The sequence below is a fragment of the Miniopterus natalensis genome, chromosome 2 (genome assembly GCF_054644295.1).
Source record: "Miniopterus natalensis isolate mMinNat1 chromosome 2, mMinNat1.hap1, whole genome shotgun sequence".
Classification (NCBI taxonomy): Eukaryota; Metazoa; Chordata; class Mammalia; order Chiroptera; family Miniopteridae; genus Miniopterus; species Miniopterus natalensis.
The window spans coordinates 125444604-126021319 of NC_142082.1; the positions used below are offsets into that span (position 1 = coordinate 125444604).

The 576716-nt window shown below is 37.6% G+C and overlaps 1 protein-coding gene and 1 pseudogene across 1 annotated transcript; one reads left to right on the plus strand and one right to left on the minus strand.

Moving 5' to 3' along the window:
* Positions 1–63260: 63260 nt before the first annotated feature.
* On the minus strand, positions 63261–390104 carry TRHDE (thyrotropin releasing hormone degrading enzyme). Its single transcript, XM_087814534.1, has 19 exons — positions 389197–390104; positions 377446–377719; positions 290312–290438; positions 217844–217998; positions 213624–213737; positions 193612–193749; positions 158274–158339; positions 140099–140164; positions 139269–139456; positions 132589–132677; positions 126570–126703; positions 126420–126475; positions 97892–98039; positions 95955–96052; positions 95383–95490; positions 76731–76898; positions 76047–76187; positions 71892–71973; positions 63261–66837 (listed from the first exon to the last, which is right to left on the minus strand). Exons 1-19 carry the CDS (start codon positions 390102–390104, stop codon positions 66694–66696), a joined length of 3204 nt encoding a protein of 1067 aa, XP_087670660.1. The 3' UTR covers positions 63261–66693.
* LOC107526530 (small ribosomal subunit protein eS1 pseudogene) lies at positions 81107–81887 on the plus strand (annotated as a pseudogene).
* Positions 390105–576716: the final 186612 nt, after the last annotated feature.

Consider the following 576716-nt stretch of genomic DNA (forward strand, 5'->3'; position numbering starts at 1 on the left):
TAGACAGAATTTAGGGGTATGGGAATATTTTTCCAGCTGCTGCTATATTACAAGTGTTGTGCTATGTATCTGTGCTGCTCTAGCTCCCTCAATCATTACAATAGTCTAGTGTAATGGTAAGAAGCTCTGCTTCTGGAGTGTTACTTCCCTGATTAAGATTAAGTTTTCTCATCTGCAAAGAATAGAGAACAATTGTACATGACTCATAAAGATTAAGCAAATATGCCTTTAAATTGCTTAGCTCAGTCTTTGCATAGAAAGCTCTGTTTGTTACATAGAGCCTATGAATTGAAAAATCAGTAACAAATGAGTAAACAAATGGCTGTCTATGTAACATGGCCCAGGGAACACAGACCATAAGAAGAAGATCTAGAATTTAAACCCAAGGGCTGTCTGTCTCCAAATATCTATACTCTCATTTATTCAGTGCTAAACTGCACCTTACTCTAATTTACATGCAATATTTAGCTCAGTTAATAAAATACTTGTTACAAAGGTAATATTGTTTCCATTTTACAGATCAAAGCTAGTAAGGAATATTTCTAAACCTGCCAAAGTTTACAGAAGCAGGAATCAAAACCAGGTCCACTACACTGCGAACTCTTTTTGGAGAGGGGAAGCAAAATCTGATTCTGTGACTAGCATATAGACAGCTCCCATCAACTGGTTGAGGAATGACTGGAACTGGCTCAAAATCCAATGCTTTCTTCTGTATCATCACTCCCCCCCACTCCAGGGTATTTGGTAAAAGTCATGCTTCACAGAGTATCGCCATATAGAGAGAGCTTCGAACCAGTAAAGCATAAAAATATTCCCATACCCCTAAATTCTGTCCAGTAATAGATTCTCAAAACAAGCTTTTCAAGATTGCCACCGGTCCTGCCAGGGTGCAAGACGAATCTGACAATTTCACATTGTAAAGATCATTAAATAGCTTGTTTAGATAAAGGGAAAACCCCTGAGTTTCCTCATGATGTCATGGAGAGAGCCAGGGCACCTCCTGGACATGATGTAGGGTTTTGACCCAGTAGCACCAAGTAGACTAGGTTTGAACTGTCACCTATTTGTAGAAATTGTTTAGAAATTCCAGCTGCCAATCCCCTGGAGGCTTTGAGATGTGATCAATATTATGGCCCTTATCAAAGGAGGAGAGGACCCAGAATGTATAAACACTTGGATGGAGCTGAGCATATATAACACCAGCTTTACTAATCATGGAAAATTTAACTCCAATCCTAATAACTATTGAACTTCCACAAAATATAATTGCTTCACTAAATTTAATGTACTGTACTTGGCTCATTTATTTTTAATGATCAACAAATTTAACATGATGTTACCACAGTGTGAATAAAAATGCATAACTAGACATAATTTTACATTATCATCCCATAAATATTGAAAACTTCAAAATATATTTTATTTTGTTTATTTTCTTGGTTTATGTCATTAGATTTTCTCCCCAAAACTTCAGAGAGTGATTGTTTTATCTTTTTTATTTTATTTTATTTTTAATTTATCTTTATTGTTGAAAGTATTACAGATGTCCCCCCGCCCCATCGACCCCCACTCCCACCCCCTACCCTCAGGCCTTCACCTCACTATCGTCTGTGTCCATGGGTGATGCATATATGCATATAAATTCTTTGGTTAATCTCTCCCCCACCTCTCCTCTGAGAATTGTCAGTCTGTTGCATGCTTGCATGTCTCTGGATCTATTTTGTTTATCAGCTCATTTTGTTCATTAGATTCCAGAGAGTTATTTTTAATGTTCTTGAATCCAGGCACACACAAAAATGGTTTGTAGAGCCAGACATACTGCAGTGTAGGACACTTCCCTACACAGTTATGCCAAAATACCTCAGTTCTTTTATTATTCAACTCAGACTTTCACTGATCATTTGCCAAATAATACTGAGTCAGAAGCAAAGTTAAAATAAGACTAAATGACAGTTGTAGAGATAAAATTAGTTCTTTCGCACTTACGGGTAGCCAGGAAAAAATCTGATATACTCAAACTCAAGTGGACTAATTCCAAGAGACAAGATGGTTGAACTAATGTTCCAATGAAATGTACTCGATCAAGATATGGGGTTTTAAGGGTTGATGTTTAATGTAAAAAAGAAAGCTGACAGCAACAAAGCATTGGTGAGCTTGGCCTAAGGAAAATATGAATCCATATCTGCTGAGAAACTATATCATGAAAACCCAGAAGCACTATGGATACTAAAGAGACAAAATGAAAATTTCAGAGCATTCCTGATCATCACAGGAATACTTCCTTCCATTCACACATAGCTTTTATTTTATCTTCAATTCTTGTTTAATTATATTTTCAGAAAACTGCATTCTTGAAAGTGGATAGCATATCATTCTTGTTCCTGCTTTGACATCTGTCTCACTCCCTGCCGTAGGGAATCTTGGGTGTGTGCTATCAGCCTTAGAATGAGAGGGGAACAGGAAAGGTAGGGACAGGATGGTGACATGGTTAAGAACAGGAGCTAGACTCTAAGACAACCTTGGAGCTGAGACTTAGCTTTACCACTTGCTGCCTAGGCATCCTTGAGCAATTTACTGAATTTCCCTAAGCTGTTTCCTCTTCAGTAAAATGGGGATAATAATTTCTATCTCACGGGGATGTTGAGAGTTTTAAATGAGATCTCGTATATACTGAGTTTTAAATAGAGCTTCATGCATAAAGACACTCAGTAATTTTAGCCAAAAATATGATTGTAACTATTATAAACTACAAAGTAGTTCTTAGGAGTTAGCTCTGTGCCAACTACTTTACATGTGCAAAAAGATGCCATAAAACGCTTTTTTTAAATATGTTCTTATTGAGTGTTTTCTGAGAGAGAAGAAGGAAGTGGGAGAGAGAGAAACATCAATGAGGGAGCAGCATCGATGGGCTGCCTCCTGCACGCCCCCTGCTGGTGACGGAGCTCACAGCCTGGGCATGTGCCTGACCAGGAGCCGAGCCAGCGATGTCTTGGTGCATGGGCTGGTGCTCAACCAACTGAGCCACACTGGCCAGGGCTAGAACATTTTCATTTCTCTGTGCAATCCCCCTTTAACCTGGACATAATATTAACCCAAAACTTTCTTCTATTTGGGGATGAGAAATGAGACCACTCTTGCTCCAAGTGGGGTTTATCATCCAAAGATGTAGAGAATTAACGATCAATCATTGCCTTTTAGGTTTTGAAAACTCTTAATCTAGGTAAAAATTAGTAAAATAAAAACAAAAAAAAAAACAATACCCCCCCCCCAAAAAAAACACACCTTTTTAAGTTTCTCTGGCACTGTCCCCACTCCAATTCTATGTGTTTGAGCTGGGAAGAAAAAAGAGAATTGGAAGGAAAGAAAAATAGGGCCTAGCTGCTTGGCTATGGATGTAGAAGTGCTGAAACTGAGGTAGGACGTGCCACCTTTAAATTGGGGAAACAAAAGTAGAGGGAGTTTGAGGCCCCCTTTCCAGCTGAGCCCTGACAGGCCAGCAGAGGTGCCCGGGTCACAGTGATGCAGGGCCCCCCTGAATCAAGATGACTGTCTGGGATATTTCAGTAGCAGAGAATATATAATGAGGGCTCAGTCTCCCTCCGTCTCAGAGAGGTTCAGGAAAACAATTAAATCTTACCTGTGGCCAGGAAAATGACATACAATTAATTAATCTTAACTCAATGGAGGTGTGCATTCACAAATAGTAGCACGTGCTGTGTGGCAAAAGGCCCTTGGAACAAATGCCACTGGAAACAGAAGCCAAACAGTTGTGTGTCTCCCTGGATACCAGCATAGGACAGATCAAGACCAGGAGGCAGAGTTTTCTTCCTAACCTATAATGCAGATTTTTTTCATAAACCCTGAATCTTAGGATCAACTCCAGGGATAGGGAAAGCAGGGAGAAACAATTCTATATTTGATTTTAAGCTCAAAATGATTGCCCAGGGTCTGTTTCCCTAGAATGAATCGATTGCAGGTTCTGATCCTGGATGTAACAGGAGCTCAAGGTAGAAATTAAGTTCAGTTATGAGAAAATAAAGTTACTTTGTTGCACACTTGATTTTTTAGCCTGTGAAAATATTGTTTGTATCTACATATGCAGCACTCATTGACTGTACTAAGTTTTATTTCTATACAGTAGAAGAACAAACTTTGTATTAGAGAGATTATATTATTTGCCTTATACATCATTTGTATTAGAGAGATTATATTACTTACACACACCCAGACACCGTGACTGTAGTTAGGGTGGCCCGTTGCCTGATGTACAGTGGGTCCTAGTTATTTGTACAGCATCCAGTGCTTCTCATATATTAAGGTGAATAAAGGGTATATTAAGACAGCCTTACACCGCAAAGATTCTGATTTCTTAGGTCTTTGGTGGAGTGCAGAAATTTAAAGATTTTCCATGGTATCTTGGTTATTTTGACACTGCTCAAGACATCCAGCAAGGCTCATTCCAGGTAAAAAGAAAAAAAAGGGGGAGAGGGAAGGATAGAAACATATGACCTAGTATTAAAATGATTTCATAATACAAATAGTTATTAGGTAGTAGCATTATAGTCACTCTTTAAGGAAAGATATACACTATTATGATATTTAGGAGAACATAAATAGCTTAATTTAAACTGTTGGATTGGCCTCTATATTTACCTGTCATTGTCCAGGCAACTACAACCACAAACCAATCATCGTGAAAGCAATACAAAACTTATTAGAACAAGTGTAGACTGCAAGTATTACTAAAACATGTCAATTCGTTGTAATAGTAATTATTTTACAAGTAAATCACAATAGGAAATATGTGTTGACTAAATGAGTAAAGGGAAATTTTTCAAAAACAAATTTAAGAACCTAAACTAGCAGTTTAGTGAACAAAATAAATCAGTTTACTGGTTGAATGAAAGGATGGCTGCTGTTTCTAGCAACTCCACTGAAATGAGCCATTGTGGCACTGGCCAGAGGAAGGGCAATTAAAACATTTACTGATATGAAGCAAATTAACTATGGCAAGATTCTGCCACCCCTTATCATATCTTCTCCTCTAATCTCTCACATTTTGTAGGAACAAAAGGTTTTCTAAGCCAAGTAAAGCCAGAAGAGACTTTGTCAGCATATTAACACAATAATATCATCCTCAGAGTTGCTGAACATTTGTAGGTGAGGTGAACAGCTTACCCGGAACGTCTCACATTCTGAGGAAACCCTTAGCCAGGCAGACCAAGATAGTTGGTCACCTTACCGCAGGAGAAAAGATATCTTATCTTATAAATGTTCTACTCAGAAGAATATGAGGGCATTCATAATGAGAATATCATTTTAAAAAAATATATCTTTATTGATTTCAGAGAGAAGAAATGAGAGGGAGAGAGAGATAGAAACATCAGTGATGAAAGAGTCATCGATCAGCTGCCTCCTGCACGCCCCCGACTGGGGATCGAGCCCGCAACCCGGGCATGTGCCCTGACCGGGAATCGAACCTTCATCTCCTGGATCCTAGGTCGATGCTCAACCGCTGAGCCACGCCCAGCTGGGCGAGAATGCTATTTTGAATAGCATTCATGAGCTGTTGCTTTTGCCTTCTCAAGCACAGACTCTCAATGGCCTTCCCAAAGCGTCCATCTATCTGGGGCATGGCAGTTGAGCTGTGCTTTGGGGAAAAGTAAAAAGGTTGGCATTTGACATAGAAGGGAATCTTGGCAAAGGAACAATGTAATGTGTGGCTTCAGATGTGTAACTCAGGACTATAGAGACAATAGTTTTGCCACTCCAGTCTTACACCTTGAAAGTGTTTCCTCCAGCCAGTGTTCTTGAGAGAGGGTTTGCGAGATTGCTTTGTCCCACCTGTACATCACTGAAACAGACACAGAAAGATGGAGAATATAGAGCACCCTCTGGCATAAAGATGATCTTCCACCTACCTAAGAGCTGGGTTACTTTCATGACATAGAAATTATATGATATTGAGGAAACAAAAAAGTTCCTTTTCTTTTTTATTATTTTTATTTTTAATCTTTATTGTTGAAAGTATTACAGATGTCACCCTTTTCCCCCCATTGATCCCCTTTACCCCGCATCCACTCACCCCCAGGCCTTCCCCACACTATTGTCTGTGTCCATGGGTTATGCGTATAAGCATATAAATTCTTTGGTTAATCTCTCCCCACCCACTCCCCCACCCCTGCCTTCCCTCTGAGATTCATCAATTGGATCTATTTTGTTCATCAGTTTATTTTGTTCATTATATTCCACATATGAGTGAGATCATGTGGTACTTGCTCCTTGCCCTTTGGGACAGCATGGATGGAACTGGAGAGTGTTATGCTAAGTGAAATAAGCTGGTCAGAGAAAGACAAGTGTTCCTCTTTTTCCCCTGGGACATTGAAAGAGAACAGTAAAAGTGGGATGTAGAAGGAAGACGGGCGTGAGTATGTCCTCTCTCCAGGTACCGCCAAGAAAGGGGGCAGAGTGTCCCCTCTGTCTGGGTAAGATTCAAGGAGGAAACCATTTCAACAGATGTCTGTAGCAATGTGAAGTGTTGACAGATCAAGGTAACTGGTGTCACAGGGAACTCTAAGTTGAAACCTTCCCAAGTCACCCTCAATTTCCACGTCACATGGATAAGCTGAGAGTCAATGGGCCTGCCAAGATTTGTACTATGGGTAAGCAAAGTGCTCCCTCCCCCTGCCAGAATCTATACGAGCGTCTCCAGGCGAGTATGTCAGATAGAGAATCCGGCAAAATGCTTAAGGTTCTCCAACCAGCAGAAGTCAAGGTGAGGGGGTGAACAGAAGGCATTTTCAGGGTCGTCATAATAGTAACAACAATAGTAATAATGAGTTCACCAGCTACAGACTTAGGCATCAGAGGATACCAGGGTTCTGTTACCCAGTTGCACATGAGTTGACTTCAACAGTTAGTGAATGCCAGGCTTGATTTAAAAAAAAAAAAAAAAGACTAGAGACTCCTCTTCTAATTCACGGTGACTTAGCCCCAGAACCCTCCCCCCACATGCTACACCTCACCGAAAGGACAGGAGCTGGGGAGGAGGGAGTCTCAGTATCTCTGAAAAATGTCCAGGGGAGACTGAACTCTACCACAGGGTCTGTTTAAGTTATTAGATCAGGCTAAGCTTTAAAACAAGTTAGACACTTATTTATTTTTCTATGCTTCTAAGACTGAATGTTCAGAAAGAACTGCAAGTCATTGACTAAAAATAGAAGCTACTTTATTTTTGGTTCTTGAACATCCCCGTTGTGGTATAAGTTAGTGCCATTGTGCTTTGGTCCCGGAACAGGCAGCCCAGTGCCCTTGTTTAGGGTAGACACGCGCTGACCCTTTTCTTTAGTGCGCAATCGGTGCCCCGGTGTAGGAGAGGCTACTATCCGGTCACCCAGCTCCTCTTTCTCTTTTCACTAAGCAAGCGGTCGAACTATATCTGCATGACAACTTTGCAGGTGATGCCAGTAAGTCCTGGCTAAATGCGTGTGAGTGAACTGAGAAATATCACATATTGTCTGGCTAATTAAAACTTTACCTTCACACATCTTTTTCGTTTCCCTTCCACTGGCAGGACACAGAAAACTCTGGAGCAGGTGATACAGTCACGGCCTGGCAGCCACCTGCTGACCCAGGCCGCCCTTACCAGACTGTAGCTTACGTCAGCAAGAAACTTTTACTGGTTAAGACACTGGAAATTTGGGACTTGTCTTTACAGAACCTAACTTTACCTTAATTAATACATATGGAGGGGGGAGGGGAGTAGATAAGGTGATTGGAATAGGACTGCTGGGTTCAGAAAGGAGGGGGGAAACCAGAGAAGGAAATTTTTAAAGTCTCATCAGTGCTGATCTCAAACTTGAAAGGTACTTAATAATCAGAACCATCTTGCTTAAAAATAACAGAAATCCAACTCAAACTAGCTTAAGCTAAAGAGATAATTCATCAGCTTTTTCCAGCGGCTCTTTAAATTATAAATTTCAGAGGTGAACCTCACACAGCTGGAAACGGGACTCAGATGTTACTCTTCTCTCTCTCTCTAGTTCACTCTCTCTTGCCCTTCATTCAGCCTTAACAAAAGATCCCAGGGTACTGATTGATCTTTGCTCTTCCCAGCACCAATTGTTATGTCCAGAGGGATGAGGTGCTCTGAATGCCCAGCCTGGGCCACATGCCCACCCTTTGGACAAATCTATTAGATACAGGAATTTCCAAAGGAAAAGGTGCATAGCAGACCAAAATTACATACATCTACCACAGTGCCACAGATAGATAGGTTAGATAGATGAGGATGATAGATGATAGATAAATAGATCATGGATAGATGATAGATAGATATAGATAGATTGGATAGATGATAGATGATGATAGATGATAGATAGATAGATAGATAGATAGATAGATAGATAGATAGATAGATGATAGATAGATAGATAGATGATAGATAGATAGATGATAGATGATAGATAGATGATAGATGATAGATAGATGATAGATAGATAGATAGATAGATAGATAGATAGATAGATAGATGATAGATAGATAGATAGATAGATGATAGATAGATGATAGATGATAGATAGATAGATAGATAGATAGATAGATAGATAGATAGATAGATGATAGATAGATAGATAGATAGATAGATAGATAGATAGATGATAGATAGATAGATAGATAGATAGATAGATAGATAGATGATAGATGATAGATAGATGATTGATATAGATAGGTATAGATAGATATAGATAGATGATAGATTAAATAGATAATAGATAGATAAAAGATAGAGAGAATTAGCCAAGCTTCTGAAATCCATAGGGTAGGGCAGGCCAGCTTTCCTTCATAGAATAGGTAACTTGTTTTGGCAGCTGTCAGAGACTGCCTGAACAGGCTCTTGCCTGACTACAGGCCCTTGACCTCTTTTTTTTTTTTTTTTAGAACATTTACTTTAGAAACGTTACAATTGCAAATTCTTCCTCTGCCTCTTTGAGGTGTAAATTTTATATAATCCAAGAATGTCTTTCTCTAGAAGCTGAAAACTATCCCTTTGAAAATTAACCACCTCTGTAGGAGGGTAGGAGTCTTACTTCAGAAAGTGTCAATTAACAAACACAGATGAGTCCATCACATTGATCGACCCCCCTACTAAAGTCCACCGCCCACCCCCCACCGCCAAGCCCCACAAGGTGCTTTTCCACTTGTTCACCTCAGTGCTTAGAACTCTCCTGCCTTTTGCTTCAGTGGAATTAATTCAATGTCTGTCCTTCCTGGAACAGCCTTGAATCTTCTTTGTCTGTTTAATCAGTCTGTTTTTAAGCTTTCTTAGGGTTGTTCTTGAGCAGCCTTTATACCATGGCTACTTTATCCCTCCCACTAAGACATGACCCTTTTGCAGTGGTCTTTATTGAATGCCGTGTTTCCAATGAGGTTAAATCACCTTGATTGGTTGGAACTTAAGTTTCTCCTAACCTTTGGTGAACTCAGGAAATTGTTCCACTTACAATACCCTGGTATTCTTTCCCTGACCATGGACGGTCCCCCATATGTGTGCGCAGATCGATCCCTACCCAAGGCCCCAGGGAGCCCCAATGCAGATTTCTAGAGCTCTTTCTGCACGTGGCTCCTTTCTCTCCAGTCCTTTGCCCTGCCTTTGTCTCCTTGATCTTTTTATCTCTGACTACTCAACTGTGGCTCAGTTTAGATCTCACCTTCCTGCATTGTTGTCTGGAAATCACCTCGAGGCAGAAAGCCGGGTATAGCAGGACTCTCTTCATTTGTTTCTCTTCTCTGAAGGATCACCAGTTTCCTCCCTTTGTTTGTTGTCTAGTGACTAAAAATAGTTGCTATGAATAATTGGAAATAGTTATTTGATCATGGACATCAAAGGCTCAGAAGTTTGCTAACCTTTGGTGTTAATGTAAAATACCCTTTTGTTCCTATTTTAAAACTTGAGTTGCCTACATCAGTGCCTAAATACGCAGCTGGTCAATTGCTTGAAGTGACTTAATATCAAATGCAACTGTATACAAATATTTTAATACATTTCAAGCAAAGACATGCTATATATTTGGAGATTATGTTTAGGCCTGTCGTATATAAAAATCCCTTATAAATGTTTAATTGTATGCATTTTTAGCTGTTCTTTAATTCTAAAAATAAATACATAAAAATGCTAATTGGATGGCTATAAAGTTTTCACAGAGAGGCTTTTAATACAGTACATGCATCATTAGAAAGATTTTTCCATACTACAGGGGTGGACAAAAGTAGATTTACAGTTGTGAGTATGCCGTTTTGACATTCTTTTGAGTTAATAAAGTTGTAATAATCATAACCTGCGTGTCTTTTTCCATACGAGCAACTGTAAACCTACTCTTGCCCACCCTTGAATTGAATTTCTTTTTCTTGACCTCCAAGCCAAGCTCATTGTCTCTAGTTGCCAGGCTCCTGAAATCAAAGACAGCAACCACATCATGGCCTGTAAGTTATAGTCAAGAGTCAAAGTAAATTTATTGAATCATGAGGTTCATGGCTTATAATAGGCCAGTGCTTCCTGGTAAGACTATTGAAGGGAGCAGAGTTCTAAGATGACCTCCAAGAGCCACAACCCTGGTGTACATGCCCCATATAAGACTTTCCCCTTGAGCATGCATGGGGTTTGTGAAGACGGCTGATCTCACGCCTGTGATTAATTTACATTCTACACAGTGGTGAAGGGAGTCTGAAAATGTAATTAAGTCACTAATCAGTTTGATTCTGAGTTAGTCAAGAGAGAGACTGTCCCAGATGGACTTGACTTAATCAAATGAGCCCTTTAGAAGAAGCCTTAGGTTTTCTTGGAGATCAGAGATTTTCCTGTTGTCCTAAAAGCAAACTGCCATGTTGTAAGAAGAGGGCTTGTCAAAGTGTTATCAGAAAATTGGATGGATTCCTTTCTCTATTGCTCGTGGGAATGGGGTTCTTGGGGCGCCCCTGGAATGAGCATTTCCAGAGGCCCCAAAGGAAGGATGAGATGTGGTAGAAAATTATATTTGGATGGAATTATATCCCTTGGTTTCAAAAGTCCCATGTCCTTTAAACCAGTCCTGGAAAAGGCACAGCTGGAGATCTAGCAAAGTTAAAAGCAAAGCCAGTGTCCAGAGTTTCTGATCCATGGTGGAGTTGAGTTTGCAGATAATCAAGCTAGTTCCAGCCCATCAGTCCATTTTGTGGACTATGTGGGTGAGTGCAGAGCTTGAGAGCACCACAAGCCAGGAATCAGGCACCAGCAGCAAGAGAAAAACAGTGGGGAGAACGCCTTTGTTTAGGAGCCTATGTATCTCAGATTTTGCACCCTTGCAGTGGCCAGGCCCATTCTGGCCAATGGTCTGCTACCAGGTGTGACTGACAGGCAAGTATTTTCCCTACATCACCCAAGCTTCACTGGGCATCTATTCTTCCCTTTGCTCCTTTCCAGTTAACTAATTATTGGGTTAAACACAAGGATATCAAAAGGACCACATCACAAGGAACTGTGAGTCTTCAAGGGATTAATGGTGATGGATAAAACAAAAAAAGAGGAACATCGGTCCTATACCCAAAAGGAATCGATTTTCTTCAACATGTAAAATAAGCTTGTAATAACACCCTGAGCTACAGAAGGGGAAGAAATCTAACTAATATCTTTAAATGAGGGTTTAGGAGATACTGAGGAGAGAACCCAGTTATGCCATACCTGGACTTCTGACCCACAGACACTGTGATTTTAAATGTATATGATTTTAAACTAGTAAATTTTTGGTATTTTGTTATATAGCATTTGATATCTAAGAGATCTATATTGGTTAATAGAATATTAGATACTTTCATGTTTGGAAATAACCTCTGCTCAAGCTCCTAAGAACCCAACCACAACTATTCAATCATCCAGGCTATTATTGCTTTCAGCCCTATTGACTTTCCCAAGATTAAGCAACTAAGGGGTTATATTTGAACAGCAGGGACCTTCAAAATTGTGCTTTCTCAATATGGTAGTTTCCCTTCTTATTGGCTGGTGATTAGGTCATACTGATTGCTAAATATTTTAATGTAACACTCGATTATATACTATTTAACTATATAGTATAAAAAAGTGGTATATTACTATATTACATGTCTAGAAGCTACTTCTTGGAGCTTTGGAGATTGTCCAAGAATAGTACCTGTCTTCATGGGAATTACCTGTGAGCTAGAGAAGAGATAGAAAAAAAAGAAAACCAAGTTAAGAAATATGATTTTTGACAGTGAAAAATACTAGAAAGGAAATTAACAGGGTCCGCATGACAGAAACATCTGCTTCACGCCCAGAGTTTGCTTAGTTTCCTGTACTGCCCTATTTTGTTACAGCTGCCTTTTGGGCTTATTCTCATTTCATGATAAAGATGGATGATAATATTATTTATAATGATGATGATGATTGCATAATTACATAATTAAAACATATTATAATCCCAACATTATAATAACCACTACAAATATACAAGGTGTCCCAAAAAATATATATACATTTTAACAGCTGATAGCTCAGCTGATGTTTCTTTTCAGATTTAACCCATTGGAATTAATAATTACTCAAAGTGTATATACATTTTTAAGGGGACACCTTGTATATCCAGTTTTTTCTCTGTGCCAGGTGTGGTTATAGTTGCTTAACATATATTGTCTCATGTAACCCACTCACCAACTTTGTTACCCAAGTAGTCCTTGAAGTAATTTTTCAATACATATAATATAGTCAGCATGATATTCAAAATGTAACAATCAGTAGGGCATGGTTACTGGCCAATCAAAGCAAAGAGTGTCAGGGAGAGAAGTCTCAAAAAGGTGGAATTCCAGCTGAGACTCAAAGGTTGCAAAGGAGCCAGCCATGAACCAATCTATAAAAGATGAGGTCAGAAAGCTGAACCAGATCGGTTTATTTAAGACCATTCAAGCCCATTGTAAGAAGTAGAATTTTATTTGTAAATGAAAGGAGAAGGCTTTGAAAGCTTTTGAGCAGAAAATGACATGATTTAATTTACTATTTAAAGAGAGCCACTCTGCTCCCTGTTGTTTTGACCTCTAGCACTTAATAACCAGGGTATTACCAGGAGCTTTTATAGGGAGCTCCTCTACAACACTTTTCTCTACCCTTCCTACTAGAAGTGGCCTCACAGGGCCTCTGAACTAAAGAAAATTTAGTCAACCTGCTGCTACCTATCTCACTGTTGATCCTCTACTTCCTAGGAAACTGTTAAGTCCACACATATGACTTTAGTACTTGTTACATTTCTGGGCATATTAATGGTTGATCTTTATGGCGCTAGTTCTTGGAGAAGCTGGATGAGCTATTTTATATTTTAGCACAGCTGCAGTAGAAGAATGTAGCTAGATTGCTACATAGTTAGAAACTAAAGTAACTGCTGCCATGTCTGCACTATTCTTTCCCATGCCTTCCTTTTAGTGCAGTGTTTTGATGATGTCATATTTTTGGCCAATATCTAAATTGTGCAGCTTTTCTGACATAGAATGTCAGCACATGACTCAGAGGGTTTGCATGTAATGACCAGTTTTATCTGGCTCATGTGGATGACGGTTTGGGGCTAAGTGCGTTCCTCGTGATTCAGTTTCAGCCTGAGCAGTGGCTTTAAGGAGCTGTCCTGCTCCGGCGTCACCTCTGAGGTCTGCATGAAAGACACATCCTCCAGCACAGAGCTCACAAACTTGGTTTCCTGCCCTGTCCTATTTTGTCATTGCTACATCTCATTCCTTAAAAATGTCCTACTTCTTGGCCTCTTTTTTAATTCTATGATGATAAGGATAATGATGATATAAGAATAACAAACACATAACAAGTATACATCCAATATTTCTTCTGTGCCAGGCATGATGATAATTGCTTAAAACATATTATCACGTGTAATCCAGTCAATGACTCTGTGACTCGAGTACAATTTTAAACTCATTTAACAGAGAAAAAAACTGAGGTCTAGAGGCTAGGAGATCATCACACAACTTGTGAGAAGTGAACCCAGAACTTGCACTCGGAAGGCTCTGACATTAAACCTCGTGGCCTGGGCCAGCCGCTCCTTCCTGGACTGCTCCATGTCCTTTCTCCTCCGGTCACAACTGGTGACTTGTAACCTGATGCCCTCACAGATTCTTGTAGGAAATAATGCTCCCGGGGCTACCTTGCCTTGGGAAATCCTCCCAGCATACTGTCTCTGAGTAACAAAGGCAGATCCTGTGTTGTGACTTACCCACAAGGTGTTTTACCATGCTTTCTTCCTCGAAGCCAATTACAGTGGCTCATAGATCAAATGGAAGCAATGCTATGAAAACTTTACAATGCATACAAACTGATTTATGATTAAATTACTTTGTAAGAGCCCAAGGAGTTTCTCTAAGGGGCAAGGAATATATTGTTTAGTTGATTAATAATCCACATTGTTTTCAAAAAAGTGATTTAAATTCATTAGAAATATAATTTTAACTCAACCTGCTGTTCTTTAACACAGACTTAAAATAGTTATAGTATGTTAATTGAAAAGAAATTTATGTTATTAAGTAATACTGTTTGGATTTGCACTTGGTCAGAAGTAAATTGTATTTGTATCGCTTAGCCAAGAAACACTGAAAAGTTTTGTAAAAATCTATTTTTCTTCAATCATAATGTTGAGAATGGTAAAAGAGTTTTCCTCGTGTAGAATCCTCTGGATTTGCCTAGTATTTGTATTTGAATATGAAAAAGTATTCTTCACTTGTAAACTATAGTAAAAAGAATATTCAGAGTCACTTTCCACAGGTGATTTGAATTTCCTTTATGTTATGTACTCATTTAATCTCCTTTTCATAATTGGCCTATTTTATCTTTTTTCCCCCTTATCTATTTGTCATAAAATAGCATGTAAAGGCAACTTATTCTTCTTAAACAGCAGGTAGTATGTATTTTCTGGTTAACTCCTCATGGATGCAGACTTCAATGAAAAAGATAGAAATACTTTTAAAAGTACCAGTATTCAGATATATCGTATCCCCTGGCTGACCACAGTACCCCAACTGAGCAATCACATTGTTCCAAGTGGAGATAATTCTTTAAATGATGTTGCAGCAGCACAGCAAACAGTTCAATGGTATTCGAGACTCACTTTTCTTGTTCTTGCAGCAGGTTGCCTCTGCATCTTTCTATATGCATACACGTAGGTAAAAATCCACCTCACGTGTTCATCCTCAGAAAGTCCTTTGTAAATAAATAGACGGCATTTTTTTCAGTGATGGCTCCAGATTTACAAATGAATAAATTAAAAAACATGTCAACTAGTGAAAATAAGTGTAATTTTTAAAAATAATTTTATCTCAGTCTTAATGGCACTCATATACTTTGCATTCCTGATGAGTCTATTTAAAGTATTTTTCCTCTGTTCTGGAGACCGAGTTTATTTTATGACTGATTTTGTCCATTTGCTTTATAATCTATGGCATAGGAGTTGCCAACGGAAAGAGTATGATAAATGTATTACAAAAGATATGTTCCTTTCTATTTCCTTTTGCCTATCCAAGCAATTTTTCAAACACTTGTTATAGCCGAAAGCATACATTAAAATGATAGTGATGGTTTACTTTTAAAAAATGGTAGGCATTTTGAAAATATTACTTGTTAAAGTGCAGGACAGGAGGGACAGTTGGCAGTGAAAGGTATAAAAATTTTTTATTCATGTTGATTTGCACTGTGCTGATCTTGTTATCAACTCACGGAATTTATATAAAATCCAATGAAATAAACTTTTAGTTTATTCTATTGCCACAGAAAAAGTGACTGAGAATTTTCTAAATGTGCAATTCAAATACAGCTTAGTTTTAGTTGCATAAACAGGGACATAAAATTTAAGTGATATTTCTCTGGAACAATATTGATTCCTGGAAATATAGTGACTTGGATATGCTTACTTCGCTATTTGTGTACATATGTGAAAAGATGGTGTTTACTTTTTTATTGAAGTACATTATATTGACATTTTCTCAACCTTCCAACTCTCCAAGAAAGCTGATGCACATAAAAAATATTAAGTGAAGAAGTATCTGACGAATGTTTGCCTTCCAAGATAAATTTGTTTTTAAAAAAATCTGATTAAGCAAATTTACAGTTAAAATTAAAAAAATAATTGTGTCTGTTTCTGGTCCTTCTAGTGATCCTTTTTGTTCTGAAATCTTCATAAATAGAGTGTGAAGATGGTTTATATCAGTTTTCCTAGTTTTTATTCATTTCATTCTATTTATTTCTCTTGAAGTCTCCAAGGCTACAATGCATCACAGTTGTTTCCAATCATCTAATTACTGTGCATGTTTATGAAACTAGATTGATAAGGGCATTTGCCTGTGGTCTGTTGGAAATTTTCCAACTCTTAATTATTGGTGTTGGTAGCAAAGCCTTTGCTGTAGACAGTGAAATACTGCTCAGGGATGATAGGAGTGGCTTCTTGGACAGGAGATAATTTCTTCTTCTCCTGTTTTTTTTAAATTTATCTTTATAGTTGAAAGTATTAGAGATGTCCCTCTTTTTCCCCCCATTGATCCCCTTCACCCCACATTTGCCCCACCCAGGCCTTCCCCAGACCAGTGTCTGTGTCCATGGGTTATGCACTTATGCATATAAGCTCTTTGATTAACCTCTTTGTGCCTCTTGCCACCATAAATACCTTTGTATAAATAAAGTCAGGCTAAAATCAATGTCATGGAGAGATGAAGGGTAACACAAATAACTAAAAACACAACTGGCAGATTTAAAGAATTAAATAGAAGGTTGGAAGTGTCCAAATAGTCAACATACTTAATGAAAACATGGGCTCTGGACTTCAGTTCTAGCATCACCACTTACAAACTGAGCAAGGCCCTTAAATTTTCTGAGCTAATTTTAAAATATAGGAGGCAGCAAGTGGGATGGTAGCCCACCAGATCTTGACTCCAGGTAAGAATTTCATTGTTGCTTTGAGTGACATGAGACGCCATTGGAGGATTTTCTGTAGGACTTGTGTATGTTTTACAGAATAGCTCTGGCTGATGTGTTGAAAAAGAGAGAGATAATGGAAGCAGGAGGAAGAATAATAAATTAATTGTAGCTTCAACAAATTTAGTAACCTAGTGAACATGCTGAAAGAATATCAGATTCTAAATATAATTTGAAAGTAGACAAGTCAATTTACTAGTGGGGCCTCAGCATCTGGAGGGAAGAAATGGCTGTCGACTGAAATGGTGAAATTAGAGGAAGTGCACTGTTGGTGGTGAAGGGAAGTTAAGAACAGGATGTGTTAAAGATACCTGTTGGTAGGTAGTTGCCTACAGGAATCCACAGAAATGTAAACTTGGAACCCATCACTGTGTAACTATTTTCTGAGGTCATCACACTGAATGACGTCCTCTGGGTTGTTAGCGTTGACAGATAACCCTCTAAAAACTGAGCTCTAAGGCACTAGAGTTCAATAGAAACCAGTAAAGGACACTGAGAACAAAAGGCTAGTAAGGGAGGAGGAGCAATGAGAGAATTAGGGCAGAAAATTTTTTCAAACTCTATCAATAGATAAGTAATGGGAAGTGACCACCAAATTTGGTGACAAGAAGATGACTGTTGCCCTGGCTCAGTGGTTAGAGCATCTGCCCCCAGACAGAGGGACTACGGGTTCAATTCCCACTCAAGGGTGCGTACCCCAGTTTTTGGGTTCCCCGTCCCCAGTTGGAGTGCATGCAGAAAGCAACCAGTGATGTTTCTCTCTGTTCCTTGCGCTCTCCTTTCCCCCTTCCACTCCCTCTAGAAATCCATGGGGGGGGGGGGAAGATGACTGTGGACCTACACAAGAGAATTTTGGCAAAAAGGGAAAGATAAAGCCCTATTGGATTGGGTTCAAGAGAGAATGGAATAGAAGAACAAATGATAGTAACTTTTAGCCAACTCTTTCAAGAAATTTTGCTACAAGGAAAAAGATAGTAGTTAGAGAGGAGGTGTGGTCAAGAATAGCATTTTTATCTCAGAGATAATTGTGGATATTAAATGAGATAATACATATAAGGCACACAGAATACAGTAGAGCCTGGCATAAAAAAGCTCTTAAATATTAACTACTATTATTGTCATTGTACACAAAACGGGTTTTTGGTTTTGTTTTTGTTTTTTCATAATAGCAAGAAAGAGTCAACTCTTTCTATCCTTTTGCTTCTCAGTCTCCAGAAAAACTAAGCCTGTCCAGGCTCATAGAATCTTCAGAAGACAGAGAAATCACCTTAACTTGCAATCGACTAAAGTCAGCTGAGCCGGGGACAAGCAAATATAGATAATCCAAGCCCATGAGTTATCAGATAATCCAAACTTCATTATTTTTACCATATATTTCAAACTTTGTTGCATTTGGCACTGCTAGCTACCTCCTCCCTTATGAAGCTCTCTAATATCTTGATTTGTATGACAACTTGTTACTGGATTTTTGGTGTTTTTTCCCTCACTGAACTCTAAATGTTTTTCTTCTTGAAGTGTAGATCTCCCCTCCCCCAATATCTTGTCCTCATTTCTTCCTCTCTCCTGTAACGATCTCAACATCCCCATTCTGAATATGTTCAAAGAGGGATGAGTTTTCTGAACTTTATCTCTCTCTATTTTTTTCACTGTGAGAACTGAAACCATTTTTACCTTATCTGATGGCTACCAAAAATCCTGTAATAGTCAACATCTCCCTTTTACTTACCTCTCAAATCCAGTTACTTGTCTGGTTCTGTAGTTGTCACCCTCTTGTCTATTGGTTTAAATGTCCTCTACTGCTGTTGATTCTCAAATTTATGTCTTAAGCCTGGTCCTCTCCTCTGTGTGCTGGGCTCGCACACTCTCTCCTTGAATCCCTAATTGTTATCTCAAACTTGACATATCCAAACTTGCAGTTCCTCAAGGCTCCCAACACAGTAAAAGGCACCTCAGCTTATTTGTTAATCAAATCTTGAACTCTGTAGCCATCCTTGACTCTTCTATTTTTCTTTTTCTTTTTTTAAAACATATCTTTATTGATTTCAGAGAGAGGAAAGGAGAGGGAGAGAGAGAGAGATAGAAACATCAATGATGAGAGAGTCATTGATCGAGCCCCCAACCCGGGCATGTGCCCTGACCGGGAATTGAACCCCGATCGCCTGGATCCTAGGTTGACACTCAACCGCTGAGCCACTCCCGGCCGGGCAGCTCTTCTATTTTTCTAACATCCAATCTCCAGTTCATCAGCAGATTGAAGCCTTTTGTTGTTTTGAACCAATATCTGGTTCCCACCTACTTTTGGATACAAGGAAGCAGTGCTCTTTTCTACCTGCTTGACATTAGGTATGCCCATGTGATTTGCCTTGGTAAGTGAAATATATGCAGATATCATTTGTTTCATTTTCAGATGAAGTCACTTACTTGCTATTGCTGACTCTCTCGATCTCTTTTTCTCTTTCTTTAGCAATTGTAGAAGCATTTGTTGATGTGGAGGTGCCTGAAATAGAAGCAACCTGTGATACTACATAGAGTTCCTCAAACACAGCACACTTTGCACATGTTATTATCCAGCCTAACTGACACAACCTGCACAGCAATCTCCTTGATATATTCTTGCTTCCACATCTCTACAGACTATTTTTAGCAAATATGCTAATTGCTGTCTTAATGCAAAACAAAAAGCAAACACCATATCTGTCCTCTGTCCCAAGCAGAAAGCCATCATCAACACCCCTATTGACCTACATATATGATTTGCTTTCTGCTTAACTGCCTGACCTCCTTTTGTACCTCTCCCACCTCACTCATTCTCTACTCCAGTGACACTGGACTTGATTCTTCAAATATGACTAGTATGCTCTGCTGAAGTAAAAAACAAACTGTCATCTCTATTCCTTCTACCGTCTACTCTGGTCGGTGCATTCATTGGCAAAAGTTAACCAAACCTTGGCTCGTGAGGAAGCCTGGGAAATGTTGTCTGCAGCCTTCTAATTTTAGTAGTACAGAGAAGGGAACAGATGAGCAAGTGTGGAGCTAAGAACCAATAAACTACTATCCAGTGCCCTTGGCATAATATAAATTGCACAATAAATATTTATTGAGAAGGCAAAATGAATATGTCCTCCTCAAAGTTTCTCCTATTAATCAGCACCTTGCATATGATTATGAATAATACAGAGGCACTACTAATGGCAATGGCGGTGGTGATCTGAGAATTATACAAAGAGTAGGTGCAATATTTCTAAAAACTCACATATAAAACAGGTCAATACAACGAGACTCCTTTCTTATAGGTGAGAGTTGCATTAAAGCATCCCACTAAGACATCAAAATTACAACTAAACTACAAAACACCCATCATTCAGAACCACCTGAAATCTACCTGAACAGTAGGAGGGACAGAGACACGGAACAGGCCGGTCCCATCCCCACGTGTGGCAGGTAAAAATCAGGAAGGATATCTTGGATACCGATGTCTCCCCTAATGAGCAAGGGGTCCCAGACCCACACCAGGCCCCTCAGCCCAGGGTTCCAGTGCCAGGAAAAGAAGTCCCCACAACTCCTGGCTGTAAAAACAAGTGGGGATTGAGGCTGAGGGAGGCTGAGGCTGCTGGAGTCCCAGCCAGCTCCTCATAAAGGGCCCCATGCACAGACTTACTCAGTCTCACTCCCTCTGAGCTCCAGCGTTGGGGGAGTACTTTGAAAGGCACCAGGGACACATGGGAAGGGATTGAATTATCTGGCGTCAGGGTGAGGGTTGTGGGGGAAGCTTTCTGCAAGACAAAAGTTCTAGGCACTATGATAAGCACTTTGCATGAATGCATTACCTAGTTTTTGATTCACAAAACCCTCCCCAAATTATCCATGGTCTCAATTTTGCAACTGAGAATAATGAGACTCAGAGAGGTTAAGTTACATCCCCCAAGTCACACAATCCGGTATAAGGGTACAGACAAATCAAATAATGACCTAATTTCCCAGCCCATGATCTTTCCCAGTAGCTATATTTCCTGGTAAAAGTTGCTGCCATCAAACATATTAAACATATAGGACACAAACACAGGAAAAAAATATTTTATCCATAATGCATAATATACTTATAATTGCTTTAGAACATATATGCTGAACTGATTGATCTTGCTAATTAAATTTCTTATATTAATATTATAATGATTTTTTTCCCCAGCAGCACATTCCAACAATGAAGGAAGGCAGGAGCACACAGATGTTGGCTGCTGCAAATGAACATTTGTGACAATAATCCTCAAAACAAGCAATCTACACAGGGCTAATTGAGGGAAGATTGCATTTTCCTACTTTTGTTTTATCAAACCAGTAGATGATGTTGTGCTAAATCCATATTGATGATAAACTGACAATGGCATCTTCTTCATACTTCTATTTACTCTTACGAGGTTCAAAGAAAGAAAAAAAACCCACATAAATTTGAACTTTTGAGTTCTGGTGTGAGATATTGCAATTAGGTGCTATTGAACCAATCTGTAATTTTTTTTAAAAGCTGTAGGAAAAGATATCAATTTACATTCCACCTTTTCACTCCCTTTCCAGTGTGCAGTGGATTAAAAACAATGGGATATCTCCCAGAAGAGCTAGGAATGTAGCATTTAAATCAGCAGCATCTATTTCCAAGCACATTTTTTTCTGGCATAGCCCAAGAAGAAATACAATCCAACGGCCAAATTTTACACATAATTTAAAAATGTAAAGTAAAAAGTAAGTTTACGTAAATAAGACATTTTCCTCTTAGATCTTCACAGGAGGTCACATTTTACCTGAAAATTGTTCTGTTTATAAAAAGCTAATATATGTGGGAAAGATTTGCAATAGTTTCTGCTCAATTTTCATCCCCATGGTTGACTCCCACATCGTTCAGTGGAACCATTACCCTTTACCTTTCCTCTAGAGCAGTGTTAGCACATTTAGGACAATTTCTCACCTTCCATTTGACCTACCACAACTTGACTCTACCAACCATGGAAATTATTACCCCCGAATGTCTAGGTGCTACATATTTAAGGAGTACTTGACAGTTCTATTAATTTAGCCTCTCTGAAGCATTTGATATTATTGGCCATTGAACTTCTCTTTGAAATACTCCTCCTTCGAATTCTGTGTCACATTCTTCTCGGGTTTCCTACCCCTTGACTTCTCCTTCACAAAATCTTTGAAGGGTTCCCCCATTTTCTTTGCCAATGCTATAAGTGTTGGTGATCAACAAAATATATTTCTCAACTTTCCTTTGTAATTCTTTATGTGATCTTACCCCTTCTTAATTATTATTTCAAAAAATCCTATTTCCAGCCCTGACCTCTCTGATAAATTCTAGATCTTTTAATCATATTGAAAACTAGATAATTCCAGCTGAACCTCCACATCAACAAAACTAAAAGCAGATCAGTCATATTGCTGAATATTTTGTTCCTTTTTTTTCATTTTATATATTCTGTGCCTTGCCCACTGTCATGACCATTTATGTGGAGTTGTTCTTAACTCTACCCTCATTTCAACACCCACCACACCTGAAGGAAAATGAATTTGTATTAATCCTACAATTTTAATATCTGCAAAAGTTTTAATTCCCTTCCTCTTTACCATCTCTCTTATCTTCTTTAACCCAATTTACTTCAATAGCCTCTTTTCTTTTTTCCTTGATGCTGATCCTGCTTTCTTCCAATACAGTCTGTGCCCTTTAGTTATAGCAGTCATTTTAAAAGTCAGTTCTCATGTCACTGTCCTGCTTATAAACCTTCAAATAGTCTCCCTGGACTTTATAACTCCTGACAAAATCTCAGGCATTGGATACAAGGTCTTTCTTTTTTTTCTTTTTCTTTTTAATATATCTTTATTGATTTCAGAGAGAGGAAAGGAGAGGGAGAGAGAGAGAAAGAAACATCAATGATGAGAGAGTCATTGATCGAGCCCACAACCCGGGCATGTGCCCTGACCGGGAATCGAACCCCAATCTCCTGGATCCCAGGTCGACGCTCAACTGCTGAGCCACACCCGACAGGACACAAGGTCTTTCTTAATCTGACCCCAGCTAATGTCTTGTGAGTGTCAATCTCCATCCCAATATCCCACCCACTCTTATAAAAATCTATTAATCTACATAGTTCCTCAAGTGCAATGTGCTAGTCGTCCTTACCTTGTAACATGTGAATACTCTTTTCCTTATGTTCTCTCACTTGATGCATCTAACTACCCCTACTTATTCCTTTATACTCAACTGGGAAGTTTCCACAATTCACCAGTCCCAACGTACATTTACACACACACACACACACACACACACACACACACACACACACACACCACTTAAACACTTAATACAGTTTAAGCCAAGTGCTCAATCTTTAGAACAGGGTTTGTCAACTTTGGCAAAGATAATTCTTTATTGTGGGAGGTTGGTTTTTTGTTTGTTTGTTTTTTGGTGTGTTTTTTTGTTTTGTTTTCACAATGTAGGGTGTTTAGCAGCATCTCCACCCTACATACTTGATACTAATAGCATTCCTGACCCCAGTTGTGTCAACCAAAATTTTCTCCAGACGTTGGCAAATGTTCTGTGGGGGGGAAATTGCCTCTTGTAGAGAACCACAATTAAATTTATATGAGAAAAGAAGGGCTCGAAACAACACAGCAATTCTACTTCTGGGTATTTATCCAAAGAAATCCTAAACCTAATTCAAAAAGATATATGCATTCCTGTGTTCATTACTTACAGTAGCCAAGATCTGGAAATAGCCTAAATGCCCATCAATAGACCAGTGGATAAAAAAGCTGTGGTAAATAGCTATGATGGAAAATTACTCAGCTATAAAAAAGAAATCTTAGCATTTGCAATAACATGGATGGACCTAGAGGGTATTATGCTAAGCAAAATAAGTCAGACAAAGACAAATACCATACGATTTCACTTGTATGGAGAATCTGAAAAACAAAATAAACTAATAAACAAAACAGAAACTGGCTCATAGATATCGAAAACAAACTGATGGTTGCTAGATGGAAGGGAATTTGGGAGGTCAGGTGAATGATGAAGGGGAGTAAGAAATACAAATTAACAGTGACAAAATAGTCAGGGAGATATAAAGTATAGCATAAGGAATATAGTCAATAATATTGTAATAACTATGCATGGTGCCAGGTGGGTACTGGAAATATGAAGGGAAACGCGTTGCAAGATGCATAAATGTTTAACCACTGTGCTATACACCTGGAATTAATATAATATTGAAAGTCAACTGTAAGTGAAAAAAAAAATTTAAAGGGCCCAAAACAATGATTTTCTTTTCTCAAAAAGTTAGAAAAAGAGCCCGGCCAGGCATGGCTCAGCAGTTGAGCATCGACCTAGGCGATCGGGGTTCGACTCCCGGTCAGGGCACATGCTCAGGTTGCAGGCTGCAGCCGATCAATGACTCTCATCATTGATGTTTCTATCTCTCTCTCTCTCCTTTCCTCTCTCTGAAATCAATAAAGATATATTTAAAAAAAAAAAAAAAAGTTAGAAAAAGAGCAAATTAAATACACAGAATGGAAAATAAGTTACTAGTATGGATAAGAGCAAAAATAATGCAACTAATGAGGTTGGTACATTGAAGACTAAAAATTTGGTAAAAAATTGCAAAATTCAATTTAAAAAGCAAAAAACTAACTGGACTAGGAATTTATAGAGATATCATTATAGGTTATACAATTATTAAAAAGATTTATAAAAATCTCCATACCAGCTATAAACTCTAGACCTTTTAATCATACTGCACACTGGGTAAGTCAGGCTGAGCCTCCACATCAGCAAAACTAGAAGCAGATCAGTCACATTGCTGAACAATTTGTTCTTTTTCTGTATTCTGTGTCTTATCCAATGTTTATAATCTTACTTAAAAGTTTGTATGAAATTAATATATTCTTATAAAAATATAATTAATTGAATCTGAAGCAATAGAACTTGTAATTAAAAATTTTCTCACAAGAAAATCCAGGCCCAGATGGCTGTATCAGAAAATTATTGTAGATATTCAAAAAATAAATAAAGCAAATCTTATATAAAGTTTATCAGGGATGAGAGAATGGGAGTAGAGGAGGAGTTTATACTTTTCAACTTGTTTGATAAGGGCAGAAAAACCTTGTTACTAGAACCTAACAAAGCTATTACAAAAGAGGAATGTTGCAGGCCAATCTCTTTATCAAAAGGGGGAAAAAATTCTAAACATAATATTAGCAAATCAAACGTCATTATATATTAAATAAGATACATAAAAACCAACTTAGGATATTTTTCTCAGAATATAAGATTTGCTTAACATTAAAATGCAAATAATGTAATTCATTACATTCACATAATAAAGAAAAATGTAATATTAATAGTTGTAAAAAATTTGATAGAATTAAATACTCATTAATGATAAAAATGCTTAGCAATCTAAGAATAGAAAGAAACTTCTTTAAATGAAAAAAGGCATCTACAAAAAAACATATTTCAAACATGGCAAAATACTGAAGCTTTTTACCAGAAATCCAGACTGAGACAAGGTTGCCTTCATAGCTATCATCACTTCTATTTAACATTATTCTAGAGGTCCTAGCCAGTACAATAAGATGGGGGGTAAGGATAGGTAAAAGGGATAAAGATTAAAAATAAATAAAATTGACCTTATTCTCAGATGACAGGATTGTGTACTTAGAAAATACATACATACATGCATGCATGCATACATACATACATGCATATATAGTGTATCCATCTGCATGCCTATTTCCCATATCTTCTAGTCTCCAGTCCTGCTCTTGCATTCTCCGGATCCCTGAACAACCTGTCAAGCTATTCACGACTTCCCAGTAGCTTGTGTATGTCAAGCCACTTCTTTCTTCGCATAAAGTTGATGACAAGGTGTACTGAATGAAGTTCTGCCCACTGGGAGGACTTCGCTCACTGCTGTCTTTCTAGTGACAGCAATGTGGCAGCAGTCCTTCCTTACACCAACATATCAAACAGTCCTCCCATGGTCCAGGCCTAGGCAACTGGCACCACCATCAGCTGGTCCAAAGGAATCCTCAAGAAAGATGTGCCTGTGAACTTAGAGTGAGTTATTACAACAATGATAAGTGACAAGGGAGTCTGGTCAAGGAACCAATGTGAAGCGTCCACCATCTAGCAAGTTTATCCAACATGAACATGCATATGCCCTCAGGGACCAGACAAATGACTACAATGCAGGTCAGTGAATTGGACACGGACTAGGACTTTATTGTCACCTGGCCTCTGTGTATCCTCCTGTACAAGGTGGTGAGTCGATGTTTGGGTTTTCTGGTGTAAGTGTCAGCTCAGAATCTGAATCTTAGAGCTTCCCAAAGATCTGGGTATTTCCCCATCCCCTCGTGTATGTTATTCTAATGAGAGGAAAAGGAATGGAGGAATGTCTATCGAATGTGCCTTCTACGTATATTCCTTCTGCAGGGTTCTTCCTCCTCTGCAGTCAATACCCCTGAGTCTGAAAACTGACTAGTTCTGGAAACAAGGACTGGAATTTTCCATTACAGAGTCTGCCATCCATCTTTTTCTCACTTGTTCTTGACCTTCTTTGATTACATAGGTCACTGGTCAGCAAACTTTTTCTGTAAGAGCCATATAGTAAATATTTCATGGATTTTTAGGCCATACAATCTCTGCTGCATTTACTAAGCTTTGCCACTATAACACAAAACTGCCATAAATAATAGGTAAACAAGTGGATATGGCTATGTTCCACAGGCAAATGACTGGCTTTGACCCAGGAGCTGTAGTCTGCTGACCTTGATACAGATCAAGTAATTTTCTTACTGGCTGCCCATCTATCTCATAGATAGGAGATCCATGGTCTATCAACTAAGATGAATCCCCAAAAGTAGCCCTCTGCATGCCATTTTGACCTTGCTGCCCATCATAATAATTATATCTTTGCTGCTGATTGTTAAGTGCTGCCACCTGACATCAAATATGCCATGATTTTATTATCCATATTGACCCCAGGGAGACGAGCTCTATACAGCATCTTCTATCATCAGTGAAAGCCTACAGAGAATATCACCACTATGCTTCTTATTAATGCCGGTGCCCTCATTTATAGCAAATTTCTTATCACTTTTGTAAAAGGAGTATCCTCTCGGCCCTTATAAGAAACCTGTTCAGATGGTATTATTTGCAGACTTATATAATAAATTTATTCTAATGTGCTCAAATCTATGAGTCTTTTTTTTAAAAATATCTTTATTGATTTCAGAGAGAGGAAGGGAGAGAGAGAGAGATAAAAACATCAATGATGAGAGAGCCGTCACTGATCAGCTGCCTCCTGCACACCCCAGACTGCGGACCGAGCCCGCAACCCAGGCATGTGCCCTGACCAGGAATTGAACCGTGACCTCCTGGATCATAAATTGATACTCAGCCGCTGAGCCACGCCCAGCCAGGCAAATCTCCGAGTCTTTTATTCCTTATGCAATACTCTGCTAAGGCAGTTCCAGCAGGTTTATTTACTGTAGGCTATTATTTCAAGTTTCAAAGTGTCATCCTGAAGAAATTATAGGACAAGCTCATGATCCTATTTCCATACTGTTAAATCCTGAGTCACCAGAGACTACCTCCATCTCAACAGTATCCACTATCTAGTCTTAAGATCCATCTTTCCCTTACCCAACCTCTGGTATAGTATTCCAAGATTCATTCTGAGGCATGTCATTCCAGTTTCTGATAGTGTAATTTAACCAGATCATACTGCTCTTTAGGTAAACAATTTCTTTCCTCCTGTTCAGGTACAGAACTTCACTATTTGGCCAACCTGAGATGACCTTATTTATTGGTCTAAAGGCAGAGAGAGGAGGCAGGGAAGATTCTGAGGAAGGGAGCATGCAAACAATGAGAGGCTTCTCTCCTCCTGCAAGGGGGGGGGGGGGGGAGATTACTGGTGACCTAGAACATTCAGGGAAATACGGGAATTCAAGCTTCTCAAGTCCATTTACCCAAATATCTTCATTAGCTCTAAGGGTCCTGCTCCTTCCTTCTCAGGGTCCTGACTTTGATGTAAGAGGGCTATAAATTCAACCTTCTATGCAATGGTGCCACATTTAAAATCAGGTATTGGACCTGGGTTTCAGCAGATCTTATTTTCTAAGCTGCAAGATTTAAGATTCTCTTTTTTATTGCCTTGGAGACCTTCTGGCTTTTGCCTAACCCCTTCATTAATTAGTAGCTGACCTAAGCCTTTCATATTCTTCCTTCAGGATTTCTATGGCAGTTAACAATAATAAATCAATTCCATATAATAATTACTTACCCCATGTCTCTCAAGGGCTAGAGGTGTAGCATAGGCCAGTGCATCTCCTTTCACCTATATGTCATCACAGTTTATCAAAGGTAAGAGACTTAGTCACTGTGATGTGTGCATACCAAGGTACACATCCATCAATTACACAGCTATGCACCACCACTTCCCAGAATTTTGTTTATCTCAAATCACTTCTTCTTTCCATAAATTTTATGACAAGATGTACTGAATAGAGTTCTCTCTACTACTTTAGTTTCTCCCTCCCTGCTCAATTTCAGAGTTGCCTCTGAGTGGCAGTAGTCCTGTTGCTTGTTCCAACATATGATCCAGACCCAGCTGTTTTTCTCCTCCATTAGGCCTAAGGAATAACCCAGTAACTGTGAACTTAGAGAAGACTGGTGATGGCGTTATTATCATCTGATTAGTAAACTCTCCAGTTGCGAAATCTGACATCAAAGGGACAACTTTGGTACTGTCTTGAGTTTCTCAACAAGCATACCTTGAGAAAGGATTTGAGGACAAGCGGCTTAGAGGAGTTAAGACAAATAAAAGGAAGTCATATAAAGAGTTCTCAAGCAAGTTACTGCTGTGGGCAACTAAGATACAGTCTTCCTAGGAAACTGTTGGAGACAATGTAAAACATGCCTCAAAAATATCCTTCCCAAAGGTCAGGAAAGCTGAAGTATTTATCTTCGAACACCAACCCATCACTGTCCAAAGATTGCTCTTGTGGTGTTAATGCCCTGGCACCTCCAGATGCTCTGGATGTACATTGAGAGAAGCACAGAGATTGAAAGTAGCAGGAACTTGCAATAGGGCACTGTGGTATGTACTGGCACAGTGAATGCCAAGGGGATGTGGGCACAACATCAATTATATACGTCACATACGGTATGGCTGATGGAAAGTGAGATAACAATAAGCAGAGGAAAGATAGATTTTATTTCTTGAAATGAAAAAGATACTCTAACATAGACACTCCCCAAATGCTCAAAAGAGATAGAAGCTTATTTTCCTCTCAAGTTACACTCAAAAGTCCTTGATCACTACGTGGCTTTTCTTCTCAAGACCAAGGCTGTTACAGTTCTGCAATATTCGATGCATGGCTTCTAAAGCCACACTGAATAATCGCCTTTTCAGCCAGGAAAAGGGGAATAGAACAGAAGGCAGAGATTTCCTTTGAGACAAGTACATTGACTGAGGTCATCATTTCTATTCATGTAACATTAGCAAGATTTTTATCACATGATCACACTTAGCAACAAAGCTGTCTGGCAATTGTTCTTACTGGGAAGCCATATTACAACAAAACTTTTTTTTACCATGGAAGAAAAAGAAAACAGATTGTTGGGTAGTTTCTGCCTCATAAAGAAAGAGCACTAGAGGGAATTCCGGATATTAATTAAAGTTCATGAAAACAAGAAATATTATAAACATATTGTTTAAAATTGCAAAGATAATCAATATAACTATCAAAAGTTAGAAAAAAAGAGAACTATATAGTAGTTTTATTTTTAATTTTTTGAGGAACCCCCATACTATTTTTTCCACAGCAGCTGCAACAATTTACATCCTCAGCAACAGCGCATGAGGGTTCCCTCTTCTCCACTTCCTTGCCAACACTTGTTAATTCTTGTCTTTTCGATGACAGCCATTCTAATATGTGTGAGGCAACATCTCATTCTGATTTTTTTTTTTTTTTTTTTTTGCATTTCCCTGATTAGTGTTGTTGAAAACCTTTTCGTGTACCTATTGCCATTTGTTTCAAAAAACGTCTATTCGGATCTCTGCTCACTTTTTAAATCAGGTTATTTTTTTGGCTTTTGAGTTTTATGAGTTCTTTGTATATTTTGGATATTAACCACTTGTCAGATATGTGATTTGCAAATATCTCCTCCCATTCCATAAGTTTTATTTTGTTTTTGGTTTGTTTGTTTTTTGTAATCTCACTTCTGGGTATATTTTCAAAGGAAATGAAAATAGAATAGAGAAAAGATCTCTGCATTCTTATGTTCACAGCATTATTCACAAAAACCAAGATATGGAAACAACCGAAGTGTCCGTCACAGAGGAATGGGTAAAGAAGATGTGGTGCATAGATACAGTAGGATATTATTCAGCCTTGAGAAAAAGGAAATCCTGCTTTCAGGAAAACATAAATAGATCTTGAGGCTGTTATGTTAAGTGAGATAAGCCAGGCAGAAAAAAACAAATTCTGTGTGATATCATTTATATATGAAAGTTATAAGAACCAAACCCATACAAATAGAGAGAAGAATGGTGGTTACCAGGGACTGGGGAGTGGCAACTTGGGGAGATGTTGTTCAAAGGGTACAAACTTCCAGTTAGGAGATGAATAAATTCTGGATCTAATGCACAGCACTGTGATAATCGTTAAAAGTACTGCATTGTATAATTGAAAATTGTTAAGCAAGTTGACCTCTAATGTTCTTAGGGGAAAAAATGGTAATTATGTGATGTGAGGGAGGAGCTAGCTAACAGTACCATGGTAGTCATATTGCAATATATAAGTGCATCAAATGGACAAGTTGTACACTTTGAAGTTATATGGACGATGTTAAATGTCAATTATGTCTCAGTTAAGCTGAAAAAAAAAAGTGTATTTCCTGTAGACAGTAAAAAAAAACAACAAAAAAGAGAGAGAGAAGGAGAGAAGGAAGAGAATGTAAATAAGCCAAATACTCATGTTTTGTGAAGGGTAGTCAATAGTGATTGTCTAAGGGTGAGAGAAGTTTACTTATATAATTTAATGGCTTGGAAGTAACCCCCAAAGGACTTTAAAGCAACCAAAAAAGTTTTTGAGGCAATTGCTTCTAAATATGGGGGGAGTAAAATTTATTTTTTACCATTACTTTGAATATGATAAAAATACATTTTTAAAACATAAAGAATGAAGTAGGTCTTGACTGGCTGATATGAAATAATTTCTAAAATATGTTATTAACTGATAAAAGCAAAGTAAATAACATAATATTTAATACAATAGTAGTAAGTAAGGCTAAGGGGGAATATACACACAAAATAAACAGTATGCTTATCTATGTTTACGAACTATTTAGAAAGTTACATACACGATTATTCACAATGGTTCTCATTAGATTGAAACTGTTAGTCAGAAGTTTGGATAAAAAAAAAAGAAGACATCGATTTTTCTGATTTACTTTTAGCACTTCAGTTTATTACTTTTGTTCACATAAATTTTTAATACATATTTACTGAAGGAAAAAGAAATCCATTGGGCTAGAACATCAAATACTCTTAACTACATCTTCTGGTCGTGTAACTTAAGCCAAAAACTATTTTAAAATTCCTCATCGTTCACTGCAGCTCTGTGTGTCCCATCAGTTGGTGGAATCATTGAGTTATAACACTACAGAGCTTTATTAATCTGGACAAAGAAGAGCACTCTCCTTCCTCACATGCCCCGTCTGCTCTCTGCCTGACTTCCATCTGCTCAGAACAAGACAATCTAAGTTACTATGCAGTCATTCACCCATTTATCAATTCACCATCTCCTTAAAATCTCAAGTCAAAGCAGCAACAAAATCATTAGAAGCAACTGATGAAAACATCATGACAGTGATGGATGGTGTAAAAAGAATTTCTGGAGACAGCAATGTTTCAGAAAATGTATTTGCATGATTTAAGGGAGCTCTACCAACGATGGCCAGAGTTTGAAGAGATAAGTCTTAATCTTTGTCCAAAGTCTTTCATTCTTTTTCATCACAATACCTTTAGAAATAATAGGCCCCTGGCGGTAAATATTGAGAGGAGGTTTTTTTTTAAATAATAATTTCTTCTCCAGGGTATCTTAATGAATGTGATTATTTAAGTCTGGCAGACGTCCTGAACGTCTGCTCACCTGCATTTATTTCATACAATCAAAGAGAAATAATGACCACTTTTAGTAAATATGCATTCATGAGTTATGTTTTGAACATAAGGTAAAATTTCCATTTCCACATAATGAACATTTTTATGACCTTTCAGCTGGCTTGATGCACTTTTTTTTCTCCAAAAGTGATCAAATTTGCCATATAGTTTTTGCAATTAGGCCCCTGTGACTGTTTAGAATATCACACTGACTCCCTTTGTCTGATGCTTCTAATCACTTGGACAAATTCCAAGTTACTCTTTGAGATATTTATTTAGGTCGCTGAAAACCGTTGTCGGCTGAATTCCCATTCTTCTCCTAGGACTATGGGATAGGCTTGCTGCTGAGTCAATTCTGTTGGGCCAAGACCAGGGTTGACAGTTTCACTCTTAGGTATCAAGGTCACGGACGCCAAAGAAGTGAACAGAGCCAAAAACTAAAAAACCCTAGCAAACATGCATAAAATCGAAATGGCAGGAGGCGATTCAGAGAGCCATTCAACCTGAGGCTGTCAGAGGCAGACAGAAACGGGGGGCTAGAGCTAGGAAGTGAATACAAGAAAAAGAAAATTGAACAAAAGGGCCAACAATAGTATAAGCACTTGCCTAAAATAAGAGTTAGGCCGCTGCCTGTGACAGCGTCCACCCAGACAAGGCCACCATATGCAACTCTTTAGCTTGCAAGGTGCATAAAGTGGCAGAAGATGCAAGCAGGGGCTGTGCATTCAGGTCTCAGTTGTCTGCCCCGAAACTCCATATAGGCTAGTACAGCCCTGGGCTCAGGTTAAGGAGCCCAGCTTCCACTTGGCTGCATTAGGGCTTTTAATCACCTTCCCTTTTTGCCGAAAGCCGTTCCGTCCTTGCTGCTTGACACAGCCCTTCGAGGAGGAGACATCTGCACAGCCAGTGCTCCATGGGACCTGGCGTGTGGCATGTCCCTCTTCCCATGCTTGTTCCCCTTCCTGACACTCTGTGTCCTTACCTGAGTCACTGCACCAGAAAAGGGCACTGCCCTCGCTGGAAACTTTTCCCTAGCAGGGGAGTTGGATGGGACTGGAAAAGACAATGATTCAGTAAAAGCCCCAAGTATTACAAAGATAACATGTGGCACCTATAAGGAACTAGACTCAGACTGTCAGCAGAAGAGTTAGGACTTGTTAGGCCCACTACCCGGGGGCCTCCCCGCCAGGGCCATCCACAGGGAGCCCACCAGTGAGCTCCCGCTAAGGAATGGATTACTGGGGATGTTCATATTAATGGAAAACTCTGGGAATCCCCACAAGGAAAGAGCAGTCTAGGAAAGAGATTATTTCAATCTGCGCCTGAACCCTTATCATACACAGAATATTACAATGAGGATGGACTGCTGCAGGGAATGCAAGGGAGAGACTGAGGCAGGTGCCAGACAGGCCGTCAGTCACCAGAGCTAACAACAATCACGGGCAAGCTACGGAGCCCTCACTTAGGACTCGCATAACCTTCACATAAGAAAAGCTGGCTCAGTTATTCTCCTTTTAGCTATGTGGTGGAGCAATAAAATAGTAATTTCAGAATATAAATACCAAACTAGAGATTAACCTGTAGAATAGCCTATAGAAATATAAACAATAGATAAGACTAAAATTAGCATACCTAAACAGATGTAAATTCTTTAGCAAAGGTCAGATAAGAAGGTATATTCATTAACTGTGAAAGGCCAAAACAGAAACGTGAACAAAGCATGATGTCATGTTGTTTAACCGGCAATAAAATCAAATAGTATAAATACAGTTGTAACAGGGCAAAAAAAGAGAAGCTGATTGTCCTGATGCTCTGAACACTGTCTCCATGTCCTTCATTCTTCACGGACGCCGTCCACACCTTTGGGGACCCCGGACCACTGGGGCTGGACCCCGGCACCTTCTCTAGTGTATAACAATCTGTCCTCAGTCAAGCAACAAGTGCACAAAAACACACAACAAAAACATAGAAAACAAACAGCACAACAACAAAAGAAACAAGGCAAAAGTTAAAGGATGAATTAAGGGTTGTAGAACAAAGAGTGGGTACCAGCCTGAAAATGACAGGATTTCTTGTAGCTACTTTCCCACACAATAAAAAAATATATATTATCAGATAAGTAATGTTCAGGCAAGACTCCATTTCAATAAACGAATACAATATTTATCCTTAAATGTTTTTAATGGTAAGATTCTATCATTTAATTTCCTCTACAGATATGTATTTAGTTTCTCATGTGTATGTTCCAGGGAGTATTTCAGGAGATGCAATGGCCTTTGCTCTCGTGGAGTTTACAACCTAGCAAGAGAAAAGTCAGTGATCCCCTTGAGTTAGGCTTTTGAGTCTAAAGGAAGGTAAAGGATGCCTTGGATGCACATAACAATGGCAACTGGATTGGGGGGAGGACCTTCAGATGCAGGCTGCTCAGCTTTTTTGCAGAAGAAGATGATATTCTATGAAAATACATGAAAGCATTTCATTTCATGTAAGATTAGCGCATGGCTTTTGAATTACAAACACTTTAATAAAATAACAAGCACCCTGTAGAAATTAGGTAAGTCTTCTGATGCTCCAAATTTTCAATTGACAGTAAGAAACCTAGTTACAGACCCTGGGGAGGGATTACTTTCTTATGAAAATGGAAAAAGCAGTTACAGATATTATACCTGAACTGAGAGCCAATTCTGCTTCATCTCCTTTCCCACGCTTTGTAATGAAAAAGCCTATTCTTTTCCCACAATTGCTAGAATCCAAAAGATTTGAGTTTGAACCCCAACACACTACTTGCTACTGGGTTTTGCTGCATCATCTTTGAAAATGGGAATAAATAACACTTGTCAATGGTGAAGGATTCAATGAGAAAACAGGAAAAATGCATAGCACAAAATAGACTATGTGGTCTTGAAAATATATTAATTGTATCCTTAGTGAAGAGTATCTATTTTGATATAATTCAGGAGAAAAACTGGCCACAGCTTTACCATGTAGACAGAGAATACTTGAGGTTCCACATCTATTTTCTGAGACTTCTTAGCCAGCCACAGGGCCAGAGCTCCCCTTTCCCACTTGCCCTGTGAGGCCGGAAAAAATTAAATAATTCCATTAATGTTTAGCTCAGAGAAGCAGCAACTGTGACATGTATTAGTATTCATTTGCTGCCACAATAAATTACCAAAAAATATAGCAGTTTCAAACAACACCCACACGTTACATAAATTTTATGCTGAGCAGAAGTCCAGTCCCACTATAGCTCAGCTGATTCTCTTCTTAGTGTCTCACAAGGAGGAAATTAAGGTGCCTGCAGGCTTATGTTCCTTTCTGGAGGCTCCTTGGAAGAGCAACCCCAAGCTTATCCAGGTTATTTGCAGAATCTTGTTCCTTATGGTTGTAGGCATGAGGTATCTATTTCAGGGAGCTTCTCTCAGTTCCCAAAGCCTACCTGTATTCCTCCTCAAGTTGTCCATTCTTTCTCCACACCAGTTACAGGGTATTACTGATTTCTTCTTAGCTCTGACTCCCCCCTCCCTGCCCCGCCCCTGCTTCTACCAGCTAGAGACAGTTTTCTGCTCCTATAGCATGTGTGATTGGATGGAGCCCACCAGGTAATACAGGATAATCTTTTCTTTTATTATTATTTTTCAAAATATTACAGACGTCCCCTTCTTCCCCACTGACCCCCTTCCACCCTGAACCTACTCCCTGCCCTGGCCTTCATCACACTATTGTCTATGTCCACAGGTTATGCATATATGCATATAAATTCTTTGGTTAATCTCTCCCCACCCACCGCCCCCAGAATGAGATTGATCAATCTGTTCCATGCTTCTATGTCACTGAATCTATTTTGTTCATCAGTTTATTATGTTCTTTATATTCCACATATAAGTAAGATCATGTGGTATTTGTCTTTCTCAGCCAGGCTTATTTTGCTTAGCTTAATATTCACACTGTCCCAAAGGGTTCAAGATCCTTCTTATTTACAGCTGCATAGTACTCCATGGTGTAAATGTCCCACAGCTTTTTTACCCACTTGTCTACTGATGGGCACTTGGACTGTTTCCAGATCTCAGCTATTGTAAATTGCCCTGTTATTAACATAGGGGTGCACATATTCTTTCTGATTAGTGTTTCAGAATTCTTAGGATATATTCCTAGAAGTGGGATCACTGGGTCAAAAGGCAGCTCCATTTTTAATCTTTTGAGGTAACTGCATACTGCTTTCCATAGTGGTTGCACCAGTCTGCATTCCCACCAGCAGTGTACTAGGGTTCCCCTGTCTCCACACCCTCACCAGCACATGTCGTTTGTTGATTTGTTCATCACAGCCATTCTGACAAGTGTGAAGTGATACCTCTTTGTGGTTTTAATTTTCATCTTTCTGATGATTAGCAACATTGAGCATTTTGTCATATGTCTCTTGGCCATCTGTATGTCCTCTTTGGAGAAGTATCTATTCAGGTCCTTTGCCCATTTTTTAACTGGATTGTTTGTCTTCCTCTTGTTGAGTTGTATGAGTTCTTTGTACGCTTTGAAAATTAGCCCCTTATCCCATATATCCTTGGGAAATATGTTCTCCCATACCATGGGGTTCCTTTGTATTTTGGGGATGATTTCTTTTGCTGTGCAGAAGCTTTTTAGTTTGATGTAGTCCCATTTGTTTTTTTTCCTTTGTTTCTCTTGCCCTAGGAGATGTATTAGTGAAAATTCCACTATGTGAGATGTCTGTGGCTTTACTGATTATGTTTTCTTCCAAGATTTTTATGGCTTCACAACTTACATTTAAGTCTTTTATCCATTTTGAACTTATTCTTGTGTATGGAGTAAGTTGGTGATCTAGTTCATTTTGGGGCATGTACCCTTTCATTTTTCCCAACACCATTTATTGAAGAGCCTGTCTTTGTTCCATTGGATGCTCTTGCCTCCTTTTTCAAATATTAATTGACCATAATGGCATGGGTTGATTTCTGGGGTCTCAGTTCTGTTCCATTGATCTATATGTCTGTTGTTTAACCAACACCAGGCTATTTTGATTACAATGGCTTTGTAGTATAGTTTGATACCCGCTAAAGTGATTCCTCCAATTCTATTCTTCTTCCTCAAGATTGCTGCTGCTAATCGGTGTCTTTTTTGGTTCCATATAAAATTTTGGGATATTTGTTCTAGCTCTGTGAAATATGCTGTTGGTATTTTAATAAGAATTGCATTGACTCCATAGATTGCTTTGGGGAAAAGATTCTGAAAGGAAAGAAGAGGGAGCAAGAAATAAGGATAGAGAGTAGGAATAGGAAAATGGTTGAAAAAGAAAAAATAAAAATAAAATAAAAAGATAAACACAAACAAACAAAAAGACTGGAAGACAGAAAATAAAATAGGAGAACAAGAAGATAGAGAGAGGTAAAGCAAGGGCAGGGAAGGAGGCCAATAAGAGATATGAAGGAAAAAATAAAGAAAAGCAATAAGCTTTTTGGTTATGATGATAATATCCCAGCAATAAAGCACAGAATATCAAGAAAATATTGATAATAGAACAAAAAACAAAACAAAACAAAAATTAAAGCAAGACAAAACAAGTCCCAAAACAATTAAAAATTTAAAAAAATTTTTTTTTCTTTTCCTTCTTTTTTCTAAAAAAAAAAAGTCAACCAAGTGAGTTTCATCTGGGCAGCTTATGTTGTCTGAGGCTTACTGTTTTGTGTGCTGACTTTGGGTCTCCTGAGAGGTACTTGTGTGCCAGCCAATGCCAGGAGCTGTCTCAGTTTGGCTCTTGTGTCCTTAAGTAGTTGGCTAATCTAAGGCTCTCTGTGGACCACCTCTACCTGTAGGCTATTTTGCCTCCTCCTTGTGGTTGCCTGGTCTTACTCCACAGTCTTCTGAAGAGACTCTTTAGGGTGCAGGTTGGCTAGTGTAACTCAGGCTATTGCTCTCCTTACTTAGAGATTTCCCTGTCAGGCACTCACTGTGGGGAAGTTAGTCTCTGCTCCAAAGCCAACTCCTCAGTCTCTACCCTGTCCTCTGATTCGAGTTCCATACAGTGGCTTGCTGCAGGTTCATATTGAATTCAGTCTGTTGCCTTTTCTATATGGGCAATTTCAGTGGCCTGGGCTCAGTGGCTTTGATTAAAAGAGACTCTGCTGAGCATGTTGTCTCCCCAGCGCCCAGCAGGGGTTTTAAGTTTTTTCTCCAGTTTCCAAACAATAGTCACTAAGAGTCTTACTGTTGTATTATTGTCCTGTGAGCTGTTCTCCCTTCCCCCTCAGAACTGTGCCCTGAAGGGGCTATCTGGGTCTTCAGTGAGCTGAACCAGCCCCTTTCTTGTTGGAGGTGGTGCTGTTAGCCTGTGGTAGAAGTAGGCATGCTCCACCCCTCCTTTCCCGGACCTATTTAGCTGATCTTACAGGGCGCTCAGTTCAAACTCTCCACAATGCAGACATAAATCCCAGCTTTCACTGGCCTGTCTCCCCAATGCAAGCCAGGAAGGTGGACACCTGTTCAGCAATCAAAAATGCACAAAGCAACAAAGAGTCAGAGAACCCACCCTGCAAGGTCCTGCCCGACACCCTAGTGCCTTGGAATCAAGCAGGAGGGGATCACAAAGTCAGCCCCCATCAGGTCTCCTGCACAGCTGATGTCAGTAATGCTGGGGCAGCTCCTTGTGTGCTATTGCAGTTCCCCTCAAAGCAGGTCAAAATCTCTTTTTCACCCCACCAGCAGAGGCTGGAGTCCCGATCTACCTTGCTGGTGGCCCCAGTCCTCTCTCTGGTGGCGGGAGGGCTCTCTTCCCCTTCCCTGTGCCACACAGTTCAAATGCTTTCTGGGGTTCTACACAATGCCTTCCAGGAAAGTAAAGGGTACCTTTAGGTTGCTGCTGAGTGCGGCCCTCTGGCCCCTTTCTATTCAGAAGCCACATCCTATGAGGGTCAGCCTTTCCTGTGGTCAGCACCCAGGTGGAAAGTCTCCTGTGCCAGCTGCAGCCATTAGGCATGTTGTCGCACTGGGAAGGCGCAGTCACCTCCTCACAGGCACACTCTTCCCCTGGCTCCCTCTGCCCTCCCTGCACAGGCTCTCCTTCCCTTCTCCTCCACTCTGGGTTTGAGAGCCCAGCTTTCGGAGGCCAGTCCACACTCTCACGGGGAGGGAGTTTTGCAGCCTCTTATCCTTGGGCCTCGGAGCCCAGCACTAGTTTCAGGGAGGACTCCCCCTTTCTATGCGCCCCCTCTCTTACCAGACTCTATGATGTTTCTTCAGTGCTCCTTACTCAAAATATGTCTACTCAGGTATATTTCTCTTGTTTTCCTAAGCTGGCTATGCAGTATTTTAGCTGTACATCCAGTCCATGGCTAGAAGCAAAGGGCTCTACTTCTTGTCAGAGTGCCACCATCTTCCCTCCAGAATAAACTTTTTATCTAGGGCCCCTGACATTAACCTTTAAAAGACGGCATTTAAAAGACAGCATCATACAAACTCCATATATTTTCCAAGATCAACTGTACAAATAATGGTTTCTTTCCTTTTGCCTGTAAAAAAGAACGTATATGCTTAGGTTTCTGAGTATTTAATTCATCAGCAAAGTTAGTAATATATGCACAGTTTCTGAGAGATTAAGACATGGACACCCTTGGGAGACCATTATTCTGTGCCATCAGCTTGCTTGCACTATGGGAGCTGGAGGAAATGGTTTAGCCATGGCAAAAGGGAAGGAGGAGACCCATGATAGAAAGAAGCTGGCAAACTGTGGTTGACTGTGGATAAAGAAGCTGCGACGGCTAGGGGCCTTTGCCTGGCCAGCAGGGTGTTTGCTGTCGGTTTTGTTTCTAAACTGAATTTGAATGCCTTTAGGGACATCATATATACACTTACTAGTTCCACATTTCTCACTATTCCTCACAGTCTTACTCTACCCTGCTTCACACAACTATCTTACCTCCCTGCCCTCTAAAAGCATCTGTGTTTGCAAAGGCTGTTTTAAAGTGAGGTCCACAGGAGACAAAGAGGATTAAAGTGGGGCGTGGGGGAGCCGCTGTGCATTTGGTCAGCAGAAGACAGAAGTGTCATAATTCTAGCCATCCCATCCTATGGGGATCTGAAGGGCACAGGCCGACCATCCTTTGTAGGGTGTTCTCCAGAATAACCAAGAGGAAGATGGCTGCTGTCTTGGGTGATTCTATTACCCATTCCTCTACAGCGGAATCAGGAGCATACCCGGGGAGCAGAAAGGAAAAGGTCTTCCAAGCATAGCTGCACTAGTATATAGTAGAGGCTCAGTAAATGGTTGCTAGCTTCACTAGCCCATCTCTCTCTTCATAAGCCCCTCCCTTAACTGTTCACTGAAATGCCTACAGATAAAGTTCTGTGTGCTTCACTTTTCTCATCTTCAAATAGGGAAGGGTAATAGAACTTAATACGTAGGATTTTTTATGAGGATCATGCAAGTTTATATAAGGAGACTACCTCATATACAGCACTTATTCCATCAATACTTAATATTATTGTTAAAACATCTCAATTGTTTCTAAAATATCTGTGGTCTTTTGTAAAAGGACTGAGTAATGTATTTGTGAAACAGATTAAAATGCTGTTCTAATATTTTGTGTTTAAGGTTAAAAAGGAGCTCAGTGTCCCTGGGGCATATCAGAGTAAACTGATCTCATAGAAAATAGCCACAAAATGTCACAGTGAGGAGGGCGGAGCAAAGGTAAGAGGTGAAAATATAACTGACAGACAAACATAATTTGGTGGAGTTGATGCCTTAGCCAGAGGTGGATTTTCCATGGAGCTAATGAAGCTTAAACTTTGGTAACCTTCACAACACAGGGCACTTCTAAAGCTCACCAGGGGACCTAACACTGTGTGAACATAGTTTTGTGTTGGTAATTGTATAATTATTTTTTCCCAGATTTATTTAAGATATAACTGACAAATAAACTTAAATCATGTTTAAAATCTACAACATGAGCCCTAGCATGGTAGCTGAGTTGGTTAGAGCATCATCCCAAAAAGCCAAGGTTGTGGGTTTGATCCCCAGTCAGGGCACATACAAGAAACAACCAATGAATGCATAAATAAGTGGAACAACAAATCAATCTCTCTTTCTCTCTCTCTCTCTCTCTTTCTCAAATCAATCAATCAATAATTTGTTTAAAAGTGTACTACATGATGATTTGATATTATGTATACATTATGTATACACTGTGAAAGGATTCTTCTAATTGAGTTAATTAACATAATCTTTACCTTACATATTTACCTTTTGTGTATGTAAGAACATTTACATTCTACTCTCTTTGCAAATTTCAATTCAGTACGCTGTTAATAACTATAGTCAGTCATCATGTTTTATATTAGATCCTCAGAACTTACTCATAACTAAAAGTTTATACCTTTTACCAACCTTTCCCTATTCCCCACTCCCCCCAGCTTCTGGCAATCTCTTTTCTACTCTGTTTCTTTCTTTTCTTTTTTTTTTAAATTCCACTTATAAGTGATACTATGCAGTGTCTGTCTCCCCTGTCTGGCTTATCTCATTTGCATGATCAGTCCAGATTCCTCTATGTTTTCACAAATGGTTAAATTTTCTTCTTTTTAAGACTAAGCCATATTCCATTGTGTATATGTCTGTGTAAATGATAGATAGATGATAGATGATAGATAGATGATGATAGACAGATATAGATGATAGATGATAGATAGATGATAGATAGATAGATGATAGATAGATAGATAGATAGATAGATAGATAGATAGATAGATAGATAGATAGATGATAGATAGATGATAGATAGATAGATGATGATAAATAGATAGATAGATGATAGATAGATAGATAGATAGATAGATGATAGATGATAGATAGATGATAGATAGATAGATGATAGATAGACAGACAGACAGACAGACAGACAGACAGACAGACAGATAGATGATAGATAGATAGATAGATAGATAGATAGATAGATAGATAGATAGATAGATAGATGATAGATGATAGATAGATAGATAGATGATATAGAGATATAAATCTCAGATTTTCTTTATCCACTCATCTGTCAATGAACACTTAGGTTGATTCCATACCTTGTCTATTATGAATAGGTTGCAGTTAATGTGGGAGTGCAGGTATCTCTTTGAGATAATGGTTTTATTTCTTTTGTATACCCAGAAGAGGGATAGTTAGATTATGTGTTAGTTCTATGTTTAATTTCTTGAGAAATCTCCATTCTGTTTTCCATAGTGTCTGTACTAGTTTGCAATCCAGCAGCAATGTATAAGTGTTCTCATTTTTTCACATCCTCGCCAGCATTTGTTACCTCTTGCTTTTTTTATTATAGCCATCCTAAAAACTGTGAGGTAATATCTCATTGTGGTTTTAATGTGCATTTCCCTGATGATTAGTGGTACTGAATACCTGTTGGTCATTTGTACGTCTTTTTTGAAAAATGTCTTTTCAGGCCTTTTGTGCTCATTTTAAATTGGGTTATTTATTTATTTTTGCTATTAACTTGCATGAATTCCTTGTATATTTTGGATATTAACCCCTTATTAGATAGATATGGTTTGCAAAATCTCTCCCATTTCACAGGTTACCTTTCCATTTTGTTGATGGGTTCCTTTGCTGTGCAGAAGTTCTTTAGTTTGCTACAGTCCCATTTGTTTATTTTTGTTCTTGTCATCTTTTCTTTTAGTGTCATGTAATCAGTTTCTTAAAGAAGGTCCACCAAAGTGAAAAAAGACCCCACGTCTCTTCAAACCTGAATCTTCACCTGAAATGAATACATTAACTCTATGGGGTACTTGAGATCCACATGTGGTTTATTAGTATCCGTAGCATTTATTTCTGGCAGCCTCTGTGCCATTGCATCTGACTAGATTTGGCTTATTGACAGAGAACATCCAGTTTCTCAGGCCAGCAACCAATTTATGATTGCAACTCTTCTCTGCTCTGTAGCCATCACATTCCATGGTGTCTACATTCTGGAACTTCTACCCCCTAATAATTCTCAAAGGCATTTCCTCAGCTTCACCTCCACTTCTGTGGTCCTATTCAAAAAGTCAGCAACTCTGGCGTGCATGAATGAAATAGGCTATTTATGAACTAATGTCAGAGCCTCTCCCTCACTCTTTCTTATCTATCTTTCATATTACCACTAGTATTATTTTTATGAAACTCAGATATGGCCATAATAATCCATTTTACAAAGTCCTTCAATTACTTACCATTTCCTATAAGATAAATGCTAACTCCTTAGTAGATGTAAGATCCTTCATAATCTGGCCAATGTCTTTCTGTCAGGGTAGTCCTTTCTTCTACCACTTGTTTGGTTCCTTTGTCCCTGCTGCATTGAATGACTTGTCATTTTTCAAATACAGTACCTTGTTTCATACTCTCATGCTTGTCCATCCACCTTACCCCAGGCAATAGTGGCTTTAACTCCACCACCTTACTCCATTGTTGACCATAATCTGTCTGGTGAATTCCAAGATAACTTTCAAGAGTTAGGTTTTTTTTAATGAACTACATTAAAAATTGCTTGACACACCCTGGCTGGTGTGGCTCAGTGCTTAGAGCATCAGCCCACACACCAGAGGGTCTCGGGTTAGATTCCCTGTCAAGGGCAAGTACCTGGGTTTCAGATTTGATCCCTGGCCCGGGTCAGGGCACATGGGGAAGGCAAATAATCGATGTGCTGCTCTCATATCAATGTCTGTCTGTCTGTCTGCCTCTCCCTCCTTCCCTTCCACTCACTCTAAAAACCAATGGAAAAAATAGCCTCAGGTGAGGATTGAGAACAACAACAAGAAAGAATTGCTTGACGACACCTTGAGAATTGGCACTATTTCCTCCGTGTGCCCATTATTCTTTGAACATAACTCCTTCAGAGTCTTTGCCACATTACCTGCAGGGCCAGGAATCACTTGCTTTCTTTACTCTGACTACTAACCCTATCACATTTCTAGCATATAGTGTGTTCCGATAAAATTTTGGTAAATGAATGAATGGAACAAATAAAGACAAATAAGAAATGGTTGCCTAGAAGTTACTTCTTATGAATAAATCTTGCCCTCCAAAAAATATCTCAGTAAGTGTGTCATTGTAAATACTTGTTAATTGATTAAATATTGTCAGCAAGGGCAATCTAAAGCCCACTTCGGCCATGGCCCTTGTGGCTCAGTTGGTTGAAGTGTCATCCTGTGCCCTGGAAGATCATAGATTCAATCCCCAGAAGGGCGCATACAAGAGGTGGCCTATCGATGCGTCTCTCTTGCATTGATATTTCTCTTTCTCTCTCCCTTCCTTCCTCTCAAAAATAAAGTTTTTCAAATGAAAAATAAATAAATAAAGCATACTTCACTTAACTTCTCTGGTAAAAAAGGTAGGGAGTCCCTTAGAATAAAATAGGGGCAAATAAAGCCCAACTTCTGCCTAGAGAATAGAGAGTTTGCCTTTTTCCTTTTCCTTACTATCTCTGAAAAAGTACTGATTATCCAGTTTAGGGAAGAATATATCTGTGATAAAAAATCCTGCATCTGTTTTCATCTTGTAGGAAAAGCCAGTGGAAGTCATTAGATTCTTTCATAGATTAATCCAATTTAGGCTTTTATTTTCCCATGCTTTGGAAATACATATTGCTGGTACCTATATTGACTTCAAAGTGTGTAGCTCTGAGTTCTGCACACCATGTATGTTGATATAATTTATCTATTTGTTCTAATAGCAGAAAAATGATGAGCAAAACCTAAAGAACAAAAACTCTTTCTAACCCCAAGGTAAGCCAAAAAAGTGTGAATTGGTGCTTTTTATTACTCTTCTAAAAAACTCATAATTAATATAGTTTTTAAAAGCAACAATACCATCTCTTAAACATCCATATATTACCATCAAAAAAGCGCATGCAAAAAGACCAGGCTGAGAAAAATATGATCAGGATTTTGATGTACATGCCAAATATAATAATTAGAAGTATTTAGTATGCTTTTATGTAAAGATATTCTAAAAGAAATTTTGTCACATATTTCTCTAAAATTTCACTTAACCCAAACTAAGCTTACAAGCATAAAATTAGCATATTATTATTGTTAATTAGAATGGCAAAGATATGGACAGAAGCACATAATGAGATGCCATTAGAAAAAAAAAAAAAATAGGTTTCCTCCTGCAGGAAATATTGAGAATTTTCTCTCTTCTATATTGAAAAAGGAAACAACAGTATCAGTTTTGTTTTGGTTTTTTAAGGACCACAATTCCATGCTTCGCCAAGCTTTCTTCCCTGTAGATGAAGACTGGGCAAATCTTGGCAACGGAAATCACCTTGAAGTGATGTGAGATTTCAAGCACCCAACCAGTGGTAGTAAGAATAATCACAGCTACCGTTTATTGACTGTTCATTATGTGCCAAGAATTTTACATAAATTATTTCAAAATTTATACTATAGCTCTATGAGTTAATTATTATTATTCCCCTTTGCTATAGTGGATTAATCAGAGGCCGGGAAAGTTCAAGTTGTCCAAGAATACAGACTTAGCAAGGAAGGTGCGGACTCAGGAATCAACCTCAGGTTGCAGCCCGGCTCTCACCCACTGGGTTATATTTACTCTGGGCAGAAATTTTGAATGTCCTAGGTTCCTATCAACCTTGTTGTCAGAAAGGTTTCTTTCCTTATAAGTTTCCATTTCCTATGTAAGTCTATTACTTCCAATACTGCCCCTTGAAGAGAACAGCTGGTCAGTGCTCTCCTTCTAATAACGTTAACTAATGCACCGGTTGAATAATTTTTCTTATGAAAGATTTCAAACCCCTAGAGAACCAAGTAGTTACTCCCAAAAGAAAAAAACCCTACACTGAACAAATGCAAGAACTTTTCTTTAGCATCAAGCTTTCCTTATACTTTCAATGTGGGTCAGATGGAAAAAAGGAGACAACGTAAAAAAGCCATGAGTAAAGATGTTTTCTTAATTTTTTCCCCTTAATTATGATCTAGAACTTGCTGACTACAGACAGAAAGTTGATAGAAACTTTAAAAATATTTAAAATATACCCACGCAAACATTTTCAGTGTTTACATCCCAGACAAAATTGTCAAAAATTGCTTAAAGTATTATGAAAAATTTTCACAATACCTGTTTTAAGATAAGGCCCTTCTTCTCAAATTTATCATTCAATAATCACATGGTAATTATTCTTTTTTTCATGAAATTGTTGCTGGTTCTTTATGTGAACACTCTCATCAGACTCATTGAATGCCTCACTATGATTTTACTCATTAATATCTGCCTCTCCTTTGAAAAATAATCCATGTTTAATGGCCACCTCATGCAATATGCAACAACGCAAGACTCTCCCACACATTCCTAAAAGGGCAGCAGACTTATCTTTGCATCAAAATCTCATTCATTCAATTGCCAATCTGGAGAATTTTAGAGCCTTATTATAACTTTTTTTTTTCCCATAGTGACTCTAGGGATTAGAATTCTAAATTATTCTGCCATTTCTCAAGGGATTACCAATATCACAGGAAAGATAAAGGTCATTATAAATTAAAATAAAATATAAATTTTAAAATATATTTAAGTCACTAAATACTTAGAGCAGAGGAGTTCTTTAGTTCTCTCAGTGTATTTAAACACAATTGTAGCTTCTAACATTTACCAGATCTGATAATTAATTCAAAAGGTAAGGCATTCTTTTTATGTATAAATATTCTGCTGAGCCCCATCAAAACCAGAGGAGCTGGCATACATAATATATATTAAATTATTTTTAAAATAAAAATAATTTTAAAAATTAATACTGTTTGTAAGGAGATAAAGAAAAAAAATCTAATCTCTTTGGTGAATGATTGAATGAATGAATAAGTGAAAAACTATTGAAGTAGTTGGGTTGTTTGGTTATTATTTCAGTCTGTACTTCCCTCCCTCATCCTTTCCCTGAAATTTCCAGAATATGACAAGCCCTAAAGTCTACAAGAAAAACACTTAAAAAAAGCAATGCCCTTTCCTGACTTTTGTTTTATCAGTCCACTGTATTGACCTGTTACGTATCTATTTGACCAAAGTATTGAACTCCTACTATATACCAAATTCTCTGCAAGACACAGAGGATCACAGGTGAATAAGAATAGCCTTGACCTCCATGAGTTGACATCCTAGTAGGCAGAAAAATGGATAAACTGATCATTTCTATGCAGTGTGGAGGGCACACTGATTAAAGTATTTATTCAGTGGGATGAAAGCACAGAAAAGGGGTAACTAACCACTTAGCAGAGCACCCATCACATCACATTTTAAGCTTGTGCACTCCTGTCATTTACCACTTAAACTTCACTCATGCATGCTAAACCTAAACAACTAAATTACCAAATTCCTTCATAAATACTGCCAGCCAGATGTGAAAAGTATAATAATAGCTCACTTTTATTGATTGCTTACTATATGCCAGTCATTGTTGTGAGTTTTATGTGTACTAGTTTAGTTAATTCTCCCAATGCCCTATGTTAGCCACTATTGTTTACTCGTTTCACAGATGAAGAAGCTAAGGCATGCGAGGCAGAGTTACTTCCTCAAGGCCACAGAGCTAGAGTAGAACTAAAACTCAGACAATTTGACTACAGACACCCCTTAAATATAGGCTCTACAACTGACCAACAGGATTCAATAGAGGTAACACTGTGCCAGTTTTCAGGCCTAGTTCCTTAAGAAACTGTCAGCTTCTACTTCTTGTCCCTTTGGATGCTCTCTCTTGGAACCCAGCCTCCATGTGTGGGGAAGTCTAAGGAAAGGCTATATGTGGATGTTCAGGCCAACAGCCCAGGTAGGACTCCAGCCAATGACAACCTCAGACATATAAATGAGAAAGCCTTTTAGTTGACTCTGGGCACAACCACTGTATGACCACAGCTGCATGAAAGACCTTGAACAAGAATCACCTACACTCAGTGTAGTCTCAGAACCATGAAAGATAACTAAAAACAATTAGGTTGTTTTAAACCAGTTTTAGGGTGATTTGGTATGCAGCAATAGATAACAAGAACAATTCTCTACTTTGTCAGTATTATTGGGACCAGTGTGAAAGTTCTTGATATGTTATAAAGTATTATACAGGTGTAAAGAACTGATAAATATGTATATTATGTTCAGTATGTTTAAACAGATGACACCATATAGGATAACATAAAATTATAGAAATGTCAAGGTTCAACAGCAAGGGTTAGTTAATAAATTCATTTAGATCCAGTGGGTAACTCCTTGAGTGTCTATGAATACCTAGCAGCAGCTTAGTTTCCATAAAGAAACAAAAACAACAAGGGTAGAAATATTCCATGCATTCTAAAAGTATATTAAAACCATCTTAAACCTGAGCAACAAATGAAGGAAAATATTTAGCATCCAAATTTCTCAGAAACATTGTTTTATTTCCTAAAGCATTGTTCATTTCTTGATAGAAAGGTAGTGCTGACATCAGGAAAATCTGGATTTCAATCTTTCCTTTAATACTTTCTTGTGCGCATACAAAACATCTCTGGGTGAAAGGTTTCTACTTGTAAAATGATAGTAATAATATCTACTTTGCAGGAGTCTTGAGAGGATTAAATAACACAATGTATCCTAAGATCCTACTGCATAGAGTTAGATCAATAATGGATAGGTCCCATTATAATTCACCCTTCTAGGCTTACTCTCCATTGCAAATTTGCAGTAAAAGAAAAAAACTCTTAGTATCTGTCACTGTAATTCAGAAATATGGCTTCCAAGTTTTTCTGTGTTCAAATCTTAGGAGTAATAAATTGCATTTGTTCTCGAATTACTTCTAACTCTCCTCTATCAGACCACAGACGCATCAGCAAGTCCTGCTTATTTTACCTTTTTAAAGTGCCCAGCACCTCTCATGAACTCCACTAGTATCAGTCTGACCAAGTCACCATCATCTGTTACATGAATCATTTGCAGTGGCCTCCTGTATTAGTTTCCTAGGGCTTGCATTTTTTAAAATGCCACAAACTGGTTGGTTTAAACAATGAAAACTTATTCTCTCATGTTATGGAGGCTAAAAGTCCAAAATCAAGGTGTCATCAGGACCATATTCCATCAGAAGGCTCTAGGAGAAGATCTAGATTATCACCAGCTCCTAACTTTTGGTGGTTACTGACAATCCTTTGGCATTCCTTGAATTGTGGCAACATAACTCCAATCCCTGTCCATAACGTTACGTGGCCTTCTCCCCATGTACTTCCGAGTTGACCTCTTCTTATAAGGATATCAGTCACTGGATTAGAGATTGCCCTAATCCACTATGCCCTCATCCTAACTTGATTACATCTGCAAAGATTCTATTTTCAAATTAGGTCATATTCACAAGTATCAGGGAATTAGGACTTCAACATACTTTTTTGAAGGACACAGTTCAACCCATAACACTTCCAATCTGTTCTCTCTGCTTTACCCTTGACTCCTTTGAACTATGCCCTTCATCACAGCCAGAATGTTTCCCTTGTAAGACCAAACTCCCCATTGATGCTCCATCTCTTTTGAAGTAAAAAAAAATAAATAAATAAAAAAAATTCAAAGTCCTAAAAGAGAACAAAATATTTCATCTAGATCTCCTCCCACCTCCCTTTGATAAATCCACCCAGGGCCATTTCTCAAAACTCCTCTCTCCCTGACTCATTCCAGTCTAGCTGCATCAGGCCCCTCTCTCTTCTGGTGCTCGTTGGCACTTAGTGCTCCCTATTTATGGAATTCTCTCTCTCTTCAACTCCCATAGCCTCATGATTTGCTTCCATTTTTTCCTTCAGGTTTCTTTTAGAATATCACTTTAGTAGAGAAGCCTTTCCTGATAACTCCACAGAAATTAGTATGCCTTTAACCTACATTACTTAGCATCAGTATCCTGGTTTTTATTTCTCCATAGATAGCACGTTCTTAAAGGCCATCTTATATATTCATTTGTTTAATATCTGATTCTGCTCCCCCTACATACCACACTATACTGGAAGCTCCAAGAAGGCAAGGACTTTGTTTTATTTATTCTTTATCTCCACTGATTAGAACTGTGTTCAACAAATTATAGAATATCCAATAGTAATAAAAAGTGAAATTGTCCATAGAAATGCAAGTTGTGTTTGATGGATATTTGGTTAATTGTTGCCCTGATAATACTGACCAGTTTGACAGTTTTTCTTAAGAAAATTTATGTCAGCATTCCTGATGGCCTTATATATGTGTGTTTCTTTGAGTTTCTTTGAGTAGCTTGTAACATCTTACTAGTTTCCTCACTAATTCTCTTTTAGCAACATCTACATTGATAAAGTTTTTGGAATGGGATGGATGTGAACTGAGTTTCAAAGAGAGTGTAGATATATCCTGAAAGGGAAGGGGGAACATGACATATAGGGATTTACAAAGCAAAGAAGCCTATAAGGATTTATGTATATTATTCCCTGTTAAAACAATTTTCAAAAAGGTAAAATCATGACCTTCATAAAAATATAAAATGAACTCAAATCTACAATTTTATTTAGCTCATTAATTGAGGGAACTAGTAAGATGAAAAAATAACAACAACAAAACCACAGTAGAGTTAATCTTCATAAGTCCAATTCTTTTTCAAAATGCCATGAACAGGAATTTTTTTGCATTTCTATGGGTGAGAAACATCATTGATGCATTACCACCAGCCCTGTAGATGTTGTTAATTTTTATTTCTATAAAGATGCAAAATACGCCAGCTAAGAACAATCAAAGGTACACATCCCACAAAATAAGATAATACTTGAAGAATACCCTAGATAACATAAAGCATTCCATTAAAAAGGCATCCAAGGGATGTTCAAAAATATTTTAGAATTTTCCTAAACACGCCAAGTAGGTTGTGTAAGGGGTAGAGGCGCACATATTTCTGAGAGTAATGAATATTTGCTTGGTTAGATGAAGGACAGCCCAGTTGGTGATAGATGTTATTGCAAGACAAGGTAGGATTTCATATAACAAGTTATGGAAAACCACTCTAATTTATAAAGTAGAGGAGTGACTTGATGACAACAATGTTTGAAGAGTCCTTTTATCAGAGATGTGTATGATGGAAACTTAGAGTGGAAGAAAAGACAAGGAGGTGACAAGAGCAGGAAGGTACACTTGGAGAAGTCCCATAGGGATTCAGCCTGGTTTAGGCCTGGCTCATGCGAATAAACCAGGTAAGGTTGGAGAGACGGCATTAGGCTTTGGATGACAGAAATAACCAATTGAGTTGAACGGGAGAGAGTCAGCTTCCTCGGAACTTTTCAGAGGACACCTGATGATGGGAGTCTTTATATTCCCAAATGTGTACTTGTTACCATTTGACAGTTTATTTCTCTGCATTTCTGTTACTTTTTGACAGCATGATAATAAATGACTTTTCTTTTGAATTCAAAATGCTGCATTCACCTTTTATTTGAGCCTTAGACTTTTGTACAGCTTCTCTTCCCTGAAATGTTTCTTCCTAAAATGTTTTCCTCGCCTCTCATTTGAGAAAGGCATACATTTATAAAAGTCACAAGTGTATCTACTCCACTTTTGTAAAAATATTTCTGATATCTTTTTTTATGATGTTATTTAGATATTAATGCTAGTGTAATTTAGTAATATCATTTTACTAATACTTATTTCATGCATTATTTAAAGGCAGTATTGAATGCTAACTAATGCCCCTAAAATATTTACAATAAGCTTAGAGAAATTCATCCTCTTGCCATAAGCTTTTTCTCTCTCAGCTTTATCAAGAGGTAATTGACATATAACAATGTTTAAATTTAAGGTGTGCAATGTGATGATAGATACAAGTATGTGTTGTAAACTAATTACCACAATAAGGTTAGTTAATTTTCAAAAAATCAGCAGTTCAATTATATTTTGTGTGTGAGTTTTAATGGATTTTACCTGGTTTGTGAAAAAATAAGAAAAAGCATCTCGTCTGTTTAATATTATAAAGCAAAACAAAATATTCAGGTTTGAAATGGTTAGGTTATATATGGATTTCAGGGAAACCAAATACCAAGGAAGACTCGTCCTAATTACAGCTAAACAATTGAAGTTCAAGCCATGCTCCCAATCTCTGAATTGAGTGTGCTTTCTTCACTTGCCTGGATTTTGTAGAAATTAAACAGTGGTATTTTAAGAAAATGCCCTTTTGTAGCTTGACATATTCTAAGCAAACATACTCTAAAAAAATGAACATCCAAAGTTAACCTTCTGAAAATTCAAACTGTACCGAGAACATCATAAATGATTCACCGGTGACAGACATACAGGTAATTTTTATGATCTGAGCCATGAATCGTTCTTTACTTCTTGATTCAAGTGACTACTTTTCACTATATCGAGCCATGAGTTTCAAAAATAAACCTTCTGCTGATAAGGAGATTTACAGAGAACAAAAAAGCCTGAGTCAACTATTTATCTGGAACCAAATTTTGTGAACTAAGCTTAGTTCAAGCAAGAGGTTTCCTAAGCAGTTCATTTATTTTAATAAGGTACCAGCATTTTGGAGTTATATTGTAGCTTATGTTCACAGTGCACGGTCAGAAGAGGAGGGGAAAGGCCTGGAGGTAACATTTCACGCATTCTTAGAGATAAGAATTGAGCACCTGCTACAGGCAAAGCTCTGCCAGATGCTCCGGAGATACACAGGCCTAGCCTGCAGGGAGCTTCTACCTGTTCTAGGGGGAACAAAACAAGTGCACAGGTCATTATGTCATGACAAATTATAATATAAGACAGAATACTATAAATACTACAGGAAGGGTATAATAGCAAAGTTTTTTTTAGAAATTCCAGACAGAACAAGTGCATTGGTTTTCTAGGGGAGTGAGAAAGACCTTACGGCATTCAAATAGAACAGTGTTGCTCAAACTTCTGCATGCATAAAAGATGCCCGGGAGCTCATTAAAGTTTACATTTCTGGACCCTCCCTAGAGATTCTGTTTATAGTAGGTCTGCATTCCAACCAGCACTCCAGGCGATCCAGATAGAAATGGCCCAAGTACTGTTTTATAAATACATGGTTAGAGCCTTAAAAGATAAACAGCATTGAGAAAACAGTGATAAAAGGAGAAATGATTCAGATTAAAGGGATGATAGAATAAATAAGGCAATAAAAAGGTTTGATGTAATATCTGATCTCTGTGCGGGCTTTGGAATCCCTTCTCCCACCCCAATAAGCCTATTAAAATAACAGCTGTTTCTGGTGAGCAGGTCTGGAAAATAGAGACTTGGAGTTCAGCAATAAAATAGATTTAATATCACCGCCCAAACGTATCTCTAAATTGCCTCAAAGTAGATGAAGACCATGTAAAGTATCAATAAGAAGTGCTCACATCTCTACGTAAGCTCATTTAAACAGCTACAGCCCTGGCGGGGTGGCTCAGTTGGCTGGCGTGTCCTCCCAAACACCAAAGGCGGCGTTGGGTTTCTGGTCAGGGCACACACCCAGCTTGGGGATTCGATGGCCGGCCCGGGCGTGTGCAGGGGCAGGGGGGCCACCAATGTTCCTCCTCACATTGATGTTTCTCTCTCTCCCCCTTCCTCTGTCTCTAAAATCAGTAAAAGCATACCCTTGGGTGAGAAATAAAAAGGGAAAAAAAGAAAGAAAAAAAATAGCTACAGAACTCCTTGAAGGCAAGACGTCACTGGGAACTCAAAAGGGGCGGGAGAGGGGCAGCAAAGTGAACTGTCTCTGGAACACCGTGCAGATGTTGGCTTTCTGTGGGCCTGCCCTGAGTAGCCGCCCTATTTTGCTGATGCCAGGCTGGCTCAGCTTATCACTTCAACCAATGGGCAGCACTTAGAAACAGGGGCAACAATTGTCATGGTGCTGGGAGGTGGGGAGAAAGCCACCTGCAAGTGACTGGGAATTTCCTATGCCTGTGTCTTTGGACATAAGGTCAGATTTCCATATTTACTTCTTACTCTGTCACATCCCTACTTTATATATCCTTGGGTGAGGCTTGAAAAAAATCGCCATTTATTAGCTCTATAATAAATGGAGCTTATACCTTCGACATTAAGTAAGATCATGAAGCATTGGAGTGGCATGAGAGCCCAAATATTATATAATTCCATGTCATATCCATTTCATATTAAAATATCAAGGGACGAAATATTAACACAATGTCCCTAGTCTAATCCATGGCCTTGGCAGGAATTTTAAAGCTATAAATGGGGTCATTTCCTTGGATTTATGTTTTGTGGTAATAAGGTAATAATGTGAATGTTTTTTATCTGAAGATAATTTGAAAAGGCAGCATGCATGCAAAGTCAAGTGTATATAAAGTTCATAGACTATTAAATGGAAAGTGTGCTTTGTTATCAGAGAATCTCCTTCAGCAGTGGACAAAAATCTCTTTAAAGAAACAATATAGACACTTATTTTTTAAAAAATTATAGTTCTTGGTTAGTTCAGTTCTTCGACTAAAATTTCTTCTTTCTCCCTTGTGCATTTTACAAACTTTTGGCAGCTTTATTGTTGAAAAGCCAAGGCACATTCATAATTGCACACAGTGAGATGCGTTTATCATTGGCAAAGGCTTCATACTGTAAATGAATTACTGTAATGGATATGCCATGAAATAGCATCTTATTACCCTTCTCTTCTACTTTCTCCACCAAGTGGGTCAAAGTCGATAACAAGCGTTACTCTAAAGTGATATTTTTGAACAAATTAGAGGAATAGAGTGAGTTTTAAAGCTTTAGCTTTGCAATGCTTTAAAATGATCAACACTTTTTATTCTAGTTATGCCTCTAAATGCCCCAAACACTCCTCACTCTGTGCTGCTTTTGCTCCTACTGGAAAAGCCATTGGTTTCTATACCGGCACTTAGGTTGTTCTCAATCAAGAAAATGCAATTGAGAATTTATTATATTTGAAGTTGCTGTCAAGAAATGGAAAGATTATAATACTTCCAATTGATTTCATTCAGGTGTGTTTGCAAACATGGAGGGAGAACAAAATCCATCCAACTCCTCTTTACACAGCCTGAGCTAGATACTAGAGTAAACACATTTCTCAGCTATATGGTATCTTGGTAGCTGCCACTGCAATGCTTCTGATGTAGGTAACGTGGAGTTATTAGACATAGAAGCGCAGGGTTTTGTTACCATCTTCTTTTAAGTCTTTCAATGAGCCCCTGAAGGAGGCAGTGCATGGTCTGTAATCAGAGAAGTTCCCCCAAACAGCCCCATAAAGGTTATTCTCAGCGAATAACCTAAGGACTTATGTGCATATATGCATAACTCATGGACACAGCCAATAGTGTGGTGAAGGCCTGGAGGGGGGTGCAGGGAGAGGGGATCAATGTGGGGAAAAGGGGGACATTTGTAATACTTTCAACAATAAAGATTTTTTAAAATAAATCAATTTTTAAAAAAACACACCTAAAACAAACAAAAACCAGTCCCATAAAGACATAGACTAACCACTGTATCTACATCTAACTAAGTGAGATAATATTGGCAGGTATCAGATCTGCTGGCACAGTGATATCTGGGAAAAGAAACAATCCCATCTCATGACTTAAATGGGGACGAAGATGGCATGCTGCTCCTACAAAGACAGAGGTTGTTACAAGGGATGACAAGATCAAAATCCCCAAATTTTCACATGACAAAATTTAACAAGAACAAAGGTATAATTTTTTGGCTTGGGTCCAAAACACAGCCAGTATTTAATTGAGATTTGGTTGACCGGTATGCACATTTTGGAACTTTAACTAAAAGCTATTTGGATCAAGTTGATCTTTAGAAGGAAATTGCAAATTTAGGCCCCTGGGACGTGGCAAATGACCCTTTGTTTGATTCTTGCAATTTGGTCGTTCTGTACAAGGTCTGTATTATAAAATCAAACCTCTCAGGTGATGATAAATATTATGGTAAGTAAGCTAAACATCTATAGTCAAAGAAAATGGAATATTTGTGCACAAAATTCAGGAAAAGCATTTGCCTTCACTCAAGTAGTTCAAGTAGCTGAAAATGACTAGAAACTTAACACGTGAAGACTCTTATTTTAAAATGAATTTATGACAAAACAAGAAGATGTTCATATATCACCTCCAACCTTAGAGTTTCTATGTTATGTCACTAACCAGAAATAGCAACTTGATTTTTTCCAGTTACATTTATCCAAAGTTAGGTTTTGGTATTTCTTTTTGCACTCCAGAGAACACCTAGTTTCTATGCACCCAGGTATCTTCTGAATTTTACTTGACAGCTCTGGAAACTTATGTCACTTTCCATTGAGCCAAAAGTAACAGTATCACATTTCAGTCTAAATCTCTCCTCAAAATCATCAGGTATTTTCTCATACGCAACAAGATGAGAATTTTCTAACTAGCAAATTAAACAAGTTGAATCTAAAAGATTGAAAAATAATCTATAATGCGGGACTGTAATTTCATTTGTTTTCCATGTGGAAATATATTTGGCAAAACATTCCATCATCTGTTCTCAACTCTCCTCACCCTCCTCCTCCACCCAACACACACACACACACACACACACACACACACACACACACACAAAACATTTGAACTGGCCAGTTCTTGCTCTTCATAGGCAGTTTGAACAGGATTGAAATTAATATTTATTTTTGAAATTGTCTTTATTACATAAATATTCCATTTAAAAAATATATATCTTTATTGATTTCAGAGAAAGGAAAAGAGAGGGAGGAAGAGAGAGAGAGAAACATCAACGATGAGAGAGTCATTGATCACCTGCCTCCTGCACACCCCTGACTGGGGATCGAGCCCCCAACCCAGGCATGAGCCCTGATTGGGAATCAAAACCCAATCGCCTGGATCCTAGGTCAATGCTCAACCACTGAGTCATGCACACTGGGCAAATTATTCCATTTTTTTCACTCAATTATTTTCACTAAAATATCACTGGAAAATATCGAGGTGCTCCAAGTACCACAGTAACTTGTTTGTATAATATATTCCTGATGTACTTAAACTGTCTGTAATCCTTATACACCTGTTGCACATGAAGTCCACCAGCATTTTGCATATGGCAAGCCTACTTCCTATTCCTTATTTTATGCTAAATTTTGGTGTATGTCTATCTACCAAAGTTGTATTGCAGCTATTTTTATTAAGATTTAGCTTTAGGCCTTCTACCTACATATCTGCTCATTAAGCTGTCCCCCGTTTTACTTGTACCCAGAAGGCAGATGTTGAAGGTCTGCAGTAGACTTGAATGTATCATCAATGCCTCAGTGAAGGTGGTCAGTGTACAAAGTCTTCCTCTCTGGATGAAAATGGGTTCGATATTAAATCGTATGAGGACGGTAACATATGGGGTGAAAGAAGGAGATTGAAAAAATAACAAATGTAGGATAAAGAAGATTAGGGTGATTTTTTTTTTTTGAGTCAAATATGGCTCAAGAGTTCTCCAATTAAATGATTCACCCTCTACCAGCTTGCTAAAATATTTCAGAGGTGACAATGTCTCTAGTTCCCTTTTTAGTTTAAGGAAAAAAAGAATTCATTTGTATTCTAAAGTCTCTAATTAGCTAGAGATTTTAGGAAAGGGAAGCAAATTTTAACGACCCAAGGGAGGCCAAGAACTAAAGAAATGATAAATGTGAGCAAAGACGCAAGAGCACATCCAGGCAGTTTCAACATACCCAGGCGCCCTTTGGGCCTTGTTTGACAATCCCAAGAACACACGTCACCTTCTGTTATGCACACTGATACAGAAACCGCTCAGGACTTTCGCTAGCCTTTTCGCAACGTCAAATGAAAATACAGTGTCTACTGCCAAAAGAGGCTCCGTATTCAGCTTGCAGGTCACGAGAGAGAAAGAGAAGGGAGCAGAGAAAAAGAAACTGAAAAATAACTAGAAAAAAGAATACCGTTTCAGGTGATAATATTTTATAGTAATAGTTGATGGTGTGTTTCTCTCCCTGCTGAAACCATTTTAACCCATGTCTCTGGCCTGATCTCCAATTTCAGGCATTTGCAAAATGAGTAGCAGAAAAAAACTGTTCTATGCCTCTGAGCAGAAGAGCAGTTATTTGGTGCAAGTGGGCCCCTCTTTCATTTCAAAACGAAAGTTGAAAAAGTGTTACTTTTGATAATAGTAAGCCTGAATATGGTCATACACGTTCGGACTATAGAGGAAAGGTGTAAGGTAAAGTGGGTGAAAGGAGAATGTGTCAGGACACAGGGAAAACGGGACATCTCCGTGGACAGCTCGGTACCACTCAGCTTTCTGCACTGTGGCCGTGACATGTTAGAGCAGTAAGGCCTGTTGTTTAATCTTGCCGTTCACATTTATCATTTAGCTAGTTGAGAACACATTTGCATTTCTGTATTTGCTGAAGAATGAACAAAAACCAGTAAGAACTTCTTAGATTTCTGAAAAATAGGCACTTTCAGTAACATACTATAACCATTACTTAAGTTACTTAATGCTCATATCCGTATTTCCTGTCCAGGGGTTAACCATCACTGCATATTGGAATCATCTGGGGATTTTCAAAAATGCGGATTTCCCATGCCAGAATTTCTTCTTCCATAAGCTTAGAGTGTGTCCTGGGCATCACTATGTTGTAAAAGCTATCCAGGGGAGTCTCATGTAAAGAGCAGAGAACCGCTGCGTCTAGCCAATGTTTCTGAAAGTGCAGTCTAGGCAGATCATCTCCGCCAGAATCACAAAAATCCTTGTTCAAAACGCAGATGACCACATCCCGCCCAACACCTACTAAGACAACCTCTAGGGTCGGGGCCAGGCAGAATGGCTTCTTAATAAGCCCATTCATAATTCCTCAAGAGAGTTTCTGCAATCACGCCCGTATAATTTAATCATCCGTTTGACATGCTCTTCAGGTAAAGATGGTACCCATGCTCTACTTCTCAATTTATATTTTGCAATAGCTATTTTCTGACTTATACAATTATTCTGCAGCACAATTAGCATTTGGACAGTGAAATAAACTATATTGGTATAGACATGAGGTATATACGTATATATGAGGTATATACATATACATCTACAGATAGGCATCCATCATTATATATCTTCAGCATATGTGTATATGTATATATACATATGCATGTAGGCACTGACTCTAATACTAATGGGAGTATTCTGGATTCTGCCTTGGAAGGCCTTCCATCACTTATGCTCACGGCAGAGGATTTCCTACAGCTCTATAAAGTGTTATAGGTAGGGCTCACAAGGATGGCTATGCAGAGTCAAATTCTAATGTCCCCTGAACAATTCCTTAGAAAGAGAGAAAAACCCAGAGACATTAAAAAATGTATTTGAGTACTAGTGATGGGCACTGATTATATATATTTTATAGGCCTGTTGTTATTGAAAACTGTTCTTGAAATGCAGGGCTCCTGACAGTCTGTCGAACGAGGAAAACCTATTAAAAAGCAATCCGAAATGCATTTCAGGTGAAATCACTTTTACCAAAGTGCAGATCATTCCATTTATTCTAAAGGTATACAATTAGAAAAGAAGAGAAAATTGGTATTTTTTTTCCTCTTTCTACAATATAGCAAAAATACATACTTCTTTATTCTAGCTTCAGCATAAGTATAGTTTTATAAAAGCCTATGTCAAAAAAAAAAATCTGTTTTTTTTTTCTTTTCACGGGCCTCTATGGTGTGTATACTCAGAATGTTTAAAAATGGTTTGATTCTCAAGTGAACACAGAAACATAATAAAAAAGCAGAAGGTATTATTTATCTTGGCCTTATCTGCACATGTCAGAAAATTAAGACAGTGATGAATTATACATTACTGTACAAAATTTTATTATCAGAGGCAAAATTCAAATTTGTTCTGTTTAAAATACAGAAGACAAATTTTCTCATTTAGAAAAACCCATTTTGGTAGTGCTTGGTTATAATGGAATAAAACTTTCATGTTATGTACACACTAATTCAATTTTTACTGAATAATTTTAAAGGTATACAATAGAAAACATCTGCTAAACTAACACAAAATTATTTATTTGGTAAATGCTTTAGTAACTTGTATTTACTTTAAAAAGTTACATTTTTATTTCTAAATCATAAAATATTAGAAAGGAAAAAACTGCTTCCATTTATCACATTTTAAATGTCTGTTCATTTGGTGAATGGCTTTAGGAAAATAAACTTTGTTGCTGAATAAATTCAAGTTCATTAGAAATAGTCCACATAATATTTTTTTAAAAATAGCTGATGAACTCAGTGGTGGCCATAAAGCCAATTAGGAAAGCTCAAAGGCAGACTTTCTTTTTGCTTCAGGTAACTGGATGGCGCATAAGCTTCATAGTCCTAATGTGTTTGAGTCTTATAGTTCTCATTTGCTTGCAGTGACTATCAAAACGTAAAGGGTCTAAAAGATAGCGAAGAGAAATGGCAAGTATATTCATAGACGGCTATGTGTAAGAAGCATTTTAAGAGATAATGTGAGATCACTATTATATAATATTTTAAAAGGTAGAATAGAACATTTGAGGAGGAATTCATTTGAAAAATGCTTCATACTTGACCTATTTTAAATAAAACTGAATAACAAAATGTTAATAATAAATGTTCTAACCCAGTAGGTTTAAGTGAAGGTGAGAACACAAAAATGTCCAAGAGCAAGTGTAATATTGTGAACTTAGCAGATGTTAAAAGGATAGTGACTGAATGCTTAACATCAAAAATAAATGCACCGCACATTCAAGGCATATGTTCTTAACTCCATCATGATATTTACTATGAAACAATTCACTCTTATTTACTTACATGACATAATAAAAATGTGTGCGATTAGACGCAAGTCAACCAGGGAAGACCAGGCGAAAGTGTTTGTCTTACACTGTGCGCACAGCAGCCCCGTGGCAATGTGCCTTCAAGAACACTGGGCAGTTCATCCACAGCTCTAAGCAGAGAGGGAGAAATGCTTCCCTGGCCTCATCACTAAGCAAAATTCTCTCTAGACTACTAGGTCTCCTCCGCGTGCAGAACAGGGGCTTAACCCTCCCTTTTGGTCCACTGGTGAGAAGCTTTGCCATCCGGCCAGTTGTTTTATTTATTTCTCATGGCTTGTTGGCTGGAATATCTGTTAATTACCTGGTATAGCCTAAAACCCACTACACACACTAATGTAAAACGTCCTGATACAAACTTTTCTAAGTTATATGAAGTAACCTTGTTAAGAAATGAGTGGTAAACCAGAATGCATAATTAACACCTCTCCAATATGCCAATGACAATGAGAGAGTGAGCTAAGTATCTATTCAAATTTTCTATAGAGACAGGTCTGTATGGATAATCACTGTTTCCATCCACGTTGGAGGCAGATTAATGACTAATTTGAGCCATATGAAGCTGGCGGGTGCAAGGTCTTGAATCCCAGCTAATACCTACCACCAGTTAAATAAACTGATCACAGCACTTGGCCTAGTTTCCTCATGGTAAAATGAAACATAAAATTTTATTAGGTTTATTAAATAAGATGGTATCTATAAAGTGTCTGGCACTTAGTAGACATTCAGATTTTTGTTCTCTCCTATGTTATAACTCATTTAACATCAATACAGCACAAAATTTTTAATTCAGATAAAAATAAAGGATCGGTCGTATTTTTCTTAGTGTATTAGTACATAAAATGGGAATGTCCAAAAGATAAACATCTTCAATGTGCTATCATTAAAGTATGAAATAGTCAAAATAAAATACCTTAAAATGCCATGCTTTCGAAATCTAGATAAAATCATACTGTCTACTACTAGTAGGGGCATTGGTGAACTACTTATTTAAAAAATAAAATGCATGTAATTACTCATATGCAGTATACTTAAAACTAGAAATTATTTTTTCACCAACTTCTTATTTAATACTTAACACATTTTTAAAATTCCTTTTCTAAACTTTGAGATAAAATTTCATAAAATTAAATAGAAAAAAAAAGCTATTATAATATACTTTTGTTAGATTTTTCCTGAACATAAATCATATTAAACAAAATATTTTTTAAAAAAACTTTCCTATTCATTTAAAGCAATTAAACTGAAGGTTACTCATATATTAAAATTTGAAATTGAAAAGTATTTTACAAGAACATTTTTGGACTTGAAAATTCACATATACCAATTTGAACAAATACATTATTTTCTAAGACAAAAATTTTAACCTGCTTTAAAATATATATAATTAAATTAATACACTATGACTATACAAATAGTATGCTAAAACCATTTTAGAAAACTTGAACTACTTTTACACAAATAAGTTAAACATTCGTTCTGCAACTTACTGATATTTTTAAATTGCTCAAACATCTTTTCTTAAAGATAAATTCTATCCCAATTTATATTCTAATTTATAAAATTTAAACAGAGTGTTTCTATTATACTTTCTAAATGTTACACATTTCCGTGAAACACAAGTAACTGCTATGAAACAAAACAATGAGAATCATTCCCACCTAAATATTATTTAGTTCCTCTTCTGTAGCCTGGAATTATTTTTCATGTTACTCTCATTCTCATTGGTTCATTATTTCTTTGTTTGTTTCGTTCACTGTGATGTGAATTCCTTCAGGCCTTACTCATCCCTTCCTTACCTCTCACATAGTGCTTTGTAAAATAAAAGGTGCTCAATGACTCTGTTTAATTCAACTGAGTTCTGTCATTACATAATTAGCAGTGACAAATGATAATAATTCAGCTACAATCTGTCATAAAGAAAAAATACAGGTGTGGGAATCTGCATTTCTCATTGTGTGAGTTTTTACTACTTTCTTTAATAGGCATGTGTGGGTACTTCATGGGTGTACTGAAGAGAATAATTGGCTATTTTAGGTTTCCGACTTCTTAGGAAAACATTCCTTAAATTTTTAATAGCCAGTAGATTTAAATTAAATATATTATTGCAAACTTCTTTAGAAATCCCTTTACTGCATCAAATCTAGTACTACAGTTGCACAAAAGTTTGTTTTTTCAGACTTAGTCTGCGTAGATTTATAAACATTTTACTGAATATTATTTTCATTGATTTAGATGGATACCATCTTATCTGTGGTCTGACCATTTGTTACTACAGATAGAGTTTATTAGAGAAATTTGTGTGGGAAATAAATCAAATTATCAGTATTTTAAGGTCACTTAAACAATGTTAACCAAAAGATTAAAAAAAAAGAAAACTATAGTCACTAAACTATACATTTTGTCCCAATATTTGGTTACTTATGCTGACCAAAGTCAATGGTGATTAACATTTCATCCAGTTGTTCCAAATCAAGCAAATTAGAAACAAAGACTTCAAAAATAACATACTTATTGTAGATCTGTTTAATCACATATTTTGATGCTGCTTCCAGTATTTGGAAAATCTTCAACTAATGCAGTGAATAGAGATATTTCAAACATGTCTTTCTATTTTAGTTGTAAAATGGCTGTATTGAAAGTCTTGGGTTATTTTACCTGTTCCCAAAGGAACAACTATGTAATTTTTAAATACTTCGCATTGCTACTCTGTGCCTCAGTTTTCTCATCAAACAACCAGGACTAATATGATTTATTATGTTTTTGAAAAGAGTCAAACAAAATGGCATGTGTTAAATTTCTTTGAAAATGAAATGCAATATGTAATCATATGGTATAATCTTAATAACCTTGTAAGATATTACAATTATAATATTTGTAAATTGCACCACCACTAAAACTTTAGTCCTACAATTATCCAAGAAATAATATACACCAAAATGACTTTAAGCTCCAGCTAAAATCCATGTTACTGAAACTCAAGAATAAACCTAGCATTGTAGATATTAGCTTTAGACCTTGTGCTTATATATTTTAAATTTTTTTCAAAGATTATAAGAAACTTTTAAGGGAAAATGTGTCAAAATGGGGAAAACTTTTTATTTACAAGTTACCTAGAGATATTTAATATTCAATATGGTAAATAATTTAGTCGTTTTTAATTGAAACCAAGTTTTGCCATTGTACATATACTGGCACAGTAAAGTTTTAAGCCTAGCTATTGGACACTTCCACAATTTGCTATTTCATGCATATATATGAGTTGTAAAACAGACAAAGAAGAAAAAAAAGATAAAAACTCTATGTAGAAAATAGAATTTTATAACTACATTTTACATAATATTCCAAGAGATATCAGTAGTTATTTTATTATTTGGAAAATATTACTTATTTAAACAACTAAAAAATGTTAAAGCCTGATATAATCGTCAACATTTCAAAGAATAATCATTGAAAAATATGTAGAACAAAAATTCCATCTCAATGCCATTGATATCACTTATACTGTTGAACAAGTATTATATGAGGTATTGAACATCGCACATAATCATACACTTAGGATCGGACACTGTAGCTAAACCAGTTGTTCAAGGCCACTAAAACACTGAAAGAGGATTATTAACAGTGGGGAGGAAAAATGAACTATAAAAGCCCTTCTAACTCAAATGTGGAAATGGTGATTTCACTCAAAAATGTCACAACTACTAAGAATTTTCAGTAATTCACAACACAAAACAAGATATCCACCTCAATTTTTTTATCTTCTCTTAATACATGAGTCCAATGGTGATATAGTACATGTTTTGGACTGCACATCAGTGTGATATTTATTATTGTCCTGTTTCAGAACTTACCCCTTAAAAAGTTCCCATATGTGATGAGTACTAATTAAATTTCATCACTTCTGATAGGTGGATGGCTCTTGAATTTTATACTAAGCATTACTATGTCTTAGAAACACCACATAGAGTATTTAAAATTCATGTGTTTTAATTAAAATAAGCACTGAAAAAAATAGATATAAGTAATAGATATTAAGTGCTAAAAAAGATAAAATTCAATTTTAGGTGATACTCATTCTGTGGATTAGGAACTATAAACCTCTAATAAATCTATGGCTCAGGTTTCTAAAATACCTGAGTTTCTTTTGTTTGTTTTTGTTTTTTTGGCTAGTGTTCACCAACTATTAGAGTTAGAATATTTTCTTTCAGTGATCTGCAATAAGATTTGAAGGAGGTTTGGAAGAGTAAAAACCTCAGGAAAATAGAAAGTGGTTCACAAACATTTGGCTTATGTACAGTAGTTGTATTGGTATTTTATAATGAGAAACTTAAAATATGTCAGTTTGGAGCATCTAAGCTATGCTTGGAGAGCTGGCTCACAGTGTGAGAATACCATTTAAAAAATCTGCGTTACATAACAAAAAGAAAAGTGTTGTCCATGCCAAAGAAAAAGTTTTGCTCAAGAAAAGTAACTTTTGGACTTAATTTTAACATATGGATGGCACAACTGGCATTAAGGGTCATTAAGGGCTAATAGACCCACTTGAGGTATGGTTGCTTAATGGAGGATTAGATTCACAGACACAAAACCGACACACAGAGAGTGTTTAACTCTCTGGACCACCCAACGTGAGCTGGAAATACAAACAAGATGAAAAAATAAATATTTTTTGCAGCACTAATAATTATTAAGTATGCACAATTTATGCAATAGGAAGTTTGACCAAAAATGACATAATTTATATTTAGAATGCAAGGCTGCCACTTAGGAGAATTAGAAAAGTGTTTATACATAAATTTTGTTTGAATCCATTTTTTATGTAGTAGAATAGACCACCGTTAAGGAAGTAGATGAAACAAATTTATAACAGTTGAGAAACTTAGGAAATTGTCCAGAAAGATAGTGTTGAGATAAATTCTTTTCAGCCTTTTCAAAGTTTGCAGAAGTTTATAAAAAGAGATAAATTGTCCTTAATCTGAAGAGATTCTTTGCAGAGGTGCAGTGTACAACATACTATATACATATGGGGTTTCCCTATGTACATATACATATGCATACACTATCTATATGCCTTTTTTAAACATATACACAACTTTAACTCAAAAAATGAGTTAACAACACAATAATCATTGCAAGACAATCCATGTGCTGAAATAAGTGACCTTGATCACTTAAAGGGCTATTTTACCTCTTACATTGCCCAAGACTGAGAATATAATTTCCTTTTTTAGTTTTTCTTTCATTGCAACACTGATTGTCATAGATAATCTTTGTGCTTTTGCATAATGCCCATCCTGGATGTAACATGTGTAACATACAACATTGGACATTTTAAATAAGCATGCTGGAACACAGGCAGGACCATACGACCATGCACAAAATATTCTGAGTATGTTTTTTCCAAATTGACTGCAACACCAACATGCACCACTATCATATTTGGTCCTGTAGAGCAAGGAATGTACAGCTGAAGCAGTCATGGCTAGTTTCATTTGCAAGAGTTTCTTTAAAGAAGAACGCCCAACGGAGAAACAAAACAGAATGAATGAAACAGACAAACAAAATCCCCCAAAATCAACAATTAAAAAAAAATTCCTCCCACACGTTAACACTGAAAATCTGGCAATATTCCTCATTCTGCATAAAGTAGGGCTTCTCACAGAAATTCTGAGTTGAGTTGTTTATGAGACACCTCCTAGTGTCTCAGAGCTTTTCCTAACCATTGGAAAAGCTCGTCTTGGTAAAGCATTTTCCAGCGCACATTGGCTTCAACAGTTTCCACGGCTCTTGAGAAAGAGGCAGCAGCTACTCCATCATAGTTCTTCATGAAGTTCTTTAGCTGAAAATAAAGAAATTTTAATGGTAAATATGCATGTCTTATATACATGTCCCACATATGTAAACAAGAATCGGTTTGAAACAATGTGCCACAGTCACTACGGAAGGTATAATGAATATGTGGAGTAAGCTTAGTATTGAAATGTAATATGACTGTGTCCATTAGGCGTGATTTATTTTGGAATTGAAAGGGGAAAAAAGAGTGGATATTACGGTTTAAATAGCCATAAAATCAGCTCTTGTTTCATAGATAAATATTAAAACAGACATATTTAATATATCTTTTCATAACAGGTTGATGGAATTGTGGCAAAGACGAATTCTAATTACGAAGCACATCCAATGGACGAAATAGCCTTAAAATATAGCCCTAGCTGGTTTAGCTCAGTGGCTAAACCTTGCCCCATAGGGGTGCGTGCAAGGATTTAAAAAAAAAAAAAAAGCTGAATATAAGGATTAAAGTTTGCTTTTTGTTTGTAGAGAGAAAATTATTCTTCCTCTTCTCCAGATAAGCAGTCTGAGGGCTTGACACTGTCTTTGATGGAAAGGGAATTACCAGTTATTGGGTAGTGGGGAAAGAATACTGATGATATAAAAACTGGATGATTCAATGGCATCGCAGTCACCTGAGTAACTAGATTTAGAAAGAATGAAGGAGGAATGTGGTCTCATTTAGCCAGAGAATTGGAACACTAAATTAAAATGTTATAATTTTTAAATGTTTTGTCATAATTCTTATGGATATAAGATTTTCTCTAACGAGTCTACATATTCTGGAATGCTCAGGGATTTTATTTCAAGATTTGATGCTAGCAGTGTTTCTTTCTGTTTGGTATGTCTTAGGAAACTGCAACCAACGATTGCGATGCTAATAGACAAATGTGAAAAATCAACTTGCATCAAAGAAACATTATGTGGTGTGAGTCATCCCAGGGTGGGCGGCGCCACGTGGAGGGCAGGCCAGGAGGGAAATGTACCGCGTCAGGGCTGCCCTAAGGACAGGAGAAATGGGAGGGACATTTAAAATTTTTAAATGGAGTTAATACCTTTTGGATTAATCTAAAAACCAGTTTCTGGGAAGCGTGGTTTGTTTATGACAGTGCAACTTTGATTACATGATACTGATGGGTTTTCTCAAAGTTTATCCTGTGCTCTCCTACAAAGCCCCATGCCTCACCACATTAGCAACAGGTAACCATGTCTCAGAGCAGTGTCTTTTACAAGAATTCAAAATTACTATGCTTTTATAACAAACATGTAAAATATCCAATGTTTAACAAAGGTTTATTGGCACTATCGTTAAAATTGAGTTGACATTTGACCAAATTTACTCATACTAAGGAAAAGGGAAGAAAGGAAAGCACTGAAATTTTTTGAATAGCTTCCATATCTCAGGCACTGTGCCACACACATACACCTGTAACATATATACATATGTAAAAAGGAAATCTAACAAAAACACCCAAATGACCTTTTTAATTTTAGCTGATTAATCCAATAATTCATTTGTATTTATATAGCTATGCTCAGACTCGTTCAGTCTATATCTCTAAAGCAACAAATAATACATGGTGATCTATGTTTTGAATTTAGTGTTTCAACTTATTACAAAACGTACATTACATTATATAGTATAGTATAGTAGCATTATTTATGTATCAATCAGGAAAAAATTACATCTCTTCCTTATAAAATATGCTCTGCTTTCTTACATATTTTCCTAAGCAGTCACTGAGCATGCCAAATAGTGATAATGACCCTTTGGCAACTTCGAGCCTGTGGAGCATGCTGTGGGCTTCTTGATGAGATAGCAAAGCACCCTGAACAAAGAAGTAAATCTCTTAAGTCTTCAGCAAAGGCAAACAATAGGTTTGAATACAAATGTGCTATTGACAGGATAGCAGGTCCGATTATGCTGCAAGAGAATGCTCAGTTGGAAAGGTAACTGGTAGGTCTCTTGGGATTCATTTCTCAACTCACTATTCTAGTGCACTAAATACTGCCCTCAAGAGTTCAGAGAGCCTGCAGTGACTCCTGTGAATCTTAGGTGTAGCTATTGGTCAGAGGACATCTGGCTCACGTTCCTCAGCTGGCATAAACTGACCTTACGCCCCTTCTTCCTCCACAGCTCTTCTAGCAAACAGGTGGTCAGAGCAGCCCTCTCTCTAGCTGGTCCGAGGGCGTGATCGCAGAGCCCTCCAGGCTCCTGCCTCACTCTAGAGGCCGTGGGGTAGGTGGAAGGCATTTGGCGTTCTAGTTTGCTTATTTCTGCAGTTCCTTGGTACAGTGTCTGCTGCTATTAGTTTTTATTATTGTGTTTCCTAAATATCTATGCCACCTTAGGTGTTTATTTGAGGAGGCTGTAGGTTTAGACATTTTTATAAAATAACATTTAGTAACACATCAGAGTTGTTTGTTCTCTCTGCTCTTCAGAGCGTAAAATTTCTAGACATGTTTGTCAATTTCTCTATTAAAAACATTTTAACATTTTATAAAACTCTTATTTTAGGGTGCCCTCAATCTTAAACATCACAAAATAAAAATTATCTGTAGAGTAAATTGCAACATATATAAATGAATCGGATTATTGCCTATCATGAGATTTATAGTTTAAATTAAACATTAAAGCTGTGAGTGGGATCTCTGCAATGCACGGGATCTATGTTATCCTACAACGGTGTTGTACATTAGGTTCAAGAAGCACGAAAATGAGTGCTGGAGAGGAATGGATGCTTAAAGGGCATTAGTATGGAAAAATGGCAAGGGCCTCTGAAATTCCATGTGGTAGTACTTCCATGAGTTTAAAATTAAGGAAATAATGCACTGTCTCATGGAGAAATATTGTTCAAACTGCTAGAGCCAGGAGTTAAAGGAAACTGTCAGTCTGAGGCTCTTGGATGCAGTTGTAGGATGGAACCATGTAACAATATAAGTATCTCTACTTGATGCCCCTAAAGCTGATGGGGATCATGAAAATCTTAAATGAGTTTTCAGAATTCATAAAGATGCTGATTCTCTTTTGATCTATAAACTGCTGGAATGAGAATATGCCATGTCTAGAGGGAGCACATTGGGTTTCTGCTTATGAGGCTCATTGGTTACAGGAGAATGAGACTGGAATTTCCTCAGCCCCTTTATATTTATGGAAGGGGTTCTCAGCAATACAAATTAAACCCCCATTCCATCCAACAACAGTGGTGCCCAATCCTACAGACGATTAGATAATGAAAGTATGAAAAAGCCTCAGGCCACAGCTGTTAAACTAGAAAGTCAGAGCAAGCAGCTATGCCGTGAAGGGATTCATCGCTCATACCAGGAACTCCGCTGAGAAGTTAGCTGCTTTGCCGATAATGGACTAAAATTCACAACTTAGTTTCAGTTTTGAAACTGTACCTTTCATTATGGATATCTTAGAACATTTCAAATGCAATGAAGTCTAGTGTAAAAATTAAATGTATAAGTGAAATACATAGAACCAAATGGTCAGTATACGATAAAATCTGTTATATGTCCACTTAAAATATTTTTTTCCTATTGCCTGGTATTACCAAAGCAAAAAAAATAAAATACGAAAGATAGACAGAATTAGAGGATAGAAAAAGGAGGGGGGCAGGAGAGAGGCAGGGAGGACACGCGTCAAATGGGGAGAAGACCCAGAGAGAAGCCTGGAGAAGAAAGGCAGCAATAAGGAGGGGCGAGGAGGGGAAGGCAGAGGAGAGGAGAGGTTGTTCACTTCTGCAATCACTTCAAAAGCTGCACAGGTAGCGCTTAAAGGAGTCTTTCACTTACAGGTAATTGAATATGAAGTCATGGAATTATAAGTACTTCATTTAAATACAGAGAAAATTGGAAGCAATCATTAATGTAATTGCTCTTTCTTTCTGCTTTGTATGGATATGAAAAAGTCCTTCCCATTTAGCTTCCCTTACTAACAAATATAGTGAAACATGAGCTGGGACTTTCAAAACCAAATCCTTCAGAGTTGGGAACACACGTAGCAGGGACAAAAATTGAGTTTGAAATCACTACAATCAGAGACTGAACTTAGCTCATGGTGTGAAAGAAGCCACGCTAAGCATGGTGGAGGATCATACAAAATTGGGCGATATCAAAAGATAAGGGTGGTGCCAGGGTTGATGCTTCTGCAGGATCGCTGTTCGATGTGATTAGCTCCAGGTCACAGCATCAGGCATTCCATCGGTGGTAACTAAGGAAACCATGATTCTCAATGAAGACCCTCAGCTATGTTTTATAGCAGCAGACTAAGAAGGGAGAGATGTTTGACAGCCCACTCATTCTAATCATTTAAGAGTATCTATATTTTGCTCCTTCCTCCTACCTACTTACCCTTTCCCATTTCACACTCCTCTCTATTAGAGATGTTAGTGGTCAAAACAGTAGTTGGTATCCAGAGAAATAAACCAGAGAAAAAAGGATATGTTAGATACTTCACCAACTGGGCACTAGTCCTTAAAAAATTACGTTTGTTTTCATTAATGAAATTCCTTTGTGATTGTACCAAGCAGAATTTTAATCAAACTATTAATCTAAATATATTTCTCCAGATACACTTCCTTCCAACATATGAATTTATTCCACTTAACAGACTGAATAGCATGAAGCAATAGCATCACATCCAGTTATCCATTCTCTGTATGAGCCTGAGCACAAAGCAGTGAGACTCAAGTTCTGTACCTCAACTTCAACTTTGGTCTCTGTATCCAAATACTGAATCACAGGAGAGTTTTGTTGTTTTGAGGATCCTAAATTGGGTTCACAAAATCAGCTGACAAGCAGCTGATTGAATCAGATATGTCTGGAGTGGGTTTGGAATCTCCCAGTTGAAGACTCATCCCATTCAAGCATTTCTTAAAGGCACTTGATGTTTACTATATCAAAAATATCTTTGCAAATAATGAATTGAGTAAAGTAGTTAGCATGAGTGAGTGTGTGTTAAAAGAATGAATATGACTCCATTGGAAACAAATGGTTAAAGTAATAGTATCATTTCATACATTTATTATAGAAAAATATTAGAAATCTTAAAATACTTACCTCTTTGAGTTCACCTTCAGTATTAAGAAATTCTGTAACTCCACTGATAAGTTTGGAATTCATAAATAATGCCTCTCCATACCTCAAAAGATAAAAATAAGTCTTAACGTTAATACAGGCAATAATTTAAGAAATACTACTATATTTCTAGTTCTCTCAAAACCTATTTGAAAAAATAATGACAGAAAACTTCCCTAATCTGATGAAGGAAATAGACATACAAGTTGAAAAAGCACAGAGCGTCCCAAACAAGATGAACTCAAAAAGGCCTAAACCAAGACACATCATAATTAAAATGCAAAAGGTTAAAGACAAAGAGAAAATCTTAAAAGCAGGAAGAGAAAAGCAGTTAGTTACCTACAAGGGAGCTCCCAAAAGACTTCTAGCTGATTTCTCAACCAAAACCTTGCAGGCCAGAAAGGACTGGCAAGAAATATTTAATGTGATGAAAAGCAAGGACATATAACCAAGATTACTCCACCTAGCAAAACTGTCATTTAGAATCAAAGAACATATAAAGAGCTTTCCATAGAAGAAAAAGTTAAAGGAGTTAACCACCACCAAACCAGTATTACATGAAATGTTAAAGGGTCTTCTTTAAGAAGAAGAAAAATAAAGATCAAAAATATGAACAATAAAATGGCAATAAATACACATCTGTCAATAACTGAATGTAAAAAACAAAATTAACAAACAAGTAGAACAGAAACAGACTCATAGATACAGAGAACATTTTGATGGTAGCCAGATAGGGGAAATGGGTGAAAAAGGTGAAGGGAATTAAGAAGTAAAAATTGATAGTTACAAAACAGTCATGGGGATGTAGAGTACAACATTGGGAATATAGTTAATATTCTAGAAACTATGTATGGTGTCAGATGAGTGCAAGATTTAGTAAGTTATGTAATGTCTAATCACTGGGGTGTACACCTGAAGCTAATATAATATTATATGTCAACTGTAATTGAAAAATTAAAAAAAATAAATACTACTATAAAGATTTTTTGGAATCCTTCTTAAGGGTCCCATTTGACCAGTGGTGTCTTGATGCCATTAAGATCTCAGAGCATTCAAGGTCATTTCCCTAAGGAGTTGGGAGATGCAAAGAGCTATGGTTACAGGATACCAGCAGATGCTGCCTGATTTGGCTCACAACTTTTAAGAGAAGTCTGAGTAGTAGTAATTTTTTAAAAAGGAGCCCTCTAAAATTAAATATAAGAACTACTATTACATTTTCAATCTAAGGCCAGAGGAAAAACTATTTTAAAACTTTCAACTTTAACTTAGCTTACTAGGAAAAACAATCCCAACTAAAGAATAGGACTGGAAGATAAATCTGGGCATTATCAGTATGTCACATAGATCCTTTGGTCTGGTCAGTTAAAATTGACATTGGCATTCTCATTTTTCATGCTTAGAAACTGAGCCAAATTTCTCAAAATAAAAAATTAGCATTTTTATGTGGCTATTAAAATAAAATACCAAGTTGTTCATTTGAATTGCATAATTCTTCTACCACAAGCATAATTACTTGCCTCATGACTCAAGGCAAGAGTTTTTATTTTATTGCTTTGTCTGTTCTATGCTAAGGTTACCTACCATAAGCTATCATACTCAGAACTAAGAAAAGTACACCAAAAACTGGACTCTGAGTTTGGGGAAGCCAAGGTCAGGCCACAGGTGCCAGAGGTTTTCTAATGCTGCTCTTACTTGTGGGACATTAAATAATTTAGCTTTCGAAACCTCGGTTTTCTCATCTGTAAAATGAGGGGACTAAACTGGATGACTGTCACAATTTGTTGTAATCCTAAAACTGAACTATTCCATGGGGAAAAGCTAGCTAAATAAAGTAAATAGGCAATCAATAATAATATAAGTAATCATTCATAATCACTATGTAAAGAAATGGCCTACTATGCAGGAGTAAAAATAATTCTTTTTCTAAGAGTGTTCTGTTTATACTTTGATTATAGTCATATTAAGATGAATAAAGCACAATCCTTTCCTTGAAGGTATTACACTATCTAGAATTGTAAACAGAAAATTTCCACTTATTGTGGTGATAATAAAATTATACACTTGGTTTAGAGAAGGTCTCCTGCTGTGGGATGTTGGGATAGGATTTGGGGAGATGATGCCATACAGGTTGAGTATGGAGTAGTTCCGAAGATCAAGGAAGAAAGTAATTTTAGGCAGAGGATCAACATAAAAAAAATGCAAGGAGGTGTGAAACAACATGGTGCGTGAAGACAATTGCAAGCATTTGGTGTTAAGAGTGTATAAATTGTGAGGCTGGGGATAGCAGAACAAGAGGCCAAGGGATTAGGCAGAGGGCTCATTAGGGAGCTTCAATTCTCAGTGCAGCCCAGAGCCATTGAAGGTTTTACATCACGGAAATGTCACTTTTGTTTTCCAGAGTGACTCTTGAGACAAATGGAAAAGGCTATGTGTGTGTGCATGTGTGTGTGTGTGTGTGTGTGTGTGTGTCTGTGTGTGTGTGTGTGTGTGTGTGTGCGCGCAGTGGTGGATATAATTACAGAGGCAAGGAGACAAAAGGCTGTTGGTAAGAGATAAGAGCCTGCGCCAAGGCAGCGGTAGCAGGAAAGAGAGGACTATTTCAAGAAACATTTAGGAATAGCTAAGCTGACCAGACCTCGAGACTAACTGTTACATATGGCGAGCGAAAGGCTGCACATGCAGATTTCCAGGTATCTAGGTTGAGCAACTGGTGGACAGCCACACTGCATGCTGAGAAAAGGAAGAGAGAAATGATGGGTTTAGCTTTGCAAGGACATCCCAGCAGGAGATCCCAACAGGCCACTGGCCATTAGAGCGCCACTTGAGTGGAATGTCTGAGTGAGAGAGAAAGATTTCAGAGTGACTGAAGCCATGAGACTAGCTGGCAACTGAAAGCAGGGGAATCTGCGGGCAGGACGTAAGGGGAGCTTTGGGCAGCACCCCACGAGCTCAAGGATTCAAATACTGACAGCGGGGTAGGAGTAGATGAGGGCAATCCTACCCGTCAAGATAAACACTGCCATATCTGTAGATATGCTAAAGCTTGAACCTTTCTACCTTTTGATTAGAGATCATAGACTCTGAGACAAAATAGGCATATCAGGAACCAAACGCTTTTTGGTAGGAACTAAACTAGATATGCATTGCAATGAACTCTGATCCACAAAGGCACTCTATACAGAGACTCTGTGTGTGGGTAGATATTTAACACTCAAGCAAGTTCTAATCTTCCAATCATTCCATTTTCTGAGCTGAAAATACAAAAAATCAATGTGCTTTCTAGGAATATCACTGCTTTCTGACAATAAAATATTTGTAGATAGAAATGTGTTTTAATATGATACATCCATTCTTTATACTAAGGTAACTGATAAAGTGTACTTTTTAAAAGTAAAGTTTACACAGCAGTTTTTAAGAGAGATAGAGCAGTAGGTCTGCACACTGTCTGGGGACATTTAAGTTTGAGAACATGCAGCATTTACATGCTCTATAATAAATTTAATTTTAAAATACCATAGAGATTATCAGAGTAATAAAGGAACATTTATTATAATATATTTAAATATATAAGAAACATTTTCTAAAATTGAGGCTGAAGAATTCTTACCACTGAACAAGATGTCCCAGGAATGAATTATACTGCAACTAAAATTATACAGTGATTCAAATGTTCCTTTTTTATATTATGATTTTATTTCAGGTGTTTTGTGATATTTATGTTTAAAGGAAATTTAAAACGACTTTACGGAAATAAAGTTTTCTTGATATAATACAATTATATCTGATTTACAAATCATATTTTATAACACATTCAGGATACAGGGGTTTTATAAAAACAATTTCTTCAACTTTGGAAAGTTTGTTAGATTGCCAAGGAAAACTGCACTGCTAAACCTTTTTACTCTCATTTCCATATATAATTACAGTTATCAATATTTAATGAATGATTAATGTTATAGAATTGTTAAAATAATTTTGAGTTTCATAGGCATGGCAGGACCCATCTTGGTTGTGTTTTTTCCAGATCTGATTCTATTATCTGGACCTTGATTCTAACACAAAAAGTTGGGCTTTTATCTCTCGGATGTCACCCTTAATTTACTCACTGAATTATGAATGATTGGACAAGGTATCTACCTGGTATTTAATATCTTCCACTTATCTCTAAAGAACTTCCAGGCAAGGTCCCGGCCATGTGGATTTCGAGCTACATGGATTATCACGTCAATGGCATCTTGATCCAGCACCACCTCAGAATTCAGTGACAGATTCAGAAGTCTTTAAAGATAGAATTGTGGGGAAAGTTTTAGTCCAACAACTTAAACATTTTTATAAAATTACAAAAATTACATGATTTAATTATCATATTCTTCAAGAGAACAATCCTGTGTAAACTTTACTAATACAAATTAATCAATAGAATACTTTTCTGGTTATAAAAAAGGAAGAAGATAAAACTCATAGTATGTTAGTTAGTACATTAAGTTCTAAAAATAACTTGTGGGTGGAGAAATCACAATTCTGTTTGATGATGCAAACTTACCTTTAAGATTCTTTATAGTAAACACTTCCTTTTATATTGAAATATTATCTTACATATATAAGTAAAAACATCTTAAAAATCAGTTACAGAAACAAAGGTATATCTTTTAAGTCAACTAGCTTTAATTATGTTAACGCATTAGTGTTCCTTAGTTCCAGCAATATAGATTTTATAGTAAGCAGCATATATTCAAGGAAATAAAATCAACTTTAGAAGAGTTTGATTAATGGAGAATACTTTCACTACACAAATAAATTTAGAAACATTAATTGACCCACCTATTTAATAAATTCCTGTCATCACTGCAAGTTAAGGCTTCCAATAATATTTTCTTCTCGGAAACTGCCGTGGTGGAGTGGAATTTCATCCATATGAACTCCCAGACGTCCTCATCGAGCAGTGAAACTCCTGTACAGTAGACGATGTCTCTAACATTTAGTGGTATTCTAAAGAAGCAACCCATGGTGGTTTCTGTTAATTAAAAGCTTCACAATGTTGAAAATAAAGACAGATACTGCTTTACTACAGTGGGTTTAAAAAAAAAATGATTTTGTTAATTCAACTGTAGCTGAACGAGAGTAATATTATACAATACAATATTCAAAAATATTGACAACTGAATGAATAAAATAATGTATTTTATTTACAGGTAGTTTTGAATGAAATTTTTCTTTCCATTCTTTAAACTATCTTTAAACAAAAATTGTACCAGAAAAGCATAAGAAACCAATAAAAATAGGGTGCTTTATATTTTCATCTGCATTAATAGGTTTATCAACCAAGATTTTGCTCTCATAATTGGCAGACCCAAGAATGACAAGAAAGCACTAGTTGAGAAGACTGGCTAATCTGGATTAAACAGAAACATTTGCTCCTAAATTCTTAGACAACTTTTTAAAAATTATTTTTCTCAAATACCTCTCCAAATTTTGGAACCTAGAAGATTATTAATATGGACAATAAAAAAAAAATTACATTTCGAGGAAATAAAAGGTTCTTTTTTCCTATGTTTATAAAGGTGACTATGAAAAACACACTAAAATTTGACTTTGACGCCAAAATAAATGTTACAGTGTGCTTTCTCTGGGTAACAAGATGAAACAATCCTGTCTAAAGATTTAGGACCTTTATGGTTAAAATACTGCTATGGTTAAAGGAGTATTTGGCAAAAAGGAGACAGTGTCCGTCTGACTATTAGTAAGATGATCTCATCCTGTTCTGTTAAGCAGCTAAGTCGGGCTACATTCAGGATACTGAGGATGTGTATCGGGATACCAGATGTGTAGAACTGTTAGAAGTATCAGACAAAATTCATGGTTCCCAGAATTGGCTAAAACTGTATTATTTTGTCTCTTCCTGCAAGTAATTAAAATATTTGGAGGAAAGTTACTTTAACTTTGCTGACTGAAGCTTTTTTGTTTGGTTGGTTGATTTGTTTTCTTAAAAACAAACAAACAAAAGGAATACAGACATCAGAAGAAACCAGCGAAGAGCTTCACACTTTCTCCTGTTCACCCTCTTAGCCTTGGATTCCCCTTGAAGAAAGTATCAGTAGTCTTCCCAATGGTCAGGGAGACCTTGCTCTCCCTGCACTGTGTGTGACCTGCTTGCCACACAGCACACCTGAAAGCACTAAGGAAAACACTGCCAGCACATTTTGAAGAATGTGTTAATCCTGGTAAATACAGCATAAGGTTACAAAGATGCCTTCGCATTTATTAACTGCAATAAGAAAGGTAACGCATCTAGCCTTTCTCTAAATCATCCGCTAGCAAAGAGGATGACTCTCTCTTCCAAATATTACAGGCTACAGAACACACCACCATATTATTGTCATGACTTTGGCCAAGAGATCGATACAAATATTTGCAAAAAATAATAAAATGTCTACTGTAATCAACAATCATTGCATATTTTCTTAATGTTAAACCTAATAGTACCAATTTACTTTCTAATAGAAATTCACTAAGTTAGTAATATACCAAATACAGTACAGGAACAAAACCTATTGAATTAGGCTGGTTACTGCCTATGAAGCCAGTCTCCAGTATCAATGGTTTCAACTAAAAAAGGCATACAGAAATATAAAAAAGGCAAAAAGAAAAGAGAAAAAAACTAATGTTAAACTATGTTCCTTAGAAATAACTTGAATGCCATATACTATAGTTACTAACAACAGTCCATATTTTTTTAATTTAGTACTTGCTGTTGGTGCTGCTGAACTGTGTGAGATGTTATGTACAAATGAACAAACGGATCGGCGAGTCCAAGCCCTGGACACTGGCTAAGGGGAATCAGAGGTAGAAAATAACACTTCTGTGCAATATTATGTTTCAGGTTACACAACAAATTTTATTTATGCTATATAATAATATCACGACATCTCTATTATAAACTTCTTTTAGCAGGAGAAGGAATTCTATTTTGAGAGAAGGTATTTTGCACTGTAACAATTATCTAACAAGCTGAGAATCAGGATGATCTGTACATGACAGTCATTCTTATTTACATCAGCTAGAGATGGCTAATAACAATGAAAATAAGATGTATTGATTTCTATTAGTAATAATATTCAGATAATTGTCACTGAATCCAGATTTTTGTTGTTCAATAAACATTATCTGATAAAAAAACAAAAAATTAAATAAAAAACATAGTAAAAATTAAATAAAAAACTCATCCTTTATGAGAGCGCTATCACCAACCCCTGGGCCTACCCAATGGGCTACAGAGTAATACCAATGCATCCAACCTATAATTCTCTTAGTGCTGAACTGGATGTCACCTCTCTGGATGTCTTCTTTAATTATCATTTTTTACACACAGCTTAATTAGTCATCTTTGAGACATATTCAATGTTGGAAAGACTGTTTTTCCAACAACAGGTATCTACTCCATTCACGGAAGTGATCCTGGTTAAAATGTGGCCTCTGGGTGACTGAAAGGATATAGGCTAGCCTTGTATTGAAGGGGCTTCTGTCTGCATGGCAAGCTGGTCATACACAGAGCAAAGAAAAGAGATATTGAAAAGGATCCCAGCAATAAAGTGTTGGATGAAACGACAGACAGAGCCCCCTGAAAGAATCTCCCAAAAGTTGTCCTGGACAAAGGAGGTCTTTGAAAGCAAAGCTGCCCAGAATAGAAGCAGATCCCATATCTGAAACCGCAGCCACAAACCAAGAGAAAGACCACATCTTTGGATGTCATCTGCAAGAAACTGCAGGTCAAATTTCAGGCCTGTCAGTAGCTGTCCTTCTGTGAACAGCAGGTATATCAAATTTGATTACAATGAAAATGGGACACATATGTTTATATATATAATCTAAAGCCTATTGATGGTCCTCAGCTTCAGCTACAAACCCCCAAACTCTCAGGAAAGAAACTCTATTAGCAGATGTTAGAAGGTTCACATTGCTTAGGGCTCATAAAGCTCCTTAGAAGAGCAAGGGCAGAGCTGATTAGTCGGAGAAAACTGCTCTGATTTTCCTAGCATCTCTTCCCACCCCATCAATTCCTCATCTTCCTCACCACTCACCAGATAAAGAATCAGTGTATAGTTCACAGCATTATTTGTACTCATCACTGAAAATAAAACAAAATTTGGGAGCTCTGCATTTGCCAAGGGCCTTTGGTTCCCAATGATTTCCATTGTTAATGAAACCCCCCTTTGCTGCTAAATTTGTAAAGATGTTCTGATAACATTTTAGCAAAATAATTGCTCTGGGGACAGTTTAAGATCTCACTGTATAAACCAAAGTCATTAGGAACAAATAAAAAAGCTCATTTGTTTGTAAAGCATGAGCTGAAAAACCCACAGAAGCCATAGTTGTGAACAGTAAAAATGAGTCCTGTGAGGTTCTTGATGTCAGGATTACAGGGAGAAAGGGCCCCTTCTTGTGAACATGAAAATTGTTTATGAAAATGTGAATATCCCCACAGTCATTTCTATTTAACTGCTGCCTCAGAAGTAAGTCTTTTAATGAAGTTTTCTCTGGGAAGGAAAGATGTGTTTGTTTTTCTCTAGGTATGGTATACATCTTATAGACGAGCAAAGGGAACTAATCTCTTCCAGTTGCCTCCTTATATGAGATGAACCGGTTAATGCTTAGTCAAAAGGTTGTGCCTTAATTTTTTCTAGGATACTAACATTGCAGAAATTATTACCTAATTAGTGTAACTTCTACTATATTTTAAATTCTATTCTCTATTTAAATAGGATAAGAGTGCATTTGTATGAGCAAGTTTTAAAGCATAAAAGTTCAGTATATCATTGTAAAATAATTTATTCTGTATTTTGTTGATATGTTTAACCTGTTTCACCTTTACAAGAGCAAATACCTAAAAACTGAATGGCTGGGGTAGAAGTTAAAAATAAGTAGATACAAAAATAAAGGCATGCATCTTTTAGGAGAAATTTTTACTGAGTTAAATAATGATGGTGAAATGGAACTAATATTTAAATCATAGCAAACTGGTACTTTAATTATTAAATGGAAAATTGTGAAATAGATTGATAAATTAAGATAAATAATAAGAAAAATTTCTAAACAGTTTGCTATGAAAGTTTTTGTTACTGCATTGCTTTTTTAAGGTAAAAATTCAGGATTCATCTAAAATAATAAGGTACTGCCCTTTTGGCTCTCTGAGCAGCACCATGGTGGTGGGCAAGAGCAAGTGCCTTATGGAAGGTGGCAAAAAGGGAGCCAAGAAGAAAGTGGTTGATAAATATTGGTATGAAGTGAAAACACCAGCTAGGTTCAATATAAGAAATATTGGAAAAATACTAGTCACAGGAACTAAAGGAACCAAAATTGCATCTGATGGTCTCAAGGGTCATGTTTTTGAAGTGAGCCCAGCTGATCTGCAGAATGATGAAGTTGCATTTAGAAAGTTCAAGCTAATTACTGAAGATGTTCAGGGCAAACACTGCCTGACTAAATTCCATGGCATGGATCTTACCGGTGACAAAATGTGCTTCATTGTCAGAAAATGGCAGACCATGATTGAAGCTCACGTGGCTGTTAAGACTACAAATGGCTACTTGCTTCATCTAGTCTGTGCTGGTTTTACTAAAAAAACCCCACAACAATCAGATTCGGAAGACCTGTTATGCTCAACATCAACAGGTCTGCCAAATCTGGAAGAAGATGATGGAAATCATGACCCGAGAGGTGCAGACAAATGACTTGAAAGAAGTGGCCAATAAATTGATTCCAGGCAGCATTGGAAAAGGCATAGAAAAGGCTTGCAATCCGTTCATCCACTCCATAATGTCTTTGTTAGAAAAGTCCAAATGCCGAAGAAGCCCAAGTTTGAATTGGAAAAACTCATGGAGCTTCATGGTAAAGGTAGTGGGAAAAGCTACTGGGATGAGACAGGCACTAAAAGTTAAACGAACTGATGGATATGAAGCCCCAGTCCAAGAATCTGTTTAAAATTCAGACATTTAATGGTGATGAATTAAAAAATCTTATCTGTGATAAAAAATAAATAAATAAAATAATAAGGTACAGTTTTGTTAAAATAAAAATAGCAACTAAAATGATATCATAGATTAATACTTAATAATATGGTAAATATATTATTAAATATAATGAAATACATTATTAAGGACAGTACAATACAGTTGTGTTTTAATAAAAACAATGTCTATGTTAGGAAGACAGGATAATCAAGATCAACATTAACAACATTTGCCTCTGGGTTTGGAGATTGTAGATAACTAGCCTTTGTTTTTTTAACATATATTTCAAAGTTAATAATTTAATGAATTTTATAATTACTTTGGAAATAAGATAAGTAAATGTATAATTCCATTTATAAAGGTTAGATTCTGTTACTATTAAAATAAAATGTATTTCAATATAGAAAAATGCTATTGAATAAGATGTGGAAATAATTCCTTGTGATACACTCAAAGCATCTCCCATAGGAAACTATTATTTGTCAAAGAAAAAAAAATCACACAATTTTAAAATATAAATTTTAGCCAGTAACTGCCTGTAGGACTCAGCAAGTCAAGGTCATTGCTTTGGGCTTCATTTTTCATCCTAATTGGACAGGGCTAAAGTACATGAGTTCTAAGGTCCCTCCCTGCTCTGTTAGTACAAGATTCTTTTTATTAGCAATTGTATTAACACTGAAATGTGGTTTTAATTATTTTCAGAGACAATGAGAAAATTTTCACAAATCGCTCACTTCTCTAAGAGCACCTCTCTCTTTCAGGGGCACTATGCATGCCGTTGATATAAGTGTGGCCTACCATTTAATTAGTTTTAATTAATTTGCAGTTAATTAATTCATTTAAAAGATCATTTGCCTAATCTAACTAGAAATTAAAAGACAGATTTGGTTGAGGCTTCCTCCCTGACACTGCAAATCTTGTCCTGCCTTATAAGTATTAATAGTCTTCCTTCTTCCAGGGCAGACAATCCATGACATTAAAATGTCAGACTAGCCCTGGCCCAATGCTCAGTGGTTAGAGCATCAGCCAACGCATGAAGGGTCACAGGTGTGACTCCCAGGCAAGGGCACATGCCTGGGTTACAGGTCCGACCCTGGACCCAGTCGGGGGCAGGGGCAGGTGCAGGTGGCAACCAATCGATGTGTCCTCTCACATCGCTGTTTCTCTCCCTCTCTCTCTATCTCTCTCCCTTCCTCCCTCCCTCCCCCTCCTCCCTTCTGTTCCAGGCTCTCTAAAAAAAAATCAACGGGAAAAATATCCTCGGGTGAGAATTAACAACCACCACCACCACCTGGCCGGGTGGCTCAGATGGTTGAGCATCCTCCTAAACACCAAAAAGGTTGTGGGTTTGATTTCTGCTCAGGGCACTAAAGGGAGGCAACCTATGAATGTTTCTCTCTCACATCAATGTTTCAATGTGTTGTTATTTTCCCTTTCACGCTCTCCCTTCCTCTTTCTTAAAAATCAATGGAAGCATATCCTCAGGTGAGGATTAATTATATATATTAATTATATTAATATATATAAATATATTAATTATATTTTTTAGTATATATATATATATATATATATATATATATACTAAAAAATAACCTGCATTTACAAAGGTTGATTCTGTTTTATTATCCCCTACCCCCATCTCTTATTCTGTCCCCATTCATCAGTCCCTTGGCCGCTGCTAAGAAAGCTATCTTTAATAAAACTTAAAGTTATTGAGAAGGAATGTGCGACTTTTCGCACCTAAGTGTCAGTTTTCTCGTCTGGAAAATGGGGATAATAATTCCTTACAAGTTATTACAATGATGAGATTAGATAATGTTTATCCAGGGCTGGGCACAGTGCCTGGTTCACCTCAAAGGTTCAGTATGGGCTTTATCCAAATGCTGTGCATAGCCAAGTGCAAGGGACATAAAAAATTGTCCCCAAAAGTGGTAATGACATTCCTTCTCCTCCTTATTTTTATTAATATTATTATTAGGATAAAATGGCAACAAATACTCTTATTTTTTTTAAACGAATACTGGACTAAAAGAAAAGCAGAAACAAAGTTTTTAGACAAACTCACTAAACGTGAATGAGTAATTATAAAGATCATGACTGACAATACAGCTCAGGTTTAAGGCATTACAATAAAATACTCTTTTATAATCCCACCTAACTTGTCAATCAAATATGCCACTGAATCAATATAAAAACCCTGGCAACCGGAAGAAATATTGTTCCTTAGTATCTCTACGAGGCCCCTAGCCAGGGGGGACAGAATCCCACGAGAAAGGCGCAGTCAGGGACCGGGGAAAGAACACTGCACGGTGGTGCCGTGAGCCAGGCCCTGACACGCAGCTGCTTCCAGGGAGTCCTCTCACCAGTGCCCATATAGTGGCTGCTCAGTCCCTTCAAAACTTAAACATAACAAAAGGCAATATTAAAACCTCTGATTGCAGGAAAAGGCAGTTCAAAACCAGTCTGCATGGCCCTATGATGCTCATAAAACAGAGTTGGAGAAACCTGGTGGAGAGTAGACCAACTATATTTAAAACTGCTGTTCTGAGTGATGTTCAGTACCTCTTTATATTTTAATTTTGCATCTGTGCAAAGAAGCATATGCTGCTCTTTCTATATGAAAGGAAAAAGGACTGCTTGGAAGAAGGAGTCATTTTAATTCTTAATATCCCAAATGTATCAAAAGGCTATATTTTAAAATAACAGCACTCCTTTAAAATGGCTTTATAATTCAAATAAATGTACTTTAAATGGAATGTTTACTTTACATAAGCTAAAATTATATTAAATTTTATTTTAAACTTGTAAGTCTCATGTATAAAGTAGCTATTATTTCTACTGGGTGGGAAAGGAGAGGAGGGATGGTGAGGGTTAAGTATCTGGGCTATCAAACCACTTTATAAGATATAATTGCTAAAGCACAAAAAGATAGAAAACCAAGTAATCCAGGCAACATCAGAGGACAAAAAGAAGGAGACACCAAAGAAAAGGTAGGGCCCTGGCTGGTGTGGCTCAGGTGGTTGGAGCGCTGCCCTGTGCACCAGAAGGTCACGAGTTCTGTTCCCGACGGCGCACATACCTGGGGTGCAGGTTTGATCCCCAGTTGGCACGCAAACAGGAGGCAATCGTTCTTTCTCACATGGGTGTCTCTCTCTCTCTCTGTCTCTCCCTGCCTTCCTCCCTCTCTAAAAAGGAAAAAAATCAATAAAAAAAGAAAGAAAAGGTAGAAACACAGAAAGAACTCAAGTCACCCGGTATATGGGGTGGGCAAAACTAGGTTTACTGTTGTCAGTATGCAAAACAGCTTGTTCTTGTATTAGTATTTATTCATTATTGTATCATTTTCCATATGAACAACTGTAAACCTACTTTTGTCCCACCCTGTGTCTATCACAAAACACTATTTGATGCTTATGGGATATTTTTCATCAACATTATCACAATGTTAAGTAAATGTTATCATACTATCATTAGAAAGAAGACTAACAATGTCTGGTCAGCATGGCTCAGCGGTTGAGCCTTGACCTTCAATCCAGGAGATCTCAGTTGGATTCCCAGTCAGGGCACATGCCCTGGTTTCGGGTTCAATCCCCAGGTGGGGGCGTGCAGGAGGCAGCCGATCAATGGCTCCCTCATCGTTGATGTTTCTCTCTCTCTGTCTCTCTCTCTCCCTTCTTCCCTCTGAAATCATATAAGACATATTAAAAAAAAGACTAACAAATTAATTTCACTTTTATTTTGAGATAGAAACTATATATAAGGAATCAGTCCTAAGTCTTAATCATGGGAGGAAAAATAAGCAAAAAGGAAATGTTGATGCTGCTGAACAAATCTCAGTGCTCATAGCAATGCTTATGTTATTTTGAGAAAATGTGGAGGGACTTTCTTCTTTATAGTGTGGTTGGTAGTAGTTGCAATAAACCTTATACTCCATCAATCTGAATCCATCAGTATAGTCTACTATCTGTGATTAAATAAAAATGTTTTGAAAGCTGCAAATATTTTTGTTGGTGCTTCCGCTCTGGCTTAGTGAATAATAATGATTACTACTGTAAGCTTAATCAGCATTGCTCCCCGCATTGCCCATGTAAACTTACATTCATTTAGCACTTAGTACTATGATAAACAGTCTGGCAGTTAAAATAGAGCTATTCTACAATTAATGGGCATATCTTTTGATAGATGACACAAACTGAAACTGGTATAATATTAGGCAAACAATAAGAGCTTGGTAGGAAAATTACTACTGTCAGAAATGGGAGAAAAGCCAATTATATTGAAAAGGAAAAATTTTTAAATTAAATCAAGTCACCTTCAAAAGCACACTTCTGTAAAAATTAAAACACCTTGAGAAAATACTATTGACCATTTATCTTTATGCATGGCTAGAAATATAATTTTTATCAAAAAGTGAGATGTCAGGAAAAAGCCAAAAGTGTTGGGAAAAGGAAAATAAGTGTATAATTATTTCTGCATTTTAAATTAGAATGAAAAATCATTAATGCATTTGCATTACAAACTACATATGACTAAAAGAAAATGAATAGGAATATGCACTAACTGGGGTTATATTAGCTTTTGAAGCAATTAAAGCCCCTGCTACACAAAAAGTATATTAAAAATGCATCCAGATTAGTTAGTCTCTCAAGTAGGATATTTAGTCAAGTATTTATCCCATTATGGACTGAACTGAGTTAGCATGTACTGAATTCTCCAAATGGTGAGGAGAAGTGGTACTTTCAGTGTAATTCCTGAGAAGTTTAGAAAGAAGAAAAGTCCTCTTCTATTTGCAGGTGTAGACACTACTTAAGTAATTTTTTACTTATTTATTTTGTATTTTATATTTAACTCAGGTTTACAGTACAGTGGTTAGACAATTATATCACTTACTGATAATTCTAGTACCCGGCTGGAACCATACATAGTTATTACAATATTATTCCCTAGGCTCTACTGTACATCCTCACACGCAATCTTAATATATGACCTCTATTTATAAATATATTGCCAGGTAGTCATTACTGGTTATGAAAAAAGATTTCCAGTTTGACAAAGAAATTCACAATAGGATTAATTCAAACAGCAAGCACACTCACTACATTTCATATCTTATTTTTCCTTTATGTAACTTTTCTAAAACACTTCTGTTTGGTACCATACTCCAAGCTCAGAAGAGAGATCCCCTAAAACTTTGATGAAGGAACATAATCAGTTAACTGGGACTTTTGCTCTACTCAGCAAAGAAAATAAAATGAATTGATTAACTAAATAAAAAAATTTATAAAACTTCCAGAAGATGTTCTTGGCTCAGTATAGATACTGCCCAATCAGCTAAACTTTTTGAAAGTAGCAAGACTTGAATATTGAGAAACGATGTGGAGGAAGGCCATTTTTATACACTGTTCTTTCCATTTAATATCACCTTTCCCTCTTCACCTAGTGAACATGTAACTTCCCTGTAGACCACAGGTCAGTTGTCACTCTGCAAGAATGTCCATCTCACTGCCAGGTCAAATTCCCCATTTCATATAAATCTCCCTTCTGGGTCTCAATACCGTTAACATCTTACAGTAGGACATCTGTTTAGCCTTAGACTGCCACTGGACTGTAAGCTGCAGGGCGGCAGAAACAGTTTCCTTCTGGATGGTCATCTGGTGCCTTTTGGTATGTCATGGGTGTGGCAGAGACTCAAGGTATATTTGGTACCTGAATCAAGTACTCTAAGAATCTGAATGAATACTACTCAACTAAATCAAGTAGACTTATTACTATGGGGGGGGGGAAATGAGCAAGAATACTTTATTTTAGAAACAGAGCTAAAAGTTAAAAAGCAAGTTGGCCATTAACAAGGTATTCCACTACCCAAATGTGGATTGGGGCACCTGGCCCTGCAACACAGCGTCCATCAAAATGAGAAATGCAGCCCCTGCAAAGATTTTATGTTTTAGCTTTAAAGAACTACAGGGATAAAGTGATAATAAAATGTCAATGATGATGACATCTTTGATGGTAACTGTGACTCATTCCAGAAGTTCCCATACCACTTTCTGCCTTAAAGATTCTCATGAGCAATTTCTAAGTTTCTAGGCTGGGGTTGTGCAGGCCTAGAAACAATTCATCAAGAGGTGACCAGCCACAACTACTGGAATATAAAACTCCTAGGACAGAAAGATGACAGAAGAAACATCACTCTCCTTATGATATGATATAAATGTATAATATAAGTGAACGAAAATATGTGCCCTCAAGTAGGTAACTAGCTATGTTTTTTCCTCTCACGTCAACGGGTCTCTTATAAGAACATTCACAGTGGAATTCACACACAGGGTGCATGAAGTTCTCTATTAACAATGTACCAACTGTGCACAGTGTGAGATAAAGAACTAGCCAAACAGACCACAGTGCGGGATGTGTATTACCTCACATGCACGTAAAAAGGTGAACTACTAAAAATACAGGTTAATCAGTTTTAAGCTACTTAACATAATCCACTAAGAATATAAATACCCTTATAACATCCTTCCTAAACTCTTAGAAAATTAGTAATTAAATAATTTCTGATATTCTGACAGGGGAAAAAAGCAGTTTCCATGCCAGGTGCTGGAAGGAGGGAAAGAGATACATGACTTAGAAAGGCAGTATAGATGAATGTAGTAAAATAATGCTTTGAGTAAAATATTTTTACACATGTAAGAAAATTATGAGAACTATTTTGAAACTAAGATATAAACTGCTGTTTTATAATGCAAAATAGAATGCAAGTGGTTGTATTTTTTAATGGGAAATGAGTGAAAGTAAAATAAAAAATTGTATAAGTTTCCTGGGGATCTCTATAAAAATAAATTCCAGACATAAATTCTTAGAATAGCTACCATTTTTACACATCCATAGCTATAGATATATCTATATCTTTAAATAAACAGATAAAATTATTTAGATTTATAGTGGAAAAGATTAATAATAAATGACAAAATATATGATAGAAGAAATAAACAACTTTTGAAATACACTGTAAATGTTAAGCTTCAAGGGCCACAACTCATGTCTGGATTATACCCAGCTACTCAGTGTTGTGATTTCTCAGTTCTTAGCCTTGAATCCTCTCCTTATGTTATATGCTCTCCCTAGACAATCCCATCTACTTGTCATTCTCTCCATTCCTAATGCAGTGGTCTTCAAACCACTTGTTTGTTCCTTAAAGGGAAGACTTTTCAAGGAGTACCTAAAGATATGGGCGGTGTTACGGCAATCAAGTTCCACATTCTAAACTGTCATATAGATAATTCTCTTTTCATAAAAACTCTTCTTCTACTTTCACTTTCCAGGATAAGACATATTTCTCATTCGCTTATCTTGTATCTTCTGAGGGTGTATTGCACTGCAATACCAAATAAAGAGAAAATTATAAATATTGGTGTTAATCTCTAGAAAATGAACTTTCAATTTTAAAAAACTCATTGTTCCCATAAGATTTGAAGAAGAAACTAATTAAGTTGTCAGGCAATGATTTAAAATTTTTGGTGGTAGATTACTGTGTGATTTTTTGCACAAAACTTGGAAAGATTTTGAAGAATTGTGTTACAATTATAGCAAAATACCTTCCATCCCCATCAATTTATTTTTGTGTACAAAGTTTCTCAGCACTTTAATGTAAAAATATGAATAGAATTGACAGTGAAACTTTTCTCATTCTAGCAGTGAGTAATATTTATCTGTGAATATATAAGCTAATTGAAAAAAGGCCAATATCAATTTTTACTTTTGTATATAATAATTTTTATACTTGGAAATTATTTATCAAAGTTTGCAATGTATTTGTGTTGATCACTTATATACAAGTAACAACTATAATGAAAACCCAAGTTAGAAAAGAATTTAACAGGATTTATGCACAGCGAGTGTGAAATTTTGGACTGTTAGAGCTAATGTAAGCACTGAATATTTGGGGGCCATGCCCTTACTTTGGAAACAAGGTCGAGATTCAGAGAAGTTGACTGAGTTGTCTAAAGCCACAGCTGTCTAATGACAAACTTAGAGCAAACCTAATTCCTCGCCCCAGCTCACTGGAGGCTTGGACAGCCCTGTCCTTTCTGTGACTCTGCACAGACCCCGCTGTGTTCACTTGTCTGGAAACCGCCTATCTGGTAACTGAGCACGACAACGCCAGGTCTGGCTGGCCCAGCTTCAGGCTGGCATTTGCAGGACTGATTTGTAGTTGGGCGACACACAGCAAGAGGAACACAAAGGGCAGTGTAGCGAATGGAGGGAACAGGACCACAGTAGCTTGGAAACATGGGCAGGAAGCTAGGATCTGGGTTTTAGGGGAAGAAGACAAGAGGTTTCAGGACCACGACGGAAAGAGCCCTTTGTGCTTCTACCTTTATGTTCCCACCGAAGAAAAGCAACCAGTAATGGACAGAGGGCAGGCGCAGAGGAGGGGGCTGAACTGGAGCTCTGGGCGCTGTGCAATAAAATGACCTACGGCTGGTGGAGCGACAGGCGCCATACATATCAGCTGATTAAGGGGAGGGAAGAAAAAAGTAATATTTACCTCGGAGCCATAAAAAGCAGTATTTCTTAAAGCAGGAGAGGAACAAAGAGCAAATGTCCCCCTACTTCTCATTGAGAATCTCTGTCATAATATTTTCTTTTATATTTTATGGTACAGGGTACATCTTTATAGTCTCAACTCATAGCAAGGGGTCTACTTTTGAAGGGGTTTTATAAAGTTCAATACTGTTCTATTCTATGCTGTTCTTCATTTTCTGGTTTAAAATTTATACCACCCCACTATACAGGAGTGGTCAAAAAAGTTAGACAATAACTCCAAAGATGATTAATGTTTATGATTTCTTATAAGGGCCACATATTACACAGGCATTCATTTATATAACTCTCATGACTTGTGTGGTTGGTAACATTACCGCCATTTTCCAGATGATGAAACCATGTGATTTTCCGAAGGTCATTTAGAGGAACAGCGGCCCTTTGATCGCTGGTTTCTCCGATTCTGAAGGCAGTAATGTTTCCCCACACCAGTGGTTCCCAAACTGTGATCCCCAGACCAGCAGCAGCAGCATCACCTGGGAACTTGTTGTAAATGTAAAGTCTTGGGCTCTAATCCACCTACTTGATCAGAGCTCCAGGGGTGGGGGCCTAGCAAACTGTCCAATAAATCCCCCCAGTGATTCTTAGTGATCAGATTTGAAAACCACAGGCTTATGCCATGTAGCACAACCTGCATAAAATTATTGCTTATACTCACTGTAGAGAGGACTTGAGATCTATGGGGTGTCTTTAAAAAAAATTTTTTTTTGTCAATTTTGAACAAACATGTATTACAGATATATGGTAATTTGACATAATACCACAGAATCACTTGAAGTAGGGGTTAGAAAGCAGGAAGGCTGAGGGTCGAAGCCCACGTTCACCATCAAATGTTATATAATATTGTCAAGTTACATAACCTTTGTGAGTTTGGGATTTGTTTTCTGTAAAAATGAAAATAAAAATGAGATCATGCACAAAAAGCACTTTAGTCCAATGTCTAAAATGTGATAAATACTTAGCAAAGTAAATATAGTTTTCATCATGATTATCATTATTAAAGACAATAATATTAGTAACATTATAATTAATTGCATGAGCAGTGAGGCTTATGTATTATGCACGCTGCAAAACTCCAGAGACGCTCCTCTACTTGTAATTTTTATCATGAAATGGCCTTAAGTTTTCCAATTTCAACATAAATTTCTAATTCATTTCACTTTAATAAACATTTTTGATGTTCTCCAATGTACAGGGTACTCTGTTGTTTCAAGGTATTTTTTAAGCAGGGTGATGATACAGCTATCAATTTACATGTTAGGGAATGGACACCATTATCTATTAAATAATTTTTTTAACTTAAATATTTTAAATCTTCATCTATATTGGCTTAAAGCTTTAAATTGTACTTTTTAACAGTATTTGAAAAATAATGCATTATCACCAATTTAAGGGGCTGTGTTATTGTGGACACATCTAATTTCAGGTTAAATTTATTTATTCAAAGAAAACCTCATATTGTCATATTGTGATCTCTGTATAGTTAACTGTATAATCTCAACAGTATTTTGATACAGAGGTTTTCAAATAACAGTTCACTTGCAGTAATGAAATATTCCCTATATTTTGCTCAGTGAAGCTCAGGCCAATTATTTCTTGTTTATTTGCATTAACTAGTGAAAGAAACCACTGTCTGTCTCTTTTATTATGCTTTTTATACAGACAAAAAAGCTAGCATTTTTCCTATGTCTTTTTTTTTTTAGAGTGAAATTTTCAGGTCTTCAACCTCCTTTTGTATCTCATGTTGTCAGGATCTTTTTATCTTTTCTATTGTTCTCTACCGAATGCTCAGCACTTTGTCTCTTTTCTAAAATGTGGTGTCTGCTGAACTTAGTCCCCAATTCACAGCCTAACAAGACCTGAATGTAGCTCAATCTGTTTTTATGCATGACATCACCATTACAATTCAAAGCACTGCAGCATTTGAATATTTTAACAGGGATCAGAATGTCGACTCATTCAATTTATCATCTACTGTCATTGTTGAATTTTTTTCTCTGCTGCTACCATCTCTAGCTTTTCATCCCACTTTTAGGTTCCATTATCTTGCTCTGCATCAACTTTCACATCCATTTCATTTTTCTGGACCCAATGTCACTGATTTAACCTATCTCTCCAGCATATCAAGATTAGTCTATAGTAGCACAACACCCCAAAGATTTGTAATCCCTGCTACTTCCATGATTCACTGTCATTTAGATTTATGAGCATAAATACAGAGCATCTCCCAAAAATATTTTATAAGTATACTACTATATTACCTTGGAGGTTTTTTGAAAATGATTTTTAGGGTTCCACTTAAATAAAAACAAAAAAAACTGACATGTTTGTTGTTTCAGGCACATTTAAGCAGAAAACTTGCAGTCCTCTTTATTGACTCAATATAAGAAAGTCAAACTCAGAAAATAAAGTTAAACTCAGCACCAACTACAGGACTGCATTGTTTTATTATTAAACTGTCATCCAAAAAATACAGATTAAACCTCTGATCATCAGTGAGGATGCCGTGCCCTCTCCACAGGAGGTCACTTGTATATACTGGGGCATGTCACAGGGTCGGCTGAGCAAATCTTAGTAAACACAGAGTTAGTTTCACTTAGCATGCTTACTTGCCCAGTTACCAAAGAAAGCAAAGCAAGGGAATATAAAAATGACAAAGGAAATATAACAAAAGTCTTAGGCCTAAATTTAATTATTTTATCGTGAATAAATGACACAGTTATCAAAATCAAAATCAGCTGACATCTTACAAATGAACTTTTATTTATGAGGAGTTATGGAAGTGATGGATTCTTCAAACTGGAAAGTCATAAAATTACTACACTCGAACAAAACATCACTCCAAGCACCTTCATTCTGCCTGGAATCCCCAGCCATGTGCTTTCCATATTCATCACACACCCCACCCTGCCCTCCGCCCAGCCTTGTCCATCCCACAGGCCTGCTCACCCTTCAGGAGGCAGAACGCAGTCCCTCCGAGGCAGCAGTCCCTCTCCCTTGGGTTTTCACCCTGCTCGTGCTTCCAAGAACGGCTATTTGTTGACAGAGCTCTACCTTCTATTAATTTTGAGCCCTGCCTCTGCCCTTTGCTTTCCAGCTACCAGCTGCTACTGAGAATCACTCAACAAAATTTTTTTAAGTAAATGAATTATTTTAAAAACAGTATTTTCCCAGTAGCTATATTTTTAAGTGTAGGAAGGGATATTAGGCTTGAATACTCTAAAGAAATTACAGTAATGTAATGGACTGAATCCAGTTTTAATAAATGGTAAGAATATATGTTAACAAGAGTAAATTCATTAAAGGGTAAAAAAACAGCAGCTCTGAGAAAAGGCATGTGTCAGTAGCAAAACAGAAAATAAACAAATTATCAAACAGAAAAAAAGAGGAAGAGGAGAGACCACATTCTTTAAATAATACATTTCACTTTTTTTTTTTTCATATGCATACATGACTATGTATCTTAATAAAATTTTGGATGTATTGATTTTGAATAACTGATTATGTTTTCATAGTTTAAATATATGTGGTAGAATTAAAGGAGTGGGAAGAAAGCAGAAAAAAGTTTTTATAACATTTTTAAGTCTAATATAATAATTTTCACAAGACGTAGCAAAAAAAGATAATCATTAGTAAAAGCTGAAAAATGAAGATGCTTTAGTTCTAGAGAAGACTGAAGAAAGATTTAATCACTGTCTTCAAGTATATGATGGGTCAATTGAGAGATAATAATGATAAAATATTTTCCTTCTTAGCTCAGTATAAGACTGGAAATGATTGACTTAAAGGGGAAACAGAAAAATCCTAGAGAAGGTGAGATATTATGACAAATTACTAAGTAACACGGTGAAAAGTTTCCCTCAGTTTTAAAGCAGGATAGCTACCTTTTGACCTGGATGGAGTCAGTTATGACGCATCAACCTAAATAATTCTCAACAAGACCAATACCAATCTGTTCCATAATTCTCCTGTGGTTCTCTATGGTCACCTAGAACAAATCCCTTTCTCTGTTGCCCACGGGGTCATCCAGACACTCAGATCCGGGACAAGTCCACTGTGGCATGCGGAGTAGAATCATCCGAACCAACTGTCCCCTAGCTCCTCAGACTCACCTTAAGGCAGTGGCCAAAGCCTGGGGAGGACGGATTATAAATTACCCCAAGTGCAAAAGGCAATGAAAAACAATGCTCCTTGGAAATATAAAGCCAGCCAAGAAGTTTAAAAAACTGCAGTAAGAAGATCACTGATCTCTAATTTTTTATGAATATTCTTTTCATTAACATTAATGAGTGACATTTAGTATAATGTTTTTTATTAAGAGTAATTCTATTAAATAACTTTAACCTCCATAATGTATTAAAATACTGACTGTGGAATTCCAAGATAAGATATAAGTTTAAGGTCTTTGTCAAGAGTCACTGAAAGAGTAAAGATCTTTTTCTATAACCTTTTTGTTTTTAGTTTTTAACATTAACATTATGACCCTTTGTATCATATGCTTTCAGTTGTTTAATGAATAAATACCACAACCTTTATAAACAACCTGAGAGTCTGGCCTACATTTAATTATTTTGTTCTCGTGGGACAGCTAAGCTATCAAAATTCAAAATAAACTGACGCCTATATATGATGAATAAAGGCCTAATTTTAGAGTTATTTCAAAACTCAATAAAACTTTGCAAAGGTAAGCGCATCGTGGTTTCACGCTGCTGCTTTGTAAGCTGTGAACCTGAACCAAAGTGTTGCAGTTTGTTTATTTTTTGTCTTGATTTTCTCCAGGTGATATATGGGATGCATCCACTGAGAATCTGAAAGCAGCATTACGTCATATCAAAAATTCAGGATTTGGCTCAATTTACCTGTTCCTGTTGCTGGAAATCCAATCTGAAATAAGTGTTGATGCCTGTTGGTGACAGTGCTTGTTGCCAAAACTGCAGGCCAGCATTATAACTTCTCGGCGTAGTTCTCTTAAGTATCAACAAAAGGAAAAAAAAATGTTTAAAGCAGTGTTAATATCTGGGGAGAAAGGGTAACTCATTACAGTACACTACAGTAGATAAGTAAATAATTAGCAGAAAAACAGTTTTCAGATACGGAAATCCTGTTTTGCTGAGTAAGAGACAGGCAGAGTAGAAGTTAATCATATGAAAAGTCTGCTCTGGAAACAGTGCTACAGTGAGGGGCATGGGTTCAGATCTCAGCTTCACCAATAAAGGCAGACCTTAAATTAAAACATGTCAAGGAAATGCCTTTGTTCTCAGCACCAGAGGGTGGAAACTATATTCCCCATCAGCTGTCCTCCCAGGAAAGGGAAATGAAAGATACCAAATGAAAGAAAGATCGTTTCATGCTGCTAAAGCCACAGTGGTACTAGTAGGATATTATTGTACAGTTCTGGGGGAAAAAAACAAATAATAAAACAAAACAGTACTCATGTTGGTAGGACGCTTGAACAAGAGATCCATTAAAATTGTTTTTTGGCCATCCAAGCTTGATGTACGTTGTTGCAACTTGCTTTAAAATATATTCCTAAATGAAGGTAGAGGGGAAAAAGATAATGTCAGTTTCAAATCTCTCCATGATGACAATTAAAATTATACAATGAAATTAAAATATTTTCTAAATAATTTAAAATATCAGTAAAATTTTGGCATAGAAATGATCTATTATAGTTTCATTCAACTTAGTATTTCAGATATAGATAATAAGAATAAAATACAATTGCAATGATGGAAGTCTACTCTTCTTATTGAACAATGAAGTAATTTGCACTATTATTTTCGATGACAATTTTTGTAGTAAAACAAAGAAACAGGAATATTGATAATGACACTCATGCATACATATATACAAATGCATGTAGGTAGAGTTTATGAACATGAGTGCCTAATATTTATGCATTTTACCTCAAAAGAGCATATTAAATGCAAGCCTATATGTAGATCCAGCCAATAGCCTGGCATTGTTGGATCTGACATGCACAGAACACTCTTCAGTAAAAGGACACAGTATTTCAAAGTCAGTAATTCATTCAGGTAATAATATATTTAAATATCAATGTAAGGTATGCTCTCCTCACCTTAATGTAGTCCTGAATTTTGTCAAAAGAATGAAAGCATTAAAATTATAGTAAAAGCAGTTCTTAAATTTACTGAAATTGAGGTGTCTGATGGGATATACTAAAGTACAAATATATAAAAAGTGTATTTTACTTTTACAAAAGTTTAGTATTGCAGTGCTTCTGTGTTGAGTAAAGAGAAGTGTAATAAGTCTTTCTCTAGCATATAAAAATTATGCCATAACTATAATGGCACATTTCTTTGCATGTCTGTTTTAAGGGTTTAGACAAAACTAACAAAACTCACAGTCAAGCCAGAATTACTCCTATTTGTAAAAAAAATTAAAAAAGAGATGCTTTCATGTAGGTTCAGGATAAGATAAAAAGAAGCCACTCTGATGGCCATCAGACAATTTAGATGGTTCTAATAAGCAGATTTTTAATTAGATCTGGTCACGATAATTCCAAATGTGTAGGTTAATCAGCAGAGCCAGTGTGTCATGAGAAACAGAGTAATTTTATAAAACACAGGGAGGACTTTTCAAATAACTAAATGAAAATAGTGCTCAGGGGTGATAGAAGGCAGAGAGATATAGTCTCATATGCCAAGTCTCACTGGGCATGGGACATTTAGGAATCAAAAGCCCATTAGAAGTACTTAATCCTAACCTGATTCAAAATGATGATTACATGAGATTAGGCGGGGTCAGCAGTGCAATTCTGCTTCACCAGGCTTCTGGTTTAGGAAATCTGGTCAGGCAACATTTTGAAATGTTTGTCATGTCTTCATGTCTGTTTGGATTATCTGTTGTTTGCTTTCTTGGGTCCCCTTGGACCCAATTATGAATGGGTTTTTGCCTCAATGTTGATCTTATCCTTGTTAATTAAGGAAGTGAATTGAATTCACTGTGCCCTTTCAGATAAAAATAATGACTTAGAGCCTTTACTGAAACTGTCTATATTCTGTTAAGATCTTTGCAACCCTTCCACCCAGGTTAAGTCCTTTGCGAACACAGAGCCCTTTAACTCTTGGAAAGTAAGTTTGAACTTTAAGAATTTGCCATGTATATTTGTTCTTAAATTCTGAGGCATTTAAGCTTCATTGACACTTTTAGGCCAGAACAAAAAGTAGCTTGTATTAAATTTTTTTTCTCCAAAGTAATAACTGTCATCACTGTTGCACAGGAAATGAGGGCAAAAATGATAATATAAATTAGAAGGAACTAAAATAACTCAGGGTGAGTTGAATAGAGTAGATGAGAAAATACTTTATCATCTGAACATAGAAAGAAGAAAATATATCTTTTTACATTGAAGACATTGTATTTCTCCATGCGGTCCAGTAATTTATCCAGCGGGTAAAGAGCTCGGCTGGCCGCGTGCCAAGGAAGAAAATCTTTCTCCGCAGACAGGTATCTGATCATCTCCAGGGGAATATTCTGAGGCAAATAGCCAGCTCTGCACAGTCGAAAAAGTTAATGTTAATCATATGCAAAAGAGGGACACGATGATGCAAAAATGAAGATTGTACTTATGCAAATAAGAGGCAGAAAGCAAGATTCATCGCGGTATAAAGAAGCCATACTCGGTGTCATAAGAACAAAATTACTCACTTTTTAAATATAGTTCAACTGAGGATGCCAATGCCCCTTAATATATAGAGTTGGACAGTTAAAGATTTACATGAAGAGAAAAAATATCAAAATTCATGGTTTTAGAAAGAAAGAATTGCAAAATTTGAACAAAATCAATTCTAGGGAAGGTCCCTTCACAGAAACTCCTCAGAGGTCACAAGTTATTGAAAAGAATTGATTACTGAAATAAAATTTCAGCTGCTCCAGCATTCTCTTTACTTTTCATGTAGCTCTGTGTACTCATATTTAACACAGATTGCTTTCAAAATGATGATCGAATTAAAGCGGCAACTTTTAGTTTTGACTATATCTATGTTACCTTATAAGATAAGCATTTTCCAAACCTGCCAGTTATTTTTTTAAAAAAATGCTTTCCATAGCACCTATGAAAATCAGAGTTAGATTTTAATAGAATCCAAATTACGAAAATGTTAAGAAAATAGACTCTTCCCATTTGTTATTTTCCTTTTGAAATAAACACCATGTCACCTTGTGAACCATGTCAGATACTTTGGAAAATATGAAGCTGAAGCTTTTAAAAATTATTTGAACACTTGTTGCCTGTTTTTAAAGAGATTATATCCAAAAAAGGAGCCAAAAAGAATGTATATCTCTACTCTCCAGTAGATTGCATATAAAATCCTTGCAAATCAAAGCAATATAAATGACAATCCACAGTACATTAAAAGATGGCCTTAACCTTGATGTGCCTGATGCATACATATTTTTCTGTGTTTTTTTACATTAATAATACCTGAATGCAGACTTTTAGCACAGGCAACAGGTAAATATGAAAGCAACCAATGCCTGGTTATCGCCTTTACCTGCAGTTTACACAAATACTCTTTTGTAGCATCACAAGATTAGGTGGAGATGGACCTTTTTATTTGTGCTTGGTAGAAGGTGGGCAGGGAGGGAGCAAAGCCTGTTCTCTTCTACATTAAAAATAAATTTGCCAGATTATGTAAACCTTACTCAATATGAAAATCAAAAATTACTCTACAGATGAATATTAACTTGCAGCTGTGTTTAGAATGTTCACAACAAAAACCAATTCTGAGGATTGTGCTTCAGTTTTCTTTGAATTAAAAAAAAAAAAAAGTGTGTCACTCTGATGATTTGGGTTCACTCATGCTATAATATCAACCCAGTTTACGCCTGATAGAAATGAGAATGGTGAGAATAACTCCAAAGTTCCACATAATTTCAAAATTTCCTCAAGTTTGTATGATTTGGAATACATCTAGATTTGTGCCACTTTTCTTGCACAATTTCCATTTTATACATCTTCGCAGAAATAGCATGAAATTAGACTACAGCAACAGTTAAAGAAGAAACTTTATCTTTTTTGCTAGTGTAGCATCTCAGTAATACAGTTATATTTTACTTTTAAGGGGTTCTCATCCACTGCAAAAGCGATATAAATTTTTTTAATTTATCTTATTGATTTTCAGAGAGGAAAGGAGAGGGAGAGAGATAGAAACATCAGTGATGAGAGTCACTGATGGGCTGCCTCCTGCACGCCCCCTACTGGGGATCAAGCCTGCAACCTGGGCATGTGCCCTGACCGGGAATCAAACCTTGATCTCCTGGATCCTAGGTCGATGCTCAACAGCTGAGCCACGCCTGGCCGGGCAAAGCAATATAACTTTTTAAAAAAATATATCTTTATTGATTTTAGAGAGAGGAAAGGAGAGGGAGAGAGAGAGATAGAAGCATCAATGATGAGAGAGTCACTGATCGAGCCCGCAACCCGGGCATGTGCCCTGACCGGGAATCGAACCCCGATCGCCTGGATCCCAGGTCGACGCTCAACTGCTGAGCCACGTCCGGCCGGGCGCAGTATAATTTTTTAATAAAAATGATTTGGTTTTCTCCCTTAAAAGAAACATAGTTTCCAATATTTCAGATTTTGTAGTTTCCCCTGCACTTTTAATTCTAAATATTAATTAGCATAGCAATCATAAATTTGCCTCCTCTAAAATGCTGCGGATTACATAATTTTAGAGTTGAAGAAGGTTTATCTTGAAGCCATTATTCTTTTTTAAAATAAATCAGAAAATTACTGTATTAAAAAACAAAATTTAGTTAAGTAATTAATTATTATGCATCGTCATATGAATTTGAAAATCTGGAATGTTATCTGGGTTTATTTTCTCAGAATTTAAACATACTAGCCTCTTGTCAGTTACAATTGATTGTGTTTTACTTCATCTCTATAAATGGATGGACATGATTCAGTAATGTATGATTTGTGGGCAAAATATGTCTACAAACAAATGACAACAAATGTTACAGAAGGAGACTTTCCTTGAGAGAGAGCCTGAAACCACTAATGCCTGTACAAGTAGATACAGAAATTCACCTCTTCAAGCCTCACATTTCTTATCTGCAAAATAAGAGGGTGGAACTAAGAGATATTTTGTTTTAGCTCCAACAACCTTTTATTTGAATCTACTTATCTACCATTTAACCTGTTGAGAAATAATTACAATAACATGGGCATAATTTATTTAAAAAAAAAAAATACTCTGTAATTTTTACACTTCCCATTCTTTAATTGCTTAATATACACAAGTCTGAGAGTTAGGGCTTGGATCTAGGTTTTATAAGACACTGACATGGTGTAAAGAAAATAAAAGTAAAGCAAGCCTGATAGAAATTCCAAATTATGGCAAAGCACATAAAGTATCCATTAGGTAGAGATGGGGAGCAAGTTCTGTTTTCAGTCCTTATGGCAAAAATTGTTAACTGCTCACCCAATTCCATGCTTTAGTTTAATTCCTAAGATAGGACATAATTCCCATTTCCTTGGTTGTTAAATGTGGTCATGTGACTAAGATCTAGCCAATAGAATACGAATGTTCTTCACGGCCAGGGTTAGCCCATAGACCCTCTCATTAGCTCCTCCGGGTTCTTTTTCTATGAAATGACTCTTCCAGGTGGGCTCAGAACTCTTACATTGAATATGTCAGAAACCTACCTGGGTCTCTGGATGACTGAATGCCCAAGTACCCGTTCTCACACCAAATTCCATTATGTGACCAGTACATACATTTCTATTGTGTCTGATCCTAATACAAGTTTGGGTCTATTTTTTAAAGCAGTTAACCTTCTCTAATACAGCCTTCAGATAAAATAAGAAACAAATTACACTCAAATTGCCCTCATTTTGTGCTGTTACAAACATATATAAGTAATTACCTACTACATAATTCAATATATTTGCATTTAGCTTACTAGATCAAAAGATGTAGCTACACTCAATTGGACAAGAGGATGATCAGCTTCATTACAAAATTAAGACATAATCTTGGTGAATAAGTTACTTGTTTAGTATGCGCTTGTGTAATTGGCTGGTAATGATATCTGTGATTACTACTACTGATAATGCAATCAATATGGGGGAAGTGTGTGGAATCCAGTGAGGGGAACACATTAGCTCAAAGTAATTAGCCCAGTAGGAAATACACTTAGGGTCCTGACACTGCAATGCAGTTTCCCTAAATTTGCTTCATCACAGGGAAATGCCACTAATAAAATGGGGAGAAAAACAGCAAATTTAAAGAATATCTCATGTAAAAAGTAAATATGTTTTATTAATATTTTAGGAAGAGGTTGTAGATAACATCTATCTTCTCTCCTCTTGGGGTGGGAGTTGGCATAAGAAATGATTTAAGAATCAAAGAAAAGAAAATGAGGAAGAGAGTCAAATAAGGGAAGTTAAGGAAAAGATCAAAGATCGCCCTTAGGCAGGAATAGAATTCCTCTTCCCATCCCCTCCAACCCCCAAACACACCCACACCCTCCCTTCCTTCTCCAATTTATAGGAGCTCACAATGAAATATACCTCTAGGCATACAAGAGATTATTTTTCATAAGAAGGAAATTAAAACCAAACTATATTAGCTGATGTTTCAATGCACTGATCTTAACTGATTTGTTTTCACCCAAGATTAAAACCACTTTTTAAAACCTTCTGAATTCCTGTTACTGTTAACTCTTGAATCTACTGAGATTAGTGGCTTGTACAAAAATAACCTATTTTACTGTGAGATTTCTTTAAAAGCAGTTGGTTTCTGAAAGCTTGAAACTTAGGGAAAAAATTAAAAGCACAATCCTCAGACTCTTCAGAGCATCATACCCCAGTCTTCATTAATTGAGTATTCATTTAAAACCAATAAATAGCCTCCTACATATATCACAATTATGCAGAAGACACTATAACTGTCACTTAGGGCATACATTTTTAAAGCAATTGCTGAAATGCTTAATTAAAAAGTGTACTATTGCATTATTATATTTTTGTATTCATTATTAAAAGACTTTCTGTGTGTTCTTTGTGGAAAGATACTATGGTTGGAGATTGGAAACTCTACTAGATCTCAGAGTACCAGAGAATAAAAAGGGAAATACATGGGGGAATGTATCGCTGCAACCAGCAGTGCATTTGGTCAAATCCTCGAGAAAATAAAAATATGATTCAAGCTTTGGTGAAATGACGTTTGCAGAGATGTAAAGGAAGTTACTTATTTGTAGCCGCATAAAACTAATACCGTGGAAAGTTGCACAAAAAAGAGTTCTCATAGCCTCTTCCTCCTTCTGTTTCAGGAAGTCTTCTCCCAAAACTGACTTTGGCGCCTATTTTCTGGGGTCACACAACATTTTGATAACACCTCTACTCATACTAATTATCATGATATTAATTGTAATTTATCTTAACAGAATCTTTCTCACTCCCTGGACTTTAAGGAGATGAAGCATGCTTTACCCATCTTTTTATCCACATAGCCTAATGCAGAATCTAGTACAAAATAGGTACTCAATAAATGTTTTTTAAACTAAATTATATTATGGCAATAATGGAATAGTTCTTAAAAACAAGAGCACTTTACAAGTATATTGAAACTTAAACATAACTACAACTTTCTAAAGTAAAAAGACACCAGCAGACTGGAAAAATCCTATAAGAATGATATTTATAGTATTTTTGCTCATCTTGTTTATTAATGATACATGTTGTCTAGCCAATAGTTTTGAATAAGTTAGTCTATGTGTGCCAAAATAAAATAGCTTTATGGCAAGTGAGAAAACAGAGGCATTATATAAATATCTCTCTTCTTTTGCCTGATTAACAAAGTATTTTTCTACTCTCCTAGAAGCACCAGTGTTATTTTATACCATGCATTTCAGTAAATTGATGGAGGGCTTGGAAATCTCTTTTTCCTAGTCAGTAAGTCGGCAGCGGTGAATTATATGATCGCTAAGGTCCCTTTTTCAGTAAACATTTAATAATTAACAATAAAACATTCAGAAATAGTTTTGCTACTTTTATAGTCCCATTACCACCACCACCACCACCCTTTCCCCTCCATTTGCTTCTTTATTTCCAAGCATAACTTCTCAGGAAATCAGCCACCATTTAAACAGAGTCTTCTGAGCAAGCAATAACGTTAAGGAGCAGAATCAATCTATGGCCATTAACTGGAAGAGTTAATAGATGTTAGCTATTTGCCCAAAAAGGAAATGTTGTTAGCTTTATGGTCAAAGGGAACTAATTATTTTTTTAGAAAACTATCAACTTCATTATTATAAACTATTTTATACTGAGGATTTACTGTATACCAGAACCCACAGTATTATAGAAAGATGGTGCAAGTCTGCTTCAATTTAGTAGCTTCAAGGTCAGTATTATTATGGCTCCTTGCCTTTTTTTTAGATAAAGAAGCTAAAGTTTACAGAAGATGAGCACTTTGTCAAGTTCACTTGGCTAGTAAGTGACAGAACTGAAATCCCAAACCAGAACTAACGAGAAAGCTCGGCCAGGTTCCACCACATGAGGCTGCCTCCTCAAATACTATAGTGAACTAGGGCTAAATGCTTTCTTTCCCCCTTCCTTTAACATGTTTCCATGTCACTATCACAGCACTCATCACTTTAAACCTAATACACAAGTAAATACATAATGTAACCCCCAGGTGCTATGAAGGAAAAGAAAGCAATATTAAGGAAAGGAGAATTGTAGGGAATGACTGAAATAGGGCAATTAGGGAAGGCCTTCGTGAAGACACGTGCATAAACTGAGATGACAGGTTGAGTGTATCTGGTAGGAGGGGAAATCTGACTGACTGAGGAAACAGGGAGTTCAATGGTCCTGAGACAGGAACAAACTTGGGATGCTAAAGGAATAATAAAAGAGGCCTTTGTGGTTGGAGTGAAGTGAGCCAGGGCAGAAGAGGTTGGTGGTGCTAGATCATGAAAGACCTTAAATAAGGGCTTCAGATTGCTTTTCTATGGGTGATGGAAAGCCACTGCAAGTTTTTAAGCTGGGAAATATGATCTGATTTATGCTCTAAAAGGGTGACTCTGGTTTCAGTAGAGAGCAAACTCAAATATGCCACGTGGTCTTCCAAGATGAGAATAAATTGAAATATGACTTCCTAAGTGACCCTTTCCTCCCCCCCCCCCCCCCGGTAATAGGCTTATGAGAAAAATATATACCTAGCAAATGAAACTGATGACATGAAGAAAAAAACCATAATGATGTTTTAAGAGGCTCATAGATTTGCTTTTTAAAAGTTTCATATGCAAATATCAAAAAATATTCCAAAAGCTTATCCATGCATTATTTATTGTTGCTCAATTCCTATAAACTGCATCAGATTATAGGAGGAAGGTCACTGAGAAATCATTTAAGCAATGAACATATTTTTATATGCTTTATATATAGAAAGTTGTATATTTCACTTAAGGTTAATTAGCAAAATTATCCCAGAATTGAAATACAGACACTAGCCTGAAAGCCCACCAGGAGAATTATCCTCATAGCTTATGATTTTCCATGGGAAATACAATGCTTAAAGTTATTACTGGGCCATGAAATTTTCCAGGGCTCTGTAGAGCCACAAGGGAGTAAAAGGAATAAGAAATTCCAGCAGTATTTTGCAGAGTTTGAGTTCACTGACATCAGGAGATCAAATCATTAATCTAAAGATCCATAAATCAGTGAAGCTTCTAACATCCTATCTGGCTGCTTTTTAGAAAAATGTGTGAATAATAGGAAACTAGAAAAGGGAAAAACATCACTCAAAACAAACCACTTAAAAATAACTGTGTATATCTCCTCTTGTCTAATATTTATGCCAAAGTTTTGCACGTTATATAGATTTTATTTTACTATACACAAGTTTGTATATGTAACTTATAATAATTTTCCATGTTATCATGAATTCCTCATAATTACCTTTAGATTAGTTCTAACAACAGTCTTTTGGGACTAGAAATGCAGTTGGCTATCACTAAGTATTTTGATTTAGGGCATGTACATTTCTCACATCATAAGTAGCAGAGCTATGGACATCTCTGTGCACAGTGCTTTACATATTCTGAGTGATTTTCTTTGGATGGAATGCCAAATTAGAATTATCATACTAAAGATTATAACATATGGTGGTTCTTGGCAAATCTGAGGTCATGTTTTCAGGTGTTGAATCAACTAGCCTCAGACAAAGAAAAAGAAGTCCCTGTGGTGGTCAACACTGGTTTAGTACTCCCTGTGAGTCAGTCCCTGTCCAAAGTTCTATACATGCAATTATGTTATTAAATCCTTACAACAGTCCTCTCAATATAGCAATATTACTATCCTCACTTTACAGATCAAAACTGAGGCTCAAGAAGTTTACTTGACCTCTCCAGGGTCATACAGCAAATAAGGGTGCTGTTGATCACTGAAGCCAGCCTTCCTGCACCAAGCCTGTGATATTCTTACCACTTCCAAGGAAGCCTGGCAAGTAATTTTGTATTCCTTCTCCCATATTTCCAGTAAATGAAAAAAATTAGGAGGGGAGTAAGGGGGATATCAAGCAAGAGTAATCTATAGAGGTTTTATGAGGGAAACAGTATATAATAGAATATATGGAGAAGGAAAGAGTGTTTGGGTTCATGGCTGTTACTTTTAAATAGGGGGGTAAGTGGATTTATTATAGATATAGCTTTTAGATTTTGGTCATTTGGGGCCACTTATGCCAAATCACTTTCTCAGCACTGTGCCCCATTCCCTGGTTTCCTTCAGTACCTGGTCTAATCTCTATGAGTCATGGAACAGCCTCAACCTGGACTCTGGCCTGGAGACACTGCTTCCAGTTAGCAGCTATTTACCTACCACGAAGAACATGCATTACGGCAACACTCTGCTTTCAGAAATATTATTAACACAGGAAAGAACAACAGACAGAGGACTATAATATGATCTAAAAAAGAAAGTGAGAGGTAAGCAAATTAAATTATGACCTTTAATGTAAATAAGAGAGCTTGTTTCAAACAGAAGATATTTCCTATCTTAAGGTCTTACAGGAGAAGGAAGAATGAAGGCTACTGAAATTGTTTTGGGGGCCTATACTCAAACTGAGGAGGAAAAGATGAAGCACTCAGATAACTGCATATAGGGCAGGGGGAAATTGCTTCCTGGACATAACTGGGCCTGCCAGACTCCTGGGCCTGGACAGACTACCTCAATTGAAAAGCTCACCAAGAAATCCCATAATCAAGCCCATATGTGGCCATTATCATTCCCTATGTCATTTACACCTAAGGTCTAAATTTTAGACTAACACAAAAGTTAGTAATAACACAGGAAGATTCAAAATGTGGATATATTTTTGCAAAAAAACACAAAAAACACTTGAGAGTGTAATTTAGTCATGCATAAGAGAATGGAGACTGGCGGGAACGGTTTTAGAAGAGCTGCCAAAAGTGATTAAGGGAATCTGACAAAAGCAGGGCGACAGCATTGCATTTACTCTGGGCTCTGCAGCCAACCTGAAGAAGCTCTGGGCCAGTTAGAATATTCTGAGTATCAATAAGAATAGCAACTGCAATGAATTTAAACTTATCAAATATAATTAAATCCATATGTCAAAATGATACTTAAATAAAAGCAGAGTAAAACAAAGTAATTGGTTGCTATGAAACATGCTAGAGAACTGGCTCGTTATCTTTGAAACTGAAAAATACAGGGAAACAATCAAGTATTTATCCTGTCTTTCCTTAACAACTGTATCAGTGGGTCACCAAATAGTAAATGAAAACAAGTCTCTCTTTAAACAGTGAATCCTCTTACAAATGGCAAAGGAATAAATGAATCACCATTCTGCAACCTCTAGTGAACTGAACAGCAATAGCTGCAAATATAGAAAGAGAGACAACGGTTGATTTCATGTGTTCATATAGAGTAAACTTGCTAAAAATTTAAACATGTAATGGCTCAAGCCTCTAGCTAGGATTACCAATTTACACGTGATAAAGAGAGCAGAGAAACATAAAAGTGCAGAGTAGGGATGTGGCCGGCCAAATCCAGACTGTGGAAAATCATGTAGGACAAACAACCTCATTCTTCACCAAATAATTTGGAAAGAAAATTTTTTAAAGGTGAAGGGGGAAATCGATAGTTTAGAAGAGATCGAGAAGACATATCAACCCATCACAGAGCAATAGTATCATTCGGATCCCAAAACAAAAAACTTTTAAACATATGGCATTTAAGAGACAACTGGACATTTGAACACTCCCTGGATATTTGATATTATTGAGGAAATGTGGATTTTAGGTCATCATGTTTAATAAGGTCATCCATTTTAGAGATATACAGTGAAAGTTATTTTGATGAAATGATGTTATGTGTGGAATTCACTTCAAAATAGTACCAAAAGGTTGGATGGGGACACGGATGGAGCAAGCCTGACCATGAGTTAATAGCTGTTCATGACTAGCTATGGGTACAGGGGCTTCATTACACAGTTCTGCCAGGTTTTGTATATATTTGAAATTCTCCATAATAAATTAGTTTCAAACCCAAAGCAGGGACTGTCTTATTTATCCATGTATTCCCATTGTGCATCCTAAACCCTTCATATTGTATGTGCTTAACATTTATTTGCTGAATAACGACATTCCCTGTCTCCATTTCTTTTTTTACGAAATGGAAGAAATGGTATTTCCCTCCCAGGGTCACTGGAGGGTTAAGAGACAAGAAAGGAAGGAGTACTTGAGGCACTGTAAGGAGCCACACGGACGTGGAGTTTCTGAAGGCTGAAGAAGCAGAACTAGAATTCAGCAACACGTGTTCCGCATTTGTATTCTGACCTTGATTTGTTCCTTACACCGAGCTACTAAACTCATGGAGAGATCCCAGCACATTCATTTTTCCCTTAGGGACAAAGTACCAAATGGTAGTGTAATTGCCAAGGGAAAATTATTACTCTGTTCTGAATTATTTCCATCATAAATCCAAAGCCAGTCAAACAGATTCTGTCACAAGAACGACAGGGTTGCTGTGCAGCGATGACAATCCCACATACAAACGCCCCATAAATCCACGAGCATCGCAACCCTCCAAAGTCGTTCTGAGTCATGTGTTTAAATCAGAAGGGAGAAGCCAGGCCGGCAGCGTGTTGGTCAACACTCGGAAACAATGAAAATGAGGTGATTCAGTCAGCCAGCAGGTAGAGGAACACCCCGGCATCTGTCTCATGTAGATGGTACAACACGTGACAAGCATTTTGTTTCCTTGGCTTGACACACTTTCTATTCCATCCGGGGGGGAAAAAGTCTTTTTTTATAATAATGATAACAATCACCCACATTTCTCTTTAATTCAATCACAAAGGCTATTAGCCTGTCAAGGAAGTAATTCCAAGCACACAGTGAAGGGTAGAAAAGGGACAGAGGGCCACACCTGTGTGTGTCATGCGTTCTCTCCCTCTCTAATCTTAATCAGAGATTCATCTTTACTTATGGGGAAATGAAATATCTAATCGACTACTTTATGATTTAATGTGATATTTTCCTGACTCTCAGAGTATTAGACTCTATTCCAAATTAGAGTTAAAAGCCATTCAGCGCCACTGCAGATAAAATGTAGAAGGTAAAAATACTTTTTATTACCAGTGAGATAGAAAAAGAACTTTGACTATATAATTCATTGTATAGAAGAAAATAGTATTTTGAGAAAGGTAGCCATGCCCACTTGGATTCACCTTTGGGGAAAAGGGCACATTAGTTAGACTTTTGATACTTTGTTCTTCCTCCTAAGGGAGCTAAATGATGAAATAAAGGACCAGGCTAAACAAATTTGCTGAGGCACAAAGAATATAAATGGTGACATCTAATTGATGCTATCAACATATTTGAGAGTTTGTACCTACAAGGAGTTTGGGGTTTATTTTAGAAAATTTTTTAAAGTTTTGGCATAAAAATATACTGAAACTCCTTTAAAACCAGTTTAAGATTATGTATTAAAATAGCAGATAAATTTCTGTCCTTTGGGACACTAACTTGTAGACAATGTATAAACCCTCTAGGGACAGGTTAGGGAGGGAAGTAGCTTCCTGTAATAGCTACCTAGCTGTCATCTCTCTCAGTTTTAGCTTCAACTTCCAGTGTCCCAAATTCTGAAGATGTACTATTTGTTCAGAAATATTTAATTAATCCTGGATCCCCAGCGCAGAAATATAAGACCTTACTCTTTCCTTGATTTTCTTTAATGCTGATGTTCAAATAAAACTTAGAAAAGTAATGATAATGATGTTCTAACTACCCAGTGATGATTAACAATTAGAGGGCATTAATGATATAGATTTACTGTGTTCCAACAATGACACCATTAATTTTAATAACAGTTAAGCCATTTTCTATTGTCTGAAAATTTACCCCTCAATTATCACTTATAGGAAGTAATTTTTTAAAGTTAAAGCATCAAGGAAAATACAAAATAATAATAAAAATGTGCCAGTTAATTCAGAACAAAGGTATATATTTATATTATTCCAAAATATAAGTGTAAAATAAAAATATACCTTTGTTTACAGGAGTCACATTGGTTGAAAATGTTTTATTTTTTGCTAAAATGGCCACATATAAACAATATTATTGAAACTGAAAGTGATATGAAGTTGTAAAAATTAGAAATTTCTCTCAAGTAAGAAAATCACTTTTATGAGATGAAATTTCTGGAAACTGAATTTAATAAGTCATTATCATTATTAGTTAATGTACAATACTAGTATAGCACTAATTTTCACAAGAATCACGTTTAAAAGTAAAAAGCAGAGCACAGCTGGTGTGGTTCAGTGGTTGAGTGGTGACCCACACACCAAGAGGTCTCGGGTTCAATTCCTGGTCAGGGCATATGCCTGGCTTTCCTGCTGGATCCCCAGGAGGGTGCATGCAGGAGGCAGCTGATCAATGTTTCTCTCTCTCCCTCTCGCTCTAAAAAATAAAAAAACACACACAGTTTTTATTTTAAAAAAAGCAGAAACATACAAAAAAGGACAAAATAAAATATTTTTAAAATTTATAGTTTTAGAAAGATGATAGATAATTGGAATACTCCATGTAATTAAAATACTCTTTAAAAACTTATACTGACACTCTTCTCTTTCAAAAGGACTTCATCTCAATTACATTAAATTAACCTGAAATTTTTTCCCTATGGATTTATCCGTAGTTAAATCTTTATTCACTGCCCAGCCGGGCGTGGCTCAGCGGTTGAGCGTCGACCTAGGATCCAGGCGATCGGGGTTCGATTCCTGGTCAGGGCACATGCCCAGGTTGCGGGCTGCAGCCGATCAATGACTCTCTCATCATTGATGTTTCTCTCTCTCTCTCTCCCTCTCCTTCCCTCTCTCTGAAGTCAATAAAGATATATATATATTTAAAAAAAAAAAAAAAGTTTGTTAAAAAAAAAAAATCTTTATTCATTGAGTCCCTGATAATAAAGATGAGAAAGTCAGCAAATTTATACTTTCTAACAATTCTTTTGTCCCCTCCGGATTTTCATTTGTTGAATTATTTCTAATTTTTTTTTTTTTTTTTTTTTTGGTTTAAAGCTTTCCCTTCTATTTTATCACCTTAATTTCCTCTTTTCTTTCTTGTTGATGTCACCTGCAAGTGCATTCAAGACTCACCGTTATTCCTTTGTAGTCAAAGCCTAACGATTGCATAAAGATTCTGTAGTCTACTGTAATATTTTCGGGGTTATAGAAATCTGAGCCAGCCTGAATTTTCCATTTTTTAGAGAATTTTCTGTGTTTAGTCTTGAAAGCCTAGAGCATTCACCAAGATCTCTCTCAATGTTAATCCCTCTAAGTTTTTTGTTTTTTTCCCCTAATGCACAGGGGTCTTTTTCAATCTACACATTCTTGTCAATATTGTAAAAAAATTTACTCCTGTGTCTTTAAATTTCTTTTTTTCATTTGTTTTCTTCAAATATTAAGTGTACAGACACAAAAACATGCTGAATCTCTCGTTTACATTATGATTTTCATTGCTGTTTCCATTTCATTCATCTCAACTGTCTCAAGCTTATTCTCCAGGCCCCTGCCTCTGTATCTCCCTGTCTATGACATTTTCACTGCTTCTAATGTGGCTTGCTTTATTTTTGTTGTTGTTGCCTTATCTTTTTTACTCTCTTACATACTTTCTTTAAATTCTTGCCTCAAAAGAAACCACATTTCTTTGTTTTAATTCTTTGAAATCAAATAGATGAGTGTATCTAGTTTTTTTTTTTTTTCTTAATGTTGTAAGTTCTTCTGTTGTTATTATGATTCTTGGTTATCCTTCTTATGGTCTCTTCCCATAGTTCTACAGCTTTGGGGGTGTTTCATGTTTAAATATCACTATATTTAAAGGGAGTAGTCAGTCGTATTCAGCACAAGTAGTTGCTCAAAATTGTGGCAAAAGAGCAATCACGGTGAATAAGTCAGAGAAGTATCAGTTTACATTTAGGGTTTTTATTTCAGACCTGGTTCTAAACAAATCTGTAGTTCCATCTGTTTAGGGGCGTATTTCTGCTCCACAGTCCCATTTCAGAATATGCTGGAGAGCCATGTGGTCCACAGTTCAACCTCGTATACTGCAGGTTATCATTGTGGTGATTTAGCATTTAATCGTTTCTCTCCAGCTGTCTCAATTAATGGTTTCCAAGACAATTGCCATATATATTTCTTCCCCATCCTATCATTTATGTCCCCTGCTTTCTGAAAAGAACTGGGAGTTTGCATGTCTGCTTTTCCAGTCCTGAATTTGTTCCCAGCTCTTCCATGTGGAGAAAGAGGCAGCAATGTAACCCATCATGCCTCCAGGTTCTGTTGCTCTAAGTAAGTCTGTCCCTTCATGGATGTGCTTTCCATTTCTGTAGATTTTGGGGTTCCACAGAGGACCTATAAATACTTCCATTTGTTTTCAGAATCTTTCTGTATGTGGGTCCATGATTCATTGCATTTATTCTTTATTTTTCTTTTCTCTTTTTTTATTGGCAGTTGGTGCTGGGAAAGGAGGACACTATATTTCATTTTCTTCAACTGGACATCATTAAATAACAAAGCAGAATAAACAAAAGAAAATGGTCCCACTGACACAGGGCCTGAGAATATTGTGTGGAAACCAGCATTCTCGTGTACTTCTGGTAGAACAGTCGATTGGTATCTGTTGAGACTCAGCTTGCTTTTTCATTCTTTCTTTTTTTCATTCTGAGGACACAACCAGATTTCATTTACCTGATTTCCTCAGAATTATGTATTGCCATGTAATTGATTTCTACCAAAGGAAAGTGGACAGAAGGGATGCGAGTCTTTTCCAGACTTGCGTGTTAAAGCCTGTTGTGCGTTTCTCCAGGCTCTATCTCCTTCAGTTCTGCTAGAATGGAGACAACCCAAGTTTACACAGAGGATCCTTATTAAAGATAACAACTGTGGGTCTTGGAGGAAGTCTACTTGATAGTAAATCTTTTCAAATAGAAATATAACAGGGAAACAGCTGAAGGGCCTGGCTTTCTTGTTGAAGGCTGATGAACTCAGATAATCCATCATGTCAAAGAAATATAGAGGATCTGAGAACCAAGTCTCTAAAATAATTGTGGGAGTGGATACCCACAAATAAAACTGCCTGGAATAAAATAGGAAGGCTACTAATTTTTAAGAGAGTTCTGCTACCAAAGATGCTATAATCTTGGACTTAAAGAATGTGTAGCTGTTTAAGATGTGAAACAATCCTTCTGTACTTCTACAGGCAGGAAGTGGGATGACAACACTGAATGTTGCCCAAGGAAGGTGAGTGACCAATGCTCATCTCATATATGTCCATGGAGGAGGATGGAAAAAGAAGAGTCTCTCAAAGGGCAGATCCACAGAATATTAAAAAGCAAAACAAAAAACTCACCAACAAAAAAAGTGTGACCTGGAAGCTAGGCTCCTAAAGCAAAATTAGAATTTAATCAAGAAACTTTGCTCATTCCCAGGAGTCCTTCGCAATGGCTTTAGGCCTTCCATTTTCCCCTGTTTTGAATGGCAGGTTTTATTGTACCTTTGCTCCACCATTGAAAATCAGTTACGTGAGAGAGAACCAATTTATTAATTCATAGGTTTCCAGCCTTGATGTAGAGACCTACACTTCACTTGGAGATACTGGGCTTTGAGTTGGGACTTTGGTTTGTATTCAAAGTTAACATTTCAGGAGGTGTAATTTCAATTTCCAGTTTGCTGATCAAGAACATGAAACAAACATGAATAAATCAGCATTTCATTCATTAAAAAGAAAAAAAAATAGATGATAATCCTATTTACTCCTTGTGTTTTATCAGGAAAGATTTTCTAAAATTTAAAAAAAGCTGTGTAGGAATTTAGCCGGAACATTTGAAAATCAAAGAGAGTAAAGGCAATGTTGATACTACCAAATATAGCTATATGATCACTGATGTTAATCTCTGGTAATTACTAAGTATACGCCAGCAGATTGCTTTTTCGACACCTGCTAGGAATGTTACACAATCCATTTGTGGAAAGAGTTGCTTAAGTATACTTGTGTTTCAAAAATTAAATAAGTACTACTTGATAGTTTTCCGAGGTAAATGGCATTTTTAGGAACACTGTATTTCAAAAAGAGAAGAGATGACCACAGCTTTTCTCCCCTTTTGCCTCCTCAGTTATGATATGTAGATTAGGAGAAACAGCACAGCAATAGCTTTGAGTTCCCGTACAGTAGTGTGTAACCAGATACTTCTCTCATTAGTGACTTAATTCAGATAAATATGGTTTAATACTACATCACACAGAAAATGAAACTGTTTGACAAGGGGAAATTTTTTAAATGACCTTTCTAATTTGGCAGGAAAAGACAAAATTTGGACATCCTTTTTATATGCAGAGATTTGAAATCTGAGCATGCTTCTTAATCCAAAACTGAGAGCTAACTTTCATAATGGCGAAAGATTCTTTTTTTTATAATTTAAATTTCACAAGGATACTATCATTTTAGCTATCATTCTGATTTTTTCCATGTCTTTCTTCCTCCCTTATGTGCATTTGTTGCAGTCACTATATAACTTTGGAGATTATCCTGAAATACTATCCACTGTTAAAATACTTGTGGTCTATTACCAGGTAATTCTGGATGCAGGTGTCACTAGATGATTTGTGTGATGTTACTTGTTTCCTTCTTCCAGATGGTTTTCAAGATCACTCTAAATTTTCAATTGCTATCTCTTCAATGCAACATTAGGAGATTGTATGCCATTCAGAAGTGATCACTCCCTCCTTTAAAACATTTATTTATATGTGCCTGCTAACATTTGTATTAGATAAACATTAAATACTTTAAACCAATATATTACATTAGATCAAATCTTACATTAGATAATTGTAAAATTATACTTTCTAAATTCAAAGGCATTTGAAGATATTCTATTAAATTTTGTAGTTCATATGGTTAATAGACTATTACAGTAGATTCCTATAAACATTAACTTAAAAAATGAAATGCATGTATTTCTAAACAATTTTTATTTGATTAAAAATTTTATTTTGTATGAGAATATAGTTTTTAAGAGGTTCCTTGCTCTCAATATCATAAAGCTGTATTTATCTAGAGATATTTGTTACTCCCTTTATCCATTTAATTGTCAAAACTACTAAATTTAATGTTAAAATGCAATCCTGATATTTAAAATTACATGCTGCATGTTGGAAGAATTATTCTAGATTACAATGATATTTCTTATCAAGAGAAGGCTAAAAAAGACCATATTATAGAGGAAGACAAATGAAGATAAAGATAGATATTGGATGATGACAGCACATATAAACCAAGTTAGTATTGACAGATTTTGTGACTAGTTTCTATGCATTTATAATGATGAAATACAGACTAACAAATAAAAACATCTGTTCTTACCGTACTTTTAATTTGGCACATTATGAAGTATGTGAATATTGGACAATGTCTTCATCAAACACTTGTAAGCTTTTATTATAATATGTGATCATTATTTAGCATATAATTCATGTGCAGAAAATATTTAAATGTGTAATATCTTCCTTTTACTAAGAAAACTACTTGAATCTATTTTAACTAAATCTCAGCTATGATTCTCAAATTTTAAAATTCTATACGATTTTTCTCAGATGCAATTAAAAATAATCTTTCTGAGGCCAAATATAGTGATTTCATCATAATATAAAATAAGTATCAGGACTCTGTCTTTGTTATCCACCTACCTTTCAATCCATGTATCTATCATCTACTTGTCAACAAACTCATTAACATTCACACTGTGTATATAATTTATTGAAATACCCTACATATTACTTTGCATCTATTGAAACACAAATTTTCATATGTATTTCTCAACTCCTCACACTCTAAAAAATAACTGATAGTCTATCAATGTCAAAATTCAACAGAATGCAGTAACATTTAAAAAATGGTAATAGAAAACCTGAGAACCTCTAAAAAGATCGATAATAAAAAGTATAGTAAGGTAGGAGGCCAGGGGCCTAACTGCTTTGCATAGTAAGTATAATTCTGTAGTTATTTTAGTCTCACTATCAGTTGAAAAAGGAGAAGTAACATTTCCCTCGATATGGCATGGATAAAATTCATGATCTTGCCCTCTTCGGCGTACACAATTAATTTCCAAAACACTTGCACACTGGGAATGCAAAAACAACTACTTTTCAGTGGTATTCTTTCTGTTTTGGCATTTCTGACAGCATTCCCCAAACCCTCCACTAATTTAGAGTGTGTTTAAGTTCGCAGCCACATAAAATTCGCTGATGCTCAGTCATTATTCTTTTCAGGGCCTATTAGCCTTGCTGGAATTTGTCACATATAGACTGCCAGACTAACATTTTCTTTCTTATTACAAACTCTCTTTTTCCACTTCTGGTTAGCTCTACCACCTGGTGACCTGAAGAGTTGATATTGAACTTCTGTTTAATGCTGATCCTAATTAAGTGAAGCAGCTGAGCAACTGGGAACCTCTGCCTACCTTCCTTCAGAGGCAGCAGCAACTGTGCTCCAGGCCATTCCCCGTTTAGGAAGAATCCAATCTGCGATTCAAATGCAGTCTGATTCTGCAGGGCCCAGCACTGCTTCTTAGCTTCTGAGTGGGCCTGTACTCGTATCTTTAAATCACATTAAATAGGCTTTGGCACAGCTGCAGTGAGTCAAGTTTTCCTAATCTGATGTTTTCTTACATCCAAAATAGTGAAGGCCTCTTCACAGTACTCCATTCCACGTAAGGACATTTGCAGCACTCCACACATAATAGTTCAAATCGCATAGAATCAACAGAGAACATTATGTATTTCATTCCTCTCCAAGGCTTTAAGATTTGCCGCATAAGCAAAAATGTGTGTTAATTTGAACTAACCACTCACTTTCATGGCACAAAATGTGGGACCTAAATTTCCTTTCCCTTCTTCCCAAAATTATTGCCTCTTCAAATATAAAAATAGAACCTTCAATTTTTCATGGTAAGTATAAACTAATATAAAATACCTATTTTTCCTAATCTTTATTCTAGTTTCCTTATTGAGGTAACACTACCACCTTTGGTAAATAACTTTTGAAGCCCAAAATAGATTTTATGAGTTCTGGGAGAAAAACACGAGCAGGTCTTTGTCACTGGCTGGTTAGCATGCTTGTTAGGAAAGAGGACAATCAGAGGCCCCCATGAGTCTCACTCCTAAGGTAGGAAAATATCATTACAAAACAACTTAATTACTCTACCTGTAATTACTCTACCTAAAACCTACATTAATACATATATTTATATATTCCTCTTTTTAACTATTTCTTTATAATTTAGTTTGTAATAATAAAAATGAAGAAGGCTGTGTTTGTGTGTGTGTGTGAAAATTAGACTTTTTTTTTAAGCCAAATGGCAGAAGGATTCATTTAATTTTTTCACAGACTAAGTCTACCACAAATCTCGTTTTCTTTTTTATCAATTATTCCTTGATGAAAGAACCTATTTACTTTTCTTTTTTCTTTTATCTTTCTAAGTTGCCAATTCCCTCAAAGAACATTACTTAATAATCACAAAACCTAAATAATCTTCTCTCAGTTAACACTTGTTGTAGGTAGCTCCACTATTCCTTCCTATTCGCATTGTCAATAAATTTGCAGAATATTCCAGGATTAGATGCCAGATGAACTTGCAAGAAAATTCTGCCATGCCTTTCACCAGGGAAAACCACTGAACACCTTAGCGTTCAATATGCACATGCGTGACTGATGTGTGCCGGTGTGCTCACTTGAAAGTAAAGATGTCTCCTAACGATATCAGAACCCCCTAGTACCTTTGCATGCTTGGGAAAATTTCTAAGACATCCATATTATGAGTTATGTTGACAGGTATCAGATGAAATATCTTAAATGGTAACATATTTAAGAATAAAAATAAAAAGTATTTTGATTCCCTGATATCCTGCTTATTGAATGATCAGCTCACAGCTCTAGGATCCAAAGAAAGCCACACTTACTATTGTTAAGGATGCCTCCTCTCAGGCCTTTCAGTGTCAAAGAAGCACCTGTCTGTGTAAACTGATGCCATAAATACCTTCTTAGCCTCAAAAGCAGTGGTTTCACATTATTGTGTTTGTCAGAATCTCATGAAGTGCTGCTGCACAGAATGCGGACTCCCAGGTAGTCCTGGGAATATGCAATTGCTAACACAACAAACATCTCAGGTGATTCTGAGGCACATGGTCTCTCAGACCAGGTTTAAAGGGCCACTGTGCCTGAATATGCAAAGATTTCCAGCAAGCAGCAGCAGGGATGACTCAAACTCATGAAAGGAGAAACACTAAGGTAATTCAGGGCTTTATGTTAAAAGAACCTATTGCAAATATCTGTTCAAGTAAAGCTGATGGTATAAATGACCCTTTTGGAGGGAGCTCTGCCTAAATAATTTAAATTATTGGTGAACAGGCACGTATTTCAAATTCTCAGGGAGCTCAGAGATCCTAGAGCAAATTTTCATGAAATCACAGGCTTAGGTTTCAAAACAATTAGAGAATCAAAAAAACCCAGTTTTGTGTCAAATATGACAAGACATTACTAACTATGACCTGAATTATAAAATTGTTTTTAAACTGTGAGATGCTAAAGAGTGTGTGTGTGTGTGTGTGTGTGTGTGTGTGTGTGTATATACTTATTCAAACAAATTTGTATTTACATTTGGAAATTTAGACTATTTACTCTTTAAAAGGAATGCCCCATCCAAATCCATGTAACCTACAAATTCACCCACATTTTGGTAACAGGAGTGAAGGTTGTTTGCTATGAAAATGGATCAAACCTACAGAACGATGTCGAAATATACTTTTTACTTAGTACTCCCAGACATTAGACATTGATATTAAAGCATTTTCACCTACAGAGCTGAAACACAAAGTTGGCACCAGAAGGTTACAAATTTGCTTTTGATTTCATGCAGCGCACTTTAAAAGTCTCTGAGAAAGTTTGCCTCAAGAGCCACAGGCCTGCCCTTAGTGCCTCAGGACATTTGTACTTCCCAGAAGAACCTGGTATGGTACCTTCCCCTAACTTCTTTCCCCAGGGAACACCTGCGACCCCAATCGCAAAAGATTCTAAATATAGCTCAAAGGAACATGCTCCCCCACTCTCTAACCGCACAAACCAGCGTATGCCTGCGGGAACAGTATAGCGTGAAAATTCAGACATCTACTCTGGGCTTTTACTGGGTTATCAAAGAAAATAAGCTTATGACTCCCAGCTCATTATAGTGAAATGTCCTGAAAATGCTTGCAGACTATTTTGAACATTTACCTTTGGCAAATTGTTGCATAAACTGAGACTAATTTAGAGGCCTTTTGGGTATGAATTGTTAAGTAATTGCAAGCAAAAAGGTATAAAAAGAGAGGACTTCAAGGTGACGTTTTGTATATCTCAGGAGGAACATTAGCAGATGGTGACAAATAGATCATTAGAATCCCAGCCCCAGAGATGTGAGAAACATCGTGATCTTTGGGGGATGGCCACAAAGCTCCTGAATGAACTCCCTGGGAGTTACTGTTCATAGCACGAAAAGATGTGCACTGGTTAGACAGGCTGAGAGGGTAACTATGAGCTCATTTTAATACTTCCCGGTCAGTGGCAGAAGATTGGAAGCGTACAACCAACAATAAATCTTATTTGCAATAAACAATTTTATCTCTTTCAGGATTTTGTATTCAATTGTAATCCTTTCACATTTACATTAGGGTGGCTTAACAAAAGATAAATAAGAGCATAATTATAAGGGGATACTTCTCTCAAGTGAGTCTAATACAAACTAAAGAATCATTCTTCTCCCCATGCCAGTGAGTACAATATAAAATACATTTTAATCAGTGTTCTCAGTAATCTATTATTATTAACAACTTTCATGATTTCATTATAAAGCACAACTGAGAAAGAAAAATGTTTATGCTGAGCTTATACAGTACTTTTTTAAAAAGGTGGAGAGTAAAGAAAGAATCGACTAAACATTCTTCATAAAATTGGAATTTATAAAGCAGGAGACAGTGTCAGAGGCACCCAGGGTCCTTAACCAGGTTTTGCACTGTAATGCTCAGCTGAAGTGAGGTGGTCTTGTTACCCCCATAACAGAGTGGGGGAATCAGGACAAAACATCCAGTCTGCCAAGGGATTTCTAAGTCATTCCTTCTCCATTTCATGTCTAAAAGGTCTGCGCATTACACATTTAAACAACCAGCTATCAAAGTAAGAAAACCAGCTCCTTATCTAGCCCAGCTGAATGGGTGCAGTTGCTTTTCAGGCCCATCAAACTACTATTCTCTACAATGAGTGAAGAAAATAGTCAACACATCGTTTGCAAGAGAAATTTTAAGCAAGATACAGGGGAGCCATGTAGAAGAAACAGAAGAACTTCTAGTGAAAGCCATGATGGAAGAAGTCCCAGAAAAAGCAGGTGACTATGACTCAGTTTGCAAACACTGTTAAGGTGGTTTTCACAAGGCTAACAGTCCTGAGACCAGGGCTCAGAAACAAAAACAATGCGTAAGCATAGGTTTGGGATGGTCTCATAATTTGCTGCCTCTAGAGCCGTTGTCTTTTCACTGGCTCATGTACTGGATTTCCAGTTTCCCTAACGTAACTCAGATTTACAAGCTCTGAAACAAGTCAATAAAAATGCATTTATTAATTTTTTAACATATATTCATCCAACATGTAGTATGCACTAATGATGATGTCTCACCACCAACAAAGCACTTCTAAGTGTGACATTCATAGGCTCCAGATATAGGGCCTTATGCTTTTTGTTAAGATGATATTAATATTTTAAAAGAAATGGCTTCTATCTTATTCCTTAACAAAGTTTGCAAACTAAGTTGGGTGCTCTTGTTAAGGCTTTGTAAGTGATTGGACTCTTAACGGAATAGCCTATGACAGAAATTTTTAAAATATGCTCCACAGGCTAAACAAATATGTCACGGTATTAATAATGCAGTAAATTGGCATGTGTTCTGCATAACTGAATTTTCCAGGAAAATGATGACCAAATAAATAAGTCCGTGCAGGAACTACCCAGGGCCAGGATGAAGATGATGATGGTGATGATGATGATTTATCTCTGGAACTTTTGGGGATACGAACAAACTTCCCAAATAATTTTCATGTATTTTGAATATTTTAAAGCAACAGAGGTCCACAATCCAGTGATGCATACTTTTATAGCTTTTTAAAATTGTACTCCGAAGATGTTAATAGTGTTAAATATCCAAATCCAGTGGTTACTGCACTTCCTCTTGCAAATCTTCCAAATTTCCAGTTTCCATCACATATTAGGCTACTGATTTCAATGAGAGCTCTCACCTTATCTAGCTGCTGATTCCACTCCTACTCAAATCTCTGCTGTACCCGAGCTGTAGCATGAGCATTACTATTGTAATAGTTCTGCTGTAAGGCCATCTTCTAGTTTACACTTTTTCCTGCTCTCATTCTCCTACCTTTAAGCCTTTAATGGGTTTCCATAGTCACTTTTCATTTTTCTAATGTTATTCCCTATGTTATGTGCTCTGTAATCTTCATAAGCCACATTAATTCTTTACTTCCCAATGCTTTCATAATACTTTATTCATAGCACTAATATACTGAATATAGTTCATTGTCTATAGTGTATTTTCCTTGCTAGAGTGTGAATTCATTGAAAACAAGGAATGCATCTTGTTCATTTTTATATCTCCCAATCTAACAATGCTTTATTGAAACAAACAAACTAAAAGACAACAAACGTGAACACCAACCAATAACAACAACAAAATCTAGGCATTTTAGTCACTAATTTCAAAGTTCAAGTCAAAACACAATGACATTTGCAAGGCAATCAATTAATTGATTCCATATATATCAGGAATAAAAATTAGAATATGTAAGTGCAGAAGCAGTGCCATTTCCTACAGAAACATATCATTTTTAAAATCAAGAAACAATATGGCATCACCACAACCTATATACATAAAATCAAAGATCTGATCGATGGACCTGGATAAATAGGGAGAAATAACATGTTTTGGTACTAAAGCGCTAACATTTTAAAAGTCATTAATTCTTCAAAAATTAGTTTATAAATTCAATGCATATTCAGTCATAACTACAGAAGGATTTTTAATGGGCTTTGTCAAACTGAGTCTAAAAATTATATTTAAGAAAAGATATGTAATGTTTTGAACAGGGACAAGAGAACATTTTGTCAACCACAACATAATATAATGCTAAATTAATTAGAATATGGCACTAGTGTCAAAAAGAACAAAGAGACAAACAAAATCAAAGTTCCCTAAATTACGAGCGTGTGCATTAAGATAAAGCTATTATTTCAAATCTGTGAATAAGGAAGGCCTTTTAAATATGTAGGATTGACATGATTGGCTATAAATGTATTAATGTTATAGAAAATTACAGCCCAATTCCATTCTATATATAAAAATGAATTAGAGAAGGGTTGAAGCAATAGACATAAAAACAAAGTAGTGAGAAATAAGAAGAATATTTCCAAAATCTTCAGGTAGAAAAGGTCTTCTATGTGAGATAGAATAGCGAACCAGAAAGTTATACATGACTCGACATATAAATTAAAATTTTTGAATGATGAAATACACCACAAAGTAAAAAAAAAAAAAAAAAAAAAAAAAAATGGACAGAGTATCTAGAGAAAATACTGTAAAAAAATGCATGCTACAAAAAGGGTTACTATCCAAAAGAATCCAAAATATACAGGAAAATAGAGCAGGAAAAATACCTCACCCATCTTCTATTAGGTTTTTATATTTATTTATTTTTAACCAGGTAATCCACAAAAGAAAAAAATTCAAATTGTAAATGTATATAACCAAAGAACGTATATGCATATATGTACAACCCATGGACGGGGACAATAGTGTGGTGATGGCCTGGAGTGGGGTAGAAGGGGTTAATGGAGGAGGACATCTGTAATACTTTCAACAATAAAGATACATTTTTTAAAAAGTGTATATATACAAAATGTATATATAGAAAAGGTGCACAAGCTCATTTAATTAGTACTGTAACAACTTCAAAAAATTTATTTTTGCTGCCAGACTGTCAAAAATGTAAAAGATATACTCTTCATGATCACGGGGGGTTTGAGGGAATTGAGCCCTCTCAGACATAGTTGATAGAGGGTTAAATTGGGAAAGTCTTTGGAATACAATTTGTAATATTTATTAAAAGTTTTATACTCTTTGAACTAAATATTCTACTTGTAGGAATCAATCCTATAAAAATACATATATGCACAACAAAAGACTTCAAGGATACTCACTGCAGTCTTGGTTATTATAATGAAAAATCAGAAACAATGGAATAAACCTCCCCAGACTTACTTTTATAAATGAGTCAGAGAACAGAATGCACTTCTGTTCATGTAAAAAATAATAATAAACTATGAAAATGTAAAGAAAAAATTGCTGGATTAATACAGATGAAACAATTATTTTTCCTATGAGGAGGGTAAAGTATTGACAGGGTAGGGAAGGGAAAGAAAAAGTTCACATTGCATTTCTCTTTTGTTTTAATGCTGTAAAATTAGAATGCATTCATGTGGTATTTGCATTTTTAAAACAACCATTAAAAGAATATCTATTAGGATATGTTTACTTAATTGCACAAAAATAGTGGCATAAACATTTACAGTTTGGATAACTGATAATTAATCATCAATTCATGCAACAAATATATATTGGCCAAATCCTGTACCAAATATTAAGTTAGGCAGTAGTAATACAAGAGTGAGACAAAGCCCTATCTTTAAGATCATCCAAGAATCATCAGGGACACAGAAAGGTAAGTGGTTGAGCTAAAAGGTGACAACTGCTATAACCGAGGTCTTGAGGATGTCCCCTTTTACTGGGGAGGCAGGTAAAGGCTTCAGTTAAGGGAATACAAGTGAAATAAAAGAAATTTAAAGTGACTAGTAATATTCCTGACAGACAAGTGAGATGAGGGTGGGAAGACATTTTATGTAATGGGCAAAATCACTCTGACTTGAGGTCATAGGTTGTGCCACTGGAGTTCAAGCCCAACCTCCACCCCTCATTTAAAAGCTGTCCAACCTGAGTTAAGTGACAACCCCTCTTAACCTCCATGCATCAGCTGTACAATGGCCGTAGTAATCACACCCACTCCATGGGCTTACGAAAAAAAAATTGAACAAGGCCATTTATAAAAGCCTTAGTACAATACCTGGAATATATGTTTTAATAACTATTTGCTATTTTCTACTTATCTAAGAAGCCAAATAGAGCATGATGTGTTCTAGAAACTGAAAAAAGGCTGATGCAGATTAGTAACAAAACTATGAAACATGTACTAGGATACAGTGAAATATGAATAACTATAAACCAAGTAATAATGGCACTTCCCTGAATATATCTAATTTTGTATTTCTTTACTTGCATCCTAATAGGAAAATTATCTTAGGATCAGTAAAAGAGACTTTAATATATATTCAATGAGATTTGCTATTTTCTTGGTTCATTTGTATAAAAGATAATGAAATTGTTTACTTCAAACATTTAAGGCTTCAACAGTTAACACTGAAGCAATGATCTGTCTTACTCAACAGGAATTTAATTTTTGAAAAAATAATTCATCCACATAGATAAAATAAAATATTCCACTTAAAAATAACTTCTATCATTTAGTGCAGATGAGTCAAAAGATGCCTTCTTTTCTATCTCCATCTGTCCTCTGTCTTTAGGATATTGCCGCTTATTTGCTTTCTTACCCTCATTTCAAACCCATAAGGATTCGAATGAACTACTATTTCAAATCCTCTCATTCTTTCTATATTGCCAGGCTCTTTTATTAAAATAAATAATATTACTGCTCATATAGAGATAGATACATAGATACATATAGATATAGAGGTTATGATAATATAAATATAAATATAGATTATAGATATATATTGTTGATATAGATATAGAGATGATATAGATAGATATAGATGATATAATATGGATGTGGATATGGATCATATGCATATCCATATCCAACAGCATGGGCTCTACAGCCAGACCACATGGAGGAAGCCCTAGCCCCATCAGTTACTAGCGTGACTCTTTAGGCAATTACTTGACCTCTCTGAAGCTCAGTTTTCTTACCCATAAAATGAGAATAAAAATAATACATATGTACTTATCAAGTTGTTGTGAGAACGAAACAATGACTATATGGAAACAGTACACTGTCTGGAACCGTATGAATGCTTAACAATTATTAGCTGGTGATACTGGTTCTCTTTTAAATCCCAAACCCTCTCTCTTTCTCACTCTATCTTTTTCCTGCTTCTGTCTCATGCAATGTTACATTAAATACATTCTCTTTCCAGCTTAATGAAAGAGCTAAACTTCTACATCAAAATAATCCTCACACCATAACTTATACTTTCTTCAAAGTCTTCATATCTTACTATAGAGCAAAGGCTATATCTTAATCATGATCTCCAATATCACTATCTCAGCAGACCTTCCTTCACCTCTATTAACGTCTAAATTTTTGCCCAAACAAATGGTGCTGTGGCATGGAACAGCCCTCATTTACCCCAGTTCTCATTAAACAACTACATTCACTTGGTTCGATTTCATTAGAAATCCCTTTGCTGGTAAAATGCCCTTAGATTTTATGTATGAGTTTATTTTAGTAGTCTTAAAATTGAGTAAATAGCTCAGGTTTACGATCAACATTATTTCCAAGAAATTTTACTGATTTAAAAATTAAAACTCAATGAAAGATACGGCAGTTAATGACGATTTAAAGGAATAATTGATTTTAACACTATAAATCTAATTATGAAAATAACACAAATATTACTACAACTAGTACAATTACTTCTGCTACAAGATTGATGTATATTTTGTGCAGAACAGCTTTATTCTGTGGAATATTTATTTCTATCTTGCAGCAGAAGTTTTTCATAATGAATTAAGTTTTAAAAAAACCTTATAAAAAGATAGACCAGTATATTTCAAAAAAAAAAAAAAATGCTGAAGCTTGAAGGTATTTTCCATCAAAAATCAAATATGGCCCCATGGTTATTTTGTAGAGCTCATTAATAAAATTGGGAAAAGATTATTAATCTCCAGAATGTTAAATTGAACTTGCAGAGAAAATTGATCAAGCTCCTCCTGACTCAGAAATACCCTATGGCTGCTATTGATCAAGAGTTTAGGACAATATTATAATTCATCTCCAAACACCAAGAATGTGAGTAAGAAATTGTTTTTAAAATATTTATTATTCAAAACGTGCATACTATTTAGCTACTAAAGGAAGTCTCAAGGGCATGAATATTATTGTGGGGATCCACAGGAACACATACCTGGCCAGGCTGAAGGCATCGTCGATCAAACCGGCTCGATTACTGACAGAGAGAACCTGTGAGGTCAACCAGAAAAAGGTGGAATCACTTAGGATCAAAATGGCAGGTTCACATATCAAAACAGATCTTTGATGAGAAAATCCAGTTTACCTCATGGTTCCTGATTAATTGATCAATTAATAATCTCCAATTCCTTAAATCATAGTTGACTCGAAAATAGCCAGTTTGATTGATGTTCCCAAGCAACCAGCTTCCTTTGTCAAAATAAGTTATTCTGTGGTGCTCTGAAAACAGCATTTTGGGAAGTAGAATAGATTTTAAATTTTAAGGGTTAAAATGGTATGAAGTGTGCACAGTATAAATAATTAAAAAAGGACACCATCCCGAACACCTAATTAAAATCTACTTTACTCAATTAATGGCTATATCTAGAATTTGCTAGAAAGCCTTTAGTTGTTTACTCATTACCTCAGTTAATTTTTTCTTATAATTAACATTTTTGTTCTTGATAAAATCCCATTACCTATAGGTAATTTTTTTGTCAAAAGAAATTTAACCCCTACCAAAAAAGAAATGTAACCAAGAAATATACTACAGTATTTGTGTGGCTTCTAGTTTGTATATGGATGTGTGGCTAAAATAAAATAAGAGGTTGTAAGAGCATATCCTACTTATTTCATTCAGTGAGAAACTGGTTACCAATGGAGCTCATTTGTTTGAAAGTCACTGTTGTTTCCTGTCATTTTTCCTGTGCTTTCTTGAAAGTACTAATAAATAACAGACGTTCCAGCACCATCAATAATGTTGGAAAAAGAAACCTCATTTGTTTAAGTCTCTAATACTGCTACATATAATTAGAACAAAGTTAGTAAATTCTGTTTATTGAAATCATTTTGGAAAATAATAGATAACTTGATTATGTTCTCCGGTAATTCATTTAAAGCAAACCAGTAAAAGCAATCTTATAACTTACATATTTAACTCCATCAAATACAGAGCGAGAACTTCATTCATACTTAATGTCAGCCTGTACTGACTTCACTGAACTTTAGGTCACAATTCTAATCATTTTGATGTTGATGTCCTCAGGACTCATGCTCCATAGAAGTTATATAATGTACAAAGTTGACTTAAAATGTATATTTTATACACATGTGCACACATGCACACACACACACACACACTCTACTGGTCTAAATTTCACAACTATCAAAACCAGAAAATGCATCATAGAAACTATTTGTGTCCAGTCAAAGTGAGAAGCACAACCTCCCATTCTCACTCTATTATCAAGGTTTTTACACATCTGACTACAAGACAGGTTTTATTTATTTATTTTTAAACACTGAATTTACAGAGTCTTCTCTCTCAAGTAGAACCCTACAAAAGAAGAGGTTATGCCATGAAAAATATTGGAAGAACATCAATGACCATTAATTGCTTAGGTCTGGAATGGGATGGGCTAATTAATCCAATGCAAGTTACACAATACCAATTTTCAAAATTGTACAATAAAACAAAATACTTCTTAAACAGAAATGTATACTGAACATAAAAATCTAGTCTTTAATGCTTCAAATAGCACTTCAGTGTCTTGCCATCTTATAAATAGTATCTGTTGGAACAGATAAAGAAATGAGGCTCAGACAGGTTAATTGAGTTATCCAAGAAAACTGGAAATGGTCCATCTCAGGTCTCTTGACTTCGGTGACCTTTTTACTTCATTATAGTCTATTGATACAAGATGATATAACATTTTTGCTGTAATATGATATACATTTTTCACATTTTTGTACTGATTCAAAAGGGGAGAAATAGCACTGAAAATAAGAATTAGAACAGGAATAGAAAAGTTGAAGTCTAATTCCAGTGTTCCTATATATAGATGTCTGAACTTCAGCCATTGATTCTCTTTGGCTCACAATTTCTTTACCTATAACCTAAGGGCCAAATGATAGCATTTAAGGTCCCTTCCAATTCTCTGATTAGAAGAAGGGGCTATTTTTCTTAGTTTGAGATTTTATCAAGTTTAATCCACGGTACTCAGGAAAATAAATCTATCAGCTATTGCTCTAAAATATTACTAACTTCCCAAGTTTCTGATACTATGCATATTTTTTTTTAAGAAAAGTGTTTACCCACACAATTTTTGTGAAGCTTTAGAAGGTCTGTAAAATGGGTGTAATTATTTTTACAATTTGTTTTATTATAAAAATAAAAAATAATTAACAAAAATATGGCATTTTTAAAAACTAATCTCATAAAGACAGATTTTAATTAATTATGTCTGAATTCACTGAAGAAAATTAAGATAGAAATATTGAGTATGATATTGTTGATACTGAAACCTGAAGGTTATTATGGTTCATGAATATTTTTATGAATGCCTTATTTTCCAAATAAAATCTCTGGAAAAATGATTTCCTAAAAGATTTTGTAATAAATTTTTAAATATCTTTTTTAATTCTAGTTAATTATATATCTAAAATATTCTTCAAATTAACTAATAGAAATCAATAAATTTTAAAGAGATCTATTCCAGTGGCCTAATGAGGTACATTGTGTGATGAATACTACAATAAAAAATATGGAAGTCATATTTCAAGTGTTAGTAATAACAACTAAACATGGTATTTAGAATGTATCCAAAATGGCATAAGACTTAGACTAAGCACAGAGTAGTTAGAAAGTTATATTTCAGGATTCTGCATTTTATACTCTCTTTTAGAAGAACAAGAGAAAGGAGATTAGGCCTTCCTACTTAACATTGTCTGGTTGCAGATCAATCAGAATTTAAAACAACCAAAAAGTCAGCGAGGGTAACAAGGATAACTATGTGCAACAAACTCAGTATAAAAACACATATGGGCTTGCTACTGGAATCTTAGGAGATTCAAATTAGATAATGCTCTGTAGACCCAATAAAGAGCCAAGTGCCTGTACCAACAGCTACGTGCTGATTAACTGACAGACCTGCAAAGCAAGCTACTAAAGTATGAAAATCTCTCTCTCTCTCTCAGTGTGTGTGTGTGTGTGTGTGTAGTAGAGAGAATAAATTTAGAAAAGAAAACCAAGCTCCTAACACACTTTCTGCAAGTTATTTCTCAAGCCTTTATTTCATAATTTGTAAAATGTGCATAAAAATAATCTTCACTTTAAAGGCTTATGAGTGTCATATGAACCAAAGCCTAAGGAAAGAACTATAGCATCATGCTATTTTTTAAATGTTTACTTCTAATTTTCAGCATTAATTTTTCTTTTATTTTGAATCTTTTCTTTCCTAACATTTGGAATTAAAGGTATTCCCTTCCACTGCATATTAATGTATAGCCAGTCAGCATGCAAGCTGCTACATTTTAAAAGTCTATATCCTCTCAGTCTTTTCATAGTGAAAACAAAAAAGACAAATTCTTTTACCTACTTTCAATAACTTAAAAATTAGTTTTAAAACTTGTTTTAGGCTAAACTGATCTATGCCTTAACTTGGAATTAATTAGATATTCATCTAGACAATTTAAAAAATTGAAGTGTCAAGATTTTATGATGATTCAAATTAATTTACACTCCGTATTATTCACCATGACTTTGCCTTAGTAACTCATGAGATTAAAGCTATATTACTGATAATAAAAAAATTATTAAAAACATTAATTTGATTGTCACAATTAAAAGGTGAATTTTTTTACCTATGTTGATAGGAACTGACCAGAATATTTTCTTAATATTTTTATGGATAAAAATGGTTCATTGACATTAGTTGATTATATGTGGGGGGTGGAAAGGAGAAGTAACAACATACAGGACGGGGCAAAAGTAGTTCTACAGTTGTTCATATGGAAAATAATACAATAATTAAATAATAATAATACAATAATAAACTTTGTGTTTCATGTACTCACATCTGTAAACTCACTTTTGTCCTACCCTGTATAAAAGAAGACAAGAACTAACAATCCTTTTTTCTTAATCTTTTCCTGATGTCGGGTGTTTTTTTTTTCATCATCAAAATGAAGAACTTCAAGACAAAAGTAAATATAGTTAGAATGAGACTGAACAGGCAAAACAGGAAGGATGCTTTTCTTTTAGGTCCTTCTTAGAAAAGTCAAGATTTATGTATTTATAAAGTTTCCAAGAAACATTTACTCAGTATGGACATTTCCCCACAAATTCCTCAACATTTTAACTGAGACAATGTTTTATCAACCAGAAGACTCTGGTATGATTTAATGGAAAATAGCACATTCTATTCTGCAGGCTGGACACTGCACAACTTGGGGGCGAGCGAGCTTGCCGTTAATCACAGTCTATGGCAATGTCTCACAGCTATGCGCGGCTCAGGCTGGGTGGCTGCGCCTGACAGCCATGTGTGTTAACATAGAGGATATTTTAGACAAACACATGGTTTCAAATATCACGTCATTATTCCAGATTAATACTGAAAGACTATAAATGAAAGCAACCTCTCAAATACAAAAACCTGTGGCTATTGGTCAAGAAAAGTTGTGACACTCTTCTGGATACGTTGTGTGGACTAAGAAGATTCCATGAATAACGGCGTGGAAATAACTAGGGAGTTAGAAGTAGATCTGGAAAAAGTATCCAAAGAAGAATCTGACGTGCTCTGAATCCCTGCACTGTCTACCAGTGAAGTGTGGGGCTGATTCTAATGTTGGATCAATATCTCTGAGCATTTCTAATTTTCCCACTTCCATTCTACCTTCCAACAAGAAATGTTCTACTTTATTTCTAAAAACTATTCTTTTTCATGTTCCTAGCAATCATATAAACAGGCAACTTTATTCTAACAGTTGGATCATTACAATAACAACCCACTGCTTTCACTCATCATTTCATAACAAATTATATAGATAAATAAAACAACTACATGGAGGTAAAAGAGAAGTATATAGACAAATAATACAGTAAATGTGAATTCAGATTCATCATGTAAATACCAACTCCAAGAAATGAAAAGAATAGATTATAATAAGCAATTCAAAAGGCGAAACACCAATAAGTTTTAAAGTAAGCATTTCAACGCATCATATATGAATGTTTTATACACAATATATATAAATGAAAGCACATATTTTCATAATATGTGATTATGTGTTAAAAATACAATAACATGAAAATTTGAATAGAAATTCACCTAGAAATACAAGTGTTTATATTTCTAGTAAACAGATTAGGTTCTGCTGTAAGAACATTTTCTTGTACGTATGTGTGTATGTCTTTTGAGCACTTACATCTCCCTTATAAGACTGAGGTGAAGAAACAATATTCATGTTGTTATTTATTTCTTTATACCTCACCTTATTTAAAATATACATATACGTGGCTGTTTAAAATGATGCCTATGAAAAAACAAAATAATGTGAATTGGCAGAACATTTGAAAGGAGTAAGAAAAGCAAAATGTTGACATACCTGAGCATCTAAATGGAAATTAAATGTCACATAAAGGAAGATAATGGGGTTTTTCTTCAATTAATGGGAAACAAATAAAATAGAGTTGTTTCTCACTCTAGCATAAAGGATTTAGATGGAATTCAAGAAATAGCTTTCTGATAGTGAATTGAAATAGGTTATTGAAATGCCTTATTTGAAGATATTTAGAAACAACAGAATCTCATCTGTCTCTGCTCCTTGAGAGTTGACCCTACTTAAGTAATAGTTTAATGACTGATCAAGATCCCTCCCTTCTGTCCCTATAATTATTGAATTTTTTGTAGAATATCGCTTCACCCATTCTTTAAAGAGCCAGTCTGGTAAAGAGAAGATAGCAGGAAAATGGAATTTAAAATGTGGCCTGTATTTTTGTGTTAGGTATACTGTTCTATTGGGAGTTCTGATTATAATTTAATTGCATTTAGGATTATAAAGTAATATAATTTGAAATGGCTAAAATTAGTACTACAAATACTTTTAAATTTCCTATGTACCATCAAAGACACAAGTAAATTTAATAATTACATAGGCCGGACTAAAATTAGACCGTGTAGAAATTACACTATATTTTACTGAATTTTGTAGAGTGATTATCATTTCCCTATATTCTACTCTAATCTGTCTTTATTCACATTTTCATAACAGCTAGAGCCAGAGGTTAAGTTGCTAAACAATTATCGAAAACCAAATAGATCCTTGGAAAGCAATATATATTTTACCTGATTTGTTTGACACCCAAATAATTGCTTCTGAAGACACATGGCTTCTGTTTCCTACCACAATAGTTAATGGAATCTGCCACCGGTAACTGCAAAACAAAGGAAAAGCTTTAGGAATAAAAATGGTTACAACAAACAAACAACACGTACTATGCACCTTCTTTGTGATCTTTATTGTTCTCTTTGGGGAAACTTAAAAAATTCCCTAGTTATAAAAGCAAGCAATAAGTCAAGAAGATGAACTCGCTTTCTCAATGCCACTAAGCAGACTTGGCCTCTAAAAGTTTTCATTTCCATTCATAAAGGACATCGCCAACAAGACAATTTGTCTTGAAGAAAGTCAGATTTGCATTTTGCATTAGGAATAAAAAGTAGATAAAATCTATAAATCTGAGCCACACCATATATTGATTAAAGTCTAAAAATAACTCCTTTCTACTTGTTTCTATATTAGATTAATAAACATTTCAGTGGTTTCATGCATTTATATTTCAACATTCTTATTTAGTTTTCAAACTATTCTAAAAGGTACTATTATCATATTTTTACAGAAAGTTTAAAAAGCACACCTAAAGCAGAGTTAACTGAAAAGCAAAACTAATTGGATCCTCCTAAAATCCTGATCAATAAAATGAACACTGTGGGATACACTTAATGCTCGGTTTTCTGAAATGAAATTTCCAAATTGATGTGTAAAATTATCCACTAATAGGTAGACATCAGACATGAGTCTCAGCTACTAAAGAGAAGCATTTTCTAGAATTTGACTTTTTATAGGATAAAAATTGAGGCCTATACTTGTACATGGAGTAATATCAATTTAATCTCAGATGAGTGGCCAGAGACATGCTAGGTGGTTTTACAATAAGCTCAATGACTATAAATTGTTTCTTTCCCTAAAATAGGACCATGTTATTCTGACCTATCATTGCGCCATTAGCAATAGGGGTAGCTAACAATATACAGCATGGAAAAATACTTTTTATTTTATTTATTTTATCTTTTTTTCCTATTAAATGTATTGGGGTAACATTGGTTAATAAAATAACATGTTTCGAGTGTACATTTCTGTGATACATCATCTGTATACTGCATTGTGTGCCTGACACCCAAAGTCAAATCTTCTTCCATCACCGCATATTTGACCCCGACTGCTCCCGCCCCTTCCCTCTGGTAACCACCATACTCTGGTCTGTGTCTATGAGTTTTTGCTTTTGTTTTTCCTGTTTGTTCATTTGTTGCTTTCAGCTTCATATGCCACATATGAGTGAAATCACATGGTTCTTGACTTTTTCTGTCTAACTTATTTCACTATTTTTTATTTTAAAAATCTAAAAAGAGATACTGTGTGAGCTCCACAAGTGTGAGAGTGAACAGAGAACTGAGAATTTTTCAGGGAATATGTCTGGAGTTATATAAGTAAAAATATAATGAACATGTGCTTTGGGAGACGAGAGGACAGGGCATCTCCTCTAAATCTGTCCTGTGGAACTTGATTATTTTATCATTTCATGTTTCCCATTCATAATAAACAGAATTCAGTAATAATAAAAAAATCCAAATGGAAGATTGAAAGAAGGTCATAATTTTATACCAACTGCTCTCTCCAATATGGAAAATCAAAATAACATGTTGAAGATTCTAAATTTTAAAATTATATGCCGTACTTGATCAGAGAAACATTTTTAAGTGCCAACTATCTGGAGACCTAATGCTATACTGCAAAGGACTCCACAAACTTGGTCAGAAAATAAACAATCTACAGTAGCCAACTGTGCCTTAATTTTTTAGGTAGTAGCGAATGAACACAACTCATGTAAGCTTTTTAACAAAAAACTCCAAGCCCCTAACATAATTTTAAGAATATGCCACAAATATTTAATGATGCACTTACTATGAAGAAAACACAGAGAGTTGTTATATGGATTAACAGCCATTCTCTTTTAAGTGACTCTTTTAGATTAATTGGAATAATTAGTTAAGAAACAACAATGTCTGGACTCTGGATTTCATTGTAAATTTAAACTATGCAAATGTTTTCATACCTGAGATCTTGTAAAAGCCTGGAAATAAAAAGCATTCCATAAACTGCTGTTGCATTAGGCTGAGGTAAAACAAAAGGGACCAAATACGTCTATAAATAAGACAGAGATTAACTTTAGGCACTTGACTTTTATTACATATTTCCCGCTTTCAGTTGGATCAACTAAATTGTGAACTCAAGTGTCAGTAAAATGACAAGAAATATATAAGGGAGAAAAAGATAAATATATAAAATTGAAGATCTTAAAAATCCTCAAGGATCAATCTGTTTTATTTATATCATGGCTCACAGCATGTTTGTGAAACATTATTTGCCCCTAATATAAACACACATATAATTTGCATGTATTTAAACTGTATTCTTCTAAATAACAAAACTAAGAATTATGATAAAATTGGTATATTTGAGTTTTAGCAACAATCTCTAAAGTACAGGAAAAAGAAATTTATATCAATACTTTCAGGTTGCAACAGTACATTCCACATACATATAGAAAACTTCCTAATTGGCAGACATTGCATTGCATGGTTATTCACTTGCAAAAAAGCTAACTATAAGATATTGGGACACAAACATTGGACATTTTATAAAACTTTAAAAGTAGACACCTATATTTTTCCTAAGAATGTTGTTATACTCTATTCCATGTATGTGTGTGTGTGTGTATACCTACATATACACATGCACACAACCAAAATCTATACTTTGTCACAAAGACAAAATAAAACTTACAAATTACTAAGCATATCTGAAATTTGTATTCATTTCTGAATTGCTGTACTATCAATACCATATGTTATTTTTCATAACTTTCCTAAGAACAAGCATTTAGTCTTTTCACAAATTTCATGGTAAATTATGTTGTTTTATGATTACAACTTAAAAAGCTGGAAGACACTGAACATTGTTGCGTGAAGAGCTCTGTGTGGTAGGCTGTAAAGAAATCTAACGGCCGGGCGTGGCTCAGCGGTTGAGCGTCGACCTGGGATCCAGGCGATCAGGGTTCGATTCCCGGTCAGGGCACATGCCCGGGTTGGGGGCTCGATCAATGACTCTCTCATCATTGATGTTTCTGTCTCTCTCTCTCCCTCTCCTTTCCTCTCTCTGAAATCAATAAAGATGCATTAAAAAAAAAAAAGAAATCTAAGACTATGTAAAGGACATGATTGCCTAACCACTAAGCTGTACACCTGAAACCAATACAAAATGATATTGAAAGTAAACTATAATTGAAAAATAAAAGATAAAGTAATGGAACTTAATCTCAAAAAAAGAAATCTAAGACTGACTACAGTGGGTTATGTATAAAAAGAGACAATACAAAAACACTTGTAAAGTTAGACTGTGGCCCAGATGTTTAAATTTAACTTAAATTTTAATCTTATTTTATGCAGGAAAAAACAAACAAATATAGAAAAATTTTATTTCATAAGACTTGCGAGATATTTTTTCTTTAATAGTCCCTGGGACTACCTCTCTTCATCAGTAGCCCACACTTTTATAATAAAGCAATGTTTATTCTGATGATTAGGTTAAAGTAGAAAAGAATATGTATGTATTTAACTTGAGGGAGAAATCTTCTTAAAAAATGCTACTGAGATCAGTGAAGCAATAGGTAGATGCCAAAAAGCTATACAAAAGTTATATAGATTCACAACTTCACAAATACCAAGATTCCAGCAAATATGTTACTCACTTTTATATATCAACTAACTTTGTGCAATTATTATTTATGTAAAGACCTTTCCTTTCTGTGCTGTACTGTAACTACTATACATAAAATATAATTGTTGTGTACATTACAACTGTTCTAGTGATATTCTAGTGTCCTTCATAAAATTCAAGACAAAGAATTGATTATACTGGCCCAGAAAATATCCACAATTCACAAGATTTATGACATAGGTAGACACTATGTATTACTGCATCAACTGTTTGCATTGTATAATAAAGATCTAGAAAGGGCAGATAAAATTGATATTAAAGCTTTGACCACAATGTTATAGTGAATCAAATGATCAATAATATAAAATTGAATACTAAATTTTCAATTGCAAGCTCTATTGTTTTAAAATAGAAAATAATTTTTGAGATTAACGGGATGCCATCCATTATCTTACTCTCAATAGTTTATATGCAAAGTTGTCAGGGTTCAAAGTCATCTATATGATTTTATAACTCAAGTGCAAGCAGAGCTCTACAGATGTTCCATATGGTTTTACAGGCTGGGAAAAATGTTTCTTTTAAAGAGTCAGGCTGATACATCTTATGTATGCTATAAGTTGACAGGGTAATTTCGTTCAAAATTTGTTCTGTCATCTGCGTGTCCTTTATGTTTTTCTGCATCAGTGATGCTTGTATCAGACTGATCGTTCTCAAAGGCATAGCTGAATCTCTCTAACTTTGCCACAGTCAAGTAGTTTTTATGTACTTTTGGCAAACCCAGGGTTTATGCCTAAGCAGGTATAGCCAGGAGTCAGACGATGGATGATCAGAACCAGCATGGTCACCATTCCTCATGGTCACCATGAGGAATCCAGGCTGGATAAAGAATTAACAGTCAGACCCTGGCAATGTGGCAGGGTAATACATATTCCACTGGTCCAGTTGGACTGCAAGGCCCATTTGTTGAAGGCCCGTATAGATGACAGAGAGATGATAGATGATAGATAGATAGATGATAGATATAGGTAGATATAGATAGATATAGATGATGGATAGATTCGATAGATAGATAGATAGATGATAGATAGATAGATAGATAGATAGATAGATAGATAGATAGATAGATAGATAGATAGATAGATAGATAGATGATAGATAGATAGATAGATAGAGATAGATAGATAGATGATAGATAGATAGATAGATAGATAGATAGATAGATAGATAGATAGATAGATAGATAGATAGATAGATGATAGATAGATGATAGATAGATGATAGATAGATAGATAGATAGATAGATAGATAGATAGATAGATAGATAGATAGATAGATGATAGATAGATAAATAGATAGATAGATGATAGGTAGGTAGATGATAGATAATAGGTAGATGATAGGTAGATGATTGATAGATAAGGTAGACAGATGATAGATAGATGATAGATGATAGAAATAGATAGATAATAGGTAGATGATAGATAGATGATAGATGATAGATAGATGATAGATGATGATAGATAGGTGATGATAGATAGATAGATAGATAGATAGATAGATAGATAGATAGATAGATGATAGAGATAGATAGATGATAGATGATAGATAGATAGATAGATAGATAGATAGATAGATAGATAGATAGATAGATGATAGAGATAGATAGATGATAGATAGATAGATAGATAGATAGATAGATAGATAGATAGATAGATAGATGATAGATAGATAGATAGATAGATAGATAGATAGATAGATAGATGATAGATAGATAGATAGATAGATAGATAGATAGATAGATAGATGATAGGTAGATGATTGATAGATAAGGTAGACAGATGATAGATAGATGATAGATGATAGAAATAGATAGATAATAGATAGATGATAGATAGATGATAGATAGATGATGATAGATATTAGGCAGGAGATTGAAGTCAATGCTGTTCTAAATGGAATTCCAAATTTAGTCACCAGAAGAATGAATACATTTCTCAATCACTTCTACTGTAGCCTGTCTTGGAGCTAGGCGACTTGGGACAACAAAAAACACTTAATCCTTGTCTCTCATCTCCTAGATGCTGGTGGGTGATCAAGTCAGGCTCTTAATATTCCAAGGTAATAGAAGACAGCATGACTAACCTCACCCAGACACTTCATTGATTTATGAATTTCAACCTCCATCCCTCCCTGTCCCACCTTTATTAGGTGCCTGTTATCAGGGCACCTAATAAAAAATGAAACAGTGATAAAGGTCTACTATCTTTCCTTGACTCACCCTTTAATAAGACACAAAACACTAAGAAAACATAAAGAAAAGAAACACTTGGTGCTGAATTATCAGTAATTAAATGAGAGTTTCAAAAGAAAGTTCAAGTATCAAGAATCAAAATTCTGTGTATGTTGTCTTTTTAGTGGTTTGAAATACTAAAAATGAGGGAAGAGAACATATTTTGATACTAAGTGACATTGATGGTTAGACCATTTAGAGATGAATCTGGTTTAAGTTTCTTTGGCTCAGACACTATTTAGTCTAGTTGTGGGTGTGTTTTTTAATTTTTTATTTACATTTTAATTAGTCTTTCTGGATTGTTTAGTTTCTGTTTTATTAATCACAGTTTGCTTACTTCCAATTTAATTCACTTCAATGCATCTTGAATTTAATTCAACAAACGTTTATAGGGAAAGGTAAATAATCACACATTATTTTGTTAAATCATTGATGATAATTTAAATTTTGCCGTCCTAAATAAAATAACTTTGGTATGTGATCATCTTGATGGTTAAAATACCTGGAAAGGGGAGTAAAAGAGGAATCAAAGTGAAAATACCATATGTAAATACAGAAATCCAAATTACATTTTGCGTATAACATTTCAGAATAGTGTTAGCAATGTTTTTTAAAATATAAAAAATGCACAGTGAAACATAAGAATAAAAAAAATCTTTTCACGTAAAAAAAGTGTAGTACCTGTTATTTTGAAGCGTGAGTGCTTTAGTTTTAGCACTGATGTCATAAATAAAATGTTGTTGGGTGATTATTATCCAATTTTCTGCTGTTGTATTTCCCAAGATGGTGATAACAGGATAACCCATCTGGAGTGTCCACTGGTCCATTACTTCTTGTATATTTACATATTTTCCATTCCTTTTTAAAGCCTTTATAACCAAAGTTGTATAAATTAGTTATATAAACATGAATTATAATTATCATTCAACCATTTTTATTTTTACCTTTATGATTTACCTAATTATGAAATTATTTAAAATCAGTAAAGCTAATATAATGTTAGTAAAATTAATCTTGCCTTAGGTTATCTTCATGCATATATATATATATACATATATATCTTATATATCATATATATATAAGTCTTTACTTAATGGAAGGTAAAACATATTTTATTATTAAATCAAGTACTTGCAGAGTCATTAAGTATCCTTAGTATGTCTAGTATCAAACAAATATTTGTTATTCACATATAGAAAACAATTTCTTCAAATGTCCATATTTCTCTCTTGAACATGAATCTGATACCACAGTTAAAATTATATTTCAGAAGTATCGTCATATTTGAAAATAGGCAAGATATCTTTTATTACCATCTGTACTTTAATTTAAACACCATTATCTTTATAATATGCATGCAATATATCAAAAATAAAACAAGAAAGCAATATGAGGAAAAGAAAAGTATAAAAAACAAAAACAAATTGTAAGTGTCAAAATTTGTGACTGTTTTATAAACTCAATTCAAATATTCAAGAGGAGGTCTTGGCATCCGGGCTTCCTATACGTACCTCGGAAAGCGTATTCCAGAGATCATTTCTGGCTGCATTGCCATACTTATGGATGGTTAAATAATCCTAAAAAGAAAGCAAAATTGTAATTACAATTCAAGGCTAAGCAATTTACAGTAAACACATTTATTTCTCAATTCAATTAAACATTTCCATGTGTTGGAATTGTATTAACAAAAAGAAAGACATGAAGAAAGTTGAAGAGCCTCATTTTTAAATATTCCAAAAATATTTTAACTACAACTTATTTCTTAATTAAGTCATCAAACAATCTCTTAGAAATTATTAATCTCTTAAAGTTATTTTCATAACCCTAATTATTTCTTATGGATTTCCAAGGTTAGAGATCTTCCTCTAATTTAGCAAGTCAACTTTGGGCAATTTTGAAGAAAATATATTAGGCAAAACCTTTCCTACAAGGCTTTCATGTGAAAGTGCTGAAAAACTGTTTTTGTTTTATGGAATAAAATTTAAAAAAAAGAAACCTGACTGATATAAGCAGATATGAAGAAGAATTGCTTTACCAAAAGTGTGATATTATCTCCACAACCTGTCAAGTTCTTTAGTCTTTCTGCAAAGAACAGGCTGCCTAATACAAAATGACACATACTTATTTCCATGAGTTTGAAACACATACTAACATTTAATAAGAAAAAGTCAACCCTATATTTATTTAATATTTTTGGGCCAGGACTTCCCATTTCCCATTTTCAATCACGTGCAGTTAAACCCATACACTTTCTATCTAATTCATGTCTGCTCTCTCCTGTGAAACATGGTTTACGTCACTCTGAATGTGCTGTTTAGATATGGCTACTTGGCATTATGTTTTTCTGAATCCAAAGTAGGAAATGGTGTTTTATTTTATAAAACAGAGAGCCCCTTCCTTCATTTGAAATTCCATCATCTCTACAACGTGTAGGTGGTAGACAAAATCCTAATTTACATCACAGTACTGAAACTAAAAAAAAAAATTGCTGACTCCTTTCAGTACTTTATTTAGAGTGGAATACTTTGGTGATAATTAAAGTTGAGAAAGCAAATTTTCTGAAATACAAATTATAGCACCTGTGACAGACTCAGCTTTGTTGGGAACTCACAGTCCAGCAAACGGCAACTCCCACCTAATCAGACTCTTAGAGAAGCAATGCCCAACCTAGCTTCCAACCACAAATACATCATCATCCTCAGGCATTGTGAAGAACTTTATTGAAAAAGTACAACCCTGAATATCCAGTCTGAATCTCAATATTGACTTTGAAAGTGCCACAGGGGGCATTTTCAATTAGAACCCAGGGACCTGGATTTAAAGAAATCATTTCAGATTTAATTGTCAAAATTATATTTTATGCTTTTGCAGCACTTAAATGAATAAACTTGGGAACATTGGGAATTATGAAACAAATTTGAATTTTATTTTAGTGGTGCTATAATAAAAAGTATTAAAATTAGAACTCTTTATTATTGGTTTCAGCCTATGAATAGTGCTAAGATAAACCAAAATAGGGAACAAAGAAATACTACATAGACCTTGAAAGGTCCAACACATGACTACATGATTCTCTCCATAGGCAGATCATAAAAACCCTACTGTTCATGGTATGAGTTGACCTTGGCTCAATATCGGTTATCAACTCGATCTCTTGGTTCCCTCCTCAATTCAGAATGAGGTACAGATTTACACTGCAAGCGGGCTGAAATGGCAAATACCCAGGCTAAGGAAGCAGCTCCAGCTTTCCCACCTCAGTATCAGGGCAATTGCATGGACTCCCAGCAGTCCCAGTTTCAGGTGTTATTGGAATTCCACATTGGTCAACTCTTTCCTTCCCCCAAAGAAGTCCCAAATGTTTTCATGAGTTATTTTATCTTTCCTCTTCCACACACAAAAAAAGTCATATTTTAAATTAAGGAAATTTTGCTTTGTCTTTGTAGAATTACAAAGAAGTTTAAAGAATAATGAATGTGGTTTTTTGATAATCATTTATTCATTCATTCCACAGAATGTATGGTGCACTTGGCATGTGCCAGGGAGGTTTCTGGAAGCTGGGGAAGGAGTGGTAGAGATAGGGTTACTGAGAACAACTGCCAATACTAGGATGTGATCTGTGGGGGAAGGTTTCTGCTACTGAAACTTCAGAAGTCTTGGTACAGTAACTGTTTGACAAGATGAAGTCGAACATTTGGTCCATGATTAAATGAGATTTCAAGTTCTTTTCAAACCTACAGTGAATATGGAAGTGGCTGGAGTTACGAATCTAAATGGAAATTTGTTTATATTATATGTGTGAAAGTCAATCAGCAGATTTGACATTATGATATGAAGTAGAAGAATGTTTTAATATTAACTGTAACAGGAATTGTGGGTTCTCTACACAAAATATTTAACAAATAGCAGAATCGTTGAAAAGAATAAACAAAGATGACCACTAAGATATTCTTAAGGGACATAATCAATGATATAAACTGGTTAAAAGTGAAAAGCATATTAAGCAAAAGTACATTCTCATACATAAAGAATAGGTTAGGTGGCTGCAGCAATGCCAGACATCACATTCAGACATGGCACAGGGCAGAGGAAAGACAGAATTTCTTCCTGAGAGTCTCTTTGAGAATCATGAAAACTTCCTCTCGAATGCTGCATCAAGGTCCCCATGTTCCCCATGTATCAGAATTGCATCATGTGCTCTAGCCAAAATCTGTTCGTGAAGCATTAACGAGAACTGTGTTGGGGCAACACAAGGCAGGACCAGTCTTGTGAGGTATGTGGTTGTATCATAGAGTATGAGAACTTGAAAAAAATCAGAATTTGGTTAACAAGAAAGAAGAGGAAACTAGCTTATGGGTTCACCACCACACTGTTTTCTCCAAGGAGATAGGAGATGCAAGTGTGGGTCTCAGTGACTCGGGAAAGTAGGGTCCCTTCTACCTGTAAGACTAGTCTTGGAAATGCCAGGTATATTTGGGCACTGATTTTTCTGACTATGTGACAAGAAGATTGAAGCAAGGGTGTGAAATATTGTTTCTTTCTGTTAAGAAGAAAAGTATCTCAAACAATTTGTAGTGGACTTTCCAGCATTTACACATCACTCATATTCAGAGCAATAACACTGTCATAGACTCTGGAGGAAAGTGACAGCTTTGCCTCCCACTTGAAATGGAAGGACCAAAATTCTAAATACTCCCTCTCTATTCTCCCCGGTTAAAGCATGTCCATGTCCCCTGGCCTCAGAGAAGTCACCATTCCCACCGGGACTATGAATCCTACAGGATCCAAAAAACAGAAAGACTTGAAAGATTGTCCCCTATGATGCTGACTATGAGGTTCCAGAGGTAGCAGCCCACGCTAATGGTAGCAACTGAACCAGCAGTCCTGTAGCATGAGCTTGGCTAAGTTTCTTAGTTCCTGAGTCTCCCTTAGTTCCTATTATCTGTTTTCTAAGCCCAATCCTTCATCATTCCCACTGTTTCCAAAGGTTACCCTGCATCCTGCCAATAAATTCCTTTCTGCTTAATTTAGTCAGAGTTTGTTTCTGTTGCTTGCAACCATGAACCCTGGCTCATACAGCGCTAATGGGTAATATACACAACACAAATAAAGACATTTTAAATTTTATTGTTAACCTCAGAAAGAAAAAGATATCATGTCTCACAACTTATACAAAATGAAAAACAAAGAATACCCAGTTCTATTTAGTAAATATACTAGTCTTTCAATGTGTTATGAACAGTAAGTATTGGGAAGAGAAGTAGATTCTTGAATTTTTTAAAAAGAGACAGGCAAGAAGGTTAGAGAAAAATTATGAAAGTTCCACAGACAGGAGTGCACCTGAATAACAACGACGACAAATGAAACTGTGCTAAACTTTTGTCTTAAACAAAGCTCCTAGAGCAGGGGTTTTTAAGATGAGAACCATAAGCTCAAAAATTAAATATCTATGTGTACATCATTACAGTAAGGCCATCTTACAGGGATTCATGGACAACTACAAAAGCAGATTAAAAGCTGCGAGATCACAGCAATGTCACACGAGGATTGGATAAAACCCATTTGAAGCCTGGGTTCAAGAGGCTTTGAAGCCATGCACTTCAGAGGATGTTTCCACATTCCTTGACCTTGAGAAACAGAAGCAAGGAGACTAAGACAATGACAGATAAACAACTAAAGTACAAGAAAGCTAAACTACAGATCGAGGTATTATTTTGTTTAATACCTGAAGGCTATTTGGAGATTATGAGATTAAGAAAAAAATGCAAAAATGGGTAGAAAAACATTGAAAAAGCATTATGCAAAATAAAATCACCTTTACATTTTTATTCTATTAGATAAGAACCAAAGGATACAAAGATATAAGTAATTCTTCAGCATTTATACTTAAATTATAACAAGTTTCCCAGGAGAAAACCCAGTAAAACAGGAACTACTGACAAATTTCTTGAGGTACAGCAGTTTCTGGACACCAGACACAATAAAAAAGAAGTGTAATTTAGGGAAAGAAGTTATTTTGATAGAACAAAAATAATTTAAAAGTGAGTTATATCATTGTTTGCATACCATTTTGATTTTCATTTTTTAAATGTGTATTTAACCTAGATTGACTTTTAGAAGTTGCTTACTTAGATATAGGAGTATTCAGATAGTTCTCTAGGAACAAAAAGGCATTTTACATGTTTTAAAAATCTATCACTACCACCTAGTGAGTGTAAATTTTGTAAAATCAGTAGGTTAATTTTTAAAAATTTAAAAACAACTTGCTAGCATGTGAAAGATGTTTTTGTTTGATTTTGTCTTAAGCTCTAGACAATGACATATTCTCACAATAGGGTTTTTTTTCTCACATATCTTTTATTTGGTAATTACAGATCTTGCCATCAATGCTGCAACACTCGGGAGCGTCACCAGAGGTATAGTATTGCCACTGTTGCATTTGTACTCCATTCCGGAACAACCTGTCAGGGTCCTGCACCTGTCAGTGAAATACTGTGAATGTAAGTGTATAGGAGTGTTCTGGGGCACTAAAACATCCCCACCTCTCACTTCTGCTGCTAGCCTGAAATATTCCTCATACATAAACTGAATCTATTGGTGAAACTGAAGTTTGTGAATTGCTTTTTCCAAACACCCTGGTAAAAAGGTTTTGACCAAGACAAGCTCACAAAATAGATGAATTATATCCTGGCCGGTAAAAATACACTGCCTTTTGTAAATCAAGAGGCCCACTGACTGCAGGCCATGGACATGGAACTCCCCACTTTGACTCCTCTCCACACCCCCGGTGCTGAAAACTAGTTGAGAAGAAAATGCAACTCAGTTGAGAAAGAAGTCGTGAGTATATTCAGAAAAACTAAAGAATTCATGTGATCTTGGGAAAGGTATCTACTTTCCCCAATCTTTCATTTCCTCAACTAGAAAAAGTAAGTAATACCGCCCTTGATAGGCTGTGAACAGACAATGACATAAAACAAGTGAAGCACTTAGAAAAATACCTGCCACACAAAGAACCAAAAAAACTTTAGTTATTTTAATACCAAGCTCAAGGGGGGAAAAAGTCTAGAGTCAACATCTCCATCTTCAACCTTACCTGCAAGAGAAGCCAAAATTTTCTAGAGGCCCAAGGAAGGGAAATTATATGGACTATCTTGGAGGGGAAAAGATTATCAAAATTTTTAAAAGATAAAAATGCAAGAAATTGAGAGCAACCTTTCTTCAGACTTGAGGAAATCTTAGAAGCCTTACCCCATCCAAGTCTGGAAATAGAAGACTTGGAGGGCTCGGCAAGTTGTGGGGTGTAGCACCCTGTTTTGCAAAGAGAACTGATGGGATGGGGGCACTAATTAGGCTCCTCAGCACAAAACAGCCATACCTGACTTGGTGATAGAGCAGCAAAGACACTAACCTTCAAGTGGCCAGAAAGGCAAGGCTTGGACAAGATAAATACAAACACTCAAGCAATATGCACTATCTCACTTCTTTCCCGTTCACTCATCAACCCCCTCTGTGAAATCAATACAACAGCCTAGCAGTGAGGATTGGAATAGAGGCCTCTTTACCATATGTTCTGGACTGAAAAAGTTCCTGGAACATTCTTATATTAATGTCCATGACATAAGGGGAATTCAATAGGGGCAGATTAAATTTCCCATATGCTTGGAAGCATATGGGGTTTATTTTATTCAGTGCTAAAATCATATATACTTGCTAATGTATTATTTACTGTTAACATTAATGGCAGGTATTTGTCTTTCAGATCTTTTCTGTCTTTGTTTCCCTGGTTATCCAGCTTGTAGTTCACAGTTCATCTGGATCAATTCCTAGCAAATAACCTCTTCTCCTTGCAGCTCTTGTCCTTCAATTATCAGAGCTGGCAAACACTCCAATCCTGGGTGAATCCAAGTGTTTGACTTCTCCAAACATGCACTCATGCAGCTGAACCTCACAGGAGAAAATAATGCTATCGAGCAGTTTGGTTTTATTATAAATTTATAATCACCAAAGTCAAACAGGCACTCAATATGGCCATGCTTCCTACTCTCCCTAATCAATCGTCAGCCCTCAAACCTGTCTACCATCCAGCATTAACTTACTCTCAGCTACAGATCTTGCCCCAAGCAACAATGGAAAGACAGAATTCAATCAGAAAGTAACTTTGTCATTTTCCCATTTACAAATCTCCAAATTAACAGGAAGTGTATCCCTATCAAAAACAGTCCCTTTACCTTTCTCAATGACCAAGGTCCCAGTTATGTCTCACTTCTCTACAGTTATCAAACTCTTCCTCTCCTCACTCCTTCTCTGGCCTAAAATTAGTACAACTGTCTCCCATTTAAAAAAATATAAAAGCCAAGATTCCTTAGCCCTGTCTCCTTCAAACTACCAACACTGTTTTTCTGATCCTGTTCCTTGGCCAATTTCTTTAAATTTTATTCTACACACACTGTATCCACTCAGGCATTTTCTATTCACTCTTCCAATGAAATCAATACATTTGCAAGCTGCCAACGGAACACTTTCTGTCTTTATCTTACTCCACCTCTCAGTCGCATTTAACCTCATCGATCATTTTCTTATTCTTTAAATAAGCTTTTTTTCTTGACACGAGTGACACCACACCCTTGATATTCTGCCTGCAGCTCTAGCGGCTCCATCTCAGTCTCTTTCGCTGGCACCTCCCCCCTCCACCTCCAACTGTTACAGACTTTCTGGTCTTGGTCGCGAAACCTCAGAATCTTTCTTGGGTACCTTTTCTTCCTCACCTCACCCACCATACTCTTCACCTAATCTACCCTTAGGTCCACTTAATTCTACCTTCAAGAACATTTTGAATCTGCTCATGTCTCTGTCTATCTACTGACTAAGCCTCCACCATCTCTCATCTGAATAATAAAGCATCCTCTGAATTTTATTACCTGATTCCCCTCTGAGTATGCTGTGTGCCTCTATCCCAATGTATTATTACAAGTAGCCCGATAATGGCTTTAAATATAAATAGAACCATGTCACACCCCAGTTTAAAAGTGTTTAATAGCGTCCCACTGTGCTCAGAATAAAACCCAGCTTTCTTAACACAGCCTACTTTGGCACTCCTAGATTAGCTCCTGCCTCCTCTCTTCCCTCTCCCCCTTGTCTTGACTAAATCTATTTGTCCCCACCAGGTTCTTTATTTTCCTTGGAAATACTCAGTTCTTTTTTCAGCCCTTTGCACAAGCCCTTCCATCTTCCTCGCACGCTCCACTCCTCACCCAGCTCCTTCTCATTCTTCAGACCTCATCACAATGCTTCTTCCAGAGCGAGATCTCCTGAACACCCAACCAAAGCTGCCCTACCCACCCACCGAAATGTTCTCTCAGAGCATCTTGCTTTTTTCTTCCTAGCATTTATCACATTTAATAAATATGTATGTGGCTGCTTTACTCCTCTCCAGTGTTAACTTCATCCTACTATATGATTCATGAGATCAAGGCCCACATTTGCTGTGTGCAGAGTGCCCAGAACACTTGGTACTTACACGGTGTCTACACAGAGTAGGTGTGTAGTAAGTGGGATAAATGAACCACTGAACATGTCTGATGGGTGAGCAACGTGGACTGCGGACATGAAAGTAAGCAGAGCCGGAGTAAGAAGAAACATCACCATTTTGGTTTATTAGCACAAAGCATTAAGAAAAGATTTGAAGGGGATGAAGGGGCTCAATGGGAGAGAAAAGGGGACATCTATAATACTTTCAACAATAAAGATAATTTTTTAAAAAATGAATTAGTATTCTTAAGGGGAAAACTGATCTAAAAATCATCATATGGAGAGACCTTGAGCAACAGAATATAGAAGACTGGTTGTAATTGGAAATGAGATATAGTCTAACAAATGGACATCCGCATTTTTCTGTGTGTCACACTAATGCCGAGCTCTCTCTTCCATAGACAGAAACACAGGGGTCGATCAAAATGGAGTTTTGAATGCATTTGAACCTTTTGACAAGACAAGTTCCAAATAGATAACTTAAGATAGGTTGTTACAGCACTCCTGGTAAACCACTAGTTTATAACATGTGGTTTTTCTTAATAATTTTGACATTTAGCTATCACAGGGTAAAAAGAATTTGTAGTAAATATGTCAAAGTTCATTATTTTTATTTTATAACCATTTATACAAAGTTATGGACATGAGTAAAACTTGAATTTTTAAATGGGTAAAATATATACCTCAGAAAAGTATAAGTGAAATGCAAGGTGATATATGAAAAATTTTTCAGCTTCATTTTAATAAAAATATATTCACTGAAATAACAGGGTAATTTTTTTATTTAATAAACTAGTAAGAAATTTATTTTTAAAATTTGTAAGTCTCAATGCTGTTTGCTTGGTGTATTACAAAAAGAGAACTTTCAACTTTTATTGTTACCATTATATATTGGCTTAACATTTTAGAAGAAAAATTGATAATATGCTTCCTGTGTATGAAGAGACAATAAAAATATAATAGGAAAATCTATAAGTTAAAGATTATTACAATGTTGTTTATTTAACAAAAATTGAAAAGCATTCTAGGTATTCACAAACAAAAAAACCCTAATTATATTACGGTATATCTATGCCATCTTACTCATATTAAACAGTGTAATAAAATTATCAAGCAACTATGAAAATATGAGTAACAAGGGTAAAAATCCTCTCAACTTAGAAAGGTTTACTTATTTTTTTAGTGTCAAAAGTTGTAATATTGCCAAGTAGGTAGCTCTAGGCTATTACATGAACGTTCCTAAAAGAGAACATAAAAAAGGGAGAAAAAATAAATTAAAAAAAAAAAAAAAAGGAAAACTGCTGATGCAAGAGCTAAGTAAGTTGGAGAAAAATGCCTCTAAGGCAAGTTTATTGTACTTCTGAACTAGTAATCTAACCAAATGGTAGAGTCTGTAAGCAGTGAGAGGCAGTGTGCTGACAGGTGCACCCCAGTGTGTGCACACGGAAAGCTCGGTAGGCATTTGCAACATACAAATCTATCCCCCCCCCCCCCCCCCCCCCCGCCAGTCAACGTGTCCTGTCTAACAATTTCACAGATACATTTTAAATAAAGTTATCAAAAGCACTGTTTTATAGTACAAACCCTATTAGATAAAATGTATAATATATCTTAAGCCCTTAACAACAGGTAAAAGAAAACCTCCCATGAGCTGGGTAAATCCCTATAGGATGACCAAGTAGAAATACACGTCTTTAAGAATAAAGACTTTTTAGTTAATGCCATGTAGTCAGAGTGGTCAGTTTACAACATTTAATTCAAAGGCAAAACTATAAGGATTCAATCTGTGGATGTATATAAGCAAATTAATCAAAATGGATGAATAAAAGTAATTTCTCTCTCAGAAATATGAAAAGTTCTGCTCTTCAATATTTAAAAGTACTTTTTCAAAAATTAGAGATAATATTCTTAATTCTCACATCCATAAACTCTTTTCTTAAAATTAACATTTTTTCCCTCTATAATATGCTCATTAATTTTAGCTGTGTAGTTAGGTCTTAAATAAAGTAAATGTTAATGATGTTGAATATCATGACTAAACACCAGCAATGAGAACATTATTTTTCATACAGGGTGGGGCAAAAGTAGGTTTACAGTTGTTTGTATAGAAAATAATACAATAATAAATAATAATACAAGGGTAAACTCTGTGTTCTGCATACTCAGAACTGTAAACCTACTTTTGCCCCCCACTGTACAGTATTGAGTGATCACAGCAAATTATTAAAGTGTTAACCTTTTCTACCTATAGCGTATTTAAAACTGCACAGAGCTTTAAGTGAAACGTGGAGAGATTTGAGCAGAAACTGCCGATGGTCATTTCAGATTAAGCATTATTCAGCTACCATCTGGATGAAAACAATACTCTCTCTTCAGAAAGGAAATTAACTTTGACACAGCGCCTCTGTTCCTCTATTATTTTCTGACTTTTCATTTATCTGGAAGCCTACATGCAAGGGGTGATCACCCTCTCACGAACGTAAGCCAGCAGTTATCAAATAAAAATCCTGCGTATACATGTTAATATATAACTTCTCATTGGAACACAGGTTATTGAGTATGTTGTTGCTACTAATAATCCCTATGGCTTTGTGCCTGTCATTACCTTCAGGCTATCAGAATTTTATGAGCACAAACCAATAATAATGATATTTCCCTTTTGCTTTTTATCCACACCTCATTGCCTTACATTGATTTGCATAAGCAATTTTCACTCTGATAATTGGAGCCAAACATCTTGTTGTAGGTTACCTTATGGAAAGAGCAGTTAAATATTAATCAAGAGAAATCTTTCTTTATTCAACCATATTTTAGATGATATGAACTACCCTAATTGGCTGAGCAGAAAGGTGACTCATTTTCTGACATGGATTTCAGGACTTGAGTTTATATCAAGTTTAACAAAGATCTTTCTTCACAATTTCAATTCCCGGGTGTTGAGTCGTAACAACATGAAGGATGATACTGCTAAGCTCAAGTCATTAAGACCATATTGTTTTGTTTGAAAAGAAAAAGCAATAGCACTATGTACTAATTATTTTTAATAGCTACTGAGCCAATCAATATTAGCTGAGGATTTCATAATTATAGTTTTATTCTTTTATTTCCAGAAAAAAAGTCAGAGGAAAAAAATGCAACTAGGGAGATTATAATAAGCAAAAACGAAATAAGGTCAAAATAAGGTATAAAAGTCTATCTGAAAGAATCATTACATGAATTACTTACCTTAAAAACAGAAGTATAACACTTACATGAGGATTTGAGCTACTGGAACTTAAGGTCTAGAGACATAGCTGCATGGAGCAAGCAGACTAACAGATCTCAGAGGGAAGGGGGGGTTGGAGGGGAGAGGAAGAGATTAATCAAAGAACTTGTATGCATGTATGCATAACCCGCGGACACGGACAACATTGTGGGGAAGGCCTAGGCTGGGGTGGGGCTGGGTGGAGAGGAGAGTAAAAGGGGGGGGACATCTGTGATAGTGTCAACAATATAAAATAAATTCTAAAAACAAAAGTAGATCCTAACTTATGGATCATATGCATAAGGATTGTTACATATGGGTGAAACTTAATGTATATGCACTTACTAAGAACTCTAGGATATGAAAGATGTAAGAATTATTGAAAAATGCTTTGGAATGGACAGTTTTTACTGAAGGGGGAATTTAAAGGAAGCATTTATTTATAGGAGCAAGGGAAATTCCAGGGAGATGTATAAAATAATCAAGAACTTCTAGAGACAAAAAAAAACAAGGAGAGCAAAATTGCAGGATATTTCTATTCCAGGAACCATATAGGAAATGAAAGTCAACAGCAATATTGGGCATGAAAGATTGTCTAAGTGGAAAAGAGGGAGAAATGAGGTTCCACTGCATAGACCCCATCCCAGTGTCCTGCCAGAAAGCAATCTACTTCTGCTTGTGGTATTATAATATGAAAATCACATTCAAACAGAGCATTATTAAACAGACGTGAAGCCCCCCAAGTGATCTTGCCAGATTTTGTGTGTGTTTTTTACAGTATGACCTGGGAAGGAATTTGGGAATATTTATGCCACAGACAAATCTGAGGTGATCAAAGTAAAAATTATAATATGTATAAAAAGGGTAACTTGAGCCTGTATTCAAGAGAGAGTTACTGGTTACTGCTGAACTGCCTATTGCATTTCATGTCCACTCTTAAGTCCTTACAATGAATGTATTATGTATTTGTGGGGTTTTTTTTTTTCATCATTTTTACTCACTGGAATCATTGCTAGGAGAAAATCTTGGACTGGAAAAATCACATAAGCTTACTCTCCAGATGTCCTATGTATAACTGGTCTTAAATTAAAAGCAATTTAGGCAAACTGCTGCTTAGATTTTCCTCCCTGCATTTGCCATATCCCATGAGAATGAGACCACCTGGAGGTGAGGAAGGTAGAATGAACAGCCAACAGTTGTGATTATAAAACCGAATCTTTGAAATTCTTTAGTTTATAAAAAGCAAAATTGTTATTTACAATAGTAAGTTTCCTGTCTTTTTTTCTTTGGTTCCTTATTTTGGAAGAGTAATAACTAAAAAATTAAAAATTTTAGACATATTACTGGTACTGATTCGCCCTGAGAGTACTAAATCAACTCATTCTTTCAAAGATGAAACTGGGGATTATAGACCACAGGAAACTGAGCTGTGGTTAGAAAATAAGTGAATTATGGTCACTGATTGTTTGATTTTAATTTCTCCCATCATAAATTCTTACAAAACTACTGAAATCAGATGAAAACATCTGCTCTAGTTACAAAGTATTGCATGGTCTTAATACAAATATTATGAAAGAGATAAATAAGGTATTAATACATTTTAAATCTCCATGCGTTAATATGACAACCTACAAAAATAATACACTATGATTTAATCAATAGAACAAAGAAATTGATAAAGTGTGTTAAATTGCCTGTTAGCAATTCATCACCATTCCCACTGTGTTGTACACTGCTGTGCATTGCATGGGCTGGAAGCTTCACTTACTGGAATCCTTTGAAAGTTAGGTCCAAGTTTAAGTTCTGCATGAAAAGCACACATAAAAGCCATGGAAAGCATGAAAGAAGAGAGTCATCATTGCTCAAGTAACAATGAGCAGGCATGTGGGCGTTGGCAGAGGTCAAGGTAAGCTGTGCCCTACCAGGTTTCCAGGTGCACTGCAGGCAGCTGGGATATGGACATCAGTTCCCTGTGATCCTTAAATTTCTTGATTTTCTAAGGTTTAGCAGTGGCTTTCCTGACCTTTACTCCTCTAGTCCTCCCAACAGATTTAGAAACGTCATATACTCTGTGTTAAATACCTTTCTGCCTGATGTACCTAGCGTGGTTTTGATTCTTCTACTGTGACACTTACCAGGAGTGGTATATTCCAGGAAACATACCCTCAAAGATGGAAATCTACAATTGTTTGCCTGCCTTCATCAAATTTAAATGAGATAATAGCATTGACAATGGGTAATAAAATTCTGGCAATCTATGGTTTTCAAGGCCAGGACAGATTCTTAAATTATCATTTATAGTTGCCTAAATTGAAGAATAAGCTTTGAAAAAACAAATGACTTTTTCAATAGAACATTACAGGAGAATAGAGAATTACAAAATCTGCAACAAAAATAGTCATTTCTGACAAGACGAGAGATTACAAAAATACTATAATCTCAGTCATTTAAATTCTGAGCTGAAGGTATTGGCAGGGAATCAGAGATTGTCTCTGACTATACTAAAAGAGTCTTGTATCTCCTTTAAACTTAGAATCAATAAAACTGAAAAGCAAAGTAAGGTTTGGAATTCTGAGTGGTAAAATCACAACTCCAGTGAATTCCACGGCTTCATTCGGTCTCTTATGTGAAAATAGGGCATTGATTGAGAAAGTGTGGGACACTGAGAATTGGAACGGGGACTTTTAAAGTCTAGATTCCACTGAGTTTCCCTTCAAAAGCAGCTCTTCTTGCCACTGAAAAAGTCAGTTAGCCCTTGTTTAAGTCCCCTGCAATGACACTCATCAAGGGGGATTGGTCCGATTCTCCTCTGGACCAGCCTCCAACCACCTCAGCGCAGTCAGATCCATAAGCAGAGCCAGTTTCAGCAGATTTCAGGAACACAAGTTCCAGAAATTCTAACTTTAGTAAGGACAACATATATAATGAAAATCAACAAGAAACTTCAGAAAGAAAGTCCTTAGAAATTGCCATGGAAAATAACAGTAGTTTAATAAAAAACATGTAAAGTATCCAGAGAAAAATATCAAAGTGTAACAAAATAGGAAAGGCAACTAAAAAGCAAAGGGAATAGAAGTTGTTTCTTAATAAGGGCAAAAGAAACATATTACCAGCAAAAACTCTCAGTAAAAATAAATGCTGGTTTGGCTGGACTAGTTATAGTGCTATAGCTGATCCTTGAATAATGTGAGGGTTAAGGGCGCTGACTCCCTTGCAGTCAAAATCTATGTATAAATTTTGACTCCCCCAAAACTTAGTCATACCTCAGTAACCATGGGAGTGGTTCCAGGCCCTTGTGGAGGCCAAAATTCTACAGATGCTCAAGTCCCCTATATATGTTATGGATCAACGCATACAGTCGACCCTCCGCATCTGCGGACTACCAGCCATGGATGGAAACAGCACAGGTATTTTTTTTAACCTGCATATAAAATGACACCCCCCCCCCAATTCAAACCTGTCTCATTCGGGGGTCAACTGAATATATATATTGAATACCATATAGCCCTAATGTTCAGATGATTAACTGAAGATTCAAGAACAAGGAATCACTCCCTTTTGCATATCTAAGTTACAAACTTTCCCATCAAATTAAAACAGCTTTCCAAAGTTAAAGTATCAAACCCAAATTATCTAACTAGTAAAATGTATCAAATAAATCTTAGATTCAGAGAAGGTGGGAAAATCTTAGAGCATTTTGTCCAACTCTTGCATTTTAAAGTCAGAGGCCAAGAAAGGTTTAAGTGACTTGTAGAAAAGATGCCATTAATTAGACACAGAAATTAGAGTCACTTCTCCCTACTCATTCCATTGTCTCATGCTTCCCCAAATATGCCTGTTATTGTTTGGGGAAATGGATTACTTAGATAGTAGATATGCACAGTTTTCAAAAATATAAATGTTTTACAAACATAGTATTTACAAGTGGCATCAAACTAAGGTTCAAGCTTGGTGGGCTCTATACTTCACTTTTAATTTAAACATCAAAACAGAAGCTAACTTATTAATTGTAGCCAGGATAAAACTTTCATGTATGTATATACTATTGCAAAGAAACGTTGTGAGGAAATTTACTTAAAAACGATGCAGGGCTGAGTGATTTAAGCAGCACACAAAATTCAAGAAGTAAGAGGAATTAGGCAAAAGTCTATCCAGAAGACCAGACTAAGGGAAGTGTGATTATTCAGCATGAAACTGTTTTCTAGGCTTACTAACAGCTAACCCAATGGATTACATGGCTATTAGGAGCAAAACATTTTTATCAAAAAGTCTCTGAGTCCCTTCGTACTGAGGAATACATGCGTGAGCTGGAACTTAAAGTATACTTTCCAATATAAACTATCAGAAAAGGTGGGAAAATGAAGTTTAATCTATACTGAGATACTTTTTAGGTTAAATATGAACATGTGAACTGACCCAGAAACTTCCCAGAAACCTTCTACTTTTCTATACTATGTTTTATTATATTTAATATATAAAAATATTACATTTGTAATTTACTTTATACCTATTTCTATTATTATGTATTTATTATTTATTATACATTACTTTTCTGTGGTTGTATTGGTAAAATAAAAATAAAAAAGTCTGCCTTGTTCCCAAAAGAGCATGAGTCAAAAGAATACAAAAGTTGTAAGATAACACAAATTTTAAAAAAGAAAGAACAAACAGTATTATTGTCCTCATGTGCAACATGAGGGCCAAGGACAGAGGACAGAGAAGATGAAGGAGGGGGAGGGAGAGGAGGAAGATTAATAATAATAATAAAGGAAATGGAAGGAAGGACAGAGGGAGAGAGGGAGGGAGGAAGAAAGGGAGAAAAAATATATTTTAAAAACTCATATCTGAAATTGCTTACACCTGTAACTCTAACCCTGGGTCTGCCTGCAAACATAAACTTCCATTTGTCAACATAGAAATAACCATGGTTAATGTAAAAACAATTAATAGATTTCCCAGCAGAGGTAAGCACTGACAGTCCAGATTAGCTCTTTCAAAAAGACTATGAACCAAGACTCCCTAGGGCCCTGTGGATGGGAAATATATTCCTATCAACTCTGTGACCACTCAGCACCGTGACATAAAGTGTCTGTTCAGGAGGTCATTTCCAAAATGTATCCCATACATCTTCATGCACAAGAGATGATAATTTATCACCTAGACATGGGGATCTACTGTAAACGAATCCAAACTGCTGATGATACACTAAATCTGCTTGAGTGATGAGTGTAAATAAAGCGGCGAGGGGAGTACTGAAGGATACAGATCTATCTGATCGATGAGATGTCACAAGGCAAATGAAATGCGATGTTGACAAGCATAGAGTCCCTCGGTTGAAAATTAACCAAATCAAGCATCAGGTGCACAAGTAACACAAGCTTCGCATGAAAGTTCAGCATATGGGAGTCAGAGGGCCAAGAGCCTGTTTCAGATGAAACTGAACAGACTGGGGCAGTCGAACCGGGTGACTTAAAAATCGATGTATTTTGCATACCACAAAAAGCATGACAGGGTGAAGAAAAATGTTGCGAGACAATAATCCTCTCCAAATAATATATCTATACGTACTCAGCCTGCCAAACAAATCCATACACATGGGTGAGGAAAGGCAATAAGAATTGTATACAGAAAATGATTTCACATCAACTCGCTACCAGGAAATCCAATTCGATGTGTGTTGCCCTTATTAAAGCTTAGATGTTTGCTGGGACTGTCATGCACCAGCTTCAATGGGGAAAAACAACAGAGTAGGGATAAAGAAGGACATTCCTCCAGAAAGTTGATATTCATAGAGGGCACTCCTTGAGAAAAAAGATTTTCCCACCTATGTGATCAGAATAGAGGCTTTAGCACAGGCCTGTAGGTTCAACGAAACTCGGCTATTCTGAAGGTGTCCTTAATAGAAAGAGCTGATTAAAGTAAATTCCAACCTCTGCTGGAACAAATCTGTAAAGATATTTTCTAAGGAAAATTATTCTTCAAGAAATGTCCATTTGTTCCTTTGTTGTGTTAAGTATATATAGCTTTGTCATAACATATTTAACTCTTGCTTTGTATTTTATCTTTTAGTTTATTTTGGGTAAAGATAGAATTATATTACTAAAATATCACCTGATCCCATACGTAGTTTATTTAAATTTCAAAATGAAAAGCTTACTAAGAACAGATAAGATTGATTGCTCTCTCTGTCTTAGCATAATTGTATTTCAGGTGAACATCAATTTACTTTAAAGGACACTTCTAAGTAGCAGAATGCATCATAAATAATTCATCAATCACAGCTGCTAGGAACAGGATTTACTTCAACAGATTCAATGAAATAAAAGTTCTATTTTTCTGTTTGTGTTTGCTTTCAAGAGTTAAGAATCTCTTTTCTAAGAACCCACTCCTAGATTCCAAGTTTCATACTCTACACACAGTATGATACAAATATTTCCTTTTCTCCTTTATTTAAAATATTGTATTTTCTAATTTCAAGACATTTAACTAGCTCTGAAACAAATAACAATCTACGCATATCAACAATAAAACAACAACAAAGAATGCACATGTATAAAAAATGGAATCAAGATTTTCTCAAATACATCATTTGTTTCGCTGCGTGTAAAATTTTAAGTGAAAGAAAAAAGCTGACTCAAAAAGTCTTTCGTAGATTACTTAGGATCTGATGGATTTGAAAATTACTTCAATTTAAAAATGTGTATTAAAGAGATTCTAAGTGGTACAGCAGTTCGAGTTTGGTCAGCTGATACAGTGAGTATCTTACCTCTTTCATTTGTCATATGGAAAGGTACTGCTTACCTTACTCATCCTAAAGTGTTCCATCAAGTTCAGCAATTTTTCAAGCTGTGAAAAATCTTTAAAATGAATATAAAGACAGGGAAAGGGTAAGAGAAAATAGGAAGCAGTTTACTTACTTGCAAACCCCTCTGAAATACTGAATGGCCCATAAAATTAGCCAGCATTCTAATTAAAGCAGCACCCTGCGGGAAAAGAGTATTTTTTAAAAAGAAAAGAATTTCAACCAAGTAACATGATTCTAAAGTTATTGTATATTAATAAAAAAAAAGTTTGAGTCACTCATTCTATTTTAAAGTAGTTAAGAAATAAGAAAAGCATGATTTCAATATTCCTCTTACATGCAACAATTGCATTTTTTATTTTGTGAATTGAAAACCAATGATTTCAAAATAGAAATCTGCTGGACAGGATATCTCAGGGCAATAAGAAGCTGTAATTCAGGAATAATAAAAGTTTTATTAAGCACTATATATGGCAGAGTTAATAAAACATGGTTCTTGTACTTACAAGTTCATAATCCTGTAAGGGAGAACACCCATGTTAATAAATAATCACATTAAAATATAGCATTGGAGTAACGTAGTTACTTACTCTAACCCTGGCTCAACTAAGAATAGCCTAGCTGTAGAAGTGGAGAGTAGGGATACCAAGCGGTCAGACTGTTTGGTTTCAAATCTTGGCTCTGCCACCTACTCACCACATTCACTCAGGAAAAAAATATTTAAGCTCTGTGTTCCTCACTTTTCTCCTTTGCAAAGTGCAGGCAGTAACAGCCCCTATTTAATATAGTTGTTCTGAAGCTTAAACGAATTAATATATGCAAGGCAGTTAAAGCATGGTCTGAAAAATAGTAACCATGATATGAGTGTTAGCTATCCATATTTTATCAAACTAATTATTTTTATTCCCTCTCCCTTTCTTTTAAGAGGCTGGCTACAGCCATCCATCCATATACAAGTAAAACATGTGATCGATATAAATATTTAAAGTAATAGAGGAAAATACTAATTTAAGAGTCTATCTCACCTTGAGAACAATTATTATATTGCAGAACAATATCGGTGCAAAAAGGTAGACATGTAATCAATATGGAACATTCCAAGTAATGATGGTTATGCCTGGGTGATCACAAATTCGCTTGCAAAATATAAATAAGCTTTCAAGAAAGTATTTCAATCTGCACAAAATTGTTTTTAACTATGGCCTGATGGATTATAAGCAGCAAACGTTTAAATATAAATAATAGCCTGGTTTTAGGGGGAAAATCCTTTCGTGGCTTACACATCGAATTCATATTCATTATAAATTTACACTCTCCAGTAACTCATTTCTTGCCAAGTGTCTCTTTTTTGTAAGAGAATCGTATCAACCACATATAGACTCATCCTGCCTGGGACTGAGCTGTGGCAGCCAGTCAAAGATGCGAGGAGGAATTTCCACTGTTACTAACATTGTTTCCCAGAATTCTGGGATTTTTATACAATACTCAGGCTCCATGAATCATCATTAAAGAAATGTCATAAAAAGATGTCAATCATCACCAAAATTGCTCCCAAAGTTGATATTCACAACTCAACAAATGATAAGCTGGACAAGCCATAGAGTTCTGTGCCTTTTCTGAGATATTCCCCCCCATAGCTTCTACTCTTTGCTGTTTCTTTTGCTTTTGCCTCTTTATCTTCTGCATACTTGTATAGATTCCTAAGATGTAAGTATTTATGAATCAATCTGAAGACCAGATTACAATTCCCTTTAGAATTTACCAGCTCTGCCTCTTGAATTTCCTTCACAGGCCCTGCCCCCCCATAGATGCCCCCATCTACCATAGCCACCCCCAGGGTGGAAACAGTCAATTCTGCAGCAAAGCTACCCCTTGCCACTTGAGGAGTGAGATTTCGACTCTCAAGCAGTCATCTCCAACTTTCCTTCAGAACAGCACAGCCATCTTCAGATGATTTACGTATTTCCCTCCAGGTAATGATGACTTGGTCTCTTGTCGAGCTATAAAAACTATCAATTTAGCACTGACTAATAGCAAAAGAATCCTTTCTAATCATAAAGAATGTACCCGTGTTTCCTGTTAGCAGAGTGCTAACAGGAAATAAAACCTAGGAATATATTCAACATATAAAAGTTATATATCACTGACTTCCCTATTATTACTATATTGTGTAATTTATTTTAAAAATATGATTGTGTTGCCCACTTGAACATTTTAAATTCTCCAGAGTAGCGTGCACGCTTCTATATTTAACTAGTCTTTTTTTTCCAAAGCTACGTTTTTAAAATCCTTATTTCACAAAACTTCATAGACAGATGGGCTTTCCAACTGTGATCTTTCAGCCAACATATACATGGCACCTACTGTGTGTGGCTTATAGCAGGGATCACACCTCTAATGCAGGCATAACTCATTGCAAATATTTTAGAAAAGCATAACATTGAATCCCCATTCATCAGTGTTTAAAACATGTTTTCACCAAGCAAATATTATTTACAATACTGTAACTTATACTCACTTATGATTCAAAATGCCATCCCCAATCAAACAAACTGGGTATTAGACAGCTTTACGGGAAATAGACTATTTCTACAAGATTTTTATAATTTGAGACTTGCTCAAGAAAAGCCATCATTATATTTACTGTATTATGGTTCAGGGAGATATTAGGATGGAAACTACTACCTGAATTTTTTAGGGTTTCATAAAAAATATTCCACAAAAGTACACTTATTAACCCATATCTCACTTAGTAATTTTTATATTTGGAGCATCTTTTTCATATAAGTTCCTAGCTAAAATTTATTTTCTTTTACATTGTAATCGCTTTCATTCACGTCAGCCTCAAAGAGAGTAAACACCTCCAGAGAAAGGACTGTGCCCTATGACTCAGCACCCCAGCTCCCTGAGCAGGGCCCAGAGGTGCTCTGGATGAGAGAAAGAGAAATGAGCTGCATGTGTAGCAGGTACTTTGTATTCTTGAAGACTACGCGGCCGGATATACAGTTTATTACTTTATTGGTATACCTCGGTGATAAGTAATCACTTTAGAAGAGAGGGAGATTATTGCAACTAATTTATTCCTTGAACATGTGCTTATTGAGCAAGACAGAACGCTCCGTATCCTGCAGAATATAAATAGGTGTGCCACAGCCTCTGTCCTCCAGGACCGCAAAACCTCGTGAGTGAGATGAGAGGACACAACACGCTACAAGATGAATTGCAAAGAAAAAAGTATTTGACTGGGCTTCAGAAAAGGGAGAGTTTATTCTGTCTGGAAGGATCTAAATACTGGGCGCTCTGCTGGCCCTGGAAGGATGAGTGGATTCCATAAACAAAGGTAAACGGGGAGCATTTGCATGGAATGGCAGGAATGGTCTCTGCAGACTCAAGCAGGTGTGAAAGTGAAAAGCACAAGCAGACTTGGTCTGTCTGACTCACCACTAAAGACCCAGTGCAAAACACAGCGTTAGTAGGTTCTCAATAAATACTGAGCCACTATAATATAGGAGAGGCAGTCCTGAGGTTTTGTGATCTGGAAAGAGTGGAACTAGGTTTTTTACTCCAGTGAGAAGGTAATAAGGAGTCAAAAAATGTAGAAATGTGCAGAAAAGTCTAAGTCCTAGCAAAAATTATTAACGATGTACCTGTCATTCATTAAGCAACTACTACATGCCTTATTCACGTTATTGTAAGAAGAACACTGCCGCTATTTTTATTGGTTAGATAAGAAAATTGAGCCTTAAATGGTTGTGTACTTACCCAAATTAACACAAGTAGTAAATTATGGAGCCAGGATTAGAATTCCACCAATACTTAACTCCCAAATCAGTAATCTTATTGAATTTGGATTACTTTTTTGTGATCCCAAATCAAAATAGTTACATGATACTCTCCAGAAACCTTGAGCATAGCAAGAAGTTAGAAAAAGAAAGGAAATTCCTAGAGTTACCCAGAGCTTGGAATCAGCAGATGTTCCCAGGAGATGGTGAAGAGAAACCTAATTCAATGAGACACAGTTGACATAGCCGACCAATGTGTCCAGGGTTGGCGATGCAATAGAAGACATAAGTTGGCTGGCACAATACAACCTGTTGATGGACTAGGAGGCATAAAGGTAGTTGAGAGCAGGTTCAGTAAGAACAAAGGACGAGCAAAGTTGAAAACAGTGAGATTTTTATCAGACGCTGTTCGAGGATGTGGCGGCGGTGAAAATGCAGCGCTCAGGTTTCTTCTCGCTGCCCCTCTGCATCCACCACCCTGCAGGCCGCACTTTCCTCAGTCCACTCCCAGCCAGTGACTGAGCACGACAGTGAAATGAAGATCGGCCCCTTCCAGGGAGATGGGGGACTCCTCTAATGGAGAACCTGGGCTTCAGGACCCCCCGTCGGTCTGGAAGGGTGTTTCTTGCAATTGGGCTGCTGTCTGAAACTCTTTCAACCCAACGCTTCTTCTGTGACTCTCTCCTAGCACAGACTGTGAACTGCCCTGTGACCTCAAGACAGCTGGCCCCACCTTCCTCTCTCCTTTCTCAAATAAATCCCTCACACGCCACAGAGAGTTCTTGAAGAAGGCCTGGCCCAGAAGGGCAACTTGAAATGCTGAGATCCAAACAAGCGTAAATTATTGGTCCCTTAGCTAGTATATTCCAATATTCCACTTTATAGATGTGTTTGCTCATATCCAGGGTATGAACAGGTAAAGAAATAATATATCATTATAATCAGTTTACATATGGGAGAAACTGAGGTTAAGGATTAAAGGAATTTGTCCAAAATTACACAGGTATAGTAATTACTAGAACTTTCTCCAGACTTACATCCATGCATTCAATTGCTGAATTATCTGTTAGCATAAAAACCTTTGAGGCAAGACTTTCTTGTTACTAAGTTACTAAAAGAATTAGTCTAATGATTCTAAATCAAAGAACTTTTAAAATGTAAGTTTCTAAATGATGTATCTGCATGAAATCTGGACATGTGTGCAGATTATGAGATGTTCTAACATCATTTGTTACTGAATAATGGCTTTTGGTCTGGAACAAAAGCATATCTTAAATTCTCCATGTTTTTTCCAAAGCAAGATTTTTATTTTTTTTTGGCAAGAGTTTGATAATTATATTTAGGATCTGAGTAAAAGAAAAAAATAAAAGTAAAATATCCAATCCTGAATATTGCTCACTCACAAATTGATTACCAAGAAGAAAGGAAGGAAGAGAGAGAGAGAAAGAGAGAATAAGGGGAGTGGGCAGAAATGGAAAGAACTAGTTTTACAAAGGAGGCTTTCTCCAGACTTACATCTATGCATTCAACTGCTGAATTATCTGTTAGCATGAAAGGAGGCAGAATGAGTGCCCCATTGCCCTAGTTACCCACACTTGGAGCCTTGGAGTCCTCTGATTTATTATTTCCTGAGCCCAAGTCTCTATCCCTGCCTGGGAGAACTACTTCACAGCCTCCCAGTGACAACCCCAGATGTGTTCTCACTTTCACAAGTCCACCCCATGGACTACATGGGACTAATTTAGTATTTACTTCTAAAGAAGGATCGTGTCTGTTGAAAGTCCTAGCTCTGTCATCTACTAGATGTAAGAGCTTAGTCATGTTAGATGAGCTCCCTAAGTATCTACAACTAGAATATAACAAGAGTAACAACAACAACTACTCCTCCTAACAATGATGGTGATGATGATACCTCAAGATTTTTCTGAGGATTCATTTAAATCCCTCATATATAGCATTTGGGAGAGTGTCTGGCACGTAATACACTTCAACAAAAGCACGTAGTTGTCCTCATTTTCATCATTACCACCTTTTTCATGTCAACACACTGGCCCCCCCAAACTGTTATTTTTAAATTTCCTATGATAGTAAATCAAGGCCGTACACAATGAAACTCACGTACTTACCAAGATTTTTTTCCATATACAGGGGTGGACAAAAGTAGGTTTATTGTTGTGAGCACATGAATCAGAGTTAATTCTTGTGTTATTATTTATTTATTTTTGTATGATTTCCATGCAAACAATGGTAAACCTACTTTTGCCCAAGCAGCCTCTAATTAAGCTGAGCTCATTATTCCATGAGCACACCTTATACCCTCATGTTTTAATCATACGATTGACTTCAACTGCAATGACATTCCTTTTCGGTCTTATATTCTAAACCCTATACATTATTCAAAAGCACAGAGTCCATACTATCACATGAAATGCCCCACAACTATATTAGCCCTCAATGCTTTCTGTCCTCTGAGTCATACATCTTTTAAGTCTAAGCTACGCAATTTATTAAATTATTTTACATGACTCGCTAATTGATTCAAATGACTGTTTCTTCTTTCCACAATTAGATGTGGGTCACATCATTTAGACTTATTATTGGCACACCTATTAGCTGTCAGTGCCATAATGTTTCCACTGCCAGTGAAAGACAGTCCCAACTAGGTGAGGTATCCAGAAACTACTTGCTAGTTTCAAATCAGCAATTCAAACCCTGCGCTCATAGCCAACGCACAGGTACTCAGTCTTCCCTGTAATGAAATTCACCACATGTGCTGAACTGGGGCCTTTTGTTTTTTAGTCTTCTCAAGTAATGGTATTCAAACCAGGTAATCTATATTTAAATCAACAGGAAGCCAAAAATGAAGACCACAGATGCAAGGATAAGAAAACAGGGAGTTTTTAAGTGTCAAAAATAGCACTTACTATACGGTGATGGGAGAAGATACAACTTTGGGTGGTGAGCACACAGAGCAATATACAGATCTTGTAACATAGAAACTCACACCTGAAACCTATATGTTCATATTAACTACTGTCACCCCAATAAATTTAATAAGAATAAATAAAAATGGCACGTACATGAAAGCTGTCAATTAAAGAAATTTGAAACAGAATAATACTATAAGTTCAAATGAATGTTCATGGAAGAATAAAACATAACAGCAGAAATGAACAAAATAGAAAATAAAGAAATGGTTAAGATACTGAAAATAAAACAGATCAATTAATGTGAGAAAAACATTTGCTATGACTTAGCATTCATTCAAAATAATGTATTTTAAACTAGGAAAAGAAGGGAATTCATGAACATGTCAAAGGCCATCTTCCAAAACTACACTGATTGGTGAAACACTGTATGTTCTCCTCAAAGATGGAAGTGATAAAAATGAAGCAATAAATGAGTATTACTTAGAAATGTTGTTAAAGTCCTTACAGAAATCAAAGAAAATCTATAGAAGTAATTTATAAAATCAATAAAACAGTGCAGCAAGGTTACCTGACACAGATCAATACACAAAAATCAAGAGAGTTGATATAAATCAGCAAAAACTAATTTAAGAATCAATTTATAGAGTCCTATTCTCAAAAGCAAATATACAAAGAACTATAACAAAACCAAAAATTATAGGGAAAAATTAAAAGTTGTTTGGCATTTTCATGGAGAAAATTGCATAACTTAACCTAAGACAACAGGGCCTAAATATGAAAAGCTATATTTCTTGTAAAGCTAGAAAAATCTCAAATAGCTTAAAATTAACCTATAAAATCTTCAGAAGATTTTCCCCCCCAGAAACTGTCATCATTTTAAAATTAATATGGATCGGCAAATAGTAAACAACTAGCAATTCTGAAAGAGAACAAGACACAGAGAATCATCACGCTCAGTATTAAACTAAAAATGCGATAGTGGTTCGACCTTAGCGAGGGATACACATGTAAAGCAGGGACCAGGATGCTGGATGACAGATGCACAAATGCTGATACTGGTGACAGCTGAGGAGGATAGTATTACAGAAGAGCGGGGCTAGGGCAGGGAATCCAATAATTAGCACTGAGAAGATTAATTAAGAATCAATTTATAGAGTCCTATTCTCACAAGCATCATCTAAACAAAAATAAAATTACATTTCACATCACAACATAAAAAGGCAACAAAAACATCCAAACATAATATAAAATGCAAAACTAAAAATATTAGGAAAAATTGTCAAAGCATATCTTTAAGAATTTGGAGTAAAGAAGGGTATTTTAAAAAAACGCATGAAGCATAAAAGAGAAAATGGGCAAAAAGACTACAATTGAGTTTTTAAAAGTCTGTGATAAAAGACATCATAAATCAAAAGTTAAATTACAGTCTTTTTAGCAACCAAAAATTAGTGCCCATAATACAAAAAACAAACAAACAAATAACAACAAAAACCCACCTCATTTATCAATAATTAAATCAATAGGAAAACCACTTTTTTTAAAGACCCCACAGGAAAATGGACAAAGGATATACACAGAAAATTCACAAAGAAACCCAAATGGCAAAAATATACGAAAGATACTTCATCTCACTAAGAAACAAGGAAATGCAAATAAGACAGCACTTCACAGCCATAACCTGGCAAAAAATGTGGGACTTGAATAGTACCAAGTATAGATAAAGATGTGAGGAGACAAGATCTTTCAAATATTCTAGTGGGATTGTATATAAAGATACAAATATTTGGGGGGGGGGGATGGTACACTAAGGTAAATTTAAAAATTGATATATTTATGAATTTAACAAAACATTATTGAGTGTTTGCTGTGTTGGGCACTTTTATAGGGACTGAAAATGTTGCAAAGAACAAACCAAAAAACTTTCACAGATTTTACATTCTGGCAGAAGAGGCAGTTAATGAAGAAAGAAACAGCTTTATGCCAAGTACTGATTACTGCTATGAAGAAAAACCAAGCAGGGTAAGGAGAGAGAGAGAGCGCTGGGGGAGACGGGCTCTCAAATTTATTAATGTAATCAGAAGAGATTTCTCTAATAAATGGCATTTAAGCAGAGACATGAATTAAAAGAAGCAAGTCTTGCTGATAACTGGGGGAAGAGCATTCCAGACAGAGAGAGCAAACACAGATAAAGTTACATTTTCTTAGTGGTTATCTTTGGGAAGAGAGGGAGAGACATAATAATAAAAAATAATATTTGTTAAATTTGGGTCTTGAGTACATGCATACCTGCTAGTATTCTCTGTATGTTTGAAAAATTTCTTGAGATTTTTATTTAAAAATAGAGATCTTTGGGAAAATTGCTAACCTAAAACACCTTATCATTGACCTCATTTAATTCAGTCTCCCGTGGGTTATATAAACTTTGGATTCCTCTTATCTTAACCTAAGTAGTGAAAAACCCCTTATTCTAAGATCTGTCCATGAGCCTCTGGGAGTATTTTGGTGCTACCATTTTTTTTTTTTAATTTAAAACAAACAACTAATTGAAAAAACAATAAAATATGGAATTGAATTAGCCAGAAATTTGAGTAACTAAATAATTAAGAACTTATGAATAATAATTTTCTTTTAAAAATCAAAGTATTAATAAACACATTATTTCCCATTAAGTTAGCAAAGCAATGGTTTAAGAATAATTGATATATATGTATATGTAATTTTCTCTGAACCAAATGGAATTGTGAAATGTCCCAAAACATTAATAGTGTTGAATGAGTAAAACTAATTTAATTTTGTTTTGAGAATCCAGAAAACACCATTTGCTTGTAAATAAATAAATAATAAAAACAAAAAGTGTTTTTTATCCCAAATTCATTTTAGAACTTGAGAAAATAAGCTAGAAAATAATTGCACAAAGGTGTCAATATCATTTGTGTTTTTTGAATATCAGCAAACAAATGGTACACTTGTCACTTAATTATAAGACAACTGTTCCTCGGGAGAGTTAAACTGCATCGCTGGAAACCCATATGAAATTTAGCATATTCAAAAAAATACAGCATGAATTAATATCAGTGAACAGGTATGTCAAACATATTGATAAATAAGACTTTGAAAAAACATGTACAATATGCTAGCCAATGTCAATCAAAGTAAGTACTTAATAAAATCATTACAAATTAGTTTTAGATACATTTTGAATAAAAAAATACTTCCCCAATTTCTGTCCAATATAAAAGATGACATAATGCTTCTTAAAAAGGCATTGCTGGATTTAGCTGAATGCTAGCAACTTAAGAAATATGGTTTATTATGCAAACAATTACATTAGTGTAATAAAATTTTAGTGTCAATTGGATATTTTGTCTGAAAATCAGAGTACAGCACTAACCTCTAATAAATTGTGTATTTTCTAAATAATATAAACATTCACTTTTTCACTTAATGATCAAACTGTCAAATATTCAAATATTTGAAAGTTATCTATAAAGTAATTTACAAGCACAAAACTTAAGTTCACTCTTCTTTCTAATTTTTCTTTCCTAAATTTTATATTTATATATATATATATGTATATATATATATATATATATAATTTTTAAGGTGTATAAAATACATATTGCATATAGTGAAAGAAAGAAGAAAAAACTGAGTGGGCATGTGACTCTTATGAGAACAGTGGTTTCTTAAATCTGGCTCCTCTTTAGACTCCTGAGCCCAGATTCTGGCCTTACTTTCCATACCACTAGGCGTTAGGAGGAGAGGAACCATGTCCTGCAAAACCCAGCTTTTTGCGGCATGACTAGATACTCAATATGTGTCTGTTAAACTAGAGAACTAAGTGAATGCACTGGTATGTGAAATATTCACAAAAACGATAGCAAAAAAGAACAGTAAATAAGTATAATAGCAGCAATATTTGGGCCAAAGGCTAACTCTTGGTAAATATTTCTCCTGTTTTCTAAGGACAAACCCACGTGAGGATGTCAGAAAGAAAATAATTCTGTAAAACCAGATACAGATTTTATTACTCATCTCCACTGACTCTTCTCTTTGGTGATGCCCAGGGTCACTATTCCCTTTCATAGATTTGCCCTAATGTTTTCAATATTTCTTGATACTTTTTTTTAAATAATGCATCCGTTTAACCATTAAATTACAACCCTTAGTAATAAAAGGTCCTTTTTGTATTTATATTAGTCATAGAGCCATGCCTCCAAAACTCAGATATGCATGTGCAGACACTTTGCTGACTGTCCTCAAGCTGGAGCACTGACAGTGACACTGGCGGAGGAGGAACTAGGGGAGACGACGGGCACTTTCATGTAACCTTCATGTTGCCCAGGAAAATCTGTTTTGCAGGTTATTAAAAACTGATTTTATAGTAATGGGAAAATGTCTCTGCATATTCATGTTTAAAGAATATTTTTGAACTATTATGTGTCATCAACAGAACATTCATAAAGTACAGTCCTCCCAGCAAAATAAAACACCATTTACAAGTTTACTAACCAAGCCAAAGGCAGCTGGAGTCTTGAGGTAATATTTCGAAGTCTTCTACCAATAGCTAACAAAAAGTACACAATTGCTACTGCCTGAGTTGCTAAGAAAGATTTTAGCAATGTTATCTTTAAAAAAGTATAAAGAAATCAATCCAGCAAAAGTACAACAATAGAACGCACGACCCTTTGTTCCTGTTTGAGTGCTTTCATGGTTAAGAAGTACTCAATCTGGAAGCACTGTTCAGAATGGACATGATGTAAAATATACTGCAGGGAAAAAATCATTCTATTGAACATAATTTGAAATAACTATGCATTGAACAAAAATGCTATAGGTAAAAAAGTCAGAGGGGCATTAGAGGAAATCCAGAGAAAAGATAAAAAGCCCTAAAAAATAAGATAAAATATTTTTTTCTGGAAAAAAAGGCCAGCCAAACAATAATACTTTTTAAATACAGGAAAGGTTCATATAAAGTACATGTGGTCTGTTGACTTTCAACTCCACTGGGAGTTAAACAGCAACCACATGAAAAAAAATTACTAGAGACATGAAAGAAATTTTTTAAAATATTTTTATTGATTTTTAGAAAGAGAGGAAGAGAGAGAGCAAGAGAAACATCCATCGAAGTGAGAAACAGGCAACCTTTGGGTGCATGGGATGGTGCCCAACCAACTGAGCTACACCAGCCACCGCAAGAAAGTATTTCTTAACCATACAAGACTTACTATTTGGCATTAATCATCAATGGAATATGTAGATTGTCCTTCAAAGGGTACTTTGAATAAACTATATTTTCTTTTTGTATTAAGGGTTAAAGTATTAATCCACCAGAAAGCAGAATACTCACTAGTAAGATGCACCATAAACAGCTGCATGTGGACTCTTGCTTAGCACTTTCTTTCATTCACTCATTTATTCATCCATCTAACCCAGTCTGCCACTAATATCCTTGCTGCTCCAAAATCCTTCTCTTCCATAGCTCATTGTTTTTCCTTTTGGGAAGAAAACAGTAGCCCAATAATTGCCAACTACACACACACACACACACACACACACAGGAAGCAAAAGAAACCTTGGGTAGCATCTTAAGGTTCTATATTATTATATACAGTAAAGGCAAACAAAACCAAGCCTAAACTTCAATAATCCCAAATTATACTAGGCAGGATCTTTGGATTTTAAACTCAAACAGGCTAACTAATTTTTAAATATTTCATTATACTGTACCATTATTTAGATTTGAAGGAGTTGATATCTTTAGAAAGGAATAACTTTAGGAAATAATAAAAATAACTGGGTCCTGACCTAAAGATACAATATTTTTCTATTTAAAATAATATACATGTTTAAAGGACAAAGTTATTAAAAAGGGATTTCAGATTTTCAAAAGTTTTCTAAAACATATATACAGTGAAATGACTTTTTTCTAAATGACTTTAAAATGAAGTCTATTTGGAGCACAACTGTATTCACAGGGTATTTTATGTAAACATCCCCAGCTTATCGGTCTAATTCAGAAACTCTAGATCTGAGTATACCTTAGTCTAAGTTTTATTGTGGGTGGTATAAATGCATTTTGGGGGACAGGTGTTAAAAGATTCCTCCATGGAATATTAAGGATATTCAAGTCAAGAAGACTGGAGACTTGGAGGTCAGTTCTCTGGACTTTTAGGCATACTTTCCACATGAGCAAAGTCGCTAGACATGACCATAAATAACCATGTCCTTCCTGTGGGCTCAAAATTGTCTTTTTCCTGTGAAACCCAGTAGGCACTAGGTGCTTACTCATCCAGACAAAATGTCGCTGGGCCTTCTCTCAGAGCAGAAGCTTTATTTAGCAGTTGTACCGAATATCTCATACGTTCTGACACCACTGACAAGGACAAAAGCATAGTACATTTTTTCATTAAGCATCCATATGAGAAACTCTTCAAGGATGGGCTCACACAAGAGGTTGATGAGCTTATTTACACAGATGGGCCATCACGGAATTCAAGAACAATATTCAATAAAAGCCACACTTCCAAACTCCACTGGGCTATAAAACTGAATTTACCATCCTACCAGATCCATAATAAATAAAATATGTCTTGTCAGCAAAAACCAGCATAACTAATCTTTCAATCGTTGTAATTAATCCACAACAAAAAATGGATCCATCCAAGTCTCCGCATTATTCTGTCACTCAGATATACATGGAAACACAAAGAAGGAAAACATCTTGTCTAGGGCGTGGGCTTGGTAACTGAATGACACTTTTTAATCTTCATTGTCAGATTCATTCATACATGATATGACCGATTTTCTGGAAGCTAAGAAAATTATTTTACTGTCCCAATATTTGAAGGATAAGGGAAATAATTGCCTGAGTGAGGTTTTCTCTGTCTCCCTTTCTATTATTCTGACTTCAAGGGTGAGTTTACAAAGAGAATGAAATGCCCAGATTAAAGTTTCATCAAACCTCTTTCAGATGTTCTCAAGAAAATAAATTAGCCTCTTCACGTGTTTCATTGAGAAAAGGATTATTTATTCCCTTGCTTCTCCTTTAGAAAGGCAGAAGTTATGACCTCAGTTTGGATGCTTGTGGGTGGCAGAGTGTAATGGGAGCAGGTTAGTATTGAGGGCTTGATAACACCTGGACACCAGTCAATAAGGTACAAGTGTTCATCACCATCCCCTCTTGTAAAACATAAGGACATCTTTCGCCTCCGGCTTTTGATTTTTGTTTTCAGTGTGGCAAAGCACAGATGTATTCTGTACTTAGAGAATTTCAAAGCTAAAAACATAACCACCCAGGCAACCAAAGCAGCAAGCTATTTATCATGAAGCAAGCTCTTCTGATGTGGGGCTCATGAGCACAAAGAATCAGCCTGTTTTGATAGACGGACGAGCAAACAGAATCTTGCCTGAGTTTACTCAGCAAGCCCAAGAGAAGAAATTCATTGTTTAAACTTTTCATTTAAGGCAGAGTTTTGTGTAATGCCATTAAGCCAAATTAAGCAAACTCTGAAGTCTCCATATCTGAGTGAAGAGGAAGAAAATAATTTTAAGAGAACGTATTGTGGTATTCCACAGTTCATACTTTGGAAAACACCACTTTTGTAGGGTAAAACTTTCCCAAGACACATACATAAAAATTTACAATGCCCTTTCTCCCAAGAACTTGAAAAGAAGCATTTAACACTCTCTAAGTAAATAGCTCTACATCACAGGTTCTGTTATTAGCTTTTCAAACTTTAGCTTCTTGTACCTGGCAACAAATTTCTACCTCTAGCTTTCTTCCATTCTTTTTATAATCAATCAAAATAAAAACAAACAAAACAAAGCAAAAGCATTGATTGTTGCCACCACCAGAAGCCTAGGAAAAATAAACCACCCTAATACCAGTGATGTAGCACCCTTTCATTTTAGAAGCAATTAAAGGTCATCTTGAGTTTCTTATGGTTGAACAGAGAGCAAATGTAAAAGGGAAACAGCAAATGACTCTTATTTCTTTATTTCTGGGAGAAAAGAAAAGGGGTTCTACTTTGCTCATAGCATATCCCTCCCAGATCCTACCAGCAACATTATGGCTTCAGCTGGCAACAAGTTCACAGCAATGAGACAATAAATGAGATGATAGAAAACATTTGGCCCAAGCTATAAAAATGTTTTCTTAAACAGAAGTGAAGAATGGTCAAAGATTTAGCTCTTAAAGTATACATGAGTATAATTAGGTACAGAAACGCCAGCAAGGGGCAGATGCACGTGGGTCCGCCCGTGAGCTGTCTGCGGCGCGGCATGAAGGCTCCCGAGAGGCGGTGCCCCTCTTCTTCCTGACCTTCCTCTCAGAGGTGAAGGGCACACTCTGAACATGCCTAATTGCTCCCCAGGCTTGTCTAAGACTCACAGGATGCCAGGATGAGGAAGTGCCGCTTAATGCCGAAGGAAAGCAAAAGCAGTTCCACTCTGTATTATTTTTCAGAAAAAGTACAAATAGTTCAAACTACAGAACTCTTACTGACTTGGGGTGGTGAACACACAATGCAATATACAGAAAATGTATTATACAACTGTATACCTGAAACCTACATCATTTTATTGACCAATGTCGCCCCAATAAATTCAATAAAAAATGTAATATTAGCATTTAATAAAGCATGACTGCGCTTAATAGTATAGACCCATATCCTATTTCTCTTTTTCAAGCTAAATGTTTAAAATAAAAAAACAAAAATGTCTCAAAAGTCATAGCTTACAATTACAAAATGTAACAGCTCTACTAGAAAAAAAAAAAGTCTCTTCATGTTTAATGAAGAATGTACTGTCTAAACATAAAAAGAAATCAGAGGACTGCTAGTCTAGTGTAGCTGACTAAGAGCACATATAGAATTGTTAGTGTATGAATCCTGACTCCAATATTTACTAACCTTGTAATATATAAAGAACTTATATAAGAGACTGGTACATAGTGTTATAGAAGATTTAACTGCGGTTATTATTTCAGACATAAATACCTTTAAATATGCTAACTTTCCCCCAACATTGCAACCACCCTCATTTCAATCTGAAAAAAAAAAAAATTCTTATACATTAGATAGCACTTAGAACTCTTGTAATTTACTCTTAACAAATGTGATGACTGGACTCTTGTTTCTCCTCATAGCAAGCGTGACTACTAAAGCAGTTTAAACTGCGCCAACGTATTCACAGAGTTCCTGCTGGCCCCGATGCCCCTCTAGAAGCAAAATGATGTGGCAGTGAATGTTTGTACATTTCATCTTAAAATTGTGGGGTTAGCAGCACCATTTACAATACCTAAGATCTAGAAACAGCCCAAGTGCCCATCAGTATTTTGCACCAAGAAGACTCAGAAATAGATTTAAAAAAAACAGTAGCTCAGTTAATAAAATCGGAGTCAGTCTGTTCCCAAGGATAAAGAATGAGGAAGAGACAGCCATTCTCTTGTCTAGGCTCATCTATGGGGATCCCTAAGAGCTGTTTGAGAAAGGGGAGCCCTGGTACACTGCCGGTGGGAATGCAGACTGGGGCAGCCACTGTGGAAAACAGTGTGGAGTATCCTCAAAAGATTAAAATTCGACCTGCCATTTGACCCAGTGATCCCACTTCTAGGAATGTATCCTAAGAATCCTGAAACACTAATTAGAAAGAATATATGCACCCCTATGTTCATAGCAGCACAATTTACAATAGCTAAGATCTGGAAACAGCCCAGGTGCCCATCAGTAGATGAGTGGATAAAAAGCTGTGGGACATTTACACCGTGGAATACTATGCAGCTATAAAAAGGAAGGATCTCTTATCCTTTGGAACAGCATGGGTGAACCTGGAGAATATTATGCTAAGTGAAATAAGCCAGTCAGAGAAAGACAAATATCACATGAGCTTACTTATATGTGGAATCTACAGGACAAAATAAACTGATAAACAAAATAGATCTGGTGACATAGAAGCATGGAACAGACTGACAGATCTCAGCGGGATGGTGGGGAGAGATTAATCAAAGAACTTATATGCATATATGCATAACCCATGGACCCAGACAATAGTGTGGTAAAGGCTGGGGCGGGGAGTAGGTGTGGGGTGGAAGGGGTCAATGGGGGGAAAAAGAGGATATCTGTAATGCTTTCAACAATAAAGATAATTTTTTAAAAAATTAATTAATTAAATAAAATTAAAAAATTGTGGGGCTAGAACAGTTTTGGGAATACGTAAACAAAACATGGGCATTCAACTGCTTGATCATTGCTTTGATTTGCTTTATATTAACCAGTGGGCTACATGCCAAAAATTTTCCACTTTAGGCCAGATCTTTTTATTGCACTGAGATAATTGCACCCTTTTGTAAAAGTACAGCTGTGAGATGCTGCACAACTGAATGGCATCAGCAGGTTTGCTTCTGGATGTGCTCAACTCTACAGAAGCCGATCTGTGTTTCTCAGTTACCTAGACCCACACAGCTCCACTCCAGCCCATGTACACCTCTACTTAGGGTCTTTGAGCATCAACACAGTCTTGGTTTAACATTTTTCTGAGGGTTCTTAGGCTGTTGGCTCAAATGTAGAAGAGGGTAAGCCAAGAAGAGCTACGAGGGTAACATAAGGATTGATGAGAAGGGAGGAAAAAGAAAATAAAAATATCTGGTCAAGGAAGACTCTCCAGGAGTCATAAAATAATGGCACTGGTTTCCTAAGATAAGCAATAATCGTACCTAAAAATCATTTCAAAAGAGAGATTAAATAAATGGTCAGACGAAAGACAAAATCATTTGAATAAATGTATAACCTCTCTACTGTGAAAGTCAACACCTATACTTAACTACATGAGCAGGCAATGAGAGAACAAAATTTGGAATCAGGTAGGTTTGGTGGAAATCTTGGTTCTTTTAATTATGAGCTTTATGGGTTTGAGGCAAAAAATGTAACTAGGCTTCAGCTTGATGTAATACGTAAATGGAACGACGTGTGGCAAAATGCTGGTAACATAGTGAGCACTCAATAAATAATAACTATTACTACAAAAAGTAGGCTGTGTTTGATTTTTAGATTAATGTCATTCTTCTATCTTGTTCAAGCTTTTAAGATGGTAATGAAAGAGAATAAATACGATAAAACAGTGCTTTGTTGATGGGTATAATTTATTACTTTTAAAATAAAGAAAATCTGAGATCAAACTCCAAGCTCTGTTTCAAAGAATGATGCCGTTGTTTAAGGCAAAAATTGTAGTTCCTGTAGCTAAGAAGTAATAATTTGATGAAGAAACAAAGGATGGACAAGTGAAGCTAAGCGTTGAATCTATGTATTTGCCCATGTTAGACCTTTTCACTACTTCTCCTCTGTCTTTAATCTCTTATGTTTGCCAACTCTGCCTCTTTACGCTGAACTCTGGATAGTTTATTCAGTTCTTTTTTTTTTTTTTAATATATCTTTATTGATTTCAGAGAGAGGAAAGGAGAGGGAGAGAGACAGAAACATCAATGATGAGAGAGTCATTGATCTGCTGCCTCCTGCACACCCCGACTGGGGATCGAGCCCACAACCCGGGCCTCTGCCCTGACCGGGAATCACACCCCTGGATCCTAGGTCAACGCTCAACCGCTGAGCCACGCCCGGCAGGGCTAGTTTATTCAGTTCTATCTTCCTATTTATAATTCTTCTCTCTTCAGCTCTAACTGTGATAAGTCATCTACTATATATACTATATTTTTAAATGCAGTTATTTCATTTTCATTTCTAGGAATCCTCATTAGTGATTTTTAAAATCTGCTTGCATTTTGCTTATATTTTCAAGCCCCTTTTTATTTTCTCAAATTTATTAATATGTTATTGTATATTCTATCTAACATATCTAATATTTTAGGCACATACATAAATGATTCTGCTTTCCATTGTTCGGCTGTCTCATGGTCATAGAACCTTGTTTCCTGCATGCTTCATTATTTTTGACTATGAGATGCTCTCTTTCCTTGGGATTTATCTGTGGAAACCTTTTGAGATATGATATGAAGGCATGAATTTCTAAAAAGGATTTGTTTTAGTTTTTGTCTCTCATCTGGGAGCATCTCTAGTCCAGGATTTTAATTTAAAATTAATTTAAAATTCAAATTCTGGCTTAATGTTTACAGTGTACCAAGGTTGTTTTGGTTTGAGCTATAATGCCATGCAAGGGTTACTTACAGCTATGAATTTTCAGAGGATATTTTCTTTCCCTCTCCACTTGCTGTCCAATTTGAAACAGACTATTTCTTTGTAGTCTTCTGAGGAAGGAGATAGGTTTATTTCTAGTTTATCTGTGTGTGAAGGTGTAGTTTTTTAAGGTCCTGGCTTTATGGGAGGCCTTCCATTAAACTTCTCACCCTCAGCTTTGTCTTCTTTCTCTGTCTCTGTAAAACCTTCAAAACTGTGCTCAAATTCTCCTGGCTGGGAAAATGTCTTCAAGACAAAAGCCAGCTTCAGTATTTCTTAAATCTCTCTACTTTTTAAAGGTAAGAATCGGTTGTACGAAATCATAGTCAAGCCTTCTAATACTGATAAAAAGGCAACTCAAAAAAATCTGAAAGGCATTCTATTTTTTAAAAGAAAAAAAAGTGATTAAATGCTACCAGGAAATATATAATAGCATGAAAGGATATAGGAAGCATAAAATCTCTAGGTAGTTTCCTCAGTACATCATCAAATGTCTCAGTACATCATCAAATACATGAAAATGTCTGCGAAAGTGTGTCCAAAGAAATATTTTCATTATTTCAAGGGAAATAGCATATTTACCTTCAAAAAAGCTCTGTGAGCCAAACAGGTGTGTTTTTTTTTGTTTGTTTGTTTGACTAGAATTGTATCTACCCTGCATAATAACACAATTTAGCCTATTTGAAATAGAAACTCTGATTGAAACTTATACATGTTATTGATTAATATAGAGGTGATTTTTTATGTATTTGGTACAATTTTTTTAGTAATTAAAAATAGATAATCACATGATGCCACTTATATACGGAGTCTAAAGAACAAAATAAACTAATGAACAAAATAGATCCAATGACACAGAAGCACAGACTGACAAATCTCAAAGGGAAGGAGGGGGTGGGGGACTAAAAGGGGACATCTGTAATACTTTCAACAATAACAATAAATTTAAAAAAAGGAAAAAATAAATAAGATAATAGAAATTACATCAAAAAAATAATCTTTGGGTTGACATGAAAGAGGAATAGTAATTAAATGGGTCCTTAATGGTAAAGCAGCTAGAGGATATAACTTTTGAACTTATGTGTAACATCAGTAACCATATCAGGCTTCTGAAGATTTTTCTATCACATCAATATACTACGTGTGGTTGATTAAAAATCGGTGGTGGGTCATCGTATGCTAAACATAACCCATTCACCATTATTCCTCAGGAAAATTTAATTCAGCTCAACTTCTTCCAGCCTCTTCCATTATTATAAGTATACAAACTGTTTATATCCTGAATATTTTTCCAAACATTCTTCTTGGTTTTCTCCAAACATTCTCTTTGTTGAAAGGTAACTTTATTCCTGTTCTCCTTTTCATGCTAAATTTCTCATTTGTCAAAATGTCAACCCCTAATTCCAGTTGCCTTGATTGTTTACCCTTTTTAATCTTAATTTATTCCTAACTTTACTTGCCCTTTTTCTAACCTCCACAGGATCCCATTATTCCAGAAAAATCTATTCAAAACATTGTGATCCCCTTTTGTGGTAAGGAAGGAATATGCATTGGCTGATTCCCAATTCTTTTTAGTTTTTAATCTTCAATTGCCTTTCTCTTTGATTATCCTGTACAAAACAATTTCAGATTCACAGATCTCCTAACTGAACTGACCTTGTTCTGTTAACAGAAGCCCCATTCCTTTCTGAGACACATTATAGCTGCCTCCTAGTTTAATGGAATTAAAGTTGCATATAGTTGCCGGGTGAGCAAGTTACAGCAATGAAATACTCTTTGTATATTACCATTTACACTAATTGAAATGGTACTTTTTATTTTTAATTATGCCTATTGATGAAATCTGGCATGAGTTAACCCTTGCAAAAGTCATTAGAATGACGTTTTTTTGGCATAAGCAAAATACTAAGAACAACTGTGGCTGAGAAAGTGCTTCAGAAAGCTGCAGAAGCAGAATCGTGCTGCAACCAAGTTCTGCAAGCTAAGACTTAACAAAGCTCCAGCTCTTAAGCTTCTTATACTGTGTAATCACCACTCTGGATTCCACAAAAAGAGCTGAAGAATAAAGTCAAAACCAATGCTGCACCTTCTTAAGCATTTCAGCAAAGTAAAAAGGACAGACAGAAACTGTGTGCAGCAGAGGAATTCAAAACCAGCATCCTAACCATTAGTTACTAACAGAATGAGACACGAGAGGGGCCAGATAACATAATAATCCTATGGGATTAATCCATTCTTTACACTATTGAATAACCTGCTATTTATTTTTATCAAATACACACTTTTTTCTTTCAGTTTCATCAGGTAAATCTAAATCAGGGAGGAACAGCTAGTGGAGAGAAGTACAAGTGATTGGGAAGAAAAGGCAAGCTGTTTCAAGTATTAAGAGATTTGAGGAAGAAAAAAAACTCCATTCTAATGGTGATGAATCAAACACATACACAAAAGAAAACTTGCTTCCATAAGCAAAATGCGCAAATTAATAATTTACCAGTAAGTTGTAAAGGCATTTATCACAGAAATGCCAATAAAATCATCTCCTCCCACCGTGTACATTTTCTTTAAAAAGGCAAAAAAAGCATTTCCTTTACATGATGTCTTAAAGTCACCTGTGGCCTAAAATGATGGTAATTCAGGGCCAAAGGCAAAGGCAAGACTCACTGGCAATAAAGAGAAAGAGTTACTAAAGTATGTTCTACCCTAGACATTCTTTTTTTAAAAAATTTGTCTTTATTGTTGAAAGTATTACAGGTGTACCATTTTTCCTCCCAACTGACCCCCTCCACCTCACTCCCACTCTCTCCCCAGGCCTTCACCCTGTCATTGCCTGTGTCCATAGGTTATGCATATATGCATATAACTTCTTTAGTTAATCTCTTCCCATCCTCCACCCCCCTTCCCTATTCCCTCTGAAATATAATCGTCTGTTACATGAGTCAATGTCTCTGGATCTATTTAGTTCATCAGATTCTTTTGTTCATTAGCTTCTTGTTAAAGAAGACCCTTCACCATTTCCTGTAGTGCTCGTTTGGTGGTGATGAACTTCTTTAACTTTTCCTTGGAGTCTCTGGGACAACTTCAAGAGGCCCAACATTCGTATTACTGGGGTGCCAGAAGGAGAGGAAAGAGAGCAAGAAATTGAAAACCTATTAGAAAATAATTACAGAAAACTTCCCCTACCTGGGGAAAGAAATAGACTTACAAGTCTAGGAAGCACAGAGGGTTCCAAACAAGAGGAACCCAAAGAGGCTCACAGCAAGACACATCATAATTAAAATACCAAACGTTAAAGACAAAGAGAGAATCTTAAAAGCAGCAAGAGAAAAGCAGTTAGTTACCTATAAGGGAACACCCATACGACTGTCAGCTGATTTCTCAAAAAAAACTTTGCAGGTCAGAAGGGAGTGGCAAGAAATATTCAAAGTGATGAAAAATATGGAACTATAACCAAGATTACTCTACCCAGCAAAACTATCATTTAGAATTGAAGGTCAGATAAAGAGCTTCTCAGACATTCTTTTGATGTGTTTTCCCCCCCGCAAATATCAACAGATGATTCAGAGATGGGTGGATATTATCTCTAAATGTTTCCATTTTACCTAACAAGCAAGTAGTTTGCTTCCTTCACCATTCACACTTCTACATGTATAATCAAGGGTGAAAACAAAATGCTACAAAACATAAATATGTGCATTCAAAATTAATTTCTAACAAATTATGAATTTTGTAGTATGTTGACTATGCTATACCCTGAAGTCAAGATCCAGGAGGAATCTTTTCAGTAGTCCTCCAATTTAGTTTGCTAATCTGTGAACAGATTTTATTTTATTTATTTTTTTTTCTTTCTTATTAAATTTATTAGGGTGATACTGGTTAACAAAATTATACGGGTTTCAGGGGCATAATTTCACAGTAATTACATATCATCTGTACTGTGTGTTCACCACCCCAAGTCAAGTCCCCATCCACCAAGATTTTATTTTTAAAGAACATCAAGGAGTAAGGATTTTATAATCCCTGGTAGTTCATATTAAAATGTTTATTTATTTTAAATATATCTTTATTGATTTGAGAGAGAGGAAAGGAGAGGGAGAGAGAGAGATAGAAACTTCAATGATGAGAGAGTCATTGATTGAGCCCGAAGCCCGGGTATGTGCCCTGACCGGGAATCGAACCCTGATCGCCTGGATCCTAGGTCAACACTCAACCGCTAAGCCATGCCCAGCCGGGCATATTAAAATGTTTAATTGCCTGTTTTTGTTAAGAAGTTCTTTCTTAGATGAATTGAAATTTCTACCAGTAATTTAAGGCCATTTATCTTACTCTGACCTTGATGTTGACAGAGAACTAGTGAGTAGTTTTCCTATAATGAGCAGTTACATATGAGAGCCAATTATTAAGTTACCCCTAAGCCCTCTATCCTTCAGGGTGGGCATGTTAAGTTCCTTAGCTTTTCTGACAGGCTTTATCTCCAATTGTTTCTAAAAATCTCGGCTTAATTTATCTCAGTCTCTTAAGCTTGTTCACATTTTCTTTATAAGATGATCATAAGCAGTGATTATTACTTCCCAGATTTTATAACCCTTATTTTTCATTTGCATGTCAGTACATTACTTATTTTAAAACACTGCACTTTTCATTCAGGAAAGTCCCTTCCTTTAGTATATGTCAAAAGACTGTAACTCAAATCATATCCCCTATTGAAACAGTGGTATAATTGGTAATTAATTAAAGAAGGTATCCTCGTAGAGTGGAAAAAGCATGAGTTAGAAACAGTGATGTGTAAATCCCAGCTGACACCTGGGAGCCTGAAAACATTCTTAACTCCCCTGGGACTCTATTTACTCTTATATAGATTAGAAAAAATAATATCTCTCTTACAGGGTGGAAGGTTAAATGAGATTATTAAGTGGATGTCCAGTGAAAAATAGACTCAAAAAATAATTGATACTATTATTCCTGTTACTTATATTATTGCCATTATATACCTCCAAAAAAGCCTGCTGTCCAACTGTTTTACAGAAAAGACCATAAGTGCTATAGTTAACCTAAATAGCTATATATAATGCACAAGGTACTGCATAGTAAAGTATGTATAAATGTGTCATAGAGAACAAAATAGTAATTACATTCATTTGATAATATGTATGTAGTTGACTATAAATAGGGAAAGCAAAGGCTAAGAAAAAGGACCTGTTTAGAAGAATAAAAGCTGGAAAAACTGGCAGAACAGGGGACTGACTGATTATGCCTGAGGCAGGATAGTGCAGAAACAGCAGGAGAATAGCTGAGCCGACAGGATAGAGATCCCGTGAGGTCCAGGGCTGAGGGGTCAGGGCACATGTGACAGAACCCATTAGAAAACAGAATGACTGGGCAACATGATTTTCCTTCCCCCTCTGGAATTCACATGGAATTACATCAAAACCTCCTTAATCTTCTTTCAAGTGCCAACTCTTCCTCTTAATTCTTTTAAACAGATGGGATCTTTCCCTCTGAAACACCATAATGTTTTGCTTCTATTGCTTCTCTGACATTTACTTTAATTCAACTCAACAAATACTTATTGAGTACCTATGACATGCAGGCAGAGGAATGAACACTGGAAAACAGTGGGAAACAGACATAGGTCTCTTTTTTTATGAAGATCACTTTTAACAGGAGCTAGCAGGAATCCAGATAATATAGTCAACATATTTATTGAATAAATTGTATAATATGTTAGAAGATGATCAGTACAATGGGACAAAACAGTAAGTGGACCAGACTAAGGGAAATAGGTGATTAGAACAATGAGGTACATTCAAATGGATGATCTCTTTGAGTAGGTGACATTTAAACAAAAATTTCAAGGAGAACAAGTCAGAGCTGAGATGATATTTGAAGTAATATCACTCCACCTACGGAGGGAACAGCCAGTTCAAGGGCCCTAGTGTGATAGGGAGTTTAGCTGGATTTCCGGGAAAGCAAGAGAGCTGGTAAAGCAGGAGTACCATGAGTGAAGAAACAGAAATTACAGATGAAGTCAAAAGGATAACAAATCAGCCAGCCGGTGTGGCTCAGCAGTTGAGCATCGATTTAGGATCCAGACCACAGTTCGATTCCTGGTCAGGGTACGTGCCCAGCAGGGGGTGTGCAGGGGGCGTGCAGGAGGCAGCCGATCAATGACTCTCAACATTGATGTTTCTGTCTCTCTCCCCCTCTCCCTTCCTCTCTCTGAAATCAATAAAAATATATGTTTAAAAAAGACTAGCAAATAAAACAAGGATCAGGAGTCTATGGGGTCTTGGGGAAAATGGGGTGAATGGGGATCAGATAGGGCCTTGTGAGTCATTATAAAGACTCTGCCCTTTATTCTCACTTTGGGAATTGTGAGGTTTCAAGCAAAGAAAAGTGACTAACAGGTTTTAAAAAAAGATCACTCTAAATGATTGATTAAAAATAGACTGTAGGGAGCAGTATTAGAGTAAGAGAAAGGTTTTAGGAAACTATGTGGCAATATAGTGGTGATTCAGACCATATGGCAACAGTAATGGTGGGGAGAAGAGGTCAGGTTCTCAAAATACTTTGACAGCAAGAAACAACAAGATTTCCACAAATAGAATGAACTAAAAAGATGCTCAAAGGCTGCCTGGGAACTTGGAGTTGCCATCCTGGCTCGTTCACTTACTAGATGTCTAACCCTGTGGAAATAATCTCCGTAATGTTTCCTCATCAGTAAAATGGGTTAAAATTGCCTACATTCCAAGTCTTCTGTTAGGAGGAAATGAGGACAATACATAATACATGAAAAGTATTCCACAAAATGCCTTGTATATGGAAAGTGTCCATTAAATGACAGATGTGCTTTACTGTTACTCTTAGTATGATTATTGTTTTCATTCCACATGTTTTGTCTAGTAGTAGTTATGTTTTTGATGGCAGGCACCACCTAACATTGCTTTTTCCCTAGAGAAACAACTTGTCCTGTAAAAAGAGAATGTGCTCTCTCCCTACACTAATTATGACCTGGCTGACATGATGCTGTGGATGGGGAACCTGGTATCCGAAGGGACAGTAGTGCAAATGTCTGATGGGCCTTTTCATATTCAAAGATGATAGATATTGTATATATTTTCCTCTTTAATCATACAAAGATTTTTAAACTTTAAGCCAGGGGTATATTGGTAGAGTATTGCAAGTTGAATTGCCACACCCCCTTTTTTATTCATGTTCATCATGACCCTTGTGGGTTTTTTTCAGCTTGCCAATTCTTTCCTTTTACTTTGTCATTTTGTCTCTAAAATATATCAACCTTGATAAAAGAATTGCTAAAAAGTTTTGGGTTTTTAAAGTATCCTCTTTAAATTTGCTTAAGTCATTTCAATATCTGTTCCTCTCTCCCAAGCTTGTAGCAATGCTCTCCAGCTTGGCATCACACGTAAATGTAATGAGCCTTCACTTACTTTCATCATCCAGGTCATTGGGTCATTAATTCATATTTCCCTCTGTGATTTTAGAGAAAAGAAACCATGTTAATCTATCTTTTCCAGTCCTATATATGGACAGTATTTTCCTATTTACATTGTACTTTTGGGATAAAAAGTACTCGCTTTCATTCTACTATTAAAATTGAAATTTATTACTAGATAGCAATTTTACTGGATGTAACTCTTTTAACTCTTTTATTTACAGACTAGTCCTTACCTTTTTCCCTTCCGATTCTAAAAATATGTACGTGATTTTAGTTTTTTTATTCATTTAATCCTAGCCTTGATATTATCCATATTGAGCATTACTTGGTATTTCGTCAAAACCACTCAGATCTCAGATTTAAATCCACAAAAACAGTGTCTGGTCTGTTGGTTCCTAACCTTTATTTCCCTATAATCTTTTACAGCCTTATAATACATTTCTATATAAAAAGTTATTTAAAGTATAATAAAGTTACTATACAGGAAAAATAGCAAAAAAACAGAAGTGGGAACAATTAGAATGACTATTAAAAGAATAATTACAAGAGACAATACACCAGCAAAGCACTGACACAATGAGAGGTTGACTTTTGCAAGAGGTTAATGTTGCCTAGTAATAGAGATCTTCAGGGAGGAGAGCACGGAAGGGCAATAGTGGCAAGAAGTGTTATTAAGTGCTACACACTACAGTACAAAACAATAATAGTAAGTTCTGCATGTTACAACTCTAGACACAACAACCTTTTCTGAAATGTCCCAACCTATCTTATTATTTCTATCTCTACCATGCCTGCAGGCCTACCCCAAAGCCTCGCAGTTCTGTAACCATGTTGAAATCCTTGATATTCTACTCAATCACTATTGTGTTCCATTTATGAACCTTCTCTACAAAAGGGCTCTTTTTCTGCCTTTTTGTCACTCTCCTTTCCCTTACTGTACGACTATATCTTTTTCTTATTTTTATCATAAGTCCCAAGATTTTGAGGTTGGCATCCATTACTTTTTTCTAACCATCATTTTCTTTTGAAACCCGACTTCAAGTGATTCCAACGGGCTTCCGATCACATGGCCTCTATATCTCTCCCACCAGAGGGAAGAGCTCATTAGCCATGCTAGCCAGCCAGAATGTCCCAAGGGAATCTCTGGCTCATGACATACGGATTGGCCAGTGGTGATCTATTACCTAATCAGAACAAACCATAGCCCTTTGGAGGGACAAAAATAGGTTCCATTGTGAGGAAGTTTACTTTTTCTCTGAGCTCATTAGGATCATAAGGTTGAAGACTCTTTCAGCCTAAACTTGCTTGGGGCCACCTCTCTAAGAATTATCTAGAAATTATGTCAGGGAGAGGGAAAGAGCCATGAAACTGATGAAAAGTAGATTTCTGATGACACTGTTGAAATACCTGAATTCAACCATTCCTAAAGCTAATACTAAATCTCAGGCATATCAGTTTTTCAATCAACAAATTCTTTTTGCTTAAGATGAATTAAGTTAGTATTTCCATTTAAAATGGAAATACTGTTGTTAACACTTTTATGTTACTGCACTGACATTTATAAGCTGTCTCTCCTTTGTGTCTTATTGACTTTTATACTCTAGCACTCAGCACAGAGTACCTGGAACATAAGCATAGGCTTACAATTGATTTTAGAATAAGTGCTCCAACCAGAGTTGTTGATCAAATATGGTAGCAGTAAGAATGTTGGCTCTGGAAGCTAGTTTTCTGGCCAACATATCTTTGGATTTATTTAAAATGAAAATAATATCCCCCAAAGGGGATTATGATATTAAATGAGTTAATAAGAATTGTAAATGTAAAAAATTTGGTACAGTGCCTATCACAGAATAATCATTCAATAAATGTTAGCAGTTGACATTATTTATGGCTATACAGTTATCCCTGTTGCCTGTCATACATCCCAGATGGTTTACCCATTTCATCTACAAAGTTAAATTGGTTATTGCATGTTACTGACATTCTAACTTACTGATAGAAAGAGTCTAAGAGCTGAGGGAAGCCAAACTGGAGAAGTGAACAAAGACACTAACTATATACATCGGGGACTGGTAAAGAAAGAGTCAAAATGAAGTCCCTGATATTGCAGCCAAATTGTTCTTATTTTTACTTTTGCACATACACATTTGAAAATTATTTTCCATATGTGCCAGCAGGAACAGGGATCACTATTTTTTACTACATTTTTAGATGTTTGATTTGGCACCATGTGGGTGAATCCAAACAATGAGGGCTCATCAAGTAAGCATGGTGAACAAGTAGAGAGAAAATTAGTAAGGATATAGAAGACTTAAACAGCTCTTACCAACCAACTTGACCTAATTGCCATTTATAAAACATTCCGGCCAACAACAGTGAAATACACATTCTTTTGAAGTGTATGCGATACTTTTCCCAACAGACATCAAATTCTGGGCCATAAAACAAACCTTAATAACTCTAAGAAGCTTCAAGTCATACAGAATATATTTCACTGACCACAATAAATTAGTAAGAAATAACAAAGTTTTCTGGAAAATCTTCAAATATTTGTAAGCTAAACAATGCACTTTAAATAACTCATGGGGCATTTAATAATTCAAATAGGAAATTATAAAGTATTTTAAAGTAAATGAAAATGAAACCTCAAAATATCAAAACTTGGAGCACACCATTGGTAATACACTTAGGAGGAAATTTATAGAATAAACTCCTGAATTATAATAGAAGAAAGGTCTCCAACTAAAGACCCCAGCTTGTACCTTAAGAAACCAGAAAAAAAAGGACAAGTTAAACCCAAAGTATATAGAAGGAAATAATGATTAGAGAGAAAAAATCTATAAAATAGCAAGGGCAAAAATCGATGAAGCCAAAAACTAGATTTTTAAAAATAAAATGTATAAACTTCCAGCTGGACTAATCAGAAAAAAAAGGGTGAGACAAAAATTAATACTATCTGGAATAAAAGAAGTGACATTTTTAGATGTGTTGTGGTTATCAAAAGGATAAGAGAATATATCATGTCCAACTGCATGCCAGCAAATTAAACATCTTAAATGAAACAGTTGAATCCTTGAAAATACACAAATTATCGAAGTTTACTCAAGAAGACATAAACTGAATAACCTGCTATATATTAATGAAATCATTAATTAAAAACCTTTCCCTGAAGAAAATTCCAGGCTCAGATTGCTATACTGATAAATTCTACCATATACTTAATAAAGAAAGAATATAAATTCTACACAAATCCTCACAGAAAACTGAAAAGGAAATAATAGTTTACATTTTATGAGGCTAACATTGTAACAGTAACAAAACCAGACAAAGACATCACAAGAAAAAAACTACAGGCCAATATCCCTAATGAATATAGATGCAAAATTTCAAAACTTTTTTTAGCAAATTGAATCCAAAAAATGTATTTTAAAAATGCATTATGACTAAATGAATTTAAGATTCAGAAAAATCAATCAATATAATTTACCAGACTACAAAGCAAAGAAACAAAAACCAAAATATGACCATCTTGATAGATGGGGGGGAAACATTTGTTGGAATCGTCATACATTTCAGACTAAAATTTTCAGCAGTGTAGGGACACAATGAAACATCTTCAACATGATGAAGGGTATTTATAAAATATTTGAGAGAAAATCATACCTAATGGTGAAAGACAATGTATTGCTCCTAAAATCAGAAACAATACAAAGATGACTGGTCTCACCTCTTCTATTTAAAGTTACATAAGATAAATATACAAAAATCAACTACATTTCTACATAGAACAAAAAAGTCATAAATAGGAATTAAAACCAATACCATGTGCAATAGCCTAAAATATAAAATATTTAGGCATAAATATAAGATCTGTTCACTGAAAACTATATTACTGAAAGAAAATTGACTCACACACATATCATTCACTGATTTTCAACAAATACGCAAATGCACATCCGTAAAAAAAGAATGGACTTTTCAGGAAATGGTTCTTGCAAAATTGGATATCCATATTCCAAAAAAAAAGAAAAAACTTTTGATTCAAACTTCACACCAGATGTAAAAATGAACTCAATATAAATCATAGATCTAAATATGAACTTAAAACTATAAAATTTTTAAAAGGAAAACCTTCGTAGCCTTGAGTTAATCAAAGATTTCTTAAATATGACACCAATAGCACTATCACTTTAAAAAAAAGATGATAAAATATACTTAATTAACACCTTTTGCTTTTAGAAAACACTGACATGAAAATGAGGGACAGGTCACTATTTGAGAAAAGTATTATTTGCATATCATATGTCTGATAAATAACCTATATTAAGAGTATTTAAAGAACCCTCAAAACCTTATAAGAAAACAAAAAACCCAAGTTTTTAAAAAAATGAGCAAAAGATTTGAACTGGCCCTTCACCAACGAAGGCATATGGGAGAAAACATGAAAATGAAAAAATGGTCAATAGCATTAGCTATTAGGGGAATGCAATTTACAACTGCAATGAGACACCTTACAATATCTAAAATAAAAGAACTGGTTATACCTAGTTAATGCTGGGGAAGACGCAGACAAAGTAGAGCCCTGGTACACCGTCTGCGGGAATGCACCATGGTACAAAGGCGCAACTGCTTTGGAAAACAGTTCATTCAGCAGCCTTAAAACATTAAACCTACTTATCATATCATCTGAGCATTCCACTTCTAGGTATTTATCCAAGAGAAATAAAAGCAAATACACATACAAAGACATATGTTCACAGTAAGTTTATTTGTAATAGTAAAAACTGGAGACAACCCAAATATTCCGGTGACTAAACAAATTGTATTATACCCATATATACTACAACGTGAATGTATCTGAAAATCATCCTGTTGAGTAACAAAAGGCAGACAAGAAAGAGTGCATACTGTATGATTCCATTTATATAAAACTCTAGAAAATGCAATTTAATCTATAGTGAAAAAGTTGATCAATAGAAGAGTGAAGATGGATGGGAAGAGGGATTACAAAAAGGTGTGATCAAACTTCTAATAAATACATTCATTAGCTTGATTATGGTGATGTTTTCATTGTGTATACATATGTCAAACATATCAAACTGTACCTTTTAAACATATTCAATTTATCATATTCTAATTACATCTCACTATAGCTGTTCAAAAAAAAGAAATTTTTTCTTGAGAAGTCTTCATTGAGACTGAATAGATCCTATCATCACCTGGAAACAGGGAGGAAGGACAGTGGTACTTACAGCGTAAAGATACTTGGCTAGACATGAAAACGAGCCCACGGCTAGTATTACACTCGATGGAGAAAAGTTAACAGACTTTCTTCTAAGGTCAGATACAAGACAAGGATGCCTAGTCTCACCATTTCTATTCAACTTAGTACTGGAGGTTCACAGCATCAAAGAAAAGAAACCAATAAACAAAAAGCATCCAAATCAGAAAGGAGGAAGTAAAATCATCTCTGTTTGTAGATGACATGGACTTATATGTAGAAAACCCTACAGATTCCGCTAAAAAACTGTTACAACTGATAAATTAATTTGAAGGATACAAAATCAACAAACAAATCAGCTGTGTTTCTAAACACTAACAATGAACTATATATGAAAGAGAAATTAAGAAAGCCATCCTATTTATAATATCATCAAAAGCAATAAAATGTTCAGGAATAAATTTAACCAAGGAGGTGAAAGATTTATACACTAAAAACTATAAGACACTGATGAAAAAATAGAAGACACAAATAAATGGAAAGATATCCATGTTCTTGAATTAGAAGAATTAATATTCGTAAAATATCCATGTAACACAAAGAGGTCCATATATTAAATGCAATCCATATCAAAACTCAGTGGTATTTTTCAAAGAGATAGAAAAAAAAAATATCCTAAAATTTGCATGAAATCAGAAAAGACCCCAAATAACGATAGCAATCCTGAGGAAGAACAAAGCTGTAGGCATTACGCTTCCTAATTTTAAGCTATATTACAAAGCTATTGTAATCAAAGCAGAATGGTACTGGCAAAAAAAAACACAAGCAGATACATAGAACCAATGGAACAAAATAGAGAGCCCAGATATAAATCCCCTCATATGTGGTCAACTAATTTTTGACAAGATCACCAAGAATACGCATGGGGAAAGGACAGTCTCTTCAATAAATGGTGTTGGGAAATTGAATATCCACTTGGCAAAAGAATTAAACTGGATTCCTGTCAAACGTTACTCAAAAAAAATTAACTTAAAGTGAATCAAAGACTTAAGTATAAGTCTGAAACCCTAAAACCAGAACAAAAGAAAGGGGAAAGTATTCTTGACATTGGTCTTGGTAACGATTACTTAGATATCAAAAGCACGGGCAATGAGAAGTAAAATAAACAAGTGGGACTACATCAAACTAAAAGAGCTTTGGCACAGCAAAAGAAACAGTCAATAAACTGCAAAGGTGAAGTACAGAATGGGAGAAAACTTTTGCAAACCATATATCTGATATGGGGTTAAAATCCAAAATATACAAAGAACTCATACAACTCAATAGCAAAATTACAAATAATCCAATTAAAAGGAGCTAAGAACCTGAATAGAAGACATACAAACGGCCAACAGGTATATGAAAAGAGGCTTAACATCATTAATCATTAGGGAAACGCAAATCAAAATCACAGTGAGTTATCACTGCATATCCATTAAGATGGCTATTACAAAAAAGACAAGAGATTACAAATGCTAGCAAGGATATGAAGAAAAGAGAACCCTTATACAGTGCTACCGGGAATATAAATTGGTACAGCCATTATGAAAACAATATGGAAGTTCCTCAAGAAATTAAAAATAGTGCTACCATATGATCTAGCAATCCCAGTCTTGTGTATATATCCAAAGGAACTGAAGTCAGTACCTTAAAAACTATCTACAAACCCATGTAACTTTTAGCATTTATTCACGATAGGCAAAATATGAAAACAATTTTTCAATGAATGAATGCATATAGAAAATTATATTATTCAGCCACAAAAAGAGGGAAATCCTGCCATTTGCAACAACATAAATTAACCTAGAGGCCATTATACTAAGTAAAATAAACCAGACTGGGGAAGACAAATATTATACGGTATTACTTCTATGTGGAATTTTTTAAAAAGCCAGCTTCATAGAAATAGAGAACAGAATCATGATTGCCAAGGGCTAGGGAAAGAGGGAAATGGGGTGCTATAGGTCAAAGGGTACAAGTTTTTAGGAGTAAGAAGAAGTTCTGATGATCTAATGTATATCTTGGTGACTATAGTTAATGACATGGTATCAAATACTCGAAAGTTGCTGAGAGTAGATCTTGAGCATTCTCACCACAGAAGAAAAGTTAACTATGTGAGATGATTGATTACCTTGACTTTGGTAATCATTCCACAATGCATATGTATATCAAACCATCACATTGTACATCTTAAATATACATAATTATATTTGTCAATTATTTCCTCAGTAAAGTTTTAAAAAATATATGGCTAGAGACAAGTAAGCAAGTATGCTTTATAATGGTGGTCCTAAGAATGGTGGCAGAGTTTGCTCATTTATCACATTTGTAAAATGGCAAGCCTTTGCACCAAAATGTAGAGAGGGTAAAAATAATAATTACTGTATCTTTATTCTTCCTCACTGTTTTGACCTTAACCTTCTTGAATAAATTTGAAATTATTCAGATATAATGAAGCTAGAATAGATATCATTTATGTGTAAAAGCACATCTATACATATTTACTCAAAATAATATTTTCCTGATATTATTCATCCTAAAGTAAATTATTTACAAATAGTCTTAGAATTGGTGGTAGGTAAGAAATAACTACAGGCATCTCAAGCTATCTTAATAAATTATTTTCTGCATTATATTTCAAGAGTCTATACAGTTTAAGGAACTGAATGTGCATCCATCAAAATCTAGCCAAAAACCTCATATATAAAAAGTAATATATATTTTAAATATTTATTGAATATTTTCAATATATTAATATAGTTTAAATATAGTTCTACATTTCAACTTATTTTTATAAAACATCAAAAACACCCTTTATGAGCCAATGTGATGACCGGTAACTTGAAAAGATATTTTCTAGTACAATTTGTATTTTTACATAGTATAACATACAATATTAACTAATAATCATTGAGATAATCATTTCCTAAAAGCAAAACCATATATCTCAATTACCTCACCAAAGAATTCTGATGAATCATTTGATCTCTAGTTAAAATTAGAAATATTTTGCTTTTAAGAAAAATGAATATTTTGCTTTTAATATTTTTTAAAAACTTACATTATTAAATCAATAAAGTACACAGAAATCCCATAAATGCAATTCAATCTGCACTACACCAACGATAAAGCAGACTTTACCACTATTTTAATTATTATTAAATGGCTACTAAGTGTCTAACACTGAGAGGTACGTGCTCATACCAAAATTAGAACTAAAAGATAGAGCTATAAGGAAAATCCTAATCCAAGTAACAGTGGGGAAAACTTCAGAGTGTATTGCATTTTTATGTCTGGTCACTGGTCCAAAAATCTCTGCCATTCGAAGTCTAATCTTTAAATTTTAATTTATTACGCTTACAATCCAGGAAACATGCTTAATCCCCCAAATCTCCCTTAAACAATGTTTGTAAAATACATGTCATGTCACTGCCTACACCTGTTGGCATCAATCAATCAAAATAAGTATTTAAGGGGCATTCATGAAAAATAATTTGTCACTATATAGGTCAGTTCTCTTATTAATAATATTAAAACTGACACTTGTGTAACTCCATTTGTACAGCAATTTCATATCGAGTCTGCAAACATTTAATCATTAATGCTCCCAATATTTCTATGCATTATTTGGGAAACATTCATCTCCATTTTACTGATTTATAAAGCTAGGCCCTAATTCATAAAAATGACACAAACCTAGTAACTCTATGTTTTCTAACTCACCATCCATTTTTATCAGCCAGGAAGAAGTGAAAAATATAACACATCTAACATGAAATAGCTTGGCTACCCCAGGTTAGTGGACTATCCAGTTGACCCTGGGGTCTCATCTCGCCCCACCTTTTTATAGGCGATCCAGTCAAACACCCTGTCGATGTCTGTCGCCTGGAGCACTTCCTGTGACACTGGATGGGAACTGGCCAAGCCGTCCAGCAGCATCACCTCATGCAGAACATCCGTCAGGAAGCGCTGCTTTTCCTGCAATACAGTAGATGGGGTAATGTCATCGGTGATTCATGGTTATGACAGGACGTGTGACAACACGAACAGAATCTGTGTTACCTAATGGATGATGTTCATCGGCCTACACGGTGGGACTGAACTCTAAAGAGAATCCAGTAAATAAAATGCCTCTGACGTTACTCTCAAATGAAAGTGGTTGATTTAAGCACATGAAACAAATCAGTGAGCTACAAATAGATAAAAACAGTAGACCCTGTGCTTTAACACTGGTTAAAGCAAATTTGGACAGTGGGCACATACTGAAACTAAGCTCATTTGTGCATTCTGCAGGGTTGAGGCTACAATTCTGGTCCCAAATAACCTCTTTAGTGCTATTTATACCATTTATTTCCAACACCATCTGAACAGCTCAGTCTCTCTCCCTGTGGACCTGGTTTCTCCCCCCCCTCCCCAAACATACTTACACACATACATTTATTTTCTGAAAGAATTTCAGGAGACCACAATAAATAATAAAAGGCATTATTAACATAAAACTATAGTATCTGTAGATGTAAAATGTAACATGTGAATTCAGAATAATGGACATAAAGTGGAGATCAGTAGGTATTTATATTCCATTAAGTTGTGAAAACACAAAAATTCTGAGACTTTTATTCTGTGCATTCCTGAGACATTACTATTTGCTGTAATAAAAGTAGATTTGTTATGTTAGGAATAAACTGTAAAGAAAAAGTACCTCTCTGTTGTTTTTGTTTTAGGAAGCCTGCTTTAAAGAAATAGCTTGGGTTCTGTTAACAAAAATGCTGGCAGCTATTAGTCCTCCTGGCCTCCTCCTTTCATTGAGGGAGCAGAGAAAGAAAAAAGTAGCAAGAGATAACAAGGGCTAAATAGCCCCTAGATAATTAGAACCTGAGTATCATTACAGAGATTAAAGAGTGCAACACTTAAATTGCTCTAGCTAATTCTGAATTCATTCCTGGAGCCTCCTAGTTTTGAGCCAGCAGATAAACAGCATGTTATTTCTGAGTGAGTTGTAATTTCAAGCTGAGAGTTCACCAATCCTGGACTTTAAAAAAGAGAAATGGAGAATAAATATGCTAAAAACAATAGTTAATTGGGCATATATGTCTGTGTTACTTTAAATATACTGTAAAGAAACATTTTTGTTCACCATCGACTCAGTGATTTAGCATGTTTAATCAATAACTTAATTAATTAGCCACCCAACTATATACTGTAAGGTTTATTTTTTAATAGTTTATTTTTATAGTCTATGGAATATACAGGTAATTTCTTCAGTCGTTTTTTGGCCTAAGAGTTTCACATCAGTGGCCTCTGCTCCATCAAAGAGGATCATGGAGCAATGACTGAACCCAAAGTCACTCTGAGTTCCAGAGACTGCTCCAGACCATAAGAGGCCACAATGAGAAGTTCAAACTTACGATGAATTAATTGACAAATACGACATAAGCTCATACTTTATTTCTTCTCAAACTGAACTCCTCATCTAAGACAAATTAAAGAGCCTAAAGTTGGACCTTGTGATCTAAAATTTTAAGACAGAAAGATTGGTATTTACATTGCTCATTTTAAGTCCACTAAAAAGCAAAGTTATGAGAGTAAAAGAAAATCATGTATTTCCAAAGTAAAAATGTTAATGCTACTTTTAAGCAGGTATGCAATTTTGTTACTCAATTTTAAAATGCCCATTAAAATTATTTGAAATTGGAATTTAAGGCAGGAATCATGAAATGTGTAATTAATTGTACTTCAACTTGACCAATGAACACTTTTATTTATAAAAAGTACTAATTGAAGAGTTGATTTTTATTCAGAAGATAAAATATTCAACCCTTCAAATAATGATTGCCCATAACATTATGTCACTCAAACATCTGATCAAAAAACACAGTGTAAAATGAACTTAAAGTGATGCTTTATTTGCATCCTAATTGTTAATATTTAGCAACAATAAATAAATATTGATCAGTATTAAAATTTAGTAAACATATAATGGTTTCCTAGATGTGATTTTTAAGTGTTATAAAGTAATTGGTTATACAATTATAAAAATAAAATCTAAGGTAAATTTCAAAGATGAAACTTTCTTATTGAAGCAAATATAAGTTGTAATTGTTTCAGGCATCTGGAGAAAGACAAAAACAAACCCTTGCCTAGTCAGTAGAATTTCAAGAAGTGTTTAAATTTAGTCGTGTTAAGTCAATCAGCAAAAAAAAAAAAAAAAAAAATAGCATCTTCTACATTGTTGGAGAGAATGATATTGTGTTATGAGAAAAAAAAAAGACATTAAAAGAGATTAAGAGAGAAAGAAGAGAAAGAGGAAAAAAAAAAAAAAGCCTGGAAGAAGAGCACTCACAAAGCTCAGAAGATAGAATACCTTAAATCAAGAAGAAAAAAGAAAACTCTAGACAGAGGTAAACCCAATTTAACAAAACTACAAAGGGCTTTCCAGGAGAGGAGGTGCTAATGTTTTATAAGGACCTGTGTCACTATAAAATAAGAAATGATCTTAGCTTGTCAGTCCCTGGCCGGGACCCTCATCTTCCTTCTCATCAATAACAGCAGCAATAACAGCAAAAACTAAGTATCGATTCATTGCTTACTGTCGACCTGAGACTATGAACCTTAAGTAATCTTGGCTGTGGTGTGAGATGAGATAAAACAAAATAGTTCGCCACAGTGAACAAAATCCTCTTACAGACTAGAAATGCTAAAGAATTTGGGGGGGGGGGGACAGAATTATTCTTTTAATAATGATAGATATATAAAAATAATAGAATTATTTATGGGAAGAAGTAGCTTTTGACTTGACCACTGTAGAAACTTTAAAGGGGCGTGTGTGTGTGTGTGTGTGTGTGTGTGTGTGTGTGTGCAGGGAATATGATACTTATGATGCACGTTCAACGGTTAGTTTCTATTCTACTTCATATTTTAAGGACACTGTGATAAGCCATTCTGCCACTTTTAAAAAGCAGCACGACAAGGTAAAATGGAGAACCTATTTACAAGGTTAATAACAGTAACAATCAATCCTCCCACTCTAAAATAGACAGTCCCTGAAGTTGTTGCACACATGCCTGCATTTAAACAGTTCTAATAATATTGAAACATATCACACCGCATTGAACTATTTTAAAAAATACATTACATTTGAATTTTTGGAGACAAATGCAAAGGCTTTTCAGAAAAGTAAACAAAGTTTGAGTAAATGCACAGAGTTGAGAACAACACCTGGGGGGGAAAAGCCATTATTATTTTATTCACTTATTTATTCAATCATCCACTTAACAAATTTGTAATAAATTCTTACTCTATGCCAGATATTGTTGTACTGTGTTTAAGGAATAAATACGTGACTAAAACCTAGTCCCTAACCTTAAAGAACTCAAAAGTGAAAGAGAAAGTACAAGAGAATGACAGATAAAAAGCTAACCGCATTAATAATATGATGGATGCTATAAAACACAGAGGGCGAAATGATTAATTAGTTCAGAAAAGGCTTCACAGAGTAAGTGACATTAAAGCGGGCTGTTGAAGGATGATGGGTTACTCAGATGAATGGGGGACGCGGCTAAATAAAAAGGGCAAAGCCAGACAGAGGAAACGTGGGGGGAAAGCCACCCTGAATCCTCGGTGATCGGGCTGCAGTTTGTTCGTAATAAATAGTAGCAGACACAATGACATAGTAAATGCAGTGTCTTGGGAAAATTAACTTATCTGCGGTATACAGGGTGACTTGATGTATATAGAGGCAGGAGACAGGAAGTGGCTTTTGTACCAAGTGGGAATGTGGCGAAGATGTATTAAAACAAGCTGCTGCTGAAGGCCACTGGATCTGTGTATTCTGAATGGAAAATCAACTGACACTGATGCTGCGACACCTTGGCCGCCTTAGTGGATGCTGGAGAGGAAGGACTAAGAGATAACCACGTGGCTTCTAGACTTGAAATTTTTTTAAAGGGGGGTGGTTATTGACAGAAATAGAGAAGTGAAAAAAAGTTTGGTCGGATGGGCAAGTGAAAAGATCAGCTTTAGACATTGCAAGGAATGTGACAATGAACATCCAAAAACAATATGCTTTAGAAGCAACTGAAAGTAAAAGCCTGGGTCTGAGATAAGGTGCCGAGGGCTAAGCAACTTTCGGCAATAAATTTTAGTTTGCATTAAAATATAAATGAAGTCTCAGAAAGAATTCTTTTTATTATTTCTTATAATATTAGCATTTCATATATTGGCATTTAGTAATACATGTAAAGGGAGTTATTAAGAACTCTAATCATGGCATTAGATGATACACCTGAGAAATGACATTCCTTGATGTCTCAGAATGGCTGCCTACATGTCAAGGTCTGAAGGGTTAAAAGTGAATATGCCTGGTCTAGCCATAGTCACGATGACGAGTGGCAAAATAGGAAATACTATTGAAAGGTAGGGCTGTCAGCAAGTTCCCATAAGAAGGCTGACTAATTTTAGTGGCAATAAATATCAAGCAGACACTCTGTCACCAGAAAAGAAAGAAGAAAAAATCAGAGTAATCTGAATTGAGATAAAAGAAAGTCAGATACATCAAACCAGACAAGGAAGATGAGAGCCAAGCCTGAGCCAATTCAGGCAGCGGTGAGGTGCTCACAGGCATTAAAAGAGCAGAAAGAATTGCTCAGAGCAACCATGGGTGGCACCAGGGCAGCCACCAGGACTCAATATTTTTTTGTTTGTTTATTTTGTTCATTAGATTCCACATATAAGTGAAATCATATGGTATTTGTCTTTCTCTGACTGGCTTATTTCACTGAGCATAATACTCTCAAGCCCACCCATGCTGTCGCAAAATCAGTTTTTTACAAGAATGGATCTGAATGTAAATGGCCCTTTGGTATTCCTCGGCGAAGACAGTCACAATGCTGCAGAGTCCTAGGCTGGAAGAAAAACAATCTGCCATTCGCTAGCTGTGTGATCTTGAGCAAGTTACTCACTCATTTTAGATCTCAGCATCTGCATTTGTAAACATATGTGATTGTGAAGATTAAATAAGAGAATGTGTTCCACAAATATTTATTGAACACCTGCTATATCCAAGACGGTATACCTGGTTCTGGGAATGAAGAGATGCAAAGACATGAATCTGACCCTCAACAAGTTTAGAGCAGTAAAAGAAGAGACAAAGATAAAAACAAGTATTAACACACCACCTGCCTGCTATAAGTAAAAATGGAAGTAGGTTCAAGATAAAGTGTGACTACACAGAAGGCTGTGATTTGTGCCTAGGAGAAAGCAGGAGAAGCTCCTGAACTGATATTTTGAGTTGAATCTTTAAGGACGATCCAAATTTTTCTGGAAGGATACAGCACAAGGGGGCATTTTGGACAGAAGGGAATATCTGGGAAAATTCATGAAACAATCTGTTACGGAGACCAGAATTTTGCATGGCAGAAGGTGAGATAAATGACTAATGATTAGCACAGACAGGTAGAAAAGCACAAAATCATTAAGGATCCTCCATGCCAAGTTAGGAAGCTAGAATTAAGAAGTGATGTCATCAGAATTACATTTAGAGAGATAACTTTGAATAAGTAGTGGAAAGTGAACAAGAGTGAGAAGCAACTGGAAACAAAAGTAGGTCAACACTGCATAATTATACACAAATAGCACACAATATGGGCCTTATTTTTGTGATCACAAAATATTTCACCAGTTATTTCTCTAAAATGTAGTCAATTTGGGGATGACCAATGGTGATCAAAAAGTATTTACTTTAGAATTCCAAAAGGCATGAGTTAAATGTAGATTAGACAAACATATACATAGACATATAGATATGTATACAGATACACATACATATATCCAAATAGATACAAATATTTCCCTTTTCAGGACTTTCACTTGTTTATGTAAAGCAATGTCTTATTCCATTTTTTAATATCACAATATCCTCTTGAATGAAGATAAACGCACTTTCTAATCCTTGGAATCAAATCCATAAGAATGTCTGGTAAAAATTATTTTAACAATGTAACCTAATTCCATACGTCTACATTGACTGCTTCACATATAGGTCTTATGTTAGGGGCTGGGGAACCAAACACACTGGGGCACAATTCCTGCCTCCAGGCAACTCCCATTATGATAGGAAAGATAATGCTATTCGATAGCTAAAGTATTAGCATAAACAAAGTACTATGGGAGTAGACAGTAGAGGTAAATTTATAGGTAAAAATACCTTCAGTGTCTATGACCATATTGAGTCAAGCCCAATTGATCCAAAGAGAAGAAATAAGATATATGTCATTTATCTTTTACTTCTCTGGAAATCTATACTACCACAGGATAAAGACATTTAAGGTGTCATAGGTTAAACAAAATGCCACATGAATCATTCCTAATCGGAAGCTCTTGCTTACCCAGGGCTGGAACGAAGGATATGGGCACACCCACCACTGCGTGATTCGGCTCTTTACTGTTATTCTTCATGTCTTATTCAAATCATGACAAAGGTTAAAACAGAGCAATATAATCAAGAATTCGAGCAAAAACGCAAACATGTTTGGGGAACATTTTCATCAGGTTTTTTAATGAGATATTGTATCTCTGTGACTTTGCAATTATCATCTTTTGTAAACACGTAATTCCATATTTATAAATTAGAGCTTATTTGGATTCCAAGTTTCCTAAAATGTCAAAAGAATTGTATTCTGTAATTTTATATTGTCATCTTACTTTCATGAATTTTTTAAATGTTCAAAGATATTTTAGGCTTTACTCCATTGAAAGTTAGTTAGATATACTTGTGAAATATTATGTCATTATTTAGCTGATTAGTTAACATTTTATAGACAGCAAAATCATACTGCTGGATGAAATAAAACTAAAGAGCTAGTGAAAATAAATGTTGTTTTCATAAAATAATGTACTTTAAAAATTAACATTTCAAAATCTCATGTTTAAAATACACATATGCAAGATGTTAATCATTTTTATGTGCAGCTTGTTAATATAATCCATTTATACTGAAGTCAAAATTGTGTAAGCATACACATGTACAGTAGGCATTGAAGAATATTTTTACAAATAGTCACCATTAAGGACTACAATGGAATAAGCACTGTAATGAAATCGTTTCCTCTGTATTTATTTATATAACCTTTTACAGAAAGTGGTGCATGGACAGAATAATCCAAGCAGACCTCTATGGATATAACATTATTCGGTAATTTCACACCAGCTTTACAATAACTAACCGAACTGTGTTTTGTAAGTTATCTCTTTTAACTATCAACTACATTTTACCCACTACCAAGCCACAAATGTTCTAAGATGACTTCATCAATGTATAAACTAAAAAAGCAATTATATTTCTATAAGAGTATCTGAGATAATTTTTTTAAGCCTCTCATAATCCCAAAAAACTCCCTGGACAAGTTTTTGTGAACTGTCATACTCTCAAACATGACTAACACAAAGAGGGAGGGCTGACCTGCGAGGCTCTTCAATGACTGCATCCTTTAGCTGCCTCATGTTTTCTTTGTGACATCCAAGTTAAATGTGTCATGTCTTGTATTATGCAAGATGTGACACAGCTGAGGGAAAATGTTAAGATAAAACGCAAAATGTACTGCATTACATACAACCAAATTCTGGGCCTTCTGCAGACCTACTCAAGATGCTTCAAGGTATTATTCATTGCCATAGTCACCATCAATTAGTTGTTTTTATTAATTATGATATTCCTGGATCTTAAGAAACAATCATGAGGGTACTTCAAATAATGTCGGTCACAATAATAATTATGAACAGGTTGTCTAATCACACAACTCATTCCGATTCTAGCAGCCCAAAAAATCTGTGAACAATCACCATATGCCATGTGCTTTCATATAACCCTCTAAACATGTTCCGATTATTTGGCTTCCTTTATATTTTAGGATTTCTTTACTCCTTTCCCTCTATTTTTCTTCAAACATTTACTCAATGTAGTTTCATATATTTTTAACCTCAAAGTCCTTTTTAATTCAATAAATGAGTTCCTAATATACAGAAACTGTTATAACCTTTCATAAATGGTCTGATGACCTCCATTTCATTATTTTTTGTTAACTTTTGGCCAGCCTTTTGTTATTGAACACTTTACAGATGCTATACTTTAGGTAAAATGTTGACAAATAATGGTGAAGTAAACAGCCCCTAACTTGAGGAGGCCTAGTGTTTAGCGTGGGTAGCTACTCCTGTCCTTCGCTAGATAAGGGACTCATTCCCATCTGTCACTTCAGGGTCTCCTTCATAAATTTGAAGTTCCTGAGAGATAACAGTTTCTGCATCTTATCAATAATCCTATCTCTCTTTGGCAGTTAGAATCTTTTCCTCTATCTCTATGCTTAATTTTTTGACAAGCTGATGAGATATTTCAATAAAATCAAATTTGCCAATCTTTCTGATACTCACACACTTGCTTCTCTCATCCATCACAAAGAGTCTCTATTTTGCAGGCACATTGATAAGCTAATTAAACACTATAGTATTTAATTAATAAAATGTAATTCAGAGTATTTTTAAATGCATACTGAATAATTATCTTAAACAGATTAAATTTCTGTTCCAATGCTAATGGACGTCCTTACACCATTCAGGTCTAGAAGGATTCCAAGGATAAGCTAATCACCTCTCAGAAGTTATTAACATGGTTACCAAGTGACTAATTCATTTTATGTCATTGTAATTTTTGAAAAAAATTAATAATTCAAATGACCTAATACTTTAACAAAAATATTAACTTGATAAATGAAATTTATGAAATAGCATTTGTACTTTGGCTTAAATATTTATCATATAAATGGTAAGTTCATCAAATAGCCTTAGCCTGATAAAAGTTTATGCTTGTTGCCAGATCACTGAAGTCTACATTTTTCAGTGAAAATAAAAAGCATTTTTTTCCAAATTTGAACTACTTTACGATCTATAACTCCAGAACTCATAGAGTGCTTATAGCCCAGAAAGTTAACCAATTCAGAAAGTTCATGTTTATTCCCAGGCCCTATATTTCTGTGTCTCAAAGTGAGCTTTATAATAAACAGGGGTGGGCAAGAGTAGGTGCACTGTGCCGCTGTGACATTCTTTTGTGTTAATAAAGCCAGTGTAATAATCATAACCTGCATGTATTTTTCCATATGAATAAGTGCCAACCTACTGTTGCCCACCCTGTTTATAAACTGATTATAAGGCTGACAGAGAAAATCTTCACTATTCAGAATGCAAAACCTGGACTAGTAATACATTTAGAAAGTGCAAACATATCAAAATATTAGCATTACAGAATTACCCAGAAATGGAGTAGGTGTCCTCAAAGTATTATGTGAAGGCAATTTCTCTGCTATTACTAATCTTTAATATGTAATACACAATATACTCCATCAGAAAACAATTTTTAAACGCTAGAGTAAATGCCATTATACTTAAATACCTAATAGTAACAATAATTTTGGTAACAGTGGTCGTAAAAATAAAAATGTCTTTGATTCTTAAAACTTCCTGTGACAAAACAGTACAGGTATTTCACACATATTTTGAAGATGGAGGAACAAGAGCACATAGTGTTAGAGAGTCAAAAATTTAATCCACAGGATAGGTAGGAAAAAAGGAATTGAACTTCATTCTAGGAAACGGTAGCATTTTAGTAGCATTACTCCGACAAAAATAATTTAACTAAACTGGTAAAATAGCTCTGTGAGACTTTGAAGGCACTCGTGTTTCATATTCATCTGTGTGTTCCCTGACTAACAGAGAAACTACCCCAAAATGGGCATCCAATCAATGTTTGTTAAATAAAGAAAAATGAACAAATCAATACAGATCAATCCTGAAAACTATTTTGTCAATTAGGGTTCAAAAAATGCTTAGCAACAAAAAGGAAAATATTATTTTATTGTGAGAAGCCAAATTATTTTCAGGCCTGGGAAGTGATATGACCTGTCAGCTTTTAAAAGAAGCCAAAGATTCCAAGAGAAGCTCCTTGTTGTCTTAAAAGTAAGGCGAGGAATGTTGTTTAAAGAGTTTTTATTTTTAAATAGCCATTTTTAAAAGGATATTATGTTTAAGGTCCTTCAAATTGGACCAAATGTGAATAAATAGGAAGAGAATGCAATTGATGCAAACTTTTGTTCTAAAGGAACAATATACCTAAACTCATCTTTAATCAGACAACTTGAGAAATAAATAATATTTAGATGGAAATATCTCACCACTGCAACGCAAAGAACATAAATCATTTTTTAAGTACTTATCCTCCAAGCAAAACCGTGCAGCTTAGGGAAAGACTAAGACTCAAAAGAAAACTTAACTGAGCCAAAAGATATTCAAAATCTAAATAAAAAGAAATGGCTATTGTAACTAGGTAAAACTGAGTAAATATTAGAGAATATGTTTGAGTCATGTTATATAAAAATAATAATAGATAGCTAAATGTTCTTATTGTTCCATCATTTGGCTAATCCACTAGGAGAAACTACACTAAACTTTATTTTCCAAGTATATCCATGAATATGAACAGTCTGATTGAGGCTATGAATCTGTTTTTTAGCTACTCCGTAAACAAAGCAGCTTCTGACAGAGGAATGATTGGTCAATCAGGAGGAAAAAAATTCTAAATTTATCTGCACTTACTAACTAAAACCAACACACGAAAGATAAAATACAGTGTATTACTGTATTGCTGACATGCAGTAGTTCCATGCTAATAATACCATGAGGTTTATTCCATAGAAAGTAGCAAAACAAATGACTCATTTTAGATACTTGATAATTCACTGAATTAATAAACAATGAATGAAATGGCAAAAAGGAAGCAGCAACCCATAAAACTAGTGTATACAAAATTACTGGACTAATATACTGTTAACAGCATTCAAAAAATGCACCACTGGATTACCAATCTGGAGAAATGGACACAAAATGATTAAAAGAATTAAATGGACACACGTATTTGAAGTAGGTTCTTAGAGGGATAAAAAGGCATTCTCACATATCTTAATTTTTAAGACAAACATGACCCAAACAGGACACCTCCAATCATTAGAAAAAAATGTATTTCATAAATCCCAGAGAGAGGAAAAAAAGCTAACGATATAGTTTCAAAAGGGGCTTAAATTTGTGAATGGCAGATCACAGAGGTAGTTCAAATTAGTGTCAAAACATGTCCTACCCAAAATTATGTTTTTGAATTCATGGTTGAGAACAGATGCCTGAGTGGCAGGCTGCATGGAGGCCCAGCCATTACTATACTCTTCCAACTCAAGAAAAATTATAATAAAGTCGTGTGCTCTCAAGACACCACGCAGAATGTCTTACTCTATTTCACAGAGAATAAATAGATATAAAGTGTTTAATGGCACATGGTAAATGCTACTTAAGTCTTTATTATTACAAGTGTTACTGGAGTAATTGAGGCAAAATTGTTATCAACCTCAACCTCATGTTATATTCTCCCTTTCTCTCTCTCTCTCTCTCTCTCTCTCTCTCTCTCCTGCTTTCTCTTCACAGGTACTCTTTTGCATTTTTTGATTTGTATCACTTGAACTTACTACTTTCATTTTTAACAGCCTTGTCTACTAACATCTGAGCAGTGTTAAAGTAACCTTGATGAAAAGAAAAAAAAAGTCCCATAAAGTGCTATGGGCTGAGACAGTCACTCCTTGCTTAGACATGAGCTGTGTTCTAATGTCTCTTAAAACATATAGCTGCCTGATTAAGGATGATTAATAATTATAAAATTAATAAATTATTCTCTGGTTGCCCACTTAGTCCCCAGCTTTCATTTTTTGGTCATGTTCATGTTAGAGGTTTTGTAAAGCAAATTCTTTTTAACATAGTTGGGAAAAGGCTGAATAATATCAGGTGTTGAACAATTCATATATTGTAGGAAGGTAAAGAGTTTTGCCGGCGGTGGTAAAGGAACAGATTGATCAGTGGTACGACCTGCTATTGGCAACGTGAACAATGATGCCTAACAGAATATTCCATCATTTTGTTGCATATTTTTGGCTTTATCAGTTTTTGATTTATCAAATGATGTCTGACAATTTTAACAAGTTGGAATATTTTTGCTTATAAAATGCTCTTACTTGAAAAGGAAATGAATGGGTTAATCTTCCCTGCAATATTTCTCGATTTGAAAAAGGACGGCCTTGCCTTATTGTTAGACTCTAGGTTCAGTAAGAAGTTTTTTTCTTAAAAAGTTTTTAATCCCATTAATTTATTGGTTGCTTTTGAAATTCCTAAAGAGATACAGAAAGACCTTCACATTTTGCAAACTTGAACACAGTTTTTGGAAAAAATATTTTATTCCAAAGGGAATGCTCATTTCTCTTTTAAGTTTAAAATATACAAAACCTGAAACGCTTCTCGTCTTTCTGAACAAAATTACTTTGCATCTTTCAAAAAATCATCCTGTAAGAACACACATGAAATTTAAATTTGAAGCTTTGTTTTAAATTTTTTAAAATCATACAGAAAAAAAAAAAGTGAGGTAATATAACTTAGAAACCTCCCAGACACATACCTGAATATATAGAAACATCTGTGAAATATATGAATACTAATGAGTTATGTTTGGATTTCTTTCCTTTCTGATCTTATTTAATAAAAGCTGGGCTTCCATTTAGAACAGCAAATGAAGCAGATTCACATTTCCTGAGACATAACACCCCTTGGTAACATTTAAGCTCTTCAAAAGCGTCCATTTCCCAGAGAGCTGGGAAGCCAGTCATCATTCTTATAAATGAACTACAAGTGTGAATGTATTATCTATTCTTCAGTTGTATTTTTATCCTCAAAAATGTATTTGTGCCATAGAACTTCTAAATTAATGGACTTCAACCGTTAACAAATGATTGTCCGGCCTTATCTGTTCTTCTTTCTAACAGATGCTCTTAACTGGGCTACCAGCATATCACTGTGATATTTTGTAAAAAGCTCACAATTAGTCCCAAAATGAGAGAAAATATAAGCACAATTTGTTATTATATCAGCCTTAGTGAGAGGCATTTTAACATGTTAGAGTAACAGGTGCGGTTCCTGTTTTAACTGTTACTTTTTGCTAGAAATTCTTAGTAACTGTGGGGTCACCATCGGTTAGAATCCGAGTCTCGGGCCTGTTAGCACTCGCCTCCTGGGGGTTACAGCAACTCCTGGCCCTGCCTGATCGTGAGCCTGACCCTCAGGGCTCTGGGTGTGAGCACATGAGAACTCCTCCTACGGTCACTGAGACTCCGGATACCACGGACCAAAGCCTTTCCTTCACGGGCATCGGCCGCTGTCCTCGATCCAGCTCTTTCTTCCTCTGTGCACTGGCTTTGTCTTCATATAGACCTATTTTCTACCAATGCCTAAAACTACTCTGACTGCTAATATTAAAGAAAAAGCAACCCTTTCTCCCAGGAGACAGGGCTACAGCTCCCCAGTTTCTCTCAAATGAGAAAAAAAATATCTTTCTAATCTTTAAAAATAAAGTCTATGTTTTCAGCAGAAAAAAATAACTTGTGGTGGGTGGGAGGGTTGGGGTCAGAAGGGAAGAGTGAGGGAAAACACAAAGATGCCCATTTTGAACACTACTGCCCCCAGGAGACCCCAGTGGGCACTCCTCCTACTTTCCTTCCAGTCTTTCAAAGTAAATGTCACTTTAAGCTTCTGAACAGGATCAAAAAGACTACAGGCTCTTGGGACTGGCCATAAGAAGCCTTTAAATTCTTTACGTTCAATATGTGTCAGTCATTTGAGAATAAAATATAAGCGGCCAACTGAAAACAGTGGAATCACCTAATTTACTGAAACCTTGGGAGTCAAATACTATATGTGGATTTTGATCGTGATAAACAAATATATGAAAAATCATGTATATATACATAATTTATTTGGTATTCAGTATTTATAAGGTAAGATTCTAAAACGGATATTTAATTCCCAAATGGTCTATCTCTGACCCCATAGTTCAACTGGGCAAATGTATCTTGATTGGTGAATTATAAGCAATAGCACCAATATACCAACTATTATTAAAACATGTATTAACTAATTTTAAAAAGCATGTGAAAGCACTTTCCCTATAGACATTAAATCAAAGATGGACTTGAAAAACGAACAGCTGAACAAGTAAAATATTTACTAAAGCCAAAAACCAAAATTTTTCTCTCTCTACTTTTCTGAACAATGGAGTGTTTATTTTTTTTTAGAATGATTAAGCAGTGTATCCTTACATTTAAACTGTAAAAAACATTGAATTCAATAAACCCTTATCTGTGATTTCATTTTTCCATGGTTTCAGTTACTCTCAGTCAATCATGGCCTGAAAATTTTAAACTACAAGCTACTCTGAGTAGCATGATGAAATCTCGCACCGTCCCAGTCCCTCCACCCAGGACATGAATCATCACTTTGTCCAGTGTATCCACACTGTACATGCTCCCCACCTGTTAGTCACTTAGTAGCCATCTCGGTTATCAGATCAGTCATGAGGGAGGGAGAGGAGGAGGGGGAGGGGGAGGGAGAGGGAGAGGGAGGGGGGGAGGGGGGAGGGGGAGGGAGGGGGAGGGGAGGGAGAGGGGGAAAGGGGAAAGAGGGGGAGAGAGAGGGGAAGGGGGAGGGGGAGGGGGAGGGGTGGGAGAGGGGGAGGGGAGGGAGAGGGGGAGGGGAGGGAGAGGGGGAGGGGGGAGGGGAGGGAGGGGGAGGGGAGAGGATGGGAGGGGGAGGGGGAGGGAGACGGAGAGAGAGGGAAGGAGAGAGAGGCCACATTCACATAACTTTTATTACAGTATATTGTTATAATTGTTCTATTTAATGAATAGTATTGTTGTTAACCTCTTAGTGTGCCTAGTTTATAAGTTAAACTTTATTATAGGTAAGTACATATAGAGAAAAACATAGTTTGTATAGGGTTTGGTATTATCTATAATTTCAGGCATTCGCTGTGGGTCTTGGAACATATCCCCCTCAGATAAAAGAAAACTATGCTGTTTCTATTTAAGTTCATCAACGATTTTTCTCAACTTTTCTTTGAATAAAAATAAAATAATTTAAAAAGTAAAGATAAATTTATTGTAATACCTGTTAAATCTTTCAGGTAATTTTTGTTGGATGTTAAAATGATACCAAGTCTAATGGCAGAATTCATTTTTATTGTTTTAGTCCTGCCCATGATAGAGACAATTGAGAACATTTATCAAGGTTTGGGGCAATACCCTTTGAGATATCTTGACTATTTAGCATAACCAAGTTTGGTTGCAGGATTCTCCATTAATAGTTATCTTTATGACCAGATATGTGTCCTCATAAAAATTTAGGAAAAATTCCCAGTCTGCAGACTTCATTGGCATATCAAGTTATTGCTGTGTAAAGCTCTATAGCATTTCAGTTCATTTAATAAAAGAACGTACATTCATGTTTAGTAATTTTCATGATAGCAGCATGTCCTTACAATACTATATTCAGGAAACCAATGGACACACCTATGAAATAGATACAAATTATAATAAAAACCTCTGCAATATGCACAGGGGGTGTCCTGCAGCAGCACCAGATCTATAAAACAAGGAGTTCTTAATAGTACATTTTACTATATATCCTTGTCTTGTATTAAAGCTTTATCATGGCCCAGGCCGGTGTGCTCAGTGGTTAGAGCGTCAACCTGTGCACCAAAAGATTTGGGGTTCAATTCCCAGTCAACAGCACATATCTGGGTTGTAGGTTCAATCCCTGGCCCCGGCCAGGGCACGTTCTGGAGGCAACCAATCAATGTATCTCTCTCATATCAATGTTTCTCTCTTTTTCTCCTCCCTCCATCCCTTCCACTCTCTCTAAAACGCAATGGAAAAAATATCCTTGGCTGATGATTAACAACAACAAAAACTTTATCATAAACTTTTTCAAATTAAAATGATCAAGAATTCTTGAAGAATAGTAACTATGGCCCTGGCCGGTGTGGCTCAGTTGGTTGGAGTGTCATCCTATACACCAGGAGGGGGCAGGTTCAATTCCAGGTCAGGGCACATGCCTAGGTTGCCAGTTTGATACCATTTGATGTGCCTGCAGGAGGCAACCAATCAGTGCTTCTCTCTCACATCGATGTTTCTCTCTCTCTCCTTTCCTCTCTTTGAAATTAAAAAAATAAAAAAGAATAGTAACTATGTTTCATGAGTCTCCTTTTCTTCCTTTTGAGGAAACACAGTAAGATTTAACATGACTGGCATCAATAGCATACCGTAACTTGACCCACCCAATAACGTGGTCACTAACAGCCAGCTTTGATAAAATAACACAAGCAAAGGACTACTCGCCTCATGAAATGAATCCTTAGCCCTGAGCTGAAGAAGTTGCTTCTGGTGATCTCGGCACTTCTGTTTGATGAATGAAACATTATACAAGGCCTGTGTTCTTATAGAATAGTCTACATTGCCAGTATAGATAAGAATTGATTCAATGAGACTGAGTCTAGATACAAAGATTATAGTAATTATTTTGTAATCTATATATAATTGCTATAAATCTAGAGTGTCAAATAGACTACCGGGGTTGGAAATATTAGGGCATCTATACATAAAATCAATGCACCTTTCTAACGGAGCATTCATTTTCCAGGATCACTACGCCTGCTCACATTTGTGTAGTGGTTCATACATTTCAAAGACCATGAAAGTTATTTCTCTTCACAAAAATTATGTGAGCTCGCTAAGTCAGTACAATTGCCCCATTTTTCAAATGATAAGGATGAATCAGAGAAATGCTTTACCTGGAATCTGAATGTCTTCTTCCAGTCCTTTCCCCTGGCCTTCCATCATCCTACCTGTAAAGGCCCATTTCTATAAAATGGTAAACTTGATGGGTGTGTTGGTTAACAAAACTATCATAATAGCTTTTATTCTATGTAGTGTTCCTAAAGTAAAAACGGATTACATCTGTGTCAGAAACTGGCTCTGAAAACACACACATACACAGAACCTAAGATTTTTACTAACAGGTAAGCAGCCCAAAGAAGTATACTGGCCTAAATCCGTACAAGAGCTTCCTAAACAATACTCTGTAATTCTGGGCTTCTTTACTGCTATCCCACTGAAAGCAGATTTTAATAGTAATCTCCCTAGCAAATTGAAATTGGATTTAAGTGCTTGAGCCTCGGTGTCTGAAAAAGATAAAAGCACTGTTTTTGAGATTAGAGGCAGAAGAGGTCAGCCTCCTGCATCTCTTTACTCCTGACATGAGCCTGACTTCTGGTTTCCCTATTTTAGGCTAAGCTCCAGTGAAGCCAAGTCACGCACTGCGAGGGAAGCCTGTGTGCGTATCGCAATGGTATTAGTCACTGCTGACACAACCATCACTGCTGTGCTTCCTAGTCTTTCTGTCACTCTTTTGCGGATGCCATTATCAAAAATAGTGCTGGCACAGCCCTAAAGTCACTTAATACCCTCTTTTATTTATATGGCTAACTTATTCTTAAAATTTTGTTTGTAAAGAAGACATTAATGATGTATGGAGGAGCAACTTATTTAGAGTTTTGGCTTATAGGCTTTATAAACCTAGTCTACTGAGGTACTCCACAAACTAAAGAAAGCAAGCTACTAAAAACGCAAAAGCAATCAAAGGTCAGAAGCTTTTATAATCTTTACAATCTGAACATAACCAGACGTCATAAGAAGACCTGTTCTTCCTCCTTATTGCCTAATTAATCACGGTGAATTTTAATCTTTCATTTCTTAGTTTGATAGAGTGAGTCTTCTGTGTCCCTGAACTTGTGCCGTCATTAGTTACAATTTCTTAATTACAAAATGTGGATTTACAAAAAATAGAATCTTGTATTTTCCCGCCCCATGGTTTTTATACTTCCAGTACCTGCTCTGTATTTTCTTAAGAACAAAGTCTCAGATGCGCTCATTCTCAGTGTCGCTTACAAAGACGTTCTCCAGAAGGCCTATGTTTATAACTTCACTGATAAAAATGATGAAGGAATATAAAAGATTATTCAAAGAAAAAATGCAGTATAAGGACATTGAAACTTAGGATATATTGCCATGATGAAGCCATCGAAAGCTGCCAGTTTTCACCCCATGTATAATTCTTTTGATGACTTTTTAATCCAAGGGGTATTTCTTATAATGATGAATAGAAAGGATTTTATCATAAGCAGCTGAACGAGCTGGGGGAAAAAAAAAAACTTACCTATACGAGTAACATGTCATTTGTAATAAGGACATGTTTTAATATTAAAACATAATGAAATTATAACTCAGTAGTAATCCATGGAATAATGAAAATTAAATTTTAAAGAAAGTTGGCAGAAAGTCATCTAAAAACCAAAAGATACTTTTGGAAATGATTCAATATCCTTAAACATTTAAGTTTCCATTTTACATCTGTGAAAGCATACTTAAATAATTAATATTGCATAGTATTGGTGATCTTTCTTCAAAGTTCTTTAAAGGCATTTTTAGTTAATTTCAATACCATGATAAAACAATTCAAGTAAGATATTTAAAACTGTATCATATAGACACACATAGCTATATACATAAAGAGAAGTAAAATTATCTCATATTTTGTGCAAATAAACCATGTTGCCTTTATAAAATATAGAAAAAAAATAGCCCTAACGTAAGTCAAACATATCAATATAGTATATACCATTGTAACATTTTTTCCATGAGATGTGTCAGATCACATGTTTTACTCAGCAGGACCTGCTTGAATTTATGATAGAGAAGTTATATCATGACTTATGGACATCTTCATATTTCACCTTGGTTTAAATATTCTTCAAATCATACTTATAATCCTGACAGATAACTAGAAAATTACTTACTGTAAATAATTTACACATCAAAAAGAGTAGTATGAAATAAAATAAAAGTGCAGGCAAAAGTAGGTTTACAGTTGTTTGTATGGAAAAATATGTAATACAAGAATAAAAAATTATACAAGATAAACTCTGTGTTTCATGTACTCACAACTGTAAACCTACTTTTTCCCACCCTGTATATTATCACCAATGTTATTTCACAAGTAAAACTGGACCTTCTGCAACTTATACATAATAACACTTAAAAAACTGAGTTCCAAAACAGCATACATCCTGGGTTCTGTTTAATAATAACACAGTCACAGTGATTAATGGAACTTATACAAAAATGAAGAGTTTACATTGAAAGAGATATAAAAATCATACCCTCCCCCCACTTTTTTTTCTAGGATGCTCTAGAACATCACTGCTGAAGGGACAATGACTCCTACTTCGTGTTCAGATATGCAGGTAAGTCCCTAGAGTGTGGGAGTAATGCGCACAACCTTTCATACACTTAATCGCCTCTTCTTAAGTCACTTATTCCTAAAGTACATCTATAACAATAATGCATCAACAATTTTAGCTTATTTCTGTGTTTTACCACATTGAAGAAATATTAATTTCTCATTTTTCTATACATTAAAATGTTCTAGACACTTAAAATACTACTTATTCATTACCATTACATTCTCTATTTGAGTAGTTTGTCTTTGTCATAAAATACTGCACTAAACCTAAAACATTTCTATTTAGAAAAGTGGTAGCATTTTGAAATCAACATATAACCAATCAAGCTCTGTTTAGTTCTAATAATTAAAACAGAACACTTTGGAAATACTGTTTTAATGTACAAATTAAAATTACAAGTTTAAAATTACAAAATACAAATTTAAAATTCTGGGTACTTTACTGGGCATCTTTCTTGGTCATCTAATTTTTTCCATGCATCAGTAGGCATTTTAAGTTACCTTTAATGATTTAAAAAAAAAAAAAAATCCCAGTGAAACACCACAGCAATCTTCCACTGGGAGCTGTAAACAATGAAAAGCACACTTACCATGTTCCAGCCCGGGTAGAGGTAGTCTGTACCAACAAATTCAAAGTAGTGAGCAAAGCCTTCCTTCAGCCACACGTCTTCCCACCAAACTGGAGTCACGAGGTCACCAAACCACTGCATTGACAAAACGAATGGGTCTCAGATAAAATCAAATCTATCTGAGAATTATTTTATCTAAAATTAAATGCATTAAACTATGATAATCATAAGTGCAATTCATTCTTCAGTTGATTTGGGATGGTCAAATGGGTCATGGTAAGACTACTGATTGATTCAAAACTTGGATAACACAAGTATTTTATAAAACGCATTCAGAGGAGAAAGAAAAGAAAATAATCCAAGAACACGCCCACCCACACACAAAATTTAACCCGCGTAAGAAAGGACTCAGGAGAAAAGAACTGATCGCAATTGCCTTCAAGACCTAGAATGTAGAAGAGGAAAGGCCCTGTGTCTGTCTGTGGTCCTACAAGGTACAAATCAAAACTAATGGATGAAAATTAGGGTTGGTAGATATCTTCTGAAAATGCAGGAGACCCTCCACCAGACTGAGATGGCCAAAGCTGGAAAACACTGCCTGGAGAGGTAGTGACAGATGTCACAGGAGGTACTGAAGCATCGCCTTCCAGGGGCAGAGGCACCTCAGAGAAAACATGGGCTGACTGAAGGGCTGACTGAAGGAACCAAGGCCCTTTAAGATGCTCCACACCGGACTCTCCATGATTCTGATAATGAGAGTTTAGGCCAAAGAAATAGCTAAGATCCTTTCAATAAAAAATAAGGTGGTAATTTTTCATTGGTGTCTTGATTAGATCATGATGCCTTACTCTGAAACCATTATTTTAGTTCAGCAAAAGTTTAAAAGAATTCTTCACTTAAAAAAAATTCCAGGAGCCATCCTAAAGACTTGAGATCCAATGATGAAAAGTCAGAGAATGTCTCTTCTCATCAGCTGACACTTTATTGTGGAGGCGAGGGGATGAGGTGAGATGGAAAATAAAAAATAAGTAAGCAAATGAACCACTCAGATTCAAATCCTAATTAAGTTCGATAGGAACAGGGGAGGGATTATCTTAGGTGGCAAAAGCAAAACCCGTCTCTCTAAGCAGGTGACATTTCAGTTCAGACTTTAATGATAAGGGGGAGCCAGCTACGAGAAGGCCTCGGGCAACAGGCTGCCATGCAGATCAATCGACCCTGAATGTGAGCGCTCTAAGCAGGGACGAGATATTTAAGGAGAAGGGAATAGTGGACAAGTGTCAAATCATGGACAGCTTCAGGGGCCACAGTAAAGAGCTGGGTGACTGTTTCAGTATTAAAACTACGTGGAATCTAATGAACAAAATGAACTGAAGAAGAAAATGGAAACAGAGGCATGGCTGCATGGAACAGACTGGCAGCTGTCAGAGGGGCGCACTGGATGAGAGAACGTAAAGAGATGAGCCAAAGAACATACACAACACAGCCCGTGGACACACAACGGGGTGGCGAAAGCCAGAGGGAGGGGAAGGCGGGATGGGGGATGGGGACATCTGTAAGTGTCAACAATAAAAATAAAGTTCAAAGATAAATAAATAACCTGACATTAATTGACACACAAAAAAATAAAGTATCACTCAAGAGGATCTCTAACTGAAACACAAACAAGAGATAACTCTGCATATGTTGATGACCACACAATAAATGATATCTATTCACGATCAAAGTGCATGTTTCTGCTTTAAATTGAAAGCCTGCCTTAAGAGTTGTGACAAAACGCCACAGAAAGAGTTCTAATCAGAAGAGGCATGTGGTCTGCATTCATGGGAGGAGCAGCGGGTGCAAGAGCAGGACAGAAAGTAGGGGAAGTGGTTAGAACATGCACTTCAGGGGCACTGGAGGTTTTTCAATAAAAAGGATAGTGCATTAGAGACAGCAAAGGGAGATTGGGGGGGGGGGGGGAAGCAAGAACATTTACTATTCCTCCATCCAGGCCCTTAGATACTCAAGAATTGAGGACAAAGCCTTGGGGGCCAGCGGGGACCACCTAATAGGCTGAAGGGGAGGGAACCCTCAGATGAGAAGATGAAGCTGCAGGAAATTTGCTTCAGCAGCAGTGGAGGCAAGTCATAGTCACTGCAGTTTTACTGAGCATGTGCTATGTGACTACCAGTATTCTAAGTGCTTTTCTGGGGAAAACTTCTTTTGTCCTCTCAACAATCCTAAATGTGGATACAATTATTAACCCCATGTTACACAGGAAACCAAGACACAGAAGAGTTAAGAAATGTGTGGCTACTGAGTGCTGTGGCTGAGATGGCAGGTTCTTACATTCAGAAGTCAGAGTGCCAAGGTTTGGGGTCTGTCAGAGAGGGTTGGAGAGCGACCTCACTGAGAGAGGGGTAGACTAGTCTGAAGATGAGACCCCGAGGACAAAGGGGACCTTCGAGGTTGTGATGAAGGTGAGTAAGTGTGCTCAAGGATGCCATTTGCCCTGACAGACCAGAAGAAGGTTCCTGATGAGTGCAAACCAAGCAGCTGCTCTTTCCCGCAGCTTCCTGCGGGCGGGGAGGAGGCACAGCGAGTCCCCCCCTCGCTGCACTGGGATCCCTTTCCTGGGCCGCGTGGAGGGGAAGAGCACGTTCATCTCAACGAGACAGAGCGTGGATAGCTTTTGTCCCACTGCTCCTGGGTGGGGGAAACGCTCACATTTATGCATTTCTGGGATGCTTTGCTGTGCCTTATTTGGAGATAATAATCACTTACCATGATTAATTAAGCACTTACTACCTATCAAGTTCTGTGCTGAGCACTTGACATATATCATTCCTTCAATAAACACAACAATCTTACGATATAAAAGAAAAAGAACTGTGACGATAAATAGGTGGGAAGAGAGGGTAACACAGAAAATAATTTGGTAATGACAGTGAAAATTGTTCTATGTTTCTCCCAGCAGCTGGTTCTTTCCCTTCTAGTAAATAGCCTACCAAGCTATAACAAGAAAGCAACTTAAAATAGAGAACAAATGAAATCAGTTCTAGGAACAATGATAACATGACCAATGTACTCTTATTTCAACAGAACTGTCCATGGAACCTGTTTCTAGGTATGTCCAAAGAGAAAACTGCTTTTGCCTCAAAAAATAGTATTTTTAGCTAGAAACCCCTCTCATTTAGTGCAGTGGAGGAGTCCTGGTTATCTCTGCAATGGATCCTTACAGTCTCTGAGGCAAGGAACACATGTCCAAGCTGGCCAGCCTGACAGGTACAAACATCTTACAGGTTCACTGCAAAAGGCTGACATTTAGGTAAATGGTCGTAGGGCTTGGACCAATTTATCATTAAGTCAGCATTCATGTATTAGCATTTAGCAGTTCACCTTCTTTAACTGACAGCATTTTCCACATAAGTTTAGCTAGCTTTTAAAAAAGGGTTTTGGGCTTATAACAAACTGAAGTCATAAGTATGAGATTTCTGGTGTTGTCACTCAAGAATTATCCATAGTTACCATTAAGCAGAAGAGGTATAGTATGAACGTTTATTTTCAGGGTTTTTTCTCTCACTAGAATCAAGAGTCAAATAAGCATTGCAAAACCTCTGTAATGCCTTCCACTCATTGTAAGAAAGCGCATAAAATCAAAATGAAATTAATTTTATCTTAGCTTCACTACAAAGTTGGCTAATTTACATATGAATTTCTACACATGCCAAGACAAAAAATATCAATCATTTGAGAACAAAGAGTCTATGGCTGAGTTAGTGAAAGACTTCCTAAGTGTCTGTGTGATGGGAAAACGGGAATAACAAATTGATTTCAGCAAGAACAAATTTTGACACGTACACAAAACTCAGCTGCATCTTGCAGCAATGCAATAAATCATCGCCATCGCTGAACTTACCATGTATGCACACCAATAATCACAAGAAAATAAAGTGAGGTTGACAAGGAAGAGTGAATGGAGAGGGTCTCCAAAGAGGCTGCCGGGTGGCAGTGCCATCCCACTCCTCCACTAAACTAAATGACAGTTGCTTACTCACTATGATCAGTGTGTTTGCTTTTGTTTACGCTGTCACTTGAGAAAAACAACGTATCTTCCAGAAAGAATGACACAGTGCTCCATCTATAATTAAAACTTAATTGGGAGGATAATAACTTAGCTCCTAATTTAAGTATCTGAAATCATTCTACATTCTCAACAGTTTGCAGTTATACTTACACCTGATCCTTTTTTCTCCTACCTGGTGACATATCTCATGAACAATGACCATGGTGACATCCAGCAAATAAGAAATAGATGACACACTGGGATCCAGCAGTATTCTCTGTTCCACAAAAACACTTAGTCCCCAGTTCTCCATAGCAGCATACGGATGCTTAGGCACAGCTAAAAGATCTAGAAATAGAATAAAACAATTCCAAAGGCTTTAACAAACATACCAGATTCTAAAGTCATATCCTAAAAAAGTCAAGAAATCCTAATTAAAAGGAATACTTGCTTTTCCTCAGTAATTTTTTTCCCCTAAATTAAACTCCCTGACACTTCTGCATGACAGCAGACATATAGGCTATCACCGTACACTCTGGCCATGTCCATTCATCACAGTTCATTTTCAGACCCAATGCAGTCGGAGGCTGGACGTATCAGCACCATTATTGATGGGCCCATCCTGATAAGTTTCAAAAAGTCAAGGAAACCGAATGCAGCAGGAATCTACAGTCAGAAGACATAGTGCCTTCTACTGAGAATATATTCCGTTCAATGCAGTGAATACCATACTTACTTTTATCTCAATATTTTTCAAAAGAAAGCATGTTCTATCTGATTAAAAATGGACGTCATTTTTCTAAATTCTTAAATTCTAATTTATTTTGTGAGTCCGGTTAAAAATAAAAATGTTACATGCAAATATAGAGAAAACTATGATGATGAATGTAGTGGCAAAAGGACTGTGGAGGGAACAGGGGGGCTTTGGTTCTGGTCTCGCCTTTACCATTAACTAGAGATATGACATGGGTAAATCACTTAATTTCTCGAGACCACAATTCCCTCATCTATAAAACAAGGTTATTGGCCTTCATTATCTCGAAAATCCCTTCCAGCTCCAAAATCTATGATTAGATGATTCTAAGATTTGTGTTTATTTTGAAAGTTCACAGAAGTATTTTCAACTTCCAGTTAGGGTATCAATAAGTTCATGCTTTGATGTACTCCCTCCGCTCCAAACATGTAGTGATGATACATAAAATATTAAAAGGGAAAACTAAAAAATATCTGCAGGCTTGAAAATGAACCTCTCCATGGGCCAGAAATGGTACAAAAATGCAAAGTAACGATTGGTTGTGAAGGCCCAGGCCCGCTGGGCTCTGGCTCCAGGCGCAGGCAGTGGCAGCTGGGAATTGGTTCCGGCGGGATGTGCCACAGCCAAGGAGACTTAAAGCCAAGCTGAGTGCTGGGTGCCAGGGGCTGAGGTAGGACATAGCCGCTCAGGAGAAGAGCTGCAAGTAGCTGGTGCTCCTTGCTTCCTGAGAACGGCAGCAAGTGGAGAAGCAGGGACTCAAACCCAGGCAGCCTGGCTCAGTGCCTTGTTCTTAATCACAATGGGATCATGTTTATAGTCTCTGCTCCAGAAGTTACACTTCCCAATAAAAACAAACCCTGGAGTCACTCCCCAGGATGCCAAGGGAAAAAAGGGTATAAGAATGTTTACTGCAGTATTTCTGTAACAGCGGAAATGGAAAACTAAATGCCATTCGTGAAGATAACAAGCAAGGAAACTGTGAAATAGATAAAGGAATGTATCCAGCAAGTGACATGAATCATCTCACCACCAGATGCTAGCACTACATGTGTGAACATGGGTAATCTGAAAAACAAAATGTTGAGGGAACAATTAAGATGTAAAATGACCCTTACCATATACTACTTAACAACAAGCAGAATAATACCGTGTGTTACAAGTGAATATTCACGCATGCACACACATCCCAAGACAGTCGGTAGTGGTATAGTGCACATGCAATCGCACACATGTTCTAATGATAAATACCAAATCCAGAGTCATGATGCTTCAGGAATGAAAGAAGGAGAAAAGGAAGAGGTTCCTGGACCCAGTTTCAACTTGGAAGCGGGAAAGGGGTTGGCCACATCACCAACAAGCAATTCCTGGACGCCAGCTGGGTGTGGGAGAATTCAACTCGATGTTGACACTGTCTACCCGTCTGCCCGAGGATAGACGCAGACTCCACAGGTCAAGGGCTTAGTCCTACAAGACTTCCCCCCAACACACACTCTACAACTTCAGATGCCAGTCACAAACCCAGGTTGTTAACTGTACTTCTGACAGACGCTATAAATCAGAGGTTCCCATGACCGTCCCTCGGGTGGGTTTGATTAATTTGCTAGAGTGGCTCACAGAACTCAGAGAAACATTTAACTTACTAGATCACCAGTTTGTTACAAAAGAATATAACTCAGGAACCGCCAAGTAGAGGAGAAGAGTAGGGCAAGGTAAGGGAAAGGCACAGAGCTTCCATGCATTCTCCAGGCCCACCACACTCCCAAAGCTCCAGGTATTTACCTGCCCAGAAGCTCCCCGAACCTTGTCTTTTGGGGCTTCTGGAGGCTTCATTACATAGGCATGATTGATTAAATCACTGGCCATTGACAATTTCCAACTTCTCTCCTCCCAGGAGGTCGGGGAACCCGGCAGAAAGTTCTAACCCCCAACGAAAAGGCTGGTTTCCCTGGCAACCAGCCCCATCCATAAGTGAATTCAAAAGTCACTTCATTAACTTAACAAAAGACAACTTTATTGCTGTAATGGCTTAGAAATTTACAAGGGTTCTGAAAGCTGTGAGCCAGGAACCATGAAGGAATTATATATGAGAAACACTTATTTGGTCTTCCATAAGTTATAAATCACAGTATCACACACAAGGGATTTCCAATGTGTCTTCAATATTAACTTTTTGAAACAGGTAATGGGTACATGCATATTATTTATAATATTATTAATTCTTTTCTGTAGGCCTTAAATATTTCATGATAGTAAAAAGAATAAAATCATCAACAGTCTTAGAATATGGTTGATTTTATTTATGACTTCAACAACATCTTCTCAGTATTTGCTGTGTTCTTAAGCCTGAAATGTATTTTAAAATAAATCAGGGGTGGTCCCTGTATCCATAACATTTTAAACAAAGAATGAGGACATGACAGTTTAACACAAGAAATAAAGAAGGAGCCCGGCCGGGTGTGGCTCAGCGGTTGAGCATTGACCTAGGATCCAGGCGGTCGGGGTTCAATTCCTGATCAGGGCACATGCCCGGGTTGCGGGCTCCATCCCCTGTAGGGGGAGTGCAGGAGGCAGGCAGTTAATGACTCTCTGATCAATGATGTTTCTATCTCTCTCCTTCTCCTTTCCTCTCTCTGAAATCAATAAAGATATATTTAAAGAAAAAAAAAAAGGAATAAAAAGTGCTGGAAGAGAGAAAACAAATCTGGTTGGAGAAGTTCTTGAAAGAGATAGTATTGAGTTGGACCTGAAAATAAGATTTCAACAGGTAGAGAGAGGTACTATATGTATTTACTTACACAAGTTTTTATTGAGCATCTCCTTTGCTCAATATAAGCCTAGTTCTGTACTTCAAGCTCCTTGCCCCATTCTCTCGTGGCACTTCTATGCATATGTGGGTGTGTGTAGGAGGAGGTCAATTAACAAGTAATAAATGAAAGAAATTTAGTAAATGAAAAACGCTACAAAGAAAATATAACACAGTAAGATAGTGATCAATGGGTGGGGTAAGATGGGTATAGCGTGGCCAAGAAAGGCCTCTCTAAGATAGTCACGTTGCACCTAAGATGGAATAAGTTTAGAAGCCAGCTGTCTGAAGATACGTGGAAGTGTTTTCTAAGAGGGGACAGCAAATGCAAAAGCCCTAAGGTGGAAATGACACATGCGGAAAGGTCAGTGAGGCTGATGTATATGATGGAGAAGAATATAGGTCCAACAATTAGTACAAATTGCAGGTACACAAACAGACATTCTTCCATTTAAGACTATAAGTGGAAACCTTCCTTAAATATGAACTAGATGACAGAACAATATTGTGTCAACTCTGCCTGCGACCAGCAGATGGCAACAGCAGTAACATCTGGTGTTATTCCCTTGCAGGAACTTGTTGGCATAGGAACGATCCTTTGGAACCAAGCCTGTTGCAAGACAGACACTTCTGTGCCGGAGTTCTCTGAGAGCCCAAAGTGGTCAGGTCCCCAAGACTAAGTGAGCCAATCTGACCACACACGGGGACTTGGATTGGCTCAAATGGCACAAAAAGAAGACTCCAGACGTGGGCCAGATGAGTCTGGAAGTTTGGAATAAAGAGGAAAGTACATTCAGGGAGCAGTCATCAAACAGCAAAAGCTTGACCAGCAGCATAAGCAGGTATGGTGAAGGGCAGTTAAAGGTCAGTGCCAAAAAGCCAGCCAGTGGGGACCTACGCAGACCGCTGGTTTTGTACTGGTTTCCAGAGGTCTGAGGGCATGGAAGTCAGGCCTGGGTAACAAGACAAGGACTCTTCAGCAAATGCAGTCACATTCAGATAAAGCGACCGAGGGCGAGTTGAAGGACTGGGTGGAAAAGGTAAAGGGATTAAAAAGTACAAATTAGTAGCTACAAAATAGTCACAGGGATGTAAAGAACACCATAGGGAATATAGTCAATAATATTGTAATAACTAAGTATAGTGCCGTATAGGTACTGGAAATATCAGGGGGATCACTCTGGAAAGTATATGATTATCTAACCACTATGCTGTACTCCTGAAATTAATACAAAACAATACTGAATGTAAACTGTAATTTAAAAAGAAAGAAAAAAGATAAAGCAATTGAGAACAGAGTAAAATACAGAGAGCTCAGTAATAGGAGGTAGCTTCTCAGACACAGACAAGCGTTAAAGTAGATACAGAGAACCATACTATGGATGGCAGTAGGAAAAAAAAAAGAGAAATTAAAATAAATTAGATTATGCTACTACACACTTAATAACCTTCTAACAAAGCACTGAAGAAACTTGGATTTATTCTAACTACTACTGAGAGAGATTTTAACTGTGCCTCTCTACTCTACACCTTCACAACTTAAGGAATCTCGTGATAGATTTATACTTTAAGAATACCTGTATGAAGTATATATCCATATAGAGACGTGTACACAATGTTCAAAACAAGTTTACTCCGAGTAGCCAAAAACTGGAAATAAATCAAATGTTCATCAACAGGTGAAAGGATAAAGTGTAGTATGTCCATATAACAAAATACAATTCAGCAATAAAGAGAAATGAACTCTTGATACATGCAGCAACATAGGAAGAAGAATCCCAAAAAGTTATATGAGTAAAAAGGAAGAAAAAAGTATATACATGCTATATGATTCATGACTGCATTTTCTAATATTCTAGAAAATGCAAACTAATCTATACTGTCAGACTGTAGACACTAGAGGCCTGCAGATAAAGATGAAAGGGGTTAAAAAGACAGCAAACTTTTGAGGGTGGCGGATATGGTGCTGATTTCATGGGTTTGCTCACATCTTAAACTATCAAACCGTACACTTTACATATGAGCAGTTTACTGCATGTCACTATATTTCAATGAAACTATCTTTAAAAATACTTCCAATAACTGAAGTAGTCATTTGCTTAACTTTAAAGAAGATCTGACCTGTTTACAATGAATGAAATTATTTTCACTTTTGCAAAATATATTTGTCATGAGGCTATATCCATTAAAATGTGCAACCATAACTCTTTAATATGCATTGAAAACAGAGGTAAGAAAACGCCAATGTTTCAGAATCTAATTTACTTGGAAGGTCAAAAAAAAAATCCTGGATAAAATTATGCATAGTAGTCTGCTTCCAATTAACTACTGCAGTCTAAAAACTGTAGGCAGATAGCAAATATTCATATAATACTAGTGAGTTTGATTACATAAAGTAACATAAAAATCTGACTTTCTCTCCTTGCTTCTTTCAATGCACTATAATTTGCCTTCTACCTTTAACACTATGTTGAAAGAGCTCTCGATAACTAAGATCACAAAATCTCATGTAGACATCTCTCTGTTCATTTTTTTTTTTAATTCTGCTGACAATTATCATAGTTTGATCAGGGGCTATTATAACAGGCCCTAGATCTTAGATTAGCCTTTCTTTTTTGTTGTTTCATTTTTTTTTACTTTCTTGTCATCCTCTGACTTTTGAAAATCAAAGTTCCCAGGATTTCCAACTGTGGATTTTTTGGTGTGTTTTTTTTTTTTTACTCATGTTACCAGTTTTCTTTGAGTGTTCTCACCCACTCCAATGTCATCCGTCACCACCCACACACCCAGACAGCTCTCTCTGAGCTCTAGAGGGAAATACCTAAGCACCTTTGTAGTAGACTGTTACTTGATAGCCCCTCAATGTCCTATTCCTTCTGGAATTGCCTCCTTCCCTTTAGTCTGGCTTAAACCATTAGAGAGCCTTGCAGCCTCCTCCTTTGCACTCTGGGGAAGATCAGGTGCCACGAAAAATGTCCACTAGCCTGACAATGCCATGCTGAGAGGAACATGTAGCAAGTACATGGCTGATATTCAAAAATTAACCTCAAAATAAACTAATAATTTGCCTTGTGATGACAAGACATGCTGGACAGAGCTTACTTCTAGTTTTGCTTGCTATTACAAACCACACAGATGTGTAACCATTACCAATACTCTTCCAAAAAAAAAAAGCATTAAATTCTGCAGTTCTGGTCACCATTTCCACAGCTTTGCTCTCTGCCACGTGACGTGCACTGCTGCTCCTGCAAGTCACCTCCCTACCTCCCTGCTAAATATCCCTCAGACGTACTGGCTCCAAATTTGCAGACACATTCTGAACTCTGCCCTGGTCCTTCCCCTCCAAATCCATCCTGCTCTGAAATCCCCAGGCTTTTGACCTACCTCTGACTTCCATTTCCTGCCTCACTTCCCCCTTTAAATTTCACCCTCCACACTGTCTTCCATGCTGTACTCTCACAGCATCTCAATGACCATCCCAGTTATCTCCCCAGCACTGCTGCCCAGGTCTTCTTAGCAGAGGGCAGTGGACAGAACTGTTAAAAGGTGCAGCTTTGAAGGCCACACTTTCTGGGATACAAACCCAGGTCTAACTCTTATGAGCTGTGGGGCCTTGAAAAAAGTGTTCACTCTCAGTTTCCAGGTCCTCATTGAGCAATGGAGATATTAATGACACCTCCCTGCAGGTTGTTGTGAAGATGAAGTGAGATGGCTCATGTAAAGCACTTAGTTCCAAGCACAGAACCTGCTAAATCAATGTTATCACTAGTTAGGATCTTTCCAGGTCATCCCCACCTTGGGGAATCGAATGCATCACAGGCCTCCCCTTGGGAGAGGAAGAGTCTTGTCTTTGAACAAAGACGAAGTGTTGGTTTAGTACGTTACCTTAGGCACTTTGATTTCTGGATTAATATTTTATTTTATGACATAATGCAATATAGAACCTACTTAAGAATGAGTAAGAGAAAAAGTGTCACAGCACATACCCACATCACCATTAAGGGATGCTAAATAAATTTTAAAGTTACAGTAAGTAAAAAAAAAAAAGTTGCATTTTCACTATGCCATGACTGTCACTTGCTCAAGATACTACTTATATAAACCTTTATGCTAAAATATAAAAAATAGAACTCCTTGTTCTAACAGTTACCCTATGTGGCTAGTCAAAATAGAAATTGCACTTGAAAGAGCAGTATTAATAAGACAAAATTCATAGAAGCCAGACATTCTTGGTATCTATTAACATGAGGACAACCAACGTTTTTTCTCCCTTTCAAGTGCATATTCTGATGGTTTTTTTACTCACACACAGATTAGGTTCTAAATGGCTCTTTTTAAGTTCATCTGAAAGGAGAGCTGAAGCCTCACTATCCCTGGATACATTGCCACCAAATTTAAAAGCGAACCGGTCCTACAACATTTTAAAACAAAACACTTTGCTCCTGATGAACTTTCTACTTGGGCAGTTTTCCTTCAGAAAAGACTAGGCTCAGCTACACACTTTGGTCTATAACCAGATTTTCATCAGACCCACTTGTATTCACAAGCCCAGCACTCCACTTCTCAAACTCCTCGCATTCTCCTGAATTAGCATTGTGTCATCATATGTGCTGCTTTTTGCTGATCCTCCTGCCACACACTCAAATGTGTTCTGTTTCTTTTTCATTTCTGCACTTTTCCTCAACACTGACTGATTACTGTTAATTGCACAGGAGGAGAACTTCCACGTGTTGTCTAATTTCTTTTTTCCCTGAAGATGAATTCCCATGCCAAAGGACTTATCCCATATGCATAGGGAATATTCGTCATTTTCTCACCCATTTAGCTTTTAAAATTAGCTCTACTTTAATTTCCCTCATCCCATTTTGCATCTTCTTACTTTCAAAACTCATGGTCTTTGCTTTAATGGACATGGCAAAGCATAAACATAGAAAACACACTATTGGCCCCTGTCCCCATCATTCAGTGACAAGCCAAACTGACTGATGCTTGTTACATAACCAAGACTTGCTGTTACCTAAGAGAATGCAGGTTGAAAGCAAAGGTTCCCCTCTATTAAGGTTTCATTTATGATATATTTTCATGCATTCCTGAAATATGTATTCATTTAGGCCAGATTGATCTGAGCACTGGTTATATAAACCTTGAACAATAAAGATACAGTCCCATTAAACTCTCCCGGAGCTTAAAAACCAATGGGGGATACAAACAAGTTAAAAAGTATATATATCATAGACACACAGAAGGAAATTGCAGTATAGTGTATGTGCTACTGCGAGTACACGGTATAATAGATGCAGCACCGAGCAGAGATTAAGAACGTGGGCTCCTAAGCCAGGCAGCCTAGTTCAAAACTCAATTCTGCTACTTAATGGGGCACATTACTTACCATTTATGCCCCTCATTTTCCTTTCCTGTAAAATGAAGATGGTTATAATTGCAACTATTTCACAGGGTTACTACCAGGGCTATTGTTGAAATACAATTCTCAAGGGTCTCTCACATTTTTATATGTCTGTGAGCACTGACATTGCCTTTTTGTTCCGACAAAAATATATGGCAAAAATATAGTATCCTCTCCAATTCGAAGGACGGTCATACATACGATCATTTATAAAAGAATCAGATTCCCTAGGCTCAGGGTTCCTCAACTGTAATATAATCCATTGCATATGCAGGTATCACTGGACCTCTGCACTGCTATTGGGAACGGGGGCTCGGGAAACTGGCACAAAAAATGCTGATACTCTGGCTAATGCTAATAGCTAGAAGAATAAAGTTTTTTGTCTCTAATGCAGGAGTTTCATGTCTTCTGTCAACATTCCTGAAACAATGGTAGGCAGATTTGTCAAGCTTGCAAATTAAGGTGAAGTAAAATCTCACACCCTTCACAGTTCTTGACGACTGTGTGAGTTAATATACGTGAGGTGCTCAGAACAGTACCGAGCAAGTGGTAAGTTCTCAACAGCTGCTAAGCTACTATGGCAAACAAAAATGCCCCTCCAAAAACGTCCACGCCCTCATTCCCAGAACCTGTGCATATGTTAGATTAGTCGGCAAAGAGGAATCAAGGTTACTAATAAGGTGACCTTAAAATGGAAGAATGTCCTGGATTATCTGGGTATACTCAACAACCAAAAGGATCCTAAAAATGAAAGCAGGAGGCAGCAGAGTCAGTGTGAGAGCGATACAGTGTGAGCAGTCCTCTGGAGACCATCACTAGCCTGGAAGATGGAGGGGGCCAGGAGCTGAGGAATGCAGGAAGCCTCTAGGAAATAGAAAAGGCAAGAAAATTTATGGATTCTCTTCTAAAACCTCTAGAGAAAGCAGTGTCAAAGTGCCAACCTTTGGAACGGTAAGATAACAAATTTGTGTTATTTTAAGCCACAACTGATGTGGCAATTTGTTACAGCATCAATAAGAAATTAATAGAGTATCATTATGATCATCACCATCATCACCTTTATAGCTAATACTATATTAATAAATATGTTATATTCTTATACTATATTACTAAATTACTGTCATGTATTACTATATGTACTATATTACTATATTATATTACTATAAATACTATATTACTATATAATATGTATTAATATTATATGTAGCAAATTACTATATTATATGCTATAATATATTACTATAGTATTACTGTATTATCATTATTGCTATATAAAAGAGGCCCCAAATCTTAACGTAAGAATATGAAAAGGTTTCCTGGAGAAAGTTGATTGTGAGATCTGTTACGTAAATAGGAGGTAGCTGGAGAAAAAGTACGTATCAGGCTAAGCGTATGTGCAAACAAGTACTAGAGAGCATGATACTTTCACTAAACAAAAACGGAATCGCCCTGGCCGGGTGGCTAAGTTGGTTGGAGCGTCGTCCCGTGCACCAAAAGGCTGCGTGTTCGATTCCTGGTCAGGGCACATACCTAGGTTGTGGGTTGGACCCCTGGTTGGGGTGAGTACGGGAAGCAACCAATTGATGTTTCTCTCTTCCTCCCTCTAAACATATCCTCGGGTGAGGATTTAAAAAGAAAAAAAAAGCTGGATCAATATGACTGAAGCATATAGTGAAAAAATCTTATTTTAGACATCCTGAGTTTGAGCGGCTTCTGAGACATTCCAATGGAGATATCTATTAAGAGGTTGAATATACAGGTCTGATGTGTTGGGGAGAGGTCTGGGCTGGGGAGCAGATGTAAGAAGTCATCAACATGTATATAATAGACTATAACCAATGAGGAGCTTAGAAGAGAGTTAAGAAGATGTTTGAGGAGCACTGATACTTCAGAAACAGGCAGAGGAATGGGCACATATAACAGGGCACACAAAGGATACTAACAGGCACTGTCAGAAGATAAGGGAAAGCCAGAAGAGTACAATGTCACATCGTTCAAGAGTAGCAATCCACCCAAAACTAAGGCAAGAGTTAATAGCATCTATGACTATCTTAAGTATATTTATAAAACACAGATATTAAATACTCAAGTAGTTAAATGTTTTCAAAGAATACTAGCTTACCATTCAATACCACTCTCAACAGATTTTAAAAACGAACCATAAAACCTTTTACACAGATATAACGCCAAGCGCATCATGTGTGTTAGCACCATCACTTGAAGGGGGAAAACAATACTCTGTTGGGGGCTTTTAGCTATTTAGTGAGTGGCAGTTGCTTGGGTGGGCGCCCATCCTACAGCAAGGAGCCCAAGAGTCTTTCTTGTTTCAACAGTCTGAAGTAGCTGGGAGTCACTGTACAGGGTTGGAGAGTTCTTTGACACTTTTAATTGACAGATTCACATTTCCAGCTGAAGAGAGTAGGAAAATACTACTATTTATAAATGAGCATTCTTACCTCTTGAAACTTGGGAGTTGTCAGTAAAATGTATTTCCAAATTCATATGCACTTTAGACAGCCCGATTACAAAGTGGTTACCTCTAAAAGCAAATTATTTATGTAGGTTTGGTAAAGTGGAAACAAAGATTCATTGTGCCGTAAGGCTAGTTCCTCTAAGCATAAACTGTGCAAGTAGTGCACATAAATTTCAATAAAAAATGCAAACATATAATTCAAATGTTGGAGCCTTAACTTAAAACAGTCTAGCATAAATTTCAAGGAAAATCAAATACCTGTTGAAGTCCCTGAGAAAAAAAATCACTGAAGTTCAATAGTTGATTTTTTTATCACTTCTTATTGCAATACAAAGTATTATCTGATATTAAATGGCATCTAAACAATTGATAAATTTTCAAGAGCTAGTAGTAGAAAGAAGAGAAAGTGAAATTCACTGTGCATTTTAAAGGTTCCCAGGGAAATCTCTGGTTGGTGTTTGGGGTAATGAAGGCAGGGAGAAAAGGGAAGAAAATAGAGTTTAAAAATAGCACAATTGTAGAGACAGAAAAGGTGGTGTTACTTCACTAAATTTTGACACTAGCTCAAAGCTAATTTGCCTGTAAAGGAACTCAAATTGAACCTTATCAATTCAGTTATTGGCTTATTCCTAAAAGACTTTCTCTTTTTATGATCCAAACCCACAGATTTACCCTTTGAAATAGCATCAAATCACCCAATGTCAGGAGGAAAAATGAAGGCATGTCCCATTCCAGCTGAACTATGTATCAGATGGGAGGTATTGATCAAAATATGAACTGTGTCTTTCATTATCAAAGGTACCTGATGCTTTATTATAAATACGTTCTTGAGAGTACAAAGAAACCACCTTTTCCAAATTTTTCTACAGGAGACTTTCTGAGAGCTTCTTTCAATGATTTTTCCCCCCAAAACCTATTACTAGTGTTCCAAATAATCTCAAGTTCAAATCACATTAGATCAAGAAATGAAATACAAAAAGAACTAATAATAAACCAGAGACTGAACTGAACCCTTTGCTTCTCCAAGCTCCGGTATCTAATGGGCATCACTAAGTTATACTCCTAAAGTATATTTTATAGGAAGGAAAACATTTTGTACGCCTAATGGGGAAATGCTGAGAAGAGAGGATATTTTTTTTTGTACCCATCATAAAAATGTTTCTCCTAATGTAAATACCCAGGTAATTGACATGATGGAAAATTGCCAGAAGCCGTTTTCCTAACCCCACAGTTAATAGAGCATGAGAGTCCTATAGCTCAGAACGACATGCAACTGATCACTGTACACTTGCGGCGGGGACACTACCGTGAAGAAAACGGTAACACCCTTCTCATTATTTCTGTTTCTTCTTGTCCTCCAAATACACTATGCAAATTTTTTCCTTGGGTCTTATGTCTTGGAACCTGTCTGAAGAGTTATTAGAATGAAAACCAGGATTGTGTGGAGTGCTGCACTAAAATGCACAGGCCCGAGAACACTGAAGTTTCTGCTCATGGTTTGCAGCAGCACTTGGGACATTGAGTCCTGGAGGGGGGATGCTGCTCCACAGCCTGACCTGCTCACAGCCTCGGCGGAAAATGCTGCACGGTGTTCGGGATGTTCTAGGAGCTAACTACCTCAAGGAGTTCGTGTCCACTTTTCTGGATCTCAGTGAACTATGTATGTATATGTGTGTATGTATGTGTCTGTATGTTTGTAAGCACGTGTACATGTATGTGTATGTAAGTCTATATTATCTAATATTTATATAATTATGTTATATAATTATACATACTGAACAAATGTAAGTGTATACATTACATAATATTACACAGATGTACACACAGTGTGTACGCATATACATGATTGAAATTAGCTGAACTCTGGTGAATTCATTGAGTTTTATGAATCTGTCATTCTAAATTCATGCTGGAAATCCACTGCTCTGTATCTCATCTAATGTAACTTCAGGCAGATGGAGGTATTAAAACCAGGCTATGATTGTAGGTTTTGTCTCACAGGGTCCAATTAATAATAATAGCTAATGATTTTTCTCAAAAATCATCCTCAAGTTCTGCAAATTAGCTACACAAGTACAATACCTCTAACTTGTCAGCTGGTTTTACCCCTGACCTCCTGATCTCTACCACTGCTCATCAGTTGTTGACTAACAGGTACTTTCTCGTATTTCATGCAGTTGCCGGCAGCATCTCAGGACCAGCTCCTGATCTACCGAATTGGAATATGCATTTTAACGAGATCCTCAAGCAATTCGTACATGCATTAAAGTTTGAGAAGCACTGACTCAAGTCAAATCTTCCATGGTGGGTGCTTTGCCCCAAGGGCTGCATAAGACTTCTATGAAAGTATCAAAATAAATTGGAACTTTTATTTATATTTATTTTTGACTGATACTGATATGCTCCCCTGGTCGAATTATCAAGGGCCGAGAAGAAAGAGAGGAGTTCCAGTAATGTGAGGCCAGCAGCACCTTTCTGTTCCCTTTCAAGAGACTAAGGCAGGAAGCAGTGCAGGAGCACCCAGTTAAATGGGCTTATGGGTTGTACTAGCTAGTTTAACTAAACCACACTGACAAATGAAATAGGTGGCTTTAAAAGATTCCTGAAAAAAAGAATAGATTGAGGTTAATATTAATAAATCAAAGACACTAAAAACAAGTAAATGACAAAGCTGCCAGCTCTTCAATTCTAAGAGTAACTAATGTTTGAAGCACACACTAAGGGCCAGGCACTTGCTAAGTGATTTACTTGTATTAACTCAGTTAATCCTAACAATTCTTTGAGACAGACACTATCCATAGCTCCATTCTGCAGATGAGGAATCAAGGCACACAGACATTAAGTAAACTTTCCAGGCCAGTTTGGTATTAGCAGAGATGGGATCCAGACTTTGGTTGCTTGGCTTAGATATCCCAACCACTATACTCTATTCACTCTATTCCATTGCATTATAAGGCAAAAACAAATATATAATTATTTATTATAAAAAATATATAAAAGACACATTTATCAACAAGAGTATTTGCACCATTAATTTACATCCATTCTCATTAACAATGAAGTTCACTTTAAGCATATATGGTGCCCTGAAATTTAGCTACTTAAAGTATCATGTGTACTATTTTAAAATAAAATAAATATAGCTACGTAACAATGAACATGCTCAAAAATATCTGGTAGTGGTGCACAGTCAGAAATATAAGGGCGTGGGAATGTTCAGTGATAGAGCCGTGGCTCTCAAATTGGAGCATCATCAGAACCACCCGGAGGGCTGGTTAGAGTACACATTTCTGGGCCCCAGGAGCAGAGTTTCTGATTCAGCAGGTCTAGGGTAGGGCCTGAGTTTGCATTTCGAACAAGTTCCGAGGTGATGTTGATACTTACTGGTCAGGGGGTCACATTTTGTGAATCATAGTTATAAAGGAGACCTTAGAACAGACGGCCTCAAAATCTCACATCTGTCACCTGAGAAATCTTTAAAAAATATTAATGCCCCGTTCCTCACCCAGAGATTCCGAAGTCATTGTTGGAAGGAGGGCCCTACGCCTCAAGCTTTAAACATCCCTCGGCAGCAGCAAGGGGTTACAATCACTGCTTTAGGTGGAGGGAAACAGAAGCAGGTAGACTGGTTCAAAGTAGTCCAGGTCCGAAATAAAAGAATCCTAACTAAACAATGGAGGTGTTTCAGGAGTGAACACAGACAAAACTTGTTAATTAATTAAATATTAAAGAAGCCCACCAAGGAGATACAGACCTAGTTGAATGAATGAGTATTGAAGAGGATCATGGTGTCCATTAACCAACACTGTGACTCCAGGGAACCAGAAGGAGAGAGGGGGTAGGGAGATAAGGGGAAGAAAAGGGGGAAAATATTTTTATATTGCAAATAGAACAAATTATTTTCATAATGCTCACCTCAAACAGTCCACTTTTGCTAGTAATGGAAAAGTGATACAAAGGTTCTTTTCCACTAGTAGCACATGTTAAAATCCTGCCCACAGTGAAAACCTAGGCTGCCTAGCTTCAGCATCCATGCTCCTAATCTCTGTTCTACCTGCTGCATCCTATTCTATTTTTATGTTGATGGAAAAGGGGCTCAGTTAACGGTCAAACAGTAAATCAAAAATAGTAGGAGACAGGCATCGAAAGATAAGCATCACATGATCTCGCTTATACGTGGAATCTAAAGAACTTAAACTGATGAGCAGAATAGATTCAATGACATGGAAGCAGAGATGAGACTGACGAATGTCAGAGGGATGGAGGAGGGCGGGTGGCTGGAGGGGGAGAGAGTAACCAAAGAATTTATACGCATATATGCACAACCCAAGGACACGGACAATGGTGGGGAGAGGGACTGGGGAGGGGGATGGGATGGGGTGGAACGGGTCATTGGGGAGAAAAAGGGACATCTGTAATATTTTAAAGAAAAATTAAATTTAAAAAAAAAAATAGTAGGGATTAGTGGCTCTCCCTCCCAGGAGCACACCCATGCCTTCCTTCCCCTTTTCTTTCTCAGGCCAGCTTTTTCTCCTTAAATTCTAAGAGTACCCATGAGACTTGCAACCAGGGAAGCAATGGGCAGCAGCAGCTGGTCTCGGGCTAACCTCCTGAACCTGTCTCCAAGGCTTCTTTTCTCTGACTTTTCAGTGAGCCGAAGCAGCCCCACCTAGGCTCTTCCCTGATGCTTCTTCTATCCTAAGCCCTTCATTGTTTCAAGGTCCCCAGCTTTAATAAAAGTACTCTCAAAAAATAAATAAATACTAGGGATTGGCACCCAGAGCTATGAGATACTAAAAAGATCATACCTACCCTGGTCTATCTATCCTTTTATTCCTGATGAAATAGCCTGAACTAAAGTCTATTGTTTTAAAAAGCTTTTTGAATAGAAAAATAGGAAAGGCAGTGTGTCTGGGATGCTGGGGGGAAAAATGTTGACATTTCAGATCACATGGACATCTGCTGATTTCTAGAAAGACATAATATAAATAATGTTTTCAGGTTTGTTAGGGACTACCAGTGCTGATTTCCACAAATGTTCAATCCCCTCTTATAACACGGTATTATAAAAGGCAAGCCTGATAAACTTGCTTTAAACTCTTTTTTAAGTACTAATGAGTTTCTGTAAAAATATAGCTAGATCTCTATTTTAAACATAACTTTTTGGCAACTGCGAGCCTGCATTCTTTAGCATGGCATACTCTCTGATGTTAATAAAAAATGTCAAAACCTGCTCCCCCATGGACAAATACCCTATACCAAGAACTAGTGAATTTTAATCCTTAACGAAAAGGGAATCCTTGGGGTCAGATACAAACCATGCTCTGTTGACATTCTCAAATTAAGAAAATATATATGGCAAGGTACTGACAGCTACAATATGAAAATGTTTCGTTTCCACTCTGGCCGAATATAATAGCAGGTGGTAAAGTGACATTACAGACAGTCACTTTCATTCTAAGCCCAAAGGCAAAGGATCCATTCTATTTTCAGTTAGCTTACATTATTTGTTGCTCCTTCTATACATACACATACAAACAAAAAGTAAAAATGAAAAACTTTCCATTATCTCCAAAGGCAAACAAATGACTAGTTGATTATATCTCTTTTCCTTTCTTTTTTTCTCTTCTCTCTCTCCTAGGTTGCTTTCTATAATGCAGTGGTACAAATCACTGGGCTAACCTGTGATAGCACAGTCACACTCTAAGACGCTTTAGTGATATTAAGAATTATTTCTTGATAATGTCATAATTCAGAACATAGTACATAATGGGCACAACTTTTTTAAACAAATCTACAATAATCAAATAAATTGGGTATTAAATCCGGCTGTCAAATTTTTATTGAAACACTACTACCCTGTTTTCTGGATCACTACCACCTTAAGTTTAATTAAAACATATGAACTGCTTAACACTAATACTAAACTGAACCAGTGCTCATTTTCCAAATGGTTGATTACTCAGGATCCTTTTCAATTGAGGGAAATCTATAAATCATGAATTTATAGTGGTTTTATTTGTTAGACTAAATACAACCCTTTGCTAGCCCAAATGACACCACTTTACAATTTAGAAAAAGCCACCTCTGCCTCAAGGCACTGTACCTTCATTTGCCAGAAAACAATCTTAAGAAATATACAAATCTGTGATGGCTACAAACACAAAAGGTGCCCTTCTAGAGTTGTGCGATGCACAGCCTAATCTACTAGGTATGTCAACAGAATTAACAAGAAATGTTTCCTGATCCATGGAGCTCAGAAGTCTAAGGCACTCTGCAAGGAGACAGTGAGACAGGCTTTCAAAATAAATACATTTGTGAAGAGATGATTTATGAAACACCACATAGGATCGAAGGACATGATGAAAAATCAGCACTGTTTTGCTTTATAGAGGATATAGCCCCCCAAAATGGACTTAAGAGTGTTAAGAGTTATAAAAAAATTCTTCTGACAAGAGAGCTATTGAAAATTCAGGTAATGTGCCAAGAAAGTATCTTTACTTAGCACAGCTCTCAGCTCTGCTATACGTTAAACTCAACTGAGGAACTTTTACATAAACTGATGCCCTAGACCAATTCTGTCTGAATCTCTAGGGCTGGGGCTCAAGCATCAATCTTTTTGGAAGTTCTCCAAATGATGTCTAATGTCCAGCCAGGGTTTAAAACCTCTTGACTTAGGTGATTTTATGAAGAGTGTTCCTACGTAAGACAGGCTAGAATTGTGGTTGTCAAGTCTTAGTGAATTTTAGTGTGCATTAGAATCACCAGGAGGGTTCACAAGACAGATTGCTGAGTGCACGATTCAACAGATGCCAATGCTTCTGGTCAAGAACCACGCATGGAGGATCACTGGTCTAAAACCTTACTACTCGAATTATTGTCTTGGGATGGCAACTTGAATGTCACTGGGAGCCTGTTTGAAATGCAGAATCCCAAGCCCCACCCACTACTGAAAAGGTATCTGAATTTTAACAAGATTCCTTGATGATTCATGTGGAAATTAAAATGTGAGGAGCACTGGTCTAGAGTCTAGGCCAATTAAAAAGTCTACTGGGATAGGGGGAACAAATGAGAATGAAACAAGACAGGGACCTGTGAATAGCTAGAGAGCTCATATTCTGAAGACTTCAGCTTTAACCAGCCAGGGCCCATGTAGAAATCCAGGTTCGGTGTTACCAGATATTCTAATTTTCCAAGTTAGTAATTTAGATTTTTATGTGAAATCTCCCATCTGTAAGATATTTGCAATTAATTCAAATGTTTTATAACACATTTAAGACCAAATAAAATATGTCTGTGGGCCATATCTGGCCCCATTGCTCACCTGTGTGTGACTTCTGATCTAGACAGAATCAGTCATAAATTGAATTACAGTTTGAAATAAATCACTGGAAATCTCCCTTAGTACTCTTCCTTTAAAAGCTTAAGATAAATGATATATTTGGTAACAGTTAATTATTTTCCAGAGGGCATATTTCTGCTTGACATGAACTCAGGAAAGCAACAGAAATGAATGTTAGACAGGACTCATTGAAATATGAGTTATGGGAGAAAAATACGCAGCTATAAGGTAGGACACAAGAGAGGAAACTGAAGTGCCTCAGGAGTGCCTCTGAAGAACAGGAGATGCTCACTCAATCCATCTCGAAACAGGAAAAGTGAGACGTTTTGTATCCGAGAAATGCATGGATGGTCTTTCTCGGTTGCTAGTGGGAGTGGAGTTCTTGGGCTACTGTTAGCATAAGCATTTCCGGAGGCCCCTACAGGAGGATGGGCTGTGTTAGTAAGCTTGTATTTGTGGAATTACATCCTTGGGTTTCCAAAGTCTCATTTCCCTAATCCAGTCCTGGAAGAGGTGCAGTTGGGGATTCAGCAGAGCTAAAGAAAGCCAGTGGCCAGAGTTTCCCTTCCAGGCTGGCGCTGGGTCCCACTCAGCTAGGTACAGTCCCTCAGTCCATTGTGTGGGGTCCACATGGCTCTGAGGCATGTGGGCGAATGCAGGGGAGCCAGGAAAGTGCACCCCCTGCAACAAAAGTCCCAAGAGTCCCGCATGAGCCAAGAGAAGCAAGAGAGCAACTCTTCTGTTTAGGAACTTAAGTATCTTAACTCCTCCGGAGCTTGCAGTGGCCATGCCTGCGCTAGCCGATGACCCGTTCCCAGGTATGAATGGCAGGCAAGTCCCTTCCCTGCTTCCCCAAGACCGACTGTACTGGGCTTACGTCTATTCTGCACCCTGTCCAGTCCCTTCCCCCAGGGATCTGCGGGGAATTGAGCAGTGGTTTTGCAGCTTCCTGACAGCTGCACAAATGAATGCCCATAATATTTGGCCTTCCCCTGGCTCCTTTCCTGTTAATTAATAACTGGGTTAATTACAACAGTATCAATTTGATTGCGTTTACTGTTAAATACACCTATGGACACAGCAAAATTTCGAATCATAAGTCTTTGAGAGCGGAAGAAAACTGGCAGTATTATATATGTAAAATTGTTTTCACTTGTAAAAGAAGATATGACAAAACAACCTCAGTTCCATATGTCCTTTCTATCTTTATTTAATAGCATTGAATCATATCATTGCCTTTAACTATGAAGCCATTTGAAATTTTTTTTTCAATAGAAGCACACAATATTCTCAATGTATGATATTTCAAGTCACTTTGTATTGTATTTTTTCTTTAAACCTCACACAATCACTGATTAAAGTCATCTCCTAAGCTATCTAAAGAAAAATCAGAAGGTACCTTTCAGAAAGGTTACATAGGACTAGAAAAACACACAGGGAGTAGCTAAGTGACTGAAAAGAATCATGAAAGTCAAATGATGTATCCCAGTGGAAGAAGAGAGAATAGAAAGTTATGAAAACTGCCTATTACTCTGCTAGCGTGCCAGGAAACAAGGGAAGTCTCACAAAGGACATGGGAATGGGAAATGTGCACTCTCTCTTAACCAGCCATCCTTAGCTCACTTCTTCTGCTATGTTTCTTAACTCCATAGCATCAAGAGGCTCTCTCTCTGGGTGACTAACACATTCCTTAGCCTGTGATAAAAGGTATTCATAATGAGATTTAGCTTTAATCCCATTAAATTATCAAATGCTATCTGCTCGCTTCTCCCTAAATCCCTTCCATTGGGCCAACGATTAGGACAATAGATACTTTTCTGTACTCTAAATAAACCTTTACTTAATTTTCAAGATTTTGCCACAAGAAAAATAAAACAAAGGTTAGCTGAAAGTTCTTCTTAGTTCAAAATTTGAGAGTAACCATCATCTCTTAATTCTCTCATCGGCCTGTTGAAAAAACTGTTGGGCATGCCAATAACATTTAACTAACCAAGATATGTTAGATGAAATTATTTCTTCAAAAAAAGTAACACCTCCAACTGTGTATGGCACCTTAAATGACATATAGCAGCAGATGAAGGATAGAGTTTTACAGCCCAATCGAAATAAGAAAATTTGTAGTTGAAGCTGCCAAGATTAGAGATTACAAATGTAAACATTCCCTAGAATCTATATTTATAATTTTTTATATTTGGGAACTTTACAAAATATTGAAATTAGAAAGTGATATCAAAGAAGAGAGAGCACTGAAAATCAGAAGCACTTTGCTTCTTACCTTTGCCTACAAGAAACCACGTGACCCAAGGACAAAGCATGTTAGTTTCTTTGTTTTAAACTGACATCACCATTTCATTTTCATTATATACAAAAGGAGGAAAGGAATAAATCAGTATTTAATCAAGGCCTAATATCTGCCAGGCTCTGTGCTTGGCAAAATAACCAGTCGGATGAAATGATGAACTAGACTATATTTATAGCCCCTTTAATTGAAAACTTATCTCATTTCTATGGAATATTTGAGCAAATTGATATGTAAATCACATGTAAATCCTCATCACAATAAGTCACCCAAGGAACACAGTTCTCTTGGAATCCATTCTCTTTCTTTCACAGCCTCACCCATCTACAGTGAATCCTTTATCTAACTGTTAGTACAAAATCCAGAACTACAGAGAGGATCTACAGTAGGAAACCAACAAAATCCAAATGCCTTTCTTCCTGGCCAGGTTGCCATAGAACATTATAAAGTTAGAAGGAGAGGGGGGGAAAAAAAATATCAATCTATATATATATAGATAGACAGATCTAGATATAGAGAATATATATGTGTGTGTATATGTATGTGTGTCTGTGTATATATATATATATATATATATATATATACATATAGCTTAATGCAAACTTTTCCAATCAATTTTGTGTTACTCATTTTCCTAATGATACTCAAAAACATTTTCGTATGTTTTCACTTCATTAACATTCCTATGTTCATATTGAGCTACTATGCTAAATCCTAGGGACACAAAAATAAACAATACCGAATCTAAGCCTTTGTTTCTTAGGACTCAAAAAGACCATTAAAGAAATAGTTTAAGTACATAGTAAGTGCAATATCCCTAGGATGCTAGGAAAACATAAAAAGACAGCGTATATTTCAATCAGGGAGTGAAAGGAAAGCTTCCTAGAGAAATGATGCCTGAGTGGATCCCCTAAAGATAAAAAATGCTGGAAAAAAGAGAAAAAGAGTGTCTAGAGCATCCCAAGCAAGAAAATGGTGAAAAGAAAGGCACAGGGGGTGAAGTAGCCCAGGATGCATGGAGAACAAGCTGTCAAGTGTTACCGTGCACAGTCAGAGGCAAAGCTTATGGGAAGAGGGAGCTGTGGTGGTGGTCGGTGGGTAAATCATGGACGACCTTAAATGGCAGGCTAAGAGCTCGGGCCTTACTCTTGGGGCAATGGGAAGCCGATGGGGGGTGCAGGGGGAGAGCATGCCTACATCTGCCTATGTTGCCTTAAAGATGGATCTGAGGTGGAAACGACAGGACGGAATAAAATGAGTGACAGGTTCTCACTATATTGTGAAATGTGCTGTGCAGCATTAACAGGACTCTGGAAGAGGGAATAGAGTTAAGAAATATTTAGGATTTAAAATCAGAAGAGTGATACAATGGCAGCAAGATGGAGGAACCTAAGAACTTTCTTCTTATGTTTATGGCTTTAGGGCCAATTCCTTACGCAGGGTACAAACGATTGTAATACGAAATATTTCATGGCAAGAGCAGGACTGGTTAGATGCAAAATGGGAAGCAATGAAGCTGAATTCTCTTTGGATCTGTTGCAAAAATGTGAGTCATAATCCAAGAGGGAAGATTAAGCAAGCATTAATCAAAGCGGTAGAGGGAGAAATAAGAAATAGTGTATCAGAGGAAATACAGTTCCAAGAATGAAAGAAGGATCGATGGTGCCACACGCAGCGAGGAGATGCAGTTATATAAGTACTAGAAAATGTTTATTGGATTTGGCGGTTTGGGCTTTCCCAGGCAGTTTCAGTGGACTACTGGGCATGAAAGCCAGGCCACTGTCATCTGGGTGACTCACTTGTAAAGCAATGACAGCAGCAATCTGCCAGACCACAAACCCACACCCATGGTGAGATGGCCCTAGTGCTTCTGCTTTCTTTGTGGAGCACAGACCTCCTTGTATTTTATCACACATCAGTGAGGATCTCTATCAAGATGACTTGAAAATAGAGTCATTTTCTTCAAACTGAGTGAAAAGCCTTAATCACATTGAAAAGTCATTGTGAATAATAGTTATCAACCTATTTAAATAAGTCTCCTGCAGAGGGAGAGAATGAGGCAGGGTGCCAACCTATAAATCTCACATAACACCAGCATCGTTTAGGCACTAAGCCCTCTTTGCAAGATGGAATGTTATCCTAAATATACCTTCAACATTATAAAGAATAGAGAGAGCCTTGGCTGCAGTTTGGGACACCCTATCTTTTGCTTAGTGTTTACAGGGAAGGTTCTAAAGAATTCTGTCTGTTGCTCCCAAGCTTACCAAGGAAAGTGGGTGGCAGGGGACTCTCTTCCAAAGGAGGGGGATCCCATCCAAATTCACTTATTTTTTTTCTATTCCAAGCACTGCCTCTGAATTATTATTTTTCTATTCTATTTCTTGCAAGCACTGGCTTTATTACCTTGTTTATCCCTATATTTTGGTGATGGGATTCAACACATATATGATGAATTTGGTCTGACAACATCAACAAGAATGAAACAGCTTCTGGTTCTTTGGAAATGAGAATGCACCTATAACTGCTCTCTTCATAAACTCAAACCTGGTGTTATTTCTATGGTGGGATTCTTCCTGCAACAGTAAACAACTTGAAGAGACTTAAAGAGCCCTAGCCAGTCGGCTAAGCGGTTAGAGCATCGGCCCACGGACGGAAGGGTGCCAGGTTCGATTCCAGCGAAGGGCACGTGCCTTGGCCGCAGGCTCCATCCCTGGCCCCGGCCGGTGCATGAGCGGGAGGTGAGCAGCGGATGTGTCTCTCTCATATCAATGTTTCTCTCTCCCTCCCTCCCTCTCTCTCTTTCTCCCCCCTTCCATTCTCTTTGAAAAGCAGTGGAAAAAAATATCTTTGGGTGCGGATTAAAAAAATAAATAAGTAAAAATAAAGAGATTTAAAGAAATTCTTCTCCAGGAGGGTTACTGAGAAACTGTGCTTATCAGGCTTTCCCACACCTGCCGTCCGTCCCCTTCCCTGCCCGTCCAGCCGGATGCGCACCACCCTGCGCTCAGCAGTGACGGATGACGGCTCCCAACATGCCTTCCTGGGAGGCTCTACAGAAGGGGCAGGCCAGTCACCGTGGGGCAGGGAGGAGAACAGCCAAGGGAGTACAGGGGAAACTGAAAAGTTATGATCAGGCAATTTTATTTCCACTTCAGCAAAACGACAAATTATATTATTCCTTGCAAATGACTACATAACTTCAAAGATAAAAATGGAAAACTTCCTCTGAGTGGGGGGGAAGTGTCAATGAAAAGAACAAAACAGCAACAACAAAACCGGAAGACATTGTACAACAGAGATCCTCTGAACTATAAGCAGTTAAAATTTTTCTGTCGATTTTCCCCCTTTAAGCTCTTATCACCTTACATAGTACCCAGATCTAAAGCAATAACATGGAACTGTGTAAAATAGCATTTTGATCCTTCCTAATTCAGCCTGATTTAACTTGTGTCAGGAAGATAAAACAGACACGAACATCCTTCACCCCTGAAAATCACCAAGTGTGTATCGTTTATTAATGGAATCATTTGTTACTAGCTCCTTGATTAAAATCCATTTTGCATATGCACACTTCCATCCGTTCATTCACAGTGAAAGTGTGATGTTATCTGAATCCCAAGTCCTGGCTGCCATCATTAAATACTTACCAAGTATCTACCTGCTACAGACTCTGTGCTGGGTGAGATCTACTCTTGATGTTCTAAGCACGATGCAGTTGCCCTAAGGGAATAGTAGAGGGGTCCACACCTTGGATGCCGTAGCCAGGCTGCCTAGAAGTGAATCATGCATCTCCCGCTTGCTGCCACTGTTTAATCTCTTTGAGTTTCAGTTTTTGTTTAGGTCAAAGTATGATTCATATATATATATAAAAATAGGGCTGTTATGAAGATTAAATATTAGTATATGTGCTAACATGTAATACATGCTTAATATGTCTTATCTAGTATTATTAACATGGATTTAAAGAGGTAAATATATTTTTGACCCCTCCACAAAATAGAAACTGTTGACTAAAAAAATCAAGTCATCTCAGATGTCATTCTATACTCAAAAAATATATACGTAAACACTAAATAGAGTCAATTTGGTATGTGTATAAAGATAAATTAAAAATTAACTTCCAAAGATTCTTACATTCTAAAGATGTTATTATTCCATAAAAATTATCAAACCATAGAATAAATTGACACTGACAATAGTAGTTCAAAACTTGCCTGACTCTGACTTCTGATTAGTTATTTTTTCCATTTGGTATTATTGGGCAAAAAAATTCAGGAGTCCTGAGGACAAGAGAACTGAGTAACTGGCCTCATTTAACAGCATGAATTTTCAAGCATCTTAATTCTGGAGAGTATGTTAGGCTGATTCTCTTGGAATGGTATTAAGTAAAGCATTAACACGTACCCAGGCCATGTCTTATCACTGGGCCTGACCTCACAGGAACCCTGGGGAGCCCAGCAGATGGTGTATGCTTGAGTAAACAAAACAAAACAAAACACCAGTATTTTTTAGTAACACCTTAAAAATAATCTTAGTGAAATAATTAGTATAATATCTTTATACAGAGATAACATTTATAAATTTTAATAAGTTTGAATTATGATTACCAAACCAGACTAAAACCAGCATGACAAAAAGGAAGAGTGAGTGATTAAGTTGAACAAGCTGGTGAATTATAAGAATTGGAACTAAGTCTGGTCATCTGCCATATGTTTATTAATGACCTGAAAACAGCCCACAACACGGTAATTACATCTATAAATGCAACTAAACTGACATGGTATTTCCAAAGGTTAAGCTAGGACAAAAGTTAAAAAGAAGCTTCTTCACCTTAAGGAAAATATTTTTAATAAGCAGAAGTCCTGTCATAAGCTCTCACTCAAAGCACCATCAATTATCATTGCGCAAAGATGCTCTTTAAATAAAGGTCAAACTTCACATAATAAAACACTTGAGAATATACACAGGGCCCCATCTTTAAGAAAGGCTTTATCGTTCATATTTTTATTTAGTGCAAAAAACCTCCCTCTTATTTTTATTGATCAGTGGGGGAAATATGTGAACAAGTAAAAAAATTAAATTTTCACTTTTATCATTTAAACTAATTTTTTTTTGCCTTTCTTACTTAATGAACCAGAAACTCTCCGTTTGCCAGTAATAACATAATGATGTCCTTGGGAACTGGTTTTTATATTGCAGCTCTTCACTCCTTTACCTATCAGGTCATTAGTTCAGAATTAGATGTTTCTCTTATAACAGCTGATAATAATAAAGTCTTACATCGCATCCCAAAAGAACTATGAAAAGAAAATTCTTATTAGCCACTTCATTCAGAGCAACCACAGTGCAACAATAGATTGGGGAACTTTTGACCAAAAAAGTATGCCCAGAGTTGGCTCTATTTTCGCTCATATCATATCTGCAAAATTAAATCAAGTGCATTATGAGAGTGTGAGAAAACGAGAACAATGTTATTAGTGTCATAAAATTAGAACATTTTTTTCATACTATAATCAAACATGTAACAATCTGATTTAAAAGAGATTGAGGTCAGATCATTCCATCCTCAGTGGCTTCCCATCCCAGTTCAGAGGAATTTGTCCTACTCCCCCAACCCAGGGAGCTCTCAACCTGAAAGACCATCAATACTAATGACTGATGTCATACAGATCAATTTCTACAAGATTAGTTAAATAAACCATCACACTTTGAAGGAAGATTTCCATCCTCTGGGGAAGACACATTATTAAAATGGACACTAATTTTATCTGCTCGCTACATATAGATAACAGTCATGTTTTGCTCGACCTACAGGGTTGTTTTTGGGTTGTTTTTTTAATTAGTTGTCAGCAGTTAAAAATTTGAGAGCTTTCTCATAAAAATAAATCTGGATTTCTGGCTCTTGTTGAAAAATGACAAGGACTCTTAAAGAATGACATCCATCTGCTTGCTGAGGAGAAAGAGCTGGTCTTTGTAAAGGATTGGGGCATCTCCAGTTTACCTCAGTTCCCAATTCTCTAATTCCCATTACATATCTGGCCCTCTAGGCATATTTAAACTATGTGAACTTGCCATCCTTGTTCTGTAGTCCAAACACCCCACCTTACTGCTCTTCTACTCTGGAGCAGGCCCTGCCCTACGGAGGGAGAAGCGGGGGGGGGGCAGCAGAAGGGAGGCAGCGGCGGGCTTCGGCTGTAAACACGTGCGCATGCTGGAGGTGGAGGGTGATCTGCTAGACAAAGTTAACTTCTGTTTTGGTTTAGTTTTTTACCAGAGCCTTTAATTTTCACCATGGCTGACGAAGCCTGCAAGTTAAGAGGCATGCCTTAAAACACGGGACCTTAATATTAAAAAGAACCTGTGAGGTCATGTTGCCCATGGATCCCCCAAACTGGCCCATCATGAGAATCACTGAAAAGCCTTTATGTTTGACAGCAATTGCACTCGTGACTAAAAATCTAATCTAAGGATTCAGAATATGTCCAGGATGGTGGCCTTAGAAACTGCAGACTCACTGAAGAGAATTACAGTAAAGCAACCAAACAAACAAAAACCGGTGAGAATTATGGAAAAACAAACATGTAAAATCTTTTTAAATCGTCCTAAGGATATATAACAAGTGAATAAACATTTATTTAAGAAAATCTACTCTCAGTAAGAACACTGAGAATCTGTGGCACTTGAGCCACTAACTACTCTGTCATCCATACCCCCCTCTCCAGCTCAGCATGATGGAAGCTCCCCTACTGACATCTGTGACCAAGAAGGTGGGCTCAGGGGACTCTCTCCCACCAGCTGCCAGCGCGGTCTGCAGTGTCTGCCTTAGAGGGAAAGGCTGCCAGCACTTCTCCTCACCCCAGCTCTCCACTGCAGAGGAGGCGTGTGCAGCAAGAGTTCTGGAGCTTCCTTTCTATGCCCAGTCCCCACTTGTGCACAATAGGCTCTACCCCAGGTGTGGAAGGTTGAGAGCCCTGGTTTTGCCTTTGCTTTAGTTTTCTCACAGGGCCAAGGCTTCATTCCGGGAGAGACAAGTCAATAAGACTAGAGCCTACTGCTCCTGCCTAGAAACTCTCTCATACACTAGGGATTTTACTCCAAGGGAAGCAGGTCACTGTCCCAAGGCCCAGTTTCAAAACAGTGGCTCAGAGATTTTACCCATGGGGAAGGCAGGCTATAAGAATATAGAGCTCAGAAGTTATCCCCATAGACATGTTTATTTGTAACAGAACAAGGGGAAAAAATAAACCTAAAGGTATGCAAGGTTGGTGTAATATCCAAAAATCAGTAATGTAATAAATATACTTTATCAATAAAACAAAGGACACCTTGATAGAAGCATTAAAAGCATTTTTTAAAAATCTAACACCACTTCATAAATTTTTTAAAAAATGAAAGGGAACTTCCTCAATCTAATAAAGAACATCTAAGAAAAACTCACACCTGATATCATTCTTGATGGTAAACACTGAATGCTTTCCCCCTAAGATCAAAGATCTTCACTGTCTCCATTGCTATTCATCATTGTACTGGACGTCCCAACTAGAGCAATTAAGCAAAAAAAAAAAAAAAAAAAAAGAAATAAAAGGCATCCATATTAGAAAGTAAGAAGTAAAACTATCTCTATTTGCAGATGACATGATCTTTCATATAGAAAACTCTAAGGAGTTCACTAAAAAACAATTAGGCCTAATAAATAAGTTCATCAAGTTTATTAGATTTAAGTTCAATATGCAAAAATCAATTGTGCCCTGGCCAATGCTCTCTGTTGGTTGGAGCCTTGTCCCATGCACTGAAAGGTTGCTGGTTCAATTCCCAGTGGGGGCTCATATGGGAGGCAACCAATCCATGTTTCTCTCATACATCGGTCTTTCTCTCTCTCTGTCTCTTACCCTCTCTCTGAAATCAGTAAAACATATCCTCAGGTGAGGATTTAAAAAAATAAAATCAATTGTATTTCTATATACTAGTAACGAAAAATTCAAAAATGAATGGGAAAAGAATTCCCTCTAAAATGGCATAAAAAAGAATAAAATGCTTAGAAATAAGTTTAACAAAAGGACAAGATGTGTACACTGGAAATTAAAAAGCACTGTTGAGAGAAATTAAGGACTTAAATAAATGGAAAGATACCCCATGTTCATGGATCAAAAGAGTTAATTTTAAGATGGCAACATTCCCTAGATTTATTTAGAGATTGAAAGCATCTCCTATCAAAATCCCAATTGACTTCTTAGCAAAAACTGACAATCTAATTCCAAAATCCATATGTTAATTTGAGGGAGCCAAAATAACCACAACAATTTTGAAAAAGGAGAACAAAGTTAGAGCACTAGCACTTCACGGTTATAGAAATCAAGACACTTGTGGTATTGGCCTAAGGATAGACATATAAATCCATGGGACAGAATGGAGAGACCAGAAATAAATCCTAACATTTATGATCAATTAGTTTTTTTGGTTTTGTTTTTAAATTTTATTGATTTCAGAGAGAGGGAGGAAGGAAGAGGGGGAGAGAGAGAGAAACATCAATGATGAGAGAGCTATCAATCGGTTGCCTCCTGCCCGCCCCATGTTGGGGATGGAGCCCACAACCCAGGTATGTGCCCTGACCGGGAATTGAACCTTGATCTCCTGGATCCGAGGTCAATGCTCAACCGCTGAGCCACGCCCGGCCAATCTATGATCAATTAGTTTTTGACAAGAGTTCCCAGACAATTCGATAAGAAATTTGTCTTTTCACCAACTGATGCCGGAATAACTGGATATCTACATGCAGAAGAATAAAGTTGTGCCCCTTTCTCACACCATTTACCAAAATTAATTCAAAATTTGTCATAGACCTAAATGTAAGAGCTAAAGCAGTAAAATGCTTGGCAGAAAATAGAGTGACCTTGTGTTAGGTGAATCCTTCTTAGATGTGACACTGAAAGCAAAAGTGACAAAAGAAAAATAGTCTAATTTAAGACTTTCTCAAAGTTAAAAACATTTATGCTTCAAAACATACCATAAAGCAAGTGATAAGACAATCTACTCAGTGGGAGAAAATATTTTTATATCTTATATCTGATAAGGAAATCGTATCTAAAATATATAGAGTGTCCCAAAAATGTACACATACTTGAATAATTATTAACCCCAATGGGTTAAATCCAAAAAGAAAGAATCAATTAAGCTATCAGCTGTTCAAGTGTATACATTTTGGGGGACACCCTGTATAATATATTCCAATAATTGAATAATAAAAAGACTATCAATTTTAAAATTGGCAAAGATCTGAATAGACATTTCTTTAAAGAAAAATATACAAATAGCCAATAAGTATATGAAAAGGTGCTCAACATCTTTACCAATCAGAGTAATGCAAAAAACAAACAAAAACAACTACAATGAGATTCCACTTCACACCCACTAGGATGACTATAATTAAAATGACAGTTAATAAGTGTTTACAAGGACATAGAAAAATTGATACTTTTCTACACTGCTGGTTGGAATGCAAAATGGTCCAGCCCCTTCAGAAAACAGTCTAGCAGTTCCTCAAAATGTTAAATGTAGAGTTACTATATGGCCCAGAAATTTCACCCCCTAGCTATATACCCAGTTTAAATGAAAATAGATGTCCACAGAAAAAGGTGTACATGAATATTCATAGCAGCATTATTCATAATAACTAAAAAGGAGAAATAACCCCAATGTCCATCACTTGATGAATTAATAAATAAATGTGATATATCCATACGAGGGAATATAACTTAGCAATAAAAATGCAGAGAAGGTAAAGGGCTGTGGAGAAATTCCGAGGAGACAGAGCCCATAAGCAGGGCCCTTGCAGCTGAGGCACCATGGCGCCTGTTTGCAAATTAGAAAAAGGCGCTTTGTCCTCCAGGTGATCCCACTCGCTAGGTCAGGCGGGGCGAACCAGACTCCAACTCCGGCCGCATCCATTCCTTTAGATGTTGCCTATGGCTACTTTTAGGCTACAACAGCAGGCAGAGTTGAACAGTTGCTAACATCTGTATGGTCCACAAAGCCACAGATAGAGTCTAGATAATACAATTTTCCAGATTCTGTTTTGAAATCTAAATAACTAAAGATTCACTTTTTGTTTTCGGGACCATCTGAGGGTCCAGACTATCTACAGATGACGTATGCCCAATGAGTGAAAATGAATAACATAAGGACAGATTTCCTTCTCATGGGGAGAAAGGTTTCACAGTGATAAAAATATGAGAAGAAAAAGAGTGAAAACAAATAAAGTATTAGGAGTAGTTTTCTCTGTGGCTTACCTAAGGATTAAAAAGAATCCAGAAGAATGTAAATTACGAAAGAACTGGATTTATTTATTTATTCATTCATTTATTTATTTGGAGAGAGAGGAAGAGAGAGGAATAGAGAGATGGAAATACCGATGAGAGAGAAACATTATCAATGGGCTGCCTCCTGCACACTCCCTACTGGGGATTTAGCCGGCAATCTGGGCATGTGTCCTGACTGGGAATCGAACCAGTGACCTCTTGGTTCATGGGTAGAAGCTCAACCACTGAGCCACATAGGCTGAGCAAGAACTGGATTTTATTTTTTTAATTATGTTTTGTTGCTGCTGTTTCTCCAGGACCTGAAACAGTACCTTACACATAGAGTCACTCAGTAAATACCTGTTGATCCCGTCTCTACCACTTAGCAGCTGGGAGACCTCTGGCTAATAACCTAATATTTCTTGTCTTCAGATGCCTCAGCTGGAAAAAGAGAAAAATAATAGTCCTACCTCATAGGTTATTGTTAGGATTAATTGATTATATACATTCATTATATATAATTGATTATATATTAATTGGCTATAAATATATATATATAATTTAGAACAGTGTCTGGCACAATGTTGTTGTTATTATTCTCTGAAAACCTTCCATTTCAGTATACAATTGATTATAACCAGTGCGTTAGTCTCAGAAATTTTGAAATAGTTTCCCTCAGAGATTGAAGTTTGTAATTTATAAACCTATAAAGTAGGAAAGCCTAACATATACATTACACATTTCTATGACGACATCTTACCCATAAGAATACATGAACGATTTTATTATTATATTCAACAGTGAGAAAAGAGCATGTGCCAATGTATCTCTTCAATCAAACATACATGTTGCTCAGGATATCGCCATAACATGTCCCTATGTGCTTTAACGCCAGATATATGCCTTGGAGTATTGAGAGGTTGTACGTGCGACATTCACTTGTCATGTAATTACAGTGACTGCACAGGACGGCAAACGACTCCTTACTCATGTCAGCTGCATCCCACCACGAGCTTCACTGTTCGATTCTATCACCAACGCTTACCGGCATGAACACGTGGTGTCTTCTTACTTTTCCTTTCTAGATCATCAGTGATTTTATCTCTGCGAGTTTCAGTAACTCCAACGGTTCCTGGGCTTCCTACTTTCTGCAGCAAAACTTTGTTGTTGCTGCTGCTGCTGCTGTTACTGTTGTTACCCACAACACTGAGAATGGTTTATTGGTCACAGAGCCACAGTAAAAAGCAAACAGCATAACTAATTAATTGAATTCTTCCCATGAATAATACGAGGCAGTGTTATATTATTTAAGGTTTTCCTCTTAAAATGGTTTCTTTCAACTGGGGTTGGAAACAGAAAGATGGCACGGAAATTTCAAAGCGTTGGAGAAATAGTTGCTTAGAATTAAGAGAAAAATATTGCTTTTCCATTTATTTTCAATCTTATCTTGTAATGAAAACTTCTTTCAAGAGCTTTCCATCAGTTGTCACGAAGTGAGGTTCTTAACTGAACACAAATGATAGAAACTCAATTGATTTACAACTTAAAGCGCAATTGCCAAGCTAAATGGAGCCAACGTGCGTGCACACAGATGATCTGGTTAACAGATCCTTCCAAACTCTTCTCTGTAAGTAAGAATTTTACAACGTTCAATGTACTATGGAACAGTTGGGAGCTATAAAACAAAGTTGGGTGTTAACTATATGTTGTAAGCAGATTTAATCGGAAATATGCACGTTGCATTAGCTGCAAAAATTGAACCATGAGAAAAACAGCACTGATCCATTAAAGCTTTTCAAGGGAAAACATTGAGGGCTTCGCTGGCCAATGGCATGCCCGCATTTTCAGCACTACTTGAAAATCACTCTTGGAGCCTAAGCCATGCTAACAACAACAACAAAATGCATGTCAATTGTTCTTTTTTATCAAGATATTCTAAACCCACAATAAAATGTAATATAAAACACAAGGTCAATATGGCTTTCATTTCTCTTACAGAAGTAAAAGTTTTTATGGTGACTTTAAAAGTTGCTATAAAGTGATTTTATAGTAAATTTTTAAAAGATTTATTTTTCCTTTCTTACATTACTTCTCTCTTATTTTAGTTTTAAAATAAATAATCTGGGAAATTTCTTGACACTATAACAATGGGAATTGTGTTCTGGATAAAAATTTGACAGTCTTCCACTAAATAGCTATTGTATGATTATTAGGTGCTAGTTATTCAAGGAGATACAATGATGACCCTCAAGAACTTAAGCATCAGAAGGATATAAGCATAACAAAATGACAAAAGTATGATTAGTGGTTAATATTTAATTAGAAAAGTATAAATAAGTTAGCATTGGGAGGAGAGGTAAACTTGAACAAGGGGAGCTAAGGGGCTTCATAGGTGAAATAAAACTTTAGTGCATAAGCTGGCTTTTCTATGGCTTCTGTAACAAATTGCCACTAAATTATCTTACAGTTCTGGGAATGAGCAGTCCGAAACAGGTCTCACTGAGCTAGAAGCAAGGCACTGCAGGGCTATGTTCTTTTCTGGAGGCACAAGGGGTGTTATGGGTTAAATTGGGTTCTTCAAAAAAGGTGTATTGAAATCTGTGGTACCTGTAAATGAGACCTTATTTGGAAATAAGGTCTTTGCAGATGTAATCAGGCTAAGAAGACAAGGTCATTAGTGTGGGCTCTAAACCAATATGACCAGTATCCTCATAAGAAAGAGGCGCCTAAGGAGAATGCCATGTGATGACAGGGGCAGACACTGGAGTGATGCAGCTGCAAGCCAAGGAATGCCAAGGATCAATGCCATCACCACAGGGTAAGAAGCAAGGAAAGATTCTCCCGAGTCTCAGAGAAAGGATGCTCTTAACTTCCTTTTGAAAAGTTAGCCTCCAGGTCAGTGGAAGAGTAAATTTCTGTTGTTTTAAGCTACCCAGTTTCTTCCATCTTCAAAGCCAGCAAGGGCAGATCTAGTTCTCGACTCACTCCACACTGAGCTCTGCTTCCATCCTCACATCTTCTCTGAATGATTCTTCTTCTAATTCCCTCTTCCGCTTTAAAGACCCTAGCGATGCATGAAACCCTCCCAGGTAATCTGAGATAATTTCTCTAATGAAAGGTCAACTGATTTGCAACTTTAATTCTATCTGCATTTTAACTTCACATTTAATGTAACATATTTATAGGTTCCTGAGAAAAGGAAGGCGATATCTTTAGGAAAGCATCTTTCTGCCTACCACAGCCCATAAAGCAGAGTTCCTCAAAGTGTGGCGAACAGAGCACTATATGAGAATCAGCTTGGTGTCAGTTAAAATGCTGATTTATGGGCCTTGCTTGCTACATTGTAAGTGGGGACTCACAATACACCACTTTAAAAGTTGAGCAGGATTTTTGACCCATAGTCTTGAGAGAAAAAAATAATTCAAAATGAAGGACACTTAGAGTCTATGTATAAAAAGAAAAAAATAAAGACTGTGGTCATGGAAATGTAGAGTTTATATTTACCATAGTGGAGGACACCCTAAAGGAGATTCACAAAAAACAAGTTTGGAAATGAAGGTAAGGCCAGAGTTGAAAGAGTTTCCAAGGCAACCTAAGGAAGTTTAACTTCACTTGGAAGGTCAAGAAACTAAAGACATTATAGGGATAGAACCACCTATTTCTTGGTTGCATTTGCTTTCTCTCCAAAAAGAAATTTATACCAGAAAGAGTAAAATGAAAGCATTCTGTAGTCTTTGAAAATATAAATAAAATAATATAACTTCTTAATATTCACTTATGAGGCCATAAAAAATTACTATTCCTATCTTAATCCATGTTTCTCCAAGAATAAATCACTGGCTTGAACTGAAAAGATAGATTGCTAATCAAATATTTTGGTTACTTGGCACTGTACATAACAAGAACACAGTATTTTGCCTTTCACTGTTTAATGAATATTGACTCAGAAGATTATATAGGGAATGCAAAGATTAAATGGCAGAAGTTGTAATAAATATTAGCCCTTTCCAACTCAATATGTTGCTAACAACCAATTTTCAGACTCTTACCATTGTTTTAAGGTGCACTATAAAATTGACAAGATTTTCATACTTCTGTCACTATTTCTAGGAACCATAATATCCCAACTGAAAAGAAACTATTTCTAGAAATAAAAATCTAATACAATATAAGAGATAAACAGCAGCAGCAGAGAACATTTTAAAACAACTGTTTCAGGGTGAGAGACAATGAATCATTGTAGCTATGAAAAAGACACAAGACTCTTTATAACAATAAATCTATGTTGACATTAAGGAATAAAGGTGGACATATATATCTCTTGTCTGTTTCACAAAATATTTGGCATTCTGGTTTACACAACATTTCTATTTAATAGGGCACTGGAGTATGTACTTATCACAGCTTTTCCAAAAATGTCCTGAAGCAATGGAGCTTTTATAACTCATAATTGAATTGCCATTATCACCATAGATGAGTCTTAAAAAGCTTAGGTCCCTAGCAAGAAATAACTTAAAGGTTTCTCTGTGTTTTCCCACTTTAACTACTCATTGTCCAAAGAAAACAAAAGCCAATCAATCAAACTAATTAACCCAAAGCAGCACAATGTGGCAGATTATATTTTTCCCCCAAATTCCCATAACAGTATCTTGCATTCCCCAGGATCTTCTGCAATGTGCTCTTGCAATTCCTCTCCCCCTTAAATCTGGGCTGGCTTTGGAGGCTCTTATAACAATAGAATGTAGCAAAACAATGCCTCATGATTTCAGAGTCCAAGTCAGAGGAAGCCCTGTGGCTCCTGCCTTGGTCTCTGGGAACGTTCTTTCCAGGGACACCTTCTCAGGCCATTACCTCTCAGCAACAGCCGCCACTCTGTACAAAGGCCAAACCACATGGAGAGGTCACGTGCAGGTACTCTTGTCAGTCATAGCTGAGCCTAGCCTTCAAGTCCTCCTGGCTCAGTTATGAGACATGTGAGAAGCTTCCAAATGATAACCCAACTATTTGAGAGTCAGCCCCAGCCTCAGAGTTTCCCAGTTCAAGCTCAGACATCCTGCAAACACAGCCACACAATCCATGAGCTTAGCAAAACGGTTATTGTGTGATACCACTAAAGTCGAGGAGGTTTGTTACACAGCACTAGGTAACTGGAACATTTAGCCTTGTTAAAATTTTGTTTAGAAACTACCCTGATATCAAAGTTAGTCTGTTAAGAAAAGAATCCTATACATAGGATATATTCTGCTATTCAGAAATCATGCTACATGTACTTAAAGTCTCCCACCTACAGACTCAGAAGACCCATGTCCAGTTCCCAGACCAAGTTGAGAACCTAGCTTGAGAGGATATGAGGGATTGTTTCCCCACTAAAGATTGGGGTTTGCTTCGATAAATTGGATGTCGCAAAGTTGGAGACAATCTCAATACATGCGAAAGTGATCTAGTCTCCTTACCTATCTCCTGTGTGGCCAGTCTGTGTGTTGGCTCCATTCCCCAGTCTCTAGTGGAACTGAACTTAGAATGGTATCTTTATCCCTTAGGCTATTTTTGAAGACCTTTTTTCCAGGGCTGAACTCTGCTTCCAGAAAGTTATTCAGATTCCCCTTTCTATGAATGCGAACCCACCTAATGCAAAGAACCATGGATAATATTATGTGTGTATCATTCAGACCCACTGCACATGATGCTGGCCTGGATCTAAATGGCCCAAGTCCTTTGGATTTGCTTATGTAAACAGTTTGTACCTTCCAAAGGTGAGTCAGCCCTTCCACCACAAGATTGTTCCCTCAGCTCCTGACCTTCATCCTATGAAAATCGGGATACTACAAATGGCTGTCAAGATAAGGGATCAAGAACATGAAACAAGACAAAGCTGCAGTTTCCAAAATTAGGACAGCCTGGATCCTGATTTTTAAGGTTCTAAGCTAGGGCTCCTTAATTACTCTCAACCTAATTTCAGACTTGCCTTTAGAGATGTGAGGCGGGCCTGAATCTACAGACGGGGTCAAGTTGCTGTCGCGGTGAGAAGCAGCAGAACATAGAGGCCAGGAAGAAGGCGCTGCTTAAAGCAGACGATTGCTCCTCTGTTCATGGTAGCTCTCTTTGAAATAATGCATTCTAGAACTGTACCTATTTTTAAATTATTGATTTGTTGATTATGGTTTTACTAATTTGCCTTTTTGCTTCTTTAGAAAATGGGGCATCTCTCCATTTCCAGTCTCATTTTCCACGATTTTTCAGAGATTTGCCCACAGTAGTTTAGCAGATTCCTCTGCAGTCCAGTGGGACGCAACTCATTAGGGTCTAGGAAGGAACTGTAAGGCAACTAACCTTTACTTATTAAGTGGCTACAAGTTAGCAGGCCCTTTATTAACATCAGTTATCTCCTTTAATCTCCTAATTTCCAGGAGCTAGGTTTGTTTTTCTTAATCACCATAGAAGGAAACTGAGACTCAGAGCGGTTAAACATCTTGTCCAAATTTGAAAGCAAGAACGTGACAAAAGCCAAGATTCAAACCTCCATCTGGGTGACTCCAAAGCCCGTGCACCTCCCACCACACCTCACCGCCTGGGAAGTTTAAACAGTTCAGAGAGTTATTTGCCTCCTGTAATCTCCTCAATCCTGAATATCTAATTTTTCTTTAGCAATATTTCTCACATAGGTCTGAGGATTATTTTCCTTCGTAGAGAAGAGAAAGGGAAAACTGAAGCTGAGAAATTTCTTTTCTTCTTGCCCCAAACAGAACGTGGCCTTTTGATGGTTATTAGCACTTTTTTTTTCCTTTTAAGAAGCCTTACTTTAAATCTGTGTTCTACCTTTCAGATCTGTTTCAAATAAGTTCATGTCACTCTTTTATATTCCTGTATGACCTGGGGGAACTTACTGAACCTCTCTGAAGCTCAGCTGTCTCATCTCTAAAATGAAACAAAAGTAGTATCCAACTTATACTGTGTTGTAAGATTTAAAAGACAGTGTGATTGTATTCAGTGCTCAGCAAACGTCTTCTGTGCATTTCTGTTGTCATCCTTGGTCATCCACCTCTCCTTCCATCCTTTGGGACTAATCTTTTTACATAGTGCGTGTGCGTGTGCATGTGTGTGTGTGCATGTGTGTGTGGGTGGGTGTGGGTGTGTGTGTGTGAAATTCATCAAGGAGGTTCCTGGATATATGCATCAATTTCTTTAAACAGTGACTGAGCTATCAGAATTTTATTTGGAGTTATTTTCCATTTCTTTTGATCCGTTTCCTCCTGCTTATGTTTCCATCAAAAGAATGCCCCATAATTTTTCCTCTAATGATTCTGAGTTGTGATATGTTCAAGTAGCTCCTCTCTGATTAACTCTCGGATGACACGGCTGCTTTTTTCTAGTTACTTCCGATCCATTCCTCTTTAGTCCTCAGTGTCTTCTCCACCAGCTTTCAGTCAAACGACCCGCACTTCCACTCACTCACTGCTTCTCCCAAGAATATAAAGTAACTTCTGATTATCATTATCTTTGTGTTTCCTTGATAACCTTTGAAAAATAAAAAGTGTTTTGAAGGCTTTTCTTCTTTTATAGCATTAAAATGCACAGGAGACAGCAATGCTTCATAGAAGCAGAAACAAAAGGCAAAATTCTATTATAGGCTTGATCTCTGACTCGGCACGTGGTCTGAAACAAGACCTCCTGACACTCCCGTTTTCTCACCTGAAACACAGACAGTAATGTTTTCCCATTACTGGTGTGAGGATTAATGAGACAATGTTTGTAAAGAGCCCTGAGTGCCTCCGATGAAAGTTGCTCTATTATCACTCTGATTTCCCCTTACAAGATGGAAAAATCAATTCACCTGTCTCTATGAAAAGTTTTTTCTAAAAATCCATTTTGTTCACTTTTTGTGACAGAGCTGGAAGAGAAAGAAGTGGTTCTGTGCTGCATGTTGTCATCAGAGCCCCGAAACAGATTAGACTTGAGAAATTTTGTACGCCATTGACAGCTTCTAAATATCTTAAATAACACATTTACTTAAAAAGTAAATAGCCATTTTTCAAGTAAATATCGCATATTTTTCAATCACCTTTGAAAGTATTTATGCTATATTCTGCTACTATAATGGAATACAGAAAGAGAAACACCGAAGTAGTAAAAAGTTTGAGTTATGCCTAAATGAATGTGGGAATTAAAAGTTTTTTGAGAACCATTCTTGACACATCTTTGTGCCTCAAAGAATTTGAGCAACAAAGCCTCTCTGTCAATTACTTTTTAAAACAAGAGTTAATAAAGTAGGAATTATGAAGAGGTTTAAACTTCAGCATAAGTTCTAAAGTACCTTTAAAAATAATACCTAGGGCCCTGACCAGTGTTGCTCAGTGGTTAGAGATTTGGCCTTAGACAGAAGGGTCACAGGTTCAATTCCCTGTCAAGGGTACGTACCTGGGTTACAGGTTCCATCCCTGGGTGCATGTGGGAGGAAACCCATAGATGTGTCTCTCACATTGATGTCTCTCTCTTTCCCTCTCTCTCTCTCCCTCCTCCCTCTCTTCCACTCTCTCTAGAAATCAATGGAAAATATATCCTTGGGTGAGGGTTAACAAAAAAATAAATAAAAATAATACCTAGGATATCTGAAAACAAATTATCTTACTTGAGTTCACAGCGCCCACTTCCAGACAATTGCCATACATGAAATTTCCATTTTTCTGCTACATTTGGTAAACAGCTAATAGACACAGTGAATGTTCCCATGTAATTGAGAAAGGCAATTTAAAATGAGGAAGACTAATGAAAATTGGTCAGTAGACTTAAAAGAAATAAAATATCTTATTAACATTTGTGGGGAAGAAATTACTGGAAAATGACCTAGAAATATCTAAAGCTTGTTTAGGTGACTATATGCAGAAAAAGTCATGTTATCTAGGAAATTCAGGAATCAAACTAGAAAGAAAAAACAAAAAAAAATCAATAACAATACAAAGTGTATGCACCAAACAGAACTTCATAGCCTAGAGATTTTGGAAAACAAACTATAAAAATCCATCGCAGAACACTAATGCAAATAAAAGCCAGTAAAGAACCTCTCCACTGTTATCTCTTTCCTTGGAAAGCATCTTCAAATCCCAAATCATCAGCATTCTTCTTGGTACAGATAGTATCAGTTGCTCACAGTAACTCCAACATGCAAAGCACAGTTATTTTACAAAGACTTAGTAATTTTTAGTTTGCCCTAGACGGCACAGGGCAGAAAAGAAAACCAAAGTAATCAAATAAGCCAAAACTGATGTGAAATTGCAAGGAAAAGAGTCTAATTCCATAATCTTCACCAAGGTTAAACTGTCACTGATTCCAATTACATATCTATTGAGAGAATACAACTGAAATCTTAGACTATCCAAATCCCGGTCCAGCCTCCGTGTGGTTACTCCACTTAACTCTAACAGGTTAGTGGCAGAAATGAAAAGAATTACGAACTAAGTAATGAAGGAATGAACTGTACAGCAGCGGCTTTCCAAGTGAGCGCTGAGGGGCCAGGCAATGGGATGCAGCGTTCCATGAACCATCCGCAGAGATCCCACTTGTATACAGAACTCCACCACGATCACGTGAAACACGCATTCACGAACTGACAGGACACTCTCCCACAGAAGCAGCTGCGCGGGCTCAGGATCAGGCCAACGCAACTGAATCCAAGCCCTTCTCCAGGCCCTTACTAATCGTGTGGCTTTAGACAAGTTCCTTGTTTTCTGAGTCTCAGTTTCTTCATTAAAAATAAAAGCATATTAACATCTCCTCCCCAGGACTGTTGTAATGATTAACTGTTTTAATGTATGTGAAGAGATCAGCAGAGAGTAGTAAATGAATAAATCATGTCCTTCCCCTCCACACCTCAGAAGATATGAAGCAAGGATCAGTTAATATCCCCATGTCTCTACAAAACCAAAAACTATACATACTAAAGACAATTTTACAGCTAGCCAGCTCTTGGAAATTATCACAGTGATTTATAAGGCTACTGCCCAGATGCCGGTCCCTACTGCTCACCTAACTACAAATTAAGTCACTTTCTTCTGGACCTTACTCAATTACCACACTCCAGTCTTCATTCTAGGCTTCTAAGCAGAGTGTGGTTACTGAGAAACTCTTGGCCTTCTTTAAATTCATTGCTTAAAACTAAAATATATTAATGTATTTTTTTTAAATCTTCCTTTCTTTGTTCTTTCTTCTGATTCTATGCGAATGAAAAACCACAAGTATCTACCAACTAATATTGGGTTAGCAGGACACCATATAAATTTCTTTGTCTCTCTACTGAAGAAACAGTCTTTCTAATTTACCCAAAGGTGTCATGGACCCTGATTTCGCTTGCTAATAATTTATAAAGCAACCAGTTTTATTACTTCCTTTAAAAAGTTCTAGGTCTAGCCCAGCCGGGTGTGGCTCAGTGGTTGAGCATCGACCTGGGATCCAGGAGATCGAGGCTCGATTCCGGGTCAGGGCACATGCCCGGGCTGCGGGCTCGATCCCCAGTCGGGAGCAAGCAGGAGGCAGCTAATCAATGACTCTCTCATCATCGATGCTTCTATCTCTCTCTCTCCCTCTCCCTTCCTCTCTCTGAAATCAATAAAGAAATATTTTTTTAAAAAAAGTTCTAGGTCTAAATTTAAGCTTTGATTTGTCACCGATATATTCTAATCCTAGTCGAAATCATGCAATTGTTCATATGCTCCAGCAACATAATCGTGTAAGAAAACGGCACCTCCAGGCTGCACAGAATGAGTAAGCTCTAGAGAATCTGTTCCCCAAAAGGATAGTGGGGGCACCCAGGTAGTCACCAAAATTAGTGACTTCTGTGGTTATAAAAGCACATGTTTCACGAAGTGTTGATTTTAAAATTGGACCCTGTAAATACATAACACACTGTATTGTGATACTATTGTATCATTTGACATATAGAAACTCTAAATATTGTGTATTTCTTATATTACTTTGACATTTTAAGGATTGAAAGCAATTGACTAAATCTGCACAAAGAATTTATTATTTCACTTTAAAATTTCTAGGTCCACTTAGTTCAACAGCAGGCAATATTGTAAAGAGATCTTTAAAAGATCTGGTTACTATGCTTTAGATACACAGGTTGTTTCTGGATAACACATAAGAAGCTGTTAACGAGGTAATTCTATGTGTGAAAAAAAAAAAAGAATAAGAAAATAATGAAATAAAAGGAAAAGAAAAAGAGGAAAAATAAATAAATAAATTAAATAAAATTTGACCCTGGGCACTTAAATACTTTTTCATATTTTGAAACTTTCCTTCAGCATGTATCCCCAGATACTAAATACTTTTAAGTTTTATTCTATTTACAGCCATTTTGCTAAGAACTAGCATGTAGCTTATCTCATTTTATTGTCACAACTGCCTAGTGAATTAAGTAATATTACATGATTTTATAGACAAATGAAGACTGGATTAAATTAAATAACTTTATGAATAGCTACTAGGTTGGGCTGCTGAGATGTAAAACCAAATCTGTGTAACAACAAGGCCAACGTTCTTTATATTTTACCTCAAACCTGTGACAGCATGAAGAGCTGTGGAGGACGGTGATGTTTTCTTCTCCTGACTCCAGAACCCTAAGAAAAAGTTCAGGTTTTATGTATGTATTAATTATGGTGGTCAAATTTTGGACAAGCTATTTACTATATTTGGGATGCATTTTCCCATGTATAAAATGGTCCATATCAGCACTGTCCACGAGAAGTGAAATGTGAGCTGACATGTAATTTAAAGTTTTCTAGTGGTCAAATTTTAAAAGGAATAATGAAACAGGTAAAATTAATTTTAATAATAATTACCCCAACATATCTCAAACGTCATTCCCACATGTAATTTTTATAATTAGTAATGACGTACTTATATTTGGGTTTGTTTGGTTTTTTGCTAAGTTTTGTAAATCTAGTGTGCTTTAGAGTTATAGCACATCTGAACTACCCGCATTCCAAGTGCTCGACAGTCACATGTGTCTAGTGACTTCCATCTTCAAGTTCTCTTCCACCCGAAAAGTCTAGAATCCCAATATTCTCTAGTTTGCAAAACATACGCAAATGCTGAAAGATATCAAAAAATTAGTATGCTGTAAAATTGCCTTTGAACCAAAGGAGCACTGACATTTATGTAGATTTTATTGTCTAACTGGGTCTTTTATTATTATTGTTAATATATATAATAAAATATATATAATAAAATACAAATATAATCTTAAAAGTAGCAATATAAAAACAAACAAATGTGTAGTACCACCCAATTCAAAAGATCCTTGTAAGAGGGCTGGTTCTGTCGAAAAGATCCACTGACAGATTTGGTCGATGCCAAAAGGTCCTTCAGATCTGATCCTGTTAAAATTGTCTCCAAGCATATCTGGTCCATGTCAAAAGGTCCCAAAAAGCCCAGGCTTAGAAAACATCCCATTGTTCAAATAGCCCCTAATGTTTATTTATACTATTGGTTTACAGGATTAATACATATAAAAATACTGTCATGTTTTATTGGTCTAATAATTGTGTTGTGGTTGGCTGTATTGCCAATAAAAACTATTCTTGCCTCAGTGGACCAAATATCAAGGACTTTTTGGTGTGGATCAAATGTCTCCATGGATGTTTTGTACAGGATCGGTGCCCCCTAGTCCACTAAGAAATAAAACTTAACCAATCACTTCATAACCAACCACCCCTAATATGTGCCCCTATCACCACACATTTCTTATTCCTGAGAAGCAATTACAATCCTGATCTTTGTAATAATCTTATTTCTTATTTTTCTTTTTTCTTTGAGGTCTATCACCTAACTATGCATCCTCCAAACAATGTACAACAGTTCAGTTTTTTTGTTTGTTAACTTAACATAAATGGAATCATGTAGTGTATATTATTTTGGGAATTGCAACGTTTGTTCAAAAACCTCTTTGTGAGATTCACATGTTTTTTAGATACAGTTTATTCATTTACATGACTATATTAGCTCATTGTGTGAATACTGCCATTCCATTACTAATGATTTACATTCAAGTTCTTTCTGGAGTTTGACACTATAAACAATTCCACTGTGAACATTCTTGAGCATGTATCTTGAAGAGGCACATGTCCCAGACTCTCTCAACAGTCCACTTGGAGTGGGCTTTCTGTGTCATAGGATAGGCCCATCTTTGGTTTTACTAGATAATGTTTAATCTTTGTGCCCTGGAAAATAAATTTACATTTATACCAGGGGTGAGTTCTGCCACATCTTTACCAATGACATCTTTATCTTTGTCAGACTATATAACTTTTACTAAACAGATGGGAACATAATAGTATTTCACAGTAGTTTTATTTTCTATTTCTTGAATTATTAATAAGATTGATCACCTTTCATATATTTACTACTTGGTTTTCCTCTTCTGTAATGTGCCCATAGAAGTCTTTTGTCCATATTACTATTTAGTTGTCTTTTTTTCCTATTAATCTGTTCTTTTTTATATGTCCTGGATATTTGTTTCTTATTTCTGTTATACAAATTGTTAATAAGTTCTCAACTCTCATGCTTTTAATGGGGCTCTTTGATGAATAGACATTGTTAATTTTAATGAAATTAATATATCAATCTTTTCCTTTACAGGTACTTTTTTTTTTATTTTTATATCTTGTACAAATTAGTTTTCCCTACCTTAAAGTTATGAAGAAATTCTCCCATATTATCTTCTGGACCTTTGCATTTGCCTTTGACATTTAATTCTTTAATCTGCACTAGAGTCAGTTTTATATGTGAAACAGGAGTCAAGTTTAATTTTTTTTCCTATTTGGATATCTAAATGGTCCAGCATTATTTATTTAAAAGTCTGTCTTTTTCAAATGAATCTACCCGGAGCTACCTGTTTCACATATCAAATGTCCATGAAACCTGAGCCTCGTCTTGGACTCTCCACTCAGTTCCTTTGGTCTCTTTGCCTAGCCCCATGCCATTGTCATATTTACATAACTTTAAAATATGTCTTGATATTTGACAAGGCAATTCTCCCTCGCCTTATGTTACTTTCCCAAGAGTTTTTTGACTCCCCTCTTGACCCTTTTAACCTCCATATGCTTTCTGAAACAGACTGTGAATTTGAACAAAAGAATCTACTAGGATTTAGTTTAGAGTTCATTGAACCTACAGATCAATTGAGACAGAATTAAGATATTTTATAATTTTGAGTATTTTGCTTTATTAATTTTTTGTTCTAAATTTATTTGGATCATTTTTAATATTAATTCTATATTTTTTCACAGAACTCATATATCTTTGTTAGACTTATTCCTAGATACTTCACACTTTTAAACTAGTGTAAGATATGTTACTTCCTTTTTACTGCTATGCTGCTGGTATATAAAAATACAATTAACTATTGTACATAGAGCAATCTTATTTTTTATTAAATTTATTTTGGTAACACTGATTAATAACATTATATAAATTTTAGGTGTACGATGTTATAATGCGACATCTGTGTACTCTGTTCCATACAGAATCATGTTATATGTAAACAGTGGAGATTCTGTATTTTGTGTTTAATTCTTATGTCTTTTGTTTCTTTTCCTGCTTTCTTCACTGGCTAAGCCTTGCAGTGTAATATGAAATAAAAGTGGTGGACAGCTGGGCAGCATCATTGTCTGAGTCCTGATCCAAAAGAGAAAATGTTCAATGTTTTATCATTAAGCTCCATCCTGCTATCTGATGTTTGCAAATGACTTTTTATCGTATTAAGAACACTGATCCTAGTTTGCCGAGAATTTTCGCCATGAATTAGATGTTGACTTCGACTGAATATTTTTCTGCAGCTATTGAAAGGATTGTATATTTTTTCCTTTGTATTTATTACCGTCCTGGTTTACACGGAGTGATTTCTAAACATCCGACCAATCTCACTTTTCTGGAGTAACTCAGCTTTGCAATGCTGTACTTTGAACATGCTGTATTTTTGTTTTGTTATTTAAGATTTTTGCATCTATGTTCATGGTTGAGAAACACTTGTAATTTTCCCTTTTATAATGGCCACGTCAGGTTCTGATTTTAAAGTTATGCTGGCCTCACAGCATGAGCTGGAAGTGTTCTTTCTTAACACTGAATTTAAGAATTTGTGTAAAATTAATGTTGCTATTTAGCAGAATATAATAGAATTCAATAGTAAAGCCAAGTAGACACAGGAATACTTTAATATATATGCTCAATTTATTTAACAGAAAGAGTGCTATACATATATTTCTATCTATTCTGTTGTCAACACTAGTCAGTTTATTTTATCTAGGAATTTGTCCACTTTACTAAACTTTCAAAACTATTAGCATAAAATATTAATAAAACTCTCATATTATTTTTAAATATACAATATCTGATGTGATACACTTTTTTATTGTATACACAGATGATCTGTATATTCTCACTTTTTGATCCTTGATTAATCTTAATAGGTATTTGAAAATTTACTATTCTTTTCAAAAAAACAACTTTGTCAATCACCTGTTTCTGAATTGTTTTATAGTTCTTTCATTTCTGCCCTCTTTCTGGACAATGCAAGGATCTTAGAACACTTTAACTAAGCACATTTATTCTTCCCCTCATAGGTATGTTACCAGGTACCTTATTTCTATTTTAAATCCGACTCTTCATTTTTTATTATTTTTGAAAATTAATGTTACTTTACATTTCCCTAGATATTTACCCATTTTTTTCTTGTTATTCCTTTTGCTTTCCAAACCTTCCATCTGGGATCATTTTCCTCCAGCCTGAACGACGTCTATATTAAAAACCTGGGCCAAATTATGCTGCAACAACAGATGACTCCAAAAGCTGGCTCACAGCAACAAAGGTTTATTTCTCTCTCTCATTTACGTCCATGGTGGATCGACTGCAGCTATGCTTGATGTACTTCTCATTTCAGGATCAAAGCTAAAGGAGCAACACTTTCCTACAACGAAAGTTTTTAAACTGTTGCTCGGAAGTGTTACATGTCCCTTCCACTCACACTGCATTGGCTCATAAAGTGATCTGGTCAAATCTCAGGTCACTGGGGCATGAGGTCTATATTAGAAAGAGCCAGAAAACAGTCTGACATTAATAAGATCTTAGCCCAGAAACAATAAAACAGAACTGGAGTTTGGGGGCACCGCCAACCTATGTAAAGTTGAGTTTCAACTACACATGAAAACCAAGCTGTGGTTATAACTTCTCTGAGCATTCCCTCCTCTGCTTTGGTCGGTATCGAAGTGACTTTCTTTGCAGACTCATGGGACTAGAAGAAAGAAGTCAATTTACTTTTAATTCTTTCTTGTCCCTCAGGGTTCCCAGATCTACAAGAGGAGTGAGATTATCTGCTAAACTCGCCACCTAAAGTGAGCCCTGAGTGTGTTTGCTTCCACTCCATTCTGTTTTCACTTGAGTTTAATTCATTTGGCGAACATCCTCAGAGAAAAGTGGGATTCACTGATCCTTTTAATCTTTTGGTTCTGGCTTTTGTTTATATTTTAACTTGGCAGATCCTTACTGTCATTTTAGATCTCTGGTGCTTTTAAAAAGATTGTTTTTCTATTTTACGCAGCATTTTTAGTTGCTCTTATTCGACATCAAAGGTTGATCCAAATAATCCTACCCGTCATGTTTGCAAAAAAGAAAGTTCCAAAATTTATCTTGATTTGAAATTATCTGCATTCTTTGTTGATGTTTTTGTAACTGGCACATATTAGCTGTGAACAAAACACAAATAATATTTGCCTCCCACCTTCACTTTACACTTTATTTAGTGGAATGAATCTTCTGCTCTAGATGAAAACTCTAACAGGTTTCATGTTTTGAATATCCAGCCCTGGGTAACAAGTTTTAAACCTCAATTAGCAGTAAATTATCTTACTCCCTTTAATTCATCTTTATTAACTTCAGCCTGCCTTGACCTGGACTCTGCTGTACTGAAATAAATCTCTTTGCTATTCTTCTCTACTATCCAATAATCGCCCCCAAAGCCCCTTATCCAGGGGGATATGTTCCAAGCACCCCAGGGGATGCCTGAAACCACAGATAGCAGTGAACCTTATATATACAATTTTTTCCTATACATATGATGATAAAGTTTTATTTATAAATCAAGCACAGTAAGAGATTAACAATAACTAATAATAAAATGAACAATATACTGTAATAAAAGTTATATGAATGTTGTTTCTATCTCTCTCTCTCTCAATATATGTTATTGTACTGTGCTCACCCTTCTCCTTGTCATGATGAGATGAAGTGAGGTGGGTAAAGGGATGGCTCACATCCTGGGTGGAATGAAGAGAGATGGCGAGAGATTTCATCAAGAATGATATGCAATTTAAAACTTATGAAATGTTTCTTTCTGGAATTTTTCATTTAATATTTTGGACTGTGGTTGACTGTCCCCAGAACATGAAAGCATGGATAACAGTGAAACCACACTCCTCTGTGCAACTCCTTCCCCTTTCTAGCTGCTAATTAGCCTCTCCAGGATCAAAGTTGTGTGTGCAGTCGTGGGGATGGAGGCACAAAAGTTAAGGGAATAAGAAAGTGCTCACTCAGGTGAGCGGCTCTGGGCTCTCTGCCCCTGGCAAGTGACGGAAGCTGACTCCTGTGAAGTACTTCGTGGGCTCAGCGGATGCTCCTGACGTGGCACATTAGATTCTATTCCTGATGGTCACTTGAGATCCCTTCCTTAACGCCTGGCTACTGACGGCACACCTATAAACTGCCGTCTCTAGAGATGACCACTGGCTAAATCCTCAGTGACTCCACATCAGTTTTCTCCTGTGCAGCCTATATTTAGTCCATGGGAAAAGGTCCACATTCCTTGTTCTGACAAACTTTAGAAGCACGATCAAACTCTAGTAGAAAAAAACAAAAGCAATAAATACATACCTTACAAAGAAGAGGGGAGAGGGAGAACTTCACAGCTTTCTGAAGCAAAATCTATTTCAACAATACTTTTAAGTTTTCATCAGGGGGAGAAAAATGTATCCTCACCAAAAACATCCAGGTATACCTCCATTAATTTTTTTTTATTAAGACAACCAACACCTACCAGTAAAGACTCTATTTCTTCTAAAAGCAGTGTGTCTCTTACAAGAGGAGAAGCCTGAATACCCTGGCCCCTGCACAGAAGCAATGATCCTGCAAGTTGAGAGATCTTTGCTGGACTTCCACTGGGAGTCTCAGTGGAAACAATAATCTGTCGGCATTGCATACAGTGCTCTTCAATGACCTGGAAAGCACTAATTCTCATAAATCAAAAGTTCTACTTGAATGCAAGTAATCTACTATAGGAAAGGCAATCCTACTCAGAATCAGATTTGTCACAGCACATTCCTTTAATCCTTAGCAGTGTGAGCTCTGTAAACACAGTATTTAAAATAATATAACACAGTATTTAAAATATTTTGTATAGATGCCTTCAGAGTTCTGCATCCTTGAATGCTTTCTACTAGAGCAGCAAAGTTACTTCCTTAAGCTTCTTTTGCTTTCCTTTTTTATGCAGAAGAGAAGAAGTCTTATGGGCCAGCGAGCAAAGAAATGTTTGAATATTGAGAGGAGTTAATGAGACAGAGAAAGAGCTATTTCAGTTGGCAAATCCTACGAAGCCAAGGATCGTGCAAAGGCAATAGTGATGTGAATTAAAGACGGGGACTCTAACCATCTCTTTGATACTTACACTCCAGAATGTTGCCCTCAGTAACTCCCATGTATGCAAGACTGCCAACATGCTCGCAAATATCACCCCCATTAAATGTTAGATTTTCCTTTACACTGACCTAGCATTCATCCTTTTAGAAACATCACAGTGATGTTGTATGAGGCTTTAAATTGATCTACAAAAAAAGTCTTTGAGTTAGCCAAATGGTTTTTTGTTTGTATAGTTTGTTTTTAATTTTCCCTTCTCTGGTCCAAACACTTGGAGAACAGATGTGGGTAAAGAAAAAATAAAATAATAAAATAAAATATAAAATAAAATAAAATAAAATATAAAATAAAATAATATAAAATAAAATATTGAATTAAATTAAATTAAAATAACAGAAGACTTCAATGAATATTCTATATCAGTTTTCATAATCAGGCATGTGATGACTTTGGGGAAAAGTATAATTAGGAATTAACTAAATATTAGAAACAAGAGTTACCAACGTACAACAAGAGAACTAAGTCTAATCATGGAAAAGAACACTGAAGAAAGTGGAAACATCTCAAACATAGTAACTTGATTAGTGATTTACATAGAGACCAGTTTAAATAAACAAAAACAGGCAAGTTATATACAATATTTTACAAATCAATAGATAAGATATTAAGCATTACCTCCTCCATGAGGCTTTCCATGACCTTCTCAGATACACACTATCAAACTGAATTATTACAGGATCCTGGGATGGTGTGCTACCATATATACCTTTCTATGTTCTCCTTGTCTCAGTTTTGTCTATTTTAAAAAGAAATAGCGATACCTTAAAGATTAAATGGATCCTAAAAGCCTCTAGCACAGTCTTTAAACATAGTGGGTACTCAATAAATGCTCATTAAGATTATACTCTAAATATTTTTTTACTTGGATTTGTCTCTCTCATTACAATCTCCTTGAAGAAGTTATCATAGCTAATAAAAACTAATAGCTACCATTACTTAAGACGTTACTATACACCAGGCATAGGTCTGTGTGTTTTACATGCATATACTATTCTTATCTTTATTTTCAGACAAGGGAAAAGAGGCACTGACTGGATAACCAAGTTGCCCATAGTCACATATCTGGGAAACGGCAGAACTAAGATTTAACCCAGGTAGTCTGGCTCATAAGTAGTATAATAAACTTAGTACTGATAGTGTAGAAACACACAGACGTTTTTGTGCATTCCGCTTAGCTGTAGACAGCACAGATGTCAAGTGTGAGTTGACGTGATCTCCCTAACATTTTCCTTTCTACCCCTAGTCAAAATCAGAAATACCTACTAAAGCCACCTTCAGCTGGAGCCCGCCTCCTTCACTCCACTCCCAGGCCCCATGATACGTTCCAGTAACTGTGGTTTCTGGCCTGTTAGGTTCTGCTTTTCTGACTACCTTCAGACAGAAGTCTAATTTGGACTTCCTAGCTGCGTTTCAATGTTGGCTTCATCCCAGACTCTGGCTGACCTTTGTTTTGAAACTCTGGGTCTTGGATATTGACCTTTCCTACTCCTATGTCCCATCAAGGCCCCTGGGAATCCACTTGAGGCCCTTGTTTTGGAATTGATCTTCCCTTGAAGGCAAGTATGAATATTTAGAATCAGTTAAATTGGGGATTGAATCCCAGTGATCTTGGGGAAGTTTTTAATCTCTCTGAGAGTCACTTTCCTCACTGGAAATATAGAAATTATTAGGACCTGTTTCACCAGGTGGCTGTGAGAATGAAATAAAATAACATGTATAAAGCACCTACAGCAGTGCTTGCTACACAGCTAACAATGCGAAGGTGCACTGAATGAAAAACGGTTGAGACCAGGCTAATTCAATCTGCTTTTATTATTTTGTCCACCTGAATGCTCCTTCTGTTCTTCCAGACTCAGCTCAGTCATCACCTCCTCAAGGAAATGCTCCTGCTCTGTGCACTCACAACAATCTAAACAAACTTGATCTCGGCCTTTGCCACATTTTGTATCACGTGTTTGTCTCTACCACTAGATTTTCCGCTTCCTGAGAGAGGCTGGTGTGTGTGTGCGTACCCGGGCACAAGTGTGGTTTGGGGTGATTATATTCCACTCACCTCTGTTCCCCCCGTTAGTGGCACCAGCTTCTTCTGGAATTAACAGAACTGAGCACATGATCTTATGCCAGAAGCACGTAATGAGAAGGTGACAACGGACTACATAAGGCTGAATGAAAGAGAGGGAGAGTAGTGAGGAAGGAATCATCAGCCTACAGCTGCTGCTCAGCTCCAAAGGCAGAGCGAAGGCACCACTGAGTCAGGCCATCACCCCAATGTGGGCCAATTATCTTTTCCCTTAGGAAATAGAGAATGAAAAAGGTGTCCTGCTGAAAATAAGTCTGTGCGGATATTTTATAAGAAACGGCATTATCGAAACTGTTATGGGTAATACTGTGCCCCCCAAAAGATGTTGAAGTCCTAATCCCAGTACCTATGAATGTGTCCTTATCTGGAAATAGGTTCTTTGCAGATAATCAACTTAAAATGAAGTTATTAGGGGAGTCCTAAAACAATATGACTGGTGTCTTAATACAAAGAGAAAATTTGTACAGAGACAGACCCACTGAAAACAAAGACAGGCACATGTGGAGAATGTCATGTGAAAATAAAGGCAGGGGTCAAGGTGATGCTTCTACAAGCCAAGGGCACCGAGGATTGCCAGCAAACCACCTGAGGCTAGGAAAGAGGCAAGGAACAGATTCTCCCTCACAGCCCTGAAAAGGAACCAAGCCTGCCTACTATACCCTGATCTTGAACTTCTAACCTCCAGAAACTGTGAGACAAGAATATTTGTTGTTTAAGCCACCCAGTCTGTGGTACTTGTTATAGACGCCCTGGCAAACTAACACAAATTTGTTCAGAAAGCAATATGAAAATCTCAATAAAAGATAACAGAAGTCAGTCAATAAAATAAATATAATTATTTTAACCAAAGTACTGAAACAGAAAAAAAAAACACCTGTTATTCATCCCAGGCCAACAATTCCATTAAGCAGCTGTATCGCCCACATCTGGAAAGATGAGCACTTTCCAGCCCAGCCATTACTATCCTCTCTCCACATGTCCGGGGTCCATTCTTGCTCATCTATTTCTATTCTTCAAATGAACTTTGGGAACCTGTTGTTAAGTTTCTTTAAAAATAACATACTAAATGGTTCAAGCAGATTTTCAAGTGGCACAGAATATAAATTTCAAAAATTCCTTATTAATGACATTCCTATGTTATTTTATAAAATCTGTTGTTAATGTGAACTTGATCACTTTTCTTAAACCGTCACCTGCCGGTATAAAGGAAAATCTCAACTTCTATGTTTTTCTGAAGGTCAACTGTGAACTGTGGAGCACCCTGCTTGGGTACAAACCTTTACTTTTCCACTTGCTTGAAATGTGACAAAATAGGTTCTGGTACCCATTTCAATGGTGCGGAGAGGTAGGCAACAAGCAATTCTCTGGGATGCCGGCTGGGTGTTCTTTACTCTTCCCCTGGACATGGCACCAGACTGCACAGGTTAAAGGTTCTGTGCTACAAGACTCCTCCCCCCGCCACTGGCTATGTTCCAACACCTCCCTCTTGGGTTCCATGAATTTGCTAGAGCAGCTCACAGAACTCAGGGAAACATTTTACTTACTAGATCACAGGTTTACTATAAAAGGATATATAACTCAGGAATAGCCATATGGAAGAGATTCCTGGGACAAGGGGAAGGGCACAGAGCTTCCATGCCCTTCCCCAAATCTCCGTGAGTTCACCAACTTGGAAGCTTTGTGAACCCCAGCTTTTAGGACTTAGGGAAGCTTCATTACATAGGTACGACTGATAAAATCATTGGCCACTGACAACTGATTCAACCTCCAGTCCCTCTCCCTGCCCAGGAGACTGAAAGTTCTAACCCTCTAATCACTTGGTTGGCTCTCTTGGCTAACAGCCCCCATCCGTAGGTGCTTTCTAAAGTCACTTCACCAACATACAAAACACACCTTTATAGTAATCATCACTTAGGAAATTCCAAGAATTTTGGAGCTCTGTGCCAAAAACCGGGAGGAGAGCCAAATACATTTTTTTTCTTGTAAACCACAGGATCACAATGACCCTAGACACTAAACCTCTTTAGGGCTCAGTTTTCTCTTCTGTAAAATGAAGATAATAGCAATACCACATAAGAATATCGGAATTCCGTGAGATAATGGATGTAAAATGCTTGGTAAATGCCTTGTGCTCAGTAAGGCCTCGGTGAGTGCTGGCTATCATTGTTACTATTGTTAGCATGAGGTGTGCATTAATTTCCTAATGAGACGTTGGAAAAATGACCACTGTCATGGAGGTCTTTCTTTAAAAAGGCAAAAGCCCCCCAAAGCAAAAATTCATTTTAAAATAGCATTTAAACATATATATTAAAGAAGCTAAACTTTACTCTCTGATTGTCACATTTTTTCTATAATTTACAGCGGTTGGCAAAAACAGGCTTACTGTTATGATACGCAAAACAGAGTTTATTCTTGTCTGTTAATCTATTATAATCATAACCTGCATGTCTATTTCCACAAAAACAACTGTAAACTGACTTCTGCATACCCCTGTATATGCCATTTATAAATGAAGTGAAGTAGTGCTATGCACATTTTAAAAAATGGATTAATAGGACCCTCTCAAAAATATTTTATTTTAAAAAATTGCTTAAGTATTCTCAGAAGGTTATCTTAACTGCCTATGAAATGCAATAATTCAAGAGAGAAATTATTTTAGTCCATTAATGTTATCCTTTTCTAATTGAAAATTACTTTCTTCAAGCAAAGAAGTAAAGTGCTCTAGGTAAGAAGATACCAGAGAGCATGATTCTACATACAAAGCATTTCAGTAATCATAGCCTCCCAGATTAAGACCATTTTTTCCTCAAATCCGAATAACATACAATATACAGTGAAATCAAATATGTGATTTAACAAAATATATGCAACCTATAATTTGGTCCTAATATGGTTTATTTTACATTGTCTCTATAAGCTAGGGATGTGATTTACTTAAGTTACTTATAAATACATGATAATATCTTGAAAAGCATCTTTGCCAGAATCTTTGCAAAGTCCTCACCCTCCCAAGGTAGGGAATTGCCTAGCTTCTAATGTGCATAACAAACACATTTATCCTGAGAGCTTTTGTCAGTCTGTGAAATCTGATTTTGCTTACACCTCCATATGAAATAAATGTACGTGTAGTCTAAGGTGTATCTCTCCTTTGAACAAAAGAATTGCTCATACCAATAGCAGTTAATACGAATGCCTATCTTTCTACACTGTCATGGAAAAACTCTCAAAAACCAGAAAACGACTTTTATACTAATAAGCTCGGTCACTTTGCAAAATATTTTCTGCTGCACTGTCCTACAAATGAACTTCCACTATTTAAAATTTTACTATTACACAAGAACACACACTTGCCCAACTGAACAGAAGGATTTAATCAGATCCCTACTTCCATAGCTACCTAATCTATTCACGAAACAAATCACTTTCTGACTCAAAAGGCTTGATACTAACCTGTCAATATCCTAGACAAAAATGAAAATGACAAATAATAAGACTCCCATTTATTAGATTAAGAAACTGAGGTCCAGAGAGATTTCTGCCCGAGATTAAGCAGTGAGTTAGTGGTAGAGTGGGAAATTAAAATTGAAATCATTGCACTCTGTTGTCTCCCTTGGTGGCCTGTTCATCTACATTTTAAAACAGACCACATCAATTGAGATTCAAAGGCAATAAAGAACCTAGTAATCTGTCAGTCAGTCTGTATTTAAAGTCTTGAGAATAACTACACTTTAATAACCAATAAGAAGAAAAGAACATTTTAAGTTAAACTTGTGCAGGAATCATGTAAAATCCAGTGACAGGAAAATATTTTTGCAGCTTGTATGTCTCATCAATCACAAACTGGGTTAACTTGAACTTTATGCATGTAAATTTTAGCTTTTGCCAAGAACTATATAGTATTTTTCATGATTAAGAAACCTTTTTTTTTTTAAATCCTCACCCAAGGTTATTTTTTCCATTGCTTTTCAGAGATAGTGGAAGGGAGAGAGAGAAACATTGATGTGGGAGAGACACATCAACTGGTTGCCTCCCACACACATCCCAACCAGGGCCCAGGATCGAGCCTCAACCTCGGTACCTGCCCTTGGCCAGAATCAAACCCCGGACCTTTCAGTCCAAGAGCCTATGTTCTAACCACTGAGCCAAACTGGACAGGGCAGAAACTGTTTTTAGTGAGAAATGTAACCCACAACATTGACATTTATATCCTTAGGTGAATAAGGGAGTAAATAAATCACCCTATTTTTATATATTTTTAAGAAGCAAAGAAGTAGTTTATAATTATTATTAAATAAACAAAATTATCAGGTTTGTATCAGATCAGTCCAGTAATTGGAAATTGACCCACTTGGCAGATAAAATTATTTATTTATTTATTTATTTATTTTTAGTAAGAATTAGATATTCTTTTCCTGCAAAATCAATTTCATGACCTAATTTTAAGGGATTCTCCTAAGTCACTGTGTGGAGATTTTTCTAACACTGGCCTTCAAGTAAAACTTAAAGTTTAATTTTTCTATTAATTTGTAAACACTTGAAATGTGGACAAGTAAAACTGTTTCCATTAACATTAAGTATGTAATACTTCAATTACACCTCCTGAAGGGTAGAGAGAGGGATACCCTGCCAGTCCCCCACTCCCTTTAACAAGAGAAGCTCAGCTTGCATTTTTTCACTATATTGCAGCTCAAAATTAGATTTGTTTTCTTAATCCTCACTGGAGGATACTTTTTCCATTGCTTTTCAGAGAGAAAGAGAGAGAGAAACATCCATGTGAAAGAAACACATCAATTGGTTGCCTCCCACACGAGCCCCAACAGGGGCCAGAGATCAAGCCTGCAACTGAGGTACATGCTCTTGGCTGGAATCGAACCTGGGACCCTTCGGTCCGTAGGCCAATGCTCTGACCACTAAGCCAAACCGGCCAGGGCTAGATTTACTTTTTTAAAAATTGGGTTCTGCTGAGTTTAAACAATTGAAACATCCAGATTTACAGAAAAGGAAAAAAAAGTGAAGTATTGGTATTTCGATAATTCACTTTTTCAATGCATATTTCTTAAGCATCTACTATACGTCAGGCACTGAAAAACCATACGTGGCTAACAAGATAAAACTCTTGCCCTCATGAAACTTCCAACTGAATAAGTAGACACTGTTATATAAGTGGCAAAATATATAATGCAATGGCATATAGGTGCTATAGAGAAAAACAAAGGGCAATGATATGGGGTCTAATTGGGTAGTTACTTTTGGTAAGATCATCAGGCAATGTCTATTTCTGATAGAAGGCAGCATTTAAACATATTCCTGCAATACCAGAGAATGAAAAGTATTTCAGGCCAAGGGAATAATCATTTTAAGTTTCTGAGGGGAGAATGGGATCTAGGATATGAGAGGAGAAACAGCCGTGAAAATGGATAGTATTAACGGACGGAGGATCCCAGGACAAGAGTGAATTAAAAGTGGAAGGACAAGGTTGTGAAAACTGGATGCTGCCATCAAGGAGGGGGATGTTTGAAATGAAGACATCTCCAGGTTATTGGAAATGACAGTGTTCAAGTTATGATCATGGACTGTATGTAGATAATGAAAAAAAATTGTTTTATTTATTGATTTTAGAGAAAGAAAGGAAGAGAGAGAGAGAGAGAGAGAGAGAGAGAGAGAGAGACATCGATTTGTTGTTCCACTTATTTATGCATTCATTAGTTGATTCTTGTATGTGCCCTGACCGGAGATCGAACCCACAACCTTGGCATATTAGGAAGACTCTCTAACGAACTGAGCTACCCTGCCAGAATTTTGAAAAAAACTTTTGAATTAGGCAAGTGGACTTAAATCTCAGATCTCTATACCTAATAATAATAGATATTATTTTTATTGATATAATGCCTGTTCTCAAAGTACTGAGTTCACCAAGCCTCATGCATAGGCCTTGCAGCCCACCTTTGAGACGGACCACAGGATGGTGGCCCTCACACTGAGAGAGTTTTCCTTGAGGGTGGGGTGGGGGAGGGGAGGGCATAAGCAAATAGCCTCGGAGAACACATAACACACTTCAGAATCTGTCACATTTTTACATCTACAAATAGGGAAATTGAGGATCTGTTCTGACAGTGTCAGATTTTGTATATCTGTTGTCAAACATATCAGTCACTGAAGATATGAGATGGAAAAAACTACAAATAAATGATCACAAAAAAGAAAACACGCCGGATTCTCATTCTTGGATGGAGGCAGATTTATTTTGATCGATATAATGCTGTGTTATAGTTGACATGTTATTTTGTACTGAGCTTAGAGAGTAAATCTTAGATGTGAAGTGTGTCGTGTCACAAGCATCACACAGATGTTACTACAAATTTCATGAAAATATTAAAGCTTACTATTAAGAAGTCCTTTTTTTCTTCAAAAAAAATAGTGGAATCAGAGTTTATATATCAGTACAGTTCCCATCTATTTGCTTTACCGGGAGAGAATGAAGGCGTTGGAATTAAAGTTAGTAATTCATGTGGCTCCAGAAAACATGCTCAGGGACATGTTACCCATTTGTGCACTGAGGGTGGCAAAAGTTTAAGAAAAATTAGTTTAGACAATTAATGGCATAGACTTGCGACATCAAGATGAACTATTTTCAGTCCTACCTTCATGTGCTTAATTTAAATTTGCTCATAAACAAGATTCTGAGCTCTCAGATTCTAAACACTGAGGAACTTGACTAGCAGCCCTGGCGACAGGTAGATTCGGAAGATATCACTTTCAACAGGATTTCAAAGAAACACTAACCTCCTTTCTGGTATTGTTCTGTCATCCTTCTTGATGATTTCAGTGTCCGCACTGATCATCCCTCAAAACCCTTGAGAGGTCTTGATCTCCCATAGATCTAGTGACCTCTTCCATTGTCCGCATCCAGTCCACGGCCATACCATAGAAACTGTCATTTGCAATGACTGCCCCACCAGGAAATGTCTCCATTTCAAGCATCCCACTCCTTGATGGCAGCATCCTATCCTCACAGTCTGGTTCTTGCTCTTCTTCTGTCCCAACATACTCACCCTCCTTCTCCCTGGGACCCCCAACCCATCGAGTCTACATATTTTCACAACTATTCTTTCTCTCACACCCTAGATCCCATTTCCCCCAGGTTAGAAGACGTGATGCATCACTGTAATCATTTAACCATTCCCTCGCTGCTGTCCTCAACTCCTCTGCCACTCTCCCCATCACTGTCCTGGTAAAACCTGCGCCCTGCTTATACCCTGCTCCACGTCTGCCCTGTGCCTGCAGCGACTTGATCATGGCATTCCCTTCAAGCGGATGGCCATGCAGTGCAGTGCATGCACCCCTAGGCTGTGTAGCAGTCACACTATATTTTTGTTGTCATTTTGTTCTCCCGCCCTCCCAGACAATATCTCACGACCTCACATCTTTCTCCTTAAATCTCCGTTTCCCTCCTTAATCACAGCCATACTCTCTACAGTCTCCCTTTTAATTTTAAACATTATTAGAGGTTGCAGAGAAAAATGAACATCTTAATCTTGACAAAAAAGTCAAAGTTTCTAGACACTATTCATTTTTGGTGAATATGAAGTAAATTATATAAGGCTATTCTACATAATAGTTTTTGTGTGAATATGTAATATATGAAGATGTAATACACAAAATGTGAATATGTAATTAGTATGTATAAATAAATACATTTCTGTACAAATATACAGTATGGTATTTAAGTGTATATATTAATAAACTGATATATAGTATATAAATAATGTAGTATACATTTATTATTTATTAATACAAATGTAAATTCCATTAATGTATGTATTCTGTTTATACTTATGAGTAAACAGATGCCTTTAAGAAGAACAATGCATAATTACTTTGAATGTAACAATTAAGGTTGATTCTTAAGCATTTACAAAGATGTATAAAAAATAAATCTCTAATAAGGGTCTCTTGCTTTGAGGGATTTTTAATTTTTATATTGTTGAACCAGAGAGGTTCAATGAATAATATAAGATTCAGCAAACTACAAATTATGAGCCAAATCTGGCCAGCCATCTGTTTTTGTAAATAAAATTTTATTGGAACATAGCCACATTCATTCATTTTTATGTTGTCTATGGCTGCTTTCCTGCTATAATGGCAAAGTTGAAAGGTTGAAACCAAGATGGTATATTTCACAAAGCTGAAAATATTTTCGATCTGACCCTTTACCCAGAAAGTTTGCTTATCACTATGACATTGATTATGGAGACTTCTTTATAGGATTGAAATTCTTTCTAATCACATTTTATTCACTATAGATGAGAGAGAAGGGTGAGGCAAAGCAACAGATTTTAAGAAGGTAAGTCAGTAACTTCTTCTTAAATGGTCCAAGCAACTCGGGCAAAACAGAATTGTAATGGGAAAACCTAAATAATTCAGCTGGTTGCTATGAGCTTTATTTTGGCCATATCCTCATTGGCATCCCCACCGCAAAACTAAGCAAACAGTATTAAATGTGACTCAAGCCCATATACTGGAGGATTAGTCAGCTCAGACTGCCATAACAAAATACAGGAGACTGAGTAGCTTAAACAACAGAAATTCATTTATCACAGTTCTGGAGGCTGGAAATCCTAGTTCAGGTTGCCTGCCTGGTTGGGTTCTGGCCAGAACTCTCTTCCTACGTTTTGTCTTCTCAGTCCTCACATGAAAGATAGAGAGACACCTCTGTCCTTCTTCTTATAAAGTCAGTCACCAATCCTACCAGATTAGGACTCTATCCTTATGGCCTCATTTAAGCTGAATTACCTTCTAATTACCTCTTAATTACATTCCATCTCCAAATACAGTCACATGGAGGGTTAGAGCTTCATTATACAGGGTGCCCCCAAAAACGTCTTCACACTTTAACAGCTGATAGCTCAATTTTGAGAATGTATTTTAATAAACACTGCCTTTATAAGTATTCAAAGTGTGTGTGTATATTTTGGGGGGACATCTTATATGAATTTGGAGAAGACATAATTTAGCCTTAGCAATAGGTAAAAGAAATTATGATTTTTGAGTATACTCAAATTTCTGCTATAAACATGGAATGCTGGTTTTATCCACTAGAAAAAACTTGGCTCATCAAGTTTCATATCATTTACCAGCTGGCTTTATTAATATTATTAAAAAATGACAGAATATATCTCAATGTACTTAAGAAGCTAAATGATCCTAAATGTTATCAACTTACCAATTATTTTACAGCTTAGTGAATTTTTCAGTCTATAAATAAAAAGAATTGCTAAACAATTTAAAAGCTAAAAAACATCCCATTCTATACTATTGAAGACAGGCTCTAGGTCATTCATGAATTAATTCCCATGTGAAGATAAAACCTATAAGGAAAAAATAAGGCCAATAAAAAATCTGAGATATAAACCATTAAAATTCCACCAACTGAAAAATGGCATTTGGGATCCACCCCCTTCTTTCAAAATGACCCCTTAAAAAGCTTCAGAAATGACCTCGGGGCTTCATTTACAACTAACGTTTTGTACACTGCTGCCTCCCTCATAGTCTAAGGGTTGTTTTACACTTAGGCATGTTTTACATTTCAAAGTCCACGAGCAGTGTCCTCAGAATTCTCAGACAGTAATGAAAGATTTTAAAACTAAAACGTGGGCCAGTAGTGACATTTTCCATTTGAAATCTCCTGAAAAGGTTCCGTCTCAGTCCTAGATCCTCCAGTGCCTTGGCGAATAAAGTCATAATTTTAAAACTCTGAAAAAGATGATTTTATAAAAATAATTCATTCTCAAAATAATTATACCATTTACATGTTAGCAAGAATTCTTCTCCTAAGGTTTTTTCCTTGAAACAATCTCTCGATATCCATCCAAGTTGGATTTTATATCGTTTGCTGAGGAACCGTCATCTACGTGGTAAGCACACCTCCCTCAGGTTACAACAGCATGTCTGCTTCTCACCCTACAAAATTATAAGTAGATAGTCTGTGGTGCACAGATTTTTATTAGGCTTCATTATCTGATAAGGTCAAAAAACTTTAATGCCAAAGGTGAAGAGATGCCCTGATCATACCCTGATCTCTTAAAGTTCCTAAACCTTAGATATAATAATCAATCAATCATTACCGTATAGCTTTACAATGGAAACATCTGAAAAGTTCTGCCCTAACCGGTTTGGCTCAGTGGATAAAGTGTTAGCCCTCGGACTGAAGGGCCCTGGGTTCGATTCCAGCCAAGGGCATGTACCTCTGTTGCAGGCTCAATCCCGGGCCCTGGAGGGGTGTGCGTGGGAGTCAACCAATCAATGTCTCTCTCACATTGACGTTTCTCTCTTCCTCTCTCTTTCTCCCTTCCACTCTCTCTGAAAAGCAATGGAAAAAATATCCTTGGGTGAGAATTAAAAAAAAAAAAAAGTTCTGAATTGGGTAAAGAACACAGTCACAATTACAGTGGAAAGAAGAAAGAACATGTATTTCAACTATTTCTCTCTGAGAGAGCATTTTGCTTTAATTGACTTTTATATGTTTAACCTTAATTTACATAACTATCCCTCAGTTTCAGTTTCTTGAAATGAAGCTATTTTGAAAAACCTTCTGATCCCAATATAAGCTATTTTAGCTCTAAAGTTTATGGGAATGGTCACCTTTCTTTTAAAATGGCCTGACTGGCAGTGCCTCTGTCAGCAGTAATCCCCAGCCCAGACTTTAATGAACTATTCCTCCCTTTCTCTAGGGCTTGGGATTGCTTTTTGTCTATAATTAACTCCAGACTGACCAATGAACAGCAAAGCAAGCAACTCACTCCCAGAAGGGGATTATTACAACCATTATTTTGTTCTAAATATAGCTGCTCTTTCTGGAAAATACAGAAAATGCAAATTATTTATCTTGCTATGTTAATTTCAAATAACTAAGAAAGACAGAAGGAGGCATAAAAAGATTGCTCCTTTCATTGTAGCTACACAGAAAAGTAAGCCATGGGGGGGGAGGGGTTGGAGGGAAGAAAGGTCATATTTTTTTCAACTTAGTCACAATCTTCTGAACCATAGTTGACCTTCATTTGAAGTCCTCTTGTAATGTAGTAAACTTGTTGATTCTTCTTCCAAAATATATTCAGAACCTGCCCACTTCTTACCACCTCTGCTGCTACCACTCTGGCTCAATACAGCACTACTGCTCAGATTACTGCAGTAGCTTCTTTCTGCTTTGGCCTTGACCTCCCTCTCCCCAGCAGTCTGTTCTACACAAGGCAGCTAATGTTATTCCTTAAAAATGTAAATCAGGCCAGATCACACTTGCAATGAAGTGAACTGTATGCCCCCAAAATTCACATGTTCAAGCCCCAATTCCCAATAAGATGTTTAGTAATTAGGTATAGATGAGGTCACAAGGGTGAGACCCTGATAAGAAGAAATACCAGAGAGCTCGCTTTCTCTCTGGACCAGGTGAAAACACAAATCAGGAAGAGAGCTCTCACCAGAACGCAACCAAACCGGCCCCGTACAGAGATGGGCAAGACTATAGAAAGGGCAAGAGAGCAGCTTAAAGATCTGGAGCTCAAATGTGAACATGCTTGTTTGAGACACTCATTAGGTATCCAAGTGTAGATGCCAAATAGTTAAGAGAGTGTAGAGTTTGGAGTTGAAGAGAACCAGACTGGAGATGTAAACTTGGAAATTACCAGCATCAGCAGATGGCAGTTAAAGCCATGAGGCTGGATGACATTAAGTCACCACCAATGTAGGCAGCAGAGAAGAAAGAGGTCCAAAACCTGAATCCTGGGGCACTCCGGTATTAATCTCCTAGAGATGGGAAAAGGGAAGAGCAGGGAAAATAGACTTGGAAACAATGGCCGGTGAGTTGGAGAAAAAAAATTAAAAGGAAAATGTGTAGCCCTGAAAGACAAGCTAAAAATGTGTCTCGGGGCATTGGAGAGGACAGCTGTGTCGGATGCTGCTGACAGCTCAAGATGAAGACTGAGGATGTGGCAGCATTATTGAACTTGACGTGAGCAGTTTTAGTGCAGCGTTGGGGGCAAAAGCCTGATGTAGAGTGCATTTAAAAAGCAAGGGAAAGAGAAAAATGGGAGTCAGTGCAGATGGACAACACTATCCAGCAGTTTAGCTGTAAAAGGAAGGAGAGAAATGGTACAGTAGCTGGAGTGAGTGTACATGTGTGTGCTTAAAGTGAAAGAAATGGCATCATTTTTTAATGTTTGTGGAGGAAGATCCAATAAAGGGGGAAAATTAAAGACTCAGAAGAGAGATGAAGTGATGTCCTGCTGAAGTGCTGTCCTTGAGCAGGTGAGAGAAGATAGGAGAGGTGTAGGAAAGGAGGTGTCCAGTGCTACAGCAATGCCACCTGATCCACAGAAACAAGGGAATAAGGCCAATTATGTGCCATGAGGCTTTTGCAATGACTATAACAGGAAAACATGGGAAAATGTTGTTTCTTAATTTAATGGCCAAGTTGTAAGAGCCAAATACCTCTGCTGGAATACGTAAAATAGTAACTTGGAGACTTCTTTATAAATATGCCCTGATTAAGTTAAGCATTTTCTAGAACTGCATTTACTTTCAGAATAAGCATTCACAAAACCCTGATTGAATTAGTGAAAATATATTTAGGAGCAAATCTAAAGTCGTGAAGGTCTAAAATTCTTAAAACTAGAGAAGGAGGGAGGACGGTGGTAAGCAAATTGAACATGTAACAATATTGACAAACTGGCAAAATAATAAAAAAAAACTTCTCTTCAACTAGATTTTAAGCTTCTAGCAGAAGAGACCATTTATTACCCTTTTGAGTGCAATGTTACATAGTAACTACTCAATAAATGCTTGTTGAATTAATTAGTTAATTCAGTTCTATAGTTGGTTTGTGCTGCATTAAATTCTTCACTAGGTGTATCTGTGGTATGCAAGTTGATATCAGTAATAATCACATGCATCATTCCCACTAAAATGCATTGTTTTCATTGATTTCTTTCCTTTTTGGCATTCTTTGTTTATTTCTTTTTTGCATTAGTAGTTAAATATCATAAACATTGAGTATCTTATATATGCTTTGTTTGTTAGTATAGTCTTAGAAGTGAATAGCATGTTATAGCTGCAAAATAACTTAATAAGAAGAGTTAAATGGCCATATTATGGAATAATTAGTGTAGGGGGGAAATGTCTTGTTAAATTGTGTTAAAACAACTGTTAAATATGGAAGTAACAGTGTCCATTTTAATAGAAGTTGGTGGTGTTTTAGTACCAATGGTTGTGCCAGGTTAGGAAGCTACAAAAAATATTTCCCATCCAAAGAAATTATGCCTGCTGTTTTGGTTTATGAGAAAATTGCCATGTGTTTTTCATAAATAAATGACCTTCACAAAATAGGGAGAGACTATGTTTATTTTATTCCAAACAGGGGAAAGTGTAGGCATTTGAAGAAACTCAGTTCTCCACAGCACCTGGAAAACTGGAAGCCAAAGAAACACCTCATCTGATGACGCAGTAATAATGTTCACCCACAGAGAGATCCTAAGTCAGATTCCACCGGGAACTATACAATTAAACAGCTCCAGTGTAAATTCAAATATGTTGAGGTGTTCTGGTTGAAGGAAGCACTTGGGAGTGAATCAGCATTATACAGAAGTAGACCAGGCTATCTACACAGCCTCCAGATATTTTCTTTTACAAAGCAGCATTACTTGAGGCCATCAACAAAGCATATACATCACATTCAATATTCATCTAGTCAAAAGCAGGGTAAGAAAAGTCATACTTTAAAAAACGAAAAGAAAAGCCTCAAATAAAACATAACTATGAGATGCACGTTTAACATGGGAATAGTTTCATATAATTACCATCTCAAATTAAAAACAAAAATGTATCTACAATGTAAAGAGAGAAAAAATAACCATAGTGAATGAAATGGTTAGCAGTCTTTAATAAAAATATTTTATGAAAGAAAAAACTCCAAAACTGTACTACAGGGGTACCTCGGTTTTCGAACATCTCCTTGGCAAACATTTCAGTTTACAAGAGCCATAAACCTGGAGGGAAATGCTTCGGTTTTCGAACAGGCCTAGGAAGTGGAACATGCCATGCGGCTTCCCTGATGCAAGACCCTGAGGCCCGGCTGCCGGCTGTGGATCCCTCGGTGTTCGAATGTTTCAGAGCTCGAACGGGCTCCGGAACGGATCACATTCGAAAACCGAGGCACCACTGTACTTACAAATAGCAAGTTGTCCTCATCATCATCACAATAAAGAAAGAGGTGTACCTGTAATAGCTTCAACCAAACTCAATCATTCGAGCTAGACTCTCCTATTTATGAACTTCAATAGGGCAACGTATCCCTTAACTCATCTGTTCCATTGCAGAAAAACAAATAGACTCCATCAACATGATACACAGAGCCCCAGGTACCCATGGGCTTTCCCCACCACACAATTCTCAAAATGACTTCTCCCCTTTCTTCTCCATCTCCGATTAAATGTTTCTTTTTTCAGGACTCAAGTAAATATAAGGCTTCTTTTTATGTGCATTTCATGCCTACAGTATTGTGCAATGATCCCACATTCTTAACATGGTAGTATGTTTTTGCCCTACAAAGTGTTGGTTTCCTATTGCATGCATTTCTACTCCATTCATTCCTATACAAAACCACACTCCTTGAAATCAGAAATTATTGTAACAAAATACTTGTGCTCCCTCCACAATCACAGTACTGTGCCAGGTAGATATTGAATTCTTCATAAAAGCATGCTGTCTTGGGGGGGGGGGGGAGCAACCAAGCAAACTCCTTTACAAAACATTGATTTACAAAGTAGCAGCAAAAGGAAACTGAAGGCTATCTGCCATAATTAATGAAATCTAAACATAACTAACAAAAATATTCCAATACAAATCTGTCACTTTATCTGCCACTAAATTAACTTATAAACCTCTATGTTGAAAAAACATTTAAAATACTCACAGACATCTTCTGGTAGGTGAAATTATGAGATATAAGACAGGTGCTTCTTTATTTTAAGTTTTCAAATTTTCTTCAAGGATCATGTTTTAATTTTAACATTAATATGAAATTAACAAAAATATTATATTATCCTCTAGCAATCAGATTATCTCCTTTATTAAGATGATGTATTTTTTTATTATTTTTTTTTTAACCCTCACCCAAGGCTATTTTTTTCCATTGCGTTTTAGAGTGGAAGGGAAAGAAGAGAAAAAGACTTACGTGAGAGAGACACCGATTGATTGCCTCCCTCATTTGCCCTGACCAGGGCTGGAGATTAAGCCTGCAACTGAGGTAGCTGCCCTTGGCCGGAATCAAACCCAGGACCCTTCAGTCTGTGGGCCAATGCTCTAACTACTGAGGAAAGCTGGCTAGGGCAAGATGACCTATATTTTCATCTCTGAATTCTCATAATTTCTGGAATCGGGTTCAGCAGAATCTTAAAATGCTGGAGCCAGACAGCCTGAGTTTGAGTTATAAATCCACTAATTCCTGCTGTGGGATCAGAGTACATTATTTAGTCACTTAGTGCTTAAATTTCCTCACATGGAAAACGAGAAAATAACAGGTACCACCTCAAAGGCAGTGAAAAAGATTAAATGGGTCAGAATGTACAAAGCCTTTAAGAGTGGGCCACATTTAGTAAACACAAGCCCATTTGTTTTTGTAATTGTGGTCAATATGTTTGGGGATGAGAGGAAAGATAACTTAATTTTTTATATGTCTATAACAATGAGCTTTTACAGTATATCTCCAGACCTCAGAGCGTTCTCATGAAAACAGAGCACATACTATAAAGAAGGATCGCTGCATTATATCAAATAGCCTCTATACCTCTCATTGCAACTTAACACCAAGAGAGAGAAACCTCATACAAATATGCTGAATTACCTAAGTTAGAGATTTAAAAATGCATCCTCCCACAGGTTCACAGGCTGCATATTTTGGCTTTAAAACATTGAAGAAATATCCTTGTGTAACAAGAGAACGCATTTATTGCCCTAATAGTGAGCATCAGAATGCCTCTTAGGGAACTATTCTGATAAACTACTTGGTGTGGAAGCTCAAATCCTCAGAGATAAGCTAGCATGAGATGATGCCACAGCAGAGAAAGCTAAATTATTCAGCTTTAGAAATGAAAAAGGACTTGGTATGGTTGAAGAGAGAAGATATTGCAGAGTTTATGACAGAATGGCAAAAGGAATTTTAAGAAAAGGAGGCTCCAATATTACATTTTAAGATTGCTTTGTTGTTTTGTTTTTGCAGTGTAACACTCTGGCCTTCACACACACACACCCCTGCGAAGCTTCAGTAAATTCAGGTTAACTGGTGGAGAGTGTTCTTATTTATTTGGTTCAGTTTGGGTTTTCTAGTGCAAATCAAAGAAAGAGGCAAGTTCCACATCTCCCCTGACATGGTTTGGGTCAGGGACAGATCTGTGCAGTAAGGATGCTATTAGTTCACAGAAACAGCTTTAATCCAAAGGTGAGCATTATCGGAACACAAATAATTCTCCTCCTCTTCCCAGAATTTTCAGAAATGCTCATCTGAGGTCTATATTCACAGTCTCTAGTCACTGTATCCCCTCCCAGTCCCACCCCCATTTGCTCTTGAACACACCCATCAGGCTTTTGCTTTTGTCAAGGTCACTAGTGACCTCCAAATGGCTAGTGCCAATTCATGGTCAATTCTCAGTCCTAACAGGACTTAGCACAAATTTATCATCTGCTCTCTTTGAAACGCTTTCTTCATTAGATGCCCAGAATATATACCTATTTTCTTAGTACCTCAACCAGTGGTTTCTTGTCAACCAGTAGCCTTTACTGGCTCCTAATCTCTATAACCACTAAACACTGGATCAATCCCTCCTTGTTCTCACAGCTTTGGTGGTCTTAACCATCCTTACATGCTGGCAAATGGATTTCTTTAGCCAGATTACTCACCCAAATTCCATAGTCATAAATTCAATTGTCTACTTGAATTTCCCAGAGACATCAAGGTGCCATCTAAATGTTTAATAGACACATCGGTCTCAAAATGTCTTCTTCCACCTTTGTCCTGCCTCAGTAAAAAGTAATTCTGCCCTTCAAATTCTCAGACCAAAAACCTTGGAACTGCCCTTGGTACCTGTCTTTCTTTCACATCCCACATCCTATTCAGCAGTGAATTTTTTGTCTGTATTTTTAATATATACCCAGAACTGGATCATTTCTGACTACCTCGCTGGTAACATCCTAGTCCATCAGGCAACCATGATATTTTGCCTAAGTTTTGCCTTATATTCTTAACTAGTTTTATGCTTCTGACCTTTCCTCCTGTATCAGGGTCTCAAACTCAGCATTATTGACATCTTGGGCTAGATAACTCTTCATTATGAGAGAGGCTATCGTGAGCATTGTAAGATCTTTAGCAGTATCCCTGGCCTCTACCCACTAAATGCCAATAGAAAACACTCTACAGCCCCCTCCCCTTGAGCTGTGACAAACAAAAATATCTCCAGATAATGCCAAGTGCATATAGGACAAAATCGCCCTGATTGAGAACCACTGTTCTACAGCATATTCAACTTGGCTACAAGAATAACCCTTTTATAGCAGAAACCAGATTACGTAATACTTCTGCTAACAACTGACTGATTAATTTCCATCTCACCCAGAAAAAAAAAAGCCAAAGTCCTTACCTCAGTCAGCCAGTTCTCTATGATCTGCTACTCGCCTTCACTTCATCTCCCTCTCTCACTCTGCTCCAGTCATACCTAGCTCTTTGCTGTTCCTCAAGTATGCCAACACAGTTCCCGTCTCAAAAGCGGGGCACCTTTTTCCCTCTACCAACAGGCTTTGTCCCCTAATATCCACTTGGCTTCCTCCTTCATGCCCTTGAGTTCTTTGCTCAAAAGTCAGCTTCCCAAAAAAGCCATCCATATTCAGGCATTTAAAAGATCCAGCCCCTTCCTCATGCCTGATCTTCCCCACACACTTCTTGTTCCTTCATACTAGCTTTATTTTTAATGGCACTTATCTCCATCTGGTATACTATATGTGCTACTAATAGCTTCAATGCCTGCCTCTACCTAAAAAATGTAAGCCCCAGGGGGGAAGGGATTTTTTTCTTTTTTATTTGCTGCTGTATCTCCATCACAAAGAAAAGTACCTATGGGAGGTAATCAATAAATGTGGAAGGAAAGAAGGGAGGGAGGGAGGGAAGGAGGGAAGGGGGGGGAGACGGACCATCTTAGATCTGAAGGCTGAAGGCAGACACAGCTGATATCTAGGATATAGCTACATGCACCATTAACAAAGACTGAGTTGGTTTGCATAGAATTTATCTAAAATATAATTCACAATGTACAGTGGAAAGTAAAGATCTGTCAAAATGCTTCTGTACTTAGGAATTTTTATGTAGGGGGTATTTAGAAAGCATACTTATAAATCCATTAACGTATATATCTAAATATCTTTAGATATATAAAATAAGTAGAACTTTAGGAGAAATTTTACCAAATGCCACAGGCTACGGTAACTCCCCTAGATACATAAAAGGAGTGTGCTGGGGTAAGTCAAATCATTCAATTATATCCACCACAAGGTAGCTTAACAAGTAAGAGTCCCAGCGAACAAAGCTCTTTTCTACCGATGAAAGCCTGCATGGTTCACTTGTGAGTGAAATACAGGACTAGAAATGCTTCCTGCTGCAAGCTGACAGTTACATGGAACCCCCTGAAGTTATAAATTGAATTCCTCCACTAATTACTGGTCTGAAGGGGACAAAGATTCACATTTTATTTCTCTTGCTGAACTTGCAACATAAGCACTTGTGAATTTTACATTAGGGTCAAGCTGGGAAGTTCCCAGTCAGTTTTACTTGGAGTGCAGAACAGTGTCACCTCCATGCAAATGAGGTCAGGTATTCTCCCTGCCTCGGGTGCCTACCAGGGAGATTTCAGTGCAAAGGGTTCCAATAGAGAAGTGGATACCAAGACGAAAAGAAAGAAAGAAGACAGAAGAAGGAAAAAAAATACGTAGATCCTCTTTGAAATAAAATATTGTTTAGAAATTTGAAATTAAATATTATGGATTCGAAGAGCATATATTTCAAAAAGGCCTCGGGATTTTGCAATATCACTCATTAAAATTATATGCCACACCCATTGATCACAATATCAACTATTCTATCTACTCTCTGAACTACACATTGTAAGACCAATAAAGCTACACAGCAGGCAGGTACTTTAGTGAAATAGGCTCAGTTCTCCTGAGAGGAGAACCTGTGGTTCAAATGCTAACATTTTTGATCAGATAAGCACTTGATTCTTGCCAACGAGCAATACCTTTTATGAGGATGCTGATGAAAAACGCTCTGGGGAAGGAAAATGGATGGGGAGACGGGAGGGGAACAAAGGGTGGCTGTGATGTAATATTTCAAAACAGGTTTTCTGAGAAGGAAAAAAAAATAACTTCAGCATTTCTAATGGGTATGTACCTTTTCTAATTTTGTGGAAAGTCAGAGTTCACTCCCTTGCAGAAGCAGCAACTTCATTTAAAATAGCATAACAAAACTCATCCATTTATTTATTCAGCAACACAGGATCGAGCATACTCTCTTTGTAAAAGAAGGAAATGTAAGCATAGTCATGGTGAACACAATCCCCACTGCTAAAATCCCCCCTTCTCTCTTGATTCTATTCCATTTACCATAACTTATTTGAAATACGACTGAACAAAAATAATCTAAGGGATCACTAATACATTGAAGTCTGACATCTGAGAATTAGGAAAGAAACAAATCAATGAGTAGAAAATATTCAATAGGTCTGAGAGTCATGAAGACCTAGCTTGAAATCCCAGCTTCTTCACTTATTGGGTATCTGAACAAATGGAAGACTCCCTGGGTCTCAGTCCCCTTAAGCGGAAAATATAACAGAACCTACACACAGAGCAGTTGTGAGGATTCAATGAGATGCCAGCAAGCACCCCTTCCCAGTACATATTTAACAAACTATAGCTACAGGGGTTATCTTTTGGAATCCAAAACTTACATAATGCTGTTCTTTATTTCTATGAGCACTCTTTGGCAAGTCTTTAGAAACACTAAATTTTATTTCACCTCTTCAGAAGAAATTATTTCCATGCTTATCTTCTTTAAAAAATAGAACCCTGCCCGGCCGGGCGTGGCTCAGTGGTTGAGCGTCGACCTAGGATCCAGGCGATCAGGGTTCGATTCCCGGTCAGGGCGCATGCCCAGGTTGTGGGCTCGATCAATGACTCTCTCATCATTGATGTTTCACTCTCTCTCTCTCTCTCTCTCCCTCTCCTTTCCCCTCTCTGAAATCAATAAAGATATTTTTTAAAATAAAAAATAAAATAAAAAATAGAACCCTTGGAATTTTCATGCTTCCGGATGTCTCAAATAAATGCACAAGGAAGAAATTCCACCTCAATGAACCCCTCCCAGTAAAATAACCAAGAAAATTCTTACCTAGTTTTGGCAAGGAGTAGGGCACTTTAAAGTAGTCCTCATAGAATTCTATTAGTCTCTTTGTTATATGAAGAGCATAGTCCCCAGATCCTCTTCTGATAGCGTCGGGTCTTGCATATAATCGTACCTAATTAAAAATATATATAAAAGTTACTTTAGCCTTCTGGTACTCAAATTTTATCTTCCCTGCATATATGAATCTATACAAATCACTGTGCTTACTACAGAAATTAAACAGTACTCTTGTTCATATATCGTAGCATGCTGCGGCTGAATGAACCAAAGTCAAACAATTAAAGTAACCAAGTTGAGCTAGTCACAATTTCCTCGCTTTACAAGAGGACACAGAGAGATTTATACACCTTGCATCGAAATAAATATTCAAAGTTATCACTTACATGTGCTTGCTAGAGATAGGAAGGTACGGTGGATTAGTATAATGGTTCCCTGACTATGCTGAAAGTAGGCAGGATATGGTGGCTCAGCAGGAGAGAAAATTCATGGTTTGTTAAAGACACACTGCATCCAGCTTTGGAAGTATTACCAAGCTGAACGGCAACAGAAGTTGTGCTTTCTTCTTCTCTTTGGAACTAACTGTCCTTAGTCCCAATATGCAAAGTAGGGATAGAAAATTTTTCATGTCCATAAATGATTGCCATTCTGAAAAGCTGTCTGCAACTGCTCCAAGCTTTGAAACCGGCTGAAGTAATTCATATCAGTAACACAGTCTGGATACTTAACATAGATTTTTAAATCAAGCATTGTATATTATCTATTCTGTGGCCAAAAAGGAGCCTGAGGCAAATAACCTAAAACTGAACAAAACTAACAATTGTACAGGAAAGGTTAAAATGAGATTAGTTTCATAAAGCTATCCAGCATCTTTCTTTCCAAAGGCTAAATCTATTTTTCACAGATGTGGTCCCTAATCCTCATATCAATTCTGTGAATAATAAATATGCATTTTGTGGAGCAGTGGCGAGCACAGCAGCCTGGGAGTTGGCTGGTGGTCCTGCTCGGTTACTAACCAAGCCGGGTGATATTGAACAAATTACTTAACCTCTTTGGGTCTCAAATGGTCTCATTTATAAAATAAAGGGGTTGGCCACCAGCTGGTTACTAAGGTTCTTTTCAGTTCTAAAATACATTACTTCCAATTGCATTTTACAGATAAAGAAGTTTGTGTTCTTTTTCAAATCACTCAAAAAATAAATGGTTTACTCGGTATGTGAAAATGGACATTTATATTCAACAGAAAGACAAAAGAAAGCTGTACTCAATCATATAAAAATTGATTAGACAATCAACTCTTTACTATCCTTGCTTAAGGAGAGAGAACAGATGTCAGAGATGTGTTTAATCAAAAAGAATAAAAAGTTTTAAAAAATACATTCTGACTAAATGTTAGAAAGTCCTGTAATTCAGTAAGATATCCACTAAATTCAATAACATTTATTTACTGAAATTGTAAAGCTACTTCCCACCCAACAACCAAATCGAATATCAAATTTAGTTGACAGTCACCTACAGAGAGAGACACTGGTTATAATTCCCTGCCCCTGATATCACTTGTGTATAAACATGAAGTTTCTTAAGTAAAGTTCCCAATAAGCAAACCCTAAAGAAGGGATGAGTATACAAGTGATCTACTAAGGAGATGTTCTCAGGAGAAACTTACAAGGGAGGCCCAGGAAGCCAGATAAGAAAGGAAAATATGCCACGCAAGGTGCAGCTTCAGGTGAAGTCCTGGCCTTAGTCTGATCCCATGAGGGAGCTCTGGAGTATAACATGCACCGGTGAGTTTGCACTGCCTTGAGGCAGACAGCTAGATTCCCAAACTCCTACACCTCAGTTACTGGATACTGGTTACCAAGAAGAAGGCATAAAACCCCAGGCACATTTTGTTCTTGAAGCATTTGGCTGATGCAGCTCCAGGGGCTCAAGTATAGTCCTTTGAAGATTTCAGGTACGGCCTACTAGGAGCAGAGCAATGAGAGCTGGGGTATAGGTGCACCAAACAAGAAAGAAGAACAGTCTGGGTACCAACAGCATACACCACAGAGAGCACTCATTCATTCATGCATTCATTCATTCAACAAATATTCATTTGACATCTGCTTTGCACCAGGCCTGGACTAAGCATTTTAACTTAGTGATGACTAAGCATTTTAACTAAAGGTGACACAAAGCATTATTGTGGGGGGTGGGGGGAGCAATGAAAATGTAATCTCCATTCTCACAGAGCTTTCCATTTATTAGGTAAGTTAGATAATAACAAATAATGATAAATACCATATGGGTGGTAAACTATAAATGACAAATGGATACTGAGGAGAATCAATAGCTTTCAGAAGATTCAAGCTAAATAGTAATTTCATGTTAAACCATAACCAAGACCACCACAAAATGATGCAGCAAAAGGTCACTAATTTTACTCCTAGGAAACATCATTGATTTTGATAAAAACAGACATTCCTATTAATCAACTCTACCAGCTAGTCAAGCTATCTGTAGGCCAAGACAGGAGAAACACAATTAATCCAGTTGTCAAGATTTGATGGAAATGATCCAATCTGAGTGAGAAGATACAATATACACATGCTCAGCGTAGTGTCTTCATTTGTTCATTCAAACATTTATTGCAGGCATGCTGTGTGTCAGGCATTGTACTAGAGAACAGAAATAGAACGATAAAGATTCCTAACATAAAATGAACACGACATTTACTCTCACTGCTCTTAAGAAGTTCAAAATATGTGGGAAAACAAACAAATAAATCAACAATAAAATACAATATGAGAAATGCAACAGTGTACTCTGCCTTCCCTCCCATTAGAAAAGTCAAGGAGACTGAGCTCCTTTCCAAGGCCAAGCCCCCTACATTCTATTCCCTCTTGCCTTTTCAAAGATATTCTCAAAATGCTCCCCTTTATCTCCCGTATCACCAGTTTGTGTCTCCGTGGTGCATCATTTTCACTGGCAAATACTCTGTATTGTTTCTTATGTTCAAAAACAAAATCTTTGCTGACCACAGCTCTCCCAGCTATGGTTTCCACCAATGCTCCTTGAAAGTGCTGTCTTCTATGTAGCTAAGATTAGCATACATGTTAACATCCAAACTAGAACAAGTTTAGAATGAAAAGGAGCACTCAGGTTAAGCGGGGTGGCCGCCCACTCATACACTCTGGTATTCTCTCCTGAATCCACTACCGCAAGGCTTTCATTCCCACTACTCTATCCTGACTGCTCTCAATACGCTAAAGGCACCAGGACGCCAGATCCGGCAGTCAGCTCCCAGGCCTCAACATGCGTAACCTATCAGCAGAATTTGACACAATCAGGCATCTCTCCTCCTTCTTTCACTCGGCTTCTGTCTTACTTTTCCTTCCATCTGGTTGACAACTCCTCAGTCACCTGGCTGATTCCTCCTCACCCTCAACTTCAACCTTCTCACTTAATGATGGAGGGTCCCAGGTTCCAAGCCACAGATATCTTCACTTCTCTGCCTACACTCAGCCTCTTGGTGACATCTAGTCTCATGGTTTTAAATATCATTTAGATGCTGAAGACCTACTCAATGACTTCCCAACTTCCACATTCATTAATCCAACTGAACATGTCTAACAGCAAATTCCCGATATCTCACACACACACACACACACACACACACACACACACACACACACACACACACACACACACCCCTCAACCTGCTATTGCAAAAGTCTTTCCATCCATTTGCCCAAGCCCAGGGCCTTAACATCATTCTTTTTTGCCTCTTTCTCTCACACTCCATGTTCAATTGGTCATAAAATCCTTTTGGGCCCTAGCCAGTGTTTCTCAGTGGTTTAAAGCATCAACCCGCACACGAAAGGGTCGAGGTTCAACTCCAGATCACGGGCACGTACCTGGGTTGCAGGTTCAATCCCTGGCCCCGGTCAGGGCTCGTGCAGGAGGCAACCAGTCGATGTGTCTCTCTCACTTTGATGTCTCTCTCTCTCTCTCTTTCTCTTTCTCTCCTTCCACTCTCTCTAAAAAAAAAAAAAAAAATCAATGGAAAAAATATCCTTGTGTGAGGATTAGCAAAAGAAAAATTCTTTTGGATCTACCTTAAAAATATATCCAAACACCAACCATTTTATAACCCCACCACTGCCAGCCTGCTCCAAGTTTCCTTCACGTCTTGCCGGGACAAGTGCTGTAGCATACGACTAATGTCTTGTTCCTTACTCCCTTAAGCATGTCCTCTACACAGCAACAAAACGGTCCTGTGAAAATGAACATCCAGTCATATCACTTTTTTGTTTCCCTCCTCCAGTGACGTCCCATCTCATTCAGAGTAAAAGGCCAAGTTTCTACAAGGACCCAATATCCATATAAAAACCTAGCCCACTTTTCCTCTCTGCCCTCCTTTGCCCCACGCCAACCTTACCCCGTTCGTGCACTAGCTTCCTTTGCACTTTTCAAATCTCGCCAAGGCTTTTCAGTTTCCCCCTAGATATCTCCATGACTTGTTCACTCTCCCCCTTTAGATACTTGTACAAATATCTCCTCTTTCTGAGAAATTTCCCTTCCACCCCAGAATATCTATCCCCTTTCCTTACATTATTGTTTCCTATAACATTTATCACCATTTAACAAAAGGTATGTTTCACTTGCTCATTTCACTTCTTGCTGCCTTTTTTCCAAGACTGTGACTTACATAAAGGAAATAATTTTTACCTATTACTTTTAACCATGAAAGTGCCATTTTTGTAGGTCAAAATATTTTGTTTAATTTGCCTCTCAAGTACCTGGCACATAGTAGGCAGTCAATAAATATTTTATGAATGAACAAGTGAATCTCATAGGTATGTGCAGGTCCTAAGGGGATATATAATAGGAACCCTTTGATAAGACTGCAGGATTCTCAGGGGAGGAAATGTTTCAGCTAAGTCTTGAAAGTAAGCTGGATGTATTAACCTACCAAGTGGAGAGTGATATCCCAGACCAAAGTCACATTATGTGCTAAGGAATCCATGCTGGCCAAATAAGTGACTTTAAAGGCAATAGTAAACATCAGAACTTAATTATAATAGTGGTGGTAGTTCATTGGAGGATATTAAGTCAGAAAGTGGTAAAATTACTTTTGCATTTCAGAAAGATCACATCAGTGACCTATATCAAGTTGAACTGAAATAGAAGGGGTTACATATTGAGACAGCCAATATTGTTAAGAAACAATATTAGAAAAGTGAGTGATATACAGTGTTAGGTGAGACCAGAGAAGTAAAGAGAAACTTCAAATCATATGAAAGAAGAGCCTGTATATCAAATTGTAGAATATTAGTTTAACACTATAGGCACAGACAAGTTATTTAAAGATTTTTAAACCACAGAATGACCAGAATTTGGTTTTAACGGATTACATCAAAAGCAGTGTAGATAAAGGATTAGTAAAGAAATAGAAACACATAAAAGGAAATGAGTTAGACTATTGTAGAAGTACAGGTGAAAGATGGTGGTTTGGACTGGAGAGATGGCAGTAGGGATGCAGAGAAATGGATGGACTTAGTCAATTGGTCCTGACATTCTACTGAATGAGTCCTTTATCTACCAAGTAAACCTAACTGTAGCCACACTCTCACTTAAGAGCGATCATTCTCTATCTGTGCCTGTCTCACTCCAGCGCCCTGCTGGAACTAGTGAAACCCAGTTGAAAGATGGGAGGGAAAAATTCAAATTATTTCACAAGCTGGGTATTCCTGTGAGATTAATCAAGAGTTTGCTGTGCAATAAATCATTTTATAGTGTGAAAAACAATCACAGTTGCTTTCTTCCTTTAGGTTATCTAAGCTCTACTTAATCATAATATAGAAACTAAATCTTCATAAACACAGTTATCATTCAAAAGCAATGAAATATAATTTTATTACACCTGCTTATTTGCATTTTCTGACATTCCAAGATAAGAGCCCAGCTCTGAAAATGTAAATTGCTAGCCAGCCTTTATCTCTCCCTCTGCATAGCTTCTTCCAACAACCGATATGAACCAAACTGCCCATTTAGTCCTGTGGAAAGGACATTACACTAGGAACTGGCACACTGGGAGGTGAGACTCAGCTTTCTCACTACTTCTGTCAACTCGTGAAAGTCTCAGCTCAAAGTTCCTTTCAGGGGTAATAGTTTATCTTTATCTATATATCACGTTATGCCTGAGAAACTGGTCCATCACACTAATTCACCTAAATTCTTCTCATGTAGTCCCCACTTATTTTGAAAAGAAAATAATGAACAGGTTTTTCTTTTAGCTTCACATAGCTTTACTCCTCTGCATTTTCACTTCCCCTGAAAATGCATACCAACTGCTCAGCTACCAATCTTCATCCTTTGTTCTTGAGTGTTCCTCATTTTTCCCCCGTTAACCACCTGTGAACTTGGTACTGATTAGAGAGAAATAACTGTAATAGCCAATATGGAATACCAGAAGTGGCTTCAGGAAAATATTCTTATGTACCACCCTTGTGCTAATATATCGCAGTAATGAACTAAGAACTACATATTTTTGATCCCTTAGAACAGTTAAATGCCCAAAATAGGTGTTCCTAGAGGAAGTCTGTTGTACCCAGTGGCCTTTACTCTGTCCTGCCACCCCTTGATGCACTGCATGGGACAATGCTCCAACCAACCAAGCCACACGGGCCAGGCATGGACTCTCTATATTTAAAGTGTGTTTTTTTCATCTTTTTATATAATTTTATTTATTTTAATCATTGAATGGAGAAAAATACTAACAGGTGGTATCTTCAATCCCTTTAGTCATCTCACTTTCCCACAAAAACAAGGGTGGCAACTGTTTCAACTATCCTGACAACTAAGTGGCTGCTTAGCGGGCACATGAGAAAGAATCCTGAGACCACATCTGCACTTGGCAGGAGAAAGTGTCAAGGTCTGTGAAATGCCATCTGTGCTCTCAGGGGTAGGAGAGATGGCTTTGGTGTCAGATATTTGCCATTATTAGGATAGAATATCCTTTGGAAGGGAGTCATAATGGAAGGGAACTTTAGACTCATTCAAATTGACTTTGTCTCTGATGGCTGTGCAACTTAGAAGATACCAAGGAACTGTTTATGGATTTCATCCATGGGACATTCACTTATTCAATTGCTATTCAATGAGCATCTATTAATGTTCCCTGTTGAGTGTCCAAAGGTAAGCAAAGGAGACCCGCTGTCTTCCAAGGAGCTTGCAATCCAGTGGGGAGACACAGCAGCAAAGTCTCATAACTGAGAAGAGCAAGATGAGCCTCATTTACATTGGCTCCTCAGAAGTCCTCTCCATAGCGATGCTGGTTAAGTGGACTAGGATAGAGTACCATGGAAATAAAGAGAAGCGAGCAGTTATTCATTCCTACATCTAATGTTTTACCTCTCATTCTGTTAAAGATTTCAAAGTAAAGCTAAAAATATATATTGTCAGAAATATAAAAATCTCATACTAATTAATTTGGGCTATTTTCTTATAATAACCTAAAATACTTAGCAGATTTTCTTATTTACCTTTACAAAATACACATTAAATGAGTCTGTAGCTAGCAGTAAATGACGACTTTATAAGTGAAAACTTTGAAGGAGTTTTCTATCGTCATTGAGTCACTTTCAAGGACAGTGAAGTTAAATCTCTGTGTCTAAAATCTTTCTTCTAGACTGTTTGAATAATCTTTGTGTTAAAAAGAAATTGTGGTAGTTGCTATATAATGATGTGAAAGAGTAGTTACGCCATCCAGCAGAGGAGAAAAAATCACAACAGTACTACACCTGCTAAATAAAGACTTGCATAACACTTTATCTGACTTGACGCTTGTAATTTGGTGGCGTTAAGTTAAATAAACCTTCTGGCTTTCCAGAGTTATCTTCTGAGAAAATTTTATACCGCAAGAGTACATTAGGAACTTTGGAAGACATAATAATTACTTCGTGGCTTAAAAATATCACCATAACAACAATAACAAGCTTACTCTTCCTTTCACCTAACTGAAAAATCAGTATCTTCCTTTAATAACTGCAAAACAATGATGTGTTGTTGCTAATTTCTCAGCCAGTAAATTGAATTAATTCACCTATGTGACTGCAATTTGATTGGGGCAGAGAGGGGACGGGGGCGGGGGGGTAGTTCTTCATACAAATCAGTAAACAGAACTAGCCAGGGAGAAGGGAGCAGGTGCTTTTTGGCCCTAAGATAAATATATTGATACAAAGAGGAAAGAATGTTGTAAACAAGAAACTAAAAGCCCAGGAGTATTAGTCTAATTTAAATTCAGAAGATAACTTTTTTTTTCTATTTTGCTAAGCAAAAAGGAAATAAATACGCACGAAACTTGGACAAAAACAAGGAACCAGCGTGCATTGCCATGAGCCCATAAACACAAAGAGGAGGCAGGAGGGGCCGGGGAAGGAGCCGGAGGCAGGAGCTTGCGGCGCGCCCCGCTTGACATGGCAAGCGCCAGCCTGCGTGTGCTGCCTGGAGAGACCGAGCGCCACTTCTCTGCAGTGGAGCAGCATGATTGAGGACAACAAAGGGAGATTATTTAGGCAGCGGAGTTGGAGATGCATTGAGGCAGGGAGGCTACTGAGTAGAAAAGCATAATAGGAGTGAAAAATTTGTTCTGTAGCTTTTATAGCGAGAACAGCCAAGAATAGGCGATCTCCATCACCGTAGTCAAAGAGCTCGTTCCGAGAAGGAGCAGAATTTAGAACTGGGAATGGACGGGTAATAAGATCCCAGAGCGACGGAGTCATGTGGTGACAGCAAAACCACAGCTACTTCAAAACCCACTGTTCTCACAGAAGCTGAGTGCAGAAACAAACACCAGGGCTCTGGGTGCGCCTCCCCTTGGAAGCCAAGCCGTACAAGATCTGTTCTGAGAACAATTACTCATCGCTAATGAGGCCCCAGACCAGCCTTAGACTAAACTCCACTTCCTACCCAATACTGTTGTAAGGAAACTCTATATATAAAGTGTATTTGTCTCGCCTCTCTGTGTAGGACTGTCAGTTCTTTAAGCCTTGGGTCCATCTTTGCGGTTTCTCTTTTCACTCCTCACTGTGTCTAATACAGTGACTTTCATCCAATGGGGACTGACAACATGTTGCTGACTCCCGTAAAATGGCAATAAACTTTGAAGGTCCTTGTCCGCTCCAATACTAAAATGCTGTTATAATAGATCGATTACATCTTCCAATTACACTTGGCTTCAGGCAAAGAGATTGGTACTGTGGCAACCTGCATGGTCTTTTCTTGAAATCACTTCACATTTATTTACTAAGCACAGTATTTACTACTTCACTGTGGAGTTAACAAATTCTCATTACTTTCGAGTACTTCCAAGAAAGGGCAAAGTTTTGCCATAATCATACCGCTGTTGCCACTTTTTTCATATATATATATATATATATGAATAATGGGCCCTAAAGATACCATGTCCTAATCCTTAGATTCTATGAATGTTACCAAAAGAGACTTCGAAGTTTTGATTAAATTAAGATTTTGAGATGAGGCAATCATCCTGGATTATTCAGGGGAGCCTTAAGTATAATCACAAGTGTCCTAATAAGAAGGAAAAGAGGAAGTTCTGACTTCAGAAAAGGAGAATGCAATAAGGATCACAGAGCAAAGTTTAAAGATGCAAAGGAAAAAGAGGCCATGAACCACAGAATGCAAGGAATGTAGCTTTTTGTTTGTTTGTTTGCTTTTTTATTAAATTTACTGAGGTGACATTAGCTGATAAGATTATATAGGTTTCAAGTGTACATTTCTATGATACATGATCTATAGTTTTAGAAGCTGGAAATCTCTTTTTTTTTAAAAAAGCCTCATCTGAGGATATTTTTTTCCATTGCTTTTCAGAGACAGTGGAAGAGAGAGAGAGAAACATCGATGTCAGAGAGACACATCCATTGGTTGCCTCCTGCACATGCCTTCACCGGGTCCAGGGATCGAGCCTGCAACCAAGGTACATGCCCTTGGCCGGAATCGAACCTGGGACCCTTCAGTCCGAGTGCCGACGCTCTAACCACTGAGCAAAACTGGTTAAGGCTCATTTCAGATTTCTAACCTCTGGAACAGTCAGAGGATAAATGTGTGTTGTATTAAGTCACTAAGTTTGTAGAAACATATTACAGCAACAGTAGGAAATGAATACATTCTAATTTTCTATCTTCACAGTGTTTTGGGTTAGATTTTCAGCTTCTTATAGGAACACATTTTGTATTTCTTCTTGTGCCTCTCTTTCTGCTGTAGATGTATTTACAGCCTTCAAACTGCCAATGTTGGCACACCTGTTTTACTCACAAATATTATTGCCAAGCACACAACACATTACTGCGCATAATTGGTACACACACACACACAAAAGTGAAATGATTAAGTAAAAGAATCATCTGCAGCTTTTTTTCTCCAAGTGTTATCCTATTACGCTTGGCATCAGAATCACCTGGGATAATTGTGTAAAATTCAGATTCCTGGGCCTTCACACCCCAGAAATTCTGAATCATCTCCTTCAGGTGGTGCCCTAAAATCTTCATTTCAACAAACTTACCAGTCGAATCATATAGACACTAAAGTTGAAAAACTATTTGCCTGAAGTCAACTGAAGGGTGTTTTGTTCATTCAGTCCCACAGTAAGCAAACCTCAAGTCTAGAAAGAAATATTTAGCAATAGCTTAACACATAGGAAAACATATATCCTCACTCCTTAAACCTCTTTCAACACCAGAGTCTTCAATGAAGATACATTCAACAGGGCCGTTATTATTTTTAACTCTAACAACTAATCTTTCTTTCCCCTGCACGATGAACAATAAACAACAGATGAGTCAGATCCAATGTCTGGAAATCAGTAAAAGTTGTTTAATACTGTCACAGCCCATAGATAAAACAGCACCATTTACTCTCTCTCCGACATAGAGTACCTTTTTTTTTTTTTTGGAGTAAACTGCAGTTTTGTGGGTTGTTTTTTTTTTAAGCAAGATAGAATAAATTTAGAGAATTTCGTTATTGAGCTATCTGTTCTATGCCTGGTCAAATACCTTCAGCAAGAACTGACAGCCAAGTCCATCTATTTGTAAATACAGGAGCTCAGTGCTCAGTTGGATTCAGCTTCAATTTAGTTTGGCCCATCTGTCCTTTTATTCCCTGATTCCCAACTACCTGCTGACCTCACTTCTACGTATGTCATCTTCCCCTCCAAATCAAACACAGCATCCTGCCTGCATCGCTCCTCTCTCCTGTGTCTCTCAATAATGCAGACAGCTTTCCACCACCCAAGGTCAGAAGTCAGAATTCATTTGTTCATTCACTCACTGGACACATAATTACTGAGAATCTACTCTGTGCCAGGCCCTCTGCTAGGTGCTGGAAATATAGAAGTGAACCAGACAGACAGAAATCCCTATCATGGAAAGCTTGTAGGAAAGACAGATAAACACAAACAATACAAATAAATAATACAACACAAATAAATAAATATGAACAATATAGAGTATGATAAATAACAATAAGTATTCAACTTAAAAATACATCCAAGGGAATTAGAAAGTGTGAAAGGCCAGGGAAAGCCTCACTGAGAAAAAAGGTGATACTTGGATAGAAGTGTAACATAAGTAAGGATGTGAGAAATGGGGAAATAGGTTTCTGGGGAGAATGCATTCCAGAAAGAGCTACTTATAAATGTCCTGAAAACCATCGTTACAGTCCTCAAGCTTCTCCATTCAACTCTTTCGTTAAAGAAATTACCAAATATTTCAATGATATAGAAATTCTATAGAAAAGTCTAGTACAAAAGTACATTATCCCTATACCCCCAAGAGACTTTAATGTTGACAGTTTTTCCACATTTGCTTCAGATGTTTTTAACTATGTAAAACATTACAATTCCCTTGGGGTAATTCACCCCCTCCTCCCCCCCTCCCCTGCCTACACAGAATTAACCAGGGCCATGAAGATCTGGTTTGAGTGTATTTCCAGTTCATGTTATATTCATCCTTCAGTTTTACTGGGTGTTAGCTTCTCGTCACAGGAATCGTACCAATTTAGATCCCACCAGCAATGTATGGCCATCCTGTTTCTCCCAACCTCACAAATTCTGTATTCTGAAATGTTTGTCAATCGATGGATATGGAATGGTGTCTCACTGTTAACTGTAATTTGAACCTCTAATGGTTCATGTCTATGGCTTATATTTTCCTCTTCTGCAAACTGCCCTGTTCCTTTGTCTATTCTTCCATTGGTGTATTTATATTTTTCATCATGATGTGCAGCAGTCCTTTGTATATTCTGGACAGTAATCATTTGCTAGTGTATAATTTGAAAAAATCTCCTCCCATTCTGTGCTAGCCTTGTACATTATGTCCCTGATCAAATAGAATTTTTTTAACTTAGAATGTAATCAAATATCAAATGTTCCCTTTAGAGGTTGTGCTTTGTGGGTCTCTTTAAAGAAATCTTTCACTGCCCTCAAGGTCCAAATATATTTTTCCTATATTTTCTTCTACAATTTTTAAGCTTTTGCTGTTCAAAGTCAGGGCTTTAACCCCTGTGGAATGTATTTGTGTGAAGTCGTCAAATAGCAATCGCATTTTATTTTTTTCTTTGTGTATAATCATTTGTCTCAGTAATACTTGTTGAATAGTCTTGCCTTTACCACCAGTTTATCATTTCCCCCTCCTGTACAGTCCTAAGTTCTCATATATACTTGGCTCTCCGTGGTTTTCTATGGGTCAGCACGCGGTCCTGCCAGTATCACGTCATCACTCAAACTGAATTTAAAAATGTGAAGTCTAATAATACCAGTACTTTTCCTTATTTTTTCCCCCAGAACTTCATAATTATTCTGTATAAATTTCAGGATCATTGTTCACATTTATGTACAAAATCCTGTTGGAGGTTTTCCATGTTATTTTGACATCTTCAAACATTATATATCAACATCCATGTCCATGGAATATCTAATTATTTTGGTTTTTACCTCACTTTTAAGTTTTACTCTTTCCTTCACATAAGTTATATATCTTCTATTAGATTTACTCCTAGATACCTTATGTTTTGTTTTTACTGTGAATGGGATTTGAAAAATCATATTTCTAATCTATTATTTCTGATATTAACCATTTATTGATTTTTGCAAAGTGACTTTGAAACAAGCCAACTTTCTGAATTAATTCTAATAGCATTTCTGTGTGTTTTTCTGTTGGCTTGTTTCAGTCAGGATTCCTAGAACAATAACTAGGAGCAGTGAAAGACGACGTCCTTATCTTATTTTTTACTTTATTTGGAACGCTTCTGTTTCACTACAAACTATAATTCTTGCTGCAAGATAAGGAAGTTCCCTTCTATTCATCGTTTGCCAAGAATTGTATCATGAATAGTGTCGGATTTTTCTAATGCTTTCATCATATCTATTCAGATGATACATTTCTTCTTCCCTGTGTTCTGTTAAGGTAGTGAATTATAGAAATAAATTTTCAAGTGTTAAATTGTTTGCTTTCCTCTGGGGTTGTGGGTGGGGGAAGACCACCTATTCACATGTTGTAAGCTTTTCTCTTTTGTTTAAGATAAGATTTAACTACAAAAAGTCTCGTAAACATCTGTCACCACACAAAGTTATTACGATAATATTGACTATTTTCCCTATGCTATACATATCCTGATGACATTTCTTTAAATTTATCTTTATTGTTGACAGTATTAGAGATGTCCTCTTTTTTTACCCTGTTGACCCCTTTCACCCCTACCCACCCTCTCCCCGTCCCAGGCCTTCTCCATACTATTCTCTGTGTCCATGGGTTACGCATATATGCATATGAGTTCTTTGGTTAATCTCTCCCCACCCACCCACTCACCCCCGCCTTCCCTCTGAGATCCCTCCGTCTGTTCCATGCTTCTGTGTCTTTGGGTCTATTTTGTTCATCAGTTTATTTTGTTCATTAGATTCCACATATGAATGAGACCATCTGATACTTGTCTTTCTGTGACTGGCTTATTTTGCTTAGCGTAGTACTCTCCAGGTCCATCCATACTGTCTCAAAGGGTAAGATAAAAAGACCGTTCTTTTTCACAGCTGCATAGTATTCCATGGTGTAAATGTACCACTGCTTTTTCATCCACCCTTCTACTGCCCCATAACAATTTTTTTTATAACAAAGGTTTGTCCTTCTGGTTCCTCTTCATCTTTTTCACCTATCTCTCCACCCGCCCCCCAAATGCATTCACCCCATCAGTTTGTTCTCTGTATCTATGAGTCTGTTCCTGTTTTGTTTTATTTGCTCTAGGTTAAATTTTCTTCCTCCTGGGGTCTATCCAGTACTCATTCCTTTCACAATGGTCTGTAAACAGAAAACTCTCCTAGTCCTTCTTTATCTGAAAATATCTAGTCTTTGCCTTCACTCATAATCAATAATTTAATGAGAATTTGCAAGCCTAGGTAAGCCATGACATTAATTTTTCTCTCAACATTTTGAAAGTATGTATTATACTATCTAGGAGACTCTGTTTTTACTAATGAAAGGTCTACTTGTCTTTTTTTTCGTAATAGATTATCTTTTTTTCCCTCTTCTGTTGCTTTTTAAAAACATGAATAATTTTAAATTTTCAGAAAGCAGATATAACAGTATAATGAATCCTGTATAACCATCTCCTAGATTTGACAATTATCAAATACTTGCTTCATCTATATCTTTCTCTTCCTTTGCTAAAGTTTTTTTTTAAGGAAATCACAGACATTACATTATTTCATCCATACTATATACATCTCCAAAGTTATGGTTCTTTTTATGTAACCACAGTGCCATTATTCATCTCACAAAATGACCTCTAGCTGTGCTTACGGTTTTTTCCTTTGAGTCTGGTGTTTCTTTGTTTTACCATGATACACCCTATGTGGCTTTGTTTCTACTTCTCCTTGGGTCATTTTTTATCTCCCCTCTACCTCACCATACTATCCAGTATCCAATCCATGACCAAGCCCTTTTTTTTTTTCTTTTTTTTTTAATTTTAAATATACCGTTATTGATTTCAGAGAGAGGAAGGAAGAGGGAGAGAGAGAGAGAAACATCAATGATGAGAGAGTCATTGATCGGCTGCAGCCCGCAACCTAGGCATGTGCCCTGACCGGGAATCGAACCCCGATCGCCTGGATCCTAGGTCGACGCTCAACCGCTGAGCCACGCCCAGCCGGGCACCAAGCCCTTTTAATTTTACCTCTTTAACAGATTTTTAATCCATCACTGCTCTCCATATCCACTGCCATCCAAGTCAAATGTTCCCATCTTTGTCGCCTGAACTACTCTAATAACTTCATAACTTCTCATCTGCATTCCTTCCCTCTACACGCAATCTTCACAACGTAGCCAGAAGGTTCTTTTTAGAATGCACATTTGATGATAAAGCCTCCATCTTAATACCTTCATTCTCTCGGGAGAGAAAAGTCCAGGAGGTTTGTGTGGTCAATCTCTAACCAGCTATGCATAAACTGCCCACTTCATCTTGACACCTCCCTCAACCTCTACTCACTACCACATCCTTGACCACTTCCTAATTTGCTTTCACTAATCCTTCAAATTTCCCATCCCTTCTTCAGGGAAACCCTCGTAGAATCCAAATCTAGATTAAGGTTTTGTTTCATTTTTTTTAAAATAAGTTCTCAGAGAGAACAGCTGGCACAACAGCAACTTTGCACCTTCCATTTGTTAGTGTGACTATTTGATTAAGATCAGTTTCCCCAGGAGTCACAGAATTCCATGAAAGCTCCAGACCTAAAAGAGAAGTGAGCACAAAGCAGGAACTCAAATTAATATTGGTGGAATGAATGAATGAATGAATGTCCAGGCATCCCTCCTCTGTGCTTTCATTCCAATCTGCAAATGTTTATCTTACAGCACTTGCACACTTGATATTTTCAATAGTTTTCCATTCAATCTCTGCAAATAGATTATAAGCCCCTAGGGACAGAAAAGGTGTTGAATTCACTTTTGCATCTCCAACAACTGCTCTAGTGCCTATATGTACTATGTTTTTAATTACAAAATAAGAAATTGGGAGAGGGACCCTAGTTTTGATTGGCTCCCAGGTACATGAAACCAAGTTGATCATTCTTAATTTATACATTCATTCTTCATTCCCATTTCACTTATCGGAGCACCTGCTATGCCCCAGGCACTAATTTAGGCACTAGGGATAGAGCAATAAACGAAACAGACCAAATGTTGGCCCATATTGAGCTTATGTCATGTCATGCTTTCATCAGTGATGTATGAAAGTTTCCTCTTCTATTTTATAGTTGGTTTTTATTATTGCTTTCCCCTTCATTCCCTATTCCCAAAACCATTCCTCTTTCCTTGGTAACTACTCCTGCGCACTTTCTATCCCCCCACCACACCAGTTTTTACATGTAAGCGTATCCAGGAAAACATACTGCATTATATGTGTGTGTTTAATTTTTTTAAATAATATTAAGTTACAATCTCATTCTCTGTTTTACTTTTACTGTTTGTTCATTCAATTAATTCAGAGGTCTATTCATGTTTCTAAATATAAAAAGTAGTTAAATGCTTCTAAGCATTCCATAGAGTACCATCTTACAAACATACCACAGTGTCCATGTCCTTAGAAAAGAACTCCTATGGTACTTTCAACTTTCCACATAGCCAAATTCAATGAAATAAGCATCCTACTGCATATCTCCATGTGCATTAACTTGACAGCTTCTCTCTGGCATATGCCCAAGAGCTGCCAGACACCAGGATTAGCAAACCCAATTTCCCTTAGAGCCGCAAGCTGTTCCCTGAAATGGACACAGGAGTTTACGCTCCAGCCAGCAGTGGCGAGGGTTCCCTCATCTTCCCATCCTCACCAGCACTTTTATATTCTCTCAATTCACATATTTGAAAATCTGATAGCTGTAAGGTATTATTACATTAATACATATTTCTCTGATAACGAAAGAGAACTGAGTCTTTACCACTAGACCACAGTCTCCATGTACATATGAGAGATCTGAAGCCAGATTTCCACTTAGTATCCAAGTACATTATTCTGTGGCTCAGTTGCTTCCTTTGTAAAATAAAGATGAAATCATATTTCTACTAATGAGAATTTAAGTGGTTAAAAATTAAGCACCAAGGAAAAAATCTAGTACAAAAAAAGTGCTAAGTGTTTGCTATTATCATTTATTATATTATTTACAATTATTTTCATTCAATATCCTCTTTTGTAAATTGCCCATTTATATCCTTTGACAATTTTTCTTCAATATTTCCTGCATAGTCCTTTCTGGCTTACATGAGCTTCTTGTATATTCTGAATATCAATCCCCTGCATATGTTTTTAAATGAATAAGTGAGTGAGCGATCACAGATTAAACATGACAGTTTTCTCTTGCAGAACTCCAACTATTTGCTCTTTCTGCTCACTGCCTTGCTGGGTCATTTTTTGTGAACAAAATGTTGAATCTCATGTATTTTTTATCTGGTCAATAAATTTTAAATAAAATTTAATTTATATTCCATTTTTCTAAGTCAACAACACACAAATCCACAATTGCAGGGAGAAAAAAAAAATCCTTGCTCCAAAGTGGAAAAAATTAAACAAATCTATTTGTGGTTTTTATTGGACATTTTTTACAAAAGTATAAAGTACGAAGAGCTGGGGCTTCTGTTAAATCTTTTCAAAGACTTTGTCTCCATTTCAAACTCAGATTTCGACTAGAATAATCCCTGAAATGGGCTGCCAAAACTGTAATTTTCCACAAGATTCCCAAGGAACTGTTTATCACTGTTAAAGGTCTACTTTTAATAAAATCCTTAGTAATAATTTATAAAAACACATAGAAAATCTTAGAAAACTTCAAAATAGAGCACCAAGAAAGTTTTGGTGAGAACCAGTGTTTAAAGGAAACCTCTGTGGAAAATCCCAAGTTTGTAAGCATTTTCCTTGCAACTAAAAACACACAAATTGATAACAAACTTCTCAGCTCAGAGCTACACAAGAAGTCTGTCATTTCTATATCATATTTTTAAGCAGCGATTCAAAAGTATCAGGAAAGAGAAACATTTGTCCATCTTCAAAGAGCATAATTTATATAAAAATGGGGACAGGAATTACAGCTGAAAAGGAAATGGAAATAATGACCAGTTGCCATGCCTTTCACTGCCTCCTGGATAGCTTTCTGATACCAGATGCTGTCACAGGATTTTTATTTTTAACAGTAAGGTTAATTGGTATAAATAAGAATTCACGTGTTGACAGAGAAGTCATCCTGGTGAAAATAACTGGTCTCCATACTCATCAGTAATGTTCTAAGGAGGTAAAACAAACACAATTAAGAAAATGTTTGGCCAAATCTCTCTTTTTTCTACCTAATTCCAACTTGATACTCAGATTCATTCGGTTTATGTTTAATGCACATCTTTTGGATTCCAGAGTTAAAATTATGAGTAAAAACTCACAACACCCCTGTTTAAGATTCAGCAGGGAAGACAATGTTAATTTTAAAATTACACGAAGTGAAATTATTCCAAAGGACAAGATCATGGTGAATGTTACTATGAGAGTCTGAAAGATCAGAGAAAGCTTCCCTGAGCCAACATCTCTCAAGGAGAGAAAGAGTTAAGCTGGTGAAGGGAACAGCAGCAAGTTCAAACCTCTATGGTCGAGAAGAATGGAGGAAACCCACAACGAAGGCTGGGACAGGGGACAGAAAGGAGATGCAAGATAAAGCTGGGAGAAAAGAGGGGTGTCCGCAATATACCTGGCAATTTGGCTATCCTAAGGGTTTATTCTTTAAGTAAAATGGAAAGCTATTGATGGGCTTTAAGAAAGGAGGCTCCAATGTAGAGAATGAATTGGGAGAACAGTAAGAATGGAAACCAATTATAAAAATGTTTCCATAGTCCAAGTGAAAGATACTAGTAACTTGAACTGAAGGGGGTATTGATGGAGATGAAAAGAGGTGCAGGGACTACTCTAGAGATATTGGAGAGGCCAAATCAATAGGCTGAGATAGGAAAGAATATATGCAACAAAGCCTCTTTCATAATTTCTGCAAGAATCTTTCTAGGCATTGTCCTGCTTTCTCTGTTATGGCTGCCAGTCAGTCACATCTGTGCAGGTTAAAAACCAAGTACACTCTTGCAACTGTTTGGACACCCAGGCAGCATTTTTCATGAGTCCCTTAAAGAAACAGTTTCAGAGCCATTTACAATAAAAAACAGTTTTAGCCCGGCCGGGCGTGGCTCAGTGGTTAAGCGTCGACCTAGGATCCAGGCGATCGGGGTTCGATTCCCGGTCAGGGCACATGCCCGGGTTGCGGGCTGCAGCCGATCAATGACTCTCTCATCATTGGTGTTTCTATCTCTCTCCCTCTCCTTTCCTCTCTCTGAAATCAATAAAGATATATTTAAAAAAAAAACAAAAAACAGTTTTAGTTGTAGATATTATGTAATCCACACTTCTGTAACATGGCAGAACTAGTTTCCCAGGCCAGCGTATGATCCTATGTAACCCTGTGGGACATAACTTACTTTCACTGCTGTTAACCTAGCTTGCTTCCTCAGCACGTCTGACTATCACACAAGCTTCGTTCTTTCCTAAAGATTTCAGTTTATAAAGTACTTTATCTGCAAAACCTGTAGAAATTTAGAAAAATGTGTAACCTCTTCCTGTGGATCTTCTGGGAGTTGAATAAGATGTGTATGACAGAAATACAAACATGTTCAAAGGTTTTGCTACATTTTTCCTTTATGTTCATAGTTAATTGTATGTAAACGGCTAGTTCTACTTGGCTAGGTTTGGATGCTTTCATTAGACTCTCATAGTAACACAGACCATGATCCTGCCCTTCAGGGTACTTTCACTTTTGTGTGTTTTTAAAATAAATTAATGTTTGTCTCCCTTGCTAAGATGTTGACCACTAAGGATGTTGTGAGTTTTCGTCATGTTCCCTCCTAATTGTATTATCAGATTTATTTGTTAATATCACCTCATATGTTCTGAAAGTGCACCCAGTTTTAATTTTTAGAATATATCTATACTCCCCTTTATCTATCAAACCTCATCTCTCATGATCAATTTCAATAAGGGTCTTTGGCACCTGTTAAGATTCAAACTTAGCCAAACAGAACTTAGCCAAATATCAACCATCTGCTGATTCCTGGACCCGCACATCCGCTCAAGCAGCACCGGTGAGAAACACGGACTCGTATCAATCGGAGACTCTACCGCCTACCAGCTGTACGACCTTGGGCAAGTTATTTAACCCTCATAAGCCTCAGTTCCCTATTAAAAGATTACAATGAAATATATTATGCTCTATACTATATTTTGTAGCATAAAATAGGTTGGGATATAAAGTGTGCGGCACACAGGGATGCGTGGGAGCCATCATCACCACGACTGCTGTCACCGTCATGGTTTCCTGCTTTCCTCCGGCCGTGTTTAAGAGGGAAAGGTGGTGCCACTGATCTTTTGTCTCCTGGCGTATCGAAAGATGCAAAATCGAGTAAGCCATATAGCAATGAACAAATTTAAAGCATTGGGCAAGTTCAGCAAGGATATATGGAGAGGGAACAAGGCACGAAGTGATGTTTGCATGTCTGTTGAGTAGATTAAGCGGAATAAGGTGTAGCCCCACAGAAAAAAGTACTCGGGGTATGAAAAACGGTATGTACTACAAAATGAAGAAATAGGATGACAGTGCAGACTTGAGCCTAATACCTCTGGTTTTTTATTACCTTTCATATTTGTGTAAAAACAGCACATTCTAGTTTATAACTAACAACCATGAAAGGAAATGCATGACAGCTACAGCCATTTTACAGACGAGGCAAGCAAGCCTCAAAGAAGTGCCTCACTCACAGTCATTCACCTAGGAGATAACAGACCAAGACCTAAAGCAGGCTTTCTCACTTTTTTTTACACCAAAGTTGATCACAGGGCCATGCACTTCGGTTTTCTTTTACAAGAGCTACACATTTAATTAGTTACCGTCACAAATAACCATTCTCATAAACAGATATTGTCGGGTCTCAGTGGAAAGTAAGCAGGGTCTGCTGCCCAGGACACTGTAAGGGTATGTATTTGTCCGCAAGCCAAAGCATGCCAATTACCTTTTAAGGAAATTCTCTTACTAAAAGTAAAACAGAAGAAGAGAAAATGAACCATGGTCACATTCACTGTTCCCAGGCATCAAATAAAGTCCCTCTAATAACAGCATTACTGTCGATAGTCCTTTCGAGATTGCCATATAATGCTCAGAAATTTCAGAAACATAAAGAGCACTTATTTGTCTAATAAAAGCAATAAAATAAATAAAGTCAGGCAGATTAGACATAAAACTATGTATTTTCATGACGATTGCAGAATATTTGTATAAGCACATAAATTTTATATATATATGGTTAGCATTTTGAGGAATGCAAAGATATTCATAGGAAAAATGATACAAGTGCCTGCTAAACTCAAATTTATGTATGAGGAGTCATCACTACGGTATAAAATCCATAGCAGAAATGAAACAGGATTACATCACTGACGACTGCTAATATTAATGGACCGAGGGGACTGCGTTCCCTGGAGCTAGAAACATGTCAGAGGGGAAAGACATACAATTCAGTTTGAAAAAGCAAAATCCATTAACCATGAAATAGGGAAACAAAAAAAATCAAACTTTCCATATACCATATCTTACTGGAAAAAATTTATTAACGAAAAAGAGCTCTGCCAAACAAAAGGTTTTCAACTCAAAACAAATATAAAAATAAATTACTTAAAGTCAAGAAAAATTCCAGAAAATTTATACAGTTGATATTATTTTGGCCACATAGATCCATAAAAGTACCAACATATCCCTCTGAGTATAGAGATCCCAACAGAATGCATGTTGATGGGAGTGCACTTAAATGTTCTGTGTTTTTTTAGTTCAAGAAAGGATCATACTAGCTACACAAATTGCTGTGAAGTGTTTCAAGTTTTTGTTTCCATTGTTAAATCACTCCAAACATCTAATCTGGAAAAGATGTCCTAGCCTCAAAAAAGAATAGGACAAATAAAAGATCTGACCCTTTCAGTACACTTAAATTTGTTTATACTTATAACGGCCCTTGAATAATCTTTTGAAAATAGCACACATCAAAAAAAAAAAGAGAAAGATGACCTGAACTAGAGAGTTGTCCACGTAGCAGGATTCCTAAATGGAAAAGATCAAGGCCACTGTGGGAGATCAAAGTGATGAATTGCTTTACCAGTTGTCCACAGTGATACAACAGAAAGGCGGCCTGGCATACTCACACAGAGAATTAATCTGACAAAAAGAAGCTTTCTACTACTTTAATGAGATTAAAGAAATACATTCCAAGATGATTGGTACAGATGAACTTTCAAAAAGTTGAGCAACTACTGAAAGTGCAGATCTTTCCTCACACAAACAGTAAAGCATATAGGTAGGCAGCCTCCCCAGGATGGTCCCCAGTGACCCCACCTGCTGGCATTCATGCCCCTGTACCTTGCTTCTCTAGCTTGCTCACACTCAAACAGCCAGCTTTCATGCTGAGTTGCCCTATGGAGAGGCCCAGATGACAAAGAACTGAGGGCAGCCTCTTGCTAATGTCAGCAAGGAACTGAAGCCCTCAGTCCGACAATCCATGAAGAACTGAACCCTGCCGACATCCACTGCGTAACGGAGAAGAGGGTCCTCCCCCAACAGAGCCTTGAGTGGCTGCGGCTCCTGCCAACACCTTGATGGTAGCCTCGTGAGAAACCCTGAGCCAGGGCGCCCAGCTAAACTGTTGACCCACGGAAACTGTGTGATATTAAATGTTGTTGTTTTAAGCCACTAAATTTTTTGAAAGAATTTGTTACACAGTAAAAAAAATAACAGAATATTCAACAAAAATAACACCTTAATGAATGGTCTCATCTTTGAATATATACATTACTGATTTTAGAATAGAGAAGTCCTTGTCTCCACTGCAACCCTTACTACTTAATTCCAAGACAATCTGTTATGGGTTTATGTCCTTTAAAAATTCATATGTTGAAGTCTTAACCTCAAATTGGGACCTTATTTGGAAATAAGGTTGTTGCTGATGTAATTAATTAAGATGAAGTCATGTTGGAATAAGCAGGCCCCTAATCCAATTTGACTGGTGTCCTTATAAAAAGGGGACATTTGGACAGAGACATGAACAGGGAGAATGCTAAGTGACACCGGAGTCATGTTGCCACAAGCCAAGGAACTACAGAAGCTAAGAGAGAGGCTTGAAACAGATCCTTCCCTAGAACCTTCAGAAGTTGCATTGCCCTACCAACAGCTTGACCTCAGACTTCTAGTCTCCAGAACTGTGAAACAATAAATTTCTGTTGTTTAAGAACTCAGTTTCTACTATTTTGTTAAAGCAGCCCTAGCAAACTAATATATCATCTTCTACAGGGCTTGCCAGGAGAGATCTATTTGAAATATGAATCTCACCATGTCACTGCACTTATCACTCATTTATTCAACAAATATTTCCTCAGTGCCTCCTATATGCCAGGCTTTAAGTGAGGTGCTGGACATTACGCAGTAAACAGGAAATACAGCTGCAACACACACTAACACAATAGCACATGGGGTGTTTTTGTGCTTGAGAAAAGAGGAGCCGTCTCCAAGCAGGCAAACTGCAAAACGGTGCTCCCTTGTAAAGGATAAATTAACATCAAGATGCTCTTCTGAGAAGAAACTAATATTAGACAGAAATAGGGTGCATGGGCAGACAAATCCATTGTTTCTATCTGGGCAGAGGCATTACACTTGGTAGAGGGGTGCTGGCTGAATTTCCACCCTCTTGGCTAGATACTTTTCTAAGGAGACAATTTGCACAATCATTAGTGGCAGACCTCAGTAAACGTCTCTACCTCTCTAACCTTACAGATCTTTGAAACTTAAGATTCCTTCAAAGCTACCCATCAAATGGTTGTTGAGGATACCCAAGAACCCAAAATCCCATGTTCAAACAGCCCAGACAGTGGCTTCCTGGAGCTGGCTCCTACAGCAGGTCTCAGTGTCCTTTGAATGGCCCATAAAACTGAGGAGAATTATAGAATCTTCTAGAGGTATCCAGAGACAGACCATCTCAAACATGAAATTTCTGTTCTGTATGGCATTTTCTTTGGAAAATAAATGCAAATTTTATATACTACTCCATGACATATTCATTCTCATTTTAATAGAAAAATAATGGATTTTCCTCTCAAACACCTCAGTTGATGTTGTATCAAGATGTGTTATGCTTACTCTACAGCTTCACTCAACTAAAAAACATGTGTCACTATTCAAAAAGTACCAAAGGCAGACTAGAAGGCACTCTGTGATCTGGCCTCAGAACTGTCTTTTGATGTGAGAGACCAGGGCCCCAACACTGGCCCCATGCTTTGAAGGACCTCTGTCTTCCTCTTTCCACCTGCACCTCTCCCCAGGGGGTGAGGAATCCTTGGAGCACCCCAGTAGACAATGCTCTGGATACCCAAGAATCCCAAATTCCATGCCCAAATACCCCAGACAGTGATGTTATGGAACAGGCTCTGACTAGTTCACAAAAGTTCACTGTTAAATTTTCAGAAATTTTGCAAGCCAAATGTGAAACATGGCCATTATTAAAAATAAATTAGATAAACTCAAATGAAATAAGTGATATTGAAAACAAAGGTAATAAACATTAAAAACTCATCACTTCCTAATTATTTTGCTATTATATGAACTTGAATGCTATTTATATCTATTTTATCTGTATGGTAGAAATACTACAACGGTGTGTGACTATGCATCTCTCCCCAAATGTGCATTCAATTACATCAGGTTAGTAGCTTGAAATTGGTCATAGTGAGAGAATTTACACCACAGAAATCAGCAAACGCTCTAAGTCAGGACTAGATTTATTGTTCTATTGATTTTTTTTAAGCATAATAAAGTGTTGAAGAAAATATTAATGCATATTAATCTTTAAAAGGTGGCGTATCTCCAGCCATCACACATAGGCACAAAAAACTGTGGAAATATCTGCCTGGTCTTCAAAAACTATTTTGTAATTTAACAAAGAAGTCACCATGTCACTGAGGAGCAAGTGAAGTTACAATTCATTGTTTCACTGTTATCTTACTCATCAACATAAATAAAAATGTCAACCACCATGTTCGTAGAAACTGTACTCAGAAAGCTAGCTGTTAAACGTTTGCACACCATGAGGCCCAGAGTTCATTTACAGGACCAGCACTGGTTCCTTCCAAGAGTGAACGATGCTACCAGGGGTGTTCACCCCGAGCAACCTGTCCCTCCTGATGCTTGACCAGGCCAGGAGAGGGAAGACAAAGGGGCTGTAACTAGTCGGAGCTCAGGGGTAGGAGCTTGGGTGTGACTTCCACTTGTACTCTGACCCGGTTCTGCAGTACTAGGGACAGTCCAGACCCCATACCAACTCTCTAACTGTCTTGCCTTTTGCACACTAACTGCACCAGACTGCTTGCAACTCCCCACACCTCCCCACACCATCTTGTTCCCACCAACGAAGCCTTGCTCATGTGCTCACTTGCATGGGATGCCCTTTTATTTCCATCATCCTTCCACCAGAACCCAACGCAGGGCCGGGCACAAAGCAGGACTCAAAAGTTGGATCTGAATGAAAAATAACTGAATTTTATGGGAACTGTGCTTGGTCCATTGCTTATAAGCTAGGTGACATCAGACGAGGCACTGAAGTTCCCCAGGCTTCAGTTTCCTCAGGAGTGAGGACAGATAAATTTCAGATGTTATAAAGATTAAGTAAGATACTGGATGAGATCATTATAGTAACAACATCTATAAAGTACTTGCTTGCTACGCACTGTGCTTAGTGCTTCCCACAGACAACCTCATTTTAACCCCCTCACACTGTAAGAGATAGGTACTATTATTATGACCATTTTAGAAAAGCAAAAACTACGCTTAAAAAGTTTATGCTCATATAATAAGATTCAAATAATAGTTCTATATAGGCTCCTACAAAAGCAATACTATTTTTGGGTCAATGTTTAACTTGCAATAAATTCCAATAAAATCATTATTGAAATATTAATAAAGAAGTATTTCACCTAATCTGGTCACGAGCAAATATTTGAGAATCCAATGTCAGCAAATTATAAGAATAGTAATCAATTTAGTCAAAAGAGAGAAAATATGATTCTATTGTAAAACTGGGTTAGACAGACAAGACTAACAATCGCGAGGTAAATTTCCAGTGCAACCAATACAATATCAATTATCTATTCCAAAATATAAACTAGTGAGCTTTCCTCCAGCCCTGAGAAGGGCTCTCTCTTTTTAGAATTGATGAGCTAAAAGATATTTTCAGAATTTTCACCCTTTCTTTAAATCCCTTAAGTCTCTCTATACTATATCTTTAGTCATACTACATTTTTTGCTTCAGGGAAAAAGGAAAAACCCCTACAAGAAGTATATCCATTGAAAAGAGTACCAATCATCCATTATGAGCTACTTTAAACAACTGACAATGACAATTCAAACTCTTGACACAACAAGCAGGAGGGTAAACTTAAATTTTTTAAATTAAATTTAATGTAACAGATAACAAGGTTGCCAATTAAATTTAAAGTAACAGAAAATAAGGTTGCCAATTACACCTGGCCCAAGACAAGAACACGTGGACTATTGTGAGCTGTAGTAAGAATAATGTAAATCCTTTTAGCAAAAGAAAATCAATTTAATATATACATTTTCATGGGAACCCAGCATACATGACTGAGTCAGAGGCCCCACAAGCAGGAGAGGATCCAGAATAATGTAAATCTCAACATTTAACTTTGCAAAACAATATTTATATGGAGAAATGACTTTCTCTGATTTCTTATTTGGGTTGCTCATATTGACATCCCCAATATATGTTATTTAAGTAGCATAGTGATCGAGAGCATAATCTGGATTAGAATCCTGATTCTGACAGTTATTAGCTATGTTATATAACCACTTTTTTCCTCAGTTTGCTCATCTACAAAATGGAGAGAGTAATAGGACCTATTTCATGGGATGTTAGTAGTATTGTGTGAAAAACACTTGGAATAGTGCCTCATACATAATAAATGCTATTATGTTAGCTGTGTTATTAGCATTTCCATTGAAATTAATATCTTTTTATTAACCTCATGCTTGTGTCCCCACCCCCCAAAAAAAATTTCATATGTTGAAATCCTAACCATCCCTTAGGTAAAAAATGTGAAGGGCCCGGCCGGGTGTGGCTCAGCGGTTGAGCATCAACCTAGGATCCAGGCGATCAGGGTTCGATTCCCGGTCAGGGCGCATGCCCGGGTTGCAGGCTCGGTCCCCAGTCGGGGGCGTGCGGGAGGCGGCCGATCAATGACTCTCTCATCATTGATGTTTCTATCTCTCTCTCTCCCTCTCTTTTTTTTTAAAGACATCTTTAAAAAAAAAAAAAAAGTAACAAAACCTTAAAAAAAAAAATTTAATTAATTAAAAAATTAAAAATAAATAAAAAATGTGAACGGATTAAGCAGTGCAAATCGGTTACTCCAGTATAGTCACGGGATGTAAAGCACAGCATAGGGAATATAGTCAATGACATCCTAATGACTATATATGGTGTCAGATGTGTGTGATATTTATTGGGATATCACTTAGTAAGTTATGCTATGTCTAATCACTGAGGTGTACACCTGAAACTAATATAATATTGTATGTCAACTGTAACTTAAAAATTAAAAATGATTTTTAAATGGCAGAGGGAAAAAGAAAGAAATCCTAACCCCCAGTATGATGATATTTGAAGGTGGGAACTTTGGGGACTAATTAGGTTTGGAAGAAGTCTTGAGGGTGGTGTCCTCATGATGGGTTTAATGCCCTCACAAAAGAGACTGGAGGGCTAACTCTTTCTCTCTCTCTACCATGTGAAGATGCCACAAGAAGGTTACCATCTGCAAACCAGGAAGAGGGTCTTCACCAGACACCAACTCTGTCAGTACCTTGATCTCTGACATGCTAGCCTCTAGAACGGTGAGAAATAAATGCTTGTTGTTGCTCAAGCCACCCAGTACATGGTATTGTGTTACAGCAGCCTGGACCGACTAAGACATATCTCAAACACTAGTTGCTACAATGGCTGAGTTCCAAAAAATTAAGAAAAAATCTTTTATCTGAGAATTTTGTCTATAGAAATGCATTGCATGTCATTACAAGAAAATCAAGTGTGCTCTAAATTCCTAAATGTCGAACTTCATCTTCCTCTAATGTTAACAAAGCTGATAGAACTAACTCTTTCTCAGAGGTGTTAGCTAAATCTACGTGTAAAATATATAAATTATGCCCCATCAGTGTTCTCTTTATTCATTAATTGCTTACTTTACTAGTTAATAAAAATAAAAATGCCTGATTCTTTCAATTCCACATCTCAATCATCTACACTATCCATAGTCTTGGTTTCCGTAGGAAATAGAGTATACTTAAATATGAGATATTATTTGGGGAGGAATACACCTTGATTTTTAATAAATACAGGAAACTTCTCTACTCTTGAAAACCTATTCTGTTCTCTGAGAGTTCAAAACACTGAAAATTAGTCTAAAGTACACATCTAAAATAAATGATTAGCTGAGAACTGAAACAAGTCTTTGGCTCTGTTAGGTTTAACTTGCTTTCACTTGGACCATACTTCTCAAGTATTTGCCAATCTAAGAAAAAGTTACATCCACAGCATTTTTAAAATTGGATTATTGTATAATGATGCAAGTAAGTAAATAGGATCAAAATATAACAATAAAACATACTAACAAGGAGGGCAAATACTAAATATTGGCAATTCTTTAAATGTGCTTCAATTTTATTTCAAATAACTTCACATTCACAGAAATTTGAGAGTTTTTAAGGCCTTTTCTTTCTACCCATATTTGTATTTTGAGCACTGATTTTAAACTGTAGGTGGTTTAATCCTTTCTACCATTTATCGATTTTTTGCTGTTTTGTAGCTCACTACTTCTGTAGGCTAGTTCTTCCAAAACCTTATTCAATTATTTTCTCCTTCTGAATATACACCAATAACTTACCATCCCAAGATTTTAAAGAACAATAGTATTTCATTTCTTTTTAGATTTTTTTAGAACTGTCTTTGTAAACATCAAATTCCTCTTTTATTAATAGATATTTTGTCCATAGATAGGCAGTTTTTAAATACTTTCCAAATATCTTTTTAATAATGCCCCTTGGCTCCATCTTTATTGGTATCTCTAAGCTCGGCCCCTCACCACTTCTCATCTAGATTAATGCATTAATTTTAGAACTTGCTTTGCTTCCAATCTTAACTTGTTCTAATTTTTCCAATTTTGAAGGTCATAAAAAACTTTTTTAAGACAAAAATCTGATGATAGCATCACTATTCTGCTTAAAACTCATCAATGCACTCTTTCATCCATACAATAATGTCTAGATCCTTTAATGTGGTTAATATGGTATACTAGTTAAAAAATTTTTGGAAGTAACAGAAACAACTTCAAAGTTAAGAAAAGACAAGAGTTGCTCACAAAATCAAAGGAAAGACTAATTAAACAGGCTTAGAAAAGAAGGTTCCAGGTTGCACAAACACATGGACAGGCACATGCACATAAACACATCAGAACACCATTTCAGTCTTTGGTTCACTCAACTCATATTCAAATACCATGGGCAGAGCACATGTTTAGCTGGGTTTAAGTCACCCGTCCACTCTTTGGTGTCTAACAGAACTGTACCCAATAGGAGGGGATAATTTCTACAGCAGAGACTGCTAATGATTCGCAATATTATATTTTTCATCATATTTAAACTTCATACATGATCTCATCATAAATACCACATTTTCACCCTCCCAAATATGGTGGGACCATATGACTAAGTTCTGGCCAAAGGAGCATAAGTGGAAGTCGTTAAATGCAACTTCTGGGAAGTATCCTTAAAGGTAGAAGACAGGCCTTTTTCTCTGCTTCCTCCTTCCTGCTGGCTGAAGTACAGCAGGGATAGATGGAAGCAGCCAATCCTGGAAATCAGTGGATCTGGAGAATGGAAATCATTTACGGTGGAAGGACAGCACAGAGCAAGCTGGGTTCCTGACACCACGAAGCGCCATAGCAGCACTGGGCCTCCGTACTCTTTTTATGTGAGAGAGGGAAACCGACATTTCCACTTTAAGCCACTATTACTTATGGGGTTCCCATTACTTGCAGCCATATCTATATATTCAAAATGTTAATACTAGAAGAAAGAATACTGGATCCTCAATGGGAATAAAATAATAGGTGTCCACTGCACACAGCCATTCATAACCCTCACCCCACTTACCTACTCCCTCATTCGGTGCAGAGTCCATTTCTATTTAGGGTTGCCCAAATATACCCAGCTCTCTTAGCAAAAGCATTAGGCTGCTTAGAGTACTTTTATCTCCTTCGCCTACACACACAAGTGCCAGGTCATCAGCCTGCGCTTCCTTCTTGTGTTCTGTGTTCCCGTATTCCTAGGTGAGTCTTTTACCCTTCCTACAGTTTCTTATCAGGCTCTGCAGTTTCACCATGGTGCTTACCACACTCACTTGTTTTTTAAAATTTTATTTTTGTTTAAAATATTACAGATGTCCCTTTTTCTCCCCAATGACCCATTCCACCCCACCCCATCCCCCCTCCCCAGTCCCTCTCCCCACCATTGTCCGTGTCCTTGGGTTGTGCACATATGCGTATAAATTCTTTGGTTACTCTCCCTCCCTGCACCCACCCGCCCTCCTCCATCCCTCTGACCTTAGTCAGTCTCATCTATGCTTCCATGTCATTGAATCTATTCTGTTCATCAGTTTATTAAGTTCTTTAGATACCACACTTACTTTTAATGACAGGTATTCTTGTCCATCTCTTACACTAACTAAAGAATGAGCTCCTGAAAGGCAGTGTCTTAGATTGGTGTCTCTGGAAACCAACTCTCAGAGGGAGAGTTGCAAACAGAAAGTATCTTGGGATGTGCTCTCAGAAGACATGTCTGTAAAGAAGCAGGGAAAGCAGGACTGAGCAGAGAGAGAGGGTGACCTGCAATGCACTTGCCCCTGAGGCCTCAGCCTATCCTATGGGAAGCCCCGGGTCTGAGGAGGCTCTCTTTAGAGGTGTCACAAATTGAGGCAAGGGGCAGGCCTTGCTACCTTCTTTACATGAGCCAGTTATTTATTTTGCCCCTACCCCTACACCAGCACCCCCTCAGCTCCCAGGAAGATAAACCTTCAGTGAGAAAGACACCTGTGACCAAGGGCCATTCCCAGTGGGAGACTCAACTACGATTCTTTAGCAGCAGGTATCCTCAGAACTGGGGGACGGGTGAGCACCAGTGTCCACTGTAGTCAGAGACTGTTTCTTATTCATTTGGAAATATGCAATGTCTAAAATAATGAAACTATTTAGTTTTGGATGGATGGATTTATGGACAATGAAACCAATGAATAATGATGTCTGTTTTCGGGGAAAGGAATAAACTTAATAAAGGAGAAATAGAAGATGCCCATGAAAATGATAGCTATGGAAATAAGGCTCTGCTAGGGAGAGAAGACAGAGTTGGATACCATTCCAGCTCCAGGACAGCCTTCCTTACAGATGAGGTAAATGAGATCCTAAGGAAGTTCAGTGGCCTGAACACAGGAGCACTCCCAGTATGAAATGACACACACAGCAGGAGTGAGAGTTTTGGCACATGTAAAGCAAGATAGTCTTGAAGATAAGGAATTATACTTTACTTCTTAAGATAACAATAAAAGAAGCCAGTATCGATGCAAGGAAGAAAAGTTAAGTAACATGGGAAGAAAGAGGGAATTTGAAGGTAAAAGTTTCAATATTTTCAGCAAAATAGGAGGTAAAAATAATTAGTGGCATTTGAATAAAAGTATGTAAGTGTTTCAGAAGGGTGAAAGTCAGTAAAAAAAATATTAGAAGGGCACCCCAAGAAATAGACATATGAAGAAAGTAAGCTTTTAGATATTCAGACATGCCAGAAGTTCAAATAAAATGAGATGACAATTTTTTGTCATACACCAGGTCACAATATTCAAAGTTTAAAAGAGAAAAGTTATTTCATAAACTTTCGTTTCAAATATATTCCACAGAAAACAGAGAGAGCTTGAATTTGTTTAATTTAATATGACCCTTTACACCAATGTAAGGCCAATTTCTTTTCACCCAATGCCATAGTTTACCTTAGGTTTCACTCCCGGTGTTTTACATTCTATAGATTTGGACAAATGTATAATGACACATATCCACCATTATAATGTCATATACAGTATTTTCACTGCCTAAAAATTCTCTGTGTCCCACCTATTCTCACTACTTTCCCACCCCAATCCCCAGCAACCACTGATCTTTTTACAGCCTCCATGGTTTTTCCCTTTCCAGAATGCCATACAATCGGAATCATACAATACGTGGCCCTTTCAGATTGCTTCTTTCACTTAGTAATATGCATTGAAGTTTCCTCCATGTCTTTTCATGGCTACATAGCTCATTTCTTTTTAGCACTGACCAATGTCCCATTGTCTGGAGGTTTTCTTTCCTCTTTAAAGAACTCAAACTATGTTAATTGTTAGAGCCTGGAATTTTGTAGAAAAGAATCACATATTAATGGTCTTCTGTTAGTATGTCTTTCTAAAGACATGCTGTAGGTTCACAAAACTTGTTTAGAATATGTCTTCCTCATGGGACATAAGTTATATTACAATAAGCAGCAGCAGCATCTTCATCATCTGCTATTTGGTATGTCCATGGCACATCATTGTTTGCCAAGGATTTTACATACATCAACCATTCAATCTTGCTTAAAGCCTTCTGAAGCAGAAGAAATTTAACCTCAGGATAAACAAGTGACTTGGACAAAGTCGTATAACTAGTATATTGCAGATCCAAAGCGAGAACCTGCACTCTCTAACGTGTCCTGACCCAGTACTACTCTCCTGTCACCTTCACACACTGATACTCAAAACGTTCTTTTCCCTGCTTTTGATAATTCCAAATTCCGAAGGTCAAGAGAGCTCTTAAACATCTATTTCTTCATTGTCCTTGAATTATTTAAAATTCAGCATGAAAGTACTACAAGTAGGAAATACCCAGTTGAAGAAATCAATTCTGTCTCTACAGTCCACAGTGATCTTTGGCACAACCGTCAAGCAGAAAATCAATCAGCACCACCATCCTTAGCTGGAAAACAACAGGATATTTGCTGGAGGTTGGGGTGGTAGAATAAAGCCCCAAACTGGCAATAAAAAAGCTTCAGAAAGCCCTGGCAGGTTTGGCTCAGTGGTAAGAGTGTCAGCCCTCAGACTGAAGGGTTGTGGGTTTGATTCCCAGTCAAAGGCACCTACCTCAGATGCAGGTTCAATCCCCAGCCCCAGTTGGGGCACATGCAGGAGGCAAACGATTGATATGTCTCTCTCACATCGATGTCTCTCCCTCTCTCTCCCTCTCTCTCTCTCTCTCTCTCCTCGCCCTTACACTCTCTCTAAAAATAAATGGAAAAAATATTCTAGAGTGAAGATTAAAAAAGAAAATTTTTTTTTAAAAAGCTTCAGAGAAAAAACTTGGCATCAATCTAATAAAGAAGTATAGCCAAGAAAAAGAAACACATTCCTTTCCAACACTCTGTGTGAAAACATAAGCAGGCACAGCGACACTCCTCAACAAGTCATCTGAAACATAGTTTTGAGTTCCAATTAGCAGAAAATCCTACAGATCATAAATTTCTACAAGTTCATTTTTTTTCTGGGTTCTGTCTGAAGATTGACTCGATTTTGTTGATACGTTTTCACAGATCTTCAGTTCTGACCTAAAAGAGTAGTTAGGATCATGCTTAGCCACAGCCAAGTGCATGCAGCATGGAAAGAGTATATTCATCCATCCTACTCCATTTAAATGTTTGTGCTGGACTGACAATTTAAAAAAAAAAGGAACAGCCCCAGTGCAACTCTCAACTATGCATATTAGGAACAGCATTTAAAACCAGGAAGGAAACAGTGAATCTACACCAGCCGAAGACCATAAGCAGGAACTCTTCCAACTCCAGCAGTTTAGGAATAATGTAGATAAATCACAGAACAAGCAAAGGGAAACAGAACGCACTTCAGGCTTGGCTCAGAGGAAAAGACATATGAGACACACTCTGGGAAACTAAATTTATACAGTCTAGAGAATGAGCCTCCAGGAGGGAACCTGATCATAATCTATAAATACCACTGAGGTAACACCATAAATAATTAAGGAGAACTATTCGTTGCCTCAGAAGGAGGTCTAAAAATGAAGTCTTAGATTTACTCTCCTTTCCTTTCTCCTTGGCATCAAAACATGCTTGTATTAAGAGTCATTTGCTCCTGCCTGGGATATATTGAGGCAGAGCACTAGACAGATAGGTGCCTGTAGCTAGTCTGCCTTACATGTGTAGCATGATTATTTCTTTCCCTCCAGCCATGCAGCTCAGACCTGCCTAAAAAGAGCCACTACAAGAGCAGAAGGAAAGGACCTCTCTCAGCTAACACTCCTGACACATACCTCTGCGCTCCAGGAAGCCAGAATATCCACACTCTCATAAAACCTCAGCAGGGAACTGGGCTACATGCATTATAAAAATCGTTTATTGTTGCATTTCTTTGTTCAAATGAATGCTTACCATGTGCTGGAACAATGCTTCTCAGCCAGAGTGCATACAAATTACCTGGGGATTTCCTTAAAAGTCACAGATTTAGTAGGTCTCCATGAAACCTGAGCTTCTGCATTTCTAACATGTTTCCAGACAATGCTGAAACTGCTGGTCCATGGACCAGTCTTTGAGTAGAAAGGGTCCAGGAGATCAGAACTCCTTGGTGTAGACAGGCACAGAAAGAGAGAAGTAAAATGCAATGTAATAACACACCCTGGGCACCTGAGCCGGCCTGAGAGGAGCAGGGAAAGCAAGCCTCCTGGGGAGGGCAATCCTTGAGCTGAGTCTGAAAAGCTATTAGTGCAATTAAGTATCAGGAAAGACCACCCAAGAAATCCCCAAGATATTTTCATTCATAGATAATTAATATGGATAATTTGAGGATTAGGAGTGATTGGTTCTATTTGCTGCTGATTTTCTTGGGTTGGTCTATGAGGTTTTATGCCATTTTAACAGAAGATAGTGTAGAGTAGAAACAGCCCCAGCTTTGGAGTCAAGCAGCCTCTCTGAGCTTCAGGTTCCCAGTAGTAAACCAGGTATAATAAAACCTGCCTCCAGGGTTTTAGAAGAGATAACAAATATAAGTTCTTAACAAACATTAAAGCTCTTTTCCATTTTTACTGGCACCTAAAATAAACTGCATCTCCAGCCTGACCATAAACGTTTTTCACCCATCCCACACAACTGCTTCCACTAAATGTGCCTCTGTCTAGGGAAAATCACATTGAATTTACAAATTTTGCATCTTCTTTTATAACATGTTAAGTGTATTATCTCACTTTCTCACTAAGCATTTTAAAAAATAATCACTCATGAACATATTCTTTAACAGAAGTATAGATATGGCAGTGATACACCCTGGGTTTTTCAAGGCAGCTCTGATTTCAAATGTTCTGCCCACTCATCCAACAATTGTATTCAATTTTTGACTTAAAAATATGGTCACCAGAGATATAAAACAGAATATTCTGGGTTGCTGCCACAGGTTGGGGGAAATGTTTCACTAAATGTTTTATTCAATAAATTCGGTTTGATAGATGTTTATTTTTAAAGTCCTACACGAGAGAGTCTATGGAGCACTCCTACCTGATTAGGGTACTGTCCCTGCCCTCTAGTTGCTCATCCTCTGTGATGGGTGGTTGTGTGTGTGCAGGGAAGAGCCTGGCAGAGGTGGAAGAAGGTCTACATGATATAAGCACACCCAAGTGTAGTCTGGTGTTCGTGCCAAGTCACTCGTTTTCACTCTTGTCTTCTTTATCTCACTGGCCCATGAAAGATGACACTGAAATAAAAGATGCCTAAATGTCAAAGTAACTTCTAATATCTCATATGTGTGTGCTCACTGGTTCATTTGAACTTAACGTCTGTGATTCCAAGAATGAATCTTCCCAAAATAGATGCAAAATGTCATTTAAGTAGTAGTAATAGGGTCTAATCCCTGAAATCTCTTGACAGAATATGGAATTCAACCCCAAGAGAACATAAAAAAAGGGTTCCATGATCGGCAAGCTCCAAAGGAATGTGTAATCACAATAAACTAGAATTTGAGTGTGAGTGGACTTGGAAAATACACTGTTCTTGTCCCTGTTCTATCATGAAGAATAGGATTGAACCCTATAGTTACTCTTTAAATCATTTTTACTGAAGGAAATATCTGGCAAGAAAGGAAAAATCTACAAATGAGCCAAGTGTCAACTATGGCAATTATGATGATAAATGATTTGCTGAACAGTATATTACACGAAGATTTCGCTCTCTGTGAGCACTGTGATATTATTTTACACCATGTCCCTTGAAATACAATTCTAGCAGTTCTAGAAGCTATTGCTGCTCTTCTCTTTCCACTTTAAAAAGAATTAAAAGATGAGAGAGTAATTAGGAAAGTTATCCAGAGGGCTCTCAATAAACCTAAAATTATACCCATTCCACTGGCTATTAGAAAATCAAAGGTTGACTTTTATTTTTAATACGATTTTATTGATTACAGAGAGAGGAAGGGAGAGGGAAAGAGAAAGATAGAAACATCAATGATAAGAGAGAGTCATTGACCAGCTGCCTCCTGCATGGATGGCCCCTAATGGGGATGGAGCCCGCAACCCGGGCATGTGCCCTGACTGGGAATCGAACCGAGATCTCCTGGATCCTAAGTCAGTGCTCAACCTCTGAGTCACGCCGGCCAGGCTCAAAGGTTGACCTTAATCCTCAAATAGCTGGGCCATAAAACATCACTTTTCTCCATGCACTGTCACATAAATTTTAATTGTTCTGTTTTTCTAAATCTGTGTGTGTGTTTTAAGTAACAAATTTCCAATAGGAAGTCTATCCACTCCTAGGAAAACAATATGTAGATGACCAAGGTCCAAAGTAACACTTCACCTCAACCCAAATCACTGACTCAGTCGGGTGGGGTGGTGGTGATACTTTTATACTTATTTCCATCCTCAGAAGTACATTCAGGCTACGAGGGCAAGAGGATCAAACAAGATTTGCTCACGGTACAGGCATGCATTGCTGACCTAATATACATCTGATCATCGGGGTTTGTAAATCTCCACCCACCAGGTCCCTTCAGCCCACGCCCATCCACTTTTAACGCACAGAACAAGAAATCTTCAGCAGTGCGGAGCTATTATTTTAATCCCACTACTGTCACAAATTTTTCACACTATCTCCCCAGCCCCCCATCTTTTCTAACATTAGGTCTCAATTATCTTCACCTGGATTATCATTTTTTCCTGTCCCAAATTGCTGATTTTTAACATTTCCCAATTTAGACAGCATTCAAATCTGCTAGAAGTAGCTTTCCTTACCATTTTCATCCTGGGTTTAGATCTCAGAATAAGACGTTAACACATATTGGTAAATACCCAGAAACAATCTATATTTTCTGACTTAATTTTTGTTAGTTTCTTCACCATTTGAACAGTCCATCGGCCCTCTCTGTACATTACCAAGGTGCTTGGCCCTGAGTTGGAAGCTGAAGAAGAGAGAAAAGGTAACATCTCCATTACCATGCCATTACGAGAGACAAGCACCTGACGACCATTAGTCAGGGACTTTACTTCCTTCACATTTTCATACGTTCCTGTTTACTTTGCTCATTCTAGGAAGTGTACTCATTGCCTAATTCAGACTATTCTTCACAATGACAATTTCAGAGAATAAGAGGGGAGCACAGTACTAAAAGCTCAATGGTCCGGTGCTTCTCAAACACTGATGTACATATAGATTGCCTGGGACTCTTATTTAAATGCACATTCTGACTTAATACGTCTACGCCCGACCTGAGACTATGCATTTCTAACAAGCTCCCAAAGATGCCTGATGCTGATGCTGCTGGAGCTTTGAGTAGCAAGGGCCTACAGCGGAAGGTCCCTGAGTGCAATGTCCCTGTATTCCATGCCTCATTCTAGACCAGGGCCTGGCCTACTGCTTCGCAAATGCTCAATAGACATCTTTGGAATGAATAATTAGTTGTGGCAGAGACATATCAAAGAAGAAGAGCCGAATATAGGGAAGGAATGCATTCATCACAACTCAGTCTTCTCTTATATAGATTTGGTCAAATCATTTTTAAACCCAAGTTCTCATCTTGGCCATCAAACTGATCCATATTTGACTCGCTGTCTCTACCCATCTGCTTCTCCCCACACACCGTCCCCTCAGACTGGTCCACTTTCCCTTCTGCATATACATAAATGCATGCCAATCTTATAGGGTTCCCCATAACCTATTCCTCTTCTCCCGTAAACTTAGGGCCACCAACCTCTTCCACTCGAGTGCCACCTCCTCCATGAAGTCCTGCTCAGCCTCCTCAGGCATACCCAATACCACCTCCCTAGGAAGTCCATAGCTCACAGTTCTTTTTGGACATTGAGGGTAGAGCAAAATGACATTGGAGCAGCTCCATGGTGGAGATAATTCATTCATTGGTAAAGTAGTGAAATGTCCTTCAGTCAGGGTAAAATTCACTGAAAGAGTTCAGTCTTATATTTGCAAAGATCCTGCTAAGTTAAAATAAAGAAAATTAATCATCTTCAGTAGCTTTTTCTGTTCTTTACTTGGGATACAGGGAAAGGTGGAAAATTTGGGTGGAGCTGTATATAAAGACAAGACATGTGCTGTGGTACAGCGGTGAGAGCATGGGTTCTGGAGACCAACACCTAAGTTTAAATCGTGGTTCCATCACTTGTGATATCTATGGCTTTCGCCAAGTCTTCTGGCTTGAGAACCCGAAGTTCTGTGCTTCAAGGGGTTAAATTACACCCTATAAAGTTTTTGTAAAGATTAAATGAGATGTGAACAGCTTAGCAAAGTGCCCGGCATATAGTAGGTGCTCAAAGTTTGCTATTGCGACCATTTCCACAGAGGTTTTACACAGGTAGTGGTTCTCAAAACGTGGTTGTACCAACCCCAGCAGCAGCAGCACCTGAAACTGGTTAGAAATGCAAAGCCTCAGGCCCCACCCCCAATTTCTTGAATTAGAACCCTGGACTGAAGCTTAGCATTCTGTCTTAACAAGTCCTCCTGGTGAATTTGATGCACACTAAATTTGAGAAGCACTGTTCTAAAGATTAAAGAAACCGTAGATATAAGCCAAGTGAGCTTAGTGTCAGACACAGGAGGAGATACTTACTAACTGGTTCCTATTCTTTTTAATAGGATATGATTTTTCCTCTGAAAGTGCTTTTATCCTACTTCCTAACACTATCATGTCCTGCCCCGCGTATGGAGCTACCTAGTTGCTTCAGTTATGGAGCCGCCTAATTGCCACCCTTTGAGAATGCCCCTAACTGCTGCTCACAAACTCTTTAATTGCTTATCCAATTGCTTACCTAGAAACACCCATGAGTCTAATTACCAGCGGCTGACCCCTGGCTGCAGGAGCACCCTATCTGCTGTCCCAGAGAGCAGCACTGCAGGCTGAGTGGGTGCAGCACACACAGCAACACTGCCCACCCTCCATCCGCACAGTCAATGTCGTCACAGCCACATGGGCCAACTGCGCGCATGATTCTGAATGGCTTTGGCCTGTATGAGCTTTGACTTTGGTTTTCTGTTTTTCTTTGCTTTTGTTTTGTGAGAATTAGGGGCTGGAGTGGAGGAGAGTTGCTTTTGTTTCCTTAACAGCAGAACGGTAAAACTTTTCCATAAAAACTGTGTATTGCTCAAGGCCAGATCGTTAAGCAGCTGGGGCATTTGGGGCACTGCCTGTTACTGATTTTATTTCCTTTCCACTGCACTTGCAAGCAAGTCATTTATCTTTAAGTTAGCAAGCAAGAAATGAGAACTAGCAGAAATATGTTTTATTTAAAGCAGTGTTTGAGGCTAGGCATGATGAGGGAAATGGGCACTGCCTACGCTGATTTCATTTGCATTACACTGCATGGACAGAGAAACCATTTATCTTTTTTGGAGTCTTACTTTCAGTTTTCTGCATCCCTTATGTTTGTCTTGGTTCCGTCCTCCCACCCCTCCTGTCCTGCCAGTGTTCTTGAATTTGATGAGAATAAGCTGGTGGAACCCAGGACAAGTGATTCCTTTGGGTACCAACCACCAAGAATCCTTTTCTTCTCTGAGAGAGCTGGCAGAAACAGATACGCCATCATTTGATGGTGTAAACCAGAAAAGAACCTCTTTTTTTTTTTCATCCAAATGGGATAATAAAGAAAATATTCTACTTCCACATTTATTCTTCTTTCAAATAGAGATATATGATTATACTATCAATGCAACCCGTAATATAGCAGTGAAACAAAATTGAAGCAAGATAGAAATGTCCTCAAAATCAAAAAGAAAGCAAAAATCAAGGTTCTTCAATAAGTTCCATTTGCTTGCTTTTAAAATACACAACACCCACTTCAAAGACTGGGTAGAGAAAGGTATTAACACAGGGAAAAAATGGGATGGGTACATTTACTATCATTATAGTAATTCTCTGATTTCCCATGATTTCCACTAAATATACTTAATTCCCACTTCTAAATCAAATTGGATTTTCATGGAGCTTAAATCTTGTTTTAAAATTTCTGAGTTTATTGTCAACTATTTAAAATTTTAAGGATTGGTTTATCTGAGATGGATGAACTCCCACCAACATGTCTTTATTTAATATCGAAAAGTAAAAGGATGCTTTTGATGGTCCCATAATGCCCTCAGCTTGGTTCATCATCATAGACAATGAATGATAAGCACTGATTTTCTTATCTGTCTCCTAATCAGTTGACCGTGAGCTGGGAAACATGCCCTAATCCCAAGTCTAGTACAAGACAGAATATGGTGTACTCTCCACAAATATGTCTGTGATAAATTACAAAACTTTGAAACTATTTTTCACACCTTTCCACAGACATATTTTCAGTGGCATCAGAGAAATAAGACCAGATAAAAATAGGGACACCAGAAGGATTAGTTATTATTTAGAAGCTTACATGATTTAGCTATTAAATGAACTAGATATTATGGTATAAGCTAAAACAAATAGTAAACTATTTACTCAAATGGCATTGTGTCAATTAGGAGAAATATCTTGCCGCCTGAAAATTAAAAGTATGACAAGGCAAACAACATCAGCCACAAAGAAACCTTTCCTCACTGTAAAATTATTTCACTCTGTGTAAAGTTAATTCTTGTTATGTTAAACCACTTCAGCAAATTTTTTCTTGCTCAGTCCACTTATGATGCATGTGTAGTGTAGTTTCTCTCTAAAATATAATATGATGGAAATATACTGAAATCTCAGAAGTATCTAGAATAAAGATGATCTGTGTGCTCCCCACCCAAAGTCCCCAAATCATAAAAGCACAAATTGCTTTCCTATTTTATCTTCCTAAGATTAAGATTAATTAAATCATCAATAATCCAAAGATAAATGCAAGAGTATCTCCTTATTTTTAGGCAGATGCACAGCATATAAGAAGAAAATCAATGGAAATGTGAATGCTGTTTATGAAAAGAACATAAGTCAAACTTAAATTTGAACCATTAAATTGTAGTAAGGTGACCTATTACCAAAAAAAAAATCCAAATTAGGCAATTACTTATAATGTGTCAGTAATACTCAGCTTCTCTTTTAACTATCTCTAATTGCCTAACCCACCCTGTCAATACCAGCCTTTGTAGAGACCTAATTTTAGTATGTCAATACACAGCAAAATAAAAGTACACCAAGCTAGCATCAAACTCAGAATGAACTCTTTGGGTGTCAGATTTAAATATTTTGGCTTTGGCTAATACAATTCATAACCTCACATTCTTTAGACTTGGTAAGCCAGGCTTTTTCCCCCCTGTTACTCCTGAGCCATTTACAATGTCCTTATGTATTGTTGATTAAGTAAAAGCCAAGCAAGAACAATTCCTGATACTGGGCTGTGTGCCCTGTACACTCTCCTAGAGAGAAAACTGAGGAGCCAATGTGTAAATGAAAGACCAGTGGCAAAAAGAAGTCTTAGCAGAACAAACTCCCAAAACAATCTTTTTAAAGTCAAAGCCAGTTCTTTCATATTTACAGTCTGATATGTAATCAAATAGCTTAGGTGTTAATTTTATGTTACATCTATTTTTTTCTTTTAAAATTAATCCCATAAAAGAGAACAACCACTAAGAACTAGCTTCATCTGGGATTTAAGGACCTTCAAAAGAGAAAGAAACAGTGTTCAAGTCTGAAACCAGAAAAAAATAAATCATCCCTAAAAGGATATAGAACATTATTTTTTGGTTAATCCTCACCTGAGGATATTTTTTACATTGATTTTTAAAGAGACTGGAAGGGAAGTAGGGGGAGAGAGAAACATCAATGTGAGAGAGACACATGGATTGGTTGTCTCCTGCACGCACCCTGATGAGGGCCAGGGAGCAAACTGTAATCCAGGCAAGTGCCCTTGACCGGGAATCAAACCCTCGGCCTTTTGGTGCTCAGGCCAATGCTCTACCACTGAGCCACACTAGCCAGGGCTAGAACATTTCTTAACTGTGGTCTTGGAGCACTTTCTTCTATTGGCAATGTCACTATGAATATTGCGTTGAATTATGAAAAAAAAATCTCTTTGGTCAATTTGATGATTCATTATTTTCTACCAAATGGACCATTAAATTGTAATAATTTCTCAAATGCAAATAGTTTTAGAACATTATGACCCTAACCTAATTTTTTTAGTCAGGAAGAAGACTTACTAGTGAGAAAAAGAACATTCATTCATTTATTCATTCTCCCAACTAATACTTATTAGTTTGGCAAATCTACACCAGATTCCTGTGACCACCCAACAACACTCAGGTCTCACTCCATGTCCATTTTCTCTGAAGAAGTCCTAATATTAACTAGGGGGATAAAAGGAAGGAAACCCCCACTCAGGCTTTATTCTCACTAATTAGAGCTCCTGCTCAGTGTCTCCAACTTCTGCACCCTCCTTCTCACTGGACAGGTCAGCTCAAGCCATTTTCTGAAATAACCTGCAGTTTGTAGAAGATATGAGTAAGATAAAAGTCCTCATAAGGCGTATTAAAAAAATCAAACCCTGATAATAGATCTTATTTTTTTTCTCTATGTCTGTAAATATATCTTTAAAGGAAAGAACAAAACTTAAAATCATAAAATCAAAAAAAATGATAGAAACATAAGTAGAGATAAAGAGATGAAGATAGAGAGATAGTGATAAAGATAGAGATGATAGAAATAGAGATGATAGAGATATAGAGATGATGATAGAGAGAGATGATAGAGATAGAGATAGAGATAGAGATGATAGAGATAGATTAGAGATAGATAAATAGAGATAGATAGAGATAGAGATAGAGATAGAGATAGAGATAGAGAGATAGAGACAGAGAGATAGAGATAGAGATAGAGATAGAGATAGAGATGATAGAGATAGAGATAGAGATAGAGATAGAGATAGAGATAGAGATAGAGATAGAGATAGAGATAGAGAGATAGATAGAGATAGATAGAGATAGATAGAGATAGATAGAGATAGATAGATAGAGATGACATAAAGAGATACAAAGATAAATGTATATAATAACCTAACCCAGGAGTTTCCAAATAGGGGTTCACGGTTTTTGCCACTCCTTCCCCATGTATTCACCACCATTCAAGTCAAAATGAGAAAAGTAAAGGCAATGTAGTGAGTTCACAAAAAGCTTAGTTTGTTCAATGTGAAGGATTACCTGTTATTCTGAGAATGCAGTTCCTACTTTTTTGCTGTTACAACACACTCTTTGATGGAATGATAGCAATAATGACGCTGGTTTGCCAGGGGTAACGTGCTTACTTGGCCCATTAAAAGTTGGCAAACCTCTGTTGGTCCACAATATTTGTTTCTTCATTTTCTGTTACGTGAATTCCCGAAATTTAAATTTTATTTAACCCACACACTATTATTTTATAGATGAAACTTGCTGAGATAAAGGAGCTAGAGCACAGTCACATGGCCTGGGAAGTGCCAGGATGAGAGATAGGATTGGCCTTTTGACAACACGTGCGTGCCTTTTATTTTTGAACTATGTAGGTGTCCTTGAAAAATAATAACAAAAAAGATTATATTCCTCATGAACATAGGACAGTTGTTGATTAAGAGGAAAGAAGAGGGCCCTCCAAATGTTCTAGTTGCTCTAAATGTCTCTGTGTTCTAATTGTTAATAATACCTACTACTTGAAGAACTGGATTGACAGTTGTTTCGAGTGGTATACAAGAATAAGACTCTCCCCTCCCTCAACAAATTGGCAAGTCTCTTAATTGAATAACTGCATGAAATGCTTGGTTTATAGTCCCATAAATCAAGAATAAAATTCCATGAAAAAACAAAGTAGTTATCCAGTTAACTCAAGCAAAAAAGCCCCAAACCTACTATTTAAAAAAACAATTGGCTGGCCGTATCGTCAATTTCACTAAATAATTCCTCATTTTAAAGTAATTAAACTCACCTTTGCAAATAGGAAGGTTTCATTGTGATGCTTAATGTAGACATTGATTAAAATCTTTGAAAGGCTGAAAACAAAAGAGATCTACAGGTACAGGAAATGACAAAATATATGTAAAATACATCTGACAAAAGGACAGAATTCTCTTTTTCCCCCCAGAAAAAAAAAAAAAAACTTTTGTTGTTTGTTATTTGTTGTATTTGCATAGCTTCTTTACTCCTAAAGCATTGAATTCTAGTATAACAGCAAAATCGCCATTGTAGTTTTACTTTACAAAATGCTCTTTGGTAAACAAAGATGCTCATTTGTTTTACTGTCTTGCTTTCTCCAGGTTTTTCCTCTCTGGAATTTGAATAAACATGTAAAAGTACATAAATCTCTAAAGATGAAATCTAAGTCTCTTCAGTGTGCAGTGCTTTAAAATATATGAAGAACTGTTAAGAGAAGGCTCGTGACTACATGAGAATAAAATTGGGGGTACAGGCTTAGTCAGACGAAAAGAGATTTTAATTTAGAATTAAGCCTCTTTAAATGTATGTCTACATAACAAATAATAAGTGGTTTTATTTCTTTTTTCGGGTTAAAAGTAAGGAGCAAATGGCCATGGGCAATGTTTTATGCCAAAAGAGTTCCACTGAGTATTTTTTTCTCTTTTAATTCATTTTTCATTTTGTTTCAATTTGCTGCTTTCTTGTGCCATCCCTGAGAGGAATATTTTAGCTCAAAGGCTTCCAATTGATGATCAACACCTCAGAAACACAACTTACTATACATTTACCATTATTTATATCCCTGTTTTCTGAAATGTCAAGTTATACCCAAGTCTAAAAAGATATCTGTGACAGAAACATGAAAGAACATCACTTAAGCATAGTTACCCATTAAGGAGTTTTACAAAGTAACACTGAAGACAGTGTAAGAGTCTACCTTCTAATACAAAAATTAGAGGTATAAATGAAGTCTACAAAGATTCAAAGGAAAAATAAAATTCTACTCTTCCAGGAGGAAGTGAGCCTCAATATTAAATTGTTGTTTATGCAGCAACTTTCTATCCCTCTCCCTTACTCTGATTTTTCAGCAGGTCTCCCCCACCTTTAACCATGTCACTAATGGGGCATGGCTCCCTCATATCTACTGAGCTTCCCCACCCAACCTGGAGTCTTTCTATGATTACCCTCCTGGACCATATTTAAAAATAAGAATATTCAACTCCTGTTTGATTTTTCACCCAATTTTTCCCACATTTATCATTTCCATTTTATACCCTTTATGATGCCTTTACCTCCATGTGTGTTGACAAAGGGAATCCCCTGCATGCAGCCTTTCAACCCCACTCCGCTGCACAAGAATGGGCCATGGGCCTAGAACACTCCTTACCAAGAGATAGAGTCCTCAGCCTGTGCTGAAATTATCACCTTGTGTGGGACGGTCTTTCCCTGTTTCATACTCAACGCACACTCCTTTGTTGTGCTTAAGCATGTGTGTCACAGGGCACCTGGCCAAACCCACTGTGTCCCTTGGGGAAGAGATGGGGTCTTTCTGCAGAAGCACAAAAGGGATCAGTTGCCCCGTGTTGACTGCTGGGAAGGACCTGGCTGCATGGGGGACTGACGCCCAGTGCCGGAGCTGATCTTGCCCTGCCTCTTCTCTATGTGAGTGAATCATTGTTCCATCCAGTGCCTGACTCTGTTGAGTTTTCTGTGGCGACTCAGATGCCAAGATGCAGTGGATGGAAATGCTCGTTCTTCTCTTCCCAGCAACAGGCAACTGAGGTCATTTGCTCAACAATGTGAAAGGCCCATCTCTCTGCTGTACATTAAACCCTCCCCATCACAGCACCCCACCTCCCTCATGAAGCCTTTCTACATTAGTGGAAGCAAAATGTAAAACTCAAGGTGACAGCATGAGGGAGACCCACGTTCTAGTCCCGGCTTGAACACATTACTTCTGTGTGTGTTGTTTCACTGCTCTGAGTCTCAGACGTCTCTAAGTTCTTGTCAGTTTTAGACTGAAGTAACAAATAGAAAGTATGCAGTAGGTAGTCACTAAATAGTAACCATTTTGGTTATCCCAGGTTTACTACTCAATTTTGTTAAGCCCCTTGATTCCAAGGGAGAGAAAGTCAATGCAGGAGCTGATACAGCCGGGGGGGTTATTGTCAGGATAAACATGCACAGGGAGTGCTGAACAACTTGGTAGCAGGAAGGTCAGGAATTGTAGTATATTTTGGTCTTAGAAAGCACAAAACTGTTGTAGAGCTGAACTCTGCAATTTTCAATGAATAGCTGGCCATTAATGTGACTCGGGCATTCTGTGTCTACTTCTCTGTCTGCCCTATTAACCAGATTCCCCCCCACTCCTATACTTCCTTCTGTCTATTTCTATCTCTCTCTCTCTCTATGTCCCCTCTCATCGATTTCATCTTGCAAGAGATCCATCATAACCAACCCAACCACTCTCTACACCATGACTGGCTTTCAGCCTCAACTCCCATAGCTGCTTCCTTCTATAACTACAGGGTGTCCCAAAAAAATGTATACACACTTTAATAGCTGATAGCTCAATTTTGAAAATAAAATGTATTTTAATAAACACTGCCTTTATAATTATGCAAAGTGTGTGTATACATTTGGGGGGGATATCTTATATTTCCTAGTCCAAATGTGCTCAGGTGAAATCCAGTCAGCTCAGTTCATCTTTTGGCACCAACACATGCCACTGAACTGGCTTCCTTTGGGTCAGGAGCCCTAATACAATACAATCATTAGTGGGATTGGGGTGAAGGAGCAGAGTGTGGAGCAACTGGAACAAACGTGACGAAAAAGAGCAGCCTTTTCAGGGATGTGACCACATAAGTGGAGCTGTAGGAAAGACAAAGCCTGAGAATGACAGCAAATACAGTTGTTTGTGTGGAAAATAATACAATAATTAATAATTATGTAAGTATAAACTCTTGTGTTTCATGTACTTACAACTGCAAACCTACTTTTGCACCACCCTGTAAACTGTTTTCCTTTTCTAGAAATTTATACAACACTCACTACCAAGGGGTCTAAATCTTACTGCATTAGTACACATTCTGGGGAGCAGCTCAAAGTGGAGAGGGGGGTTTTATGGAGTTCATCTGAAAAATTCTGCTCTTCATCCCGTGATTCTAATAAGCCACTCTCTGGGGTCCACATCCAGGTTAAAAACCACCACTCGATAGGATCTAATTTATCTCTTAATTATACATAATTTCATATTGTTTACTGTTTCAATTATAGTGCATTATCCAAAACTGGTTGTCACCTTTTTAATTGTAGGTGCTGTACTTTATATAGACATGTCTTTGTAATCTTTCTCTTTCCCCTCCCATGATGATCATAGGCAAAAGCATAAGTGCTAAATTAATACTCTCATATACCTACAATTTTAAAACTAGAAAGAATTTTGGAAATCTTCACTCCGCTCATACTTTTAGAAATTAGAAAGCAGAGTCCAAGACAGTGAAAAAAGCTTGTCTAAGACCACAAAGCTAATCAGTACGCAGGCTAAGACAAGAACCCAGGTAGGCTAAGGTCCTGCAGAGTGGTGGCGCCCCCTCTATCTATTGTTTATATGACACAGGAACATGGATATCTCAAATACTAAAAACTCATCTACGATTTATTATGTAGCTATTACTGAATTTGGCAGATGCTTCTTTCAATACTACAGTAGTATCTACAAGTCCATATACATATTGAAAAAAGTTAATTATGTCAGTATTTTCATGTAAAATCTACTCTCATTATTCATAGTAGTTATGTTCTGTAAAGTTGCAGCAAACACTGAATTAACAAATATTGAACCATTGCTCCCAAGGAAAATACAGGGTTAGGTTCCTGCAAGCCTCTGGTCACATTCTCATCAACCAATCAGTACAAACCTAATGAATGGTATTTAATATATACCATTCACTAACAGTGAACCAACAGTCCACAGCACTATAATGCACGCCTGAAAGAAGCTTACCTAACACACATATTTTCTTTATAAGGCACATCACAGCTTTCTTGTACTTAGAAACACTAGACAGCACTTCAGCACTGTGCTTGTGCGGGAGGGCATTTTAAACAGTGAACTCACCAACAAAAAACCCAGAAATGCAGGAAAACAGAGAAGTGGCACTAAACAGAAAACAAAGAGGACTCTCGTCTACAGCATGAGAGTGAAACAAGTAGGCAAAACATCACCTTGCTTGACCTCTGCTGGGAACATTCGCATCAGGTGACACGATTTTTCACCATTCTGCGCGTGTCTGAGAATGACCGTGAAAGTGCCATGAGTACTGATTTTGAGGTTAGAAATAAATTTGCAAATATGGAATCTGTGAGTAATGAGAATTGACTGCATTTATATATAATCTAGGTGATTAAATTGCACTCTATTTTCTTCCTGATATTTTGTTATTTCCTATTCGTAAAGACTACTATAATAAAATAAGCAGTCAACAGTGTTTTTGATGTTAGTGGAATACAGCCTCCAGGACTTCCGTTTTTTAATAACACTATGTTATCCGCAACTAGGCACAGAGCATCAACTCTAAGCAAAATAGTACATTATTTAAAAATAATTGTTTATAAATACTGTGCACTTTTGTACTTTACAACTATATTAGCCTTGCATTTTAATGTACAGCTCTATAATGCATTCACAGTAAAAAGTACCCTTTAAAAACAAAACAATATATTTGGAACACAATGTATAGGTTTTAATGAATATTCACTAGAGAAAAGGCTTTGTAACACTAGGTAAAATATATGCATATTTGCTTTCTTTTTTTTTTAATGTTTTTATTGATTTCAGAGAAAGGAAGGGAGAGGAAGAGAAAGGGAAACATCCATCAGCTGCCTCCTGCATACCTCCTGCTGAGGATTGAGCCTGCAACCTGGGCATGTATCCTGACCTACCGGGAATCAAAAGGGTGATCTCCTGGTCCATGGGACAACACTCAACCAGCTGAGCCACACCGGCTGGGCATATGCATATTTACTTTCTAAAAAGTGACTTACAAATGTATTCTTCCTTCGGTCTGCATAGCCTCAAACACAAGGTGGATTTTTGAAAACTCCTTCCAGAGCAGAGATCATGACCTAGTCACCCACAGGTTAAATAGCATGTTTAGTTTTCCCTGAGCAGTGTTAACCACTCAGTGTGTTTTCTAGAATTTGTATTAATTGCCAAAAGTTGTAAATTAGGAGAACTTAAACAAATCTAATTATCTGCATTCACTTAAAAAAAGTCATCTGTGAACACCATCCTCAACTGCTGCCTGGAAACCACTAACTGGAGCTGAACAGTAGCTGCCTCCTGTGCAGGGTCCAGGCCCTCTCGTCAGCCTCAGTTTCCCACACTTCCTGTTACCCCTCACACTAGGGCCGAGTGTCAGCTGCCTGTACTTACTGTAAAATTACGAAACAGGTGAAGTATTTCTCTTACTAATGCCTCTATCAAAAGCAAGTAGACAAAAATAACAGCCGAGAATCACAGGCTTATTTGGGGGGCCTGTTCGTGTATGTCCACATTTAGGTTGGTGTTCCCTGTTCTGAAGCTAAGGTAGATATGCTTCTGACCAAGAAGTTAAAATATCCTCCACATAGAATCAAAGCTAGGATATCAATCGTACCTATAACTCTTTACAGTTTACAGAAGTTCATGCTTCATCTAATGTAATCGTAGCGGTAAAAGTAAGGTAAAGGAAAGCAGGTATTTTCATTCACACTCTACAAAAAAATCCAAAGCCCACAGAGGTTAAACAGGTTGTCCAAGGCCACAGGTAAGTCACAGACCAAAAAAGGTGAAATCCAATCTTCTGATCTCAAATCCAGTGCTCTTCCTAATACACTCTGCATACGAGCAAAGGGGATAACTAGTATTTTATCACATGCTGCATTTTTAACATAGCTTTGTCATCAAGGTAAAACTACAGAGTGATCGAAAAGAAGGTATTGTCTATATCCCACCTGGAAGAGCCAATTTCCCTTGACTAGGAATACTTTCGGCTGCGTCACTCCATTACTGCTACTAAATAAAATATGTATGTGATTGTGTGTGTATGTGTGTATGCTCCAGCGCACGTAAACACTGCTCATTCCAAATAAGAACTGAAGCAATTCACCATTACAACAAGACTAAAACATTTGAGAAAATCGTGTTTCAGGGGAAGTAAAAGTAGGGGAGAGAAAATAAAGGCAGAGGTATGGTTAGTATCTGAGTGCACGCCACAATAATCAGATGCTTCATTCAAGACCATATATTTTATTCTGGAGCTTCCCAGTGATCAGCGCACAGAGGGAAACATCATCAGCTACCCAATTCACCGTGTCAAGGAAGAAAATATGTTACTGATGCCTGAGAGATATTTTTCCCTGGAGAGTCCTCGTAAACTCCCTTTGGTGCAGTGTAAAGACCCTGATTCTCCACAATATTAAAACAGTGAATAAAAGAATAAACCATGGTTCCCTTGCTTATTTCTTATAAGATTTCTCAGCACAAGCTGATGGCATAAGGCCAAGTCACAGTTCAATAAAAACAATCCTACTAAGAGCCAATATAAAACAGTCCAGCTACTCAGCAAATCTGATGGCCAGATTAATAAAAACAGATGACAGACAGACAGACAGGTATATAGGTAATAGATGACTTTCTGGCATTCTACACATACTATTTTTCCCATTCAAGAGTTCAAGGTTAAAAATCTCTGACAAGATCTTGGCACAGGAAAATTTCATGTTGTTGATTAAAGACAACTCCATAACTTTTGACCATCTACTGAGGTGGGCCTAGGTTAGATACTGCATATAAAATAACAGAAGCCCTTGCCACAGCCCAACAGAGGGCAGCCGAGGGAGGCTCTGAGGGCCAGGTCCACGGCTCTTCTTTTCTCACCTAGACAGCTGGCCCCTCTTTGAGAGATCAGTAAGTACCAAAGGCTATGGCACTTGGCCTCTCTCTCTCGGAGCTTCAGTCCTGTAGCATCAGCAGCCTGCTGAACATTGCCATCTGGCCATAATGTCCGCCCTTCAGTGTGCTTTTCTATTCTTGTATTCCCAATCTCTAGTGGTAGCCTCACTCCCTGTCCATTCATCCCAACCAGAATCATAGGGATACTGTCTTGTTTCCCATCCTTCCCCTTGCCCCAGCGGTGAACAACTCCTTCCAGTGTTAGCTCTCAGGGACTGTGCCCTCTCTGCAGGCCTTCCTGCTCTGCACCAGTTCAGGAGAAAACCACCTATCGCATGTGTTCCTGAGTCATCTCCTAAGGATTTCCTTATCTTTCCTTCTTCATGCCTACTGCCCCTCACACTGAGGAGTCATCTTAACAAAACACTGCTGTACTACTACTACTACTGCTACTGCTACTATTGAGCATTTACTGAGACTTTAACACATGCCAGCCACTTTTCTAAGTACTTTACATATATTATCGCATACATTCTTTTTTAATTTCAGCTTTACTAAGGTATAAAATTGTAAGCTATTTTAACTGTACATCATGGCAATTTCATATACATTGTGAAAGGATTCTCCCCACCTAGTTAATACATCCATCTCCTCACATATTTATCTTTTTGTGTGTGTGAGAACACTTCAGTTCTACTCTCTTAGCAAGTTTCAATTACACAACACAGTGCTATCAACAGTAGTCATCATGTTTTACATTAGATCCTCAGACATTATGCATCTTATAGCTGAAAGGTTGTACCCTTTTACCAACTCTCCCTATATTCCTCCACACCCAGCATCCCCAGCAACCACTTTTCTACTCTCTATTTCTGAGTATAACTTTTTTTTAGATTCCACATATAAGTGATACAGTGCAGTAACTGTCTTTCTCTGGTTAGTTTCACGTAGTGTAATGCCCTCAACGTACATCCGTGTTGTCACAAACGGCAGGATTTCCTTCTTTCTCACTGTTGAATAATAATATTCGTGTGTGTGTGTGTGGCACCTTCTTTATCCGTTCATTTGCTGATAGACACTTAGGTTGTTTCCACATCTTGGCTAATGTGAATTTGCTCCAATGAACATGGCAGTCGAGATACCACTTCACTATCCAGTTTTCATTTCCTTGCATATATACTCAGAAGTGAGAATTGCTGAATCATATGGTAGTTCTATTTTTAATTTTTTTAGAAACTCCCATACTGTTTCCAACAGTGGTTGCACCAATTGACACTCCCAACAACAGTGCACAAGAATTTCCTTTACTCCACACCCTCGCCAACACTTGTTATCGCCCATCTTTTTCATGACAACCAGTCTAACAGGTATGAGATGGTATCACATTGTGGTTTTAATTTGCATTTCCCTGATAATTAGTGATGTTGAGTGCCTTTCCTATTGTATGTCTTCTTTGGGAAAATGTCAATTCAGTTCCTCTGCCCATTTTTAATTGTATTGAGTTTGGGGTTGTTGTTGTTTGGTTGTTTTTTTTGCTATAGAGTTGTGTGAGTTCTTTATATATTTTGGATATTAACCCCTTATCAGGCATATGGTTTTCAAATGATTTCTCCCATTCCATAGGTTGCCTTTTTATTTTGTTGATCATTTCCTTTGCCTGAGACTTTTTAGTTTGATGTGGTCCTAATTGCTTATTATTGCTCTTATTGCCTTTACTTTTGGTGATAAATCTAAAAATCATTGCCAAATTGATGTCAAGGAGCTTACCCCAATGTTTTCTTTTAGGAATTTTATGATTTCAGATCTTATATTCAAATATTTAGTCCATTTTGAGTTAATTTTTGTGTATGGTGTAAGATAGTGGCTCAGTTTCATTCTTTTGCGTGGAGCTCTCTGGTTTTCCCAACACCTTTTATTGAAGAGACTGTCCTTTCCTCATTGTATATTCTTGGCCCCTTTGTCTTAAATTAATTGACCACATGTATGTGGGTTTATTTCTAGGTTCTCTATTTCATTTCATTGATCTATGTGTCTGATTTTATGCCAATACCATACTGTTTTAGTTATTATGGCTTTGCCACATAGTTAGAAACCAGGAAATGTGAGGACTACAGCTTTGTTCTTTCTCAAGGTTCCTTTGGCTATTCAGGGTCTTTAGTAGGTCCATACAAATCTTAGAATTGTTTGTTCTATTTCTGTGGGAAATCCCACTGGAATTTTGACAGGAATTTCATTAACAATATTAATTCCTTCAATTCATGAGAGGGGGATATCTTTCCATGTATTTGTATCTTCAATTTCTTTCATCAATGTCTTACAGTTTTCAGTGCATAGACTTTTTTTCATCTAGTTTCACCAGGTGGTTTCATACTATTGTGGTCAGAAAAGATGCATGATAGGATTTCAATATTTTAAAATTTATTAAGACTTGTTTTATAATATAACATGATCTATCCTGGAAAATGTTTCATGTGCACTTGAGAAGAATATGTATCCTGCTGCTACTGAATGGAATGTTCTGTAAATGTCTGTTAAGTTCTTCTGATCTAACGTGTAGTTTAAATCCAATGTTTCCTTATTGATTTTCTGCCTGGATGATCTAGCTATTGTTGAAAGTGGGGTACTGAAATCCCTTACTGTTATTTTATTGCTATCTATTTCTCCCTTCAGGTCTGTTAATATTTGCTTTATATATTTAGGTGCTCCTATGTTGGGTGCATATCTCATATATTCTTCATAACTCTTTGAAATAACCCGATTTTCAGACTTTAAAAATTGAGGCACAAAGAAAATAAATATTTTTTCAAAGGTAACTCATCTGGGACATAATGGAGACAGAATATGAGAAGGACAAGTCTGAATTTATACACTGCACTGCTAAGCATTGAGAAACAGAGAAGCAGCCCCTGACATCCGAAAATTCACCTGAAACTCACAGCAAGGCCACAGTGTTCTCCTGTTGGCATAAACAACCTTAAATTACACCAACATCAGCCAAAGTGACTTTAACTGTGATAAAGGGAGACCAAAACCAAGACCAGTTCATAATACTGTTTGAGCACACACACAAATAAAGTCATTGTACTTTATTTATTTATGACAAAAATACCAAACATCCCCTTCTGCAAATAATAGGGGTTGCTGCTGCTTCTTTACCAATGACAACTTAAACTCCGTTGGTCTGCCTTTCTTCTAGGTAAGATTTATTCAGGCACCAAGTTAGCGATTACTCCTGTTTCCTCATAGACCCCAATATAGAATGAGCTCCTGCTTTTTTGTACCCTCCCCAAAATCACCCAACCATAACCCAGATCCAGTATGACCTTTCTAATACCCCCTTTCTGAGCTGTCCCCATATTGCCCATAGCATAGATTTCTCCTCACTGCTGTGAGCAGTAAATATAATTTTTGCAATTACACATCTGTCTCTGGCTGAAAAACTTTGACACCACAATGCTTTACTACCTCTAATCATGATTCTTCCAAGATAAAATGCTTTCTGATAGCTATACATTCCCTACCTGGAAAAAACCAAGCTCGTTAAAGGAAACCCCAGTCCTCCATGTTCTTATCCACGCCTCACTCCTACCACCACCTTCTTTCTGCCCTCCCACCCTCGCCATCCACCTTGACGTCTTACTGCAGCAACAGTCCCAAGTGTTCCAGGTTTGTACACAGGCTGTTCTGCCTTCAGCGCTCTCTGCCCATTCCGTCTACAACTCCCTCCCCGTTTGCAGCCCTGTCCTCACTCTGCAGGCTGCCACTGGCATTCACCTGCCTTGTACCGACAGCTCCCATATCCTTAATGCAATTGTTCACCATACTGAAATTCTCATTGAATTTGTCTGTTCTGCCCACTTGCAGCTCCAGCTCTCACCAGAATATGAGATCCAATATGCAAGTATCAAGCCTAGGTAATTCATAAGAGACTACAGCAGACAGGCAAGATGAAGCAACCTAATTTCGCAGTTCCAGCACTTAGAAACCAACGAACTTCCTGAGACTCGGTCTCCTCATCCATAAGAAGTGAAATGGTGACACCCTGCAGAGTTTTTGTAAGAATCAAGAGAACCTAAGAGAATGCCTGATACTCAATATATGTTTAATGAATTTAATAGTACAGAGCATGACAAAATACACATAACTTTGTTTGATATGCATTATGCCCTAACATCTCTGTTGTTTAAATTGCTATATCCTACTTTCTCTTGAATTTCAGGTACTATTAAATGCTATCTATAGGAGCTAACACAAGATTGCCGTGTAACTTACACATCAGGACATGTTTCTTTGCACGATCATTCAGTTATAAACTTCAGACTGAGGAAAGATTACAGAGTTACTTAATCCAATGCACTCTTATATTTCACAAATAAATAAATTCCGGTATATACATATGATGAAATTTTGCCGCATGCATCAACGTGAATGAACTGCACAGACATATCAGTGAGTAAAAAGTCAAAAACAAAAGAGCAGGTATGGATGATTTCATTTGCATAAGGTTAAGGAACATACAAAAACAAACGTACAGTGTTAGGAGCCAAGATAGCACTTTCCTTTGGGAAGGAGGGTGGGGTTAGTGACTGAAATGAAGCCCGAGAGGCCCTGCCTGGGTGTTGTGATGTTCCATTGTTTGATCTGGGTGGTAGTCACATGGGTATTTTCATCGTGTAAAAATTCACTGACACATAAGCACATGACATGACCACTTCTCTGTACTTTTTTTATACTTCCATAAAAATGTTTGTCATTTTAAAAAGGATACCCCCAAATATTAGCCACACTCCATGGTAGCTGCAGTGCACTTGTTTTGAAAATGGGAAGAGCGCGGCTGCAAGTGACTACCCCAAAGTCCTATAACAAATCCATGACTCAGAACTAAAACCTGCAAGTACTGATTTTCTTGCCAGGACTCCTGATTTATGTGTGTATAATGCTATTCCAAGTAAATATATCAGTGTCTTCTCAAGGAAAATGTTCCTTGGATCTGCGCTCGCAGAAGCTGGAATAGAATGCATTCGATGAAAGGCTGCTTTTTGGCCACATCCCAGCTATTACTCTGGCTGCTGGCAGAACATCCTCTGAATCTCTGAAAATTTGCAAATTAAGGCCAAGCCTCAATCTGCAGCTGGTGTAACACATATCTGTTTGAAATGAAATTTAGTTATGTTCTTTTTTCCCAGCTAAATTACACATAAAGGAGGAAAAAAACTGTTATGTATCCATTTAAAGTAACCATAATTCCAAGGCCACACAATGCAATTAAAATGCTGTAGGAAATCAGCCTACATGGCAATAATGCCACATTGCCAGATTTTCTCTTCCATCAGTGCTGAGAGGCTGGTCAGAGGAAGCCAGGAGAGGGCACCAACCCATCCTCCTTAACTGGAGGACCCAAGGCCCAGACATGAGCCCCAGGTTCCTTCTGCCAGGGACACTTTCCAGCAGACGGGCAGCTGTGCTTCTGAGAGGCCTCGACTTGCAGATCATCTGCTCAGGTACAGAGAGAAAGTGCACACAGTAATTTTACAGCTACAAGTCCTAATATCCAGCTGCACTTCACTGTTTTAAGTATTTAGATGGCAATAAGGCCGGGGCTATGCATAACTAGATGCTGATTTAAAATGCACAAGAAATCATGAGTTATGGCACAGATGTCTGCTTGAAAAAAATCTAAAGTATATCTGGACTTGACAAAATCTAAACTACTCATTTCATAAAATATTGCCACCTTGAGGAACTTGTGTAAGACTTATCAGTCTGTTCATTTTTCTTCTTACAAAATTAATAGAAAGCAACCTGTAAGTATCACTTTGAAATGCTTCATAATATCACTAAAGGCTAAAGTCAAAGTTTAATTGTCTCACATAGATTATATAAACGCAAGATCTTGAGGCCAGTAGCCAAGAAAACCTTGAAATAAGTCAACTTTAAAAAACATAAAAAGACAATTTTTCTTTAAATAGAACAAAAGACTTTTTTAAAAAACAAGGGATAAAAATACTGTATATAGATTTTAAGACACCATCCTAATGTAAATTTTACAGATACACCTGCCCAACCAATTACTGGGTAGCACAAGTTAATCTGGTCAACTTCCAATGAAAACATGAGTTATAGTGACAGGTAATTGTGGTTCAGTGAATGCTAATGTGACATCTAACTATCTGAACACTGGTCCTTAATGTAATGATTTTTAATTTTTTTAACATATCCATATTTCAAATCACAATTTCAAATTCCAGCATTTAAACAATGGAGCTCAGTCATAAAAAACAAAAAAGACACAATGCCAGAAGCAACCAGAGCACAGTCACCACGCATCTTCACTTCTTAAATCTCTGAAATCTTTTTGTGCACTTGCTACAAGTTAGATATAAACTTCACCGCAATGCATTGTAGGGCCAAAGGATTGAACTTCACAGAACTACCAATTTTCATTCAACGACATTCATTTAAAACAATAGCACTTTTATGCAAATAAAATTAATTTCATATTCATGTATTGTGGTTACAATACATGCTGTCATAGTAGGTTATGTTTTATAAGGCAAATATTATATATGAACAATTCATTCCCAGTGCATTTAATTTGCAAAATCAAGCAGAAATCAGGAGTAACAGATTGCAAGTTTGCAATTTATAAGGTGTTTTTTCTTTCTGGTTTTTTTATTTTTAAAGAAATATCTGGTGCTCTGGTCTTTCACATTCATCTCACAGGTGATAAAACAGGTTTTTATCAAGAACTGCAAAAGGTCTGGAATTTGCTTGCAAGCTAACAGGTTAGCGTTCCACAGTTTCATATATGTTGGCAAAGACTTGAGACCCTTAAGTAAGAGGAAAAAGATTTCAATACCCGCAGAGAAGCAGGCAGCATGAGCTTTATGTTCATATGAGTTCCCTGTGCCTCCAAATTCAATGTCTGCGATAGAAAGCAGCGACAATGGACGCTGCACACAAAGTGGGTCTGTGTCACAGCGGGTCTGTGTCACAGCTGAGGAATCCCAAGGTGGTGAAACCCTCAATCTTACAAAAAGAGCCACAAGCAAACCCACCTAACCTTTGTCCCTGAGGGAGCTTTTCTGGTCAGGAAACAGATCTGCGCTCTTCTCCAGAAGGAGACACTATCTCTAGCTTCTAAAGTCATTTGCACGGCTGGTGGGAATGCAGATTGGCGGAGCCACTGTGGAAACAATATGGAGTGTCCTCAAAAAACTAAAAATGGAACTGCCTTAGTACCCAGCGATTCCACTTCTCAGAATTTATCTGAAGAAACCCAAAACACTAATTTGAAAGAATACATGCACGCCTATGTTTACTGCAGCGTTATTTACAATAGCCAAGATCTGGAAACAGCCCAAGTGCCCATCAGTAGATGATTGGATAGAAAAGCTGTGGGACATTTACACCATGGAATACTACTCAGCCATAAAAAAGGAGGAAATCTTACCTTTTGCCACAGCATGGATGGACCTGGAGAGTATTATGCTAAGTGAAATAAGCCAGTCAGAGAAAGACAAATCCCATATGATCTCACTTATATGTGGAATCTAATGAACAAAATAAACCAGCAAACAAAATAGAAACAGACTCACAGTTGTCAGAGGGGAGGAGGTTGTGGAGCTGGGTGAAAAAGGTGAAGGAATTTAAAAAAAAAAAAGAACTCATAGACACAGACATTAGCATGGGGATTATCAGAGGGAAAGGAGGAGGGGGGAAGTAGAAGGGGCTAAAGGGGGAATAAATGTTGATGGAAGGAATTTGTGGAATGGTGGTGAACACAAAATACAATATACTGATGATATATTATAGAATTGCACTTGAAACTTATATAATTAACTAATATAACCCCAATAAATTCAATAAAAATAAATAAAATACTAAATACAAATAAATAAAGTCATTTGCTAGGCAAACATCCTTGAAAAATAACCCAGAACAAAAGCTGTCACAAAACTTGTAGAAACACTATGAATAATGTTCCCCAATAATTTGGAACTACATGCTCCATGCTTTTTAAGTTACTTTTAAATAGTTCCCCATGTTATCCAAAAATAAAGGTTTGCACTAGTTCTATGAGAACATTTTCCAATGATAAAGCTGTGTGGAGTTTGATGTTGCCAATAAGGAAATAATGCCTTTTTGATGGTAGAATTAATTTCAGTACAATACATATATTCTGGGCTATATCTTACACTGCCACAGTTATAACTTATTTGCATAAAATGACATTTTGAAAACACTGATTTGAATATTTAACAAGTATTACAAATATTTTGTATGTTTTAACTTAAAAAGAAGAAATTCAAATGCAAAGGAGAAAATACAGAGACTAACGTTTGGTCTATGAGGTGCTCCACAAAACCAATAAAATCTACAGAAAATTTTAAAAATCAGAAAATATACTAGAAATAGCCAAATTTTTGGTTTTCTGAAGAGTAGCAAAATTACCTGCCTCATTGTTCGAAACTATAAATATTGCCCAAAATAATGAGATCATAAAACTTGACAGCCTTCCCTGGCCAGTGTTGCTCAGTAGTTAAAATGTCAGCCCAGTTGGATTCTGGTCAAGGGCACATGTCTGGGTTGCAGGTCTGATTCCAGGCCCCAGCCAGGGCACATGCTGGAGGCAAGCAACCAATCCATGTGTCTCTCACATCAATGTCTCTCTCCCTCTCCCCGCCACTTCTACTCTCTCTAAAAATCAATGGGAAAAAATATCATCAATGAGGCTAACAAGAAAAACTTGACAGCCTGGGAGAATTTTAATGCTTCCAATTTAATCAAAGATAGTCTAACTCTAAGGGCTTACATCACAAGAATAAAAATATTTCAAGTATCTAAGAAGAAAGGGAGGGAGGGAGGGAGGGGGGAGGGACAAGCCTCCTTTAGGAGAAAAAGAAATTTATAAAAAGTTTTGCTCGAAAACCTTCAAAAACTAGATACAGATTTCTTCACATATATCCGCAGAAATAGAGAAAGAAAGAGGGGTGGGAAGCGGTAAGACATTTGGGTCTCTACGTTATTACTTAATAAAATTCCTGAACCAATTATTTTCTCCTTAGCCTAAGTAGTTGATGTTTATCTCATAGTTTTAAGTGGTACAATCTTAAAAGTTTACAGAATTATAACCTTCATGAAATTTTATTGAGGTTTGAGAGAAGAACACAGCCCAATGAAACCTGGTAAACCCACGGCCTGCCGGAAAATGTGTTCATAGTCTCTGTAAGTGGAGTGACGGGAAATAGTCGCACGCTACCAATATTACCTTTTTAACACCCACCACACTGGTACATAATAACCAAAGTATCATTTATTGGGTTATTTTTTTTTTTTTTTTTAAATAATGGCTGAGTGCTCTTGGATCATAATTAATAGCAGGCTGGAGAAGATCTGGTCATTACTTTACAGGAAATGTCTGACCTACAGGTCATCATATTTATTATAAGTTGTTCTAACCTCCTAAATATAGAAAATAAAAAGCAATTCCTGTTATTTGTTGAACAATTGTACATAATCATAAAGTTGATGCACTGTGAACAATATCAATACATTTAGCCACCAGATAAATGGAGCATAAGGGATGACACTGAAAAGTCATCGGACAGCATAAGCAGCCATATGGGAAACCAGAAAGGAGAGAGGCGGTGACTTAGGGCCTCTGCAGACAGACCTGGTTTACTAGCTGTGTGGGCCTGGATTGGCTCCCTTTCAGTTTCGTTATCTGTAGAATGGTGATGATAACCACAACGGTGTGTCATCACCACTGATGATAACCACAATGGTGTGTTATCACCACCACTCTACAGGATTTTTGTCAGGATTAAGTGAGATGTATTTAAATTGTCTATCACACACGTGGCAGAAACTCAGCAAACACTGGTTCATTCTGCTTTCCCATCTACCTACCTCTATGCTAATGCTACAATCCAGACTTTGAAATCTAAAATAGGGAGAGAAAAAGAGAACTGTAAGAAAAGAAGCCTTTCTTGAAGGAAGACACTAAATGCTTTGAAGGTATCACAGCAGACAGTTAAGTAATGAGTTTCATTCTCACCCATATGTTATGGGGAGAATTTTTATGGCCTCTCACCTGAACATTTTGCAGTCAATTTCGCTTGCTCTAGCAGCATTACTGGACATCTACCAAAATGCAGCCTCAACTATGGCACTCCAAATTAGCCAGTGTAACGGACAGAACAGGATTAATTCTGTTATTCGTATCATTACTATTATACAGATTTAACTCAGTTTCTCCATGGCAGTAAGAAAAGCAATTTGGTTAGTGTTCCATTAAAGTATCATTCATTTGATGAACCATCAACAATATTTACTGAGCGGCGGCTGAGAAAGACAGCCTCTTCCCTCCCTGGACTTTCAGCAATGCCAATGTGCTGGCCCCATCTACGATGAAGGCACCACGAGCCCCAGGTGCTGGGAGTTACAAAGGAAGCCCGAATCGTTAGCACCATCTTCACTCAACTTCCCACGGCCAGCAGCACAGACACACGCATTCATACACTCGCACACGCATTGATGATGAATAAATTAGGGTGTAATTGGTAATCAAGTCCAATAAGAGGTTTCCAGACCTGTTTTAAAATAGCTAATTGAGCCCGGCCGGCTGTGGCTCAGCGGTTGAGCATCGGCCTAGGATCCAAGCAAAAGGGGTTCGATTCCGGGTCAGGGCACATGCCAGGATTGCGGGCTCGATCCCCAGTCGGGGGCATGCGGGCTGCAGCCAATCAATGACTCTCTCATCACTGATGTTTCTATCTCTCTCTCTCCCTCTCCTTTCCTCTCTCTGAAGTCAATAAAGATAGTTTTTAAAAAATAGCTAATTGATATAAATGACATTCTGGAAAAGACAAAACAATTAAGTGGGATGGGGTGGGGTGGGGTGGGAAGATCAGGGGTTGCCAGGGGCTGGAGGTCGAGAGGAAGGGATTGACCAGGAAGAGGTGTAAAGGAACTTTGGGGAGTAATGGAATGTTTTCTATCTTGATTGTCATAGTAGGTACCTGACTATATCCATTGGTCAAAATCCATAGAATTATACACCTAAAATGGGTGAATATTGCTGTTCATAACTTACAGACCAATAAACCTGACCTGAATAAAAGCCAGCTAATTGGAAGAGGGAAAGAAAGTAGAGGGGCCATTTAGTGACAATAAATGCTAAAATTTATTCCCCAATAATACTCCATGAAGCTAAAATGCAGAGTTGTCATGAATCTTTAAAAGAACTTGCAACATTCTATATATGAATAAATTCTTAGACCCAATATCATTAGAGGTCAGAATGAACTGAAATTGTTATTGATTAAATACTGTCAAATTTCAGCTCCACATATAAGGCAATGGAAGGAAATGAGATCTATGAGCAAAGCAAAAACTTTGTTTTAATTAGGAATTTAAATGTTGCCTTCTCTTTAATAATTTTTTTCTTCACAGCTACAGGCTAAAATATAATCATACAAATATATAATTAAAATTACTGTAACAAAAACCCACAAAGAATTTCCAATTCCCAATACTGCTCTACATATATGTAAACACTTCATACTCTGAAGCATCTTAATTAGTACTTTATATAATTCCTGTGTAACCAGACACACCATGCAATTTATTATGTGCGAATAATAAGATTTCCTTATTTTGTATAATATTTCAGAGTTACAGAGCACTTTTCGGGTATAGTGTAGCCTTCAACTGTCACTAAAACATATGCAATAAAAAGTATTAAACCTGTTTTACAAATGAGGTAAGTGAAAAGCAACTGGCAACCAGGCTAGATAGTTTATCCATAGTCTAGACCAAAGGCTCTGAATTTAGACATGGGATTGAATTCAGGTTTCCTGACTCTGAATAATAATAGCTAGATTTACCTATAGACACATACTAAAGCACTTAATAGTACAATGCTGTGATTTAAGTACCATTAGTGTCTTCCTTAAACAAGTGAGGAAACTGAGATACAGAAGGGTTAGTAACTTGCCCAAGGTCACACAGCTAGAAAATGAAGAAATCCAAATTCAAACACAGGCAATAGAGCTTCAAACACAAGCAATAGCGCTTTAGGTTCCACCATCTACCACCAATTGTGTGTCACAGCATCTTCTGTTATTCCTGCATTGGGCATAAGGACCACTCTAACCAAAGTACACACCACTCAAGTTTGTTTTCATGGAAACTGAATTAAATTAACAAGTAACAAGTTAGAATGATCAGTGTTTCACTTCTTTTATATAGATAGGGCTTCAGATCTGATAGAGAAAGTGAAATGTTTTTCACCCCATCCTGACTCCTGATGTTGACCATTTTCCTAATCCATTTAAGCCCAATGGGATACACAGAGTGTAACCTGCACTGCTCTGTTATGAGCACTCAACTTCCTGATTTCCCGTTCCTCTATTATTCCCCTCTTAGCAACTTCTCTCCAACTTTGAAAAACCCACCTTCTACTTCCTTTGTCGGTACATCCAAGCCACAAAGAACAACTGAAAAAAAAAATCACCATGAGATTGGTTCTACCATGAAGTCTCGACCTCCAAGGTCAAGTAGAGCGTCAGTACCACTTAATAATCTTTGTCATACAGTTCAGCTTTCTCTCCCATTTACCCACAGCTGTTATTCCAAAGCCTCATTATTTTCCTCAGGTATCTTCTCATATCTCTTCATATCTTTCAACACATGAACTTTTCTGGAACTTGATTAAAGAAATTGAACCATCAGATATAGACTCTTCAACTCTCTGTCCCCAAGTACTGTAATATATACTATAATATACCTATTACCTCTTTTGTCCCATACTACCTTACCTCCACTTTTTGAGAAAAAATTGCTTTTCCTCTTGTTTCCAATTAGTGCCCCAATTAGGTTTTTCACCTCAATCCCCCTCATCTTCTTTGGGCCCTCTTTCCTCATTGACTTTCAATTTTTCCAGTATCTTAAAATTTCCCTCTCCATTGCTTTTTCCATTCAGCATATAAATGCTAAAACCTTTTTTATTTTTAAAAATTCTTCCCTTAATTTGTGTCTGACTATCTCTCTTCACAATCAAATATCTTGAAAGAGTAGATATCTGCTATCTCCTCTTTTTTACCTCTTCTTCGCTTCTCAAACTAGTGTCAAATGTCTTCTCCATCAAAAATGACCTTGAAAAAAATGCTTGTAAAATAAGCTCAATATAGTAGTTGACTGTGGCTGGGGATGGAGGGAGGGGCATGAGGAAACCATTTGGGGGTGATGGAAACTATCTGTATCTTCATTTCACATTTGTCAAAACCCAATGAATTGTACACTTTAAAAGGGTGTCATTTATCATACATAAATTATACTCAATAAAGTTGATTAAAAATAAACTCAGTGTGACAAGAGTTCTAATGCTAAAAAAATACTTAAAAAATGAACTAGAAGTAAATGGACTAGAGTTATCAAAAGGTAAAATAAAATAAATTATGCAACTAAACACTAAACTGAGACATGAGTTTCCTCTCAGCCAAGTCAAAAAGGGAATAAGAATAATACTGACTTAGAGAAATTTATTCCTGGTATGAGAGTTCAATAAGAAAAGTATCACCTAGTCTTTATACATGAGATTTTAGGTAATGTAAGAGCTTTAAAATATATAGAAGTAACATTTAATTGAACATTTTATTTATCACCTTCTGTTTAAAAAAAATAAATGTGTAACATTAAATTATTACTCAATGAAAACATTTCTACAGTTACTGATATAACCTGAACTAGGCTTCTTACTTTCTGACAATAAAATAGATAGGCACAGAAGAAAAATCATTTTCCACATGCCAGGGATTTTATTTATATAATCTCATTTCATCTAATATGCATAATAAAAGCTTGTTAGATGAAATAAAATTACTTAGAGTGGTTAAATAACAGAGCTAATATGTACTAGAACCGGAATCAGTTCTCGAATCTGTCAAGCTTTAAAATCCTTCCTCTATGCCATATACATCCACTCATCTCAAGGAGTGGATTGTCAACAAGCCCATTAAACGATCTCTCTCAGATATCAATCGTCTGAAGAAGTCATTGGCAAATGCTGGGTCACAGGCAATTTGTCCTCACGTTTACTGATGTGTGCATGAAGTACCAATAGCCTAGGGGACAGGAGAAATAAATGTGCTTTAGCCACCAAGAAATGCGAGAGTGAGAGTGGCCCACTTGTATTCTCTCTCGGTTCTCCTAAATAATGTGAACCAGAGGAGGATTTTCAAGAAAGCAAAAAAATACATAATCAGTCTTGATTTTATTGAAGCCTTCGGGCAGTTATTGGTGTAATCCCATATAATATAGGGACAGAAAAGAATACCTTCTTTGGCCATAAAGCACTTGATTTTTAATAAAAGCTACATTTTTATAGGAGCACATAAAATGTGTTAGCTACAAAATTCATTCTCAAGTTCAATTAATTACCTTGTTGGGTAGAATTATTTAGTAGGATCCATTTGCAGAATGGAAAGATTTCCATTTTAGTTTTCGTTGAGCAGACTCAGAACTGTTCTCTCTGATGACAATGAGCGACTAACTCAGTGTTCCCTGTGTAACAGAGAAAACGTAGGTGTCTTCTCAGCATACAACAGAGAATTCCTTGAATTCATTTTCGAAATCACAACTCATATCCAATATATCATGAACCCTGGCAGTTCTATCCTTAAAATATAGCCAAAATTCCACTACTTTTCCACACTCCACTACCCACACGTTACAATCACCACTTAGATGATCTCTATAGCTCCATCCTTACCCCCGCACAGTATATCCGCACACCACAGCCAGAGGGACCCTTTTGAAACACAGTCATGCGCCGCTTAATGACAGGGATTCATTCTATGAAATGTTTTGTTAGGCGATTTCATCACTGTGCAAACCTCATAAAGTTCATTTAGACAAACCGAGATGGTGTAGCCTACTGCACACCTAGGCTAGATGGTGTAGCCTATTGCTCCTAGGCTACAAACCTGTACAGCATGGTACTGTAAGAATGCTAGAGGCAATTATAACACAATGGTAAGTATTTTTGTATCTAAACATAGAAAAGGTACAGTAAAAATATTACATGAAAGATTAAAATGGTGCTCCTGTGCGCACAGAGCGCGTACCATGAACGGGGCTCACAGGACTAGAAGGTGGTCCGGGTGAGCCAGTGCGCGCGTGGTGAATGAATGTGAAACCTGGGGCATTCCCGTACACTACTGTATGCTTCACAAATACTGTACACTTAGCTACACTAAGTTTATGAAATGTGAATAAAGTTGAATCAAGCACAAGAGAAAATTATGCAGTCAAGAGACACCTGAGGCTGCTGCCGGCTCAACGTGACGTAAGTAGAAAGAGCAGACTCTAAAATAACAGGTGAGTATACTAAGCACATAAACCAGCAACACAATCATTTATTATCACTATCAAGGACCATGGACTCCACTAACTGTATGTGCTATGCTTTTATATGACTGGCGCCCAGTAGGTTTGTTCCCACCCCAGCATCACCACAAACACGTGAGTAATGCATTGTGCCGTGACATTACGACAGCCACGACATCACTAGGAATATGAACTTTTCCTCTCCATTATAATCCCATGGCACCGCCGTGGTACATGTGGTCTGCTGTTGATCAAAATGTCATTATGCAGTGCATGGCTGTACAAAACGGATATGTCACTCCTCTGAAATGTTTCAAAGGTTTCCCATCACACTCAGGTTGAAAAATTAGTCTCTATGACCACTACCTACATGTACGTGCACATACACACATCTGACCTCACCGTCTACCACGCTCCTCTTCACCCCAATGCTCTTCTTGAAGCACCTGCAGCATCCCAGGCATTCTCCTCAATGCCTTAGCGCTGTCTGCTCCCTCTGCTTGGAATCCTCCTTCCCCAGATGTCCCAATGCTCACTCCTTGAATTCAGTTGAGTCCTTACTCAAACATTCGTTTACAGAGAGGTCTTTCCTAATCACCCTATTTTAAATTGCATCACTGTCTTTCCCTGCTTTGTTTTTCTCCTCAGCACATAGCACCATCTCACATATTATGTATTTTATCTTCTTGTCTCTCTCTCCCTACTGAAATAGAATGTAAGCTCTGTGAAGACTTGTCTATTTTATTCATTGCTGTGTCCCCAAAATGTAAAAATCAAAATAAATATTCGTTGAGTGCACATAATTGTACAGCTGAATGAATGGAATCATGGCATCTACACAGAGAAGAATCCTTATCTTCTTGTTTGCTACAGTGGAAGAATGAATGTTTACTACTTCTAATACTGTTGCCAAATTGTCTACTGTATGTTTAAAATAACTAAGAAATTGGGGCAAAAGTCTGCTTTACATGGTTAAGCACTGGAATTATAAGTATCATAAAATAAGTCCTACACTCCCTGATTTTAACAATGTTAGTATTATACAGATTTTCAAAAAGCATTTATTAGGCTATTATTTACAGATATAGTCCATAATTACCTTCTGACATGGAAAAATAATAATCTAATTTTTTTAAAATAATAATAAATAATGAGGGAATTAAAAAATATTGTCCTTCAGTGTGTTTTCAGTAAATACAACAGATATAAAAAATTCATTAAAAAATAGATGTGTATAAATCCTACTTGTTTCTCCTGCAAAATATTAAATTGTCATCTAATCTCATAACTCTTTCAGAAAAAAACTGAGTTTCAATTGGATACCCACCAGCAGAACAAACTCTCATCCTTGAAGCAAATGGACAGAAAAAGGGGATGGTGGAACAACCTCCTGTACAGGACCTGTCTTAGGACTACTATCTTTCACCAGTAGTAACCCAGCAAGTCAGAGGTGCTTATACAACTAAGACGTACATCAAATGACCTAGGAAGTAATGGAGATCAAGGTAGAGAAAGGTGAGACACCATGGCAGAAATCCAAGAGTGTTTCCCATGATTTGGAGTGCAAGGAGGGATAATTAAATCAAGTTTGAGGAGACTAAAGGAACTTATGGCACAGAATCAGTAGAATCAGTAAAATTACTAGGGGGAAAAATGGTCCACCCTTGTCAGACTGTACATACTCATTTAGACAGACCTTGTATCTTCAACAATAAAATCTCATCACTGCTGGTTTTTTGTTCGCTTGTTTGGTTGGTTTTTTTTGGCTTTTGTTTTTTGGCCTGGCTTGGGAATGCCCTGCCCCTATATAGTAAACCAGACAGAAATTTCCCTTCTCTAATTGCAGATACATCTTGATACGAACGTTCTCATATTGTTAATGTGTATCCTACTGAAAATATTAAGAACTGTTACTAAAAAGGCAAGTGATTCTTGTAACCAAAAATCTTCCTGGATTCTTAGTCACCATTTTATAATTAATTATTTGGCTTGATATCAACGGCAATTTATGTCTCTATGATTTCATTTGCAAAAGTTGTCCCATGAACACCAACAGTGTTCCAATACTTGATAATGACTGAGTGTGGAGACTTCAGTGGGATTTAGTAATTCATTTTTTAGAATGTTGAAAATGATTTAACCTAATTTGTGGCATAACATTTAGTATGTTCTAATGAACGTGGCACATGTCACCTTTAAAACTTTGCCAGAGTGGTTTTGTTGTCATTGTTTTGGTTTGCATACTTTTGAATGAAAAATACAAAAAAGAACGCTGATGATATAATACTCATGAAACGATCTTCCAGAATTAAGGCCTTTTATTACTGTCGAAATTTTATCAAGGTCTTTTTTTGGTGGAATATGCTAACTGAAAAAGTCAATCTCAATCTCTCTCTTTCTGTCTCTCACAATATTTATCTAACCACAGGATAAGATGACAGGCACATGGGAAAGTAAGACCGATGTCTGCTTATCTACGACCCTATACAGCTGCTGACAGAAGAAATGCCTCCCTAAAGAGATCAGCACGCTATGAATTACCTACTATTTAAAATGTCAATCATGGACTTGAAAAAATATATTCCCTATATTAAAAATTTACTAAAACATCCCTGGTTCAGATTTGTGTATAATCTGACTCAAGATACTGAGTGTCAATGGAAATCTAAGGAAAAACTCTAGCTGAGAATTACCATCTCAGGCAAGGGCCTAGCTATGCGGAGCTCATCATTAACTGGCCTCTTGATTAGACAGACTGCTCTAAGGCTTCTAAGAAGCTGTTCTTTGACTGTGTCATCTTAATATGATAAGTAAGCTTAACCAGGCATTTTTCTATTTGAGTTGTGTACTAGTTGTCATGAAAAAGAGGCCCATATATTTATATAAATCCAAACCAGATTTTCTATGAATCATACTCTGAAAAGATTACTGTGACTCCAAAATTGTCTAATATTTATGTATGATCTCCTGGATTACTAGACACTATATTCTGAAAATGTTACCAAATTTACTAAATAACATCAAGCTCTCTCTGCAGCCACCCACCTTATTTCCTTTCCCCATTTAGAACTAAGAAAACAAAGGAAATAGTGAAGTAAAAATATACAGTAGTAAAACTCTAATAAAATTCGAAAGATAAAGGACTATTGACATTTCCATTACCAATTATGTTTTATATCTCAATCTGAAGAATATAAAAATAGTAACTAGTAAGTTCATTGGGAGCAGTCAAGGTATTGTAATTAGAATGTCTCATGGAAAATGCTAGTGGAACTAGACAGAACCTGTTCAATGTTTTAGCTCTAACATCCACCAGCTATGTGACAATGGTCAAGTTGTTAAGCCCTTGAAAATCCCATTTCCTCGTCTATAAAACAGGATGCCAACAGTGACATCACATGGGTGCTTTCCACAGCTCCTGGCACACGTTTAGTGTTTAATAAGTGTTCAATGCTGTTACTGTGTTTTAATAACAATCTGTAGCAGGGACTGCTACTTGACTACCAATGGCCAATCCCCTTGTTTTTAGTGTTAGAACTCCTCATTTATATATATATATCTTAATTGATTTCAGAGGGAGGAAGGGAGAGGGAGAGAGAGAGATAGAAACATCAATGATGAGAGAGTCGTCATTGATCGGCTGCCTCCTGCATGCTCCTGATTGGGGATCGAGCCCGCAACCCGGGCATGTGCCCTGACAGGGAATCGAACCGCGATCTCCTGGATTCTAGGTCAATGCTCAACAGCTGAGCCACGCCCAACAGGGCAGAACCCCTCATTTTTAACTTAACATGTCCTTATGAAATAAAGACTACATTTTCCAACATCCATTGCAGTTTGGTGTAATGTAAGAAAGCTTTGGCCAATGGGAATTTCTTTTTAAAATGCTTCATACATGACTTCCAGGATATACCCTTAAAAAGAGAGAACAAAGTCACAGATCATTCCAGATACTGACACATGGGAAGGAAAGCTTTAGTCCATGCTTTTCAATCAGGAGTATACATCAGAGCATTTTAATATAGCCTCAAAGCAGAGGCCCCATGGCTGAAGGTTGAGATTCAGCTTGTCTAGAATAGGGCCCATAAATGTGAATTAAAACACAGTCCCCAGATGATTCTGATATGCATGTGTAGTTTAAGAACAGTTGCTATAAGATCTTCACCAAGTCTCATACATCTAGAATATGAACAATAAAAATGTCAAATAGTACACTGGAAACTCTGCAAACTGAACAGCACTCAGACTATCCTTAAAAGAGCCAAATAATACCTGATCATATGACATAGTACAAAAGTTCCTTCTCATTTATTCTTTCTACACAATGACTTACTACGTTTACTTACGAAAACCTGTCTCTTAAATCTTCTGTTTCCCATCCAGAACCTCAAAGTCTCTACTGATGTAATCTATATTTCCCCTAATTGCATTTGTATGCAGGTTTATCTGAACACATAAGTAAACATCAGCGAGTGAAATGAGTCTTGATGAGCCCTTTGTCACGTCTTCAATACATGCTCTAGGGTGGCTGCACACCTCCAGATGGAGTCACCTCCATATATTTCATATAGAGTCATCAACCACCAAAGTCACCCTTCTGGAGCAGTGTTTCTCAATCAGGGGTGATTTTGTAAAGGCACATTTGACAATGTCAGGAGACATTTTCAGTTGGTACAACTGAGGTGCTACTGGCATCCAGCAGGTAGAGTCCAGAGAAGCTGTGAAACATCCTACCATGCACAGGACAGACCCCCAGAACAATAAGTTATCCAATCAAAACCCAACAGTGTCAAGGTTGAGAAACTGTTCTGAAGGGTACGGAAAGGGCCCCTGCCCCTACAGATCTGTGGTTAGAATGCCCAAAATACAGTCTCTGAAAAGCATCTCACAGCCGCACAGAAAACAAGCTCTGTGAGAAGAGAGACCACGCCTGTGCACACCACCGTGAGTGCCCTACAGACATTCAGCCTTAACGACTGTGAGATGACACAGTGGAGCAATGAGGGACACGGCTCTGCAGCCGGACCACGTGAGCTGGAGTCCCGGCTGGCGTGTAATACTGTGTCATGAGGAGCACGTCATGTCACATCCCTGACCCTGTCACCTCGTCTGTAGAATACAAAAAGTATTGTGATAGAAAACTTCCTAACATATTGTTATGAAGATTAAATGAGATAATTCATGTGACATTCTTAGAACAATACCTAACACATAATAAATGATTAATAATACAGTGCTATTTTAAAACAGAATAACTTGAATAAATGAATGATTTTTGTGATGCACCAATAGTACAGGAAATTTCCTCTTTTCGGTCTTTTAACTCTTAGGTCCTTTTTCTCCACCTCACCTTTAATCAGAGCCTGATAACTAGTAGGATGTAACTTTTTTTTATATATGGACATAGATGATATACATAGACACCTTTGTGTTAATGGTATAATCTCTACGTCTTGAAATACCTTTCTCTCCCTGGTTTTTTCCTGGAAGCAAGTCTTCTATAAACCTAAAAAGATTCCATATTCCCACAAATGACAGAAACATAAAGAAATATCCCTTACACCCACCTCACTTTTCGCTCATAATGAGGTTATAAGTCACATGCACAATGTTGGTAAGCACAGAAAAAATAAACACTATAAATTTCAGCAACACTTTTCACAGTGGCCTCATGTCGGGGTGACCAAATGAAATAGCAGTGCTTCCAGTCTCCCTCTCTAAACTGTCCTGCTCAGCCTCTGCAAGCTGCCTTTTTAAAGCTGCTTCCACAAAAGCTCCCTCCTGTGCTCTTTCTCCCACTAAGCCTGCTCACTAGCAAGATATGAACTTACTCTTGTGAGAATAGCTGCCACGTGTTGAGAGCTTTTATGTGCCCAGTACTGTGCTGGGCACGTCACTTTTAAGTTTCTCAACAGCATTACAAGGCATACACTGTAATCCCCATTCTATAGAAGAGACTATGGCTCCAGTCAAGAAACCTGCTCCTCATAAGTGGTTGAATCCAAAATCCAACCCAGTTCTGCCAAATATCAAAGCTATTTCCTTCTCTCCTTCTTTGCCTGCCTGTGGTTGACTCCTTGATGGCCTCCTGGAAGGCACACATCATTTAACAGAATCCCTCCCTATCCGGCGAGTCTCTGACACAGGACTACATCACTCACTGGCCCTAGGAGAAGGGAAAGTAAAAGAGCTGCTGTAAGCACTCCTACATTCCCACAGAGGCCCTTCAGATGGAATCCCTCATTGAATTCCTGAAAATAAATAAATAAAAATAAAATAAGACCACTCTCCCATTCAGGCAAAGTGACCTTGTTTCAAATGGTTACTTTTTCCCCTCTGAAATTCTGAGAGACACTTCTGTACCAATTCTAGGCATGTGTGGAGATAACCTAACTTTCAGCCTGACTTACCATTTAAAAGATTTACATTTCATCAGAGAGCCACATATAATAAATGTGCCACTAAAAAAAAACCCAAAAAACTCAGTATTTCTTCATTTTCTTTCACTGGTATGACAGGAGTGTGTACTTGTGAAGTGGGAGGGGAAGAATAATGTGAAGCCTTTCCTTCTGGCCAATCCTCCACCTGAACCTAGAACTCTGTGGAGAACCCTGAGAGAACAGGAGGAAGCGAGCAAAGAGAACACCTGCCAGAAGTAAGGGCGCTGTACTAACACACCATCGTCTCAGCCAAGCAACCTGACACTTCGAGGTTGTCTCTGATTCACTACTTTTATTCCTTTGTCACCCACACAAAGCACTCAGTAAGACCTATTGATTTTTCCTTCAGATGCATCCTCTATCATCCATGCTTCAAATATTTACTGAGTGACTGCTATTGGCAAGGAACTGTGCGAGAGACCATGGACTAATAATATTGTACTGTGTGTCACACACACACACATACACACACATATACTGGGGAACTCACAGAAATGACATATATACCATACGTATACATTATATCTGTATATTTGTACCATACTTATACACTATATGTGTATTGCATTATATGTATATGAGTCTGTTTTTCACTTGGAACAGTTCTTGACCTCACAGCTCTTGCAATCTAATAAGTAAGAAAAGATGTATGGAAAACAGCAATAAGAATTTATTAAGACAATGACCCAAGGAGAATTCCAACTGAAGGGCTATTATAGTTCTAAGAAGCAAAAGGGTGAGACTGGGGCAAGGCTTCATGAGGACATGAAGCCTAAAACTGCTTAGAACATAATACTCTTATGCCAGTATAAAGTATACCGATATTGTTTAGAATCTTAATTCAGTAATTGACCCAAGGCATTTCAGGGAGTTACATTAAAATTGTTTCATTGTCATGTGAAAAAGACATGTGGACTGTCAGTGGGTGTATTTGTCTTTACCAGGTCTAAATCCACATTCTCCAGGTTTGATTATGACCTTCTCGTGGGCTTTTAAAACTCTAGGCTTTCTCCCCTCCAAGCTGTTTGGCACTCTTCTTCAAAGTTAGTATTTCTACAACCTTACTTTCATCATGTCATTCCCTTATCCTTTGGGGATCCTTATTTATCTCCACTTCCAATCTAATGTGCTCTTTCTGACCTCACTCTACCTATTTAATTTCATTTCCTGCAACTCCACCTTGAGTCTTCCTTGGGATTCAGGCTAGTTGAGTACAAGTTTTGGAGCTCAACTGCCTGGGTCTAAATGCTGGCTGTGCCACTGGTGGGCCACACAAGAATGAACACGTTAGGTATTCGCTCTCCTGGTGTTTAATTTTCCTCATCTTGAAAATGGGGATAACAGTTCTTGCCTCAAAGCATTACATGAAATATTAAACGAAATGATGCTTAAAACAGTGCCAGTAAATACTCAATGAGTTATGTTTTTATCTGATGTTTTTGCTTAAAAGTATAATTTCCCCTTTCTTGATAATGCCATGCTGTTTTTCCTTTGAAAAATTACCCCTCCCCAGGTTCCATCTGCCCCTGATAGGTGCACCAATTAAGAAGCCCCAGCATCTGCATCATCCCTGGAGGTGGACACTCTATGCAGGCAAAACAAATTGTTCTCTCTCTCTCTCTCCTGGGATTTTGCAGACTACAGCTAAAATAATCTGATGACAGTGCCTCCAAAAGATTGTTATTGGTATCTGCTGTCTAGATCCTCAAGGCTATCCTTCCCCAAACATAATTGTTTAATTCTTCATTTCTGTGAGTTGTCCAGGATCCTACTATTGATTTTCCCTATTGCTTAAATTTTCTTGAGTTGCTTTCAGATATTTTCACCAAACTAACTGATATTAATCTTCTCACTCTGAAGCAAACCTCATGGTCATCCCTTCCTTGGACACTCTCTTCACTTCACAAAGAAAGCTCTCTAATTTGCCTTCTACCTACCCAAATTCACCCATCCTTCAAGATCCAATACTTTTTAATAATTACCAGTGCCCTCATTGATCTCTTTCTCTGTTCTTTGGCATCTAACATAACACTGACTTTTCCTTTCCTTTATAAACCACTGTTTGTACCATTACTATTGTATGGTACTGTGTTTATCATGTCTCAACAGCTGACTCCTAAACCCCTCGGAAACAAAATCTATAACTTACACATGGGTTTATGTATAGCATTTAATATGGACCTAGGCCCAGAGAAGACATTTTGTATCTATTCATTTCTAATGACAGTTCATTTAATAGTTTAGAATTTTTCCTCTTGCTCTCACTCAAAGTCCTACATCTATGTGAACTTACGAATTCTGGCTAGTCTGTTCTCTCTTTGATCTTCTTAATTATGCCAGAATCCTCCAATTTTGTTCATTATTGAACACAGTTGCTCAATATATATTTGTGAATACATGAAGAAATGTTTTCTATGGGTTTAAGAAATATGGTAGAAATAAATAATGTTCAGTGCCATGTGGACGGTACATATGAATAGTCATTGGTTTTAGGCATTTTCCAGCTCTTCTCCAAATTAAATCTAATCAGAAAATGACTGCATCTCACAAACCCAGAGAGTTTCCTTCCTGCCATCTGGTCAGAAATGGAAGTCAAGAAACATTAGTAGGTGGCAGTGGCTGAGGACACACAGTACCATCAGCACTTGTGATGTCTGCTTCCACTCTGATTATTCAATTTTATTTATCCAACTGAACACAAAGAATTTTCATGAATAATATTCAATTCTCCGGCAAAGAATCTTTCTCTTTGTTTCCTGCAAGTCCCATCTCCAGAAATATTAATATATCTCAACCAAATATCCTCGTTAGTCTTCCTGAAATTTGCCGTCAAATCCTAGAAGAATCATTTGAATCTGAGTAACATCAACCCTTAGACTATGGTTTGCTTCATCATTTGTTCTATATCATGGTTACCCACAGATTTTTCCCTGGACTGATGCACATTTTGTGTCTGAGGCTAGATGCAAAAGATCGGCTACTTTTTTTCATGTCAGCCGCAATCAAAGCAACTCCACTTGTTTGCCATACATCCACTGACTGCCTCTTCCTTGATCCTCAGGAAAGCTGAGCTACATCAGCATAGCTGCCTTAATCAAACAGGAAAACAGATCTAGTCAGGTAAGTAATAGAGAAAAGGTACTGAGTATTTTGGCAAATGTGATAAGACATTTTATATTATCCCCATTCTTCTTCAGAAAGCTCCTGATATGATCGGAAGCCTGCCCAAGTGGTTCTGTCTGCTTACACAATAAAATTAAAAGTCTTTATCATGACATACAAATCCCTTCCAGATCTGGACCTTACCCAAATCTCCAAACTCATCTTTTATCACTTCCCTCCTCAATATTACATAAGAATCTATCTCCTTTAAATTATAAAGGTTTGGCAAATCAGTCCTTTAAAGTAAAATCCTAAAGAACTAGAAGGAAAAAAGGGCAGAAAAAAATAATAATAATAAATCTAAAGTCAGAAAGGAAACAGTAAAAAAGGAAAAGCAAACCTTTTTAGATTTTCACATTATATACTATTCCTTTACTCTAAATATGCCACGACTATATCTAAGAGACGACTAGACTGATGGCCTCTACTATTTACCACCCAAAATCCCAGCAGGAAGGCTAAGGGAAAGATCACAGCCAGAATCATCTCCACTGCTCTACCAAGAGAGAAATGGACCAGGCTTGGCACCATACAATCCATCACACATATTATCAAGTATAAACATACTACAACCATGAATACTCTACATTGACTAAACTATTCTGTGTTGTAGGTTTGCTTCTTCCTTCCAGTTTTTCCCTTAGCTGCTATTAGCCTCGACTCTTAAACCTCAGGGCAGTTGATAAGTTGTGGATTATATAACAACATCCGTTATCATTCATCATGAATCCACTATCAGCCTCGGCCAGGCACCAGGGGATGGAGATTTGCTGAGGCTCACAGGCTTACACCAATGTCCCAATGGAAACATTAGGGCTGAGTAGGTCTACAAGCTCCTCCATTAACTAAATTTTGCCTACTCAGGCTTCCCTCTTCCACCGTTAACATGTCCCTCCAGACAACCATTCCACCTACTGTGTGACTAATCTTTATTATCAACAGCTCTTATCCCTTACACAATCCCGACGCCCGCCTCTTCTGTCCACATTCTAATCCTTGTTTAGACCAGCTCTCATCCACACTCAGAGCCAGAGAGAAAGGTGAGAACTTTCCTAGATCTGCCATTACTGCTTTCATACCACTGTCCCCCCACTTCCAAGCAAAAAAATCTCTCCTCTTTTGAAGTTCATGGCTTTCACTAATTCTCTTCCCCATCTAGGAGGACTTCAGGTGACACTCACACTTCAAGAGTCTGAAGCCTGGCTTATAGCTTCCTTACCCATCAGTATTCGTAAGAAGTTCCCTAAAACGTCTTTGAAGTTTGTTCTAATATGGGCTCACAGTTACCTTGTCTCTGCTCAATCCATGATTCTATCCTCAATCCCCTTTATTCATCCAACTTTGCAGTAACAGGCTTAGGATTCCTCCAACTCACCCTGAAATCTGAAATCTGAAATCCTCCTATCACAGGCCTTCTTTCCCCCTCATTCCTTTCATAACTCCAGGACTACCTTTTATTCTCATGGTGCGTTCTATTCTTCAACCATCCCAATCCTTTGTTCACGAATATCACTTCGATTTTGGGTTGACTTGCCTCTCTGGGTACCATGGGCTACAATTTCAACAAAACTTTGTCATTCTAGATGTCTTACCCACTTGACTGCTGACCATGGGTGCCTTGTCTCCCAAGTTTACCCCCACTCCCATATCTTCTGTCTTTAATCCTATTCCTAGGTTCTTAAAATGTGCAGGAAGGTCTAAATAACGTTGGACATTTCCCCAACAAAAACAAGCCATTAAACATCAGGTAGCCCTTGGCTACTGTCTGGAAACTTTCTGGTTCCCTTCTTATAGATTCAGCCCTCCTAAAGTGTGAAAATCACTTATAATAGTCTCTGCACAGATGTATTTTCTTATTCCTTCCCTGAACTAGCACTCTTAAAAACATAGTCTACGATCACTGTATCCATTTCTTCACTCTACACTCACTCCTTCACGGAACCTATCATCTCCATTCTGCCACACGAATGAAATTTAAGAAGGCTCATCAATTGTATTCTTCTTCTTTCTAACTTCTCAAACTTCTTGACTCCAATAAATCCCTGAACTGGCCACATTGCCTGCTGACAAGACCTCACTGGGTGATCCAAGCTTGGCTCAGGCATATCTCTCACGCTGAAGTGAGCTAAGTGCCGTAATCCCAAGACCACCATGCACACGGCAGCAGACCACCCAACCAGCTCAGGCCCACCTAGCTGACAAGCCAGCTATCACAGCTCACCAAAAACACAGAGACTTTGCTTTACTGATGGAGAACAGAAACAATCCCTGATCTTTCAGTTTATAAGAACCACCCATTTCTCCTCCTTTATGCTAGATTCTCCAGAGCCTGGACTCTGCCCTGAATTCAGTTCCTTGTTTGGCAGGAAAACTTTTCCCCTCAGTACTCAACTCTCTTTTCACCTACATCTTCCACCAGAATGTCTTAAAGTGGTAATGTCTGTATTACAACATTTATTATTGGTAGTTCAAGATTGGTCAAAAGTACTTATCAATTTTCATGCCCTATATATTAACCTAACCAGAAGTTTTAGAAACCACCAACATCGGGGTCTCTCTGAAGAGAACTCATTTAGATGTTCAATGGACTTTCACTGAGTACCTACCATTGCCTAGTACAAAAGGAACTGCTGGTCTTAAAAGATGAACAAGACAGTTTGCCTGCATTCAAAGTGTTCACAGTCTAGCCGAGCAACAAGGCCAGGAAGAAAAGACTATGAACCGCGAGATAATGACTATGAGGGATGATGGCACACGGTATTCTAAGAGTAGAGAGAAGGCAGATGACTAACTCTTCCTGGGGGAGTCAGGAACCCTCTACTTGTATTCCGAATAGCTTTTAATCTACTCTTTTGTTACTATTTTCTTTCACTGTGGGCCATTATTATATTTGTACTGCAATCTGACCAGAATGTCTAATGACAAAAAGACTCCTATTATTAACATGGGTATTTATAAATTAGAATATATGCTTATAGTACATTAACCCACAGTCCTCTACTTCTCTTGTTAAAATGAGGCTTAAATTTCATTTTCAGTAGGAAACTACACAGAATACGTGTTTTAATACACATACATGTTTTAAATGTGTATACATAGTATCATCACTAGAATCCTGAGCCTCAGAAATGTTCATCACGTATATGTGTGTGTGTACTTTCCTGAGTGTAGGTTTACGTATATGCATATACACCACCACAGTAAATTTTCTGCATTTTTCCCATGGTAGTCAGTTCACACAATAAAGCTAAATATCCATCTGGGGCACTTGTAGTATATTTTTTCCAGCATTCCTTGTCTAGAAACTCCTTTTTTTTTTTTGCCACACTCTCCCATCTACAGATGAAGCAGAAGATGCCACGTTCCTATTACATGACTCCACATGTGCATCCTCTAGTCACAGTGACCAGAGATGATCCTGTGATGCAAGCAAGGGCAACCAAGACGCTCCCTATATGTTTGGGAATTTATAAAGGTTCCTTTCCCTCTTGGGGCCTTCACTGCAACATGGAAAGCTTGACAACTTTTGGCAGCAATAGTCCACCATGTGAATTAAACAATAGAGGAAGCCTGTCCTTGGTGAGAGAGGAAAGCAAAGCAGAAGCAGCATGGACAAGGACCTGAACTAGGATTCCCAAGTTTCTCACAGTGCTCCAAGCCCCAAGTCCATCTCTGACCTGAGGTTCCTTGAGATACCCCAATAACTTTATAATAAATTTCCTTTTTTGCTTAAGCTCAAATTGAGATTTTGTAACTTGCTAATATAAAGAATGCTGACTAATGAAATTCTCTATAACCAGTTATAACAGTGTAGGTTGTATATCCAAGAGTTGGCCAAGGCAAATGAAAACCCTCATTGGTTGTGACAGCCAATTCATAATACACAGTGTATATGGAGAAAGGAAACTACAGAGCTGTTATTAACTTAAATCTCAAAGTCAATCTTGAGTCTTTGCTCTTTTGCTTCCTCACATTTACTTTTTCCTATCTTTTATCTCTCGCCAAATACTACCAATTCTTCCTTTAAAATGCCTTTCATATCTATACTATGTTATTCATTTAAATTACAACTACTCTAGTCCAGAGTTTCTTAGTCCAGAGTTTCTGGACCCCCTGCTTCCAGTCTCATGTCCATGTATTGTGCATGCTTTTCTCAGAAAGATTATAAAAATTATACATATCATGTCTCTAGCTTTTAAATTTCAGTGGCTCTTTTTGTTAACTGAACAAAATCTTAAAATTTAGCCAGGCATCAAGCTCTTTGACAATCTAGTTTCCATCTACCTTAAATAACACTACTCCCTTCTATGACTTCTGAATATCTAATCAAATTAATTGTCATCATCAAAGTCAGTACAATGTGTCAGACACTGTGTTTATGATTTTATAAACATAATTTTGTATACTACTTATAACAACTCTGTTGCTTTTCAAATGAGTTGTCAAATTCTTTGATACTATTACCATTGAAAGATGGTATCTATGTCCCCTCTGCTAGGATCGGTGCCAACCTACGTTTACAACTAACAGAATAACCTCAAAGTGACACTGTTTAACTTCTTAGGCTAAGTCAGAAAAGGTAATACAATGTCTACCTTGCTAAGAAAAAGAGAGAAAAAAGATGGTGACTAATACAATCTATGTAACCTTTTATAATGGAATAAATAGACAGTATAAATCTCTTGGTACACTCACCTTTGGAAGTCTGAATTACCAGGAAGAAGTCTGACAACATTAGGCAACCATGCTGCAAGGAAGCTCAAGCCACATGGAAAGACCGCTTATAAATGCTCCAGATGAGAGCTCAACTAAGGGCTGAGACAACAGCTAACACCAAGTAAAGATACTTAGTAATGAAGGCCCCAGATAATTCTGGCTCCTGGCTGTCAAATCACACCCACATATCAAGTCTACAGGTGTGACATTGTAGAGCAGACATCAGTCATTCCCTGCTCTGTACTGTTCGTACTACTGACCCACAGAATCTATAAGGAATGATTTCTTATTCAGCAATACCAACTAAAGCCAATTTTAGTACCTGAAAGTGGGGCATTACCATAACAAAGCCTCAAAACATGTGGCATTGGCTTTAGGACTAAACCGTGGGCAAAAGTTTGAAGACCCTTGAGAAGGTTATTAGCAAAAGATTTGTTGACCTCACAGAAGCTGTTGGTGAGGGCTTGAAGAATATTAAGGTGAAGAGTATTGGAAGCTAAAGGAAAGAGGACCTTTGTGGTGTAATGGAAGAAAGTTTGGCAACACTGTTGCCTCTGGTATCATGGAAAATGAGAACTATCTACTGAACTATATTTTCTAGATAAGATTTCCAGGCGTAACACTCAAAGTACCACCTGCTTCCACTCACTGGCCATAAAAATTGCAAAAAAGGAGAGAAGAGCTTAAGAACAAAATGTCCAGTTTCCAAGCAAAATTTCAAAATAAAAATCAGGACTTGCTGAGCTTGAAATTAAAACTCTCTCTTCATCACAGCCTCTCCAGATGGCAAAAGTAGGAAACAGCCCCAGGGATAAAAATACACGTCACTGTCAGGAAAACATGGTCTAAAGATGAAACCAAGAATATGACTTCAGAAACGAAGACTTCAGACACTCTTAAAATGATGCCTCATAGACCTTTGGAAAACCCCAAAGGTTTTCTGAGGATCTTAAAGGTATGCCTCAAAACCTTCTCTGTTAAATTATAAAGCATCTAAGAATGTTAAGGGTAAAAGCCTCAAGGTAGACAAAGGCTCATCTTAAAGAGACTTGTGGATATAGTTTTGTGTAATGGAATGGATATAACTTGATGCATAAAAAGCCAACATTTTTTATATAATTATAAATTATATTAAACCATATCTGCTTAGACTTAAAGCCACAGAACCAATAAAAAAGAAAAATAAGTCTTTGGACACACAACTTTTTACTGGTAGAAAGCAAGCTCAGGAGGCTGTTCAATTGCAAACACAAACTTCTTTTTAGTTGGTGGAGAAAAGTTGCTTTACAAGGCAAAACTAAGAGCCCAAAGGGTGGGGCCAAGCTCCAGAAAGAACAATTCATAGGAAGCAGCCATGAGCCATAAATAAGGAATTGCCAACATATGCCCAGTTGGATTTCAAAATTGCTATGGGCCAGAAACTGTCCTCTCATTCTCTCTATTCTTGACTGAAAAGGTCTATTGCAATCATTATATTCTCATCTTAACATTGTGTCTTGGGGTGGGGGGTGGGAGTGGGGCTAGATCATTTGTCTCTTTAGTTAAGTCATCAGGAAGAGACAAACCATGCCTAAGAAACAAATCCCAAGTAGTCTCATCTCCACTCAGATCTAAACTAGATTGTAAGATCCTTGACCTCAAACTTGAGTCTGATGCTATAATGAATCAGACTTATTGGTGAGTGCATTTTGTATGTGTAATGAATGTAAATAATTTGTGGCCAGAGAGCAGACTGTATTGATTTTAAAACAAGTCCACAAATTCTTTGACACTCCCCATCAAGAGGTTGGATCTATGCTCTTAGTGACTTACTTGTAACCTTTAAAAATCAGTAAAAGGGATGCTGTGGATAATTCAGCAAAGGTCATGTAGCTTCTACTTAGTTCTTTTGGGACATTCGCCTTTGGAGCTACTTCACCATGTAAGAAATCCAACCACCCTAAGGCCACCATGTTTTGAGCAAGCCCAGGTTATGTGTAAAGGCCACATATAAATGCTATGACCAACAGGCCCAGCTGACATTGCAAAAGATTGGCAGAACAACCACCAGACACTTAGTGAAGACTGGCCAGGTGATTCTGGTCTCTAGTTATCGAGTCACCCTTAATCATCAAGTCTCCCCAGCTGAGGGCCCTGACATCACTGATAAGAGACACTGTGCCCTTCCAAATTCGTGACCCACTGAAACTTTTAGCATATTAAATGGTTGCTTTATGCACTAAATTCCGGAGTTTGTTATGCCATGATAGTAACAAGAACAATATTATAAAGGAAGAATTTATATTTTCAGTTCTCAAACAAGAAAACCAGGATAAAGAGGTTAAGTAATTAACCAATGTCATAGAGAAGCAAAGCAAAAATTCTAAAACAAACTTATCCAATTCTAAAATCCATGTTTATAACTATAAAGTTGCATATTTCCCATATATAATCCCTGTCTCTTTGTTTTTTCTTAATACATCCCCTGTCAAGGATTATATGCTCACATTCATCCGCTTCTCTAAGACCAAATCATCATTCAGGGCCATATTCAATCCTATCTCCCCCATGAAGAACATACCTAGATTCCAACCATTAGCAAGTTCTCTCTCTTCAAAACTGTCTTTAACTTATTTTCTACAACTTTAATTTGACAATTATTGAATGCTAGTAACACTAATTCACAGTTAGTGAATTCATTGCTTTTCCAATGCACATTTCTTGCCTACCTTCTTGAATTATGTCCTTAGACAAGGGTTGAAAATCCAAACGTCTACAGAATGAAATCAGGAAATATACATGGACTAGATGCAAAAGTACAAAAGTGGTCTTGATTAAGTTGTACTGGGAAGCAAATGCCCCATGTAAATGGGTCAACCACACTCACCTTCAGCATGCATATATCACCCCCTGACATATGATGCTTTGTTTATTGTCACTGTATTCTCATTAAGATGTAAGTTTCTTGAGAGTAGAAACCTTGTCTACTTTGTTCACTTCTATATCAGCAGAGCTTAGAACAATACCTGACACTCAGTCAATAAATATCTGTTGAAGGAATAAATGAATTAATAAATGCTAACAAGCTGTAATGTGGGCCCAATAATCTTTCCATATTTTTCAAGAGAAGCCAGAAATAAATAATTTTATGTGCAATTTCCCAATTTCTAAATGTTGTCAGCTAATGATAAAAATGTGAAGCCATGTTAGGGATGGGTAAACAAAACACGTCTGCAGGCTTAGATTCAATCTGAAAGCTGCATTTGCAATCTCTATACTAGAGGGATCATAGGCTGTTTTTTATCTTTCTAATTTCTTAAGATAGTGCCTTGTGGAGTGTAGATAACTTGATAAGCAAATAATGATGAGGCTTCAAATATGCACACTTGAGGCACTGCTACAATTCAGCTATGTATTATTAAGATGCCACTCAAGTTGCTCTCTCATGTCCTGAAGGAAACTGCTTCAGCTTCTGATCCACAATGACCTCCTGGACCTCACATAGCCATCCCACTTCCAAGATTTTAAAACTAAACTTCCACTCCTTCTAGCTGTTAAGGGTTGAGAAATGTCATTCCCATGGGCTCCCAGTAATAAAGAGGAAAGGCAGTGGAAAGAAAATAGATTGGATTTCCAAGGGGTGACAGAAAAAGAGAACTAGGTTTTAAACCATATTTCCACAGTTGATAAAGTAAGGGCTCCCACTGGCAATTTTGTTTTCCTTTTTACACTTCTTAGTATTTTTAGATTATGCAATCCAAAATTTTATTTCAGCTGACCTTTCAGTGTTCTCTAGTAGCATGTTTTATCTTTCCTACATAAAAATTATTAAGGAAGACTTTTTAAATGTTTACTAATTACTTAACTCTAATACAGAGTCACATTTAAATAATTAGAGTGTGTGGGTCATTTAAACATGGGTCACTTAGCAGCGAGCATAATTGTGAAGGGCTGAGAGCACTTTCAAGAAAACATACTTGGGAAAAACATTTCACCTGTGCCACTAGCTGACCCAAGGCAAGTCAATCATCATCTTCGGGAGACGTAAAAGGAAATTAGATGTCTTGATGTTCCTTTTCTGTGTGTGGTCCAATGTGTACAGCCTTTAAATATTCAGACATCACAAACATCAGAGGAATTCAACTTATCAAATGAATATAAGTCCAAGAGAGTAAAATGTCATCCAGCCCTCTGTAGCCAGCATTTAGAAGGTTATTTTGATGATTATGCAGATGAACTCACTGTATACAGTTCTTCAATAATGGCATGAATTTTGTATGCGGGCAGATTTTATTTTTTAAAATAGGCTCCACAGTGATTTAAATTGAAACTAACAGTGAGAAAAATTTATTTAGCCAAACCTATATTTCAAAATTTAGGTTGTTATAGAATTGTGAACTTCCTACAGAATAAAAATATAGATTTCTATTCACTTATTTTGTTATGTTCAAGCAACACTGAATATGATGGCCACTGGATGGGGAGAATCATTACTTGAGTTCAGCTATAAACACACAGGTGACATGGTGAGACAGAGCTCCTAGGGCACAGGGTGGAAAAGCCTAAAATTTGAAATCAGACCAACAGAAGTTTCACTCGCCACTCCACCACCTACTTGGTTTGTAACCCTTGGAAAATTACTTAATTTCTTTAAGCCTCAATTTACTCATTTGGAAAAATGGAATCATAATACCTTGCTTTAGGATTTATATGAAAATTAAAACAAATGTGTATTTAGAGTGTAAGTCACTGAAATGAGGAGGAAGTTGTTAACTCAGCATGGCTGACCTGGTCTCAGTAATTGAATGCAGTAAGAAGCAAAAAATGCCTAGAACACTATGGTGTCCCAAACAGTAGTGTCATAGAGAGTCCAATTGATTCTTATGATAAATATAATACAGACAGTAATTCTCCAGGCTTTCTATATACTACCCTTCCTTGTGAACATATTTTTATACATTTTGGTGCTATGAGCTAAAAGAAGCTTGATACCATACAAAAACTCTAGCACACTGGCAGAACTTATATACGAAAATGTTCACTGGAGCATTGCTGTTAGTCACTGAAAATCAGAAATCTTAGAATGTTCATCTATAAGAAAATGACAAATTTTGATGTATTTATTCAACCATTCTATTCAGATAAACCACAAAAACATAATCTTAAGCAAAAACTAAAATGAAATGAAACTAAGCTGCAGAAGGATGCCTATAATAATAAACCACTTGTATGATATGTTAAAGCTTGACATGTATTGTAAATGGATATATACATACTTAATAATTACATAGTAATATACATGAATAGGGCAAACACCAAATTCAGTAGAGTGATTATCTCTAAGGAAGGAAGCAAGAGATGAGATCAGGTAGGGGCGCAGGGAGAGCTTCAACTCCATCCAATATGCTTTACTTCTTCAAAAACGTATTAGACTGAAGCAAAGACAGTAAATGTTTAGATTCTATAGAGCTCGCTCGTGGGTATACGGAGCATATTATGTTACTCTCCACATTTTCTGTATATTTGAAATATTTCACAATAAAAAGAAGCAGCTTTCCCAGTCATACAAATATTTCCCAAACAAACAGCCGAGTATGGAGAGACAGGAGACGAAGAGGGCCCGGGATGACAGGGGAAGGGGGGAGCAGAGCCTAAGCGGGCTGGGTAGAGCAGAGACATTCCTCTCCTACTCTGAGATGGGAAAGATCATTTTTCTCCCATGGGTTAAGGAAAGAATTCAGCCATATAAATGTGAAGAGAATAGGAGTAATTCATTGTTAATCCAGAAATCAGATTACTTTACAGAGCGTACATACTCCAAAGACATCATTAAGTTTAAAATACTTACTACAACACCGCTCTTGGTGATAGTTTCTCTGTATGTGAAGTTGCAGATAGCCCAGGCTAAGTAATATGTGGACATGAGAGGGGTCTGTGAAAAGTGATCCGTAACCCATCCATCTTCCTCAAACACAGATGTTTCCACAGGCATGTTAGATAAAGATAAGTAGGTTGCTTGATGCTTGATGCTGATTTTAAACGTTGCCTTGTAGATGGGCTCATCAAAACAAGGAAATGCCTTTCTGGCATGTGTAGGAGAAAACTGAGTAACACCAAGGAATCTGGAAAAAAGAAAATGACATTCCCAATTACACTTAGGGCTTGAGTTATGACCACATTTCATGCTTCTACTGATATACTTTTGCCCAATTGCAAGATACTTTTCTGAACCAAACTTAAGTTCATTAAAACACAATACACATATTTCCCCAACAATAAAAGTTCTTTGGGGAAGTTTTTTGTCTCAAAGTAAATTCTCTATACCCAAAGCAGTACCTGTTAGACAAAACATCATAGTCTGCAGAAAAACAACTCATTGGCATCACACTGGCAAACACTGGAAAATAATAATCCTCTTTTTTGGCATGCCTCCCTCTCCTCCATGAAGCTATACAACATTGAAAGTCAGTGAAACTAAAATCCAGAAGTTGTCATCAGATACATATAGGACATAGACCTTCACTGGGAAACATCTGTGCCCTCAAATTTCATCAAGACATGACCTGATTTTATTAAGAAACCTGACAGAACTTGGTCTGAACTCTGACTCTACAACCTTCTAAGCCATATCATGCTGTAACAATTACTAAATTTCCCTCAGGTGCAGTTGTTCATTCCTTAAAATAAAATAATCTTGCTCGACTCGGAAAGGAAGCTTTTGTAAAGCTTGGCGGGGGGGGGGGGGGGGGGGAGGGAGGGGGGGGGATGGAAAGCACCTCTCACAGCGAATAGGTGAATAGCACCCAGCAGGCAGTTAATAAATAGCAGCCAGTCAAAAACCAGCAGCCACCGATTGACGTTATCTTCAAACTTTCTTTGAGCGCTGTAACATATGTCTACACTGAGTAATCTAGGCACTATTGGTTTTTAGTACTCATAATATATATTTATAATATTATGGCATGTTAATATAATAAATATTTATATAATAAACCTGTCAATGTGTGTATATGTACATATATAAATGTACATATAAAATATATTTAATGCCTTCAAGTTTTCAGATCAAGCTGCAAAGTTGCTTATTAAAATGCTAACTAGAAACAACTTGTTTTCACAGTTTAGGATTACAAATGAAAATGCTCATATTAAGTACTTTAAGAAGGACACTATTAACTTAAAGAAGGTCATTATTTATGAAAACATTCATGACAAAAGTTAATTAAACCTTTTTAACAATGCTAGTTGCAAAACTTGATATAAGGCAACTCAATATCAGACTCTGTAAAACATTACCGAGTTCTAAAGTTATGTCTTTAAATAGCTGTTTCTCCCGTAAGTACTTCTGCCACCTCTCCCTTCTCCATTATCCTAGGTATACATGGTTAAAATAACAAGGCACACTTCCCCACCAAGACTGAACTTGGCCTCAAAATTATTCTCAGCACAGCACTTCAGGCAGCAACTACCAATCAATAGGGGTTGATGTGTGTATTGAATCTTATTGGCTATCCTTGGCTCAAACCATGAGGTGCAAATGTTTAGACCATTTTTAAATTATGAAGCTTACATTTATCATTGATGGCTTACCTTTTTGAAGCTTAGTTTTGAAATAGAGAAAAATAAGACATTTTTAAGATTAATTGTATACTGATTCTCAGAGAAAGAGTTTTTGGAAGTTACATTGGAAATACTACAGGGCTGCTACATACCAGCCTTGGCTAAATCACTTAATTGCCTGAACCTATTTTTTCATTAGTAGAAGAAAAACAATAATGTTTTCTAGGTCTTCCTTACAAAACTTTTGAGATGATAAAATGAGATAATATATGGAAAAGAAGTTTTTAAGTATAAATCTTCTGAAAAATTTAAGGTTAAAGTTGGAAGCAACCTTAGAAACAAACTGTCCAACTCTCATAAATTTCTAAAATGAAAAAGTAGTTCCATAGGGTTAAGTGATTTGTCTAAAGTTACACAGGCAATTATGCAAAGCTGGGTTTAGAATTCACATTTTCTATATCTGAATAAGAAGTAATTATATTTCAAAAACAGTAAAATTAATCTTTAGCCATAATTTATAAACAATGTTTTAATTCAATTGTTGGTAATAAAAGTTCTTTCTAAATTTGCCAGAATCATGGAAATACTTTTCTCTATTATTTTTACTGATAACAATATAATTTTTGCTTAATTAAATGTAAGTACCTTTTAGTTTAAATGCACCCATTTACTACTTTCTTATACATTTGTCTTATATAATGTTCTTGAATCTTATCTTTCAATCTTGTTAACTAAAATGTCCACTGAGCTTGATATTTCTCTACTGAATATTTCTCTATTTAAAAGACATCTATGAGATTTCATATGTGAAAAAAAGTGTTCCTTTTTAACTTTAAAGTATCTGAGAACTCCAATTCCAGTCACTGAACAATTAGATATTATCAGCTATATGCGAGCTCTTCATTATTAAGAACATGGTAAGATTTTTTTAAAGATATAATCGTTTTGCCCTTAAGTTCTTTGCAGTTTAATTGAAAAGAATATCTATATTTATATATTCTAATACTAACAATACTAGGGGAAAAGTTCTACAAGAGTTCAACAGGGTGGTTGAAATTAGAATGTATTAGTCTTTATATAAATGTCAAAGGTGTCTTTGGCATTAAGTAATTAATGGGTAGGAATTTATTAGCTATAGAGATTCTAAATACCTTTGGGCTAATGAGAAATTAATAAACGAAATATATATGCAAAAGAATCACATCGTGCAGTCTCTTTTTGCCTTATGTAGTAAGTAAATACGTTAGTACAGCTAGAAATGTAAATAACTGATTCTTAGGGTTGAAAGGAACTGGAGAAATCATTTAGTGACTCTTTCTGCAATTAATATTCTAAATGAATTCATACATAGAGTATATATCTATGCACAGAGGGCCAACATATATTCTGATAATGTCTAAATGAGAAAATACCAATTTCACAGTCTGGCACCTAAGGATGATTGCAATTGAATTTCAATTCAGTACTTAGGAAATCAAAAAAAGTCCCTTGGTAAAGAAGAGCAGTAGGACTAGATTACAGTTACGGTCTTTTCCAAGCTTGAGATCCTATAACTGAACAAAAATCGGAACTAAAATATTCCCTGAATTTGATGAGGTTAATTACACTACCACTAAGTAGCTTTTTACTATAAGTTCTATAATGCATGTGCCTCTCTCAATCATTCTTTGAGTGTTTAATACTGAGGAGAAAAAAATATCTTTGCATCCTTCCCTTAAGGAGTTTATACTCTAAATAAAAGAAGTTAAGTATATACCTAAACAGGCATCATACAAAAAGCCATTACAAAGAGGGAAAATGTGGGAAGAAATTACGTTATCTATCCTGCAGCAGGGTTTTCCAGTATCGGTAGCACTACATTTTAGGTCGGGGATGTTCATTGTCCGGGGCTGGCCTGTCTACTGCAGGATGTTCAGCAGCAGCGTCCCTGCCTCTACCACTAGGTGCCAGTAGCACCCCCTCTCCCCAGCTGTGACAACCAAAATGTTTCAAAACTGCAAATGTCCCCTGGGGGACAAAACTGACCCAACTGAGAGCTACCGGCCTTAAGAACTGAAGGAAGCATAAGAATTGGTCTTGAAGCCTGGCTAGTATTTTAAGGGCCAGAGACAGATGGAGAAGTGAGCAAGCTGACTCTGGGTAGCACAGAAATACGCCTTTAAGGAAGCTTTGACTCACTTATTAAGTGTCTACTCTCTTACAGATTCTGGTGTTATCAGATCTCAGCATTGCCAGTTCATCTCTAAGACCTCTCTCACCCTTGATACTCTCTAACAAAGAGGTCTAATTTCAAATTCAGTGCCCAACAGTGCTTGTTGGGTTTCAAAAATACAATTTTGTCTTCACTGCATATATTTTAAGAAGACTTCTTTTCTGCTTACTGGCATTAAAAACATCAAAGAGGCTCTAGAAAAGGTGATGTGGGATAGAAAATAATGAGTTTGGATTTGAGTAAATTTTAAGTGAGTCTGAGGTAATAAATAGCAAGACACCAGGTAAAAGAAATACCAAAAAAAATTAAAAATAGAAAACATTTTAATATATCATATGGATATGAAATACATATATAAATAAAACAAAAAGTAAAATAAAACAGGAGGCAGAAGTTAATGGGGAAAAGCATATCGCTGTCTGTTTTTTTTTCTTGCTTTCTAAAACAGAATCATTTTTTATCTTTTAATGAATCCCTCTATGACCATAAAAAAAATTCCACTTCCAAATGTGACATTCTGAAAGTCATTCCAAGGATGTCACTTTAGCATAACTAAGAAAAAAATGAATAATATACCTGTATTTTAATTCTCTTCTATCTAAAATAAATTACTTGATTTCTTAACAACTTGTCTATTTGACATTTTGGATGAGCTAAGGAGAGCTTAAAGCTCTCTGTTGCCTCTGAAGGATATAGAGAATTGATTTCTTCTTATTTCTGCGGAAGTTCACCAGGCAAGCTACTTGTGTCAGGTCATTATGATAAGATTCAGCAGAAGTAATGCATTAATGTTGGCTGATATTGCCAAGAAATTACAGAATGTGATACAAAACAATTTCTGTTCCATTATTTTCACTTTGCTTTTCGTAAAGTTAAAATATGCAAAGGAAACAAACATTTGCATAGCACTGTTCGTATTAAAAATTGATTCATGACTTTTCACCATGGAACCCACCAAACCCAAGAGAACCTCACAAACAGCGCAGCGTATTTCAGAGGTTTCCGTTTTGGCCACTTCTATGCATACCACACATACAGCGCAGTGAAAAATGGTCTTTGAACATGCTTCTGTTGAAACTGCAAATTGCCTAGCATTGTCATAGTTTAAGATTGGTAATAAAAAACTCCCAACATCTAAAGAAAAGTTCTAATGGGCCATCTAGTTACTATTCAACTGTTTATAGTAAATGGGCTGTTACAAGGTCATGGAAGTTACACATGTCCCATTTCAAGTTAAGGCTGTTAATCAAAATGCAAATTATTACTCAATGAGAAAACATTTTAAGTCAAAAAGCGTATTGTTTAGACTGTGTGTTTTTATGTACTTCAATGAGTCATTAAACCTCTGCCATTTCAGAAGAGAAGTACTCCTGCTGAATATTCAGGGCTATAAGCAAGCGTGTAGTCTATTTTTTTAAATAACCATTCTAGTAAACTAAAAACATAATGCAATAATGCCAGCAATATGTATGTAGGAAGTGGTGCATGTGTGAATAATCGTGTTATAAAAACAGAGCATAATATTCATAATTGTTTTCCTATTTATGTACTAAATACTCTTATCAAAAATGAGTACTGAGCATTTGATCACCATTGATGAAGAGTATTATGAATATATAACATTATTGTTCTGGGCCATAATGTTAGGTTTTCATGAGAATAAATAAACGAGTGTCTGAGACTCATTTGTTTAATATTGGAAGGAGGCAAAGCCTGATGTAAGGATTATAAAGTACTGCTACTGTCAGAATGCCAATAAAGTCTTGAGAACAATATCGAATGACTGATGTGCCTTTCCCTTGGCACTCAGGATTTTTCTGTCTGCTGTCCTGACTTCCAGTGACAAGGGGAGCACTCTCCTGGCCCTTGAGCCGCTGGTTTCTGCTCTTCTCACTGCTGATAGAGAGAAGTGCCATAATCCGAGAGCCGTGCATGCCTTATGTTTCCCACACTCCTCCTGCTCCCTCAACCTTCTCCATGTCTCAGGGCCTGAACCAAGCATGGGGCTTGTCGAGCTGTAAAATACCACAGCCTTTCTCTTCACTCTCTTCTTCATGGCGAAGGGGCTCTGCTCCTTCCTCTCCCTGTCTTTTGAACTCTGCTTGGGCGGCATAACAAACAGTGGTAGGAGGAATGTCCACAGTGACCAGTTCCCCACCGTCTCGCTACTAGGGGGAAAACCCAAGGCAATACATTGACCCTAATCAACCTACTACCAGCCCAAGTAGCAGCCCTCTCTCCAGCCATAGAATAATAAAATATTAATACCCACCAAAGTACTTTCCAATTACTGGACTCTATTTTTAATGCCTTATTTCTTAACACATGTAATCCTTACAATAACCCTATGAAACAGGTTGTCATTATCACCATTTTCTAGTTGAGGATACCAGACCCGTAACAATTAGGAAAGGCAAGGTCATAAAGCTAACTAGTGGCAGAATCAGAACACGAACCCAGGCAGTTGGTTCCAGAGTCCCAGAACACACTAAACAAGCACACATGTTTAAATCCAGCAAACAGAAGTGGCTTGAACATATTATTAAAAGGGGTAAAAAGGAACCAAGAGCAGTAATTTTGAAACTCCATTCTTTGTTCAACCTCTGATTTTTTATTTATTTACTCTTTTTTTTTTTTTTTTTTTTTTTTTTGAGAAAAGATCTCAATAATTAAACTAAAACTTCAGCATGCAAGTCAACAAAGGTCTGCACCGGGAACAATGAATTAACCCCTGTCTCTGTGCAACTAGTACCAGAGCTCCTTAAACCCGGGGCCGCTCAGGTAGTCAGAGGCTGAGAAGGCACTCCTGCAATCAGGTGCGCAGGAGGTGAGCCTGGGGCCCTTCACCCCACGTCAGCCCCCCCAATCTTGCCGTCTTATTCCACCCTCACAGCCCGGCCTCCATCATCTAGCTGTGCCTGTTTGTGAATCATTTCATATTGCCCCGGAAACTGAGAAAAGCAGGGAGAATTTTTTTTCATTTTTATATTCTCCCAAATTCTATGTAGTAAAAAATTCTGTCTGTTGGAGAAAGCATCCACTCTCTAGTGGCAAAAAGCAGGATTGCAAGGGACTTTGAAAAATTCTGGAGGAACCCAGGCACTATTGCAAACCTAAAAGGATGTAAAGGACAAGCAGAAAACTGAAAAGACAATGCTGGTAACGATGGTGCTGATTATTGCTGGGGCTGGGAGGATGACCATGGGGTGACAGAGGGTGTCCTTCCTTATAGACTATAAGGCATTTATGCATCAAAGGTAAATTATTTCTTACTCTCTTTATAACGTTCTCTAAAGTCATGCTTAAATAAGCAAATCTTATTCTTGTAATCTTGTCAACCAAATGTCACCATCTTCCAGCAAACCTAAGCTGTTGCCTGGTACTGTTTTGTCAAGCCCATCCACAGACACAGTAGCAAAATTTGGTTTAAGGAAATAAACATGTTGTGCAAACCAAGCAAATCAGGGAAACCCGTCACAGGTCCATCTTGGCTTGAAAGAGACCCAGAGCAAATAGGCCCTGTTTGGAGTTGCTTTGGATAAACAAAAATATGGGCAAACAAATTTAACTCTTTTAGAGAAACTATATGTTTTATTACTCTCCAGGGTGATCAAATCAGATGGCACCATGGAAAAAACATGGCAAGGCAAACACTAATTATATGGATTTTCCTCCCTGAGTCATTAAATGGTCAAAGCTTTATTATTATTATTATTATTATTATTTTCTAGATTTAGTTTAGTGGTGGCATTCTGAATTGTGACCAAAATCCAGCAGGATTAGACTCAGTTTGGCCATATGGTTATGTGCGCCTGACAGGAAAACAATGAGCTAAGTCCATTAAGGAATCATATTAAAAAGTGTTCACAGAAACAAATGATTCTCCCAGATTTTTCAATTCAGAGCCTTCTGTAGGGGGCAAAAAGCTACATACACCAACTTGTTCATGTAAAGCTATCTCCTCACCAGTGGCTAGGAGAAATGAAGTTTCTTTCAACATAAAAGCAATGTGGTAATTTTCTTGCTTTTATTAAATATCATGTTTATGAATTCATTCCAGAAAAAGAACAGGACATCCAACCAAGTACACTAATACCATAAAGATCAAATGTCTACCCATAAAATCTTCTGTGTTCTCCACAAGATTTTTGCAAAAGCATTTTTTGTGATTCTTTTTGAGAACTGCAATGTTATTTTCCCATTTTACTTGGAGATCAGTTTCTCTCTAAATAATCCTTGATAAAAATAAAAAAAAAGACCTATTTTTATTCTGTCTTCTGGCACTGTGGCATGTTATAGACCCAATCAAAGTTTGTCAAAGAAAAACAGTCTCCCTTTTGAAAGCGAATAAAATGTTCATTTACTTTGGGTAAATCTCCTCTTTCAACCTGACCATCTGGATCTAAATTAAGGTACCCAACTTTGAACATGGGTATGCTCACCATCTGGTTACCCCAAAGCGGCAATTACTACAGGTAAATGAACATTTTACCTAATCCTGAGCAAGTATATTCTACTGTAGAAGACTATGGCATAAATAAACACCCTTTTTATGTGCCTGCTACACACCCGCTTGACGAAAAGGTGTCTGTGTGTTCTGCCTAATGGAGATCACTTACTGCTGTGTGTAAACATTTCAAATTTAATGTATTTATTTGCAACATTCAACAAGTGATGAATTTTCCCTTTAGCCAAGTAACCAACAGAAAGTAGAGGATTTGCCTCAAGTGGAAGAACTTTAGGCTTCAATAGGGAGCTTGTCTTCCAACCTTTCTCTGCTGCAGTCTGGGAGCCAGGAAAGGTAAGTCTTCCTTGTAGGACAAAACCAGGCCCCCTTCCACACCTCGTGGGGGATGAAACCTTCGGGGCTCAAAGGTATATAGCACATGGTGAAATCTAATTCTCCTGCCCTCACCCAAATGGTGTCCCTCAGACCTCTGAGTAAGGAGTGAATCGAAAAATGAAATCGATTGTGATATTAACGAGTTGTTTCTACATAGGCTAAGTGGACTGAATTGTAGTATTATTCTTTCAAATATTTCAGGTTGCTCAGTATGACTCCCCATCGGCAGATTAAATATTTATTTTCATTACAGAAATTATCTGATAATTAAATTGGCAAAAATTATGACTAACTAAAGACCAAGATATTTCATCATTAATCAAACAAAAATTCTGGGTCTGCATCAGTGTCCTTTTGGAAAGTGTGTTTTAAAATGTTGATTTACGTTGCATTTTTGGTATAAAAACATCACCAATAAAAATCCAACCCTGGCTGAGTTCCTGATACTGGCATATTTTAAAATGCTCCAAGTGGCTATAGTAATAATGACCACACACCAAAAAAAGGTCTATATATATAATGTGGACATAATTGTGAAATAGTTCATTCGATTTCCTTTGCCTTATCAACTCCAGTAATTAATATCCAAGAAATTAAAATAGTCATTCTTGTATTCAAGGAGGGGTAGGGAGAGAAAAACAAGACCTTCTCTAAGATGCTGTTTAGAAATAAAACCACCCTGGAATCTTCAGAAACATGGAATTCCGCATTTCTATTGGGATGCAGGGTTTAGCCACAGATGCACTAGGCTAAACTTTCAACCAAGTTATTCATATCTTTGGAGAAACCTGAAGAAGGGAGTTTGAATCGGTTAAGGGTCAAGAAATCAGGGGTACAAGAAATCAGTTAAGGGGTCAAGCAGAAGCATCTGGTCTTTTTTAAGAATCCTGTTAATTTGAAAGCACTGATCCAAACAAGCTCAGCTCCACCAAATATGTTTTGGTATGGCTCATAAAACAGGATTTGTTGAAAGTATTTATTTCACCACAGATTTATCAGTAATGATATGCAGCTCCCACTATTGACATTTTGATATAACAAGCTTGTTGCTAAACGTAACATGTAAATTTGCCTTCTATGCCTTTTCCCTATATTTGATAGGATCATGGGTTTAAAAAAATACTTTTAATCTGTATTCTTTAGAATATGTTGGAGGGCGTGGTGGAAGGGAGTTTAAATTGTCCACATCTGACCTTAGGAGAATGGGTAACTTACACACTCGCATACAGATTTTTAACTGTCATACAACTACTAAAGCACTGGGCAATTTCTTTACATGAGGTTACTTCAGAGTACTCTATAAATAATAAAACACTGGTGTTCTCCTGTAACGCACTAAAATTTCCCCAACCTCTTATAGAATAACTTCTTCTGAGAGTGTCCAGACAATATGAGCCCTGGTCCAGGGATCAGAAAACCAAAGTTCAAGTCCCAGCTCTCCCCTGGCAAGCCTACTGACCTCAGGCACCCTGGCTGCTCAGAGCCCCAGTTTTCTGCAGTTGGGAGAATGACTTGAGAACATAGGAGACTCTGACAGGGGCACCATTACTGATTTCCAACCTGCCTCTACTTCTAAGGTTCTCAATTTCATTTTTTGTTCAGTTTGGTTATTCATAAGTCCTATAGTCATTTAATCAGTCATTTTTAAAGCAATGGGTTAGGGCAAAAATAACATTTTTATTCATTCAACAATATGCTTGAGGGCTTACTACCACCAGGCACTCATAAAAGCTAACATTTATTGTGGAGACTCTAAATGCCAGGTATAGGGTTAAGTGATTTTCAGTGCATTAGACCATGGACACCTGTAACACTCCTATGAGAATAGTACCATTATTATCATCCCCAAATTTAAAATAAAAATATGGGCTTTGGGGCCACACTGCCTGGGTTTAAATCCCTGCTTTGTGGGCTCACTATGTGACAAGTTCCTTGACTTCTCTGTGCCTTCATTTCCCCATCTGTTAAACAGGGAGTGTTGGCAGCACCTAATCCATAGGATTCTTGTATGACTGAGTTAACATACATTGCTCAATAAGCACTAGAGGTAGTCATCATCAGGAATTGATGACTTCGATTATTCAGCTTGCTCAAGACTCCAGCGGGGATTCGAACCCAGTTCTTTTGGACCCCCAAGTCTGATCTCTAAACAAGTGGTAAAAACACCCACAGCCTCTCAAAAAACAAAAAGCAGAATACTGCCCAAATCTAAAAACCACCCAGGTACTGGCTAACAAGGCATGTGAGACTAGCCGCTAGCTTTCCCTCCTTTCACCAGGATCAGTCAGTAACTCAGGAGCCAACAACTGGAGTCACCCCGGGCTAGCAGCGGGCCGGCAGCGCACGCAGGGACATTCTCACCGGCCCCTCCCCTTGAGTCTGTCGCCGGACTGGCTCGCTCTTACTCCTCTAAACCTCAACTTCCAGTTTTGGAAAACTTTATGCAGCTAAAGCCCATCCTCTGCCCTGTACCTGCCAAATAGGGCAGGCGAACATTTTTTTTTGGGGGGGGGGGTGAAGGAGGGGTTATGCCCTGCCCTGTTCTGCGCCGACAGCTCCCCGTGACGAGCCGCTGCCCCCGTCTTTTGTCGCTAACGTGTTTTCCCTCGACGGTAACTTGGCAGGCTTTTGATGTCACCCAGGCATCCATCAGATTACACACTATCCTTTAAAAACAAAAAAAGAAGAAAAAGGAGCCGTGCGCCCGGCTGGCTAAGGAGCTTTGACCCGGAGGGTGGTCGGACTAGAGCAGGGGGTGGCCTCGGTTCGCCACCGGTGAAGGAGTTTGTGGAGCTGGCAGCAGTGGGAGCCCTGGCGTCTAGGGGACCCTGCGGGTTCTGGGCGACGGTCCGCCCCTACCTTTGTTTCTTCCCCCACCCCTCGCTTCCCGGGCCTCGGCCGCCAGGAGGCTCCCGGGGCCGCCGGCCGGCCGCCGGGCCGGGGCAGCCGGCGGGGTGGGGCGCGCGGCGCCGCCTCGCTCGTACCTTCTCTCGCCGTGGAGCACGTAGGAGCTGCGGAAGAAGCCCAGGAGCTCGTTCTCGATCAGGGCGTTGTAGATGATCTTCAGGTTGTAATTCCTCTGCGCGTCCAGGGTCCTGTTCAGCACCACCACCAAGACCTGGGTTGGCGGGTAGAGGAAAAAGCCGGCCACCGGGACAGCCCCGGCCACCCGGTCCTCGGCCACCTGCACCTTCTCCACCGCCACGCGGGAGGCGTGCAGCACGACGTAGCGGGTGGCGTTTCGGCACGCGATCTCCACGTTGACCTCGCCGGAGAAGGTGAAATTCTCCATGAAGGCGGTGAGCATCAGGTTGTAGTGCAGCGGCTTGAGGTGGCCGGACAGGCGCAGCTGCGTCCAGGGCTGCGGCGGCTCCCGCTCCTCCTCCGACGGCGGCTGGGGGGACGGCGTCCCAGGGGCGGGCTCCCCGCCCGCCGCGGGCGGCGCGGAGTCGCCGCCGGCGTGGTGGTTGCGCCGGGCGGAACCCGGAAGGCTCCCGTTGCCGCCGCGCGGCGGGAAGCCCGCGGGGCCGCCGTCCGCGCCCGGCGCCGCGCTCGCCCCGCAGTCGTCGAAGCGCAAGCTGAGCAGCACGGCGAGCATGGTGACCGCGAGCAGCGCCACGATGGACACGGCGAAGGCCAGGACGAGCCGCTTGTGCACCGTGATGTGGCGCTCGGTGGTGCGGGGTCTCACCCCCACGGAGTCTGCCCACGGGTCCGAGAGCCCCCTGCCGCCGGCCCGGAGCGCGGCGTCGTTCTCCCCCATCGTGGCGGCGAAGGGTGAGCGGCTCCTCTCGGCCCCCTCCTCCTCCTCCTTCTTCTTCCTCCTCTTCTTTTTCTTCTTCTTCTTCTCCTTCTCCTCCTCCCGCTCCCCCCGCTCGCCGTCCAGGGCCATCACACCGCCTCCTCCTCCTCCCCCGCCCCCTCCGGCACCCCCCGCGCGCCGGCCCCCCGGGCCGCAGCCCGCGCAGGCATCCGAGAGCGCACGCGGGCGGAGGGCGCGACGCCGGCCGGGACCCTGGGGACGCTGGCCTGGGTGCTTTTAAGACGGACTCTAGCCGCAAGCGGCAGCCACCTCGGCGGCCCCCATCGGCCCCGCCCCTCTGCCGACTCGGGCGGCCGGGGCGCGGGGCGGCGAGCTCTGGGACGCGCCCAACTCGGAGAGCGTGTCGCTCGCCCGGGCGCGCGCTACTTCTCCGGCGGGCGCCTGGCGCCGGGCCACGTGCTGCCCCTCCCCCGGGCGCCGGGGGCTCCCGGCTCGCGCTCCCCCGGGCCGAGCTCTCGCCTGGCTCTCCGCGGGAGCCTTCCAACGGGTCCTCCGCTGGAAAGGACCGGGAGCGGTGGAGAGGGAAGTTAGGGCTTCCGCTCTCTCTCCCCACCCCGGCGGCGGCGTTCAGTCCTCCGGGCGGGATGTGCTCGCGGCGGCGGCAGCGGCGGCAGCAGCAGCGGAGGCTCCTGAGCCGTGCACCCCGCAGCCGGGGACGAGAGGATGGCCGGGGAGGAAGAGACGGGGGTGAACCAGCCGGGCGACGTCCCAGGGCCGCAGAGCTGCGCCGGGAATCTGTCCTGGAAAAGCCTTCTCCTCCGCCCTGGACACTTTAAGCAGTGGTGGCGGCAAACGGCGAGCGGTTGCGGACCGGACAGCGAGCCTTTCTCTTTCCCACGTTGCTCTGACCTCGGGAGATGACAAGTGAGCAAGAAGTGCCCGGCCGGGCCATCCCCTTCAGGTAGATGAAGCTCCGGGCTTGCTCCGTGTCCCCGTGGGGAGAGCCGGGGTGCGGGTGTGTGAGTGCGTGTGCATGTGTGTGCGCGTGTGTGCGTGTGCACAGGCTCCGGGTCGAGTTTGCCAAGGCTACTCTGGCTGCATTCGGGCACCGAAACTCCCGGAGAAAGGCGGAGGAGAGCGAGAGAGCGCGGGGAGGCAGGGAGGGCGAGAGGGAGGGGAGGGCGAGAGGCTGAGGCAGGCGCTGGGAGATTAGAGAGCTTTTCTCCTCTGTCACACTAGACACCCACAGCCACAGAGGGGGTTGCTGAGCCGCCAGCAAGAAGTACATTGTAAATCTTCAGCGCAACAAGCCCCGCAGTCACCCCTCTTTCCGACTCAGCCTCGCCGGGTCTCCCCTGAGGGACCCTTGAAGCCTTAGGCTGTTAACACCCAGAGCCCAGGAAGATCCTGCTGGAGAGACTTAGCTGTGTCAGATTTCACATCAAGCTCGCCAGGAGATTTGGAGGGTTGTATGTAAAGTGAAATATATTCTCCAAAGCCCAACTACATATATTACACAGTGTGATGTGTCCAGGTGTGCACAGAGAAGGGTTAGCAGTGCACTATTAGAATCCTTGGGAAGAAAAGATTTTTTTTCCCCATCGAGTAATTTCCATTTTTTAGATTGGGGAAATGATTAAACTATAACCCCTTCAGTGTATCATTCGAGACTAAAAACTTGAGACGGAGAAAAGCTGGGGAGATGAGCCCCATTACTTTAGGCTTACTAGAACAGTGAACAAATATATTTCATGACTGCCCAGTGTTTCACTTCAACTAGCCACAATTACCTCTTTGCAGTTTTTAGTGTTATCATGAAAATTGTTTAAACTCTTTCAGAATAGTTATCAGTGAAATGTGTTTGCTGACAGAAGTATCAAAACAGGTCCGTAGACCATTGGCTGGTTAGGGACTCTTGTCTAAGTTTAGAGAAGTTTTAAATTATAGTGTAGCGTGTGCACATGTATATGGGCTATCCAACCCTTAGAATTTGTGTGAAAACCTTAATTGGAACAATATTCAGAGAAGAGACATCCCGATGGTAACAAGTAGAGGCGGGAGTCTCTAGTTTTTTATAAAACAGTGTGATGGGCTGCAGAGTCATAAACAAAAAATGTAAAGCACCAAGTAAAAAGAGAATGAAGTAATTCCTTTTCTATTTCTTTCACATCTTCAAATCCTAAAGGGATTTTAAAAATCACATCCATAATTATTTTTCTTACAAAAAGGAATGTTTCATGCTACTTGCTTTGGAGTCCTGAAAATATATACTAAAATATTGTGTCTGGCTTTAAAAGAAGCCTGACCAAAGAGAAGAGACCAAATACCCATCATCTTTAACAGGGCAACCACTGCAAACATAGCCTTGCTCCATAAAGCTCTTTGCCATTTTTCCCAAATGAAGTACAGCCCCAGTGCCATACATTCTAAATGTCCATTTGAAGCATTTTTAAATGATGAAAAGAAGTGCCAGGGTGGGGTGTTTTTTTTAAAGCGTGTTGTATGTGGGCCGTTAGCAACAGACCAAGGGAAATGCCACATTCTGTTCAAGTTACTTTTTTTTGCTCTATTTTCAAATCTCTATGCTCTTGCTGTCCATATGTGTCTGCCTGTATACATTTTAAGAGGTGAGGAGTTGGGGTTCGTTAGTTTTTTGTGGGGGGGGGTTTCTCACAGAATCAGGAAATACAGTACAGGCAGGCAGAAAGAGTTGTGTGACTCTTGGCAGGTCACCAGACTTCTCTGACCTCAGGGTATGAGTCTGGCAATTCAGGATTATTGATCTAAAGTTCATTGATTCAACTCTTTTGGATTATTAGAGGAATCTGGAAGCACCTCCAGAAGTCTGAGAACCACAATCTGAATGAAGAGTTTACCCACTAAGCAATATTTAAAACCTTCCTCTAAATGATGTTAGTCAAGAAAAGATTCAAAGAAAGCCTTTACTGGGCTTCCTTGTGTTTTATCAAAGTGCTTATGTGCTTTTGAAATTATATAAGCACGATTCTCAAAGGGCTTATGTGCTTTTGAAGTTACATATGACACAATTCTCAAATATTTCAGAATTAAAGAATATATTTACCAATTAATAAAGTCTCTGCTGACTGTGATTAAATTAGTGGATAGGTTATCTTTGAGATCCAAGCAGAGTGGACACAAGCTTATTAACATGAAGTGGACACAACTTATTAAACACTGATTCCCCTAAAGTGCGCATTTATCCAGTAAACTCAATATCAAGGTCAAGAGGGTAAATTTTTTTTTCCTCTCTCATGTCTATGTTACAAAAGCAACCCAGTGAGTTTTTCTTTTTTTAACTTCTGAAAGTATATAGCACCCTTCCCTTGAGAAGCAAACTCTTTGGTAAAATAATATTTTAATATTATTTTCTAGAGAATGCCCATTCTACCCTCTAACCAAAAAAAAAAAAAATTCAGATTGTATACCTAACAAAAATATTAAAGCAATGATTCACTAATACCCCTATGAGGAAGCTGCCTTCAGTGCTGTAGATCTAAATTTGAGATAGTTTTGGCTTTGCCAATACTAGAGCCATGTGGTAGAATAAGACTTTCTGATGCTTCTCTCAGAAACACGTTTATTGTTGGGAGGATTTTATGATTATTTTCTTTAGTTAATAAGTGTCTTTAAAGCCATTTTGTGGTCATATGTGATTTAGGAGCTTGTTAAAGTTAAGACAGTCTGAGTGCTTAATACGCATGAGGCCAAATAGGAGTGATTTTGAATTAAATCTATACTTTGTTCCCGGTAAATAATCAAAATGAACTACTCTCAGTGAATGAGCTGGCTTCAGCATCTTTACTCTCTTTGATTGTTCACACTTGAACTGCTTTTTTTTTTCTTTTCACACTGGTTTGTATGAAGAGGCACACTTAAGTGTCCTTATATACTCAGCCCCTTCAAGTGTGATTAGCACTCTGCATCAGAAGCATCTTGGCTCAGGAGAAAGAACTAATTCTTATCTGCCCTCACCTGCCTACATTATCCTAACCTAGTTGCTGAGGCATAATTTCTTGGTGTATCGATGTATAGGAATTAGATGAGGTATCCTCAGAAGTCTCTTCCAGTCCTCAAACTTTTTGAAAGAATTCCAAAGCTAATACATTAGTCTAATTAATCTTCTTCATTGAGAAGCAAAAAAATATAATTAAAAACTTAACTTTATTTAAATTTAAATAAGTTTCCTGTGTAAAGAGACTTTATGAAAATATGCTGTACTGGCAAAAGCATATGGTGGGGATGGGAGGGGGTAAGAAAACAACCCCAGCTCCTTTGGCAGTGAAAATAGGACTGATATATTTTATGAGAGGGATATGTTCCTGAAGACCTCACACAATTGGAGACCAATGCTGATGATGAATGGCGGAGTCTCTGTTTACCTGCTAAAGTGCTGCTGCCATGTGGCAACAATAAAACCGCACTTTGAAACTTAAGATTGTGATAATATGATGAAATCTTGTTTGGAAGAACTCACATTATTAGAGATTTATTTATGTTTTTATATTGCATAATTTCAAATGTTCATACCATTTGACCACAGCATCTTTCAACATTGTTGATGAGCTTTAGATAAGAAACACCTCTCCAGCCAGAACATTCCTCAAGATCTTAGAGATGGAAAGAGGAGAACTGTTTAAAATTAGCCATCATTGAAACAATTTCATGATGTCTGCCAACTACAATGAACACCTTGATTGAACTATTGTCTTGCATTTGTTTATTTAAAAAGATTAATCTGAACGGAAATTATATCTGAGTTTGATTGTCTTTTTTCTCACATAAAAACAGGTAAAATTACGAAGTTGTTTTAAAAAGAAAACATGTTTTAATCTATTAATAACTACGTGCTATTACTCCTAGGAAAGTCTCCTAATTATGCTTACACCAAAACAGAAAAAGTCTGACAGCGTAAAAGGAGTCTTTCTGGATGGCAAATATAAGAAAAAGGATAACCGAATATCTAGGGTCATTCCCAATTCTGCCATTAAATGTTACACCCAGAGAGGAGAGAATTAAGACCTCAAGAAAGTTGTACTGTTATTGGGGGTTCCAACACTAGGTTAAAACTCTTCAGTGTCCAAAGTGGGCTCTTTGGTTTATGACCCCAGTAAGGAAGTTCCATTAAAAGGCAAAGACTGTATCATGGAAATGTTTGTAGTTTATTTACGAAACCTGCAAACATGATATACACCAAATTCTACAAGCAGGAAAGAAATTGGGTAACTTTCCAGAGGTATTTCTGTTGAACTAGTCAATTTGACTAGTAGCTCAAGAAATGGAAATAGTAACTATACCAACATAGTTTTTATCATGCAGTTAAGTTGTTCAAATCTGTGTTTCTAAATAAATATGACAAGAAGAATTAATAATAATAGCAAAGATTTTTCAAGGAGTTACCTTGCATCAGGTATTTGTCTAAGCATTTTGTTATCTTGTTTAATCATGAAAATAGCCTCATGAGATCAATGATGTTATTTACCTCATTTAACAAATGAGGAAACTGAGGCTCAGAGAGATTAATTACATTGCCAAAGCCATTTAGTTAGTAGGTTGCAGAACTGGAATTCCAAACTAGAATTACTTCGTCACCTGTCCGTTTATCCATTATGCCATATTACTTCTTGAAAGGTAAGCCAGATGTCAACTGTCCACTTGCGTAATTGATATTTGCTGTGTGAATTATGAAGTCAATGCTGGTTCGAGTGCTAGAGGTATAGCATGGAACCTGACAGCCATGGTCTCCACCCTGTTGGAGGATCCAGTGCCCAGCACAGGATGAGTGCGATGTTGGTATTTGTTAAATGAAATGAATAAGTAGAGAAAATGTATCATCCTAAGCAGAGTAATAGTTGTAATTTTATAAAGTAATGATAGAAAAAAGGAGAGTCCTATTCATCCTGGTTTGAGAACTAACTGGTTGAAAGAGTCAACTATAGCTTATATTCATACTGCAGAACAAGCAGTTTATATGCCTTAGAAATCTTACCTCTTGAATGCATTAAAAAATGGATTCTTGACCCAGACTTATTTGACACCTCAACCAGGGCTCATGCAGGAAGCAACCAATTCATGTGTCTCTCTCACATCGATGTTTCTCTTTCTTTCTCTCCCTCCCTTCCACTCTCTGTGAAAAGCAATGGGAAAAATATCCTCGGGTGAGGGTTAAAAAAGAATTAAATGAAATGCAAGTGGTGACACCTCTTTCAAACCATAGAAAGTATCCACTACAAAGACACACACATGCACACATAAATGTAAAGTCACATAAAGACATAAAATATCCTGCTTTATTTCTTCCATGTGTATCCTCTAATCCATGCTTTTTCTATATTCCAATCATTTTATTCACTCTTCTTCCATTTAATAATAAAACATTGTTTATCTTGTAAAACCTACAGATAGGCAGATATATAAACGTTTATCACTACAGTTCTTTAAATGAGGTAATTACAATATTTTCTTAAATTTGAGTAGCAAATGATCACTGTAAATGGCTTGATGAAGAGATTAGGAGAAATACGGTGAAGTTTTTCTCTTTTAGATATTAAAATACCACTAATCTTGAGGTTATATACCTGAAGGTGAGTTTTTGAGAGCTGATTTAATCTAGAGTGTTTTTTTATTTTACATATTATACAAATTTGCTGAGTCAGTATTCTAGTCAAAGATACAGTTGTTTCTGAGTGAGAAGTAACACATATTTTGTTAGAAAATATTTTGCTAGCTATATATATAGTACCCAATAGTAAAACTTAAAATTGGGTTGGTTTTCAACTGGTTGAATTCCTACTTCTAAACTATGAAAATAGACAAATTATAGTATTTCCCTTCAAGTTTCAGGACTGTCTATGCATAACATATCTCTTAATTATAAACTGAAGAATAGACTCTTGTGGTCTATACCTTTTTGCTCATAATCAGAGATGTTGGCTAGAAAAGATCCAGTTCCTTCCACCACGTGGAGCTATAACTAAGGATCATTCATGCCTCTTTACTTTCAGGGTTATATACCAACGCTATGCCAAAATCATACCTTTTTTTTTCTCTAGACATGGTTTTCTGAGAACATTTCTCCATTCACATCCTGGAAGTGTACGCCAGATACCCTGAAAGACAGGTGAAATATGTATTTGGAGATATGTATAGAAATCATTCTTGGAATTCAAAGTCTTTAGCTAAAATGCTTTTTTCTTGGTGGTTTAAAAAGTTATTTGTTTGTTATTACCATAAATATTAAAAGTCTAAATATATCATTATACTACAGATATTATAACGTTAAAACGGGTGTTTTTTACATTTATATTGAAAACATTAAGTTCTCTGCACTATACAAAACATAAAAAAGAAATGGTCATAATGTATAACATATGATGACCATGGATGGGGTCTGCATCTGGAAAGAAAAACTTTCCTACAGAAGAAATACTACACAGGAACATTCAAACTACTAACTTTTTAAATGTTTTTTAATTTATTGATTTGAGAGAGAGGAAGGGGGAGACAGAGAGAAAGAGAGAGGAAGAGAAAGAGAGAGAAACATCGATTTGTTGTTCCACTTATTTATGCATCACTGGTTGATTCTTGTATGTGCCCTGCCTCAGGACTGAACACACAACCTTGGTGTATCAGGCAGATGCTCGAACCAACTGAACTGTCCGGCCAGGGCTTAAACTGCTAACTTTTGAAAATAACCAGCTGCTTGAGTGAATGAAACTTTTTTTACTCCAAAGCAGTCTATAGGAAAAAAGCAACTACCCTGAATATAAATGTTTTGAGTTAATAGCAGTTAAAATTTGGATGATCATGTCGTGAAATAGGTTTAATTCTCATAATAGAATTGGTTTAGTATAAAAGTTGCCTGTGATCTTTACTTTTGTCACTTTTCTCTTTAGTGCCACCTTGTGGGTAAGCCCGTAACAATAAATACATAAGGTTTTGAGGTTTGGGTTTTGTTTTTAGTGTGTGTTTTTTCCCTCTGCTGTGTTAAAGCTAGTCTTAGAAAATAGTGTGGTAAAACTCAGATGTGAAGTAATTTCTTTGTTTTCTCAGGGAAGCAACCACTTCACTAAAAGATATTTGCCATAATTCTGCAGTTGGACAGTCAGGATACCAGAACAGTTTCTCAGAGATTGGAAATATTGGAGTCCACACAAAAATCGATGTTCATTTACAGGGTAATCACCAAACTTGTCTTGGATAACATAAGTGACAAGCTCTGACTTATTATTTTTCCATAAGAAAAATGTTTTCTTAAGTCAGTATCATTTCTACAACACCGTCCCATGAGAATTGATTCTAGGTGATTTGAAATGCTGCTTAATCCTATTTTAGCAAAGCTTCTGTATCTGATTTAGTCTTATGTGCAGGTTCCTTCTAACATCAGATCGAATTTACATTGAGTTGCCTTACTCCGTTTATTTTAATTATGCTGCACTTATAAAGGAATGAGGAAAACTCAGTACAGTATGTTGAAGCATCTCTTATTGGAAGGGAAATGTTATGTATTCCCTAATATTCTCCATGTATTAGAGATACTATAATAATCTTTTAAATAGCCAAACAAAAAAGAATAGTTTCTCCTCTTAGAAACACCTAGATATGTTAGAATGTATTGCTAAGGGTTTTGTTGTGGTGTTGTGTATGTGTGTGTCTGTGTGTGTGGTATTATGGAGAAATAAATTTTGAAATTGCGTTTATGCGGTTCTTTCAAAGCAAGTGAAAATCAAGTGTGATCTGATCTCTTTGAGAGTGTAAATGTCCATAGCTGAACTCCTTCTGCCCTTTTAGGAGTTGAAGGTTGCACCGTTTGTTATGCAAAAAGTAATTTTCCCTGGATGTGCAGTAAGGCCTCATATTTGACCTATAACCTGAATGTCATAAGCTATCTGTTGCCTGTGCTGGAAGCACACAAACAACAAAAAAGCATTCTAAGAAAATCTTGTTATAGAACCAAAGCAGCCAAATACTATCAGTAAAGCTGTAAAAACCTTAGAATTTAACTCTTTAGTCCCTTTTAACTTAAGTCTTATGCTTTGTCTCTAAAAGTAGTTTACTGTGCTTTCCAATTCAGAAATGAATTTTAATTGTTAACTTGTGCACCCTTTGATATCTGAATTTCTCCATGACATTCTGACACATTTCTGGTTTCCTATGGATTTGGTACAGGAGCAAATTAAAAGGCTCTTTAGGGTGGCAACGTTCAATCGGTAGTCCTCCACTTAACCTTTGCCTGGGTATGTGTTAACTTTTGGGTCCTTGTTCTTAGAGTTTAACTGCACACACACACCCCAAAAAAAATTAAGGAAAGGGCTTTCTTATCTGGGACCATGAAAACCCGTGACCTTTTTTCTGATATTGTTTCACCTTCAGCTTTAATAATAAAGGTGTGTCTTCTTTCAGTTTAAGCTAAATAAAGCTTAATAAATAAGCTGCTGTGTAGTGCCATCCAGAAGATTCCTGGGACACAGGCTGGTATCAGTGTAGGGGTTTTGCTGTATTCAAATAAATGGTACCTTCACCCACCACACAGCTTAACTCCAGGTGTTTTTACCTCTCCTCATTTTTATTACATTCATGTTAAATATGTGAGGCTTTTAAAACAAGTTTTTGAAAGCAGCAAAATACATTTTATATCTACTTTGTTAACGAATTAAGCAGATCCTAATTAATTGGGTTATATTATATACCAACAACCTTTCACTTTAATGTCACAAAGCTTTTATGGTCTCTGTTCAGTTCCTAGTAAAGTGAGCCTGAGCAAAATATTCTCTTGACATTTCTGAGAATTTCAGTTTTAGTTTCAAAGGATCATTTATTCCTTTAATCTTACAATGTGGAAAAGTAATGAGTATTGACTCCTTCCTTAGAAGCGCTAACATTCAACTAGGTAAACTTAGCAAGTGATAGCAATTAATGTTCTCTTTTGTCTTCTAGACAGAAAATCAAAGCTATTTAAAGTCAAGGATGTATTTAAAATCAATGTATGTCCACAAGTTAACATTAATGTTTACAGATACTTTCTGTGATCATTATGTCTTATTTGGGTATGTGCATGTGTGTTTATTTTCTGTATTTCTATATAAATAGATGAGAGAGGTATATATACAGGGTGGGGCAAAAGTAGGTTTACGTCTGTGAGTACTCAAAGCACAGAGTTTATTCATGCATTATTATTCATTAATTATTGTATTATTTTCCATGCAAACACTGTATGTTTCTCCATGGTCTGAGTAAAAGTGTTATATTTGTCACTAGTCTAACCTGCAGTGTCATAAAGTCCACACTTAGCTCTCTGTGCCACTCCTTCATATTCAGCGCTTGCCACAATAGTCAAATTAAACTGCTGGCGTGATAGTCATTCAAATATATAATTCTAAAACCATGGTCATAGGATGATTTCTTTATTTCTGTGAGATTTGCCTATAGTGATTCTCTGTTTAACAGAGCTCTGTAGCAGTTTCTTTTAAATGTTCAGAGCAGGAGCTATACCTTCCAGGATGTGCAAATAATCAAGTCCTAGCAACATTATAAAATGTAATCCACATTATGAATGAACAGAATGAGCCCTCAGATCTGATTGCCTCAAGCTCAAAATATGAATGCTCCTGACACGCCTCATATGTATTAGAGAGTTGAAATTGCATTAGAATAAGAGAATGCATTGGGATCTGGGCCTCAGCCCCACTTCCCCAACCTTCCCACTCCTGCCCACCTGTGAGGGGAGCTTCTGCTCTGCAGAGAGAGGGCCGGCTCTGAGCTTCACCTCCTGTCTGTTGCCACAATGCCAGAAAGGATGGGGCCTGAGGAATTTTATCTTCTAATGTTCCTTTGTGAACTGACTTAATTAAATTTTTCCCAAAGTGCAACATTCTCCAGTTCTTTCTCAGGAGGGCAAATTGAGGAGACACGGAAATAGGTCTAAATGAAGTGAATTTTTTTTAATGAATTCAAATAACGCCATGAAAAAGCACTTTGAATTTTTCAATTCCCAGGCAATTGGTTCTAAAAAGAAAACCATTCTAAATGATCCACATGCTCTCATTTGTTAGTCTGGAGTTCTTGCTCAAGGAATTATTTGCATGATGTTATAGAACATCATGGTGATTTACTTGCTTTTCTAATATCTTTGCCCACAGACTCTGTAGAACTGAAAGTATATCCGCAAAGAGAAGTGACTGTCAGAGAAGGCTCAGTAATAAACAAAAAAAGTATCTAGAAGTAAAGGGAAAAGAGCTGAATCCCATTTTTAAAAATCAGATTCTGCAGAAAATAAATATCACAGACATCATTATTTTTTTTGTTAATAACCACTTAAGATAATCTGTAATTTCTTCCTAATCATCAAAATAGGTTTTTGCCAGTCACATAATCTCCTAGGGAGAAGTGTCTTATGAGATTACCACCTGATTTTGAAAAGTTCCAGCAACTGTAAACAAAACTAAATGGCCTTCATTTACCCAACAGCCATTCAAAAATGATATAGATCATGAACAGTAAACAAAAATAACGAGTTAACCGTGCTTTAACTGAAAGATAATTTTTCACATGCTTTAAAATTCACTCCAGTACTATGGAGATTTAGAAAAACACAGCCACTAGGCACTGTGGTTTTTGTCTCAGAAAACCATTATCTACTTCCTTGGTACTTATTTAACAACTCAAGAATAGGAAAAAACATCCCAGGTAGGTCTAAAATTCTTACTTAAATTTTTTTTTAATTGTGCCTTTCAAATACATACTATATTATGTAATAATATGATGGTGATGATAAAAAACAAAGCAACTAGGCAGCACCGTTAATGGCATCATGAAAACAATTGCCAATATCATTTCCTTTGAGATCTTTAAAGTCAGTAAGTATTGCAACTTGAACTGCATACCGCATTTATCGGTTGTTTCACATGATGCAGTGTTCACACACCTGGTATGAGGGCTGTTACTTGATTTCATACAGTAGTCCTCTTAATAAGCCATATCTCTGTGCTGATGAGCATCCTGAGCCTGTTTTCTCCTGGCCCAGGATCTGCCCCACACCTCTGAAAAAACTGCAGCTCTCCTTAGATATTCTGGTACCACAAGGAGGGTCCTGCAATGTGTTCCCCAATTTACATCATTCTCTTTTTGGCATGGCCACTAATGTAAGTGTTGGGACAAGTTTCAGAAAAGAAACCTTAAGATCTAAGATTATCATCCTTGTTATTCATTTATGTATTTATTCACTCATTCATTTATTGAGCAAATATTTATGAAGAAACAACAGTATGCCAAATACTATTCTTAGTATAGTGAACAAGGTGGATTAAAATTCCTGACCTCATGGAGCTTACATTCTAGTAGGGAGACAGATAATTTTTTTTTTAATTAAGTAAAAGAAATGGGGATAAAAGAAGGGATATAGAGAGTGATGGGCCCAGGAAGAAGCTTACAATATTAAGTATGACAGGGAAGGCCTCACCTTTGAAAAAAGACCTGTAGGAAATCAAGTATGTAGGTAACTGAGGGAGAGGGAACAGCAGCAAGAGCAAAGGCCCTGAGATAGGAATGTAGCTGGTGTGACTGAAACATAGCAAGACCAATGTGGCTAGAGTTAAGTTAGGAAGAGAGGGAAAGGATGTGCGATCATAAAGGTAACGGGGAACCAAAATCGTATAAGGTTTTCTTGGCCATTTTAAAGGCTTTACCTTTATCCTGAGAGTTATGAAAAATCATTGGAGAGTGTTAAGATGATGAATTACAATCCATTGTGAGTCCTAAAGGACTAGTTCTGGTGAATATGATGAGAATTCACTGAAAGATTCAAAAAAAAAAAGAACAGTTCTGAGGTTATTGAGATGATTTATGCAAGAGATGGTTGTGACTTGAACTAGGCTGATAGCAGTAGAGCTAGTGAGAAGTGATGTAATTTTGCTAAAGGATTGTACATGGTGTATGTGTGAGAGACCTCATGGTTGACACCAGGATTTTGATCTGAGCAACTAGAAGAAAGGAGTTGACATTTGAGATGCAAAGGCTTAGGGAGATGCAGGTGTGAGGAGAAGATTAAGATTTTTGTGTTAGTACTGCTGATGGTCAAGAACACGTGGTCGAAGAATGGATCATTTTATGGGGCAATGAGGAGGCCATTATTGACCTTCACATGGACAGGATCTGTAGAATGTTGGAGACAGAGCCTAAATGGAGAAGGCTCAGGAGTGAATGGGTGGTTCATGGGAAGTGGAGAGTACAGGCAAATATTTCCAGTGCTCTTTCTGAAAAGGGTGGTAGAGAAATGGGGCATCATCTAGAAGACGGTGTAGGATTAAGAGATGGGGTGAGGGTGGAGTTAATTATAATATGCTTATATGCTAAGGGGAATGATTCAGTCAGAGAGTAAATCTGGACACAGGAGTGGAATTATGTCCTAGAATGGTTGTGAGGTTCTAGAAGTAAAGAGGTGAGCCTTGGTTTGAAGATACACAATTCATGTATAAGTGAGTGGTTAAGTAGGTACATGTCATTAAGTGGGTACATGTGGTAATGGGTGCTTGTGAACATTCTCTCCCAACTGTGTCTATTTTATCAGTGAAAATAGGAAGCAAGGTTATCAGCAGGGAAGGTATTGAAGGTTTGAGGAAAAGGTAAAATATATTCTATAGCAGTCTAAGAAGATGAGTAAGTAGAAAATGAAAATGTTAGGCTTTAGGATGATTGGCCCTAGATGTTCCCGTTATATTAGTGGACACAAATTTAAAGTTTTTCTGGAACCACTCTATGCCATGTGGGTGCAGGCCTAGAGTAGTTGGATTTTGATTTAATAGAATTAAAAGTCAGCCAACTGCATCAGAGGGAAAGCTGGGCAGAGGAGATAAAGGTTACTGTCAGGGGAACAGTTTTAAATATGAACAATGGAATCAAAACTGAGTAAGGAGGAAAATGAGGATATGAGGGTTAAAGACAGTAAAAATGGGGTATGTTGATTAGATTGTAGGTCCCTGTAAAGTTGAATAAATATTACCACTTAATATTTGTTTTTGAAATGAAGATACTAAATTTAGGGCACAGCAAACCCCAGATAATAGTGGCTCTTGTATCTCTTTGCTCCAGAACTCAAACATACATGTATTCTATACTGTCATTTGTTATATTTAATGCCACAGACCTCCACTCAACGTTTATGTGCAGTAAGGAATTTCTGTTCTATTATGAAACCATTCTTTAATCTTTATTTTCTTCCAATACTCCTATTAATGTTTCTTAGGCATGTCTGTACCTGATTTCCACCAAGACTCCATTTTCATAGCAAATTTTATCATTATAAGCCCTCAAGTTACAAAATAAGGAGGAAGAATTGGCAGTCTGAATATAATGATTGCACGAATTGATGCAGGAAAGAAACATTTGACAAAATCAAATACTCATTTATAATTTTAAAACTCTAAGCAAGTTAGGAATAACCAAAAGCAACTTCAACTTAATAAAGAGCATCTTAAAAAAACCCATAACTATTACTCTTAATGGTCAAAGACAGAATGCTTTCCTCTAACATAGGGAGCAAAGCAAGGATTTGCTTCTCACCACTCCTATTCAGCATAGTACTAGAAGTACTAGTCATTGCAATAGGGCAGGAAAAAGGAAGAAAATGCAGAGAGGTTAAAAGGAAAATATAAAACTCACTGTTTTCAGATGACATGATTGCCTGTTTAGGAAATCCCAAGAATTCTACAAATATAAAACTCTTAACACCTAAAAAGTGATTTCAACAAAGTCACAGGATAAAAGATCAGCACACAAAAATCAATGTTATTTCTATATAGTAACCATGAACATGTGTAAACCAAAATTAAAGCACATTTATAATTACTCCAGAGAAAACGAAACATTTGGGTATAAACCTTACAATACATGCACACTATCTGTGTGCTGAAAATACCAAATACTGATAAAAGAAATCAAAACAACTTAAATAAACAGAGAAATACCATGTTCATAGATTGGAAGACTCAACATAGTAAAGATGGCAGTTCTCCCCAAATTGATTGGTAGGCTTAATGCAATTTTATTAAGGAAACGTGAATTAAACCACAATTAGCTATCACTACATACCTATCAGAATAAAAATTAAAATAGTGACACCACCAAATGCTGGCAAGGATGTAGAGAAATTGGATCACACATACATTGCTGGTGGGAATTAAAAATTGTGCTACACTGGAAACCAGCTTGGAAATCTTTTTAAAACATTAACATGCATTTACCGTACAACACAGAAATTCGACTTCAGCATTTATCCAGAGGAATGGAAACTTGTTTACACAAAAACCTATACATGAGAGTTCATAACTGTGTTACTTACAGTAGCCAAAAATTGGAAGCAACCCAAATGTCCTACAACAAATGGGTGAATGGATCAACTGTGGTACATCCCTACCATGAAATATAACTCAGCAATAAAAATTTGATACAACAACTTGGATGAAATCTTAGGGAATTATGCTGAGTGAAAAAAATTAATCCCAAGATGCTGTATATTATATGATTCCATTTTTGCAACAACCATTAAATGATAAAATTACATAAATGAAGAACTTATTAGAGGTTTCCAAGAGTTATACACAGCAGTAAGGATGAATGGGAGGGAAGAGGGTGCAGTTATATAAGGGATCTTTGTGGTGATGAGACTGTTTTGTATCCCGACTGGTGCTGGTGACAGGAACCTATACATGCAACAAAATTTCACATAATTAAATACATACATTCACTCTCTCAAATGAGTGTATGTTAAACTTGTGAAATTTGAATAAGGTTGATGAATTGTATTCAATGTCAATTTTCCAGTCTGATATTATACTATAGTTATCCAAGATGTTAACATTGTGGGAAACTGGGTGATGGACGTACAGAATCTTTCTTTATTATTTCTGTATAACTGCATGGGAATCTCAATTATCTCAATATTAAAAGTTAAATAAATAAATTATAATAACAGAGAAGGGGGAGAGAGAAGGCCTTCCTATAGAGAGCAGATAATTTGAGCAGTCTTGTTTATGCTTTAGAAAGGGAACATACACAAGAATCAAACAATTCTAAATCTAACTTTTGTTAAAAGTGACACACCATTTTGGGCAAGTGAAAGAAATAAAACAGCAGGGTAAATTTTCAGCTTTAACATTAATCTTTTAGACTATCTCTGGCTTTTTCTCTGGCCAAAATGAAAGAAATCTTCAAATCCACTGTGAAGCTTTCCTCAGACTGAGAAGTCTCTGATACCTTTTTAAAGCAGCTTTGTGTCAAACGTCTTTGAGTATCCTCTAAGAATCTGTTTGCAAAGTATTAGAAAATGTTTTTTAAATTTCCTTCTGACCATACACAAGGAATTCTCATTTTATCCAGTTCCTCACTGCTCACTGACCTAGCAGAGAAAGGTCTTTTAGCACCTTACAATCTTAAAAACAAAATTTAGATGAGACAAAGCATCCTCAAAGCTGGATTATCTGACTCCCAGATTGGTTTAATTTTCCTGTCATCTTCAGCTACCTTCCAAAGAATTTAGCCAGACCTGATGTTTCTACATTCTAAAACTGCCAGCCTCTAATGATCCCTCATCTCTAAACTTCCATAACATAGTACCTATACTAATGTGTTTATTTTAAACTAAGGCATATTTATATGCAATAAAAGCACTGATTGTAAGTATAAGTTTGATGCATGTTGGAAATGAATTCACTCTTGTGTAACCCTCAGAATCAAATTATAGAACATTTTCATCACCCCAGGAAGTGCCCTTGACCTATTTTACCAGCCCTCAGCCCCCATTATTTTGCTTTCCATCACTATAGATTAGTTTTGTCTGTTCTAGGATTTTACCTAAATAGAAGCATAAAGTGTGTCTGGCTTCTTTAACTCAGCATAATATTTTTTTCCTGTGTACATATCTTTATTTTAATATTTAAAAGAATCATATTCATTCTGACAGCTTTACCAGGCATGGCCCCCCCAGTAAATTACACACACTCAGGTACCAGCAAGGTTATTGCACATCTCCTGAACTGACCAGGGCAGGGCCCAGGGGCCACTCTGCCTACATCAGACTCTCCATAGTCCAAACAGGCTGCAGGGCAGCTCAGCAAAATATTTTTATATTCATCTTTGTAGTGTATATAATAGTAGTTGTTTATTTTTGTTCCATTACGTAAAGGGTGGGGCAAAAGTAGGTTTGCAGTTGTGAGTACGCAAAACACAGTTTATTCTTGTATTATTATTTATTCATCATTGTATTATTTCCCACACAAACGACTGTAAAACTACTTTTGCCCCACCCTGAATATATAATTTATCCACTCACCTGCTAATGGATATTTGGATTATTTTTAGTTTGGGATTATTACAAATAAAGGTATTGTGAATATACATGTACAAATCTTTGTATGTGAGCAGATGCTTTTATTATTCTTGGGTAAGTACCTAGGAGTGGAATGGTTCCTAGACTCAAATGATAGGTATATATTTAACTTTATAAGGCACTGCTAGGCTATTTTACATTACCATCAGTGAAATTGAGAGTTCCAGTTTTTCTATGTTCTTGATAACATCACTTAGTCTTTTTAAATTTTAGCCATTCTAATGGGTGTATAGTGGAATGTCATGTGGTTGTAAGTTGCATTTTTCTGATGACAAATAATGTTGAAAATCTCTTTATGTCCTTATTAACCTTCATATATCTTCTTTTCTGAAGTGTCTGCTCAAAAAAAAAAAAGACTAACCATCAATGTAATAAATCAGAATCTAATGAATCATGATTTTGATTTTCTTTTTTTCCTTGAGATTTTTTTAAATGTATCTTTATTGTTGACAGTGTTACGGATGTCCCCCTTTTTTCCCCATTGACCCCCTCCCCCCCACACCCAAGACACACTATGCCTGTGTCCATGGGTTATGCATATAAGCATGTAAGTTCTTTGATTTTTATTTCCCTTCAACTTAACACATTGCTTCTAAACCAGGACATTCTCTGTCAGAAAGTAAAAGAACTGACGATAAAGCAACAAATGTTCCTATACGTTCAACTTTACTCAAAGGTTTGGAATAAAGAAAGCAAATCATCAGTTTTAAGTTCACTCTTCTCTGCTTGTAGAAGCAATTTTGTGAAAAAGTTTCAAAAGCACCACCTTAATAGAAGAAAATAACTTTTCTAACACTTAGTAACAAAGTGCTAGAAACTAACAGCAGGAGAAACAGAAATGGAAGGTGAGGTGGTTGTGCCTTTGGCCCTTCAGGGAGTGTCCTCGGTTGGGTTGTGTTCTTGCCAGAAGCAACATCCAGCTATTTATGTTAAGCAAGGCAGCCGCTTGGGGTGAAAGCAAGCAGCTTGAGGAAGACCTCTCCACACACTGTATTTAAATAGATGAAGGCAAAAATAGAAAGAGGAAATGATCCAAAAAAGAAAACTGGAAAAGATGTGTTTTGAAGTCAGAGGGGAATCAGAAGCCATATTCAGATCACACTGAGCTGGTAAATATGGCCCAGGGGAGAAAGAACAGTAACTCAGTATTACTGGAACTCAAATTAAGTGCATGCCGCTTCTCACAGAGTAATCATACACCAGAAGTCAGAGAAATGCAAATTAAAGTATTCACAAGAAACCATTCTTGGCCTGTTTGACTGGCAAAACATTATAAAAGTTGATTATATGCATTTTTATGGTGGTATAAGGAAATCCGTATTTCTTCAATTGTTATTTGAATGTAAAATGGCACAGTTTGGGAGAGGATAATATCCATTAAAAGTTAACATGTGCAGTCTTCACCAAGTAATTTCACTTATAGGAATCTATACTTGAGAAATAATGAAACATGGGCACAAAGATATATTTGCAAGAAGGTTCTTTGCAACATTGTGACTAAGAGACTGAACCTTGAAAAGCTCTTATAGGACATCAGTAGAGACATTGTTAAATATAGCATGGTCCTTTGTACTTAAGAATAGTGAGGCAGATCAACAGAATATATATTACCTAACTGCATAAAAATACCCCAATAAATACATATGAATTTAAATACAATTTTTAAATAACTTCCTACACTGGGGCGCGTAATGTAAGGAAAAGATATTGAATATAGATATAGATATATAGATATTCAAGTGTATTTATAGGTATATAAATACAGCCATATAGGTAAAGGTGGACCTACAGAAGAGGTTTGGGAAACTTCCTGAGAGACTGTGAAATCTTATATAGAAAAACTTAAGGATTTGTAGCCTCGTAGGACTGTGGGATAGTGTCGTGCTTTCATTTTTTTCTTCTCTGGAGGTTGGGATTTGGGAAGATAAAGTAGTACATGGGAAGTGAGTAGCTGGAGACATATAGATATAGTTATAGATAGATATAAAATCAAAGAATGAGATTTGGATTTCTAAACTATGGGCATGGTGAGTTAGGAATGTATTCATGTCACACAATTGGTAAGATACTGACCCACAAACTATCTGACTTCTTCAAGAGGAGTTTATATTTACTAGGATGAGTTGGGGGGAAATATGTCCAGATAAAATTTTTAAATTTGCTCTAAAGCATGAGTTTTTCCTGCGCTCTAGGAAATATTATTTAAAATTATAATATTCTTTTCACATTTGGGGGTTAACATCTGAAAATTTTATTATGTGTATCAGTGGTTGCAAATAATATAATTTCATGTGTGTTTTAAAGAATGATATTTTTTAAATATATTTTTATTGGTTTCAGAGAGAGAGAAACATCAAGGATGAGAGAAAATCATTGATCGGCTGCCTCCTGCACGCCCCCCTATTGGGGATCAAGCCCGCATCACAGGTATGTGCCCTGACCAGGAATCGAACCGCAGTCTCCTAGATCCTAGGTTGATGCTCAATCACTGAGCCACACCAGCTGGACTAAAGGATGACATTTTAAAAATAGAATTGTTCCATGATATTTTTAAAATAGAATTATTTGAAGAATACATGAACAAGCTCTCCTTTGTCAGTCGGAAATCTTACATAGTTCCTTTTTCTCTCTGAACTTACATTTTCATTCCCCAGGCCCCAGAAGGATTTTATTTTAATGCAATATGTTGTTATGCTTGAAAGGTTTTTTTATTGATCAACCTGTCATATTCTCTTCAATAAAATATGTGTATAAATTAAATTTTTAATTTTCAAAAATTTTACGGCACCATTAAGTATGACAGCCTTTCTTCTGGATTAAATTATCATTAAAATAGCTTTTAGTACATAATCAATGAAAACAAATATATTAAATATTGTAGAATTAGTAAACATAAAGTAAAAGTTTATTGAGAATTCATCTCTCATTGAAATTAAGGTGTTCTTTATTTTTCAATTAGTTTATGTATCCATGGATGATTATTTTATTTAGAATGAGGGGTTCACTGGAAATTAACAGCCAAAAAAACAGATATATTAGACCACCATTAGGAGCTGGACTTACAAATGGTGTTGTTAAATGCATCATTTACAACAGAATCCACAATACATTTCTATTAAATTACCCAACTCTAATATCATCCTTTGCAAAAGCTCATTTACCTCCAGGGTTATGTGTGCCCCAGTTTGAAAATCACTGTTATAGAGTACATCAGGATAACATAAAATAATGGTGACGGTCTAATAAGTCACATGAAAAAGTTGCTTAGAAAGGGATCAGTAACATCATAGCCTCAGATATGTATATACAGTACCTATATCTATAATGTGCAAACAATGGCTAATAAATAAATCTAATAAAATAGGGTGGTAGAGCCTCATACTGAACACCACACCTTAAAAAAGTATGTGAGCTGATGGAAAACTATAATGTAAAAAAAGATATTTGAAGGAAGGCAGGGTAGGACTATATGCTGTACATACCCTATACACCTGACTGTGGTAGCATCCTGAGAAGCAGTTGGGAAAATGTCCTAGAAATCACGAATCGAACTGATACTATTATTAAAATAACCACAAATGACAAGGCCAGTTAGAGGAATTTGATGATGCTTTTTGGCACAGATTGTAAATCTAAAAGAAGCCCCAATAAATAGCATTTCTCTTTCCCACTATTGCTTCTAATAATAACCCCTAAATTAGGAAGATGAGGCCAGTCATGCACAGGCAGTGACGGTTTTAAGGAGGCTTGCATTACTTACAGCAAGGATGAGCAAAGAAATGCTTAAGCTCTCTGTGGGCACACTCGCTCCTAAGTGAATTTGCCTTGCCACGTTCAAACCTCCCAGGGACAAAGTGAGTAAATGGGGCAGAAAGAGACTGATAGTTTAACAACTTTAGGTTCCTATCCTATACAGGAAAGAAAGATCAGTAGGAAATAAATATTCCCCATTAATATAGGATATAAAACTAGAAGAGAGTCCACAGAAGATATTGATTATGAAATAAACTACCTAGACGTTTTCCTCTTAAGGAAGTTGTCGATGAGGTTCTTAATTGCACCTGCTAATAATTTCAAGCCTCAGAAAGAAAATGAAATGGTAGGACAAACTAAAGTTTTTCTTTTTTAAATTTAAATTTATTTGAGTATAGAATAAAAACAAAAATTCTAAAGATCACAAGGTGAAAACAGTGAATAGCAAATCTGGATGATCTTTAATGAGAGAGAAATTATTAATTCATAGGTAGGAGCACCTTCCACTGGCTTTGTGGCAGCAGCCACTGTTTTAGGTGCTGGAGACACAGCAGTGAATGCAAGAGACAAAACCCTTGCCATGATGAAGCTTCTGTTTGGAAGGAGGGTAGAAAATAAACAATGTATGATTGCAATAAGTCCTATGGAGGGACATAAAGACCAAGGATACAGGGTATGCTGGAGGTGTATAGGAAATTTTTACAGACTTGGGTAGAGACCCAAAGGAAGTAAGAGAGCAAGCCCTATGTATATCTGGCAGACAGGCATCCAAGTGGATGGAACATTGAGTGCATAGACCCTGCAGGAGCTCACTGGACAAGTTTGAGGTCAGCATGAAGGCCATGTGACAAGAGTGAAGTGAACGAGGGAGAGGGTAGGAGGTGGTAAGGGCAAAGAGGTACAGGGTCCAGATTTTGAATTTCACTTTGAGTGAAAAGGTACACCATTGAAGGATTGTGGATGGAGGAGTGACATAATCTTGCTTCTCAAGAGGGTCATTCTGGTTTCTGTTTAAAATAGAGACAGTTTGCAATAATACAGGCAGTAGATGATGGTAGGAATTCAAGTGCAAGTCCAGAAGAAAGCGCAATGTACTTGGGTTATGGATAGTATCTGCATGCAGAACCAATAGGTACGAGAGGTGGGAGAAGGAAGGAATCAAGGATAAATCCTAAGATTTGAGCTGTGCAACTTGAAGGACTGAGTTGTCATTTACTAAGATGAGAAAGATTGAAGAAAAAGCATATTTGAAGAGAAATTTCGGAATTTGATTTTGAACATATTAAATTTGAGATTAAATTTCTAAGTGAAACTATTGAATCAGTAGTCAGAGATATGAACCTGGGAGTCAGTGCTATTCAATAGAAATAAATATGAGTCAAACAGGTAATGTTAAATTTTCCAGTAGCCACATTTTTAAAAGTTAAACAAATGGCATTCATTTCAGTAGCATATTTATTAAACAGTATATCCAAAATATTATCATTTCAACATGTAATATAAAAATTATTAGCATGAGATTTTTGCCTTATTGTTTTTAACTAACTTTTCAAATTCTGGCATATATTTTGTACTTCATAGCACCTCTGTTCAGAGTAGCCACATTTTTAGTGCTCAATAGCCACATGTGACTGATGGCTAAGCTATGTTGTTGGACAGCATATGTTTAAAAAAAATAGATGACTACAGAGGGAACTCTGAAGAATTCACATCAAAAACAAAACAAAATAAACAAACAAAAAGCCTTATACAAAATATAGAAAGAACAACACTGTACTTTAGGATACTTTGTGCAGCAAGTGAAAACCTCAACCAAACTTAAAGTAAGGTATGTATCAACCATCAGAGGAAGTCCTGAAATAGGACAGACTCAGTCATGTCATCAAAGACCCAGGTTCTTTTCATGTGTTTACACGGTCATCTCTGTGTTGCCTTTTTCCCCAGGCTGGTGGCAAGATGGCAACAGTAGTCACAGATATGACATCTTGATATAACTACTCAAAAGTAAAATAAAGACAGCACCTCTTCTTGTGTATCTCTCTTAATTAGTGGGAAACTTTGTTAAGACACCATCCCCCAGTAGGATTCCTTTTATATCTCATTGGTCAGAACGGAGTTAAATGCTATTTCTTAATCGATCACTATCAATAAGTGGATAAGGGTAGTTCCAGTTCTGGGTAAGATGATAGACACTCTCCAACCTGCCTTTCCCACTGAGTGCAGTAATAAAACCAGGACAATATGGACCAAGCAGATATTTGAGGACTCCTAAAAGTGAATGGCGGTGGGCAGATCTGGGAAGAAGATAGGGATTCAAATCATCCCTGAACCAACAGTGAGTTTAATCTTTTTTTCCCTCCAGTATCCCACAGCCTGGTTTCAAGGCAGGCTAAGGACCAGATGTAGGTGTTGGTATGCATAGAAAGATCTCAACAAAAAACCCTATAACTCAATATTAAGTAGGAAAGTCTACTGGCAGCAATAACCATGGTAGCAGGAGCCCACAGGCACCTAAAAATTTGAAGGAAGAGGAACTTTCCTCTTGGACCAGAGGTGCTATGGTCCCAAGAAGGTGGCAAAAACATCTCTCTTCCTCTCTGTCTCTTTCTCTCTCTCTCGCCCCTCCTCGCCATCTGATAAAAGTAGATAACTATAGAGAGAACTTTCTGCAAAGTTGGGACAAGCTTTAGTTTGGTCCTGAATTTGGGTACAGTTGCAGGAACTATGTGACAGAACAAGGTAAATAAAGCCCCTGCTTTCTAGCCAGAGGACCATAAAAGGGAGCCAAGGGGAACTAACTGTACAGTACTGAGAAGATGGTGAGTGAAGAGGGAGGAGCTTGAGAAAGCACTATCATAAAGTTATTTATGGATTCCTGGGCTTATGCCGGAACTGCATGCATGTGGATCTCGTCCTAAACAGCATATCAAAGATTTTGATAACTGAACTGAGAGATAAAATCCTGGCCATATCCCAGACCTGGGCATAGCTAAGCAAACATTTTGAAACAAAACTGGCATTGAAACCACAGTTCATAAAAGGCTGAATAAAATTAGTGGCTTGAACCCAGTAAGGTCAATTGCCTGCTAAACAAAAATATCAACAATGTTTATAAGATTTAAACAAGACCCAGTGTCTCATAACAATATTCAAAATGCTTATATTACAATCCAAAATTACTCAACATATGAAGAACCAGGAAAATTTCAACCCACATCGGAAAAGAAAATTGATAGATGCCAATGTTGACATGGACCCATTCAAATCTTTCCCACAATGAAATCAGAAATGTTATTTCAGGAATATCAGGAATAAAAAAGGAGAGGACACTCCAGACATTGAAAAGATAAGAGAATACTGTAAACATTATTATGCATAATAACAAAGTAAGTAGTTTTGTGACTGTTTAAGAAATTGAATTCATAGTTAAATACCTTGTGAGAAAGAGTCTCCAGGCTCACATGTTTTCATCAGTGAATTATACTAATCATTTAAGGAGCAAGTAATACCACTAATTCTATACAAACTCTTCCAAAAAGTAAGAGAGGAAGGAACACTTCTCAACTCAATTTATGAGACCAGCATTACCCTGATACCAAACCTAGAAAAAATAATACAAGAAAACTATATAAACTAGAATAGACAATAGTCTATTCACCAAACATCAGTCCAAAAGAAGGAAAAACAAAGGTACAAGTATGAAAATAGTTCACATATAACTATATTCTTTCCTAAATTTGCCATACATAAAATTTATTCCAACTATTTATTTGAATGGAAAATAGAAAAAGACTCCTCTACTTATCACCCCCCCAAAAAAAGAGATTTGCCAGAGAGAAAGGTAGAATAGAATAGAGATACAAAGGACTGCCACAGGCCACTAGGAAAACCCAAATACAAAGCTGTCATTTTTCAATGGCTCCATAAAACAAAACAAATAAAACATTATAAAAGATATTCAACCTAAGTACATATAAAAAATACACTTCAATTCACCCATGTATCTCACAGGCTTCAAAACAGAGAGAAAATAGCCCGGCCGGGCGTGGCTCAACGGTTGAGCATCGGCCTAGGATCCAGACGATCAGGGTTCGATTCCCGGTCAGGGCACATGCCCGAGTTGTGGGCTGCAGCCGATCGATGACTCTCTCATCATTGATGTTTCTCTCTCTCTCTCCCTCTCCTTTCCTCTCTGTGAAATCAATAAAAATATATTAAAAAAAAATAGAGAGAGAAAATACTATTAAATGTTTTAAGAAAAAAGCACTACCTATTAATTTTATATACTATTGCTGAAAGACTCTCACTATTATCTCATGTGAGTATTCATTCCTGAAAGTAATTAGTAGAAATCCACAGTCCAATGATGAAAGGGTTTCAATAAACACTGTATATTTACAACATTAATGAGAACTCTTTCATGTTGAAAACTTTCTGGCACATTATACATGGATTAATTTCTATCAAGCTTTCTCACATTACTTATATTTAAATTTCTTTTTTTTAAAGAATTTTTACTTGTAAGAATGTGGACCCATTCAAATCCTTCCCACAATGTTTACATTCAAGAGCATTAATCCAATGAATCCTTTTATGCTTTTGAAAGGAACTGAGATAACTGAAGCTGTTCTCAAATTCTGCACATTAATATGGTTTTTCTCCAGTGTGCATTTTCACATTTTGAAGGATTGTGTGATAAATGAATACTTTTCCAAAATCCTTACACTTGGAGGATTCTCTCCAATATGAGTTCTTCCATGTTTTGATGATAATGGAGACAAGTAAATGCTTTACTACATTTTTTTACATACATATGGTTTCCCTCCAGTGTGATTTCTTTCGCTTGTTTGAAAATTTTGATAACATCTGAAGGCTTTCCCACATTCCTTACATTCATAGGTTTGTCTCCAGTATGAGTTTTTCATGTGTTTGTAAAAACTCACTGGGATACCTAAACGCTTTATTACATCTTTTACCTTTATAGGGTTTCTTTCCAGTGTGGTGTATTTTATGTTTTTGAAGATAATGGAGACAGCGAAAAGCTTTACACATATATGATTTCTCTCTAGTGTGATTACTTTCACATGTTTGGAAACTTTGATAACATCTGTAGGATTTTCCGTATTTCTTACATTCACAAGGTTTCTTTCCAGTATGAGTTATTTCATGTGTTCATAAGGAACTGAGATATCTCTAGGCTTTCCCACATTCCTTACATTCATAGGATTTCTCTCTTTTGTGATATCAAAGAGAACTGGGATAACTGTTTCACTACATATTTTACATTCACAGGGTTTTTCTCCAGTGTGATTTCTTTCATGTCTTCAAAAACTTTGATAACACATAGAGGTTTTTCCACATTCCTATATTCATAGGGCTCCTTTCCAGTAAATTTATTTTCACGTCTTCCATAATTTTGATAATATCTGAAGGTTTTTCCGCATCCCTTACATTCATAAGGTTTCTCTCCAGGGTGACATTTTTTAGTACATCAAAAAGAACTGAGACCAATGACTGCTTTACCACATTGTTTACATTTATAAGGTTTTTTTCCAGTGTCGGATCTTTCATGTATTTGAAGTGAAGTTGAAGAGCTAAAGGTTTTCCTACGTTCCTTACATTTATAGGCTTTTTCTCCATTGTGATTTCCTTCATGTTTGTAAAAACACCCAAGATAACTGAAGGTTCTCCCATATACATAATAATTATACAACTTGTCTCCATAATTTTGATACTTGTATGACCTGTTTCCAGTGTGACATCTAATGTGCACGAAGTCTTTGATGCACAAAGGCTTTTCTGCACACTCTGTATTCCCATGATTTTACTTCAGGAAAAGTTTTCTTCTTCAGACTGAGATTTGGAACCAGGTTGAAGTTTTCTCCACATTGACTATTCTTTCTGTACTGATCTTCAATGTCATAATCTCCCAATTTCTTTCCTATTGAAACCAGGTTCCTGAAGGTTTCCCACATCACATCTCTGTAGAGTTTCTTCTGTGGAGAATTCAATAAAACCCACTCTCCAGACTGAAGTTCACAGCCACGTCCTCAAAATCCACAGAGTCCTAAACCTATGGTAGCAGAATGTGTAACAGTTGTTGAGTGGATGGGGTAATTTTAATAATGTTGGGGACTGGGAAGAAGGGTTTATTTGCATGAGCACAGCTTCAAGTTTGTGGTAATCTACTGTGAGGTGTCATTCATTCTTTTCAGGTCAAAGATCAGACCAAATTCAGCATTTCTAGGTTTCCTGGGTCTCCCTGAGTTCTTCCTATGACTCCCAAGACCAGTGCAGATTACAGCGCAACAGATGCTGCAGGAGACCCACTCTAGAGCAAGAAGGGTAGGCAACACTGGATCCTAAGCACTTCTGCAGCCAGAAGGGATGTACATGCCATTGTGGTACCTCAGTCTACAGATTTAAGGCAAGTATGCCAATAAAAATCACAGAAGAATGTTTTTGGATATGGATAAGTGGATTCTAAAATTCATATGGCAAAGTAAAGGGACTAGAATATCCAAAAGAATTTTGAAAAAGAAGAATAAAGTACAAGGAATCACACTATTTGATTTTAATACTATACAACTGTAATAATCAAAGTAGTATGACATCGGCAATGGTAGACACATTGATCAGTGGAACAGAATAGAGAGTACAGTAATAGAACCACAGAAATATGGCCAATTGCTTGCTTTATAGATAGCCATTACAATAAAGAAGAGATAGACTTCAAAAAATGGTGTTGGAACAAATGAACTTCTATTAAAGAAAAGAACTTTGTCCTAAATCTCACACTTATTTACAAAGGTTAACTCAAAATGGATCATAGATGTAAATATAAAATGTGAAACTATATAACTTTTAGAAGAAAACATAAAAGAAATTCTTCATGACTCAAGACTGGGCAAAGAGGTCTCAGCTATAACTCGAGAGGTATAAGTCCATTAAAAATTGATTAATTGGATTTTATTAAAATTGTTTTAATTGCCCTATGAAATACATTGTTAAAATAATTAAAAGATGAGCAATTTAATTGGCGAAAATATTTTTTAAATCATATATCTGAAAAAGGACTGTATCCTGAATGCATAAAGATCTGCCATAACTCAACAGTAAAATAAACCAGTTAAGAAATGGTCAAAGAACTTGAACAGACACTTCACCAAAGTGTATATATGCAAGTCAAATAAGCACATGAAATATGTTCACCATCTTCGGCCATTGGGGAAATGCAAATTAAAACCACAATGATATACTAGCATCTATCTGTAAGAATGGCTACAAGTTTTTAAAAAGACTGACAATACCATGAGCAGGAAAAGATGTGAAAGAATGGGTACTGTCATAAATTGCTCATGGCAATGCACTATGATTCAGCCACTCAGGAGAATGGTTTGGCAGTTTCTTACAGTGTTAAATGTACATATTATATGACCATCAATCCTGCTCCCAAGTATGTGCCCTAGGGAAATGAAAAGTATGTTCCCCCCAAAAAAATGTGTTCAAATATTTATTGATGCTCTATTCATGATCACCAGAAACTGGAAACAATGCAGGTAACTTTTAACAGTTGAATGAATAGACAAACTGTGGTACATATTTGTAATAAAATACTATTCGGCAATAAAAAGAAGCAAAGTACTGATACACAAAACAATTTCAAAAAGCATTGTGCTAAACAAACAAAAAAGCCAGACTCAAAAGGCTACACACTGTGTCATTACATTTATATCATACCCTTCAAAAAGATACAATGATAGTAACAGAAACTAAATCAGTGGTGCCAGGGGTTAGGGGTAAGGAGGAGGGAGAGACTGCAAAGGGACAGCAATAATGAAGCGTTCTGGGGTGATGGGACTCTTCTGTATCCTGACTAGTGGTGGTGCCGTGACTCTACGTGTGTGTTAAAAGCTGTACTGCCACACACCAAACATAAATAAACAAATAAATGCCAATTGTATATTCATTCAAATAATAAAATTAAATTAAAAAACAAGTGGAATGTGTTAGGCACATTGTTGTATATATAGGGGGAGTGCAGGGTGACGATAAGGCTATTTCAACCAGATAGGAGTCCTTGTAGGAAGAAGGAAGGGAGTAGAATGGGTGTTCAGTGCACAATCAGCAGTGACCATGATAAGCATACAATAAAGGACGAATGAATGTAAGAGAGTGGCTTAGATCTATTACAAATTCAATGATGGATGATTCTAGATTAAATTGAGATGTGTGAAAAATAATACAAAAATAAATTTGATTGTTTTTTATTTATTTAGAGCAAATATAAGGAAGCAAGCTTTCTGCTAAGGACAAATGGTGTAAGATTAGATGACAGAACATTAATTATCTAATTGTTTTTATGCCTCCATTTTATCTGTCAAGGAGATGACCTGATATAAGTAAAAATGGTATTACAAAACCAGAATGTACAATAAAATTCCACTCAAGTCACATATACATGTACATAGACACACACATATGCATAGAAATAATATGAGAACATAACAGTTGTTATTTCTAAGCGTAGGACTCATTTCATTTTTGCTGTGCATTGTATTTCCTAAATATTCTGTAATGCACAGTTACTACTTCTAAAATAAAATGGAACAAATAAGTGATTTTAAATGAAAAAGAGGGTAAAAAAAACTTTAAGAAAACAGAAGCTCCTGGTGAGAAGGTTCTAAAAGGATATACAGATTTTATAAGAGTTCCAGCACTACAGGAACTTGGAGAACAGAAGATATGCAAAAGTAGTTCAATCTTTAAAAAAGTCAGCTTCTGAGAACAACAGCAATATTTTACACCTAATTATTGAAAAAAGAGATTTGGAGAACTTAGAAAAGAAACACCACTAGGAGCCCCGCTTAGGCTCACTAGAAATAAGCCATGACAGACGTCATTTCCTTTTCTAGACAATCACTACAAGTGATGGCTGCTATGTCCTCAGACTTGACCTGTTCAGCACTTTTTTTCTCTTCCTGGTGATGGAATCTTGATATTATTTTGAGAAACTATTTTGACTATTTAATATACTTTTAAAACACCATGGCCAATAGTAAATACATCCTTTCTTCTAAGTCCTGGTCCTCACAGTACCTTTCCCATCTCAGGAAATAGTAACGGCAGCCTTCCAGGGATCATTCCTGACTTTGTCCTTACCCATCCTCCACCTTCAAATCCATCAACAAATACTGTTCTTGCCTTCAAAATACATCAAAGATCTGCCCACTTTCTCTACCACTGCTCTTACTACCACCCACACCCAGTACCACTCACCATCTTTTCTCACCCGGGTTATTACAATGGCCTGTAAATGAAAGTCCTACTTGTATTTTTGGCCACCTATACTCTATTACTCTGTTCAAAGACGAGTCAGGTCATGTTATTCTTACGACAAAACCCTTGAATGACTCCATTTCACTCAGAATAAAAACCAAGGTTCTTATCATGGCCTTCAAGGCCCCAATGAAATGCTTTGCTATCTTCTCCTCTTCCTGCTCCCTCCCTTGGTCACTTGGCTGTAGCCACAGTGGCCTCCTTACTGGACCTTGAACCAGGCATGCACACACTTGCCTCAGGGCCTTTGCACTTACTCTTTCCTCTGTCTGGAATTTTCTGCTTCCAGATAGATACCCACATAGCTAGGGTGGCCATGTGTCCTGGTTTGCCTGAAAGAGTCCCCATATGTGCCTGCTATCCCAGGACAACAGGAACCACCATAAAAGTATCCCCATTTGGTTGATAAATTATATGGTTGCCCTACCTGTGGTTCGCTGCATCATCTCTCAGGTCTGCTTAATCTCAGCTTCTCACTGAGGACTCTGACACCTGATTTAAAATTGCAGCCCCACCCCAGCACACTTACCTTCTTTCTTTCTTTTGTGTTCGTTCTCCATGGCTCTTTTCACCTGATACAGCCTCTCGGTTTCTTATTTATTATGTTTATGGTCTGTATTCCGCCGCTGCATACGTAAGCTCCATGAGGACAGACATCTTGCATGTTTTATTGTCGATATCCTATCCCCAGCACCTAGAACAGAGTCTAGTCTAAGGCAGTTCTCAATAAATGTTTGATGAATGAATGCACAAATGAGTGCTTAGAAACTTGTTTTCTCACTAGATATCAAATGAAATAAAATAAAAATTTACCTCTGGGGGTCTTGAGGAAAAGTAAACATAAAACATTCCTTAAATCCACTTAACCCAACATGCCTTATTATCTAATTAAAATTCATTATCCTAGTCTTAAAGGCAGGTGGAGTTTTAATTTAAATATTTTGTTCAAATAAACATACATAACTATATAATATGCCAGGGTTCCTTTATTCCTTTGGTTGAAAGTGATAAAAATTTAACCTGAACTTCCAGAAATAAGGAAAAAATAAGAGCGGGAAATGTTCCTGGAAAGATACTGTGGAGTCCCAGGGAAGTGGACGACCAGACGTCGGCAGAGCAGCTCCCGGGATTTTAGAGCCTCGGCCCAAGACTTCGAGCACAGACTCCTGCATCTTCACCTTATTCTCGCATATTGCAAACGGACCTTAGAAGTACTTTTACTTCCAGCTCCCAGCTGTAGTTAAACAAAAAAGGGAAAATTCTTCGGCACCAGCTTGAATCACACCCCCTAGGGAAAGAGGGTGAGAGACTGTGACGCTCTCCCGCCACCCAGAGCTGTCACTGTGTCAGACGCGCTTGTTCCTGTCACACACGCAGGAACTCTTCCCATGTTGTTCGCTTCCATACCTTTTTGTGTTTTTAAAATGCTGCACAACGCCATAACCTGTTCCAAAGATCAATAAACACCAATATGTTCACTTCTAAGTGTGTGACATTTTTTTCTATACATTGTCTCTAATTCAGCACTTGGATAAGCTCTTTGCGATTTTACCATCCAGTAGCCAATTTACTTTGCTTTAATACGACACATCACTGACATACTATACATCCCGTAGTCATAAATACCTATACTCTCTCTTTTTTCACTATGTTAAATAGTGCTATGTATTTTCAATTTACCTATGGTGAATGTTAGACTGTGACAGCTGTATTTGTTTTTCATGATGTAAAGTGAGTGATAATATCTCATATGCGGATTTATTTCCTTCTTTTCTATCCACAATGATCTTACTGTGCTATTTCAGCTTAACAATATGAATATGAGGCACTGGCTGTTTTAATGCTAAAGAATACTTCTTTCTCATGAACCAAAAATGTTACTTAAATGAAGAGTGAGACAGAAAATAAAGAAACATTTCTCAGGGCCACCTAAACCAAATAAACAAACAACACTCCCCCAATACCAGTTAAGTTTTGACAACATTGCAAGATTTCTTTTGTTAAGGTACAAGATACAGAAATTCCCAGGAAAATGACAAAATCAATGAAAGCATGAATTCTTATAACTAGAATTGTCATTGTGATTATCATGTTTTTGACACAAAAACACCCTATTCACATTCCAAATTAAATTTGCTGTATAACTTGTGCAAAGCAAATGATATAAATTGAGCTACAGTGCTGTGAATGATATGTAGCAAATTTTTTTCATTGTGTTTTGTTTTACGGATTTTTCACTTTAAAGGGATCCAACAGATTTTATCTCCTTTTAGAAAATCATGCATGCAGGGGTTGAAGCAGTGATTTATGCTATGACATAATATGTTTTTGACACAAAAAGTACTTGTCAAAAATCAAGATTCAGAAACAACCATTCTAAGTGTTTTAAGGTAAGGAAGGAAAACCTGGTTTTCATTAATCAATAATACATCTGACATAAATAATGATTGAAAACTGACAGCTACAAGATGTGATTTCAATGCTTCAAACACCTAAAACTGAAAAGATAAGAAATGTCAATTTTGCATTTTATAGTAATTTTACTGTAATGTAATTGAACTCCTCATGGTAACAAGTTTTATTATAATTGTATTAGTAATTGGTGAGTCATATCATGAATAACATCTTTAACTGAACACTTGTTTTCATAGTATAGCTACAGCTCGGCTTCAAAATTGAGTTTGACTTGGCACTTTGGAGGACTAGATTTAATCTTTCATCTTCCACCTGTCTTTTATGAGTAATTTTATTTTAAAAATACACAAAAAGAAAAAAAAAGAAAAATTACAAGGTTAACAATGATATACGGTTTTAACTGGTCATGGTTCTCAAAAGCAGTGAAGATTAAGCGGGAAGATGTGGCGTCTCTGAAGCAGGGCAGGAAGACAGTGCACTTTCATAAAACCAAAGAGAAATGTCTGTTCTAAAAATGGCTCTGGGGAAATCATGCCATCGCAAAATATTTTCCTCAGAAGACTCATACTCTGCTTTGGGACTTCAAAATTTCTCATTTATACATATTGACTGCTTCATTCTGGTGTAATCTCTGGGCTTTCTCACTCCAAGTTCACTTTTACAGGACAAGATACAGGTAGGAATCAGGAGAGATGGTTTCCTCCTTTCACTTGACCACCCACCCAGTCACACAAAAAGCCAACATTTTATCGGTTCCATTATCATAAAGCTGTGATTGCATGCTAAGATTTTATCTTCATTTTAGAAATAGACTATATCCAAGCCATCCTGGTTCGGGCTACCAATATTATAGAAACATGAAGCACAAGCTCAAATACCTGTGCTTTGTTGTACACTCACTTGCACGCCTTTGCCTTTTCAAAGGAACTCCGCCATCCATAACATAGACTGGCTAGGAGCTCTCACCAAATCCATTTAGAAGCAGCCATGTGACTGAGTTCCAGCCAATAGCATGAATGTGGCTTCCAGATTCAGTCCGTAACAAGCTTGCATGCGCAAGTCACCATTTTCTTCTGTACCTGAGAGCTGAATGGAGGGATCTCTGAGAACACGGAGGAAGGTAGAGCCAGGATCCTAAGTTTGGACTGAGGTGAGTCCATAAATGAGCATATGGAACACTGCCCAAATGCCATGCATATGAGAAAATATCATTACGTTAAACAATTGAGACTTGGGGCATTTGGAGACTTATCTAATTTAGTAGCTAAAATAACCTTAACTAATACACACACACACCCCACTCCTAAATCTGAGAGGTAAGCAGGGTAGTGAGTGATCATTTGGCTTGCTGCTCAGGAAGCAGTCACTAACTCCCTCCCTCCCACAGTGGGAAGAATCTACTTCCTGCAGTACTGATGCTGTACATTGGCCCAACCTGCTTTGACCAAGGACATGTTAGCAGATGTGATATGAGTAGAGGCCTTAAATATTTGTGTAGTTGGGCTTGTCTGGGGCGCTCCGCTGAACTGCCTGAGAAGAGCATGCCCTGGGGAGCTGCTGCTCTTCAGCCTAAGCCCCTCAAACAACACATATATAGTGGACCTGAACCCAACCCACAGCCTGGAGCGAAGGCCATCTGACCCACATTTGGAAGAGGAGCCATCCAGCTGAGCCCTTCCTAGGTCAGTCAAACTATGGTTAACTAAGAAAAGTGTATGCTTGTGGTATGTCACTAGTTTGGGGGTGGTCGGCTAAAGCAATAACTGATGAGAAGGACAGGCAGCCTTAGTGTAGTGTGGTTAAGCATGCAGACTCTAAGATCTAACTCTATATGTCAAATCTGTCTCATTCATTAGCTATGTCTCCTTGTGCAAGTTAGTTAAGCCATGCCTCAGTTTTCTCATTTATTAAAAGAGACAATAGTACCTATCTCATATAGTTAATATTTATAAAGGGCTTGGAACAGTGCCTGGCACAAAGTGGCCACTGTGACTGTGTATATGAGATAAATAAACCTTGTAAACCCATAATGGATCAGCAAATTACCCTTATCAAGAACATAATGGTTGGATAGTGTATGCTGCTGCGGGAGGATGCTGGAAGTCTCCAGAGGCTTTCTTCCCAGTAATCAGGAGCCCAGGTTACATAACGTTAAAAGTTCCATCGGTTGAGGCTTCCTTCTGATGAGTCAGACGACCTGGCTTTGCATTCCTGTTCCACCAGCTAAGGCTTTGGGCACTCCGCCGGACACCGGGTCTCCATTCCCTCCTCTGTAAAATGGCAATGCAACAGTACTCAGCTCTGCAGAGTTAACAGCATTATAGTAGTAGCTCTATAGAAAACATTTCAATAAACACTGCATTATAAATATTAATAAATGTTATTCTTATTTTGGGCAAACAATTTGAGGAACTGCTGGGTTACTTTTAGCTTGTTAAGAAGTGAATCGTAACTCAAAAGTATTATTTACCTAAATTTACCAAAAGGTAACTTTCTCTGATCCATTAAGGCAAAGTAGATATTTTGAAAGAGCACCTAAAACCAACAAAAATAAAACTACAGCGTTTCTCTCCTCTGTGACCACAAATCTCTTTAGTTTTCATTTCCATTTTGTTCTGCTATACCGATATAATACAAGTCATGAAAATCATAAAAGTAGTTCCTGTTATGTCTATGTTAGCTTCTCTTTATGTAAATAATGTTGTTTCTGCCTCCTATTTACTAACAATATTTCTGGTATTAGTCAAAAAGAGCCCTCAGATCACATTCAGTTCAATAGCAATTTAATTTAAAAGGTAAGAGATGTGGATTGTGTGCAATGCTAAGCCACAATGTGTATATCTTTTACATGAAAATAACCTTAATTTTCCTGCTTGACTGAGAAAAGAAATGGGAAAAAAATGATTGCTATAAATCAGGAAAATTTCATAACTTGCTGAAGGTGCAACAGCTGTTGATTTAAGGTTTGCATCTCTGATAACATGATGCTGCTGGGAAGATAACATCTTTCTGACAAAGCTGTAAACATAAAAATTACAAGGCTTACTCAACATTTAAATATTTTCTCTGTATCACAGAAAAAAGTTATTTTATTAGCTTATACTAAAATGTGTTTGAAGTATATTGTGTGTGCCTCATCAAAAAGCTTTACAATCAAATTTTGTGTTTTCTTGTTCCACAGGTATACAGTAGACTTGTCACATCACAAATAAGCACAGATTACCTTCAGTTCAGAGAAATGATCTGCTATTATTGTATACAAGTAGTTCCTGCAATTGGTAATGCAAACAGAGACCTGAGCATACAATCGGGATATTATTCATTTCTTTTATTATCAGCTGGAAGTATAGGTGATTGAAAAATTAGATGACAAAACAAAGCAAGTACTGCACTGACTGGGAAAAAATATCTGCAAAGTGGAATCTTGAAAATGTGTAAAAGAGAATAACTTTGCTGAACAGAAGCAATAGCGGTGGTTTAATTTACCTAAGGTCTGCTGCGCTATTGCACATGTTCTTGCAATGTCGACTCACAAACTGTGAAATTTTATGGTGAGGTTTTGTGTTTCCTGTATATCAGTGAAATGCACTGAAAACATCACCAAGGAACTGCTGAAAATGGCGCTAGTAATGGCCTTGTCTCCTTACTCTTCAACAAAACTCAATGTGCTTCCTTTCATCTATGAATTACACTTACATTATAAAGTCAGATTACTTCTTATTATTGTTTTTCTTTAAATGTTTCTGTCTTTTACCTAAGACTATCTTGCAATGTCATTGTAACACATATGCACCCTAGCCCTCTAGTCATCTGGGGTCACTTTTTTTTTAATATTCAGGTAAAACAATTGAATTGCCCATGTCACATGCTTGGGGAAATCCAGACTCCTCCTTGCCCCTTGAGAAATGGGGTGGAGCTGCCTGCAACTCTTCTGAATACCTCTCCTTCTTCAATTGCACTCTGAACTCCTGGTCTTGCCCCACCAGTGATTTCTCCTCCTCACAATACCACCTGCTCTCCGCACCATTTCACCCCAAGCTGACTTTTCTGGTTCATTGTCCAAACCACCATGACCCAAGGCTGTGTGTACAACAGAGTGTTATTTGGAGGTTTAAGGACAACAGAAAACAGCTCTAAGTTGAATATTTAACAAATATTTAAAGATTTTTTTTACTGATTTTTTTTTTGAGAGGAAGGGGGAGGGAAAGAGAGTGAGAAACATATATGTGAGAATAAAACATCAATCGGTTGACTCCTGCATGTCCTTACCGGGGATGGAGCCAGAAACCTGGGCATGTGTCCTGACCCAAGAATCCAACCAGCAACCTTGTGGTGCACGGGAGGACGCCCAACCAACTGAGCCACATCGGCCAGGACCATTCAACAAGTATTTGTGAAATACCTAGCATGTGCAGGAACTATTTAAGATCATGAAGATGCAGCAGGAAGTAAAACATTACCAACCCCTCCCCCCACACACACATCCCACCCCACCCCACCCCGCAGACACACCCCCTCCCCATCCCAGCCCCCTCTTTCATATAGCTTGCATTCTACTTATGGGTGAGAGATAAAACAAACAAGCAAAATATACATTAGAGAGTGGTATTATCAGGAAAAAGAAAGTGGGTAAGGTAGAGGGACTGTTGAGAGGGGTGCAATTTTAAGTAAGGTGGTGGAGGAAAGATTTAATGTTAACAGTGTTATTTAGGTAAAGATGTGAAGGGAATAAGGGAGGAGGCCATGGAGATGAGTTTGTAGAGAATGCTCAGGAATGCAAATGTTCTGAGCTGGGAGCTTCCCAAGAACCTTACCTATAGAGCAGGGCATGCTGGGACAAAGTTCTTAAGTGTCTCACCACCTAGACTCTTCTCTGCTTTCCAGAGTCTTGTGTTAACTATATTTCTTTATTTTCTCTGTCCCTGAAGCTCTAGCATCTGGGGCCTTACTACCATCCCTGAAGGGTACCTTTCACATGGGAATCACCAATCCAGAGCTCAAACTCCAGAGCTCAAACTCTGACCATCTTCTCTGACTTTTACACTCCAGGAGGCAATATTCTCCTGCCTTGAGTATCCTAGGGACCATCCCTGTAGCCCAGAGCCTGTCAAAGTTGTTCAAACTATTCAATCTAAAGCCTGCTCGGCTGCTTATCCTGCCTCACCCTTATATTCCATGGAAAATCACAGTAAAGGCTCTTACCCATGCTTTCCCCCTGCTTCTACTGCCTCCCGACTAGCTCCGGTGCTTGTTCATGTGGCCCTATGTGGCATGGCATCCCCTCCCTCCTGGGAACGGTAACGAACTATCTTTTCAATGGTAATCATCTCCTGATCTGTTGGCATCACCATATCTGAGTTAAACCAAAGTTCCAGGTACATTTTAAAATAAAACCCAATCCAGCACTCACACATTCTTTTCATTCCTCAGGAGACAGTGGTAGTTTTCTTTCCAGTAATGGCTCCCATTCAGACTAGGTATTGAGCTCTACCTTGGCACAAGTAACAGACACGTTAATTAGTTTTCCTACATGAAATTAAAGTCTTCTCATGGCATGAACATTCTATTCCACTTCTGATTATACAATCATAACCCCCTGCCCACCACTCCATAGCCTCATTCCAATTGTCCAACCCATTTAACACTTTAGTGTAAGTGATGACTCCTGAGTCACATGTAATTCACCACCTTAAGTGTGAACAGTGTGTTTGCTAAGGAAGCAATCAAACCCAAGCTAAACGTTTCCTGTTCAGAACATCTTGTGGCCCAAGAAAACTAGTAGGGTTTTTTTTCAAGAGGTAACCATCTACAAACCATAGAACGTCAGTTTCCCTGGAAACCTATGTTCTGCATTGTCTGGACTCTAAGAAAACCACCTGTCTGGTTTGATAAGACAATGGCATCTAAGTCAGGAATGACTTCATGGACCACTCTTACCTCTGGTTGGGGACTGAGTGAGCTGGGTTTCCCAAACAGTTGTACAAGAGCGCTCTCATTAAGCTTGATATTTCTCCAAAAGGAGGGCTTCCTTGGGCAAGTAAATTTTGTAAATACTGCATAATGTATCCCACCTTTGTGAACTTGGAGATTGACTATGTAATTAGAAACTGATAACTGTGTGATTTGAGTGATACATACATACATACTAGAGCCAGTAAAAACCTGATCTCAAATTAGTGGCAATGACTAGTGAAACATGAAATGTTTTGTTGGTGTTTTGATGTTTCCACTTTTAATTTCCATACTTATTCTTGGTTGTCAAAAAGACACATATGTACTTTTAATTTTTTTCTCAAAAGACAGTTAAAACTCTAAATCAGCTAAAATTCTGCCTAGTATGTGAATTAATTCTATGGGGACAACAGAGTTCTGACTTGCAAGTGTTGATAAATGCCCAAATTCCAAAAATGACAATATCATTTCTGTTACCCATTTTCTTTTCACAATTTATGTTAATTCTTGGTCCTAAAATAACCCCAGTGTGTTGTTTTTCAATTACATTTGTGTAGACTGATGAAAACAGAATCATGATTCATAGTAACAGCATGTTTGCCTTAAAAAGAGTTTTGTGCTCCTGGAAGGAAAAGACTACATATCTGTTTAACACATTACCATATTTTCTGGCTTAGAAGCTTTAGTAGTTTATAAAGCAGAGGCAACTTTTATAAGCATATGTTGAAGATTGCAGGGAATTGTACAGCAAGGAGAGTAGAGGGAAAACGCATCTCCCTGCCCTGACAAGTTCAATAAGTCTTTCTGCTAGGATGGCCTCAAAGCTTTTACAATCAGCCACTCTGAGGAAATCTTAGGGCTCTGAGTGGGGAGCTCTGGAATATTAGAATATTACTATACTATAGCACCAGAGGATTTCACCAGTTAGTGGCAGCTACTGAAAATTGTGGTCAGTTACCCTGAATAAGAGAAATTTTGGCTGTGTTGCTAACCAATTCACTTCTATATACAGTTTTTATTTGACAGTGTGAACTTTCACGTTCTGAATTGGATCTCATGTGATTGATGTATTGCAAAATATGTTTTACCAAACACAGATCATCGATTATATCAAAATCATGTCTGGGTGCCAAGATGCTCATGTAAGAAAAAAATTGAAGCAACTGTTACAACAGCTGCTTTATCTTAGTAGGGGTAATAAGAATAAGATATATGGGAGCACTATGCTAATAGTAGGGTTAATGTTAATAAGAACACAAAGACCCATTATTAATGACCAAAAACTAGATGGGATCTAAGGCAACATTTATTATACCTCCTAGAGGAAATTCAATTTTACTATTGCCATTTTCAAACTCTTTAGAACCTGAGGCCCTTTTTTTCACTGACACAACAGTTTTTATCATACAACTTTTGATAACTAAAGGTTTTCTAGGAACAAAATTGTCGGGTGGTGGCTGACCAGAAAATCTCTTGCTAGCACATCTATAAATTAACAGTACTTGTATTACTTCTTATATTGCAAAAATATATTTTTGTCTAGATTCCTAGAAATGAATACTGAATTATAATATTTGAGAAGTGCATACAGTGTAACACTGTATTAGCATCTCACCTCCCTACACATTTAATGGTTCTGTCTTTAGGGATCAGTTGTTCCTCCAGTGCCCATTCAGAAGCTTTCTACCTCCTTCCTAAACTCATATATTGCTACTAAGTTCCATTTCCCTTTTTATTTATCTATTAGTTTATTTCAGGCTATTTATTTCAGTGTAAATATCTAAGCTAATTTTAATTAAAATGTTAAGTAAGCTTTCATAAGGCATAAAGAAAATTATATAGTAAAGTCCAGATGTATTACAAGTACTGAATTCCTTTCATCCACTTTGTAATTTGATCAAAGGAATGCAATTGAGTATATCTGGAATGATCTGTTCTATATAAGCCCATGCTGTTTATCACCCAGGTTTTCACCGTTTGATTGTTGCATATATAATACTTTTTCTTAATGTCCAGTCTGTAATTTTACTAAGAATTTAAGTTAATCGTGGCCAGAAGGACTGCTTTTTCTTTCTCTTTCTTCCTTCCTTTCTTTCAAGTATTTTTAACTTGGTTATTGTTCCCATTGTTTTTTGTTTTTGAAATGCTTTGGTTGCCCCAGTCTCAAGAAATATTTCCCAGTGGAAACATAAACACAGTGGGTAATTTTCCTGGTAAGTAAGGGTGCTTTATTTAACCAAATGTGCTTAATTGCTATGTTCTGTGTGTTCATTTTCAGCCTATTGTGTTCAAATAGCTTATTGATGTCATCATTAATCTTAGGTACCATTCTCATCTTTTCAGCTAATTATTCCTTGATGGAATCAGAAGAAAAATCTGTAGTTTCTGAATTACACACCAATCCAATCAGAGGTGATGTTTGCCTGCTGCCCATTTTAGAGTCCTTTTGAATAGCTTACACCAACTCAATGACATATTGAATTATGCCAGCCTCAGCATATTTATATGATGACTCTATTTCTCACGTGGGTACATTCTTTAGAGCAGTAAGTCAAACAGTTACTAGTTGGTGTCTTGAAATTCACAAATCAGCAGTGAGGTTTACAGTCCATTTTACATGATAAGTTACAGGTTGTAAGTTGAATTTATACTAATTAGAAGTAATTTCTACATTTATTAATATAACTGTTGGTTTAAATATACAGCAGTTAAAATCAATTGAGAGTTTCCATAAAATAGAAAGACTATTTTCACACTTTTGAAAGGATGTATAGGAGTTTAAAGGGAATAGGCATGTCAACAGCAAGGAATAACACTAATTCCATTAGCAGCTCTCAGGAGTGAGCACGGCAAGGTGTGCTTGCTAATATAACTGGTGGCCCCTCCTACTCCAAGGGCCACAGAAATGTCACCTTCCTTATTATATCAAATCACATCTAGCTCTGCCTCCCCACCCCTTGCCATGCTCAGCGATGTCAGTCATCTCAAATGGCTCCCTTTCCTCGGTAAGGAGGAGCCCACGCTTACAGAATCCTGAGGAACGAAAGCAGGACAGAGCTGGGTCACGGCTGAGATGCTCACCCCGCCCACCCGTATGCAAAGGTGGGCTGCTCTGCAGGTAGCATCATGTCATCTCTGCCCATCTCAACTTTGGTCTCCATACAACAATGGGTGCACCCTCCCTGAAACCCATACAGATATCATTTGGGAATTATGAAGCCTCTCAGACTCTGCTTTCTGGCGAGACCCTGCTCTCTACCACCCAAAGGAGCAGTCAGCCTCTGGTCCCTTCTCTGAGGAACTCTACCGCCTGCTGAAAAATCAAGGCTTAATTTCTCTCGCCCCTGAAAAAACAAACAAACAAAAGAAAAACAGCCTTCCTTTCTCTGGTCCGGAGGGGGAGGCGCTAATCAGACAGCCAAGCACTAAACCTCTAGGCCACAAAGGAAACTATTCCTTTTCCTGGTTTTTTAGGAATACAATAACAGCTCTCCCACTTCCCAAGGAGAAATGACATGTTTCTTATAAACAGGAGAAAAGAAACAATACGGTTGAGTTTTCATATATCACTACATTAAATGCTTAATAACTCACCTTTTACACAAGGAAACCAACACAATTGCTTTTTCCAAACCAAGATGAAAAGCTTTTGAGTGAATTTTAGTTCCTATGTTTAAGGCTCATTTATACTTCACCTCATTACGCATTCCTATTTCCTAGATTTCTTCCATCTTTCCACTGGCTCTTCCCTAACTCCCAAGACAGTCGAAGACAACACTGCAGAAAGCACTGGCACCTGGCTTCTAATAAACAATATATTATTATATGTAATAGTAATAAAGATTACTTGAGGAATTCACTTGGTTAGAGGGTGTGATACTTATGGGACTAAAGGTTGCACGGTCATTCCTTAACTGAGCCAATTAACTTCACAGAAAATTCTTCCTACAACCTACAGCCAGCAGAGTAATTCAGCATAATCTCTAGAAAATATGTCAGAGAGCATTTCCCGACAGTTGGTCAATTGCATCGTTTTAGCATATGACAAGCAGCATATTATTATACTATTATTCACTAAGAAGAAATGTATTTCTCTGTAGAAATTCTGCTAAATCAGGACTTACAGATGCTTCCAGTATAGTAAAGTTGACTTAAGTTCAGTTCAAATTATTCATGTTCAAGTAAACCTAAAATTACTTATACCTAGTATTAATAAAACAGAATAAACATTAGGATCAAATGATGAAATGCTCATTGAGTTAACAAGGATTTTTAAGAGGAGGGAGGAAGATGATTAAAATGTGACCATCACAAACAGTTGCATTAGTGGAGAGATAGGATTAATAATCACACCATTAAGATTGTTTATAACCCACTTTAATATTTTAAGGTGGTTTACAAGTTACAGACACAGCAAAATACTCATTAGAATGAAGCTGTGTCCTATCCGTCAATTTTGTTGTTACTGAAGTATAGTTTGACTCTGTCTTTGTCTGAGCAGCTCATGATGGCAATCTAGGGGAGCCATCAGGGTGATGAAAATCTACAGAGAAACCCAATCTCCCCCAAGGACATAGAACTCACTACGACATCTCAGAAGTAATCCCTCCTCACGACCCTCCATTGGAGAACCATATGGCCCTGCTGCTCTGACACCAAATTTCAAACAAAGATAATATTTTGCATTCACCAAAGTCCAGTTGGTGATAGGTAGCAAATTGGCATGGAATATAAGATGATATTGGAAGATCAGTTTGACCAGCTAGCCTCCCCATAGCACCATGCCCACTATCTCTGGGCTGGCTCCACATCCTGTGGTGCTTTCTTGGGTAGGCATCACCTGCAAAGGTCCCAAGCTTCTCAGTGGCTTTTCATCCTCACAGCTTTGGGTCCACAAAAGGGCCCTTTCTTATTTACAACCCCAGTTATGAATATATATAGTTCTAGGGATTTGGTGCAAGGAGTGGGGAATTATAGCATGTATTCAGACTGCAGTCTTAAAACTGGAAGTCGAGTTATTTTATCCCAACAGGGGAAAAATATTTATTTTAAAGACAGTTACATGCATGAAGCTGTGATGAGTAAACAATTTTTGAGAAAAACAAATTTGCTTTTCTGAGTTGCTGCCTAAGCATTTTACAGTGTGATAATCCTGTTCACACCCAGAGTCTGGACAATTAGATAAGGACTTGAGTTTAGGATGCCGGCCTTAAGTTCATGCTTTACTTTTCCTAGGGTACCTTTTAAAATAATCACTTACAGTTAAGCCCAGGAAAAGTGAGTGACCCCTGCCCCAACCATGGTATATGTAATAGGTGCTTGTTACCCCTTTGTCCATTTCCTGCTCCCTGGTGCCCTGGACTGAAGACTGCCCTTCTCCCCCTCAACTGTGCTGCCCCCTGATTCTGGAATCTGTAAGTACACAGTACAAAAAGTGGTATGTATTGAAATGAGCTTTCAATCAAAACAACCCTGTGGGTTTCAGCTCCCCAAGGTGGAAGCTCAATGCCGATGGGTACCTGTGCCTCCTCATTCGGCAGGTCATAATATGCATTCTTAATTCAGTATATACACCACCTCTGGCTTCTTAACACAGAAGTGATCAAAGCAAAAGAGGAAAGAACATAGAAAATAAGATTAAAATCAAGAATGAAGTTAGTACATACAAAGCATTCCATGCCATCCTGTCAACTTTCTGGACACAAGTCAGAAATTTGACTCACATGACTAGATGTGTGACTCAAAGTGACTAGTACTCAGGAGAAGCTGAAGTATCCCAGCATTGAGTCAGAAATAAATGCATCCCATTAGTCTGCACAGAAGACCCTGTGTGATGTAAACAGCATCCTCAATACCACATTTGCAGAAGATGCAGTGTTGCGTTTCTGGGTAGGCCAATGACTGGATCATGCTAAAGTTTAATTCAGCAAAAGCGGTTCTTGGGGATGCACCAATGAGATGGTCCGGCTTAATTTTTTTTAAAAAGTAAGACATCTTTCCTGCAAGAGAGCAACCACCCTCTAGAGGCATTCTGGGAATTTGAGAGGTTTTCTTTTTTCAGTTGTTCTTACCATGTTTGTGGGGACACTGGGCATTTGGTGGGAGGCAGCCAACGGTGCCAGACATCCTCACCACATGGAAGAGTCCCACCCAGTGAAGGTTGGTTTTACACCTCCACACTTTTAGCCTGTCTTTCCAGAACATTCAACTACTGAGTACATGCTTGAACACATGGTGGAATTTCAAGATGGGAAATGTGTTTTCTGTTATTTTATTACTGACTCAACCTATGCCATAGATAGAAATTATTTTTATCTTACACATAAATAAAACTAGTTCATTTGTTAATGCTTGATTTTTTTTCATTTTGACATTTTGTAATTTGCCGTGGTATTATCACTACATTGGTTAAGATTCTTTCCTTTTTTTCTTATCATTTTCATATGGCAGGTTATTATTACTTATCATTCCATTAGTTTCAATTAGGGTCCACCCACTCCTTTAATTTTTCTTGCTTTATAGAGAATGATTTCTGGCTTTTTCATCTTAGATACAAGTATTCATCATAAGTAGCTGCAAGCATCTGACTACTTCATTTTATTTTCTAGTACTAGTATGCCTGAGCACTTACATATCAATATGTATTACATGTTATTTTATTATAAATTATATTCTTTTTATTTTGTAGTTAGAACATTATATTGTTCTTTTAAAATTATGTTCTTTTTTAAATTAAAATATGTTCTTTTATGATATTTCATTCTCTCTGAATTTTATTTCATGATTTTAAAAAAGGAAGGAATTCCAAAGTATTTGTAATCAAAAGAGGGCTTTGTGTATGATAGAGGTGAAGGCCACTGGTAGGGATGGGAAGTGCTTGCAAGGAAAATAGACAAGCACCTCACTTCCTGATTGGATATCCACTTACCCTAAGCCTAGGTAAACAGAAGGGATGGAGTCCGAGTGAAATGGGGGAGGGGTGTCAATGGGCTAGCCTCCATCCCTACTTGAAACCCCAAGGACTTAAGGATTAAGGATGCTTGAGTTTTAGGTAGGAATACCATAGAAGATAATTAAAGGTGTCCAGCAGTGGGAGGCTCTAGAGTGTACCATGGTGTCCAAGGCTGATGGGACGTGGGAAAGGTCTTGCAGGAGCCCATTTCCCATGTCAGGGATGATGCAGTGGATATAGATTCTCCCATGGGTCCCCTGAAGAACAAACACATACATCCGATAGGGAAGACAGACTGGGTACTTGTAACACCATAGCCATCAAGTGTAAAGAGAGGAGCATAGCAGTGTTATTAAGTAGTACCATTTAATTTCCCCTTCCTCCATCTTTCTTGCTAGACCACAACATCCCAAAGGATACACAGTGACCAAAAAAGAGGGAAAGACAAAGGATAGGTTGCTCTTTCTTTCTTAGCAATGCTCACTTCCTGGTTAAGGGCAAGTTGGAGGATATGTAGGGCTTTGAACTGTATGTTACATAAAACTCTTTAACTGAACTTGTATGCTTGGAAGAAACTAGAAAACAATAGTATCTATCCAATTGTAGGTAAGGATGAAAAGCAGCAATTCCACTGAATATGTTTGAAGCCATTTACTGGAGAAAAATTAAGATATTTTAGATCTATATTCTACTGAGTTCATGTTACTGAATAGACTGATTAAGAAAGGTGATAGCCCTGGCTGGTGTTGCTAAGTGGTTAGAGCATCAGTCCTCACACTGAAGGGTTTAATTCCTGGTCAAGAACACGTATCTGGGTTTCGGGTTCGTCCCCGCCCAGATCAAGGTGCGTGCCTGAGGCAACCAGTAGATGTGTGTCTCTCTCTCCATCTTTCCCTCCCTTCCACTCTCTCTGAAAAGCAATGGAAAAAAATATCAGGTAAGGATTTAAAAAAAAAGTGATAGATGAGCAGATAGATAGATGATAGATGCAGATGATAGACAAGTAGGTAGATAAATTTCTATTGGTCTATAATTTGAGGATAGAAATCATTCATCTTTTTTTAAGTTGCATAGCTTTTTATCTAGTCCAACTAGACAGGACTATAATTCTAGATTAATACAGATAAGGATCAGAGCTCAATATTCAAAGTTGTCCTTGAACGGTAATGGGAAAAGATGCTCCACTCTGCCAGCTTTATTTGGTTTAAACATTTAAGTCAACTGTGTATAAGCTTTGCCAGCCAGAGTATCCAGGTTTCTACAGAATTCAGGGTTGTTAACCTTGGGTAACAAAACCAGGAAAAACAAACCTCCAGGTGTCCTCTGGGTGCTGATCGTCCACGACATCCTCCAAATTCAGGAGACTGTATTGTACTATCTGGCCTCATGCACTGATTTTGAAGCTAAACTTAGGTTGTTCCATGTGTGTTAATTATACTTGAAATTTTTAACCCACAAAAGGAGATTATGAATAATAGTTCAGTTTGATGAGGTAACAGACTGCCTCTTCTGAGTTGCTTCTCAGGTCACTAAGCTGACTTGGTGAGAAGTCTGGGGCAATATAGAGTCTTTGTCATACCAGGCCCTGAGAGGGTGAGTGGCTCATCACTACATGGATAGACCTTGCCTTAGGTCATCATCAGCTCTTTGATGGAAGGTGAAAGGAGAAGCTTCACCACTGGGAACTCAGCAGAATATTTGTTCGAAGTGGTCAGTTATCTTCTGTGGTGTTCTCTCCCACCAACAACTCTAATATCCATGACAGTCCAAATGGGAGGGGTGCAGGCTAGCTGACTGAGACTCACAAAGCCTAAAAATCCTTCCTATTTTTGTTAATCTTCTGATTTCCATGAATGCAGATGGGAACAACTCTGAAAAGTGATTCAATACATGGAAAAGAATTGCTTTCTACATGGCCCATAGTATCCACCTGAAAGAGAGCAGTGAGCAAAGAACAAAGGCTATGATCTAGAATGGTGGTTCTTAAAATGTGGTCCTCAGACCAGTGGCATCAGCAACACCTTAGAAATTAAAAGAGATTCAAATTCTCGCCCTCCTACTCCCAGATATAATGAATCAGAAACTCTGAAGTGGGATCCAGAGATGTGTGCCTGAAGAGATTCTGCAGGTGATTCTGACACATGCTAAAGTTTGAAAGTCATGGAGCTATGGTGATGGCTATCAGCGTAGAGGCAGGGAGACTGTCCCCCAGATTATTCCATGAAGTCTCAATCAGCAACATATGAAATATGTCGGCAGATTGTATTTTCCAAAGATGGCTGGAACAATATCTCCCATCTCACGTGCCTTTCTTACAGTGACATTGACAATCTTCTTATCAGGAAAGTAGGTCTATGTCCCCTACCTTTGAGTCCAGATGGGTTTGTCTTTCAATGTTAACCAATAAAATACAGCAGTAGGGATCTCGCATGACTTCCAAAGCTCAGTCACAAAGGGAAATTCAACTTCTTGCTTGCTGGAATACTTGCTCTTAAAGACCTCAGACAACATGTTAGCAGTCTGAATATAGTCTAATAGATTTTATAGCTCTGGGCAACTAAAAATAGATATGCCTTCACATCTACAGCCTTCTAAACATTTTTTTTTACTCCACGATTAAAAGTTCATTTCTTTTAAAGTAATTATTTGGAAAATATTTTTATTTTAGAATGATAAACTATCTACTTTTATACTCAAGAAAACATTCATATTCATCTTTTTTAACCTCAGGCACAATCCTAAATATTTTTAAGGAATCCAATATAACTACTATTAATCTTAATAAATCAAAGACATGAAAAAGAAATCTCCTTCAGTCACTGACTTACATGTCAGCATGGTGTGAACAGTGGTTGGCAGCAGTAAGCATTACATGTAGACTCTTAAAATTAAAGTATGCTCCACAGAACACACAAAAATCTATACCACTTGTAACTACAGCAATATAAAATTCTATAATCACTTGAAATGTCAGTTTAACTTCAATGATGTGATAAAGCCCTTATAATATGCTGATGTATAAAATTTTACGTCAGTAAATAATTCCTTATACAAGAAAAAAAAAGTAAGCTTTCTTAGTCCCTGAGGCTTTTTGCTGTGAGGATGTTCACATGAGGCCATGAGAAGATATCACATGGAGATGCTCGGCCAGAGCCCAGTTGTTTTGACATCCTACTGTACAACATTCAGTCACCACCATTCGAGTGCAACTGCATGAGAGAACTTGAGCCAGATCTAGTCATCTAGCTCTTCCCAAATTTCTGACCAACATAAACTGTGAGATGATAAAATGGCTCGCATTTTAAGCTATTAATATTTATAAGTAGCTGACCAAAGGGTGTTTGGAGATCTAACCTCATTTTTTTCCAAAGTTTACCAGTCATCCTAATGTCATTTATGAAATAATCCACCTTTTTTGTTCACAGTTATTATATTAAATATTTTTATATTCTTGGGTCTATTTTTGGACTTTTCCCTCTATGCTATTGATCTGTGTCCTTTTTTCTGAGCAGTTTCTATATTATTTTAAATATAGATCTTTAATATGTTTTAGTAGTGAGTAAGACTATTCCCAACCTGAATTGCCTTTTTCAAGTCTCTAGCCTGCTGGCTGAATTTTAGAACTGTTTTCAAGGTCTAACAAATAAATAAAAGATCACTGAAATTTTATTTGAGTTTGTCTTAAATTGATAGATTAGCTTGTTTCACAGTATTAAGAGGTCCCAATAAACTTGATATATTTTCCACTTACTTAAGTTTTCTGCCATGTTATTCGGTAATGCTTGGCTTTATTTCTTCACATAGTCCTGAACATTTCTTGGTAAGTTTATTCTCAAGCATTTTCTATTTCTGTTACTAGTGCTATTAGGTTTTATTGGCACCACTCTAAATATACACACATTTTCAAATAGGCATATTGTAAGTGTATTTTCTGTTCAGGACTACCTTACTAAACTCTCTAAATAATCCCAACAGCTTTCAGCTTATTCTCACAAATAAAACAGACTGACTTGGTTTCTAAGTAGATAATCATATCTTCTGCAAATAATTATAATTTTGCTGCCTCCTTTCTCATGCTTCTTGTTCTATGTCCCATTTCTTGTCTTGTTACATTGGTTAAAGATTTCAGAAAAAATTAACCAATAGCTCTACATCTTGTAAATTTAAAAAACAGAAGTTCTGCCCTGCCAGGCGTGGCTCAGTGGTTGAGCATCAACCTAGGATCCAGGTGATGGGGGTTCAATTCCTGGTCAGGGCACATGCCCGGTTGCGGGCTCGATCAATGACTCTCTCATCATTGATGTTTCTATCTCTCTCTCCCTCTCCTTTCCTCTCTCTGAAATCAATAAAGATATATTTTAAAAAAACAACAGCAGAAGTTCTTATGTTTTTTGTGACCCTTACAGACAATTTTGTAGCAAGATAGTAAGAAGCTAGGAAAATTCCTGGGCAATTTTGGAATAGGGAAACTGAGACAAGAAAATTAAACAAGACCAAACAAGTTGAACAACTTACAGCCAGCTAGTGAATGGCAAGACCTTATCTTCCCTAACCAAGGACACTTGAGAGCAAATGATTTATACCTCTCCTCCCTAACCAGAGAATATATAACTTAAATCACCCTCATTGGGGAAACAGAAGACAGAGGCCCAGTTAATGCCATTTGTGCCAGCCAAACCCAAGGATAGATGAAGTCAAGGGAACAAATAATGAAAACCCCAATAAAGTGAAACAGACCCAAAATAAAAGTAAAATAGTAAAGCAGACCAAAGAATAATCCCAAATCCCCCCATATACTCATTTTGATGAATCGGCATATTAAAAATGTAACTGAAACTCTCCCCTAAGATTCTCACCTGCAGGAAAGAGATAAAACCCTCAAAACAAATGATATCAGTGAGGGTTCATTCTATAGCATGTCCATGCCCTTTGTCCAGCATGAACTTTTTATTTCCTTCTAAATTCTAAGGGTCTCCGTGAGACTTGCAACCAGGGGAACACCAAGCATTGGCAGCTTGTCCAGGGCTTACCGCCTGATCCTGTTTCCAAGGCACCCTTTTCCTCTGACTTCCCAGTGAGCTAACAGCAGCCCTGTCTTGCTTCATTTCTTTCCTATAACATTTCTAGAGTCAAAGCAGAGCACCACATAGGTTCTCTCTTGTTGCTTCTTTTGTTTCACTGTCCTCAGCTTTAAGAAAAACAGTCTCAAAATTACCTGGATTTGTATTGTGAAATCTTTCCTACATGAAGTCAAGAACCCACACATTATAGGCCAACCTGAGGCAGGCCCACTTCAGGGGGCCCCTGTCCAGTAATAATCTTACCCATAGCCAGCTTTCACAGTAAAGAAAGGCAACAAGAAGGCCCACATCAAAAATACCCAGTAAAACTCCTTGGTGGAAGAGAAAGCAGATATAAAAAAGTGTACCAATTAGAGTCACACTGATATAGAAAATTAGATAGAAAGCCATGTGCATAAATGACTATAGTATAGGACTCCATGTTAAATGTCATCGAAGAAATTCAAGCAAAATGCTGTGAGAAGAAAGGAGAAATAATTTCTGACTAAGGGAAATGGGAGTGACCTTTGAGTGGGATTTTGAAGTATGGGTAAGATTTCAACCTCTGAAGACAATACAGAAGGTTAACAAAGATGGAAAGAAACAAGACATATTTGGAGAGCAGCGAGTAGCCTGGTTTGAATAGAGTGGAAAATGATGAGAGAGAAAAATGGAAGAAAACCCTAGAGAGTGCAGGGATGTCAGGCTAACAACAATAACAAGAGTAATTAACATGAAATGGGCACTTATCAAGTGCCAGGCACTGTCTCAAGTGCTTCATTTGTATTAATTCTGAAACACAGCTACAAGCTTAGACAATACATTTTAGGTTATAGACATCTATGTCAATTTTTCAGCAGGAAAATGACATAACCAAAGCAAACTTTAAGAAGTATAACTTGATAACAACTTTCAGGATTGAAAAAGGGAGAATCTGGAGGCTGCAGAGACATTTAAGAGACTTGCTAAAAGATGCAATCCAAGTCGTATAAGGCTTCCACTCTATAGCCTCCAGCCACATTTTGCACTCCCCCACCACACCTCCTTTCCCTAACCACCCACCCTAAACTGATCTGCAAACATGTGGTGCCCTTTCAAACGCCCATGCCTTTTTACATCCCATTTATTACCTGTGCCTGGAAGGCCCACTCCACACTTCTCCTTTCCTTTGTGAATCTTAACCTATTCCAGGTTAGTTATTCCTTCATCTCTGCAAATGGCACTTTTTCATGATAAGGATATTTACCATGTTGTACTTTAATTAAAATGCTCAAAGACATTCTTGCCCATACTTTGTGCGAAGGGCCTGTGTACTATCTATCTCTCTCTCTCCAGCATCAAACACAGCATCTCAGCAGGTGCCCATGGAACACACAAAATCAGTGCCAAGGTAGCCAAAGGACCATGGATTATCAACAAAGACCTGAGACTGACTGCCATGAATTTGTAGCGCACAAAAACAAAGCAGTTTTGTGATGCTAGCAATGTTCAGGGCCCCAGTAACAGAGGACCATCACTATCTTGTTTTTGGCTAATGTTTCTCTTCCCTCCTACTAGCAATAAGCCTATCACACAGACCAGTGCTGGGCATGTGACGCAAGCTGAGCCAATCATAGTACCTTACTCACAGTCACAGTGACTGGTTCAAGGCAGGCAGGTCACATAATCCAGGCTGAGCCAACTGGGATTCTTTTTTGAAAATGACTCACATATAGCTGATGGGAAATATTCTTGGTGTTAAAGGTTAAAAAAATATAAATCATTACAATGTGAGTTTCATGTGAACAAGGGAATTTAATGTCTTATTTATAGCAATGAGCACAAAATGAGCACTCAAAAAATATATGTTAGATGAATGAGTCCAGAGCTTCCAGCACCTATATTCTCAGACACAGTTGGAATTTTGGCTACTGGCAAATAAGTCTTAATAGAGAAGTCAGTGTACAAGCTGTATTACATTAGTATAATCTTTACCAAAATATTCCCCCAAAAATGTGTATGTATGTATGTGTGTGTGTGTTTGTATGTGTGTGTGTGTGTGTGTGTATATATATATATATATATATATATATATAAAACCATTGCTATCTATTACCATAACATTTTAACAAGCAGAAATTAGGAAGGAGTAATCTTAGAATAAAGGACCATTCTCTATATTTAATTCATTTGACTTTATAATGAATTCACTTCATTGTAATTGATTCTCTTATTTCTGTGCTATCTGGTGAAACTTAGGTTAGATCTGAGCTAATTCATGGAACTAAGGAATTAGGGCTACAGTGAGTTAAGTAGTGGCTCTCAATATGCTATGCCTAAAGTCTTAGCCCCCAGTACCTGTGACTGTGACCTTATCTGGAAAAGGGGTCTTTGTAGACATAATTATATTAAGAGCCTCAAGAGGAGGTCATCCTATATCCTTAATCCTCATAAGAAAAAGACATGGGGATATTTGAGACAAAGATGGGAAGGTTGTATGAAGACAGAGCCAGAGAATGGAGATCTACAGCTAAAAACCAAGGAACACCAAGGATTGCCAGTGGCTGCCAGAAACTAGGAGAGAGGCATGGAATCCCCTAGACAATGCAGAAGGAACAAGCCCTGCCTATACCTTTATTTCAGACTTCTGGCTTCCAAAACTATGAGAAAATAAGTCTCTGTTATCTTGAACCATCCAGTTAGTGGTAATTTGTTAAGTCAGCCCTAGGAAACTAATACAGGGAGTTTTTAAAATTTGAGATTGACAAAAGTGGCATTATGAAAATGCAAGAAAACAGAGGAATCTGTAGTCTAAAAAAGGCCATCATATTTGGTATTTTATACTAGAAGACAGTATCAAAGTGATTGATAGCACTCCCAACTTTACGTTTCCTTTAGTTGAGAATTGATAATGATATATAGCCATATAAGCTATATTTTAGTCAAGCTTGTTTGACCAAATTTATACCTGATCCAGAAGCCACAATGATAAAATTTTCCATTATTTGCTTTTAAAATCTCATTGACGTAAAATCGTTATCTTATAGAAAGTAGCTTCGCTGTTTTTTTCTGTACCTATATAGCCTATAGCTCACAATGGCAGTATTTGAATAGATATGTAATATCATTTTATAACTGATTATGTATGAATGAAAGTAAAATTCAAGGCTACTGATGTAGGAGGGCTACTTTTTTGTGCCATTGCCAAACCATGAACTGAGCTACATCATGGCTCATGAGAATAGACACATTCTTTGTTGTAAACAAAGGAAATTAAAACTGATTTTGAAGTTTATTTTAATAATATGCAGAAACAAAATAAGTAATGAGTAGACCTGACTCTGGTTTTCTGTAAGATCAGTCCAATATTTTGTCCTAACATTTTGCCATCAGACATAGTAAAAAAGTTGAGTTGTTTTTCTGCAATCTGACATTTAAGCTTATGTTTTTAAAATTTTTATGTTTCTCATGTTTCTACTTCATTATATTGTGCAACGAAAGCATCTCTGTTTCACTTAGCATTCTGTTGAATCTGCAGAGAACTTGCTACTTTAAATGTATATGCACTGTTCTCTGAGCATAAAAATCAGCCATTAAATTGGAATGATGGAGCAGCGATTTCTGGCTTTTATAGAGATTAACAAGGCTCACTTCCTCCTTCAGAGACCATCTAACTGACATGCTGTACATTGATGATCAAATAAGAGATTGATAGATGCAAGAAACCCTCACGTCTTGTCAGACATCCATTGGATTTTTCCAAATGCAGTAAATGATCTTTGGCTTTTTAAAAGCTGTTGAGGAATGCTGCATCCCATTAATTACTAAAGGCACTAGGGAAAGTCCTTAACCAAGATGTGAATGGATAGTTATTTAGGAAACCAAAGGCTAGAAAGAGAGCTATTTAGTATTAATGAGGTTACAGAGTAATTTGATTCATTATGGCTACTAGCTGATATTGAATGGAACAATCAAAGTTCATTACCAGGCCTGACTTTCTCAGTGGGAAACAGTAGATTTACAGTGCATATGACTACCTCACCTACACCTTCATTTGAGCACTTTTTAAAAATGCTTCTTATCAGTAAACATTACCCTCTCTATTTCCTCTTCTTAAGGTAGCAATGCACACCAAAAGACATTCCAAAAGAAATCATTTATGTTACATATAATGAAATCTGAAAACTGTAATTGCTCATCTGACCGATTCCCTTAATACAATCTCACTTAAAAAAAACTACCATTACCTTAAAGTCTTTTCAATGACAAAATGCAAAAAAAAAAAACAAACACACAAAAACCATCAAGTTAGGTTGCTGTTTACTTTCCATGGCCCATACCATTAAAATGAAATGCCAAGAATTCAATTTATGTAAATTTTTCAGTTAAATTATTTATAATGGGAAATTCTCTCACCTTTCTGAAGTGAAATAAATGCAAATTTAATTCATTAGATGACTACACTGGCATAAAACCTTAGAGGAAATGTAAATGGAAATTGAAAATATAGAAATGATATTTGTTTTGGTGACACAACAAATCAATCAGCATAAATTGTCAAGCTTACAAAATATTACAAAATGTATTCTGCATTGTCCATTGCAAGGCATGCATTTCTATTTAAAACACATCTTTCACAGGGGAATGAGAATAGTAGGAATTGTAGGTTCAGGCTGCTCTGAATGCCATGAACCTTGCAGCATGACATGTCCCCACCTCTCAGGAGAGACCTTAATGAAGACACTAATGAAGACAGAAGACCTAGCTTTTATCCTGGACTCTACCTGACAGTTCTATGACTTTGACTAAGTTATGTGACCTCTCTGAGCATCAGGCCCCTCATCTGTATTAAATGGAGTTTAAACAGTGGACATATAAAGTACTAGTCATTCCCTTAACATGAGGATTTTATAAGAATCAAATGAAATAATGAATTGGGATTGAAAATGCTTCATAAATTATAAAACACTACAGAGCTAGCATGCCTTAGTAGGCACAGTCCCAGATGCCAGCCTAGAAGTGTCACAGAATCAAGTACAAAATCTACCCAGGCAGTCTTTCCCTGGCTGTCCCTAGTCACTGGATTTCTGGGAAGTAGGAAGCCTACTGCTATTTGTAGAGCATCTACTATCTAGACCTTTATATAGCTAATTTAATCCCCATGACAATTCAAAGAGATAAGTCTTGCTATCCACATCTTACAAATGAGGAAAGAGGCTCATATGGATTAACTTGCCTAATTTCACCTGGTAATAACAGCAGAGATGAGATCCAAACGCAACTATGTCTTGCTCCCATGCCCAAATATTTTTCCCACTTAACCTATAGCCCACCTGAATTTCTCTCCTTCTAAGGTGCAACTGGAGTGGAAGATTCAGAAGTGAAAGCACAACCACAATCCTCTTCCATGTTCCAAGGTACCTGCTTAGCTTCCAGATTGTCAATCTCCACATGAACTCAGAGAGGCCCCAGAGAACTCAGGTGTCACTGCCACCATCCAAAAGAATTTCAGGCCACTGCTGTGCCAACATTTCGATCTTGTCTTTTTAAAACTCTTGCTGAAGATGCAAAGCAAGCTGCCTCATGAGCCCTCATTTACCTACAGCTTCTTGGACTCTGAGAATCTAGCTGAGGGACCTCAGACTGCACTATTGTCATGAATATTTGGAAAGCTCTGTTGAAGATGGACTAACCATTTGTGGAACAGGGTGGCAGAACAGTATATAGTGCACTTAGCAGCCGGGCTGTCCCAACCCTGTGCTTCCCATTACTAGCTCTATGACCTTTGGCAGTTACCAGATCTCTGTGAGCCTCGTGCTTCTCATATAAATATTAAAATAGCACCTCAGAGTGTTGGGAGATAAGTGAAGTCATGTACAGGAAGCACCTAACACTAAGAAGGCACTCAGCAAGTGAGAGTTTGGTGGGATTAAAAAGGGAAAAGACAGATCTTTCTCTCCACCGATGCCTACAAAGCTTTCAGAGATTCAAGACTATTGCCCCTATGAATTCAGAGCACCGGAGAGTATGTAAGAAGAAAGAAAAAATTGTATGTTAAGCCAGTGGTAGGATGAAGAGAAATTATCTGAGAGGAGAAAAAGAATAACTAAACACAATTTTAATCACAATTTAAATTTTATCTTATGGGATCTATCTATTTTTCTTCAAAAAAATGCCAGTACATTTAGCATTAGGTAAACATTGTGTGCCACTGATTTGTTCGTTCATTTTATATTTCAGACATGGAATGATTTTGTTTAAAATATTTTGTAAAAGAAAAAAAAACAACAGTTCAAATGTAAAACACTGAACAGTTTATTACAAAGTCACTAAAACCATATCATTAACTGTGCTTGTTGCTCAGCGATTGAGTGAGGCAGCACTTTAAAACATCTAAAACATCCAGAAAACCAAATTCATGACCTCAGAAAAAGCAATAATTGTTTTGCAAATTAAAATCCTTTTCCCCACTCCATCCAGTAACTTAATCTTCCGGCTGTAAATGTGGCTTGAGATGCCAGTAACCTGAAGGAGGAATCACGCATCATTTTGCCTTAGTGCCAGCAAAATATCTCCAGTTGACAGTTATTAATTTCTAGTCAAATTATCCTGGAATAGGGTCAGAGAGAGCTAATGGTTTTATTTTACATTCCAAGAAGTGTTGTGTTTCAGTATTTAGAATGCAGTGCTATGTAAAGAGAGCCCCAGAGGAAACCAGGAGACCTACATGCCCTCTCCAAAATGTATTACTCAGATTATTAAGTGTATTAACCCGTCCCCATTTCTCAGGCACTTTCTCACAACCTATATTAAAATTATCAAAACTGTTTATTTATTCTTGATTTGTACTGAGCGAAATGTACAAAAATTTAATTTATCTAAAAATACAAATGTCTGGTTACATATGAGTGACCAAGGATTAAAAAAGCTGTTATTGTTTTCATTCACTTTTGAATTTGTCTTTGACTTTGGAATTTTAGCATAGTAAATATGCAGTAAATATGCATGTAGAAATAAAGGAGATCTAAAGAGTATTAGCTATATAAAGGGGTTTTTTTCACCCTTAGTTTCCAGTTAGGTGGTCCATGTAATGTGAGTTATATCATGATAAAATTAATTGTTTTGTTCAGCTCACATGTAATCCTTTTAAATGGCTCAAAGAAATTTTTAAAAATTCCATTTTATGGTGTTGCATGCAAATAATGTCAACAATTCTGTTTTAGACTTTACAAAATTGTGCTGTCCATCCAGGTTCGTCATCCAGGCAAGTATTAGGAACAGATTGAAATTAATAGTTGCAGGTGTGATATAACCAGCAGCATGGTGAGGAGAAAGATTTAGACTCAGAAGATCTAGTATCCATGTTCTAGCTTTGTTGACGTGGCTTTGGGCAAGTCACTGCCTCTCTTTGAAATTCAGCTCCCTCTCTTCAAAAAGTCATTGAAAATAATACTGATTAATTAGGAAACAGTAACAAATTTATTGTGATGTTTAAGAAAAATGTCTAGGAAAGTGCCTTTGCTAACTGTAGTGTACCTTAAAGATATGTTACTTTTAACAGCTTTACTGAGATATAATTCACATGCCATATAATCCACCCATTTACAGTGTACAATTCAATGTTTTTTAGTACTGTCATAGGATTGTGCAACAATCACCCCAATTTAATTTGAAAATATCTTTGTCTCCCCTAAAAATAACCCCATATCCATTAACAGTCACCCTCAATGTCCCTGACACCTTCCATCTCCATCTTTAGGCAACCAAAAACCTAGTTGATTTCTCTATACGGAGATCTGCCTATTCTGGACATTTCATAAAAATGAAATCATATAATATGTAATGCTTTGTGACTGGCTTCTTTCACTGAGCATAATTTTAATAAGGTATACTATTTATATTATAGCAGGTATCAGTACTTGATTTCTTTTTTCAGGTAATGAACATTTGGGTTGTTTACATTTTTGGCTATTATGAATAATATAATGCTTCTATGAACATTCATGTACAAGATTTTGTGTGGATGTGTGTTTTTATTTCTCATGGGTAAATACCTTAGAGCATAACTGCTGGATTGTATAAATCTATGTTTAACATTGTGAGTAACTGCCAAACTGTTTTCCAAAGCAACTGTGCCATTTTACACTCACCAGCAATGTATAAGAATACCAATTCTTCCACATTTTCGCCAACGCTTGTTATTGTCGATCTTTTTTATTGTAATTACCCTAGTGGGTGTGAAGTGGTATGACATTGTGGTTTTGATTTACATTTTCCTAATGATTAGTAAGTTGAATATCTTTCATGTGCTTATTGATTATTTGTATAGCTTCCTGGGAGAAATGGGCTTATTTGCTGTTTTAATGAATTGTAAGAGATCTTTATATAGTCCAGCTACAAGTCCCTATCAGATATATGATTTACTACTATTCCCTCCCATTGTGTGGGCTGTCTTTTTGTGTTCTTACTGTTATCATTTGCACCACAATGTTTTAATTTTGATGAAGTTCAATTTATCTATTTTTATATTTTATTGCCTTTGGTATTGTACAAAAAAAGGCCTTGCTTAGCCCAGCTCATAAAGATTTACTCCTATGTCTTCTAAGAATTATATAGTTTTCACTCGTACATTTAGGGCTATGACTCCACTTTGAGTTAATTTTTGTTTACACTGTGAGGTAGGGATCCAACTTCATTGTTTTGTCAATTTAATATGTCCAATGCAATACATGTTCATTAGAGAAGAATCAGAAAATATATACAAGAAAAAGCAATAAAACGAAACAAAACAAAACGCCCACAATCTTATTTATTCCAGAAGAACTACTTTTACCATCTTGGTTTATATGCTCCCAAAACCTATTCTGTGTGTATTTTTATTTAACTTTTAATGGGATCACATAATACACATAGTTTTTAAGTAACTTTTTTCCTTTGATAATTGTAAACATATGTACATATCAGTTTCTTTAACTTGACTTTTCTGAACTTCAAGTCCCCCAGCTGTATAATAAGTAGTTGTGATGATGAAATGAAATAATGGTATAAAGACATTTTTAAGAACTTTTTTAATAGAGTGAATTAGTTTTCATTTTATTATTGTCCTTTTTATTGAAATGCTTTCTTCAAATACTCTATAAGACCTTTATCATGTTGCATTAGCAAATTAGTCACTTTTAAAATGCCTATGTCCCCTGAATTCTTCAAGAGTAGCTTTCTTGGGTCCCCAAAGGCTGTCATGGTTCCTGGCCCATATTAGTAATCAATAATTGTTGGAATTAATGTTTACTCTTATGACCTCTAAATATTTTTAGAAGTGGCCTACTGTTGTTCTTCTATCATTAAGTTAATATTATTAAATGTTTGATGCATATAGGTTTAAAATTATTATATCTTCCTGATATATTGACCCCCTTTATCATTATAAAATGTCCCTATTTATCTCTAGTAGCATTTTTTGCTTTGAAGCCTACTTTGTCTAATATTAGCATAGCCATTCCAGCTCTCTAATGGTTGCTCTTTACATGGTATATATTTTTCAGTCTGTTACATAAGTAAGTCCCCTCAACCAGAACTGTGGGGCTATTCACCGTTATGGTGTGCCTTTCTCCCTGGCAGAATCCCAATACCACTGCTTTGGAGCTGAGAGCGGCAGCCTCTGGTCTTCTCAGCTTGTCACTCCTTTACCATACGAGGAAGCTGGGAGGGGATGATTGAGGGCCCAGTATCCAAGCCTGCCACACCTGAGATAGAGTTTCCACCCTCTAATGGGAGCTGGATGTATTACTGGACAGCCCCCTGAGTTAGAGAGGGGCTGTCTTCCTCCTCGGCTTTTGTGAATCTCACAAGAAAGATTTCAGATGATTGACAGACAGCAACGTTGAAGCAAAGTAAGTGAATCTACTAAGAATACACTTGGCATAAAGCAAAAGTGGGCAACTCAGCTAGTCTGAGCTCCTGGCCTGGTAGAGGTTCAAGGATTTTATTCCTTTTCCCCCTATAGGTTTCAAAGCTTCCCTGCTGGATAATTTGGGTAGCAGACTAGATTTCAAAGTAACCTTCTGCATTGTTGTGGCTTATCTCAGAATGTTTGTACATAGAACTGGTCATCTTGTTTGGCAAGTCCTAAGGCAACTAACTTCTTTGTTTAGTGGGTAAGATAAAACTTCCCCTTCTTTTCCTCAACCCCCTTTCCTGCCCTAACATCCCCCAAGTGACCATCTAAATGCTTTGGGGTTTTGCTGTTTGTCACCCAGACTTTATCTGTCCTTAGGTTTAGCTGACACGATTGACATTAATTGGGCCTTTGTTCTCTATTTTCCCAAGCCAAGGTAATTTAAGCTATGTATTCTCTGGTTAGAGAGGAGAGGTATAAACCATTTGCTCTCAAGTGCCCTTGGTTGGGGAAGATAAATTCTTGCAATTCACAAGCTGGCTTCAAACTGCCCAAACTGTTTGGCCTTGTTTAATTTTCTTGTCTCGGTTTCCCCAATTCCACTTGCCCAGGAATTTTCCTTGTTTCTTACTATCCTGCCATGGATGGGGTAAGGGTATTGCCTACCTGGAATAGAGCTAGGGCTGGTGGGGAGGGAGGAGTAACAAATACTGGCAGCCTACCCCTCCTGGGATAAAATTGTAGCTTCAGACTGGGAGCTGGGGAAAAAGGGAGCGCCCATCTCCTTGGACACACCTGCCCAAAATAGAGAATACCAAGTAGATTTTCAAAACATGGGAGTGGTGGCAGAGCAGGTAGTGGCTGAAATACCAGGCTCCTGCTATTTTTACCAATATTTAGTAGATTTTCGTGAATGTATGCTTCTCCATTTGCTATATACCCTGAGAACAATTTCCAGAGATTTTAAATAATTATTTTTATAATTTTCATCAGTTATATTGCTGCTTAGGGTCCACTTATCTCCTTACTCTGCCATCCTCATTATTATTATTTTTTAAGTGTTACTGAAATTTCTAACAGTGGAAACTTTCACAGCAAAAAGCATTACAGGCTCAGAAGCAATCCCTTAGAAGATTTCAAAACTCTTGTTTATAAGGCAGGAGTTGAAAAGAAAAAAAAAAAGGAGCCTAGAGGCAAAGGCCTAAGGGTGCTGATGCCTTCAGGCAGGTATCAAAAGAGAAGTGAAGTTTTTAAGAATAACAAGAAGAGTTTCAGATTGTGCTGATAATGTTGTCAGGACAGTTATGGTTGCAAGTTGACCAGGGGTAGGACTGCTCTCAGATCGGTTTCTGAGGTGGACCTTCAAGTTCACTGAGGAGTAAATAGCAGCCAAAAACATTGTTTGCTTTTTTTGCTTTTTTTTTAGCGAAACCAAATTAAAATAAAATCTAAGACTACTTTGTATTGTGATATAACCAATAGACCTTGGTGCTTACCCTCGGCCTAGTCCCTGGGGAAAGGATAAGTTTTTAGAGGGAAGAGGAGAGGAAAATGGAGGAGAGCAAGAAAGGAGGGTGCTGAGTTGGTAGGCAAAGCTGTCTCTTGAAGCAACAAGGAGAGGGAGGGTTCCTGTTTCCATAGAATTTATCTGACATTCAAAGTCCCCTTTAAGTGGGAGGGGACAAATGCCATGGGGGTGGGGACTGGTAGGCATGTGGCACCAAAGGACAGGCATCAATTATCTGGTCAGCCAGCTGCTAAGTTTTAGTAATGTCATTAACTTTAGAATAAAGCAATATTTCCATTGAAATTTTTTGCTCTATTTAGGTTATGGTGAGATTTAGATATTGAATTGGTTTTCTAGGGCAGCCATAACAAAATACCACCAACTGGGTGGCTTAAACAACAGAAATGTATCCTCTCATAGTTCTGGAAGCTATAAGTCCAAGATTAAAGTGTTGGCAGGTTTAGTTTCTCCTGAGGCCTTTCTCCTTGGCTTGCAGATGGCCACCTCCTTACTATGTCTTCCAATGACCTTTCCTCTGTGTGTGAATAACCTGGTATCTCACACTCTTCTTATAATGACAGTAGTAATAGTGGATTAGGGCCCCCTATCCTTATGACCTCAGTTAACTGTAAATACCTCTTTAAAGATCTTATCTCAAAATAGAGTCACATTGGGGGTTAATCCTTTCATATATGAATTTGGGGACACAACTCAATTTATAATAGGTATTATGTATACAAATGTCAGGAAAAATTGTTAATAACTTTGGAAAAATAAAAAACTAGAGGAAAGAAATTGGTGTTCTGCCTAGCTCAATCATTAAGGTTATCTCCACCTTTGGTTGTCTTTGACTAGCCTATTTAGAAAACTTATAGTAATGAAAACGATTATTCTCTGTAGTTATGCAAATGATTCCTCTTTGTACAAATGCAGGTAGATTTTGTCCAAAAGAGAATATAAATCTCTGTAAGTTAAATTCTCCTTTTAACTAATTGTGACATCTACTGGTTCCTCATTAATTAATGAATTAAATAAAATCTTTGACACATGTTCATTTTATAGTTGTATGAAAATCATGATTTTACCTTTTAACAAATATGATCTTTTCACACAAATATTGAGGGTTATTTGGACAATATTATTGCTGCTGCCCTGATTTTTCTGTATTTCATTGGTTTTTCCTCTCTTTTCTACCTTTTCTTTTCTCTGCACTGAACTTAATCTCCAGGGTTAGAAATGGATATTAGCAGGTACATCGAACAGAGATGATGGACAAGAAAACAATGGAAGCTACCATCAGAATTCTGTCACATTTCAATAAGGAGCCATGTTACTGAGAAGAATGTCACTGAAGCTTTTAATGTCACAGACCAATGGTATACACAGCCATATAATAGGTATACTATGCTATCAGAAAAAAAGGTATGTATATATTTAAATTTATTTTCTAGAATCTTTGTTGTTCTACTATTTCAAAGTTAATGTTTAAATATTAAGATTAAAATTTTAAATAGTTAAGATATTTTAAGTAACTAGAAAAAGTTCAAAAAATATTTAATTTGCAGTTATTACAAATTTCTCAACCAGTCTTAAATAATGCCATATTATTTTTATTCTTTTCAAACCTCAAAAGTGTCTATACTTTGGTCTTGAAACATTTTTTTCTTGATTTCCTTAGCCAACAATTCAGTGATCATGAGCATTCAAGCAACATGAAGGATTTAATCAACACTTGCATAAATGCATCAGAAAGCTCTGTGTAAGCAGAGATAACTTTAAGCAAATATGTACTATTCTTATAAGCCATTTGTTTGGAAGTGGGTTAGTTCCAGGATATAGTGTAAAATAGTTTTAACCTTACATGACAGCAACTTACCTCCATCTCTTACCAAGGTGAACCTATACCCAACATATCTTGACATAACAGATGTGTTTGCCACTATTTTAATGTGGCATGAATCTTTAGGAAAGGAAATAAGATAGACAGAGTAAGCAACCTTAAAACATTAGATTATCCAAAGTCATCTTTATTCTTTTCCAACAGTAAAAACAAATTAATTTGCTTTCTTGCCTTGGCATTTATGAATGCTAATTTAATCACGTAAATTTAGCCTTCTTGTGAGAGAATTTGAAACCACATTGTGAGCATGACTTTCACATAAGGTTTGTTCCTTTTTCCTGAATTAGAAAGTAAAATTAAAAAAAAAAAAAATCTATGCTTGTATTAGACCCTAGGCAAAATCTGCAGAGCCCTGCCATCTCCCGTTAAGTTGATTTGGGGCTCTGGGGAACCATGTCACCATCTGGACTGGAGTGCATATGGTCAGAGGGAGGCCTGGGAGAGTGTCCTCAAAAAGACCCCAGCTGGCTGAGCAGCCACCTGTTACCAAGATGAGCGAGGGCACAATATAGCGTATTCATCATAATCCATCTGTTTCTAGTCTCTGAATATTCAATTTTGTCATGGCAGGGTACAACTGACAACAGGATAGGACTGACTCAGAGAGGACAAGACTACAGATCCAGAGAAACAGAAGACATCTACAAGTTACTCATGATGAGAGATAAACAAGGAGGCTGGTTTGAGAAGGTCGAGGGAGGCAGAACTGGTGAGCTTGGAAAAGCAGAAAGCCCAGGAGCTCAGAGAAGTCTTAAGAGCAGCATTGGTGAGCTGTGCTGGGGACTCAAATCCTAGGCAGCGTGGGTTGTTTTAATGGCCTACTGAAAACAAGTGTCTCTGAATCCAGAGACATTGACTGTGGCTCCAAAATAGACAGATACTTATAGGTTAACTCAATTCCTGATTAAAGCAAAGATACAGAATTTAGGATGAATATATAGACTCAATGGCAAATAATAATAATAATCCACAATAGCCAATACTGACACAGAACTTAATAAGTACTTGGCAAATATTAACTAATTCAGTCTTCACCACAACTCTGTGAGGTAGATGCTATTATTACTCCCTATGTGGAGATGAGAAAAATTAGATGCAGAGGATTTTAGTAACTTGCCCAAATCATGTAAATGGTAGAACCGGATGCGACCCCAGCAGTCTGTAGTCTTCACCACCACTGTGTGCCATTCTCAGTCCCTTTCAGCTTCCCATCTTATTTTATTATTTTATACTTCCCTTCCCTTATTCTACCCCTTCACTCTGATTTTCCCTTTCTATATATCATGAATATCAAGTTGGCTATTTATGGTGGAACCTGAGCGATTGATAGCAAATATATGGAACTTACTCTGATCCTCCTACTGCCAATCACTTGAGCTGAAACAAAGAAGGATTCTTGTTTTTTGGCTGCAGAGGTTTGGCTTTTGAGTGCCTGATCTGTGTGAAGGATGTGAGAAAGGTGTGTCTCTGTGTGTGTGTGTGTGTGTGTGTGTGTGTGTGTGTGTGTGTGTGTGTGTGTGTGTAATTGGCAGGGAGTAGGATCTTGAAGGTAGGGATTAAAATACAGCTGAAGGCTGAAGGTGGAAACTGGCAAGGTTGTGTTCAGGAGGAACTCACTGAGACCTGTGGTTTATACAGGCTGAGTGGAGCCCAAGTGATCAAACGTGGAATAGCTGGGGAAAGGGCAACAGAAGGCTCTGAGACACTCAGCACAGCATCAGTAAGTGACAGTGGTGAGATGTTCCCTCCTGTGACTCACAGGGAGCAGACATCAAAGAGACAAAAGCAGATTAATGGCTTTGTTCTTCAGATCTCCTGAGAACTCTCCCAGAGATGCCTAGAAATAAACAGGGGAGGTTTTGAATGGCAGCAGGAGAAAGTTGAAGAATCGCAGTTGTGCAGGTAAACAACACCAAGCAGCAAAATGTAGGTGTTTATGTTAACATGACCTCCTTGTTTGCAGAGGCTGGTGAGCCCAGGACATCCTAGCTTGCTGCATGCATAGGATTAGGAAAGAGCAAGAGCAATGCAGTAGAAACAAGCCCTTCGATCATGTGAAGCACAGCTACTGTTTTATTTTTCTAATAAAGGGCAACACATTTTTCCAGGATAGTTTCTAATCTACAAGGCCTTTCCTCTTGAGGTTTTATTTTTGTAATCATTTTTTAGAAATTGAATTTTAAAGTGAATATTAAAGTGTTTGTCCCTTTGTTATGGACTCTGTCTCACAGTGTGCAAATGTCTGTGCATTTCTCACGCTAGCGCTGACATTTGGCGCTCAAACTTGTCCCTCTAGACGTGGTTCAGTTCAAGTCCTAAGAAAATTAACTGTGACCTTTTAACTATCTCACTGAGACTGTGCTTTCTTAGTTTGCCTAAAGTCAGATTCCAAGAGCCAGGAGACATGAGGGGTAAAAAACAGAATAAGCACTTTTGCTCTAAGCTAATGTGCCTGGACCATTGTAATAGCCCTGCTGTCTCCTATTTTCTAGTTTGTACATATCTGTTTCGGTCATCAGCTCTAGCAGAAAATCGTATGGGGGAAACAGCCTTCTAAAAATGCTCAAAAGGATGAAGTATGAGCAGATGTCCAAGAGAAAGATAAAATAACATTGCGAGTAAAATGTAGAGATTTATTGGCACACTTTAGCAAGCTGTAATAGAAAATGTTGGGGACCTTAGAGTACAACACTAAAAGAGAAAAGGTAAAAAGTCATATTTTTATCCCATTGTATTCAATAAATCATGTCATTCCACTTGCTTTCAAGAAGTTTGTTCCCTTACTGCGAGTTGTCCTTAGTTGTCAAGTCCTATTCATTATATGCAAAGTACTTTCTCCTATATATTTTATTATATGTAGATAAATATATTACATATAAGAAGCATGTAGGTATTAACATATAGCATATTATTCTTTATTTTAAAATAAATATATTAAAAATAATATTATTATGTTTACTTCTTTTTTAAAATTATCACTTTGGAACAGTAATAGAATAATTCCATGGGAAAGGAATAATATTAAAACATAGTTCATGTTCTTCTATTTTAAAAAATTGAGGATATGTTTGGTGTTAAAAAAGATCAACTCTTTCTACACATGCTGCTAGGATAAGATGTAGAATATCATTTACCTACTAATGGGAATTAAATTAGAAAGTATGCATTGAGCACCTACTATGACTTAGGCACTCTGAGTATAGAAGTCTAGCACTCAAGTCAGAGATAGAGGTGGCAGTTTTCTCCATATAGATACTATTCATTTTTTTATTGTTTTCTTGTCGGCAGTATTACTGATGTCCCCTATTTCCCCCCACCTTTGCTCCCCTCCACCCAGCCCCTACCCCACCCCTGGCCTTCACCACATTATTGCCTGTGTCCCTGGGCTGTGCATATGTGCATAGATGTCCTTTAGTTATACTCTTTAAAGTCAAAACAATGGGTGAACTTACCCAGAGGAAAAGTAATATAAAAAAGATAGGCAAGGACAGAGCCTTGGAGTACTCCAATATTTAGAAGAAAAGAAGAAGGTGAGAAGCTATCGAAGGAAACTAAAGAGAAAAAAAAAAAAAAAAACAGGCAATGAAGAAAAATAAAAAAACAGGAAAGTGTACTGCAAAGGAAGGCAAGGAAAAAGTGTTTCATGAAGGAGAAATTAGCCAACTGATTCATATGCTCCTGAGAGGTTAAGCGAGATGGGTGGGCGTTAACTATTTTAGTCTATAAGATGAAAGTCACCGTGTGAAATGAAACCACTGGGGTGAGAGGGTTCGCTTTGCTTAAGAGTAGAGCTCTAGGCCCACCTGTAACTGGAGAAAGACGACGACAAGGACAAGAGGAGATATAGGTAAAGTTGTCATTTAAGGAGAGTTAAACAGAAGATATAGATTAAACTGAAGGTGTAGATTATGAGAGATATTCAGAAGGAAGTGGTATATTCAGAACTGCGTGTTAAATTGGCTCTGCCAAAACAGAACTGGAGACAGGGAATTGTCTGTGCAGGAGATGGCAATGGCTTCAAGTAGCGAATAGTCAGAGTTTTTACGGGAAGTGGATGGCACACTCACATTGAGATAACTCTAGGAGGGTTTATTTAAAAAGAAACACAATCTGAGTGGGGATAAGGAACCACAACGGATAGTGCAGAAATCTAGAACTAAAAGCTGTAAAGCTAAAACCAACCTCCCCCTTAGGCTCAAAGGAAGAAGAGAAGGTAGGGCAGCAAAATTCAAAAAGGGAGCTGGGGAAAACAGACTGCCTGGAAAAGACCCTCTTCCCACAGGAGAGACAGGGGCATATTTGACTTCTTAATTATATTGATTATTCTTACAAAAAAATCAAAAGAAGTTTTGTTGAGCATTTACATGTGCCAGAGATTGTATTAAATTTACATTATTTAAACTTCTCATCAACTCTACGATATGGATACTCCCTGAGGAAACCAAGGAGCTAACTACTGTGACCCCACTCTCCTTCCTCCTCAGAATTGTCAAGGCTCCCCATTGGCCACAACCACAGTTAACAGAGGGCAAGGTATTGCACTGAGAGAAAGAGAGGAGTCTTAGCAGCAAAGAAACAAGCAGATCCTGGGCACATCCAAGGCCTAGGCCTACCATAGAGATAAAGGCAAATTAAAATCCCAATCTGATTTCAGCCCTCTCACCAAGCAACCGTCATGATGAACTGGCTTCCCGTATATGTTGCTTGCAGGAGGCAGCACTCTTAGGCCAATGCAAATATCTGCTCCACTTAGCATTTTATATTCTCACTCAAAATTAATGACAATGTTCTGGGGTTATTAAAAAGGGAAACTATAAACTGTTGGTAATTTCCTAGTAAAGATACATAATAGCTTGCACAGTTTTATGATTCTAACAACACAAGTGATAGGATGTAGCTGCAATATAAGCAAAGGCAAAAACTAGAGGAAGTTCAAATTAGTTGTCAATATTTCAAAAAACAGAAGACATGGTAACAGCAGGGCAAGATTGCTGCGTGCCAATGATCGGTTGGAGCTGAGTGGTGCTTCCCCCTTTAATGGTGCCTGCTGATCCCAGCTTACTCCTATCCTAGCACACACCACTTCGTTAGACTATCTGACTCCTACAAGTACCTGAGGGGCTCCCTCTTGTACTCAGAGGGCCTGGAGCCTAGAGGGGTTCCAGAGTCATCTTTTGTGTTTCCAAACCCGCTCCTGCTAGAGACAGTGCACAGAATTAACCAGGAGTGTACCAGAGTTGGGCTAACCTAGGGGAGACTCTAACTTCAAAAACTTAGCCAAAAATATTGCTCTCTCCTTATTTCACTGTCTTCCTTTATTTTTTTAATTTTCCTCTGCTCCCTTAAAATCATTTTCTAAAAGCACCTATTGTAAGCTTCTGGGTTTGTATTTTTTTAACTTTTTAATTGAATTTATTGGGGTGACATTGGTTAATAAAATTTTCTAGGTTTCAGGTATACAGCTCTATCATTCATTGTCTGTGTGTTGTACTGTGTGTTCACCACCCCAAGTCAAGTCTCCTTTCATCACCATTTATTCCCCCCTTTATCTCCTACCTCCCCCCACCCCTTTCTGCATTTGGATTTTAAACAATTCTTTTTGTTTTTGTTTACAGCTGTAGCATTTTCCTTTTCTCCTGTAACTATTTTCATTTCACTGACTAGGTTCCATGAGCTTTGCTTGCTGCTCCAGCAGCATCTCTTTTCATTCTTCCACGGCTCCATTCCCACACTGACCTCCTCCACAGTACATCAGAGAGACAGAGACAGAGACAGAGACAGAGAGAGAATATCTCTAATACAGTTCGTGGCCTATAATTTTCCATAATTTTACCCCTAGAAGTTTGGACATGCTGCTATCCCTGCTAAGAAGCCTTCCTTTATCCCTCGTCTACTCCAAACTCCCTGCTGATGCTCAGTTTAGTTTACATCCCCTCCTAAATGCTTTTCTGAGCCCCATGCCCCCAAGGTTGGCGTAGGTGCCCTGCCTTGGTGAGCTCATAAATAGCTTATGCAATTAGCCCTGTATTATAAGCATTTGTTTATCTTTTTTTTTTTTTTTGGTCTTCTCCACTACACAACCAGACTCTTACAAGCAGGACAAGCCACACTGTGACTGAATTAATCAATACCTGAAGCTTAATCTGGCTGCCAATTTGAACAACTATCTTCACTGTTGTACTAGGTATTAACACAACCCAGACTCTAAAAGCGATTTCACCGTTTTATCTTCCTTCCATTCCCTGTACTTCCAGATCCCATCCCCAAAGCAAACTTTCTAATTACCATTTTTTAAGTTTTTCCGGATAGACAATACCTTCCACTTAGGCTCAGGGAATGCATTTTCTGATTTCATAATAAATGATACAAGCCATTATCACAAATGATGCTTCCGTAGGAAATGTAACTCAAAATGAGAGCCAGTTTTCTCGGACAGCAGGTGTTCGTTCTAACACTCATTTGTTCACAGCTTACTAAATGGAGCCCTCTTATGACCGAGTTAAAGCTCCTTAAATATACTGGGCTTTCAACAACTACTGCACAGTCTGCCCTCCTCGCTTTCTCTTCTACCCCACTTTCCCTCTTCTTAACACCTACACAAATCCACGAGCAATCTTTACTACACAACCTGTTCAGCTTTCAATTACAAGAGATGTCAGCCTAATGGATTGCAGGGGGTAACGCTGTTCCTATTCCATTCAAGGAACACAGTCAATAGGAAATAAATCTCCATCCATCAATAGGCTAGAAATCAGAGGGCTGCTCGGGCCACTCTGCTGCTTACCTAGGAATACCTGGGAGCTCAGTAAACTGCTCAGTGGTGCCCTGTACTCAGGGGAGAGGCAGATGCCTCCTCATTGAAAGAGACTAGACAGACATGTGCACATAACCACTGAAGGAACTATAGAAGCTCAGACTTGATTTCACCACAACTGACCACATTTAGCAAAAGACCCCAAAGGAAAAGAACTCTTGAACAGGCTAGCCCTTTGGAATTTACATTCACGGTAGGATGTGACCGCCAAAATGGTGCGAGCGTCCTAATCGGAACGCACGGTGTTCGGAGGACAGAACGATCTTCCCATAGTCCAAGAATTAAATGGCAGCCCCCAACCACTGAATGAACTACGAGCGGAGTAATTTAATTGAACTGCCTGCCTCTTGAAGGCTTCTTTCAGTTCTACTGTGTCATGTCCTTATCTTCCTAAAAGCCGCTTTTATCATGTCTCCTGTTTAAACCACCTTGGTGGCTCCTTAATAGTTGCAGGTGTTTGTGGGCACAAATATCACCCAGCATCCAAAGCCATCCACAATCTAACCCCAATTTATATCATACTCGTATCCCCCATTTGATCTTTTTTTGTCCCTCTAACTCACTGCAACTATTTGGCACATGTGGTTTCCACACAGTTTTGCCAGCCCAAAAAGTCCTTTCCAAGTATCATCTGTCTGAGAATTCCCGTCCTAGCCTCCCTCATCTGATTTCCAAATGCACTTACTATCACAGAAAGTCAGAGCTGAGGGCAGCCTAACCTTCTGGCGTGTCCAGTGACTTTTTCAAACTATATGTAAGCCCTGGCTCGGTGGCTCAGTTGGCTGGAGTGCTGTTCCATGCACCAAGAGGTTGTGGATTCGATTCCCAGTCAGGGCCCATACCTAGGTTGCAGATTTGATCCTCAGTCTGGGTGCACACGGGAGGCAACCGATCGAAGTTTCTCTCTCAAGTCAATGTTTGTCTCTATATATCTTCTTTCCTCTCTCTCTAAAATTAATTTTTAAAAAACAAAAAACTATGTTTAAGGATCAGCATACCTCCCGTGACCATTTTTAAGTGAAATCATATGTAGGAACCTATTACTTTAAAAAGCACATAGAACTGGAGTCCCTCAGGTCAAAGCAGGGAAATGGGGCCTGGAGCTACCCCATACACTCATCTCTACAGAATATATTTGGAAAATAACTGATCTAGGTTCAATCTCTTCATGTTATAAATGAGGAAAGAAGTAATGTTCACAGATATTAAGAACTTGCCCAATGTCACGTATCTAATTCAGGCAGAACTTTCCAGCCAGGTGTCCTAGCTCAGATTCCAGCACCCTCACGATGCTAAAGTTCAGTATGAGATGCTAACATATGACCCACTTGGGTGGGATAATTTCAACACACTGAATTCTGAGTTGAAAAGGCAGGCTGCTTCTGGTTATGCAACCCCTTACCGGCAAGCCTTTATTGTCCAACAGATGTATATTGAGTGCTTTCTGTGTGCCAAAAATGCTGTTAAGTGCTAAGGATTTAGAGGTGGATAACAGTAAGAACCCTGATCTCATAGAAAATATCTTCTGTCTAATATTGACAATTAAATGAGTAAATACGTAGATAAATATATAATTACAAATTGAGAAATGGAAACTTATGTCCAACCAAAAACTTGTACATGAATGTTCATAATAACATTATTTATAAGAGCCAAAATGCAGAAACAACCCAAATGTCCATCAGCTGATAAACGGAGAAACAAAACGTGGTATATTTATACAACAGAATGTTATAGGAATGAACACTGACACGTGCTACATGGCCAAACCTTGAAGCATTACGCCAAAGGAAAGAAGCCAGACACAAGAGGTTACATATTGTGTGATTCCATTTATATAATATGTCCAGAATAGGCAAGTCCATAAAGACAGAAAGATTAGTAATTGTGAGGAACTGGGGAAAAGGGAAATGTGGAAGTGACTGCTAATGGATATAGAGTTTATTTGGGGTTTGATGAAAGGGTAAGATATTGGTAATGGATGCACAACTTTGTGAATATGCTAAAACCCAATAAATTGCACACTTTAAAAGGGAAAATTTATTGAATGTGAATTATATTCAATTTTTTAAAAGTGTAATTACAAATCGGAGACATAAATTAAAATAATAGAGAGAAACCTACAAAATATGATGATCAGGGAAGGCTGCTCTGAGGAAGTAGTAGCTAATTTCATACCTAAAATATAAGCAGAATCCAGATGCACAAAAAAAGAGGGAACAGTGTTCCTGGAAGAAGGAGTATCAGAACCTTAAGGCAGAAAAGAACTTAGTATGTTCTAAGTTCTCAAAGAAGGATTGAGAGAGGGGGACACAAGAAGTTAGAGAGGAAAAGATGGGCAGGTCACACAGAATTTGTAGACCATGGTAAACATTTTGGATTTTATCTTATGTGCAATAATAAGCCACTAAAAAGTTTTAAGCAAGGGAGTAACACCTGTTCACTCACACGTACATTAAATTATCATCTATTATGTTCCAAACACTGTGGAACATGTGGTACAGCCATAAACAATCACAAGATCCTTTGTCCACATGGAACTACCATTCCAATGGAAGAGACATTCGCCTAATCAATAAATAAGTCTAGCATAGCATATGTGGGTGGTGGTGGGTGCTATGGAGAGAAGAAAGTCAGGGAAAGGGATAAGGTACACCTTTTTTTTTTTTTTAAATCCTCACCCAAGGATATTTCTTCCATTGCTTTTCAGAGAAAGTGGAAAAGAGAGAGAGAAACATTGATGTGAGAGAGGCACATCGATTGGTTGCCTCTTGACCAGGCAGGAGATGGAGCCTGCAACCAAGGTACGTGCCCTTGGCCAGAATTGAACCTAGGACCCTTCAGTTCACAGGCCAACTCTCTAACCACTGAGCCAAGCCTGCTAAGGCAGGGTGTGCCATTTTAAATAGGGTGGTGGGATGGTTAATTTTATGTTTCAACTTGACTAGAACATAGATTGCCCAGACATTTGGTCAGACATTATTCTGGGTGTGTTTGTTTGCAGATAAGATTAACACTTGAATCTGTAGACTGAGTAAAACAGATTGTCCTCTCTAGTGTAGACGGGCCTTATTCAATCAGCTGAAGGATAAATAAAGGCTGAGGAAGAGGGAACATGACCTGCCTGAAGTCCAGCTTTGCTTAGCTCCTGCCCTTGGGCTGGAACATACACGGTCTCCTGGTTCCCAGCCTTCTAACTCAGACTGGAACTACACAACCAGCTCTCCTGGGTCTCCACCTTGCCAACTGCAGATCTTGGGACTTCTCAGCTTCCAGAATCCTGTAAGCAATTCCCTGTAAGATAACTCTCTCCCTGTGTCTCTTGTGGATATCTATGGCCTATTGGTTCTGTTTCTCTGAGGAATCCTGACTAACACGGGGGGGGGGGGCACGAAGACCTCCTGGTGATGTGGTATTTGAGCAAAGACTTGAAAGAAATGAGAAAATGAGGCCTGAGTGTTTATGAGGGATCTAAGAAGGAACTGCCAGTCAGGAAGGAGGAAAACTGGGAATTGCGATGACCTGAGAAGCCTGCTAAGGATAGTGTTTCAAGGAGGAATGATCAGTTGTGCCAAATGCTAGCAATAGCCCAGTCAAGGTGAGGGCTAAGAATTGACTGTTGAATTTTGCATCATGGAGGTCACTGGTGAACCCTGATAAAATAGTTTCAGTAAAGTGATGATGTGTTCAGAGATAATGGGAGAATTGGAGGAAATTAGCATATGGCAAGGTTTGGGTAGATATGCTCATGAAAATGATCCAATGTAAGGGGGAAAAGTGGTGATGCAAGAGAGAGCAGGGATAACATCTGGAATGGTTTTCTAAGTAAGTGAAAGGAGATGGCATCTCATTCACTGGTGGAGGGTTGGCTTTAGATGGGAGAATGAAGAGTTCATCCAAAATAATAGGAGGAAGTGGAGGTTAGAGTGGAACAGACATAGGTAGTTGGATATATGCGGAGGTGGGAGCCTTTGGATATAATCGAAGTTAATTAAAAGTTAATTCTGACTGCTCCATGGGCAATAGTGTAAGTGTGAGAGCAGAAAGTCCTGAAAGAAAGCTTGTACAGATGAAAGATTTTAGTGACTTGGACTAAGGTAGTGGCGATGACAATGAATTATTACATTATGATTAAACAAGCATATATGCTATCTCATTTTTGTGTATCATCATCAATAATCTTTCTACACAAGTATTTATTTACACGTTTATTTTGCAAATTAACTCACACCACTAAATTATGTCTTAGAATAATTAACTTCATGAAGAAAATTTTAAGCTTATATTACAAATATGGCTAGAAAATAAAGTTACTATAAGTTCTGAAGACCTGATGGATGTTTATAAAGTTCTTTAATTTTATTTCATGTGATATTCTGTAATCAGAAAAAAATATGCAAATAAAAGGACAATATTCCTGATTACTCTTGCTTCCGTTATACTTTCACCAATTCCTATAATAATAGGTATGTGATAGAAATTGTTCCTGTGTTTTTCAAGAGATGTTACCATATGTTGCTGAAACTTAAAGGTAGCTGATGGAAGGGAGGTATGAATCCTGTTCATAAGCTTTGAAAGGCTTATTATCCAAGGAAAAAAATGTTCATAGAATTGAGACTGAAAATATACCTATTTTTATTTTCTACATGTTCTAGATCATTTTCAACTTCACCATAATGTGCATTTATTCTCTCTGTCTCTTTTAAAGCTCCAACAACAAATGTATCTATAACCATTTTGCTTTTATATTTAGTCACCTGATGTGAAACTGTCTAAAATGCACAAAATATAAGATCCAATTCCACACTTCCCAGTGCAATTTGAAACATGCCTAGACTCTCTGGTACAAAATAGGTAATTCCCAGTCAGGGAAAAATGTGAAAACACCGTGAATAGCTGCCTCCTGTATTAATCCACAGCCTTTACTATTTGCTCCATTTTTTATAAGATTAACATTTAAAAACCTCTTTGTTACAGATTGAAATTGAATTGTGAAATGTGCTCCTGAATAAATAATTTCTTCCTGAATGTTAATTACATAGGCAATTATACTGAAGTGTAATTTTACATAAATACAGTGTTAGGAGTTCTACAGATCTGAACAATGGCACAAATGCCTCCTCGAAGGGAAAAAAGAGTTTCTGAGGTTGAAAAGCAAGTGTCTAACATGCTGGATAAATAATGGAATACGATGTATTGAATATTAATCTGGATGTTTATAGAACTCATTACAAGGCTTTAGGGCAACTACACAATTAAATATTCATAAAGACAACATGTACATACTTTATATTATTTTCCTTATATTCAAAACAGTGACAAAAATAAGTAAACAGATAATGATGACAAAAGTAAGTATAATGATACTTAAAGATCCAAGCCAAAAGTTTTAAATGAGAAAACTTCCAATTATAAGTAATCTGAAAATCAAATGTACCCAATGCTGATATTCACAATTTTTCTTCCAGGTGAAGTATTTTATATGCAGTTATCAGCTTCTTATTTGGTAATGACAGGATGATATGATAACAATGATGTGATTTTAAGAAAACTACCTCACTAACTATTACAGCCAATAGATTTTTAGCCAAAATTCCTACTCCAATAAGTCACAATCAAATTGAATTTAGGCTGTTTGCGCACTGAAGATAATAACTAATAAAACAGGTAATATATGAGCATTCCCTACGTGCAGGCATTCTGCTAAATATTTTACCGATATTGTCCCTTTAACCTCTGCAACTCTATGATGTTATGACAATTATATAAAAAACCAAGCTTAGGAATTTTTAGTTAGCCCAGAGTTGAAAATCTGCCAATCCCCAGACCAGTAGTTCAGTTGCTTGGAGGGTCTCCCAACACGCCTGTGAGGTTGCAGTTTCAATCTCTGGTCAGGGCATGCACAAGAATCAACCAATGAATGCATGAATAGGTGGGACAATAAATCGATGTTTCTCTGTCACTCTCTCTCTATCCATTCTCTCTCTAAAAATGATCAATAAATAAAATTTTAAAATGTCCTGGCTGGTGTGGCTCAATAGTTAGAGCGTCAGCCAGCACACCAAAGGGCCTTGGGTTCAATTCCCAGTCAAGGGCATGTACCTGGGCTGCAGACTCAACCCCCTGCCTCTGTTGGGGCACGTGCAGGAGGCAACCAATCGATGGGTCTCCCTCACATTGATGTCCCTCTCTCTCTGTCCCCCGTTCCTCTCAATAAAAAATCAATGGAAAAAATATCCTCATGTGAGGATATTAACAACAACAAATTTTTTTTTTAAATCTGCCAGTATTTGAAGTCATTACGTCAACTTTTCTGCCTTTTTCCCTCGTTCTCTCTCTTACAAATTTATCCTGAGTTGGCACTGGACTGAGTTAGGTACAATATCTGAATAATCTGAATTAGAAGAAGAAATCAATCAAATTATTTGCTGTTAACTTTAAAAGAAACATGTTGATTGAGATATTAAATTTGGTGCATAAAGCCCACTTACTCAAAATGTGGTCCATAAACCAGAAATATCAACCTCACTGGGGACCTTGTGAGAAATGCAGAAATCCAGGCCTGTCCCTGACCCGCCGAACATGTCCCCAGGTTCAGAAGCACTACCAGCAATGAGTAGTCATCCAGGTTCACACACACTCGGCATTAATATCCTTTCAGATTATTGGGGGGGGGGGGGGGGAGTCAGTTTACAGTTGCTTGTATGGAAAATAATCCAATAATTAATAAATAATACAGGAATAAACTCTGTTTTGTGTACTCAAAACTGTAACCCGACTTTTGCCCACCCCTGTGTAAAACCACAGTGAAGTTTTAAAAGTGTCATTTGCAAGTAAACACTATAAACTTCTAGTACTTGACGATAATTATGAGAAAATGAGGTCAGCAGATGCACCAGGTGAGTTTCGGGAAGAGCTTTTATTGGGTTTTGAAATTCCCCCAAATTTTCCAATCTATAAAGCTAACCCAGAAAAGCTTCTATTTAGAGACTTTTAGGCAGACAGCTTTTACTACTGCTCAACTTTAGTGGGAGGATTCTGTTTTTAGAAAGTATTTCAGTCACTGATTTAAAAAAATGATAGATATAATCATCACATTATATTAAGACTTGCTTGTACTTCTGTTCTGTAGCACATTTATGAATCACAAAATACCACATTAACATCTCCAATAGTTTTATGACATGTTTAAGAGAACAAATTGTTATTATAAATTTACAGAATATTCAATGACTTGTCCACATGGTTACATACTCAGTAAACATTATTATTGCTAGTTTAACTTTACTTTTTTTTTTACTTAAACTCCCAAAGAATTCACACCAGTACTATTTTTTCCCTTTCTCAAATTTGCTTAGTATTAAGACAACAATGAAACATTTTGGGGTATGTTATAATCAGCTGCTATTGAAATTTTCTCAAAATGCTACCTATTAAAAGGCCCAGGTTAAAACTGCTTTTGCCTGTACATAGTCATTTGTCTACATAATTTTAGGAAATGGGAGGACTTTGCTTCCTGTATTAGTCAGGATTCAGTTGCAGAAAACAGAATTCCTTCTAGCTAACAGAAGCAGTAGGGAAATTATCACAAGAAATTATCTGTGAGTGGTACATGTGGTACATGTTAAGACCAGTATATTACATGAAAGTCCACCTACTTTTATTTTTTACATAAAATTAGTTACTCAGTCAGATTCAATGTTCTATGAGATACCATAACAGAGGTTAAGGCATTCGCAAAGTCCATAAATTGTAGTGCTCGCAGAAAGATGGCAACAGGAAAGCAAAATAAAATCCTGAAAAAATAACTATTCCAGTAAGAATGAGTTTCTGTCCCTTCCACAACAGAAAGGGTCTGATCTCATGGACCTGCCACTGGGTGGCTTCCAGATTTCCATTAAATATGGTGCAGACTGGACACTGAGCATGGGCATGAGACAGATCATACTTAGTAAAAGAAATTCTATGTTTTACAGCCTATGCATTACTTCCATCCCTGCCACCATAGTCACGTGTTCATTAGCCCACTGATTAAGCACTCAGGCGGATAGTCACAGAGACTTAATGACATCTACAAAGAAAGTTATCTTGTCCACATGGTTATTAAATTTTTTTCAATAGAGGGGGCATTGTGGTGACTACTCATATGAAATATAAACAGTCTTACAGTCTTACATCCTGGGCCCATTCTTAGAGGTCTATCCACATTTCTCTTCCCTAAGACTACTTATCACCTATTCTTCAAATCATGATCTTTCTAAATCCCTGAATATCCAACCAAACCATTAGCCTCTATCCAGGAATCGACCCATGACTCTGATCATCTCTCCTTCCAGAGAAACAAAATGGAAATAAGTTATATCACCCACATTTCTGCCCATTAGAAAGATTTTTCTTCCTTGGCCATCAGGCCCACCCCTCTGTGGGGGGTGAGGGGGCTAGACTGCTGCAGGAGGTCGCTTGCACAATGCGATATTATAAAGACGAGCCATCTGCAAATCAGAATTGAACTTGTTCTTTCTCAGTTATAGAAATTAGGCTATCGGTGGATGGATAGAGAGGTGACACTACAGCGGGAGTAAGTACATTAGAAAAATGAGCCACCTGCTCTTAACAAGGGCCATCATTGGTAATTAAAGCATATTAGTGCCTACAGAACAAGAGTAGTCCTCATCTCGTGGATGCCATTTCCACCTGATGATTGAGCAATGCTGGACACACCTAACATTAGTGTTTGATGGAGCAGAGAAAACCTAGATCATTATTAAAGGTTAAGTTCACATAATCAGAGTTTCAATGTCTAGTGGGGCCCATTAGCAGGCCAAGAGCAGTTTCTCAACAGTAGAATACTTATTTATTTCCAAATACTACAAGTTTGCTTGGTATATGATGCTCCCAGAAGGGTCAGCTAGAGGCTACATAGGGCATCTCAAACTGCCACAGACATTTCGAGGGCCATTATACCTGCTGGCTCATAAGGACTATAGAACAGAGCTTTGCTCTGAGGCTTGGACCAGCTACAGTGGCTTCTCTTACTCTTGGCCTCATACAAACAGGTAACATTAGGAGTTTCCTCAAATATGAGCTCTGTTGCCTCCAAAGTTCAAAGTGACCCACATGCCCTGTGCCTCTTTCTTAAAAGTACTTTGGAGGAGATATCCTTTCACACCCCAGAAATGTCATCAAAATGACTGGGCCTGAATTCTCTGGATTTTTCTTCTACTCTCAAATCACATAATTTCTTCCAGGTCATCTAAAGTACGTGCTATGCCTGTTTACCAGGTCCTGCCATCATGAGGTCATCGATGAAGTAGATCAGCAGGTTTTCCTTTGAGATGGTGAAATAATGAAAACTCTGAATAATATTGCTACAGTGAAGATGAGTTTTATAATCCCTGTTTTAGGTACAAGAAAAATTAGTAGCAATATAAATAAGTTCCTTGAATAGCACATCCGTTGCTTCCCAAAGGCTTTTCTCTTGACCTTTATGGGATGAACATCTGGATGGGGAAGAGATTTGCAGCTAGCTTGTAGCACAGTCAAAGAAATAGAAGTCTGGGCAAGATAGATGGGATGGATCCCAGGCACACGGGCAGTGCCCAACAGTGTCTGTTTACACCTGGCCCATCTCCCTGATTTAAATAGCCTATAGTGCTCTTGTAGGCACTGCAGTTTACTATCACTATCCCAGCTCTACCAGGTTGGGGAAGTGGGGAAGAGTGGGGCATGATTAATTTAGTCCAAGATAGATCCTAATAGGTAAGATACAGAAACACTGTCTTCTGATTTGCTCCTGATTGTTTTAGGGATCCATTTTCACAATGGCTTTAACTATTTAAGCAAACTAAAACTAGTCTAGTTTGATTTCAAATATCAGTGCAATTGAATGAATTTACTTACAACTATAATGAATTCCATCTTCCTCAAGATATTTAACTATTGACTACTGAACCTCTGTCCCCAAAATCATAATAGTGTTGATTTACTCAGTCTACACATTTATTTAAGCAATTCCTCTGAAAATAATTGTCATTGTTTCACAAATTCTGCGTATCTTTACTTTGTGGAAGAGTAATTTCAGGAGCCATTGCTGTTAACTATGTTTCTCAAACATCAGAACTTCCGTTCTTTCAGCCAGAGTTTTCTACCCTCCTAGTTTTTGTATTAATTATTTTCAATTACTTCCTTGGCTTTATGTGTATAATACAGCCCTACATTCTTTACTAGCTTAAATTTAAGCAATAACTGTTAATATACATTCTCTGCCACATAGTATTCTGGTAATACAGTCCACAGAAGTCAAAGGCAATATGTAGCTTTTAATTACAATGTGGATCCCAGTTCTGCCTCTCAGAAGCTGGGTGACCTTGACCATATTACTTCAGCTTTGTGAGCTCTAATTATCCATAAGATGGAATAACAACATCTATCTCACAACAGAATCACAAGGGTCAAATAAGATATTAAAAGTGAAAACACTTTGCAAACTATTATAAACTAATCCTATGTGACTTTAAAGCTGTCTCAGTATCATAAATGTCTTGCATTGAACAACTAAATCCTATTTCCAGACTTGTATGCTACTTAGTACTAGATTATATGAATGTTTGTAATCACAGAGCTTCATATACACTGAGCTTTCAATGAGCTGCTCCTGTACTTTATTCTTTGTATCACAATACCAGGTAGAGTTTCTATCATGTAAGTGGTGGGATGAACAGGTAACACAAGCTCTTTATCTTAGTTCTATTAGCCAGGAGATTTAGAATCTTATGAAATTCAATTGGAACTGATGGCACCCCTCCAGAGTGATAAAAGAGAATCATTTACAACTGCAATAATTGTATATATTTTTTTTTAAAAAAAAAAACAAAGCCAGATCCAAAAAAGAGTCAAAATCTGTGTAGTAAAATAATCTTATTTCTTGATATTATTGTTTTGCAAAGGACATGGTCACATCATGCTAATATGCTAATAGAGGAAATATAATTTACTCATTTGAAATAATACTGTACTTACTATGAAAAAATATTTGTTCTTACCTTGCTTCTTAGCTAAAATTATTAAGGAAATGAACCACTGACCTGCTGGAGGGCAGATCAAACCCAGACTGAAGGGTCTTACTTCTCCATACATGGACAAAAGGCCATTCCTTTCATCTCCAGATTGAATACACCTGAGCCTGAAGCCCCCAAGACACAACAAGAAATGGGGGCAGGCATAGAAACTCCAGTACATAAGGGAGGGGATGGAAAAAAAGGTGGGGAACTTAGAAAAGTTGATTGCAAATATTAAAGAGAAGTCTGTCAAGAGAGAAGGAGGCCTTTTGACGTCTGGATTAAGGAAGGGTCTTCCTATCTGTAGTACAAAAGGGAAGGGAAGTAAGATAAAATCTTCATCTCTGCTCTTTGTTTACAGTTCTGAGGCCTGTAAAACCCTTCATTAAAGAACTTGGGAAACCTCCATGATAATCAGATATGCTGCTGTGCTGGGGAGGAAGGGAAGAGGGAGGTACCAGGGAAGAAGGGTAACTCTGTAATCATCTTGCTCAGGTTTCAGGGAACCGAGCTGGAGGAAATTGCTCCCTAACAATGGATTACAAGATGGAGTTGTCCCCTTTTATCAAGCAAAGGAGAGACACATGGGGCAGCAGCAGAGAAGACCCCAGGAACTGAAGACCTTCTTCCCCTAAGGGTAGCAAGAAATACCTTTTGGGGTTCCACAAGTTATTGCATAAATAAAAGAAAGTATAAAGACTCCAGGATGAATGAATGACCTGTACAGCCTTTAATTTTCCCTACTTGCTTACTGTTGTGTCATACTGCTTCTGGTTTTTGGGTGTGCCCTTGGGTGATTTCTAAACATTTAGATTTTACAGAATAGTAAAATAAATACCAAGAACAATGTTGAAAGTCTATGTGTACCTGCCATTATTTTTTTCCAAGTAAGTAGATTTTAAAAGCACCATCTAGCCTAGCCAGGTGTGGCTCAGTGGTTGAGCATCGACCTAGGATCCAGGTGATCGGGGTTTGATTCCCGGTCAGGGCACATGCCTGGGTTTTGGGCTTGATCCCCAGTCGGGGGTGTGCAGGAGGCAGCCAATCAATGACTCATCATTGATGTTTCTCTCTCTCTCTCCCCCTCTCCTTTCCTCTCTCTGAAATCAATAAAGATATTTTTTAAAATAATAATAATAAAAGCACCATCTACTAAAACATTTTACAAAAGAAATTATGTTTTAACCCTCCAAAATTCTGTAATCTCAGCATTTTAAGATGAAAGAAATTTAACATTTTTGAAAAAATAATTCTTCACACTCCTATTATTTTTTTCATTTTGCACAGACAAGTTTCAGCTTAGTCATGAACTAGGGTTTGTGGGTCACTTCCCTAGACTTAAGTCTAGACCAGAACCTAGACCGTTGTCTGCATGAAGAAAGCCTTCATCTCTCACATACACAAAACCATTACCACTATTACGGTCATAATGAGACTATGACTCGTAGGAAATTGCCTACATATGGCCATTTTGACCTACTAAAAACAATGAGAATTTCATATGATTCAACCTAATATTGTGATCTCTTTGTCTGCATTTGTCAAATAATGTCAAATAAATGTTAGAACTATTACAAATGTATTCAAAGCAATTCTGTAGAATTATATCTTTTCTGAAAAAAGCATTTAATAATCTTCCACGCATGAACTAATGGTCTTTGGGGTGGGGGTGGGGGATATTTCTAAGTGCTACCAACCATACTTTGCAGAGTTGCTAAGAATCTATATTAAGCCAAATGGGACTATTAAAATGCTAAATCTTTTAAATATCTAATATTTAATTACTAAATCTTTACTTACTTCCATTATAACAAATCAGCCTTTCCTCAAATTAACTGAAGATTATCAGGTGTATACCACAATGCTTAGCACATAATAAACTTTCTAAAATCAATAAAGATTATTTAGTGTGTTAGGAGTGGTTTAGTTAAAAAAAAGGGGGGGGGAGCTTATAAGTCAAATGAAGTAATAGAGGTTTGTTATAAGGAGTGAGAGGGCCCTTATAGAACCCATAGCAAGAAGGAGCTGGCCTCATGGGAATAGAGATGTCAGGCAACTTACTTTACTTTTTCTGACAGCTGTATGATCTCTCCCCTCTCCTGCCCTTATTTTTTCTTTCTCTGCACACTCCTAATTTCTACTCCTCCATAACAATCAATGCCTTACTGCATGTCCCCAAGGCCATATAGAAGAAGCAAGTGTCTCCCCCTCCCCAAATTCCTGCCTAGGTCCATAAAACTGGAAAATTTTCCTCGTTTAGAGGGTACTGGGAAGGAAGTACACCCTCTCTTGATCCCTTCTCTCACTCCTTTACCTGAGTGACTTCTCTGGTTAATAAGACTGAGAAGAAGGCCCTTGTGTGAGTAGAACCCAGGATCTTGTTGATCCCTCTTTTGGGGCCTGGTTTGCCCATAGTTTTGGATGCTCTCTGTTCCCTCCAGGGGTGTGTGATGTCTATCCGAATGCTCATTTAGACATCCCTTGCCCGAAGGTGGTGGTGACGGTGGTTATAAAATTCTAGCTGCTCTTTCTGGACACTTAATCTAGGGAGTAAAGAGCAGGAAGCCAGCCCATTTTGGTCTTGGGTTCAGATGATATTTTCCAACTCATATTCACTAATAATAAAGCTAATATTTTGGTGCCTATTTAAGACCAGAGTTTCTTTCTTGGTGTAATTACTTGACTCATTCATTCTCTAACTATAAATTGTTCTGGAGCCTCCAATTGTCTACCTCAGTCTCTATAGCTCTTAGTTCAAACAAAAGACAGTGAAATAATTTGATTGGTTCAGTTTAAATCAACTGTCTTTTCCCATTGTGGACAATTAGTCTAGTTATGGCCAAGGGTTAAGGTAACTGGATCCTAGTCCTGCCTCTTCAGCAGAAACCATGAGGAAAATTTCATAGAAGGGTAATAAGTTGGGTAGACCCACCAAAAGTGAAAGGTCTCCTTGAGTTAAAATAGTATTTGTCCCTAAAAGCTATTACTATTTAATGGATTCCACATAATAAATCAGTAACAGAATGTTTCTCAATTTGACAAAAGATCTTTTCATCCAAACTCACATTTAAAAGATTTCAGGTATTCTTCACTTTTATTGCAATGTGTTCTTGAAAATTATGTCATAAAATGGACTACCATTAGGCAAACTATAAAAATAGTCTTACAAGTGGGATTGTATGCCATCACGTACATTACAGCCAGGTATAATGCATCAAAGGTCAAAATGGATTGGCTTGCCTGTCTTTATACCCAAAGTTGAAGTTCCTTGTACAGTAGCAAGCAGAACAGCTAGAAATTTCCAGGCTTTTCCCCACAAATGCCTGCCTGATGAACACTTCAAAGACTATGATTATAAATACCAGTTTCTGGTGAATTAAAATTATGCTTCAAATCTTATAAATGGGTATGATGTTCTCTACACAATGATTAGACTAGAACCAATACATTGTTAGTATATAAATGTAATTCTAATTCAAATTTATGTAAGTAATTAATTTTATACTCTCAAAATTTGACCTAAAACTAATAAGCAAACTATAATAAATATCAAAAACTTAATTTAAATTAATTTTGCTTGCAACCTAGTAATTCCAAAAGACATACATGAAATGGTTTGGCTAGCCCAGGGGTCTCAAAGAGGCTGCACATGTAAGATAAAACTGAGATTTTCTTTTTTCTCTAAACATATTTTAATAAAGCTAGCAGAGAATTCAAAACTGTTCTACTGGCCTGGGAGATGACCTCAAAGCACTAAACTAGGTGCTCAGTAAAGGGTTGTTGTTGATGTTAATGATAAGGCTTCTCAGAACAGAACAGAAAGCATTTTAAAAGCCAGGGAAGAACCAACATTTCTCTCCCTCATCCTTTTCTATTAGCAGATTTTATCTACAGGCCCTTGCTACATACTCAGACCCAATAGCACCATCGCCATTTATTCTCACTTGTCCTCTGCCTGCTTGACATTTGTTGGATCATAGATGCCATGAACAGTTACCAGGTCACTGGCATGCTGGATTATCTTGGATAGGCTAAATCCATAACAAAAAGACCTAAATAAATAAAGTTTTACCATAGAAGTGTATTTCTTCTGTTTTACTTTACACCATAAACCTACACATGACTCCAACAATTGTAAAAGACCAGAACTTGCAGTACAATTCTGAGAAAAGTATCATTATACTTTTCAATCTCTCAGATTTAATTAAAGTTTAGAAATTTTTAAAAAGTGTATTCTTTGCTCACATAACAGTTAGGACCACAGCAGTCAATAGCTCAGCTCTCCCACAATCATTGAAGGACACGGGCTCCTTCAATTTTGTGATTCTGCCAATACACAGGGTCTTATGTTCATCTGCATCCAGCTATCAGAAGGAGAAAGACAACGGAGAAGTCTGCATGGAACATGCATGGAGTAGGCTGGAAAATGGCACACATTACTTCTCTATTCATTGGCTAAACTCAGTCTCACTGTAAGGTTAGCTAAGAAAAATAGTCTAGTTCTATGTCCAGGACAAAGAAATTTATTTTAATGAAAGCTAGTAGTCTCTGCCACACCTCATTTTTTCAAAAGAAGTTTTAAAATAAAAATAATGAATTCAGAGACCTAAAATGGTCAAATAAAGAATACAAATGAGTGATAGGGGCCTGGTGGGAACTGAAGACATTCCATGTCCCCATATTTGAATCCAGCAGATTACACTGTTGCTCTAAAAAAAAGGGGGGACATGGTATTGTCATATCTGATTTTCCAAGAAAAGTCAGAAATCGGGGGCGGCAGCCAGTGTGGCTCAGTTGGTTGGAGGGTCGTCCCGTGCACCTACAAGTTGCCACTTAGATTTCACGTCAGGGCACATACCTAGGTTGCGGGTTTGACCCCTGGTCAGGGTGCGTCTGGGAGGAAACTGATCAATGTTTCTCTCATACACTGATGTGTTTCTCTCTCCCTCTCTCTCTCTTCTCTCTTTCTTTCTCCTCTCCACTTCCCCTTTCTCTAAAAAAAATTAAAAATCACTAAAACATATCCTTAAGTGAGGATTTTTTTGAAAAAGATACAACTTCGTACCTGATGCATAGGCTAAAGCTAATACTAGATCAGACAAACTTCAGAACGGAGGCGTGAGCACTGGGCAGTGCTAACGAGCTACCATGTGCTGAGGAGGCACCACCAGCTGATGTAAAACGAGGACTGGCAGAGACTGCTTCTACCTTCATAAATCCTCACAGAACTAGAATAACTATGAGGAGACTCAATTGTATTTCTCAGTTTATTCATTGTTTTGGAAATTAGAGCATGATTTGTTTATTCGTTTAACAAGTGCTTACTGTATCTACAAGGTACTGTTAGTCGCAGCGGAGAAAATAAGAATGATTCCGATTAAACTCCTCCCTGGAGTAAATCATATTTTAATAAGGAAATAGTGCAAGGATATAATGAGCTATACTATGAGGTCCAAAGCAGAACCGTAAGTAAGCTACGACCATGAAGTTCAAATAAGGAAGAGACTGTATCTGACTGGGGCTCGTGGGACTGGCTTCATGAAGAAAGAAGCAACGACTTGTATGCATTACGAGTAAGTCACGGCCAGAGGCAATAGCGTGAAGGCCTGGGGCGGTGCAGAGTGGAGGGGATCAGTGGGGGAAGAGGGGGGCATTTGTAATACTTCAACAATAAAGATCAATTAAAACATAAAAAAAGAGAAAGAAGCAGGTGAAGGTAAGATTTGGACGTGTAGAATGGGGAAGTAAGGATTCCACAGAAAGCAGAGAACATTAGCAAAGACATGGACCTGGGAAAAGTAAAGATGTGTGGGAGGGAGGGAGGGAGGGAGGGAGGGAGGGAGGGAGGGAGGGAGGGAGGGAGGGAGGGCGGGCGGTTGGCTGAAAAATGAAGTACCTGAAGGCAAATAAAACCTATAATTGTTTGTTTATTTGTTCAGATTCATGAGAATGGTTTACAGAAAGTAGATAAAATGTTACTGATCTAAATTTTCGTGACTTCAAAATAGCATTATTTGCAATTATTGCTTGTTTTCAAGTCTTATTAAATTCAGGATTCCTCTGATTTATTCAGATACAGCCTGCAACATCTCCAAGTCATCAAGAACTTCTTGTACCAGAAATCTGCAATAAGTCAGGACCCGAGCTTTCTGGTTACAAGTTGCTTTTATTACATCAGTCACCTCCTGTTCAGATTTCCAATAGGTGACATTTGCATGTTTCCATCTGTCTGATTTATCTCCTCTCAAGGCCATATTGTTTCAGTGACATCTGGAAACCTTTCAAATTGTGGCCTCTATATATCTTCAGCTGGTAGATATTACTACTGTAGTCAATTTTTCATGATAGTCTCCAAAATATTTCTTTGTTTATTCTAAAGAAACATTTTGATATATCTTGGCCTGGATTTATAATTTATATTTGTTTTTGCGGTTCAGAGAAACCTGTTCTCAAGTCAGTTTAACAGTAGTGGCCAAATACATTGTAATATCTTCTATTAGGGTTAGAAAAATCCTGATGTATGGCAAGTAGCAGGAAGTAGTAACTTTTTAACTGATGTCTAAGTGTGATGGATTCTCCATAACATTTCCCATTAGCCCTTCTGAAACTACTCCACTTAGCAAGGTAACTATTTTGATATTCTGATATTTTGATATTCCTCAATTTCCATCTCTCATCAAATCTTGTGTCAAACCCACAGGCTACACTAATGTTGTTCCCCTCCATTATTGAGATGTTTCTGTTTAGAACAGTTATAAATATAGGCACCTTTTTATTATTAGTTTTAGGGAATGAAATATCTGGTCCATTGAGCAAGTTATTTTTTTTAATCAGTTTTTATAGTTCTAAACCAGTATATTTATTGCCATTATTTCTTTTGGCATTTTAAATTTTGGGCTTGATATTATCAATGCTGTTACTATTATTATAATAAATATTATTGTTTATGAATGTATGTTATCCCACAATTCAATACTTGAGTCTGAATTTCCTAATACACAGTACAATATTCTACTTACAGCACCATGCTGCTAAACTAAGTCAAAATAAATATTCCTCGCATGTATTTTTCAACTTAGAAGCCTGGACTATTTAATCAAAAAAGCTTCTGAATCAAGTCAGTGAGACAAATTTATCAAAGCAAGGGCATATTTCAATTAAGGGTGCTTGCTCATTTTCTGAAATATATGTAAAAAATTATCTTCAAAAAACTATTTAACACTTTTCATTTATATATTTGGGAAATATAGCCCCAGACTTATCTCTCAAAAGCATCTTTGTTTTTCTCCTTCACAAAAAACGACAATGGGGCCTTTTCCCCTTGCAATGAATGGTGTATATATCTTGAAGCTTACTTTGATAAACTACATGGTGAAGTCAGGTTGGAATACAGTTCTAAGAATTCACTTGTATTTGTTTAGTTTCCTTTCATAGGTCTAGAAATAATGACTTTTGGTTAATAAAAATACATAGATTCTGATGATAGTTTATCATTTTAGACATTTTAGGCACAGTTCAATAGCTCTCTGAAGTTTCAAGCAGCTATGCTGTATAAAATATACATTTTTTCAATAAAAAATATTTTCATTGTCTAAGCCCACACCTAACTGTCATATTCTAGAAACCTAGTTTTATAGAAAACATTTTGGCATTTAGTCTTTATTCCACATTTGTAGAATTTATTGTGTATATTTACCTTGGATAATTTTTATAGACATTTCATAATTTTGTTCTTATTGGTCATAGTTTACTAGCTTGTGGTTTGAGCATTTTTAGTGTAGCTATTTATTTCATCTTGTAAATGCCTGTGTTTGGTTTACATTCCTAGATAAATGCCACTGAATGACCTGAATTGATTGGGCCTCTTGGTATCAGGTTCCCAGGCACAATGTATATTTGCCAAACTGTCTTTATAAAATCAAGTCTCAAAAGCACCACTTTCTCATATTTTTGGAGCTAACATATAATATTGTAGAATTGTTGCAAGTGGAAACTTTCCATGTTTGGTACTTTTGAAAGAACTATAAATATAAGCAATCCAATTTAGAGATGATAAATGCTGCCTTCCAAATTCCAATCATATCTGTCCTTAGTTATAGCAATTTCCAATAAAAAAAAAATACCTTTGGTGATGCTCAGACACATATCATTTTTAAGACCTAGAAATAAAGACCTGGAGTAAGGCCAGTCACTTGAATTGTGGGGATATCCATTTCCAGAATATCTTTTATTGTTATCACGGCTCACTTGTCTCCATGATGTATGGAACTGCCCCAGCTTCCTTACCATTGGGGGAAAAAACTTTTTTTATTTTCTATTATTTATCTTGTTCTTCGTGCATGCTTTCTGCCTCTCTGTAAGGTATTATTCAACTTGTTCTTTTAAATAAATCCACAGGAACCTTGATATCAACATATCAAATGATTACTTTGGTTTTTCTGCTATCGTTTCCTTAGAATAAGTAACTCTTTTGAAAGGAAAGTTTTCAAGGTTCTTCTTCTATATTCTATGAAATAAATGGAAAAGGACAGGAAATTTTCAAACAAGTTAATGACCACTTTTCATTTAATGACTCAATCTCAACTGCTGTATTTTTCCCATTCTATGATGACATTGGCTATGTATGCATCATAAATTTAATAATAGCTTTTTAGGGAAAAAATACTACCACATTAATGCACACAATTAGTTTTAACTAACTGAGAAGAGTATATGTTATAGAAATACATATCACTCACTTTTTTTAGTATCTTGGTGTAGCAGACACAGAGAAGTCTCCCAGGGGGCTTGCTGCCCAGGTATGGGGAGGGTCATCAGCAGACAGCCTCCAACTGTCCACTCTTTAGGATCTGCTTCAACTGCAGATGCCACTCAGCCTAAGGTCAGACTCTTCTGGGCTAGTCATTTATAGACTAAGCAGGGTGAGAATATAAAGGACCAGCAATTTTGGCCAGACGCAGGACACTCTGACAGGCAGTATTCTGATGGCCCATGCCCTCAGGAGCTTCCCAAGTGAAATCTGAATCTGGCTTCCAGACAGAGAGCAAGGAGACACCAAAGAAAGAGGCAGGCTATTCTAGATTGGTAGGTGGCAGGTTTTTTGTTGTTTGGTTGGTTGTTTGGTTGGCTGGTTGGTTGTTGGCTGGTTGGTTTTGCTTGTTTGTTTTTTGTTAAGCCTCACCAGAGGATATTTTTTCCATTGATTTTTTTTTTTTTTTTTGAGAGACAGAGAGAGTGCAGATGAAAGGGAATGTGTGGGGGGTGGGGGGAGAGAAAGAAAGAAAGAGAAAAACATCAGTGTGAGAGAGACAAATCAATTGGTTGCCTCCTGCACACCCCCGGACCTCTCAGGGGATCGAACATGCAACCCAGGCACATGCCCTTGATTAGGAATCAAACCCACAACCCTTCGGTGCATGGGCTGACACTCCAACCATGGAGCCACACAGGCCAGGGCATACGTGGCAGTTTTAATAAAAAGAGGAGTTACATATGTGGCTTGTAATGGACCCACAAATAAGTAAATGTCTGCACATGCCTGTTAGACTCTTAACAGTTTACATAGAGCCTTACCTGGGTTCAGTCACATATGGTCTCAACAACACCTTACTTCCTCAAGGCTGCATCCTTGAGATGGCTCCCACTCTGGGAACATTGGGCAGAATGTAAATTCCAAGAACAGGAGATGGGGTGAGGAGCCTCTGATTGCCTGGTGCAACTTGTGGTCAGTCAGCAGTCCTATCCTCTCAATGACCTCTTCCAACACTCCACACCTTGTAACTGTTTCTTACAATCTCATATGCCCCCCTTTTGCAATGTGCTCTGAGTGGTCAGAAAGGGGTTTCACTAGCATTGAGGTCACTCATTTTGTGCAGCTATCTGACTACATTGGAGGCAGATATCACAGCAACAATATAGGCACACGCAAGAGAAAACACAGATTAAGATAATGATTCCTAATGTCTTCCACCAAGAGCCCCATGATCCAAACCACTGATTTATTAAGTCGCCTAGGCTGGGGGTTGTATCACTCAGGGCATTCTCTTGTGCCCTTGTGTAATTTAATGAAGATGATATATTAGCAGACACATCTAGTCTGAAGATACAACGTTCTATTTGAATAATGGCACAGGTGTTTCCTTGCGAGGCACTGATAGTGTCTAAGGCCATCCTATTTTGGAAGAAAGTTTTCTCATTAGAGAGATTTCAGTGTTCAGTAAAGACAGGCTTTGAGGGTATCACTTAAGGCTTACTAGGTGAATTTAGTAAGGCCTTCCATGTGTGCTATGATGTCCTCTAGGCCAATGGAGGGAACAAAGACTGCGTCCAAATGACTGCACCAGTGGAAAACAAAGCATGCCCATCTGGCTTGAGGAGAGGGAGGTTAGAAATTTTTCTTACTGTGGAGCAGACTCTCCCCTGTGCCCAGGGAAAACCCAGGGTGCAGCAGCCCAGCCACCCAGATGGAAGCCATGGCCAAATATTTGTGCCACACAAACACTGAGTCCCATTCAAGGACATACAGTAAATACCTGAGTGGCGCAACCAGTCAGTGCCAAGCCAGTCACTATCCTTCAGTGTGACGGAATGACTACACAGTTTCATTAATATATATCCCATATTCTTGGTAAAATTGGATTGGTTATGTTTGGAGTTGATATTTGAGTTCATTTGGGGGATGGCGTAAGATAAGGGTTAGATTTCATTTTTCTGCATGTGGATATCTGGTTTTCTCAACACCACTTACTTAAGTGACTATTCTTTCCCCACAATGTATTCTTGGCACTCTTGTCAAAGATCAATTAACCCTTTATGTATGGGTTTAATTTTGAACTCTGTTATTCTGTTTCATTGGTCTATATGTCTGTTTTTATGCCTGTACCATACTATTTTGATTACAGTAGCTTTGTAATATATTTTAAAATCAGGAAGTATAATAACCCAAGTTAAAAATGGCCAAAGGAACTGAATAGACATTTCTTCAAAGAATCATACAACTAGCTAACAAGTATATGAAAAAATTGCTCAACATCATTAATCATTAAGGAAACGTAAATCAAAACCACAATAAGATATCACCCCACATTTCTTAGAATATCTATTATCAAAAAAAGAAAAAGATAAAGGTAACAAGTGTCGGCAGGGATATAGAGAAAAGGGAACCCTTACACACTGTTGGTGAGAATGTAAATTGGTACCACCAGTATGGAAAAGAGTATGGATGTTCCCCAGAAAACTAAAACTAGGAGTATCATAAGATATAGGAATTCCGCCTGGCCGGGCGTGGCTCAGCAGTTGAGCGTCGACCTGGGATCCAGGCGATCAGGGTTCGATTCCTGGTCAGGGCACATGCCCAGGTTGCAGGCTTGATCAATGACTCTCTCATTATTGATGTTTCTGTCTCTCTCTCTCTCCCTCTCCTTTCCTCTCCCTGAAATCAATAAAGATATATTTAAAAAAAAAAAAAAAAAAGATATAGGAATTCCACTTCTGGCTATATGTCCATAGGAATTGCAATCAGGACCTCAAAGAGATATCTACACTCCCATGTTCATTGCACCTTTAGTTACGATAGCCAAGACATGGGAGCAACCTAACTGTCTATCAGTGGAAAATGATAAAGGAAATGTGGCATGTACTTACAATGGGATACTACTCACCCTTAAAAAAGAAGAAAACTCCTTCCATTTGCAACATCAGTGAACATGGAGGACATTATGCTAAGTGAAATAAGCAGGACCCAGAAGGACAGATACTACAATACCACTTATACAATGAATCTAAAATAGTGAAACTCATGGAAGAAGAGAGTGGAGTGGTGGTTCCAGGAGCTGAGGGAAGGGGAAAACAGAAGTATTCGTCAATGAGGAGAAAGTTTGGGTTATACAACATAAGTGAGTCTTAGAGATCTACGGTACAGCACAATAGTTAGCAATAGTGCATTGTAAACTTCACATTTTCCTATGAGGCCACTCTGTAAAGTACATGATTTTCTAATCACTACACTGTACTTCTGAAACTAATACAGAATAATATTGAATATAAACTGTAATTGAAAAATTAAAAATATATGTAAATATTTTAATTTACTAATGAAAGGAGAGAAGGTGAAATATTGGCGTTTATCTTTCTAGTTATGAACAAAGAAATTTTCCAATAAAATTATTAAAGCAAAAAAAATTTCTTGGAGAGAAACAAGATGTCGGCGTAGGTAACAGCTGCACCCGCCACCTCCCGCAAGCACATCAAAATCACAACTAAAATACAGAACCACCATCACTCAGAGCCTCCTGAGATCTGGCTGCACAGAAGCCCCACAACCAGGGAGCTGAAGGAGCATCGAGACCGGGAGGAGGGGCGGAGACGCGGGCGGAGCGGGGCTGAATCCGAGACGCAGCCGCGGGCCCACACCCGGTGCCTGGATTTAAACCCAGGAGGGAATCTCTGTGTCAGAGGTTTCCTGGAGGAGGGAGGGGTCCCAGCCCCACAGCAGCCCCCAGCCCAGGGCTCCAGGCCGGGAAGAGACGTCCCCATGACTCTGGGCTGTGAAACCAGCGGGGACTGTCCCTGAGGGTCGCGGAGGCTGCGGGAGCCCCAGCAGCTCCTCTAAAGGGCCCGGCACGGACTCACTCGGACGCTCCCTCTGAGCCCAGCGCCGGGCAGCAGCCTGAAAGGACCTGGGACACTCGAGGAGGAACTAACCTGCCTGAGATCCGGGCGAGAGGTGGAGGGGCGGCTTCCTCCCAGGCAGAAGGGCTGGCGGAGGCCATGGCTCCTTTGGCGAGTCCTCCCCGCACACAGCCAGCAGGCAGGCGCCATGTTTGAATCGCCAGCACCTGACCCGCACCTTTGGCCCCGCCCCGTGACTCCCGGAGGCCCCGCCCCTCCCTACCTGCAGCTCATCCAGGCCAGTTCCAGGGGCTTTTCTGTGCAAGTGGCCTCTCAAGCCTCAGGCTTAGGACTTTCCTAAAATCTCTCAAACAAGCAGCAGCAGGCCCCATATGGCTTGATAAGTGGCCCCAGGACTGGCACTAGTGGCAGCTGCATTGGCTCACAGCTTGGCCTCTCCTGGACAACGCCAAGCCCAGCACAAGTAGCAGCCAACTATGGTTTGCTGTGTAGCTCATGCTGGGTGGCCCTGGGCAAGGCACTGGCACAGGCTGACTTTGCACCTCCCGGAAGGCCCCAGAGACAGTGCACATGGTGGTCAGACTCAACCACGCTGGATTACAACCCTACCACATCCACAAGGGACACTCAAGGGGCACACTTGGTGAACATCAAAGCCCCACTGAAGTAAATCCTGCTCCATAGGGGTGTCTCCAGCACAGCAGCTCTCTGGCTGTAGTTGCAGCTGGTCCTCACAGCTGATTGGTCTGGGGGTCAATTCCTCCCAGTGATGCCCACAGCAACCAAGGATCAACTACAACAGGTCAGAGCACACAACCCACACAGGGGAACACCTAGAAGGCCCAGCTCAGGTGACTGGAGAGGCTGAACCACTGGACCCTACTACACAAAGCCACTCTACAAATTCCAGGAGACATAGTAGCTCTACCTAACACATAGAAACAAACACCAGGAAGCAGCCAAAATGCAGAAGCAAAGAAACATGTCACAAAGGAAAGAACAGAAGAAATCTCTAGAAGAGGAACTAAATGAAATAGATCCAAGCAAGCTAACACATACAGAGTTCAGAATAATGGTTATAAGGATGCTCAAGGATATTAGTAAGAGTATGATGAAAATCATTGAGAAAATCGATGACATAATAAAGGACCAATTTGAAATGAAGGCTACATGAACTGAAATGAAGAAGAATTTACAGGGAATCAACAGTAGAGTAGAGGACGCTGAGAATCAAATCAGCAATTTGGAACATGAAAAAACAAAAAACACCCAACCAGAAGAGCAAAAAGAAAAAAGAATCCAGAAGTATGAAGATAGTATAAGGAGCCTCTGGGACAACTTTCAGAGGCCCAACATTTGTATTATTGCGGTACAAGAAGGAGAGGAAAGAGTGCAAGAAACTGAAAACCTACTTGCAAATATAATTACAGAAAACTTCCCCTACCTGGGGAAAGAAATCGACTTACAAGTTCAGGAAGCACAGAGGGTCCCAAACAAGAGAAACCCAAAGAGGCCCACAGCAAGACACATCATAATTAAAATGTCAAAGGTTAAAGACAAAGAGAGAATCTTAAAAGCAGCAAGAGAAAAGCAATTAGTTACCTACAAGGGTAACCCTTACGACTGTCAGCTGATTTCTCAACAGAAACTTTGCAGGCCAGAAGGGAGTGGCAAGAAATATTCAGAGTGATGAAAAACATGGAACTACAACCAAGATTACTCTACCCAGTAAAGCTATCATTTAGAATTGAAGGTCAGATAAAGAGTTTCTCAGACAAGGAAAAGCTAAAGGAGTTCATCACCACCAAACCAGCACTACAGGAAAAGTTGAAGGGTCTTCTTGAAGAAGAAGCTAATGAACAAAAGAATCTGATGAACTAACTAGATCCAGAGACATTGAGGCATGTAACAGATGATCATATTTCAGAGGAAAGAGGGTAGGGGGGTGGAAGGTGGGAAGAGATTAACCAAAGAATTTATATGTATATATGCATAACCCACGGACGTAGACAATGACGGGATGAAGGCCTGGGGAGAGGGTGGGAGCGAGGTGGAGGGGGTCAATTGGGGAGGAAAATGGGACACCTGTAATACTTTCAACAATAAAGATAAATTTTTTAAAAATTTCTTAAAATTACTTAAAGTAAGTGTTCTTTTATCACAATAATAATAATAAATGGGTAGATGGGAGAATGAACAGGTTTATGGAAGATTGTGGTGATAGCTTCACAGTGTGTACACTTATCTACAAATTCATCAAGTTGTATAAATTAATTATGAATGGTTTTTTGCATATCAAAAATAAAATAAAATGTTTTGAAGGTTTAAAAAAGAGAAAGACATGACAGTTCATAGTAATGCATGATCCTGGATTAGAAAATGAATTGGAAAGAAAAAAATGCTATCCAAAAATTCTAAGACAATTTTAAAATTTTGAGTATGGATTGGATAATAGCATCATATTACTATTAAAATTCCTGTGTTCAATTATTTTACTCTGTTGCTGTGCAGCAAACCAGCTGAAAAGTTAATGGCTTAAAGCCATAAATAGTTATTCCTTCTCATGGTATTGTGGGTTGGCTGGTAGTCTGAGCTGGTCCTGCTGGAGCTGTGTGGTCTAAATAGCCTCACTCCCATTGACGGCACTTGGGTTGATGTAAACCAAGATGACAGCCGTGTGTCTCTCATCCCCCAGCAGCCTCGCCCAGCTTGTTCATACTGTGGCAGAATGGCTCCCAGCATCAAGACAGGGCAAGCCCCAAAGCACAGGTGCTTTTCAAGTTTCTGCTTGCATCAATGTTTAATAGCCTGTGTACAAGGCAAGTCACACAGCTAAACCTAGATTTAAGGAATGAAGAAATTGATTCCCCCTCTTGATGGGAAGAGCATCTAAGTCACATCACAAAAGGGTGTGCATACGAGTAGAGGAGAACCATTTGACCATGTTGCAGTCCCTCATACTATAATTAAGAATATCTTTGTTCTTAGAAAATACACACTAAAGTAATTCAGAATAAAGGTGCATAGTGTCTGCAACTTACAAATAGTTAAGGGAAAAATGGGTGCCGAGTATGTACAGAGAGAGAGAAGCAGCAAATGTAACAAAATGGCAACAACTGCTGAATCTGCACAATGGGTACAAAAGACATATGAGAGTTTCTGTACTGTTCTTACAACTCTTAAAGTTTATGATCATTTCATAATGAAAAGCATTTTGCAAATCCCACTTAAATATTAGATCACCTCAGTTTGATTCGGGGTTACAGGGTTGCTGTAGTACAACAACTGCACATAAAAGAATAACGTGGGTGGGGTGAGAAGTGGGCCCTTAAAGGAGAGCGCTGGGGAGACCACTGTGAGGGTGTCCTGTGTTCTGCGTTTGGGTACTTTCTTGTTCAGTTAAACTCATATTTGTATCTTTTTCCTTATATGAATTCTGTATCATGGGAAGTTGTACCAACTCTCTGTAATGTCACTTAAAACTTTAGATGGCTGGTGAGCACCTGAATGATGTAATTATACCCATTATCAGGTCACACCAATCGCTCCCAGCTCTGGGTCAGTTTCGGGTCTATCTGGCCACAGTCATACCATTTCTGCCCCACAGTATTCTGCCCAGTTGTGACACCAGAATAATGACTTTAAAATGGCATTGGGGTGCTTAAATGTATTTCTAACTGTTAATAGCTGAATTAATTATTTATTTGAGTATTATAGAGACAATAAAAGAAATAGTTCACATTATAATATGTCTACCATGTGCAAGTAAGATCAGTGATTTTCAAAGTGGTCTCCAAACCAGCACCACCAGCAGCACCTGAAAACTTGTTACAAGTGCAAATTCTTGAGCCCCACCCCAGACCTACTGAATCAGAAACTTGGGGGATGAGGCCAAGCAATCCATGTTTGAATAACCTCTCCAGGTGATCCTAAAGTTTGAGAACAACTGCTCTAGACACCAGACCAATGAGAGCCATATCAGAGATTTAAAATTCCTCACTCCACCAACAAGTGACATTTAACAATAGTCAGCTGTTCCCACAACAGTTAACCATGGGGACAGATTTAGCCTTCTATAGGCTCAGTCTCTGACTGCCCCATGTGTGCCCTGGTTGGCTCTTGAAACCTTAAGACGTGCTTTCCAATTTTCAGACAAGGTCAAGAACTTTGTTCTGAAAACTAGTTTTCAGGACCACACATCCATTTCCTACCGCCCCTGTCACTACAGTTGGACCCTGATTCCTGTATTCTTGTTATTTACTTCAGGGTTCATGACTTTAAGAACTCTAGCACTTGACAAGTCTCAGCACTGTACCCCACTCTGGAATATAATGCCAGCTTGAACTGGAGTTGAGCCTGCTGTCCTACTTAGAATAAATGGTTGACTAGCTCCTGCCCCATCCCATAACTTTCCCAATTTAGTGCTATTTCTCTCCATCCTACCCAGCAGAATTTGCCGAGTTGCCACATAGACTAAACCTGATACATCATTGTGACTTGTCTGCTTTTTCTTATGTCCTAAAATTCAGCCCCCAAAACCAAATTATTCTACTAAACCAGCGGCTCTCATAGTCATAAACTGGACTGTGTTCCCCCCAAAATTGATATGTTTAAGTCCCAACCCACAATGTGACTCTATTTAGAGGTAAGCCTTTAAGAAGGAAATTAAGGTTAAGAGAAGTCATAAGAGTGGGGCCCTAACCCAATAGGCCTGCTGTCCCTATACGAAGAAGAAGAGACCTCTTTCTCTCCACAAGCACACAGGGGAGAGGCTGACAGAGGATACAGTGAGCGGGTGGCCATCTGCAAGCCAGGGAAGGGAAGCCACACCAGGGCCCAACCATGACAGCACCTTGATCTTGCCCTTCTAGTCTCCAGAACTGTGTGAACATAAATTCATGTTGTTTAAGCCACCCGATCTGTGGTACTTTTTCCTGGCAGCCTGAGCTGACTAACACAGTTATCTGGGAGAGGTTTTAAAAATTATACCCCAAGAAGACAATCAGTTTGTCTGAGGTGTGGTTCTTGCATTAACACTTCTTAGAAGCCTCCCAGATTATTCCATGTGCAGCCAAGGTTAAAAACCACTGGGACTGTCCCTGGTTTGCAAAATTCAACCCATAACCCTATTTAGAAAAGGGAAAAGTCTGTCCCATTGACATCACTTAAAGGATATCTTTAGATTTAGACACATTTGTTCTCCTATTTCAAGGAATCCCCAAATAGATAAGGAAGACATGATTATAGCTTGCCAGCTTGAGCAGCAGAATGTGCACTGAGCTTACAATTAAAATAACTTTGGAATAAAGCAGACCAAGATTTTTAATATAATAACTTATTCAAGATCTCTTATTTTCTGTTGGAAGTAATTTTCAAAAAAAAGAAACAAAATTAGTAAAAAAACCCTTAACAAGTCTGTAAAAAAGTCTTAAGCTTAGACCACAGCATTTGAGAAACATTGTGTAAATATGAACTAAATTAAAAGTTGCCAGTAATATACATAATTCACCTTCTCAAGAGAATAGGACAGCATGACTGGAAGTGAGCGGAAATTTTTCTGAAAAAAAAAAAAAATCCTGCTAATATCTTCAAATTGGAAGGAGATGTATATTAGACAGGGTTCAATTGCAGAAAATAAAATTCACTCTAGTTAGCTGAAGCAGAACAGGATTTGAAGAAGGAAGTTAAGTGCTAACAGAAATGTCGGAAGATCAGGAGAAGCAGGATTGAATCTGAACAGCTCCCAAAGCCACACTGCCTCTGCTATGATCAGGAAAGCTGCCTCTGTAGCAACCTGCTGGATCAGGGAGCCACATTCAAATAAACATAGAAGCTTTAGCAGATGATCCCAGAACCATGCAACATCTGTCATCCTCTAGCTACATAATCAGAGTGGAAGCCCCATATCCTGCTTCTCTACCAATGTGACTCAATTAGTACTCAATGTATCTTAAAAATGCTTCTGGTTGATGTAATCTAAATGATGTCCAGAACCCTAGCTGCAAGGGAGCTCAGGAAGTGTGGTTTTTCAGGTTCTCAGCCTTTGTTTCTAAAAGATTGGAATATTTGTTTATAAAGCTACTTTTTATGTACTTGGCATCCATATACAACCTACTTTCCATAATTATATTTCCAAACAATAGCCTTCACAACATGCCTATCTACTACAGTTTTCCAGCTATAGACAAGCAGTCACAGGAGACATTCAAGAGGATTGCTAGCATACCAGACATACATACCCCTTTCTTTATTTCCCCCTTGATAATTAGGATCAATTATGTCAGCCAAAACAAGATTAGCCTCTTTTTCCTAAAATGGCCAGTTGTATCCATCCCCTAAAAGAAGTAATCCTCTCTTAGATACTAAGAGTTCTAAACCAGCAGAGCCAAAACTTCAGCAACGAGAAGGAAAATTTTACAAGTAAGTCATTTGCTATTACATGTGTAATAGTGAGATATAGTAGTAGTAAGAGATGGTATAGTAGTAAGAGATGCCATTACCAAGTCTCCCACTTTGTTTTTAGACCCTATGTATTCCAGCTATAGGAGAAATATGTTGGCCAATGGTTCAGAGTAAACACATCTGTAAGGCAGCATTCCTCACAAGGTGTTATTTCTTACATGCTGCCATAACTGAGTCTTCAATGGTCTATTCCACCATTTTATTACCAGCGAATCTATAAGTATGAACCTGATGCTTTGTTTTTAGCTATTAGTTCTTTGATCAAACAAAATATTGTGCATGATATCATAAATAAGCTATTTCCTGAGTCCTCAGATATTTGCAGGCAGAAACATAGTAAGCGGAGAAGGCAAATCCAAATCCAGATGGAGTAATCCCTTTCCAGTGATGGAAGGAGCTTAATATAATCTATCTCTAAGCCACCTAGGCATTATTCTGTTTCTGGCAGTTTGGACACTTAGTTGATATGACTACATATCAACTATGGTGGAGGAAAATTCATGTTATTGGGCTGTTATATAACCTAAACCTGTGCCACCAAAGCACCTCTGCTCATTAACCCAGTGAGAAAACACTGGAGTGGCTAGAGAAAGACTTCATCTCTCATGTACTGAGTAACTACCATGTTCACTTGATTTTGAGAACCTCGTCTTCCCAAGTGGCAGCTTTTGGACAGCAGTCATAAAGTACATATGACTCAGCTTTTGGGCCATCTCAAAGGTCCATCTACCTACCTCTTCCTCAGACTTCCTTGTCCAAAATCCTCCAATCTTGTATTACCCAACCCATTAGCTGTTGTCCATGAATCAAAATATATACATGTATTCAGTTTTCTTTCATTCTCAACGAGGTAGACCACTAGGCCACACCACCATACATTCTGCACACTGAGAGGATTTCCTTCCTCCCCATCTTTGAGTAACACCCTTGAGCAAAGTTTTAACTCAACAGCCAGTCCACTTCCAGCTCATGCCGCACATATCATGAGGAACAATCTATAAACAGACTTGAATTTCTGGCATCTCAGTGTCATCTAGCCTAAGTCACCACTAAGTATAGGGCATGGTCAGTCATCAGACCTAACAGAAACACTCTCAGGTGCTCAAGCTACATATTGAGTCCCAAGGTTCTGGTAATTGTGTATACATCAATAAATTCCCCCCATCAAAATGTTAGACAATTATCTTCAAAATCCATTTTCCACAGATAATCCCCAGCTTTCTGCTGTTATAAATATATTAGCAAAGTCATTTAAGTTTTTGTTTCTAAATGTTTTATTTTCTTCTAGGCTTAATTTCACAATTGCTCCCTAGAACGCTCAGGGATCTGATCTGGTTATAAGTGTGGAAACAATAAGGGTAGTGAAGGTGCTACAAGTAGAGAACTGACATCTCCTTGCAAGGGACCTGTCTTAGAAAAGGCTGTTACAGAGTCTTTGTAAGACAAGATAAACATCATCAGGAAAGGAAGAAGCTGCTTCGACTGTCAAGGAAGGCTTGGTGAGGTTCGAGCGTGCAGATTTATCCAAGCTCCCCTAAATGACATTATTTCAGTAATGAGGTCCAATTTTTTCTAAGGCAGTGTTTTCAATTTTGTGAAAAATAAATGGCAAAACTATAAATTCAACCTACCTTATAATTCAACAACCTGCAGCATCATACTTGCCATCTGATTTCCATGTAAATTAGTCTCGAGGCTGCAAAAGACGAGAGAGTCTTTAAGGACAGTTATAAAAATTTCTTAATTCTCAGATGGTTCCTAGAGCTGAGAATTTAAAATATTGAGCATATTCCTTTCTTTCTTTTAGCTTACCAGCACAATTTAGAAAAAAATAAAAATAAACCCACTCCTAAGACCCTTTCTTCCTCCTGTCCCCATAATAATCTATCACAGTGGATGACCAGAAGTGGTAATTTAAGTAACTGCTCACCCTGAGCTGTTGTTGCCTTTAAATAAAATCAAGTCCAATTTCTTTGATGTTTATTGCTCATAACCACTTCTGGTACTAATTACTTTATCACTTGGGTCTCACTTGCACACAACAGAAGCCACTTTAAATGGTTTAAGTGGAAAGTGTTTTATATGAGGAATGATGTGCTCCCATAAGTTCTGCAGAGCTGGGGAAGCAGGATCCAGGCTAATCTCCCAGGACCAACTCCTAGCCCTTGGAACCGCCCTGCCTCTGCTGTCATTGAGAAAATGAACATCACCAATGCAAGAAGGTAACAAATCAGGAGTCCATCTGTACTATTGTTGACTGCAAAATACTATACTAACTCTGACATGACTGGGAACCCTGCCACCACAGGACACACAGACACACTAGGAACACAGCAGCACCACACTGTGACAGGGAGGTGATCAGGTAATTATCTGCCTCGTTAGCAGGTCTCCACGTCACATGCTGGCTCCAGAATCATGTCACTTCTCCCACAACCCTACACTCTGCTTCTCTTGCCTATGTTCATTTTTTAAGTAGAGTCTCATGCACCAGCATCTGGTTGGTGAAGCATAAATCATATATGAAACTCGGATTTCTGGTGATCTGGGAACGTGGCTTTAGCGTACCAGAGAAACTTCGGGTGCATGTTGCGTTGGTCATCATCATTTGTAGCTCCTCTCTTCACTTTGTATCAGAAAGACTTGAAAATCACAATAGGCCTAGAAAAGTCGCCATATTGTGCCTTATTTTTCTTCTGCCCCGTGATCGATGGGAAGACAGGCACAATTTACGAAAAGTCATAATTAGAACCAATGATCCACATCCATAAACTATACTGTAAGGCAAGCCATATTGAGAGGTTTAGAAAAACCCATGGTGTTTTAACAGCTTTACTAAGGTGTCATTGATGTGCAATATACTGTATATATTTAAAGTATACATTCCAAGTTTGATATATGTATACACCCATGCAAACATTGACACATCAAGATAATGAACATATCCATCAGCCTCAGAAGTTTTCCCAAATTCCTTTATAATCCATCCTATGAGGGTTCCTTTTAATTTAACATTACATCAAATTAGCCAATTCATTCTTTTTTTTCACATTAAACATAATATATTGCTTGTGCCTTTCATATGACTTTTTACTTAATGTTCAAATTTTTTTTTACTTTTCAGTTAAAGCCAATTAATTCTAAAATAGGGGAACAAAACAACAGAGCAGGATATGTTCTCAAATCCAAAAACCTCACCTTTTGATACAAAAGTTCTAATTCATTCATAAACAATCCAGAGAAAAGCTTAACATCTTGGGGTATAGCCCTAGTTTGCTCCGTACCCATCACAAAAATCAATATAACTAGACATATAATATAAGCCATTGGCCCTATATATGTATAACAGAATACTGATATATAGCTAATACTACAAGTGTCTCTCCAAATTTGGATCAGTGTAAAAAGATTTTATTTGCTACAACTGAGAACACATACTGTTGATAGCAATGTCTATCAGCAACTGAGACGAGCAGGACATACAACACAGGTACAATTTGCAGCCAATGAGATATAAAAGGGACAATAAATGAGAGATGAGAGGAACCAAAAATGATTTTGCATTTACTAAATAAAACAAACTGAGAAAATCTGATACTAAGTATATGAGAAAGAATGCCAGGCAGTAAACAGTTCTACTAAAACAGCAACACAGCACTAAACACCACCAAGGGAACAGTGTAATACACTTCAAATATATTGCCCCAAAATTCTGGTATTTAGATATGTGACATGAACATAAATAGGATAGGAGCCACTGAGAGGAAGAAAACACATCTAAACCAGTGGTTCTCAGACTTTATACACCTCAGAATAACCGGAGGGCTGCTGCTGTTTCTTTTTTGGTTTCTGTTTTGAGATCTTGATTTTAATTCTTTTATTTTTTATTTTTTAATAATTTTTCTAATTTTTCAATTATAGTTGACAAACAATATTATACTAGTTTGGGGTGGAAAATGTGAAGAGTTTAAGAAGTACAAATTAGCGCCAGGCCAGGCCAGGCATGGCTCAGCAGTTGAGCATCGACCTATGATCCAGGATATCGAGGTTCGATTCCCAGTCAGGGCACACGCCTGGGTTGCGGGCTTGATCCCAGTGGGGGCATGCAGGAGGCAGCTGATCAATGACTCTCTCATCATCGTTGATGTTTCTATCTCTCTCTCCCCCTCTCCCTTCCTCTCTCTGAAATCAATAAAGATATATTTTAAAAAAACTACAAATTAGCAATTATAAAAATAGTCGTGAGGATGTAGTCAATATTATTATAATAACTATATATGGTATCAGATGGGTACTAGACTTACATAACACTTGATAAGTTATATAAATGTCTAATCACTATGTTGTTCACCTAGAGAGCTTCTTAAAATACACATTGCTGGGCCCCACCCCTAAAATTCTCATTACAGAGGTCTCAGGTAGGTGTCCAAGCATTTACATATCTAATAAGTTTGCAGATGATGCTGATGCTGCTGCTCTGTAGACCACACTATGAGAGCCCCTACTGATCTAGATTTCCAGTTTAATTCCTAGGAGAAATATGCAAATGGAAGTCAGAGAACCAGGGATGGTGGCCAATAAGACTTGGCCAACAATATGAACATGTAACATAATCAGAGAGAGCGTTCCCCCAACTAAAGAACAAATAACAGAGAAAAAGAAAACAAATGTAGAATCTATGCAAAAATTCTGTCCCCAAAAGAAGAAAAATATTAAAACATGGCATAAAAATGATAGAAACAGGACACAATTAGGAAGAGATGATTCAAGGAAGAAAGGAAGCACTTAAGAAAATAACTAATTTGGCCTCTAAAGGAAAGTAAAGATATCAAGAGCTCTATAAAACAAAAGATGAAAGATGAAATGACATAACCAATAATAATAATAATAATATGAAAAGAGAACTGGCAAAAGAAAGTTCAGAAAAGAAAGGAAAGAAACATCATTGGGAAAAAATTTGTTAATACATTTTTATTGATTTCAGAGAGAGGAAGGGAGAGGGAGAGATAGAAACATCATTGATGAGAGAGTCATTGATTGACTGCCTCCTGCCCACCCCATGCTGGGGATCAAGCCCACAACCCGGGCATGTGCCCTGACCAGGAATCAAACCAGGATCATAAGTCCTGGATCATAAGTCAATGCTCAACCGCTGAACCACACCAGCTGGGCTCACTGGAAAATTTTAACATAACCTTTGAAGCAGTGAAGAACAAAAGCAGAGAGAACAAAATCCATATTTTAAAAGAGAGGTTTGAGGAAGCCACACAGAAATAAAGAGGAAAAAGACAATGAGAAAAAAGCTAGAGAGAAAGTGATGGAGATGAAGTACAAGCAACAGAAATCTCATATAGAACTAATTCGTACACCTGAAGAAAAAGCAAAATAATTGCTAAAATGAAACTGTTTTTAATGTGTTATGCTGGAGTTAGATTTCTGATTTGAAAAACGCTGAATATAGTAAAAAATAATTACATATCCTCTTAAAAAAATGGAAGTTCAAGGTTAAAAAATATAAGAGCTCCCAAACGGAAAAATCATGTGGCCTCCATTCACAGGACTGAAGCCTTTCCTCGGTGTCTCTGCCTTAGCCTATCTCTGCCTCAATGAAAAAACTCAGAGGGCTGGGTCATTCCCTTCCTTCTCTTTTCAGGTTTAAGATCAAATTTTCAGAACCCTTTCCTGACCTCCCTCTATACAGCAGACCTTTGACTTACTAGCACTTCACCCTAATTATTTGTTCCTTTACAATTAAAGTTGGGTACTTTTAATTTTCAAAAGATATAATTCTGTTGTTAATCATCGGTAACTTCCCAATAGAATTTAAACTCCACAAGGAGAGAAATCCTGTTTGTCTTGTTTACTATTGTGTTCCTCATACCTACTACAGTAATTGGCACATAGTAGGTAATCAATAAATGTGTTAAATGAATTAATGAATAATTATAAAATTACCATAATTCAAACTATATTTTAGACTGTAAGATCAGAAGGAATAAATTAAGAGTCTAGAATTAGACTCAAGCATATATAAAACTCTGAATACATTTTAATGGGTATGTTAAGTTGGCAGAGAGGTGTTCAGTATCTGGTGCATTGATTGGTCTTTTGGAAAAATAAATAAGGCACAATACCTTGTGTGAATGAATGGCTCTTGAGGGAGTCAAGGAATGATGAATAAGTTGACATAGAACAAAAACTTTAAAAAAAGAAAAGAGACTCAGAAAAGCAGATGTGCATAAAGTCAAAATTTAGTGTGGCAAGAGCTCAGAAAGTACTATGAAATATAAGCCATCAGGAATTTGCAGATGCTTTAGGAAAGCCTTCCCAGGGGACATGGAATAAAGGATTATACAAATCTTATTTAATTCTGAAAGGAAAGCTGGCATCTGGGTTGCATACACACAACACGGAAGCAAGAACTTAAAATAGAAAATATGTATGTTTGTTTTGACTCTATATAAATTATGAACTCATATTACAAAAGTACCACAAATAAGACTGTCTAATAAATGACAACCCAAATGAAAAGTTGCACATATCTGGTAAATAATTATTGCTTCTAACATAAAAAACAACTCATAAATCAATAAGAAAATAAAAATTACTGAAAGACACAGAGAGACAATCACATGCACATACACGTATCACAATAAGGCATTCTACTCTCCCCCCAAAAAAGCAAAAGTAATTAAAAACCAAAATAGAAACTGGTGTTAACCATAGTCAAAGACATAAAATACATTGAAATATCTTTTTACCCATTAGATTGGCTAATTAAAAAGATTGACAATATCCGTAGCTGACCAGACTGCAGGGAAATAGATGATCTCAAATACTGTTAGAGGGTTTAGTCAGAAATATATATTAAAAAATTAACACTTTGATTTAGCAGTTCCACTTCAAAGCATTTCTCCTAAGAAGATGTCAATTGCAATTTCAAACTCAGCAGGTCAAAAAGAAAACTCTTACACTACCAACAGTACTTGTTAATCTCCCAATATTCTCCCATCTTTCTAAATGGCACCTCCAGACACTAACTGCTCCAGAAAGAAACTTGGTTTTCCTTGATTCCTCCTTCCCCTCACTTTCTACATCCAGCTCACCAAGTCTTGTCAGCTCCCCCTCTAAATTCGTCTTCTCTCCTTTCCAGTGTACACACTGGAGTCCAAACTGCGGTCATATTTTCCCTGTATTTTTGCAATAGCTTCCTGACCAATTTTGCTTCTACTCTCATGATCTGACCCCAAGCCTAAAGCCAAAATTAAGGCCTTTAATTAAAAAGTTGTATGTTTTAAAGTAAATTCTCAAAGTGTATCATTTCTACCATCTTTAAAAACTAACCACCCGCCCTGCCGGGCATGGCTCAGCAGTTGAGCATCGACCTAGGATCCAGAAGATGGCAGTTTGATTCCCGGTCAGGGTACATGCCCAGGTTGCGGGCTCGATTCCCAGTAGGGGGCGTGCAGGAGGCAGCCGATCAATGACTCTCTCATCATTGATGTTTCTATCTCTCTCTCTCCCTCTCCCTTCCTCTCTCTGAAATCAATAAAGATGTATTAAAAAAAAACAAAAAACTAACCACCCAATAAATAACAACAAACCCTCCTTCACTCCACATCCTATTTTAGTTTTTTCTCTGCTCTTTTATAGAAAAAAAAAATTTTTTTTAATTCCATTTTCTATTATCCTCCATCTTTATTTTCTCTCCTTTTTTGTTTCTCAAATCCTTTCCCATCAGGCATTCATCAACACCTCCTACAAAGACTTCCTTTGCATGGATTTCATGTACTTTACATTATTAAATCTAACAGTCAATGCTCAGTACTCTTCCCACTGGACTCCCCAGCAGCATTTGACATGATTGATCATGCCTCCTTCCCCAAATGCTTCATTAATTTAGTGTTTGAGATACCACAACTTCCTGACCGTCCTCCTACCTCTGACCATTCCTTTACTAGCTCTTCTCTCCATGTGATCTCTTAAGTGTTGGAATACCCCAGGCTCCTTCCTCAGACATCTTCTCTTTTTCTCTCTCCTTACACAGGCCCCACTAGGTTTATCCATTCCTACAGCTTTAAATATTATCCAAATGTTAATATCTCCAAATTTATGTCTTCTGTCCTGACCTTTCTCCTGAATCCATGTTTGTATATTCAATTGCCAGCTCAGCATTTCCCCATAGAAATGTAATAGCCATCTATAGCTTAATATACACAAAAGGCAACTCATTTCCCCCCTCAAAACTTCTCCTTTCCCGGTCTTCCACATCTCCAAAACTGGAACCACCATTCTCCATATACAGCAAAACTATTGGAGTCTTGCTTGACTCGTTTCTTTCTCGGAGACTCCATATCCAATCCATCAGCACATCCTATTAGCTCTCCAATTTCAGTACATACTGAGCCTACCAATGTCTTACCACTTCCACCACTACCACCTACCTCAAAGCCACCATCATCCTTGCCTGGGCTGTTACAATAGCCTCCTAATTCTCCCCCCTACTTCCAACATTTCCCCTTTCATACAACAGCTAAGGTGATCTTTTTTAAAAACATGAGATCCTGTCACTCTCCTGCTCAAAACTTCCCAGTTTCTTCCCATTCTATTCAGAAAAGAATAAAAAAACTTAAATCTTCACCATGGCCTTCAAGGCCCCTGATGACCTCTCTGTCCTCATGTTCTATGCTCTGTGTCTAACCACTCAGGTCTCCTAGATTGTTTAGGCCTATCAATTAGAAGGCCAATGTGTTTGCCATTCCCTCTACCCAGAACAATCATCCCCCACCTTTTGGCTTGATTCATCTTTCACTTTTTATAGATCTTTGTTAAGCATCTTCTCCTCTACAAGGCTTCTAGACCACCCTAACTAAAGTAGCACATGCACAAGTGTATACAAACACACACACACACACACACACACACACACATACACACACCATTATCCTGTTCTAATTTTTATGTACATTTCTACCTGACATCCAGCTTTATGAAGCTAGAATATCAGCTTGAAAAGGGCAGGGACATCCTCTGTTTTAGTCATCACTGAATTCATGGCAACCCCTATATTTTAAGGCCTAGAATTTGGTGATATTAGAAAATTGCTCCATAAATATTTGATGAAAGATAGGTTGAGTAAATGACTGGTTCCCTTGCTCTTTCACTTAAAATCAGCACCCCACCACACTTAAATTTCTCAAACATCATTTTAGAACTTTGAAAAACTTATGCTTAATAAAATCTAACTCCTAATCATAGCCCATGAGGCTATGAAAGATTGATCTCTGACTGTTTTTCCATTCTTAGTTTCTTCTAACAATCTCTCTCTGTGGATCACTACACTGGAGCCATATCAACCATATGTCTGTTCTTAAAACACTCAAGGTCATTCCAAATCAAGGCTGGGACAATTCCCTGGAAAATTCTCTCTTCTTGTCTCCTGTTCAGGATGCTGACGGATTGGATATATGGAGTCTTCGAAAAAAGAAACAAGTCAAGCAAGACTCTAATAGTTTTGCCATATGTGGTGAAAGGTGGTTCTAGTTTTGGAGATGTGGAAGACCAGAAAAGGACAAGTTTTGAGGGGAAAATAAAAGTTGCATTTTGTTCATTTCCTTAGAAAAGCCTTTCTTGACTATACTAGTTAATGTTACCTCTTCCTTTCATTTAGGCACTTCATATTTACATATTCTGTTTTCTTCAAGCATATATCACTATTTGTAATTATCTCGTTACTTATTTGTTTGACCTTCTCTCAAGAATATCAGTTTCATAAAATCAGACATCTTAAATTCACTACTATTTCACCAGCATTTAGAATAATGTCTGGCACATAGAAAACACCCAAGAAATATTTACTGAATAAATTGTACAATGCATATATATGTGTATCTTTAAACCAATGTTATTTATAAAGGCTCAAAGTTGAAAAGAATTTAAAATCCACCAATGGAGAATTAAAGTATTGATGAAGTACTCAACACTGGAACACTTTGCAATGATCAATAACAATAATACAAACCTATATTCATTGATATGGAATAGTGACAATATATTAATGAATGAAAAATATTACATATTTTTTAATCCAACTTTAGTATGTATGCTTGTGTTTATGACTGTATAGTTATACATCTGTTAAGATATTTGCCAAAATATTAGCAACTATTGTCTTTGAGTGATATGACTTCACATACTATTTAACTTCTTTATGTTTTTTCATAGCTTGGCTTTGTTTGTTTACAATGAGTATATAATATTTATAATAAGCTTCTATTTTGAAAGAGAGAACAGCCTTGTTGTCTTTTTCTGTTAATATACAGCACAACTCCAATCTTCTTGCTTTAAAATAATATACAAATGCCAAGCTGAGGGAGTTTAATTTTTAAAAATAGAGAAACAGTAGTGGAAATTCTCAAATATATATTACTTTTTATTTGTAACTACACTGGCTTCAAAATTAATCACTGGAGGGCTCATGTACACTGCCTCCTTCCCAATCCATATTGACTGAAGAGTTGAATATAGCATTTCATAGCAATAAAGTCTTTTTTCCTCTCAATCTTGCTCTATGAAAGAATGAACTCTGAGTATTTATCACCAATTTTAAGTTTTCCTACCTAGTACACATAATACATCTTACCTCATCCAGTGCATCTTTTACCCTCCAAATCACATGTTAGAGAAAATTATACTGAGTCACAGGACCCTTTTTAGCTAGGTCTATAGTCTAGTCTGAACCCAGAGAGGTTTTTCATTTTCTTTTACGTATGTATGTATCTATTGCCATTGACAAGCCAAAAAAAATTATGTCAGAATTTGCCAAAAATAAGGCGCAAAGTAATCAAAGACTGCTTCTAATCAAACATTCAATAATCATATAATTACAGAAACATATTTTTAAAACCTCAGGAAATTTGAGTGAAATCACTGATGTAAGGGGCTTTGCGCATATGTGCTGTCACAGGCGGAGTTGTGTCTTCATCGCGGCAGAAGCGCAGCAGTTCCCATAAATCATACTGACACACTTTGTTCTAGTCCAGCTTGCAAGATAGCTGCTTTTGTGACATCCCAAAATCACAAAACAAATAGCAGGATGTAGTCAAATTTCTTTTCTGACAAACAAAAGAGAAAGCAGAAAACTTGCAAGGATGAATTCACATGAGATTGAAACGTGCTTAGAAGACGAAGAACTGAGAGGTCCCTGCAATTCCTGCGGGTGCCGTGATATGCCAAAATTGTTTTACGACACTTAGCCATAATTGCAGCTAACCACACTGCTGGGGCTCTTTCCTTGGCAGCATCAGGGCCTATGAATATGCGTGTGTATCTGTGTGTGCGTATAAATTAATTTCCCTGTGAAGGTGTAATTGTTCCACCTGTTATAGTCTGTCTACATCTTAAATTTGCATCGTGTTGCCAATTAGTTCACAAAACAGAACTGAAGGGTGAAAGTTGAGGTGCAGAATGTCTGATTTATGGCTGAAATTGGTTATGCCCGGTGATTTTTGTGGCTGCTTTAAATATTCTGTTTTAAATTGATTAAATAATTAAAGCTGCTGCAAACATGTCAGATGGAATTTCACATCAAATTTCAGTTGGTACCTTGGAAATGTCATCTATTTTCTCATGCTGTGGGATTCTTTACATTTCTGGAAAGTCACCTGAGGTTTTCACAATCATAAAAGAGACAGTTGTGGCAGGATAGAAGAGTTATCTCCTAGGAATGAGAAGAACTGGATTTTGTAATTTATAACCACCATGACCCTGAGCAAGTAACTCACCTCTCTGAAATCTTTTTGTCACATCTAAGAAATTTGCTAATGAGATTTGCTCTGCCCGTCTCATAGGATTCTTTAAAGATTAAATAAAGTAAGCCATGTCATTTGAAATGCACTTTGAAAATTGTAAAGTACAAAACTAGTTCAATAATATTATTTAAGAGAAGTCAGTGTTCGGGAGCTAGTTTGAAGTAATTATAAAAGAGCTATTCAGCACAATTGATATCACTCAATGTCTGTTGAGTGTCTACTCTTTGGCCAGCACGTCAGGTGTTCAAAGACAGCTGAAACACTGTCTTCCTTCCACAAGTTCACACTCCAGTGAAGACTACATAACACAACTAAAACTATCAAAACGCAGGGCAATAGATAAGTTCCAAGTGATGGATATCAACTGGTAGTCTTGCAAGACGGAAGTAAAAAATTTCACCAAGACCTTCCATGACGAGAGAAGTGTTGAGATTTGACGGATGTAATTTTTTTTCCTTTTTCTTAATGGATTTAGGGGTTTGGATACTGATCTTTTAGACTGATAAATAATCGCATTCCTTCCCGTCCCCAAGTTCAAAGCAAATTAATTGATAGGTAACAAATTGAAATAGATTAGGGAGACAATGCAGATGGAGACGGTGGCAAAGCAGAAACAAGGGGTAAGAATGGACATTACATACACAGGGAAAGCTGAATAAACTGCACTGGTTAGAGAAGGGAGTTTCTGCAAAGGAGTTGGAAACAGTAAACTTAGAGAGGCATTGGAAGTGTTACATGCGGAATAAAAAACATTACCCTATAGACATTGGAAGCTTTTGAATAGGGAACCAACATGATCAAAAGGATCTCTGTAAAGATTATTGCTATATTATTATTTCCTCAATAATTTAGAAATGAAAAATAAAGAATGCAGCTTATTAAAACAGTCTAAGAGTAAGAAAATAAGGATGGGGTGACAGCTGAACACATATGTTTTGTTGAATGTTTAAATAAGATGGGAATTTGGTTTCTCAATTTAGTCTAGCTAATTATATAACTAAGACATAAACACACCTCACTCCTAAATACCTTGAATAGCACACAGTCTTTATCGCAAATTGTTTCCTTATTATCGTAGCACACTTATGGCAGAGAGAAATACCTAATAATGAGAGAGAAGAATTTAAAATATGATTAGCATCAGGAATAGCCTTAGAAAAAAACTTTAAGTACGAAAAGTTTACTTTTAGTAGTCCCCACTTTAACTCCCCAAACCTATGAAGAAACAATTCTTACTTTTGGTGGAAATCATGTTTTAACTTTTTTAATATATTTGACTTTTAATTGGATCAGACTATAGAGCAAGCTGTGCCCCAGGACATTGTCAAAAACAATAGAGCCATCAGCTGCAACTAATATAAGCTAATAGTTGGATGTGATGCCAATAGAGGCAGACCAGCCACAACCTTAATGGGAAGATCAGAGAAAGAGACAGAATCAAAGAGAGTCTGGCAAAATCATTATCATCCCACTGAGCCCTGCCATGCCCTCTAGAAATTCAGCCTCCCTTACTTTATATGTCCTCCCTAGAAACAATGGGTGCCTCCTCTTCTCACTGTTTCCCACCTGGCTGCTCCAGAAACCCAGCTTTGAGATATGATAAGATGCCCTAGACTTTATAGATAGATGAGATGTCAAGACTTTATAGGCAAATAGAAAATTTGAGCTGCAAAGAACTAGGTCTAAGAACCTGGCTATAGCTGACCCCTTAAAAACATTGTTCATCTCTCCAATCTCTCGTTCCAAAAGTAGGTGATCAATTCACGTATCAGTAAATTCATCACCAGTGACAAAGACTGTTCAATGTGGTGATTTAACATAGTGGCAGCAGTAAACCAGTAAAAGCACTTGAAAGATATTTGGGGTGCTATGTTGGGTTTCTGAATACTATGTGGATATCAGGACCCAATTCAATAATACAAGAAATAGGATCCCAGCTCTTTTGTAATCCTCTCCCCCTACATACCATTACCAGCACTACCACCATGATCAGCGAGGGACTGGAAAGAACCAAGCAGGATGCTATGACTCCTGCCAGTGGGATTAGAACAACACTCGAGCTCCCTTGAAAACTGCCAGGAATGCTGAAGGAGAAACTGAAACAGAGGCCTAATCAGTCTACTCAACACGGAAACGGTGAGGGAGGAATTCTCAGCATGACAAAGACATCTTCATGACTGCCTGCTAGTCCAGAGTTACCTCTCAACACCTTGCACCCAGAACTTACTAGACACCTTAGATCTCAGCATAACCCACTACTTATAATTCTCTGGACACTGGATGTTCCCCACCTTTTGTTTTCCTGCATGCGCTAAGCCCTGCTCAGAAGGCCCTTCCTTCCTTCTCCCAATTCTTAATTATCATTTGATCTCGATTAAAATATCACCATCTCCCCCAGTCTGGTTTGGGGATTCACCTCTCATACTCCCATTGTATCCAGAGCCTGCTTCTATTGTAGCCCCTACACTATAGTGCAGCTGTCTGTTATATTGATGCTCCTGACTATAAATTCATTAAAGCCTAGAACCATTACTTAGTAGTCCCCTTATCCATAATACTGGGCACAGTGCCAGGCATAGAGGAACTCAACACATGTGTGGTGAGTGAGTGATTACAGTTTTGGAGACATAAAACTGCTAAAAAGAAGTCAAGGCTCCCCAAATTTGAGACCATGACCACAAAAATAATTCCAGAATGCAATCTGATCATTCTAAGCCTTCAAACATATTGTCTCCCTCATCAGGCCTAGCAAACGAGTTGACAGAGCTAAGCCTATAGTTTATAAGAGAATTTCTTTGTAGCTTCAGGAGGCTACAGAATAGAGGAGACCCTGGTAAGCTAAGATAAAATAATGTGATGATGTGTGACACATGTGCATTTAAACAAAGACATTTTGGATATTATGCCTTAGCTCATAGAAATGGTTTAGCTGTGCAATTTCAGGCACAAGAGCCAGCAGGAGGAGATAATATTTTATACATAGAAACTTTCCTTAAGGCCCTGCTCAAGTCTCACTTTACAGGTGACCACCTAATTAGGGTCACCAGATCAAACACAGGGTACCCTATATTTTAGCATAAGAAAGCCCCAAAGATTGCATAAGATATACTTACACTAAAAAGTTGTTATTGTTTATCTGAAATTCAAACTTAACTGGGCATCCAGGATTTTCATTTCATGAAAAATAAAAACTTGAAAAAGCATGCTGTTATATTATAGGAGTTTTCTGATTAAGTTTAGCCACTCACATCAGCAGTTACTACCCCTTCCTCATCATCTCCCCAGTTGAATTAAAAGTTTAAGAAAATTTTATATTCTGCACCATGTCCATGGACTGTTTCTGCCAAAACTCCGTGATATCCATTGAAATGACTGTCCTAGCTTGGAGCTGAGAGAACTGAGGCCCGGGGAGAGTGGGCAGCAGAGAATTCCCAGCCTGAGCACCAAGCCAGCCAGCTCCTTAACACACTCTGTCACTTGGATTATGGTTGTTACTAGGCACAATTAAAATAATTATATTCTCATTAAATAAGACTATTTCTCATAATAGCCTAATTTGATCTCCAATAAGGACCGGATCCAGCAGGGCTTTGGAAAGCAGTGCTGTTGATCTCAGTGACAGCCCACTTGGCACAAGGAACAGAGAATTATGTTTTCTTGTTCAGCATCACTGCCACCTGTGACATTCCTAATGTTCCTTCTTCATAAAAATTAAACCTCCTGCTCGGGCTGAAAACATTTCTATTTCTAACGGCTGCACATAGACACTGAGGGGGATTCCATAATCCCCAACATCCCCCTAGTGAGGTTTTCTATGTCTTTCTTTAGATGTATTTTATATAAAACACACATCTTGATATTTTATCGCCCTATTAAAGTTAAAGTCATGCAAGCATGACAATTATCATCTCTATGAACCTTTTATCACTATAAATTTTTCAAAAACCTAAATGTTATCTGCAGAAGTCTTTTGAACTTACCCTTAAAAGCCATTTTACCACATTAAAAATAAAACATCAGTTCTGTCATTTAAAATTTGATGGTGGAAATGGAAACATTGCCAGCATCTTTATTTGTGTTTCTCTCTTTCACACCGAACTGCACTAGTTGTGATTTTAAATGTCCTTTTAAAAAAGAACAACTTGACTCCACCCAGCTGGAGAGCCAGGTTCTAACATATGTCCAGGTGCACCAAGCATTGCTTCCATATCACCATGGGGACACCCAATTAGGGGAAAGAAGTGCAAGTCAAAGGCTATGCTCACAGGATTCATTTTTCTAAAGCACATCTAGCGCTCATTTGCTTTTGTTGAGATATCCCTTCTTCATGTAAAAAAGTGAATTTCAACCTGGCCTATCCGCCTCTAAACTCAGGTGCTGCCCTTTGCATAACTTCACGGGACCTCTAGGTTTTCCCCCAGATTCCCTTGCTTCTGTTTCAGGGCCATTGAAAATGGGAATTTGCCCCAGGGAAGTCTGGATAGGACTCAGCAGTGTCTGGGCACCGGTGAGTGCCACTTCTGCAGTTCAACTCAGGAGGACCCAACAAGCACTGGACTGTCAGGATCTCTCAGGGTGTTCACTGGGGATTGGTGCTTAAAACAACACAAAACAAAACAAAACAAGACAAAAGACAAAACTCCCTGGATTTTTCCTGTGCAGCCAAAGTTTAGAATAAGTAAAACTGGGAAAACCCCAGACCATTCTGATCTGGGAGGAGATAGTGTACCGACCCCTTCCACCAGAGAGTGAGAAATAAAGCTACTGTGACTCCTCAGAGAGTCACATACTCAAATGACAACATCATTGGCCTATGTATGGTGCCTCAACTCCCATATAACTACCTGATGTTAGCAGAAAATGGGATTGGACGGTTTTTCAAACTGAAACTGAATTCTCTCCATGGGGTCTCCAGAGCTTGTCTCCCAACCTCAGTCCCCAAACACCTCCAAGCGCACACACTATCTCCTCCCGGATCAGAACGGTGTTGGGTTTTCCCAGTTTTACGTATTCTAAACTTTGGCTGCACAAGAAAAATCCAGGGAGTTTTGTTTTGTGCTTTGTTTTGTTTTGTTTTAAACACCACTCCCCAGTGAACACCCTGAGAGATTCTGACTTAATTGGCCTGGGGTGAGGCCTAGGAATAGGCATTTTAATGCCCCCCCCCCCCCAGACGATTCTAATGTTCAGCCAGGGTTTAGTACACTGCTTCTTTTCACTTTCACATCTATTTTCTGGCATAAACTATACACCGAACTTCCTTCAGGGTCTTCCCTTGGAATCTCAAAATGTTTTCTTAGCTTTTGCAGAACTTGGCTCTTGAAAATAGAAAGCTTTGACTTTCAAAACTGCCGTTTCTCCTTTGGAAGTAAAGGGCCTGTTTGGAAGTCACCAACAGAACGATGGCTGTCTCTTTGTCTCTGCCTTCCCTCTATCACAATCCTAATTCTCCTGAAAGAGAAGAGTCTGATGGATCAGGAAACAGATATATACTATGAGAAGCAGAAAAGAAAAGCACAAAGATGACATTTCTAGATAGGATCACTGCGTGTTCACTCCCTTACTTAATATCCCTTCCCCTTAAGCATTCTTCTCTTAGGGGAAGGCTCCCTGACTGACATTCCTCCCAGCAAGCATTATGAGGACAGGAGGGCACCACTGGCTCTCTCCAAAGGGCAAGTGAAACAACCATCTCCACAGGGATTACTCAGGAACCTCGAGGTCCTCCGCCTCAGCCTGGTACTACAAGGATCCCTGAGAAAGAAAATGGAGGCATTTCTACTAGAATATAAGGAACTGAGCCTAACCCATAAATGACCTTCTTGATCTCTGTAGTGACCCATGGTGAGCACAGTTACTAAAGGGAGACTATGGATCTACCCAAAAGATCCTGCCTCACAATTTGGGGTTCAAAATCAGACCACTTCTACTAAAATATGCAACTTGAGTGACTCTGTGTCCTCAACTTGCTACCTTGAGAATGTGATAAGCCCAACATCCATGGACTTCCCCTTTCCAAAGGGCACAGCTCCAAGAGAGGAAATGGAAAATCTGTTCTCCGTCTCACTTGCTGTTGCTGTGGTTGTTGCCCTATGATGTCCCAGTGGAGAGGAGGTGGTCCAAAAACCTGTTGCAGGGACCGAGGCACACACCACTGTCACAGGGATGGCAGTGTCCTCAGGGTGCAGAAGGAGGAAGTCTCTCCCCACAAATGTTACAACCAGCTAGTAACCATGCCTTAGAAGACTACGCAACAGGTATGGATTTGGCCACCATCGTGTGCCATAAAAACAGATGGTTGGAGATTTCTCCTCCGTATGACTATGCCTTCTTAGCTATCCAGAAGGAGGAGGGGCTTGTCAACATCACAGACTGATAGTGACACAGTACTCTCCACTAAGACACACTGGAAGCTGTTTCCTCAAAGTATACCCACAGACCAAGACATCAAGTGGAAAAGAGTTTTGAGCTTCAGTCACTTCTGTGTCCACACCACTGTCCCCACAACCTCAGAGAGAGAACAATGCTATCCTTGGGGCCAGTCATGGTTTCTCTGTGTCATGTAGGGCCCAGCCCATGTCATGCTCTTTGGATATCAAGGCTAAAACACAGAAGTTGCTTCTCCCACAACTGGTGTCCAAGGGAGCAGAAAACAAGAACCCTGGAGGTTCAGTGATAACATTTACTCTAAATCTGCCTCCAGAGACTCTGCTTTCCCCAGGCCCCACCCCAAATCCGTACCTGGCAATGTCTCCAACCACAGGCAACAGACTTAAGAGGAGCATCCCCCAACCCCCTTCTCAGAACCAATTTGACCACAGAATGACAAAAATTATAATACCACTATTTTCTTTCCAGACAATCACACAATAGTCTGAAGCTGACTATTTTCCCAATATTCAAACTAGTAAGTAAGACGTATGTCACCTTGTTTACATGACACAGGAGTGACAAGATAGAAAGAAGATGGAAAAAACGGATTTAGGTCACCTCCATTAACAGATAGATGAGGAAACTGAAGCCTAAGGATCCTGTAAAAGTGAGGATTCACTTGACAAATTCACTTGACTAAACCAGTCATTTCTCATCCAAAAATATAGCTGCCTAGGTGAGAAAACTTCCCTTCAGTTGCCTATTCCCTCACTGTGTAATACATTTGTGACCATGAAATACCTTATTGCTACAAGGTCAAATTGCACTGGGGTGCACTGAAAATTTTACACAAACTCAACGTATGATTAACAAATATCCTTTGCACGATTAAAAGCCATACATGCTGGCCAGACAATCCACTAAGGGCATTTTCTTTCTTTTTTGTTTTTACCCTCCTATAGGTCAATGGGAAAGTAGAAACCTTAATTCAAATTACCTGTTACTTTGGACATACAATCCTATACTTCATATTATTTCAATGTAGCCTATTTAATTGTAAATTACAGGTCCTATGATGAGAGCTTTATTGCATTTCTCATTTGCAGTTGTTTACACTTTGCTATCAATATTTCCCCAACAATATGCAATTCAGAGGCTGTTACGCTGACACTGATGCTAATGGGTTATATTATACTTCTGTTCCACTATGGTGCGCGTTGTTTTAAAAAACATAAAGAGCCCATTTTGCAGATGTTCATAAAGCCTCACAGCACAGACTTGCTTATATTCTGCACTGAAAATAAGCTTAGACATCCTCCCTCCCCCAGCCAGCTGCGGCTCAGAAATTTCAAAAATATCTACATTACTTGAGTCCTGAGTCTTTCACTACATATTCATGGTCCCCATGAAGGACAGGCATCGGTGGCCCTGTCAATGCAAATGAACAGCGTGCTTACAGCAACATGAAACCAAGCAGCAAATGCAGAAGAGCAGATGTCTCCAGAAAGATCGAGCCCCGAGATTCCCATTACTGCACTGTCCAATGGTGGGATGTCAGTGCTGATCCGAAAAAGGGAGCTGTAAAGAGTCAAAGCCACAGGGGCAGCACATCTGTCCCAGCAGCATAACTCAGCCCGTGCCCTGGATGGGAGCACACAGCTTGCTTCTAAACGGAGAAGAATCCTCAGTGAGGGCAACAAACTAAATCTCCCTGGAGTTCAGCAGGAAGTCTAGAGAACACTAGACTAGTTATTGATCTCATCCTACAACAAGGCACTTGTATTTTATCACCAGTAAATAACCCTTGTGAGTCTTTTCAGGGACTCGGGGCAGCTAAGATAAGAACATGTTTTTCCCTGGTGCTTTAATGTAAAAATAACTTGTAGGTTAAAAACACACACTATAGGAAAAAATCATGAAAACAGGGTGTCCCAGTAGCCAGGTAGAAGGCTAGCAAGTCTGCCTACCACTGCTGAGCTTTATCCCGGATAGTGATTGAACTTGAGACCTAAGGCGAGCTTCATCTGGCCCTGTCTCCAATCACCAGTGGAAAGACCAAGCTGACAAAGCTGCCAACGTACCTACTGGGGGTTCGGCGGAACTCATAATGAACGGAAATGCACTTCGAACCAGATGATTGTGCTGAAATGCTTGGAAATAACATGACGAATTAATAATGAAGAGCAGAGAATTGACAATGCTGAAGAGGCTATGGAGACTTGGTCATTTGGATTATGCCTCTGGAAAATGACACTTCAGTGCCAATTTTGAGTGGCTGAGCTGGAGTCCAAAACCCCACAAGCACTAGGCTTATTGCCACTTTTCATCAGCTTATATGTTGGAGCTGGATGCATTTTGCATTCACAGTCACATTCTTGTCTTTCTTTTCTGTTTCTTTTCCTTTTTTCTCGGTGCTTTACATGTTGTGGTGACTAATTTTAAAGCTCACACATATATCCAAAACAAAGCAAGTATAAAGGAAGAGTCTAGCATCAATAACTTATTACCATTTTGTTGGCTTGGAATAATTAAAGCTGGATCACAATAACTGTTAGTCATTGCTTTCATCATTGTTTATCTGGAATTATGCAAATGACAAAACCAAACAGGCCAGCTGAAATCCGTCTCCACTCCCTTCCCCTCAACCGAACTTTTCTGCTTTGAAAATAGCTGCATTACGAATTGTAGGGTGACAGTGAGCTGGGTAAAGCTAACCTACAGCACAGAAGGAGCGCAAAGATCACCTTCATGTTACGATTTTTCTTTGTCGTCTTTTTCTAGGGCCATAAATTAAGAGTAGATCCAGGTTCAGCGAAGCCTATAGATTACAGAGTTTGGATGCCCTCCTTGAGAATGAAAATACACGAAGTTTTCCAAAAATATATATCCAAGCCAGCACATTGCAAGGGCCACTCGCAGGAACTTGGAAGGGGTCTGTGTAAAGGAGGAGCCTTGAAGCTTAAAAGGAATCTAATTCTAACCCTATGGAACGGGGCTGGCATGGATTTTTCCATGTCCCTCACTCTTCCTCACACAGCCTTTTAGCCTACTTCCCATGATTCTCTCCCACTTTTTTCCCATGATCCTTTTCTTCTACTGCATGTCTTCAGAGCTTGGACAATAGGTGGACTCTAAAGTATATCAGAACATCTACCCTATTTATACATGAAAACTGAGAGGGACAGCCCTCTTTCTGGAAACTTCCAAAAATTAAATGAAAGGGGAAAAAGGGCCAAGAACAATATAATTATTTCCTTGATTTGAATTTTCAAACTATGCTTACTTTTATGATCAAATCCCAGAGGGAAGAAAATCAGAGATCAACCTGTGCCAGTGACAATTAAAGAAACCTGTCAGTGCCATCACAAGGTACTCATGTTTCTTCCTTAAAAAAAAAAAAAAATTGACCAAGGACCTGGCAAAATTCTCATTTTAATTAGAACAAGGAGTGAATTAACAACTTTTGCTGCCAGCACAAACATGAGTCTAGAGAAGCCAGTCTGGTCCCCCTCGCAGTCAGCAACATCACCTATCTCCCGAGGTTGCTATCTCTCTGCATATAAAACAGCCACCCAGGGAAAAGCTGAGGAGGAGGTGGAAGAAGATGCAGCTGTTGTCAAAAAAGGGATGCTGCAGCTTTTATAGTTCGAGCAGCTGTCCCTAGCCCAGGACCAACCAGGACAGTAAGTCCCTTAAATGTTCCATAGAGAACGCAGCACACTCATTATAGCAGAGGTCAGGAGATGGGCAGCTTGTTGGATGCAACCAGGGCCACCCAGCGGCCCAGCTATGGACCTCTGAATTGGCATCTACGCCACAAGTTTAGCATCAATCCTATGATGTTAGCATAGTTCTGGTCCACCTCAAAATTCAGCCAACAGATGGAAAAATACTCTGAAGGACTGGAAAGCTGTTGGGGTGCTTAATGTTCTAGCGCAGGCATCCTATCATAGGGCTTCTTCTGGAATAATGAGATCACCTTCCCCAGCACCCTTTCCTCTCTTCCAAGCCTGCTCTTCTTGTGATCTCTCCCTGTTCTACCCAAGGCAGCAAACTTAGCCACTGTTCATTCCTCCCTCTCTTACTCCCCGCATCCTAATTGCTGTCAAACCCTGCCAATTCCATCTCCAAAATATCCCTTGAATATGTCTCCTTCCTTTTTATTTTCACTGCTCCTGCTTTCATTAGGACTCATATTAATTTTTCTCTGGACCGTAGCACTAGCCTCCTACTGCTTTCCCAATTTTCAGACTCGTATTTCTCTAATTTGTCTTCAGGTGATCAAAAGCTGTTTTCTGAAGCACAGGTCTATGGGCTTCACTCTATGTGTATATTTACAAAGAACTTTCAGTGGCTCCCCACTGCCTAGCAATAAAAATCCACTCATGGTTGCAATTTACCTCTGGAGACTCACCTTATATACCCTCTCCCAGTCTGCATGAGTCACAATCTGTTTTCTCATTTCTTTTCAGCTCCACATGGGCCTTTGCTGTCTCAGCTTGTAAACCTCTCCTCGCCATCAAGATCCAGGTTAATATAGCTTTTCTCTGAAACTTCATCTAACCCATCCTCCTGGCCAAATTTAAATGTCCTTCCTCTGGCTTCTCTTGTAGTATTTACCAGTCTATCTTATAAGAAAATTATCTATGTTCATATCCATGTGTCGGGGACAGGGTCTATTCATCTCTGTGTCCCCTGCACCCTGCGCAGAGCTGGCATAAGAAAGCATTCCATAAATACTTACTGAAATAGTCTCCCCAAACACCAAGGATTGATGTGCAGAGTAGATTTAGAGTGCAAGATTGTTCTCATTTTTTGCAACACTGCTGTTAGAGTGCTGGAGTGTGGGTGCAAGGGTGTTGGGAGGAGGTCAGAGTCACTTACATCAAAACAACTTCATTAATCAGAAAAGGTTTGGGGACTGGAAACAGAAACTCCTTGTATCTTGAGCCTGTGCTCCTTTTTCGTTTTTATTTCATTTTTTTCCATTTTATTGAATTTCCCTTTTTATATTTTTTAGTCCTATACCCAAAAGTGTCTGACTTGACTTTTTGGTCTGGTTCGTGTTGGGCACAAACTTCTCCCAAAGCAATAACCCCTGAAAGGCTGAGAATGCCAGTGTCTTTTAAAACTCCTTTTTGGCAATGAAACCCCAGCTCCTTCCTTCAGGTGTATTAATTGCCAGTGCCACTGCAGCCAGCCAGCAGCCCCACCAGTCACCAGCAGGCAAGCCAGCGGGCTTACCGATTTCCTGCTTCAATTAGACAACCCAACTTAGCTGCAGGCTACAACCTCCAAAAGTTACAACTGAGTACTTTCCCAGGGATAATTCTTTTGTTCAAATATCCTTCCCAAGACACTCCTATTCCATTGCTACATCAATGCAAGGTAAAAGTAGAAAGATTAGAATTCTTTTTAAGAAATAAGTTATCTGCAAATAAGCCCTTCTGCAGATCATGCTCCTGTTCCCTATCGCGCATTACTGGATTCCCAGTGAGAGGATTATCCATTTCGATCACTGTATCCTGTGCCTTCCCATGCATCCCTGTGGGTGGAATATATTTCCCCACCTTGTTTTGGCTAATGATCTATGAGCACATGTGCCAAATGCCAGTTCAGAGCAGAAGCATTATATATCTCCAGTATACAATCTCCACCAGGTCTCTCATTTTTAACTCTCCACTGCAAAAAAAGACACTTCCCAGAGTCGGGCTGCTCCCTGAGCTGGGATCTTAGACAGATGAGCACATGTGGAACAGAGCCTGGTAAATCCCAGAAGAGCTGCACCAATCAGCAGCCAATGTGTAACTGATATGTTGGGATCATTTATAACTGTAGTACAGTTGATAGATACAACAGATCAAAATATTTTTATGCAAATATACAAAAATAAAAATACTTTCTCTATTAAAGCTTATATGAACCAGTAAGAAGAAAACACCAAGTTCCCAAAAGATAAATGGGTAAAGGGGTTAGATTACTTGGAAGAGAGAAAGTCAATTAATTTACAGATTATAAAATATTCAGCTTTGTTATTACTTTAAAAATTAAAATGAAAGTAACTATGATTTTTTTGTAAACTTAAAATATATATATTAAAATAATACAAAGGATACAGTAAGAGACATTGAAGGACACTGAAGTTTTGGGGGGGGGAAATTTGGTAATATGTACAAAAAGCTCTAAATTCTTATTTTTGTCACATTACTTTTTAAAATGGCATTTCCACTGGGAGTACATAAAGGTTCTAGTCTCCCTTTTTCCTCACCAGCAGTTGATATTACCTACCTTTCTTTCATTTTTGTTCAGTGATATTGTTTGTAGTCACATATTAGTTTGCATGTTTCTGATTAGTATTGTGGTTGAGAATCTTTCATATACTTATTAGTCATATCTTTTGTCCATTTTTCTATTGCATTTCTTGAGCTTTTCTTGTTAGCTTACAAATATTTTCCCCCAGCCTTTACCCAATTATTAACCTTGTAATATATATATATATCTTTTATTGATTTCAGAGAGAGGAAAGGAGGGGGAGAGAGAGATATAGAAACATCAATGATGAGAGAGTCATTGATCGGCTGCCTAGTCCACAACCCAGGCATGTGCCCTGACCGGGAATCGAACCCTGATCGCCTGGATCCTAGGTCGACGCTCAACTGCTGAGCCACGCCCGGCCGGGCTTAACCTTGTAATATTAAATGGACAGAAATCTTTTAATGTAGAAAAATCCGTTAATATTACCCTTAGTGGTTTTATTTATTTGGTCTCATCTTATAAATCCTTCTACATTTAAAGACCACAAAGATATTCTTCAACATGTTCTTCTATTTGGTTTTTCATCTGTTTGAAGAGTTTATTCTAAATTATCTATCCTTTCCCCTCCTACACTCTAGCATATACCAAGTTGCTATTGGTCTATTGGTTGGGTTCAATGCCAGTAATATACTGTTGCTTTAACTGAGGCTTTGTATTATGTCTTAATATCTAGTAAGGCAATCCAACATATCTGTTCTTCCTTTTCAATATTATTTTAACATTGAATTCATAGAGTAATAATTAAAGTAAAACTTAAATCTTTAAAATGACTTGTTCCAACTATGAGAATAGTATATCTTTCCATTTATTATTTTATGTTCCTTAATTGAAAATTTCTATATTTCTCTACTAGGGCATTGTTCACACTTTATTAGGTGATTTATTTAGTACTTTATAGTTTTTGTTCTATTGCAAATGGTATCTATTACATTTTTAATTGTTCTTTACTGGTATAGACAAATACTATTAAATTTTACATCCAGCAATCTTACTGACCCCTGTTGGGTTCCCTATGAAGTAATTATTTTATGTTCCTATTCAAATAAAAGTCTTATTTCCTTTTTCTTTGCATACTACAGTATCAGAACCTGTAGCACTTTGTGGGACAGTAGCAGCCAAAGTGGTCACCCTTGTCTTTTTCCGAACAGTAAGAGGAATGTATCCAAAGCTTCTCTTTAAATGTGTAAGTTCTTGGTAAAGAGCTTTAATCATCTAGAAGTTTCCTTCCCATTCCAGTTTTCCAAAAAGTATATATCCTAGGGATTTCTGTATGTACACACAAGAGACTATAAGGAGGTTTATCAAAATTGTCTGAGTGTTAGGAATGTGTAAGAGTTGATCTAGGTATTCATACTGTAGAAATGAATAAGTAGAGATGGCTTAAAGATATTTAAATAAAAAGAAAATCTCACATATTTACCCCTCTTACCATTTCCTGTGCTCTTTGTTTCTTTGTGGATATCCATATTTCCATCTGGAATCATTTTCCTTCTGCCTAAAGAACTTGCTTGAACATTTCACTTAGTGCAAATTGACTGATAATAAATTTTTTCAGATTTTGTCTTTACTTCTTTGTTTTTAAAAGTTATTTTTGCTGGGTATGGATTTCTAAGCAGACCTTTTTTATTTTCTTTTTCTTTTAGTACCTTAAAGATGTTACACTATTTCCAAAGATAAACCTCTTGTCATCTTAATCTTTGTTCCTCTGTACATATGTGACATTTTTTTCTGGTTGCTCTCGATATTTCTTATTTAACACTGGTTTTGAGCAATTTAATTATGATTTGCTTCCTCTTTCTTTTGTTGAAGTTTTTTGAACTTCTTAGATCTGTGGGTTTATAATCTGCATCTAATTTGAAATTTTTCAGCTATTCTTTCTTCAAATATTTCTTCCATTCCCCTTTTAGATATTCCAATGACATGTATATTAGGCTCCTTGAAGTTGTCTCACTACTGGTAGTATTTTTTAATCCCTTCTTCTCTGTGTGTTTCCTTTTGGAGAGTTTCTGTAGTAATGCCTTCAAGTTCATTAATATTTTCCTCTGCAATGTGTCATCTGATGCTAATCCCATTCAGTGAATTTTTTCATCTTGCACATTTTTTAAATATTTTTATTGATTTTTAGAGAGAGAGGAAGAGCTAGGGAGAAAGAGAGAGAAACATCGATGTGAGGCTGCAAAAATAGGCTGCCCCCTGCAAGTCCCCAACCAGGGGTCGAGCCTGCAATCCAGGCATGTGCCCTGACTAGGAATCAAACCTGCAGCCTTTCAGTGCACAGGACAACACCCAACTAACTGAGCCACACCAACCAGGCATCGTCTCACACATTTTAGTTTTTAATTCCTAAAAGCTTGATGTAGCCTTTTTTTTTTAACATCAGTTTCTACTTAACTTTTTGAACATATGATACAGTTTTAATAACTGTGTTGATATCCTTGTCTGGAAATTTTAACATCTGTGTCAGTTCTTGTTCAGTTTCAATTGCTGGATTGTGGATCGTATCATCCTGCTTCTTTGCATGCCTGGTCATTTAATTGGATGCCACACATCCAATTTTTTCTTGTTGTGTACTGGATGTGTCTGTATTCCCCTAGTTGTTGTTGAGTTTTGTTCTGAAATGCAGTTATTTGTAAACACTGTGATTAATTCAGATCTTGCTTTTAAGATTTATTAGTCAGGACTTTGGCAGTGATTATTCTAGGGCTAATTATTGCCCACTATTGAAGCAAAAAACCCTTCTGAGTATTCTACCCAATGTCCTGTGAATTATGAGATTTTCTGACTGGATGGTGGAAATAGGCACTGTCCCTGGCCCTATATGAATGCAATGTACAGTTTCCTCTAATTCTTTCTGATGGTTCTCTGCCTGGCCTCACTGATCAGGACTCTACTGGATCGTCAAGGGGTAACCTCTGTAGATATCCAGGGTTCTGTTTCTGTGCAGTTTGTTTCCCTCTAGGACTCTGCCTTGCAAACTCAAGCCACCTTGGTCTCTAGATTCTCAGTTCCATCTCTTCAACTCAGGGAGTCTTCCAGGAGCCAGCTGGGTTTCCCCATCCCCGCGTCATGACCTGGAAATTCAAGGAAGTCATAGGAATCACCTCATTTGTTTTCCCTCTCTCAAGGATCACTATTTTTCATTGTCTGATATCCAGTGCTTTGAAAACCACTAGCTAAAATATTTTGTCTGTTGTTTTTTTTTTGTCTTATTTCATTTGCTTAAGGATGTTACTACTATTACTCCATCTTGGCCAGAAATTATTTACATAAAATGTAAGAGCATAAAAAATACCATATACTTTTCAAGGATAATAATAAATAAATGTATAACTAATGAATTGAAGGTCACATATTTAAATACATAGGAGTGGATGTTAGAGCAACAAGAGAAATTGGAGATAGCAGATGATTGGGAACAGCAAAACAATTAAATGAGTCATTTGCATAGTGATGATTATTTGCCCTGATCCCAGGAATATGATCAACTCTATGATGGGCACCTGAGGTCCTGAGGTTTTTAATGAGCTAAAGTAAGTAGGAAACAACAGAAACAACTATAATCAAATATAAGTGAAAGAAAAATTAAAATGATATAAAGAATCTGAAACGAATCTCTCCCACCAAAAGGATCCAGAACAGAGGATATATAGGTAAGTTTTATCATACTTTCAAAGGAACAAAGCTCTTTACCCAAAACTATTCCCAAGAACAGAAAAACAGGGAGGAAGCTACCCATTTGTTTTATGATTACAGAGTTACCTTACCACTGATGCTGAAAAAAAAAAGAAAGAAAATTAATTATAGGTCAATTTCCTTTTTTAATAGATGTAAAATCCTTTTTTAAAAATATTTTTTTATTCATTTCAGCGAAAGGAAGGGAGAAGGAGAAAGAGATAGAAACATCCATGATGAGAGAAAGTCATTGATCAGCTGCCTCCTGCATACCCCCTACTGGGGACTGAGCCCACAACCCGGGCATGTGCCCTGACTGGGAATCAAACCATGACCTCCTGGTTCATAGGTCTATGCTCAACCACTGAGCTACACTGGCTGGGCTAGATATAAAATCTTAAATAAAACATAACAAATTGAATCTGACAATGTTTTAGGAAGTAATAATATATCATATCTAAGGAGGGTTTAATCTTAGAAATACAATAATTATTCAACATCATTGTATCTCAAAAAGTATGAGGGGGGAAAAAAGCTTATGTGTTTTACTGTAATAAAATATACTTCAAAATCTATCCAAAGTAGGCAACGGAGAATTCAAAAGCTTTATTCTAAATGCCCAACCATAGCTCTAATTAAGCAAATTATGATATTAACCACTCAACTGAATATTACATAGCCATATGTTTACAAATAATTACACAAAAAATGCTATGATAAGTAGATTCTTGATACCTTGACATAGTCAGATTTTAAACTCAGTCCTCAACTGAGTTTTACTCTGACCATTCTATTTAAACTTACAACCCACCTCTATCCCCCAAACGTACTCTTGGCACTCTAAATCTGCCTTATCCAGCTCTTTTTTTTTTTTTTTTTTTTTTTTCATTTTTATGTAAAACCTATCAACTTCTAACAAACTGGATAATTTACATGTTTGTATTTATTATTTTTTAAAATATAATCTCCTGTCTTCTCCCATATCAATATCACCTCAACAAGAAAAAAGTTCATTGTTTGATTTACTGATATAGCTCAAGTACCTAGAAATGCCTAGCAAATCTACATATATGTTAAATGAATCAATGAATCAATTTAACTGTAGGGATTTTGATTGTGAGTAACCTCAAATTCTGTGATTTATGAAAATATAATTACATTGAGGCATGAATTTAATTTACAGGCACTATGATCAAAGGTATAAGAGGTGTCTGGCATCTGATTCTCAGTGTAGTTTTGTTGTTCTCTGCACATTTTATGGAGAAAATTACATGCTATTCAACAGCATACCACTCAGTGATAAACAGAAGCTGCTGGTACATGTAACAACATGGATGAGTCTCAAATGCATTAGGCTGAATAAAAGAAGCCAGCCAGAAAAAGAATATACACTGTAGGATTCCTATGATATAAAATTCCAGAAAATACACACCAATGGTAGAAAATAGATCAGTGGTTGCCTAGGGAGGGATGATTGTAACAGGGCATGATAAAACATTTGGAGGTGATGGAAATGTTCAATATCTTGATTGAGATGGTAGCTTCATGTGTATGTATATGTCTGTGATATCTCCTCAAATTGTCTACTTTATGCATAAAAAATTTATTGTACTAAGTTATACCTTAATAAACTTATTAAAAGGAAAGGTAAGAATATACACAAATAGTATTAATCAGTTTAAACATGATCAAATGTTTCGATATGAATCTCTTAAATTTCAAGGGTATACAACAATATTAAATTAAAAACATCAGGAAAAAATCATATATACATCATAATTACTACTATGTAACCATAAACAAGAAAGTAATTAAATGAAAATAGGCCAAAATGCTAACATGGTTAGGGATTCAATGATGACAACTTATGGTGCTTTATTTCCTTCTTTTTACTTATCTGACTTTTTCAAATTTCCTCTAATGGGAATGTATTTTGCAACAGAAAAAAAAATTTAAAATATATTTACTTAGTGTACTCAGGCATCATTTCTAACCCATCTTTCATGTCTCCACAGGATTAATCATCCTGAAATATGCCTCTCATTTCCCTGTTCAGGAATATACAGTGTTGATAAGTGTATATATTTCAATATTCTCACCACACACACACAAAAGGTAATCGTGTAGATGACAGATGTGTTAACTTACCTTATTGTGTTAATCATTTTGCATGATATAAGTGTATTAAACCATCAAGTTGTACACCTTAAACTTCTACAATATTGTATGTCAGTTATATCACAATAAAGCTAGGCTGGGGGGAAGAGCTTACAGCAGCCTCCCATTGCCCACGTGTTAAAGCCACTTCATTCTGGTGTATACAGCTCTGTCATAACTTGTTTCCATTAAGTTTGCTAAGTCTCAAGTGTTGAAGTAAGCAGAACCATATAGTATTTCTATACTATAAGTTAAACTTAATTTCTTAAAATTTTTAACCTCAGATACATAAATGTTGGGTTATCTGCAAGCATAACAGCTGCTACCAGATATTAGAACCGTGTATTTTTCTTTTCTAAATGTATAATTCAGGACAGTATTGTCTTTTAAGTAGCTCTCACTTTTTTTCCCCTCACAGTAACCTTCAAGGTAAGAAATAGTTGGCAGCTACATTTTAAAAAGTTGTTTATGATATATATATACATACACATAAATATATTTTTAAATAATATTTAAGTTTGAAATTCTTTGTAAACAAAAGAAAAAAATATATGTTTGGGGTCAGAAATTTCCACTTACATTTTTTTTTTAAACCCTATTTTTGGATTAGACAGTGAGCACCATGACCTCTAGAGTAATGTGTATATTAGACTCAAACATCCAAAGAGGTTACTTCCTTTCAAATGTCACCATGTGATGCTCTAGGTGTTTTGAGTTTAACTCACAGTGAAAAATCATCTTCTTTAATAAAGCAATTAAAATATAAACATTATCATGTTGAAAAGAAATGTATCTTTTATAATAGTCAATTTCTTGGCTATATTGTCCTACTGTGGGAAAACAGTTCTTAAAATAAGAAAATCTTTTCAGCAAAGAAATCGCTGCTACGGATTTGTTAAAACTGGTCAGTCTGTTAATCCTGTCTAAAATTCCTGTGTGGAGCAAATTTTAATGTCATACCTAATCAATGAATCAATTAAACCAAAAATGAGCACTGATTTAATAACAAACTATGCCACTTAGAGTTCAATCAGAGGAGCAGAACCGCAATGAAGTATAAAGGATCAGGAATTGATTGTAGAGATCAAACCCTAGGCAACTGTGGGAGCTGCTGCTGGGCCTGAAGTCAGTAAGGCCAGTAATACAGAAAGTGGGGGGAGAGCAAAACACAGTCTGGAAGCTGTGAGAACAAAACGAAGCTAACACGGGCCAGCAGGAACCCTCGCTTTTCTTACCACCTCCATTCTTGATGGGGTGAGTGGCACGCAGGATATTAGATGTCCTTCACCACACGGCCCAGAATAGGAGTCAGAAAATCTAAAGAAGAGGGGGTAGGGGAAAGGAGGGAGGGGACTCAGGGACGACCTCCCCGCTGCGCCACACCAGCCAGGCAAGCCGGCAGGCACATCAGGCCACAGCATCTGGCCCTATGCCGACATCGGCTGTGGCTACACTGCCACCTCCCAAATCTCGGTCAGATTTCCCTGTGGTTAACCTGACTCTCCCAGAGCCACACCAGAAAAAGAATTCCGGGGGACGTAGCTCCAGCTTAGTTAGGTTGACAGAAAATAAGCCACCACAGAAACAAATTCCTTAGCCCATTTTCTCTCCCTTGCTCGCTCCCCTTCCTGCACTACTTATGGGCCCCCAAGTTGAATTTACAAGCCATCATTCCCCTCACCGCTAAGCCACTGCACACCCCTTGGCGTGCTCTTTAGGTGTCCATAAAATATTTAGAGAGGAATGCTTGGCAGAGAGTTTGATATTAGAGTCTAGAACTGATGGGAAATACATGGGAGATAAAGGTTTCGGAGTTAGCCAGCATGGATGATACTATCCTGCATGGGTGGAGATGACAAGCCCACCCGGGAAGAGCATGAGCCCAAGGGAAAAAACAACAATGGTGTCTTCAAGAGTACCAGCACGTGGTCACAGAGGGACGGGAAAGGGGAAATGTTGTTGCCATGTAGAATAATCTGGTGTGTCCATGTAGAATAATCTGGTGTGTCCATGTAGAATAATCTGGTGTGTCCATATTTGGGAGCTCAGTGAATTTTAGTGAATGTGTTCTAACATTTGGACCTCTTAACACCTCTGTAGGGCAGACAAAAAACTATTCCTCACATTTTGCAGATATGATTCAATGAAGTTAAGTAGCCTGTGGCTACTGACAAGTCTTGGTATTTTCCCCAATAACTTTAAGGCTATGGAGAGTTTGAAAAGGGCACAATGGGAAAGGAAAGATGAGACCAGCTAACTGAGTTATCTCCCCAGCATACTCTTCTTTTATTCTTTATCTCTCAAATGATCATTTCAGGAGCCTCTGGCACACTAAGCTTCCCAGAAGTCAGAGAATATCACTCTTGGCCCCTAACTTCCCCAAATGCAAGACCTGCCACCACTCCTGGTCTGGTAAATCAACCACACAAAGACTAGGAAGGGCCAGCGAAGATCCTGGTCAAAGGATTCTAAGGATAGGCCTTAGCAAATACTTGGCTGACTTGCAACAGGAGCTCCTAGAGGGCAAGGAACCTGCTGCAAACCACACGCGGGCCACCGTAGTACATAAAAGAGGACCCACGTCCTGCAGAAGGCTGGTGTCCGCTTTCATGGCGACTACTTGCTTATTCCTCCTAAAGCCACAACGCCAATTCCTACAACACCCCACCCAGGGATGAAGTCCAAGCTCATCATCATCTTTCCTATGGGTCACTATGTTCATCAGCAAATACGCATCATGCCAACATGATGTAAGAAACAAGACTCTTGATTGTAAGAAACAAGAGTCCGCTTAAGTCACATTATGAAATAAAAGGTGCATTATAAAAACGCACTCAGATGGGAGAGGAAGTTGTCACAATAATTCTCCCTTGCTGTTCTCAGGCTCCTCGTGATCTCATCAGCAATGCATGTGGTCTCGGATTCTCTGTATACTTGTTCCCTTCTCTTTTCCACCAGGCAGCTTTCTCACTGGACTCTGCCAAAGTCATCACATGGCTTAAACTTGCTGCAGCCCACTCTTCACTCAGGCCCCCATTTCATTTCAGCTGTCCTAGTAGCTGGAAATTTTTTACCATGTTTCTATTTTCAGATTCTTAAGAGAAAACTCATTTAATTCAATTTCTCTTTGGAAACAGGTCACACATCACTGGCCAGCTTATGCAATGGCTGCCCTTGGGTGGTATGCCTGCTTCTGAGGGCCACGTAAGCCCAGGAAGCTGACTTGAGAGGGGAAAGGGAAAAAAAGAATGGAATCAAATAGTTTAAAACCAGGCTTAACAGGCAATAAGGTCTCCGAACCAGGCACTTTCCCATACAATAGGGAGTGAGCAAGGCAAGCCTTGGAAGTTTCACCCATCTAGGAGAGTTAGTAATAGCTGCCAGAGAGAAACGGAAGTGATCTCATTATGATGAATTTCCTACATTAAATTCTTCTGACATTAACAATATCAAATTAAGTCCCGTATAGTATCAATGAGATTTTTAAAAGTTGGTATCTATGGAAGTGCATTGAAAAGTACTTATTACCACACAAATGTCATCATCCGGCATTCAAAGCTTTCATTCATTCATTGAATAGATGGTGCCTACTATGTGCCAGGCACTGCTCCTTTTGCTGGGGAAAATCAGTCGTCACTTTTCCACTTCCAATTACCCCAGTGCTGTGAATGTATGTGCCTTTTTAAAGGAATTAAATTATTTTATTTCTTTTCCGATGAAATCTGAATGGCTAATCACAGTTATTTATCAGCTCCTAAAACCTAAATAGCAGGCATGGCCAGTCCTTGAGTGAAACCTCCAAGGAAAACGCAGCATGCTACAGGAAGTCTGTTGCTAACTCAGAGTGGCATCCATTGCTTTGCGTCAGTACTGAATGAATGTCCCCTTACAGCGTCAGGAAACCCTGGTGCTGACACTGTATTTCAAAGATACTCCTGGTACCCAGGTAATTCATGGCTCATATAGAAGCAGGAATAGGTAGATGCTGAGCAAGCCCTTTTATGTATATACACATTTCTGCCTTCCAGGTTCTTCCTAGAGTATTAACATTGGGTTTTAACGTTGGGGGTTCTGTTGGTTTTTTTCCTTTTCTTTCTTTTTTTTTTTTACTCTACCCCTCAAACACTGTGTAGCTTTGCTGGATAATACTGAACAGCTGCAACGTGGTACCCAGTGGGATTGCTGAAATTTTTGGCAGTTGCTGAATGTCTCTGTGTAGACACATATTCACACATGTGGGGAGAGAAAAATTGTTTAAGATCCAGGGGACCCATCGGAATTCGAGATGCCAGCTAAGTGCTAAACATTATTATTTCATCTGAAAGAACGAGGCAGAGAAAAATAATTTCTGGTAAGGCTGGAAATGCCTCAGAAGTATCATGTTATTATTATCACAAAAGTTCATCAGGAGCCGCCGAGCTCGGCACACTTGACCAAAAATCCATTTCCTTCTGACAGTCTTTCAGCCTGTACTAGCATCCTTGCTCCTAATTACTTCAATTAAAAGAGCTTTATAATAAAATGTTGTCATTTCTCTTCCTCAGACCTTAGCACCCTGGAGATAATTGTCAGATTGTTCTCTTATACTCCCAAAGGAGATTTTCTTCCCAGCGCAGTGAGCTGTTTCATCTGCTTTCTACTTATGAGGACTCAAAAAATTAGTAGCCTTTCTGAGCCGCTGAGGGAAGGTTTACCTTTTTGTATGTTTGCTTGTTAAATAGAATAAAAGTGAGCAGAGACGGTTAATGCACAGATAGTCTCCTTTTGCATGCAGTTCTTTTATTGCCAGGGCTGTCAAACACACGCGAACCCGTGTGTCTGGCACCAGTCGTCGGGGTGCAGGAATCAGGTCATCAATAGGACCAGTATCCCCCTCCCTGAGATCCACCGCTACGTCATTTCAATCACATCCGTAACATGAGTTAATGTTCAGCAGCAGGAAAACATTTGTTTTCTCGATGACCTCCGATACGACTGTGCCTCCGATTCCTTGCAGAGGACACGGAATAAACTGGCGGCAGCGGGCCCGACGGGGGGCGCTGACCTGGTCAATTACCTCTGCTAAGCTGAAGGCTGCGCGACGCATATCGCAAAGAGATTGCTGAGGAGTGACAGGAAAAGAGACGGGCTTGCACTTGCCAATTTAATGGGACATAGTTCTCATTTGAGCAAATTGGGATTTCACCCTATTTTCCATCATTTCCTCCCATTAAAACACCACCAGCCATTTCGACGCGTTTACAAAGCAATGGTCTCTACTGGAGTTACAGATTACTATTTCTTTTCTCCTTCCATATCGAAACAATTCTGTTCAATGTAAAATCTCCTTCCCACAGTTCATATGAAATAAATCGTTGAAGGATAGCCATGACGGCATCACTCAGAGCCTGACTATAATTACCTATATCTTCTGGAAAGAATCCAGTGCTAATCTCAGGTATTTGATAGGTGAAGTTTTTTAATTCTTTCTCCCAATGTGTTTGTAATCTTGCAGGACTAGAGAGGCATGTTACACAGAAATTAGCATTGAATAAGAAGGAAATTCACAACAGACTAAAACACCTAATAGATCACATCCTCAGATTCAAGTGACTCTAGTTCTGTGCTGGACTTTGAGAAGAACTGTGATGGAATGGAGAAAAAGTGGACTCTGACATCCGGCCTGGGTGCATTCAAATCTCGGCATGCTATTTAACCTCTCTGTACCTTACCTTCTTCATTTGTAAAGACAGTCTTACCTCACCTGAATGTTACAGGGATTAATTGCCCACAGGATATATAGTGCTCTATGGATAAAACGTGTTCAAGAAATATGAGCTCTTTTGGACAAGGTAATCGAATTTTACAGATTGCTAAAATTATTATATAGGGAAAATGTATTCTCAGCACTCTCAATTTCAAATTTCTAAATGATTTTCCCTTTTTCCAGCACTAACCTCATCTTCCACGTGTAGACACCCAGTGATTGCATGGCGTCCCATTCTCTCCTATTAATGTTTATCCAACAGACAGGTATTAAGGACTTGATGTGGTGCCATTCCCAGAAGCATTTGCATTTTTATAGAAACATATTTGAAAGATTATTTGACCCAGAGGGAAAAATTAGAAATGTACACATGCAGAGAAAGTACCTGCAGGCTTTCCCATTACCTGTGACTCCACACTGATTGATGCCTGTGCATCCAAAACCATTTCCCTCTTCCTTCTAACTGAAGCCTGATTTTGATGGACATACACAGTCACAGGCAATGAGTAACAATTTTTAAGCCAATCATGCCAATACTATTCCTATTTGCCAATTAAAGTTCTAAGAGGAGGCATGTGACCCAGTTTTCACCAATGAGACATAAGGGCCAGTTTCCTAGTGGTTTCTGGAGGGGGAAATTCTCCCCTAGGATAGATCTCTCCCCTTAAAAGAAAAAGTAATTTAGTTCCTGCCCCCTTTTTTCTTGCTTAGAGTTTCATTGTGTAAAGACGTTAGCACCTGCTTTAGTAGCCAGGTTATCACCATGAGGGAGACATTGCCAACATAGAAACAATGGTGGATCGGAAAGTGTAGAAGCCTGGGCTGTCGGTGATACTATGACCAGCTAATCTAACTCTGGAATTTCCTTCTTATGTAAGACTAGTAAACCATACATCTACACTTTCAGTCAGGTATTTGGTTATTTGCTGTCAAGCAAATCTTCATTTATAAGCACTCTGTTGTTGTACTATCCTTAGAGACCTCAGGAGAAATTACCAAAACAGAAACAAAGTCTAAGGGATTAAGAGCTAAAGTAGCATTGTGAACCCTTCCAGCATGAAGAAAGCCAGTAGAACTCTGGGTCTAACAGAAGGTTTCCCTGCCTTTAAAGTGGAGCCAAATAGGTCTGTTTCACACTCGACTGGAAAATCTCTGTGAGGGAAGAAACCTTGTCTTAGTTATATCTAGAGCACCTGGCTCTTAGTAGGTAGTCAACAAGCATTTGTTGAATAACTGCATGGACACTGAGTGATTCATCAAATTTGTTTCAGCTCCCTAATGCGTTGGATGTGGGGGCCTACGCGCTCTCCACAACAATTGGACTTGGAAAGGAAGCCAGAAAACAAGAATGGCCTTCTGTGCTTCATCTTTCTGTTGCAAAAGGCTTTCCTACACACCCGCAACATAAATGCTGAGCCTCCCCAGTGCCCCATACAAAGCTGCGATTTTCTTCTGAGTCTCTATTTTTAAAAAGCCCAAGACCATCAGCGTGTTTGTTTCTTTGTGTTGACTGTAGGTTTTGATGTAGTTGCCAGTTTCCTTCTCACACTGTCAAATTTTGTTTTATGTCCCTTTATTCTTTCAGCCATTTCAGAGGGGAAATGCTAATTACCACGGGCTTAATAGAAGTTCTGAACTGCACCAGAACACCGGGGTCTCACAAATACCTGTCACCGCAGAAGTTTTCAATTACCATAATTCCATTCCTAATTTAAATTACCATAATTGCCCTCCATTAATGCAACTTTCTTAAAGCTGAAACATCAAAGAAGAAGCTGACATATTAGCTTAGTCAACTACTTGCAAAAATAAGCAGTGTCTGTCCATTTTGCAAATAGGATGTTAGCTTGAAAAAAACGTATTAGTCCTCTGAGTTCATAAGATCTATCTACTTTGACCATTCTGTCAATGTTTGTACAAACTGAAAATCATCCATATCTTCCCTTCTCTCTCTTTTATGCTGGGTGAAGGGTAAGAACTGCTCTGTTGGTTGTTTAAGCATTCACCACAACAAGAAAATGCAGCCTGTCAGCCCCTTAACTAACTTTGCTCTTCCAAATCCATCTATTTGGATAAAAAGCAGTTTTACCACCTTCCCATCATCAGTTCCACTGCTAATGACTCATCCTTGTTTTCCAGAATAAGTCATGCTTGTTTTTCTCACTTACTGGTTTGGGGTTAGGTCACTTTCCAGAGTTAGCTTGATTGAATATCAGTGCTACCCCACCACTGGACTGTCCCCAGCATTTACCAGGAAGCCACAATTTTGTAATTTGAAATAAAGGCAATTCTTCATACTTGAGCTCTGAGAAACTGCCAAAGGAGAGCAGGCAGAGCAAAAGATCCTGTTATAAATTAGACTATTAGATTATCTAGTTCTAAGGAAGCAAGTATATATAGTCTTTCAAGTCAACAAGTGAAACAGTAAAGCGTTCTTCAATGCGTGCCTAAATCAGTTCATTACATGACACATTTCAAAAACATGTCTAAATAAGCACTATAATAAGTTCATTTTAAATTCTCAGCAAATGATCAAAGCCAATGATAATTCTCAATCCTGCAGTCTCTCTGTGGTATCTGGCAGTTTAGTCAGACATGCAAGAGCCACAATATCTTTGGAGATTAAAAATTCTGCATCTCCAGTCATTTTAAAGGATTTAGCTCAGGGGTGTACAAATGTAGGACTCTCTGTTGAAGATAGAAAAACAGAAGATGGTTCTATTGGAAATTCTGAAGGGTTCAGAAAGAGTGATTTCACCTAATTACCTGCATTCAATCAACAAAAGAATTCAGAGTATTGAGTCACAGGCTTACAACTCTAACTTGGAGGCTTCTCTCACTTCCCTGTGTTCCCAAGTATTTTGGCATATATTTAGGTCGTTATTGCATTTTGCTCCTCAAAGTTGGGTAGAAAATAAATTCCACTGGGACCAAAAACTTCATAATGGCAGATAGATTTCTATCCACAAGAACAGTCTCAAGATAATTGAAAATTATTTGCAGACAAGGGGGGGAAAAAAAAACTCGAAATGGATAAAAAACTTAAATGTAAGTCTCAAAACCATAAAAATCCTAGAAGAAAACAGAGGCAGTAAAATCTCAGACATCTCTTGTAGCAATATTTTTGCTGATATATCTCCCAGGGCAAGGGAAACAAAGGAAAAAATAAACAAATGGGACTGCATCAAACTAAAAAGCTTCTGCACAGCAAAAGAAACCATCAACAAAATGAAAAGAGAACTCACTGTATGAGAAAACATATTTGCCAATATAAGGGATTACTTTCAAAATATATATAAAGAACTTATACAACTCAACACCAGGAAGACTAAAATCCAATTAAAAAATAGGCAAAGGACCTGAATAGACACTTCTCCAAAAAAGACATACAGATGGCCAAGAAACAAATGAGAAAATGCTCAACATCACTAATCATCAGAGATGCAAATTAAAACTACAATGAGATTTCACCTCACACCTGCCAGAATGGCTACCATCAATAAATCAATAAATCAACAAACAAGTGCTGGTGAGGGTATGGAGAAAAGGGAACCTTGGTATCCTACTGGTGCTAATGCAGCCTGGTGCAGCTACTGTGGAAAACAGTATAGAGTTTCCTCAAACAAAAATGGACCTGCCTTTTGACCCAGTGACCCCACTTCTGGAAATATATACTAAGAATCCCGAATCACAAATTCAAAAGAATATATGCACCCCTATGTTCACAGCAGCGTTATTTACAACAGCCAAGATCTAGAAACAGCCCAAATGCCCATCAATAGATGAGTGGGTTAAAAATGGTAGTATATTTACACAATGGAATGCTTATGTGGCCATAAAAAAAAGAAGGAAATCTTCCCTTTTGTGACAGCATGGATAGACCTGGAGCTTATTATGCTAAGTGAAATAAGCCAGTCAGAGAAAGACAAATACCATATAATCTCACTTATATGTAGAATCTAATAAACAAAATAAACTGATGAACAAAATAGAAACAGAAGCATGGACACATGCAACAGACTGACAGCTGTCCGAGGGGAGGAGGAAGGGGGGACTGGATGAAAAAAGATGACGCGATTAGCCAAAGAGCATGTATCTGTAACCCATGGACACAGACAGCAGAATGGTGATGGCCAGAGGGAAGGAGGAGCAGGAGGCGAGCAAAGGGACGGAAAACGGGGACATCTGTAATAGTGCCAACAATAAAAATAAAGTTAAAAAAAAACACGTTTCAAGGAAATTTGTGGGGATAGTATATGGTTGGACCATCACATTTTTGAAAGATGATACCTAATTTACTGTTGCCCTTGTTAAAGTTTCATAATATTTTTCTAATTTAAAAGCAACTCAGTTCAAGAGTGCCTTGGACCCTGACAGAACAAATTACAATGGCTACAACATTACTACCCTTGTAGCCAAAATTTACAATGCGAGGTGGGAATATGCAAATAGATCAGTTCCAGCACCAGGCTTGATTCTTTACAGTATCGAAGTGATACTTTTCTGAATAGATCTTTAGAAGTTCAAGTCCCAGTTTGTAGGCCTGAATCTCAAATTTCTCACCTGTCATTTGTAGAAGATGGTACCCTGTGGGTTGATCACATAACAGATCAGGAATAATTTTGTATAGGGCTATACACCTGAAGTTTTCTCTCTGCTAAACTGAAAGTTCAGTGAAAACTAAGACCACCTAAGATAGCATATGGCAAATAGGAGAGGTTTGCTGAATGAATTAATAATTAGTGAATGAATAGAGTGAATAAATAAATTATCAATGTTTTTACAATGTGCAGATGTCTAATTATATTGGCTCCTTCTGCCTATCATATTAAGAGTAGGACCTATAAGTACTTAGGGTTCAAATAAGCAAACATCTCTGAGGAATCAACATTACAAAAAACATTTTCTTGGAATTTTGCAGGCCAAAATACATCTTAAAATATACTGAGTTTCTATAGATAGATAGTAGATGATAGATGATAGAGAGATAGATAGATGATAGATAGATAGATAGATGATAGATAGATAGATAGATAGATAGATAGATAGATAGATAGATAGATAGATAGATAGATAGATAGATGATAGATGATAGATAGATAGATGATGATAGATAGATAGATGATAGATAGATAGATAGATAGATAGATAGATAGATAGATAGATAGATAGATAGATAGATGATAGATAGATAGAGATGATGGTGATAGATGATAGATGGATAGATATAGATGATGATAGATATAGATGATGATAGATAATAGATAGATGATAGAGATGATGATAGATGATGATGGTAAATGATAGATAGATGATAGATAGGTGATAGATAGATGATAGATAGATAGGTAGATAGATAGATAGATAGATAGATAGATGATAGATAGATATAGATAGATAGATGATAGATAGATAGATAGATAGATAGATAGATAGATAGATAGATAGATAGATAGATAGATAGATAGATAGATAGATGATAGATGATAGATAGATAGATGATAGATAGATAGATGATAGGTAGATAGATAGATGATAGATAGATAGATAGATAGATAGATAGATAGATAGATAGATAGATAGATAGATAGATAGATATAGATAGATAGATATAGATAGATAGATGATAGATAGATGATAGAGTATGCACCAGGGTCTGTGCTAGTATCTTTCACATATATAACCTCATGCCTTCCTCTCATGCCTTTCTTTCACTGTAGTTCTGTCAGCATGCATTTCCTTTTGACTCATGTCTTTTTCTTTACTTTTCATTTCTTCTTTTATTTGCTTTTTTAAACTAAAATTAATTAAAAATTGAAGAATATTTTTTAGTATTTTTCACACTTATTGAATAAATCTTAGGTTTGCAATGTTTAACTTTTTAAAGTAGGCAATTTCAATATTGTAAGTGGTCTTTCCTCAGTAAAAATATCTGCATATGATTGGTTTTGCTTTTTCAGGAAATCAGAAGGCATTGAGTTTAACTTTTCATAATTTTTTATTGAAAATAAACACGGAGTTTAATTTTTTAAATTACGAAATTTCAGCCTTCTGATTTGGAAAGTAAACAGAATCACTGTAATAAAACTCTTACCACCTCTCCACTGCATGTCCCCAACAGCCTCTTGAATCATCTGTACGCCCCTGGTTCCTCCCATGCTGGCATTAGTGATGACCACCCACAATATAATAGTGTTCAGGCAATGAGGCAAAAACATCGGCCAGATTCAGGAGCTCTGAACTCTAGTCTGAGTCCAAACACTTAACAGCCATGTGAGTTGAGAGAAATTGCACAGAATAAGAGAGGCGTATTTTTATGGTCTCAAAAATGAAATGGAGTTAGAAATAAATACCTATTTTATTGAATTTACCGGATTGTTAAGAAACTCAAACGAATTCATGTAAATAATAGTGCTTTGTAGTGTGTAAAATACTACACAAATAGCAGGTGTTATTAAGTTTTAAGCTTAAGATGTATTACCTTTAAATGGTATAGCATAGTAGTGAAAGCACAGGCTTTGGAGCCAGACTCATTCATTAGCTATATGACCTTGACCATAAACACCTGTGCCCCAGGTTCCTCCTCTGCAAAAAGAGAAGAATAATTGTACTTAACTCATGAGGACTCAACAACATAATATTATATAAGGCACTTAAAATAGTCCTTGACCCAGACAAAGTAAGTGCTATAGATGTACTTGCTATTATTACCATTATTATTATCATATTATTCTCTAGCTCGAGCTTCTCTTGTGGTTTTCCTGCCTAGCATTAGCATTCATAGCTCCTAAGCACAGACCGGCTGTGCTCCTGCTAGGCCAGGCTCCCCCGTGCCCTGCATTCAGTCCTGAACCGTGCCTTATTTAGTTAGCATCTCTTATCTATAATGCCATTTTCTCTCCTGTTTACCCTTTCATCGGATTCCAGTTCAAGTCCCACCTCCCCAGCCACTTGAACCATCTCTTCTTCTCTGAATTGCAGTGGCAGTTTTCATCTGAACTGTTTCCCCGGAGTTTCGATTGTAGTGCTCTTTATACTCAACAATCTGTTGTCTTGTTCATCGACAAGGCACCTCTCCCTTCTTCTGGAAGGCTCTAAAGACGGGGGTCTACTTCCTGGGCCACTCGACTCCCAGGCCAGTTAGCCTTTCTTGAAGTACTTTAAGTTTGAGTGGAGAAGAGCCCTCTCCTGTCTGGCACGGAGGTGTTCATTGTGAGCCTGAAGCTACCAAGAGCCATGGCCCCAAACCCGTGTAAAAGCTAGTTTGAGAGAAAGAAGGAAGCACAGAGAGAGGCACAGAGAGAGATAGAAAGTTGGAATCTGGATGGTCTTCTACTCCCTGCTCCCTGAAGCTAACTCTACCTGTCCTCTGTACCTTGGTTATTGAGTTATATTTGTCAACAAAGTTCCCTCTTATGCTGTTAACTAGTATAACTGTTAACAGTGTGGTATGGGTATTGGCAAATATAATATCTTTTTTCCTATTGACAGGCCTTTGTCCCTCAGCCAGGCTATTTTCAGCTTTAATTATATGACTTGTCCCTGTTCATTACCCATATACCATTGAAGAGCAACAAAATTAAGTGATTCATCGCTGACACATGGCATTTCTTGAGCAGCCATTAATTAGCAAAATAGCACTCGAACGTAAATTGTTAAGGAGTGTCAGCAAATAAAACCGTACTCGGAGGTTTTTTCTCCCTTCTTGTGTATGCACCTTTGTGAATTGCACTAGGCAATTTCCAACTTTAATTTAAAGCTTATCAAGGAATCCAAGGATTACATTAATCTTTAAGAACTGAGTCTAAGTGTACTTGACCCTCTTCATTCTCTCCTCCAGACACAAGAGATGACCTGAGTCACAGCACATTCATCTTCTCCAGCCTGCTGGGAGCCTCAGACCCTGGCACACAAGGACTGCATAGCTGAGCTTGGTCTCATGTTTAAGGAATTCAAAAACCAACAACTGAGCACACACTATGGACCAGCCACAGGACAGGGCTGGGGAAGTGTAAGAATGAGGAACATGATTCATGCTTGAGCAGCCACTGTCAGCTTCTCGCCCACAACCAGGTATTTTGGACTTCACTGATTTGGTGTGCTCCAATTCCCATCTGCTGGTGTCTATCTCCCCGAGCCTGGAATCCTGCTAGAAAGTGGCTCTTCTAGAGCACAGCAGGCCAGAAGTGTCAGGGAGTGAACACTTCCCTGTGCCTCCTCAGCTTCCCATAGCTCTGTCCTCCATAGCCCTCAGCCGGTACCAGGAGAGGTGCACAAATACCCCAGCTCCTTTGGCACTGGCACTGGAGGGGAATAATGTTGAGACACATGAGGGGCCCACTATAACCAACTTAATAATAGACATTTAATTGACCTCCTCTTCTTTGCTCTATACTTTTCCACTTCCTGCCAGTGTTCTCTGTATCTCCCAGGGTAGGGCAGAGGACTACTTGCATTCAAATCTTTATTCACTGCTCTGTTTCCAGGGCAACCCAAACTAAGACAATGCCCTTAGGGAGCTTACACTCTAATGGGAAAGACCAACTTGCAAATAATATTCCTGTAATAGAGGAATAGGGACTGTGGAAACAGAAAAATAGGTGCTTCTCTTCTTTGTGACTGTAAGAACTTCAACCACAGGATTCACAGTAAATGGAAATCATATGACAGGGCTTCAGGCAGGGGATGCCGTAGGCCTTGTCTTTTATTTCTAACTCTACTAATGCCTAGCTCACTTCTACCATACTGGTCTCTTTTCCCCTTGACAGGCTGGGGCCTTCTTAACTCTCTCCGCTAAAAGTGGGATTCCTGTAAGTGGTAGACTTCTCCATGAATTTATTGGAAAAGATAATTCTTTAGTGATATTTTAGTGTGATATTTCTCAAAGATAAAATAATTTGTAAAACTGGACCTGACACAGGTACTGTAGCAAAGGATCTGTGAGCAAAGGATTTAATCTCTGACTTCTTTACCTTTCAAATCAGGACACTTTCATGCTTCCTCATTAAACTCTAGCTGTATTTTCATTTGGACCCTAATATGACTGTGACTCACATTGGGCTCTCGGGAAGCTGATTCTGAGATGGAATTTAGTGTGCAGGTAGCACATTTGGGAAGAGGGAGAAGAAAGGACTGGGAAGAGGAAGGTCACATGGCAAAGCAGGTCAATGTCAAAGAGAGATCTGAAGCTAGAATGCCTTCTCAGAGTTGCCCTGTACTGGGCCAAAAGTCCAAGTCCTTATACCCCTTCCTGTATCAGTCATTAGATATGAGCTGCCCAAGAAGCTAGCCTTGATCAAGGCAGTTGGTCTTCTGCTGCTGAGACGATGCCTGCAGGCTCTCTGCTGAGAGCGCTCCCACCAGCTAAGGCAACAAGCCCTTCCTTAAAAGGGGATCTGGACAATGCTGCTCACAATTCATCATACGTTGAGATGTGCCTAATTTCTCAGCCTGATGGCCTCCTCCACAGGAGCATTTTCTAAACTTTGTAGGTTGGAGAGTTCCACAGTGGCCGTGACTGACCATGGTCTCCCCTTCTCCTCCCCATAAACTCCCAAAGCTTTGCCATTACATTCAATCTCTAAACACATTTTCTAGTATCCCATGAGCTGCCTATTATCAGCCGAACTAGTTAAAGTGCAAGATTGGAATTTAATGGTATAAATCATTGAATTTGGGTTAGGATTAGTGTTAGTCTGGGACACAGAATCAGATGGCCCAGCCAACTCAGGTCCAACAATTAGGTTCAGTTCTCAAAGACAGTGAACTTATTTGAGTATTCAATAGGCCCATCAAATTACTGACATTTCGCTGTGACCCTTCTGCCACATTTGGGGAGCTCCCCAGGTGACTGAGCCAGTCTGCTCTAGAGAAAGCTCCTTTGAGGTGACTGAGCTCAAGCATGTCACTCTGTCATTCTCCTAATGCCTTATTCAGAGCCCTGCTATTATTTAGGGAGAGGTGGGGTATCCAAACTGCCTAGCACCCAGGATGTGGGTTAAGCATATCCAGCTACCTAAACATACCTGAGGGCTGTGAAAAGCATAATTTGCACCAAGTCTCTGAGCTCCCAGTTGCGTTCATTATGCTTGATTACTGCCTCATAAAGACCTCCTCTGTTGCATCACAGAGGTCTTTGCTTTAAGTGGAGATTCACACGGGAGAAGAAATGAAAAGAAAGACTCTGTGCATATAGCAACACACTCTGAAATTTTAAATGATCTAAACAAAATAGGCTGTCATTAGAGCTAATTATGTTTTTAGTTTGAAAGTGAACTTTGACTCTAATTCAAAGTAAAAAAAAATTACGTGTGCATTTCTCATTTTCTAGTGTACTCACCCTGTACCATTTCAAATTCCACATTTTTCTCAGTCTGTTCTCTCTTCAACAAAACAGTCAGACAAAACAAACATAAAGATAATAGCAGAATAACAAAGGGACAAGATTAATTGGAACATCTCTTCAGTCAAAAGTGTTTTTTGCTTCTAATAAAGGAATACGCTGTGATAAATATTATTACCCTCAAGATCAATGGAATGAAGGATCTGCCAAGTCTAACTCAATGCCAGGAAAATCTATATTGTATTTACAGATTTCAGGTGGAAAGATCTAACATTCATAGCACAAACCATTTGTATTCTGTTTTCTCCACTCTCCTCTCAATTTCCTTTCAGAACCAAAACTATTTGCAAGACTTATTGGCAGAAGTCTCCTTATTCATAAAGATGATACCATAATCACCATACAGAGTACTTTAAGAATTGTTCATCAACCATCCTTAAAACCTAGACTCAAGGCAGACACTCATCCTGTGTCTACTGCTTCATTCCCTTCATGTCATTCTCCCTGAAGGAGCTAAGTATTTATTGAAATATAATCACCCCACCTATATTGTGAGCAGGCAAACTGAGTAGATCAAATGGATTTGTAAACATTTATTGGCTGTTTCAATGAAGCTGTGCAATATAATCGTGGACACTAAACTCTGCCTTCATTAACCATGCAAAATTCCCCAGGTCAGCATTTGCATTTCAGCAGCTTATTAAGCTTTTAGATTCTGTGATTCAATCGGCTTCACAGAATCCACTTTGGTATGGCTACGCTGACACAGAAATGATGGAGGGCAAATAGATTCAAATTAGTCAAACTGCAGTCATACCAACACACCATTTTATCCTTCATTTACTTTTGAATTTGGGTACATCCCATGCGGCTTTATTTGCATGTGGAAGACCCAGAATGCATGTATCTTGTGATGAATTGAGCAGCCGGGATGGATAATGGCTATTCAGAAGAAAGAATGAGGAGTCTTGTTAAGAACTGAGCTGTCATCAATTCCCAGACTGATACAACCCTACCATGTATGTGAGGGAAGTCAATGACCCAGCCGATAATTCAATAAATGGAAACAAGCCTTGAACTCTGGTGGAATGACCAGGTCATGACTGCAATACCTCTTGGAGAGTACAGTCAAGAGGCAATTTACATTTCAAAGTGACTATTCTTCACCCGATCCCAAAGGGACTAGGAGGCAGCAATTTTCATAAATCTTTATTTGTTTATCTGCTTCCTCAGGGGAAGTAGAGGGATATCCAGGAAAGATAAATGACTAAGACAACAAACCCACCAAGGTGATCCGCTTGAACCCATGGAGTTTCTCCTTTACTGCACATGCTGACCTCATTGTAAACATCCATTAACTGGAACAATCACAAGCTTGAACCAGGCAACAAGGTGTTAACTTTGTGTTAAAAGTTCAGAGTCCCAGAATTATAAGAAGCCAGGAATAAGACGGCCCATATTAGTGGTCAACCCAGGAGAGAATAAAGAGTTATTATGGTAGCAATCAGAGGCAAAGAAGTAAAAAGAAGGTATAGTATTAAGTGAAATTTGAGTGACTAAGTATCTGGTAGGGATTGTGCATTTTCCCATTTAATCCTCGTAACAAACCTGAGATAGATACTGTTATTTTCCCTGTTTTCCAGATACAGGAACTAAGGCACAAGGAGACTAAGCAACCTGTCTAAGGTCCTACAATCTGTAAGTGATATAATTAGATTTTAAGCCCGAGAGTCTAACTCCAACTTATCTCTTCAACATTATGAAAAGAGAGACCTACTCACTAGATTATTTGATTAATCTTAAATATATCTAAGAGAGAAATGCTGCAAAGAACTGGTAAGTATAAAGACATTTATATTTTCACTATTTATTAAAAACTCCGTATGTTCAGATGCTTTCTTGGGATTTCTGAAATAATGTATCCTTTCAGACCATATCTAGTTAAAGATTTATCATTTGGTATTAACATTAGGATCAACACAAAAATGAGAGTGATAGGAACTGAATGTTTTGGTGTTTTGATGTTTTGGGTTGTTTTGTTGGTTTTTGTTTTGTTTTGTTTTTTGTTTTTCAGAAACATAAACAGTCTTTGAATTGTCTTCTTGAGTCTGAACTCTGGGTTTCAATACTTATCTTACAATATGGTAATGCAGATTTTCTAACAGAAACATTTATTTGGCTAGATTTGAGTCTACATAAATATTAACCTAGAAAACCAGATTTGGGTCTGTATCTACATGAAACAATTAAATTGCTTTGTCAGATACCGCTAGAAATCCTGCACACTAACAAAAAATAGAGATGAAGTAAGGCTGGTATTAATCAAATTTTCTTGGTATGTAACTGAGCAGAAACATGACAAGATAAAAGCAACTGACAGGTAATGTACTGAAGGGGAAAAAATCTCAAACTATACATATTAACCTTCACCTGCTAGTTACCATATCATAATCCAAGAATAAAATCTGAGTGTTTATACTCCAAGATTCTCAATGTGAGATGCTGCTGTCTCAGTTACCCTATAATATGTAACAAATATTCCAAAATTAAAGCACCAATAACTATTTCTCACAATTCTGTGGGTTTTGACTGGGCGGATCCTATGCTGGTTTCACCTGGGCTTACTCATGCATTTAGAGAGGGTAGGGTGGGCTCATTCACATATCTGGCAGTTGGGTCTAGCTATTGGCTGGGATATCTCAATTTTCTTCCTATTGTTTCTCATCCTCTAACAGACTAGACCATCTTTTTCAAATGGGATTCTTGGGAAAGGTACCAAGAAAGAGAAAGTAAAAGATGTGAAGCCATTTGAGGTCAAGGCACTAGGACTCACACAATGTAACTTCTGCCAGCCTGGCCCAGATTCAAAGGGATGGAACACGACACTTTACCTCTGGATTTAGGAATAGCAAAGTCATATTCCAAAAGAGCATGTATATTGGATGGGAAGAATTTGTGCCATGAGACAATTTAACACAACACACACACACACACACACACGTCACCCAGATTGACTGCATCAATGTCAATAGCTCAGTATCCTGATTGAGATATTATACTATTGCTTTGCAAGATGTTACCTTAGGAAAAACAAGGTAAAGAATACATGAGATTTCTATATTCTGTTTGACGAGTACTTGTGAATCTATAATTATCTCAAAATTAAAATTTTAATGTAAAAAAAGTCAAGTGGAAAAATCATTATAAAGAACATAGTAAACAAAGCAGAATTCATTACCATGACATTTTACCAATCCATGGTGAGGCTACATGTAAAACAACATATAACTTATGAAATCATTTATTCAACAAATATTCCTGAGTGCCTATCATGGGCCTGGTACTCTTTTAGGCCCTGGATATGTAACAGTGAGCAAAATGACCAAACCCCTTTCCCCATGGAGCATACTCTCTAGCATTTCATTCTGAATACTACAACAAACCACAGAGAAGAATAAGAGAGAAAGCCCAGGAGCTGCCAAGAAAATAGTCAATGAGAAAATGGCACTATAAAGTAAAATGCAACTAAATAGATTCAAAACCTCCATTCTAGGGGTTTAAAACCTTCCAGGAAATGTAATTTGTTCCTAAAACATTGAGGAGGCTTTCTAGCTTAGTCTTATTTCACTATTTCCAGAACTTAATTACCCAGAACCACAAGATATGCCATATGCATTTATATATATATATATATACACATACATATACACTTGTATATGTGTATATGTATATATACAATGTATAGGTATATCAACTCATCACAATGCACACTTTAAATATATTTCAATTTTATTTGTCAGTTATACTTCAATAAAGCTGAAAAATACATTAAAATTTTTTTAAAGATCAAAAAGTATTGAACCCTGCAAGACTGAGCTCCTTAGATCTCTCCACAGCTTCACCCACCTGCCAAACACAGCCTGACTGCCTAAACTTGACCAGGATCATGTGGTATATTCTACTGCTTTGTTGACCTGGCAGCCATCCTCTCCTTCTCTTTGAGAAAGCTGCCTCTTCCTTAGGCCAGCACTAACTTAACTATAAAGGCGGGCCTACGATCTGGGAGTCAGCTAATCAGCATATTCAGGGACAGGCATATGACCTAACTGGCCAATGAGAGTCAGGACCAGGACTTTGGCTACAGCTCTTGGGAGGCCTTGCTCTCATTTCTCCTGTGGTGTTAAGGTGAACAGGATGAGAGCTGGGAGCTACTGACTGCATCTTGCCAATTCTAAGGATGAGCTAGCCCGAAAACAGCACGAACACATACAAAGCCAAGCAAAGGGACGGGAGAAACTGGGTCATGATGACAATACTTGAGGCTCTAAATTCACCTACCCCAGAACTTCCCTCAGACTTTATTACATAAGCAAATAACATTCTCCTTTAAGCCGGGTTACTGCACTCATGACTGAAAGTGTCCCAACTAAAACGAAGAAAGGACTCAGGGGCCCTGGGAGTGTCTCGGGAAAGCAGGATGGAGAACTTGACTGCAGAATAATGACCACTTTTTCAGAGAAAGAACGAGAACCAAGTTGCTTTCTTGCCTTGTCTGGCACGTGAGCCAAAAACTTGCCTCACCCTTCAACAGGTAGAGCCAGCAGCACTGGTCTCAGAATTTGACGAAGAAACATCAGGATTCTATTATGAAATAATCTCCATTACTGAGGAAGAAACAAGAGCATAAGTTTTAAAAGTTTTCTTTTAGTACCAAAATAAAAGAGCAGTATCTTTGTGTTTGCAGAGCATTAGAGAGATATATAATAGCACATAATTACCCAAAACATCAGACAATATGCTCTGGGTACAAATATTTAAGGTCCAAATACTGGATTAAAGAAACAAATATTTTACTAAGTGTATGTCAGAGTTCTCCAGAGTAACAGAACCAACAGGATGAGTGTGCATATATATTAAGAAATTTATTTTAAGGAATTGGCTCCCCTAGTTATAAAGACTGACAAGTTCAAAACTGCAAAGCGAGCCATCACCTTAGAGGCCCATGAGAAGCCAATACTGCAGTTCAAGATGGAAGGCCGCCTGCTGGCAGAATTCCCTCTGGCTCAGGAGAGGGGACAGTGGTTGTCAGTCTTTTGTTCTAGGTGGGCCTACAACTGATTGGACGAGGCCCATCCACATTAGGAATGGCGATCTGCTTCACTCAAAGTCTACCAATTTAAATGTTAATATCCATGCAACGGACTGGTGTACTTCAAAGGGAAAGGGAAGATGTGGGAAGAGATTAATCAAAGAACTTATATGCATATATGCATAGCCCATGGACAGAAGAGTGTGGGAAGGCCTGGGGAAGGAGTGGGAGTGGGGTGGAGGGGACTATGGAAAAAAAGGGGACAGCTGTAATACTTTCAACAATAAAGATTAAACCTATGTTTAAAAAAAGAAACAAACAAAACACCCTCACAGAAACATCCAGAATAATGTTTGACCACATATCTGGCGCCGTGCCCAGGCAAGTTAACACATAAAATTAGTCATCACACTAGCTAGGTATAGGAACAAGTCTTAGCAAATTTCTCCATGTCATCAAATAAATTTTTTCTGGCTTACAGAGCCCAGATCTGTAGAAAAATATCCTACCAGCATGCTATCACTGACTGACATACGCAGGAAGTGGAGTTGAATATGACAGGAAGAATATTGCCCTAGGAGTAAGGAGGCCTGAGTAGTAGTTACAGGCCTGGTGCTAATTTAACCAAGTCATTTCACTAACCTGAATTTCAGTTTGCTTGTCTCTAAGGTGAGGAGAGTAGAACTAATGACCTGCAAGGTACCTTCTAACAGTCAATCATGGGATGGTTCTAATCTCCTCTCTCATCAGGACCACCAACCTCGCTCCTTCCTAGAATCTCTTCAGTCTGTGTTTATGATACTTATTTCAAAAGCCAAACTGAGTAGTGTTCTCTTTTCCAGCTCCAACCTTTTTGTTATTTAAATAAAAGTGGGACAAGTGCTGCTGAGAATAGCAACGACAGGGGTCTGTGGGTGTTGGCAGCGGCCTAGCCAAGGTAACGCTGAACTGTTAGAGGCAGCCCACGCGAACAGGTTTTCTCAGCTCTATCAGGTGGAAGCTTTGCTTTTTCAATGGAAAGCACGTTGGATCCAAAAGACAGAGGCGATGGTGAAAACATTTAGCTCTTCCCTTGGAGCTGATGTGTTCTTCAGAAATTTCTGCTCAGAGGAAAAAGATATTTCAAGATGATCAAAAAAGGTTTGAAAGTACACCTGAAGAAAGAGGCTTTGAGTTAAAAACAAAGGGTAATTCACTTCAAATAGCATTTTCACTATTCTTGGCAACCCAGAAATGCTCTTTTACCCTCTGTAATCCCTGTACCAGTACGTTTATGTTTAGCACCTAAGTTGTGATTTTTAAAAAACCACTTACGCTGTTGATGGGAATGCAAGATGGTGCGGCTTCTATGCCAACAGCATGAAGGATGGTCAAGATATTAAAACTAGAACCACCATTTGATCCAATTATCTCACTTCTGAGTACTTATCCAAAAGAACTGAAATCAGGATCGCAAACAGATTGTAAACACCGCAGTGTTCGCTGCAGCACTATTCACAACAGGCAACATGTGGAAACAGCCTAAATGTCAATTGATGAGTAATGGGTAAGAAAATGCAGGGCATACATACAGCGAAACACTGTTCAGCCTTTGCAAAGAAGGCAGTCCTGCAACATGCAACTACATGGATGAACTTAAGAAACATTATGCGAAGCAAAGCAAGCCTGTCACAGAAAAACAAATACCGCATTATTCCACTTACATGAGATATCTAAATTAATCAAATTCATATAATCAGAGAGTAGAATAGTGGTTACCAGGGTCTAGAGGGAGGGGAAAACGGGAAATTTCTAATCAATGGGCACAATATATCAATTACATAAGATGAATAATTTATAGAAATCTGCTGTACAATACTGGGCCTATACTTAATAATACTGTATTATAAACTTAAGAAGTTGTTCAGAGTGTAGATCTCATATTAAGTGTTCTTGCCACAAATAAATAATTTTTTAAAAAAATAAGAGAGTTACAGGAGACACACATGCTAAGGGACATATATTCTAAAGGGACAAAAACAACATGTAAAAGTGGCAAGCAGGTATTACAAAGAAGATGTGCCACTAGAGTACAAAGGAGGAAGTGTGAATTATCATAGGCTGCTCTGAATAAAAATTATTTCATGGCTTGACTGCAAATTCCCTAGGGACAAAAGAACAGATCCTCTGTGTGTCACTTCACTCAGTGAAGTGTCTCACACATGATAGGCGTTTGACATGTTTGTTGGGGCAATGAGCTGTGGGAAGTCAGGATGTATATATGGAAGTAACCTTGAAAGGTATATATTTTTTAAGTCACTGCAAAAGGAGAGATAAATAGCTGAATCAATAACTGTAAGTGAGGGTTTTAACATATTGATCTCAGAAAGTGCTACACCAAAGAACAAAAAAATCCAAACAGAAAATGAATAAATTCCACAATAAATAAGCTTGATCACATAGAACATTATAACCAGTAACACAGATTGCATATAATTTTTTGCACCCACAGGAATACTCAACAATTCATATTTTAGTACATTTTTCAAAACTTAATATATTTACTAGGTTGATTTTTTTTTTTAATATGTTTTTATTGATTTCAGAGAGAAGAAGGGAGAGGGAAAGAGAGATAGAAACATTAACCAGCTGCCTCCTGCACACCCCTAACTGGGGATCAAGCCCACAACCGAACATGTGCCCTGACTGGGAATCAAATCAGTGACCTCCTGGTGCATGGGATGACGCTGAACCAACTGAGCCACACTGGCCAGGCACTAGGTTGACATTTTGTCTGTAATTCAATATTGTAGGCACCCTTTGAGAATTTCATAATCTCTTTTTAGGTCAGGGCTTTTAAAAATATGGGCTAAAAGTCAACAGATGTTTACGTGCAATTTTATGATTTATTTGTCTTACTTATTGTTCTTTCTATTTTACATAAATTGGGAAATAACTCCTCTGAGTAAACTTTACTTTCCCAGGTCTGACAACTGCCTCCCTTGAAGTAGATATTACAATTTGAAACACACTCTTTTCAATATCTCTGATAATAGTAAGTTATATTTATTGTTATCTAAAGTTATTCAGGGTCATGTCTGATGAAGGAGGTGGTTATATTTTGTCACAAATAAGTTGTGACTTTAAAAGAATTACATTGATGCCACAGCAATCAGACAAGAAGAAAAAATAAAAGGCACCCAAATTGGAAAGGAAAAGTAAAACTATCGCTATTTGCAGATGACATGGTACTGCATATGGAAAATCCAAAGACTCCATCAAAAACTATTAGAATAAATGAATTCAGTAAAGTTGCACAATACAAAATTAATATACAGAAATCTGTTGCACTTCTATACACCAGTAATGAACTATCAGAAAGAGAATTAGGAAAATAATTCCATTTACAATTACATAAAAAAGAATAAAATACATAGAAATAAATTTAACCAAGGAGGTAAAAGACCTGTACTCTAAAAACTATAAGACGTTGATGAAAGAAATTGAAGAGAACACAAATAAATGGAAGGATATCCTGTGCTTATGAACTAGAAGAATTAATATCATTAAAATGTTCAAATTACCCAACACAATATACAGATTTAATGCAACCTTTGTCAAAAGACCAATGGCATTTTTCACAGAACTAGAACAAATAATTGTAAAAGTTATATGGAACCATAAAAGACCCTTAATAGCCAAAGCAACCTGAGAAGGAAGAACAAAGTTGGAGTTATTTTGCTACCTGATTTCAAACTATAGTACAAATCTATAGTAATCAAAACAGTGTGGTACTGGCACAAAAACAGACACATAGATCAATGGAACAGAATAGAGAATCCAGAAATAAACCCATGCTAATATGGTCAATTAATTTATGACAAAAAAAGCAAGAGTATACAGTGAAGAAATGACAGTCTTTTCAATAAAAGGTGTTGGAAAAACCAGACAGATACATGTAAAAAAATAAAACTGAACCACTTTCTTACAAAATATATAAAAATAAATCAAAATGGATTAAAGGCTTAAATGCAAGACCTGAAACCATAAAACTCCCAGAAAAAAAACATAGGCAATAAGCTCTTTGACATTGGTCTTAGCAATATTTTGGGGAATATGTCATTTTGGGTAAGGGTTACAAAAGCAAAAATAAACATGAGGCTACATCACACCAAAAACCTTTTGCACTGGAGAAAAAAAAATCACCAACAGAACAAAAAGCCAACCTATTGAATGAGAGAAGGTATTTGTAAATGACATATTTGATAAAGGGTTAATATCCAAAATATATAAAGTACTTATACAACTCAACATAAAAAAAAAAAAAAATGAGCAGAGGACATGAACAGAGATTTCTCCAAAGAAGACGTACAAACGGCCAACAGACACCTGAAAAAATGCTCAACATCACTAATTATTAGGGAAATGCAAATCAAAACCACAATGAGATATCACTTCACACTTCTCAAAATGCTCATTATCCAAAAGACAACAAATAACATGTATTGGTGAGAATATGGCAAGAAAAGGGGACCCTCATGCACTGTGGGAGAGATTGTAAATCGGTGCAGCCACACACACATATATATACATGCACACATTGGACTCTTACTCAAAACTAAAAAAGAAGTCTTGCCATTTGCAAGGATAGACATAGAGGGTGTTATGCTAAGTGAAATAAGTCAGACAGAGAAAGACAAATACCTTATTATTTCAGTCATATGTGGAACCTGAAAAAAAAACACCAGTGAATAAACAACAGTAGAAACATACTTACAGATACAGAGAATAAATTGATGTTGCCAGAGGGAAAGGGGTAGGGGAATGGACAAAAAAGATAAAGGGGATTAAGAGGTACAAAATTCCAGTTACAAAATTAATAAGTCACAGAGCTATAATGTACGGCATAGTCAATCATATTGTAGTAACGTTGTACAGTGATAGATGGTTATAAGACTTACCATGGTGATCACTTTGTAAGGTATATAAATGTACTGTGTTGTACACCTAAAACCAGAATAATATTTTATGGCAACTAGACTTTAATTTAAAAAAATCATATTGACTATAGAATGAGTATTCTTAGTATCGCTTTGCCCTTCTTCCAACAATAGCCTCCTACTTTTACTCTTAACTGCCTCTCCCATTCTTAATTAGTGCATGCACACTGGGTGGGACTAAGACTCCCTAGGGAAGCACATACCCCAGGACTCAACAGAAAAACACGTTTCATTCCCTTGACCTCAGGGACGGCTTCACTGTAGCATGCAGTCAGTCTCAGGACTTCTCTGGGAGCTACCAGAAGTGATGCTCTCTGCTTCTGAGGGATTTGAGCCTGAAAAGATGCTATGGTCACTTTTGCCACCATGCAGGAAAAGCCTGTCTGAGAATGAAGCCAACCTAAAGGAAGCAGGGCTCAGGAACTAGGAGGCAAACAAAATCCTGACAACATTATTGTGCTTAAATCACTTAAATGGGGTTTTCTGTAACTTTCAACCAAAAGTTTGATCATGTGACTTGCTTACATAGGTCCTAAATTTATTTAAAGGTGATTCCAGAGGAGTTATGCAAAAATATTTTGAACCATGAGAGTATAATTGAAATAAAACCTCCCAGAGTGATTATAATAGAAAAAAATATCCAGATACATAGATTGCTACATACTTGATATAATGTCAGTCTCTGTTTAATTTCAACTCAACTTTAGCAGTTCTGTCAGATATTCTTCTTGCCGCGAGCTGGGTTATATGCCCATCCTTGTAACAAGGTGATCGAACAGTGTTACCAGAGGAGAGAGATAAAATGGGTGCCAGGCAGATAAAAGCAACAGATGTTCACTATTGTTACCTTGGGGCAAGTGTGAGCATTATAAGAAAGCATTTTAATTTTCATTACTTATCAGGTTTTAAATTTTTTTAAGAGAAGTTTGTGTCTTATATCAAGGATGTTAATGTAGAATGCATAGACGACTATAGGATTCAGATTGGGGGAAAAACCCCTGACAATAAACAAAATTTGTGTGCAGGACAATATGGAGACTTGAGGGAAGGGAATCTATAGCTTTTGCTCAGTTCTCAGAAGAGCCTATAATGCAAGAAAGGGTGAGAAATCACTGCCTTTTAAGCTGTAAGGTGGTTTTGATGCCTAATGAACAATTCCAAGGAAAAAATATCCAGTTTTTGAAATGACTCAAGGTAGAACATGCACAATACACCAACAGGTTAACAATATTTATCTCTGGTGATGGGATAAAGGCTAATTTTTCTTCTTTGTACCTTGTCTGTATTACCTAGGAAGAACATGAAGCATGTCAGTGGTATAAAAGGTTAATTTAGGGAAAAAGTATCTACCTATATTCCTGGGTCAACCATAAAACTCCCAGGTCCAACATAGCAATTAAGCCATTTCAATATTTAAATCAATGGACAGTACAAGAAGGAAGCATCAAAATTCAAAAGGCATAAGAACTCACTCAAAGTAATCAGAAAATCTCATATTCTCTGAACTAAAATTTTGCAATTTTCTCTTAAGCTTGCTAATTGTGCAAACATTCAAGATATAAAAAAAAAAAAAAGTAAGGAAAATGTGAACAATCACTCCTAAATCAACCTTGCTATCAAATTCTATTCTCATTCAAATGCTCCCCCAAGAGCTTTAAAACGTCAGTGGCGAGGAGTGTCTTCCAATAAAGTGCACCACTGCGCTCAGAGCCAAAAGATTAATAAAACTTAACCAAGGTAATTACTTAAAAGTAGTCTCCATTGGGTGAGTCGGGGTGGGAAAAGACTCATTCATACTGGTAATAATTATCCCTGGGTAAATTATTTCCTAACTATGCTCCCCCAAAGGTGCCTTCTTCCAGAGAGTTCTTACGGAGAAGCCAATAGTCTGCTAGGGTTTATTTTAAAGTCATAATCCACTCTCTAGCCCATGTCAACCTAAGGGTCTTCCTAGCCATCCTCCTGTCTTTTTCTCAAGCCTTTCTAGAATGTATTCTCCATTCATCTCTCCCAGCTAAAACATAGTAACAATAATAACAGGTAGCATTAATGGAGTGCTTAGTATAATGTCCAGCATACGGAAAGTGCTTTATAGTCATCCATTCAGGTATTCATTGTTTCACTCATTCAATAAATATTTATTGAGTCCCCACCACTTGCCAAGCACCATACTGTGTTCTTAGCATCCATTAATGATAAAAGGAGATAAAGACTCTGCTCATATTGAGTTTTTATTGCACAGGGAGATAGGCAATAGAGAATAAACATCATAAGTAAATTATATAGTATGTAAGGAGGTGATAATAAAAAGTAAAGCAGGGTTAAGAGGCCGGGAGTGCCAAAGGAGGGCTGGCACATGGTGCACTGCTAAATAAGGTGGACAGCACAGGCTTTGTTGAGAAGGTAATATTTGAACAAAGAATTGAAGGCAAGGAAGTTAGGCACAAAAACACCTGAAAGAAGAGCATTCTGGGAAGAGAACATTGTCAGCACAAAAGCAATAGAGTGAGAGCATAAATGACCTGTTCAAGGAACCAGGAGGCTGCACAGACTGGGGCCGGGTGGGAAGGAGGAGAGCAACTAGTGATGAGGCAGAAGGGGGGGAAGGAGTGCAGATCGTGGCTAGCCCTGGGGGGCAAGGAGTGCAGATCGTGTCTAGCCCTGGGGGGGAAGGAGTGCAGATCGTGGCTAGCCCTGGGGGGCAAGGAGTGCAGATCGTGTCTAGCCCTGGGGGGAAGGAGTGCAGATCGTGGCTAGCCCTGGGGGGCAAGGAGTGCAGATCGTGTCTAGCCCTGGGGGGAAGGAGTGCAGATCGTGGCTAGCCCTGCAGGCCTCTGTAAGGACTTTCGTTTTCCAAGAGAAATGGAATCCACTGGACAGTGCTAAAGAGTGATAATGACCTGACTTACGTTTTTAAAGATCTCTCTAGCAAACTCCAGCTATATTGAGGAAAGAGAGCAGAGGGCAATGCTAGAAACAGTGCAGGGGGTGAACTCAGATCGGGATGGTGGCGGCAGAAGGTGTGAGAAGTGGCTGGGTTCTGGATATTCATTGTAGGCAGAGCCATGTGAATGTGGAGTCCAAGAGAGAGGGAACAAAAATGACATCCAAAGTTTGGGCCTTGGAAACTGGGTAGAATTGCCATCAGTGAGGGGAAGGCTGTGGGTAGAGCAGGTTTGAGGGATAGTTCAGGGTTTCAGTTTTAAACACTTTGAGTTGAAGATGTACATTAGCCATCCAAATGGCGATGTCTAATAAGCAGGTGGGTATATGGGCCTGAAGTTTGGGAGAAAGGTTTGTATTAGATATAAAAATTTAGGAGTCATCAGCATATGAATGGTATTTAAAATCCAAAGTTGGCTGACGGGGAGGGGAGTGGGGGATAGGGGGAGAGGTAAAATAAAGCAACCCTAGAATCTGTTTCAGCTGGTGCTGTGCTCACACAATGAAAACTGAAATCAATCGACAGAACTATAGATTCCTGTTTCCTCACCCACAATCACTCACAGCATGCGCTTATCAAGTGGAATGGCAGGTAAACTTGCCCAAATTTCTCATGCTACCATCTCATTGAATATGAAGACGGTCACTGTAAGACACATAATTTTATTTACCATGGAGAAATTTTAAATGCAGCCAATTAAACTATGTCATGCCATCAACTATAAGAAGAACCCCAACTTTAGAGATGTTAAAATATTTATCTTAGAATCAGTAAGTACAGTTTGGTTTAAAAATTACATTTTTAAACCAAACTGTAAGATCCTGAAGAGCAAAGAGATTCATTTGTGTACCTATAGAGCTTTGTTTATAGTAAACAATGATCTTCTGTTACATTTAATCAAATATATGTAAAAGACAGTCAAAACTTTCCCAATGGATTAGGGACCTTCTCATAATCTATGAAAAGTCATAATGAATCAGCATCTTATGATGTCACTAGAATAAAATGAGTTTGGAGAAAATTTCAATCAAACACATAAGCAGATTTCTTCTTTATTAGAATTATAAAACCTAAAAGCATAAACCATCTTGATCCCCAATACCCATTTGAATAACAGGGTGGAACAGTGGTAACAGGTTCCCTGAGAGTTGTATGTAGATGCTCCCTGAGAGGGGCGTCTCTGCCTCTCTCCATGTACTTCTGCTCTGCCCACAGGGATAACATCTGCCTGTGCTTCCACCACTGTCCACTCCTTTACTAGCTAAATTCTGCCTCCCCACACCATTCCCTAGGGCCCCCAATAAAGGAATAAAATGCTACCAGAGATTACTCAGAGCCTGAGACAGACCCTGAATCCATTTCACAAGTGGACAGATCACTACAGTGAAATTAGAGACATTAAGTCTCAGCTAATGGCTGGGTGAGTCAGATGGGATCTGCCCTGCAGGTCAACCATCAAGTGAGAGGGAATTGGGAATATGCTTTGGTATTGACATATAGTTCTCACCACCTGGGTCCACATCCATTTGATATTGGTCCCCAGCCCACTTCCTTTCTCCTCAGACCCATAGTCATGCAAGGGGAGACTGAGAATAATCCCCTTGTCTTGTTATAACATGGAACAGCCTTGAGCTTCTCAAATGGAAAATAAGTGAGAAACAAGCCTCATGCTTCTAAGCCATTTAATGTCCTCAAAAGAAACTTCATAGATAGATAGGTAGATGATGATAGATGATAGATGACAGAAGATAGATAGATGATAGATAGATGATAGATAGATAGATAGATAGATAGATAGATAGATAGATAGATAGATAGATAGATGATAGATAGATAGATAGATAGATAGATAGATAGATAGATAGATGATAGATGATAGATAGAGATAGATAGATGATAGATAGATAGATAGATGATAGATAGATAGATAGATAGATAGATAGATAGATAGATAGATAGATAGATAGATGATAGATAGATAGATAGATGATAGATAGATAGATGATAGATAGATAGATAGATAGATAGATAGATAGATAGATAGATAGATAGATAGATAATAGATAGATAGATGATGATGATAGATGATAGATAGATAGATAGATAGATAGATAGATAGATAGATAGATAGATAGATAGATAGATAGATGAGAGAGAGAGAGAGAGAGAGAGAGAGAGAGAGAGAGAGAAAACTATTCAGAAAGTCTCTTCTGTAGGTACAAATTTATGTCAAACATTGTTCTAAGTCCTAGATTTTCTTGGCAATTTGCTATATATCATTAACTCTATATCATCTGCTGAGATAAAATTTAAAGAGCATGTTATATCACTTTACAGCCATGTAAAGGGCTTCCTTTTCCCTAGGATCCTAGACTCCTAGTGATAGAAAGGACATTAGTGATCATTAAATCCACTCCAAGAATTAAATAGATGAGGAAACTAAGATCAAAGGATTGCCTATGACTTGCCTAATGCACTTAAGCACACGTTCAGAGCTGATGCATTAGGCAAATACTGCTTTTACTAAAGAGCCCCAGCCACAGAGCCTGATCAGAGTTAAGCAATAGAACGAGAAAGAGAATTTTCACTCCTTTGTTATCTATGTGAGGAGAGGCTGTGTTGGGGGAAAGTGAGGGGGAAGCATAGAATACAGACAAATGGAATGTTAGCAGGGACACTTGAAATACTGCCCCCTGCCCGGAAAAAAACATTCTAAAAGACCAGGAGGCCCACGTAGATATTGTTTAATAAAACCAGCCTGATGTTTCAATATAAAAGCAAGAATGGCTGAAAAGTGAGCAAGCATCTCATTAAAATCCACTCTCGAATTCCACGTTTCAGGCCTCATCAGAATATCAAAGGAAGCGGCATATGTTTTTCATTTATAAACTATCAGATATTCTTTTGCAGTCATCCTTGATTCATTCTGGAAGCCCCTAAGTATTCTAAGTGCCAACTTAATCTGGTATGTATCCATGTTCTGTATCTTTACATGCACACATTCAAATATATAAATATACAAATGATCATTGTAATTGTGTGTTTTAAAAACTGAATAGTATCATGATGTAAATTTTAGTGTTGTTGTTTTTCTTAAGGCTGCTATTTTTTTATGGACATCTACACAAATAAAATGAGCTTCTCTTTCTGGGGGGGAAAAAAGAGTTTAAACCCTCAGGTACATTCTTCTTAACAGAATCAACTTAATTTCATTTGACGTTGTCCTTTCCAGCACTGCAAATTCAGTGAACGCAGCAGGTCCTGATCTTGGTTCTTAGCAGATGGCCTCAACAATATGACAATAATAGCATCTGACATGTGTTGTTTCAGTGATCGCTCTCACGCTCGAGAAAGTACGGAAGCATTCGATCCTGCGTGTTCCTTCGGATTGTTATTTCTGGCACACTCTTCTTGGCATATGTTATGATGAACCATTCATAACAAATTAAATTTTCATTAAGGTAAAAAAAAAATCTTTAGGATCCATAAGCCTACAATTTGTCACAGTTCCCAAGGTAACAGATTCTGTGTAAACGGGCCGTGTCTATACATAATCGAATGTGGGGCTGTTTAGATTTATTTTTTAAGTAGATGTTTTGCTAAAGCGGGGTGGGGAGCATGGTGAGTGGACGAAGCCTGGAATCCCAGGAACGGAAAAGAATATGTCCGAAAGATCCATGGCCTTGCTCACAAAGCTTTCTGCAGGGACACAAAAATCGTAGGAGCCCAGGAAACACATCAAAAGAGGCTCAACCACGCAGTGCCACTTAAATGGCACCCCACGGGCTGGCTACAGGACAGCTGGCGCGGGCGGGATTCCTGTACCTTTAAGGTCGAGCTGATTGTAGCCGTAATTAACAGCTTCCTTTAACCGGCAGCGGAATTTTCCCGAAGGACTCAGTGGTTCGACTCACTGGCGGGTTGAGTAAAATGGGATTTCAGGCAGCGTGGCACTTTCAACTCAAAGTAGCTAAATCTAGTTAAAGCAGAAACATCGATGATTTTCCGAGAGCGTCATAAACCGCTGCTGATTGCTCCTTTCAGAGGCAAGCTGCAGCTAAGTGGGGACCAGAGGAGGCGCGCCCGCCGGGGCTCTCTCTTCCTGAGCTGGCACTTAAATCCCATATAATTTTCTTCCTATAATAATATATTCAGGCCTACTTAGAAACTGGTAGACGATTTTCAATGCACACTGGAAATATTGCCTACCACTTGGGAAAGGATTTAAATTCAATTCTTTACCTTGCTTCACCTTTAGCACAACCTTCACTTTGGTGATATTTCAGAAACTGGCCCCTTCTGCACGAGCTTTTGGCTATCACAGGCACTTTACTAGACTCTTCTCAGTATTTTCCTTCTACTGAAAGTTGAGCTCAGCTATTGACAAAGAGAATACACAAATATGTAAATAGAAGTCCAAAACAGTGTAGAACAGACAAGCAGAGTTACTACTGAATATCTTATTATAATAACAAGTATAAAACTATTACCTATGCTTGCGAAATCAGCACTTTATGCTTACCCAAGGAGTTTCAGGTAGGGACTTAAGGAGAAAGAAAACCTGAAAAATCAATGAATAAGCAGAGACTGCAATGAGAAACAGGAGTTTGGCAAGGTTGTTCTCTGCTTGACTACTTATTAGAAAGAAGAGAAACGAGACAAAAGAGCCTGTGAAGGGCGCAAGAACAAGACTTGTCACTCTGTTCCAGGGCAGCTGCACCATATTTCAATAGAAAGGAACATCCTAAGAAGTATGTGCATGAGATTCAGTGCTTCATAGATGCTATCAAGGACTCACAGAAGTGAGGGTTTGGGGAAGAAAGAGCAGCTGAGAGCATCCGAGGGAATCAAAGTAAGTACACACTTAAGAAACATTTGTGATAGAAAGAGCAGCAGGTCCCCAGAACCTGCAGGCCGTGCGAGGCCTGGGCACAGGGCTGTGTTGGGAGAAAGTGTCCGGAGACCCTCTGTAACTCGCTGGCCCTCAGTCGCTTAAATCCTTTGGGGTGAAATTTCTTTGGACAAGGTCCAAAATGAAATCGCCCTTTGTCACAGTCAGATCTAAAGTAAATGGTTCTGTAGCAAATGTTCACTGTATCCACTTGAAAACTCATATGTAAAAAATGGTATGACATTCCCTTCTCAGGAGATTAATTTGGTATGAGTTCTTTTCACTGACAGAGCAAATCAACCATTAGTTTAAATAGAATAATAATTCTTTCTTGAAGTAGTCTGGATAAGGCCAAACTCTGATTGGTCTTCTGAGGGGTTAAAACCTTAGTAAAATGAAATTGAGATAAAATAGGTACTTCTTCCAAAAGAACCAATTTTATAGTAGATGCAAAGATAATGTCAATTAATTGAGAGAGCAGAACTTGAACAGGCTTCATTTTCTAACCACAATGCAATAGAAGAAGTCAGTAACAAAGCCAGAACCATTTAGATATTTTATAACATTCTCTTAAATTTGGATCAAAAAGGAAATTTAAAATATGGTAGACTATTGAAGGGAAACCTCCAAAAAATAAAATTGACAATCTTGATAGGGTCAAACAGAAATGCTATCAATTTTTAAAGAAATAATAAGTGAACTAAGCATTCAATGTAAGAAATTAGAGAAAGAACTTTTCCAAATTAAGTTCTGGTTCTACCTGGAACTTAACCCTTTCCCCTTGTCACCATCTCAGTAGATGGCACCACCAGCTACCCAACTGCTTCAGCCCCATATCTATGTCACGTCCTAGATTCTGCCCTTTCCAAATTCTTCTTCCATTGACACTTCACATACCAAGGCCCATCATCTTTCACATGGGCCACAGCCATACCCTTCTTCCACTCTGGCACATCTAGAAGCCAATCTCCAAAGCCACCAGGTTTTTTGGAAATATAAATTAGATTATATTACAGCTACTAAAACTATTCATTTGGATTAAAATCCAAATTTATCATCAAGATCTCACCTCAAAGACTGTAGACTAGAACCTGTGAAGAGAATTTGGCCCACAAATGTGTTTTGTTTGACCTAAAGAGTGATTCTAAAAATTTTTAATTCATACCAATATTTGAAAAGGAGGAAATGGAAATTTCTAAATTTTCTTGAAAATTTGAAAAAGATGTCTAAACTGGACCCATGTTTCCATGTGGTGAGTAATAACTACAGTCTCTACCACCCCATCTTACGTTCAGAACCCAGTCTGTGCATCAGTAGTCCTTTATCATCAAGTGTGCACAGTCTCTTTTTCACGTCATAGTCATGGACATATTTCTATAGGCATCTTTCACCACATGGGAAAATGAAATCTGGACTGAGAAAACCACGTGTTTCTTACTCCTGGGGTATTTTGTTTGTCTATGATACCTGTTTCAAAACTGAACTGAGATAGAATGTCCACCTGTTTTTTCAGTAACACACCAACCAGACTCTTCCAAATCACAGAATATTTGGATATTTGGCATCACATAGAAAAAAAAAACCACATGATTTTCACTTCTCATCTCAGTCAATAAATGTCTAAAGGGGAGGAAGTAAAAATATAGAAAGGAAGGGAAGAAGGAGGGAGGGAGGGAGGGAGGGAGGGAGGGAGGGAGGGAGGGAGGGAGGGAGGGAGGGAGGGAGGGAGGGAGGGAAGGAAAAGGAGGTAAAGCATATAGCAAGACAGAGAACAAGAAATCTCATATGACTAATGCAAGGTGCTTGAAACAATATAACAACACAATGTCCTCTCTAGATATTATATACATACTGATATGTATTCATTTGCATTTCTGCATGTAGGTGCTGGGGAGAAAATGGTCTGCCATCTACAGACTTCACCCCCCCCTGGAGGATAGGGACTGTATTATCCCTGACTCATCTAATCCATTTGTAACACTTTCAGAATCTCCCCAGACACAAAGCAGAAAGAAATGATAACAATACATTGTCTTGAGATAGGATTCTTTGTGAAATAGTTGAAAGAATCTTACAACAAAAATTACATGTATTCTTATGTCTCCATAAGGTAGGTAGATAAAAAGCTTTTATCTGCAATTTAGACAGGATGAATAACGGTGTTAGGTGACTTGTCCATGCTATGTTTCTGGCTGAATTTCAGGTGGCTCTCTGTAATTATTTCGCTTTTCAGGTGGCTTTGGAAATGTCTCTTCCTCTATCCCAGCAGAGTGCTTCCATTGTCTTCCCCACTCCTGCCACAGGGCTAATAGGTCTGTGATAGTAGACTGCCAGGGTATCATTAGCCTCTCCCCAGTCCATCAGCTCACCTCTCATCCAAAAAGAGCTTTCAGAACAGTTGACTAGAACTTTCCTATCTGATTTTTTTCCTCTTTTTTTTTTTTTTACTTTGCGTGCTCTGGTTTTCCTGAACTAAGGCTGTACATAGGAAAATTCAACTGGAAACAGAAAATACAATTTGATCCATTTAAGCTTCCTCTGTATTTGAGTCCATTTCAGGCACAAATCAGATTTTCAATGACCCTCAAATAGAGGAAACTAATACTTCCAGTGTAATTTATCGGTCAGCCCATGTTTGCAGCTCAAGTGAGATAGGAGAGGTAGTGAAATGTTACCGTCAATCCATGTAAATAAAATTACAGTCATTTCTGTCATACTGAAATAGAATAAACCTAGAAGTCAAAAAAGCTGAATTTTAGACCCAACTCTGCCATAACTTACTATTTAATGAAGTGGAAATAGCAGGTTAGTGCTGTCTGACACAAAGGAAGTGACTTAACTTCTCTGACCCAGCTGTAAACTAAAAGAAATGCTACTTAATTCACAGGATGGTTACAAGGATCAAATGGATTCACTTATAAAAAGCAATTAACAGGTGGTGGTTAATATTAGCCTCCTTACCTATAAAACGAAGGAGTTCAATTAGGTGAGCTTTGAGATCTCTTGTGGTGCTAACATTTTACGTTCTATCTGGGTACTAGAAATTGTTTACCAGCCTGGTCTCTCTCCTAGCCTCCAAGCTGCATAGCAGCAAATATTAAACCCCCACCTGCAGACTCAAAATAGCTGCAGGCTCTGAGATTCTTATGACCAAACCTCCACACTGTACCTGATTTTCATGAACTCCAGAATTCGAATTTTATCTTTTTCCTCCCATTCCTCTCACAATAAGGACACCAGTCCCTGAGCTTATTGCCTGGCATGGTCAGTACTACCTGCTACACATGCTCCCTGCACCAGCCACCTGACCACTTGGACACTCACCGCCTGCCTCCTGCCAGCGTGAGAACCCTAACCCCCAGCCAGGACATCTGTGTGCAGACCGCTGCCAGGCCTCCAGATATCAGCTCCCACCTGCCAGCCTGCCTCACAGTGTTTGCTGTGTGAACGCCAGTCCTCTTCTCTCCTGCCCAGCTGAGCTAACCCACTTCTGGGTCCTACACCATCAGCCAAAACCTAGACCCAACATGGACATGGACACTGACGTGAATGCAAGGATAGAATATTGCTCCTCATTGCTGAAAAGAATGCACGTTCCTACACATTTAAGATGAACTGTCTTAATCTCTATATTTAATCTATTTTGCAGCCTGCTTTTTATCATCTAATTTGTTCTTTTCCTTAATTTGCATTTTGTGGAAGTAAAACACATTCAGATAATTGCATAGCTCAACGTATTATAACAACGCAAATGCTCACGTAACCAACAACCAGGTCAAGGAATGAAACACCAGCACGCGTGAAGGCTCCCTCACGCTCCCTTTCAGTCACAGCTCTTTCTTCCTCAAGCATGATAACCACTGTCCCAACTTCTAAACCCACAGTTGTTTTGCCTGTTTTGAATTTTGTGTAAGTGGAACAGCACATTACATATTCTCTTCAGTCTGCCTTCTTTGCTCAGCTTTATAAGACTAATTCATGTTTATTTATGTGGATATAATTCAGTCATTTCCATTATTATAAAGAAACTTCATTCTATGAACCTACCATAATTTATATATTTAACTTGCAATGGTTATTTGGGTTTTTCCTTGCTTTGGTTCTAGCTAATAATACTGCTATGAATATTCTTAGACATATTATTTAGAGCATATGTGCTTGTGTTTCTGTTGGGAAGATACTTAATGAGTTATAAGGTGTACATATCTTCAACTCTCGGAGACAATACCGAATTGTTTTGCAAAGTGGTTGAACTAACCTATGTGCCTGCCATCAGTGTGTGACAATTCCTGCTGCTCCACATCACCATCAACCTTGGATATTTTTCAAGTGTTTTGAATTCTAATATTCTGATAAGAGAGTAGTATTATCTCATGGTTTTAATTTGCATTTCTCTCATTACTAGCAATGTTGAGCACCTTTCCGTATGTTCATTGGCTCCTTTTAAAGTGCCTGCGCAAGTCTTTTGCAAACTTTTCTAATATTATCTCCTTTTTTCTGATCAGCCTCTTTTTTATAAGAGTTCTTTATCTATTCTGAACAAGACTGTCAATTTTTTTGTACTGAAAATATCTTCTCTTACTCTGAGCCTTAACTTTTCATCTCCTTAAAGGTGTCTTTTGATGAATAAAAATTATTAACTTTAATGTAATCTAATTTATTATATTTTCTTTTTTAGTTGCTAATTTTTCTGCCCTGTTTAAGAAATATTCCTTATCTCAAGGTTATAAAGATAGTCTCCTGTAACATGCTTAAGAACTGCACTGTGCATTGGTGTAGCCAGCACCTGCATAAGGCTATTTAAGTTTAAATTTATATCAACTAAAATGTTTAAGAAATAAAAATTCAGTTTCTCATTCACACTAGAAACGTTTCAAGAACTCAACAGGCACATAGACTAGTGGCTACTAGTGTAATGGTCAGTACTACCTGCTATGTGAAATTATATAGTATTTCTACCATTACAGAAAGTTCTATTGAATAGCCCTCTTCTACAAGTTTTATTATTTACTATTTTGCTTTTTTTGTGCCTATATCTCATGTAGAATGAATTTTTGCGAGATACAGGATATTGTTTTCCATATGAATAAACAATTGACTCAGCTTGACACTTTTCACTAAAAAGAAATCAAATTTTAATTGATATTCCATTGAATCTATAAATAAATTTGGAAAGTTTCATATTTATTATATTGAATTTCTAATCTATAAATATGGCACATCCATGAAAGATTTAGGGCTTCCTTAATGTCTCTCAATAATATTTTATATTTTTTGTGAAGTTTTTACTCATTTATTAGATTACTCTAAGCTCCTTAGTACTATTTGATGCTACTACATTGTCCTGTACTGTGTTGCTGTTGTACAGAAACATGGTCAATTTGAAAAAAAATAATATTTATTTGAGAGAGAGAGACATCATCAACTGGTTGCCTCCTGACTGGGGATCAAACCTGCAACCCGGTATGTGCCCTGACCGGGGATGGAACCCACCAGCTTCTGGTGTACAGAACAACGTTCCAGCCAACTGAGCCACATTGTCCAGGGCTCAACTTGAAAATTTTTGATGATGTACCTGTAGCAACCTTGCTAAAATTATTTTTTAATTCCATATGCATGATCATGTCATGTGCAAACAATTCTTTTACCTTCTATTACTTCTTCATGATGCTGAATTGGTTAATACCTACAGTGCAAGCATCTGTTGAGGGTCCCCAAGAGCACTTCCAGGTTTTATGACTCACTAGAAGGACTCACAGCATTCAGCAGTTAGTCATGCTGAATTATCACAGCAAAAGGATACAAGGCAAATTCAGCAAAGGGAAAAGGCACAAGGAGTGGAGTGTGGAGGAAACCAGGAGCGAGTTTCCAAGAGATGTCTGGCAGTGGAGTCAGACAGGACCTGCTTCACTCCCCCAGCACTGGACGGTGACAACGTGTGAAGTGCTGTCTACCAGGGAAGCTCATTAGAGACTCAGTGCCCAGGGTTTCTATTGAGGGCTGGTCACATGGGCACTCTGCCTAGCACTCAAATTCCATATTTCTGGAAGGAAAGCAGGTGTTCAGCATAAACAATGTTGTCTGTACAAACAGCTCAGGTCCAGTGAGTCACTTTTCAGTTAAGAAATGGTGAAAACACTCCTGCAATTCAAGTTTCCAGATGCCAGCCAAGGACGAGTCTTGCAAGCAGGCCTTTCTAAAGTAGCCATCTCAGGCCTGCTGTGTTAAGTCTTCTGCATAATAACTGAGAACAACCAGTAATATCTTGCTCTTTTTGTAATATTTTTGCCAGGGTTTAGTATTGCTATGCTAGCTTCATAAAACAATAGAAAGTCTTCTCTCCATTTATTTTATGTGAAAGAGTTTGTGTAAGAGTGACATTATTTCTCATTATTTTCTGAGATAAACTAGTGAAGTTGTCTGAGCTGGAGTTTTCTTTGCAGCAAACTTTTTAATGTGGGTTCAATTTATTTAATAGTGATAGGACTATCCAAATTTCTTATTTCATTTTATGTTGGTTTTAGTTAGATTTGTTCTAGGATTTGGGGCATTATAATTACCCCATTTATAGATAAATAAAATGAGACAAATACTTGGCTCAAAACCGCATAGCTAGTAAGTAGTGTCACTAGAATTTCCATCTATAAAGTCTAAGTCCAGAGGACATTACAAAACCATCACACTGCTTAGCTTCTTAAAAGCATAGAGAGGAACCTCATAGAAAACCGGTAACACTACATTTAAATAATCGGAATCTCCTAAGGCCTGGTGTTCTCCAGGTAAAAGTCTGATGTATTTGAATACATCTTATGACATCATTTTAGGTTACTAGGAAATGTTCTACAGTCAGTATATTTCCAAACTTGGCAGAGCACTTGAGGTATTTTATAAAAAATACTATTACAGAGTTCTATTACTGAACTATTGAATCAAAATCTCTGAAGGTATAATCCAGAAATCTATAATTTTCAAATTCTCTCAGGTGTTGTTATATGCCACCAGACTAGTAAAGCATTGCTCCAGATCTAATGAACCAGAAGTCATGACTGCTGAGTTCATATGTTCAGGGGATTAGCTAAACTCAACATGGTTCCTGTTTCATGTCGATGGGCAATACCTCCAGCCCTGGCCAGCGTGTCTCCCCAAATGCTTGCTGCTCCTCACATACAAGCCAAATGAGAACAGAGATTACTCCATCCAAACTCACCACCAATGGAAGGTGAGTCTCTTCCTAGTCTTACAGGGTATCATCCCTATCGGATTACAGTCCCACACTATAACCTCATTTAACTTAACCTTAATTACCTCCTAAAGGTCTTACCTCTAATACAGTCACATCTAGGGGTCAGAGCTTCAACATAAGAATGGGGAGGAGAGAGGACATCATTCAGTCCAAAGTAACTATAATAAAAACATCAGTTACACACAAATAACACTAGCTAATCTTTACTTTGTGGTCATGTATGCCAGTGACGAGTGTTTTATTTGCAATATCTCATTTAATACTCTGGTATCCTACCAAGTAACTACCATTATTGTCTACTTTTTACATGTAAGAAACAAGCCCTCTAAAACATTAAATAATAAAAACCAGGACATGCTTCCTCCTGATTAAAAGTTTCCAATAGCTTTTTATCTTTCTTAAAATTGTATACAAACACTTGACCATGGTGTACAACAGGCCTCTGACGATCTCCCTCTGCTCATGGTGCCTCAGCCACACTTGGCTTCTTTCTGTCCCTCAGCCCCACTGAGAGTGTTCCCCTCAAGGTTCTCACACTTCCAGTTCTCACCATCCTGATCACTTCGCACAGATCCCTGCACGTTTGGCTGCTTTGTGATTTAACCTTAAATGTAATATATCTTCTCAGACCTGGGCATGCGCTTTGGTGCTGCCCCTCCCGACTACCCCCAACACAATGGCCTATTTTTCTGTCTTTGTAGTACCATTTCAAATTATTTTGCTTTTGTTATATTTTTGGGTGTCTAACATCTTTTATGAGCATGTAAGCACCATATGGATAAGGACCTTGCCTTTCCTCTTCATCTCTTTAGCCCCAGTGCCTAGATCCTGGCACATAGTGGTTAATGGCACCGGATTACACTGAATAAACGTCGGAGTAGATAAATGCATGAATGAGTGAATGATTCGCCCATGATCATACAGTTAAGTAAATGGCAGAAACCTAGATTGTAAACTATTCATTTGCAATATTAAACCCTACAAAGTAATATCTCAAAGAATTTATTCCATAATTACACATCAAACTTAAAAACAAGGGATAGATTAATTCCTAGAAGAATCTGATTCAGTAATAATTATAACTACAGTACCACATGTTAAGCGCCAACCCTGTACCATGCACTCCACTAAGTGCTTTCCAAACACTGTGTGTTTAATCGTTACAAACACTCTATAAAGGTGCTGTTATTAGCACTGAGGAAACTGAGGCTCCTAGAGGTTAATTTACCCAGGTCACACCTAACAGATGAAGCCAGGTTTATCTGTCTCTATAATTTGACCTATCACACTCCATACCATAAAATGTGAGTTGTTTTAAAATAATGTGTCACACAGCCTATATTTCCTGACCTAAATATGTATTTGCTTGATACTTTAAAAATGAACTTAAAACAATTTGTGTAAAAAAATATGTAAATGTTATCTTCACTCCTGACATTGTTCCCATTCTAATTCTTTCCCCTGCTGGAGAAGCAAGATGTTACCTGACAAAATTTTCCCAGCACTGAGATCTAATATGCTATCTAGAAGGGCAATTCATCTAGACAGAAATTATAGATGACAGATGTCCAGGGCTAATTCATTGTCTTTTAAATGAAATAGCAAGAATGTCTTTGCAGGGGCATTTATACCACCTAATAAGTGATCTTTCAAAGTGCAGTGTATTGGCTATTACTAACCAGTACAAACGGCTGAGGTTAATGAATAATGCTAATCTGAATTCATCTGCATAAACTCCTCTACTCAAGACTTTTTCCCCCTAGTTTCCTCTTGAGACGCCTATTTATAAACTAAAATAGGAATTAAAGACTTGCAAAAAGATATTAGACATCAACAACATTCTTTAAACATCTCTGGATGCTGACCTAACCATGGGAAACATAGATCACAGAGACAGTCTCTTGACAGTTTATTATCCAGGAACCTGTCTCCAGCAGGCCCAGAAAACCAGCTTTCAAGAGCAGCAGACGAGTTATGATCTGTATAGATAAAGGATACTACAGGAGAAAGAAAAAAATGTAAAACATGCACAACTAAAGGAAGCTGCCTGAGCAAGTCAGAAATGACAAGAAACCCAGTCGCTATGAGTTGCTAAGCTGGGTAATATTCGGAAGCCGGTGAAGAAGGCGAAGGCCAATCATTTCCACTAAAAAGGGATGAGGAGAGTTTAAGAGCTTCTGTCAACAGCGCAGAATAGCTGTCGCTGCAGAGCCAGCACATAAACCCAATGTGCCCAATGGCAGGAACATCAGAACATCAGGGTGGCACCATCACAATGGATTCTTCTTCACACAGTTAAATTTTTCTAAATAAAAACTAATGTTTATCATTCTTTCCAGACCTTTCACTTCTCTCCCTTAACTGGATGGTGACAAAAGGATTAAATTAAAGATTGAAAAGTCCTTTGGGTTCTCGGGAAGAAACCTACAACTTACATCCAAATACCTCATTGTTTTTCTTTAATATACAAGCAGCATAAAATGTGCCTTTATCAAAAACAAGAGAACGACTGCGGGAAAGTTTTCCCTTTATTTGCATGTGCTGGGTATCTTCCTATATGGGCAAACTGGCTTCCCAGCCTCTGGTCAGTTCCCAAAGCTCCCCACCATGCCTGCCGTGGTTAGAGTTTATTTCTTCCTTAAATTCAAATGTAAGCATATATCTTGCCTGCCCAAAGCCTCCAATTATGCCTATTTCCTATAGAACAAAGTTCAAATTCTCCAGCATGGCCCTTCCGGCCTTCTCCAAACGTGTGCCGTCCACCCAACCATGTTTCAGTCACCCAATTATATTCCGTTCCCTAAATGAACACTAGAGCTACGTATTTCTAGGCCAATATTCTCAAACACCTGTGCTCCACTGAGCTTCCCAGAAGCAGTTTAAGAAATGATGCTTTGGCTTTTGCCCAGGCAGTTCCCTCTGCCCGAGATGCCCTCACAGCTCCAAAGCCCCAGCCTTCTGTGATGCTTCACACTGAAGTCCATCCCTGCCAAAAAATATATATATATTTTCTCAATGCTTACAGAGAATATTGAAGCTCCCTTTAATCACTTTATAAATGAACATCTAGCTAGTGCATTATGATTTACAAAAAAAAAAAACCTTTGCAGATATTATTCCTAAATTTTCACAAAAGTCCTGTATGTTCAATACTATTTTCTTGGAGAAAGAGAAAGAGCTTTTCAAAATCTCAGGCAAGTTACTTCTATCTGAACCTCATTTTTATCTGTAAAATATGAATAATAACATAATTAAGAAAAAGCTAAGAATATTGTTATTATTATGAAAACGAGGTACTTATTCCTAAGGACCTTACACAGTTCTCACCCAGAGAACACAAACTGATGGACTGTAAACAGAATTTGACTGGTATTCCTTGCAGACCCAACTCAGTATATATATATACTGAGTTGGGTCTGCAAGGAATTTTTTTGTTGCTGTTTATCCTCACATGAGGATATTTTTTCCATTGCTTTTCAGAGAGAGAGGAAGGGAGGAGAGGGAGGGAGAGGGAGAGAGAGACAGAAACATCGACTGAGAGAGACACATCAACTGGTTGCCTCCTGCATGAGCCCTCACCAGGGGTAGGAAGCAAACCCACACCCTAGGTATGTGCCCTTGACCAGGAATTGAACCCGTGACCCTTTGGTGCACAGGCTGACACTCTAACCACTGAGCAACACTGGCCAGGGCTGCAGAAATTTTTTTAGTTGAGCCAACATTTAAAGATTAAGAGTTCACAGAAAACCCAGATCAGCTATCCAGCTTCTCTTTCTCTGGAAAAAGAAGAGGGAGAGGGGGAGAAGGGGAAAGAGGGGGGGAAAAGGAAAGGAGGGGAGGGGAGGGGAGGGGAGGGGAGGGGAGGGGAGGGGAGGGGAGGGGAGGGGAGGGGAGGGGAGGGGAGGGGAGGGGAGGGGAGGGGAGGGGAGGGGAGGGGAGGGGAAGGAAAGATTTAGCATTCCTATGTGACAATAATGCCCTGGAATTGAGTAGCAGGTGTTTCCTTTGAAGAAGGTATTCCTCTCAGTGTGTCACAGTCCCCATCAGTCCCTATTGCCTCTCTAACACTAATGCCAAGTGTTATCATCATACACTGTTGTTTTTTCCATAGTAGAATGTGTCTCTGTCAATATTGGGAAAGTAAAGGATAATCCAAGAGGAATTCGTGTTGCAAGGAAACAGCACTAATTCTGTACAAGTGAAAACTATTTTTCCACATCTACTAGTCAAAATAAGTGAGTCTATGTCTTCCACCTGTTGCTATGGTATGAATGTTTGTGTCCTCCCAAAATTCATGTTGAAATCTTTACCCCAAAGGTGATGATACTAGGCTGTGGGACCTTGGGCGATTAGGCCATGAAGGTGGGGCCCTCATGAATAGGATTAATGTCCTTAAAAGAAGCCTGGGAGAGCTTACCTGCCCCTTCTACCATGTGAGGTGACGGTGTGAAGAAGGCTGTCAATGAGGAAGCTGGCTCTCGCCAGGCCCTGAATCTGCCGGCACCATGATCTTGGACTTTCTAGCCTCTGGGACAATGAGGAATAAATGTTTATTGTTTATAAGCCACCCCGTCCATGTTATTTTGTTAAAACTACCTGCATGGACTAGGAGACCTGAGTCACTTGACTCATTTACGTTGCCAGCCTGCTCCCTGAAGTCACGTGGGTTTGCAAGCCTGCATCTGACTGTGAACTCCCTGCAGAGACAGAGAGATTTGGTTGTTGTTTATTGTCCGATCTTCCATACCTAGAACAAAGCCTGCCACAAAGCACATCCTTAATAGGTGTTTGTTGAACACACACAGTCTAACAGTAAGGGAGATAGCTATTTAAAAATAATACCTGCAATTACACAGTGACAAGTGCTGTTTGTAAAAAGTATATACAGGATACAGTGGAAACGCAACAGGCTTTGCCTCTCCGTCCAGCATAACATGTAATAAAGGCGAGCCCAAAGGGGCGGTGTCTCCTTGCCCACTCTCCACGCTGCTTCCCACACCAGATGTTAGCTTCGATAACTGGGATCAGTAAACATTTTCTGCAAAGGGCCAGATAGTAAATATTTTAGGCTTTTCAAGCCATACCGTCTCTGTCACACCTGTGAAGCCCTGTCAGTGTAGCACAAAAGCATCTATAGTTGACATGGAAACAAATAAGCATGGCTGTATCCCAATGAAACTTTACTTACAGTCAGTGAGCCATATTGGGCCCATGGGACAGAGTTTGCTGAATCTTGTTCTAGAGGATGGAAACAATTTTTATCATCTTTGTAATTTGTTGAATTAAGTTGCACTATTTGGAGGACTTTACTCTTTTGATTTCAGACTCTGGTCTTTGCTGATGTATATTTATATATGCAATGGTAACTGACATCAACCACCTCCAGAAAATGCTACTACAAAAATGAAAACAGAATGAGACATCAGTACCACTACTTGGTCTTAAAAAGATTCAAGGGAGTCCTGGCTGGTGACTCAGTTGTGTGCACATCATCGGGTTCACAGAAAAGTTGGTTGATTCCTGACCAGGGCACATGCCTGGGTTGCAAGTTTGATCCCCAGTAGGGGGCGTGCAGGAGGCAGCCATTGATGTTATGCTCTCACATTAATGCTTCTCTCTTCTCCCTTCCTCTCTCTCTAAAAATCAATAAACTATTCTTTAAAAAAGAAAGATCCAAGGGAGCATCAGTTTAGAAACCTAAGCTCCTGTTCTGGTGTAGAGAAAATTGACCTTATTTTCTCTGATGAGAACTCAAGGAATGATATTCACTGAGATGATATTGTTTCCCTAAATTATAGTTTAGATACCTGGGAGGGAAAAAGGGGGTAACAACTGGACACTGTATTATACACATGTGATATTCTTTTAGAAAATGAAGCAGCTCTTCACATTAAAGGGAAAAAACCCAGCCGTGGAGAAATTAACAGTCTCTTTAGCCCCGATTGTCCCCAATGAGAAAAAGGCTTAGATCAGAAGAGACAGCTGGAAAATAACTATTTTGTAATAGAAAATTAGGGAAAGTATAGAGAAAGGGGACAGGGAAGATAGAGAGATAGAAAGAGTAAGTAATGAGAAAGATAATAGAAAAGGGAGGGGAAGAAATAATAAGGAAAAGAGAAGAGATAAAGATGAAGGAGCCTGTAGGAGGGAGTGGCAGATTGTCAAGGATTCCTTCAAGGTCATATAAACAGTCCAAAGTCATGAATGACCAAAGCCTGGTTGACAGTAGTTTTTAAAAATCTAGTACATAGTATTTTACAGAAATAAAGGTAAGTGAATAATTCAGTTCTATGTGTGGGCTCACACACTGTCTGCATACACCGAAGGCAAGAAGAGACCAAAGGAAAGAGGCAGAGTGCTCCTGATTGGTAGGTGGCGGTTTAGTAAGCAAGGGAGTTTACAAGGCTTGTCGGGGCATCCATAAGATGAGCAGATCTCCACGTCTGCCCAGAATCTTAGTGGTTTATACAGAGGCCTTAACTGGGTTCAGTCATGCACTCAGTCCAAATGGCCTCAACAACACCTTACTCTCTCTACGCTGTATCCTTAAAATGGCTCCAATTAGTGGCGTGGTGGGCAGGACGTACATTCCAAGGCCAGGAGAGGGGGTAAAGAGCATCTCGATGACCTCCTCCAACTCTATGAAACAAACCATCTAATATAACGGATCCCTTGGTGTGTTGGGGTCCATCAGATCTGCTCTGGTGCACATTGCATTTCCACCACTTGAGATCTCTGTTGTGGGAAGACTCGCACCGCATTTTCCAACGAAAGAAAAATACATGGGCCATACGATAGGCCAGGAAGCACTAAAACTGTCCTGACTGCCATTTCACATGGCCTGTTGATTTCAGTGAGTGACTGAGAGGACGCTGCTTACAGTGGGAGGAGCTCTGCACTGCAAGTGTGCGCGAGGAGCTCCACAGGAAAACAACTCCCACGCTCCACACTCTGAAACCAGCGCTGCAACAAAATGGTGACATTAATAGGTGTGTGTTTTCCTATAATTTTCTCTCCCTGCTCCAAATGGCCAAATGGCAACAAGGTCTTTGTGTTTTCATCTAAGGGAAGTTCATGTTGCAAACCCCAAGCAGAAGTTGCCTAAAGATTATGCAAAGTTCTGGATTTTTGTTTGTCCCTAAATGTCTGAGCTCATTCAGGGCATTGTTAGGTCTGTGGGGGAGGAAGGGGAGGAAAGAAGGTGCATGCGTGGAGGGAGAGCTTCTCCCAAAACTAGGAATGGGATTGAGATCTGTGGCTTCTACAACAAGGAGGTTCCACAAGGTGAGGAGATGGCAGGACCCCAAAAGGAATAAGTGCTCTATGTATATAGAGAGACTCGACAGTAGGTGCCTAGGTACCCAGCCTCGCAAAGACCCAGGCTCCAGCTTATAACAAAAGCAGCAGAAAGAGAAAAACAAATACTATGTGGTATCAGTTATATGGGGACTCTGAATAAAAAAGTCAAACTCACAGAAACAAAGAGTAGAATGGTGGTTGCCAGGGGCTGGGGGTGGGGGAAATGGGAAGATGATTAAAGGGTACAAACTTCCAGGTGTAAGATGAATGAGTTCTAAAGATCTAATATAAAACATGCTGACTGTAGTTAATAATACCGTATCATATACTTGAAATTTGCTAAGAGAGTCGACTTTAAGGCTTCTCACCACCAAGGTGATGCATGTGTTTATTTACCTGATTGTGGTAATCGTTTCACAATGTGTGTGTGTATATATACATATGTATAATCATCATGTTGTACACTTTAAATATATACAATTTTATTTGCCAATTATATCTCAATAAAGCCTGGAGGGACAGCAGAGCCTCTCCCCATCCAGGATAGATGTGAACCTGGGCAGAGATCCATTTGAACCAAAGACACAAGAATCATCCCCAAATATTCTTACAGTAGGATTCACATCCTCCTGCACCCCATCCCATCCTCACCTTTAACCAATCTGGAGACAGAGAAAATCCCAATAATTACAGAAATAGAATTTTCAGCCAACATAATGAAAGAAGGCTTTGATCAGAGTAAATTTGATTTAGAGAAGTAAAAGAAATGTCTCACACCTACATGTTGGGGTGGAATATAATTCATTGCTGCTGTCACACTTCTTTATGAGTCACTTTAATTTTGTAGAGTTCAGTCACATCTCACATTACATGCAAAGTAGAATCACTCTTATTGTCAGCCTACTCCACTCCCAGCTCATGAGCTAGTGTGTCAGACACTCTTCTCAGCACTTCACTGCAACTCTATGAGGGAAATACCATCCTTACTTCCATGTTACAGATGAGAAAACTGAGGCACAGAGAGGCTAGATAACTTTCTAAGGTCCACAGCTTGTGAGCCTGAAACTCAAAGCCAGGTAATCTGACTCCTGAGGCCAAGGTCTCCACTAGCCAATTGCCATCCTGCTTCTTCAGACTGGGGCAGGGGCTCTCTCCTCAGACAAGAACAGTCTTAATTATGCATAACAAAAAGTTCCATGGGCCATTAACATCCTGGTGTAACCATATGACAGCAGATGTGAAAACTCGAACATTAAAATAAAATAAGCCTCAGTGAATAGCTGTTGATGAACTGAATGTTTTCCTTGACAGTCTCCAAAAGCAGAAACTTAACGCCTTTTTCTACAACAGTGACTATTGCAGTGCATTTAACTTTTAAAAACAGTGTCCTGAGTTCCAACCCATCCCTTTCTTGAGTTTCCCATAGACAGAGAAAGCCTTATCAGGACCTCTCTCATTAAAGGCCTGTGTACCTTCACAGGAGGAAAACAACATTTCTGCCCAGAGCATGTGGACCTGGATGCAGCAAGGAGTAAAACCTGTGGGCCTGGCTGGGCCAGGAGACTGTCAGAAGAAGGGAAATGTCATCCCCCCCATCCCTCCAGACCCAACAGGAAGACCAAAGCCTGACTGACACTTGGGGGAGGAGCGCTGAGAAGAGGGTATAAAAAGGAGCCAACCCTTAGCCAGTTGGCTCAGTGGTTAGAGTGTCAGCCCGCAGACTGAAGGGTCCCGGGTTCCTGTCAGCCAAGGGCATGTACCTCGGTTGCAGGCTCCATCCCCGGCCCTGGTGGGGGCATGTGCAGGAGGCACTAATGAATGTGTCTCTCTCACATCAATGTTTCTCTTTCTCCAGCCCCCCTTCCACTCTCTCTCTGAAAAGCGATGGAAAAAATATCCTCAAGTAAGGATTTAAAAAAAAAAAAAAGGAGCCAAGATTTGATTAAAATCCCACAGCTTACCTCAGACTAATCTTTTTTTCTTTCCAACACACTTTCAGCAATTATGTTTACCATAAATGCCTCCTCTTGTTCATAACTTTGATGATTCTCACATGGGCTATAGACTGTTTACTCTAATCATGTTATTAACATTCCCATTTTAAATGGCTAAAAATAAGACTCTGACCTTCCAAAGTGAATGCCTGTTTATTGCCCTTCCTAGGGGAGAAATTAACTTTGGCAATATCTGCAAAGTATGACCAGGGTGATATGTCCATTCATTTTTCTTCCTATTGGTTTCTTTAAGGTAGAATTTCCTGCATTTTTTTCCAGAAGAGACATGGGTCTGGGGATCACTGGGCCCCAAAGGAAATATTAGAAGATACTACTGACAAATGGAAAGGTGCCTGTAGGGGAATGCTAAAGTGACTACTGTTTCTCACAAACTAGCGCATCTACTGCTTTTGATTTTAGGAAGGTCAAGTGATGAACATAAAATATTTTTCTTAATATATGCTGACCATTAAAAATGATACCATTTAAGTTCAATTTTTTTAACATAAAGAAAAACTATTATTTGATCACTTCAAGAGTTGGGGGAGATAAAATTATGCATTCCTGGCAAAAAAAAAAAAAAAAAATCTCCTTTGAAATGTGGATCACAATGAAGTCAGATAATGAGGGTTTTTTTTTCCTATACAAAATTGAAGATTAAAATATGATTTAAAAAATTAAATATGGCTTTGGCCAGTGCTGCTCAGTGGTTAGAGCTTCAGCCCGTGAACCAAAAGGTATCAGGTTCAATTCCCAGTCAAGGTCACATACCTGGGTTGCAGGTTAGATCCCCAGCCCCAGTCGGGGGCAATGCAGGTGGCAACTGATCCATGTGTCTCTCTCACATTGATGTTTCTCTCTCTCCTTCCCTTCCACTTACTCTAAAAATCAATGGAAAAAATATCCTCAGGTGAAGGTTAAAACAACAAAAATTAAATATGAATTAAAACAATCAAAGCTAAAAAGATTTATTTGTAAAGGCTTGGAAAACCTAACCCAACATATCCCCTGTGCATTTATAAATGTGTGCAATAAGTGGTGAGTGTCAGTGCCAAATAATAATTCTATACAGTTCATTGATAATTGTCTTCAGCCTGACATATGGAAGGAAACATAATAGTTGCAGAGAATTGCAGCAATATATTTAGTTCCTTTAAACCTCTACTTCAATCACCTTTCATAAAGTAAAAGAAATGAAAGTAACTTTGTAAGATATACAAAGGAAACTAAACTTATTGATATATGCTAGGGGACCCAAACCAATTTCTTTCATCCAGACACATATAATTCTTACTGAAGACCAAGCTCTATTTTTTGGATGAGCAGTCACCCCCCACCCCATTAGAGCCCGGGAAGAATGACTATCTCTGATCATGTATCACTATCATTAAAACTAAGGAAATATGCCCACCCCACTCCCTTGCATATGAAAGGGAAGAAAAGTAAAAAATAATCATCATCAACTTCCAAGCACTGACTTTTTATATATTTTACAGGGATCTCTGAATCTTCCCAAATTAATGACAATAGATAAGCTTCCTCAAAGATTTTGCAGGATGCTGCTGGCACATTTCTGCTAGGAAAAGCGATTTACTTTGCCCTCAGAGGAGAGAAAATAAAGAGGGCTTAGAAAAATAAACCAGCTTGAACATAAAATCATAAAGCTGAAGAAATAATATATGAAAGAAACATCCCACCTATTCTCAATTTTAATCATCTCAAAACCTAAAAGAGAATTAAGTTATTTATTTCCCCAACTGAGGCCATTTTGTGAAATTGCAAAAGCAGTCATTTCTGCGAAAGAAAGAAAACAAATAATAAAGATTTTCTGCTGTCCAGAGTAAATACTATGGATTAAATTAGAAGGAGGAAGGATTAAAATGAAGCTCAGTTAAGAAGTAATTTCGATTAATATATTTTTTACTATGTACTTTAATAATAATTAATCAACATTCAAATTATAAAAATTTTCTGATGAAATGATTCCTAAATCCATAGTCAACTTTAGAGGACTAGATTAATCAACAGTATTTTAAAAGTTAAACATTTCTAAAGTAATTATTTCCCTGCATTATGAAATAAATACTGATAAAACAGTAAAATTTCCTCAATTATTCTTTCATTCAAAAAAATATTTCTTTAAGGCCTACTATTTATTGACTATTTATTGAAGATCTAGACTGGTTTTTTAGACACTGGAGGTATAGCAGTGAACAAGAAAGGTGAGGAGGGTTGGAATCTCAGCTAAAAGAATGTAAGAATAAAGCTTTCATTCTAGTAAAGAAAGAAAAAAAATAAATTATATGTGTATGTTTAATGGTGATAAGTACTATGAAAAACAAGGCGGGAAATGATGATGGGAAGTACTGGGGATGGCAAGATTTGGGGAGAGAAAATCGAATAATTTAGACCTTTCTGAGAAGGTAGCATTTGCCCAAAGACTGGAAGGAAGTTAAGAGAGCAAGATATGGTGATATCTAGGGCAAAAGCATTTCAGACAGAGGGAACGGTGAGTGCAAAGCCCCTGAGGCAGAGGGACGGTTGACATTTTCAATGAACATCAAGGAATGAAGTGCTTCTGGAGCAATGTGAGGCAGGAGAAAGTAAAGATGATATTATAGAGGGAAGGGGATGAGATTCAGACCATGTGCATTCTTTTAGGCCATTGTACGAATATTAACCTCTTCTTTAAGTTGGGAAGCTTTCAGAAAATTTTGAAAAAATAGCATGATCAGCCCTAGCCAGTTTGGCTCAGTGGTTAGAAGCATTGGCTTGCAGACTGAAGGGTCAGCCAAGGGCATGTACCTCGGTTGCGGGCTCCAACCCCGACCCTGGTCGGAGTGCAAGCTGGAGGCAACCAATTGATGTGTCTCTCTCACATCAATGTTTCTTTCCCCTCCCCCCCTTCCACTCTCTCTGAAAAGCAATGGAAAAAAATATCTTCAGGTGAGGGTTTAAAAAAAAAAAATGACATGATCTGACCTATATTTTTACAGGATCACTCTGGTTGCCATGTTAAGGAAGATCATCGGGAGAAAGGCCAGCATCAGAGAGACTGGATAGAAAAGCCTTTATGGTTATTCTAATAAGACATAATGTTCACTGGGACCCGAGTGGTAGCAGTGAAAGTGGTGAGAAGTGATCAGATTTGGCATGTAGTATTTTGAAGGTAGAGTCAACAGAATTTACTAATTAGATGTTTGGGGCGCGTATGAGAAAGAGGAGTCAAATATGACACTGAGGATTTTGACTGAGTGTGGTCAATTAAATTATCGACCCTAATTCTTCATGTTTCCCAGCATCAGTTTCCCTCAAGGTGGAGTTGAGAGTGGGTGCAGAAGAATGATAATGTTTGACCATGGAATTTAAGCTGGAAAATAAGAGAAAAGTGTATGAGTAGGGTAAGAGAAAGTGAAAAGACTGAGTACAAGGACTTTTATTTTTATTTTTTTTAATATATCTTTATTGATTTCAGAGAGAGGGAAGGAGAGGGAGAAAGAGAGATAGAAACATTAATGATGAGAGAGTCATTGATCGAGCCCGCAACCCGGGCATGTGCCCTGACCGGGAATCGAACCCCGATCGCCTGGATCCCAGGTGGATGCTCAACCCCTGAGCCACGCCCGGCCGGGCAGAGTACAAGGGCTTTTAAGCTGAGGTTACTGATGGGAGCTGCAAAGTTGGAGTGGTGGGTGCAGAAAGTAGTTTTTTGAACAGAATTTATGGACAGGTTGCAGTTATGGACAACAAAGTCAGGATGCAACTGAGAATGAAGTGTCGAAGGAGGAAGGGCAACATGTGGAAGAGGGAGGTAAAGGAAATGGATCGACCTCGTTTTGGAAGATTCATCTAGGCTCAGATGCTGAAATTGCCAAGAATTACATCAAGACAAGTGTTACAGCATTAGAGTGCGCTGAAGATAAATATTTCAGAATCTCAAATTAAAAGGTTTTCACCTCTGCAAAAGACTCTCACACCTTAACTGAAATCATAATAAGTAGCATTCAAATTTCCCTATAAAACACTAATAGGGATCTTAGAAGTACAGTAGAACTCTTTTAACCAATCCCATTTAACCAACCCCACTTAACCAACTTGCCAGATTCCCCAATGCTTCCCATCCTCCTACAACGCTTTTCTGTTGAAGCCCAGAGCGGTAAGAAAGCCACTGGCTCCCATCAGTTGAGTTGGGGGCTTGCCAAGAGTCAGCTATGTTTGTGACCAACCCTGTTTATGCCTGTTAAGCTTGTTTTTGTAATTGCAGAATTTAACGAAATAACATGTAAGTCAACAAATGTGAATGCAAAACGAGACTTGAAAACCATATCGAATGCTTTAGAAAGATGTTATAAAGGCAACTCACTAAAAATTATGTTGTCAGATTAGATGCAAGTGAGACAATCGTACAGTATTTTTAAAGAATCATAAAAATGTAGATGTCAGCACTCGGGTGGTTGTGCCCATGCCCTTAGGTTATTGCTCCACTTGGAAAAAGCCAAACCAGAACCCAAAGACAATGGATTATGGCTGTGGCTGATGAAAGAAAGATGACGCCCAAGTCCAACCAGGGAACCCACACTCAAAACGAGGACAGTGGATCCACAGCAAAATATTGGTGAATGAAGACAAATTTATATGTTCTTAAGGTAAGTAAAATCTTTAAAGTATCTTTTAAAAATAACTTTCTGCACTAACCAACTCCTTCAATTAACCCCTTTAACTATAGCCCCGATTGCATTAGATTAAAGGGCTCCTGATGTTACTTTAAACTAAAC

What these genes read in the sequence shown, in the direction of transcription:
- TRHDE (XM_087814534.1), bottom strand. Translation starts at nt 390,104, where the DNA reads ATGGCCCTGGACGGCGAGCGGGGGGAGCGGGAGGAGGAGAAGGAGAAG. An exon ending in ACTGGATCGCCTATAAAAAG is followed by an intron (nt 158,340 to 193,611) that starts GTGGGGCGAGAT and finishes CTTTTCCCGCAG; the next exon opens with GGTGCTGCTTTAATTAGAAT. An exon ending in CTCACGCTTCAAAATAACAG is followed by an intron (nt 132,678 to 139,268) that starts GTACTACACTTT and finishes TTTGTTTTGCAG; the next exon opens with TTACCGGTGGCAGATTCCAT.